This window comes from Xyrauchen texanus, chromosome 15, assembly GCF_025860055.1.
Source record: "Xyrauchen texanus isolate HMW12.3.18 chromosome 15, RBS_HiC_50CHRs, whole genome shotgun sequence".
NCBI classification, from domain to species: Eukaryota; Metazoa; Chordata; class Actinopteri; order Cypriniformes; family Catostomidae; genus Xyrauchen; species Xyrauchen texanus.
In genome coordinates, this window is record NC_068290.1 from 10,178,004 (window position 1) to 10,738,821 (window position 560,818).

At 39.3% G+C, this 560,818-nt stretch overlaps 6 protein-coding genes across 9 annotated transcripts; 3 read left to right on the top strand and 3 right to left on the bottom strand.

Annotated features, from left to right (window-relative positions):
- Window positions 1-18,033: 18,033 nt before the first annotated feature.
- On the bottom strand, window positions 18,034-44,686 carry cenpw (centromere protein W). Of its 2 annotated transcripts, XR_007972154.1 has the most exons (4): window positions 44,524-44,686; window positions 31,857-31,970; window positions 21,548-22,510; window positions 18,034-18,852 (listed from the first exon to the last, which is right to left on the bottom strand). XR_007972154.1 is itself a non-coding variant. In XM_052144682.1 (3 exons), the coding sequence occupies exons 1-3, from the start codon at window positions 44,608-44,610 to the stop codon at window positions 22,484-22,486; spliced, it is 228 nt and encodes a 75-aa protein (XP_052000642.1). In that variant the 5' UTR covers window positions 44,611-44,686; the 3' UTR covers window positions 21,252-22,483. The 2 variants fall into 2 exon arrangements, 1 of the variants encoding a protein (XP_052000642.1); XM_052144682.1 differs by lacking the exon at window positions 18,034-18,852 and having other exon boundaries at window positions 21,252-22,510.
- Window positions 44,687-89,387: 44,701 nt separating this feature from the next.
- trmt11 (tRNA methyltransferase 11 homolog) lies at window positions 89,388-108,374 on the bottom strand. The gene is given in 14 exon segments (XM_052144889.1): window positions 89,388-89,611; window positions 92,764-92,875; window positions 98,188-98,322; window positions 98,615-98,687; window positions 101,233-101,397; window positions 101,653-101,733; window positions 105,087-105,191; window positions 105,194-105,239; window positions 105,558-105,692; window positions 106,885-106,977; window positions 107,067-107,148; window positions 107,872-107,945; window positions 108,034-108,099; window positions 108,296-108,374. Coding segments are annotated over 14 exon segments (1,395 nt in total). The 5' UTR covers window position 108,374; the 3' UTR covers window positions 89,388-89,461.
- Window positions 108,375-108,818: 444 nt separating this feature from the next.
- Window positions 108,819-110,773, top strand: si:dkey-29b11.3 (actin-binding Rho-activating protein-like). The gene is made up of 2 exons (XM_052144348.1): window positions 108,819-108,900; window positions 109,548-110,773. Exon 2 carries the CDS (start codon window positions 109,594-109,596, stop codon window positions 110,065-110,067), a length of 474 nt encoding a protein of 157 aa, XP_052000308.1. The 5' UTR covers window positions 108,819-108,900; window positions 109,548-109,593; the 3' UTR covers window positions 110,068-110,773.
- Window positions 110,774-111,215: 442 nt separating this feature from the next.
- On the bottom strand, window positions 111,216-115,218 carry hint3 (histidine triad nucleotide binding protein 3). The gene is made up of 5 exons (XM_052144323.1): window positions 115,087-115,218; window positions 114,520-114,637; window positions 114,249-114,318; window positions 114,010-114,136; window positions 111,216-112,848 (listed from the first exon to the last, which is right to left on the bottom strand). Exons 1-5 carry the CDS (start codon window positions 115,216-115,218, stop codon window positions 112,810-112,812), a joined length of 486 nt encoding a protein of 161 aa, XP_052000283.1. The 3' UTR covers window positions 111,216-112,809.
- A 96,039-nt stretch (window positions 115,219-211,257) lies between these two features.
- rbms3 (RNA binding motif, single stranded interacting protein) lies at window positions 211,258-444,793 on the top strand. Of its 3 annotated transcripts, none has more exons than XM_052144710.1 (14): window positions 211,258-212,146; window positions 275,675-275,829; window positions 295,363-295,421; window positions 302,579-302,670; window positions 378,289-378,446; window positions 379,224-379,303; window positions 408,816-408,922; window positions 411,179-411,222; window positions 418,078-418,174; window positions 423,045-423,095; window positions 436,823-436,933; window positions 438,457-438,540; window positions 438,835-438,962; window positions 440,612-444,793. In XM_052144710.1, exons 1-14 carry the CDS (start codon window positions 212,072-212,074, stop codon window positions 440,613-440,615), a joined length of 1,245 nt encoding a protein of 414 aa, XP_052000670.1. In that variant the 5' UTR covers window positions 211,258-212,071; the 3' UTR covers window positions 440,616-444,793. The 3 variants fall into 3 exon arrangements, with proteins under 3 accessions (XP_052000670.1, XP_052000668.1, XP_052000669.1); XM_052144708.1 differs by having other exon boundaries at window positions 211,259-212,146; window positions 275,672-275,829; XM_052144709.1 differs by lacking the exon at window positions 440,612-444,793 and having other exon boundaries at window positions 211,259-212,146; window positions 275,672-275,829; window positions 438,835-438,966.
- Window positions 444,794-512,165: 67,372 nt separating this feature from the next.
- tgfbr2b (transforming growth factor beta receptor 2b) lies at window positions 512,166-542,454 on the top strand. Its single transcript, XM_052144707.1, has 7 exons — window positions 512,166-512,386; window positions 518,274-518,418; window positions 518,736-518,926; window positions 533,079-533,860; window positions 535,601-535,742; window positions 540,655-540,782; window positions 541,414-542,454. The coding sequence occupies exons 1-7, from the start codon at window positions 512,287-512,289 to the stop codon at window positions 541,600-541,602; spliced, it is 1,677 nt and encodes a 558-aa protein (XP_052000667.1). The 5' UTR covers window positions 512,166-512,286; the 3' UTR covers window positions 541,603-542,454.
- The last annotated feature ends 18,364 nt before the right edge of the window (window positions 542,455-560,818 follow it).

Here is a 560,818-nt window from a genome sequence, read left to right on the forward strand (position 1 = left end):
ATTGCTGTATGTGTTTCAAGATGAAATGTTGAGTTAAATGGTCTCCTAAACAAGTTAAGCTTAATGCTCTATCAACATTTAAATCAACAAAATCAACCTCCCTACCCTAAAAATTAAACCTAACCAACCATAGAAGCAAATGTGAGGTGAAAAACACAATTGCTGAAACAACCAAGTAATTTTGTGGTGCTTCTATTACACTTCTGTCTCATGTGTAGACACGTGTGCTCTTTTGGACTCATACCCCGGATCTTGGCATAGCAAGCGCATGGTTCGATCAGCTGTGGTATCGCACAATTTGATCACACTCACGAAAGATAGTAAATGCAGTTGGTTATTTAATGCAAACGTTAAAATGCATCACATTATCATCATGTGCTATAGTAAAAGTGCTTTGATGTCATAAAATCCCACCCATGTTTCTATGATGTTTCCAACTGACATTTTTTATTTTTCTGACCTTTAACGATTCAACAAGGCTGCCCATCCTTGAATATTTATTTAATCCATGAGCCAAGCGAACTACTGTTGTCTGTTTACACCCCCCCAGCTCTTTGCTGGGGAGTGGGGCGAAAGGGAGGAACATTTGACAAAATATTTTCATAAGAGGTGAAGTGTGGTTTTCAACACATTTCTTATAACAAAGCATAGCGGTTTCTGGAGTCACTGCAATGTGGCCTCATTACCTTATAAAAAGGACAATTATAGAGGATATCAGCATTAAGAAAGAAAGGGGAAAGAAAGGGGAACACGCTTTGAAAAGGCATCACGGAGCAATCAGTCCTTCCCTGACCATGCAAATGCCTTGTTGACAGAGGCAGAGATGGCATCCACTGATAACATTTGTACATCACACTGCTGTCTGATGATGCATGGCACAGCTAGAGACGACCCACACCTACTTCAAACTGGCCGTCAACCAACCGGTCACAGTCTTGCATCGTACTGTCTTGCAAATGAACCGCTTGGAGGAGCAGACAAAAGCTATAAATTATGACAAGATGACAGACATAGTGAAGAGGGGTAGAGCAAATGTAAACAATCGCCTGCCAGAAGTGATTCCTCCCAAAATGGTCTCTTTACTGGATCTGAAGTGTCAGGAAGCAGTGATTAAGGCCTCAGGCATCATATATTTTAGTTTGAGAGAAAAGGATTTTAGTTTTCCTAAGATAGCATCAAATGGGTTGCTCATGATTCAGATAATAAATACCACGATGGGTGATATGGAGACTCTTTGCTGGATTAAGCTCTTAGGTCTGTCAAGATTTCATAAATCCTCAGCTGTATTTTTATAAAGTAATGCCAATGCAAATATCCACTTACATCATAGCCTATATATTTGCTTGGTTTATTAAAAAAATATTATAATACAATAATGTATAATTATATATACACAAACCAACTACTTTATTAGGTACACCTACATATTCATGCGATTATCTAATCAGCCAATCATGTGAGAGCAGTGCAATGCATAAAATCATACCTACAGTGCCAGGAGCTTCAGTTAATCTTCACATCAACTATCAAAATGGGGAAAAAATGTGATCTCAGTGATTTCAACAGCGGCATGATTTTTGGTGCCAGATGGGCTGGTTTGAGTATTTCTGTAACTGCTGATATCCTGGTATTTTCATCCACAGAATTTACTCAAAACTGTGCCAAAAGCAAACAAAAAAATGTCCAGTGAGAGGTAGTTCTGCGGATGGAAATGCATTGTTGATAAGTGAGGTCAACGGAGAATGGACAAATTGTTTAGAGCTGAGAGAAAGGCTACGGTAACTCAGATAACCACTCTGTACACTACAGCCTCAGCTTTCTGTTCTTAGCTGACATAAGTGGAACCCAATGTGGTCTTCTGCACTTGTAGCTCATCTGACACATTTTGTGCATTCTGAGGTGCTATTTTGCTCAGGACAATTGTACAGAGGGGTTATCGGAGTTACCTTACCTTTTCTGTCAACTCGAACCAGCCTGCCATTCTAGTTTACCTCTCTCATCAAAGAGGCATTTCCGTCCACAGAACTGCTTCTCACTGGATGTATTTTGTTTTTGGCACCATTCTGAGTAAACTCTAGAGACTGCTGTGTGTGAAAGTCCCAGGAGATCAGCAGTTACAGAAATATAGAAACCAGCTCATCTGGCACCAAAAATCATGCCACGATCGAAATGACTGAGATCGCATTATTTTCCCCATTATAATGGTTGATGTAGACATTAGCTTAAGCTCCTGACTCATATCTGCATGATTATATGCACTGCTGTCACACAATTTTCCGATTAGATAATCACATGAATAAGTAGGTGTACAGGTGCACCTAATAAAGTGGTCGGTAAGTGTTTAGACTGTACATACAATATACTATACATTATATATACACTGGTATGATTGATAAAGATTACTGGAAAACAATTTTTATTATTATTTTATAGAGTTTAAGAGCTCACTCACAAAGAGCAATTTCCAGCCAATGAAATATTTTAGAGCAGATCGCAACTGGAAAAATGATATTGACTAGGCTATAGAAATTTCCATGATTTAAAATTTAACTCAAATCAAGCGTTAAATTTAAATATTATTTCCCTGATATATCTAGGTTTATATTTGAACTTGGGTCCCCTTGCAACCCTATTGAAAAACAAAAACTTTACTATTCATTTTAACCAAAAAGTTAAATATGTTATATGCAATATGTTTTTTTCTTTAGTCATATTTTCTCACCTAGGAAACCAATTGAGCCAGTACTGCCACTTGAGCCACCTCAAAAAAAAAGAAAAATGTAAAAGAAATTGGTTTATGATGTCCCTGTAGCTAAAAGACGTATTTGCAGACAGAGAAGTGAACATCCCTGAAGATGTTTCAAATGCGCTCAAGGCAACCATTAGCGCTCTAACCAAAAGCACATTGGTCAGACTTTGTGACATGTTTTAAACTGGGCACAGAGCAAAGTCCATCTCTTTTCAGCAAAGCATGTTATCCTGCAGACTAAGCTAAACAAGCCAATGCCACATTTCTCAGCTTGTGGTTTTTTTCAGCCTTTTTGAAACCAAATACACCTCTATGTTTTGTTTGGCAGTCATGCTAACACTGAGGCATAGCTGAACAGGTTTTGGCCAGTGTGTTACAATGAGTGCTCAAGGGATTGTAGAGTGCTATGGAATAACTTTCCTCCTAAACTCTACCAATTAAAATGCTAACATTTAGAAGCAATCTCTATTATAATGAGACACTTAAATCAACACACTGTATTATACATTTTCCACAAAAAAATAGACATTGTTGATGAAAATTCCAGTGCAATTATGCATTTGCAATGCTTGCAAATATTGCTTAATTTTCTTAACAATATATCCAATGTATGTCCAATAATTGCTGTGCAGAAACCAAGCAGAATCTGAGACAGGACAGGTTAGATTGTCATGTTGACCTATTTAATGCAAAATAACAGGCAAACTACATAGCAAACCATGAAACAGCCATTAGTTATCGTAATTAGTGAAGCTATGCCAATGATTTCAGAATGTTTCCTTGATACCGAGATATCATGGTCCAATATTTCATAACACTAGTAAATGTGTGCAAAAATGTAAGTATTCCCTACAAAAGGGGAACACGTTGTGGACAGGAATTCAGCATCTAATGGTTTGAAAAGTGATGCAAACTTATGAGAGGCGAAAAGGTGTGCATGTCATAGGGTTTTATTTTTAGTTGATATGTTTTTTTCTATTTAAAGCTTTTTTAAGTGTTTAACTGAATATTCTGGGTTCAGTACATGTTAAGCTCAATCAACAGCATTTGTGGCATAATGTTGATTACCACTCATCCCTCCTTTTCTTAAAAAAGAAGCAAAAAGTACTTTTTATTTGTATAGTGCTGTTCACAACACACATCGTTTCATAGCAGCATTACAGAAAATCATGCATTAACCAAAAATGAAACTGTAACATCTACAAAGTCTTAGAAGGATCATTGTGTAGTTTGATTAAATATGATTGTAAATTGTGTATAAAAATTTTATAATAATTGTATTTAGAACCCCTGTGAACAAGCTGAAGGCAACTGTGGAGGTTAGTGGAGAAAAATAACCCTGGGGGAAACCAGGCTCACTGTGGGGGCCAGTTCCCCACTTGCTAAACAGCATAAATATAATGCCAATAGTAGTTATTTGTGTGCAGTGCATGTCATGTTTAAAAATGTGTAAACTACGTAAGTGTTAAGGTCCAGTGTTTAAACAAAAGTTTTTTTTAATGACCTGTAAGATTAATGACAAATGTTTTTGAAGTCCATCCTGAATTAACTGCAGTTCACATAGATGCATTATCCTTTGTTAGCTGGCTGATGATTTTTTTTTTGCCAAACTCATGTATTATTTGAGCCGTAAAGTTGTTTAAACTTAGTTAGTTGTCATTTTTACTGTACTTTTAAGGTTTGTTGACATAACATCATTATGGCAACGAAGTTGTAAAATTGGCAATAACTTTACACAGAACAGGTTAGTAAGTCAAGTCAAGTCAAGTGGTTTTTATTGTCGTTTCAACCATATACAGTTAGTACAGTACACAGCAAAATGAGACAACTTTCCTCCAGGACCATGGTGCTACATAAAAACAACAAAGGACCAACACAGGACCACATGAGACTACACAACGAAATAAAATACCTATATAAAATACCTATGTATACCTATATAAAGTGCACGTGCAAACATGTGCAAAAAGTACGGGACAGTACGACAAATTTCTGACAATGAACAGGACAATAGACAAAGTGATTGTATCACACTGTAATCATGTTAACACACATATTGTGTATGTCATTTCGCTATACGTTTGAAAATTGTTTTATTTTAACGCTCAAAAATTGGCCCCCATTTACTTCCATTGTAAGTGCCTCACTGTAACACAGAATTTTCCTTTTATTTTTTCGGATGGGCAATTCAAAAAGTATATTTGTGGTAATCGATATTATGGCACAAATGCTGTTGATTGAGCTTAACTTGTGTTGAACCTAGAATATTCCTTTAAGCTTAAAATACCCATATGAAGTAATTTTAATAAATAAAATGGGGAAAAGTTTACCAAACAAATTGGGCAAATTAGCTTAATTATTATTATAATGTTATTTACTTTAACCAAAAGTTGATTTTGCTTCCCATAATTCATGACTTTTCCTAAACTTCATGAAACACTTCAACTGTACTCTAGGGAAAATGCTACATTGCTTATGTGGGGGTTCTTTGAGATTTGATTGTGTACAATATAATAGATAACAGTCACATTTTTGAAAAGTGCATGTCTAAATTGTTATAAAACAGAGCGGTAAAGCTTTAGTAACATCTGCCTACTGGGTTTTAATTAGGTCAGACTTCAAATGAAAAGAATTTGAAGGGGAAATAAGAGGTTAAAGTCACCTATGTGACTTTCTTTCTTCAATGGAATCCCAGATGTTAGACTGAATGACAGCCTCAGTCAACATTCCATTTAAATGCATGGAAAAAAAGATGCAATTAAAGTGAAAAGTAACTGAGGCTGTTGGTCCCTAACATTCAAAAGAGTCATACTGGTTTGTAGAGCACCTTAGATCAGCAGGTCAGCATCCATGTCACGTCAAAAAGCCATTGGAGCGGGCCTGCCAGTGTCAGTCAGGGGCAATTGGGCCAGAGGTTTGTTTTCTCATGAGTCATCTATAAACTCTGCTCAGGTGCGCACTGTACTCATCCAGTGTTTTACACACATTGTGTGATGTCATCCAGTCACTGGACAAAAATAATATTTAGCCTTTAAAAAGAGTTTCTTGGATTGGTTTCTATGGTTACTTAAATATTGTGAAGAGTTGGAATTGTGGGACACTCATAACACTATGGACAAAGGTCAAGCTTTATTTCAAATGGTCTGCAAGTCTTGTTCAGGACTGCTTGGTTAGGATAGATTTTTCAGCTTTGGTTGATCTTTAAAGACACTTTAAAGAAACACAGATCCATCTGAATATTTTAAAATAAACGAATGAATTAATAAAAATAAGATATAAATCTACAGACCAGAAATTCAATGATTTATTGTTATCATGGTGTAGTACACAGCATTATGGTATAGGCCAGTACTGGCCAGTTAATGTAGTGATTGAAAATAGTCCATGGTATTTTTCACTGAGGATTTACCAGGTTTACCTCTGTACATATTTTTTGTGAGACAGCACAATAGCCTTTAAACAAGAGGTTCTCTCACTGGGCCAACATCAACATCAAATAAAGCTCAAAGATAAGCACGGGCCAGACTCCATGGCAGAGTAGGTTTCATCCCACTGGAAACATGGCCAATTCTCCCCATCTGCTCAAATACAAACCTGCTGGCTTTTAAACAGAACCAAAATGAGTTGCGTTAAAATGTTTATGTAATTGTCCTCATTATGCTGGGAGGATTACAAAAGTTTTTATGGTGTCCTTCAGTTATGATTGGCTTGTATCTGTGACAAGTCAATTTCTCTTACTTGAAATCATCGGCTTATATGCTTCACTCCTTCACACATTGAATTTAAAAACATCAGCTATGTTACCATCTCACTTTCACAATGTCCTTGACTTTGTACCAAGATAAAGAGAAAAAAGCTGGAGCAAGTTCAAGAAGTGGATTAGACATAGTGATTTGTTGTCATCACAACAGAGGAACTTTGTTGAGATAAAGACAACAGATAAATGAGGTATAACAGAGTATAAACATCACAGATAATCACAGAGATTTCAAAAGATCAATAGGCCAAATAAGGAATTACCACACCTTGAAATAGTAATGCATTTGACCTGCAAACACAATTAATGCAATAAAATGTCAGGTTAAATGTAACAACCTCTTCAATCTAGGGATGGATCATGATGGTTGACAAGACTAGATGATTAGTCAGGTGGACTAGTCTACACACACACACACAGTTTATTATTTTTTTTTAGCAATGGCGTATTAAGTGTGTTGTGCTTTAGCCGTTAAGACTATATGTTTGCGTGGTAAAACCTTGCAAGTTGCGAGAAAAATCTGAATTCAACACCTAAAACATCCACTACTACCAAACACATTTAGACAAATGTCTTTAGTCATTGTGACACACCTTGCATTTTTTTTAATATCTCAACAAGTCTTGTGTTTGTAAGATGCTATTTTAAGACAATATTCAAAAGGCCGAATCCAGAAGTGTCAATTAATTAGATTTTTTATTTTACAATTCATTTTATGATTCCAGAAGTTTTAAAAACTGTCGGTTTACATGTTATAGGCCTACATCTTGAGTTTTAGTGCTTAAGAAATCTAATTAATTCAAGTTATTTTGAAATAACTTATTTTAAGTAACTTTAAGTCATCTTGCGGTCCCCTTGGAAGTTTGCTGTAGCCCCCTTGTGGGCCCGGTGCCCCTGGTTGAGGGCCACTGTCCTAAGAAACATATCCGATCAGGGTCATCTGAACCTGAAACAGAGCCTTATTAAACAGGGCTTCCATGAACTATTCACCAAAAAGATTAAAATCACTCTTCCAGGGAACACAACTGGAGCTGCAGAATGTTAGCCTCAGTCACCTTTAATTTTCATTGCAACTTTTTTCCATACAAGTAAATGGTGATTGAGGCTGTCAGTCTGTAACAGTTTGCCTACCATCTCTTACTGTACTCCATGGAAGAAAGAAACAAAGTCATATGGTTTGGAACAACATCAGAATCAGAATGAGCTTTATTGCCAAGTTTTACACAGGAATTTTTATTTGTGAAACAAGTGCACACAGAACATCACAGTGAGACAGAGAATTTAAAACAAAGAATGAATATAAATAGATATACAAATAATAGGACATATAACAGAATGGTGTATATACATGTTTAAGTGGTAAGGTATGTGCAAGGTACATGTATGTATATTTATCGAACTAAACATGTTAATTTACATGTACATGAGATAAGTATTTAGAATATTGCACTATGGGGTAGTCCTGAAGCAGTTTAATTTATGAGGAAAAATGGCCTAAGGGTAAAAACAGTTTGTGTGCCTGGATGTCCTGGCGGTCAGTGCTCTGAGTTTCCCCAGTCTCACTAGCTGCTGCCTATCTGTTAGAAAGCTGGTGATCCATCAACAGGTTGGGTTGGGCATGGAGAGCTGGGTCAGTTTGGTTTAGAGAAGATCAGGCTTGATGGTTTTGAAGGGTGAACTGAAGTCCACAAATACAATTTTTGCATAAGTTCCAGGTCTGTCAAGGTTTGGCAGGATATATTGCAGTCACATATTGACAGCATCATCCACAGACCTGTTTGCTCAGTAAGCAAGCAGAAGGGGGTCCAGCAGTGAGAGCGACAGGTCTGTAGTCATTAAGTACTGTGATTTTAGTTTTTTGGGGACTGGAATGATGGTGGAGGATTTGAAACAGCAGGTAACTTCACACTGCTCCCGTGATCTATTGAAGATCTGTGTGAAGATGGGGGCCAGTTGGTCAGCACAGATTTTCAGACAGTTAGGTGAAACACCGTCTGGGCCTGGAGCTTTCCCAGTCTTTTGTTTCCAAAAGACCCAGCACATGTCCTCCTCACAGATCACAAGTACAGATTGATTAACAAGAGGAGGGAGGAGGGGGGTTTCAGGAGGTGTTGGTGTGTTGGAAGTGAGGAAGTGAAGATCGGAGCAGGGGAGGGGTGTGAGACTGGGCTTCTCAAACCTGCAGTTAAACACATTCAGTTCATCAGCCATTAGTTGACTCTAAAGAGAGAGGGGGAGGTGTTTTGTACTTGGTGATTCTTTTCAGGTCTTTCCACACAGATGCAGGATCGTTGGCTGAAAACAGTTTTTTAATCTTTTCAGAGTATCTTATTTTAGCCACTCTGAATTCCTTAATAAAATGTCCTTCTGTAAGCATCATCTTTGGCATGACGAAGCTGTCTGAGTTTTCCTGTAACCATGGTTTATCATTACAGAATGATACAAATTTCCTGGTAGGGATGCACTTATCTTCACAAAAATTGATATATGATGTCACAGTATCTGTGAGCTCATTCAGGTCTATGGATGCAGCCTCAAAAACACTCCAATCAGTGCAGTCAAAGCAGACTTGTAGTTCCAGCTCTGCTTCATTGGACCCTCTTTACAGTCCTTACTACAGGCTTAGCTGATTTTAGTTTTTGCTTGTAGGTCAGGATAAGATTAACCAGACAGTCCTAAAGCTGCAAGTGGGACAGATCGATGTGCATCCTTAACAGTGGTGTAGCAGTGGCCAAATAGATTTCTTTCTCTGATGGGGTATGTGATGTGCTGTTTGTATTTTGGCTGTTCACGGGTAAAGTTAGCTTTATTAAAATCTTCCCGATTAATGATAAGAGAGTCTGGGTTTTGTTGCTCTGTGTTTGTGATTTGATCAGCCAGCTGATGCAACGCTGCATTCATGCATGCTTGTGGTGGGATATAAACACTCAGAGGACAACTCCCGCGGCGAGTAGAAAGGCTTACAGTTGATGAAGAGCACCTCTAAATTAGGACAGCACACCATTGCGGTTATGTCCATACACCAACTTTCGCTGATGAAAAATCAAGTTCCACCGCTTTACATTTTTCCCAGATAAATTTGTGATCCACTCTGAATAGCTGAAAGCCCAGCAGATGTAACAAGCTGTCCGGGATGGCTTCACTCTGCCAGGTTTCCATGAAACACAAAGCAGCTGAGTTCAAAATGTCTTTATTTGTTTGAGTGATGGTGGATGAATGATAACAGAATTTTCTATTTTTGGTTAAACATCCCTTTAAAACTGATTTGACAACTAGTTGTTTAGGCAACCCACTGACAAGATGATTCGAAAATACGTAGTTTTGTACATCCCAGTTGTGTTAGTTATATTACTAAAGTTCATATAATCCACAGATGTTTCCCTCAGTTATCTGAGCACAAGCTAAAATCACAATATTTTTACTTAAAGGCAATCCACCAAGAGAAACAACAAAGGAAAATGGTCTAACATGCATGTTCTTAATTACATTATCTAATCTGCTTAACTGATTGGATTCAACTATGTGAAAATGTCCAGAGGGTATTCTCCCATATTCTGGACCATCAGTGTGTTGTTTGAAGTCAAATGTCTGGTGAATTTGAGTATTTCTGCCATCAAATACACTCCTGCTTTGTTAACAGATGTGTCAAAGCAATGAAGCAGCCAGAATCATGTGACAGGGAATAGTGTGGGAATAAGCTTGAGACAATGACTAAATGTTTTTGCGTGAAAGTGAATTCGTGCATTACACCAATCTTCAGATGTCACAATGTGCCAGTTACCAGATGTTTGGCCTTTTAATAATGTAACATCTGGGATGTCTTACAATACTAACAATACAATAACAACCATCATTTACACCAAAACCAAAATTCTTTAAGTGCACTTAGAGTCATTTTGAGTGTTTATGGGAGTGTGTCATTAAACAAGTCAAATTTTGAAGCAAATCATCTTTTAAGTGATAGTTCACTCAAAAATGAAAATCTACCATCATTTACTCACCCTCATGTTCACAACAAAGTCCCTTTCAAGTCATGTCATTCCATTCAGCGGCCATCTTCAGAACACTCCTGGGCAGCTATTTTCTTAACAAGGGGCATAAAAGAACAGCTCCTATCTACTTTAACAGGGAAACACAGAAATCTCCAAAACGGTTGGTCAAGATTAAAGAACATAAATCTGACAACAGTGGTATAATACATTTTGTAAATGAGTAAATGATGAGAGAATAAAAATTTTGGGGTGAACTATCCCTTTAAATCTAGTTTGACCTCATGAAACAGAAATAACTGAGAAACATCAACTAAGAAAACTCCAATATGTCTCTCTGTTCATTTAGTTTAAGCTGTACTGACATTATCAGCTCAAGAGAAGTTTCTTTTGCAAATCCTTCTAATGCATGCTCATGTTGGTACAAGAAATAATAACTGATTTACAATGTCAAAGGCATTGGATTAATCAGTTCTAATGATGTCAAGAAGTTCAGATCAGTTACAGAGGACTAAACTAGATCAGCCGTAAGGAGTGAGTTAGGAGCTAGATTAAAAGGAAAACGGGGACACACAGGGGTCTTCCAAATGTTCTCCACCTCCAATAACTCTAATGAAGATCTGGAACAGCCTGTAATCAAATGCACCTGAATCGTGCTGGCTCTAATTCCCTCCGAAGATCATGTTAATATTAAAAGCCCTGTTATTAGAGAATGAAGTCCAAGGAATTTACCAGCTCTGGTTACATCACCTCCTTTCTGCCTGGGGTAAAACCAGAGTAAACAGTTTTTACTCTATTCCGACATATTTCAGCCATTTAAGTCTTGATTTGTACTCAACTGTCCAAGGATTGAAATAGCTGGTTTAGATTTAGATTTCCATCCGGCTCAAGGAGATCTTGCACTATTGGCTGTTTGTGTGCAGTAGTTACAATCTAATTGGCTTCTTGCTTAAGACAATGGAAAATGAATCAAAGAGAAAATATTTTGGATAGGGTATATGTGACTGATAAGGTTCTATTTTCAGCCATGGCTGTTGAGTGTAAACAGTTGTACAGGTAGTCCCATTACCAATCTAAACATTAGGCTAGAGGCCAGCAGGATCTAGAGCTTTAGTTTTTGTGAATTTATCTAACATGTACAAGCCTCTTAAAGAAAAACAAAGACATTTTTTAAGAATAACTGCCATTTTGGTCCACTGAGATCTTGAAGAATAATTTTACATGAAGACCACTGGGGTATGGGACACTCCTTCAGCTCTGTGATGCCCTTGTCTCTATGGGGGGGCCCTTACGGTGTTATGAGCCATTTACTGTATATTATGGTTAATCTTTATGCTATAGAGTGATTTCACACCACATAGAAGTCACATCATAGTAGTAATCAAATGTGTGTTAACATGCTTTTTAATGCCACACAAAGCCATCCAAAATGTATAGGAATCACAATTGCTGGAAATACATGCAAATCATGCGCTAAAATGTTAATTACTGATTCGGCCGCTGATCGACAGGATAGAGCAGCAGTGCAAGTGTTTGTTTGGCATCTCAAGTACCAGTTTTTAGATGCCGTGTCAAGTTTAAAAGAAGGTCAACTTTAAAAAAAAAAAACACATCTCAAGTCACATGCTTTCTGCTCTAATCCTGGTGTTGCGTGCGGGTTGTTTTAGCACAAGGATGCTTTCAGTGAGAACCAAGGACAGAAACATACTTTAGGCAAGTATGCGTTAGGGCTGGGCGATATACAGAATATTCATGATATAATCAGAATTATTTTCCTGACAAAATATAATAAAGCAATATCATGAATATCGCAATGTTTTTAATGTGCATTTTTTTTGGCCTGTTTATTTAGCATCAGTAATCCAATTTTACGATCCATCCGGGCATCACAATGAATCAAAATAACAACACATTGCCGATTTGGTCATATGTGATTATAAAACTGCAAAAGGCAGCGATTAAAGACAGATAAACATGGTATGTTTGCGCTTCATAATATTCACGTAATGCGCTGTACTGTGCATGGGTAGGGCTCATGAGCAATAAAATGTTCATTGATCTTTTAACATATAGGAGTTCATTGTACTATAAAAACATACTGTAGGTTTCAGAGCTGAAAACGTCCTCCTTAATATAAGAAGTGCTTTTATTTAAACCAAGCTTTAAAAACAGCTCATTTGGAATTTGTGGAGCTTGTGACGTCACAAGGACCAAATACATCTGCATTTGACTGCCTCTTCAGCAAGACATCAACACCTATTTTTTCAGTGTTGCATCCTTGGCCCCGCCTACTGCTGCACAGTCAGACAGATGAAGAGGAGAGAGATGGGCCTGTATTGGGAGATTCATCCAAAGTGGACTTGCATAGGGCACCTTCATGTGCCTGTCTGGATTCAAATGTTTTTCAACATAAACGTGCACAGCTTTGACCATTATCATACATGTTGTGCTGCTATTAAAAGACGCAATGTCAAGGTATATCTCTAAAAATGATCACCATTGTGTTTCATTCAGCTGTGCTGTCTTGGTGCAGTGCTGTTTTGAAGGTGTACCAGACCATTGTTGCACCCATCTGTGCCATTTATATTTGTTGGTCTTTTTGTAAACATACACTCGATGGACGTCTTTGCTGCCACTGACAGGGAGAAACAAATGTCATTCTGTGTGTAAACAAACCAGGAAAATGTGAGCTGTGAATACCAGTGTCTCTGCTTTGGCCTGTTGAAGCCGGTTAAAGCACCCATAATCACTGTAGATTGAATTATGTTTACGTATTCAGAAAATTTCAGCTTGGATTGTTTGTGAAATATGATTTAAGCTTTGTAAAGGAACTGCTATTGAATGATGGGGCAGTTAAAATGGGACTTTTGGACAAAAAACGGTAACCAATTTTATTTACGAATGTTTTTTACATGCCATAACTGTTTAATCGATTATTCTGTGCTGACTGAACAGTTTGATACATTAACAGTATTAACACCTAAATGTAGTTTTACAATGTTGTTTTGTGGAGTTGGTTCATTTTCTTCAGACTGTGTTTCAAAAATGCCTGTAGTATTGGAAGAGCTGCATGATGTTAGCAAATCACACAAGTGGGTGAACACGTTGAATTCTTAAAGAGCCAGACAGCTTACAAACAAGCGTTTCAGATAGGGGGCCAGAAACAGGGTGGAAATTATTATTTATGACTATTTGGTGCAAAAAAAACTTTACTAACATTATAAGTGGACCACAGGGAAGCTAATAAAATTATTTAAAAAGATTATGTCATGACCCCTTTAAGCACTTTTAGAGCAGTTCACATACATTGTGAAAAAAGTACTGCATCTTCAAGCATAAGCATAATTAAAAACAGTAGGGACCACTAGAAGTTATTATACAAATCTACAAAGAACAGAAAAGGAGAGAAGATGACATTTCACCAGATGCTAAACATTTTAAACTATACACTTCACTTTCAGTGTCAAAATAAAAACTCCAGGTTTTGATGGTGTCAAAATAAAAGCTCAAGGTGAAGAAAATAAGACAAAAATATATTACTTTTATATATAAAAAAATGTTATTCTCAAAATAATAATGATAATTCTGTATTAGATTATAATTAATATTATAATATTTTTAAATATTTAATATTAATATAATTAAAAATGTTAAAACGCAGATACACAATCACAAGAGCTTCACAGAACTTTAGTGTGTCTGATATCAACACAGATGACAATAATGAACACCTGAACCTCCTTTAATACAGGTAATACACTAAAATAACAGATAATTAACTTGACTACCGTCAAGCCATAGCCAAAAAAATAAAACCAAAAAAATAAAAAATCCTTCCATCTTTTGCAAAAAAATAAATATAAAAACAAAAAAGGGCACTACAGTCAAATCAGTGCTCCAAACACCATGTCCAATTTCAATCTTCAGCGTTATCATTGGGTTATTTAATTAAATCTGCTCAGAGTTGGTCCTGGGCATAAGAGCTATGCGGGTTTCTGGACAAGTAAAACAAATCACGACCCCAGAAAAGGGAGTTTAGAGGCAGTCCATACATATGCGTTTGGAGAAGGCAGAGATTTGAGGGGGCCTAGAGGTATGAAAGAGTGAAAAAGCTATACCAGAGCCCCAGAGACCAAGCACACCGACTGAAAAGTGCATGGAGGCAGGGAGGTGGACATGTGGGCCATGAGCCAGCCAGTACTGATGGTTAACTGGTGAGGTGAGGAACTGTGTTAAACTATTTCACCTAGAACAGCATCTGTAAATATCCAGCTGTGCAAATAATACGTATGTGTCGAGAGTGCCCCAGGCCAGGTGCCCTGCATGAGGGTATCTCCTACACAAACAAACAAATGCAAAACCATTTAAAAGTAATGACTTCTCTGGTGTAATGAAATCAAGCATGGCAGATATGTTGGAAAACTCTTCCGCCCATTACCTGCAGAAACATCTTTTTAAAGTCGGAAAGGGTCTAATCTGCTTGCTTTTATTCTTTAAAGGTTCATCTTTTAGTTTGTATACTGTGGGATTACAAAAGGCTTATCTAAAGTAACTTGAATTAAACTTTACTGTTTGCTGTGGGTCCTGCAGAATGTGGTGAGTGTAAGCCATTTAAATGCATTCACATAAACAAACACACCATAGTCCTTTTCTTGTGGTATATTTATCCTATCTTGAGTGCTAAGCAAAATCTGTTGGTTTCTACAGGTTATTTGAGAAGTCCTTACTCAGGACTCAGGGATGGAGAAGAGTTGCTTGAGATTATGCAAAACCAAAACAATGATAGAAAGGCTGTGATAAACATGGAAAACCACACAAAGCCTTCAGAGAAAGTAAATGAGAAGTCAGGATGAGGACAGAGATCTGGCCTCTTTTGATTTTCATGACTTTCAATACCATTAACTGTTTTCCAACGTGCATTCTTTCACCACTGTTGATGGGACAAAATGCTAAAATACTCATAACTACCATTTAGCAGCACTGCAACAATGCTATTGAATCAGCAGCACAAAACAATACAGTGCGACCAATGTAGTCCAATTCCTGAACGAATTACTCTTATGATCTGGATGTTTTGCATCTACAGTGTGATACATATAGCGTGACAAGCCCGGTCAGATTCCTGAATGAATGATTCTCATGAGCTGGTTCTTTTAATCTACAGTGTGAAACATACTATACAGTGCAACTGGTGTAGCCCAGTTCCTGAAGAAATTACTATTGTGTGTCATTCTTTTGAATATACACAGCAAAACATACAGCACTACATACAAAATGAATTACTTTTATCTGCCCATTCTTTTTAGAGAATTAAAAAGTTACTGAAATGCAAGTCATTAATTTCATCATGTCCAACATAAAATGAACCAAGAACTGTTAATGTTTTTGGTACTTAAGGCTTTTTTCTAGTAATCGGTGGTATTTTACAACAATTAATGAGTTTATTAAAAGGTCTGTTTGAACACCTATTACAAGAAACTGTTCAGTTAAAATCTCAAATCACTTGGCTGTGAAGGGCTGTTAAGGGCAGTAAATCCAATGAGAATTACATTTCTTATTTCAAAATATTTCTTCCTCAAAAGTACTAAACTAAATCGTTAATAGAACAAACACACTGTCATGGAGAAATCGGCAGGATTGGTTCGATTTTGTAAAATTTGGCTAATTCATATGATATTGTGCGACTGCACTCGTTTGAAATCCTACGACTTTCACTAAAGCCAATGACATCGCTGGACATCGTTTCCATCTAATTTGAAACAATAACTTGCTTCTGTCACACACAACAGCTTGCTATCATTCTTACACACTTTACTAATTGGTTAATTTTAGATAAGGGGTTTGGGTAAGGGCATAATATTAATAAGCATGTCCTTAATGCCTCATGCGCTGAACTCGTGCTTATTTCCGTATTAGACATCTGGTAATTTGCACATGAAGTTATATGACTTTATGCGATCAGCATAGTCCGAGACCATATGAAATAGCGAACTCATAAATTATGTATGAATTTTCATGTGATCTTGTTGAATAGAACAGTGAAAATTGTCCTACTCCCTTAAAGATATTAATGAAAAAAGTGCCATGAGATATCTCACCGGTCTCTGTGACAGCTGTAGAAAAATGTGTCCACTGACCACCGACATTGACACTTTTCACCTGTCAATCATTTGCTCGCCATTTGAGGGTGCTATTTTGTACCCTGTTGAATTTGAACGACACAGAAACAAACAATGCCTCTGTTTTGCTTGGTTTTGTTTCAAATTTATATTTGGAGGATGGAGTTTTGGAATAAGGGGGCGTGGCTAATTCAACATCATTAAGAGGAAATGGAATCCTTAAATTCCTTTCTAATCCCACCCCTACAGGGAATTGTAAATACAGTGCTTTTAGAGTATTTGAGCAACAAGGACCCCAAATGATCACTGTTCCATGTTGGAGAAATACTGCATGTATTTTACCATTGTGATTGTCTTTCGAATGCATCATGGCAAATGTTTTAGCGAGCGAAGATGTGTTTCCAGCTCAATAGTAAAAACTAAGTGCGTTGTAAGTCATGGTAAAGTAAAAAAGACTATACTATGTTTGGCACCCACCTGGCACACAAACACCCTGCATGACATCAGAGGGTCTGGAGCCTTGTTAAATCATGTCCCAGAGGGACTCAATAATAGCAAGGGTCAGTGCAGTCCTCTGGATAACATAAGCAGGTGGGGATTTGGATCCCTCACCACAAACCGCAATAGGGTAAGCTTCTATAGTAACGCCATTACCGTTATCAGCTCTTTCAGTGTAGGCATTGGCAGAAGGCTGCCATTGGCTCATAAAGCTGGGTTTGGGCTGGGCAAACCGAAGACCCCTCTCCCCAAGAGGACCAGACTCTGCAGAAATGGTTCCATTAGCTCAGTCCTGCATGAGTCACAGAGGTGTTTGCACAGACACGTCAATATTGGGAAGTTACTTTTCACAGAGTGAAAGGAAATTCTGAGAAAAAGGTTAATATGAGGTCATCTCGGATGCTTGACTGTCCCAGGCAGCTAGTCACGAAGATATTTTGTCATCTTCAATTAACTGACATTGCAGCAGGAATCACTCGTACCTCCTCAAGAGATTTTATTTAGTCAAGTAACAAATTACTCTTTGATAGATGGGATGCTTTGAACTGCATATCATAAAATGTATATAAATAAAACAGTATATACTGTATTCTTCTTGCACTTTAATCTGGTCAAACTTTGTAATTGCAGCACTTTTCATACCACTGTCTCCTTCAGAAGATTTGCTGAAGTTACTTTGGATAAAAGCATCTTCCAAATGAATAAATGTAAATATCATAAGAACTGGATGATCCCTCTTTTCCACCCAAATGGTTTTTATAATTATATGAGAGTGATCTAGTTTTGTCCTGCAGCAGTCTAAACAGAGTTGTTTTGAATACTGTATGTGGTGAGGACTTTATCCCATGCCCGGATCACTGACAATAGTGGTTCCTGGTTCAAGATCAGCTGTCTAACACTATGCTGATCAGTCCCTGGCAGTCAATTAATTCTGACAGTTGGATAAGAGTAGGGTGACTCCCAGGTAATGTGATCATCAGTGGGATGCACTCGTAAATATACAAGCTAAGTGACACCCAAACATTTACTTGTCTGTGGTCATGAGGTCAAGCCCCTTGGTCCTACCCCAACAATGTAAGAAGCACGGTTCTTATGCAGAAATAGAACTGATTTTCAAGTGTAGGGTCCATTTGGATGAAACCGGGTGTTTGAAACATGAAAATCCTTCTTGAATGTAGTATTGTTTGCTGACAATGAATCATACCGTCATGAGCATGTAATTGTTGATTGAAAGAATAAAACTCTGACTAACCTCATCTGACAGAGCAGTTAAAAGATGTAAATTCATAAATGTATATTCGTTTTTCCATTTTATTTGCAACAATTGTTCAATGATTGATTCTACTAAACAGAAATAAGCACTGTAGACACTAAAGCTGGAGTGTGCAACTTTAATATTGAAACACTTTCTCTTATCCCAGCATAATATACCGTGTCAACTAAAAGAAAAGGCTAGGTTATACTTTATTTTTATGCATGTTGTCTTATGCACAGTCAAGTGCTTAGCCTTTCAAAGTATCCTTTTTTTTTACTGCGACTCCATACGGATGTGTTCGACGTATGTGCACTATTACTGCTTTGTGACACTCTTTAGTACAGTTAACAGAAGACATATGCGCAGATGACATGCATAGAAAATTGGGCTGAATACAGACAGTATGCGTGACAGTGTGTATGACGAAATGTATTGTTTTATTGTGCAATGTGTGCAAGATGAACCAGTATGCGGAAAACTTTGGCCTTAGGGCATTCACAGTGGTTAAATTGGCTTTTGTAGGGAGGGGGAGCCCTTATTTACGGTGAATGGTCATCATTTAAAATCCCGCCGTAAAATGACTTAATGTGTTTTTACACCAATGGGGCTTCAAACAAAGACAAATACTTTACAATTCACTTATTTTATTATTATTTTTTATTTGTGCAATTTAGAAACGTTGAAGTCCCTTCGCACCTGTATGTTAATGTAACTCTTGCAGTAATTATTTATCATATTCATGCTGCCTGTGTTATTCTGTTGAGTGTTGAAAAACCATCGAGGAGAAACGCATCAGGACAAGTTTTAGAAACAAAAAAACAAAAAAAAGTGTAAACTCGTCCGCTTTGCGACAAACATTAGTCGTTCTATACATTTTTTTTTATTATTATTAAAACTGAATAATAAATGAACAGGGAAGTAGAGATGGCAAAATAAATGTATAATCTCCGCCTTTATTGAGTTTTGTAATGCCTGATAGAAAAGTATCTATCTTTGAGAGCAATATAATACTTTAGGCAATTGCAGAATAGTCCCATTAGTCACAGATACACTTCAGAAAATTGAGTACACAACTATTTCTGGCCTTAAAAGTTACAACAAACCAAATCAATGCAGAACATTGTATCTCAAAAGCATTACAATGTGGCCCCCCATGCACTACTTAAAGCCCGATGTGGCCCCTTTACCAAAATAGTTACAAATATTAATAATTACACACCATCACCTTTACAAATTTGTTTCAGGATTTTACACGAGTAAAAGTAAAATGTTTCAGTTTCATATGAAATAATCTAAAGGTAGAATTATTAGAATTATTATTAGACATAACAGTGGCCGTTTAAAGTTTCAAGATGTGTTTCAGCTAGTATTTATTTTTCATAAATACATTAATTTATTATTATTATTTAAGACTATAGCACACTGACCTAACCATGGTAATGAGGAGCCTTTCCTTCTGTGTAATATGTGTATAAATATGTAATATTATGTAATATTATGTAATAAATGAGATAATAATGGGCCCATATTAAGTACAGTTTCTGTAGATTTTGACATCAACAACAAAAATAATGTCACATGATGCATGTCCTTGTACCGGAAAACAATGAACAAATCTATGCAACATAAAAGGAAATGCGACCCAGGATACATTAAATACAGGTTATGTTTAATCTATGGCAGGACGACACAGAGGCGTTTCCAGCATTGAAGGACATCCGGGGCTTAGCCCAGACCATTTTATTTTCACACTAGCAACCACTTCTCTGTAGTCCAGAGCTGGTGAGAGGGTATTCTTTGAGTTTTGCTCTGGCTGGGCCTGTTTCTACAGTTCCTAAATCTTCCACTCTAGTACTATCCTCAACATCCTCTCTCCTCCCTGAATCATCTGTGATGCAAAAGAACAGATACAGCACATAACTTATTGCAAATCAGCTTCAAACAACTCATTCATCAAGTGCTACATATGTCAAATAATAGACCAATACCATTGAAGAAAATGTATTGGGAAGAGCAGATCAGTGGGATTGCCCTAAGATCTGTCATGATTCTTGAATTTTCATGTACATTAACATAAAGTCATCACAAAAGAGTTATATTATAGTGAGTAAAGTGAAGCAAAAATTTTTTTTATATATAAATAATTAATATTTTTTGACATAAAGAGTCAAAATGATGTATAAGATCCTAAGTTAAAGCAATACATGAATGACTTTAGTCTAAGTTCATTGACACACTATGGCATCGAACTGTATATAATTCTCATCATCTCTATGAGAATAATTCATCTGTCAAAATCCTTTCATTAGGATCATTGAGATAAACAATGTTTCACTTTTAACTTTCTCTAAAGTAAAGAGACTGATTAATTGCTAGTTTCCATGCCTGATTCTGGCTCATCTTTGCTACCCTCAAAGTGTATATTTACTACAAACTAATATCACAAAACAAGTCACACATACATTTTATGTTAATGCTTATTGGTGATCCTTAGCGAAAACAACACCTGATAAACAAGAAAATTATGCTACGAATAGGACTCGAACCGCGGTCTCCAGAGTGAGAGGAGATTGAACTAACCACGAGGCCAGAGGCTATAACACATAATAATAGGCGGTAGTGGACCTCTTGAGGTTTAGCCTACTGTGGGTGAAAGCCAGTTAGATGATGATTTTTAGACTTTAAGGACAAAAACAAATGTGAATTCTTACCCACTGACTTCTTTCGGAAATTTTAGAAGCCTCATTTGCTTCATTTTTGCTGTCTTTCCTGCTAACTGCTGTTAACTCGCCACTAAGTAAAGTAAGTTGATGTCAGCTCCTCCCCTACCTGCTGCATATTCAACAGAAAGGAAGAAACGGAGTCGCCCATAGGCTACCGACAGCAAAGGAACTTATTCTATAGGCTAGATTATGCCTATGTCTATTTTTACAGGCTGTATGCAGTATGTGCAAAGCCAAAGCACAATGAAATAAGGCAACTTATGAATTCGGGGGTTTACATAGGCTTTTTGTTTTCATATTTGTCAGTCAACTTTTCAAAATACATTCGGGGCTACACTCAAAACATTAAAAATCGGCTGCCGCCGCCTCTGAAGGAGACGGAGCTGAGCTCCGTCAGGGTGTGTTGTGGACCTGAGGAGGCGGAGCTGCGCTCCGGTGCGCTCCGGCCCAATTTAACCTCTGGGCATTCATAGGTTGATCCATGAAAACTGTAAACACGATCTCTCTGTGGCACTATAAAAATATTGCTCTGTTTGTTTGAGCATCCCGACCACCACCACTGCAACTTTGACTCAACCAATGCCGTGAGTTTGGGACTGTCAATCAACGTTGTTGGAAACGTAGAAAAGCACGTCTCGAGATTCTGTTTCGAGCAAACTAAATAACAGGCTTAATTTTCTTTATGGAAGATATTTATATTGCGGTGAAATATGACCTGATCATGCTCTTGACTGGTTTAATGTGATTTGCCAAAGTACTTTATTTTTGTGGGTAGGTTAGATATTAATGATTAAATTAATAATTGTAAATGAAAATGATCTCACTCCTTACGAGAGCTCTAAGAGCTCTGTTAGTCAACACAGGAGAACGAAAAATCATCTGTGTGAACTTTCCTGCTAAAAACCTTCTTTGGTGATTAGCCACAGATAATAGTCCCTCTGCTGTCAGTGGCAGTCGGCCAAATTTCTAGTTGTTTTAAAGAGTGAGGAAAGAAACACTGCACGGTTACTCAACCATGTGTTACCCAAGTTAAGTGGTACACATAGTTTATTAGCAGGTATAAAGTAATAATATAACCTAAAGAGATGTGGGACACATGTGATGCTATAGATATCAGGGCATGATACAGTCCATCATCCAAGGTTTACTTTCCAAATACCATTAAAAAGCAAAAGTTCAAGTCATGGAAAGGAACTGAACATCGATTACATCCAAATAGTGCTTGTAAGGAAGGCCCAGCATTTTAGGAGACATGACGACATAAATTTCATCATACACACAAAACAAGACAAGAAAAATCTTAGAGAGTCCATGGTTTATAATTGTTATTGGTCACAGGATCAGAGTTGTTGGAAAAAACAAAATGATGTGATGGGAGCTCCTGTCTTCCACATTATCCACGTGTGCTCTTTAACAGTTTCTGTAACAAATAAAAACAAAATCAAAAATTATAATTACTCAAAACTATGCCAGGTGTAAAGGGGGCAATGAATAGTCTGTATTTGTTTGGGTACTCCCAGATTTCTCATATACACCCTGTTTAACTCCACACTTTCCATGGCAGAGCTCTACATTGCACACCTGTTTTGAGAGGCAGCCATGCTGAACCATTCTGTGGCTGAACTTTGTAAAGCATATAATTCTTAACATGTTTAGTTCTGACAGGCCATCAGGAGTTCTCTCTTGATTTGGAACAAGCAAGGCATTTTTCATGCCCCTGCTGCACAATTGCATCTGTACAAGGAGCACTCCACTCTGCACACAATTACATCTAAACCAAATAAGCCCCCCCCATGAAAATAAACACAGCACAAGGACTCAAAATTGTCCGGATCTCTGTTCAGTGTTATCATGACTCATATGATGTGGTGACCCCATACAAATCTATAGAGCTGAAGAAAAATATCCATCACTAAGGTGGTGCAAGATGATGTAGCCGGATTCTGGCTGCAACATGAGCTTGTTTAGTTGTTGCCTCATTGCCTGATTCAAAACTCAAGAAAATAAAATACAACAGGAGATTCAGCTGAACCAAATCTATCATACAGCACTTGGATATCTAAATTTCAAAAGGCAAACAGCAATCAACATGGAATGCAATAATGATTACATTTCAGAAAATGTAGTTGCCGCAATAATTAAAAAATAATTTCAATGGTGTAATCTTGCCCAACCTGACTACAGAAAAATGAATTGAAACACTACTATCACACTAGACATGAAGGTAAGATGCCCCTCACCTGATGCTGCTCTTGGCAGATCACTAATGACCAAATTGGTTGCTGTAACACATACTGTTGAGAAGATCAATAGGGTGGCCACGGGTGACATCTGCTAACAATGCAGCCTGATTAAATTAATATGCATTTGAAACCTAACCCAGCCAATCTGAGGTACCCACTGCTTGCAAGAGAACATCACTGATTTAAACCTTGTTGATCCTCAGGCTAAAATAAATCCATTGAAGTAAAAAGGAGGGAAGGAGGAAGTACATCTTGTCTAATAGTTCAATGCCGCATTGGCCAGAGATAAAATAAGTAATTTTCTGCCTCTTACAAAGACAACAAACACAATTAACCATCTGTTTATATGAGAATTCTACCCTCACATAAGTTCAATAACTGTTCATATGAGGAGCCTACAAAATACAGATACTGATTCACTTCTTAGTTTTATGTGATCATACTGTAGTGAATAGGCTCATCTTCACAAGATCTGAGAGTGAATAAGATCATCTTCACTAGATCTGGGAATAAAAATAAGTCTGCATTAATTACTTACCCTTGTGTTGTTCCAAGCCCATATGCTGTTATTTTTTCCATGGAACACAAAAGGAGAACTTGAAGGACAAATCATGTCAATCATAGTGACCATGTCTGACAAGTTTCAAAAAGGCCAAAATAACCCATAAAAACATCACTAAAGTTGTCCATGTGACTAGGGCTGAAATGATTAGTCGACGTTATCGACAATAAAAAAAAAAAAAAGTGTCGACAAAAATGTTAGTTGTCGAATAGTCGTTTGATGTCATTTAATTTAACGTAACACGAGGGCGGACTGCCCATGTTGCCCATGCCTAAATCTGCCCCTGCATTGCGGAATAAGTGGACCCAGAGATGCCGCTCCGCTTAAGCAAGAATTGCGAGTAGAGCGTTTTTAAAGGAAACATATAATGCGTTATAGCTATAAGTTCAAATGAGAAAGCAGGTCATGTAAATAACTACAAACTCCAAAACTGGCATTTCTCTGTGAGGTCAGCGCCTCTTCTATGAGTGAACAAGTGAAAATATACACTAATATACAAAATACACTTATATTTAAGATACATTCTGTTAAAGCAATGTAAATGTATCTTGTTTTAAGGATTTTTAGAAAACAAGACTTTATAACAATAGGATTTTTAGCAGTGGATACTTGACTTAAACTTACTAAAAAAATAAATATTTTTCCACTTTAATTCAGTTAGGGCTGCAACAACTAATCGATAATGAAAATCATCGACAATGAAGTTCATTACTGATTAGTTGGATTTATGCAGCGAGCACGGAGAAGCACCATCTGTGAGGTTAATTTACAGATCAGTGAAAATGTGAAGCATGATGAGACTCATTTTAAAAACGACGTACGAATTTTGTTAGTAAACACATGGTTTATAAAGCCCATATTATGCTAATTTACACTTTCATAATTTTATTTTGGGAGTCTACTAGAATGTTTACATGCTTTAATGTTCAAAAACTACATTATTTTTCTCGTACTGTACATTTATTTTCCACTCTCTTCATCCTCTGGCTCAAACACTCTGATTTAACACCAGTCTCTTTAAAGCCCCCCATTCCTAAAAGCCCAGTCTGCTCTGATAGGTCAACTGGCCTAGTCTATTGTGATTGGACAACCACGTAGAGCATGTGTTGGAAATGTAACACCCCTTACCATAACAGTTTAAGCTCCAGAGTCTTCCTGAGCGGCTCTGTAAACACTACTGTAACTATGTAACAGTGGCATCGGTTTTTGCCGTACCAGTTCTAGCCCGATTCCGATAATGAATGAAATAATGAAAGTTTGGAAGAACAAACTGATCAACCCAAACCACCTTCGCAAGCACAACTTGAGCAGGACGTTTCACAGGGATACGTTTGAATTTATTTGCTTTCTTGCAAGTACACAGTAGATTAAGTAAAAGACAGATAGTGCATCTAAGTTAGTCATCTTTTACAGGAATGGGTGTAGCTGAAATTTTTTCACTCGAGATATGAAAGGAGAACAGAGGCTTAGGTTGGACATTTCCGGGGATATTAGAGAGTTAGTGAGCAAGTTAGTTGTTGACAACCGAAAGCGGTAAATCCACAAATAATCAAGAATACATACAGGTTGTGATCCTGAAGCGCCAGATTGACCCAAAAAGTGGGAACTGCACCATCTTTCAGGAGTAACCATCTTGAAAACTCAGCACTGGTTGTGGTTGTACTGCTGAGGAATTGGGGTAAAAATAATTTTTAACCACAGATACTTCAATTTGTCTGGATTTGGAAGTCCAAATAAAGAACTTTTGCTTTCGCAACGAAGCAAATGTGTTACATAGTGACATTAATACTTTATGGAAGAAATGGCTGGACTACAATCAAGCTGTTTCTTGAAGTTCTTGAGCAGTGTTGTCTGTGGGAGCGTATACATTTCTTTTGTGTGGACTTTGTGCTTTGTAATTTTGCATACCTTTTACATGCACAAAGAGCTATGTTACACACAAAGGAAGGTAAAATCCCAAAAAAGCATAATGGGGCCTCTGTAATGTGGAGCGGTTGCTGCATCAGGTGTATTGAAAGAGGACGTATGCTGTTTGATGCGCTTAAGTTGTTTCTCTCCAGCATGTCACTTTAATTTCACTGCTATTTTCTTTTATAAAGTATATATGTTATAAATTTAAAATCAGGCACGTATTTCCAGGTATTTCGCAAAACTGTTTGTTTTTTGGGTTTCGGGCCGGGTTCGGTCAGTTTTTCAAGTAGGACTTTGGGTCTTTGCAAGCCTAATTATTCAACTAAATTGTCAAATGAATGAAAGAAAATGAATCGTTAAACTATCTGTAGGGAGTATTTGAACAATTCAGGTGCAATATGGGGACAGGAATTATACAGTCTGGTCAATTGACTGTGCACTTCTTAATTAATTTTTTTTTTTTTTGCCATGTATTTCAGTCAGAGCTCAGAGGCTAAAAGGCTAAAAGAAGGAAATTACAGTGGTTTACTACCCTTTGCTGTGTTTTGTTAATGAATATACAGCTGAAGTCAAAAGTTTACATACACTTAGGTTGAAGTCAATTCTTTTAACCACTCCACAGATTTAATATTAGCAATCTACTTTGTGCATGACACAAGTAAGTTTTCCAGCAATTGTTTACAGACAGATTGTTTCACTTTTAATTGACTACATCACAATTCCAGTCAGTTAGAAATGTACATTCAGTAAGTTGGAAAATTCCAGAAAATGATGTCAAGCCTTTAGACAATTAGCTTTTGATAGGAGGTGTTCCTGTGGATGCATTTATGGCCTACTTTAACTCTCGCGTGAGTAAAACGGGAACTCAAACACATAACTGGGCAATAAACACAGGTAGAATAATTAGAATATAGCAGCTGTCTTAGAAGAATAATTAGAGTAATTAACAGCAATATAAATATTCAACCCTTATGTGGCTGCGCTACACTACTTTTATTCTGACATTTCACATTCTTTAAATAAAGTAGTGATCCTAACTGACCTAAGACAGGGAATATTTTTATGATTAAATGTCAGGAATTGTGAAAAACTGAATTTGGTTAAGGTGTATGTAAACTTCTGACTTAAACTGTAAGTGATGTTGTTTTAAACATTATCTAGGTTGATAAATGGATAGAATTTCATTCACTCAAACAAACAAAATTACAAAAGACACACACAACATGTGCGTCTCTCTCAAACTGGCATCTCAGCCCCTCCTTATCTCTCTCCTGCTAATTAGACAAATCAGCGCCAGGCGTGCGTCATCACAGCCCTGCCACGCCCTCCTCCTCATCACAATTAGGTTTTATAAACGTAACGAGTAAGGATGGGCAAGGAGGCGGCGGGAACCGGCTGAACAGTCAACAAAATTTTGAATGACATAAATCAACTTAAACACAAAGACACACACAAATACTCACGTCTCTCTCGAACTGGCGTTCCGACCCCTCCTTATCTCTCCCCCACTGATTAGACAAATCAGCGCCAGGCGTGCGTCATCACAGCCCTGTCACGCCCTCCTCCTCGTCACAATTAGGTTTTATAAAAATTACAATTATAAAATGTCAATATATTGAGGTTTTTTTCATTTAATTTTGTTTAAGATTACTCAATTAAATTTCATGGAATTTTGTTATGAAATTGAAATGCGTAAATCTGAAATATAGGCATGTTTTTGGAGCGTGCTCCCAGGAGACCAATTGATTATATATTTATAAAACAAAAATATTTTAGATTTCAATTTTTAGGTACATTTTAAAGTGCTGACATGCCACAATTTCAGACACATGTACAGGTAAGGGATAAAGAAGCATTTTCTGGCTGCAGCCTCTGCTTCACAACAGTTACCAGGAAGTGAACAAATATCATGCACTCTACTTTAGGGGGTGTTTAGGTTTGTGCAGTTTGAAAACCCAGAGACTCTTTAGCAGAGATTGGTCACTCCTATTAAAATGCGAGAAATTGGAATGCCCAATGGTCACCAGATGTAGAAAGTCCCGCCTTCAGGTAAAAGAGCCAATCGCATTTAATCAACTCGAGAACGCGCATGCGCATTCGTTTTACAAGATAGGACATTTTCGTTTATTAACTAAATCTAAAGTAAAGATGCACAATTTATGATACCAGTGTTGTCAGGTTTTTATTGCTGATTTGAATTATGTTCTTTGATTGTAATCTTGACCAACCGTTTGGGAGATTTCGGTCTTCCCCATTCAAGCAGATAGTAGCTGCACTGTCATGCCGCTTTTTTTACATAGAAAAAAAGCTCCCTGGAAGTATTCCAAAGATGACCACCGAGCTGTAATTTTCAGCAATGTTACATTTTATGGCAAATCTGTGTCCCCTTCAACATTTCAAATGCCCCCGTGGGTAAATTATCCTGGCTCCGACTCTGACTGTATATAATACTGAATATAATGTATAATAATGCTAAGGGTCCTGAAATTTGATAGTCCTCCTGATATTAGTGATTTCACCAGTAAATTTATACTTGGGCATGCACTACCCTTAAAAATGTATTTTTGAAAATAATATTTTAGAAACATGTATACAATGACAATATGGTTTTAAAACATACAATATTCATTTAAAAAACTTCAAATGTATATAATCAGTGACAGAGTACAAGCATACGCATCTAACATAATTATGCATTAATTTCAGCTGGGCAGAATTATTAATATTTCTATACTGGTGTCACCATTGCCCTCTGCTGGGCTGATTTTTTTGTCCCATTCCATCCCCGATAAATTTTTGTACTCTTTCATAAACATAACTTTTTAAGTTTTACAAGCTAAGGAACCGTTTTGCATATGTCCTGAAAGTAAAAATAATAATAAAACATAAATATTTAGGCCTTGTTTAAAGTTTTGTGAGGGTATAGATAGTAAACTAAACCAAATCCATAGTCTTTTATCATTTACGTTTCTTAAAATATAACATTTTAATAAAATACAGGAAATGTCATTATTAATCTGATTAATCAAAGAAATAATCGAAGATTAATCGATTATCAAAATAATAGATAGTTGCAGCCCTAAATTCAGTGAATGTCATTTAGATGTATTTTTTAAATATGATTTTGTTTTCTTTATTGTAATCAAGCACGTTTATTACAACCTTTTAAGTTGGGGGACAAACTGAAAAGTTGGTTAAGAGCTAATGATTAATCTCGCAATAATTGCCCAAATAGTCGAATAATCATTCTAATAATCCTAAAATTAGTCGATTGTCAAAATAATCATTAGTTGCAGCCCTACATGTGACACATACACAAACACACGTCTTCTAAAGCCATATGATAGCTTTGTGTGAGGAACAGACAGAATCTGAAGACACTATTCAATGAAAATCTTATGTTCTGCCTCGTTTGGCTTTTATATGCCTTGGAATGTAGATAAACAAGTCAAATGGACTACATTTACAGTAGAGATTCACAATACATCAGAGGTCGATATGTTATTAGCCAATAACTGGGAGAATCTAAATATTATAATATTATAATTCCAACTCACGCCGATAGTGTAATTACTGCAGATATTTCCACCGATAATTTGTTATGGGATAATTTATGTTGTTTTGGGGATGGTTTTAATCGGGATTATCTTCTGTAAGTAACGACATGCCATTTACCATATTCTGTTTATGCTTCATGAAGTAGTAAACAAAAATGCGACAAACAAATATGTATTTACTTATTACTTCATGAAACATAAACTGAATATGAAAAATAGCACATCATTACTTATTGCAAAGGATCCCGATTAAAAAAAGCCCAAAACACAACGTAACACAGTGCATAGATCTTAAAATAATTCTCAAAGAGTAACGTGAGATGGCTAAAGACACTGTTTTCTGAGTGAAACTAATGTACTTGTTGTATTTTACTAGTTAAGACTTTTCTAACATTATAACTCATGACTATTTGATCTGTATGATGTTTTTACCTATTCCCATTATGATTGTGATCAAGTTATACAATGGAACTGCCACAGAGGAGCACTGTACAAGCATCTGTGAAGTCCACAATGTGCGCACATACATAACAAACCACCACTGCACACGCAGTCTGTCGGCTAGCATAAATATTCCACCATGTTTACAGAGATTAGGGTTTGTACTGTATGTTTTGTTTTTTAATGTTTGTTACATGGTGTCAATTTATTGCCTCGTTTTGGTTTAATGGACTATTAAATCTGTTCAAATTTTTTCTCTCTGTGAGCAATTAATCAGGATTACAGAAAATGAAAATGTAGGGGATTTATTTGAAGACAAGCAGGTATGAAAAATGCATTATACCGTGATAATTTTGATCGAGCCTGCAAAGACATGAATTATATGTCATCAAAAGAGGTTCACTTCCGCAATTTGGTATGAAATTTGTGTTCATATCAGCAAGCGGATTGTTAATATGAACCAAAGCCCAGACCACCTAATCAAGCGGCCTTGATTAGGTGGAAAAGTGGAATTTTTGTGCAGTTAAGCAGAAGTTTAAAAAATGATCCAAAAAATTTAAAAATGTTTTTCCGGGGTCACTTGTAATAGTGACATGAGGTACCTAGGGAGAATACACACAGTGTTTTTTCTTTCTTTCTTTTTAAATCTTTAAACAAATCTAGAGAAGAGCGTGCTATGGATTAAACCAGGGGTGCCCAATACGTCGATCGCGATCTACCAGTCGCACAAAATGTAAAAGTACTTTTTAATTAATTTTAATAAAAATAAATATAATGTCTTTCCTTCTTTTAGTTCCTGTCTGACTTGCACTTGACGAGTAAATATTGACCAGGCGAGGTTTTGTTTATTCAGTTGCCATTACAACTAGGTTTGCGCATACGCGCCTTCAAGGACTTCTAAGAACAGAGTACGAAATTGCGATGCTAGCAGTGTTTGAGACCTAATACCAGCAGCTACTGCCCGGATTAGGCAAAACTGTCTGATATCATTCAGTGCAAGTCATCAGAATAAGGTAAATGCCCTGGCTATTGTAATCTGTTGTGCTGTAGGTGTTTTGAGTTTAGTTTTAAAACTGAATGATATCAACATTGAACATTATTATATATTTTTTTATTAATTAGAAGATGAATTCCATGTAGGAATACATGCAGTAGTCCCAACAAGCATTTTCTTATTTTAAATGAAACTATGTTTTTTTTTTAGTTGGTAGATCTTATTGAGTTGGTCATTTAAAAGTAGATCATCACACAAAAAAGTGTGGGCACCCCTGGATTAAACTGTTAGCCCTTATTCCTAAATGAACATGCAACATCAGCGAAGAAGCCTATATTTGCTCCAAGGAAAATTAAATCTAATAACTTAACATTAATTAATTTATCAACCGATTCAGGTCTTAGTAAAGGCGATAGTAAATAAAGAATTCACAGCATCGTAGTGATGTGTTATGAGACATTAGAAGAAGTTCTATTTAATTACACTAATGTTATCAGGTGTGTAATCACTATCAAATGACTCTTTTCAAGTAACTGATTCACAGTCTTCAGTCTTCTTTTACAAAAATCATCAGATAAATTTGCTTTAAAATGTCATTATTCCCACCCACGTTTGAATATTGTCATTTCCATTTGTGAAAATAATTTGACAAAAACCATGCCGCTCAAAGCAATAAATATCCCATTTATTCCTATGGGAAGTTCTGCAAAGCTTGTCAGAGCGAGCAACAGTAATCAAAGTGTCTTCAATCAGCTTAGTGAAGGGACAATAATCACTTATTGGTATCAGCCCAGAAATTCCTTATCGGTGCATCCCTCGTTTATGGTACATTTATTATATGTTTTTTGGAGCTTAACAGATGAGGTCACTATAAATTCTCATTGTTTAATAAAGTGCGGTGTAAAAAAACACATTACAAATTCTCCTTTAGTGTTCCACACAAAAATAACAGCATACAGTGTTTGGATCGCCAACAATTATTAACATAATTTTATTATGAACTAATGCTGAAGCCAATGAAGTTTATGCCTTTTAATAAGTAAGGTTGCCATGCATACCTTGGCGACAGCACTGACATGGTGAACTTTGATGGTTGCTGTTTTCTCCTCAAAGGCTTTGACCCTGGACTCCTCAGCCAGGCGATGTAGGAAAACTAGAAGATTCAGCTGGGCCTATGGACACAAGAGAAATAATTTTTAGCTCTAACAATAACATACCTGCATTTTACATTTTACTAATGTACACGTCTTAAAGAATTCTGCTGAGGTTAAGTCTGCGAATTCCTCCACAAATTAGCCTACCATTGTTTATTCCACAAGGCCAATAAGCAAAAAAAGCATATCAGTTTCTCTTAACCACAAAGTTTAAACACTGCTAAAACTAAACCAGAGCTAAAAGAACCATGTTTGAGTGATAGACAACCATGTAATCATTTCAAGAGGCTCTTGGTGACTTTGCGTTAAAAAGGCCAAACGCTGTGAGTCAAGAGGCCTATCCGATGTTTTGAGTGACTCAAGTGAACATCATACTCCATTGTTCATGACCTGGTTCTGTCATGTCTAGTGTGTTGCAGCTTGCCCTACCTGTGCATGGATCAGCAGATAAGTACCACAGTAAAAGTAGATTATTTTACAGGAGCTAACAGGCAGGTCCAACAGGAGTGGGGGGTCCATGAAAGATGATAAATCTTCCAGGCCTCCCCAAAGACAAAGGCCCTTGTACAACCTTGTCGGATTAGATCATGAAAAGGTTTCATTTTCAGCACTTCATCTGTCTTACTGCATCTTGTCACGAGATGATGAATGGGGTCTACACTTTGGGGGGTGGATTTCAGAACAGGCCAGAGCTCCAGCTTGGTTTACATATTTAAAATGACCACCACAGAGTTTCTGCTAAGAAAATTTGGTGCCAGTCATAGCTGGTGTAACAATGTTCACAGTTAAGGGAGAAGCAGGAGACTGCGAGATCCAACTCAAAAAGGTCTTTATTTTCCCACACTTTTCAGTGCTTAAAAAAACTCAAATAATGTTTTTCATTGTAAAAAATAAACGCAGCAGTGTGTTGATCACACATCAACACACTGCTGCGTGCAACTCTCTCTGCTCCTGACTGGCGTCTGGCTCCCTATTACAGCCAGTTTCCACTCTCACTGCAATAACAAACAGCTGTTAGACAATCAATGCCTGGTGATGATCATTAGCATTCATATTTAAAACCCTCATCCAGATAGACAGTGGGGTACGCAGAGTAAGGTCTGAGGACTTCGTCCATAAGGTGCTGAAACGAAACCGGGACCCCAAACAAACCGAACGGAAGGGTCGCAAATTGATGTAGCCAAATGGTGTGGAGAAGTCTGTTTTCTCACGGGACATAGGTGTTAAGGGGATCTGCCAATAACGCTTTGTTAAATCCAGTGTTGGATAAAAGCGAGCCACACCCAACCAATCGAGCAGTTTGTTAATACGAGGCATTGGGTACAAATTTAGATTAGAGATGCACTTTATTTTGTGGCACTACTTGAGAGTACTCTGTCAAGAAACACAAACCTCTAACTACACATTATTTCAATATAAAATGTATAGCTTATTAAGAAACACTTTATTATTAACTAGTATACTGGTTAATGTAGCAGCAAAATTAACAGTAAACAGTAAATGTCCTTCTTACTAGGTACTACAATACAAAAATTATTAAATATATAAATTTTTCATCATTTTGGTCACATATGGGCTTTTTAAATATGAACAAATCAATGTATTCTATCTATATATATATATATATATATATATATATATATATATATATATATATATATATATATTTTTTTTTTATTAAATATTTTTTGTTTGTGTTACATAATGTGTACTTTTTACAATACACATATGAACACGTGCTCAAACCGGTACCGTCTCTTTAACAAAACCAGCATTTCTGTGTAGAGCATCTGTACAGGAGAGAGACTCGTATGGCTTTATCCAATTTCTTTTTTGTAGTTTTTGATCAACAACTGAATGCAGAAAACAGAAAGGGTATTAAAAAAGACATTATTCAATGATGAATGGGTAGTGTGGATTTTGTCTTTGGACACACATTACATGTATAAATGTTACTCTCAACACGCAGTGAAAGAATCTCACAGCTGAATCCTCCACCACTATACTACACAATTACCGAAAATCGTGATGCATCAGGAAATCAATATTTTTACCAACCCTTACTGGGAATTATTGATGTTCCGTTACCATTTTTTTGAGAACGTGTATGAGTACCGATACTTTTTTTTAGTACTTTTAGTACGATACCTGTTTTTTAAATTTTTTTATTTCAACTCAATATTAGCAGTTTATTCACATTTTTGCAAATTTATAAATTAATTAGAAATTTAGCACATTTGTACATTAAAACATTGATCAAATGAAAGTATAACAATTAATTTTCAACATGATTTGTATTATTTTTATCAAAGAAGTGATTTTATACAGAACTTCACAGCACAATCCTATATACAACATTGGAGTTGTGAGTGTACTGAATCACAGATGTGAGATATTGCTTAAATATAATACAGTTACTATTGATTTATATTATTATTATTATTATTCGTAGTTGTATAACAGTGAATATTACATAATTATATAGTAGTGATCCATTTCTGTCATAATTTTTATTTTGTAGTGTTTCTGTGTTGTTAGACCAAGGAGCACTGACGTAATTACAGCAGATTCCCAATCCGGAAAAGCAGGTCGCTACATAAATCACAGTAATTATTAAACTGAAAAAGGCTACTATTTAATTAAATAAATATGTAGTCTGTAGATGACTCATGCTAAAAAGTGAATGAGCGCTCTGCCTGCTGTCATCTGCTACTAACAGTGCATGTGATGCTCATAAATGTGTTTTCCATGTATGAGCAGTTTGTGTCTTCTGCATAACACTGGGTCCACACATTCATAAGCACTAACACTTAAAATGCTGCATGTGCAAACTATCTATTTATCTAATTAAATTGCAGCTTTTACTGTTAAATAACCTCACTAGGACATTTTAGGATATTAATCTGTTCACTGAATGTTTACATTTATTTGAGAAGCAACATAAGAAATTTAGACTTGCTTTAAGATGCAAATATAAGTGTATTTTGTTTACAAGTGTATTTTTCACTTGGTTATACTTCTGAAAGTGCAATAAAGACAAAATATACTTCTATTCAAGATCTATTCCCTAAAAGCAAGTCTAAATATCTTATATGCTGCTTCTCAGGTGAATGCATCTTTTTTAAATGATTTTTAGATATTTTATAATATTTTTAATTATAGTATTTTTAATATTATATTCAACATTCCGAGATAATTTTTTCTTCTTCTTCAGTATAGCTGCTAAAGTAAATGTACATTGTTTTAAAAGGCGTTTCTGATATTTATATTGGAAAACAAGCAAAAACAAAAACTAATCAAAAACATAATAATGTGTATAATGGGGCGAAGACTGCCTCTTTCCCATTTCTGTTCACTTCAACCCATTATAAATAATTATATATGTATAGATATAGTAGTGTCTACAGGTACTGTGATAAGTTTAAGGAATAGGTTAATTTATTGTCATATAATAGTAATCAATATTATTAATACAATTTTTCTGGTGATGTTGTGGAGAGAGAGAAAAAGAAAGATGAATAGATTATCATATTAATCATAGTTATAATAATAATAGTTGTAGTAGTAGTAATATAATACTAGTAGTAATAATAATAACAACAACAATAATAGTAGTTACATTAATAATAATAATAGCAGTAGTGATAATAATATCATCTCAGCTTTATTAAATTTTAGACCAGTCAATAAAATGACTGCTGATATACAAAATGACGCTCCACTACCGCCGGCGAGCACATCCAACAGACCCCCCCCCGACACAGACACCAACCCAACTCCGATCCACCCAGCCCCTCCTCCACCGCCGCCAGCAAAACCCAACCCCGTACCAGCGGTTAAGCTTCTCTGCTCCGCTATGTCCTCCTCCACAAAGGATACTGGGGCACCACAATCAAGCTCACCTGGTCTGGTTGTGACCTGGCAGATGACCAAAAATCATTGTTTGGTTGCCCTTTTTAGATTGTAATCTTTGGCTGGAACTGTGGTTTGCGCCAGTTAGCTCCCCAGCCAGAGACACCACATCCAACCCAGATAGCACTCCGACACAATCACGTTTAAATGAGAGAAGGGACCGCCGGCAGAGGCGGCAAAGAGAAGGGCCAGGCAAACCAAAAATCGAACAGTTAATGCCTATGCCGTTAAGACGTGTCAATCGCACCGACTGACAGCACTTGAACAGTCGCCAGACCCCGACAGTTAATAAAGTATATAAATTAGAAGTATATAAATACAATGTTTTTGGAATAGGATTTTATAAGGGAGGCGGGTTGGAGGAAGGACAAATTGTTCTGTAATAATATAAATATTAATTTATTTGGTATTTTTGTATAATTCTCTCATACTTTGCGATATACATCACCTGAAGCTGTGACAGTTTAGCATGCGTCTGGACTGTTAGCTGCGTTTTCTTCCTCTCCTCAGTGTTGCTCTCACGCATCATCATTAGAGTTTCATATGATCTCATGTTAGGTTAAATGAGTATATTTGACTATTCAGCAATTTTTGTCAACAATTATTTATTGCTGACATTGTCAATAACGTCGACTAATCGTTTCAGCCCTAGTGAACTGTTTACATACCTTTGAATTTCTCTGTTGGTGTTTTAAATCCACTATTGAAGCGTCCATCTCTTTGCATTGCCTAGTCATGTTTCAAAACAAACTCCACGTGGAGTCAGTGAAGATTTTTTATTTAACCTCTAGAGGTTGCCGATATACTGCAGAACCAAGTATTTTAGACTGTAGAACCCTCCAGCACCAGCCACAGAGGAATTTTATTCCACGAGTCCTTTAAAACATTTCTTTAGAATTGGGCCTGAAAATGTTAGCAGGCACAGATAGCCCAACTGCAAAAAGTCTCACATTTCACTCAAAGTCAAACAAACCTATTTTTTGCACCTGTGTACAAAAAGCTGCTGGCTCTGAACTGTATCCAGGGAAGTGCAAGATGAGTCAACTAGTTGACTAAATGGTTCCGATGCTGCTAGTCGACACTGGAATTAATAGTCGGCTAATATTTCCCCCCATTAAACTGATCAGCATTATATTTTTTAGATTTTACAGAGGCTGCACTTAAATTACTGTCATATTAATGTTACATATTTTAAATAGAATTAATAATACAAATATTATTTTAAAAAGAGGATATATGGAGCAGATCCAAAGTTTCATTTCACCTCAGGCTGCACGTGCTTAGGAAAATGTCCCCTCGCTAGACAAGCAAACTCAGCAAAGTAGTTATAAAATTACTTCGGTGGTGGTGTGGGAATCAGATTTCCAAACATTTGAAAGTCCCTATGGATGTTTTCACATTTGAGTCTTCTTTACATCTGTGCATGCTTGTACATTATTTTTCCACTGTGCAGGTTTTTTTAAGCACAGGATAGCAGCCTCAGGTGAGCCAAGTCCCAACTTTCTCCGGACCACATAGATGTGTTAATTTTGCTCATCCAAAAATGTATGCTTTTGAATAAGTAGCCTAGAAAATAACTGTTTATTTTCAACGAGGTGCCGACTGCTAAAGTGGCTAAACTATCTTTTATTCTGTGTGCACGTCATGTTTAGAATACATTAGGTTTATTGTAGGCTACATCACAGGCATCAATTTTCTTTTTACATCGTAACTGTTATTGCTTAATGTTCTTTTCCAAACAGATGTCATATTAGATCAATGGCTAATGCACGACTGCACGTTGTGAAATAAGCACAACTTTTCTGCAATTTTGTTCTCTCTCATAGATTTGGCTCAGCCCATTTGTTAATTAATTTCAACAATGTCTTAATGTTTTAATATGTTGAGTAACTTTTACGTAGTGAGCTCCATTTAGAACAGGCTGGGTTGCTCTATTGGTCCTGCACAATTCCTTTAATTGTTTTCAATAAATATGCCTGTTAAATATTTGCTAACGTTGATTCAGTGAATGCTTGTTCTATATTTAATGTACAATGATCACAATGCAAGGCGCGCATGTCGCAGAAAAATGCCCATTTTCAGTGGAATTTAGCTTTGGAATAGATTAAGTATTTTAAATGAGTCGCATAAACAATAATATTTATAATTTTTTTTAACTGTTTTCTGAAGGTTGGTTTCTTTTTAGACTAGACGACTTCAAAATTTCCATTTAAACATCAGTGAAATTAGTCATTCAGCACATCCCTAGTATCCAGCTAGATTTGCTAATGATTTCAGTGGGGGGAAAAAGGCAGCACTTCTTATGCATCTACACGACAGCCATTTGGATGCAATTTCAATCATTAATACCTCATTTTCATAATTGTGGGTCATCTCTGGGGCGTCTGAATTCTTCTCCAACAGCTGGTCTTGAGAGTATTTTCGAGGAGGAAACTGAGATGCCCTGGCTTCCCCTGTGCCAGAGGCTTTGCCAAAACATAACGACTGAACTGATTACAGCAAAGGCAGTCTCTACTGCCTCATTCAGACACGGAAAGCACATGGAAACTTCACAGAGGGCAAAGGGGTGCAGAGAAAACCGGTCTGAGCAGCATTAGGAGCATCAAAGAGAGTCAGTGCCTTTTGCCTTAGGGGCTGTTCAGACAGAATGCATAATTACGTTAAAAAAAAGATGTGTATATTACCGGCACTTACTCAGCTGACGTACTTCCTTCAAATATTCGATTACGCATTGTGTCATGTGTACTTGGACAGACAGATGAAGACTCTAGCTCAACTATGCAAAAACACGCTTTAGCTCAATTATAACTGCACATGAAAACAAACTCACTGTAATCAACACATCTAATCTGGCAACAATTCAAAATATTTCTGCAGGATCTCACCAGAGATTTTAGTGTCTCTGACTATTTGCATTTAGCCTATTATTTTTACAGCCATTTCAGCCATCAATGTCAGCTCCACTGCTCTCAGTAACCCATCATGCAATTACAGAAATCAAGCCTGTGCAACTTGTAGCCTATAACCTGGTACAAACAAAGCAAAGAACTCTTGGCATGGGCTTCCAAAACAGACCCTTAATTTCAACACTATCCCAGATTTAACACTGGGCAGGAAACATTGCTGTCAGGGGGCAAACGTGGGTACACAGTTTGGAGCAAAATCTGGAAAAAGAAAAACGACACTCACAGCTTCCTCGCAGGATGAAGCGGATTATTTTCATGTTCAATCAACCATCAAATGCTGCAGAGGCTATCTCAGTTTAGCTGGAGAACAAAGCAGAACAAAGTCTTAAGCCACTGCCCCAACCGGTGGGAAGCACTTATAAACATGAGGGATGAAATGGAACGGTTGGGATAATCTAAAACGCAGTTTTGGTGCTTAAGGAGACTGCACTTGTTAAGGGATTATTATTACCAAAGCATCTAAAAGTAAGATCTGAAGAATATAGTGTAAACATGTGACCAAACACTAGTATTGATAGGGAACAGAATATGTAAGGGTTAAGGCCATTAAACTGTCTTGGAATCCTGGAAAAATGCACAGACCAAATACATTTTGTGCAACCTTTCCAGTGTTGTAAACTTTGGCAATTTAAAACTGGATCAAAAATCCCTCAACAAAGCAAACAAGCTTTCCAGACATTGTTTTACCCTAGATACTGATACACTACCAAGCTCAACAATAAGAATGGCCCGGGGCCAGTGTGAGAGATTTTTGGGCCAGTTGATGGAACATTCACTTGCCTTATAGGGTCAGTGCTGCAGTCACTACATCAGGTGTTTTTGTTGTGCATTCAGGATATTGGCAATTGTACAGTTTCACTAATATCACATTAATTTAAACTTAAGAATTTAGCCTAGAATCTGGGGGCCTTGGTAGCTCAGCGAGTATTGACGCTGACAAACACACCTGGAGTCGCAAGTTCAAACCCAGGGTGTGCTAAGTGACTCCATTCAGGTCTCCTAAGCAACCAAACAGGTACGGTTGCTAGAGAGGGTAGAGTCACATGGGGTAACCTCCTTGGTTCCTAGTGGTTCTCGCTCTCAATGGGGCTTGTGGCAAGTTGTGCGTGGATCATGGAGAGTAGCATGAGTCTCCAAATGCTGGGAATCTCTGCAGTGTCATGCACAATGAGCAAAGTGAGAAGATGCATGGATTGACTGTCTCAGAAGCGGAGACATCAGAGACTTGTCCTCCGCCACCCCGACTGAGGTGAGTAACCGTGCCACCATGAGGACCTACTAAGTAGTGGGAATTGTACATTCCAATTTGGGGAGAAACGGGGATAAAAAAAATACAAAAATAAATAGAATCTACTGTTTAAAACCCATTAAATATTATATTTACACATGGCAAAAATATGATATATATATATAAATATACAGTACAAAACAGTTTTTCAGTGTAAGCCTTAATCTCTTGGGTGGTTAGTGCATCTAGTTAGTTACTAGGTTATGGTGTCCACACAATACTTGGCCAGGTATCGCGGACTGAACGTGAACTTTCAATTTACGCTAAAAACTGGGGCTGCACACAAACTCCAAAATACTGTAACAGAGGAATTCGATCTACCAGACTCATATCCACCAAAAAGAGACTTAAAGTGGCTGTTTGGGGACATTTGAATTAAAATGTAATTACTGCAAGGGATAGTTCAACCAAACATTCTCTCATCATTTACTCATCCTCATGCCATCTAAGAGGTGTATGACTTTCTTCTGCTGAGCACAAAAGAAGATATCTCAGTTCTGTAGGTCCATACAATTCAAGTTGGTGCATGGTCTTTGAAGCTCCAAAAAGCAGATACAGTCAGAATAAAAGTAAATCATAAGACTCCAGTGGATTAATCAATGACTTCTGAAGTGATCCAGTTGGTTTTTGGTAAGAACAGACTTGTACATATTGCCACAGAGCTGTTTAGCCATGACGCTGGAGTGTCTCTTATTATATTTGAAAATAATTATAAAACCAGTTAATTGTAAAGGGGGCCTGGGTATCTCAGCGAGTATTGATGCTGACTACCACCCCTGGAGTAGTGAGTTTGAATCCAGGTTGTGCTGAGTGACTCCAACCAAGTCTTAGAACCAACCAAATTGGCCTGGCTGCTAGGAAAGGTAGAGTCACATGGGGCAATCTCCTCGTGGTCGCAATTAGTGGTTCTCGATCTCAATGGGGTGCTTGGCAAGTTGTGCTTGGCACATGCGGAGACTCCATGGTGTCATGCACAACAAGCCACGTGATAAGATGCATGGATTGACCTTCTCAGAAGCGGAGGCAACTGAAACTTGTCCTCAAACACACGGCTAGAGATGTAGTGGGAATTGGGCATTCCAAATTGGGATAAAAGGGGTTAACAAATTTGATATTTTTTAAAAACAGTTAAAAAAACAGTTTTTGTTTTTTTTTAACTCACACCATGGCATCCCTATTGTACATGTGTTTTTATTTCATGCAAACTTAAACATTTGATTTGTTGTGATATATTTTCATATTTGTGACTTCGGTTGGGAACAGAGAACCGGTTCTTATTCCAGTGTAGTCCAATTCCCAAATGACTCTTTATGAATTGGTTCCTTTGAATTTACACTGCAAAACATACAGTGGTTTACGTTCCAAAAGAATAGCTCTTATCAGCTGCATTTTTTTAGCAAATCAAAAGATTACTGAATCGCAAGTCATTAATTTCATCATGTCTGATTTGAAATAATCCAAGAACTGTTACAATGTTATGTGAACTTGAGGCTTATGATGTACATAAATCAGAATACTATTTGATGTCGTTATTGATATGACATGTATCGCTTACTATACATTAGATCTGTTCCAAAACATACCTAGAACTGCCTCTGGACGGTATACTGTATATTAAGGCTATCTAAGAGTGTTGATAAATGTTACTCAAATGTAAACTGTATTAATGTCAGTTGATTGTTGAAGTCATCCTTACTATACAACATTTGTCAGGACAAGTAGCCTATAACTGCAGGCACAGTATATCTGTCAAATAGGGTTGTAATGCTCTAATAGAGTATTGTCTTAGTTTCTCTTGTGTCACCTGTATTAAAATCAGTTGAACGTTGAGTCTCCCGTACAAATGGGGTGTCACTTCCACACACAGTTAGGGTTAGCTCTGTGAGGAGCTCTATTTGAATGATACATAGAGTTTCTGTCTTTTCATTCTCTTTTGAGGCTGCATTTCAGTAAGGATGCTGCCATTGAAGACAGTAGCCTATGTAGGCAGGAGACAGCAGGCAACTCACTAAGTTTTGGATCAGACCCATTGTCATATTGTCTTTGACAATGTATGAATGTTTTTTTTAATTATTATAAATTTACAGCATAACATAATTATTTGTTGTGCTGTACATTAGAAAGAAATAAAGAATTAGTAAAGCATCTTAATTAGTCTAAACACCTTTTGCAAGAATCTGTTATGTTAAAATATTAAATTATCTCGTAATTTTGTAACAGCCAGAGGTATATCAAACGGGCAGTAAATCCAATATTAATTGCATTTATTCAAAATATTTCTTCCTCAAAAGGACCAGAACCATTAAAAGGAATCAGAATTGTTAAATTTCTAACAATTCCCATATCCACTTATGACAGGACCAGTGAAAATGTTGGGAGGGCAAGTAAACATATGAACTGCTGGACCATTGGCCCGTCAGAAGAACTAATTTTTGTTGAGCCTTGTACTGTGTAAACATCTCTGTTTTTAAGTCTCAATTTTTGACAAGCGTCAACTCTAAAGGTCTAATTAAGCTAACTGAGACCAAAAATGTTACCTCTGCATCTTAAATAATAGGGTTTGGTAATTGAAGTTCTACAATCAGAGTACAAGAGAGCTTGAACAACTAAAATCAGGGCTACGGATCAACAATTAGGCTCAGTCATGAAGTGATGTTTTAGGCAACATGTGAAGGGCCTTATTAGGAATTTTGTCATAAAAAGCACAGGAAACCAGATAAAACCAGCACATATTCATAGGACGGTTAAAAAGTGCCTTTCTTTCATTTTTTCCTGCAGTTTTCCTTTTAGTTTTAATGGGTGGATTAGACCCCTGTAAAGCGGAGCACCTTTCAGGCGGCTTTTACATCCCCACCTCCAGTCTCCATAAAGAAAGACCAGCTGCAATGGACCTTTAATTAGGACCCTGTTAGTGCACGGACAGCCCATTTCATCCTCCACAAACACACACACACACACTCAACAAAGTACAGTCACAAATTTGCCTAAAATTAGGAACAACAGACAAGAAATTGTTATGTTTTAATGGGATAAACAGCTGGGATTACTTTTTAATCATTTATCTTTTAATCACTTTAGCTTCTTTCATCTTAAGCTATGAAGTGGTCAATATAAAGCAGTCATGCACCACTGTCATACATATTATTGCATGTAACAAAATTTACAGTGGTCACTTCACATGTAAAAAGCAGGTTGTTTTAATTAGTGCTGCCAAAAATTAAACGTTATGTACACACAAATGTAAACACAGCTGTCAGTAAAGAGGCCACATCCTTGAAATCTTCTTCAGAAATCACAGAACTGTGGCCTTGTTTAAAGGCTTGTCTGCCTGTTTGTGGTTAGTACAAGTGTACTGATTCTAAAATTAGATCTAAGAAACAAGATGAGTGGGAGCTTTACAAGAAACACTGACTGTAATTTCAAAGAACAGTGAGGATTATTGTAATAATAGAAAAGGCACATTTAGAAATGTTGTTGTAGCTAATTACATGTATAAAGAGAAAAAGCCTACTCTTCTTCTGTATATGAAGTTTCCATCTGCTAAAGTTGAACAGCCTGAAAATGGCAGTGGTTTAACCGGATTTGATTATGCATACATGCGATGTGTTTATTTTATACCTATCTAATGCTAAATTAAATTACACTGATATTTATTGTTACAACCGGTCTCAATATGAAACGAACTACTCTGAGAAACACTGCATTAGTGACTCCTGAAAAAATAAACAAAAAGCCATAAACAATTTCACATGCTTCATCTATGAAATGACTTGCCAACATGAAAAAGCCCCATGATACCACATGCATCCAGCACATTGGCAATATCTACTTTATCACCCTCAGCAAATAGGCTCAACCATTATAACTCAAAATATAAGGCTATAAATAGAATGTTTGGTCAAAATTCAAGGAGGGTTTTACTCACTAATGTGGTTTAACATCTCCTAAAAAGGTATGTGTGAGAACGACCTTTATTTTAGAAAGGGAAAAGGGAATACGTTGTCAGAAATCGACACCTGTCCATATTTCATTGTTTTGAATAATATTTGGGTCTTAATTATTTATTAATTTTTCTGAATAACACCTGATCAGGCAATAATACCCCAGTCCATCAAAATCTCATTACTCTTCGATCATATCTCGCTGTCTCAAACTATTTTGTTGTCTAAAAATCTAATCAGCTGCCTACCAAGACAACATTTAGGGGCAATGAACACGATGATGTACGTCAGAACAGAAGCAAACCACAGCTGCATAATTGTACAAATGTCAGGAGACAGATACATTACTTAATATTTGGTTAAGCACAGAGCATAACACCTGACATATAAGGAACACGTTCCTATTTTGGGTGTTTTCATATTCCGCGTGAGCAAACGTTTTGAGTTTTTAATTATTTACTCACCATCAAGTCCGCGTTTTTTCCTATACGTACATCCGATTTCTTCTTCATGTGGAGCTTCAAAGTTGCTCTTGGCGCTTTCTTTGACATGTTTTGCTGCTTGCAGACGTTAGTTTCTTTCGATTTTACAGCTTGAAAACTTGCACGTTGACGTCTCAGCTGTTTGTTTTTGTTGTGTTCAAAATACCGCGCGTTTCATTGCCGGCTCATAATGATGACGTATCGAATACTCATTGGTTCATCTATCTTGCGTGTGTCTTGAATAGTGGGAGAAATCGTTGTTTAAAGTAATCTCCATGGAAACCTGTAAAAGTTATAATCCCTCAATTGTTAATACTCATAGATTGATGTTAGATGGTATTGACTTAAATGGGAAAACATGTTCTGATTATTAAAAAGAATCTCACCAAGAATCTTTTATAATCGTTTAGAAATTTGATTTTTTTTGTATTATTGTTCTTTTATTGCCAATATTAAATGGAAAATGTCCTATTTATTTCGTTTTAAATACTATATTACAAATAAAGTAAAGGAAATACATTTTAAAATGTAACATTCACAACCTGTAAAGTCTTTGATTGCAGAAAATACACTGACATTGTTGACATTTGTACTTCTAAAACTATTAAAAAATATATATATATTTTTTACTTTGTAATTGAGTTTTTTGTAATTTTGTAATCATATTTTTGGACCAAACTGGCAAATTATATATTTAGTAAAGTGCATGCAATGTACAGGGGTGGGGAGTAACGGAATACATGTAACAGGATTACGTATTTAAAATACAAAATGTAAGTAACTGTATTCCACTACAGTTATAATGTAAATAATTGGTATTCAGAATACAGTTACATTCAAAAAGTATTTTGATTACTAAACAGATTACTTTGCATATTATTTTTATTTGTTTCATTTAATATTTAGTCCTTTCAGATAGAAAACATATATACATATAAATGATGCGATCCAAAGTGCATTTGAACAGTGGTGAAACACTTTCTTATGATGTGTGACATTCATACGAGCAGACAGAGAAGTACGTTTGAAGTAAGTTTGTAGCACAAGAAACAGAAATAAACCTTGTGTAAATTGTCAGCTTTACGCTAAGCTAAAATGCTATTTCTAGCCATTTTACATGCACATGTTACCAGGCACGATCATGTTTTTTTTTATTAAGAAAATTCACGTTAGATTACAATCAGTTTTTTTTTTTTTCTAGTAAGACCTTTGATATTAGGGCAAAAATCGTATTATTGATAATCATTTTTGTATTGTGTTCCTGTAAAAATATAAATATCATCCTTTACAGGAGTTACATGCGCAGGAACTGACGTTATGCACTCATAGCACAGTCTGTGAGCGCGGTAAAGTTAGTTTGACGTTTGACATTCGTTTGACATTCGGGTCGCAGATGTAAGGGACCATCTGACAACTCCACTCACTACGCTAAAACATAGGAGATGTCCACTCATTCTTTTTAATTCACGTGCAAGTTATACATGAAAAAAAAAACTGTAAAATAAATTTTCACATTCAGAGTGTTCTTATAACTTCCCAGAGGACAGACAGAGGCATACTACATGTGATCTTATTACAGTATGATCAATTATATAATTGCTGTAATCAATTATTTTAGAAAAATATTCACTAAAATTCACCAAAATGATGTTTTCTCATTTTAAAGGCTGTAGTAACTTCCCAGAGGATATATGAACTTACTACATGTAAAATGATTACAGCATCATCAATTATATAAGTACAGTAATCAATTATTTTAGGAATAAATCACTAAAATTCAACAAAATTATATTATTATGTGTACAGTGAACTAGTGCCTGTGTGACTGAGCTTTAACTCCCTAGTCTCTCTGAGTGTAGGTCCCTTCCAGAGTCGAAGCCTGGAGAGGTGAGGTATCCAAGCCACATCAACTACTCACTGGGGTACCTCAGGGATCAGTGCTTGGCCACTTCTCTTCTCTATATACACAACATTACTGGGACTCATCATTCAGGCACATGGTTTCTCATTTACATTTACATTTATGCATTTGGCAGACGCTTTTATCCAAAGCAACTTACAGTGCACTTATTACAGGGACAATCCCCCCGGAGCAACCTGGAGTCAACAGTGGCATCTTGGTGGTGCTGGGGCTTGAACCCCTGACCTTCTGGTCAGTAACCCTGAGCCTCAACCATTGAGCCACCGCTGCCCCTACTCATACCACTCATACCACTGTTACGCCAATGACACACAACTCTACTTGTCTTTCCAGCCCAACGACACCACCGTCACTGCTCGAATCTCTGCCTTTCTGGCAGACATCTCGGCCTGGATGAAGGAGCACCACCTGCATCTCAATCCAGCCAAAAACAAACTCCTGGTCTTTCCAGCCAACGCTGCTGTTGAACACAACATCACCGTGCAGCTGGGTTCGACTACAGTAATGCCTTCAAAAACAATCAGAAATCTAGGGGTAACCATTGATAACAAAGTGTTCAGTCACTTGTCATAACTAGACTGGACTACTGTAAAGCTCTCATTGCAGGCCTCCCAGCATGTGCAATTAGACATCTGCAAATGATCCAGAATGCAGCAGCACGTCTGGTCTTTAATGAACCAAAGAGAGCACATGTTACACCACCCCTTGTCTCTCTCCACTGGCTACCAGTTGATGCACGTATCAAATTCAAGGCTCTGATGCTGGCATACAGAACAGTCAATGGGTCTGCTCCAACATACCTGAAATCATTTCTGCAGAGCTACACGCCCACTAGAAGCCTGCGTCCGGCTAAGGAACATCGCCTTGTTGTATCAACACAAAGAGGCACCAAAACACTTTCTCTGACTTTCAGCTTCATCATACCACGTTGGCGGAATGACCTCCCCAACTCCATCGGTGAGGCAGACTCACTCTCTGTCTTCAAAAAACTACTCAAAACGCATCTTTTCCAAGAGCACTTAACTCGTCACAAAAAAAATACAAATAATTGTACTTGTTATGTTTTGAATACTATTCTAATGCTAGTGAACTTTGTAATATGGTACTTTTGTACCACTGTCTCCTTAAGATGATTCGCGTATGTTTTTCTCTTTTGTAAGTCGCTTTGGATAAAAGCGTCTGCCAAATGAATAAAAAATATATAAATAAAAATGTCCTATCCTCTAAAATTGATTACTGTATGTACATAATTGATCATATTGTAAAAATCTCACCTGTAGTATGTCTGTCTGTCCTCTGAGAAGTTATAAGAACATTCTGAATGTGAAAATGTATTTTACAGTTTTTTTTTTTTTTTTTTCATGTATAACTTGCTCGTGAATTGAATGAATGGACATCTCCTATGTTTTAGCGTAGTGAGTGGAGTTTTCAGATGGTCCCTTACATCTGCGAAACCGAATGTAGAAAGTCAAACTTTACCGCGCTAAATCAGTGAGGCCAACATCATCCAGCTGCATAGTGAGTAAGAGGCGAAAAGAGCAGGAGATGCGGAAGAGAAAACAGGCAGCAGCGTCATTGTCGCAGAATATTGAACATGTTCAAAAAGACTGACAAACAGGGTACGGTTGTTATACTTGGTAAGCAATTTCACAACATTGTAATTCTCAGTGCATCAAAAAGCGTGCTCGTTAAAATACCAGCAGACAAGCTAATCCAGCTCAAATTAGAGCATAAAAAGTCACCAAAATGAAGTATTTGAACCTCATAATTAAATACAAAATGAGGGGGAAAACTGCAAAAAGGTCCACTTTAAAAAAAGAAGAAAAAAAAAAAAAACACTAGGCTGGCTAGGGGCCTGTAATAATAATGAATTGTTAAAAAAAAAAAAAAAAAGATTAGTGGGATAAATCGATCAAATCCCTTGAAAGTTGTGATTACTAATATGTCTTTAAAATTTAAGAGGATAAATCTTTGTTTACAGGTAATAAGAAAGAAGAGTATTTTTTGTAATTTATTGTCCTATTGTCATTTTTATGTTTACTTATTAATAAAAATCACCTTTTTTATCTGTTTAACTTGTGTTTACATTTTCAAGTTCTTTTGTTTTTAATTTCAAAGGGCTTTGTTGGCATTATTCTTTTACACATAATATTGCCAAAGCATCAATAAAAACAACAGAGACATTGAGTGCCAGTAAAAGTAATACAAATAATAACAATATAGGCTACAATTAAATAAAATAGAATAGAATAAATGTTCAAAAATACTTTAAAAACATTGAGAATATTCTGTTCGCTCTCTCAATTTTTTATGTTCTACAAAACAAAATCTCCTGTATGACTGACTTCCCAATGTGAATTTGACATGAAATATTGTATATACAATGTAAGGTTAAGCTTATGCATAAGAACTAATATAGCCTAAGTGTTAGTCATAGGATAGTACTCTGTGCAATGCATGTGTAGATGTTATCGGAGTATGTAAATCAAATAAATGTTACTGCAAATGAACAGGCAGTACTTTTTCTTTTTCAGGTATAGGCTGCTTTCTGTGATGTTTGTCCCCTGAGCACAAAGAATGTTCAACAGCTGCAAGGCATTTGTTGAATTAAAAATAAATGAATATATAAGATGGCGCTGAACCCTTGCCAAAAAGTTTTAGTCCATTTTAATGGCACATGTTTTATGTTTTCTATTAATTGCTCTGGGCTTTGGCATTTGGCTGAGTTGAAAATGAAAGAGAATAGCCTCAGGCTTTATACATCTTATTCACTAATAAAATGTATCAGCTCGACCCACTCACTTTTTTCCATCCTCAATTAGGGTTTGTAATACAAATGTGAGTGTGTGGTCATGACACGACTGGCCTTCAAAGGAACAAGAACGTGTGTTTTTTTTAATACATTAGCATAACTGATTCATTTATCAATCACTTTAGATCTTTTTTGACTGACAAATTGTGATGTAAAACAACTGTGCTGATAACAAAACAATGTGGTTATTTAAAAAAAAATAATTAAGAACCTATTTAAGTGTTTAATACATCTCTATATATTTTTTAATTTTGCTCTAACCTCAGAATACCACTATAAATTGCATAATTTGTATATGTGAAGTTTTCTACAGAGTAAGCTATAAAAAATGTGGATACTTCAAAGGACTGAGAAGTGGTAGTTCTTGATCTGGTATTTCATGTGGGTTTCATTTACAGATTGTTGGAATCTTTTGGATCAAGGCATTTTAAGAACTGAATCAAATATTTTCTGAAGAAGAGATGTTGTAATTACATGGATATAGAGAAATAGTATCAGATTGTACCAGATTTGGGAATGAAATTGCAAAAATCTAAATGAATATTTGCCATGCTTAATACAAGAATAACTAAATACTTTGTATGGCTCCCAATGAAATACTTAAAATTCTCTCATCATTAACACCCTCATGCCATTCCAGATGTGTGACTTTCTTTCTTCTGCTGAACACAAACAAAGATTTTTAGAAGAATATCTCAGCTTTGTTGGTTCATACAATGCAAGTGAATGGGTCCAAAAATGTTAATCGCCAAAAAGACATAAAGGCAAAAGTAATCCATAAATCTCCAGTGATTAAATTCATATCTTCAGAAGTGATATGATAGGTGTGAGTGAGAAACATCAATATTTAAGTCCTTTTTTTTCTATCAATCTCCACTTTCACTTTCACATACTTCTACTTTTGTTTTTGGTGATTTGCATTCTTCATGCATATTGTCAACTACTGGGCAGGGAGGAGAATTTATGGTAAAAAACAGACTTAAAGATTGATTGTTTGATTGATTGTTTCTCACCAACATTTATCATATAGCTTCTGCAGATATAGATTTAACCACTGAAGTCTTGTGGATTACTTTTATGCTGCTTTTATGTGCATTTAGGAGCTTCAAAATTCTGGTCACCATTCACTTGCATTGTGAGGACCTACAGAGCTGAGATATTCTTTTAAAAATCTTTGTTTGTGTTCAGCAAAAGAAAGAATGTCATGCACATCTGGGATGGCATGAGTGTGAGTAAATTATGAGAGAATTTAAATTTTTTGGTGATCTCATCAACAACATTGTGATCAGTTTGTACATTTGGTTCACACTGGCTAATTAGAGACAAGCCATGAAAAATTATACAAAAAATTATGTTTTGGATGGTTTAAATCGCAAGGATACAGTTATACAGGCATTGAGGAAATTATATACCATTTGTTCACATTAACTATGGACATGTTCCACTAAGTTTGACAACCATAATATGCTTTATCTTAATTTTGAGCATCTGCTATTTTATATATTTTGAATCTAAGTGTGGCTTAAGTGACCAAATGCATTTTGTGGCCACTGTATATGCAACATTTTGGCTTTTATTTCCATTTTTTATTATTATTGCAAAGAATCATGCTCCATGTTTAGTCATAAGCAACTCATCAAAAACACATTTTTCCACTTCCCACTTTGATTGAATATTAAGTCTCTTGCTCTCTGGCTTTATAAGAGCTTCATACATCATTTACTTGAGAGCGCTGCCAAGGTATATCTTGGCATTAAAGCGTTATCACATTCATCTTCACACTCTACCAACATCATAATTTCCATATGTCTTATTCTACCTGTTCCATCCATGTCAATGCATACATCTTGTGAACTTTAGTCCCATTTACAGAAAACTAAACAGTAACAGCGGCAATGAGCTCTCCATTGGGGCCTTCATTATCTACCCCTGGGCTCCTGGATTCCTCCTCCACACTGCAGCCTTTGTGAGGTAAGCATGTGGACCAGACATATGTTTCAAAGGATGACAGACATAATGCTACACAAACTCAGACTGTCATCGGTGAAATACTTCAGTTTTAGATGTGTGCTATCACTCCAAACCACTTAAGAGGCCACAGATTTATAATATTTGTTAGATACCACTGTTTTGGTAAATCAAGTAATGAGGACAGATGGATCACAGGAGCCCCAGAGGGGCCATATATTTGGACCGGTGAATTACCTTGTCCAAACATTGCTCCATTGTGCATCAAAAGTATCAGCTCTTCAATAATTGAGGAGGACCTCATTGAAATGCCGACTAAGAGTGTTCAGCTGTCTTGGGCTCTGTTCAGTATCTATTCAACTAGTATTATGAAGGATACACAGGTGAAAAGAACAACTAATCTATGAGACCACAGTAATGGGGGTCATGAAATTGCTTTATCATAGCTGAGAAATGTAGCGACCAGGTGCTCACAAAGGTCTTAGAGTTCTACTGAATCCAATGTTTGTTTGATGTTCTGCCACAATGGCTACATAGGGGTAATTTAAACCAGAGCAAATGGATTATAAATCATGAGAAAGACCTTAACTACTTTGTTGCAAGACTTTGATAAATACAACCCTTTTAAAACAGGTGGTGTACAGATATTGCCATTAGATAACACGTGATTCTGCATAGATATACTGAATATACATATAAACAAAGCATGGCTAATATCCAATGCTATTCCACAGAACTGGATAGTAGTCACTTCCTCAAGTCTTTTATTCTTAAAATTTGTCATTTTAAAATCTTGTGTATCAAAGTTTAAGCTACCTGCAAGGTATTTCAATAAAAAAAACTTTCAGACACAATTATTGGTTAAAGGGTTGGTTGCAATGAATGTAAAAAGTGACTGAGGCTGTCAGTTTGTAATATTCTGCCTGACATCTCTATGTGTGATCCATGGAAAAAAGAAAATCATAGACACAACATGCGGGTAAGACTATGGTGACATAATTTTCATTTTTGGGTGCACTATCCCTTTAATGGTGCAAAGAAATAGGGATTTGCTCAAAAGAACAGGTTTGATTCAAGTTAATTTATTTAACGTGTCTGAATTAAATAACATCAACCAATTTTAAATTTTAAATCAGATGGAAATAACTTGTTAAGATAACTTATACTGGCCATGCGTTGGACTGGCGACCTGTCCAGGGTGTCCCCCGCCTTTCGCCCAATGTTAGCTGGGATAGGCTCCAGCCCCCCGCGACCCTGTACACAGGATAAGCGGTTGACGATGGATGGATGGATGGATGGATGGATAACTTATACAGGTTACCACTTTTTCAAGTGTGAGGATAACAAAGAGCTTAAACCTCCATCGTTGATTTCCAATTGAAAACAGGTGCATAAACGCAGAGATACATCACACACATTTGCAGGAGAAACCTGTTAAGGGTTTTCTCAGCTCCTGCTCAGTGTCATAACACCTTGGTAAATATGCTCTGCACATGACTTTGTGAATGGGTGCAAAATAAGTATTTTAGTATGTCTTCATATATGGCAGACACATTCTTAACAATTCCAAGGGAGAATTTGTAAACAAAGGAATATAATGAGCCTTGATTTAAGATTGTGTGCATTATTAACATAGATGCTTGCCCCACCATTTAAAAATATTTTTAATGACTCGAAGTTCATTCGTAAAACTCTACATGCTGCAAGCTGTTAGGTTATTTTAACTTGTTATCTGTTCAGCCAATTAATTTGCTCACATGTGATGTACAAAGGCAATGGGCTTGCATGGTATGAGGTGCCCCTAGGGACATTATTCAGAATTACCATGCACATACATGTACTTTTCCTCTCACATACACATATGAAACCAAATTCATTCACATACTATAGTGAAATGCTCACACACATACAAGTGAAATGCTTTTACAAACACAACTGAAACGCTCTCATACATACAACTGAAAATATTACGCTCACACACACAACTGAAATGCTCACACACACACAACTGAAATGCTCTCACACACACAACTGATATGCTCTCACACACACAACTGAAATGCTCTCACACACACAACAGAAATGCTCACACACACAACTGAAATGCTCTCACACACACAACTGAAATGCTCTCACACACACAACTGAAATGCTCACACACACAACTGAAATGCTCTCACACACACAACTGAAATGCTCACACACACACACAACTGAAATGCTCTCACACACAACTGAAATGCTCTCACACACACAACTGAAATGCTCACACACACACAACTGAAATGCTCACACACACACACACAACTGAAATGCTCTCACACACACAACTGAAATGCTCACAAACACGCAACTGAAATGCTCTCACACACGCAACTGAAACACACTCACACACACAACTGAAATGCGCTAAGGGCAGCTGATTGACTCTTGCACAAATACACTGGTAGTTTACACTATGATGCTGCTACATTGGTTTCTTTTTTTTATTTTTAAATTTGCTATGAACATTTGACCCCACTTACACACATATTGCACTGCCTTTTGCTACTTGTCATGTCATCCACTTGCACTGAAATACTATGTTAATTAGGGATGAGTCACGATTTTAGAATATTCGATTAGTTGATTTTATTATAGAACATTGAATAGGATGTGCGGGATGATTGTCTTTAAAAAAATCCCCATGTTTTAGTTGTGGTTATAAGTTGCAATCCTAAATTCACATAATATTTTTATACATTTTATAAATATATTCTTAATATATTTTTTTTTTGTTTCTATGTTTGAGCTTATATATCTCAATATTAATAACAGTCTGGTTAATTTTGAGTCTTGAAATGTAAACTCTCAAGGGTTGGCTTTCTAAATATATGTTGGTTATGTGTATATTCAGAATGACTTCTGAGCAGCAACCTTTTTATTTTGGGGATGTCATGAATGCATCACTTGCCAAAATTGGGGCTGACTAGTAAGGGGTTAAATGTATATAAATGAAACGTTTTATATAAAAATTATACATTTGATACAAATCTTCACTGTTGTTAGCTGCATTTTCTATCTTCTTACGTGCTCTTCTTATGTGTTCTTTGTTGGTGAAGAGCATGTAGCATTCTCTGTGAAATCCAACATTAGCCGGCACATCTTGGACGTCTTCGAATTTAAGTTAAATGCCAATACGGTTTTTTCAGCTACTGTACTCTCTGTGGTTTGCAGGTTCACCCATAAATTTGTACATTGAACAATCTTTGCCCAACTTGTCTGGGAAAGGGGGTTACAGGGCTTTTTACATTTGAGGCTAAATGGATAAAACACCTCATTTTTACCTCAGTATTACTGAACTACAGAACTAAATTTACATTTTTAATGATTTACAGCAAAATTGTAATTTCAAGAACGCAGCTTCCTGGTCATCTGTGTTCATTATTTACATTGGTTGTCAAGGAAACGGGAGGTTTTCTAACGTTATGATTAGTACTCCTGCTTATTTGCTGGTTTAAAAAAGTAAGAGTTTGTAAGGACATTTTGCGTCAAATGTGCAAACAACAAAGTTGGAAACAATGTCTGTAGTACTTATACGATTTTATTACATGACCTCAGCAAAAAAAGACTTACACAGCTGTGAGGTAAGTATTAAATTCATAATTTCGAGGTCCGGCCCATCGCCTAATAGTAGAAAACCGCGCCTTCCACAACATAAGCGACTGTTGACCGTTAGTTCGCCCGCCAATTGCGCTACACCTGTTGTTGTCTTCCCAACAACAGCAAAGAACATTAGTCGATGCAGCGGGCTTGCTGAACACCATATTGGCTTCAGCGGAGACCATCAGAACACTGTCAAATGCCACAACAATCGTGCAGCAGCCGACCGTTGCAACTCCAAGTGTGGACACGTCGATGGACGATCACCTAGCGTCGCTCTTCCCTTCCCGCCAGCGTAGCAGCGTTGCATTATCAACTGCAGGTCCAGTCAGGAGAGAACGTGCTCCACCACGTTATCAAGCACAGCAATGTTTCAGCCCATGGACGTCAGGCAAAGGAGAACAAGGTAAGTTAGCTAGAAACCAGCTTGCTTCAGCTTGTCATTTTTATTTCCTAATGACGAAAATGGGTGTTTGGAGGATACATCACGTTATCTACAGCTAACTTAAGTTAGGTGCTGTGATTAGTGGTCTTCCTAGTTTTAAAAATGACAAGCTGAAGCAAGCTGGTTTCTAGCTAACTTACCTTATTCTCCTTTTGCCTGACGTCCATGGGCTGAAACATTGCTGTGCTTGATAACGTGGTGGAGCACGTTCTCTCCTGACTGGACCTGCTGTTGACAATGCAACGCTGCTACGCTGGCGGGAAGGGAAGAGCGACGCTAGGTGATCGTCCATCGACGTGTCCACACTTGGAGTTGCAACGGTCGGCTGCTGCCCGATTGTTGTGGCATTTGACAGTGTTCTGATGGTCTCCGCTGAAGCCAATATGGTGTTCAGCAAGCCCGCTGCATCGACTAATGTTCTTTGCTGTTGTTGGGAAGACACTGGTGTAGCGCAATTGGCGGGCAAACTAACGGTCAACAGTCGCTTATGTTGTGGAAGGCGCGGTTTTCTACTATGCTTTCTTTCAACAGCTTCTAGTTATTCGTCTTGAGGTGCACTACTGCCACCAACTGGAGTGGAGTGGGTACTTTAACCACCTTCCATTTCAACTGAAATGTGCTTTCGTTTCAACTGAAATGTGCTTTCGTTTCAACTGAAATGCTTGCATACAACATACTGACATGCTTGCATACAACATACTAAAATGCTTGCATACAACATACTGAAATGCTTTTCAGTTGTGTGTGTGAGAGTGTAATCATTTTAGTTGTATGTATGAGAGCATTTCACTTGTGTGTGTGAGAGCGCGTTTCAGTTGTGTGTGTGAGTGCGTTTCAGTTGCGTGTGTGAGAGCATTTCAGTTGTGTGTGTGTGAGCATTTCAGTTGTGTGTGTGAGAGCATTTCAGTTGAGTGTGTGTGAGCATTTCAGTTGTGTGTGTGAGAGCATTTCAGTTGTGTGTGTGTGTGAGCATTTCAGTTGTGTGTGTGAGAGCATTTCAGTTGTGTGTATGTGTGAGCATTTTAGATGTGTGTGTGAGAGCATTTCAGTTGTGTGTGTGTGAGCATTTCAGTTGTGTGTGTGAGCGTAATATTTTCAGTTGTATGTATGAGAGCGTTTCAGTTGTGTTTGTAAAAGCATTTCACTTGTATGTGTGTGAGCATTTCACTATAGTATGTGAATGAATTTGGTTTCATATGTGTATGTGAGAGGAAAAGTACATGTATGTGCATGGTAATTCTGAATAATGTCCCTAGGGGCACCTCATAGCATGGTGTAAGCTGATACGTCCTTCAACATGTAATCGGTAAGACAATCAATTTGTGTAATCTCTCATTGTCCAACATTTAAATAGTTTTTTTTTTCTTTTCTTTTTTGCAATTTTGCAGAAAAGCCAGTTTCATTGCAGCAGAAATGCTGCAAGAGTTTTCTCTTTAAAATGTTTTTGCTCAGGTGGTTGCTGGGGTTTTCTTCTATCAGCTTGCAGGTTAAGTTCAGCTTTTGTCCATGACAAATTAAAATGCGTTTTTAACAAGTTAAGCCTTATCCAGATCTGGTATTAACACTCTAAACTATCTACTGTCATTAGTTTAAATAATCCACACATAGGCTAAGTCACTTGTGTATAAAGCTCTGGGCTTTCGTAGTATTTCTAAATACACATCTTGAGTCAGGTTACTAGGTGTTTAAGCCATTCGGCTAAGCTGGCCTAGTCAAACAAAAACTGTGTTTCCATCCAAAATGTTTCACCTTTTTAAAGTATTTCTAAAAATGTGACTTAAATATTAATTGCTGTACATTTCCATCCACTACGTAATGCGCATTATCATGAGGGAGCCGACTCATCGTAACGGAGTAGTCGAATGACCTCTCCCTTCTTTGGGGACAGTTTAATTGCAAGATTGGCTGAAGTATCTCATTTTATTAAATGCATCCACGAGACACCACAGAATATATGTAATATCTGATATAATGTGGGCTGAAGTAGTTGTGATGCCAAAACAAAAAAAACTGTTCTGGCGGATTGTGAGGACCCACTTTATCGACAAGCGCTATGTTGAAAGAATTGTGTGCCAAGGTCTGACCTTTTTGGTGGGCTAGGTGCATCAAGCTATCACACTCATAACACATGCATGAATGGTCAAAATACGTTATGTGCAAATTTAAAAATGCACATAAAAATAGTTGGATGGAAGCCCACCTAGAGACATAGTTCAATGGCGTTATACCATTCAAAGCACACTTTGATAAACAGATCAATATTTAAGTAATTGTTTATTATAAATCTCAACTTTCACTTTCACATTCTTTCACATTTTAAAAGTGAAAGTGAAAGTGGAGATTCCACTTTCACTTTTATATATTTTTTTATATATATATATAAAAGGACTGCACTATTGACCTGTTTCTCACCCAAAGTGATTGCATCACTTCACAAAGGCCTATTAAACCACTGGAGTAATATGGATTACATTTATGCTGCCTTTATGTGATTTGTGGTGCTTCAAATGTCTGGCCAACATTCAATTGCATTGAAAGGAACTACAGAGCTGAGATTTTCTTATAAAAATCTTCTTTTGTGTTCAACAGAAGAAAGAAAGACATTCACATCTAGGATGGCATGAAAGTGAGTAAACGATTAGAGAATATTCCTTTTTTGGTGAACTATCCTGTAACACAGTTAAAGGATGGGCAAGGAGGAGGCGAGAACTGGCTTGTCAATATAAATGATAATTTAATTAAACTCAAACCAAAAGCACAAACATAAACACACATGACGGACATGCCCGTAATTCTCTTTCTCTCGAACCATCATCATCAGCCGCCTTTATCCCTCGCGACGCCTCATCAGGCCGATTAGGGACCGGGCGCGTGATATTCTGACCCGGCCACATATCCCTTCAAAGAATGTGTATTTTTGAGCATGCCTTCGTAAAATATCACGTGGGAAATAAATGCTCTTGTTTGGAGTGTAGGAAAAATATATTTGTTTGATTGTTTAAGCAAATTAGTAGGCCTACCATTTATTTGAAATATTAGTAAATGTTTTGGTCTATTTTGGTGACAAGTTGAAGAGAAACAAAGGTTTGTTGAGGTTGTTGCATGAAATTGTACTTAATAGTAGGAGCAACTCATTTGGTATCACATCGTCTGTTTGGAATTATATTTCTCTTCTTAGACTATGGTGCTTATTCAGTCTGATTCTCATTAAAGCAGAAGACAGAGAGAAGAGGGAGTTTCACCACTCTGACAGAAACATTTGTTCTTCTCTGCTGCCTGTCTTTGTTTAAATTACAAACCTAAGATGTATGTTCAACCAAATCTATACACTCTTGATTATGCAGCATATATTAATGCTGCAGGCATACTGTATTTCAAATGTCTGTTAATGTTAATGCTTTTCACTTTTTCTCTGAAGGCAACAGCATAGGAATAAATTATTCTAACATGGGATAATAATTGATTTAGTAGTCTCATGTCAACATGTACTGTATGATGTAAGTCTTGTGGCTACACTCTAACAATGTGTATCATAATGTTTATTGCCTTGCCCTGTGAAGAGATAACTTTTATTTTAAAATATCACTTGCGGTTTTATCATGTTGCATCTGGTTAGGACGTGCCGTTAAATCTGAGGGCCAAGTATAAATTATTTTCTGTTATAACATATATTCCACAATGTCCTCTATTATTAAAGGTACATTCCTTTAATAATTATTGATCAATTGAAAACTTTCACTACCTCCATCTATTCTGAGATATTTGTCCTCAGCATTTATTTGTCCAAGACACTTGACGTGCAAATATCGGTTACGCCAGGGCAGTATAGTAATCATTTAAAAGTACCTGTGTTTCCCTACAGCTCTATACTTCCTGCATAATGTACCTGTTTCACATATATCTTCTACATCCACCTACTTATGCCATTAAAATCATTACTTAGCCTAATTGCAAACTCAGACCATCAAGTCTGTGCTTATTTAAACAACTTTTCTAAGCCTGTCCGAGCGGTCTTTTGAAATACAATCACTTTAGGAAGCAAGATTTTGAGAGTGAGTGCGAGTGAAAGCGGAAACGGTAAGGAAAGAGAGAGAGAGAGGCAGTTTGTTTGCATTCCCACATGGTGTTTATGTTCTCTGTGGTATCGTGCATGACTGCGGGCCTGACCGAAGCCGTGTGAACGGGAGACAATGGAACTCCCTGTATTTACCATGACAAATAATAACGAGGTTATGGATTAAAGGGGCCGCAGATCATGACAAAAGGCTTCTGATTGAAGAATAACAAGCAGACTATCTGAGAGTGAGAGTTTGTTATAGTCATGAAGTAGCAGTTAAGCCAAAGGATTCTGGCAAATGTGCACAGGGGTTCAGTGTTGGGGAAGCTACTTTTAAACTTTTGCTTGTCAAGCAAACACTAATAATAATTTAAAGAAATAAAACTGAAAAAAGCTACTCTATAAGATACAAATAAAAAGTAACTCAGTACATTGGAGCTACTGAGGGTATAAATACCTTTAAAAAATTTATCTTAATTGTGGCGACAACATTTAAAAGGACAGTTCACCAAAAACTTGAAATTCGGCCATCATTATGCCTCACCCTCTTGTTGTTCCAATTCCACATGAATTTCTTTCCTCTGTGGAACACAAAACGAGAGGATAGTCAGAATGTTAGCCTCAGTCACCATTCCCTTTCATCACCTTACAAAGTGAATGGTGACTGAAGCAGTCATTCTGGCTAAAATCTCTTTTCTTGCTCCACCAATACAGAAGGTCATACAGGTTTGGAACAACATGAAAGTAAGACAGAATAATGACAGAATTAAATATTTTCGGCAAACTATCCCTGTAACAACATTTGAAAAGATTTATCCCCAATAAAACAGGAAAACACCATCTTGGATCTTCATTTGAACAATACAGAGATCGATCTTTTACTCTATGCAAAGTTTGGCACTGAGATCCTTTCAATGCGTGTTGAGAGTAAAAAGTTATTTTGACTCCCATGTAATGTGTCCAAAGATGAGATCCATCCAGGCAATCCATTTTACATTGAATAGTGTCAATTGTAATAACATTTCTGTTCTTTACAGTTTGCTGATCAAAAACAACAACAACAACAACAACAACAACAAAATCATTAATTCTAATCAAACATAGCAGGGATGCGCTAAAGAAACTCCCTAGTTATTGTGCGCTCACTGGCTGGTAGTCTTAAAGAGACAGTACTGTTTTACAATTCAGTGTAAATACTTGTAAATAGTACAAATTATGCATGCAAACAATAAACATGTAATAAAACATACAGTATGTATGCAATGTAATATATGCAATTCCAAGACATTATATTTATTGATTGAATACATGGAATTTGTACATAAAATAAATAAATAAATGTCTGAAAAAGTAATGATAATATAATACTTGTAACGTTAATATGTAACAAGGTAGAAGGTCCCCTATAATTAACAGCATTAGTTAAGAGGCATTTTTCCCTAAGAGGGCAAAATGGACATTATAACTTAAATATACATCAAGCATATTATAATTAATATTAATCAATATTAATGTTTATGTTAAATAATATAGTTTTTGGTACACATCTTTGATTCTGTGTCGATGAAGAGGTACTTCAGCCTTACTTATATAGTACTGATTTACTGTATATAAAGTTTAAAACAAAGCGATGAACTGTAGCATTTAACTAAATGTAATTTTTTGTAAAATTTTCAAATACATGTTAAAATATTATTTTGCATTTTTCTATATCAAATTCCCTAAATGAATTGGTAAATCATTCTTATTTAATTTTTTGAAACAGGTTCATTTAAATGAATCGTCTGAGTGAACCGATTCAACAAAATGAATCTGACTTCCAAATGCTTATGAGAGAGAGTGGACATTTTAGGGTAACTCCATTTGATTATTCCCTCAGTCATCAATCATTGCACTACTATAAAAACAACTAAACTACTGTCGTGCTACTGAAAAATTAAGTTAGTAGCATCACTTTTTTAGTTAGTCACCAACAGTGATGGCGTCAAATATATGGATCAATCCCAGTACTGTGCAGTCTCGGAATTTAAGCCAGACCTGCTGGAGTAAGATGCTGAATTGCCATTGAGTTTTGCTGTTTCTTTTTCTGCATTCCTACTAGCTGTTCATCCACCCTCACTCTCACTCGTTCTTTCTCTCTCCCTGCACGCCTTGTATCCTTAGAATGACTTACACTCCTGTCTGACTTCATTTGGTTTGTTATCTGATGACATTCCTTGGTGTCAGAGACACAGTGGATATTCCAACAAGCTTACTGTCTTATCAGAACATCACGTGCTCCCACCACTGTCTTCGAGTACAACATGACTAGCATTTCATCATGTAGCACCAGGCCTCAACCCCTTTGGAAATTGTAAAAGTCCAGGCAATTTCTTGATAGAGTGTGTAGTTTGGAGTTACATAGCCTAGTCAGATTAATTTCTCTCTTAAAGGGATAGTTCACCCCAAAATAAAAATGTTGACATCATAATTTACTCATATTATTTTCTTTCTTTCATGAAACACAAAAGGGATGTTAGGCAGAATGTCCGAGTTGCTCCTTTTCATACATAGAAATTTGATGGTGATTTACACTGCCAAGCTCCAAAGACAATAAAAAAGCACAGTATCATAAAAGTATAATGATATATAACCAAGTCAATAAATGGCAACTTTGGACACTGGTCTGGTGCTAGGGCATGCCAGTTGCGTTCCCACTGTCACTTCTGGGGCTTCAACGCATCTCCTTGGGCCTTCCTCTGGGCCTACGGTCCAATTTGGCCCACCGATTACCTTTGGGTCAAACAAGGCCAACTGAGGACTTAGGTGGGTTCAATGTCAAAGGTGGAGTTTTGCTGAGTCAGGTCTCGCTTTCCACCAAGCGAAAACCAAAATAAGCAAACAAACTGCGGCTTCAGACTCTACCATGTTCATTTCAAGGATTAGCTAGTCTTCAGTGTCTAATACCAAAGCTTGTGGTTCTCTCTTGCTTGGGAAATGAGCAGGGTGTGTGACGTTGCCACCAGAGGGGCATATTAAGAGTGGGTTTTAGGGCAATGCTGCGGGGCTATTGGCCTGATGGTGGGAATCCAGATCGATTTTGGGCATGAGATCCGAGGCTATTGGCCCTAGCTGAAAACTTGGTAGCCTCGCTTGCAATGGCCCGATAGTGGAATCGTGGTTATTGACACCCATGCCATTGGTTTTAGCATGTCTTGTACCCAATCACAAGGTGACTCTTAATATGTGACAGCAATAGTCCTTTTTCACACAAAGCTTTTGCATGGCTTCAGAAGAATTGGGATATATCGCATTAGTAGTGTGGACTGCTTTTATAATACTTTGTCATTTTTAGAGCTTGGCAGTATAAATCATCATCCACTTTTATTGTATGTAAAAGAGCAGCTGCCTAACATTCAGGATACATTCTGTCTAACATATTTAGCATTTCACAGAAGAAGTGTTCAGAATTACATGAGGTTGAGTAAATAACAGAATTTTCATTTTATGGGCGAACTTTTCCTTCAATTCTGACTGATATATATACATTTACCAATCACATTTTTTCTTAAAATTCCTTGCAAGGGAGGCTGATGGGTAGAACAACACAGTCTCAGGACAACTGTTACGAATTTGTACGAGATGGCAAAATCATACAATATAAGGTGTATACAAATCACATGCTATTTTCTTGTCTCCTTCTAAACCCTGATATTTCCTAATTTCCGTGGTACACAAAAACTATTTTCCAATTAAAAAAATGGTAAGGGATTTCACTTTATGGTTACGTTTTGGAAGTGGGTTTGGGTTAGGGGTTGAAACAGGAAAAAAGGTCACAATTGCACGTTGAAAACTCGGAAGTATCTCAAAATCTCACAAACACATGTTCAAAAACCGGATGTTTCTCTTTCATCCTTACTAAATAAATAAAAAAATAAAAAAATACAGGGCTTTTTGGATATTTAGGGCCTGGTCAGGTGTTACAATTTATTGTTAGGTTTAGGTTTGCCTCTAAATATGTTTTTTTAACACGTAAAAAATGAAATATTGGTGTTTACAATGCCATTGTAATGTCTAATGTGTTTGTTCATGTGTTTCAAGTCATTTCATGTTTCTCTTCATGTTCATGTGTCTTGTTTTCATTGGTTTATTGTCTAGTTACATTTTACATTTACATTTATGCATTTGGCAGACGCTTTTATCCAAAGTGACTTACAGTGCACTTATTACAGGGACAATCCCCCCGGAGCAACCTGGAGTTAAGTTCCTTGCTCAAGGACACAATGGTGGTGGCTGTGTGGATCGAACTAGCAACTTTCTGATTACCAGTTTACCAGTTATGTGCTTTAGACCACTACACCACCACCACTCCGACAGTTACCTTGTTATCAGTTACCTTGTTATCAGTTCTGTCTTGTCATTGTTTAATTGTTTGTCTTGTTACCCTTGTCCATGTATTTAAGCCTCATGTTTGCCATTGTCCATGGTCAGGTATTATTTGTTTATGTAATGTTGGGTCCAGTCCAGTCCAGCCAAGTCCAGTCCTTCATGTTTTTGCATTTGTAGTTAGGTTTTCTGGATATCACGTTTGTAAATAAAACTGCACTTGGATTCACCACACATAATCGTCTCTTCGCTTACGTTACAGACACAAGGGAAGTGTATGTAATTTGTTGATCTAAAGGTCATACGTTTCTTTACGACCCAAGTGTGACTAAAAAATTAGACTTTTCTTGAGATCGGGTTGGGTAGAAAGTGTACTGTAAATGCGTATGACAGAAGAAAACAGAGAAAGGCCTGATTGCTCAAGCAAACCCAATGCACCACAATATCTGTCAAACCAAGGAGGTCAGAGGTTGAGAGAGGTGGGATTTATGGCACGTTTTCAGGGTGTTCTCAACTATATAAAACTGTCCAAACTTGAGTTACCACCCCTGTGCAATTGCACAGCCACAAATATCCACAAATACACATTTGCTCACTGGTCTCCCTTCACTGGCCCTCCCTGAACTTGAAGACAAGGAAAAGGTCATACAAATCTTTATGAGCAGGGCTTCTTTCTTAGGTTTGTGTGTTTGTGTGCATGTTTGGCATGTGAATTCAGTTGTCTGTGACATGCTCCTGAGTCTTGTGCAAGAAAGCTTCTTCTGTTCTGAGGGGGCAGTTTTAGGGGAGTGCAGAGCTTATGTTATCAGCCTAATGTTGTTCGGAGACCTTCAGATAACAATGCAGCTAAACTCTACTCTCCCATCATCAAGCCCTGTCTGAATCCAATTAACCACAGGGCACCAGGGTGAGGGGGCATAGAGAGTGGGAGCACACACGTTGACACTGACAAACACACATATATGCAAGCATTCAAACTCCACCAAACTTTCACAAATACACATCAGCGTAGTCATGCACCTATTTTTGCATGCACCAGTCCTAAAACAATATGCAAGATAGCATGACAAAAGGAAAAAATATGCTTTTTAACAACTTAACTAAGTTTGATAAATATGTGATTATATAGTATACTGTGTATATGTATCACATATCTAATTATATATATATATACACACACACACACACACTAAATGTCAAAAGTTTTAAAACACTTGACCGAAATGTTTCTCATGATCTTAAAAATCTTTTGATTTGAAGGAGTATCCTTAAAAGTTTGAAATTAATTTTGTAGACAAAAATATAATTGTGCCACCATATTAATTTATTTAATTATAAAACTAAAATTGAATAAAAACATGTATTTTTAAAATTGATGTCTTGGACCAAATAATAAAGAAAAGCAGCCAATAAGTGCCCAACATAGATGGGAAGCATCCCAGGGTGATATCTCAAGAAAATATCAAAAGTAAATTTCTGCAAATTCTAGGCAAATGGTGACTACTTTGAAGATGCTAAAATATAACACAGTTTTTATTTATTTTGGATTTTGTTTAGTCACAACATATTCCGATAGATCCATTTATGTTATTCCATAGTTTTGATGACTTTATTCTAAAATGTGAAATATTTTTTTTATATATATAATAACGAGTAAGTGTTTCAAAACTTTTGACAGGTAGTGTCCTGTTTAGATGTGTTTTTGTTCATGTTTTGATTCCATGTCTTTTATTTTGAAAAGTTTATTTCCTGATTCCCTAGTCATGTGATGTCCTGTTTTGATTGGTTTATTGTTCCATTAGTTTGTTATCAGTTCTTGTTTGTCACTGGTTTAGTTTAATTGTTTTCTTGTTTAGTGTTCTGTTTGATCATTGGTTTATGTTCCCCCATGTCATGCATTTAAGCCCTCATGTTTACCTTTGTCTAGAATTGAATGTAACTTTGTTGTTTTGTGCCAAGTTTAGTTTTTGCCAGTTCATAGTCAAGTTTATGTTTTGTAGTCAAGTTCAGTTAACATTTACATTACATTTATTAATTTGGAAGATGCTTTTATCCGAAGCGATTTACAAAAGAAAGGAAAAATGGTTAATGGTTTGGTTTCATGTTTGATATATCCCTCTTCAAGTAATAAACTGCACTTGGGTTCCTTCATCTTCATGTGCGTTCTACTATGGAATATATTCTGTAATTTGTAATATTCTGTTAGATTATTCAAGGTCAGTAACGTATTCTAAATACTTTGGGTCACTACTTCAGCACTGATAGATTTTTTTAGCTTCTTTTGACTATAAAATCTCTGCCCGTACAGGAAAACAAAATACATGTTAAAAATACATTATCCGAAAAACCTAAATATCTTCTGCAGTGTTGTTTCTAAAATAAGATCAATCAAACTGATCTTGTTTTAAGGATTTTTAGATATTTTTATAGGAAAACAATACAAAAATGATCAAGAATATGATTTTTGCCTTAATTAATTAGGAAAAAAATACATTTTGATTTAACGTAAGTTGTCTTGATAAAAAAAACATGATCGTGCCTGGTAACATGTGTATGTAAAATGGCTAGAAATAGCATTTTAGCTTGCCATAAAGCTGACAATTTACTCAAGGTTTATTTCTATTTCTTCTGCTCCAAACTTACTTCTCTGTCTGCTCGTATGAATGTAACACATCATAAGAAAATGTTTCACCACTGTTCAAATGCACTTTGGATCACATCATTTATATGTATATATGTTTTTTTCTGAAAGGACTAAATATTAAATGAAACAAATGACAATAAAATGCAAAGGAATCTGTTTAGTAATCTAAATACTTTTTGAATGTAACTGTATTCTGAATACCAATTATTTACATTATAACTGTAGTGGAATACAGTTACTTATATTTTGTATTTTAAATATGTAATCCTGTTACATGTATTTAGTTACTCCCCAACCCTGTATATATATATTATACATTTTGCTGTTATGAAATTGGTTCTTTTATTCACCAAAGTGGCATTCATCTGATCACAAAGTATAGTCATTACATTAATAACGTGAAAATTTTATATTAACATTTGAAAAATATCTAAACTTCTTAAAGGGTAACTAAACCCTAAACCAACTTTTTTTAGTTAATGATCTGTAAGCATGGGGCTTTATTAGTACTGGTCATTGATTCAAGTAATTTTTTTGACATTTGTGTATAAAGTGTTTTAATTCTACAATATATGGTGTAAAAATGTCTGAGTGCTGCCCTCTTCAGGTTGAACGGTGGCTACTGCAGTTGAATTTTCCTATTGGCTGTTGCGGTACTTCGTGACGTAAGCGGTGACAGCTGACGTAAGCAGGTTCCAGCTCACCACGGCAGATTCATGTCGTCTTGCGACCGTGTGAAGAATAATAATAACATAGAGTCTGACAGCAGCTGTCAATTAATCCGTCACTACGAGTCTCAGGTGCCCCCCCCCCCCGCACTCGGTTCGTTCCCTCTATCCCCACCGGTGTCTGCCCACTTTTCCTGCATTTTCAAATATTTCTAGTGGGTGGAGTCAGACTCTGAGCAGGTGTTTAGTTACCCTTTAAACTACTTCAAAAAGTTTTCATCTAAAAATCCTCCACATGCAGCAATGCACATCCTTGGCTTTCTATCTGTCAGTTTGTCCAGATACTCAGGTGACATTTCACCCCACACTTCCTGTAGCACTTGCCATAGATGTGGCTGTCTTGTTGGACACTTCTCACGCACCTTACAGTCTAGCTGATACCACAAGAGCTCAATGGGGTTAAGATCCATAACACTCTTTTCCAATGATCTGTTGTCCAATGTTTGTGTTTCTTTGCCCACTTTAATCTTTTATTTTTGTTTTCTGTTTCAAAAGTGGATTTCTTTGCAATTCTTCCCATAAGGCCTGCAGCCCTGAGTCTTCTCTTTACTGTTGTACAAGAAACTGGTATTGAGCGGGTACAATTCAATGAAGCTGTCAACTTGAGGACTATTTCTCTTGTACTTATCCTCTTGTTTAGTTGTACAACTGGGCCTTCCACATCTCTTTCTGTGCTTGTTAGATCTTCAGTTTTTGGCAATTTCAAGCATTGTATAGCCTCAAATCAATGATTGTCTGACGAGTTTCTAGAGAAAGCAGTTTCTTTTTTTTTCATTTTTGACCTAATATTGACCTTAAGACATGGCAACTCAAAAACAAATACAAATATAAATACAAAGACAATGTTTTCATGTTTTCGCTTTCAGCAGTGTTTGATATAATGGCAAGTGATTTTCTAGTACCAAATTAGCAGTTTAGCATGATTAATCAAGGATAAGGTGTTGGAGTGATGGCTGCTGGAAATGGGCCTGTCTAGATTTGAACAAAAATTACTTTTTTAAATTAGTGATGGTGCTGTTTTTTACATCAGTAATGTCCTGACTATACTTTGTGATCAGTTGAATGCCACTTTGTTGAATAAAAGTACCAATTTTCTTCTGAAACGGCAAAATCTGTACATTATTCCAAACTTGTGTGTGTGTGTGTGTGTGTCGGCGTGCACACGATACAGTTTATATATGTATGTATGTATATATATATATATATATATATATATATATATATATATATATATATATATATATATATATATAATGTGTGTGTAAATATATAATATACAATATATTCTCCCGTCGATGTTCTCATAGTATGTGAATGCATTCTGCAAGAGACACTGATGTAGGCTGCGTATGACCCGGAAAATGCTGAGGATGTATACGGAGGTAGGAAGGGACCAAGGCATGTCCGAATCCAATGTTCATGTCATATCCTGTCTACTGAGATACCATCATCTGATAAATTTTTGAAGGCAGCATAGATGTATCCTTCGCTGCCTATGAAATCCCATAATCCTGTGCGTGCAGAAACACGGCGGATGAGCTGAAGAAAAAAAATTGACTCGAAGAGGCGGCTGACAGCCAATTTTTGCATAAATGTACTTTTTTCCAACTTTTGATTACATTTCTAGTGAGAAATTAGTATTTTAGTTTTGAGTACTCTCTTGATTTTGTTCTATATTATTAGACCATTGAGGTTTGGTTGAACTGAATGAACAGACACGTTACCTTTAGTGGACACCAGATAGCAATAATCAGTTGCTGGTGTCCTGGCAACAATGTAACGTTATGCTGCCTCAGTAGCTTGTCCAAAACCAGCTTCTGGAGTTACCTTCATTCCTTTATTGGGCAGCAAGGCAACAAGACAGCTACCTTTGGTTTCGGATGCAGAAGTAAACACAGAGAGGGTGCACAATGGCTAAACCCATCTGTGTAGCGCATGACCCCCCAACACAAACATGCAGAGACCAGCATGGATCATTTATATTGGTCTAAGTTGGTTTTCTCAGCTTGGGGTTCCCCTTTCATTGGACACCAGAGGAGCACACTATTCCAATGTACTCTTCTCACAGTCCAGTGGACAAGAGTACACAAAGCAGAGCAATCCACTATGGGTTTAAATCAACATGGCTAATAAATCCTCCCTCTCAGTAATTGATCATCTGACCTGCCACAGGGAAGTGAAATTGAGCAGATGTGAGCAGTTTTCATGGTTAGAGAGCTACTGACTCTGACGCCCCTATGACATGGGTGCTGTTTGGATGAGCCCATGTCAGCCATGGAACACTTCATTCTTTAATATACCTAGAAAGAAGCATTCCCTTTTGCTACAATTAAAGCAGACTAATAATATAATATAATATAATATAATATAATATAATATAATATAATATAATATAATATAATATAATATACAGGGTTGGGGAGTAACGGAGTAAATGTAACGGGATTACGTATTTAAAATACAAAATATAAGTTACAATTTAAATAATTGGTAATTAGAATACAGTTACATTCCAAAAGTATTTTGATTACTGAAGAGATTACTTTGCATGTTATTGTCATTTGTTTCATTTAATATTTAGTCCTTTCAGATGGAAAACATTTATACATATAAATGATGTGATCCAAAGTGCATTTGAACAGCAGTGAAACATTTTCTTACGATGTGGTACATGCAGACAGAGAAGTACGTTTGAAGTAAGTTTGTAGCACAAGAAACAGAAATAAACCTTGAGTAAATTGTCAGTGTTACACTAAGATAAAATGTTATTTCTAGCCATTTTACATACACATGTTACCAGGCACAATCATATTTTTTTATTAAGAAAATTCACGTTAGATTACAATCAGTTCTTTTTTTCTAGTAATACCTTTGATATTAGGGCAAAAATCATATTCTTGATAATCATTTTTGTATTGTTTTCCTGTAAAAATATCTAAAAATTCTTAAAACATGATCAGTTTGATAGATCTTGTTTTAGAAACAACACTGCATAAGATATTTAGGTTTTCCAGAGAATGTGTTTTTAACATGTGGATTTTGTTTTACTGTACGGGCAGAATTTTTATAGTCAAAACAAGTGAAAAAATCTACCAGTGCTGAAGAAGTAATCCAATTATTTAGAATATGTTTTTGACCTTGAATAATCTAACAGAACACACTAAAAATGTAATTTTACAGCATGTATTCTGTAATCTGTAGTGGAATACATTTCAAACGTAACCCTCCCACCCCTGATTATATAATATAATATAATATAATATAATATAATATAATATAATATAATATAATATAATATAATATAATAGCTAAACAGCTAAAGCACAGCACAGATGCTAAAAATATCTAGAGATCTAAATAAATCTAGATAAACTAGATGACCTCACTAAACGGCAAGTCGGTTGTTGGACGACTAGTCATCCATTGTGACTTACTATCAGGACTCGAGTTGGGAGGGGATGCCATCCCCCTTGTTAGTAAGAAATACCAAAAAGCATCTGCCTTGTAAAACCACCATCCCATTTAGATCAAATGTGTCATGTATTACTTACAACTAATCATGCAATTAAAATATTTAATATTTAATTTTAATATGTTTGATAAATAACAGACTTTAAATAAGGGCAATTAGCCAGTCAGAATTCGATTTCGACATGTGTGAGGTAGCCAGATTTCTATAGGTGAAATCCCCCAACCTTGTTTGTGCGAGCTCTCTCTCCACTGCGAAAAAAGGTTTTCTGAAAACACTGTAAAACAGGTATGTCGGCTTGTCCTTCCTAGTGTTCACATGAAACTTACACCACAAGTCTTCAAATGTTTCATGCACTTTCAAACATGGTCAAGTAGTAGATTGGAGTAGAAAAAATGCATGTATGCAGTGGGCAAGCGATCTAGAAAAGAAACCTTTTCATGATCATAATGTGGATTCATTATAAAATACAATAACAGAGGGTAACAGATGCATATTATGGCCATGTGTCCTAAGGGTAAATGTAGTGATGCTCATTTTTGTCCAGATATATATATATATATATATATATATATATATATATATATAATAATAATAAAAATGCAATTAACACAAACCATTTACTTGAATACACCTCCTCTATGATGAAAATTTTTCAATTGCTGAATTTAAAGTCATATTGATATTTTCTGGGGCTTAAAGAAAAAAATGTAATGTGGTGTCCAGATACAGTAAAACAATAAGAAAAAAAAAGTAAATGTCTCATTAAAAGCTTAAATTCATGAAAAAATAAATGTTGGCATGACTAGTGCTGAATAATCTTTTATTGTTATTTCTTAAAAATAAGCAGTGAAACTATTGTGCTTTAAAATATTATTAAAATACTTTTGTCCACCAAATCAAAGTCATTGGGTGTGACCAACATGTAGGTAGTTATTTTGTTGTTTATGTTGACCATAAAAAAACATAAAACCAGCCCTGATGACATCATGATTTTTGTTTTAGAAGAGGAAATTGTTGCAGCGATTTGTCCTTCCTAGGGCTGAATAGTTCTGTATACACTGGAGGGGATTGAGCCTGTCTATTTTAAAGCAAGAAAACTAAAAAAAATAAAAATAAAAATAAAACAAGAGTGAATAAACAAAGTAATGCTAATAGAATGTAAACGGTATTGAAGAGGTTTGCCCATATCTATTTAACATCTTAATCTGCTTTTCCATTTCTCTAATTATTAGTAATAACCAGACTATTGGTGTAGATGTAAACATAGCCAATGTGTCAAGTAAAAGAGGTGATTACTGGAGCTCTGTCCCACTGATCCACACTTGTGTCCCCATGAGGGAAAGGTGATCCCGGGATTAGACCAGTGTTGTTCAGGCTGGTCCAGCAGAGACAGATAGGGGCTGTCACCAAGCCAGAGTCATTCAGAGGTGAATGCTGCTGGAGAAGAGGATGAGGAGGAGAAGAGGACAGACACAAAAGGAGGTAAGGATCACTGAGGTCACCGCAGGGAATTATGGGTGATGAATAACAGAGAGGCCAGATTAATGTGCTCATTAATACCAGATGGAAAAAGGATAAGGATCCACTAAGTGACAAACAAAGCTGCAATGAGAAAGTTATAGATCATAGCATCTTAGAAACAGCATAAGACTGTGGGAAAAACAGTGTCCCAATTCACACTTACAAATTTACAGATGTCTTTGGCATTTATTATTAAGAAATATTGCACAAGCAAGCATTTCAAGCAAAACAATGAAAAGAAAGAAGCCTTTTATGTTTCAAATGGTAAAAAAAATAGCTATATTGTGAATCTGCTAGGGCACTGGGTGAACTTGAGGGGAACTGGCTTAATACGTTCAATAAAAAAATGGCAGAGGCCATTTGGACTAAGTGCAAATAAAGTAGACGTCAGTCAGCTGAGCGCCTGTGTACATGATGCGTGATGCAAATTTCGTCATCAACAGAGTATTGAGCACTGAACGCACACATCCCGATTTTTCTATCCGTGCATATTTGAACGCATGTAACTTATTTGTCCTAATTTGTGAGTTCACAAGGTGGAAACACTCACATTTGAGCCTTGCAACCAGTGTCAAAAATGGCTACAAAAGCTGAGCTAGTTCTGAGAAGTGCCACGTGGTTTGAGATTTTGTTAATGCAATTAAATGTATACATTTTAAGTGTGACTTAAAGGGATAGTTTACAATTTTTTTTTAAATATCTCATCATTTACTCACCTTCATGCCATTTAAGATGTGTATGACTTTCTTTCTTCTGCTGAACACACACACACACACACACACACACACACACAAAAAAAGATTTTTAGAAGAATATATCAGCTCTGTAGGTCCATATAATGCAAGTGAATGGTGATAAGGCCTTTGAAGCTCCAAAAAGAAGATAAGGTCAGCATAAAAGTAATCCATAAGACTCCTGTGCTTTAATCAAAGTCTACTAAAGTGATCCAGTTGGTTTTGAGCGAGAACAGGCCAAAATATAACTGCTTTTTCACTGTACACCTTGCCATTGCAGTCTCTCGGCACAATCATTATTTCAAGCTTGATTACTAATGCTTAATGGGCACGCAGAGCCCCCATGTAGTGACCAACAAATGTTAAACAAATCAAAACTCTTATGTTTTAGCTTCTTCCATGCAGTAACCCTTTTTCTATAGTACAGCTCTGCACACTCTGGCCATTCTCTCAGCCAACTTCATCAAGTACCACCTAGGATGCTTTATTAAAGGTGTTCCCATGTATGCAGGGCACTTTTTGGCTGCATTTCCTTCAAAATCCAGTCAATTTAAAAATGTTGCTTCAAATTGTATTTTTGTAAAGAAAGCATAGGCACAATTTATATTAGTCTAAATATTTTATGCTCATTTTAAGCATGTTAACAAAAGCCTTTCGGTTAAACGTTTTTCATAAATCCTGTCAAGAAATGTCTCAACTTTTGACTAGTAGTGTAAATATAGATCAATATTTGATGATGCTGGCTCTTTGTCAGGTGCATGGCCTATTCTGTTTCAGAAAAGGGCCTCTGTGACCCTACCACATGGGGACAGAAGCCATCAGCACTTCTTTGCATTAACAAAGAGCCCCCTTTGCCAAGCCAAATAGGTGTGTGTGTGGCTGTTGCAGTATTACCTCATGCAGAGTCACTTATCTGTCTTCTGCCCGATGACCTTGCCCTGACCTACAGTAGTATCCTTTTCACCTGTCTGCACAGGAACCATTGCCATTGGCTATATTCCCTTTGATTCACACTGGCTCTACCGGGTTGGTGTAGTGCAGCTTACAACAAGGGATTGTTAATACAAAAAAAACAAAAATGTTTTCTCAGTATTTTCTCAATCTAATGCCATCCCAGATGTGTAAGATTTTCTTTCTTCTGCTGAACACAAACAAAGATGTTTTGAAGAATGTGTCAGATTTGTTGGTCCATACAATGCAAGTGAATGGGTACCAACATTTGTAAGCTCCAAAATGACATAAAGGCAGCATTGAAATAATACATAAGACTTCAGTGGTTAAATCCATATCTTCAGACGCATATGATAAGAGTGGGTGAGAAACAGATCAATATCTAAGCACTTCTTTACAATAAATCTCCACCCCCATTTGAAGCTTCAACATGTTGGTACCCATTCACTGCATTGTATGGAAATACAAAGCTGAGATATTCTTCATTTGTGATCAGAAAAAAGAAAGTCATTCACATCTGGGACAGCATGTGGGTGCGTAAATGATGTGAGAATTTTTTTGTTTTTGGATTAACTATCCATTTAATTCAGCAATATCTAGATAATGACCTGTTTACAAAGAAACAATGCTAGAAAATGTTGTTGACACTCCAACTCCCTCCTGTGGCCATATCAAAGGCAGATGGGTCAGACTGATCAGACACTTGTACACAAGCTTTCTCTATTACAAGGATAGTGTACCCAAAATTAAAAGTTCTGTCTTCATTTATTCACGCTCATGTTGTTCCAAACCCATACCATTTTTGCTCTTTCATGGAACACAAAAGGGGATTTTATGCAGAATGTTTGGGACTAACAGCCTTAGTCACCATTCACTTGCATTGTATGGAAAAAGATGCAATGAAAGTCAGTGGTGACTGAGGCTGTCATTCTGCCTAAAATCTTCTTTTGTGTAAATGGTGACCAAATTGAATTTTTTAGGTGAATTAAAACACAAAAGTAGATGTTAGACAGAATGTAAATCTCAGTCACTTTTCACTTTTATTGCATCTTTTTCTCATACCTTGAAAGTTAATGGTGTGTGGGTAATATTCTGATAAACATCTCCTTTCGCATTCCACGAAAGAAGTAAGTCTAAAGAAATAAAATGTTATGTGAAATATGCTTTAATTACTGTAGCTATATATCAAAAGCAAAGCTTGTAAAGCAATATGTAAGAAGAAACCCACAATTGCAAAGTTATTCGTGAGAAACCGTCCTGGAAATGGAATCTAGTTGGAGAATTGGTCAGCTTAGGAGGTGAACCTCAAGGTTCACTGACATTCAGAGGCTGAGCGATTGATGCTGATCCGGCCACAGAGCAGGTTGACACTGGTCTCATCATGAACAACAGCCAAAGTAACCAGAGTGCTGAGAAACACACAGCCACAAAGACTGCTGGAATAGTTTGACTAGTGCACTCAAAACAAAAAGAAAGAAAGAAAGGGACCATAAACGTCTGTGAATCCTCTGATGAAGGTATCTTTGGCATGCTTGGATCTTCAAAGGGTGCAGGTGAGAGAGTCATTATGCTCTCGGCTGTCTCATGTTACCCTTTTAGCTCCCAGAGGGGGGCAGGACATCAAAGGGGTGGCTTAAAAAAACTGTCATTGCTCACATCCACATACCTGTAGACCATAAACTCACTCCCATTTGCTCGGGCCAACAGCTGCAACTCAAAAAGATGAGCTCTTTACTGTACTCTGTCAAATCAAACAATGGAGCTCTTCCAAAGGGCTCACCTCTCGGGCTGAGTGATTGGCATATACAAGGATATGATGGGATCTTTTAATTTAGCTTGGACAAATGGATACAGATGCCTTGGTTACTAAAGAGCAGCTTTTCCAGACCAGAACTGTGCCTGGCACATACACTACATATTACTATATATACCCACATCAACTTGTTGAACATTTCATTTAAAAATAGTACATTTTAATAGACAGTTGGTGCTCCCTTTGCTGCTACAACAGCTTCCACTCTTTTGGGAAAGCTTTCCACTAGGTGTTGGAACATGGCTGGGGGGATTTGCTCCCATTCAGACTCAAGATCATCAGTGAAGTAATGCGTATATGTTCGATTATGGGTCCTGGCTTGCAGTCTGCGTCCAATTTATCCCAAACATATTCAAGGGTTAGTTCACCCAAAAATGAAAATTCTCTCATAATTTACTCACCATTTAAGATGTGTATGACTTTCTTTCTTCTGCAGAACACAAACAAAGATTTTTAGAAGAATATCTCAGCTCTGTAGGTCCATACAAAAACAGGCCTTTGAAGCTTCAAAAAGCAGATAAAGCCAGCATAAACATAATCCATCAGACTCCTGTGGTTTAACCAATATCTTGTGAAGCGATCCAGTTGGTTTGGGGTGCGAACAAATCAAAATGTTCACTGTACAGCTTGACGGCAGTCAAGCTCCATTATACTTCCTATAATGCCATCTAGCGCTCTGCGTATGCATCAATCACTAGGAAGTGTAATCGATCTTGAAATCAAGATCGTGCCAAGAGACTGCAATGGCAAGATGTACAGTGAAAAAGGAGTTATATTTTGGTTTGTTCTCACATAAAACCAACTTGATCACTTCTGAAGACATTGATTATACTACAGGAGTCTTATTGATTACTGAATTTATCTCCTTTTTGGAGTTTCGAAGGCTTGATCACCCTTCACTTGCACTTTATGGACTTACAGAGCTGAGATATTCTTCTAAAGATCTTTGTTTATGTTCAGCAGAAGAAAGAAAGTCATACACATTTGGGATGGAATGAGTAAATGATGAGAGAATTTTCATTTTTGGGTGAACTATCCTGTTCAATGAGATTAGGTCTGGGCATTGTGCCGGCCAGTCATGTTTTCCCACACTAGACTCAGTAAACAATATCTTTATGGACCTGTTTCAAAGAGATTTTGAAATGATCAGGTTTTCCAATCTTAAAACTGTTGCACAACTTGACATACACATATTGAATGGGCTGTAGAGCCTCTAGTGTTTATTTCACCAGGACACTGACACATACAATGTGCCACGTAAAATTAATTTAGCAAAAATTTAGAATTATTCCAAAATAAAAAAATTATGAAGTTGCATGAAAGTTTGCAATTGCAATCGTCTTGTACAGTATCCAGATTCCAAATGCATATTTCTGTGCTGTGTTTGTCTAATTCAATTTTTTGACACTAAATTCCAACAAAAACACAATGAAACCTTTAATCGCTTAGACAGTGATTCATAAATGTGTAGTTTCATTCCATTTATATTTTATGGACAAAATAATAATTTCCACTTTTCTTCTTTATGATTACAATTTTTATTGATTCGAAGACAAAGAAAAACAAAACATATATACAGCGAATCAACATTTAACTGCCCCTACTACCAATAGCCAATCAAGAACCCCACCCGACCCCAAATAAACAACCCCATGGTCACACATGAGTACACACACACAAAAGATAAATAAATAAATACATAATAATAATTAAAACAAATTTTATAATCATACAGTTCTAAAACTACACCTCTCTCTCACAGTTCCTATCTGAGTGTCCCCCAAAACATCAAATAACTACCCCATTTCCCATTAAATGAATCCCAAATCCCCAACTTTTATTTGCTTTGCTAATTTGCAGGGGTGTAAAGTAACTGAGTAAAAATACTTTATATTTTTTATATTTAAGTATTATTTTTGGGGATTTGTACTTTTCTCGAGTGCAATTAAATGGAATACTTGTACTTAATTACATTTCCAAAGAAAAAATTGTACTTTGTTCTCCTTACAATTTTATTTAAACTTGAAAAGTATTGATTACATTTTTGCGGATCATTTTCTTTCATCTTACTAGACTGAAGCTGCATTTTCACTGCATTCAGAGTTCTGACCATCAGTAGAGGCAGAATTTCAGATCTGATTTGAGCTTCAGATACTTTTATACATTTGTGTGACTAGACCATATGTGACTGCCTGACTGAATATGATGTATTCATTAAAACTCTGAGCACGAAATGAGAAACACTGATGCTTTTTGCCCTAAACTTTTTTTTTAATGCCTGCTAACAAATTATTCAGATTGCACAGTTATGAAGTTAAAAATTATCATTCATAGTATATATATATATATATATATATATATATATATATATATATATATATGATCTTCCTAAAGTTACACAGCACAAATCTGCATGATCAAGCTGTTCTTTCATTGTGGTGTTTGTCAAACACAACGTTGAGATTTCTGGCTGATTTCTAATACGTTTTGTTGAGTAAAGTTTTCAGTTATGGCGCATTGACATGATTATGTAACATTTTCTAGAGCTTAAAGCGGAAGTGTATAATTTCTGTACCACTAGTGTCACCAAACAGAATTGCAGAAATGATGATTGTCTTCTAACAGGTTTCTTGAACACTCTCTCCTTCCATTGGTTGGGCAAACAGATAGCGCCATTTTAAAAGAGTCAAAACAAAACATTTATCATGATAAATTATGTCAGGCATATGTGCTGTGTTATTTGTTTGGTTTAAAACAAACATTTTCATGTTTTCTGTGCTTCGTGTTTTACTTGAGTATTAATTATTTCATATATATTTTAAATGATCATCACTGACAGTCGTCAGAGACAGTAAAAAGGAAACTTAACAAACCCCAAAAAATGTACAACATCCTCTCTCACACAATCTCCTCTTTTGATTTCATTCTAACTAGGAAAAAAGTTACTTTTTTAATACTTAATTACAATTTAACTCAAGTATGTTTTTGGCTAGATACTTTTAATTGAGTAAAATCTTCACTCATACTTTCAATTAAGTACAATTTCTGAGTATTTTTTACACCCTTGCTTATTGAGTTGTGTTGTGCACCCCTCGGTGCACCACTCTTCCTAATGTGAAGAGTGTAAGGCTGTGATGTGTTGTGTAAATATCAGCGCTGTTCCATGTGTGGCGGGTGAGGCTCTAGATCTTTATGGCTGCATCTGTGAAAGCATGATTAGGTGCCAAGTGTGTCATAAAGGCAGATCAACACTCACTAAATCAGGTGATGGAGCTTTTATTCTTTAGGTTTTAAAAACCTAGAGCTAACTGCATAAATAATTACACTATGCACTGATGTTTAATCATCAGAGGTGCCGATAAAAATTGTTTCCCATTTTTCGCTTGGTGAATTTCTTCTTTCTTCGTAAGCCAAGGAAACTGGGAAAGAGTGAGCTACTGTGGTTTATGGCCACTAAAAGAGGTTTTATTACTTAAAGCAATTGCATGATGTCTTAGCTGCTGATTATTTATTTAATTGATGAATGGTGTTTGTGTATGTGTGTGTGTGTGTTTATTTGATGTTTGTTTTTTATTTCAGATATCTTTTAAAGGTGCAATCAGTAAAATTTGTGAACATGTTGCCATGACACATTGCGGCGTAGATGTAGCATCATGCAAAAACTGAAGATTTAAGACATAAGGATCTGGTACCAAGGGTGCAAACTCCAAATACATTTTCATAAATGGAAACTTGGACTTGTTGGCTCTATAACAATATAAAAATAAAAAGGAAAATAATTGCATTACAGAAAGCCAACATCCATAAAGCAGTGAGGTTTAATCATTTTCCAAAAGGAAAATGGAAAAGTAGGTGATGTTGTCCCTTGATGGCATAACTCTGCATGAGTGTGAACAGAATGTTCAGTTAGGTCCTACTTTCCATAAATATGATGGTAGCAACCAACCAACATGGACCTCTCTAAGTCAAGTAGCATGTTGTATTTTATTACATTTATTCTCTTTTTTTTTTTTTTAAATGTTCCTGTTTCATTTATTTTGCTCATAATTTCCTGTAGGCAATAAAAATGTTAGCTCTGACATGTTTTAGCCTTCATTTGAAGGGCCTTGCATGAAGCTGTTATACTATAATCAGGAAAGACCTGGAAAAGCGTTAAATAATGAAGTCTAACAGCGGAAATAAATACAGCACAATATCGCATTGTCCACAGCATAGGATGGATTACACATTCATATAAATGACAGACCTGTATATACACATGACATACTGAAAACCTTGATAAATGCACATTGATTAATTATTTCTTGATGGCCTGAAAGCTGCATTGAAGGTCATGTATATTTCAATATGACCATGTATAAAAGTTATATAAATAAACTATCCATGCAGGGCCCACATCTGTGTAGAAATATCTGCTGCAAACATGGAATCTGCACAATAAACATATAACACATCAAACCTTTAACTGAATTCTGCCCGCAAACATGCACAAACTTTTCAACGCAATGCACGCTGTGCTATTTATTGTATCAGAAAGATTGAACATAATACAAATTTGTTCATGCAACTAGTCCAATATCTGGCATAACCCACATACAGAAACCACTATTCATTCCCAAATCAATTAGCCAAGTAGGATTTTGCTTTGCATGATAACCTACACATAGCAATTGATTTTACAATGAATGTTTTTAAACGCAGATCTTGGCGTAGGCAATAGTGGCTGTCATCTAGGGTGGCAACATTCTCTACAGAGCCCAGACTAGCCGTGCCACACCCTCGCATCAGTGTTGGGATGTAACTAATGTAATTTTATAGTGGACTGTAAACCCTATTAAGTTAACAGAACTCAAAAAATTTGAGGCAATCAGTTACATACAATTTTTAAGATATTAAACTCCCAAGTTTAAGTTAATAGAACATTCAGTAAATTTTTTGTACTACACATGCATGTTAATTGCACTTAATTTGAAATACTGGGGAAGCTAACATACATTTTAATGGCAATTAACATAAATTTGAACTCTTTGGCTCAACTTAATTTCTATGAGTAGAGAGAACCTAACTATCTAAAATGTATTAATACAGTGAATGCTAGTATGCTGAATGCATGCCAATTGGTAATACTATGGTTTGATTAGCGTAGTATTTACTCAATGAGTAATGCAATATATAGTGGGAAAATCTTAAATTGTACCTGTCCTCAACCTAAGCTCAAGCTCGACTTTTCACCGTAATGGTAACCCCCCAAAAACTTTACCGTAAGAGGAACTCTTCTAAATAACACAACAAAACATTAAACACTAGCAAGTCTTCCTCTTTACATTCATTTGCACAAATGTACATTTCAAAGTTAATTTAACTCAGTTTACTTAAAAGGTGTCAGTTTCGTGAACAACAAAGAAAGATAAAGTTCTAAATACTCATTAAGTTTAATTTCTTTTAACTAATTTGAATGATTTATTTTTCCCTACTCAAAACAGTTATTTTGAGCATTAGAGTTTACAGTGTGGTGTGGTAGTAGTTAAGTAGTTCACAATTTTGTAGTTTTTTTGGGCTACTTTTTCTAACGAGCAAAGCTGCAACATCACATAACACATTGCTTTTTATCACATTGTATTGCACACACTCCAGCCAAGCAAATTAAAAAAGATTATCAAGCTCTCTCTCACACACGCCCCCCCACCCACCCACACCCACACCCACACAGGAAGTCCAACACATTGTATTGTATTTTGTATAAATTATGCTAAATTAAGTACGTTTTATAAAGAATGAATTTACACAATTTAACATTGCCACCCTATTTGAGGTTATGCCAGATAAATTCTGTAAAAGTTTAAAAAGATTCATAGTAGGATAAACTAACAGGCCTATCATTTCATAGTTATTTTATTAAAAACATTTTCTTTCACAAAATGCTGTAATGTGGACCAGACTGTATGGCTATAATAAGTTGTTGTCATTGTTGAATACTGATATATATATATATATATATATATAGGCAGGCAACGCTCTCTGGGGCGGCATGACAGGATACCTGCCTGCACAAAGCTTGCAAAATCGAGATGGGAGAAAGGTGCCCCAAATTGTGCCACCCCGCCCACACACAGAGCTCGCGATGGGAGATAGATGTCCGATCTCGCCTAGGGCACCAAGTAAGCCAGAACCGCCACTGTGAAGAGGTGTCCTAAAACTAATATTACATGATTTAAATAGATGTCAACACAATTATCCCAATTTTATGGCATGCAGCAAATAACAAAATCCATAACTCAAATGCCATTTAAAAAAACATTTCATTAAATTATATCAAATTACAAAATTGCTTTCTTATATAGGAAGTTAATTTTATCTGAATAATATCTCCAAGCTGGAACTGATAATAGAAATTGTGCTTAATAAATGCTGGCCTTTCTAAAGTCACATAAAACACATAAGTATTAATGAAAAGTACACAGATTCCCCAAGACTACCAAATTTTACACAACTTCTGTGTGAATGAACTCAACATGTCCCAAGATCTACAGCTACAACAGGACTCTTTGTATACTGATGTTCTTCCGATCTAAAGAGCATCTGCTTTTCCATCCCCAGCACACACCATCCATAAAACTGCAGAGTGAGTTCATAGAGTACATATGATTTCCTGGCTTGTTTTTCAAGGAGCCTGGACTTTTTGGGCCCTGGCCGAGTCTGTAAGCACGCAGACTGTTATACAGACAGTCTATTTAGCTCCTCCACCTGTGGGCTATAGACAGGTGTGATGCTGCCTCAGCCAAGGCGAGCCTCCACGGGCTGTGTTTACCTGTACAAATTTGTCTACCTTGATAAGGGTGACGGCCTTTGAGGAACTATGGGGGAGAAAACAAGATTTCAGCCTCTTGCGTATTTCCTGGCCCAGGCTAACGTGGACCCTCATGTACGGTGCATTCCGCTGTGCAAAGCAGCCATGAGAGCCTGGTGTTAGCAGCTCTGCACCCCCAATTACACACCCTCACACTGCAATCACATCCTCCCAGAGCGCACTCAAGCATATCACAGAAATTCAAACCCAATGACCCCCACAGTAAACACTATCGAGCCTAAAGAACTCTGAAATATCATTATCCAGAGGGTGCGCTAATGTTCAGGCTTTCATTTGTAACTTCAGACACTGCAGAGTGTCAGTGGACGAATTGAAACTGACAGAATGCAAATGCAAACGTTATATTTATTATTTACAACGGTTAGTCCCAGTAAGGATAGAATGATATTTAAAGGTGAAGTAATTTCTGCTCCTCAAGTGTCACCAAACGGAATTGCTAAAATAATGACTAAGCTGAATACGTTTTCAAAGAGGTTTCCCAATCACTCCCCCTGTCTTTCACTGGTCGGGCAAAAAAATTGTCCCGCCATAAACATTTTATATTAAACAGCACAGGCGGACTGTGGTAAAGGTAAAGAGCCTTATTCATGAAACACAAGCAGATCACCTTTCTGTGTAAATTATTCAAAAATCCATTTGTCACATTCACTTTAATGGGACAATTGATGTATAAATGGTTTTACGTCAACATTACAGACAAGCGTCATCCCCTATCATACATTTCCACATCAATTCAAGTGTGAATCCCATGGAAACCAGGAAGTAATCGCGTTCACAAAAACAAATGTGCTATTTTTGCTCTAAAATTACATTTTCACTGCATTGTTGGTTAGGTATAGGGTTGGGGTTTGGGTTAGCGTGTAGAGTTAATAAAATATGCATGAAAATATTCCTGTTACTGTATTTTATCATTTACAACTAAAAATACTACTCGCTTTTGGAGCCATTCTGTGTCACCCGGAAACTGAATTTCACAAGTGCCCATACGTTCAACAACACTCCCAGCTTCGGCCATTGTGGGACAGCGATTAGAATTGTTTCAGCTGAAGAATTTTCAACCTACTGTTGCAGAATTCACAGAGTGATCCATCTGTTAACATAAGATTTATACAGAAATCTGTAATGCTTATGTTTAATAAATAAGGCCCATTTACTTTAAAGCCAGTTTTATTTTATTTTTGTGTGTGTGGTACTCTGGTTCTGTTTAATCTAATCATGCAGGTATTAAAAAAAAAGCAATGACAGGAATTACCCCCAATTTTCTAATATGTGAACCCCTGTTTTCTTCAAATATCTGAAAATGGGATTCTCCCACATTTAAAAATGGTCAAACTCCTTATGTATATTGTAATGGAAATAGAAACATGCGAAGGATGGTGTCACGGGAACCCCATTTGCCACTTGGCATCCACAAGTAATTAAAATGTGGTGTGATGAACCCATTTGAGGTTCCTCTCATTTAGGCTAATTGCAATGGCCCATTTTTAAGCCATTTGTTCTACTTGCCACCTCTGCAGATGCTTTAAGGACTTTCAACAAAGCTATTAATGTCAACAACACATTTTTTCAGTGTTTGTCAATGCTGCCTCAAATTGGGGTTGAAGGGAAGTTTGTGGCATACCTCTGAAATTCTACAAGTGGTAATGAAATGCAGTTTGACCAAAAACAGACTGTTTCAGCACAACAGATCAGTTGTTCAACAAAATTAGAATGCAAGACTTGTAAGGATTACGATAAGTTTTAAGTCATGCCAGGTCACAAGGAAACAGCCATGATAAAGGGCGACTGGAATGACTGGCTGGTCACTGAATGTCCATTTTCACTTTTTAAAAGCATGGCGTTCATACTAGAGTCTGTGTTTTCTCAAGAAGATTCAAGTCATAATCAAAGCTGATTTATTGCATCCTAGCCACTCAACTGAAGCGAGAAAAGGTCGCCACAGTAGTGGAATGTCCAGTGGGAGGAAGTGAGATGATGATAACTTGAGGGTTTGGATGGAGTAGACCCTCTTTCAGACGCTCGGTCAAAACAGAGCAGCCTACACCAAAGACTCAGTTTCCAGATCAAATGTTCACTGAGTGGTCCAAAAAGTGTGTTTTTGTAAATGATGTAATAGCCAATGGGAATGCATATTTTATCAACTCTATTTCCAAACCCTAATCCTACCCATCAGTGGAGTAAAAATATAATCATACAGTGGAAATACAACCTCTGAATCATACTCACCATAGTTTATTTGAGTGTGATAACTTCCTGGTTTCCATGGAACAAGAACCCGTGTATTAGAGGTTGCTCATGTAACCTGCAAACATTAGCACTAGTCGGAAATGTGGTCACGGCAGAAATTATGCAAAAATATTTAATTGGTGTGGCATTTATTGTAATTCGGCAGTCTAAGGTTGACTTCAGGGTACATGAATTTTAGGAATCATGTAGATTTCCTGTGTCAAGAAAGTTAAGATTAAAGGCCTCTGAGGAAGCATATCTGAAATCAGCATGATATAGGAGTTTATTAATAATGATACACACACACACATACATACATACACACACACACACACACACACACACACACACACAGTTGTGTTTCCATGTTTTATGGGGACTTTCCATAGACATAATGGTTTTTATACTGTACAAACTTTATATTCTATCCCCTAAACCAAACCCTACCCCTAAACCTAACCCTCACAGAAAAATTTCTGCATTTTTACATTTTCAAAAAACATCATTTAGTATGATTTATAAGCTGTTTTCCTCATGGGGACCGACAAAATGTCCCTACAAGGTCAAAAATTTCGGGTTTTACTATCCTTATGGGGACATTCAGTCCCCACAAAGTGATAAATACACGCTCACACACACACACACACACACACACATATATATAACCACTCCATTTCATACAAGCAAACTTTATGTTTAGGGCATCTAGCTTGTGCATGATATGAGTAATTTTTCCAACAATTGTTTACAGACAGATTATTTCACTTTCAATTGACTATATCACAACTCCAGTGGATCAGAAGTTTACATTCACTAAGTTTACTGTGCCTTTAAGCAGCTTGGAAAATTCCAGAAATGTATGTCAAGCCTATAGGCAATTAACCAATTAGATTCTGATAGGTGTACTGAATCGGAGGTGTAACTGTGGATGAATTTTAAGGCCTACCTTCAAACTCAGTGCCTCTTTGCTTGACATCATGCGAAAATCAAATGAAATCAGCCAAGACCTCAGAAAAAAAAATTGTGGACCTCCACAAGTCTGGTTCATCCTTGGGAGCAATTTCTAAATGCCTGAAGGTACCACTTTAATCTGCACAAACACTAGTACACACATTCTGTCTCATAGAGATGAACGTAGTTTTGTGCAAAAAGTGCAAATCAATCCCAGAACAACAGCAAAGGACCTTGTGAAGATGCTGGAGGAAATAGGTATCTATAGCCACAGTAATACAAGTCCTATAACGACATAATCTGAAAGGCTGCTCAGCAAGGAAGAAGCCACTGCTCCAGAACTGCCATAAAAAAGCCAGACTACAGTTTGTAAATTCATATGGGGACAAATGTCTTACTTTTGGGAGAAATGTCCTCTGGTCTGATTAAACACAAATTGAACTGTTTGGCCACAATTACCATCGTTATGTTTGGAGGAAAATAGGTGAAGAACAGCATCCCAACCGTGAAGCATGGGGGTGGCGGCATCATGTTGTGGGGGTGTTTTGCTGCAGGAGGGACTGGTGCACTTCACAAAATAGATGGCATCATGAGGAAGGGAATTTATGTGGATATATTAAAGTAACATCTCAAGACATCAGCCAGAAAGTTAAAGCTTGGTCGCAAATGGGTCTTCCAAATAGACAATGACCCCAAGCATACCTCTAAAGTTGTGGTAAAATAGCTTAAGGACAACAAAGTCAAGGTATTGGAGTGGCCATCACAAAGCCCTGTCCTCAATCTGGTAGAAAATTTGTGGGAAGAACTGAAAAGGCATGTGCGAGCAAGGAGGCCTGACTCCAGTTACACCAGTTCAGTCTGGAGGAATGGGCCAAAATTCCAGCAACTTATTGTGAGAAGCTTGTGGAAGAATACCATGCATGTTTGACCCAAGTTAAACAAATTAAAGTTGGTATTTTTTTTTTTCACCAAAACTGACCTATGGTGAAAACAAATATTGATTTTTGCTCTTGGTGTGGAGTCCATAGAGATGTACTTTATCATTTACAGATGGAACACCCATCATACACACATTTTCACAAATCCCCTGCCACTTGAGTGTTTATTAAATATTTTAGCTACCAGCCATTACAACTAGAGTGCTACCAATTCAGTCTAAGGCTATGTCCAAATTAACAGGATACATTTGAAAATTGCATTATCATTTTCTAAATGCTCTCAATCAACACTGCCATTTTAAAGCATTTTCCAAAAGTTGCTCATACACACTGAAACATATGAAATCTCTTACATCGCCATACTGCGCAAGCAAAAAATCAGTTCCATGTACAGCCTGAAACACAATTATCTATGTGTTACATCGCCAAACAGCAATTCCGAGTAAATTTCCCATCAACGTTGAAGGACTGTATTGTGAAAGTTGTAAAAAGTAACATTTATCTTTAACAACATTTTTAAAGCGAATAACAGGTACAACAACGCCGCTATGATGGGCCGCCATCTTTATTGTTTTGAGTTGAATGGATCAAATGAGTCGCATGACAACAAATACATCATCATTAGCCGATATCTCTGTTTTCCCTGTCCACACTACAACTCGAAGACGGTGTTCTCAGATGTATCCACCTGGGAGAGTGTTTTTTTTTTTAAAAGCTTCGTTTTTGCGGTCAAAAATGCCGTCTCAGTGTGGACTGAAGCCCAAAGCTTAGAGAAAAAGATGGGTGGACATAGCTCAAGACATTTAATCCATTCTACAGAATTTCACAGATTTTTCAACATAATCAGCGCAGAAGTCGTCTGCAGATTCCATCTGGTTTACTTTGGATTCAAGTTAAACATTAAGAACTTTAATCCAAAAGTCTCTGCAGAACTACTGTGTTTCTTAGGTTAAGCACATACCCATATCCTGATCTTAAATAGAATAAAGGCATTTACATGTGAACAAAACAAGATACAAATATTAAGTGTCATGTAAAAGTTAAAATGGTCAGGTTACAAAAAAACGTCAAATCACAACACAGCGATGACACAAGAAAAAACCTTACAAAAGTTGCTATTCAAGCAGCATAACCAGCTCCTAACAGTAGAATTTGTGAGTAAACATTTAACAGCCACAAAATATCTTGGTTTCACACACTGATTGATTTAAAAAACTATAAGGTTAGACTATTTATCTTCTCCTCTGTAGGGGTTGTTTGAGTAGACTGGAGGTGGTGAACTGAAGACATTCTGTAGGTTAGGTGAGGGAACCTTTAACCCGAGTAAATCATCACAAGCACAAATCACAAACAATGCTCACATAGCACTGTAATATCTGTCCTTCAGGTTGATAAATATTCACCGGAGCATAACACACAAAACTAACAAAAACGTGGCAATGAAAAATGACACGGCCACATGTAAACCATCAGAACGCACAAGTGTAAAAGCCAACTAAGAAGAATTGTTGATTGTTATTTGGTCCTTTGTTCCCCTTTTTCCTAAAAATTTTTTGGTGCATGTGGGTATTTATTTTGCAGCCATCTGCACTTAATAAAACAGTCTCAATGCTTTGGCGCTGGTGAAAGCGTGTGTGCTTATTGATTTTGATGGTTATTAGTTTTATTGGCTGTTTGTGAGCACACCATTTAAACTGCACAGCTCATTTGAAAACAAAAGGGAAATGCTGGGGATTAGTTAATTTGGATATTTTTAAGCACTTGTAAATGAAAACATACAGCTCTGGCAGAACAGTCAAACTTACCCAAAATCAATATTAAAGCACTCTAACTTTCAGCTTGAGACAAGAGTTATCCTATGTATAATTTTGTGGTCAAAGACTTTCAATTATTTACTTAGGAAATTGTTACAGCTATAAAGAAACAACAACAATCTGCATTGTGTTACATTTCTTGGATGGTGTTTTCTTGGGGATTGAATGGAAATTTAAAACATTTTGTTGTGATGTGCTTGTAACATTTTTCTTTCTTTTTTTTTTTAAATAATAGAGGCACATTTTCAGAAATGTTTGCCACCTTTAACATTCTACAAAACAAAGTTATAATAGCCTAATGGTTAAACAAACCTTTAGGCCTAGCCTAGAATATTATAACAACAAATATCATGCAGAAACTAGGAATTGTGCAAAAAAACAATTATATAAATGTCAAAAAGCATACAATGCCGTATTTGGCGCAGGGAATGATTTTGCAAAACCAAAGCAGAAATGAAATTTCACTGGAAACATCACAGGAGAATCCTAATAGAAACCCATGCATCTAACATTTATGGGATCACATTTAATATTAAATGTCTGCTCAGATCCTCCAAAAAACTCTCCTTATTTTCATAGCATGTTATTTATGTTGAACTAAAGCTTTCAAAGTGACAATCTTTGAAGTGAGTTTAAGTCCAAGACAGATGCTGATGTCTACCTGACCTGGTTTAAACCCTTAAAGAGAGTTTAGATAGCAGGCCCAGCGCTCCATCTTCCTCTGCAAATGTCCAGTAGGCACATAACATTAGACCCCTATATATTCCTGTTTCAAAACCATTCAGAGAAAGAGGTATTCATTTAATCCCCAATGCCAATTAATCTTGAACACATACTGCTAATGCTGCAATAAATTTAACCGTATCTTTAGGGCCCCCGTTAGGGGGAGCGAGATAAAAAGAAGCATTGACGAATTATAAAGTTTAATTCTTTTAATTGAAATCACATTTTGTAGTTAAAAAAAAATATATACACGTGATACAATGCTGGTAAAAAAGTAAAAAAAACAAAACAAATAAATATATAAATAAAAATATAACTTAAAATGCTTCATCTTTTCATGTTACTCTCCTGTGGTGCTTTTGGTGTTCTGTTTGCGTTCTTCTTGGTGAGGCCACTGAAGTATTTCTCTCTGAATGAGTTGTGACCCTGGTATGGAGTGAAGCGAAGGTCTGCAAGATGTGCTAGTCTGTCTGATTCCTGCAACAACAAAGACAGTTTAAAGAAAGTAAAAAATGTACAGCCAGGATCTATCAGAATAGAGGTCACTTGTAAAGTGGACCCATTGTAAAAATGCCATTTTGCTCCATCAACAAATAAATCATAAGGGAAGTTAAAGGATGACAATTCACAATTTGTGTGTGTGTGTGTGTGTGTGTGTGTGTGAGAACTAACCCTTTAAGGTGGTCAAAAGTTAAATTCACTGATCAAAATATGATTGCAACAACTGTACTTAAAGGCACACCAAAGCAAAATGTCAGAAATTGACATAATCCTTTGTCAATTTACCACACTTTTATGCCTTCCCTTCACAAGCTCACATTCAAGTGCCTAATGACAGACAGCAGAGTGTTAAATTCCTCCGATTTTCCTGCTCAAGAGCCGAGGCCAGATCTTTAAGCAAGACCTGTTGTAGGAGGGAAGCACACTGCAATTCAGGCTAACGAGGTGGTGGAGAGACCATTTGCTGGAAGTGATGACTCCATCTCTATGCCTGCAAACCATCAACGCCACCTTCCACAATACACTCCCTTCTGCCAGTCAGCTAGGGCAATGTTCAGGTCACACGTGCCGGCCGTTAGTTTACAATGCAACGAATTTGTGGGGAGACCCTCAACACGTATGCAACACAAGATGGAGGGAAGGAACATATGAAGATGAAAAACAGAAAAACGGAGACAGAATAATAAATAAAAGGATGAATCTCACAAAAAAAAAATGTTGTATTTTGAATAAAGAAAATTAAGCATGTTTTTAGACCATGAAGACTTGTTGGCATTTGTTTTTCATTACAATTAAGGACATTTAAACCCTTTCCCCCAATTTCCAGTAACCTACTGTTGCTGTAGCTCAACCATTCGAGAATGGCATTAGCAATGCTAAGATAATGGGTTCGATTCCCAGGGAACACACAAACTGATTCAAGTTTAACTTGAATGCACTGTAATGCAAAAAATTTAATCTTATTCTCATTACTGTAAATGTGAGGTTTTTTTTATTATTATTGTAAAATGAAAATAAATATCTTATTTTCATTATTGTAATGCGAAAAATTTTATTCTCATTACTGTAATGAGAAAAAAGATCTTATTTTCATTATTGTAATGTGCAAAATTTAATTCTCATTACTGTAATGTAAAGTCATTCTCATTACTGTGATGTGAAAAAAACAAAATCTCACATTACTGTAATGCAGAAAAAAAATTACATTCTCATTACTGTAAAGTGAAAAAAATCTAATTCTCATTACTCTGTGGACAAGGATCTTACTACTGTAATGCAGAAAAAGAAATTTCATTCTCATTACTGTAATTTGAAAAATCTCATTCGCATAAAAAAAAGAGAATTAAAAAAATCTCATTACTGTAATGTGAGAATTTCTTTTTATTTTAATTACTGTAATGAGAAAAAATAATCTCACATTACGGTAATGTGAAATATTCTCAATCATTACTGCAATGTGAAAAAAAATCTTAATCTCATTACTGTAATGTGGAAAAAATCTCACTCATTACTGTAATGCAAAAAAATTGCATCATTGTTACTGTAATGTAGAAACAAATCGAATTCTCAATACTGTAATGTGGAAAAAAAATCTTACTACTGTAATGCAATCTAATATTATCAATTTAATAATCTAATTTTCATTATTGTAATGTGATCTCATTCTCATAAAAAATGAAAAATAATGAAAAACTGTAATGAATAATAAATCTCACACATTACTGTAATGTGAAATAATCAAAATCTTTACTGCAATGTGAAATATAAATCTTCACAAATCTCATTCTCATTAATGTAATGTGAAGAAAAAATCTTATTTTCATTATTGTAAGGTGATCTTATTCTCATAAAAAATGAAAAAGAATGAAAAATCTCTTTACTGCAATGTGAAATGTAAATCTTCACAAATCTCATTCTCAGTACTGTAATTTGGGAAAAAAAACCTTACTCACTGTAATGTGAAAAACATCTCATTACTGCAATGCCAAAAATCTCAATCATTACTGTAATGATGGGGAAGAAATCTCACTTACTACTGTAATGTGAAAAAAATCTCACTGTAATGTGAATTTCTTTTCATTATTACTGTAATTTGAAAGACTATTTAAATAATTTTAAGTATACATCATGAAAAATAATTTCTCCAAAAAGTGGCTTTGTGACACTTTCAAAACATTGCACTGCGAGGGAGAGAGAGAGTGTTTTATTTTTGCTACTGCTGAATGCATGTTTGGCAGAAATCTCCATACTCCTGTTCAAATACTGAATTCCAAGATCAGATCAGGAATACTTGAGTATTGGGAAATGGGCTGGTGTTTCAAAGAACAGATTGTCACTGATTGTCAATGTTTTCTCTTTTTTGATGGGGTTGTTTTTAAAGCAAGTTCAGAAAACTTCTGGCGGAAGACAGGAATTTGACTTTTGTAGGTAACTTATACATCCCAGGATTTAAACGCAGGCAGAGTCAGTCAGTCAGCATAAACATGAGTGTGTGTTTCACAAAGGCTTTTATGGGAACATTTTGGGGTTTTAAAGTGAAGTGATTGTCAAATCCAAAGATGGATTATTTTCCATACAATGTGTGATTAAGTCATTAAAGAGCAGCATTAAAACAGTGAATGAATATCCATTCATAACAATTATTTAAGTACAGTAAAAAAAAAAAAAGTCATGCAAAAGTAACATGTATTTATATGCTTAGAACAAAAAGTCAAGCTGATTGCTTCATTACATCACAGAAAGAAAAAAATCATCAAACTTTGGCTCGCAAAACATTGATTGTTTGCTCTTGGTCAATTTCAATTCGTTCAAGAAGCATTTTATAAATGCACAAGATCCGTCTCCTCCATCTTTCTTTGATTTTCACACCAACACCACCTGCGTAATAATATGTCATGCGAATTGTTCAGTAATTATTGACTGTACTTAAAGTGAGTTGGATGAAAGCTTAAATAGATTGAACTTCAAGTGTGGCGAACAACGCTTGACCTGTGTGCAATGCTTGATGCTTCACTCTATAGAGTTTAATGCATTGGGGATCATTGTTGTGATAATGTTAAAGGGCCTTTACTACCTCGTACACATGTATATCCACCACATCATGGCCAAGTAAGGACAGAATCACACACCTTGGTCTTCTCCATGGTGATGAGTCTTCGTGAAGTCTGGCTGGACAGAGTTTGTTCACAGTTGCTGATGAGAGTGAGACAGGGGTGAAGAGGTACCATCTCCATACAGTACCTGCAAGCCAAAGTAAACACACACAAAGTGCAAGTTTCAGTTAAGCCAGCTGCCCACTTACAACTCAAAACACCTCGATAATGGTAGAGGATGTCACAACCATCAGCTGATGTTGCTGAAATCTACCACTCTCACTTACAAGTATGTTACTGCTCAGAAATGGAAGAGGGGTGATCAATTAAACGAGTGACATTTCTCACAGGTTCCCTGCACTAATTTTGGAAGTCAATCAACCTGAAACATATCAAAACAAATAAAGAATCACCAAAGCGGATGTAATCAGTCACCACTGACAACAATCACCTTTGTAGATAGGAGCTTTACTTGTATACATAGCAAATAGGACTGTGGATGCGAGGGCGTGGTTGAGTGTTCATCTGGGGAGAGAGGAAGCGGTTAGGGATTTCACCTGAGATGAATTGCTGGTAATTGCTATTTCTATGTTCGCAGTGAGACAAGGGAAATAAAAAGGGGCCAGACTTCAGAGCGAGAGCCCAGCTGACAAGCTACGTGTGTGTTGGCCGCTGCCGTTTCCATTAGAGAACCTTTTGAGTGATTTATCAGAAGCTACACAATTGCGCATTCAAGCAAACGTTTTTGTGTTAATAATACATTTACCTTTGAGTTGGATTCACCATCTCCCGCTTCCGCTTCCTCGTTCCTTGAACTTGTTACAAGGACCTTTCAAGTTGCCTGTAAATTTACGAATATGGCCGCAGAGTGACCTAACTTGCTAAAGTTAGCTACTAAGTGTGCTGAGAATTCTGGGACAGGAATGGTTTGTAATTGTACTGTATCAAACTCACGTGCTCATAACTGTTTGCCCGATGGTGTAAAACTGCTTTAAGTACAACTTTTACATTACTTAAATAAACGTGATGCTCACCAACATCGGCACATAAGCACCCTAAGATACAAGCTCCATGGACAACTATCGATGTCTTGCTTTAACAGTTGAAACATGACATTTTGCATTTGCTGAGAATAACCTGAAGATGACAATGTGGCAAAAAGTTGGGGCTCGGACCCAAAGGTCAGACCAAGTCAGTTTTTACACCCATGCGTTGTACTTCCACATTGAGCTCAATGATCATTGCCAAGGCACGAGAGCCTGCACAACAACAGCTAGTGAGAAAGTCCAAACTATTCATTGTTCCCAGAGGCTGCAAAGAGAGTTGGTGTGGCCCTTAACTCAGTAGGGAGTTGAATTGGTGGGACGATTATGTAAATATAGCTAACGCCTGAAAATCTGTGAAGAAAAAGAAATAAGTTACGGGCCGCTAGCTGTAGCTGAACCTGATCCATACAAACCCAGTGATCCACAAACCAACAAGCACACACAGTTAGCTGTATTTCAAACAAACCATAAATTATGTGCCCTCTTTTCAACAGGCCTAACAAAGCAAAACAAGGGGGCATACGAAGCATATATAGCCTCCATCGCACTGTTTACATGGAGCTACTGCTGTCACCTTGGAGAAATGTCTAACAAATCTCAGCTTTCCAGAAAAGTGCCCTCCAGAGGACTACGTGCACAGACATCACATGGCAGAATCACATTTCAGAATATAGGGCAATGAGTCAGAATGGAGGGATGCCATCAGTAATGTCCCATGTGGATTACACTCATCTGTGCCTTCACCTAATGACGTTCGTACACTATAAGAGAGATTATTCTTCTGTTTCACTGCAAACAGAAGAATGATGTGAAATTATGTTGTAACGAAACAGATTTGTTTGGCTGAATAGTAGCAAAGGTCACAGTGATGCATCATTTGGATAAAAAGATTCATCAGCTAATTTTTTCCCGGATGTAATAAGTCATTCAAAAATAAAATGTATACAAAACATGACTCAAACAAACCTCTCCCATGTTTCCTTTTTTAGATTTTTAGAAGTTTAAAAAGGATAGTTCACCCCAAAATTAAAATTCTCATAATTTACTCACTTGCATGCCATACCGGATGTGTAAGGACTTTCCTTTGCAGAACACAAAAGATTTTTAGAAGAATATTTCAGTTCTATAGGTCCTATGGTGAATGGAGACCAGACCTTTCAAGCTAAAAAAAAAAAAAGGAAATCACAAAGGCAGCATAAATGTAATCCATATTACACGTGGTTTAAAATGTATTATATACGAATACAGACTAATTTTATGACACTTGGGGACCTTTTTACGCTTAAATGAGTCGCTATCAAATGCTATTGTATTAAAAAAGACTGGCTGAGAAATTAATTAACATCTCCTGTTTTTATATATATATTATATATAAACTCAGCAAAAAAGAGAAACTTTTTCAGGACACTGTATTTTAAAGATAATTTAGTAAAAATCCAAATAAGTTTACAGATCTTTACTGTAAAGAGTTTAAACAATGTTCAATGAACCATAATCAATTAATGAACATGCACCTGTGGAACGGTCGTTAAGATGCTAACAGGTTACAGACGTAGGCAATTAAGGTCAGAGTTATAAAAACTTAGGACACTAAAGAGACCTTTCTACTGACTCTGAAAAACACCAAAAGAAAGATGCCCAGAATCCCTGCTCATCTGCGTGAATGTGCTTTAGGCATGCTGCATGGAGGCATGAGGAATGCAGATGTGGCCAGGGCAATAAATTGCAATGTCCGTACTGTGAGACGCCTAAGACAGCGCTACACCTACGTAACAACACCTGCACAGGATCGGTACATCTGAATATCACATCTGCAGGACAGGGAAAGGATGACAACAACAACTGCCCGAGTTACACCAGGAACGCACAATACCTCCATCGGAGCTCAGACTGTCCGCAATAGTCTGAGAGAGGCTGAACTGAGGGCTTGTAGCCCTGTTGTAAAGCAGGTCCTTACCAGACATTACCGGCAACAACGTCGCCTATGGGCACAAACCCACTTTCGCTGGACCAGATAGGACTGCAAAAAGTGCTCTTCACTAACAAGTCGTGGTTTTGTCTCATCAGGGGTGATGGTCGGACACGCGTTTATCTTCGAAGGAATGAGCGTTACACTGAGGCCTGTACACTGGAGTGGGATCGATTTGGAGGTGGAGGGTCCATCATGGTTCTGGGGCGGTGTGTCACAGCATCATCAGACTGAGCTTGTTGTCATTGCAGGCGATCATTGCTGTCTGTTATAGGGAAGACATCCTCCTCCCTCATGTGGTACCCTTCCTGCAGGCTCATCCTGACATGACCCTCCAGTATGACAATGCCACCAGCCATACTGCTCGTTCTGTGTGTGATTTCCTGCAAGACAGGAATGTCAGTGTTCTGCCATGGCCAGCAAAGAGCCCCGATCTCAATCCCATTGAGCACGTCTGGGACCTGTTGGATCGGAGGGTGAGGGCTAGGGTCATTCCCCATAGAAATGACTGGGAACTTACAAGTGCCTTGGTGGAAGAGTGGTGTAACATCTCACAGCAAGAACTGGAAAATCTGGTGCAGTCCATGAGGAGGAGATGCACTGCAGTACTTAATGCAGCTGGTGGCCACACCAGATACTGACTGTTACCTTTGGTTTTGACCCCCCCTTTGTTCAGGGTAACATTATTTCATTTCTGTTAGTCACATGTCTATGAAACTTGTTCAGTTTATGTCTTGTTTTATGTCTGAAGCCATTTTAAATTATTAATATAAAAAAAAAAACGTTTGTTTCTCAAATATATTTTGTAGTCATTAAACAAGAAAATCATAAAACAGGACCCCTTGTGACTGTGTGTCAAGGTCCCGAAACAAACATATTGAACGTCCACTTTATTGTCAAGATTACCGTCCAAATTCATGCTATTCTTTTGCCATGAGTGTCTACTGGTGCCTAGCTAAACAACGTTTTTGGTCATTCAGCACACTCTAACATATTCAGGTAAAGGCTAACAGGATACAAGTTCAGTTCGGTCTAGTCTGTGTGGGTTATGTTTGCTAGTAAACTGGTTATGACTCAGCGAGAGATGAGGTTGTAGGGATGGGGGCGTGGTCGTGCATCTGTCTGCGGGAGAGAGAGAGCGGTGAGGCTCATCATATGGGCTGTCATTATCTCTAACACCTGTTTCTTGTTATAGTGATGGCAGAGGGAGACCTGAAAAGGGCACGAAAGCATCAGAGGGGAGAAAGAGACAGCAGAGAGTGATGACTGCATGTGCCCATCATATTACAGAGTGAACCCTCAAAGACTCATTCGTGAGTGTGTTTGGCCACTAATAGCCCTTTTTTGCTAACGTTTTGTGACGCTGAAGGAGTAATAAAACACTCACGTTGACAGATTGGTGCCTCCTGACTCCTCCATTGCCCAGAAATTACAAACCTTGTTACAGAGGTCAAGAGCTTTCACTGTCCCTATCATATGAGTATTAAGTTATACTTGACATGATACTTACAAATCCCTTTGGGAAGTATCACACAAAAATGCATATTTTGTCACCATTTACTCACTGATTATTATTGTTCCAAACCTGGATGACTTTCATTCTTCTTTGGTACACAAAAGGAGATGTTAGGCAGAATTTGAGCTTTAGTCACCATTCACCTTCACTGCATCTTTTTCCATACAATATAAGTGAGTGGTTCTTCACATCTCCTTATGTGTTCCATGGAAGACAGTCAGTCATAAAAAACTAGAACTAAATGAGGGCGAGTAAAAAAAGAAAAGATGACATAATTTTCCAGATGATCTATTCCTTTAAATAAAGATGAAGTATGCTGATCATCTTATTGTTTGCATCAGCAATCCCAAGGGAGTGAATCCCGTAACTATATGAGGGAAAATCTGTTGACGGGGCTTTTACGAGTGAGACAGAGGTGAGGTAAAGGCTGGTATAGGTGTAGATCATAAGCAATGGACTCCTTTGAGACATTACACTTCTGCTGCCCTGTAATCAGTGAATAGCATGATCTGTGGACATGGCTGTTTGTGGTCAGTGGGAATGCTTACGGCTTCACACCTGCACTACTGCTGGCCTGAACTCAAGTCAGCATGCCTGAGCAGGTTTAAGATCCACTACTGAAGCAGGGGGCTTGAGCTGCTGATATACTGAGGTCAGTAGGTACAGCGTCTATCCTCAGACAGAAAAAGGTACAAGATAGCCCCCTAGTGACTGATCCTTGCACTCATATGCTGGATGAAAGCTGTATGCTACCATTTGGACTTATCTAAAGGATACGAACCAGGTTATCTGACTTGTGTCTTCAACAGTCAGTGAATGTTTCCATGCATTAATGAAACACCTAAATATTATTTTAGAACCATTTTCATTTTAATCCTATTAACTCAATAACTGAGTGTAACTGTATTACTATAATTTGACTGACTTACTCTGGTTTGTAAACCGGAAGCCAGTAGACGAGACGCCCACCCAACACCAAGTGGTGTGCTGCAAAATTCAAGAGGTCAGCAAAGATGTCACTCAAGTGATATGCTATGGAAACAGGGACATGGCTGTCTCCAGAGCTGCAATGGAATTTAAAACAAATAATCAACAAAAAAGGAAAGTGAAAGCAAAAGTGCTTGCATTCCCATACAAAGATCAGACCTAGTCCAGCATTAATTGCAACATAAATGGTCATTCTCCATTGAGAATCTGTTTTAATGTAAGTTAAATTAATATCAGTTATTATTATATGAATATTAAATCATTAGACTAGTGGTAAGTCAACATGGTTATTGGATGACAGGCTCATGTGTAAAATGCATCTCAGTTGTATGCATTCAATATCCAAGTGGAGAAAGATGATAGGCTTACAAGTCCTCAGGAGGTTTGATGATGTCTTTATGGGATCCCGTTCTCCTTGTGGACTCACAAATACCATAAGGAGCTGCACAAAAGGAAATAAAAGCTTATCAAAATTAGCTAGATTTTTGTTCTCGACTTAGAATTAACTTTGTTTTAAGGAGATGGCCTTTATTGGGCATAAGGGCTGAAATGGAAACACAATGTACCAGGGTTGCTAAGGTAGCACACCTAGCATTTATCCATTGCGAGCACGCTGAGAGAGAAGGAAATGTATCCTTTGCTAAGCCCTGCCTAAAAAGCGTTTCTGACCAATCCTATCTAACTGTTGCCCTCCACCATTTCTCAAACAAGTGCTTGCTTTTTTCCAAAGAGAGTCTATGGGAGTAATGGGTGTTTGAGTAGTTTTATGCCGAATTTTATAGAAATTATCTAAGAAATGTTTTAAAAATGTTGTTGCTGGGTCATACGTAAGTGACACGAGGTAACTAGAGGATGCACGCTGTTTTTTTTTCCTTTCTTTTAAAAAAAATAAAATGAAATTTAAATAAATCTCGAGAAGAGCATGTTATGGATTAAACTGTCAGCCCTCATTCCCAAATTAACATGTATAACATAGCAAGGACACCTACATTTTTACCAAGGTAAATTAAAGCTAATAACATTAGTTCATTTATGTACTGATTTAGGTTTTAGTAAAGGCGATGGTAAATAAAGATGTCACAACATCATATCGATATGTTATGAGACATTATATGGCCAGACTGTTTTAAGCTGACAAAAAGGCTATGGTAACTCAGATAATCCCTCTGTACAATTGTAGTGAGCAGAATAGGATCTCAGAATGAAAAAAACGTTGAACCTTGAGGCTCATGGGACCATGTCTGGCACTTTATAAGGACCATAGTGTTCCTAATAAAGTGCTCAGTGGGTGTATAATGTAAATTAAATTATACGCATTTTATCTTTACATACATGATATATTTTACACATATATACTGAGGTGCTTCCACTTGGGAATTAAGATTTCTTGCATTTGGACATCATATCTTCAGGTAAACCAGCGCATTTTTCCCACCCAGAGAATTTTGTTTTTTATGTTGATGCAAAGTATTGTGGGCTGTATGTACAGCAAAATACACATCCTTCAAATTCCTGTGAAAGAAGGTCACAATAGATGGCTGTATTTGGATTGTCCTACTTGTTTTTCTGAAACGAGACAGCCGACAAATTCTACCACCGGGGCATGCAACTTATTAAACGATACACACCTAAAGATTATTTTCATACAGGTAGTTCCACCCAAAACTCTCAACATGGTTTCAGTCAGAAGTTTGAGTCAACAGTAGGGCTGGGTATCGAGTTTGATACATTTTAGGCACCGACCGAATTGCCTCTAAACAATCGAGTATCAAAAAATGTATTTTCGTTCGGTACCAAATTTCGATACCTAAGGAGGTTAATCTCGTCAACGTCAGTGATAAGTATGTAGCAGGCTAGAAGTGCCCAAATCTAAAATGGCCGGTGATTGGCAGTGTTTAGGCATCAAGGAAAAACACTAGTTTACGCCCAGAGACGCGGCTCACACGTGAGGCTGTACTGTGTATTCGTCTCAACCCCAATAGATGTAAAAGATGTGGAAAAGATCATAAGTGTGGCTACATTTTACCAGGCTCGATGCCAACGGAGCGCGATGCAATATTTCCGACAAGATAATTGCTGCCAAGAACGGCAGCACGACAAATCTGATGAAGCACTTGACAGTGCATGGAATAAATTTAAGAGCAGAAAGTTGCTCCTCCTTTGACTGCAAGAAGACCGAAAAACTACTGATGAATGCAGCGGCGCTATGACTGGGACACCGACAGGTAAGGTTAACGTTTAGCAAACAAACCAACAAACAAAATCAGCTAACTTGTAGTGGTACATGCTTGTGTACTTGTTAAATTAACGTTTCTGTGCGCGGTGACATAGTCCTATAAATTGGGACCTACGTAACGTTAGATATTGTTTGGATGTATGGCTATAGATAGCTAGCTAAATCGATGCTAAAAATGCTTTAAGGTTGACAGTAACTGATCAAGTTTAACCTCACATTAAACTAGTTATCTAATTAAACCGTACTTATCCTTAGGATTGGCTGAATTAACAGTTTAGCTTTCTTGTTTTGTTTTTTTTTACTCTTCACATTAATGTTATAGCCACTGCCAACCCTGGCATGAGGAGACCAGAAGGCTCAGGAGAGGAGTCTTTTAGTCTGTAAAATAAAAGTAAACAAACTGAAAAAATGTTACCTTTTTTTAGGTAAAGTGTAATGTTTGTAATCTTGTTAAAACGGATTTCATAAAATTGGTATCGTAAAAAGTAACATTTAGGAACCGGTATCGAAGTCAAGGTATCGATATGGAAATGTTTTGAACGATACCCAGCCCTACTCAACAGAGCAATGCACTACAGAGAAAGTGTGTTTACGTCCTTCGGGATGTCAACTTTGAAATGGCTTGCTTATTAGTTGTCTCTGCACATTAATCTGGTATATGTGAAAGTATTTTAACATTGACAAAAATTACACATTTCACCTTAAAAGACTTCTACCACTGCATTTGTGTGCGTTATAAGACGAAACATACGGTCTGTAACGATGGCATCAAACTGAGCGCTTTTTCTCCACACATGTTTGGAAGCGTCGGACACCATGACGTCTACATACAGACTCTCAGTCCCATATTGCCGCAGGTTTGCTTGGATATTCTCATCTGGGCCTCTCCATTTCTGATCATTCCTGCTGGCCTTTCCTGTAACAGATTTAAATGCTTACATGTACACACTCACTGGAAAAGTATAGACTAAACCTACATTTATGTGAAAAATCCAATGTAAAAACTATATATATTTGTGAATTAGGCAGAAGCTTTTATCCAATGCATTTAAATGTATCAGTACATGCATTTCCAGGGAATCAAATCCAGCACCATGCTCTAACAGTTAAGATACAGGAATGCTCTTGTGCTTAACCTTCTAAAAAAATAACAACAAAAAATAAAACATACCTATTCCATGGATAGTGTTAAAATCAATGTCTGTCCCACATACATAAGCCCCAAACCGCGAACAAGCTACCAGAAAACTACCTAAAGAACAAAACAGGGAGACATGAACAAGACAAATAGACAAAAATAAAAAAAAACAACAACATTTCTATATGCATAAAACTTTATCCATAAACTACAGCTTAAAGGTTTTCAGAAATCCAAAGAAGCTGGCAGAAAATTAGCACATCTGGTCCGCAGATATCAGGCATCAATCAACACAAGTGGTGATGGCACACACTTATGATAAAGCCAGGCAACATCACGGCATGCTACACTCAGTGAGCCTAGGTTTGGGAGAGTTTAAAAAAAAATAAATAAAAAAAAAAAAAATGTCTAATGCTGCTCAGAAATGCCAGCATTCTTACATTTGACTGATTACACTCGAAATTGGTACTTTGCAATCTCAAAAAGGAGAAAAAGCAAAAAACCAAGATGAAAAAGTGTGACTTCTGTGGCATTTCATTTTCATGATCTGTCAGGAAAGATCCTATAGAGATATAGGCTCCTGAATCCCGTTAGGCACAAATAAGAAACAGAAGGTGATGACATATCCTCAGTCAACCAGATAAGCTGTCAGATCTCATTTCACTCACAACAGGAACAAAAACACCTACTTCAGTTTGGCCCAAAATGAAGCATCTAAATAGTTATGATTAACATTTCATACAAACAGACTTTTTAAGAATATGGCATGATTTAATTAGCAGAATAAAGATATTCTGATATCATAAATGTGTGGGGATGAGAATCAATAATCAAAAATAAAAGGTTGCTGATTGTGTTTTTAATAAAATAAAGCAAAAGAAAAATCACAATGCTGTGAAGCGACAATGGAGTGTTTATAAATAGCCAAGCAATATAATCATCTACTGTATAATCCGTTAATGAAAAATGAAGGCTGGGTTCTTTCATTCAGAATTGACAGGTGTGTGTATATTGGCTATTTAACAACCATTTAAAAAGTGGCACATCCAATCAGATTTTAGAACTGGAATTGTTTTACAATATATTTGTCAAGGTAAAAATTCTTGGCAGACTTTGCAAGCAACATGACAGCACCATCCTGCATCACTGCTCGCATATGTGCACCATAGACATTTTCTATCAATCAGATGTAACCGTACCACTCAAAAGTGACACTGTCTGGTGAACATATGGCACAAAAACTGTCAAACGGCCTTCAAGCATGCAGCAATTTAGAAAATGTACTGTAAAATGGAAAGAGCTGCTTTGAGTGAAAAACTTATCTCGGAAATTGCTAAACTACTCATTTCATATTAGTAGACTCATAACTCATATTAGCAGAGAAGTACCAGTGAAGTGTCTTGATGATTGTGGTTCGATTTGGTGTTTTGATGTATTTCCTACTGAAACAGACTCAACCCATTTTTAAGTGGCAAATAGGCAGGGGCCTTGGTAGCTCAGCAAGTAAAGACGTTGAATACCACACCTGGAGTCGCAAGTTCGAATCCAGGGTGTGCTGAGTGAATCCAGTCAGGCTTCCTAAGCAACCAATTGGCCCGGTCGCGGAGTCATTTTTAAGTGGCAAATAGGCGGGGGCCTTGGTAGCTCAGCAAGTAAAGACGCTGAATACCACACCTGGAGTCGCAAGTTCGAATCCAGGGTGTGCTGAGAGAATCAGTCAGGCTTCTTAAGCAACCAATTGGCCCGTTGCTGAGTCATGTTGGGTTAACCTCCTCGTGGTCACTATAATGTGGTTCTCGCTCTCGGTGGGGCATGTGTGGAGTTGTTCGTGGATGCCTCGATGAATAGCATGGGCCTCCACACGCGTTATGTTTCCGTGGTAACACCCTCAACAAGCCACGTGATAAGATGCAGGGATTGACGTCTCAGACGTGAAGGTAACAAAGATAATAATTCTTCCTCCGCCACCCAGATGAGTCACTACACCACCATGAGGACTTGGAGTGCACTGGGAATTGGGGAGGAAAAAATATAAAAAAAAAAATAGCAAATAGGCTTTTAATTTTCGCCACAGCCACTTAAATCACACATACACTGGTGGCCAAAAGTTTGGAATAATGTACAGATTTTGCTGCTATGGAAAGTAATTAAGTGGCATTCAACTGATCACAGCGTATAGTCAGGACATTAATAATTACAATTGGAAAAAAAAATTCAGAACTTTTGAAACTACTTCAAAGGGTTCTCATCCAAAAACAATCCTCCTCGTGCAGCAATGACAGCTTTGCAGATCCTTGGGCTGGTTCGAACCCCACGGCCACCACCATTGTGTCCTTGAGCAAGGCACTTAACTCCAGGTTGTTCCGGGGGGGTTGTCCCTGTAATAATTGCACTGTAAGTCGCTTTGGATAAAAGCGTCTGCCAAATGCATAAATGTAAATGTGAATTGATCCCACAAGACACAGGCAAGAATCTAATCGAAAATGTATGAATCACGAATTGAATCTATTCACTTTCAACCCAAAGATTCACACCACTACTCTGAACAGTTGTAGGTGGAGGGTGTGTTCTCGTTCTGAAAGCATTGGTTTGTACAAAGTTTCTAAACCTAAATGTGACGTCATGGATGCCAGAAGAGAGAGATGGCAGATTTTAAATACTTATATCTTCTGAAAATGAATTTAGTCAAAGTTTAGAAGTACACTAGCATATAGATGAAGCTGCTGCTAATATACAGTACTGTGCAAAAGTTATAAGTACTTGTGAAAAATGTTGCATGGTGAGGATGTCTTCAAAAATAATGCCATAAATAGTTTTCATTTATCAATTAGCATCATACAAAGTTCAGTAAACTTAAAAAAGCTAAATCAATATTTGGTGTGGCTAACTTTGCCTTTAAAACCCCTAGGTACACCTGGTTGTTGGTAGATGGGATGTACCAAGCTTCTTGGATTATTCACCACAGTTCTTCTATATATTTAGGCTGTCTCTTTATGTAATCTCAGACTGACTCGATGTTCAGTGGGGGGCAATGCCATCTCTTGCAGAGTGCCCTTTTCTTCTATTCTAATATTTTCTATTTGCAAAAGTAATGTTTGGGAGTCTAACATTTATATGTCCTACTGACACACTAAAGCTGAAGATATAAATAACCATCTTAACACAATTGTTTTTGTGAATCATCTTCAGTGACTAAAACGTTTGCACAGTACTGTACATATGGACTAAAAGCAGCAAAAAAAATTATTTCACAGGGTAACCAAAAGGTGGTAGGTTCAAATACTGTAAGGTATTATCTGTGAACCGGAGAGATTTATGCACTTCTCCATAAACTCAGGTTGTTTCAGAAAGACTTCAGTGCATATACTTTTTGGATACAAAAGCTAAAGAAAATGGCAAGGTTACATGACTGCTTTTAAAAGACAAAATCAAAATAAATTAAGCAGTCTATGAATTTTTTTTCTTACCTGTTCCAACAAAAGGATCATAGACCAAGTCATTAGCCTTTACTTTGGCATGATTGGCCATGATGAAAGAGAGACCAGCATCCATACTAGTGTTCCCAATGAAATCTTCTTAACACTGTAGGAACGGATTAGTTCTCTCTGACCATCTGCAATCTGAAGAAAAAACCAGACGTGGATACAGTTTAATACCTTTAATTTCAAAAACATAATTTAGCTATGAAAGTTAATGCATGTTTATGTCTGTAGAGCACAAATCAAACATTTCAGGCTTCCTTAAAATCAATTATCAGTAAGATAAACTATTCTAGTATTAAGTTAAGCAGAAGCAAGCAGTAAAAAGAAAAATATTTCTTATTTGGAGGCTATATTTGGAATGTATGCAACAAATAAATCAAGCTGTAACAATTAGCTGTAACTTAACAAGGCTTGTACATTTGCAAAGGCCACTGATGAAAAGTTCAGTATACTCACCCATCTCCCAAAATATATATGGAAAGGCTCCTCTGGAATGAAAATTGGATCAGAGCCATAATCCTCCAGCAAACAAAATATGTGATCTGGATCCTTAAGATTGACCTTCCCTTCAAAAGGCAGGAAGTCTAGAGCCTGTGGGAAAAGAAAGGGATAACTGCTACCATACAAATAAAAGCTAGTTCAATCAAAGCTAGTTCAACAGAAACAGTCAAATGCAGGTGTTACTGGGGGTAGGCAGCTACGCATCAGTTGCAGCGAAATTAGTTTTTGAGCTGCATATCCCCAGAAACAAATTACTGCTTTGATCAACATAATTAATGGGTGTCTGTATAAATCTGTTACAGTATTTTTTATGTTCATTAATGTCTTATTAAATATTAATTTTATTTTGCATAGAGTTTATTGCTATTATAATTGTATTACTGTTACTTTGCACCTTATTTTAATTATTTTTTATTGCTATTTGTTACTGCTTATTATCATTAATCTAATTTTTTTTTCTGGTAATTACTTGTTGTTTTTATCATTGCTTTGGCAATACTGCATGTAAAGACAATCATGCCAATTAAGTACTTTGAAATTGAAATGGCAAAGAATTTTGGAATATATATTTTTCACTGCACTAATAGAAATGATGATAATCAAAATTGCAACTTTATACTTTTCACTCTTAGGTTACAGTAAAGTAATAACCATCAGTATAATGGCATTGAGTCTCCTCAAAAAAAGGTCTGATCTAGTGTTCAACCAATACATCGCAGAGGCAGATAAATCAGCTGATATTCGTAACTTTTTAATTATCAGCATTGCCCGATAAATTTTTCCATTTGGCCGATTAGTTCTTAAAGCCATGAGGGTGCTGAGAACCACCTGCTTGAATTTGAAGGAGCTTTCTGAAACATGTAAATGATCAATAACAGTTTTTTTGTTGTAACTTATTGTACAAACTTATTGTAACAATAATAGACAGGCATACAACAATGTCTCATTTTAACTATAATTTGTATTAAATATAGTGCAACATAAGTACATTTTATTTTAGCAACTGTATGAGTAAGTTATCTACTATATTAAATTGTGTGAAATATTAGCATTAATTCAGCCACCCTGCACTTTGGATATTGGCATTGGCCTTTAAAAATCCTATATCGGTCAACCGCTAGTCTGATCTGATATCTAAAGATTACCATTGGCATTAAAAATCCTTTAAAGACATGCAAGTACAGAAATGTAAAAACCCTTGAAACTTGCAATCAATAAATAAACAGTAATTATGGATTGCACGTTACAGAACCGGTTTTTAAAAATACGCCAAAATACTCACATCAATTTTTTTTATTTGGTCCTGAAACACTAATGTCTTGTTGAAAGTGTAGACATTAATCTTATACATTGAATCATGTTGTAGATATGGAGCCTGTGTAGAATTAAAATAAAAGGCACATTTATTTACACAACGTAAATCATTGAAACCACTATGCTTTTTCAAGAGATGTAAGGTCAAACCATGTTCTTTGCAGGATACTGTAACAATGATGTCTTCAGCTCTGCAGTTGTTCTTCCATGACCCCAAAGTTCAAAGGCAGACCTAGAAATTATGAAATTAACATTAGAATGTACATAAACATACAGGCAGGCAGCAATTTAATAAATGTGATGGAAAAGAGGACTGGCTTCATCTAGAGCACATCAATGCAACTGTGCGAAATGTAATTTTAAAAGTGCACTCAGTGACTTTTTATTCTTTGTGTCATCTTGGGCTTACACTTGACACCTAGTAGCTTGGATCCAGCATAACTTAAAATCAAGTCTTCAGTTTTAGATGCCACTGTAGAAATTTAGAATTCAGTCAGCCATGATTCCTTTAATCAATGAGTAAACAGGATGGTTACTGAGATTCAGCAAGTAGTATTCGGCTGGTCATGTGATTCTAACATGGCAGCCCCCATGTGTGGACCCTCTCCATGTAGAATAAAACAGCTTTTATAAGGTAACTGATATGACTGGAGTCTTCATTTTAATGTGAGTGGTCATGATTTCCTACATATATTGCAAAATTACAATTCATGCCTTTAGTCTCAAATGTTTTTAATGAGGAAAATATATTGAGTGCACCTTTAAATGTCCAAACTCATTAAGAATTAGAACATTCGTCTAAAGCCAATTACTATATGATTGACAATATTTAAGTCCTGATTGATCATATAGGACACATGATCATAAAATATTCGATACAACTCATATATTTTTTTTTTAAATGTCACCCAGAGCATTTTACAAGCACTTCAAAAACATCAACTCTACAACCTACTTCGCACAAACTGTTCTTGACATAATGCTCTGTACATCCTCCTCCGATAATCCATTTAGTTGCCAAAAGGGAGACTGGGGAGAAAGGTGTTTGAATGATTTGAAACAAAGAAAATTATAATGCATGAAATATTATCTAATGACAAGTCAATATTGGCATTACCGTCTCTTTGAACGTTTCTGATGTATCAAATGGCCGGGACATTAGAGACAGCAATGCTTTTATTTCCTGTAAACCATAATTTAAAATACGAGATCAAATCCAATTCGACTTTCATATCAGATTAAAGCAAGCAATTTGACTGTATTTAATTGAGCTGAGCATATAAACAGCTAGTTCATGCTACTGAGCTCGAATTTAATTACACTAATAAAACAGCATTTTATCAAAGGTTTAAAGTGTACTGAATGTTTAGAGTCTCTACCGTTAATCTAAAATCGACGTTATCATGTGCTAGATGAAGTAAATATTGACTGCAAGGCCGACCACAGTGTAGCGCCATGTTTGAGTGCCACACTCAAAAGATATCCGGCGAGCAATTTGTGCTCTTACCAAAAGTACCTCTGTTCGCCATCCTCGTACGTAAATAGCCTAAGCGAAAATTCACTAAAAGGATTAGATGTTCGTACTTTCAATGTTTTATATAACTTATTCCCTGAAGTTAAATTTAAAAAAGTTAACAATTAAAATGACTAATGTTGTCGAAGGGACTGTCAGTTTTTGAAATGTGAATGTATTCTACGTTGTCTTCTTTGACGTGCTCTGTTTTGAAGATGGAAAAGATTTAGTGTCACCTAATAATATCCTTTAATCTTATTTACATGATAGTAAACAGCTTAAAGGCTCAAATCTTCTCTTTCATTGGTTCGTCATAACATAATGTGGAATGAATCTCATGCTCTCATTGGTTAGTATACACGTCAATCACATTCACTAGAGGTCAGAAAAGTATCCACTGTACAGTTTGTAATGTATACACATCCATCACTCTGTTACAGCATGACAACCATCCACAAGTCAACAATATCGGTAAGGCTTTATTTAAGCATACATAACGAGTGTGCATACGTGTTCTTTGTAAAGTTTATTGCATCGTTAATTAAACTATAAACACCAGCAACTAAGTGACATCTTTTAAGCTGTCATATATTCTGTCTAATTATCTCATACTGTGTTCTGTTTGAAAACTATTTTAATTTATGCTCTCTTAGAGGACCAACATAAGTTTGTGTTTATTGTGTACTGACTTCTGATTTTCCATGCAGGTTTGTGCGCCATTCAGACTTGAAATGGGAATAGTTTGTAAACTATTGAATTTTTTCCCCCAATTTGAATCGGTGTCACAAAGAGGGTCCAGAATTGTCATGGAATGAAATTCAAATAAATTTATTTAGCTGCTGTAAGTGTAGATAATACATTCAATTTTTTAAGTTTGAATGATCTCTAACATTTTATCATATACTGAACATGTTGGGAATGTCTGTCTGTCTATCTATCTATATTAAGCAATGCATACATGAATATAATACATATATGACACATTGTGGTTCATTTAAGTGCACAGGCTAGTATTGATTACAATAGTTAGCCTTCCTTGTAGGTTTTTGAGGCTTTCAATTATTTAAAGGCTGGATGACATGCAACCTTCTCACTCAATGACTGTGTTGTGCCAACAGGGAAGCATCCTGAAAACTACAGCTGCCCTGTGAGCCAAAGGTCACCATGGAGACAGAGGAAGCACCTGCGCAGTGCAATGATGACATGGAGGAGACCTGCACAGTGTCAGTCAAAGGTCTAACAGAGAACTGGCAAAAATGGTCTGATGACCACAGTGAGTATCAGAAACACAACCCCTTCGGCAATGGCAAAGTGTTTCCCCAACAAAACCAGCGAGGACAAGTGGGATATGGCAAGCCTCTAGAGGGCTCTAAAACAGAGCAGAGAGGAAAAGACGCCCACTCCCACATCAGCAGAGAGGTCACCGAGCTCTGCCAGGTGATTAGGGAGATTGGAGTGTGCAGAGAGGACGCCAGGCCAGCTGTGCAGTTTGGAACGCTGTTTGAGAGATACGTCAACATCTCTAATAAACTAGTTGGAGTTCTGTTGCGGGCACGCAAGCAGGGGCTGGTCCACTTTGAAGGGGAGATGCTGTGGCAGGGGAGAGATGATGGAGTGGTCATCACCTTGTTACAGTGATTGACAGCAATGATGGAAACCACGTGCCAGCCTCAAAGTGTATATTACTGTCAATTATTGCATTATAGATATGTATTTTACTTAGCATCCCGGACAAAGAATCCATTGATGAGATACTAAAACTGAGGTTATGCTGCTACTTTGCATGCCTTAAAGGTGCTGCAAGTGATTTCTACCTTCTCCAAATGCCCTGCCCTCCAAAGGCATTTCCATTTATCTGAGATCAGAAAACCCAATCTGACTGGCTAAAAATGGGTGGGTCGATTCAATTTTTGCTGTTTTTAGAGCCTAGGTATATCACAATGACAGATGTGATTTCTTAGGACACCTGTTGTGATGTCTGTGAGGTAGCAGGGATGTTGTATGCATTGTATTCCTTAAGAAATCAATTACAGCACAATTAAGGGAACATACAGTATAGTCAAAATGTAACATGGAAGTGTTAACAAACTGTAATATTTTTCACACCATAATCACATTTATTTGCCATCACTTTGATGCACAGTATTTAAGAGATAGTTAACCTAAAACTGAAAATGTTCTCATTTACTCTATCTTTGATGTTTATGACTTTCTTTCTTCTGCAGAACACAAACAAAGATATTTAGAAGAATATCTCAGCTCTGTAGGTCCTCACAATTTAAGTGAATGGCGACGAAAAATTTGAAGCTCCAAAAAGCTCATAAAGGCAGCATGAAAGTAATCCATAAGACTCCAGTGGTTAAATCTATATCCTCAAAATCGATATGATAGGTCTGGGTGAGAAACAGATCGATATTTAAGTCCTTTTTTTTTCTTTCTATAAATTCTTCTCCCTGCCCAGTAGTTGGCAATATGCGGAATGAGAATCTACATAAATATCGATCTGCTTCTCATCCACACTTAACCATAACCCTTCTGAAGACATGGATTTAACCACTGGAGTTTTATGGATTACTTTCATGTTGCCCTATGAGTAAAAGAGGTGTCATTGAGGACCTACAGAGCTAAAATATTATTTTCAAAATCTTTGTGTTCAGCAGAAGAAAGACATACACATCTGGGATGGCATGAGGATGAGCAAATGATAAGAGAATTTTAACTTTTTAGGTGAAACTATCTTTAAGGTTCAAAAGCTTAAAGACCAAAATCTATCAATGAATGACATAGCAAATACAAAGAATAATTACATTTCTGTTACATAATTTTATTTACTGCAATTACATTCATTCATTTAGCAGATGCTTTTGTTTAAAGTGACTTACAAATTAGGAATACAGCAAAAGTCATTTATCCCGAGGAGGCAATTACAAGAGAAACGGTGCAATACAAAGTTTCAAATAGCTCAGAGAAGTACAAGCAGGGAGGAAGGCGAGAGACAGTGGTGAAAGAATAAAATATAAATATATATATATATATATATATATATATATATATATATATATATATATATATATATATTTTTTAAAGGAAGAAAGAAAACAGGAAGTGCATTAGTAGGATTGGGTCAAGTGCTCACAAAAGAGATGCATCTTTAAATGTTTCTTGAGAGTAGTTAGAGAATCAGATGCTCAGCTGAAGTTCGTAGGGTCATTCAACCAGCAAGGAAAGTTCTGGATTTTGTGCCTCGGTGAGATGGCACCACGAGGTGTTGTTTACCCGCCGATCGCAACCTTTTTGAGGGCACATAGACTCGAAGTTGTGAGTGTAGATGGGGTACAGAACCAGTAGCTGCTCTGTAAGCGAGCATCAATGCCTTAAACTTGATGCGAGCAACCTTTGGCAGCCAGTGCATATCGATGAAGAGAGGAGTAACGTGATCTCTTGGGCTCGTAGAAAACCAAACGTGCTGCCGAGTTCTGAATCAATTGCAGAGGTTTGACTGTGCATGCAGGAAGTCCTATCAGAAGACCATTGCAGTAGTCCAGTCTAGATTTGAGAAGAGCTTGGACAAGAAGTTGTGTAGCATGCTCAGATGGGAAAGAAGTTCAACTTACCATCAAACACAACCTCCAGCTTTCTGGATAGTGTAATCAATGAAAAAGTCTAGCTGAATATAATACTGTACAATATAATTACAACCATTTAATAATTAAATACATGTCAAGCATACAGGCATTACAGCAAAATCACTAACTATGTCAAAAATGTTAGTGTTAACATTTCATTTAGTTCCATATGAGGGCATTCAGACTGGAGTGGAATTGTATTATATTGGATGCTGTACAGAATAACAAAAAGACAGCAGGATATTGATGCTAAAATCATTCAACTACGGTTCTTGCAGTCCAATGGACCTGTTGTAATACTGTATTTCATTCTATGATTTTCGTGCAAGGTCAAATGTCAAAGCCAGTCACTGAGATTAATTAAAATGTTTAGCTTATACATATTTAGAAAGTCTTGGTCACTATTCTTATTATTTAAAATTGGAAATAGCCCAAGTGTTCACACACAAAAAAAAGATTAATGGGTCTACTCTGTCACATATATCAATGTCATTACTATTCAGCAGGCTTGTTTAAAATTAATTCAAATGTAGCTGAAATCTTATAGCAGAAAATGTGATTAGCCAGTCTGGCAGAGTCTGTCAATATACAAAAGAACAAATAAAGCATTAAAGACCATTTATAACCCTGAGGTACTTGTCTGTCACCTTTTAACATCATGAATAGATTGACTTGGACTCTAATGTATGAGTAACGTTGATCTGGGCAGCTCAAACATGAAATGTCATTTGACTTCCTCTAACTTTATGCACTTTTAACTCATTGAGTTCAGCCTTTGGAGTAACTGATCCGCCTGCAAACGAAGACAAAACATCAAATAAGCTAAAAAAAATTAGAGTCCTAAAGTCTGAGACCATATTGAAAATCTGGGATTCATATTTAATTTAATTCTGGAAATAAACAAAGTTTTAGCCTTCTGAAAACAAAATGTAAAACATTTAATAGGAACTGTTCAAGGAATATTCCAGGTTCAATACAAGTTAAACTCAATCAACAGCATTTGCGGCATAATGTTGATTACCACAAAAAAAAATACAAATAATTTTGAATCATTCATTTTCTTTAAAAAAAGCAAAAATCAAGCTTACAGTGAGGCACTTACAATGGAAGTTAATAGGGTCAATTTGTTGAGGGTTTAAAGGCAGAAACGTGAAGCTTCTAAGTTTATAAAATCACTTACATTAATTCTTCTGTTAAAGCTCATGTATTATGAGCTGTGAAGTTGTTTAAATAGTAATTTTTACAGTCATTTTGGGGTTTTAGAGATTGCTGACATTACATCATCAAGGCAACAAAGTTGAATTGTCTATAACTTTACACAGAAATGGTTAGAAAGTGATTTTATCACAGTAAAATCATGTTACCACACACATTGTTTGTATCTTGTGGATATACTTTAGAAATAGAGAGTATTTTAACATTTACGGATTGGCCCCATTCACTTCCATTGTAAGTGCCTCACTGGAACACAGTTTTTTGCTTTTTTAAAGAAAAGGAGGGGCAAGTCAAAATTATTTTTTGTGTTAATTAATATTATGCCACAAATGCTGTCAATTGAGCTTAACTTGAAATGAACCCTGAATATACCTTTAAATTATCTGATTTATTGAGGCAGAGCAGTGTAAAACTAAGAAACATTCATTCACACAGATCCATCTATCTGCTAGAGTTGTTACAAACAAAAAGGTTTTCATTCCCTGCAGCTGTAGCTGAAGCCTGTCCAATTGAATTTGAACCAATTTGCTTGTTCCAATTATCTGGACAAAAGGTCTCTCAAATGATTTGTAAGAATAACAGAATGCCTTCTAATAACTTGCTACTCTCAGAAAACATGTTTGTTCGTTAATGCACAGGTAACCTGAACCAAAGTATTATGTTAATGTAAATTTCATGGATATGGGAAAAAAAATGAGAATAGTGAATTTATTATTGGACGGTTAATTTGTTTTCTTACCGTGATAAACCAATAAGAGTTTAACCTATAGATAAAGCGGGAAAAGAAGCCCATCTGACTGGTAGGTGCAAGTACATGGAGATGCAGGTGTGTGACAGAACAAAATGGAGGCCAATGGAACCCAAACCTGGGAAAGGAAATAAACATGTAACTTGTCAAATCTTCATTCATTTGGGTCTCGTTAAAGGGTACTTCAATTTGATATACAGCAATTTACATGGCAAAGGCGTTCCTATTACCTAACATCACTGAAATCAGTGACATTGTTCTTCTGAAGAATCTCTTTCCCCATCTCCACCATCTTCTCCACTGAATAAAAACATCAAAAATAGAGTTGCAAAGATGACCACTTAGCCACACATGCTGTGTGTATATAAGCTGCCTTTGACTATTTTGTACACATTAAAATGGACACATTACTGAAAACTGTTACTGCAGTAAGGCTCCAGAGTAGCTACTGTCTGAAATGTCTAAACATGTGCATCACTCTTAAACTCATTGTGTATTTACCTAATGGAACATGCTCCTTGCCAAGTGATTTACAATTGCCCACATGTTTTGTTGGTACCACCAGATAGTGATGGGGAGCTCCAGGATGTATATCTCTGAAACAGGATATCTCCTCATCCTGAAAAACACAGGGCTTTTTAATTATTAACTAGAATAAATGCTTAATAATAACCATAATCATCATAATACATAACATTGTTTTACAATAATTATAAAAACTATTACAATAATTCATCAAATTATTACATTTTAGCAATAATAATTACTTTAATTATGTAGAGAAACTATTTACCTATTTTTAACTATAATTTTGTCATATTTACCTTTATATTTGTATAACACTTTGGCCTAACTACTCACCTATAAATAAACATCTGGATTTGAATTACTATTAAAACTATAAAACCAAAATAAATGTATATGAGGTGCCCAGAATCTGTCACTTTTAATGACATAGTAAAGGACATGATAATAATTACATAACTATTTGTATTAATTCATGTAGCTAGTCAGGTTAGCTTTGATAATGTTTTTCAAAATAAAATAAAAAACAAATAGCTGACTCACATTGTGCAAGAGCTCAGATACTATTTCCCCATTTATGATTTTACAGAAAACACATTTCTTGTCATATTCAACAATCTGATCGGATTGACCGATCTCGCCCTCGGTTGTCGGTTTATTTTCACCGGTTGCCATCTTCAAAGTGTGAAGCCAGCGCTAATTAGATCATCATAAAACGTGAGTTCCATTTTTCAACATACAAGTCCTCCGAGTCTCTGTCAAAACCAGCAGCAAATAAACACATTTAATATATTAATGTTTATATATTCATATTCTACAAATGCTGTGTATACAACAATATATGTTTCGTGTTATATTAGATTTAGTATAATTATAATACAATTTTCTGCCTGTGTATTGCATGTCAAACTGCGAATTTGTAAAGACAAAGACAAAATTTACAAAGGAGTAAAGACAAAAGCCGATTTCAAAACCACAGCATAAAGGAATGTTCAGTTGGGCGAATATGGGCAAAGTGGTACTCTTTTGGAAATGTTACTTTTCTTGTTGGCACATTTAATTGTGGTCCAAATGCCATACAAAATAACACTTAACCTTTATGAAAACCTTAGGATGTCTTCTACCTTAGTAATCTTCTACCTTAGTAGAGAGAGAGAGAGAGAGAGAGAGAGAGAGAGAGAGAGAGAGAGAGAGAGAGAGAGAGAGAGAGAGAGAGAGAGAGAGAGAGAAGAATAACCTTTGTAGGCCCACAGTTATTTCTGGCAATATGGAGAAGTGAAGCACTTGTATTGTCAAAGTGGGACAATTACATTCTGATGCAATAGAACATCAGAAAGCATGCACAACCACAAAGATGTAGGTGAATAATTAAATAAATAAATGTGGAAAAAATTAGGATACATTCACTAGTATTTCTGTTCATGCTATCTAAAATATTATATGACCAAGACAACAAATTTAAATAATTATTTTTGTTTCCTTGCATGTAAATACATTGCATTGTGGACTGCACTTCACAACACACATGTAAATACACTTGTATTAAGTTCATAATAAACTCATATCTCCTCTTTAAATGTCTTGATATGCTGACCATGTCAAAACAAGTGAAAAAATCTACTAGTGCTGAAAAAGTAATCCAAAGTATTTAGAATACGTTATTGACCTTGAGTAATCTAACGGAATGTTACAAATGACATTTTACAGCATGTATTCTGAAATCTGTAGTGGAATACATTTCAAACGTAACCCTCCCAGCCCTGGCTATAAGCATCAGATGTTTAGAGTAACATTATCAGTGGACCTCAGTGGGGAAGATAATAAAATTATAAAAAAAGACTATGTCATGACCCCTTTAAGGGTAGCTTTCTGCTGCTTTTCTGCAGTGTATTTACTATTTAGCCTACAATGTTTAAATGGCTTAGTTACGAGCTTACACAACACTTATAATTCTGTGTTTTACATCAAAAAATTAGTACTACGTGTGCATATTTTTGCAAGGACCAATGTTTGGACCCATTTTAAGTATCTTTTTGAGTGTCTGTTGCATTTGTTCCTGCAACTGGTTACTTGTGCTTGTGTAAAATGAGGTGTGATTTTGTGACTACAATGATGGAACATGTATATGCTGTAGATTAATACAGATGCAATTATGAAGGTGTTCAGAGTTAAAGCCCCAGGGCCTCTTTTACATGGGTAACATGTTCTGCTACTTTTTAGATTATTGGTAGTAGCAGACTACCATTCTAATCTTTTTGAGATTAGATACATTCTATAATTATTCTTGATTTATCAGCTATGTCTAAAAGTGCTATCACACATGCCTTCAACCAGCCAACACAGCAGAGTTTGAGAAAAATCCTCCTGCAGAATAACACAGACAGAGCTTTCAACGAGTTAAAGGTTACTAATCAAAAAAGGCAGAAAGGATAAGTGAGTGACAATGCACTATGTTAAACTGTTCTGTTTAGCAGGTCAACTGAGCAATTAATCTTGAGCACTCCAATATGTCAGGACGCCACATTTACTGCCTTAATGTATGCAAATGATGTCATTAAAATGCATGTTCATGTTTAGTCTCTAAATTAAGAGCTCATTTGCACTCCCAACAATCCAGAGATTCATTATTACAAATTACAAAAATAGTAATGACTCGAGACATCAAATTTACTCGCCTTGTACACCCTCCCCTATTTGTGTTATGAATGTGAAAATAATTTATGTGACAATCAGCAATGTGCAGCTACTGTATTGGTGGCTGTCAGCTGGCCAAAGCTATTATGTTATCTCTTGCTCTGCCGCTATATGATAAATAAAGAGCCAGAACACAACTGTATGCAATTACAGTCTGGTTTAGCATTGTAAGAATGCAAAGGGATGCAGAAAAACAGAATTACTGATAAGTGCGAGGACCAGGGCATGTGGGACAGAGAAGATGATCGTGATGTGAATGAAAAAACATAAAGAAAATAAGGAGTTCCTTGCCGGCAACAACTGAAGGATCTTATGCGTCTTTAATGATTCATGACCAAAATTTCAACTCCAACATTGAGGAAGTCAGTGTTTTGTCCTGAAGAATTTGTAGAATTATGCATGAGGCATGGGCTTTGTAAATAGATCCTGTTGATTAAAATGGAGGAAGTTGGGGTGGAGACAAATGGTGCTACGAATCTCTAGAGAAAGAGCTACATGACGGCAAAAAAGCTGTTTCTTTAATCATGTTCTGCCCTACTTCCATCTTTCTTCCCTTATACAAACTTCCCGCTGAGATAAATGTCATTGCCACTGGTCATTCCCAACACTTGGCTTTATGAATTTTAAATAAGTCTGTGTGATTTTATGAAATTAAAGCAGATGAGCCTTAACAAACAACATAGTTGAGAGGATATGAGGCATATTATGAGAAATATAATCTCCTTTTTCCTCTTTTGCAGTTTGAATTTTTCTGTTGGCATTTAATATGTAATTAGGACTAATGAAGTAGAGCAAGTCACCATGCATTGCCCTTTTGGTGCAGGCACCATCAAAGTCCTTTTGATTTTAGAGTGGTTTATTTGGTTGGTCTGAAAGCTGTTTTCCGAACTTGGGTGTGCACCAGAGAACGGCACTTAGAGTCTACTCTAAAAGGATTAGTTCACCCAAAAATGAAAATCAATCTTGAAATCATGATCGTCATGGAGACTGCTGTCAAAATGTACAGTGAAAAAGGAGTTACATTTTGGTCTGTTCTCCTTTTTTGGGTTCTGGTCACCATTCACATTCACATGCATTGTATGGACCTACAGAGCTGAGAAATTCTTCTAAAAATCTTTGTTTGTGTTCAGCAGAAGAAAGAAGTTCATGAGGGTGAGTAAATGAGAGAGAGTTTTCATTTTTGAGTGAACTAACCTTTTAAGGCCCGGGTATACTTTGTTTTTCCGTATTCTGAAACGGATTGCAGCCGGTTCATCGCGTTGCATTTCTAAGTGAACTGTTTTGACAGCGAGTGAATATGAATGCTTTTGACACATGCACTTAATGATTGGCACATGCACTTAATGATTGGCACATGCACTTAATGATGGCAGGGCAAATGTTCCGCCACAGACGAGGACTGTCCACAAGTCGAGAGAATCTGGGGGACAAACTGTACTGATGACAAACTTTGCATCGCGCATAGTGTGCACTTTCTGATCAGCAACATGGCGAACCGAAGTATACTTTGACCTTTAGATTTCACTTTCATTGGCTGCACAAAAAGATTGTCCACATAGTGGTTTAGTCAATGTGTATATGTCGGGCTAGTCGGGATTCTCAAACAGAGCAATGTTTTGATAGCACCACAGAGCGCTCGATTACATCTCCTAGCATCTGTCGCATTCGCAGAGTTCTAGATGGCACTATAGGAAGTGTTATCGAGCGTGAAATCATGACCGCAAAGGAGAATGCTGCCAAGATGCACAGTGAAAAAGTCACCCAAAACCAACGGCATCGCTTCAGAAGACATCGATTAAACCACTGGAGTCTGATGGATTACTTTTATGCTGACTTTATCTCTTATTGGAGTTTCTGGAGTTCTGGCCATCATTCACTTGCATTGTATGGACCTACAGAGCTCAGATATTCTTCTAAAATTCTTCAGAAGAAGAAAGAAAGTCATACACATCTGGTGTGAGTAAATGATTTTCATTTTTGGGTCAGATATCCCTTTGAAGAAAAGTAGGGAACCTAGTCAAAATTACTTTTTGGGATAATCATTATGCCACAATTGCTGTCAATTGAGTATTGATAACAACTTATATTGAACCAGGAATATACATTCCAGCTAGAATAAGAAAGTATTTGAACATCAGAATCCTTCACCTTTAAGAAGGTTGAGTTGGTTCAGTAATGGAGCATTTTACCAGCAGGAGGCAGTGTTATAATACTGAAGTGCATTCTGCAGACCAACCATGAAGTGAATTGAAATAATATCTAACTATCAGCTATTTCATCATGTCTGTTCTTTTCAAACATCAGCACTTCTTATTATTTCTGTCAGATATGTGTGTCAGACAAACACATGGTAGCTGGTGTAGCTACGAGACTCACAGCTGAGGTGACAATGTGCTCTACACCAGTAGCTATGCTTTGTGGTAGTAGATAAAACATAAACTGTTTGCATTGCTGAAATGAATGCATTGTTGATGGTGATTTCTTTCATGTGGCCTCATTAGTCTTTGCTTTTACCCAGACATACAGATATGTATCAGGAGATATCAATGTAGCTAAAGAGTGCAGAAACCACGAAACTATCTTTTCACTCAGCTGTCTGTCACTTTTCTACTCATTTATTCCTTCCTCTCCTCCAGCGCGCTCCATTTACTGTGTTTACGCATATATCTAAGGATCATTTTACTGTTCTCCTTCCTTCGACTCCAACACACAAATGCTCTGTTTTAAATCACAGTGAGCTGCCTACTTCGACAGCATTTTAAGGGACCGCTCACACAGACATTTTTTTGCCGTCTGTTTTATTCAGTGTCACGTTTTTAAGATGCTTTGTGTCAGTTTAAAACAACTAAACATATTTTATAAATTCGTCTCGAGACACCTGCATTCTGTTCCATTATTTGCGCTGCATCTAACTTTTTTTAGTACAAGAATGCGACCACTAAAGGATAACTTTCTGGGAAAAACAGATTTATTTAAGTTCGCCTAAAATGATGTCAAAATGCTCTGAAGTTTTCTTTCTTTTTAGGTGTTTGTTAGGTGATATTTTTCTTGTTTGTGCACATCCCTGAAATTCTTGACCTTAGAGAACTTGGTTAGATGAAGAGCATTTATGATTGGTTACCTAATGTTATGTGCGGTTTAGACAATATATTCAGTATCGCACTGCCACATTCCTACAGTGGCTGGAGTTGTAAAGATTCTAGTGCAGAAGAAAGAGACAGACAAGGAATGTTTTAAATTGTTAATCAGTAAGTGCATTTAGTGTGGATTGGTTAAGTACTCACGGAACAGATGTGTTTTCAGCTAGTTCATGAATGCTGAGATGGTATTGGCAGATCATATGAAAGTTTGAGCTCATTCCACCCCAGAGAAACGGAGAGAGTGAATTATCATGAAAAGGACTTTGTGCTTTTTTGCAATGAGACCACCAGGCACTGCTCATTCATTGACCGCAGAGAGCTAGTTGGGAAATAGACCTGGAGGAGTGAACTGAAGTAAGCGGGTGCTGTTCTGTTGGCTGAGATTTTGGTAGTGAAGTTACTAGGTAGTGGTTCTGGGCTGTCCTGGTTGGTGTTAGAGTAGTTGAACCAAGATTAATAGAGAGGTTGTGATTAACTGACAATTTGGCAGGGATCACTAGGAGTTTTGTTTTGGCAAGGTTGAGCTGAAGGTGACGTTCCTTCATCCAGGTGTAGATCTCCGAATGGCAGGCAGGGACACAAGCTGAGACAGTGGGTTTGTCAGGCTGGAACAACAGGCAGAGCTGTGTATCATCCGTGTAGCAATGATAAGAAAAACCATGTGCCTTAATGATAGGTCCGAGTGATATAGTATAGACCGAGAAGAGGAGGGTTCCAATCACTGATCCCTGAGGAACACCAGTGGTCAGCTGAAGTTACTTGGACACCTCTCCTCTCCAGGTGACCTTGAAGGATCTGCCTGTGAGGTATGACTCAAATCATTCAAGTGCAGTTGTTGTGATGCCAAGATCAGAGAGTGTGGACAGGAGAATCTGATGGTTCACTGTGTTGAATGCAGCAGACAAGTAAAGGAGGATGAGGACAGATGATTTGGAGTTAGCTCTTGTCAGTCACAGGGTTTCAGCTAATGAAAAGAGTGCAGTCTCCTTTGAGTGACCATTTTTAAAGCCAGACTGATGTCTGCCGAATTGGTTGTTCTGTAACAGAAAAGCTGACAACAGATTGAAAACAACTCTCTGAAGAGTTTTATCTAGGAGAGTTTAGCTATTGAATTCAATCCAGTGTGTCAAGTCTCCTGTGTGCTTTGCGTGAGGAGTGCTATTTATTTGAAGCACAAGACATGCTGTCTATGTAGTTGGTTCCAAATCAGTCACTTTTGAGGTTTCATTTAAGTTAGGACGCTGCCTTAGAAGGCTGAATGCCTATGTAGGTAGGAGACAGCAAGGCAGCTCACTAGATTTTGGAACAGAGCCATTGTGTTCGCCCTAAATGAATCAGTGCTCTCTTTTGATTGGTTGATTGATTGTTATATTTGGCCAGTAATCTTGTTTAATAAAAACAGTAGTTGTTACACATGCCAACTTGCCAAGGTAGAATTCAGTCTGTCTGTCGTAAAGTCTGGGTTTTGATTGCTTCGGTCGAACAATTCACTAGATTCTCTTAATTCAATAGGGACAAAAGACACAAAATCAACTCTCTGCAGCACAGATATGTTATGTGATTGCCCTTTATGAGTTTATGGGTCTCCGTCACATGACCAAATATCAGCCATAGTTATCATGCACATCTGTATTTTTATGAGCAAAGGGCAATCTATTACAGAATGACAGACTGACAGAAAACAGCTCTCATATGACAGCCTCCATTCCACAGCACAGAGTAGACATTAATTACCGAACCTTTACAAATTGAAAGTAGTACTGTATCTGAATGTTAAAATGTAATTCCATTAAACCGTTGAACAGAGAATGCATGCATAGTATTGCCCTGGAGTTATTCCAACACTTTTGCTTTGAGAGAAAAGCCTCTTATCTGGAACTGTAAAAAATCTGTTACTCGATCCTGATTGTAGCATCTGCTTTTATTGTGCATAAGATTTGGGATGCAGGACGATATTCATATTGTGCCTCGCAAACGTAAACTTAAATGAAAATAAATTGAACACATATGCTCTTATTATGTCTGCTGTATGAAGACCGATGAGGATGTTTATATGCAAAGCAGTTTTTTCAATAACTTTTGGTTATGGGTGCTTTCAAGGTGCAGCATTGCATGTATTAAAATCAGTTCACCATGTTCACAGGCTATGGAGGAGCACCAAGAGTGATTTAGGACATACAGAGCATGCCGTATTTTCACACTGTTTAAGGCTATAACACATCATAGTTAAATTCTTACTTTCTCAATTAGGACCTGGACTGTTCTTGCACCAAGCTAACAGTGCCAGACCTGTATCACACACACTAGACATCTTCTACCATTTAAATATGAGGGAAAGCACTACTAGAATTTGACACAGAACCACTGAGCTGAACCTTCCAAAACACCTTTTTTATAAACCTTCCATTGTCCTTTTGGAGCATGGAAGTGTTGCTCCCCATTTACTTGGATTGTTTGGATAAATTCACATCAAATCTCCAATGAAATATCTTTGTTTGTGTTCCGCAGATGAAAGAAAAAGTCATATGAGTTTGAGACGGCATAAGGGTGAGTAAATGATGAGAAAACTATAATTCCTTTAACCCTTATGCCTTGGACATTGCTTAGTATTGTGCCCTTATCCATGGTAAAATGTCTGTAAAACATGGATTCTCATAGCTTCTGGCTGTAATAAATGGCATGTGTGCTTAAATGCAGGATAAGTGTAGGAAGTTTATATGCATCCTACTTTTCTCTCTCTCTCTCTCTCTCTCTCTCTCTCTCTCTCTCTCTCTCTCTCTCTCTCTCTCTCTCTCTCTCTCTCTCTCTCTCTCTCAGCTTTGGCTCTTGCTAATGGCTCTAGCAGTAATGTCTGCACAGGATGGCTGTGAAAGTACCTTAATTGTCACAACAACAAGAAACCTGAGGACAGTGGGGAAATCTACCATGTTGAAAACTGAGCTCAGTTCAACTGCTTTTATCAACGTTGCCAACCACTTGAGAAAAATGAGGGCTCCCTTTCCTGCTAGACCTGTTTGAAGACATTCATGCTTTTCTGTTTTATAGCTTCACCACAAAATGATAAGAAAGAAAGAAAGAAAGAAAGAAAGAAAGAAAGAAAGAAAAAAACCCCAGACATATTGAGTTGGAACAGGCAAAGCAGAAGAAAGTTGTTTGTCTTGCCTGCTAATTGCTGTGGACGGCTGTCAGTGGGGTTGGTATGATCATTATTGGTGCCCTGGGCTGGTGAGGGGATGTATGTTGTTATGTACCGCTTCTGTGGGCAGGGGCATTCCAGGCTCTTGCTTTGTTTTTGCTGAGCCAATTACAGAGTATGATAACATCTGGTGCAAGAGGACAATGTGACTCCGTTCACATCCCCTAAGTGAGTGTCTCTCCCTGCAGCAGTGCGGGCTTGAGCAGGCATGCTGGGATATTGGAGAAGGAATAGCATATGGCCTCAGCCACTCTGATACAGCTGAATGACTTTCTCTTTTGCTCACACACTGTCTCGCTCTCTTCAATTCTCTCAATCTCTCTCTTTCTGAACACACTCACACACTTCACAGAAATACACACAGCCTGACTGAATAGGATTACATGGAGATTTAAGAGGGGCATAGAGAGATGATGGAGGATAGCGCAGATCAGATTGAAATGCTGTTTAGTCCTGTGAATACGGAACGACACAGAGGTTTTAACGGAACCGAATGCTCTACGCAATATATAACTGAGCCTGAAGGGAGAATGGAAAAAAAAGGTTTAGAAACTCCCTCCTGTCACACTGCTGTGTAAAAACATGTATACATAGAGGAAGTGTACAAGCAGTGACCACTACTGCTGTGTTCAAAATCTAAGGGAGCTACCTTGCTATCTTACTGCCAATTAGTCAATGACTTGATAGTAGGGTTGCAAATTTTAAGAATGTTTCTTAATCAACAATCGTTATTGAATGAAAATGTATTATTCATTAACAATAACAATAAAAAGCTGTGCAGCTTGAAACTAAATCAAAGTTTTATATATACAAAGTTTACATTTTAAGCAACCAGCTGTTCTAATGCATACTTAGCCAACAATGCATAGGAGACAAATACATGAAACATCCAAAACAGTTTTCAGAATATGCCCCTCGTCTGCTGTTATTCAAAAGTCAGATAGTCCCGCCCCCCGTTGTTGGGCCTGGTCTAAGTGGGTTGCTCCAAAACAAACACAGGAATTTTTATAGTGCCACAGAGACACCGTGTTTACAGTTTTCGAGAAAATTATTTTATGAATGGTTTACTTACTTACTTACTAGTTGTCTCTGCATATTAAGCTAGTATAGAAGAAACTATTTTAATATTTAAAAAGTGACATACTTCAGACATATTTCAGATGTTTATTGTAATTGTTCAGATGTTTACTGTAATTGTCATACTGCTTTGTTGCTTGGAACAGCACCCAAGACTTTCACCCACTGTTTCACTTATTTCTTTTCAAAAACACATTATAATATCCTAGATGTCCTGCTCTATGGAGCCATACATTCATTAAAAAGACTCTTGATGAAGTAACCTATTTGTTATTTGTTGCATTTAGGCAGGCAAAACTGATACTAGACCAGCATTTACAGGCAGTGGTGCAGCAATAAGAATATCCTACAGATATCTAAATTTATAGGCTATACATCAGACACCATTGTTACCAAATTAAGTAATCTTAGTCAGGTTGTGACACAAACACAACATAAGACATGTGTTGTTGCTTTCCTACCTCCATATCCTGTGAAGGCAGCATTTTTCAGCTTTCGGATACAGCCATTATGAGAATACTAGACATACATTTGCATTCAGTGGCTGCACTGAAATAAAATCAGTGGAAATGAACTCAGAAATATCCATGAGTGAACCTGCTCAGTTATTTATGTAATTATAGCAGTACACATAAAGACTTTGCCCTGATTAGACCTATAATGCTAGAAAAAAACAATAAGCCTATCCTCTGTTATCAGTTTGTCAAAGCACAACAGTGTTAAACATGCACAGCTAGCTGGGTAATTTGATCAGACCAGTAATTTGGGAATCAATTACAAATTTAATGAAAAAGGTAAACTGTTATCCATGTGATGTGACCGCTGTCGATGTGCTGATTTGGTCACCCACGGCTGAGTAAACAAATCGTTCTCTAAAGGAGACTGCATTTGCTCCAGACTTAGAGAGCGACATTGAAACAGATCTGATGGGAAGAACATTGGGACATCTGTAGACAGAATTATAAGCATAAAATGTATATTTCTATAAAACTAAATGCCATTTGTGTTTTAAATTCATCATGTAATCTCCCAAGCAACACTGCAAAAAGGTATGGTTTCTCATAGAATGTATCTAGTAAGGTAAATCATCTAAAAAAAAAAAACTGTTTTAACTGATATTTCAACTTGAGTGTTTTGACAAATTCAAGCAGTGACAGTTAAGATTAGGTGAACAATCTTTCAGTATAAGACTTGCTTGATTCAGAAAATATTTTGAAGTGTGCTGTGATTGTTTCAAGATGGGCATTTTTTTGCCATATTGCTGTCATACCTCACTGATGTCTCATAGGAATTTCAGTCATTTGTTTTTTCCAGGATTTCACACTGACTAGTTGGCTTCATCGGCAGAAAATGATCCAACAGTGAAATGAAATTCTGAAAAATCTAATAACTAGGCAGCATGTGTACACTATTTTATTTCCAGGTAAAATAAAGAAAAGGCTAAAAGAGTTCACGCCAAACCTTTATGAACTACAGTATATAGCTGAAACGCTGAACCTTTGCAGGGTTGCTGAAGGTCACATCTTCTCCCTGCTGTTCACAAACCTACCAAGCATGATCATTTCTTTACCTCTGCTAAATGCTAAAAGAAAAGTATGCATTTGGCTTCAGCAGGCTGTTTGGCCATATGGCCGCATTTATCATATATCAGCGCTCATTAAAAGAGCCGTCATTAGTCACCGTCGCTCGGCTGGGTGCAGCTGCCCAGACCTGACAACTCCCTTGATTCTCTCACCTGAAATGTGCTGCATAACCAGCCGATCACTCAGGCCTTACTGTGCCTACTGCGTAACCAATCATACAGACACGCAGTCACCCTGAACCAGGATCAGTTGCTTCACTAAGTGCTCAGAAAACAGCTATATTAGCATTGAATTCAGTGTAAAAGCAGACATGCAGCAGATTTGTAACCCGAGATGACAATTAAGGTGTTGTAGCAGAGTGGTTAATGATCTGGGCTGGTAACCTACAATTTGTAGGTTCAATCTCCATAATGGTTGATTCAGGAACTATTACCTTTGTATCCTTGAGAAAGGCACTTATCCCAGGTTGTTATAAGTGTATGGGGCTGTTCATAGTGAACGCGTTCATGCTTCTGTCCACACTGTTTTTCAGTTGTTTTTTGTATGTGTGCTAGATTGACATCTTTGACCGTTGCACCACATCTCACTGTTTTTTCAGCATTTTGTGCAGGAGCGGCATGTTTTTAGATGCCGTGTCAAGTTAAAAATAACTTTATCATTAAAAACACGTCTTGAGACTACTTTGTTCTATCCATTCGTTTAGCTGTAACAAGCTTTTGTTTAGCGCAAGAACACATTTGTTCTGGATAGCCCCTAAGTGTGCTGTAAGTCTCTTTGAATAGCACTAATGCTTACTTGCTGATGCTCTTACACTTGCCAAATGTGGCTGTTATTTCAAGACAGATATGGACTTTAGTCCATAGGCTAGATCCCTTATTTAATTTGATGCAAATGAAAACTTGCATGTAAGGGGTTGGTGTACAGTCTTTTAAATAGATTTAAAAGCTTAAGGTCTTAGATCATGTCTACTTTTACAACTCGTGTTTTTTGTCCACTGGAAAGGTTTTCAATGCATGCATTTTCAAATTGTCATTATGATCACCACAAAGGTAAGGTACACAATGCTACAAGCTCTTGAACAGACTTTTATTTAACTTTTATTTAACCTGACCTCATAGTATCATGCTGTTGTACCTACATTTTTTCTAAATCATTTTTAGGCTGGACGTAGAGCAGCAGTTTCAGGTTGAAATTAACTCTAAATGTGCTACAATGATGACTTTTATTCATTATCACACAAATCACGAGTAAACCGGAAGATTATCTGTTCTTAAAACATAAGTTTCACTCTGTTGCTCACATTATGCTATCTAGTCAACACTTTTACTATAGTATATGACTTGTATGGCGATAACGTTTAATGTTTGCATAGAATAGCCAACTACTATTACAAGCATATGTAAATGAGCCATAGAAGCATAGGATTATGTGGTTGCTTCAGCTATTTTTTTTCACCTCACGTTTGCTTTTATGACACTTATGACTAGATTAAGGTTTAGGGTAGGCAGCTAGGTTTTGTTGATTCGTATAATGGGAGCCAGCTGGTACGTGATTGCTGTGCAGTGTGTAAACCTCACTCCCCTGACCTCAAGAGGAATACTAGTGACTGATGCTAGAGGCTGTAGCCTATAGCCTCCTTGTTAGCGTGCCCGCCTCCAATAAATTATGACTTCACCCCAACACTTTAGACCAACAAATGAGACCTGCATCGCCTGACAACCCAGCAAGAATATGGAAATCTAAAAGCCGCTTTCACACATGCAACCAGGTAAATTATAGGAAAATCATTGGGTTGCCTTTACTGACAAATGTATTTTTTGTCAAATGTACTTTTTGTCATTTTTCAGTTTTGCTAGTACCATTCACACATCTGCACCAAATGCAGATAAACTCTTTGACGTTGTTTGCCATAATTACATCTACACAACTGTGCCAGAAATGTAGGTTTCTTGTTTGAAAACCTGGCTGGGTATTGTTTTGTATCTAAACGTACAGTATGTGGTCGGTAATGTTGATGATGCTTAATTTTTTTTTGGCAAATGTTTACATTTATGCAGTTGCTCTAGTCTAGGGTGACCAAACGTCCTGTTTTACCAGGACATGTCCTGTTTTCACGTCCTGTCCTGGCCGTCTTTGATAGATAGTATTTTGTAATAACAATTTTCTATCCATACAGAGGCATAGCCTACTTTAAATGTATTGAAATTAACAAGGCATCTTTGAGTAAAATTCGAGTATCATTTGAGTATCTCATTGCCGGGCCGAGTGTCCTGGTTTTTGGTAATCAAAATATGGTCACCCTACTCTAGACTCAATGACATTTTACGAGTTTGTTTGCCCATATAATCTTTAAGCTATTAAGGATAAGCTTATTTGGCTTGCAGTCCAATTTGGCATACAATTATCTAAGAGTAAAGAGGGCCACAAAGAGGGCTTCCTGGGAAATACAGCTTTAAAAACAATGTGAACAACAGCATAACATTTTCTGAGAAATAATAGAGCTATAGCTTCGCACTGCAAACGGAGAAAATGGACTTGCAATCATTATTCACTTGTGGCCATTCGCTCCTTAGGAGTACTGCATGACCACCACCTGCTGTACAATATACGTCTTGCATAATTCATGTATCTGCATTGCAATAGTTTTTTGAAGAGATACTACATACTACCTCTATACTACCCCCGGGAAAATCAGAAAGAGATAGAGTGAGAGAGACCCCTGAATCGCCGCAAAGAGGAAACACCTGTGTGCTAGAACGGGATTTAAACAATCAAGCGTGGGAATACAATGTAGACAGTTAAGATAAAAGGACCTTTTGCATGGCCATATGAAGTGGTATTACTGATATATAGCAAAACAGTTGCCGGTTTTGCGGAGGCAGCCTCAACGGAATAGGATTTGCTTTGGCGAGTAATGATTAAAAAGGAAGAAAGGCAGGGTAGAAAACCACAGTTAAAGTGGCAGCTGCCATTATCACGATGTATGCAAATAGTGAGCTGCTGCAGCAGCTTTCGTTGAATAACATAATGATTTTAATAAAATAGCTTATCCTATGAGGACGAATGCTTCAAGCGGAGTAATAAGACGTTGCATGGATCTGTCGTGGGTGGGCGGGGCCAAATGCTGGAAACAGCTGAGACCGAAGACAGGTAAACAGCTGCTTATACACTCTGGCTGTTAATTGAAAGATTATAGACTTGCTCCTCCCGAACTTACGTTTAGGAACTCATAATATGCAATGACTTCAAATAAGACTGATGAACTACAGTGAACAAAATGCTGTAGCTAATTGGGTTGCCATCTGTCCCGTAAAATACTGTCCCGGGATCATCCTGTATTTAAAGATGAAATTATGCTTCCCATATCGAATAAATACAGGATATGATTAGACCCATATTTAAGCAGGTCCGATTGCATCATGGCAAAATCGTTCAAGATTGTTAATTTAACATAGATATTTGTTGGAAATTTTCCATACGGTGGGTAAGGGACTGTCTGAAAAGTCCACACATTGAGCTAAAACATGCTAAAACGGTGGAGGGTGTGGTAAGGGACTGTCTGAAAATGTCATACAGATTTACAAGTATTTTTAAAAGGGTCTTGTTCACGCATGACCTCTAACAAGTACATTTCAGTAAATTATCTGGAAAAGACTTTATGTGCGAAAGGGGCTATAGATTTGCTTATGGGCTCCCCCAGCTGAGTCTGGTTCCTCTCAAGGTCTTTCTCTCCAACAACTAACAACTTAACTTTTTTCCATGCCAAGGTCGCCTTTGGCTTACTCACTAGGAGCTTTAAGACTTATACGTTTCAGCATGAGTTTCTGTAAAGCTGTTTTGAAACAATGTGCATTGTGGAAAGCGCCACAAAATAACAATTACTTGACATCACTTATGAAACATTGTGTCCCTCAAATGTCCCAGATTACTTAAGTTCACCTACTGTGACCTAAGCCATACTGTATATATGGTAGAATGCACGTTTGTGCTGAGAAAATCATTTAGTTTTTTTAGTTTTATTTTGAGGTGGACAACAAACTTAAGCTAAGGGAACCAGACCTTGTCTAATATTGCATCAGAATGACTACCTTTTGGACTAACTGCCATCTCCACATATTGCACAGATAGACAAACTATGCAATACTTTATTTTCATTATACCTAGTGCCTTTAGGCAAGTTGTTTCTTAAAATGCATTTTCCTCGGTGACCTGATGTAGTCCCAGAGTGAGATACAAACATCGGGGGCCAAACCTAAAGCTAATCTCAAGAATGTATCACATGTCTGAGCTCTGCTTGTTTAGTCTCGTCCATCTCCAGCCCACATTGTTGAACACTGTGTGGTTCTCTTCATCCCAGTCTCGTCCTGCTCACTGCACAAGAGCCTCAGACGCAGGCAGTGCTAACATTCGGCACGTTAAATATCTTTAGCACCAGAGTCTTGTCTCAGATGACTGCTGGTGAATTGTTTGATTTTCCTTGTCATCAGAATGTTAACACGCATCATTCTCACTCGACTCTTGGCTTCGGATGAAGCTTCAAAGTGGATTTTCCCATCCATATACCAAACCATTACAGACCGACAGCATGAGGTGTTTATAGTCGTACAGTCTCACTTTGTCCTTAGATTTGATCTTTCTCTTAACCATGAATAGGCCCTATGACATCTGTTTTATTTTTTTGTTTCAAAATACTGTTTTAATTTTGTATTCTGTTTTAAAGTTTATTTAAATTTCGCCATCACAAAACTTTACAATCAAATGAATTATAAGAAACTGAATCAAATGAATACAGAACAATTAATTTTAAACATACCATCAAATCTTCAATACAAATCCTCACAGCACAAAACATTTTTTGTCTAAAATATAAAAAAAATGTAAAAAAATAAAACAAAGCTTTTTAGAAGATTTTAATCTCAGCTCTGTTGGTCCATACAATGCAAATTAATGGCGATCAGGCCTTTGGAGCTGGAGAACAATTATGATTTGTTATGTCACACATTAACATAACATATGCTCCTTCACAGTATACATGTATGTTGATATTCATGCCAAATGCCTTTTGCAGAAAGACAGGATGGTTCTGAAAATTATTGTTAGATATTTTTAACACTGCCTGTCTGTTTGTGTAACATATGTAGGAAAGCCCTGCAAACAATAAGTCTGTCATGTCTAGACCCTCAAGGCACAACGAAATGCTCCATTGTTTGTCTTGAATGAAGTCTCTGTAGGTTAATGAGCTGTATTCATACAGTGATATTAATGGCCTTTCATACACGTTTTCATACGTTTTCTGCAGTGAGTTGTCAAAACAACTAAGTGGAACGAAATGCTAATTTTGAGATGGAAGAGTCCAGTTATTCCTCATGTTTTCTCATAAATTACCAGGAAAGCATCAGCACTCCTAAGTAAGTTAATTAATCAAGGGCTCACTAATCAGCTGTAAGAAGTAATGAGGTAAATTAAGCAAAACATGCAGAGTGGCTGGGATTTTCTGCAAAGCAGGATAACAATCAGTGCTGTGCAGAGACAAAAACGATAAGGGTGGGATTTGTGTGAATTGCAAGATAGCGTGGTTTATTTGCACATGCTATCTGCATTGTTTTAGTGTCCTTTTCACTAAAATAATTCAGGTTACGCCACAAAAATGTTTAATAACTTCATGCTGAACGCTTTTTGCACAGCACGATTCCCCATGCTGCAGATCGATTTTAAATGCATGGTTGTGGATGTCATAGCCAAATACAGCAGTATTAATTGCATCAGGCAAAAGAGCTCTGAGCTTTGTGAATAAGATGTCATTTTTAATAAGCCTAATTTACATAGAAAGGATGCTTGTTTGGGTAAAACTTGTGTACATTTTCATGCAGAAATCATGAAAATCATGAAGTTTGCGCGTAAACAATAAACTTGATCTGGGTTAAGAGCTGCGTTAACATATAGCTGACAACAAAGTTTAGTTTGTACCAACCTGTTATAACAAAAAACTTGCTCTCAGTGAACTAGATTCACTTTAAAAACTTAAGGCACAGCGCTACTTCAGTGAAATTAGCTCTGGGTTAGTGATTAAAGGGTTAGTTCACCCTAAAATGAAAATTATTGCATAATTTACTCACCCTCAAGCCATCCTAGTTGTAAATGACTTTCTTCTTTCAGCCAAACACAATTGGAGTTATATAAAAAAATATCCTGGCTCTTCCAAGCTTTATAATGGGATTGAATGGTACCTTAGATTTTGAACCCCAACAAAGTGCATCCATCCATCAAAAACGTAATCCATACGGCTCCAGGGGGTTAATAAAGGCCTTCTGAAGTGAAGCGATGCATTTTTGTTAGAAAAATATCCGTATTTATAACTTTATAAACTACAATCACTGGCTTCCGGTAACGGCTGTACATGTGTTCACAAGAAAGTCAAGTTCCGGTGTATGATGTAGGTGTAGCGTATGCTCCGGTGAGAAGTGATGAATGCGGAGGGGCGCAATGTTTAAATCAAAGGAAAATGGCGAAAATAACTGAGTAGTCTTAAAATGGTGCATTCGTGCATCTATCCTGTCACTCCAATCATCCATTCATGGCAGCAAACACTCTCAGCCTCTGTTGGCATTACCTACATTTCCTGCATGAGCACCAGCACGTCTCCCGTACTCTCCGTCTTCCAGATTCTTTTGCTTGTGCCGCTGCTGCAGCCTCCTCCATCTCCCAGAGTTCCTGGTTGGTATACTCGGTTCAAACAAATAAGGATGGGAAAAAAATCTCCTCTTCTCTTATATCAAAATCCTTGTTAAATCTTTAAAAATCCTTGTTGTTGTCTTCTAATTTGTGACCGCTGTTTTGTTTTGCTCTGTCCTCTGTGTTTCCGTGTTCGTCATACGCCAGAACTCGACTCTCTTGTGAACGCGCTGACGGCCATTACCGGAAGCCAATGATTATAGTTTATAAAGTAATAAATATGGATATTTTTCAACAAAAACGCATCGCTTTGCTTCAGAAGGCCTTTATTAACCCCTGGAGCCATGTGGATTACTTTTTAACAGATGGATGTGTTTTTTTTGGGATTCAAAATCTAAGGTACCATACACTCCCATTATAAAGCTTGGAAGAGCCAGAATATTTTTTTTATTTAACTCCGATTGTGTTTGGTTAAAAGAAGAAAGTCATATACACATAGGATGGCTTGAGGGTGAGTAAATTATGGGATAATTTTGAAAAAATGATTTTTGGGTGAACTAACCCTTTAAAATGTAAGTTTTTGCCACAATACTGTACACAAAAGTGGTGTAATTGTTGAATTTGCCCTGGAACATCTAATTATAAACATCATTACAATCTTCAACAAAGCTTTCCTCCACCCCGAGGTTCTCCGACTACAATGACGTGGTGTGTTATTTTTACGACATGAGCTAATTGTCTCAGAGACTGGTCTTGGCAGTGCCTTCAATTATAAAATTGAGCTGAGGGCCCTGGTGTTCTTAATGAACACTTATGAGGGAAGCGATAGCTGTTTGCTGCCGACAGGAGGTGGATTTGGGCAGGGAGCCTGAGGCCAAGGCTGATCCATTTCTGCCTGTAATGTTATCTGTTGAGGAGAAATACGTAATGAAGAGCTGTACTATAACATGGTTATGCTCTAATCAAAGCTTAGCTGCTGTCCATATCTCAGCATCCTCAGGTAAGAGAGAGCCTGTTGGGTTCAATTTGCATTTGAATGAGTGAATTCACCCAAACCTGGGCAGATGACTGCCTAATTTTACCATTACTGCAATGTTAACAAGAGTTGGCTATTAATAGACTGGTTGCATTTCATACATTTTGGAGAGGATGGGTGTCTGCTGAAGGTAATACCGATTTTATGTCCAGACTGCTAGAGGGCGCCGCTTGCTTACACAATGCTGAATGAAATGCTGACTGAATCACTGATTGCCGTCAAAGGCTGAGTTTGGAATTACAGTATGAGTAGAATGGGTAGTATGTCATTTGCCGGCTTGTACAGCTAAAGCACATACACGTTCTTGAGTTGATTGACAGGTGATGTCTGTATCTAAAAGGTTTACCTATAAGGCAGGATATCATTTTTATTTTTATTTTTTAAATGTTGACCATTGGGCGTTCCAATTTCTCCCATTCATTTTAACGGAAGTGGCCCGTCTCTGCTAAATAGTTTCTGTATTCATTATGTATAGGTAAGTGCCGCTTTCACAACTGTCACAATGGTTTATCCTCATTAATGTGAAAATAAGAATCATAAGAAATTACTGTAAATATTACCACTGCAGTGGAAGTGTTTCTTAATCATCTGAATCATGTCTACAGATTTTTAAGTCATTGTAGAGGACTCATATTTTTAAGTCTTTTCTTGCCTGGAAGTGCTGTGTTCTGTAATTAAGACTTCAAAGACAGATGTGTGCAAGACATAGACCACATGGTGGCAAATCAGACAGGATTTGTGGTGGAGCATTTTTTTTTAGAGGGGAGTGATCTTTTGAGTGACAGTACGATCAGGAGAGATAAATGGAGGGGGACTCCCAAGACCAAAGCTGTGATTGGGACAAATTAGTTTGGATTCTGAGGGCCAGCTGCAGGGGTCTTTTTCAAACACACACACACACACACACACACACACAGAGAGAGACACATAGGGAACAAAATTACTGAGAGCCGTTGTCTCTGAAAAGGCAAGTGGCACCGGAAACTGTTCTATGAGGCGAGAGACTGTAGCAGACATTGTGCGTTATTCAGATTTTGATTGTGACATCTGCTGCAATGGTGACTTCATCTTTGCTGTTCTTTGCTGCATAATCGCTGGCTGCTCATCGCCTTTTCAAAGTTACATTAGATCCCTTCTGAGAGAAAAATGTGACAGCTGTTTAACCCCCCTTCCTTTCCCATGGAGAGTATGTTGGATGATGGAATGGAACAGAGGTAAGAAGGAGAAGAGAGAGAGTCAATCTAATTAACTTACTCCTGATCACTCATTGTGTTACACTTAGGGGAGACACCTGCTTCGCCTTGCAAAGTATGTTTTGTCTTCCACACCTATGGTCTTTTTTCACCTCTTTTAACTCTTTTTCTCGTGCTTCCCATTGGCGTAACCTTTCACCAGTGCGAACACCAGCTATCACAATCCATGCCTCCAACATGGTTTTTATTTATGCCTTTAATTTCTTAAGTTGGGGAGTGGGATAAGCTGATGAGCTTTACTTAACTTGTCATTTTGACAGGGGACTGATATACTAGAGGTAAAACTGTAGCTGCCCCTATTTAGATATCAGGGTTCTGCTTCCAACTGAAATTAGAAGAGATAATCTATAAATAATGGCTTTAAAAATATGACATTAGGGGCAAGCTTTGTCATGTAATTATTTACATTTAAAAAACAATTCACATAATGGAAAAAGATAAAGCAAGACCAATGTACAATCCTATTCCAAAGTCTTATTTTGCAGCATATATTTACATAAACCTGCCTGGATATGGTTTCATATCCAGAATATTTGAATAATTCGTAATTGACATGGTTTCATCCAATTCACCAACAAATATGTCAGGTATTTTTAGACCCTGATGCATTTGCTTTGATGTAAAATTCATTTTTTGCCTTGTTTACTTTGATATGCATAGAAAATGAATGGGTGCTTCCTAAATGTATGACAAAAATTGCATCACACTGGATATCAGCTTTTTTTCCCCGAATGTTCATGTACCCTGAAATCAACTCCATTCATCTAATTTTCTGACAAGCGCCATCCCCCATCAGACATTTTTAAGTTAATTCAAGCATAAAGACTTTTCACAAGCAACCTCTGAGACACGGGTTCTGGTCTCATGGGAACCAGAAAGTAATTGTTTTAACATAAACAATGGTAAGTATGATTCTGATGTTGCATTTTTGCTCTAAAATTAAATTTTTACTCCACTGATGGTTAGGTTTAAGGTTGGGGGTTGGGAAGAGTTAATAAAATATCTATTCCTGTTTACTGTATTATATAATTTACAAATAAAAATACTACTCCCTTTTTTGCAAAACCCTGTCACCCGAACACTGGATCTAACATCTTCAATGGCATGCACTATATTGAGCTATCAAATAGCTTAATCTACATCTACTTTTTCTTGTTTGTTAGTTTACTGACATTTCTTGGAAATATATTTTCTCAATGTTTCATCAGTGGGATGATCCAAAAACACTTTAAACAAATGTACAACCAATTGAAGAGACTGTACGTACATCCCTCACAGCCTCTTTGTAATTCCTGTCAAAAACAAAGATGGCGCTGCTGTGAATAATGTCTATGAGAAATACATTTTCTGCTCCTTTAAGATTGGATTAATTTTGAGACTGCAATTATCTTCTGAATATCAACATCCACATTAGGGAAATTCTACCAACGTATTCATTCAACTGCAGTGTAACATTAGTCTCTATTTTGTGCCACTTATAAAAAAAGGATATGCGGGCCACCAAGTTCTAGAGCTCTGCTATCCTCAATGACATTGAATCCAATTTACATTTTCACATAACTAATGTAATTATGCTTGCAGTTGTGTCATTGCACGAATAACCATTGTGAAAGAATTGTTACTCAAATGAATGGAGATAATGAAGAAAACTGGAGTACATAGCAATTTTTCTCTAGGATATTGTACAGGTGGTGTTTTGTCTGTTTAATACTTTACATATGTTATAACATGCTTATTACTTAGTAATAACTGTGTTATATGTGCATGTTGTGTCTCATCTGTTTCTTTTAATTTATCAATGACTCCTTTAAAGGTAAATTTTAATTTTAATTTTTACATTTATTTTTTCAAAGCTAATTGCTCTCGAATAATCATCATTTAAATTTTTTTTTAAAGAGCTGTTCTCAGGAATTTCATAGCTGCCTTGTTTATAGTAATTGCCTATAACACAATATAAAACACTTTCTTGTAAAGCACAATGGTTGAAAAGAATGTGAATATAAATGCATTTAGAGTAAAGCTTGTAACTTTTGTAAGCATTTGTGGAGTTAGCTGATAAAACGGACACTTCGTCCTTTCTGTTCTCTGATAAAGGACTTTATTGTTTATGTATTTCAGCTCAAGGACTTCATGGACAAGATAATATACTCTTGTTTGTGTTTATTGTCAATCCAGAAATAGGCAGGAGCTCTGATGAAAAAGCCTCAGGCATTCTTTCAAAACACGCTAACCGTTAAGTAAACTCCCTTTATGTCTTTGACAGTGTTATTATTTCAGATGCCAAAGCTGTATTAAACTGAAAGATGTCAGAACTGGAAAACAAGACAAAAAGAGAAAGGAAATGTTCCCTGTTGATTGTCAGCACATGGAAGGTCAGTGCACTAGAAGAGAGAGGTGTCTTAGGCATCTAATTGAGAAAAATTGTAGACCGGCAGGCTTTTCAAAATCACTTAGACATTGGATATAATTGTGAAGTTCTTTCGTGAGTCTTTCCATTCCTGTGCACAAAATAAAAAAATGATGCATGCAAGTCTTTTCTTGATACCCTGATTGCAATTAACGTCGTAGATGGGGGAGGAGAAGAATCATGTCAGTTTTTTTTTTATCTGCCTTTGCTAAGAGGGCTTGACTGAGTTGATGGTGTTGTCTTAACATATTCATGTTCTACTCTTACAAAAGCTCATACTGACCAAGGGCTGTTAAGCTACAAAAAGAACAAAAGAAAAGTATCATAAAGGGACCATAATATTAGTCCATATAAATTGTGCACTCTAGTGCACAAAAGCTTTGTCAGAGTTCTTAAAAAATCTTCCCCTTTGCCATAGCACTCAAATCCCATTCGTGTTTGCGCAAATTCAAATGTAGCACGTCAAGACATGGTGTGCAGGTTTGACAACAGTAACGGCAAATGCCATTTGTTCTCACATCTATTGTAACCAATCACAATGTGGCTAGTCATAATGTGTGGAGGTATTTGTACACTTACTTAGCACTTTATTAACAACACTATGGTCTTAATAAAGTGCTCGACGTGGTCTTACAGAGTACATACAATTATCTGAGTTACTGTAGCCTTTCTGTCAGCTCAACCAGTCTGGCAATTGTTCATTACCACTCTCATCAACAATTTACGTCTGCAGAACTGCTGCTCACTGGATGTTTTTTTGTTTTTGGCACCATTCTGAGCAAACTCTATAGACTGTTATGTATGAAAATCCCAGGAGATCAGCAGCTACAGAAATACTCAAACCAGCCCATCTGGCACAAACAATCATGCCACGATCGAAATAACTGAGATCACATTTTTTTCATAATTCTGATGGTTGATGTGAACATTAACTGAAGCTCCTGACCCATATCTGAATGATTTTATTAATTGCTGAGAAAGCCCATCATATATCTATAATTCAATATATAATGATTATACATATTTATATCAATATATAATTTTAATTTATACATAGTTATATTTAAATATAAAAAAAATAATATGTATATATATATATATATATATATATATATATATATATATATATATATATATATATATATATATATATACAGTGTATATATATAAAATATTTTATATAATTACATAATTACAATGCATTACAATGCATATTCCTGTAGCAGAATAGTTAATCATTGATAAGACAATACAAAAAGCGGCTTTAGAATACAATGTATTGTTTACTACCATATTATTGATCATAAGTCAATCATCGGCATACAGTTCACAGCGTTTGAATCGAAAGTGAATTTGTCACTCAGTTGGAGATTTATTATGATGGCTTGTTTAAGGACCCGTCAATGTACACCTACGTCAGACATGTTTGTGTAGCCTCTCGGGTGCGTTGAGTCATAAACATAAAATGTTTAGGTCACAGTGTCAAGTTAAATATAGTTTAATACTCAATCTTTAAACACATCTTGAGATCCCTTAGTTCGCATTTGCGCTCCTTCAAGTGTTTTGAACGCAATAACGTAACGCATGTTTGTGTTGTTCTGCCTATTGAAGTGTTTTCTTCACTTTATAATCTGCGAGTTGCTCTTACAGCTGAAATTTCACTTACTGCCCTCTGGAGTAAACAAGTGGTACTACAAGCTTGCATTTCTCAGGAATCTTCCTTATTATGATCCATGGGCATGCGATTAATTGCGTTAATATTTTTAACTTTTTTGTTAAATTAATCACACTGAATTAACACGTTAAATCGACAGCCCTAATAATTTTATATTGTTATTGCTATACATATTAATCACAAATGAATCATGGTGCTGTAACACCATTGTACTTTCCTTGACTTTTTTTTTTTTTTTGCCCCCACCACTACAGATTTTCTTATATCCTGCTCTTAAAAAATAACTGTACTTAAATCATTATTTATTAAAATATGAATTGTAATGGCTTAAGAATAGACTACTGAAAAACCCTTATCTCTCTACCACTAATCTGACTGACCTAGAGGAACATCCCGCTATGTTTCTCTGAATCTCATAAACATGCTGAATTCAGTGATTATGAGTCTAATGCACAACCGTTTATGTTCATTTTCTAGAAATTGAGCAACTAGATGATTACAAAGCACAACAACTCGTGTTTTTTGTGAACACGCAACTCATTACATTTCCGTGATTTAAAAATATATAGATTTTTAATTGAATTCAGGTCTTAGCTTAGCGTGCCCAAAAATGTGTACTATTAGATGTGGATATATTTCCACTGCAGAAGTCCAAGCTTTGTACTAGACTCTAAAGTTCACAAGTTCAGCAAGTTATATTTAGGAAATTATTTCAGCACCGCTGTAATATCTCCTTGTCTGCCTATGGCTCTTAAATCTTTTCCTTTTGACTGTTCCAAACTTTCCATAAAGGAGTTTTGAGCAGTATTCTGTTTGGTTACACACACTGTCTGCAAGCTTTATGGTTTTTAGCTGTTAATAAGAGAGGGTGTATGAAGTGGAAAATGTGAACCATGTCTGACTGTGTCATTTTCAGTCCTGCAGTCTGCTCTCAGACACTATTAAAGTGATAGTTCACACACAAATTAAAGATTCTGTCAACATTCTGTCACCCTCATGTTGTTCCCATTCCATATAATCTTTTTTCATCTATAGAACCCATAAGGAGTTGTTAGGTATAATGTAAGCTTCAGTCACCATTCAATTTCATTCCACTTTTCATTCTCAGGTCATTCTGCTTAACATCTCCCTTTGCATTCCATTAAAGAACTGAAAGCCAGGAAGGTTTGGAACAACATGAGGGTGAGTAAATGATGACAGCGAATTTATCCATTCAACCCTCTTTAGTAGTATTGCACCCTAAAGCAAAACACATTTTGTGTCAGGATACTTGAGAGTCGGTCATAAAACACAAGCACCAATCTTCTGTTGGCCATGTTGAACTACAATGAAAGGATTGCACGAAATTAAGCCTTGGTTATATTGGTCTATTGATCTCACATGCTTAATCACCTGTGTGATGTGTTCATTTCTGACGTTACCTCTAATCCAGCTGGCATGAAAAACTCCAATTGTAGTGCAAAACTCAAGCCAAATGACTTCAGCCTCCTCTTGCACTCAGATCTCTCCAACCTCAGTGCCCCCTCCTTTGGGTTCATGTCACGGTGATGGATTTAATTCAAATAAACTATTCATCTTTCAATTAGCTCCAGCCCTATAATGTGGTGTGGATTATGAAGTAATCCAGGCACTGAGATCCAAGAGGAGGGGCGAGGAGAGGGTCCACACCCGTTTACACCCGTGGAAATCGACAGCGTGGCCAAAAGGGTACATCATCGTTGGCGCATCACAGACGGTTTCCTCTGGCTTATTTTAATTTTGCCATGGGTGCGAGTAATGCAGTTGTGAGGTGGCAAGGTGTGAATTTGATCTCTTCCAAGTTAGTGTCAAGAGCAAGGAGATCTAAAATACCTGGAGAGGTATCAGTTAGCACTCTAATTCATCTTAAAGGGACAGTTCACCCAAAAAAATGAAAATTCAGTCATCATTTACTCACCCTCATGTTGTTCCAGCCATGATGACTTTTTTGCTCTATGGAAAACAAAAGATGATATTAGAATGGGAGGTACCCCCTAATATTTTAAACATGATGAAAAGAAAGTCAACCGGTTTTGGAACAAACACGCCTTAGGAAACAACATGGGGTTGAGTAAATGATGGCAGAATTTCCATTTATATAAACTATCCATTAATGGTAATAGCTCTGCTGGCACATGCAGTAGAAGTATGCAACCTGCATCCTACCATATTTGCTAATGATCACTCAGTTTAGAATTACTCTGGAGCTGCGGGAAAATTACATCCTGACAATAAAGATTAATAGCTGATGAGACAACAAGAATACGTGCAGTCCCAAGCCCTTGACTAGAGACTATCCTGCTGGTGTATATGTGCTGTGATGTCAAAGATCTCTATGGGAATCCACACGATCAGAAATTTTGCCTGATGGACTTCCAATGGCAAAACATTAAGACTGGGTATTGATACGGATTTCCAGATTCGATTAGATTTCAAATGAGCAATCTCTTGATTTAATTAAATTCCTATTCAAAGTCGATTCATACAGGTATATTTTAATTACAATATTAATTTAGCTGACTAGGCACTATAATTCTTTTTCAAATTGTATTTAATTTTTTCATCATTTTGGTCATATTTTTTTTTTTACGTAAAAATCCTTCTAATCCACCAATAAATGTGATTTCATAAAACCGCATATATTATATTACATATACAGTGTACTGTATATATACAGTATATACATTGTTATACATTATACACATATGAGCCAAAAAATTATGACCACCTGACTAATATGCTGTTGGTCCTCTGCGTGCCGTAAAAACAGCACCGATCCGCGGAGGCATGGACTCTACAAGACCCCTGAAGGTGTCCTGTGGTATCTGGCACCAAGACTATCCTTCAAGTCCTGTTAGGACTAGAACGATCTCCTGTCAGCAGATCCTTCAAGTCCTGTTAGTTGCAAGGTGGAGCCGCTGTGGATCGGACTTGTTGGTCTAGCACATCCTACAGATATTCAATCAGATTGAGATCTGGTGAATTTGGGGGCACCTTGAACATCATGTTCCTCAAACCATTACCGAACCATGTGTGCAGTATGGCAGGGCGCATAATCAAATTTCTACATGAATTACCCAGGGTTTTCCAGCAGAACATTGCCCAGAGCATCACACTCCCTCCACAGGCTTGTCATCTTCCCACAGTGCATCCTGGTGCCATCACTTCCCCAGGATATTGGCACACACATACATGGCCGTCCACATGATGTAAAAGAAAACAGGACTCATTGGATAATATAATCTGCCCATTTACTTGTGATTTATGTGAAAAGGAATTATTGTTGCAGTGCCTCTGGTGTCCATTTCACGTACAACAAGCCACATAAAAATTATTTTGCAAATATGTATGTAAAGTTACGTGCTTCTATGAGAAATTTCTCCTTGCAAGGGTGAATGTGACCGAACCTTAGCCAGCCAAACCGTGAGCCCTTGGTCGAGAGTTCCAATGGAGGGTGTGAACTTGTGGGTTTGTACTCTAATGGTAATGTTCTCTTCGGCACCTTGCGGCAGCCTCTAATGAATTTGAATGAGTACTCTATTTGTTTTCCATGTTTTTATTTATTTTCGTGCTTTTTGCAGTAAATTAAATCGACCTCACCAATGCCTGTATTAATCCTGAGTAATACATCGGCCTGCCACTCTGATTATATTCTTGTTTTGTAGCTGTTCATTATTGATTTTTTTCCCCCTCATTTTTTTCTTCTCTCCATCTCCATTCCCCGTTCTCTCCCTCTTCCTCCCCTGTTTAAGATCACTATATGTGTCTGTGTCATTTTGTGCTTTTAGCAGCTTGAATCCTATTAGAGCATTCTGGTGGGTGGTACAGCACAGGTCTTTAAGGGAGACTGACAAGAGCTGCAATACAGGGTGACTGTGACCTTTTAGTCTGTGCTCTCCTCCTCTGCCGGTCTCGAAGCCTCCCATTTAATGGTCTCCACTTGCCTCTGACCTGTGGCTTACTTTGACGTTTTTCATATTGGTTCATTACACCAAGTCTACAAGAGTGTCATTTTCCTCCTGCCCTGCATATAGCTGAAATTCCGTAAATTACTTTTATGCGAGTGGGCTGGAGATACTTGTGGTAAAGATAGCACTAGTTTGGTACAGAAACTCAAAATATACCAGTCAATGATGCTGTCCATTCAGTTTTTTTTCTTTTGATAGTGAGATTACAGTATCTCTAAGACATGGCCTTGCAGCTGTGTTTAAAAATCAATAAACACCCTCTGTCATTGTAAAGTGAGTGAAAGTGATATTTAGACAAATGTTGGAATCACTTATAAGTGGATCAGATTAATTTTAAGTATGTGTGATGCAGAGGGAGAACTTTTGAATGATTTGGCTGCAGTGCATTCGTATTTGGTTTATGTTTGGTTCATGAAGTTTATGGCTCTCATCCGTACTAGAATGGCGTTTTCCTCCACCAAAAATGGGGACTTTTTATAAATAAACACTCTCCTTAAACGCAAAAGCAAAACTAATGTCGTTAGAAATAGAAAAATGAAGTTTTTGATCTAAACGCATGTATGTGTGGACTTGGCCTTTGCCATCTCATTTTGTTACTTGGATTGGGCAGAATTCAGAATTTCAGAATTGTCTCCCTTTCAATTAATATGTTGTAATTTAAACTGAATCTTTTTGTTTTATTAAAAGATTATTTAATTTTCAAGCTGGTTCTCACCTCCTCCTTTCCATTGAACTCTGTTACTCCCCAGAAAGGGTAAAAGGGAAAGGAGGAGGCGAGAACCGGTTTGACAAATTAATAGTTAATTAATTAGTTTAATACAACAAAAAGACACAAACATAAACACATGCAGGGCAGCTGCCCGTAACTCTCTCTCTGCTGAACTGCCGCCTCCGATCGCCTTTATCCCTCTCGAGGGCTTGATTAGCCTGATTAGGGGCCGGGTCATGAACTGGCCCCACCCTCCTCCCTGCCACAACGGTATGTAAAAAATTGTAAAGGGATTAATGGAAAAGAGGAGGCGAGACCCAGCTTGACGATATAAATAATATTTTAATGAAGAGCTTAAACGATAAGACAAACATACAAATGTGTCGGACAGTTGCCCATAAATATCTGTCTCTCTGTCCCACTGCAGTCTCCAGTTGGCCTTTATCCCTCTCTGAGGCTTGATTGGTCTGATTAGGGACCGGGTGTGCAGAATCACGACCCAGCCCCGCTCGCCACCCTGTCACATTCCTCCCTAGTTCTCTCAGGCCTGGGAGCCCCCAGCATGACGTACACAACCAACCCCCCCCCTTCACTGGGGAGGGGCATGCCTAACACGACCCCGTCTGCCGGCAGGTCATCCCCGTATACCTGGATGAGGGAGGGGACCAGGGAAAAAATATGTGGCACCTACACGCCGTAACGGCGATCGTGCCAAATTAACAAAAACATTTTAAAAAAGAGAGGGAATGGCCAACACGGAGTGGCAGTGGGATAGAGAGGAGAGAGATAGACACTTACTCGCCGGTTCTCCGATATGCTGTAGCTTGGTCCTCGGCCACTCCTCCACCCTCTAATGGACGACAGCTGCACCTCCCCTGACGGATCGGAGGCAGACCTCCGGCCCCTGGCGGACGTAACGGCCTACCTCGCGGTCGGCGGTTGTTCCTCCACTTCCAGGCCGTGGCTGCTCCGTTGGGGTGGGTTGTAGTGGCGAGGGCTCTACTCCTTCCCAGATTTTGGCACCAGTGTAAAGGGGGTTAATGGAAAGGAGGAGGTGAGAGCCGGCTTGATGATAGAAATAATAATTTAATGAAGAACTAAACAAAAAGACAAACACACAAAGGTGTCAGACAGCTGCACGTAAATCTCTCTGTCTGTCCCACTGCAGTCTCCAGTTGGCCTTTATCCCTCTCTGAGGCTTGATTTGCCTGATTAGGGGCCGGGTCTGTGGTATCACGACCTGGCCCCACCCTCCACCCTGTGACAAATATTTTCCCAAATTATGGTGGAATTTAAATATGCACATACAGTATATGCCCAAATATATCAACTATACTTTTATAAGTTTGTGGTCATATGTCAGATTTCTGTATGGGATGGCATATGAAATACCTTTTATCTTACACTGTTAATAAGCATAAAATACTAAAATATTATTGTATGTTCATTTTAACAGACTATATAAAATCAAAGTCATATCAAAGTCTCATCAAGTTTATGTTTAATTAGAATTATTATTTTTACATTGCTTCAAAAATAACGCCTATAATAATGCAGCAAGAAGCATAGATTGTGTATCTTTTATCTGTTCGCCTACTATCGCCTTATTTTAGATTAGTCATCTACTTCTCTGTAATGATGGCATGGAGCTGTAATTTTAAGAGTGATTGCTCACTAAAAACCAGCTTATTGACACACCATTACATATTTCAAGTCATTTCAAGTTCATTTTGATTTGTATGTGACCAAAAGTTGTATAAGTCAGTTATTGGTTTAAATAGTCTATCCACTTCTATCAGCTCGTCCCTGAAAGGCGGGCATTATCGCATTGATTGATTGATAGTGTATTGAACAAATCAGTGCAAAGTCAATGCCTCCCCTCAAGTGACTTTTCATCTTTATTTTGGTGTTATCCCCTCTCACATTCATGCCACACCGGAGATATATGAGATAGCAATGCGCTCAAGGGAGGCATGAGAGATGCTGCCTCCCTCTAAAACTTCACAGATTTACTTCAGTAATAAAAATTCTTTACAAATGATTTGAGCTTACATTTCATAATATTTTATTTGTTTTATTTATCTATAGTCAATTATTTTTCTCAACTGAATGTTTGCTTCCTCTGAGAAAATGCCACTGGTTTATAGTCATGTCTGTTGATAGTCCATGTCCATGGCAAATATATGAATTGGACTTTCAGGAAAGTCTGGAATGTTCTGAATGTCTGCTCTACGGAATTCAAAAAAAGTTAGTGAAATATGCATGTGCTGTTGAATCACGAAAGGATTCAAATCTTAGACCAATTGTCCTAAGCAACCCTTATGAATACATTTTTTAAATTTTTTTATTTTGTTTGGGTGTCACTCTCACCATGTGATCAAGAGTTTTCCTTAATGTGATATGGCAGAGAAGCGTGTGGAATAGTGTCTCAACAAGTGGTTTTGAGACTTTCTTGGTCTTGAAAAAAGTTTTATAGAAAGAGAACAAGGGAACATGTGTATATATACAGTATATATATATATATATATATACTGTATATATACATATATATCTATATATCTCTATCTATAATACTATATATATCAATATTTGTAGCAGTTTAGCCAGTCCTTGATGAACTTTTAATATAGGTCAAAGCCAAGAAAAAAAAGAAAAGTATATAAACTCTGAAGGGCAACGCAATATGAAGAGAAAAAAAAGACTTTGCCAGTAAAATTCATCCTCAAGGAAATCCACTGTAGAGACATTAGCACAGATATATAGTCTGATAAAGAGGTGCTGGATAAATCCTTCTATGTGCTATGAGGGACTTTGTTTAATGTTTTTGATGGAATGTAGTTGTAAATATAGTAGTTTATTAATACCATTATTCAAGAGTCCGAATCATTTTATCAAGATAGACACTCAAAGACAATTTGAGCTGGTTGGGCAGACATCATATAATTACTGCTTAGGATATGGGTTAGTGGAAATGTCTAAAGTGCATCAAGGTGTGTGTGTATGTTTATGTGTGTGTGCTTTATACATGGTGCTTTGTTGGAAAATCACATGCTGTATTGTTCCTCAGGAAGTGAGTAAGGCTTTGCACATTCACTCTTTCATGGAAAGCCAAAAAAGTCTCAGAGCATCAGGGACATTTTCGGGAAATGTCCACTAAGAAGAGTAAAAGATGACTCACCCAGGGGAATTCAGAGTAACCACAATATCGGTCAAACTACAGAGATAAGGACAGAGTAAGAGAAAAATGAGAATAGAAGATGAAAGAGTAAAAGAAAATATTCATACAATTAAACAGCTGCCATTAAAAACAGGCCAAATTCAGAGACAATCTCCCTGGAGCCAGTTCCTCACTCTAGGGCATGACAGTCACAGAGGAAGATTGTGACCTCTGTAATGCCACGATAAAGAATCCTTCATCTCTCAGTCAGCATGCCAGATCTGTAACCTCCCTCCACCACTCATTAGTCCCCTGTAGGTGCATGTACATGACAGCAATTTTCTTCAGCATAGATAAATCAATATTTGCTCTATGCAAGACTCATGCGGCTCTTCAGTCACTAAAAGAAATCATTTTTATTCTGTTAAAAAACTAAAAAACAGCTTGCATATTGAATCAAACAAGCTTCTCAACAACAGGGTTCAAGCAATGTAACACATTTACACTTTAAAGTGACAGTTCACCCATAATTGATAAATCCTTCTCTCATCATCATGTGATTTAAAACCTATTAAGGAGCCAATTACCTATTTTTTTTTCTCTTTGAAACACAAGAAGAGATGTTTCTCACACATTGTCTAAACAGGACACATCAACACGAACATTGGCATGAATGTTCTAAACTGTTTATTTGTGTTGTTGGCATTAGTAGCACCAGGACATGCAGCACAAAATAGAAAGGGACACCAGACTGTCGGCGCGATGCAGCATGCTGCAACTTACGCTTCCAGTGTAGACCGCATCATTGATTCCAATTGGTTTTATTGCATTTGACGTGACGTGCCGCTCGTGTCCATTGTAGACAGGGTATCAGAAGCTGTTCTTTTCCATACACTGAAAATGGACAAAAAGGACAAAAAAAAAGTACTTTGAAATAAAAAATAAGTAATCTTGAAGTACCAATGCAAGTATTTATATATAAGAAAAAGAGTGTATGCTATATTGTTGTATTGGTGTTGTCACAATACTAACATTTCAGTATTCTGTACTGTTACCAGTGAAATTGTATGGTTTTTGATACCAATTTTGTTTCCACAGCAACAATATGCTAAAATTGCTACTGAACACTCTACTTGTTTCCTACAAGTGTACCTCAGGTAAGTACGTATCAATTGTTTTTATGTAGGGCCCTACTAAAATCTGATGACCATGTCCTTTTTCCAGAATTTCATGTTTTAAAGTTTACTTTCATCATCAAAATGGTGTCTAATCAAATTAATTATTAAAGCTTTCAAAAATGTTTAACTAGTAAAAAACTAGAACAATTACTTTTCAACATACCATTGCATGTTGATTTATTTCATATATTTGTAATGTTTGGTGTGCTAGAGTGGAACAGAGATGCATCTTTGTCTAGCAAGGGTCTTTGAATCTTTTAATTGTAAACACAGGAGTAGAACATTCGCTGGAGTCATAGGCGGAAATCACGGGGGGTCAGGACCACCCCTATCTGAGGGTTGTCCCCCCCTAAAATATCATTAAAATATGTGTATTGTAAATAATATAATGATATATTCTTAATATAATTGTTTAAGAAATAAAATAATACAAATGCAAATGGGGCAACAACAAAAAAAAACCTTGGTGTCCCCTTCAAAAATTGCTCTTGAGAATTGTTATGTTTATTGTCCCCCCCAACATTTTGATGAAATTTTCACCCCTGGCTGGAGTGGATGCAAACGCATTAACAAACCATATCAAACATTCAAACATAACAATTCAAGGACTGACAAAACATGATCAAAACTAGAGGGTTTATATACACATGGACACTAATGAGGGAATGGCATACAGATGAGGATAACAATGATATGATTGGGGCAGTGGATTCTGGGAAACGTAGTGCTGGGGAAAATTTCAAAATAAGAGTCATTGAATACAGTGGAGACAAACTGTGACAATATTCAGTACAATAGAACTCTTGATATATTGTGATATATTGCTTAATTATTATTATTATCTATTCATCATTATTTATTGTTATTATTAATATTACTACACAGAATATTTTATTTTACTATACAGTGAAATATACTGTATTTATTTTGAAATTTTAGGCATCAGAATTTTATTTTGAATTGTGCTTTTATTTTGCCTTGTGGTTTTGATGGAAGCTTCACTTCTTCTGATGGATAAAAAGTTCACTACATGGGCTGGTGTTATCGGTAAATTGAAACTGCTGTGATTTAATTATATAAATATACCTGTATAATCCACATGTGCTGTGTGCTTCACAGTGGATTCTTGGTCTGCTTTGTCATCTCATTCAACGCAAATGATTCTCAATATCTGTGGCGTTTCAAGTGTATGAGCGGTCTGCTTCACACATTCATTTAAAGCATGCAGCTCATGCTAAGATTGCAGCTTTTCACAGTTTAATAATCACACTAGGACATACAGTATCAAGATTTTTATTTGATTAATTGTGCATTTCAGGAGTAACAGAGCACACACTCAAATAAGTGTGTGAGCGTTTCAAAGCAGTCATGTGTCAGTCAAACAGTGTGGGGTTATCGAATTGAGTCGGTGTTCGGTATTAGCAGTACTGCAGAAAAACGATGGAAAAAGTAATGGAATCCTGACATCTTTTTATTTTTATTTTAGTACTATCTTGGTACCAAAGTACTTTTTGACAGCACTAGTGCAATATATTCAAAGTCTTATGATAAAGCCATGTGTTATCTTTGTGGGAAAAGAACACAATCACACAAAATCGGTCTGTTCATTGCTATCAGCTGCAGTTGTATGGAAATCAGTGATTGTGACATTCTTTCAAATATATCCTTTTGTGTTCTCCTGAAGAAACAAAGTCATTCTGGTTTGGAACAACATGAGGGTGAGTAAATATGGGCAGAAAATACATTTTTGGATGAACTTTTCCTTTAACAGTTAACAACTGGAATATGATGAGCAATAATTCAGCTGAGTTAATTGTGGCTCTCTATAACAACCTTTTGACATTTACGACCAACTCCCAAAACATTTTGTGGAAACGTGCCACCCTCTGAGGCGTAAAAGTGCATATCCCTTCCTTTGACAGATGGAACTTCCCGAGTTGTGTATGGCTCTGTAAAGAACCCAATATTCGGTAGTGATAGCAACCTTACATTGTTTGTAGCTCTGCCAACATGAACAGAGAATAATCTAGGCCCTAAATACAGTTACAGGATATTGGCCAGCCCAACAGGAAACAGGGGAAGAGGAGTATCCTTACCCTGCGGAAGCCTTGTTGACTTTTCTGGCAGCAAGAGACTGGCTCCGTGGGAAAACCTAGTGAGCTGCCTTACTGTTCACTGCTTAAATAGGCAGCTGTCTTCTAAGGCAGCATCATAAATATTGTGTAATCTCATAAGTGACCCTGTACATTGACAGCAACACAAGTAGTGCTCCGATTCACATTCCTTGTGCATATCACCACCTACTGGGCAGAAAGGAGAATATATAGTAAAAAAAAGTACTATATATATGTATCTGTTCCCCTTCTGTCGCTCTCTCCACGTTGTGTCAGAGAAGCGACACTAGGGGTCTCTCTTGAGCGCCGATATTCACCTCTGGACTATGAAAAAAGGCCAATGAGAGTTGGCAACCAGTATTTGCATGTCCGGCCCCCGGCCATACGGGTATTTAAGCGGCGCAAATATGGGAGTTCATTCAGAAAATTTCTTCGGGGGCCGATGGTCGTGCATGAACTCTGCTGCGAGTTACACACCAAGTTCCTGGTTAATCCTCTGACGCTCTGCATGCTGTTGGATCTGACGGCGCATAACAGCGGCTTTCTCCTTCGTACACGGCTGTGCATTCTTGCCCCTGGGCGCTTCGACAGCGCAGACAACTCGAAAGAGTTATTCTAAAAGAGTAATTTCGCTCTAAAGAGCAAAACACAGCAGCGTTGAACGTCCTTCTCTTTTTAAAGACGATATTTCCGCCCCTGTGTAGTTTCTGGATGTGGTTGATGTCTCCCCACCTCTGACGGTCATAAAAACTGCCTTGCATTCCTGGGTTGCGATCACATGCAGGCAGCGTTTTTATGAATGGTCTATGTTTTCAGTGCGAGAACATAGCCATGACAGCATTGCAGTCATAGGCTTTCTCTTGTAGTGAGAGAAAGCCGCTTCAGCCGCCCCCCGCCTCCTTCCCACGGGATTGAGGCAGGCGCCGCGGGCGATGAAAACGATCTGGGGACAATGACGGGCTCCGTTTCGCCGGGTGAACCCCCTCGAAACCCCCCGCCACCCCGGCACGCTTGCTTGTTTCTGTCCGAGCTCGGGATGAGCATTCTCTCCAATGGGTTATGTTTTCAGTGTGAGAACATAGCTGCGGCAGCGTTGCGATCTCTGCTTTCTCTTGTAGTGAGAGAGAGCCATCTCAGCCGCCCCCCGCGCCTCGCCTCCTTCCTACGGGATTGAGGCAGGCACCGCGGGCGATGGAGAACGATCTGGGGAGAATAATGGGACGCTTTCGCCGGGTAAATCCCCCCGAAAACCTCCCGCCTCCCCGGCACGCTTGCCTGCTTCCCTCAAGCTCGGGATTAGTGCGGTCCACTTAACGGCCTACCGTCCGGTCCCTCGAGCTCCCCAGCATTGGATGATGACATCACCGCTGCATCGGAGTGCGTAACAGCGGCGTCAGATGCGGATAACTCGCCTGGGCCGCCACCTTCGGGTCTCCGCCCAGTCTGAGCCTGACGCAAGAAGGTCCGCTATGCTTCCCCGGGCTTAATTGGTTCCGCGGGCATATGCGCCAATCACAGCCGCACCCCCCCTGGATTCCTTCCCGGACGTGCATGATGAGCTGAGCAAGCCCAGCTTCCTCGCTCCTTCGCTCTCGCTACCCTCGGTGGTAGAACGGTCCCAGACCGCTCCCCCCTGCACGCCATGGCCCCCTCCTGCAAGTCCACCGGGCCAGGGCACTTCAAAATCTGCACTTGGGTAGTCCTGTTCTTGACGTGCTGCAGGAACTGCACTCAAACAGGCGATGGTCACTCCGTGGTCCAGAAACGCAACGATGGACAGGCAGTACGGGAGGCAGACAAAGCACACTTTCTCAAACGCCCCCGTCTCCCAGCTCCGTCCATTTGGCGACACCACTTGACGACTTCGCCCAGCAGTCCTCAGTGGTAAAGAAACAGACGAAGGCTATTTTCAAGCAAAAAAAGCATCCTGCCCTGCCGCAAACCTGCCGCCAGGGGCCATGCCCTGTCTGCTCGCCGAGGGCATCCTCCTGCGGCTTTCAAGAAAGAAAGAAAGTGGTGCTCCGCCTCAACTAACAACTGAGTGGGCCCAGCTCTCAGCCCCAGCGTTGAGCCCCCGCAGAAGTTGGATGCCCATCGTCTCACGGACCCCTTGAGGACCCAGAAGGCTCCCAGGCGCTCCTGAGATGACAGACCCAGAGATCGAGGCGTTAGCTCCGGAGTTGGTAAGACCACTCCGTTCCCGGTGGAGGGCCGGGAGGAGAATTTTTGTTAAATTCGTTACACTCTATAGAGCTATTTCCTTGTTGTCTCTGGGGTCACCTGGCCCGCAAATGCCGTTCTCACGGCACTCTGCTTTCAGGCCTCAACAGTCCCGGCTCCATGGACGCGGTGTCCCCGCCTTCAGCCTCACGACTGTTCCCGGCCGGCCGGTTCAGACGAGTCCAGAGGACGCCAGCATCAGACCTCCTCCTCAGTCACGAACCCGCCCCTGCCGGTGCGCGTGAGCAAGGTAAGTGCTTTGAGTTTATTCTCAGCACCGGAGCCTCGGGACGCCACGTTGCCTCCCGACGCCGCGTTACCTGTTCCGCACCGCTGCGAAGCCCCTCGGATGCGTCAAAAAACTCGTCCCCTTGGTGCCCCTAGCACGGAGCTTAGAGGCGTGGCTTTCACTGCCCAACCCGTCACGCTGGCTGCACCGGACCATTCGACTCGGTTACGCAATTCATTTTGCCAGATCTCCGCCCCCCTTCGTGGGTGTACATTTTTCCGCAGTACACGGCCAACATGCCCATTCCCTGCGTGAAGAAATCGCCTCCCTTCTATTAAAGGACGCGATAGAGCCTGTCCCTCCAACCAAAACGAAGAAGGGTGTCTACAGCCCTTACTTTGTTGTACCCAAGAAAGGCGGCGGCTTACGACCGATCTTGGACCTGCGAGTTTTCAATCGGACCTTGTCCAAACTCCCGTTCAAAATGCTCACCCAGAAACAAATTCTATCTGGCATCTAGATTGGTTCGCAGCGGTAGACCTGAAGGACGCGTACTTCCACGTCTCAATTTGCCCTCGACATCGACCCTTCCTATGGTTCGCGTTCAACGGCCAGGCGTATCAGTACATAGTCCTCCCCTTCGGCCTGTCTCTGTCCCCTCGCGTCTTCACGAAAGTCGCAGAGGCAGCTCTTGCCCCGCTCCGAGTAGCCGGCATACGCATACTCAATTACCTCAACGACTGGCTCATACTGGCTCACTCTCGAGAGTTACTATGCGCACACAGAGACCAGGTGCTCAGGCACCTCAGCCATTTGGGGCTTCAGGTCAACCGGGAAAAGAGCAAGCTCTTCCCGGTCCAGAGCATCTCTTTTCTCGGTCTGGAGTTAGACTCAGTCTCAATGACATCACGTCTCTCCAACGAGCGTGCTCAGTCAGGGCTGAAATGCCTCGCTTCCTTCAAGCCAGGCACCGTGGTCCCGCTAAAACGTTTCCAACAGCTCCTGGGGCATATGGCATCCTCCGCGGCGGCGCGCTGGGGTTGATGCATATGAGACCAATTCAGCACTGGCTCCGGACTCGAGTCCCGAGACGAGCATGGCGCCGCGGCATGCACAACGTAAAAGTTACTTCTGCCTGACGCTAAACCTTCAAACCCTGGACAGACCTCTGCTTTCTAAGAGCAGGTGTACCCTTGCAGCAGGTATCCCGACGCGTTCTGGTCACAACCGACGCTTCCAAATTGGGTTGGGGCGCCGTGTGCAACGGGCGCGCAGCCGCAGGCCGGTGGAACCGAGGCCCGCTGCGCTGGCACATCAACTGCCTAGAGCTGTTGGCTGTTTGTCTGGCCCTGCAGAAGTTTCTCCCGTTAACTCGGAACAAACACGTCCTAGTCAGGACAGACAGCACCACCGTCATAGCCTACATAAACCGCCAAGGCGGAGTACGCTCCCCCCACATGTCACAGCTCGCCCGTCGTCTCCTCCTTTGGAGTCAGCAGCGACTGGAGTCACTGCGCGCCACTCACATCCCCGGCAACCTCAATGTGACGTGCTGTCAAGACAAAGCTTGTCTGGCGGGGAGTGGAGGCTCCACCCCCAGTCGGTCCAGCTGATTTGGGACCGGTTCGGCAAGGCTCAGGTAGACCTGTTTGCCTCCCGCTCTGGTATGCCCGGACAGAGGCTCCCTCGGGGCAGATGCACTGGCACACAGCTGGCCCACGGGGCTGCGCAAGTACGCATTTCCCCCAGTAAGCCTTCTTGCACAGGGTGCTATGCAAGGTCAGGGAGGACGAGGAGCAGGTCACTCTGGTAGCCCCCTACTAGGCCTACCCGGACTTGGTTTTCGGACCTCACACTCCTCACGACAGCCCCTCCCTGGCGAATTCCCCTGAGGAAGGACCTTCTTTCTCAGGGATGGGGCACGCTCTGGCACCCGCACCCAGACCTCTGGAACCTCCACATCTGGCCCCTGGATGGGATGCGGAAGATCTAGCCGGTCTACCATCTACCATTGTAGATACAATCAGCCAAGCCAGAGCCCCCTCTACCAGGCATCTTTATGCCCTAAAGTGGCGTCTGTTCACGGACTGGTGTTCTTCCCGAGCCGAAGACCCGCAGAAGTGCACAGTTAGGTCAGTGCTCGTGTTTCTTCAGGAGAGGCTGGAGAGGAGGCTGTCCCCCTCCACCCTCAAGGTGTATGTCGCCGCTATCACGGCCCACCATGACACGGTAGACGGAAAGTCTCTTGGTAAGCACGACTTAATCGTCAGGTTCCTAAAAGGTGCCCGGAGGATAGCTCCCTCCCGGCCTAACCTGTTCCCCTCCTGGGATCTCTCGGTCGTCCTTATGGGACTCCAGAGACCCCCCTTCGAGCCGCTTGACTCAGTTGGACTCAGGGCCCTCTCTCTCAAGACTGCCCTGGTGATCACGCTCGCTTTTATCAAGAGGGTCGGGGACCTGCATGCGTTCTCTGTTAGCGACGCTTGCCTGGAGTTCGGTCCGGCAGACACTTTCGTGATCCTAAGACCACGACCGGGCTATGTGCCCAAGGTTCCTACCACACCCTTCAGGGATCAGGTAGTGAACCTGCAAGCGCTGCCCCGGGAGGAGGCAGATCCAGCCCTTTCACTGCTGTGTCCAGTACGTGCCTTACGTATATACCTGGACCGCACACAGAGCACTAGACGCTCTGAGCAGCTCTTCGTCTGCTTTGGGGGACAGCAGAAAGGGAATGCTGTCTCCAAGCAGAGACTCGCCCACTGGGTTGTCGACGCCATTTCCCTGACTTATCACACCCAGGCCGTGCCCCCCCCCCCTTTGTGGGTCCGAGCCCACTCCACCAGGAGTGTTGCGTCCTCATGGGCACTGGCTAGGGGCACTGCCCTAGCAGACATTTGTAGAGCAGCGGGCTGGGCAACACCTAACACTTTCGCGAGATTCTACAATCTCCGAGTTGGGTCAGTATCGTCCCGTGTTCTCTCAGGTACCGAGCCCGTAGAACTCGGTGGCATGCTCACGATCTGACCGGGTGAATCGCTTGCACCTAGCCCTTCCCCTAACCATGGGAAACAGTCGCCTTCATTCCCAGGAGATCTCAGGTTTGGGACACTGGTTGATTCCTCCCTAGCCCTCGTGGGTCGCAGTTCAGCGGAGGAACTCGCTGACCCAAGCCACTGCGTGGTACCGCAAGCTACCCTGCACTGGTGTAGGTGCTCCACAGGTAAGGCCTCCTTCGGACTCCCCTGTGTGTAACGCCACGGTTCTGTCCCTCTGGCGAGCGGACTCCGTGCTTCCCTTAGGCAGTCACGGCTGCCTCGGTTGCCGTGCTGTATGTTCCCCCTCTATAGGCTGGATCCACCACCGCACCGACTTTTCCACATAGGCCCTAAGTCAGGCCTCTGATGGTTTTGCCACTTAAACTTGCCTCCCTCTCGGGTAGGCGTGGCCTCCGCAGGGTCTTCTCCACCCTGAATAAGGGCTAAGACCCCCTTCCCTCAATGCGTGTAAGGGCCCCAGCCTAAGTTCCTCTATGCGAGAAACATAGAGAGAAAAGAGGCCCGGCCAGGCTTGGCCCGTTCCCAGGTTGGCAGCCAGCACCTTGTTCCCCCTTCCGGGGTAACGATAAGGAATCCTGATGGCTTAAATGGGGCATTGGGGAAGGGTACGTGCAGCCTGATACAGTTGGTCGTCCTGCACGTAAGAATACCTGCTCGCTTTTTGGATCTTCAAAGTTCTGGCTACCATTCACTTGTATGAACCTACATAATTTAGATATTCTTCCAAAAATATTTGACTGTCTTCTGCAGAAGAAGAATGTCATACATATCTGGTATGGCATGAGAGTGATTAAATGATGAGAGAATGTTCATTTGTAGGTTTTGTATCCTTTAAACCCTACTGAAAAGTGCCCCGAACCCTTCTGAAACCAGCCACAACAATCTTAGCCTGTTTTAAGCTGTTTTTTGTTTTCAGCAGGGTTTAAGGCATCATAGAGTTAGAAAATTTCTGTCTACTCAATCTGCTTTATGGTGCTACAGTATTTTTTTGTGGTGCAAAGAAGAATGATGCTGTATGTTCAATACACTTACTTATAACCTTTTGAGGACAACTCTGCAGATATCCTGACATAGAACAGAGCATCTGGGTCCATCAGTTTGACTGCTTCATAATTCATAGAAAGGATCATGTTTATGTCTCAATGTGCTTGGAGCCCGTACCATTTATAAAGCACAAATTAGTCTGGTAGAATGGGGAGTGGTGGAAAATTGCTGACTAATACGGCAGCCGTCCAAACTCTCCTGTGTAACTGAACGACCTTGTGTCGGTCAGGAAGAGACCCCTCCAGCGCAAAGGCAGACAGGTAATCTGTCAGCTTTCATGCTGGTAGCCGAGCCAGGGCATAGCAAAGAGAGACTGTGTAGACACTGGAGGACACGCTCTCACAAGTGTGCTCCCCGCTTTAGTTTAATCTATCACACAAGGACGACGGTTGTCTAATTCATCATGTGTTTTATTTTTCTTCAGAGCACTTAAATCTCTCTCATTCACGGCAGGGAGAACAGAAGAAGCCGAACTGCTTAAGCAGTGAAAAATGAGCTCTCGTTCACGTTCATCCTGCGGCGGGTTGCGAGTTTTAATCTGAACTTGGAGAGGTGGCTCAAGTTTGACTTTAGGTTGAACTTTGAGATTTATCCACAAAGCCGTTTATTATTTAAATGAGTGAAAAGGATTTTGGGGGACTGAAAGTATAGCATTACTCTTAATGATGTCTCCAAATGCAGTTACATTATTTATCCCTGCAGTGGAGCTGTCTGTTTAAATTTGTTGTAAAACTTTTAACAAAAAGTGTTGAGGCAAATTGGCTCTCTTTTGGGAGAACTTTGGCTTAATCTGTGTGTTTGGAACCAAACATGTTGGACAAGAAGACATACTATCTGTATTGCTCAAGATTGCTTCAGAAGCTTTGATGGTGGTGTCATGTTTTTGGTATCAATTTTCATTGCAAGCTAGAACTTAACCTCAATTTAACACTTTCTAATCTATCAGATTGTAATACGTTTTAAGAAACTATGATAGTTTCAGTGAATTAGGTTTGCTTTGCCTTCACCTCTCCACTTCACTGTTAATCATCAACAATGATCATACTCTGTGAACTGAAACATTCCCCCCATAGCTTTCAATTAAAATGCTCTAGTAGCTATTATTTTATCACAATAATATATACTAATAGCTTATATAGCTGTTGTTGTTACTGTGGTCATAACATTTTCATTAAAGCTCCTAAAAAAAGAGTTAAAGTGCCTTTTAAGCAATTTGTGCACTTTTTAATACCAGCACTCAATTCTCCTGATGTTTAATTTTTAATGTAAGCCGATAAACCAACATGATTAGTACTCATATTTATTCATACATATGTGTGTGTGACAAGGAAGAGGGCATGGCCGGGCCGTGAGGATGCATGCCCAGTACTGAGTTGCCCAGTCAGTGGGAGAAAGATAAAGGAGGAGCCGCTGTGTGTGTGCGCTTCAATGTGTCATAATGTTTCAGTTTTATGTTGGTTTCTGATTAAAGTCTTTGTGAGTGTTATCCCGGTTCCTGCATACTGGTGCCGAAATCTGGGACTGGAGGAAGATGTGCTGTCAGAGAGCCCTAGCCCCTGACAGAGGATTGCAACCCGCGACGAGATGATTGGTTCAATGGTATTGGAACGGTTCGCCAGGAGGTGGAGAATCCCACTGCCATCAACCAGGAGACGGAGGAGCCTGAAATCCAGTGCCATCTCCCACCATCGCAAAGGATCTGTACAGCTGGCTGAGGAACAAATGGTGGCGTGGTGGAGTTTTTCTTTTCTTTTCTCTCTCTCTCTCTCCCCCCTCTCTCTCTCAGGCTCTCAGTCTTCAGAAGATTGGTAAAGATTTGCACATCTCTAAAGTTGTACATATGTCAAATGTTTTACATTTTAGATGCTGTCATAGGTGATGTTAGTGCATGTTTCTGTGTCTATCAAGAAATACAAAAATGTACACTTTATGTACTAATACCTATATGAATACGAATGAGATCACCGTGGATAAATAGTTCCTGACTCTGCCCATTTACACCAGCAGTGTTGCAATCCAATACCAGCATGGCCAAGATAGCAGGTGTAAGCCATCTGAAAACTACTTAAGTTTGAGAGGTTTGTGCAGTGCCAGGATCAGACATCCACACACTGCAGGAGCCCAGCAAGATTCATGGCTTCTAGCCTCAACTCTCTTTCGAATTCAGACTGTTCTGTGTAGTTTAATTAACACCTTCTGAAAACCTCACTTGCTAAAACTGGCCCAGGCCAGAGTGTTCCCCTACATGGGAGTAGAGGACAGACCAGCTTGGCCTCCGGGCGAGGCCACCCTCTCTGCATTTGATGAATGAGCTGCTTGACAGCAGGACTTTTTTGGGCCCTTATTCAGTCTGGCTGCCAGCATCCTCCCCCTGCAGCCTCCCTCCTCCTCACTTTGAATTCTAATTTATACATCTGGTCCACTCCTTCCTGTGTGATCAACCAGACCAGAGGAACTGCAGACTTACTGTATTGTATTGTTTTTTTCAATAGGATAGTCTTAACTCTGTATAGAACTTGGTCATCTGCACTACCTGACCTCAGGAAAATGTGTTACTACTGTATACCAAAATTTTTGCAAACTTATTTTATGTGGCTTGTTGTACATATCGCAAATGACACCAAAACACCTTGATCTAGCACATGACTCGTAAGGCATTGCATTTAAACATCTGCATTACATAATCAACTACATTTGTAAGCTTGTTTGAGTTTGATCAAAGCACACAGTAACTTTGCGATACAAAGGATGGGTTTACAAGTCCTGAAGAGCACGGGCGTTGACACGTGAGCCAGAGGTGTCATAGAATCACAAAATGTGGTTGCTACAGCAATTGAGTTTTTCATCTCGCATTTGCTTTTACATTAGGTTGAAGTTTAAGTTTTGTTGATTTAAACCTTGATAGAGCATTAGCCTTAAAAACCTAATCTATTTCATTGAAAATGTAACTTGTAAGAAGCCATATACTATAATTTTGCAAAAACAATAAAAAAATTTTTTTTTTATATGTGATCAGACTCCATCCGTGGTGGTTCCCTCACAAAGGGTCCTTCAAAAAGCTTTGAAATGCATAAAAGTTGTACATACATAATAAGGTTTAATGTTTAATCTCTAGATACTGTGCGTTTTCGTCTCCATCCAAACCAAGGAGGTCTGATGAACCTTGGAAATGCTATCCATTTGCAATCACATTCATCTTAATGGCAGTTGCTTGGCTGGAGCATGCAGCCCTGAAAGTACAGTACATGACTTAAATGCTGCCATCATTAATAATGTGATGTACTTATACATCTGGTCGAATCCTTACTGTGTGAGCAACCAGACCGAAGCAACCACAGACTTAACATATCAGCTTCAATCACAATGCAAAACTCATGACCACACTAAACTCACCCCTCTCTTAAACTCTTCCTCATCTAATGGATTCTGACAGGGTTCCATTCTCATATTCATCATGGCATGATTGAATTGCCAGAGCTGAGCTAGCATGTAAATGGCGACTGTGGTTCCTGTGCCGCGATAGAGCATTTGTGGTGGTCCTCTGACGGACAGCAGTGGCTCCCATGACATTCATTGTGGTTGACATCCCTGACGTGCTCCAAATCTCTCTCTACTTCCTTTTATCTCTTCATCCTTCTCCAGTCAGTACATCTTTCCAACTGTTCATCACTCTTTTGCGAAAACATAGCTATTAATGATAATAATAAAATGCAGCTAACAGTATAACCATCCATTTTTGAGATAGCAAAATAAATAGACTTCTTAACATTTAAAATGGAGGATGAAATCGCTTCTCATATGTTATGATGTTGATGTTGAAGGCAGTGAACCTGTATGGTCATTTTCTGCAAATTCATCTGTCACTTGATTAAAGATATTCAAATTAGGCAAATGCCAACATGAACAGATTAAGTGATGTTGACTGATTTTGAAAGAAAAAAAAAAAGGAAGGGAAAAAAACTGCGCAAGGTAACAGAAAAATATGACCAAATCTACATTAAATATGGGGACAAATGAGGACAAATTGCAATGGTTTGTGTCGACCACAGTGTGTTTTGTGCAGTGAATTGCCTGTTGAAAGAATAAACCATCAACATTGAATTTCATATGATTGTTGTGTAGAGCTGCACAATTATTCAAATGAATAATCAAGATTACTATTGCAGCTGTCACAATTAACTAAACAGGAAAAGTATTAATTAAACCAGTCCATGTAGGTCTACTCATGTTGTGTCAAAGTTTTCTGTTTAATTTTAATTTAACATACAATTACTGGAAACTTTATTAGGAACACCTGTGCACTTAGTCATATTATCGATTATCTAATCAGCCAGTCGTACGACAGCGGTGCAATGCATAAAATAATTTAGATACGGGTCAAGAGCTTCAGTTAATGGTGTTGTAAACTATTTCAGCCATTCTACTTCCATGAGATTTAGCTGTTGGATTAGCCATGCCTACTCTTTCCAAAACAAAGAACCTTCATCTGAAAACTGTTATGAGCAAGATGGCATATAAATGCATTATACCTCAATAATTAGTTGCAAATACAATACTATGAGAACGAGCAAAATGATTGACAGGCAGAAAGCATGCAGACACATTTTTGTTTGTTGTTTACTGAGTTTAGAGCTGTCATAGAGACCGGTGAGATATCTCATGACACTTATTTCATTAATATATTTTAGAGAGCACAAACATTTTGCGCATACCTTTCCATGAAAAAAATGTCTTACAGCACCTTTAACGTTCACAACAACCATCAGAATGGGGAAAATGTGATCTCAGTGATTTCGACCGTGGCATGATTTTTGGGTGTCAAACAGGCTGGTTTTAGTATTTCTGTAACTGCTGATTTTCTTGCATTTTCACGCACAACGGTGTCTAGAGTTTACTCAGAATGGTGCCAAAAACAAAAAAATATCCAGTAAGCGGCAGTTCTGCGGACGGAAAAGAAAGGCTACGGTAACTTAGATGACTCTCTGTACAATTGCAGTGAGCAGAATAGCATCTAAGAAAGCACAACATGTTAAACATTGAGGCGGATGGGCTACAACAGCAGACCACGTCTGGCATTTTATTAGGATCATAATGTTCCTAATAAAGTGCTCAGTGAGTGTATGTTTTTATACCGGCTGAGCATTGTAACTAATCACAGAGACTGCTTAAGTAATAGTTGCAGATAAAAAGGTTTAAACTGATTAATGTCATAAAATAGATGTGTAACCGCAATGCTATCTTGCAGTTCTGCACTTTTGAATGTGCAACAAGGATCGCCCTGAACACTTCGTTTACATTGGATCATCTCATTCTGCGTCCAGGATGTGCACAAGCTGTTTTGTTACCATCTTGAAGTGCTGTGCTTAGCCTCTATATATCCCTCTGAAATGAACCTGATCGGGTCATGTGAACATAATAAAGCCTAATTATACAGTACGTTATTTTTAATACTGAGTATTCATTCAAACAGCAGACTGAGTAGATGATTATGAAAATGAGTTGTTTTGCACATCCCTATTATTTAGTCAGTGGAAAGCTAATTTCCGTGTCAAATGGTTCTCAAAATTAGATACCATGACTCTTTCGCACGTTGATGATAAACATACAAATTAGATGAGATGTACTCTGAGTCATTTCAGAAATGTGCTTTGTTGACTTTTTTTTTTTTTTTTTTTTTTTGATGCAACTGAGAATTATTTTGCATGAAGAATGCCTCATTACCTACATGGTAATCATTATCTTGCTTATTCACTTCACACAGGAGTGGTAAAGCTATCAGGTTTGTTTCAGCTTAGCTACCCACATGGCTGGACTGGGAAGATAAATGGGCCCGGGATTTTACATGGCAACTGGCCCCAAACTCGTTGAGGGGTGGGGGGTGGGGGGTGTCAGTAGGGGTTCGCTGTCCTTTTCTGCATAATGCGGAGGCTCATTTGAGCTTATCGCGGCCCATTCGGCACATCTTTCTCGGTTCTCCCGATGGCTAGTCTGCACATGATTGGCCCCAAACTGCATCGGCCCACCGGGAAAATGCCCGGTATGCCAGATTACCAGTCCAGCCCTGGCTACCCATGGCTACAAACAGGGTTTACATATATTAATTATATGGCCATATTAGAATTTCCAAAAGCTGGATAGCAAAAAATAAAATAAGGGAAAATCTTTTTTGTTTAATGTTTTTTGGTAAAGTTTATAGTACTATAGTATAGTTTATAGAAGTGGCTTGACAGTACAATATCCCAGTTATTACATGGCTACTTAACAAATATATAAATAAATGGACACAAAATATTGATTTAAGTTTCAAATAATTTTTTAATGTTAGAGGAGACTGTAGAGTTTTCTGGGACACTGGTCAATTATACAGTTTAGTGGTCATTATACAAGATTATTGTGGCACTAAATGCTGCGAATGACCAGTCAGAACAAAGTAATCCAGAGAGCAGTGTAATAAAATGATGCTATCAATCACTAAATATGCATATAGGCCTTGTATATGCGCATAATATATATTTGGCATAGTTATTTCTACTTACTATGAGGAATCTTTCAGTCACTTCAAAGCAAATGAGACCTGCTGGGGAAAGTTGAAATCATCAGGGACACAAAAGATAGATGTAAACACATCGGTATGTATCTGTGGAAGATACTGTATATCAGCCGAACATTCTTTACACATTTCTGCCTGCTTCTCATCAGAGGGTCCAGAGGAAAATGAGAATCCTCAGGCTTTGAACATGAAAGACGCTGGTGCTGAGTTTTTTCCCAAGAGATTTGGTCACACTGTTGTTTTGAGATGGAGATGGAAATGAAATGAGACTGGAAGCAACTCTGATTGTGTGCTTCAATGCTGCCAGTAGTGTATCTTCATCAAAAGGACAACTGTTTAACTAAAGCAGGAGTGTCGAAGCTTTACCAAATAGGTGCATTGCTAGATGTATGTAGATCTATATATATACTGGAAAGGGACTGGAGAGTAATCTCGGTCTTTATTCGTAGCTTGTGCATGGAAATTCAATTTAATGTCAATTTAATTAATCTCATCTATTTTAAATTCTATAAAATCAACATATAGATTCAATATTCTATAAACCTCAAATAATTTGTACACACTTGAAATTCTCTGAAATTGTTTATACATAAAACGCTTAACGTTTTAAATGCTGTCAGCATGTTCATGTAGTTCATTTCAGTGTTTAACCAGATACAAAAATATATCTATGTGCTAGAACCAGACTTTATGCACCCATTCTTATGAATACTAATGAGATTACTTGGGAAAAAAGTGAGTGCAAGAGAGACGGATAGAATGTGTGGGAACAGGATGTTACATATTGTACTGCAAACTGAACCTTGTGCTGAATAAGTACTTTCCATCTCTTTCCATTTCCGTCTCAGGTTCCATCTCAACCTGAAACTTTGTTCTATCACTTATGAGAACTGTGGTTTCTCCTCTGTGGACTTTGTGCTTTTTAAGCATTGTCAGACACCATAGAAACCCAGCCAATAACCGCTCAAGCTTCTTGCGTGACTGTCTCACACTCCAGTTCTGTTTATTTCTAAGATCTTGTGAGCAAGCTATTTAGTGAGCAATATGCAGTGTGTGTGTGTGTGTGTGTGTGTGTGTGTGTGTGTGTATATATATATATATATGCACTACCAGTAAAAACTTTTTAAACACTTCACTGAAATGTTTATGAGCATATGCTTAAATGTTTGAAATTATTGCATACTGCAAATTCTAGGCAAAGGGTGACTACTTTGAAAATATAACACAGTTTTTATTTACTCTGGATTTTGTTTAGTCACAACATAATTCCCATAGTTCCATTTATGCTGTTCTAAAATGTGAAGAAAAAAATATATAATAAAGAATGAGTGTGTTTCAAAACCTTTGACCGGTATTGTGTGTGTGTGTATATATATATATATATATATACACCGATCAGTCACAACATTAAATCCACCTGCCTAGTATTGTGTAGGTCCCCATCATTCAGCAAAACAGCACCATCCTGCATCTTCTCACCACAATTGTACAGAGCGGTTATCTGAGTTACAGTTGACTTTGTCAATTTGAACCAGTCTGGCCATTCTCTGTTGACTTCTCTCCTCAACAAGGTCTTTCCACCCACATAACTACCTCTCACTGGATGATTTTTGTTTTTGGCACCATTCTGAGTCAATTCTAGAGACTGCTGTGTGTGAAAATCTCAGGTGATCAGCAGTTACAAGAATACTCAAAGTAGCACATCTGGCACTAACAATAACTGACATATTTCAGTCGCATAGCACGAAATGTAGTCAGATATGCCAGTGATGTACTCAAAATGTAGAGGGCTGCATATATACTGTATACACTCACTGAGCACTTTATTAGGAACACCTGTACACCTTCTTATTCATTCAATTTTCTAATCAACCAATCATGTGGCAGCAGTGCAATGCATAAAATCATTCAGATACTCGTCAGCAGCTTCAGATAATGTTCACATCAACCATCATAATGGGTCAAATTTTGACCATGGCATGATTGTTAGTGCCAGACAGGCTGGTTTGAGTATTTCTTAAACTTCTGATCTCCTGGGAACAGTCTCTAGAATTTACTGAGAATGGTGCCAAGAACAAAATAAAACAAACAAACAAACAAACAAAAATATCCAGTGAAGGGCAGTACTATGGATGGAAAGACCTTGTTGATGAGAGAGGTCAATAGAGAATGGCCAGACTGGTTCAAACTGACAAAGTCTCAGATAACCGCTCTGTACAATTGTAGTGAGCAGAATAGCATCTCAGAATGCACAACACATCCAACCTTGAGGCGGATGGTCTGCAACAGCAGAAGACCACATCCGACACTTTATTAGGACCATATTGTTCCTAATAAAGCGTGAGTTTATATATAAAAAAATTTCAGAAGGAAATTGTTACTTCAATTCACCAAAGTGGTATTCAACTGATCACAAAGTATAATCAGGACATTACTGATATAAAAAACAGCACCATCCTAGTGCGTCGGCCCACCGCTTGGTATGCCAGATTACCAGTCCAGCCCTGACCATCACTATTTGAAAAAAGTAGACAGGCCCCATTTTCAGCAGCCATCACTTCAATACCTTGTCTTTGAATAACCATGCTAAATTGCTAATTTGGTACTAGAAAATCACTTGCCATGAATAAGGTCATATTCGGTAAAAAAAATTTGCAAAAAAGAAGCTTACTCTAGAAACTTGTTTTGAGGAATGAAGGCTATACAATGCTTGAAACCGACAAAAAAAACTGAAGATTTCATACAAAGGAGTACACTACAGTCTTCAAAGACAAATGACAACTGGCTCTAACAAGGACAGAAAGAGATGCAGAAGGCCAGATGTACAATTAAACAAGAGGATAAGTACCAGAGTCAGATCAGAGTCTCTAATTTGAGAAAAAGAAGCCTCACATGTCCTCAGCTGACAGCTTCATTGAATTCTAAAGAAAAACACTTTTGAAACAAAAAAAGAAAGGTTAAGAGTGGGCAAAGAAACACAGACAACAGATAATTGGAAAAGAGTGTTATGGATCTTTAACCCATTGAGCTCTTGTGGGATCAGCTAGACTGTAAGGTGCTTGAGAAGTGCCCGACAAGACAGCCACATCTATGGCAAGTGCTACAGGAAGCGTGGGGGAAAGGTCACCTGAGTATCTGGACAAACTGACAGCTAGAATGCCAAGGATCTGCAAAGCTGTCACTGCTGCTCATTTTCACATTATTAATGTCCTGGCGATATATATTAACTTTGAAAAACCTAGTGTACCTCGAAGAACTGGTGCTTTAGGCATATGCAATATTTGTGTGTGTGTGTGTTTACTACATTTTGTATGAATTTAATTGATAAATAAAAATTATTTATGGCATTATTTAAAAAACAATTCTCACTACACAACATTTTTCAACAACTTCCTATAATTTTGCACAGTACATATATTACGGCTGATCGATTATGACAAAAATTTAAATAGATTATCATTTATTTTGGTATTGTCATTGCAATACATTTCAATTAATGTAATTTACAATACAATTGTCATTTTGGGAGGATCAACTGCATACCCTAGATTTCTGTGATGGCTACACATCAAAACAAGCTGAGAACTATTGTCCTGAATTACTTCTGCTGTTTTATTCCTGAATTATAATTATTGCTGTTTAAAACATTGTTAAATAAAGACTAGTTGCCTATATGGTCAATCTCACATTGGCAAAAGCGATGTGAAAAAAAACAACATTAAAGCTGTCATTCAGAGTTTGAATCATTTATACACAGAAAGCCACTTTGAAGCAACATGTGTATACCTACATTGACTAAAATAATTTACACTTTTCACGATTAGTTAATAGTTGCAGCTGTAATTGTAATTCGAATTATTTCATAGATTAATTATATAATTTATCAATCTATCTTTTTGTCTGTCTGTCTGCTGCCTGCCTCCCTGTCTGTCTGACTGTCTGTCTGTCAATCTATCTATAGATACAGTATATACAGCTCAAACTGTTTCGGTTATCTGAATCTATAAACTAAAGTTGATGTGCCCTTTAAAGGCAATATTATTTACATTTAAATTGGCAATAAGATTATGTTGAGGATAAGATTAATTTATCATTTTTTAACTAATTAATTACAGTTTTCTGTGATTAATCACAATTAATCATGGTACATGGTACATTGAAACTAACATTAAAATATATTAAAATCATAAATACATAAACTTTAAATTCTGCCTCAAAGAACTTGCAAGAAATGGGTAGTCATCATTTATTTTAATTATTGAAATATAAACATGTTAAAATGTTCAGTTTTTGCAGATAGAATTATTTAGACACATTATTACAGGTAGAAGGCTTTGATACAAGTATATGTATACATGCCATAAAATCAGTTAGCATGCTGTAATTAAAAGTTGGGCAAAATCTTCTGCCATTTACCAGTAGATTTTTAATGATAGTATAAAATGGGCAGACTCAATTGACCTTCTGCTAAGCTCCACTCCCCTTGGTACAGTTACTCTCTCTGAGCTTTGTAGAACTGAATCGGTTCTTTGTAGAACAATTTTTGGCTAAATATTCTCATAAACAGAATTGATCAAATTCTTACATGGGCTGGAATGAAGAGTGACATTTTAAAGCATATTTATTTGACTTTTTTGTTATAATAGAAATTGTTAAATTATAGAGTAATTTGTTTGAAAACTGTGGAGACTGTTAAATGTGCTGTTACCACTGATCTATATATATATATAGTGACACAGTGACCTAAAAATGTTATGTTTTTGACGCAACGCACCTGAGACGCACGCAAGCATGTCTGACGCAGGTGTACATTGACGGGTCCTTAAACAAGCCCTCCTAATAAATCTCCAACTGAGTGACAAATTCACTTTCGATTCACACGCTGTGAACTGTGTGCCAATGATTAACATATGATCAATAATATGGTAGTAAACAATACATTGTATTCTAAAGCCACTTTTTGTCAATTATTAACTCTTCTGCTACAAGAATGTAATGCATTTTAATTATCTGAATATATTTTATTATATATATATATATATATAATTTTTAAATATTTAAAGATAATGTATATACAACAGTTTGTTCCGGTCCTCAAATCTGATTGGATGAGAGATGTTCCTTGAGACTCTGCTTGTGTTCGTGCTGTGCACAGCAGTGCTGATGTAGGGACATATCGCACTCTTGCTCCTGTGATATTACTTAAATAATTATTTAATCATTATATATTGAATTATTGTTATATGAGGGGCTTTCTCAGCAAATTTTTGTATATGTGATTAAATGTGTTTAATTGCGATTAATTAATCGGGACACCATGTAATTAATTCGATTAAAAATGTTAATAGATTAACAGCCCTAATATAAATATATATATACAGGGTTGTAAAGTAACAAATTACAAATACTCACGCTATTGTAATTAACTACTTTTTCACAAGAATTTTACTTTTTTAAGTAGTTAATTTTATTTTTATAATTGTACTTTTTATTGAGTACATTTTAAGTGCTGTAACTGTTCTATTACTGTGCTAATTTCCCACCGTCTGTGTTCGCTACTTCCCTGTCCTGATTTTATTTGTATCTATCAACATGGTTGGCTAAGGAGAGTCTCGTGACCCCCATCCAATCAAATCACACATAAAAAACTTAAAGGGCAGCTGCAGATCTGGCGCCAACTGTGGAGAATGTCTCAAGTATAGTTTATACCTGAACATCTCGGCCACACCTGGAAGGGCTTTTCACAGTGAAAAAAAGGCCCATTGCTCGATCGTGTCATGTGAGTTTAACTTGCTCAAGCCAGATATCAGCATTAATCCTGCCTCTAATTTGAAGAAGTATATTGAGGTAAATTTCATATTTCTGCTTGGTTCTGACTAGATTCTGTGTGTCTATAATGTAGCCTGTAATTTATCTATCTATCACTATTATTGGGCTGCTGTGAGAGATTAAGGCAATGTTATCAATAGGGCTGGGCAATAAACTGATCTAGATGTATATCTGAAAAAAGAGAGATGTCCTGGATCAAACTTTTGAGTAGTTTTCTATATATAGCCTATGTTCTACATCTTGAACAGGGCTGGTTGATCTAGAAGATATATAAAAATTGACTTTTTATTTCCTGATGTCTGTCGCTGCTTGTTGTTTGATTGACAGGCAGATAATGTGTGTGCGCTAATGCGGTTATGCAACTAAATGGTCAAATGCACTTTATAATTCCGCCAATGCCCGTCTTGATGAGGATTTAATGTAAACGCAGTTGTTTATCTCTAAAGTGAATTTAAACAGTGTGACAAAAAGCATATTTGCATCAATATGTCGGACTTGAAGTGTACATGTATCCAAATTGAGCACTGTCTAGTAGGCTATGTCAACTATATTAATCAAATAACAATAACAAGGAAATGAAAAAACCCTCACTACTTTTGGCTGAATAACTTGAGTAGCTTTAAAAGTATTGTTGTAATAGAATAAAACAGTGACATTTAAAAAAAAAAACATTTTTTTTTTAATATTGTTTGTTTTTTAATAATACTGACCACTGATGGAGAGAGTGTGTTAACTGGCATAATAAATTACCAGGAAAGTAGAGATGATAAAATAAATGATAATTATGCTCTTATAAAGGTCAACATTTGCGGAGCAATACTTCAGCTGAACAGTCCACGAGTCCACCAGTCATTCCACCACCATGCATTAGAATGAGAATACAACTATTTCTGGGCTTAAAAGATACAGGAACTAAATCAATGTGCAACATTGTATCTCAAAAGGAGGACAATGTGCTACCCATGTGCTACTTAATGAAATAACTCATACAAAAATGAAAAATCTCTTATCATTTACTCACCCTCATACCATCTGTTTGACTTTCTTTCTTCAGAACACAAATTAAGATTTTTAGAAGAATATTTTAGCTCTGCATGTCCATTCGATGTAAGTGAAGGGGTGCCAAAATGTGGATGCTCCAAAAAGCACATAAAATCAGCATAAAAGTAATACATACAACTCCTTTGGTTTAATCCATGACTTCAGAATTGATATGACAGGTGAGTTTGAGAAACAGATCAATATTTAAGTCAATTCTTACTTGAAATTCTTTCTCTGCCCAGTAGGTGGCGATATGCATGAAGAATGTGAATCAATGTGAAAAAGAAAGTGAAAGTTAAAGTGGAGATTGACTGAGCAGGGAGGAGAATTAATACTAAAAAAGGAATTAAATGTTAATCTGTTTCTCACCACATCTATCATATTGCTTCTGAAGACATGGATTAAATCACTGGAGGTACATGGATTAGAGTACTTTTATGCTGATTTATGTGATTTGTGGAGCTTCAATATTTTAGCACCGATTCACTTTCATTTTATGGACCAAAAGAGCTTCTAGAAATTCTTCTAAAAATCTTAATTTGTGTTCTGCAGAAGAAAGTCATACACATCTGGGATGGTAAAAGATGATAGAATTTTTATTTTTGGGTGAATTGTTCCTTTTTTAAGCGTGATGTAGCCCCTGTTCAAATCAACTTTTCCCATGCCTTGCTCTTCCTCTATTGTGCATGACATGACGCGCCAAGTGATCCTGCTTATTTATAATGTTTTTGCATTCCTTGCATTTTTTGAACATGTATTATGCACAACAATAACGCTCGGTCAACAGTAAGTGAAATTTAGACCCTACACATAAACTGATTTTTATGTAATTGTTTCATACATTATGATTTGAAATTGTTCAATTTAATTGTACGATTTAAAATTGTTAAACAGTGTTCATTATAATGGGGCATAGGTTTTGCAACTCAGTACTGAATACTCACTACTCATGAGTACTTTTAAATTAGCTACTCTTTTACTCTTACTTGAGTAGTTTTTTGGGAAGTAACAGTACTTCTACTTGAGTATGATTTTTCAGTACACTTTCCACCCTATATATATATATATATATATATATATATATATATATATATATATATATATATCTGAAACCCCTGGTCGTGGCTTTCGCTGAAATTGACTGCATACAGGTAAACACAAGTTCTGTTGTCTGCCCAATTTACATCCATGGACTGGCTGCAGCGTGCAAAACATGTTTAATGAGAAAGATGAGGAATAAGACATTGATGAAATAGATAGTGACGTTTTCCACCCTGCAGTGCAAACATGAAGGGAAGTGGGTGAGTTACGATGTAACGTGTCCGCCCGCAGTGCTTTTGTAATTACAGTGGAAGCCACCATATTTCTAACCATTAATATGGCATGAAAGTCCCTAGGGGAGCTGTCAAATTCCCACAAAACAAAGCATCATGGGTAGGTGGCACTAATTATAATCTGAAAGGGATAGTTCTCCTCAAAAAAAGAAATACTGTCATCATTCACACTCACCCTTATGTTGTTCCAAACCCGTATAACTTACTTTATTCTCTGGAACACAAAATGAGACGTTAGGCAGAATGCTAGACTCAGTCACCATTCACTTTCATTGCAACTTTTTTCCATTCAATTAAAGTGAATGGTGTCTGAGGCTAACAATCTGCATAGTATCTTTTTATTTTTTGTTCCACACAACAAAGTTATATGTATTTGGAACAACATAAAGGTAATCAAATGTCGACAGAATTTTCATTTTTGCATGAACTATCCCACCTTTCTTCTCCAAGTGAGACATTCTTAAAACTGCACAAATAAAGCATCACAGTACAACATCTTCTAAAAATGTGAATGCTAACTTACAATTGTAAGGCAAGGTACAAGCTATCTGAATCTATAAACTTAAGTTGATGTGCCCTTTGAAGGCAATTTTATTTACAATTAAATTGGCAATAAGATTGTGTTCAGGATAGGCTAGTTTATACATCTCCGCAACCATGCTGAGTCATAGAACACAGAGTGCTTGAACAGGAGCTGTGGATTATGTAAACCGTGCAATTTAATGTTATTGCAGGACAAGGATTTTTAAGTTCATGGCATCCTTTATGGGAGCAGTTTGTTCCCTGATCTGCTGCACTCTGGAGTCTCTCCTATCGTTAAACTTACCAAGTGGAAAAACAGAAACCATCACGTTAAAGAGCTTTCCGGCTGCTTCCAGGGAGACAATCTTCAAACGGCTGTTCTCCTAATATAAAACCAGATAGAAAAGCTACACCAGACACACAACATTCCGGTCCAGTTACAAATGTCTTTTAATTGGTCACACTTAAAAGGTTTACCCAAAAATTAACATTCTGTCATTTACTCACCCTTATGTCATCTTAAACCTAATATCATTTTAAACCCAAATACTGTTATTCTTTTATAGAACTCAAAAGGTAAATTTTAAAAAATATATTTTCCAATCAACAACAGTTCATTGTGACGATGGCTGTTAAGTTCTATAATGGCAAACAAGCACCATCAAAATAATTTATATAACTAATGCACTATATTCTCAGTCTTCTGAAGACATATGATAGCTTTATGTGAGGAACATAAACAAATTCCTTTATAGTCATTATTCACTGTTAATCTTTGCCTCCAGTGATTTGTCAACTCAGGAACCGCTGTGATCAAATTATGGAGGGATTTGAATTTAAGGGCCTGATCAGCCAGATTCCTGAACCATTAATTCTTTTGAACCAATTTTTTTCAGTGAACTGGTTGATCTGGTTCAAAAATCATACTGAATAATTACATTTTGTTATATTAAATTTGAATAACAAATTAAATTGATCTCATTCTGTAGTTTAACACTTTGTCTCAATTATTCATTCACAGTAGTTCCCTAAATATAGTAAGTAATTAGCCAAAATGTATGTTTAACAAAATGTATGTTTGAACTGTTCAACCTGGTCTCATAGAATCATGCTATTACACTCAATGAGCACTTCATTAGGCACACTATGGTCCTAATAAAGTGCCCGGCGTGGTCTTCTGCTGTTGTAGCCCATCTGTCTCAAGGTTCGACATGTCGTGAATTCTGCTATTCTGCTCACTACAATTGTGGTTATCCGAGTTACTGAAGACATTCTGTCAGCTCAAACCAGTCTGGCCATTCTCCATAGACCCAACAAGGCACTTCATTCCACAGAACTGCCACTTACTGGATGTTTTTTTGTTTTTGGCACCATTCTGAGTTTACTCTAGAGCAGTGGTTCCCAAACTTTTTTAAACTGCAGCACCCCTTTATAGTGTTTTTTCACCAAAAACACAATACCATTGACACCCCAACCATTGAATAAATTGTCAAAAAAATATGCGATTGAAAACACTCCTTTGTTTAGTTTAAAGTTTAATATTGATATACATATTAATAAGGTAAATACAAATAATAAAGCCTTCACATGTTTCTCCTATACATTGCTTCATGTTTTTAAAGTAATTATTCTAGAGCTAGTAATAAAATAGAGCAATACAATTGAGTAAAAAGTGCTTTAAGTGTTTTAGGAAAAGCAGCAATTAATCATTTACAAATTGTGATATGAAAACATTAAAAATGTAAATAAATAAAAAATAAAACAACTTTAATTTTGGGCTTTATTGGGCATCTGAAAGCATCTGAAGTTATCCAGCCAAGGACAGTGAGTCCTTTTCTATTTTTCTTGTCATTATTGTTGTTTGATTTATAGGCCTATTAAAGCACATCTATTAGGCTGCATTTACACATTGGACAGATCGTATATTTAGATAGATATGATTTTTGTCCTGTCTGCATCACTTAATTCATTAATGGTTTACATTAATATGTCAAGATGGCGCAGATCTTTGTCTGTTAACACTCGCGTAATTCATTAACATCTGTGTTCACATTCATTTCACACCAAGAAGTGCATTTAAATGTTCAAACGCAAAGCTGTGTTCAGCACGAGAAACGTGTGCTCTATACAGAGCACGTGCACATCTCCATGTAAGCATTTAAAAAGCTGCTGGCTGTATGGAATTGAATCAGTACTTGGTACTGCCGGTACTTTTAACAGGTGGCTATTAAAATATTAAACTGAGCTGAAATTTCACGGCACCCCTAGCCAGTCCTGTCAGCACCCAGTTTTGGAACCACTACTCTAGAGACTGTTGTTCATGAACATCCCAGGAGATCAGCAGTTATAGAAATACTCAAACTAGCCCGTCTGACACCAACAATCATGCCACTGTTGAAATAACAATAAAAGTTTCCCCAATTTAATGGTTGATGTGAACATTAACTGAAGCTTCTGTATGATTTTATGCATCACACTGCTGCCACATAATTGGCTGATTAGATAATCCCATGAATAAGTAAGTGTACAGGTGTTCCTAATAAAGTGCTTGGAGAGTGTATAACACAACTTTTGGAAAGTGAGGTTTACATGCCTCATTCTACATATCACTGCAGTTTCCTGGGGGAAATAAACACTATGGTGCTACAACAACGACTTTATACACGTACTTTTCACTCTGTTACTCACACAATGCAATTTTGACATCAAAACACTTGTACTATAACATGATTTGAAAGGCAATGCATTTTAACGTTTTATTACATAATCAACTACATTTACAAGCTATCAGTTGAAAACTATTAGGCTTAGGTATAGAAAAAAACTAAAAACTGAGTTAACATTTAAGCCCAAAGTTTACTTTGGTTAGATGCGAATGCTAGGCATCAATTTACAGGACAGGTGATGCTAATTTCGTAATTAGCAGAGTGCTCGAGCGCTGAACGCGTGTACTTTGAAAGGCTGACCTTTCAACTGTACACAGACGCTAAACGTTTGCATCAAAACTGAAGTATTCTGTGGGATTTAATGTTCTATCATTTCATGTTTGCTTTTTTATGACACCATTAATCAGGTTTAAGGTTTAAGTTAGGGAGGTAGATTTTGTTTATTTAAAACTAGAGAGAACATTTTACTTACTTTTAGCACCCACAGTGAACATTTCACCTCAACTGCAACTAATGAACCATGAAATTTCATTTTGCAAAAATGTTGCTACAGAATTTAAATGCGATGGTTGGACCTTTGGTGATGCTAATCATTGCTTGGTTCCTAATTACTGAATAATACCAATGAACAATTCTACAAGCCACTTTATAGGTTGGCTAATAATTTTTTGGAGCTCTTTGTAAATACACTGTATGGTAACACTTTATTTTACAGTACTGTTCTACATTTACATACTATACTGTATAGTAACAACATCTATAGTAATTACTAGGTACTAAACCTAACCCTAAACTTAACCCATGTTTAAGTACACGTAGTTACGTAATATTCTATAATAGTACTTTCTTGGGTAAGTACACTGTAAGTATACTGAAAGTACACATACTGTCAAATAAAGTGCAACCCACTGTACTAGTATTTTTACTCAAATAATTAATTATGTGTATTGTGAATATAATTCAAATAAAAAAAATGCACCAAAAGTTTGTTTATCCACAAAAAGAGTAATTGTAAGCTGAGAAATCCAATGTTCTTCATTTATTATTTCATCAGTACAAAAATGTGCAATTCAAGTGCTCCGTGCATATTAAAAAAGACAGCAAATGTTTCGGTCCCTCCAGACTTCTTCAGTGTTTGTCTTAATCTAAATACAATGAACCCACTTATATACTTCCTTTATCCAACACACATTAGTCTAATACAAACACATAGTGATCATATGATCTAAAAGGCCATATCACGTGACGGCACAGCCACCAACATCTGGATAGCAAAACAACAAAATAGAATTATAAAAAAACATGATTCATCATTCAGACACTGTGGCTGAATCGAAACCAATTGGAAAATCAACTTACACTCAGATTGTAACAATTTCTGTTCAAAATTGGTACGTTGACGCATGAGATGTACCATATCGATTTCACAAAATGACAGCTGATCTACTGTATGACGTAGATCTAAAAAGTTTCGCGCTACAGGTGATTTACTATTAGCTCTATTAATCGCGCTTCTGTGTTCATTAATATGAAATCTAAGTTGACGATTAGCTTTTTCAACATACTGAAAACCACAGGGTAATAATCTCTATAAGTACATGACATGTATAGTACATGACTACTAGATGCATGAAGTATGCTGTTTTTGTCCAAGGGTTTACGATACAGTGTGTAGATAAAGATTCAGTAGTTTTTCTGACTCTGGTGTCTAAAAATGGAAGTTCAGTATTTTTATCAGTGGTGTAGTACTCGAGATTGGTCTTAAGGTCTCTTTCTCGGAATCGACTCTGTCTTGTCTCTGTCTCAGGCAAAGAGGACTTTTGACTTTTGGATTTTATTTCAAGTCCGGTCAAGACCACAACTGTGGGGATATCACTAAATTGCCTGTACATTGTCTGATTTATTTGTTAACATCATTACTGTGATTGGATGTAAAACATCCTTCTTCAAATGCAAGTAATAACTTGATTAATTTATAAACTGTGAACGGCTGTCACCCCTCCCCGCCACCCTTCACACGTACTCCAAGAAAGTGAATGCGGGAGACAGAGGAAACTGTGGCTGTCTGAGGGATGTCAGCCAAATCTTCTGTAATACAATTTGGCTACCTAAACCAGTGTTTCCCAACCACTTTGCCCACTAGTGTAACATGAAAGATTGTCAGGTGTGCCATGGAAAATTATCACATTCCTCAAAATAAATTTATATAGATTTTTCCCGGTATTTTAGTGAAGGCTTAGAGATGGTAGAAGAGTTTTAAAGTTGCCAATTCAGTATATTTTCCATTACAAAGTATTTTATGCAACTAGTTTAAATATTTTATCCATCATAACATTATTGTTCTAACAAACTGTAGTCCACTGTCAAACGCAACTGCTCACATTCCCACAAAATTATGCTTCATCATCACACTTGGAGTAAAAACATTCAGACAGTAAATCAAATGAATGAACAGAATACAACAGGTGTATTGTTTCACTCAAAGACTAAAAGCTGCTTATTTGTGCACAGCATATTGTTACAGATGTTGTGAACAGATGTGGCTTGTCACGTTTCTCTCACGAAACATTAAAAAAATATGGGAAACTGTTACATACGGTTACTAAAAGCAAATTTTCCTGTTTGAAACAAGTCCAAAAACACTGTGATTCGATGTGTAGATTCTCTATAATCGTCATGGAGCACGTTTGACATCTGAACCAGTGAATGGATGCCGAGCGGTTGCTCTCGTGTCCTAGCGCCTGCCGGATCCAAACTCTGTCAGTGCGTCTTATGCAATTATTTTCTCTCTATCAACAAAGCACCTTTGACACGTGCGACTTACAGTCAGGTGCGACTTTATTTATGGAAAATACAGTAAATACATGAATAAATACAAAATAAAATAAAACAATTATTTGCTGTGCCGTTGCAAGGATTAATTTTCAAGAACAAATCTACAAATTGGAAAAGACAAAAATTTGTTGGTTTTTCATTATCCAGTTAGCCCTCTTGGAAAGGCATCTTTATACAGCGTACCTAAGTTACTTGTGTTTTTTGCATAGCCAAATTTCAAACATTATGAGTCCATGCTACTAAGACAGACGGAAAACATGGACAAGTTCTTGAAAAGGAAAACTATTGATGATGGTAGTTTGGGATAGTGGAGTGCCATGAGATTTTTTAACAGTAAAAACTGTGCTATGGCAGAAAAATGGTTGGGAAACACTGACCTAAACCATAAAAGCGTCCAGAAGTAAACACACTGCAGTGTGTAAATTCAGCAATGCAATGCTTATCGAGATGGCTAGGACCACGTCAAACTTTTATCGGCACTTAGAATGGAAGCATAATGAAGGTAATCTAAGTGTAAGTGATACTTGCAAAGCTAGATAGCTAATGTTAGCAATCTGCCTCTTGCTGCATTACATTCAACTTGGAAAGTCAGATTTTCCAACTTCCTACTGGGAAAAGTACAATGGAACGCCACTTGAAGTCGTAATTACAACTTGGAAAGTCGTGCAGAAATGTCAAACTCTGATTTCACTGAGATGCAGTGCGTGATGCAACACAATCTTGTCGGCACCCAAGAAGATGTACAAAACATTCACTTTTATTACATAATATTGATAAATTAGTCAAAGTTCTTACATAACTTTGTTCCTACAGATATTAAAGCATGTTTAACAAACACTAGCACTATTTTCTTGTGGTTAGCAAATTGCACTCATTATTCAAGACTTGCTGTTGGTTCAAAAACAACACAAAACATACTATATTGTTTAAGAAAAGACAGAGAAAAGTGGAGACTTAAGTATTGAATAATTGTTTGATATATTCTGTACATAATGATGGTTTCTAGGGGAAGAGTCATCCAGAAATCGTGATGTGATGCTTGTACAAAAATGTTATTGTTTTAGGTGGATGGTAAAACTTGGTAGTGTTGAATAAAGATGGTTAATCTCTTTAGTGTTTGTTTGTATTTGTTTGCATACAAAAAAATTATTTTGATCTTATCCTTTTGATTTTATCAAGACATTTATCATGCTACACTGTACACACACACACACACACACACACACACACACACACACACACACACACGGCAATAAAAGAGGTGAAGAGGCCTTGGTCTTGACTTGGTCTCAACCCCTCAAAGTCTTGGTCTTGTCTCCATCTCCATACACTCTGGTCTTGGTCTTGATTTGGTCTCGGTTTAGGTGATCTTACAACACTAATTTTATGTTCCATATTAAATTTAATATAACTACAAAAAGGACCTCTTTTGAAATAAATTTGTATTAGAGAATACAAATTTATCCTCCAAGAAACCCATGGTCAATATGGCAAGATAAGGTGCGAAAGCGGACCCCATTGCAATTCCCTGCGTCTGTAAATAGAAGTTACTCTCAAATAGTAAATATTTTTTTATAGAATAATCCATGACATATAAACCAAGAAATCTGTAGGGGGATTCAGACTGTCATGAGAATTCAAGTAGAAACTCAATGCCTCTAGTCCCAATTGATGAAGAATATTGGTATATAGACTAACTATGTCTAAAGAGACAAGATAGGTTTCATCCTTGGGTAGATGTATGGTGGATATAAGGTCTATAAAATGACAGTATCTTTCAGAAAGGATGGAATTTTGGTTACTAACGAGCACAAGTGTACATCAACAAATTTGGATGAAAGTTCCGTTAAGTAACCTATTCCAGCAACAATAGGCCTTCTAGGTACATTGGTCAAAGACTTACGGAGTTTAGGGAGAACACATAGGACAGGTTTCATCAGATACTTATTTGTGGGGAAGTTTTTTTCTTTTTCTGTTATACACCCACCATTATATGCAGATAGAATGTAGTCATACATGTCTTTGATAAAACATTGAGTTGGATCAAAAGTCAATTTCTTGTAAAATATTTCATCAGACAGTTGTCTCATTAATTATTTATGGTGATATACCACCATCAAACAAATTATCCACATTTCTTTCTACTAATCTACAAAAGGTATTAATAGATGCATTTGATATATGTGGACAAAAAGTACTATTCAGTTTGAATATATGAAAATCACGGTCTCATCCTGTTTTTAGTGTGGTAACGACATAGACATCCCTCCCCTTTTCCGCCATTCATGTCTTTTCAGAAACGTGAATGTTTCACAGGATGCTGTTCTCTGTACTTCATGTGTGTTTGCGGGCCTAAAATGTTTTAATCTGAATCCGATGGAAATTCAGAAGTCGTGGATCCTAAAGCATTTGTAAATTAGTTACTAAGGTGCAAGATCTTTATTTGTTACCTACCTCTTACCTACCACTGTTCCCCTTCTGTCACTCACTCGACGTTGTGTCGATGTAGTGACACTAGGTGTCGCACTTGGGAGCCCCAAACACCACCAATCTTTGAGGAAAGGCCAATGAGAATTGGCTAGTGGAATTTGCATGCCATTCCAGATTTGTTCTTTGGAGCCTAGCAGTTGTATGTCAGCAAGCTGAAACCAACTGCCGGTCCATTCACCTCTAAACGAAGAAGTGTATGCTGTTGGATATATGGCTCATTCCAGCGGCTTTCTCTCCTTCTGCGCGATCAGTGCAGAGAATGCCCCTGGGTGCTTCAACACCACTAAGATATAGAGTATAGAGTATATATTCCTGACGAGAGAGAATATATTCTCTATTAGAGCATAACACAATGACGTGAACGTCTTTTTAAAGATACGTCTTTTTAAAGATGCCTTTCCATCTTTGTGTAGTTCCTGGATGCGATCGTTATCTCTCAACCTCCGACAGCACGCAGATGACTCGACCGCGATGCCAACTTTGGCAGGAGAGACAGGCTCTATCGCACCCTTGCGCAGAAGGGTCGTGATCTCCGCACGCAGTGTGGTGGTGTTCTCGCCCTGCATTGAGGTGAAGTGGACGCGGCCGAACCGTGGTGAGCGCCTGGCGAACAGAATCGCGTAGCCGAATCGGATGGTTCTGGCCAGCCACCACGACTGGTTGGAAGCATTAGCCACGCATCCAAGCTCCGGACAAGGGGCACTAAGGGGACAATCGCGTCTAACATGCCTGGGGGTGGGGCCTCGCGGTGGGGGGAGCAGGAAACGCCATGTCAAGAAGCCTCGCTTCATCACGAGGTGGCGGCACTGAGGGGAAACCCGAAGCAAGTGCGGTTGTAAACACCGGTTGTTTGACTCAAGGAGTGAGGAAACAGCTCTTCAAAAATGTGTGTACCCCAGCCCATTCAGGGGGCGGCGAACACAAAACAAAAGGGAACATAAGATTTACCTCCTGGCCCCACAGCGGGGGACAGAGTGGTCTGGATACCAGGTCCAGGGTTCCAGTGGATGTCTCGCTCCCTGGGTCTGCCGTCTCAGGGGTGCTTAGGAATCTTCCTTGGGGTCCTAGTGCCTGTCCAGCCACTATCGCGGTTAGTGAGAGTGGACAAACTGGGAAGTCAGTTTCAGGCAGAAAAAGGTGTCCTCCTCGACCTCGTTAGTTCGTCGTGAACTTCTGGGAAAAAAAGGACCGGCTGTGAGTGGCGCCCCGAATCCAGGAATCAATCATCTAGCTGCGAGGGCTCAGGGGAGGGTGGAGGGTTCCATTCCAACCCGATACTCGCGACGGCCCGGGCAAGAGTACTTTCACATCTTGGTTTTACCTTGTCACAGACCCTTCCTATGATTTTCTTTCGACAGCGTATCAGTACAAGGTCCTCCCCTTTGGCCTGTTCCTGTCCCCTCGCGTCTTCACGAAGGTCACAGAGGCAGCTCTTGACCCATTAAGGGAAGTGGGCGTCCGCATACTCAACTACCTCGATGACTGGTTGATTCTAGCACTCTCTTGAGTGTTGCAGTGTGCACACAAGGACCTGGTAATATGGAAACTCAGCCGTTTAGAGCTTCGGGTTAACTGGGAAAAGAACAAGTTCTCCCCGGTTCAGAGCATCTCTTTTCTCTGGAAGGAGTTAGACTCAGTCTCCATGAGAGTGCACCTCATGAGTGGGTGCGCCAGTCGGTGCCTCACACTGCTGGGTCTATACAGCATCACTGTGATCCAGACACCTAAATCAGATGATTTGATAAGAGATCTTAAACATGGAGAAAGTGCGCTTGATAGAGCTGGGGTACTCAAATTCGGACTCTAACCAATTTTAATGGACTTGTCATGAACTCGGATGCATTTTTACTCTGACTTGACTCAGACTCGAACCTTAGGAACCTTGGATTTTTTACGAGTCCAGCTGAGTTCATTGCATGTGATTTGTGATACAATGAACAAAATAAATCAATAAAAATAACGAAACAGAAATAAATGGACTCTCTGTCTGAAAGCAGTTGTAGCACTCCCTGATGTCGTAGATGTAGCCAGAGTTTGTTTCACCATGTTGAGCAAACACACCTGCAGAGCGGCACACTCAGTCAACCAATATGCTTGAATGTTACTACGGCGACTGCTGTATAACATCAATTACCGAAGTGGCTGGCACAACAAACACATAAAGACAGGTATGTAGCCAATATACTAGAAACTAAACAAGGCAGTTTTGCATGACACGGGACCTGAGACCTTGTAAAATCACACTCGGGATTTGTGCAAGACGGTGCTCACGTCGTGGTTAAGAACTTTATTAAGTCAAGTCACCCACATCATGTCTCTCACACTTTATTAAAACAACATATAAAAATACAATTCAGAAAAATATGATTAATATTGGGCTATTAAGTCTTTTTTGGCGTAATGTATCTACACATGTAGGTATCTGTAGTGGTCCATGCAGTGTTGTCAACTTAAACTGGTCCTTGATTAATTAACTGTAGCTTTTTAAATAGTGGGGAAAACAAAATGTTATTGCTAAAACAGACTGCTACTCTGAAAAATGGATAAACAGCATCTATATATTGTTTTTCTATTTTAAAAGCATTGACGAGCTGCTTAAAATATGTACTTTTAAAAAAATTTCCACAATAAAATGCACAATGAAATATGATGTTATTTTGGGCATTGAAATGTTTTGTTTTATAATTTAATTATAGATTGGGTGACCAGACATTCCGGTTTATTACACAGGACAGTCCCGGATTTTGGTAGGGTCACTGATTTTTTTATTTTGATTTCTTCTTAAATTAAATCTCCTCATTGTCCTTCTCGCTATTGTCTTTGATATCCTTTGCAGAGAAGAAAATATATTTTTTTGCGTTGCATGTTGATTTGATGATTAATTAATTCTAGTCTTCAGCAAAACAGCTGAAATGTATCTGATACCATGGCAATGGAGGTATATCAGACAAGTGTCACATTCAGACAGCTACACTGCACTTTTTACATAGTACAAGTACTTAAAGGAATATTCTGGGATCAATACATGTTACACTCAATTTACAGCATGTGTGGCATAATGTTTATTACCACAACTCGTGCCTCCTTTTCTGTTTAAAAAAAAAAAGGTTACAAGTTAAAATACTCTTTCAAAATTATATCCACAAGACATAAACAATATGTGTGTTAACATGATTTTAGTGTGATAAAATCACTTACTAGCCTTTTCTATGTAAAATTATAGCCAATTTTACAACTTCTTTGCCAAGACAATGTAATTTTATCAAACACTAAAACCCTATAACGACCATAAAAATTACAATTTAAACAAATTTACAGGTCAAATAATACACAAGTTGTAACAGAAGAATTAAAGTGCTTTTATAAAATGATGAACTTCAGGCTTTGTTTAAATCATTCAAAAATTGGCCATATTCGCTTTCATTTTCCACATTCACTTCTATTGTAAGTGCCTCACTGTAACCTCGATTTTTTTGCTTTTTTTAAAGAAAAGGAGGGACGAGTTGAAATTAATTTATGTGATAATTAATATTATGCCACAAATGCTGTTCGTTGAGCTTAACTTGTATTGAACCTGGAACGTTCCTTTAAATGTTGAGATGTGGCGATTTTATTTAGAATTTTAGGTTCCAATGTAGTGAAATTTGTGTTAAAATGTGTACTAGACATGACAAATCTACTTATAATTACACAATATTAAATTATATGGATAGAATAGGATACATGTGTTACGAGGGGATCTAGATGCGGTTTTATTGAAAATAATAAGACAAACAAGACTGGAACAAACAAAACATCCATGAGGGGAAACAAAAGATATAAACAAGGGAAAACATCCACGACGGGCTCAGGCAGGAACACAGACCAGAGTATACAAGACATTAACATTTACCTTTAAACATTTACATTGGAACATTTACATTCACATTTGATGACTGACAAAGACTGAACAAACAACCAGGGTTTAAATACAGAGGGATAATGACCATTAAACAACATGCAGGTGAGAACAATGAAGTGCATAGGCAGTGATGAGGGCAGGGAATTATGGGAAGTGTAGTTTATAACAGGTGACAAGTGAAACACAGGGCAGACAACAGAGGATCGTGACAACATGGAATTTGTAAATTAAAAAAAGCTAAAATGTGGTTAAATAGTGAAAAACAAATTATAAGGAAAAATATAAATGTTCACAAACTATAAATTGCAGAAGATTGTCTACCCCTTTTGTTTCAGGCCTATACGTTTTCACACCCCTTTCAGAATGTATGCAAATATAAGAGATAAAATATAATATATTTTATGTTATATATTATATAAAATATTATATATTTTATGCAGTACTACCCTTCAAAAACTACATTACACAAAATGTACTGTAACTTACACAAATCATCCTGTTCAAAAGTTTGCATCCCTTTGGTTCTTGTGTTGCCTTCTTGAGCATAACTGAATGCTTGTTCCTTTTGTAATAGTTGTGTATGTGTTTATCAATTGTCCTAAGTGTCAAAAGCTGGCTATCTATATAATTTAGCCACTGCTGGGAATAAATCAAATGTGCTGAAGATGTTGGGAAACCAAAGAATGTACAGTATTTTTATTAAGAAAAGTGGGCAGCTTCACAGCTCAGGACAAAGCAGGGACTCGTGAACAATTATTACACAAACAGTCATTAATCATAGAGAAAGCAACACACCATATTAAGGGGTTTTCTCTCATGCCAGTAGCTCTAATTTAAAGCTTGCATGCAGTCTGTCTCGTGACCAAGCACAGGAGATCAACGGTCGGTCAAGAGATTCACTTAATAATACAAAATACAGTATACTTTTGTGTCCTTTTGAAGCTTGAAGAAGTGATCACCATAAACTGCCATTGTGTGATGTCATTGAACAAATTTTTTTCACAATTCCTCCCTTTGGGTTAAGAAAAATAATGAAAATCATATAGAGTTATAACAACACAGGGGTGAGTAAACAATTACTGAATTTTCATTTTTGGGTGAACTTATCCTTTTAGAACCAAGGGAATGTAAACTTCTGAAACTGCTAATTTGTTTAAAATCAGTTACCATTGTGTCTAGTGAAATATATAGTTTGTTGAGTATCTGTTGTCAAATAGCTTCTTCAAGGTAGCACTAAATACATTTTAATGATACCTCTTATTTTTTTTAAACAATAACACAAGGAAGAATCAGGGTTTTAGGTGCACAAGCAGACAAACTGTTTAGTGATTTTTCCCCTAACTGTATGAAAATAGCCTCTCTCTATTTCTCTATTCCAGGAGTCTAGGGTCTTTTCCAGTGGCCCCCTGCACCGCTGCCCTCTAATCAGCATTGAAAACACATTTCATGGGCCTGATTACCCAGGGTGCGTGCACAACTACAGAGGCAGGACCTGGAGGCTGCCTTATACACTCCCGCTTGAAAAGAAGTGATGTGCGTGCCCATCATCAAAGCTCTCTCTCCAGCAGAGCAAGAGGGCTGGGAAAAAGGCTTTGGACACAGAGGCTTCATGCTAACATGATGAGTGGGAGGGCAACATGTCTCATACGGTGGTGATTGGTTTCAAAAATTCCCTCTATGTCTCTCACCTGCTGTTAAATACTGTAGGCCCGGTGGAAGACTTTCGAGTTAAGCTTAAGCAACCAAAAAGCTTGTTTATTAAAGAAATACAATTCGGGGATCTTATAAACGGCAGTGGGTTCCTCATCAAAATCTTGTTTGCATTTCCGAAGACTCGTGTGCCACTTTTCTCAGTATCGCAGTCTGAAATAATTACACCTCCATTTTGTAATTATTTCTGCATAGGCCCAGCATGAGGGATGACATTAGAGGAGACGATTACGACCTAGTGGATGTGGAGCTCAGAGGAAAGAACATTAATTTCAGGGCACACATTTCAACACACATTCCTAGATATTATTTTTGAAAAGATTTTTAGGATTGTTTTTAGTGCTAAATTTTCATTTTGGTTGAACTATACCATTAAAATAGCAGCTCTATTAAATATTAAATATTAAATATTTTTGAGTAGCATTACAGTAGCTCAGATGGTTTCCAAACAGTGTAGCTTTTCCAGTAACAAACTACCTTTTTTCCAATTAATAGTAGTGTAACATTACAAAAGGTATGAACCAGATGTTTTCTAGTAGCATTAGTTGTATGTAGTAAAAACATATCTATTCACTTTAATGCTGTCACCATGACTGGGATTACTGTAAATAACTATTGAACTTTCATTTTTGTGTGAACTATTCCTCTACATTAGAAGTAGCCTGTAGTTTAGGAAGTTACCCACAAAATAACTGGTTAAATAGAACCACAAAAACGTTCCACAAGCTCGAAATTCAATATATGCATTACATATGTACAGAACGATTTCTAGAATATCCCAGAGCATTTTTGGGGTAAGTTAATAATTTAAATGATTTGTTTCCTGTACATCTAAGCAATGTATATAAAGTCACAAAAGAAAGTCACAAATGTCACGTTCCACACATGGGCTGTACCATTGTGAGAGAAGCGCGGGGGGTGTGTGTGCAATTTGTGTAATGATTTATAAGTGGTCTATGACAGCTGAACGGAGGCTATATCATGAGATGAAGACCTCATATCAAACTCCAAGCATAGGTCTATTCATATGGTCAGCTCTTTGCTTTAATCTCTCTCTCTCTTTCTCTTTCTCTCTCTGTCTCTGATCCACTCATCTCTGTCAGCGGCCCTCAATGGGGTTGGTTAAATCGTCCATAACACATAAACGCTCGTTTATAAAAGCTGACAGACATGGCAGTCGTTTACAGAAATTAATTACCTTCCACTGGCGCTTCTTGCGTCAGTCACGCTAGACCAGGCCCAACTACCTCCATTAGAGACACCTCAATGTGCTGTGAGACAGACAGAGAGGGAGAGAGACATAAAACAGTTATTTTCCTTGCCAATTGATTTATTCATGATGGAATTCCAGACTGAAAGCCAAACTGTTTTGCAGTGTTTTTTTTTCTTCTTTTTTCAGAAACGCCACAACTTTCATTAATCTGTGGTAGGTTGATGGAGCCAATCTGTTGAACGTTCAGATGATGCACTCATAACTCTCTAATTAAGGACACAGATCAGCTGAGCTTGGTTAGCTTTTAGCTTAATGAATGAAACATGGCAGGAAGTGCTACATCTCTGCTCTATTAACAGAATAATAATTTATCCATTACTGCTTTTGCAGAGATTAAAATTAAATGGTATTTTTCGTGCCATTTCTCCAAATCTATAGCAGTGAATAGTGTCTTATTAATGAAAACTTGTTAGCTATAATCTCTTGCAGATTCTCTGTGAAAGGCCACTTCATCACTTGTTTATCAGGATGTATGGCAAATGGAAAAATGGGAAGTAGTTTAATATACACCAGTTTAAAGTCAACATTGAATGGCATTCACAACCCATTTTGTTTTCATAATGTGGGATATTTCTGAGTGAAACTGGATATTATATAAGAAAAAATGTAGGGTGGGAGTGCAGGACTTTTATCCATGTTTGAGTCATGATTGTATTGGTACATTAAAAGTGGGTTGGATCATTGGAACCTGAATGCAAGACTGCAGTCAGTTGTTAAGGACTACTCATCTGAAAAAAATTCCCAGCATTCACTCTTGTGGAGGCTTTTTGACCAGGATGTTGAGACTGCAGTTCAGATTCACATTTGAGAGCATATCAACATATTCCAGTTGTACCCACTTTTTGTTAAATATCTTGAGATTTGGGATTAATTTCGTAAATGTTAAAGCTGTAACTTTTCAAGAGCTTTCTGTTGTCAAGATAATGATGGCTGAAAAGATATTTAGCTATTTGTTAACATTAACCAATAACTGTACATCCTGATGCCAGCCGAAAAAGAAAGTCGTTTCAGTGGCGGAGCAAGTTATTCTATTTTAGCAGTAGCCTTTTCTCTCTTTTTTCTCCCCACAGAGTGGAAAATCTTTCGGCTGGGGCCAAATGTATTCGCATTGAGGAAGGGGCTCTTTCCCAGGAGGAAAAGACACAGCGGAGACCAGATCCTGCCCAAAGGGGAGATTAATATGTGGCAGATACATCACATGGGTTTACAAGCCACACGTTTAAGATGCACTGTGGTAGGTCCTACCCACAGGGGAGGAGCCCAGAGGGCGAGATCGGTCGCCGACTGCAGCTTCTGCATCACTTCGGGGACTACCCACATGCAGCTCTTTCAATGCCGTGGCCTGGTGTACTTGCAGGAGGGCCATGGCATGCAGGGCAGAGGCTGTCTGTCCAGGGCATTGTAAGCTTTGGTTACCAGAGACGGCGTAGACTTACAGGAGACCTTGGACAGGAGTCTTATGCGATTCCGGCAGGTGATGCCGTTTTGCGGGCACATGTGCACCGCAACCGCCTTATCCACCTGAGGAATATTTGTGTACCCCCTGGCCGCCCAGCCGTCGAGGAAAGTGAAAGCGGATGAACCCAGAAGTCAGTAATAGGTGCCCTCCATGACCCTTCTTCGTGAAGAATGGGACCGGGGCAGGGTGTGGCTGTGAACGGCGCTCTGAAACCAGGAACCAATCATCAAGCTGCGAGGTCAGGGTGGAGGGTTCCACTCCAGCCCGACACTCACGGCAGCCCAGGCAAGCATAGCAGTCAGCTCCGCGTCGACCTCAGACTGGGCGGCCACACCCAAAGGTGGAAGCCCAGTCGAGTTCTAAGTGTCCAACTGCATCAACCCACTCTCCGATGCTACGATTAAAAGCTCATCCTGCTCACGAGTTCCGAAAGAGACATTAAACTCGTAATGAGGTGAGCTTCCTGTCTCATCCCAGAACTCAACTGGGGCAAACGAGCATGCTGGGGAATGGGAGGTCCGTGGGGGATTGCCTGGCAGAACCACTCCCATTGGGGTCCCCAAATCGCCCCAAGCGCTAACCGAACTGGCCTCGTACCCATAGATAGAAGGCTGGAGTGGCTTTTCCCCGAAAGAAGGAAAAATGTGACCGCAACATTGCCATGCCCATTGGCATTTTCTCAAAGATCAGAGGTATTTGGGGCTCCCAAGAGTTACCCCTAGTGTCACTACATTGACACAAAGAGTGTATTTTGAAATATTTTGATATTTAAAATATAGTTTTTCTTGTCATTATTCAGTTTGTAAATCCTTAAAGGAAATCATATATCGTCTAGGTTACGTATGTAACCTCCGTTCCCTGATGGAGGGAAGGAGACGTTGTGTCAGAGAAGCGACACTAGGGGTCTCTCTTGAGCGCCGATATTCACCTCTGGAATATGAAAAAAGGCCAATGAGAGTTGGCAACCAGTATTTGCATGTCCCGCCCCCGGACATACGGGTATTTAAGCGGTGCAAATACGGAAGTTCATTCAGGATTTTTCTGAGGAGCCGGAAATGGTCCGGCCACAACAGTGGCTCGGCTCAGCGACGTGGCAGGGGAGACACCATGACTGCCTAAGGGAAACACGGGAGTCAGCTCGCCAGAGGGGACAGAACCGTGGTGTTACACACAGGGGGAGTCCGAAGGAGGCCTTACCTGTGGAGCACCTATACCAGTACAGGGTAGCTTGCGGTACCCGCAGTGGCTTGGGTCAGCGAGTTCCTCCGCCGAACTGCGACCCACGAGGGCTAGGGAGGAATCAACCAGTGTCCCAAACCTGAGATCTCCTGGGAATGAAGGCGCACTGTTTCCCCTGGTTAGGGGGAAGGGCGCTAGGTGCAAGCGATTCACCCGGTCAGATCGTGGGCGTGCCACCGAGTTCTACGGGCTCGGTACCTGAGAAAACACGGGACGATACTGACTCAACTCGGAGATTGTAGAATCTCGAAAAAGTGTTAGGTGTTGCCCAGCCCGTCGACAACCCAGTGGGCGAGTCTCTGCTTGGAGACAGCATTCCCTTTCTGCTGTCCCCCAAAGCAGACGAAGAGCTGCTCAGAGCGTCTGGTGCTCTGTGTGCGGTCCAGATAAATACGTAAAGCACGTACTGGACACAGCAGTGAAAGGGCTGGGTCTGCCTCCTCCCGGGGCAACGCTTGCAGGTTCACTACCTGATCCCTGAAGGGCGTGGTAGGAACCTTGGGCACATAGCCCGGTTGCGGTCTTAGGATCACGAAAGTATCTGCCGGACCGAACTCCAGGCAAGAGTCGCTAACAGAGAAAGCATGCAGAAAGCTCTTGATGGAAGCGAGCGCGATCAGCAGGGCAGTCTTGAGAGAGAGGGCCCTGAGTCCAGCTGAGTCAAGTGGCTCGAAGGGGGTCTCTGGAGGCCCGTCAGGACGACCGAGAGATCCCAGGAGGGGAACAGGTTAGGCCAGGAGGGAGTTATCCTCCGGGCACCTTTTAGGAACCTGACGATTAAGTCGTGCTTACCAAGAGACTTGCCGTCTACCGTGTCGTGGTGGGCCGCGATAGCGGCGACATACACCTTGAGGGTGGAGGGGGACAGCCTCCTCTCCAGCCTCTCCTGAAGAAACACGAGCACTGACCTAACTGCACACTTCTGTGGGTCTTCGGCTCGGGAAGAACACCAGTTCGCGAACAGACGGCACTTTAGAGTGTAGAGATGCCTGGTAGAGCGGTCTTTGGCTTGATTGATTGTATCTATGACGGTCGGTGGTAGGCCGGCTAGATCTTCCGCATCCCGTCCAAGGGCCAGACGTGGAGGTTCCAGAGGTCTGGGTGCGGGTGCCAGAGCGTGTCCCATCCCTGAGAAAGAAGGTCCTTCCTCAGGGGAATTCACCAGGGAGGGGCTGTCGCGAGGAGCGTGAGGTCCGAAAACCAAATCCGGGTAGGCCAGTAAGGGGCTACCAGAATGACTTGCTCCTCGTCCTCCCTGACCTTGCATAGCACCTGTGCAAGAAGGCTCACTGGGGGGAATGCGTACTTGCGCAGCCCCACAGGCCAGCTGTGTGCCAACGCGTCTGCCCCGAGGGGAGCCTCTGTCCGGGCATACCAGAGCGGGCAGTGGGAGGTTTCTTGGGAGGCAAACAGGTCTACCTGAGCCTTGCCGAACCGATCCCAAATCAGCTGGACCGACTGGGGGTGGAGCCTCCACTCTCCGCCGGGCAAGCTTTGTCTTGACAGCGCGTCCGCTATCACATTGAGGTTGCCGGGGATGTGAGTGGCGCGCAGTGACTTGAGCTTTGTCTTGACAGCCGGCCTACCACCGGGCAAGCTTTGTCTTGACAGTGCGTCCGCTATAACATTGAGGTTTCCGGGGATGTGAGTGGCGCGCAGTGACTTGAGTCGCTGCTGACTCCAAAGGAGGAGACGACGGGCGAGCTGTGACATGTGGAGGGAGCGTACTCCGCCTGGAGTCCGGAGCCAGTGTTGAAGTGGTCTCATATGCATCAACCCCAGCGGCGCGGCCGCCGCGGAGGATGCCATATGCCCCAGGAGCTGTTGGAAATGTTTTAGCGGGACCATGGCGCCTGGCTTGAAGGAAGCGAGGTATTTCAGCACTGACTGAGCACGCTCGTTGGAGAGACGTGCTGTCATTGGGACTGAGTCTAACTCCAGACCGAGAAAAGAGATGCTCTGGACCGGGGAGAGCTTGCTCTTTTCCCAGTTGACCTGAAACCCCAAACGGCTGAGGTGGCTGAGCACCTGGTCTCTGTGTGCGCATAGTAACTCTCGGGAGTGGGCCAGTATGAGCTAGTCGTCGAGGTAATTGAGTATGCATATGCCGGCTTCTCGGAGCGGGGCAAGAGCTGCCTCTGCGACTTTCGTGAAGACGCGAGGGGACAGAGACAGGCCGAAGGGGAGGACTTTGTACTGATACGCCTGGCCGTCGAATGCGAACCTTAAGAAGGGGCGATGTCGAGGGTGAATTGAGACGTGGAAGTACGCGTCCTTCAGGTCTACTGCTGCGAACCAATCTAGATGCCGGACGCCAGATAGAATTTGTTTCTGGGTGAGCATTTTGAACGGGAGTTTGGACAAGGTCCGATTGAAAACTCGCAGGTCCAAGACCGGTCGTAAGCCGCCGCCTTTCTTGGGTACAACGAAGTAAGGGCTGTAGGGACAGGCTCTATCATGTCCTTTAATAGAAGGGATGCGATTTCTTCACGCAGGGAGTGGGCATGTTGGCCGTGTACTGCGGAAAAATGTACGCCCACGAAGGGGGGCGGAGACCTGGCAAACTGAATTGCATAATCAAGTCGAATGGTCCGGTGCCGGGTTGGGCAGTGAAAGCCACGCCTCTAAACTCCGTGCTAGGGGCACCAAGGGGACGGGTTTTTTGGACGTACCCGGCGGGGCTTCGCAGCGGTGCGGAACAGGTAACGCGGTGTCGGGAGGCAACGTGGCGTCCCGAGGCTCTGGTGCTGAGAATAAACTCAAAGCACTTACCTTGCTCCGCGCACCCGGCGGGGGGCGGGTTCGTGACTGAGGAGGAGGTCTGATGTTGGCGTCCTCTGGACTCGTCTGAACCGGCCGGCCGGGGAACAGTCGTGTCGCTGAAGGCGGGAACACCGCGTCCATGGAGCCGGGACTGTTGAGGCATGAAAGCAGAGTGCCGTGAGAACGGCATTTGCGGGCCAGGTGACCCCAGAGACAACAAGGAAATAGCTCTATAGAGTGTAAAGAATTTAACAAAAAATTCTCCTCCCGGCCCTCCACTGGGGAACGGAGCGGTCTTACCAGCTTCGGAGCTAACATCTCGGTCTCTGGGTCTGTCATCTCAGGAGCACCTGGGAGCCTTCTGGGTCCTCAAGGGGGTCCGTGAGACGATGGGCGTCCAACTTCTGCGGGGAGCTCAACGCTGGGGCTGAGAGCTGGGCCCACTCACTTGTTAGTTGAGGCGGAGCACCACTTTCTTTCTTTCTTGAAAGCTGCAGGAGGACGCCCTCAGCGAGCAGACAGGGCATAGCCCCTGGCGGCAGGTTTGCGGCAGGGCAGGATGCTCTTTTTGCTTGAAAATAGCCTTCGTCTTCACCACTGAGGACTGCTGGGTGAAGTCATCAAGTGGTGTCGCCGAATGGACGGAGCTGGGAGATGGGGGCGTTTGAGAAAGCGTGCTTTGTCTGCCTCCCGTACTGCCTGTCCATCGTTGCGTTTCTGGACCACGGAGTGGCCATCGCCTGTTCGAGTGCAGTTCCTGCAGCACGTCAAGAACAGGACCACCCAAGTGCAGATTTGAAGTGCCCTGGCCTGGTGGACTTGCAGGAGAGGGCCATGGCGTGCAGGGGGGAGCGGTCTGGGACCGCTCTACCACCGAGGGTAGCGAGAGCGGAGGAGCGAGGAAGCTGGGCTTGCTCAGCTCGTCATGCACATCCGGGAAGGAATCCGGGGGGGGCACGGCTGTGAGCAGCGCACATGCCCACGGAACCAATTAAGCCCGGGGAAGCATAGCGGGCCTTCTTGCGTCGGGCTCAGACACGGGGCGGAGACCCGAAGGTGGCGGCCCAGGCGAGTTATCCGCATTCGGCGCCGCTGTTACGCACTCCGATGCAGCGGTGATGTCATCATCCAATGCCGGGGAGCTCGAGGGACCGGACGGTAGGCTGTTAAGCGGACCGCACTAATCCCGAGCTCGGGGGAAGCAGGCAAGTGTGCCGGGGAGGCGGAAGGTTTTCGAGGGGATTTACCCGGCGAAAGCGTCCCGTTATTCTCCCCAGATCGTTCTCCATCGCCCGCGGCGCCTGCCTCAATCACGTAGGAAGGAGGCGAGGCGCGGGGGATGGATGAAATGGCTCTCTCTCACTACAAGAGAAAGCAGAGATCGCAATGCTGCTGCGGTTATGTTCTCACACTGAAAACATAACCCATTGGAGAGAATGCTCATCCCGAGCTCGGACGGAAACAAGCAAGCGTGCCGGGGAGGCGGGGGGTTTTGAGGGGGTTCACCCAGCGAAACGAAGCCTGTCACTGTCCCCAGATCGTTTTCATCGCACGTGGCGCCTGCCTCAATGCCGTAGGAAGGAGGCGAGGCGTGGGGGGCGGATGAAGCGGCTTTTTCTCACTACAAGAAAAAGCCTACGACCGCAATGCTGTCATGGCTATGTTCTCGTACTGAAAACATAGACCATTCATTAAAACGCTGCCTGCGTGTGATCGCAACCCAGGAATGCAAGGCAGTTTTTATGGCCGTCAGAGGTGGGGAGAATCAACGCATCCAGAAACTACACAGAGGCGGAAAATCGTCTTTAAAAAGACGCGTCCTGAGAAGGACGTTCAACACCGCTGTGTTTTGCTCTTTTAGAGCGAAATTCACTCTTTTAGAATAACTCTTTCGAGTTGTCTGCGCTGTCGAAGCGCCCAGGGGCAAGAATGCACAGCCGTGCACGAATGAGAAAGCCACTGTTGTGCGCCGTCAGATCCAACAGCATGCAGAGCGTCAGAGGATTAAACAGGAACTTGGTGTGTAACTGCATGCACGACCATCGGCTCCGAAGAAATTTTCTGAATAAACTCCCGTATTTGCGCCGCTTAAATACCCGTATGTCCGGGGGCGGGACATGCAAATACTGGTTGCCAACTCTCATTGGCCTTTTTTCATAGTCCAGAGGTGAATATCGGCGCTCAAGAGAGACCCCTAGTGTCGCTTCTCTGACACAACGTGGAGACAGCGACAGAAGGGGAACCCTATTTTATTATATGATTCAAAGTTAAATATGAATAAATGATTTCTTAATGTGTAAGATGCAAACAAACAAATGAAAAAGTATGTCAATTTGTATAATAATTAATCATAATTGTGAGCCCTAAAACAGACAATTAATTGTCATAATCACAATTATGTTTTTAATTAATCATTAGCCAAATTTCATAATTGTGAAAGCCCTACTAGTGGTGAAGAAATAGCCAATCTCACATAAGCTTCACTTCACTTCAGCTTCAATTAATAATTTATTGTCTGTTTTACAGTTTTTTCCTCTCCTTGTCCACCAAGTTCTCTTTTTTTCATCAGTTTCTCACTTCAACCATTCTTCTAAAGGCTCTAAAACTCATCCTTACTTATATAATCATCCACACACGCGTACACTCAAACGCCCACCCCGCCTTCCTTTTCAGGACCGCTCACTGAAGAACTGCCTGTTACTCAAATGACACACTTAAGGAAACGTAGGATGGAATCAGTCATTTGAAGAGCTGAAAATTGCTCTTGTTGCCGTGGCGCTCATGTTTCTGGTGTGAATCTGTGACTGCTTTTTGCCGACAGAGGAACTAATAAGTGATCCGCTGTGCAATGAGTCGCCCTGTGTGAGATTAAGGGAACTCTATTAAATTTTATGGCTTCAATTCTAAGCGCAGAGAAGAACGGTGTGTGAAATGAACCTCAACTACCCTGGGACTTAACCTTTTCATGAGTAGGGTATAAATTCCTCTGCAGTGCCCCCTGGAGTGAGTTATTTTTGCACGTGACACTGCACAGCCAATAGAGGAGGGCAGAGAGTAATTTTTTATTTTTATTTATTTGAATTTTGTATTTCTTGTAATAAAAAAATACTATATATAATATAGTAAACATGTAAACAAATTAGTTATATCTGCTGTACTGTTTTTGTTATATTTATTTTGTTTTTATAGTTTTAAAAACAAATGAACAAATATTATCAACAGTCCAGTTTGCCAGATGTTTGTGTGTGTGTGTGTGTGTGTGTGTGTGTGTGTGTGTGTGTGTGTGTGTGTGTGTGTGTGTGTGTGTGTGTGTGTGTGTGTGTGTGGGTGTGTTTGTGTGACAAGCACTAATGTAAAAAGACTTGGCTGCATGCATCAGAAAAACATGCTCGATCACCATGTTTTCACTGTGAGTTTATGAATTTTAAACTGTTATCATGGCACTTTGTGATAGTTTGGCAGAAAACAAACTGAAAAGACTGTTTGAGTTTCTGTTTGTGTGAACGAAAACCACATCTGCACCTAATAAGTAGATGTGGATGCATGCATGGGAAGATCAGGTTTAGATATGATGGCTGTGAATATACAAGATGTGACATGTTATTGTGGTACTTTGTTGACAATTTGGCTATTTGTTAGATAAAATAATCATATCATGTTCTTGAAAAGGCTCTTTGAGTAGTTGTTTGTTTGACGAATGACAACCGCTTCTAATGTAAACAAATGGCAGCACTCATCGCATGAAGATTGGGTTTGATGTATTGACTGTGTGTATAAGAGCTGTAAACTTTTTATCATGGTTCTTTGGTGACGAGTTGGATGTATGTATATAAAATAAACTTATTCTGTGGATTAAAAGACTGTTTGAAAAACTGTTTGAGTGAATATAAATAACAGACGCTTGACCTGTTGCCTGTGTTGGCGTGAAAGCTGATTTGAATCTGGCAGCTTGTAATGTAATTGGCTGTTGTAGAAACACCTACGTATGTGTGACGCAACTCGGCGGGGCCCAGTTATTAACTGTCACATATGTGTGATGGTATGTATGAAAGGGTTAATAAGACGCTCACAAGTGAAAAATCACACTGGGTAGTTTTCATGGGGTGGGCGGTGGTGAATGGTTGGTTTTGAGGCCATCTACTTTACTGATATTTCAAAACATAGTTTTTTTGTCTTTTTTAAGTGCTGTTTTAGGAGGAAAGTTGAAATATTGCAGGTATTGTGAGTCTGTTGTTTTGAATGTTTCCATGAAAAGAGCACCTTATAAGCAGAGGCCTGTCCCAAACATAGTTGAATCATGGGAAAAAATGATTGAGGTAAAAACATGGTAGAGCTCATGACTACACTTAGGAATGTGCTCCTACCAAGTGCCTGGTACCACCCACCCCACATGCATTCCAAGATCAGAATGTGTATAGAACTTCATTCGATCAGATTTTTTTCATTCCATTGTTTGTGAATAATGAGACATAGATAAGAAATTAATTTTAATGCAGCCAGACATTGTTGTGATAAATTGTGCCGGTAAAGTATGATCGCAAATTGATTATATATGCATGCCAAATAGTTTTTCTCTGTTTATCTCATTCTGTTTCTTGTATACTTTCCTCACATTCTCTCTCCCTCTCCCCCTCCCTCCCCCTTTTAATGATTGATGGTATTGCAGCTTTTATCTCAGGTAAGCTTGTGCTTTTACTTATCAAGCCTGACTGTCATTGGATGAGAAAGGTGTTTGCTAGCACTGCTCAGACAGTAGATTGTTTGGACTAGAGCCAGGTGGGATAAACCCCCAGGTGGTGGTTAGAGTGGCCAATGTGACTGTATAATGATGGGAAGATCGGATTATTTTACTGACATGTATCTTTGAGTTTCGTTCAGAAAAATGATCGGATCTTTATTCAGTTAATTTTGTCCATTTCATTCATTTGAGCAGAATTAAATTAAAATGTTACATTATCAATTGCCAACTTTGCTCTACTCATGCAAACTTTGATTATAGTCCCAAAATTTTTTATAATGCAGCCAAGGACAAATTATGAGAAACATAAATTATTAGTTCACCTCTGGAATCTTCTTGTCCGAGTCATTCATTCTTTTGTCATGTGACAGCCATATGTGCATAGCATATATGGCTGTCACGTGGCAAAAACATTAACAAACGTTTCTGTTTCCTGAACAGCATCTATGCGGTTTTCACGTAACAAACGAACGCAGGTTGAGCAATGCACATGCACAGCCAACACAAAATGAACGAATCACTCTCTGAGACTACTCGTACTTCTGAGTAACATAAAAGATTAGTTCAATTGAATGAATCATTCATGTACGATCCATCACTATGACTGTGCATAAGTGTGGATATATACAAAAACAGATTTTTTTATTTTCTGAAGAAAGAAGAGTGGTGCTTGCCTGTGCAAAACTCACCGCTACTATGCCAGGTCATTGTTACATGGTTGCTAAGGTTTCTAGTTTTTTTTTTGCATGTTTCTTTGTCATCATCAGGCTGTTCTGGGTGGTTGATAGGGTGTTGTTAGAACCTACCCCAAGTCTCTTAAATATTCTGGTCATTTCAAGACATGCACCGATGTATCGGCCAAACATATCGGTCATAAAAGCAATTATCTGCACTATCGGACATTGGACTACTTTTTTTAAATGTACAGATGATCATGGCTGATTATTTCTTGCAGAAGGGGCTAGAAAAATGTGTCGCGCTCAGAGCCCAGAAACCAATCTTCCAGGCGTGAAAACTCAGGGAAAGGCAGTGGGTTACACTCAAGCCCGATGTTCGCAGCCACCCGGGCAAGCACGGCTGCCAACTTAGCATCCACTTCATCCTGAGTTCAACTGCCCGAGAGCGGGAGCTCAGTAGACTCATCCGCTTCTGAAAGTAGGAGACCACCCACTGATGCTGCGAACGACAACTCATACTCGTCGCGAGCCCCAAATGAAACATTAAATCCGCCCTGAGGCTGACTGCCTGCCTTGCTCGTGAACTCAACCTGGCAGAACGAGCGTGCTTGGGGATGGGAGGTCCGTGGGAACTGAGCTGGCAGAGAAACTCCCATATCCACATACAAATCACCAACGGCACTCGCCGACCCAGCCACCCGAGTCTCATTGCAGGATGGGCGGGGTCGGAAGAGAGCCGCAACCGCAACATTCTCACAGGCATGTTCTCACAGTGAGAACATGACCACTCCACAATGTCACTACTGTAACAAATTTCAGATGATGTAGATGTACACGGTATGGATTAAAGTGTTCACACAAAATAGTGCATATTTAATCATTAACTTTTATATATTGAAAATAGTGCAACAACAGTTGTCATCAACATTCTCTACATAAACAAGCAAGCATTTACATACTAAATGTGACATGCTTTCGTGAATATTACACATGTAAGTAACAAAACATGAAAATCCCTAGTTACAAATCATACAGGTTAATTCATTGGTTTTACAACATGGATGATACATTACATGTTATGAGAAACCTGATTGTCAGGGTATATTATTAAGCTGAATAGGTACAATTCTTAGTAGAATGAGATAATAATCATCAACTTGTCAGTTATAAGTGATTACAAATCCCTACACATTTTAAAAGGTGTATCAAAGTTCAAAGTTCAAAGTACCTTTATTGTCCCACAAGGGGAAATTGAATTTGCAGCAATGCTCAACATAAAACACATAACATACAACAACACTCATCAACAAAACCAACCAGCAAAGAAGGAATTCACATTAGCGCCCAATGTACATAATGTATAATAAATAAATAAGTAAAATACAGGACACCGTCAAGTGCAAAAATGCAACTTGTGCAAGTTAATATGAAGTGCTAATTGCCATTAAGGTGCCTCACAGCTGCCGAAATGAAAGATATGTGCATCCTCTTTGTTCTGCATCTAGGAACTCGATAACGCCGCTCAGAGGGCAAAAGCTCAAACTCTGTTCTAAGGGGATGATCCTGTGAATGAGCTATAGCTCTAACTTTCCTCTGTACCTGTTTTATGTATAACTCCCCTGGTTGAGCCTGACTTCCCCTGGAAATCTTGCTCGCCACTTTGACCAGACTACCAAGTCTGTTTTTATTTGTCAGGAGAGGCTTCCAAACCAAGCAGATATGCAGAAAGATAAAACCGATTCAATGAAAGCACGATAAAACAGAATCATCATGTCTGATCTAAACATTAAAAGTATTCATTTTCCTAAGAAAGTACATTCTTTGTTGGAATTTCTTTGAGACAGCATCAACCAACGGTTCAAAACACAGTTTGTTATCTAGAATGACTCCAAGATATTTGTATGTCTCCACGGGCTCAATATCCATGCCCTTAATAACCGTGACTGTAGGGGAAGGTGGTGACCTGCGAAAGTCAATGATCATATCCTTAGTTTTAGATACATTCAGCTGTAAAGATGAACTATCACACCACTCTACAAAGTCACTAAGGACTGGCCCATGGTCCCGCTCGTTCCCTGATAGCGAGCTGACAATAACAGAATCATCAGCAAACTTAAGTATGTATCTATCTTAGTACAAACTGCGACACTGGTTTGTATACAGGATGTACAGGAGAGGAGACAGACAGCATCCTTGGGGGGAACCAGTAGATGTAAAAGTGACTTCAGATAGGGTGCTGTTTGCCCTCACCCGCTGAGATCTATCTGTTAAAAAATCCAATAACCAGCCCACCAAATTCAAATCCAGGTTAAAATCTGCAATCAGTCTCTCAGCGAGCAAAAGGGGCTGAATAGTGTTAAAAGCAGAAGTAAAGTCAACAAATAAAAGTCTGACATGAGTTTTTGCTCTATCGGTTATAATCATTAATTTGTCAGTTATAAAAGTAATCATAGGTTATATAAAACATACATGATACATAAGATATGTCTAAGACAACTACTGGTGATTAATACAACTTATTGGCAGAACTTTTGAGACTGTTGTCTATAAAAACCATGAAAGTGGAATCCATGCGGTCCCTGCTGAGCTAAGAAAGAATGTCTTTTGAAAGTGCAGATGGAGAGAGGAGGTGTCCCGGGGGAGAAACAGATGTCACTGTTTTAGGTCCATGTTGATTTCTGGCCTTGGGACTGTCTTCATGAGTATGGCCATGAATTTATGCAATAAGGTCACAAGGTGTTACTTGGCCACTTGGTCTTACAGAGGTTTTAAGATTGTGGAACAAAGAAGGATCTTCTTTATTGGTCAGCTCTGGCATTACAAATTTGAGATTAAGCAGGCATGGGAGATATAGTCTCCTTCAGCAATTTAGGCACCATGGATTTGTTTTTATGACTCTAATGGCTCAGTAGGGGATCTCTCTGATCTGTGGATGTGTGTTGTGTTAATTGATGGCTTTGTTCATGGATAATCCTACATTACATCGACATAACGTTGAGTGAGTGACAGACAGGGAACTCTGATTACCAATAGAAAATATTCCTTTTATAATGTGTAATTTGCCTTCAGGTTAGAACACGGAGTGACTGTGGCTGCCTGTAGCCTCCTCAATGTTTCTGTTTGATTTCCGAGTACTCCATTAAAAAAAATAAGGCTGGAAAAAGAAATGCATAAATTCTTCAACTACAAACTCTTCAGATATGTTTAGTCATTTCTGTTCTCTGTTTTGTGTGCAGCTGTGTTTTGTTCTGTTGTCGCCATCGCTGTAGAGGGCCTGTTTTTAGATAAAAAATGTTTTTGCTCAAATGCCCCAATGTCGTGAGGGGGCTGTTTCTCTCGTGCCCTATTATGAATGTGCACAGGAGATCAATGGTCAGTGAACATTTTCACTAAATAATATATTAGATATTGGATGATATCTCACCAAACTTATTGTATGTTTTCATAACAATCATGAGTCTCATGGAATAATTTATTACACTTCTGAATTATACTTTTGCATTCTTTTGAAGCTTGAAGATGAAGTAACCAGAAACTGCTATTGCATGACATCACAAAGCAAATTTTGTTTTTATAATTTCTCCCTTTGTGTTAAGAAAAAGAAAGAAAGTCATGTAGGGTTATAACAACACAGGGATGAGTAAACAATGACTGAATTATAATTTTTGGGTGAACTAATCCTTAAAATGAAACCTTATGAAACCTTTTTCTTTTCTTTTGCTTTTTCAATGCGCTTTTCAATGTGAGTTTTGTTTTAGTGTTTTGTATATAATTGAGACCAGTTACTCTGAAACCTGGAAGAAATGTAGAGACTTACAAATATACAGTATTATTAAAATTTATTTGAAGTTGTGTAACTAATTATCAGTGATTTAAAAACAAGGTAGCTTAAAAAGCAGAACCACCTAGTTTCCATCCACTTTCATGCTATTTTATAATCGACAAAGTGAAAATGCATACAAAAAAAGTTCAGGAAATTTGCCATTCCATTCAAATGGCCTTTCATCGATAAAAACGGTGTGCTTGATGACGTCATACCTAAATAACACTTTGCAATAAGTTTTGGTTTATCGGAAAATAAATCTGCCCTTATGCCATTTCCATACAGAAATGTGTGTTTATTGCTAATTGCGTACCTTTCGCCTCACAGATGTCCCTATTTTTTCCCTCCAAAGTCTTTGAAAAATGGGGAGTGTATTGAGACAATTCATTGAAATTAGTCAGCTTATTGTCATTTTAATTTTACAAATAAATGCTATCAGAAGAGGAGGAATTGCAATGAAAATGCAACAGTTGCCCTTCTGATAGGACTGTAATATTGGTCCTGATGTTGCGCCTATCTCAGGTTGCCAGCGGTTCTGACCTGAAAGTGAATCGTCATGGCTCTGTTCAAGCTGACAACCTGCACCAAGTATCGGGGGAAACTTTGAGTCTTAGTAAAAGGACCATCCATCGATGTGGATATGCTGTGTGCACAGCTATTAAAGAAAACTTTATGTTATTTTGAACAATTATCTGATTTAAAGCATTGCCAAACAACTGCATTATGTCCCGAATATTGTCCGGCAACTATTAATGACCAACTGAACTTGATTGTCATCTAAATTTAATTTTAGCATCATAATGCAATTTGCATTTTCTGAAGAAGCTCAGCAAATGCGATCCGAGGTAAAGAGGGTTAGATTTCAAATATTTAAAAGCTAGTTTTCTTTAAGTGAACTCAGCATTGGACAAATAGTTCTGATAGTTTATAGTCTTAAAAAAGTATTGAACATTCTGAGAATGTCAAATATATATTTTTTGTCCTTTGGTAATTCATTATTGTATTTAATGCTTTATTCAATTGGTAGGCTAATTTACTTAATTTAATACAGGGAATTTTGCATGCATTTTTTCAAAAGTAAGCTAAACAGTAATTTTATAGAATTGGGCTATATGTCAGTGTTCCTAAAAAGCACACTGATGCTTTTCTCCTAGTATTGCGTATTTCCTTTTCATTTAAAACATCTTTGTTCACAGAAATTATACATTATATTGTATTATGGGCTAATTCCATGACTTCCGTCTATTATTTTTAATGGTGTGGAAAATAAACTTTAATAAATAAACAGATGCTACCACGATTAAATTAATCACATACATTGGCCATTCATTTGTCCTCTGTGCACTTGTCGATATGCATGATATGAGATATTTGTGTTGGCACTCCCAATACCTAGAAGTGTCATGTTTGCAGCATCTGATCTGTGCTATGCTGTTAAAACCAGTCCATAATCAGAACAATAAATTGGCTTTCAAGTATGTACACCTTGTCTTCATAATTAACACATGCTAACAATTGGGGTAAATTCTGTCTTGTGACTCAACATTTTTGCGTTAATGCCAATTTTCTCAACAAAAAGTGTTCCAGACCTGTTTTTCATGACATTTGAGGTATTGACCTGCTAGAACTAAACGGAAAAATAGTATGTTGACATTTGTGAAATTTTAGCAATAATTTGCGTTTCCATTAGCTTTATTTTAATGCAAAAAAATCCTTGGATGGAAACGTAGTTAGTATCTGTATTGGCTAAATAATCGGATATTGTATCGGCACAAAAATATTGTTTTAATTCATCCCTTATATTAAGAGTTTAGAACAATCCCCAATTTTATGTATGTGGAATAGTAAAATTAATGATATTTTTAGCAAGTTTTGTAAATAAGCATTTGAAATATACAACTATTACACGTGTTTGAAAGTAAAACATTTCATAACATTTAAACAATACTTAGACTGGTGTGACAGAATCACATATTAAAAGTAGTTTCAAGCATTTCCATGTACTGGAAACGAATATGCCAACCTTAATGTATTTTTGATATACTGATACTTTCCATGACACACATGCTGGTGTTCAATACTGAACCAAAACGTAATGCTTTAAGCAAATAATGGAGGTATGTTTCTCCTTTTACATAAAGCACAAGTCTTTATTAGGCCTACATCCTTACTTCCATCCAAAGGACACAATTATCTCATGTTTATTTTTATTTTTTCATGTGCCCACGATTGAGAAGCAGCCAACAAGCTCTATTTTCCCAGCTGTGCTGCAGTCCAGATGAGAACAGTTTTTTCCCTTCTTTTTTGGCCTTTTAAGAATGGTACCCCTGAGTTGCAGGGAGCGTGTCCAGCTCCATTTGCAGGGTTCTTTGAAGACCGTAGCAAGAACAATTACAGAGTCATAGCACCGGCCCCTCTCCATGAGCGTGTTCTCACGCTAACCCTGTGCAATCACCACAGAAAAGCCCCAAAAGGCAGGCAAATTTAAGAAAATCAAGGACTTTTAATTTCCATTAATTTACCTTCTAAAATCTAACTATGTGGAGCAATGTTTTATCCAAAAAATCATGCATTAATGAGGTCATTATTAATCACATTTTCATTTATCTTTTTGGATAAAATAATTGATACGATGTTCTATGGATAAATACTGTAATTTGCAAGACTCAAATTGTCCTCCCCAGTTCAAAATGAACTTGCTAAAGAAGATAATTTGCATTTAACTTAAATAAGTGTCTTAAGGCACACCAGCAAAATAATGACCCATGTCAGAGTGAGGGTGGAAAATGGTCATAAAAATTTTGTCTAAATTATGGTTGTTTTTGGCTCAAAGAATGTTAGTAACATTATAAATGTTTTAAAGGGGGTTTAAAGTAATAATTCACCCAAAAATAGAATATTCTGTTATTTTTCAATCTTGATGCCCTGAGCGCTATGAGAGAAGCTTATTCATAGTAGCTCCCATGTTCACGCAAAAACTTGAGTTGTTTAGCACTAAAAACAATGATAGTTCCACTGTGAACGAGATTATCTCACATGTACAACGGCATCAAAATTTTCACTGAAAAATATTGTATAATATATAATATATTATATATTATAATAATATTATTGTTATGAACGAGCAGCGAAGGCAGACGAGGAGATGCGGATCCAGTTGCAGTTCAACTTTATTTCATAAACAAACAGGCAAAACACAAAGGAAAACCCTCAATGGGGAAATAAACATAAAACTAGAAAACACGGGCAGGGACCACACACCAGGCTAACAACATTCAACGAACGACAAGGAGTGAACAAAAAGCAGGGCTTAAATACACAGTGAGTGATGACTGAATGAGACACAGGTGAAAACAATGAACAAAATGGCAGTGATGATGGCAGGTGGATTCTGGGAAGTGTAGTTCTAAACAATGACAAGTGAACACGAAGGCTAACCAAAAGACAAAAGTGAAAACTAAGGAATGCAAAGGTGGCAGACAAAGGGCAACAGTGAAACAAGACAAGGAATTCCTAACATAGCCCCCCCTCAAGGATCGGATTCTAGACGATCAACATAAAAAAAAAATGTCCATTGACTGGGGGAGCTTGTGGTGGGCAGACAGACCAAGGGGGGCAACGACGGGCAGACAGGCAGTCCAGGGGGCAACGAAGGGTAGACAGGAAGTCCAAGGGGGCACAGAGGGCAGGCAGGAAGTCCAAGGGGGCACAGATGGCAGGCAGGAAGTCCAAGGGGGCACAGATGGCAGGCAGGAAGTCCAAGGGGGCACAAAGGGCAAGGACAGGTTCAGGTGGTCTGTGAGCTGGCCACAGGCCAAGGACAGGTTTGGGGAACCTGGGAGGAGGCCACTGGACAGGGACTGGGTCAGGAGGCCTGGGAGGAGGCCACAGGACAGGGACTGGGTCAGGAGGCCTGGGAGGAGGCCACAGGACGGGAACAGGGTCAGGGGGCCTGGGAAGAGGCCACAGGACGGGAACAGGGTCAGGAGGCCTGGGAGGAGGCCACAGGACAGGGACTGGGTCAGGAGGCCTGGGGGGAGGCCACAGGACGGGAACAGGGTCAGGAGGCCTGGGAGGAGGCCACAGGACGGGAACAGGGTCAGGAGGCCTGGGAGGAGGCCACAGGACGGGAACAGGGTCAGGAGGCCTGGGAGGAGGCCACAGGATGGGAACAGGGTCAGGAGGCCTGGGAGGAGGCCACAGGACAGAGACCGGGTCAGGAGGCCACAGGACAGGGACCGGGTCAGGAGGCCACAGGACAGGGACCGGGTCAGGAGGCCTGGGGGAAGGCCACAGGACGGGAACAGGGTCAGGAGGCCTGGGAGGAGGCCACAAAGGCGGTGACCTGGAAGGCTCTGGCGGCGGAGCCATAGGGGCTCTGGAGGCGAAGCCGCAGGAGGCTCGGGAGGCGGAGCCGCAGGAGGCTCGGGAGGCGGAGCCGCAGGAGGCTCGGGAGGCTCTGAGGGCGGAGCCGAGGGAGGCTCAGGAGGCGGAGCCGAGGGAGGCTCAGCTGAGGGAGGCTCTGGAGGCGGAGCTGAGGAGGCTCTGGAGGCTCAGAGGCCTCAGCGGGCGGAGCCGTGGGAGGCTCAGGGGGCGGAGCCGTGGGAGGCTCAGGGGGCGGAGCCGAGGGAGGAGGAACCATGGAAACCTTGGGAGGCTCAGGGGGCGGAGCTGAGGGATGCTCTGGAGGCTCAGAGGCCTCAGGGGGCGGAGCCGTGGGAGGCTCAGGAGGCAGAGCCGAGGGAGGAGGAACCATGGAAAGCTCGGGAGGCTCAGGGGACAGAGCCGTGGGAGGCTCAGGAGGCAGAGCAGAGGGAGGCTTGAGAGGCGGAGCCCTGGGAATCTCGGGAGGAGGAGCCCTGGCAGACTCAAGAGACTTGAGAGATGGAGCCCTGGGAGGCGGAGCCCTAGGAGGCTTGGGAGGAGGAGCCCTGGGGTGGCTCAGGAGACTTGAGAGATGGAGCCCTGGGAGGCGGAGCCCTAGGAGGCTTGGGAGGAGGAGCCCTGGAAGGCTCGAGAGACTTGAGGGGTGGAGCCCTGGGAGGCTCAAGAGGCGGAGCACTGGGAGGTTCGAGAGGAGCCCTGGGAGGCTCGGGAGACTTGAGAGGCGGAGCCCTGGAATGCTCAAGAGGAGCCCTGGAAGACTCGAGAGGCAGAGCCCTGGGAGGATTGAGAGGCGGAGCTCTGGAAAGCTCGGGAGGCGGAGCTCTGGAAAGCTCGGGAGGCTCGGACGGCAGAGCTCTGGAAAGCTCGGGAGGCTCGGAAGGCGGAGCTCTGGAAAGCTCGGGAGGCGGAGCTCTGGAAAGCTCGGGAGGCGGAGCTCTGGAAAGCTCAGGAGGCTCGAGGGGCGCAGGCTCTAGGATGGGCATGACCATTGGCGCTGGCTTTTGGTCAGTCCTGGCTATTGGCGTTGGCCCGGGAACGGTCGAGGCTACAGGCGCTGGCTCAGGGACGGTCGAGGCTACAGGCGCTGGCTCAGGGACGGTCGAGGCTACAGGCGCTGGCTCAGGGACGGTCGAGGCTACAGGCGCTGGCTCACTGACCTCTGAGGCGACAGGCACTGGCTCACTGACTGTGGTATGCGCTGGCTTGGGTTCGCTGACCGGGGCGAGCGAGGGCTCTGGCTCGCAGACCGGGGCGAGCGAGGGCTCTGGCTCGCAGACCGGGGCAGGCGAGGGCTCTGGCTCGCAGACCGGGGCAGGCGAGGGCTCTGGCTCGCAGACCGGGGCAGGCGAGGGCTCTGGCTCGCAGACCGGGGCAGGCGAGGGCTCTGGCTCGCAGACCGGGGCAGGCGAGGGCTCTGGCTCGCAGGCGAGGGCTCTGGCTCGCAGACCGGGGCAGGCGAGGGCTCTGGCTCGCAGGCGAGGGCTCTGGCTCGCAGACCGGGGCAGGCGAGGGCTCTGGCTCGCAGACCGGGGCAGGCGAGGGCTCTGGCTCGCAGACCGGGGCAGGCGAGGGCTCTGGCTCGCTGGCCGTGGCAGGCGTGGGCTCTGGCTCGCTGGCCGTGGCAGGGGCGGGCTCTGGCTCGCTGGCCGTGGCAGGCGGAGACTGGGGAGCAGAAGCCTTTCCTCTTCTCCTCCTCCGCCGGGCAGACGAAGTGGACCGTGCAGGCTCACTGACCAAGGCAGGCGTGAAGGTACGAACCACGGGCGAGTGGAGGGTTATTATTGTGGGAGGAGTGGCAGAGTTCTCCTCGATGGCGCCCACAGTTAACGGCGAACCACAGGCCAGCAGAGTCTCCTCCACGAACGCGTGGAGCGTCCAGCCGCGCGTTGCCTGTGGCAACCGCTCCTTAAGTGCGGGGTGCAGATTGCGCCTGAAGAAGACCACCAGAGAGGAGTCCGGGAAATCCGAGATACCCGCCAGCTTAAGGAAGTCGCGGATGTGGTCCTCTATAGGGCGGTCCTCTTGCTTCAAGCAGAGCAGGTGGAAGTTTGCTCGTTGAACCGCTGGATCCATAGTGTGGTCGTTCGTTCTGTTATGAACGAGCAGCGAAGGCAGACGAGGAGATGCGGATCCAGTTGCAGTTCAACTTTATTTCATAAACAAACAGGCAAAACACAAAGGAAAACCCTCAATGGGGAAATAAACATAAAACTAGAAAACACGGGCAGGGACCACACACCAGGCTAACAACATTCAACGAACGACAAGGAGTGAACAAAAAGCAGGGCTTAAATACACAGTGAGTGATGACTGAATGAGACACAGGTGAAAACAATGAACAAAATGGCAGACAAAGGGCAACAGTGAAACAAGACAAGGAATTCCTAACAATTATTATAATAATTATTATAACTTAAGCTACATTAAGTAACTTTTTCTTTGTAAAAAATAACAAAATGTTAATATTGAGATGAATCCATCTTCCAAATCATGTCTTTACTTTGTCTTACACTTTGATAAACCTATAATAATGATTTATATTTTAGAGTTGTCAGGACACATTTCACGGGAAATTGCCTACATCATTTGCATGCATTGACATCATATCTGTGCACAGAGAAAATAAGCTCCAGCTACTATAGCATGTATGGTGTGGGAGTAGCGTGGAGCTGAAATGAGAGAAATTGACCATGGATAATTCAAAATGGTAAACCTCCTTGGAATCATCGGTTGTAAAATATCAAATAAATAAATTCAAAATAGAACAGAGTCTACAAGCAAAAAGTGAAAGCGACAAAGTCCGGAATAAAACCTGAATCAAAACTGACTTGGCTTTTCAGGGGTGGTGACAAAAGGATTTAAAAGCAACCCAGAGATGGCTTTTTTCTTACCCAACAGGTAAAATATTTTATTGATATATTTTATGTATAGTTGTGTAATCACACAACACACACACACACACACACACACACACACACACACACACACACACACACACACACACATGTCTGTAGTGAAATTCAATAATTATACTGTAATCTGTGCAGAAGTTTTCTCTTGCTAGCACACGTGTCTATTTTCCTTTATATAAACAGCAATAATTTATATAAATAATTACTTTAGTCCTAGGCTTAACAAGGACATGTGGGAAATGATTTTGACTACTGGTTGGTAACAGTGACAATCTATAAATTAGTTACTACCGTTTTCTGTTTGGCCAGAATATCCTGCAGTTATAAAAACTATAAATGACCTTATCAGACTAGCAATCGTTATGTCTAATGTTAACGAACATTGCCTAACTTTTGTTACGTCATTTGTTTAAAAACTTCAATGTTTCCAATAAATCAAAACAACAGCTTAAGTCATGGCACTTACCTGCTCAGACGACATGTTTTCAGATATCTGTCTTTTCCTTTCTTTCATTAATTATTTGTCCATTCGCTCTGATAAAATGTCCTGTATCCATATGTACACCAGTGCCTCGAACCACATTCATCCACGCAGAGGAGCAGAGCCAAAGCAAAATCAAAACAATGTTCTTCCGCAAGACGCGTACAGTTATATTTTGTAACCACTAGAGGGCCAAATGTTACATAGTGGAGCTTTAAATAACAGGTTGTTTCTCAAAAACGTATACTTTAGCTTCAGAAGACTTGGAATAGGATGCACAAGTTGCACTGACTACTTGGATTATATATTTGGGTCATTTTTTAAGCTTTAAAGTGAGTCCCTATCCACTGGCAGTGTATTGAAAATATGGGCTGGAATATTCATAAAGTTCTCCTTTTGTGAAACGCAGAAGAATTCAAGTAATTTGGGTTTGGATAAGAGGGTGAGTACATTGTTACAAAATTAAAATCTTTGGGTGAACTAGTCCTTCAAAAGTGCATCCAATATTATCATACCTCCTTTGCAAAGCAATTACATTCTACTTGTATTTCTATGTTAACTGCTTTGACTTTTAGCACTGCATAGTGTGCTGTGGATTATTTGAAACCCTTTCAATGGTTCTCATCTCTCTTTCTCTCTCCCTTCCTCCCTCTGTGCCTCGGCATTCCAATCATAGTGATGATAGAGCTTGATTTATACACCTCTCTTCTTCTCTCCCTCTTTCTCTCCTACCACACTGCAGACTTCTTAGAGAGCCTGTCTTAATGAAAATGTATTGTTTTCTTTCTCGTTTACAGTTTGTTTTTTGTCAGCATTCTCTAATTCCTTTTTCTTTACTGCAGTCTTTGGGCAGAAAATAATTGCTATTGGCATTAATGTATCTGCTTTTTTTTGGTCCTGCAACTGTCGTGCTATATCTGCATATGAACTTCGTTAAAAAAGCACTGGAAATCTTAACTAAAGACAGCAACAATGTCAAACAATTATCAAAATGTGAGCTCAAACAGAGTCCAATTTTTCTGCAACGAATAATTGGCCACTACAACTACATTGCAGAGTTTGTGGGAAAAAACATCTGCTCTTTAAAATGCACACAGCATTTCATTTTATGGTATTCCCTGAAGGGATTAGTGCTTCAGCCTTATGGGAAAATCTACTTCATGGCCATTTTTGCAATGCGCTTAAGCACTAGTATGCATGTCAGTGTGTCAGTATGTCAGTGTATCAGTCAATGCAAAGCTGCCTGCATGTGTCAGACAATATCAAAGAAACATCTTACGGTCATTCATTTTTATTTATTGAAGAAAGTGAGGTTCAGAATACACTCTGGGGGAAAAAAAACAGCAGAATGAGCATGAAACAGCTTGGATGTATCTAAAAAAAAGGAAATCAGATGAAGGAGAGTCTATGTTGACCAGTAGGGGGCCTCGGCTCCTTGCTGTTCCACTTCTGTCTCCTCCTCCTGAGTGTGGAGAAGGAGTAAGTTATCCTCTTCTCCACTGGTGAAACCATGCAGTGGGCGGCACCTCTTCCAGGAGGACAAACAGAGATTGGCTGCTTAGGACACTCCCCCTGGCTGGGAGTGGTGCAGTCAGCCTTTACCCCCGCCCATCAGGATGTGGAGTAGGAGGATCTGAGCACTGCCGAACTGATCCCTTCACTCTTCCCCACAGTGTGGAGCAGCCGGCAGTGCGTGCACACACACACACTCACACAGCCACACACACTCACTCTTGCACACACACTCACGCACAACAAAGCAGGTGGAAAAGGGAGGCAGTAAAAACAAAGAACATTAGAGACAGATACAACCTTCCTCCTGAATTTTTTGGTATATTGCAATCTGCCTGGAGTTTGTGCCATTTCGTGTGTGGCTGGTCGTTCCTGCATACACTTTGAGTGCCATCAGCTGTGTGTGCAGAGATCTATATCCACGACTGTCTACATAACAGCTTTGTGCTTCAGCCAGACAGGAACAAAGTGTGCGTCTGGGATATCTGTCAACCTCCTTTGGGAACTGACTCTGCACCGACTGTCAACAACGAGGGAGTACAGAGAGAGAAAGACGGAGAGAGCAAGCGACAAAGTCAAGGCATAAGCAGGAGACCAGAAGCTGACTTTCCGGAGAAGTGATTGTCATAGTGTCCCCCTCCTCTTCCCTCACCTCCCTCCTCCTTCCTCTCCTCTCTCCTGTGTCGTTGTTCCTTGTTTCTTTGCACACACCTCTGCTGCTATCCCATCTTCGTCCCTCTGTTCTCCCTTCATCACCTCCTCCTCCCTTCCTTCCAAAGACGGCGTGAGACGCACGCGCCAGTGGCCGTATCATCCCATTTTCTCTCTGCATCCTCTTTTGGCTCCATCCCTTCCTCGGATCTAGCCTCCAGCTGCGGAACCGCAAACAGAATCTCTTTGAGTTGTTGGATCCCAAACGCGAGTCTCTGTATCCAGCCACAGTCAGAAGGATTCCAGCTACATGGGAAAACGCTTGGAACAGCAACCAATGTACCCCCAGTACACTTACTACTACCCTCACTACCTTCAGACTAAGGTAAGACACCTTGATCGTTTGGTTATCACACTTTATGTCCACATCATTCTGCCAGATTTCTGATCCACAAACCACATGACAGATGCCTGACATAGGCCACACTCATGGTCAAAACAGGTGAAGGTGTAAGTCTGTCTTTAAAACACGCACACACTTACACACAAACTCATGATCCTGAGATTCTGTCCTCTCAGCTGTGTAGCCTGTGGTGGAGGGACTTGAATAATTGCATCCATCTCTCTAAGCCCCTACACCACCCGGACGTGGAGAATTGATTACCACACGCTGATCGATAGTGCTGAGATGCTATCGGGGGCACTGGTGATCTTGGCCTCACTCTCTGATTCATGAATGTTTTAATGCAACACTCCTCATAAAGGCTAGGGTGTACTTCTTCGTTTTTTTGTTTTTTTTTTCTTCCTGCATGGCGTTCTGTCTCATGCATGGCCGAACATTCCTAGTGCTGACCTTTCAAACTATACTTTTTTTATACTTACACATTCCATACAGACGCGTTCAACCCATGTGCACTATGGCTTCTTTGTAATACTCTTTTAGCACAGTCAATGGCAGGTGCATGCGCCGACGACTCGCAAAAACTCGGACTGTCCGTTTACAGCTTGGTTTTTCTAAAAGTGCAGACAGTCAGCTTCTTTGCGCATGCGCCAGTCCACCATACTGTGCGGATGACTAATGATTGTGCCATGCGCACTGTGTGTGAGACATATCAGCACGATGAAAACTTTAGTGTACTTTGGCCTTCAGTGGCCGGCATTTGTGTTACCTGTTTTAGAGGTTTATGACTGAAAAAAAATAATTACCAAAAAATTGCTGGTAATACAAAATGTGTGATTAAACAATTCAAAATGCATATGTCTCAACCAAAAGTCAACACTAACTCACATAGCTAGACCCTTTGAATATGCATATTCATACATATTCAAAGGATGTAACCAAACATTCAAGATTTGTAGGGACAATAGGTAAAAGTTTAAGAATCAGTAATTGACACATAGTGATCGAACACTATTCTGAATATCGGGGAGGACGTGTCCTCCTCAATGTCTTAAGTGGCTACAGCCCTGAAATATACAAAGGGTTATGTTCAGCCTTTGTAAAGCATGTTTGGTGATCTTTACCAAATTGGAGCATTATGGGGTAAATAGTCAAATGGCCCAGTCTGGAAATAATTATTGATCTGCAGATTATTAAAGGAGATGGGGGAGGATTTTTGGCACTGGCACTAGAGTTTCGGATTTCAAATGTTGTTCAGCCTCATCTGTGAAGAATGGGTACCTCATGTGAGAGTGTGTGAGTGCGGGTCAGAGTGAGTGCGATTGCATGTGTGCGTGCGTGTGTGATTGGAGATGTAAATGGCCTGTTATTAATCTTGATTCCAGCGAGCTCTCTGAGTGGAGGCATTCCTCCGGGGGAAATCAATCATGAGGGGGAAGAAGGGCAGATGACACACAATCACTGCCTCTCTTGCTCTCTCTCTCTCTCTCTCTCTCTCTCTCTCTCTCTCTCTCTCTCTCTCACTCTCTCTCTCTCTCTCTCTCTATCTCACTCTCACTCTTTGCCCCAATAATGCTGTGTGCTCAATCAGAGGCAAATGTTAAGCAGGGGAAATTATGATGCTACAGTAAGCTGTTTATGTTGAGATTCAGAGAGTCTGCTGCATGATATAAAGACCTTGGTATTAATTGATGACAAAGATGTATTTTTTTTTTCCAAGTTAACCGAAATTCATCCATTATTTTATAATGTGGTTGTAAGCATCATAGTATATAAAATTAGGTGCAAATAATATCAGGCCTTGCAGTGCATGTTTTTTTGTGTGTTTTTTTTCAAGTAGCAGATTAAATTTCCACCCTGTTTTTTAGAAGTCAGATTTGCTTTTTGACAATTATTAATTTAATGCTAAAGTTGTGTGCTCTCATAGGTTGAGTTGTGAATGCTCAGGTCATGCTTAATGTTTTTGATCATCCATGATTTTACCCAAAGACCGAAAATAACGTGACTCGAAGAGAAAACTCTACCAAAAAGTTTGACTGATAGGAAGTTGTTCAAGGTCCATTTTGACAGTTTGTAAAGAGCCTGGCCAGTTTCAAATAAAATTCAAACATGACTTTGATCTGACAGATATGGAATTTCTGTGCAGATATGATAATTCACAGCTCATTGTGGCCGATACCCATACAGATAATAACAGATAATATTTTTTTTTATCTTTTAACATGGAACTGCAAGCTAAAAAATAGGTGTCATTTAAAAGCTTGAAATCTGGATTGAAAATCTGACCAACTCTTAACTGCTGCTTTTTAAGGTTTGGCGGATCTAACTTGAACCAGAAATGTGCCTGTATTACAGATATATGCTGATTTGAATGAGAAATAAATAACAGTACACTTGCATAAATTGTATGATGCCCATTTATACGAGTATTTATGGTAATTCTTGTACGTGTTCATTTTTATTAGTATTTACGGTAATTCTGATGAATTAGAATAAATAGAGAGAAAATAAAGAACTTTTAACAGATGCATTAATGTATTTAACCAAAATGAGGCGATTTTCAAAACAAAACACAATACAGACCCTAATCTCTGAATAAATTGTGTAATATGAGTGCAGCGGTGGTTTGTGTGTTATGTTTGTGCGTGCATTGGGCACATGCACGTTTCATTCTCAGACGATTTTATCTATTCCATTTTTATGAATTATGAAATGTGATCACAATAATCATAATGGAAATAGGTAAGACAATACAGATCGAAAAGTCATAAAGTTACAACTCAACAACAAGCACATTTATCTCACTTACAAACTAGTGTTTTTAGCCATCTCACGTCACTCTATGGGGATTATTTCAAGATCTATGCCTTGTGTTATGTTGCGTTTGGGCTTGTTTTAATTGCAATTCTTTGCTATTATCCACTTTCTGTTTATGTTTCATAATGTAATAACTTATATGTTTTTTTTGTGTTTTTGTTTATTGCTTCTTGAAACATAAAAAGAAAATGGTAAATGTCATGATGTTATTTAAAGCAGATGATCCTGAATAAAACCAGCCCCAAAACAATGTAACAAGGTGCAGAGATGTTGAAATAATACTTGCAGAGCGACATGAGCTTGATACACTAGCCTGGTACTCACTGACACATGCTGTGTGCATGCAAACTGCAGCTTGAGACTGCCCGGTTCCCTGCCTGAAGTAGATAAGTCTCAGGCTGTCAGAGATTCTCTGTTGCAAGAAAATAAACCATAACAAATTATCTGTGAAATTATTCGTGTTAATATCACTTCAGCGCCTTAATAATATTTTGGTTTTAAAAATTATCAGCCAATAATATATCGTCTGCAGATATATATTGTTCATCCCTAGTGGTCACACTACACTTCGTACCATTCACTTAATTCATATGCATCCGAACAAGGGAGATCGGAAACCCAAGCTCATGATAAGACATTTTAAAAGCATTCCGAAAGTTTAAGTTTGCCCAACTCTGACCTGTGTCAGTATAACAAGAACACGTGTGACCAGGAGAAGATCGAAAAGTCACACACTGAACTCTTGGCCGAAATCAAATACTTATTTCAAAGCTGTGTGTTTTTATTGTTGCAGGAAAGAGAGAAGACGAGATATATTGTAACATTTTGAATAAAATATTATTTGTTCATGTGTGACGTCATATCAAGTCTGGTGTGGTTTCCAAATACATTTTGCAATCTCAAAACTTAGTGTGATCCCAACTTTAAGCAGGTATCTATACAGTATCCTTGCATGTCACCCCTCCCCATACATAGACCTCGAAGGTTTCAGCTGAACATGGGCTGATATATAATCGTGTTTACGTGATTGTGTGGGCTGAGATATGCTTTACAGCAGTCATACACCAGTGGGATATAAAATAGAATTGAAGGGAGGTAATTCTCCCCTGGTATTGTGTCAACAGAGGCCAGTGGGGCCCCTTCTTCCATCCAATCAGTGCAAGAAGTCATAGCATTACTGTGTGTGGTGTACATTGATGTTTCAAATGGAAGGAGCGAGAAAGAGAGCCAGAGTAAACATCCATCCATCCATCCATCCATCCATCCATCCATCCATCCATCCATCCATCCATCCATCCAAGGAAGGACAGTCGCAACACAAGAAGTGAAATTGTGTATGCAAGCGAATGTGCATGTGGTATTTGGTTATACTTAGTGGGGTCAGCTTTATGTACAGCAGAAATAACATCCAGTCTGCCGTTTAAACCGCTCCTCTCAGCGGGAACGCATGTTAAAGGCCCTGCAATGGGTTGACATGCGGCTTGCCAGCGACGTTCCCGCTGCATTATGAGAATGGTGCATATATATTTGGTTCATTTTATTTCCGCTGCTTTCAGTGTCATTTAGGAATATTACACGATGATATTTACCCAGCTTCTGGACAATTAGCAGACTGATGCGTCTTATTTTTGTAGTGGCACCTATTTTTCACTACAATGCTCTCATCTCCCCTCCTCCAAACAACCTTCATCTAAATAATTACATTCGTTAATAGACTAGAAATTTTGAGGTATCAACTGCAGTTATATTCAACGCTGCCATTAAAGAGGTGAAGATATATATATATATATATATATATATAAAAAACACAATTTCTCACACAAATTACTAATTGTGATAAATTAAGTTATTTAGGTCCAAAATGTGGCTCATCGTTTGCATAATTGTCTGGTTGTTTAAAACATTATTTTTATGACATCAAATATTATTGGAACACAAAGCATGATTTCCTGAACACTTGACCCGCCCAGCGATCTCCCTCTGAGAATACAACAGCATTACTTGTAATGGCATTACATGATGTTAGACTATAATATTGTTTCTAAAAAAAACAAATATTTGGTGAGGTCGTTTGCGATCTAATGCTTTTTTTTTTTCATTCACGAGTTTTGCTACAGGCATAGTGCTGGAGGTTAGCCATAATGAGAAATGCAGAAATGTGAACTTACGAGAGTGCAGGCTTTGTATGCGTGTGTGAATTATACATGTGAACCCTTCCATCGGGAAAGCCAGCGCTGTAAAAGGCTTGCTGTAAGTGTGTGTCTGTAGGCATTGAGAAGGGGAAATTGGATCTGCAGGGATCTAAATTATGCTTGTCTGCATGCAATTTTTCTGTTAGCATTTGAATGCGTGTACAGACCAGAAACTACCTTTGTCTGAAGAAACCACAGCAAAGCAAGTTCTATTTGAAACGTTCAATGGCTAATTTGATTTTTTAAAGGTTTATCCATGAGCAGCTAATATGGGATTGATAGATTTGTTATCACAATGATGTTATCATGCAATTCAGAATGTATTAACATTTAGTTTGTCAACTAAAGTAGTTAACTTATGTACACCAATACAATATTTTGGTAAAGTGATTCCAATTTACAGATACTGTATGTAAGGGAAAGTTTATATCTTAGGTCCTGTAACTGGTCACCATTTCTTTTGAATTGTACCATTTACCATGTTTAATCTTTTAACTTAAATTAATTTAGCCTTAGCTAGTTAGTTTAAATTCAAAGTACCCTTATTTAATTGCATCTGTAGTTATATTGTTAATCCTAAACCTAACCCTAATCCTAAACCTAACCCCAACCCTGACCCTAAACCCTACCCCTTAACCTAACCATACCTCAACATCAGTAGCAGCAAATCTGAATCTTGTGAGAACATGTAGTTACACAATAAGTACATATTATTGCATGTATTTTAATGTTAGTACATAGTAGTTAAAGACAGCTAATATAAAGTGGGACCTAATAGCCTGTTCTGTTATATTTCTCACAAAAAGCACCACAGTGTTACAATGTTTTTATTTAGACATGGTTCATTGTAATACCATGTTTTTGACATGTATGCCATGATTTGCCATATTACAACCAACAACCTTGGAGTACCATGGTATTACCCGGTTTACGGCACAGTGATTTTTTGTTTGGGCTTTATTGTTTTTCTTGTCTCAAGAAAGAACTCTTTTCACTTCCTCTCATCTCTGCATCCTCACTTCATGCTGACATTTCTGCTGCTTCCTCTCTGATATCATCATCATCATCTTTATAGAAATGACACTTCTTATATTACTTTCTCTTAAAATTGTTTTTATATCTATATAATGTTATTTTATACTGTGATCTAAATGGTTACCATGGTTGCCTACCTGCCCAAAAATGGTAATACCATGGTCCTCTTTTGAAAGTGGTATTGAATTTCTATGTACACATTAAATGCTCCCATTACAATTACTAAAGCTGTTTATACTACAAGTGTGCGATATCAGAAATATTGTTGCAGTCAAATATTATTCTTTTGATGAACTTAGAATAAAGAGTGGACTTTTTATCCTGTAACTCATCTGAGGCCATGCCACTTAGATGTTCTGGTTTGATTTCTGCATTTTTGCTTCCTTGAAGGGCACTGCAGGAAGGAGACGCCACTCGAAAGCTCATTCCAACGAAAGGGGATCCCATATAGTGATTCTTTTAAATATGTCCAAATTAGCACTAAGTGCCTGTTTAAAAACCAAAAGCAATGTGTGCTTTTTCGGGCTCACCTGTGGCTCTGTCTGCTATCTATCCCAGGGTGATCTCTGCATCAGTGGGGATTTCTTTAAGACTGCAAGGGAAGCTCAGCTTCCCCTATAATGTCAAAAAATAATGGTCAAATATGTACTATTGTGTAAACAATTTATTGACTAAAAATGCGTTAGAACACGTTCATCTCGAAGACGAGTTCATTCAGAATCAGCTACATTACATATAGCAGGTCGGCTGACTCGATTTACTTCTCATACATTCCCGTAGCGTCAGTGCATTTCCCTGTTGAAGCCGAGCGTCCATTGACTTCAATGGGGCTGCTTTTTTCAGTGCTCCGAAAATAGACGGTCATTGGATAAATGCTGCGATTATGTCCTGCCCACGGACGCTCAGCGTCTCTGGGGGTGAATGAGGAGTGGGCTGGCCCGGACTCCGGGCTTCCGCGTGATGATTGGAGGATCTGTCGAAAGACTGCATCTCCTTTTGATTGACAGCGAATCTGTACTATAAGAAGTCACTGAAGCTATTTCGCGCTCAGTGACCCATCGCGGATTTCTCAAGTGTAGTCGAAAGACAAACTGCTGCAACCTATTTCTTTATATTTGTTTGGCGAAATTGCTAGTCAATTTGCATAATACATTTCACACAATTATACACCACATTCCTTGTTTCAGTTTTACCAAGTTTAATGTATTTTGTTTTAGAGCGTTCGTTCGTTCGTTCGTTCATTCATAGGGCAGAATTTACTTTTAAATAAGTTTATAATGTAGGCCAAAAATGAGCTTCCCCTCTTTGAAAGACCAGCAGCCGCCACTGCTCTGCATAAATGGTTAATCATATATCAATGTATTACCAGTCTGTCTGTCTGTCTGTCTTTAATGTTGCACATCAGTAAAATACTGTATAAGCGAAAATGCCATGAAAGCATACAGTTCTCTGATGTTGAAGAAGCGAGTCACATGACACTTTAGTTTACTATTTATTGGTTGAAACCATGTGTGTTAGGCAGTAGGTTACATCACTAAGCTGTCTAATATTAACATGTGAGACAGGTTTTTAAATACAGCAAGCGTTCGTATTTTTAGTCTATTAAGGTTCTGCTCTTCTCCTGTCTTTCCTTCCCTCTCTTTCTCTCCTCTGCTTCTATTCCCTCTCTCTCTCTTTCTCTCCTCTTTCCTTCTATTCTCTCTCGCTATCTCTCCTCTTTCCTCCCTTTCCCTTACTCTTTCTCTCTCTCTCCCACTGAGTCCTGGGCATTCTTTCCAGCCATCTGTTCAGAGGGGTGGGGTTCACTCTGAAAAGAGGAACATACTTGGCAAACATACCCGCATAGGTGGATGCAATTTTATACCCATGATTGTCCTCGTTTCAGTGTTGAAATGCTCTGCGTGATTTTTTTAAATATTTGTATCTAATGCAAAGCACACACAAGTGCCTTTTGTTGTAGTACTTCAAAATATTATGGCCTGTTCTAAATTTTTTCTCTTGTGTTTCCACTGACACAAAACCAATATGAGAATGTTTAAGAGGAGACTTTCACTGTCATCGGCAAGCTATTTAGTTTAAGTACTTGTACAATAACTTTTATAGAAACAGATCTGTTCTGGCTCTAAAATTAGATTAGATGAGCCAAGTTCAAAGCTGTTGTAAAATAACCAATATACACACATGTGACTAAACTTCACTTGCATTCAAGTTTAATGTGCCAAGTTGTTAGTTTTTAAGTCATTTTTTATAGTTAGCCTCAGATGTTTAAAAATAGAGAGAAAAAAAAGAAAAAAATACACATTTTTTATATTAACTACAAGTATAGAGTTTGATGTGGATAATTCCAGAATTTCTTTTCTTGGAAGAACTTTGGTGAGACATATATATATATATATATATATATATATATATATATATATATATATATATATATATATATATATATATACATTTATATTTTAATCTCTGACTTTTGATTGCAAACGTTGGTATCTTGGCCAATCTGAGCACAGTGAGTGATATTGAAGCTCTAGAGGAGACACGCTTGAGTTATTTTATTTTTTTGTAAAATGCAAGGTATGCAAAGTCTTTGCTCTCAATTTAATCTCATTGCTGCCAATGAGAAACAATTGAGATATTAAAGAGGTCTAATTTTGTAATATATATTTCTATGAGATAGATATATGCTTAGGAACTATATAACATGGCGGAATAATTTTTATAAAACATTTTTTATTTATTTATTTTGTAGATGCATTACATCTTTAAAACTTTTTTCTTGGTCATGTTCACCTCTACCTAGAACTAATAGCAAGCATTTCCAGTATTTACCCATGACCAGTACTGATGTGTGGCCTGGATCATAATGGGACGATCTGAGCTGGCTAGTTGGTTTCTGTGGGCTTGAGAGAGCCAGAGGAGAAAGGCTCTGGTCCTGAGTTAATGGCCCTGCTGCATTTTTAATAGAGGACCACTTTGTAACAACCCAAGCCTGATGGATTCTCCCCTTTTAAAGGCCCTGACATTTCTTTTTTACACACAGCTTGCTTTTAGGCCATTGGCATAAGTGCTCGACAAAGCCTGTGTGCAGGGATAAATGGTCAAGGTGGAATGAGCCAAAGCCATGTAGGATGCGGCAACACAAGGTCTCATCACCGTTTTACTGTTGGTGTATGTTCCTGTTCCTCATTGGCACTGTCGCTACAGGGCTCTACATGGAGTAGTCAGTGAATCTCTGAGATAAGAGTGTTACAAGTTTTTCGTCAGAGCCTGTTTATCTGTAAATATAGATTTGTAGTGGGCTATGAAAATGGATCGTGTTTTCTTGGGGAGCACGGGTGTGTTTGGGTTGGGATTTAGGAAGGGCTCAATCATTTAGACATAAAATGATGTATGATGCCAATGTGTGTGTGTGTGTGTGTGTGTGTGTTACTTGTGGTATAATGAGTTCTGAGTTGTAATTAGCAGTTGGGAACGCTGCCTTTGCAAGAGTCAGAGCATGTGCATGGAGCAGCTTGGTTATTGTATATAGGATATTGTTTTTTATTAATACCAATAACATATATTTAAAATTCTAATATATTTTTTATATATTTTGTGTTGTTTTGTTTACATATTATAAATATGAAATATATATAATATCATATATATTTTTTATCTATAATTATGTTCAGGATATACACTTACTGACCACTTTATTAGGAACACTATGTTGCTTAGTGAGCTATTCTGCTCACTACAATTGTACAGAGTGGTTATCTGAGTTACCAGCCTTTCTGTCAGCTTGAACCAGTTTGGCCATTCTCCTTTGACCTGCAGATTGTTTGTCTCTGTCACAATTTTAACTTTCATTAAAAACATTTGTCATACAATGAAAGGGAATGGAGACTGAGGCTGACATTATGCCTAACATACCCTTTTGTGTTTCACGGAAGAAAGGAAATCGTGTGAGTTTGAAACAACATGAGGGAGAGTAAATGATGACCAAATAGTAATTTTTGCACCATCTATCCCTTTATAATTATAATCTCTAAAAACTGTAGGACAAAGCGATTATACACTCAATTTCAAGAAAGAAAGAGAGGTGTTTGTGGTGTGCCTCCCCTCTTTCACAGTGTAGTGCCTTTCAAGCCCTCCTTACATCCTCCATTCCACCCCTCCCATGCTTTTTCATCTCCAGTTTCATTGGAAACCATTTCCCTCTTAAAGCAACCTAGTCGAGGCCAAGGATAGAGTAGGCGAGGTAAGGTGTCATAAATCCTTAAGAGTATGTTCCTTGAGGATTCCATTGAGCCCACCCCCATGCTCCCATCTCCCACTCCAACCTTTTCAGTGTCAGGAAAAGATTCACACAAGGACTTCAATCCACACAAACCTTTTCAGTAACAAGAGAGCCTCCTATAATAAGATAGCTACAGCGATTATAACTCACCATAACTGAATCCAATATTCCATGGTCTGTCTTAAAAACAGGCCACAAAATGGTACATTAAAGACCTCTTTGGAAAAGGCCATTTGTTTTGGCCCCGTTTTTAAACCACTGAAGACCGTAAAGATGCTATCTGAAAGGACTTGTTCCTCCCTTCATTTACCCAGTTTGATGAAGACACTTTGGGGTTATGGAATTGCCCAGGGAATGGGTGATGATTCATTAAAGAGATCCCAATGCTGGTAGAGGTTGCTTGGGGTTGGCATGGAGGCTGGCACGCTGCCTGGGATTAGCTTATGTAAACAGTGCTTTTGTTGGGTTTTGCTTGAATTAATTTGCTCGCCCCATGTGCTTTTATCAGGATAATTTGTGCGGCAGACACTCAAAGACTTGTCCAAACATATCCCCAGGCTCAAGGCTGAACACTCAAAAGTGTGTCATGCCCTTTGTCCCCAACTTCCCATCATGCTAAATGTGTCAGCGCTGAGATCATACGATTTGTTTGAACATTCAAGTGAAGAACAGTTTTTGTAAAGTCAATGGGGCGAAATTGTGCCACATTAGCATGGTGTATTTCATACTTAGCTATACATGAATAATCCAGATTAACCAGTATCTTAATAAGATGACATAGCACTGCTCTTAAAAAAATCTTAAAATTTCACTCAAAAAGTTAAATTCTGTTGTTTTTACTTATCCTTATGTTCCAAACCCACACTGTCGTTCTTTCTGTGTACAAATACATTATGCTCTCTATTTTAAGAGAAGTCCCACATATACAATATATTTGCAAATCAAAATATCCACCTGAGGTGAATTTCATTATGAAAGTATGATGAATACATATGGTACTCTGAACATTTTTCCATTTGTTTGGATATTATATTAATATTTATCTGTTACTTTTTTCTCTGCTGGTCTGTTATAGATTCAGTGAACAGCTGTGCTTGTTAGTCATAGCATCCTTGAAGGCAGGAGCCTCAGCTCCTGATGGTTCAGTTCACTTGAGTGCATGGTTGCTGGAGGTGTTAGGTGATGAAGAAGCCTAGCCTGGACTCATTAGCCAAGCTATCTGTCACACAACTGCAGCCTTGATTGCAATTTCTAACACTCCCTCAAACTGCTGTGAGAATCGCAGTGAGAGAATTAATGATAGAGAGGTCAAAGCCGTTGCCATATGCACCAACAAGTTGTATTCTGGTGCTCTTGTGGACAATGCAGGTTCTAATCTGGCTTGTGTTTTTTGAACTTCTCTTTGAACTTCTTGTCACAGTCCTGTCAATCTGTCAGTCTGGGTTTTTGTGTGACAGAACTGTAGCATCATCGTCCCATGTCTACCTTGTGTTTCACTGTCTGTCTTAGTGTGAGCACATGGTTTCGGTTGAATTCCCTGCCATGCGCACTTCGGTCTGTCTTGTTTCATGTCCGGAGCACGGTGTCTGGATACTGACTTCCTGTCTAGTTCAGCTTCGGTCTGTGTCGGGATGCGGACACTCATGCTCCATGTTCTGTGTCTGTCTATCCTGACTGCGGGCACGCATTGCGCTCACTTTGTGCTGCGCACCCAAGTCGCGAGCTGTCTTCATGTCTTGTCTTGTGCTGAGGTTCAGTCACTTCGGTCTGAGATTTTGGGTTTGGGTGTGGCCGAACCCTCGCACAGGAGTCCTGTCTTGTTTTTATCACCTTTTGCGTGCGTAAAGTGGCGTTTGCTCAGGTATTGTTTAGTGTGAGAATGCGTGGAATTGCTTTGTTTGCCGTTGCTACGCATTCCCCCGTCTTGTTTGTCGGTTGGCATTGGCGTATATTACCTTATTGTCTTAGCGATGTTTGCTCAGGCCATTTAAGTGTTTTGTTGTCTTGTGACAAGCAACATAGCTTTGTTTTGTTTCTGCATCACCACGTGCCTCTCTGTCTTACGTCATACCCCGTCTCCTTGTTTGCTTATTATTAGTCAATTTGCCTCACTTGTCCCTGTTAACCTGTTTGAGTACTCATCCTATTTTAGCTTCCTTGTGTGTGCTGTCCAGTGCCAATTTGTCTTGTATATTCAGTCGGTTTTGTGTTTCTAGTCGGTTGGTCCTGTTCCATGTCTTGTTTTGGTCCGGTTTAATCCCTAACCGGTCCGGTCGGTCATGTTCCCCATTACCCTCTGACCCAGACTTGATTTTACTTTCCCCCTACGGAGTAGTTTATGTTTATTTTTTATGTTTACAAGTTTGTGCTTGTTTTATGTATAAAATAAATTTCTCTTTTACTCTGCGCTTGGGTCATGAGCCTCTTATTCTCTGCATCACTGCTGATTCGTATCAATTCCCTTCAATAGAGCACAAAAGTCTGGTTTTGGAAGTAAAAATCCTATTCATTTTTTCCATATGGGAATTAATTAGAAACTGTAACTTATACACTTTTAAAGACAGACCTACCGTGAGCTCTAAGATTGTTAATCGATGGAATATGCTTCTGTTGAATCCATCATGTTTAATAGCAGACATTCTTTGTGGCAAATAAACACCAAAAGAGCTCTGCAGAGACCACCCACTTTCATGATGCACTGCGATGCACATATCTGAATATTTTTAAATACAATTCAAACATATTTTTTTCTATTGTCATAATCAGCTCATAATTAATCATTTGCTATTAATGCATTGTTTTCAATAAAATCATGTCATTCACAATGCTTCATGTTGACCCCATAAAGTGTTATCTCATTTACACTTAAAAAGTAATGTTTGTTTGAGCTCATCCAAATGGCATGAGTTTGGGGCTGGACCTGGCTGTCTGTTTGTCCAACCTATAGTCGATGAGGAAAGTGATCAGGAAACCTGTTTTAAACGGTCATTGTTTGTGAAATGTGTTTTTTGTTATGCTAGAGATGCAAAAATCACACATTGTACCTTTAAAAAAGAAGGACAGCGAGACAAAGGAAGAGGAATTTCAAGAGAAGTGTGGAAGACAAAATTTCCCTACAGATGCTACAAACTGTGTGCTCCAGCAAACTAAGCAGCATACACACTCACAATAGTGGTGTTCAGTTGATTTGCTGTGCCTATTTAAAAGTTTAGGCAGCACAGAAGCACTTTGCTGCTCGCCGCATTCATGTGCTGCATATTTTATTAGCCTTGCTAGTTTTATGAATGATTAAGCTGCTTTGTGTGCACTGCTTGGCTGCAGCCAGGTCTCAACCCCTTATACACCACTCGCATCATCTTATGTGCGTGTGAACAACGTTTTCTGCGCATGTGTATCTCTTCATAATGTTCTCTGGAAAACAATGGACCCCCGAGGGCCTACACTGCCCACAGTATCCCAGGGTTTTTACTCTTCTTATCCTATTGTACTAACATGCCTTTATTTGAAATGCTGGCCCAGACTCTTCCCTCGGCGTCCAGATTGTATTTCCTGACGCTAGTTGCAGGGATGAGATGCATTTAGGTGGCTAAAGTAGTGCTAGGCACAAAGAAAATGCTTGTTTCTCAATCTTTTGTGGAAGCTCAGACACTTTCATCTCACACTGCGATAGAAAGAAAGTGGAAGGGCTGTTTAGGGAGGATGTAAAACTTTAAAATGTCTTTTAACTCTCCAGCTTGTTCTATCGCCCGCATCTGTATTCTGCTACAGTCTATTTCTCTGTTCCAAGACCTAGTGAGCTGCCTACAGTGGCACCATTAAAAAGCATCATAAGCGTGCTCGCAATGGGAAGGCTGTTATAAAAGGTAGACATCTTAATTATGCTGCCTTCTGAGATAGCTTTTTTTAGCCAAATTCAAAGGCAGCATCATTTGAATTCTTCATGATGAAGGCAATTCAGAATGCATTGCAACAAGCTCTGTTTCATGAAGTGGTGGTAGCGTAGTGGTCTAAAGCACAGAACTGTTAATCAGAAGGTCGCTGGTTCGATCCCCACAGCCACCACCATTGTGTCCTTGAGCAAGGCACTTAACTCCAGGTTGCTCTGGGGGGATTGTCCCTGTAGTAATTGCACTGTAAGTCGCTTTGGATAAAAGCATCTGCCAAATGCATAAAAAAATTACAAATGCATATTGCATTCAATACTGAAAAGCATTGCTCAAAATAGTTTAAAACGTTATTATGCTACCCAATACTTGTGTGTTATGAATTTATATATATATATATATAATATATATATATATATATATATATATATATATAATTATTTTTTTTTGCTGCTTATTAGAGTATTTGCTTATTATCGTTAGCTTAGCAACATGCTAAAGTCAAAATCTATAAAAACCGATTGTAAATTGCTTCTGCCTTCCATAGTGTGATTTGCATCATGCAAAGTTGGTTGTCTATGCGTAATGCTTTAACAGCTGAGCTACTGTGTAATTTAATTGCATTTGAACAAGCTTATGAATGTAGTTGGAAATATAATGTAAATGTTCAAATGTGTCACCTTACAAGTCATGCACTATCGTAAAAGTGTTCTGATGTCATAAGATAGCATTGTGTGAGGAACAGGGACAAAAGTAGTTATGAAATAGTAATCTCTTGTGTTCATTTCACCAGGAAACTGCCCCGATAGTTACAATGAGCCACATAAAAATAATTTAGCTATAGTAACGTTCTATGAGACCAGATTGGCCTTAGAAGTAAGCTGCCTTTGTTGGCAATAAGCAGCGAGATAGATCACTAGGTTTTGAAACATAGCTTATTTATCTTCCATCAGCTTAAAAAAAGTTTTCTACTTCAGAAATATGGTTAAACACTCACAAACGCATTTGGAGACACACTTGTTGTAGCTGCTGATTGGGGTGTCACTTATTTCTTAAAGAAATGGTAGGCAGTTTGACAAATAGGTGTGAGAGGAGAGAGGACACAGGGCATGTCAGGGACACCGTGCTAATGGGTGTCAGACACATTCCATAAGAGATTGTGTGTAGCTGTGCACTGCACACCAACTTCACACTTATCATTGCACTCACAGCCTAATGGCCAACATTTGTAGAAAACAGGGAAGCCCATACGAGCCAATTAGAGCACATACTGACATTCTTGAAGAGATGTCTTTCTCTTTTGTGTGAGTGTGTGTGCATGTGACAGTGTGTATGTGCTTGCATATGTCTGTAAATGTGTGTTTGTGGGGTTCAGATTGAACTCACAGGCGCCAGCAGGCAGGTCAGAATGAGAGGTCAGAGAATGTCCTGGGTCACAGTCACTCTAACTGTCAAATCCTAATTAGACTGCACACACACACGCACACGCACACGCACACACACACACACACACACACACACACACACACACACACACACACACACACAAATTCAGTACATCCTAGCCTTACTAATGAGCCTATCACTGTCTAAGAGCAACAGCTCATATCTCCAGGCACACACACACACACTAAGAATCGAATGGGCCTGCTCACTTTCTGGTCTCTCCTTCTGATGCACAACACTCAGGTCTACCGCAAAATTAAAACACTCTCTACCAAAGATCTGAAATTTGTGATCCACTCACTCATTACATCACAATTACACTTGTAAATCTCTGTATTTTGTGCTGTCTCAGTCTGCTTTATCACACTTTCAAAATTTTACAGCTAGGTTTTAACGGGGTCGAAATAGAGGGATCATATTTCCCAATTGATACTGGCATCTATTCACTGTCTTCCTGTTAGGTTCAGAATTGATTTTAAAATTTGTATCTCTGTGTATTAGGCCCTCTTTGGTCTTGCACCACTGTTCATTATTGACCTTCTTCATTCTTACTGTTCTCCAAGAATGCTCTGATCTTGTAATCAACTTTTTTTTGTCTGTCCCAAACATAGCATGTCCCAGCTGTTGTTCAAGTTACCATATTATTTTACTGTGTTATTCACTTTCCATTGTAACTACCATGATTTTTGGACTTGTGCCATGGTACTGCCATGTTTTTTTAGGTCATGGTTCTACCATGTTTTTTGTACTTGTAATGTGGTCATGAGTACCATGATTTTTTGATGTGTACTATTTTTTAAAAACTACAATGTTTAAAAAAAAAATGGGAATACCATGTTTTTTTGGACATAGTACTATGGTACTACCATTTTATTTTACATGTACCATGGTGCTACCATGACTTTTGTAGACATGGTACTAGGAAATACCATGTTTTTGGACTTGTACCGTGGTACTATAGTATTGTTTGGACAGTGTGGCAGCGGGGGCGTGGTCAAGCGCCCGTCCGGGAGAGAGAAGCGGTAAGGGCGCTCACACCTGGGCCAAATTATGACTAACACCTGTCTCTAATTTCAGTAGAGTGAGGAGAGCGGTTAAAAAGCCAACAGCCGGAGAGCAGAGACAGAGGGGAACAGAGCAAGCCAACTGAGTGCGCTTGTGTGTGTGTGTGTATATATAAAGTGGTTGTCAGACAGACGAATAAAAATTCCTTACCTTACGTTGTATCCTCCGTTTCTTGTCCTCCTTCCTGTGAGGGTGTCACACTGGTGCCGAAACCCGGGATAGCAAAATGGAACAGAGTCGCCCCATAGAGTCCTCCCAGCTGGCTGAAGTCCTCCAGTCCCTCGCGACACTCCACCAGAGCCACCAACAATCCCTGCTTGAGCTCCGGCAAGACCAGGATCGTCGTTTTTTTGAGATCATGCGGGCTCAAGCAGAGGACCGGCACGCCATCCGGAGCCTCCTCAGCCAGGAGGCCGCTCCAGCCGCAGCCGCGACCCCGGACACCCACGCCACATTGCCCCCGCCCTCGTTACAGAAGATGGGGCCGGCGGACGACCCAGAGGCCTTCATCGACCTCTTCGAGAGGACGGCGGAGATTTGGGGGTGGCCCCAAGAGCAGTGGGCAGCCCGCTTAGTCCCTCTCCTGTCCGGGGAAGCACAACTCGCGGCCCAACAGCTGCCGGCAACAAGCCTCCTGGCTTACCACGACTTGCGTAAAGCCATCCTGCAACGGGTTGGTCGGTCCCCAGAAGAAAGCCGCCAACTCTTCCGGACCTTAAAGCTGGAAAAATCCGACCGCCCGTTTGCGTTCGCCCAACGGCTCCGTGATGCGTGTCGGAGGTGGCTGCTTGCGCGGGACCGCGGCGTCGAGGAGCTCGTCGACCAGGTGGTACTGGAACAGTTTGTCCAGCGTTTGCCCCGGAAGACGGCCGAGTGGGTCCAGTGCCACCGCCCGGCGTCGCTGGAGGAAGCCGTCCGGCTCGCGGAGGACCACATGGCGGCGGTTCCTAGGGCGGATGAGCCCTCTCTGTCTGTCTCCCCTTCCCCTGTGTCTTCCCCTGTTTTTTTCCCTCCCCTCTTCCCTCTCGCTCTGCTCTCTCCCCAGGGTCCGTTCCTGCCCCCCGCAGGCGTGGAGCGTTCGCACGCCCAGCTCCCCGGTCTTGGGAACACCCACCAAGCCCTTCTCCATCCTTCAGCCGCTCTCCTCCTCAGGCGGGGGCGCCCGCCAGCACGGGTGCGGCCGCAGCGTCTGGGCCGGTCTGCTGGAGGTGCGGGGACCCGGACCACTTCCGGGATCAGTGTCCGCTGATGGAAATAGGGGCGGTGGTACGGGTCTCCGATGTTCCACAGACTGCCCCCGATCGAGCTGGAGCGTATCGGATTCCGGTAAGAATCCAGGGGGTACATACCAAGCTTTGCTGGATACCGGCTGTAACCAGACCACCATCCACCAACGCTTGGTTCAACCCGGGGCTTTGGGCTCAGCTAAACTGGTGAGGGTAAGGTGTGTGCACGGGGATATTCACAAATATCCCGTGGTGACTTTGGCGATCAAATTCAGGGGAGAAAAGCATAGTGTAGAGGCAGCGGTTAGTCCCCGCCTCACCCATCCGCTAATTCTGGGTACAGATTGGCCAAACTTTAGGAAATTATTGGAGGGAGTTTGCGCGGATGGGTCCTGCGTGAAAGTGAAGGGGTGTGTGATCTGCGAGGCTTTGGCGGGGGAGGCGGAGCCAGGGCCGTCCTCTGCTGCTCCGAGTGACGTGGGAAGGGGCGAGGTGGACCCTCCTCCCCTCCGGGAGTTCCCGGAGGGGGACTTCCCCTTGGAGCAGTCGCGGGATGAAACCCTTAAGCACGCCTTTGACCAAGTGAGAGTAATCGATGGTCAACAACTCCGGCCGGGTGTCGCCGTCTCATATCCATACTTTTCGCTGATCAATGATCGCTTATACAGGGTGACGCAGGACGCCCAGACAAAGGAAAAAGTAACTCAATTGTTGATTCCACGGAGCCGTCGGGAAATGGTTTTCCAGGCGGCTCACTATAATCCTATGGCCGGTCACCTAGGGGAACGAAAAACACTTCTCCGTCTAATAGCCCGTTTCTATTGGCCGGGCATTGGCGGTGACGTCCGCAGGTGGTGTGCGGCGTGCCGTGAATGTCAGCTGGTAAACCCACCGGCCACCCCAAAAGCGCCATTGCGCCCTCTACCATTAATCGAGGTCCCCTTCGAAAGAATTGGGATGGACCTCGTCGGGCCATTAGAACGGTCAGCACGCGGACATCGCTTCGTGTTAGTCCTAGTGGATTACGCGACGCGATATCCGGAAGCAGTGCCTCTGAGCAACATCTCCGCACGCAGTGTTGCAGGGGCACTCTTCAAGATAATCTCCCGGGTGGGGATCCCGAAAGAGATCCTCACCGACCAGGGCACAACGTTTATGTCACGAGCACTTCGCGAACTTTACGAGCTCTTGGGCATTAAATCGATTCGCACTAGCGTTTACCATCCTCAGACAGATGGCCTAGTGGAACGGTTTAATAAAACGCTCAAGAACATGATTCGTAAATTCGTACACGATGACGCGAGAAATTGGGATAAGTGGCTAGACCCCCTGTTATTTGCAGTACGAGAGGTCCCGCAAGCCTCCACCGGGTTCTCCCCGTTTGAGTTGTTGTACGGACGACGCCCACGCGGGGTCCTCGATGTCATCCGTGAGAATTTGGAGGAGGGACCTTCTAATGCCAAAAATGAAATTCAATACGTTCTTGATCTTCGAGCAAAGCTCCACACACTGGGGCGACTAACACAAGAGCATTTGCTCCAGGCTCAAGAACGCCAACGCCGGCTGTATGACAGGGGTGCTCAGCTACGGGAATTTGCACCGGGAGATAAAGTGCTTGTATTACTCCCAACATCAAGCTCAAAATTACTCGCCAAGTGGCAAGGACCGTTTGAGGTCACACGACGAGTAGGGGATCTCGATTATGAAGTCAAACGTACCGATAGAGGGGGCGCGCGTCAAATATATCACCTCAACCTCCTGAAATTGTGGAGGGAGGAGGCGGCCTCTGTGACGTTGGCCACGGTAGTTCCGGAGAGGGCGGAGCTCGGACCGGAGGTAAACAAAAACTACAACCTTAACACTCCGGTCACTTGTGGGGACCAGCTCTCACCGCGGCAGCTCACAGAGGTTTCTGAGTTACAAAAAGAGTTTGCGGACGTGTTTTCCCCTCTCCCGGGCCGTACGAACCTCATACAGCACCATATCGAGACCGAGCCGGGCGCGGTGGTGCGTTGCCGCCCCTATCGCTTACCCGAACATAAAAAGAAAGTCGTTCGGGAAGAATTAGATGCAATGCTCGATATGGGCGTAATAGAGGAATCCCACAGTGATTGGTCCAGCCCGGTTGTTCTTGTTCCCAAGAGTGATGGGTCGGTTCGGTTCTGTGTGGATTACAGGAAAGTCAACGCGGTGTCTAAATTTGACGCGTACCCAATGCCCCGTGTTGATGAACTGCTCGATCGGTTAGGTACTGCTCGATTTTACTCGACCCTGGATTTAACAAAGGGCTATTGGCAGATCCCCTTGACACCAATGTCCCGCGAGAAAACAGCCTTCACCACGCCGTTTGGATTACACCAATTTGTGACGCTTCCTTTCGGTTTGTTCGGGGCCCCAGCCACGTTCCAGCGACTCATGGATCGGATCCTCAGACCGCATACCGCATACGCCGCTGCCTATTTGGATGACATAATCATCTATAGCAATGATTGGCAGCGGCACATGCAACATCTGAGGGCCGTCCTGAGATCGCTGCGGCGGGCGGGGCTCACAGCAAACCCTAAGAAGTGTGCGGTTGGGCGTGTGGAGGTACGGTATCTGGGGTTCCACTTGGGTCATGGCCAGGTGCGTCCCCAAATTGAGAAGACTGCGGCGATTGCGACTTGCCCTAGACCTAAGACCAAAAAGGGGGTGAGACAGTTCCTGGGGCTGGCTGGCTATTACAGAAGGTTTGTGCCTAATTATTCGGACGTCACCAGCCCGCTGACTGACCTCACTAAAAAGGGGGCTCCAGATCCGGTCCAATGGTCGGAGCAGTGCCAACAGGCGTTTACGCAGATTAAAGCTGCACTTTGTGGGGGGCCGCTTTTACATGCACCTGATTTCTCTCTCCCTTTTATTTTGCAGACGGACGCTTCAGACAGAGGGCTGGGGGCCGTACTCTCGCAGCTGGTGGAGGGAGAGGAACGCCCGGTGCTGTACATTAGCCGGAAGCTCTCCTTAAGGGAAACTAAGTACAGCACCGTGGAAAAGGAGTGTTTGGCCATCAAGTGGGCGGTCCTCACCCTCCGTTACTACCTGCTGGGGCGGGCCTTCACCCTCTGTTCGGATCATGCCCCACTCCAGTGGCTCCACCGCATGAAGGATACTAACGCCCGGATCACCCGTTGGTATCTCGCTCTCCAGCCTTTTAAATTCAAGGTGATCCACAGACCGGGGGTGCAGATGGCTGCCGCCGACTTCCTCTCCAGAAATGGGGGGGGGAGTGGTAGGCAGGCCGGATGACGCCCCGGCCTGAGTCGGGCGGTGGGGGTATGTGGCAGCGGGGGCGTGGTCAAGCGCCCGTCCGGGAGAGAGAAGCGGTAAGGGCGCTCACACCTGGGCCAAATTATGACTAACACCTGTCTCTAATTTCAGTAGAGTGAGGAGAGCGGTTAAAAAGCCAACAGCCGGAGAGCAGAGACAGAGGGGAACAGAGCAAGCCAACTGAGTGCGCTTGTGTGTGTGTGTGTATATATAAAGTGGTTGTCAGACAGACGAATAAAAATTCCTTACCTTACGTTGTATCCTCCGTTTCTTGTCCTCCTTCCTGTGAGGGTGTCACAGACAGGTACCATGATACTACCATGTTTTTTTTGGACATGGTATTACCATGTTTTTTGGATGTGTATCATTTGTACTACAATTTCTTTTTGAACATGGGACTACCATGTTTTTCAGGACTTGTACCATGATACTACCATTATTTTTTTGGAGATGGTACTATGGTACTACCATGGTTTTTTTTTACCTGCACCATGGTACTTCCATGTTTTTTTCCAACATTGTACCGTGTTTATTGGACGTGTACCATAGTACTACCATGTTTTTTGGACATGTACCATGATACTGCAAATATATATTTTTTTAATTGTATGATGCCATTGCCATGTTTTTTGGACATGTACCATAGTACTACCATGTGTTTTGGACAGGTACCAAGGCACTACAATGGTTCTTTGAACATGGTACTACCATGTTTTTTTGTTGTTTGTTTGGGAATTGTACGATGGTAATACCATATTTTTTTAATGTGTACAATGATACTATGATGTTTTGGACATGGTTCCATGGTACTGCTATATTTTTTTGGACTTGTACGATGGTACTACCATGGTTTTTTTTGGACATGGGACAATGGTACTTCCATGTTTTTCGGACAGGTACCAAGGTATAACAATGGTTCTTAGAACATTTTACTTCCGTGTTTTTTTTGGAATTGTACAGTGGTACTACCATGTTTATTGGACGTGTACCATGGAACTACCATGATTTTGTGCACATTGTACCATGGTACTACCCTGTTTTTTTTAATTGTGCCATGGTATTACACATACACACATACACTCCCGCACACACACATGCATTAAGGGGAATTATGTAAATTAATAAATCTGACTGCATGGAAATGCATATAGCTTTTTTAATTGGGGCACATTGTAACACAGTGCCCCGTCGGCGCAACTGGGATTTAAACCTGGCTAATCGCTTAAGAATTAAAAGTCTATGTAAGATGCTTGCTAAAAGATTGGAGATTAAAATGATACCAAGTTTGTAAAAATCACCAAAATTAACTTTTGGCGATATCTTCCAAAGTTTTTAGAATTTTTCTGCAATTTTTTTATCTACACAGTGTTGATACTCTACCATGTAAATATCATGGCACACAAATTTAATTTTCACTACCATAATATATGTACAACAAAGTGTCATGATATTACCAAATGAGACCATCAATGTACCATTAAACCACCCCAGTACTTTTTTGTAAGTTTATTATTTACATGGAACCCCAAGGGACTCCTTCCATGCTACATGCCCTAACAACGACGGTAGAACCATACCAAAAACAAAGAACCAGAAACAAAAACACAACAACATGATAGTATCATGGTACTCTTTGTTAGTGTATACAATCATTTATTGGCCAATAAATTCCTGGACATGCATTTCAGAATGCATAGATAGATAGACAGACGGATGGATGGATAGGAAGTAAAGAGGTATGCAGAGAGATAAGAACATGTAGCGTGAGAGAGATATAGCCACAGAGAAAGACAAAAGCTCTCTCTCTCTTTCTTGTTTAAAAGAAAGGGCACAAGCTGTCTGTCTCCCACCGCCAGCCCAGTTAAACTCCACACGCCTGAGCTGGGTTTGCATAATTCAGCAGGGTGTGCAAATCCAGATCTACAGATTATCATGGCTAACAGCACAAAGGCACATAGAAACCAGAGATGAAAAGATAACAAGCACACACATACACTTGCACACACGTGTATAACCATATATATAATCAATGTTCTGCATTGATTAAATCATTTACAGCCAACAAAAAAGTCCTGTTCACACCATATGCACACAAAATACTGCAATTAGGTCGGTTTTTGTCCACACATAAGAATCCATACAGCTTTCAAGGCTGTTTTCAAATTTTTCAAACACACGACATGCTTTTTTTCTTGATCTTTCGTCAAACCGACTTGATATTCCGTCAACTCAAAGCAGACACCGCTAATCCTTTTTTCGGCTGCCTCTCAGCGTTTTAAGCTCGATTCAATTTCAGCTTTGCAAAAGGATCCTAGCACTATTTTTCTGGAGAATTTTATTAAAGGTCCTAATGGAGGACATGGAGCGGCTGTTGATTATAAGAAAGAACCTGTGTTGCTTGAGGCAAATCGAGTCTCCAGAGCGGGTTTTAGCCTAATAGGACAAAGTATCTTCAAAGCCGAGAGTTCTCACAGACGACAGCTCTGGTTTTTCACAAAAGAAAAAGCTTCCTCTGGTCTCCACAGATGTTATCTGGTCAAATTGGCTCTGCTCTTTGTCAAGAGTGTGTTCCTTTTTTGATATGTGGCGGCTGTCTGTTGTAAATACCTCACTGTTTCCATTGTGGTGCTGCTGGTTTGTGTTGAACGCTGACTTAGGAATTAATCCAATATTTGAAAAGTTCACATGATAGACAATAAGCATACTAAACTAATGCAATACTAACCAATATGAGTAAACATCATTTCACGTTCTCAAGTAATTATTCAAGACAAGTAAACAGTCAGTAATAAAGGACAAAGAAACAAATGCAACAGGTAGAATTACAACAAAGATTAACACTGCCTGAATATTTTCACAGCATTATCAAGTATTAAAGTAAACATTCAGATAATATTATAATGCATGACTACTTTTTAATGCTACTAAAGTTGAGTGGTTTACTTGTTGTTTGTATTATATACATTTTTGTCCCACTTTCTACATTTACTTTAGAAATAAATGACTGTTTTTACATTAATACCTCACCAAGATGGGCATTTTCATGAAAACTTTACAATTATTTTACCATGCAGACCCATTTTTAGGTCACAACCCACAAGGTTAGATCCCAGATTTAATATTTTGTGGGAGCTTTTCGTATCAGTCAAAAGTCTCATAAAATCATTATCTTGTAAAATATTGCAAGTTCCACAGACATAATGGGTTAATAAAGTTAAATGCAGTCACATTTGTCATTAAAATGAAGTTGTAGGTCATGGCCCCTGGTTAGCTTACAAGAGTGTGCTGTCTGATCAGGTACGGTGCATATTTTCCAGTGCTTTGGAGTAAATTCCCTGCAGACTGCAGACGCAGCTTGAGTCATTCCAGGTAGGGTTCGATTTCAAATTAATTCTGCTGCTCTCTCTCTCACAGTCACATTGAGCCTCTGTTACTGAAAACCAGCTGCATAGAGACTCCCAAAGGTGTATAAGTGCCAGGATCACCCCTTACCACAGTCTTTCCAAAGAATCAATTATTAATAACAAGAGGTTCTTCACACCGGTCTACCTCTTTTGCACTCTTATGTGCTTTTTGGGCCTTTTATCTCTCTCTTTCTGTCACTTTGTCACCGTTCTGAATCGTTTATGCATCTTTCGCTCTCTCCACCCTGCACTCAGTATTTTCTCAGGTAACACTACTGCATTCCAGCAGAGGACAGTGATACGACCACATTGTGCTAGACACGCAGAGCTCTAGGAAAATCCCCACCTTGCTTTAATGTGTTGAAATTTATCTGCCTACTTTGGTAACCTGATTACTGCAAGCATGCATGCATGTGTTTGTCAGAGGTGTTTTCTCTGGCAAGGGAAGCAGTTTAAAAAAAATGTAGATGAGACAATAATTGTCAGGAAAAAAATATATTACAAAATATAAGATCAAATAGTGTGTAAAGAAGTTGTTTTTCTGAAGTAACACTGTCCAAAAGTGAGAGCTGTGCATGAAGTTTCAGTGTAATTATTACGTTATTTAAGTTTATTTTCACTAGTTGTAAGTTTATCTGTCATTTTTTCAGCGTTTTAGTTTCATTTGAGTTTTTCAATATAATTAGGGGCCAAGCTATGAAGGTGTGAAGGCACCTATTGTATCTGTTAGTTTCTTCTTTTTCTACTTCGTCTTCTATTCTTGAAGTATATGGCAGCCCATAGTACAGTACATAGTAAAGTTTTGCAATTTTGCAGACTGATAGAGGACTGTCTGAACTTATACTATGCCGAATTTTGAGTTTCTAACTCAAACGCTCTAGCGCTACCTTACAGTTCAAATCTGCACTTTTTACATGTTGATAACAACTGAACCATAAGGGCTAGAAACCACATTGTTCCCCTTCTGTCGCTCTCTCCACGTTGTGTCGGAGAAGCGACACTAGGGGTCTCTCTTGAGCGCCGATATTCACCTCTGATCTATGAAAAAAGGCCAATGAGAGTTGGCAGCCAGTATTTGCATGTCCCGCCCCCAGACATACGGGTATTTAAGCGGCGCAAATACGGGAGTTCATTCAGAAAATTTCTTCGGAGCCGATGGTCTGTCTGCAGTTTACTGCGAGTTACACGCCACTTAAACGTTCCTGTTTTCCTCTGACGATCTGCATACTGTTGGATCTTGACGGCGCACAACAGCGGCTTTCTCCTTCTCAGTGCACGGCGTGCATTGTTGCCCCTGAGCGCTCGACAGCGCAGAACACGCATCACACACACACTGTGTATTAAAAGAGTTTTTACCAAAAGAGTAATTTTCTCTAAAAGAGCAAACACAGCGGCGTTGAGCGTCCTTTTAAGGACGCCGTCTTTTTCAAGATGCCTTTCCGCCCCTGTGTCGTTCCTGGATGCGGTAGAGTGCTCTCTGCTTCAGACGGCCACAGGCGCTGTCTCGTGTGTTTGGGCGCGATCACACCGGCGGCGTTTGTGGATGGTTCATGTTCTCACTGCGAGAACATGACCATGACTCACGTTAGCGGTCGCGGCTCGCTTTCAACAGAAAGCAAGCCACCCCAGCTGCACCCGCATTGCTCCTTCTTCCCACGGGATTAAGGACCGGTGCGTTTGGCGCTAGGGGCGATTTGGAGGCGGCAGCGGGTGCAGTTTCGCCGGGTAGCCCCCCGCGAACCTCCCGTTCCCCGACACGCTCGCTGGTCTCCGTCCACGCTCGCGGCGATAGCGGCTCGCCTCACGGCCCGGCTGTCTATCCTCCTGAGTCCGAAGAAGATGAGCTCGCCGCTGCATCGGAGAGTGCGGTGTCTGATGCCGAGGACTCCCATGGACTGCCGCCTTCGGGCCAGCAGGCCCAGGCTGAAGCCGATGCTCAGATGTCCGACATGCTTGCCCGGGCCGCCTTGAGCGTGGGGTTGGACTGGAACCCTCCATCCTCCCCACAGCCTTCTCGGTTGGATGATTGGTTCCTGGGGGCAGCGCGCCGTTCGCGGCCTCGCATCCCCCCGGTCCCTTTCTCCCGGAGGTGCATGATGAGCTGACGTCTACGTGGAGAGCCCCGCTCTCCGCTCGTCTAGGTGCCACCCGCTCCACTCTCTCCACCCTCGACGGCGGAGAGCGCCACGGGTACGACGCGATTCCCCAGGTTGATAGGGCAGTTGCGCACCATCTATGCCCCGGTAGCCCTACCTCCTGGCAGGGTCGCTCCGTACTCCCGTCCAAGCCCTGTAGGACAACATCCTCGCTTAACGCGAAGGCCTACACTACGGCTGGACGCGCAGCCTCCGCCCTGCATGCGATGGCCCTCCTGCAAGTCCACCAGGCCAAAGCTCTCAGAAACATGCACGGGGGTGGACCTGATCCTGATGTGCTGCAGGAACTGCGCTCAGCGAACGACCTCGCCCTGAGAGTGATGAAGGCCACAGCGCAGGCACTCAGACAGATGATGGCCACCCTAGTGGTCCAGGAACGCCATCTTTGGCTCAACCTGGTCGAGATGCGTGAGGCTGACAAAAACCGCTTCCTGGACGCACCTGTCTCCCAGATTGGCCTTTTCGGTGACACCGTCGAGGACTTCGCCCAACAGTTCTCCACGGTGAAGAAGCAGACGGAGGCCATTTCGCACATCATGCCCCGCCGCAGACCTGCCGCTATGGGCCCTACCCCGTCTGCCCGCCGAGGGCGTCCCCCTGCGAGGAAACCAGCTCCTGCTCCGCCTCAACCCGGGCCCAGCTCTCAGCCCCAGCGTCGAGCACTCCGCAGGCGGCGCACGCCCCTGTCTCACGAACCCCCTCCAGGACCCGGAAGGCTCCCAAGCGTTCCTGAGACAGCCGACCCAGAGCCGAAGACGTTAGCTCCGGAGGTGGTAAGACCGCTCCGTCCCCCGGTGGAGGGCCGGGAGGAGAATCCTTTGTTTTTTCATTTGCCACACCCCTGACGGGGCTGTGGTACCCACATTCTCAATAAAAGAGCTATTTCCTTTGCCTCTGGGTCACCTGGCCCGCAAATGCCGTTTTCACGGCAATGTGCTTTCAGATCACAACAGTCCGGTACACCGGACGCGGCGATCCCACCTTCCGCCTGCCCACGACTGTCCCCCGGCCGGCTGGTTCAGACGAGTCCAGAGGACGCCAACATCAGACCTCCTCCTCAGTCAAGAACCCGCCCCTGCCGGGCGCGCGAGCAAGGTAAGTGCTTTGAGTCTATTCTCAGCACCTCAGCCTCAGGCCGCAACGGCCGCCCGACGCTGCATTACCTGTTCCGCCCGCTGCGAGGCCCCGCCGGTACGTCCAAAATACTCGTCCCTTTGGTGCCCCTAGCGCAGAGCTGGGAAGCATGGCTTTCGCTTCCCAACGCATCACGCTGGCTGCACCGGACCATTCGACTCGGTTACGCAATTCAGTTTGCCCGGCTCCCGCCCCCCTTCAGGGGCGTCCGCTTTTCCGCAGTACACGGCGAGCACGCCAGTTCCCTGCGCACGGAAATCGCGACCCTCTTAGCCAAGGGCGCGGTAGAGCCCGTCCCTCCAACCGAAATGAGGAAGGGTTAAAACTCCCGTTCAAAATGCTTACGCAGAGAAATAATCTGGCTGGTGCTCAGCATCTAGATTGGTTCGCAGCGGTGGACGTGAAGGACGCGTACTTCCACGTCTCAATTCTGCCACGACACCGACCCTTCCTACGGTTCGCGTTCGACGGCCAGGCATTTCAGTACAAAGTCCTCCCCTTCGGCCTGTCTCTGTCCCCTCGCGTCTTCACGAAAGTCGCAGAGGCGGCCCTTGCCCGCTACGAGTAGCCGGCATCCGCATTCTCAACTACCTCGACGACTGGCTCATCCTAGCACACTCTCGAGAGTTACTATGCACACACAGAGACCAGGTGCTCCGGCACCTCAGCCGCTTGGGGCTTCAGGTCAACTGGGAAAAGAGCAAGCTCACTCCAGTTCAGAGCATCTCTTTTCTCGGGTTGGAGTTAGACTCAGTCTCAATGACAGCACGTCTCACGAGCGAGCGTGCTCAGTCGGTGCTGGACTGCCTCGCTTCCTTCAAGCCAGGCACAGTGGTCCCTCTAAAACTTTTCCAGAGGCTCCTGGGGCATATGGCGTCCTCCGCGGCGGTCGCGCCGCTGGGGTTGATGCATATGAGACCACTCCAGCACTGGCTCCAGACTCGAGTCCCGAGACACACATGGCACCGCGGCACGCATCGGGTAAGGATCACCCCCGCCTGCCTCAAAACACTCCGACCCTGGACAGACCTCTGCTTTTTACGGGCAGGAGTGCCCCTGCAGCAGGTGTCCCGACGCGTCCTGGTCACAACCGACACCTCCCGGTCTGGGTGGGGTGCTGTGTGCAGCGGACACGCAGCAGCGGGCCGTTGGAAAGGGGCCCCGCTGCGTTGGCACATCAATTGCCTGGAGTTGCTGACCGTCCTTCTTGCTCTCAGGAAGTTCCTCCCGTTAGTTCGGGACAAACATGTCCTCTTGAGATTGGACAGCACCACGGTGGTGGTGTACATAATTCGCCAAGGCGGCGTACGCTCCCGCCACATGTCACAACTCGCCCACGTCTCCTCCTATGGAGACTCAAGTCGCTGCATGCCACTCACATCCCCGGCAAGCTCAACGTCGTAGCAGACGCGCTATCACGACAACGCCTGCCCGGCGGGGAGTGGAGGCTTCACCCCCAGTCGGTCCAGCTGATTTGGGAACGGTTTGGCAAGGCCCAGGTAGACCTGTTCGCCGCCCAGGAAACCTCCCACTGCCCGCTCTGGTACGCCCTAACAGAGGCTCCCCTCAGGACAGATGCACTGGCACACAGCTGGCCCTCGGGGCTGCGCAAGTACGCATTTCCCCCAGTGAGCCTTCTTGCACCGGTGCTGTGCAAGGTCAGGGAGGACGAGGAGCAAGTCATGTTGGTGGCCCCCTACTGGCCCACTCGGACTTGGTTCTCGGAACTCAGGCTCCTCGCGACAGCTCCTCCCTGGCGAATTCCCCTGAGAAAGGACCTCCTCTCTCAGGGATGGGGCACGCTCTGGCACCCGCGCCCAGACCTCTGGAACCTCCACGTCTGGTCCCTGGACGGGACGCGGAAGAGCTAGCCGGCTTACCGGCGACCGTTGTGAATACCATCAACCAAGCCAGAGCTCCCTCTACCAGGCACCTTTACGCCCTAAAGTGGCGCTTGTTCGCAGATTGGTGTTCTTCCCGAGCCGAAGACCCACAGAGATGCGCGATTAGGTCAGTGCTTCTGTTCCTACAGGAGAGGCTGGACAGGAGGCTGTCCCCGTCCACCCTCAAGGTGTATGTTGCCGCTATCGCCGCCCACCACGATCCTGTAGACGGCAAGTCTTTGGGTAAGCACGACCTGATCCTCAGGTTCCTGAGAGGCGCCCGGAGGTTGAATCCCTCCCGGCCAGGCCTAGTTCCCTCCTGGGATCTCTCGGTAGTCTTGGCAGGACTCCAGAGACCTCCCTTCGAGCCGCTCGAATCAGTTGGACTCAGGGCCCTCTCTCTTAAGACGGCCCTGCTGATCGCGCTCGCCTCCATTAAGAGGGTCGGGGACCTGCAAGCGTTCTCTGTCAGCGACACTTGCCTGGAGTTCGGTCCGGCAGATACGTCTGTGATCCTAAGACCGCGACCGGGCTATGTGCCCAAGGTTCCTACCACACCATTCCGAGATCAGGTAGTGAACCTGCAAGCGCTGCCCCGGGAGGAGGCAGACCCAGCCCTTTCGTTGCTGTGTCCAGTGCGCGCCCTGCGCATTTACCTGGACCGCACACAGAGCACCAGACGCTCTGAGCAGCTCTTTGTCTGCTTTGGGGGACGGCAGAAAGGGAATGCCGTCTCCAAACAGAGGCTCGCCCACTGGGTTGTCGATGCCATCACACTGGCTTATCACACCCAGGCCGTGCCCCTACCCGTACGGGTCCGAGCTCACTCAACAAGGGGTGTTGCGTCCTCGTGGGCACTGGCCAAGGGCACCTCCCTAGCAGACATCTGTAGAGCCGCGGGTTGGGCAACACCCAACACCTTCGCGAGGTTTTACAACCTCCGCGTTGAGTCGGTTGCGTCTCGTGTTTTCTCAGGTCCGAGCCCGTAGAACTCGGTAACACGTAGACCGACCGGCCGGGTGGATCGCTTGCGCCCAGCGCCCTTTTCCTGACGTCAAGGTAAAGTAGTGCGCCTTCTTCCCAGGGCGCCCCACTCCGAGTCGGGCCCCTGGTCGATTCCTCCCCAGCCCTCCGGGTCCGCGGTTCAGCGGAGGAACTCGCCGACCCAAGCCACTGCGGGTACCCTGATGGCTACCCTGTACTGGTATAGGTGCTCCACAGGTAAAGTAGAAGGCCTCCTGTGCGGATGCCCCCTGTGTGTATTTCCACGGTTCTGTCCCCTTACGAGCGGACCCCCGTGTCTCCCTTAGGCAGTTACAGCTGCCCCGGTCGCCATGCTGTAGCAACTCCCCCCTTCGAGGCTGGGATCTACCACCGCACCATACTTTCCACACGAGCCCTAAGACGGCCGTGTGACGTGTCTACCACTTTTCCTCCCTAAGAAAAAGGGCAGGTGTGGTCTCCGCAGGGTCTGGGTAAGACCCCCTTCCCTATATGCGTGTAAGGGCCCCGGCCGTGATTGCTCTATGCGAGAAACATAGAGAGAAAAGAGGCCCAGCCAGGCTGGCCCGTTCCCATGTTGGCAAACATCGCCTTGTTCCCCTCAGGGTAACTAGAAGGATCCCGATGTTCGTATGGGGCATTGGGGAAGGTACGTGCAGCCGGGTACAGACGATGCGTGGCACTGGATGAATCCCTGCCTCTGTATCGGCAGTTCACGTACACGGTTCAGCACATGGCAAGATTGGAATGGGTCCCCTAGTGTCGCTTCTCCGACACAACGTGGAGAGAGCGACAGAAGGGGAACGTTTGGTTACGTATGTAACCTCCGTTCCCCGAGGGAGGGAACGACACGTTGTGTCTTTCCTCCACCATGTCACTGAACCGAGCCACTGTTGTGGCCGGACCATTTCCGGCTCCTCAGAAAAATCCTTCTGCCTCCTGAATGAACTCCCGTATTTGCGCCGCTTAAATACCCATATGTCCGGGGGCGGGACATGCAAATACTGGCTGCCAACTCTCATTGGCCTTTTTTCATAGATCAGAGGTGAATATCGGCGCTCAAGAGAGACCCCTAGTGTCGCTTCTCCGACACAACGTGTCGTTCCCTCCCTCGGGGAACGGAGGTTACATACGTAACCAAACATTTTACCTCTGATTTATTGGCTCCTGCTGAGTCTAATGCACTTACCATGGTTTCAATTTCTGCCTGATGCGATTTTCGGTAATTTCGAATTTCTAGTTTTTATTTTTTTGTTTAGGGCTGAATTAAAGTAATATTTCAGGTTCATTACAAGTTAAGCTCAACCGACAGCATTTGTGGCAAAAATTTAAATAAAACAAATTACCAGTCCTTCTTTTTCTTTAACAAGCAAATATTGAGGCTACAATGAGACACTTACAATGGAAGTGAATGGGGCCAATTTTTGGAGGGTTTTAAAATCTTTTTTATTTGATAAAAGATCTTACATAAATGCTTCTCTTAACTATGTATTATTTGAGCTGTTAAGTTTAAAAATTACCAGGATTACAGGGTTTACAGCCTTATGTCCTCATGATAAATTGTCAAATTGGATATAACTTAATGCAGAAAATGTTAGTTGCAAGTTTATCAAACTAAAATCATGTTAAGTTGCGTAGTGTTAGCGTCTTTTGGCTATCCTTTTGTAACAGTGAGTATTTAAATGTTTACGGATTGGCCCCATTCACTTTCATTGTATGTGCCTCAGTGTATCCTTGATTTTTACTTTTTTCAAAGAAAAGAGGGAAAATGTAGTAATGGGGTTATGCCACAAATGCTGTTTATTGAGTTTAACTTGTATTCAACCTGGAATATACTTTTCAAGCATTAACTGCTTTAATTTAAATACGTGTAAGCCAATGAATTTCTCAGGGACAATAGTTTTTTATGCTTTTATTTTGGTTAATCAAAATGTTTTCTTTTAGTATTAGTTTTCGTTTTGCGATAATTTCAAGAAGTGTTTTTACATGAACCGTCTTATGCTTAATATGCAGAAAACATCATGTATTGTGTATTAAATGGTTTTCCTTTATTGGGGTCAGGTCATAAACGGCTTAAGAATAAACCAATCGCTATACGTAGATTTATGCTCATAGTTAACAGCATAATGGTGTGCATGTAAATGCATTTGTTGCAATGTTTCAGAGGGAGGAATTGTCTCTTTTGCCCCCATGAGCTTATTGCAAAAACCCAAATGCATAGGAGGGGACTTTCTTCACATTTCAGATATCAACCACACACCACAGCGTGTGTGTGTGTATATACAGTGAGCTGGTGCACTAGAGCAGTGTACAGCTCTTATAGTGCAGTGTTGGACTAAACAGCAATATCATGCTCAGTGCAACTCCTAACGGGTCTAGCGGAAAGAGGCCTGGCTCAAGCGGATGTCCGCTGCCTGTCTCGTAATTGGCACTTAGACAGTAGGAGACACACAGGCGGGGATGGGTTAGTACGTGCTGGCAATCGCCAGTGTATACCGCATGATTGTTATTATGCACAAATAATTGGATTTTTCCCCCCTTTCTGGTCCCCTTACTCCCACACTTTTCCATCAACCGTTTTAAACAGACAAGCCATGCTGACATTACGCAGAGACTCAACCCTAATTATTTGTGTGAATGATCACATTGTGTCCGGCAACACAAATATCCTAAGAGATAATTACTTTGAGTGGGTGGACAAACAACACAGAATTGAATAACTAAAGAACAATGTCTATTCCACATGTTGAAAAAAAAACAAAAAAAACTAAATGCTGTTAAGGCCTAGTGACTCTAATACAAGCATTGTTTACCAAATCTTTTATAATGTGAACATTTGGACACATGACAGGTAATGTGTGTGTGTGCATGCTGCAGTATTAATCAAGATATATTGAGTTATGACAGCAAATTATACGAGGATAGAAAGGTGACGGTACAGCTAATAATTTGTACTATATGCAATCAAATAAAAGTGCTCATGGTACCTTGTAACATGACATCCTTTTGCATTAGTTTATGCATCTTCCATATATGTGTTTAAAGGTATAGATCACCCAAAAATGTTATTTCTGTCATTCACAATTTTTTTGTTCCAAACCCATGTGACTTTATTCCGTGGAACAAAAAAAGATGTTAGGTGGAATGTTAGCCTCATTCACATTCACATTCATTGAAACATTTTTCCATACAATGAAAATGAATGGTGACTGAGGCTAACATTCTGCTTATGATATCCTTTTGTGCTCCATGGAAGCAAGACTGTCAATTTGGAACAAAATAAGTGTGAGTGAATGATGGCCGAATTTTCATTTTTGGGTAACTTTTTTCTTCAATATGTGGACACCACATGGCCTGAGAGATCATCTTAGCTTGCTCACATTCTACACCTGGACCACAGCCATGTCCTTGAGTAAATCCTCTGACACAGCAGTCCCATTGTGGATCTCCCATCAGCTCAACCAAGCAGCGGCCGCACACCCACGCACCTCAACATGCAGTCGGCACGTCACAGTGCACAGATGCATGGCTCACTACACACACACAAACACAAATCTAGTGATTTTATCATCAAGGTGGATTTTAATCAGTGTCAGAAATTAACTTGGAATTAAGGGTATATCTTTCTAAACTTAAAAACAGTATGCCGACCATTTACTGTATGTAAAACGCTTCTATTTAACTGAATCAGTTAAAGTAAATTAATTCTAATTTTAACAACTCTAGCTGTTACATATAAAATCAAATCAGCATCTAATACAAAGGTAGCTGTAAATAAGAGTACAAGGTAAAAATTCCATAGACCTAACGTGTGCTCCAAGGCAGTTAATCGATTGAAAAGGCTTCTGCCATAAGCCCACATCATTTCTACTTTATTAAAAAAAATCACAAATAATGCTGATTCGTAGCAGAATTATTACTTAATAGCTACACATATCATGTTGCTGAAAAGAAAAGATCCACCAATCAGAGAATTTGCAGCTAACAACCACGGCAAAAGAGCTTTGCATCAACTGCCCACTCACGTGACGCAATGCAAATGATGCATCCAAGTATGTCTCCCTACAATCTTAAACGACTTAAATATTTGTACATATCTGAATATTTTGCAATAAATGCAAAATATTTCATTTTTATACTTATAATCAACTACTTAGAATCAAAAGCTTATATTTGTCTGTCATTTTAAAATGATTGAGTCATTTGCAATGCTTCATGGGTGTCACGATTCCCTTGTTGTCTGCCCTGGGTTTCACTTGTCATTGTTAAATGTACTACACTTCCCAGAATCCACCTGCCATCCCCACTGCCATTTTGTTCATTGTTCTCACCTGTGTCTAATTCAGTCATCACTCCCTGGTTATTTAAGCCCTGCTTTTTGTTCACTCCTTGTCGTTCGTTGAATGTAGTTCAAGCCTGGTCTGTGTTCTTTGCCCTAGTTCTCTGTTTACGTTTATTTCCCCATTGAGGGTTTTTCCTTTGTTTATTTGTTTGTTCATTTAATAAAGAAGTCCTGCATTTAGATCCTCTCTCCTCGCTGCCTCATTCGTAACAGAACGAACGACCAACTATGGATCTAGCAGGGTTCCTCATGGAGCTGACACAGGCGGACTTGACTGTCCGGGAGTTCTCCTATTTTTTCACCAACGTGGCCAGTTGCACCGGCTGGGATGACCACACTCTGAAGGTGGCGTACCGGTTCGGTGTTCCCAAACACCGGTGGTGGGAACTCCCGGAGACCAGAGACTGCACCTGGTGGGAGTACGTGGGACTCATCTTGGAGGAGTTTGCTGCCGGGGAACCACCTCTCCAGATCCCAGCTCCCGCCTCTGGGCTTTCCTCGCCAGCCACGGTGAGTAAGCCAACCCCCACGCCTGCCGTGGTCACTGAACCAGCGCTGCTAACTTCATCCGCCCAGAGGAGGAGGAGGAGAAGAAAGGCCTCTGCTCTCCAGCCTCCGCTAACCACGGCCAACCAGCCAATGCCTGTAGCCTCCGATGTCAGTGAGCCAGCGCCTGTGGCCTCCGATGTCCCTGAGCCAGCGCCTGTGGCCTCGACCGTCCCTGAGCCAGCGCCTGTGGCCTCGACCGTCCCTGAGCCAGCGCCTGTGGCCTCGACCGTCCCTGAGCCAGCCTGTGGCCTCGACCGTCCCTGAGCCAGCGCCTGTGGCCTCGACCGTCCCTGAGCCAGCGCCTGTGGCCTCGACCGTCCCTGAGCCAGCGCCTGTGGCCTCGACCGTCCCTGAGCCAGCGCCTGTGGCCTCGACCGTCCCTGAGCCAGCGCCTGTGGCCTCGACCGTCCCTGAGCCAGTACCCCCCAAGCTTCCCAGAGCTCCGCCCCCAGAGCCTCCTGCGGCTCCGCCCCCAGAGCCTCCTGCGGCTCCGCCCCCAGAGCCTCCTGCGGCTCCGCCCCCTGAGCCTCCTGCGGCTCCGCCCCTCAAGCCTCTCGAGCCTTCCAGGGCTCCGCCGCTCGAGCCTTCCAGGGCTTCGCTTCTGGAGCCACCTACGGTGCCACCTCCGTCGGCTCCGCTTCCAGAGCCTTCCTGGTCTCCGCCTCTAGAGCCTCCTATGGCGCCTACTTCCACGCCTCCGCCGTGTCTGTAAGCCGCTCCTTTGAGGGGGGGCTATGTCACGATTCCCTTGTTGTCTGCCCTGGGTTTCACTTGTCATTGTTAAATGTACTACACTTCCCAGAATCCACCTGCCATCACCACTGCCATTTTGTTCATTGTTCTCACCTGTGTCTAATTCAGTCATCACTCCCTGTTTATTTAAGCCCTGCTTTTTGTTCACTCCTTGTCGTTCGTTGAATGTAGTTCAAGCCTGGTCTGTGTTCCTTGCCCTAGTTCTCTGTTTATGTTTATTTCCCCATTGAGGGTTTTTCCTTTGTTTATTTGTTTGTTCATTTAATAAAGAAGCCCTGCATTTAGATCCTTTCTCCTCGCTGCCTCATTCGTAACAATGGGATTGTAGTTCATTCCCTCATTAAAGAAGTTAAAGGGATAGTTCACCCAAAAATAAAAATTATCTATTTATTTAGCCATGCTATCCCAGATGTGTATGGCTTTTTTTCTTCTGCTTAAAACAAACAAATATTTTTTGAAGAATATCTCAGCTCTGTAGGTCCATACAATTTAAGTGGATTGTGATCAGGCTTTTGATGCTCCAAAACATAGATAAAGTCTACATAAGTTATCATAAGTGTCCAGTGGCTTAATCAATGTCTTCTGAAGTGATCCAGTTGGTTTTGGGTTGAGAAAAGACCAAAAATATAAAAAAATGTTTTACTGTGTATCTTGCCATTGCCGTCTCTAGGCACAATCATGCTTGATTACACTTCCTAGTGCTTGTCACATACGAGGAGCCCTAGATGGTGCTATATGAAGTGTAATCGAGCTTGAAACAATGAGCGCCAAGGAGACTGGTGTAAAGATGTACAGTGAGTTATATTTTGATATGTTCTCACCCAAAACCAACTGTACCACTTCAGAAGATATTGATTAACAATTTGAGTCTTATAGATTATGTTTACACTGACTTTATGACATTTTTGGAGCTTCAAAGGCCTGATCACCATTCACTTGCTATGTATGGACCTACAGAGCTGAGATATTCTTATAAAAATCTTTGTTTGTGTTCAGCAGAAGAAAGAAAGTCATACACATCTTGAATGGCATGAAGGTGAGTAAATGATGAGGAAAAATATATTTTTTTTAGTGTACTAACCCTTTAAATACACAGTCTTGTACCTTTTGACTTTTTCTTTTGCTTTAAATCAAAGCTTGTAATGTTGTGATTCACCTCTAAGCTGATTGGTTTGGTTCATGGCTTACAACTCTTGTATGAAGTACTTTGTGAAATCCCTATTAAAGATTTATGGTGAAATACTTCCTGAATCAAGATGACTGAAAACGTGGACGGGCACTGATTCACCCTATAATGTACAAGATCATCATAACACAATAAATACTCTGCTAGAGCACATTCTATGTAATTTGGCTGTCTCTCAAATAGATTATACAGCTGTACTGTCAGCTATCTCTGTAGATTCAGTCCCGGTAGATGTAATCATTTTTTGGAGTTGTTGGGATTGTTTCCTTCATATTCACAATAAAATATTTTTTATGACAAAACACCACATATTTGATACAACAACACTTACCTTAAGATGGGTGAGTGGGGGGCAGGTTAATGCAGAACTAATTTAACAGCTGCAAAGTCATTATAGGCACTAAACCAATCAAGACATACCCCGTTGTATCAAGTTAGGTCTGAAATAGAATAAATATATCAAATGATAAACAGTGAAGAGATAAACCAATGGAAGAATTCACTACAATGCAGTTCTTATCCCCATATTTTAAATATCTGGATAAATTTCACCACTTTCTGTGGCATTTTATTTCTATGCCCTCTTAAATTTCTGACCCTGACTATAATGTACCCCTTTTCAAAGCCTCTCTCCGTGTATAGGAAAGCTCTACATGCTTAGCACATCAAATTTCAAGGAAGAAAATGGTCCTATACTGTCTAGCCCTAAGCATCTCACATCCCCTTCAATACAAGACAGAAAAAAGCATTTCTTGGTAATCTGATACAGATTTTAAATTATTCCAAGCGCAGAGTATGTCTTGATCGTGATCAGTGCGGCTAGCATCTGTGTTGTTTCCCTTCTTCCACTGTTATCGATCAAACCAGGCTCCAGCATTTAGTGACCATTTGAGGAAATATAATACTCCATCCACTGACCAGCTATCTCTCTCCATCTCAATGTCAGCATCAAGCTTAGCTGAGGTTTCCGTAACACAGAGAAGGTGACATTGAGGCATGGATCTGTGCCTTTATATCATTTATTTATATATTTATGTTTGAATGAGTGTGGAAGTACAAGGCTGTATGAGGGCCTCACCATATAGATCGCACTTGAAGACCACACACACGCGCAATTGCACGAACACACACTCTTTGCTAACATGATGTGACAACATTTGATGATGTGTGACAAATGGAGAGCAGAGATGATGACTCAATCTGGCCAGAGGCACAAGGACATGCGGCATGTAAGACTCTTTATCATCCGTGTGTGTGTATGTGTGTTTGTGTGCGTATGTGTGTGTGTGTGTGTGTGTGTGTGTGTGTGTGTGTGTGTGTGTGTGTGTGTGTGTGTGTGTGTGTGTGTGTGCGCATTCTAGTACAGCACTGCACAACTGCGTTTTAACAAGATATGATGCTATCATTTATCATGCCTTAAATGTATAAGTATTATTAATCGGCAGTTCATGTTAACTATTGATTTAACTAATGTTAAAGATCACATTCCTTATAGTATAGTGTTACCATAACATTTTTATACATGTATTAAAAATAAAATCTGTGCAGTAATGGTTTATTGATAGTAGCAGATGGTAATATGGTCAGATGTTTAATTACCATATTAATTTACCATGGTATTTACGTAAATGTTACCTTAAGTTATATCAATGCATACTATGGTATTATCATCACGGTAGTGTCCAAATATATATGGTATTACTATAATTTTTTTCCATGGTATTTTTTTGTGGTTATCAAATAAAATAGCATATTTAAAATAACATGGTAACTCAAAAACGTATTTCAGCCGTTCTTTGAGATGTACACATTTCAACTGTATGACACATTTCCATCAACTGAATGAAATGCTTCACATTATGCTTAAAGGAATAATCTGTGTTAAGCTCAATATGAAGTGAATGGGACCAATCCTTAAAATATTCAGTGGGTCGCATTCATGAAATATGAGCAGAATGGATTTGTGTGTAAATCGTTCATAAAGTTGTTCTGAAGTAAATTTTGGGATTCATGAAAGTTTTTGTATTTTCAAAACGTTAGTCGGTACGAACAAAATTGACACCTCCCAACCTTGTGTAAATTGTGCGTAAGACATCAGATCGTGTTGTGTTCTTTCAGACAAACTGCAGTGACTACATTTTGATAGAAATAAAATTAAAGTCATTAAAACAATTATTAATTAAATTAGTGAAATTAACCTAAAAAAAAAACATAAAAATAAAAAAGGTTTTATTTAGAAATATTTATTTGCAGATTGCATTTATTTTTTCAAAGTAGCCTATAGCTTTTTCCCCAACTCTGCTTATTTCCAGCAAAAGTTCTTGACATGGGTTTGCATTTGATTTTCTCAACAAAAAAACAAAAAACAAAAAACCCTTCTAACATGACTGGCTGGACATTTTTTTATAGGTTATAAGATCTATTATTTAGATTTCATAATTTAGTATAGGCATCAGTAAATCACATTCAGTTAACATATGATCAGTGGTAAAACCATGAATGAACATAAAGCGGGCAGGTGCGTAAACAATACAACAGAGAAAAAAGGAAATAGCCCACACACTGCTGGAGCTTTTTAATCTGAAATATCTTACAGAGTTTTGGTCAAAGTCCTCTTTCAGGCATTCTATCAATTTCTTTGAAGATCGCACCTGATGCAAATGCGATGAGAACTAAACCAGTGAAGGTTTATGGCGGTGGACATCCTGGCTTGAACTGAACATTTTTTACACTAAAGCATCATGTCAAACCATTTTTATTGACCTCTTGGACTTTAATTAACAAAAGATCCTCTGATGACTATAAAGATGACTGTACATTCCTCACTTTCTTTTAAGAAGTGAGTTCTTGCTAAATCAATATTTTATGATGTGAATGTAACGCTAAGCAGAGATGAAAGACGACAGATCTACACGCAGACTATTTGATGGAGATTAGGAAAAAGGTGAATACAAACAACGTGGAGCAATACAAAGAACTAAATAGTAACATTAACACATAAGGAACAATGATCAAGAACTGACAAGGAAGAATGGAAGTGAGGGCATACAGTATATATAGACACACAGAGGACTGATGAGGGAATAGGGAACAGGTGAGGAAGATGGGAACAGATGGCTGTGATGAGGGCAGTGCAACATGGGAATTGTAGTATGGGGCAAACTAACAACATAACACAATCATCATGTCAAAATAAGAGTCCTTATGAACAGAAAAAAAACTTAAATTCTTCCTTGTTAAATGAGTGGTGGTGGTGTAGTGGTCTAAAGCACATAACTGGTAATATGGTAATCAGAAGGTCGCTGGTACGATCCCCACAGTCACCACCATTGTGTCCTTGAGCAAGGCACATAACTCCAGGTTGCTCCAGGGGGATTGTCCCTGTAATAAGGGCTCTGTAAGTCGCTTTGGATAAAAGCGTCTGCCAAATGCATAAATGTAAATGTAATGAATTACTGTTCACATATATGTTAAAATCTAAATTTGATCATTTAATAGTGAGATTCTTTCATGGCCGTGGATTATAATAATTGTAAATGAATATGAACATGCACTCTATTTACAGTTGTTTGGAATTCGCTAATATACACAAATTGTACTAACAAATCTGGGGAATACGAAGCGTTCTCCATTTTACACGGAAATTACTCCCAATTCTTTTGTTAAATTTTCATGAAAGAGGCCCAGTGTTTTAAAAGGGTTAAGGGACAGTGTTTAAACAAAGATTTTGTATGAACTGTAAGATTAATGACTAATGTCTTTGAAGTTCATCCTGGATTAACTGCAGAAGTTCACATAGATGTATTGTCCTCTGTTAGCTGGCTGATGAAGGGTTTTGTTGGTAATTAATTGATAGTCTATGTATTCCATTTTATGAGTGTATTTCATCATTAGACCAAGGCGATGCAGGCAGAGATCAGTGTGGTGCATCACAGTTCAAACTGGCAGGTCATTTCGGTGATGTCTATCCTAAGTCCAAGGTTCAGGCAATGGCATATGAAGTATCCCATGTCTTATGGTTGGAGTTGGCATCAGTTCATCCTCTGAAGTCCATCGTAATATAGACTGAAGTGATTTTTGGCTGGCACCAACTGCTATCAGTCATCATCACACAGCAACATATAGCAGTGGAGTCCAACACAAAGCAGGAATGGAGCTGGATCCAGCCAGTTCTGGTGAGCTCAGGATAGGAGTCCATAGGTTGAGAAAGGGAAATAAATAAAGTAATATTAGCATAGATGCCATTCAATTTATTACAGAGTTATAAATCATGATCACTGTTTCTGGTTCCGGCAGAACTAACTGAAGCAGCCCAGCCTGGCTAAATAGATGAGTCTTTAGTCTAGACTTAAACTGAGGGAGTGTGTCTCATCTCAGTGTTAGGGAGACTATTCCATAGTTTAGGAGTCAAATATGAAAAGGATCCACGTACCTCCTTTTGTGGATTTTTATATTCTAGGAACTATTAACAGGCCAGAATTTTGTGATCGTAATGAAAGTGATGGAATATAGCGTGGTAGAAGGTCACTTAAGTGTCAACATAACATTGTTGACATATACAGGTAGCTAGAAGTTCATCAACCTAGAACAATAATCCACCACAAACAGTGATTTAACTTTACTTCTCAAATAATACACAAGTTTTAAAAGAAGAGTAATGTAAAGGGCTTCTATAAAATTATAAGATTAACATTTCTGCCTTTAAAGCCTCCAAAAATTGTCCCCATTCACTTTCATTGTAAGTGCCTCACTGTAACCTTGTTTTTGCTTTTTTAAAAGAAATTCGAAAGTCATTTTTGTGTTAATCAGAATTGTGGAACAAATGTTGTCGATTGAACTTGGATTGAACCCGTAATATTTGTTTAACTAACAATATGTATATTTTGTTCAAGATTTCTCAATTCAGTTTGATAAAAATGTGTCATGCAATTGAAATGCATAAATCTTTTATGACAGATTTTATTTTTTCAGTATATATAGAATCGAATAGAATCCTTTATTTTGGTCACACATTATACACACAGTTTTTTGCATATATATATATATATATATATATATATATATATATATATATATATATATATATATATATATACCATTTTTTTGTGGTATCTTTGGTAGTTTGCGTTCTCTGTGTATCCTTGAAAGTCCCTTTGACTCATACCTGTATTCTCTTAATGGCACAGTCATTCAATTTGAACTGAACACTAATGTGCATTGTAAACTAAAATGGATATTGATTATATCGCTACAATAATATGTAAGTAATTGGCATAAAGTGAGTGCTTGAGAGTAGGTCTATAAAATTATATTGAATGAATCGAATCCAATGTGTAAGCATGCAGTGTTGGCGTGCAGACATTTTAGCTTGATATCTCACCATATGCACATCACTGTCAGTGCTGAATAAAGTCATGATTTAATTTACCTTTTCTCTGTCAAATTACTGTAAAATGGACGTGACCCCTAAACCTACCCAGCTGTCATGTGATGCCAATTAACAGTAGCAGTTTCTCAGACAGCTTTAGGGTATTGGAAAAAATATATTTTGGAAAGAGGAATTCCCTTGAATGAATCTGGAGTTCTTGGAAGCCAGGCTGCAGAAGCAAGTCTCATTAAGGAATTTTAATGAGTTCACAGGAAGTAAGCTCTTCTCCAGCTAAATGAATTGTGTATGGCTCTTGACAAAAAGAGTCAGGCTTATTGACTTCCTCTGTTCTGATTTCCTCTCTCCTTAGGAGTCGCTTGACTCATACCTGTATTCACGTATTGGAAAATAATTTCATTTTAAAGGGTTAGTTCACCCAAAATTGAAAATTCTGTCTCCATGTATTCAGTTTCATGTTGTTCCAAACCTGGGTGACATTCTTGCTTGAGTGTAGCACAAGAGGAGAATTTTGTATTTTTTTTATTTTAACACTGCTCTTTTTCAATTCAATCCAGTGAAAGTGATTGGTGACTGAGGTTGTAATTATGCCTAACATCTCCTTTTGTGGTTTATGGAAGAAAGTAGGGCAGTTTCTGAATAACATGAGGGTGAAAATAATTTCAACTGAATTTACATTTTTGGGTGAACTTTCCCTTTAACTAAACCCAAATGTGGGGCGAATTTGTTAAAAAGTTGTGCCATTTTGCATGAAAAATTTCAGTGTTTTGCTAAATCTGCTCAAATGCGCGTGGTGTTGTAAGCCATTGTCATTCTTATTAGCGCAAACAAGCCTCCTGTCTATGAGCTTGTATATTTGGCTTATTATAGATTGCGCCTCATTCAAAACACAGCTTTTTACCTGACGCAATGAACACAAAGAACCGACCTGCAAGATTGTCAGTTGCCCTGTGCAAATTGTGTTCGGCACTAAATATCTGGGAGTATTTGCACTATTAAAATGATAGTTTACCCAAAAATTATTCAGTTGTCATTTACTCACCCTTATGCCATCTAAAACGCCATATTTTTGACTTTCTTCTGCAGAACACAAAAGATGCTTTGAAGGATGTATGATGCACTCAAAAAAGTATTTTAAGAATTGATTTTAATTTCAGAACAAAATACCATCTAAAAAAACTAATATATACATATATATATATATATATATATATATATATATATATATATATATATATATATATATATATATATATATAAGAAAGCCAGCTTATTATATGTTTATATATATATACCGATCAGCCACAACATTTAAACCACCTGCCTAATATTGTGTAGGTCCCCCTTGTGCCGCCAAAACTGCGCCAACCCACATTTCAACATGCTATTTCTTCTCACCACAATTGTACAGAGCGGTTATCTGAGTTACGGTAGACTTTGTCAGTTCGAACCAGTCTGGCCATTCTCTGTTGACCTCTCTCATCAACAAGGCATTTTCATCTGCAAAACTGCTGCTCACTAGATGTTTTTTTTGTTTTTGGCACCATTCAGAGTAAATTCTTGAGACTGTTGTGTGTGAAAATACCAGAAGATGAGCAGTTACAGAAATACTCAAATCAGCATCTAGCATCAGTATGCATATATATATATATATATATATATATATATATATATATAGAGAGAGAGAGAGAGAGAGAGAGAGAGAGAGAGAGAGAGAGAGAGAGAGAGAGAGAGATGAGATGAGAGAGAGTGAGAGAGAGGGAGAGTTTTATTAATCTTAATTTGTTTAAAAAATATACAATTAATTTTGATGGAATTTTGTTGTGGAATTGAAAATCGTAAATATAAAAAATTACGGAGGCTTTTGTGCATACAACTCAAAAGGGTCCAAAATTTTCAAGCACCAAAAAGGGCACAAAGGTACTATAACAGTAATCCATACGACTATAGTGGTTATCGTGTGGTCTTCTGAAGTGATAAAATCGCTTTTGGTGAGAAAAATTCCAAAATGTAAGTCCTTATTCACTATAAATTGTGGACACAATTCATTATTAGAGATGTCCCCTTCGAATGTGATTAATAAACAAAAATAGTGTGCAATTTTATTGTTAAAATATTATCTTTTTGCGTTAAGAGAGTGTTAAGGGTCAGTCTATAAATACCAATACTGCTCTGGCCAAGGTCTTAATGAATTTGACAAACTGAGGAAAAATCATGACCTAGTTGCTCAATGCTCCTGGAGAACAGAGACATTTCTAATTGATTGATAAGACCTCACCATGTCCTCCTCTTTGTTGCCGGGGCAACAGAGCTTGGCAAACTGTTACCGTCTGCACAGCTCTCCGAGCGGACTGGTCCAAAAGGGACTGGCATATTCGGATGTTAATTTGAGCAGGAAGATTGGGAGACAAGAGGCGAGAATGCTATCAGACTGTTTCTTGTAACAATACAGGAGGAAGTAATTCTCGGATTGAAATGGACTGCTGCGGATTTGCACGCTTCCATCTCCTGTTCATATGCAAATGAGCACACACTGATTGTTCTCTCCTATTTGAATGTACTCCATTTGCCCATGAGGGTCACATAGGAAGAGGTATTTAAAAAATGGAGACATCCTAATGCTGCTGCTAAATTTATGAATTAACTCAGAATTTACCCTAAATTAAAGCTGCATTTAATTTTGTGAAAAGTTCTGATTCATGGACAATTAAAATATGAGACCTCAGCATTCACCGTTTCCATATGTACCAACTTAGTTAAACCTTGACCTTTGCGCAGAAAGAGGCGGGTGCTTATTGAATAGATTTAAGAGAAATTAGCATGTATCTGCATAATAAGGAGGTGGTGATTATTATTCATGCGAGAGGTTGAATAATTCTGGTGAATAATCCTTTAGTGTCATCACAGCAGAGCCACAGATGTGAACGGATTCTATGCGGAATGAGGCAAGGATAGTCATATGTTGCGTAGGCGGATAAGTTTGATTGCAAACTGAGTGCACCTTTGCTTGCTGTGCTGTCGTGAGCGAGGTCGGCGTGGAAGATGTTGTTTTTACTGTCTGGACGAATGTTTGCATAACTCGTGCATGACATTAACAATGCGTGGGCCTGACGTTAACAAGCTGGAGTGTGGTTGGGCGTCTGGAGCAGCGTGTTTCTTTTAAATGAAAGCCAGCTTATTTGTCCTCACATTTCCGCCAAGAGAGAAAATTACGAGGGGACGAACCCTCATTCAGGTACCTGTTTCTTGTGTGTGTGGTCTGTTCCACTTTGTAGTTCCACACAGGGTCAAAGACATGAAAGACGTAAGAAAGGCTCTCGGAAGGGAGTGAACTTCATCAAGACTTGTACTGTCAACACCTGGACTTTGTTTGGTCTGTATTCCCAGGTTCATGTGTTTTTCATATTGTACATGTGATGTAGGGTGTGTGGGGTGCTTTTTGAAAAGGCCCCATGTACACTCACTGAGCACATCATTAGGAACACTATGGTCCAAATAAAGTGCCCGATGTGGTCTTCTGCTGTTGTAGCCCATCCACCTCAAGGTTCGACGTATAGAGCATTCTGAGATGCTATTCTGCTCATTACAATTATACAGAGTGGCTATCTGAGTTACCATAGCCTTTTTGTCAGCTCGAACCAGTCTGACCATTTTCTATTGACCTCTCTTATCAACAAGGCATTTCTGTTCGTAGAACTGCCGCTCACTGGATGCTTTTTATTTTTTGCACCATTCTGAGTAAACTCTAGAGACTGAGGTGCATGAAATCCCAGTAGATCAGCCATTACAGAAATACTCAAACCAGCCCATCTGGCACCAACAATCATGACACGGTCGAAATCACTGTTATCACATTATTTTTCACATTCTGATGGTTGATGGGATCATTAACTGAAGCTCCTGACCCGTATATGCATGATTTTATGTATTGCACTGCTGCCGCACAATTGGCTGATTAGATAATTTCATGAATGAATAGGTGTACAGGTGTTCTAAATAAAGCACTGAGTGTAAATTCATATTCACGTTCCATTTGATGTTTACGTAGCATCAAACAAATAATATTATATTCTTGTTTGTTACTTACAATTAAAGGAATAGCTCACCCAAAAATGAAAATTCCATGGTCATTTGCTCATTCTTATGTTGTTCCAAAGTAGCAGACCAGTTGTGAATATGATAGCTCGGCATTATCCCATTCACAGCCAGTTATCAACCAGTTATAGCGTTAAAGAGGCACCGTTTCCTGTCACACAACTTTGAATGTTTTAACTTTTTCACATACACGCCACTCTTTAGGGCTTTAATTACAATGCAATAAACTCGAGGGAGTCAAAAAATGAAAGCTGCCTTTTTTATGAATTTCTGTACTGTCAATTATTTGTGTGTTGTGTATCGCTCCTACAGTAATGTATAATGTACATATGAATGGGCAGCAGGTGGACTTTTTGGTGCCCCCCTACGGTAAAATGGTGCCCCCCATGGGGATTGGTGCCATATGCAGACTGAGTAATCTGAATATAGGGAGCAGTGGCCTTGGTCTTGCTGGTGGACCAGCATCACCTTATTTGTGAAGCTGGTTAACCAATGAAGTCTTGCTGGTTAAGCTAGTAAAGAAGTCTGAAGGAACACCAGCACACCAGAATCCAAAACACATATGTTGGTCTGTTCAGCAGGGAAATGCTGACATTGCTGACAACTATATCACTGATATGTTCACCACCTTCAAGTGTCCTTTGTTTCAGCAACAAGCCAATGGCAGACTCAATGTCATGTGTGCAACTATGACAAATTAAAAGCAATTATCTTTTCATCAGTAACCTTCTCATAATGATCGCCTTCCATGTCTCCAGCACAAAAGAAAGCCCAGTCATAGATGTTGGGCATCACTTTGTTTCATAAGGCATTCTGCAATTCAAAGAGGCTCTAATGCTGCATACTATCGACCAGCAGCTTTAATGGCTTGAAGCACTCAATGTCCACATGCACAGAGGACTTAAACCTCTCTCTCTCTCTCTCTCTCTCTCTCTCTCTCTCTCTCCGCAAGAAATCTCTCTCCTACCTTCGCTGCAGTAACTCTAATGTATAGATCTTCTTGAGAGCCTAATAGGCTAATGCATGTGGTAATATATTTCTGGGTCAGATAGAGTCATGTGTTTATGTGCGCTAAGTATGTGTGTGTGTGTGTGTGTGTGTGTGTGTGTGTTGTGCTGTGCTGTGCACAGTGTAATCTTTGGGGCTTCCTCTGGCCTCCGCTGTCCGGATGCAAGAGATCTCAAACCCTTTCCCTAAATAGCCGGCATTCTTTCCCTCGCCCCAAGGGGCCCCGAGGGTAGAGTTGAGGAAAGGAGAGCAATGCTCGCTGTGTCCTGCTCTGGTCCCTGCGATGGCAGGGTCATGGCGTGTACTATCGATCACTACCGTCAGGAGCAAGGCCGAGTACACTTGCACGTGTGTGTGTTGGGAATACTCTCTGCAGGAGAAATCAAATTGTTATGGAAACTGCTTAACTTTGAGACTTTTTCCTCCACAATTGCAGAAAAAATGGTGTATGGAAAATCACATGCGGCAATACAGTATAATGTATAGGGATCATTTTTCATATGTATGCACATTAATTTTGCTTATACACATGTACACTCCTATAGCCTAAGCAAAATCACACTTGGTGGAGAAATGGATTAAACTACAATATCATTAAAAACGTATAAGCTTTCCTGCACATTTGGGACAAAATATGGCAAAAAATAATGGCAAAACACATATGGCATATCACATGCGGTAATGCAGCATACAGTGTACGGCGTGCTCCATCACAATGATATGGAGAGAGTATTTTGAATGTATGCGTATGAATTGTGCACATATATTTACACTTTTATAGCCCAAGCATAATCACACTTTAGTGGAGACAGGGGTATACAGGACACATTGTAATAGACAGTGCATAAGTGCTCCTGCTCAACTGGGAAAAAACTGATGACAAAACACATATGGCAAATCACATATGAGGCAATGCAGCATATTCTGTGTGGCATGATCCACTGCAATAATATGATAATAATATTTTATATGTATTCACAAACGGTTTCAACAAAATATATATATATTTTGCTTTAAACAAGACAAAAATGCCAATAGGGTAAAAATAAACAGCTTATTCTCTGAATTTCTCTGAAAACATACTGGAGCAGATTTACTAAGAATTAACTGCACCCCCTAAAAGCGCCATTTTTTTATTTTTATGATGCATGTGCTAACTGCACTCGTTTAGGGCCCGATTCACTAAAGGAATTATGCAGATCAGGCAAGGGCTCAAACGCACCAACCAAATCCCAACTGAACACAATTTGCACGCCAAATTTGTATCTTGATGATCTATATTTTGAGTGCAATATAGCAAACCACTATATTTTACCCACTCTGCTGGGACTGAACAGCATAACTTTGATCCAGACACCTGGATCATCTCTTAAACATGCAGAACGTTTACTTGATGGCATCTGGATATGTGCCTGGTTACAATGCTCTTCAACATCATTTTCTGATTATTTGATTTCTGCTAAAATTATCATTGAAATTGTTCACAAACATCTCTATTAAATAAAATAAATTTTACCACATACTTTCATTTGGCGGTAATAGCACAATGTAAAACAATCTTTAATGAGTCTAATGTACATAGAAAGCAGCCATGTTTGCATGGAAAGGAATGACAATGACTTCATTAAAATATTGAAGAAGTAGCGCAATTTTTAGCACTGATTGCACCCACTAAACATGATTGCGGGTGGTTAGTGAATAAGATGCAGTTATTTGCACTGAAATACCATATGCAAATGTGGCACAGCTGTTTAGTGAATCTGACACACTGTATCTTACCACGCGTCCAAATATGCAGAATTCTCTAATATAGTCAATTGAGTTGTATGTCCGAATTTTCAGTATTCATAAAACAGTATATGAGAAGTACTGGGATAACCTGCCTACATCCAGCGAGATGAAGTGTGCATCCACTGGACACTTATCTATCCCATTATGCCACAGGAACTGGAGAGATTTCACATTCAACACGCCGAATTTTTAAAAATGGCGAACCGCGAGTCAGTAAGACTCAATACCTCTTTTCAACTTTAAGTGATATTGAAAAGGAGTAAGGGGGTAGCAAGATAGCTAGCTTGAAGCCAATGGGGCTGTCGGTAAGAACAGGTCTAGTCTAGTCACTCAGGTATCAAATTCTTTATTTCTCTTGTGTGCGTGTGGTCTCTACAAAGGAACATAGGAATACAGCATTTAAGGTTACAATATATGAGGCATCTACTCATACTATAAAGTTCATCAAATATACATCTAAATAACTAAAGACAATGCCTAAAAAGAAAATATAGCAAGCCTAAAAATAAACACCTTCAAAGACAAATTTAAGAAATACAGAATGATACTAAATATCAAACAAAAGGCACTTACATGGTCAATTACGCACACGCAGGAAAAAACAAAGGAGAAAAACTCAGTCCTCTGCACAGTACATCCATGTGCTACAAACAGAAGTAACATGCTGTGGGCACAGGTGCAGTTAATAAAGCCAGATATAGAGTCCTGATTGGCTGAGAAATCAGGTGGGTGGAGCTAGAGTTAACATGAAAATGAACAGGCTAAGAGGGGTGTGGCACATGCTTTGCACCTTGTGAATTAAGGGACACAACTTCTCAACAGCCGCCCCCAAATTTGTATAGCAAATTTGATAATTTGATCAGTCAGGGCATATCAGGTAGGGTTGGAAGAGGGATGAGGCGAGCAACGGGCCTTGTATATGTCCTGTCCTTGACTTGTACATCAGCCACCCTACAACGACCATCCTTGCTAGGATGAAGGGCGATGACCTTACCCACTGACCATTGGGATCTGGGAAGTTGAGGATCTAGAATCAGAACAACAGTATTAGGTTGCAGGTTAGGATGGTCTGTGCGCCATTTTTGTCTGGACTGAAGAGAGGGAAGATAATTTCTAAGGAAATGGGCCCAAAAATGATCAGAAAGGATCTGGCTGTGATGCCATTGACTGTGCAGCTCAGAGTCTGGATATGAAACCAGAGGAAGGGAAGCATCATGCCGCCCCATAAGCAGCAAGTTAGGGGTCACAGGGTCAGGATCAGCAATGTCAGATGACACATAGCCTATGGGCTTGGAATTTAAGATGCCTTCAATTTCAACCATGACTGTGCGTAGTACCTCCTCACTGACAATTTGAGCACCTAGGGTAGTCTCCAGAGCAACTTTGATGGAGCGTATTTCACGCTCCCAGCTTCCACCAAAGTGAGGTGCGTGTGGAGGATTGAATTTGAAGGAAATCCTCTGCCTGGCCAGAGTTTCCTGAAAGTCAGGGGTTAGGGATTGATAGGCGTCTAGTAGCTCTCTCTTGCCTCCAATGAAGTTGGTACCTCTATCAGAGAGCAGCTCAAATGGTTTACCTCTGCGAGCAATAAAACGCCTGAGCGCCATCAAGAAGGAATCTGTATTCATGTGACTGAGTAGATCAAGATGCACGCACCTAGTTGTCAGACATTTGAAAATTATTCCCCACTTTTTTTTCAGCTCGTCTGCCAATCTTGACCATGTAGGGCCCAAAACAATCCATCCCAGTAGAATAAAATAGGAGGTTCGAGAAGGTGAAGGCGAGCGGGAGGGAGATCTGTCATTTGGGGAATAATGGGTTGTGCTCGGAATTGTTGGCATTTCGGGCACCTATGCTGATATTTTCTGACTGCCTCACGACCCCTCAGGATCCAGTACCGCCTCCTTAATTCCGCAAAAAGCCTTTCTGGCCCAGGATGTTGAAGGTGGTCATCACAATCCTTAATTATATGCGTTGTGATTGGATGGGCAGGGTCCAGGACTACTGGATGAACGGCATCAGGGGGTAGATTACTGCTTTGCCATAACCTTCCGCCTACTCGAATGAGCCCTGATGCTGGGTCTAACTCTGGGGCAAGGGAGAGTAAATGACTTGAAGATAGAAGGGGCTTTTGGATTTGAAGGCAGGCTAAATCATCCCTGAAGGAATCCACCTGGGCTTGTCTTAGCATGGCTATCTCTGAATCATGGTAGTTTTCGGCTGATGGAGGCTTTGCCGCCCCATGAAGGGATGCAGCCATGCAGTCAAGGAGATCTTGGAGGGTGGCAAATTGACTGGGGTCAGGGATGGAGGGGTATGAACTGAGGGATACAGCACCACAGAAGCTGGGCTTATGCTGCTCTTCAGCATCATCAGATGGATCTATTGCAGGGCTAGTGGGCCACAGTTCAGAGGATTGAAAAAGAAAGGCAGGTCCTTGGTTCCACCTGCAGTGCCTACTAAGTTCGGTTAGTAGCTTTCCTCTAGTTAGGTCGTCTGCTGGGTTGTTCTGAGAATCCACATAACACCACTCCTGGCCTTTAGTGAGCTCCTGAATCTCCGCTACCCTGGTTCCAATGAAAACTTTGTAGCGGCAAGAGTCAGACTTGAGCCAATGGAGTACAGTGGTAGAGTCAGTCCACAGAATAGTCCTTCTGATAGGGAGGGTGAGCTCTGTTTGGAGGAGACCGAATAGCTGGGCTCCTATGAGAGCAGCACATAATTCAAGTCTCGGAATGGATAGTTGTTTTTGGGAGCGACACGGGACCTCGCCATGAGGAAGGACACATACCCTTGTTGCTGACCATCTTCTGCAATGCATGTAGGCAACTGCACCATAGGACTTCTCTGATGCATCACAGAAGATGTGAAGGTCCCGAGTGGCTAAGGAGGTGTCTACTGAAGGAGGAGTGAGGCAGCGAGGCAGAGTGATAGTGGAGAGGTTAGGGAGTTCATTTTCCCAGGAAACCCAGGCTTCTAAGAGATCATGAGGGAGATTTGGGTCATCCCATTCTCGTGCCTTTCCCCATAAGTGCTGAACGATGATTTTGGCCCTTGTTGTGTAAGGGAGGATATAGCCAAGAGGATCGTACTGGCTAGCAAGAACTCTGTAAATATGGCGCATAGTTGGAATGGTAGGTTCAATGACTCTGTGCCTGTATCTTAGGGTATCTGTATGGCAGTTCCAGAGGAGGCCTAGTGTGGACTCTGAGGGATCAAGGAAAGGATGATGTGATAACCAGAGCTCCATTTGTTCTGACCTGGCTTCAGGAGGTAGGTCATAGATGACCTGAGGATCATTACTAGCCCATTGTCTGATTTTGAAGCCACCAGAGGAGAGGGTAGAGCGCAGGCTATAAAGGAGATCTCTGGCTTCCTCTGGGGTCGTGAGACTCTGTAAACAGTTATCCACGTAGAAGTTATTGTGGATGGAATGGTGAATGCGGTCATCTGCCTGAGCATCTTTGATGATCCTCTGGAGGATGTAAATGGCACAGCAAGGGCTTGAGGTTGTGCCGAAGGGGAGAACTTGCCATTCATACACTGTTGGAGGAGCTTCACCATGCATGTCACGCCAGAGGAATCGCAGGAGAGGTTTATCCTGGGGTAATAGGCGCACCTGGTGAAACATTGATTTAATGTCTCCACTGATAGCAGCCTTGTGCTGCCTAAAACGGAGTAGAACTACAAGGAGTGAAGGCCCAAGGATTGGTCCAGGAAGTAACTGTGAATTCAGACACTGATTTCAGTAGGAAAAGGAACAATCAAACACAATGCGATCTTTACCATTGTGATGCACAATGTGGTGGGGTATGAACCAGGACTCAGGGGCATCTTCTATTTCAGAGGATGACAGGTTCTTGACATACCCATCATTAACCAATTTCTGGATCTCCTTGGTATAGGTCTCTGCCTGTTGTGGGTTTTGAAGGAGTCGCCTTTCACAGCTGCGGAGACGGGACATTACTGCCTTCTTGGGGCCCTTCAGAAGGGGCCAGGGGTCTACACGGAGGAGAGGTGCTGCATATCGTAGGGTGCCATCAATAGGTATTCTGATGGTTTGGGTCTCAAGCTGGTGCATTGCCTCTTGATCCTGTTTGGAACGAACCACATCTTTCATGCTTCTCTGAGGTAATGCATCAATCTGCCACAGCTTCTGGACATTATGGTGGATGTCATCAGGTGGGCATTTAAAGGAGATATAATGAGAACAAGTAGAAGGAAAGCTAGAGAGATCTCTTGCAGGACCCTGCAGTGTCCAGCCGAGCCGGGTCTTGATTGCTACAGGGGTTCCAGGAGGGCCTAATTTGACAGGTTGTGTTGGGATGATAAGATGTGTATGATCAGCCCCTAGAAGAAGGGGTCTTACTTTATTAAGCTGTTTGAGAGGGAGCTGACGGAGGTGTGAGTAGCGCCGCTGGAGGGATTTCACCGGGTGAGAATGTTCTGACAAGGATAGCTGGTCTGCAGTAAAGGCTTGACTGATGACATAAGACTTGTTAGGATGTGCTTTAGGAATAAGGGTGAAGGATACAGAAGCTCCATTAAGAGTCTGGACATCCTGTCTCACAGTTCTCAGCTGTAGATTCTCAGATTTTCCTTTTAACTGAAGTGTTTGGGCAGCAGGGTGAAGGAGGATTGTTCTTTCGGACCCATCATCCAGTATGGCATAAGTATCTAAGGATCTGTCGCCATTGCGCAAGGTCACTTCAACTACCTTCAGTAGTACTTTATTACAGTCACTAGGGTGGTCAAGATATAGATTTTGCACTTGCCTCTGGTTAATGTTGCATAGGATGTGTAGGTGTTTCCCGTTACACTGGCTGCAGCGTCCCTTCAAGTCACATTGGGTTGCAAAGTGGTCTCATAAACGTCGCCAACAACGTCTCTGTTCCTTGATCCAGTTAGTTCTCTGGTCTTTGGTGAGCTGGAGGAAACCACCACATTTACTGACATGATGTTCGGTAGAATCACAGTAAGCGCACACTGGATAGCATTCAGCTATGCTGTTAGGAAGAGGCTGAACAACTTTAGATGAGGGAACTTGGGCTCTGGGGGAAGTCATATGAGAGGAGGTTTTAATACCATGAAGTATGGTTGTACCCCTTAATGGGTGAGGAGGTGGAGGCCTCTGCCGGATAGGCTGACCAATAGGCTGAGAGGTTCTTTCTCTCCTGGGCTGGCAGCGGGCTTCTTGTTGTAGCCAGTTGGAAAAATCCAGGAGGTTATAGGAAAGGGGACCTGGTCTACTCAAACTCATACATCTTTTAAACTGGCAGAACTGTTCATGGGGAAGCTTCTCTAGTAGTCGCTCAACATGCGAGCCACAGGTAAGCTCAGAGAGACCTTCAGGGCCCATGGACTGAAGGAGACCCACTAATGCCTGCACTCTGAGGGAAAATTGGTCTAAGCCTCTACCATCACCTGTACGAATAACAGGCATCTCCATTATGGTTCAGAGCTCCTTCAAAGCAAGTTGTCTAGGTTGACCATAGCGCTCATCTAGGGCTCGTACAGCTTGAGTGTAAGGATCTGGGGCATAAGCATAAGCCAAAGCAAGTCTCCTCGCCTGCTCTACCTTCAGATGATCCAACAGGATGTGGTATTTATATTGCTCTGATTCTCTTGGATCTAACAAGTTGGATAGGGCCATCTTTAACATCATGTACTGGCATTCGTCCTCCCTCATGAGATCAGGGAAAGACGGGCCTTCTACCCTCCTATAGTTGAACTGCTGGAGGCCAACAGGAGGAACTAGCTGGTTTAGAGGGGGAGCCGATGTCAGGTGGTGTGGCTGCACATTGAGAGGCTGGTATGCCGGCTGGACAGAATAGGATAAAACAGCAGGCAAAGGTTGATTTGGCAGTGTATAGGCCGGGTGCATGGGGTTATACGAGGCTGGTGCTTGATATCTGGCAGGAAACTGACTACAGCCAGGAGGATGCATGCTCTGTAAGGACTGTGGCATAGGCTGGGTAAGAGGGGCACGGCTTACAGGAGGGGGAGATGGAAGCTGTGACTGGAGTGGAAGAGGAGGGGGCCTATGGTCCTCCATAGTCTGATGGGCTTGTGGTGATTGAAGGTTAGAATTATCAGGGCAAGGGGATAGCAAGCTAGACCGTGAGGAGTGAGTGCTGCTCCTAAGCATGCACTGCTGGATTAGTCTACCCTGATTTCTTAATTCTTCTACCATTTGCTGTAGGAGTACAGTCTGAGCGTCAGGCATGGGAGCTATAGGAGAGGTATGTGGGTGTTCAACATCAGGGGTTTGCATTCTCTCAGATAGGACAGGTGAGTAAGGATGTAGAATATTCTCCTGAATGTCTCCCTCCATGGGCAATTCCAACTCCTCTGGCTCTTCCTCAGACTCGATCCGCTTTCCAGGGTTGATAATGAGGACCAGTAACAGAACTATCTGCAGGATGAAGCAGTTGTTGTTCTGGTGGTTCTGCTGTAGGTTGTGATCGCTGATGATGTTGCAGGATGAAATCATCATAACGTGCGGGTAGCCGGGCTTGGCGACGTGGGCGTTCAGACTGAGACAATGAGGGCAGGGAGTGACTATACATATCCACCGATCATCAATGGGTTCCGGCTCGAAGGACCATGAAAAGGAGTAAGGGGGTAGCAAGGTAGCTAGCTTGAAGCCAATGGGGCTGTCGGTAAGAACAGGTCCAGTCTAGTCACTCAGGTATCAAATTCTTTATTTCTCTTGTGTGCGTGTGGTCTCTACAAAGGAACATAGGAATACAGCATTTAAGGTTACAATATATGAGGCATCTACTCATACTATAAAGTTCATCAAATATACATCTAAATAACTAAAGACAATGCCTAAACAGAAAATATAGCAAGCCTAAAAATAAACACCTTCAAAGACAAATTTAAGAAATACAGAACGATACTAAATATCAAACAAAAGGCACTTACATGGTCAATTACGCACACGCAGGAAAAAACAAAGAAAGGAGAAAAACTCAGTCCTCTGCACAGTACATCCATGTGCTACAAACAGAAGTAACATGCTGTGGGCACAGGTGCAGTTAATAAAGCCAGATATAAAGTCCTGATTGGCTGAGAAATCAGGTGGGTGGAGCTAGAGTTAATATGAAAATGAACAGGCCAAGAGGGGTGTGGCACATGCTTTGCACCTTGTGAATTAAGGGACACAAAACTTCTCAACAGATATTGTAAAGGGATCAATGCAAAGGATGAGGTGAGAACCGGCTTTGACGATATAAATAATGGTTTAATGATCAATTTAAAAGACAACATAAACACACACATGACAGACATGTCCGTTAACGATCTCTCTCTCCCGCAAGATCCTCTGCAGTCGACCTTTATCCCTCACGGTGGCTTAATTAGCCTAATACGGGACCGGGTGTGTAGGATCACGACCCGGCCCCGCCCTCCGCCCTGCCACAGATATATATATACAACAAGAAAGATCCTTGTGGTTCACCCTAAAATGAAAATTCCCTCATTTACTCACCCTCATGCATCCTAGATGTGTATGACTTTCTTTCTTCAAGAGAACACAAATTCATATTTTTAGAAAAATGTCTTGTAAACAGGTACCAAAACTGTGAAGCTCCAAAAATAATGGCTCCAGAGGATTAAGTAATGTCTTCTGAAGTTAAATGATAGGTGTGTGTAAGCAACAGATCAATATTTTACTATTTTTAACTATAACCATTAGCTTCCTGGCAGCTGTTGTATGCACGTTAACAAGAGGAGCGAAATCACATGGCCTCTCACGTGACGTGAGCGTGTTGGTAAGCTCACATGAGAACTGAGGGCCATTATTATGTCTGTTGTTGTTACTACGTCATATATTCGAGTCATTCTATTCATTCTACTCAAGAGCATATCTAAAGTACATACTTTATTAACGGGCAAGGAGTACATTCTTCATCAAATACAGTACATACCAAGACCGTACGCGAATTCGGATGCAGCTTTAAGGTCGTATGCAGTTTAGCTTCTTAAGTAAATTCATCTAAATGTTTAAGAATGTTAAGACATTTTAACTGGAAATCAAGACAAAAATACTGATTAATTAAGAGACTTTTTGTAGTGTGCTCTGGTGTGTTCCACTGATATAATACAGGTAGAATATTTAATATGCATACACATGAACTGTATGCACACACGTGTGCATTTCCACAGCTAAGCATCATCATAGTTGGCGGAGGCAGGGGTTAACTCCACATACTCAGCAGGCAGTGCAAGAAAGCTGACCTGATAGAGGCCAATCTCTCTCTCCAAAGAACAGTGGAGGAGAAATAATGAGAGAGAGAGCAAGGCAGACGGACAGACAGAGGGAGGGAGCAGAGGCGGCCATTCGAAACCCATTTTCGAGGGCTCTCCAGGATGTACTAATTGTTTGGTGACTGGAGTACTCTTTAGGGAAATGAAGGTTATCTGGGCGTGCAGAGAGGAGATAATGTGTGTGCACATCACTCACTCTTTAATAAAGAGCAGAGCCCGGATGCACACTGGCCAACACTGGGATACAGAGGGGGAGAGGGAGGGTGCGGAGGATTTATCCGTAGTAGGAGAAGGGGGGCGGAGGAGAGGAGGAGACAGTTTACAGAAGCCAGGCTGTGAAAGAAGAGATGGGTTGGATGGACAGATTACAGTCATTAGATTGGGGGAAGATGGGAACAAGAGAGAGGGAAAGAGAAGGAGATGCACTTTGAAAGGGAGGAATTGCTTAATTAGCAGACAATAACTTTTGTCTACATCTCTGAGAGGCTATATCAATAATAACTGAATGGGCCAGGTAGAAAAAAATAAATATTTTTTGCCACTTTTATTGAAAGGTTTTGCAATTAGTGCTGCTCAATCATGAGAAAAATCATTATTGATGGTTATATCCCTTGATATTGAAATTGCAATTAATATCAATTAATGCAATTTACATTAAAATACTTATTTTGGGTGGATCAACTGCATGCCATATCTAGCCCGAAAACTGTTTTTGAATTACTTCAAAACTGTTTTATCAGTGAATGAAAACAGTCAACGTCATATTGGCACTCTCGGAAGTATAAAAAATAAAACTGTAATTCAGCTTTTTATATATTATAAACAGAAATGCAAAAACAAACGTTAAATAGAAAATTAAATCAATGCAACATGAGTAGATATATATGGTCAGATGTAATCGACACTTTCACTACTTATTGATTTTGGCAGAAAACTAATTGTAATCTCTTTAATAGTAATCTCAGTTATTTATTTGATTAATTATGCAGCCTTATTTACAATATATACAGTATTATTTGTGTTGCTTATATAAAATGAACCAACATTGTATATATCACAATTAATTTACTGCAAATTTTATTTGGACATTTATTGGTTTGATTCATTTCTGTCTTTTTAAATTGGTTCAATGCTGTGTTTGCTTCATAACTAAAAGAAAATGCACACAATAGCTGTAGGTATATATTTCTGTTTATTACTATATATTGTTATAGCATGCATTTTGTTTCATGATGAAGAAAGAAAGTCATACACACATGGGATGGCATAAGGGTGAGTAAATGATGAAAGTATTTTAATTTTGGTGTGAAATAACACTTTAACGAGTAGAAAACAACAAGCATATTGTTTCACTCAAAGAGTAAATCGAGTAAAAGCCGTGAAAGCACACCTAGTTAAATTACATGTAAGTTATAAACAGATGTGGCCATAACCACCATAGCTGTACGCTTGGCACAAAAATCTGCTTTTATTTTGCAACAATGGCTGTTTGGTCGAAATGATTGTTCTTGCGATTAAAAAAAAATAATAATAACCCTTTTAAGCCATATTAGAGCAAATACATAAATGTCAATATGTATATCACAAATCGCGGTAAATTTTTTATGCCACAGTATATCATCCAGCCCTTCCACTAAATAACTACTCCAATGTCTGCACATACTTTTTAACCAAAGACTATTTCTAACCGTTGTCAGCTGATAACGCATTACAAATGTTAACCTTTATAAGTGCTTATGTGTTACAGACAACATGGTTGTAACATAATAGCACATAGATCATCAGGCAATTTGTCTCCTCGTGCCTCATCAGCCAAGATAAGTGCCTCAGCTAAAGTGGTATGTAGTACTAAATGGGATTTTAAGTGTGTATTTGATTTCTGTTTGAGTCCTTGTACAGGCAACATCATCTCTCCCCTCTGCCTCTAATCCTGGCGCGTCTGACGGCAGAGTGAACGCCTTTGACGTTTCAAAGGCTTCCCCCATCATGACTCTTGACACACTACACACCCCGACGTGCTATCACCGTGCCCCTGACAGCTGCACAAATTGGTTGAAAGAGGGCTCTGAGGCGAGCACTTTGATCAGCCGAGCTTTTGCTCTCTTGCGCTTGGTCTATCTCCGTCCAGACATCGTGTTGTGAAAGGCCAGGCCCCCGATCTGCCGAGGAGAACCAGACCGGGTGGGTCTGATAAGCCTCTACTCACAGAGGAAGCTTTTTGTGCAGTCGGATCGTGTGTGTGTGTGTGCGTGTGTGTGTATATGTTTGCCTGAAGCCATGTCAGGCATGTCAGACACGCATATGGTGTGTATAGTTTCTGGGAATTGGTTGTATTTATTGTATCCAGATTTCATGTAGGGGTCTCTGGCACACTGAGGCACACAGCTTTTAGGGCAGAGTAAGGGGCCGTTCTTAGAGTTAGGAGCTTGTTTTTGCATTGAAGACAGCTTGACGGGATGCAATGGAATTGAACAGAAAGCTAGTTTAAAGGAGCATTAAAGGGACAGTTCACCCAAAAATGGAAATTCTCTAATCATCTAATAACCCTCATTAGTGTTGCCAAAAGTACCATTACTTCAGTACTAAGCCGGTACTAAAACAAAAGAAGATGTTTCTTCAGTACCGGTAGTACCGAGCACCGACTCTGTCCAGCACCAGCATGCTATATGACAAACAAAGTGCTTCACAGTAATAAAATTAAAACATAACATTTCAAAATTACCACATACACAAACACCAGTAGTCTAATACTGCCTTCATATCCTATCAGACTTATCGTAAAAACGGGTTTCCCACTCGGAAGTTCCACATGAACAACCCCTCATGTCTCACTTACGACTGGGAAACTCTGAGATAAATTTGATACCCGAGTTTCCGAGATGGGAGGAGTCATAAACTTTCAACATGGTGGAGAAGTGTATGGTTTCTGTAGTGAATGATAGGTTTTGTTGATTTTTCGAAATGCAGCTAATTGTTAGCGCTTGCGGTTTTGGTCATATACATTTCTGTATATCAGCAACCATTCTATGCAAGCTGTAGATTTAAACACCATGAAAATATCTTGTATTTGACCAAAACTCCATTATTGTCAGCAAGCTAATTGAGTAATATGTGTTATGGTGTCAAAATAAAAGTTTCTCAAGAAATATGTATGAATGGACCTGGCGTCATCCATGTTTCCTGTTCTTTCCAACAACAAAGCACTTGAACACAACACACTCGTAATTACCACATCAGAAGTAGGAAGTAGGATTATTCCGATAGCTCATAAAGGCAGCATTAAATACAAACACTCCAAAACTGTGTCCTACATTTCATTTGTCAGAATCAAAGGACAGTATAAACAGATGAGATTTCAGATGTGACTTGAAAGTCTTCAATGATCATTCTGGACCATGTAGCGAACAGTTTATCCAGAAAAAGCTTCAAGCAAAAATCACACGTCCTTATAAAAACACAATTCAAAATAAAAGCCAGATGCTTGAAATTGAAAGTGATTTTACCTTCATTGCATAATCTACCATATAATGAAAATAAACGATGACTGATGATGATCATTCTACCTAAAATGTCTTTTTGTGTTCCACAGAATAAAGAAAGTCATACAGGTTTATATAAACATAAGGGAGTAAATGATGACAGAATTGTAATTTTTTTGGTGCACTTACCTCCCAACTCTCATTCACTGTTGCTAATATAAACACTCAATACACTTGTTCTTATGTAAATATTCTTAATCCCAGATTCATCTGATAGGTCTTTTGTATTAAAATAAGTTTGCTCTTATTGTTTTAATTTATGAATACATTTAGAACCAACTCAAACCACTTGAATGCAAAAGTTACAGACACTTGGTGGCTTCGAAATATGGAAATGCTTCATTAGAAAGGGTTTTACGGAAAGTCTTTATGGAGATTGTTTGGATGTGTATTATGCTAATTACTAACAATGGACACACGCTTCCTCATTTAGAGTAATCCAGATTCATCAACATTAGAACTAGAGTAACATATTTATTTGTGTCTGCACCTGTTGTGAATCCAACAGAAATTTGATGATAACGACCAAAGACGTCTGTACGTGTGTAAATAGACAAACAAAATAAACAGACGGAGTACAATAACATGTGCTGTGCGAACGACCCCTTATGTGTGTTTGTGTGTGTTTTTCATTCTAGGATTTCTTTGTCTTCTCATATTCTCATTCATATTCATATTTTCTGTAAAAATCCCCTATATTTTTTTATTTGAACATGGGATAGTTTGTTATATTTCCATCTTAGCACATACACACAGTGAAACAAATGTCTGTTTTGATGGCAATTTGTCTTCAACTATTCCCAGTCTGTGTGTTGTATTATTGAGAACTCAATGGCTTCATTCATAACTGTAGCCTGAGGCTCAGGGGTGTGTGAAGTATATGAATACACAATGTATTCAGTCCGCCATACTGTAGGCCGGTCTCCTTCTCTGTGTGTCTATCTGTCTTGAGGAAATTGTAGGTTGTGGGGAAGTGCAGGTAATAGAATAATGCCAGGGGAGACTTGCCAGTGTGCAGCGCAACTGACAGCCAATGATTATCACAAACACAGAGAGAGCCCGTGCCAGACACACTCACACATGCATTCTGTTGCTTAGACTTCACAAGGAAATCACACACACATAAATAATAGCTTAAATGCCATAGTCATACTGTCACAGTGATGTTTCTATATCTGGCTGCTGTGTCTGTCAGAAAGTATTGAACTCTTTATGTGCATACAGTTATAAAGGTCCAATTGGTAGCCGCCATTTTAAAATTGATGAAAGGAAAACAAGGCTGTGTGGGACAGATGTTCAGTTGTTCAATAGTTTGTACTGTTGGGTACCTTGGTGTTGATTGTTCGTCAGACAAAACATTGAAAATAAGTCTTTCAAGACTAGAAATAGTGTCAAAGCTGCACGTCAAATATCAAGGGGGCGTTCATCAAGTTTCAGTTTAGACATCTCTGTTGTTTTTAATGGGAGCAATTTAAACAGGGCTCTGTCTAGACACTAATACTGTTCAACCTATTGAATGGACTGTACATCTATCCCTCATAGCCTCATTGTCATTCTACCCTGTCTAAGGTCCAGTGATACATAAACTCTTCACCTAAAGGCATTTGTATAAGCTCACACACTGTGTCTAAAGATGCCCATTTGAGATTATTAATTGTTATCTTCCAAGTCATGAGATCATGTTGTTTAACTGTTACAGTAATCTCATATAAATCATCTAAATGGTCCATAACAACTACTTTCTCTGTCATGCAGCAGTCATATGCTCCGCCCCCTCCTCCCATGGCTCCGCCCAGCCCCGGCACCAACAGCAGCAGCCACAGTGCAGCGGAGCAGCTCAGTAAAACGAACCTGTACATCCGGGGACTTCCGCCTGGCACCACCGACCAGGACCTCATCAAACTCTGCCAACCGTGAGTGTCTTTCCCCAATCTCTTAGTCTCTCTCTCTCTTTCTAAACAGGATTGTTCTTTTCTATATGAGAAATTACTCTATACCTACCATATTTATAGTTGCAAAGACACTGTCTGCACTCACATAAACTCATGCCATCATGTGGTGGGGTAGTGGGCTAAAGCACATAAATGTTAATTAGAAGGTTGCTGGTTCGATCCCCACAGCCACCACCATTGTGTCCTTGAGCAAGGCACTTAACTCCGTGGTTGCAGCAGTGTAAGTCGCTTTGGATAAAAGCGTCTGCCAAATGCATAAATGTAAACGCATGCGCATACGGTCACAATGAAACGAAAATGCCACAGCGCTTAGTTCTGGAGAAGATTATGGCCCCATAAATGGTGATGGCAAGTCAGCATCATTAGTTTGTAGGGAGATCATTATGAAACTCTGTACAAGGACCGGGGGGCAGCTTGCTTAATCTCTTTTCTGATGATTCATGCAGATGTAAATCTGTGTTCTTGTGTGGAGGCTTTCAGCCTTATAACCCAAGACATTTACTCCAGCGTCTTGACCTTCTATGAATATTTCTGCATTTATAAAGGTCCCCCCTGTAATGTTGACCGCAACAATACAGTGTGGTTCAAATTGTAAGACCACTAGTGAAAATGTTGCATTTTACTGATGTAAATTTTTTTTTTTATAAAATAATATATTATCTGTATTACTATTTGAGTGAAAAGTTACACTGAAAATTGTACATAATTTATTTATTATGTACAGTATGTACAAGGATATGTCCTTGTTTTGCTTTAATGGCTACATGCACTCGAACTGGCTTGGACTTCATGAGCAAAACCTGATGATTCATGATATCCCAGCATGATTTGCGAATATTCATGGCATTCATGGCAAATTAGATAAATTATTTGTTTCATTAGTTGCCTAGAAATAGTGCAGAACATTAAATAGTCCTTGTTAATTTTAAAACATCCTATTTCTTTGTTTTGAAATGTTTAAAATCCTGAAAATGTGTATACTGTATTTCCAGGTTTAAATTAGATTTTAAATCCCAGATTGTCAATGTGGACTCAAACATTTGAGCTCCACTTTACTCAAATTGCATCAGTAGTTTCTTGGCAACGTTTAGACCAAGGATTCACTTTTTCTTTTAGTCCCCTACACAGATGTGTGCAATTACCAGGCTAGTTCCCAGAATGTCAATGTGTGTATGAGGAAGGAAGAGGGTTGCAATGCCTCAAAGCATTATTTTTCTTTCAAACGTTGAAATAATGCCCCAAATATTAACATGTCAAAACTCAGGGGGTACAATGATGAAACCTCAAGCCACAACCTCGCACATGTTACTCTGTCTTTCTCCATCCCTCAATGTCTCTCTGGTCTCAGGGTAGCATGGTCCAGGTTAGCCCAAGGCGTGGAGCGGTATTGGAATAAAAAATTCATGATTATAAAAGTTTTATTAGCTGCGGCTGCCGTGCCAAATGGCCAGTAACATTTTGGAAAGGTCAAAGGGGTCTGCCTAGGGGCTCACTTCCGGAGCACAGCAGAAAAAAACAGAACGAAAGCATCCACAAACACTCTTTTCTTTACTTAGCCACAATGATTTAAGCGCTGTGCATGCATATCTGCACCCTAGTGTGGAGATCTAAAGCATACCGCTGCACACATGCGCATACAGTAAGTGACCCCTCTCAGTCCTCCCGTGGCTCTGCTGCAATGGCGTCGAGGGCAGTGAAAACTGCTTCTGTCAGGCTGACATTTCAAAGATCTTCTCTTGTGATTCCCTGCGGAAAATTGGCAGGGTTTTGAGGCTGGAGGTACAATGGGGTTAGACTCTAAAGGAGAAAACTTGGCCTCAGCAGAATCTAAACAGCCTCAGCTATGAAAGCAAGCACTTCTGTTTTTTAGCTTGCTGTGTGAAGTGTTTTAATTTGATTATTTGATAATTAATTGAAGAATGGCTCGTTGTTACGATACAATGGCAAAATGAATTCCTTATTTAGTGTTTTATTCTTATTTTGCAAAAACATCAAAAAGGACACATTTATTTAAGAAGCAAAATGTCTCAAAATGTGTAGATAATAAGATAATAATCTATAAAAGTAGATAATATTTTATGCATAATCCAAATAAAAGATTTATTTTTGTGTAAAAATGGGGTAAAAAAAAAAAGATGTTAATTGAATATATATTCTCTTGAAAACAAAACACAATTTGAGGAATTCAATTAATTGCACTGTTATCTGTCACACTTTGGCAGGTCTGAACAGCATCACAGTGATCCATAATCCTGAATTAGTGCACTTGACCACACCGTGCATCTGGATATATGCCAGGTTATAACACTCTTCTCCATCATTTGATCATTATTTGATGAACTACTGCTGATAGGATCCATAAAAAATATACACTAACATTTATTTTAAATGAAAATTATTTAGTGCGTTCTAAATTGCGCTAGGCATTTTTTGTGAATGGAGCGCAATCTATAATAAGCCTTATTTACCTATAGAAAGGCGACATGTTTGGATTGAAAGGAATGACAATGGCTTCATTTAAATACGCAAGACGCAGTGCATTTTCAGTGCTGATTCTGTTGAATTAACTAGATTGCGGGTGGTTAGTGTATAAGATGCAGGTTTTTGCATTGAAATACCGCTTGCAAAAGTGGCATAACTGTTTAGTGAATTCACTCCAATATCTTACATAATTGTGCTTCTCAAATATATCTTATTGTCACTGGAATACAAGACAAAAATACATAATAAATACTGGTATTACCAGACTGGCCATAGGGAGGAATGGGACTTTTCCCGATTGGCCGGCTACGAAACGGGGCCGAACGGCCGAACATCCCCCCAGCTCAACAACATTTGGGATGGTTTTTATTTCAAATCCAGAGCCAAATTCTCTTCCCAGTCCACCCCGGTCAGGTTCCATTCTTTTGAATTTAAGATTTAAATGGTTATTCTTAGTAGTTTTTCCAAAAAGATGTCCAACAGCAAGTTTAAGTTTAACCATAATTATAAAACATCACAATGATGTTGCATTAGAAGAGGTATAAAGGTCAAAATGAGGGTGTGTTAATTTATTTATTTTATTTTTAAAACCCAGAAAATATGTCTGGGCGTTTTCATAAAAGGCCTGAATATGATTCATGAATTATTAATGAAAGCCTTAGGTGAACATGTCATCATCATATTTTATTATGCATTTGCAAGTATGCATGCGCATGTGTGTGTGTGTGTTTGTTGGTGGAGATCAGAGGGATTCGATTTCATGATTCGATAGAATGGAGTATTAGCTCTCAGGATACAGAATTTTACAAAACCATTTAAAATAATTGCATTTCAGAGTCCCTCATTACACCTCTGATTTTAATCTAATGCAACAGAGAGAAAGTGAATACAGACCAACTCAATTATACTATGATTTGGACCAAGGTTATAATGAATAAATTAAGAATTTCTTCCAAGTTCTGAATGTTAATGTTTTTTGTTTGTTTTTTTGTTTCTGACAGTGAATTTCTTTGCCCAGAGGAAAATGTTATCATTCATTGGTTGCTATTTCAAAAGCGTAGGAGACTTAATTGAGTTTATAATTATGTTTCATTGAAGGATTGACTTTGTCTCAGATGTTTCTCCTAATATATCTTAGGAGAAATTAAGATAGACACAAATGAGTCAAGTGTTGAGAGAACAGAAATAATATTTAGCCATTCAATTCATTTGGATAGCATAGATCAGATCATTTGTTCATTTTAAGAATCTGATGTAAAATCTTTGAGTTCCTATTGAAATCTCTGACATTTGACTGCAGACTTTGGTATCTTAGAAAATCTGAGCACAGTTTGTGAGATTGTTTAGATCCCTTCTGTAACTCTAGATGATATATGTGTGATTGCTCAGACATTTTTCTCAGTAGAAATATATGGGATGCAGCAGAATTAGCAAATTTCTCAATTTGCTCTCCATTTAATCTCATTGCTGACTGGGAGAAACATTTGACATTTAAAAGGGATCTCATTTGTGATTTTTCTTTCACTGTGGGTGTGTGAGCGAGATCTGAATGTTATTACCTTGTTTCCAATGGTATTTTGGCATTCAGAGGTTCTGATTTTCTTGTATTCTGTATTCCCCTCCTATATACTGTATGTATAATATATCATGTATTTTTTATTCACTGAAAACGCAACCAAGGCTTGCTGCCTGAAATGGCTGAACCCACAGCCCCCCTCTCTGTCTCTCAAGCTGATTGACTAACTGAGCCAGTGGAGGAAGTGCCCTTGTATACAGGGCTGCCATATCTAGTGGAGCCTCTGGGGTGGGATTTCATTTTCAGTCGGCAGAAACCACCCCTGGGCTCGAATAACTCAGGCATCCAGAGCATGCAAACCATTTCAGAGCCAGTGACAAGCCTAGTAACGGGTCACGCTTTTTATTTTAAAGTGTTGCTTTCCAGCAATAAGTTTGTCTTATCCATTTTCTCAGTCAGAGTATCCGCCCATACTTTGATTTATGTCTCTTATTCGTTGCTGAGAACATCATCTAATCACAAGAAGAATAGTGGGCTGGCATATCTATTAATTGGAAGATGGATGCATAATTCATACTTTTTAACTCAAGCTTTTCCTTTGCACTCTCACCTTTGTAACCCAAAATTGCAAAGGTATTCGGAGCAGAGTCTGAAATTAACCAAAAAGGCCACCGAAAATGACAAAAATTTTAGTGGGTAGCAGCCATAATAACATGGACATGCCCCCCTCCCTTTAAATTGCCTAAGTTTGTCCTCCCACTTTTATTTTCTTTTTTTTTTTTGGTAAGGAGGTGCTGATAAAGGGAATAGGATTACACATTTTGTCTTTTAATTACATACAGTAGTTCAGAACTGGTTAGTGGTTGAGTGGTTACAGGTGTACGACCTTCAATGCCTATAGAGCGGATTTCTTTTATTTTGGGTAATAATTTGGCTGAGGGTCGTGTTTGGAGAGATGTACCACCACCACCAATTGTAACCATTTCTCCCTCTTAAGAGGACCAAAGTGTTGTCATGTGAGTTAAATCATGATTGGTAGGAGGGTTTGACATGGTTGTTGCTGGCAGCTCGGGAAGTGTTGCAGGACAGTTTAGGGTTTAGTCGCAATGACTAGGTTTTTGGGCATAAATGCATGGGCCACTTACAGTCCTTCGTCATGGGTTACAGGAGGATGAACCACCAGAGACACACCTGAACGTAAAAGACATACTCAGTTTTGCCATGCTAATTTCTTAAAACCATTTTATGTCCGTTCGTGGCTGAGGCAACTCCGGTAGCTGTAGAAATGGCTTCTGTTTCTTCCCCAGTGACAGCTGTATCAGAAGATGTTGTGACACCCGACGATTGTCTGTTACAACCACGTTTACAAAATTCTGAAACACTGGCTAATTTGGAGCAGTTGGTGAATAATTGACCTGATCAACAACTCACTTAATTTGTGAGTTTTCTGTTTTATTTTAAGATGCTCCTACTCAGACCCATCTAATAGAGCATGACATAGGATGTTGGAGAAGCTAAATTTATACATCAGCGCTTCTACCGTGTCTCACCGGATAAGCAGCATTATATAGTCTCTGAAATTAAATATATGGTTGAACGTAATATTGCTAAACCATCCTCTTCCAGCTGGGCATCCCCTTGTCTATTGGTTGGTAAGTCAGATGGAACATTTAGTTTTTGTACAGATTACGAAAATTAAGTAATGTCATGAAACCTGATTCTTTCCCTCTGCCACGCATGGAGGATTGTAGAGACCAAATTGGTTCTGCCACCTATGTCAGTAAATTCGACCAATTGAAGGGTTACTGGCAAGTACCTCTTACTCCTCGTGCTCAATAAATTGTATCGTTCGTCACTTCATTTGGCTTAAACTCTTATTCTGTAATGAGTTTTGGCCTTAAAAATGTGCCTGCCACTTTTCAGCACCTAATGAACCAGGTGGCGTCCGGCTTAGAGGGTTGTGCTGTATACTTGTGTTGTGGTCTATAGTCAGATTAGGGAACAACATCTCTGCTGTGTCCGAGCTCTGTTCGAACGTTGCTGGGGCTCGATTAGCCATTAACCTGGCAAAGTGTGAGTTCGCCAGGGCAACAGTAACTTTTTGTTACTGTTGCAAAGTAGTTGGGCAAGGCATGGTGCGTCCTGTGTGGGCTAAGGTCTGGCCATTGATAACTTCCCTCCACCAAGTACTAAGCGGGAGTTAATGCGTTTTATGGGCGTGGTAGGATATTATAGGAGTTTTTGTCCAAACTTTTCATCAGTAGTAGCTCCTTTAACTGATTTGTTGAAAATGAAAGTAAAAATGTAATGGTCCTTACTGTGCCAACAGTTATTTGAAAATGTTAAGAGGTTTCTTAGCACTGCACCTGTCCTGGCTGCGCCACGCTTTGGGACCTTTTCAGATTCAGGTGGATGCTAGCCAGGTTGGTCCTAGGGCTGTATTATTACAGACTGATGAAAATGGTGTAGACCATCCGGTCAGTTACTTCTCTCGTAAATTAATTTTTTTTCAAGTATATTATTCAACAATTGAAAAGGAGACCTTAGCATTGATTTGGGCATTACAACATTTTGATGTTTATGTGAAAAGTGGTATTTCTGAAATAGTGGTCTTTTCTGACCATAATCCACTGATTTTCTTACATTCTTTGCAGAGCCCAAATCAACCACTGGTTCGATGGCCTCTCTTTTTACAGCCCTATGCTTAAACATTCGGCATATACGGAATGTGGACAATATCCTAGCTGACACCTTGTCCCGTGCTCCTTGTGACGCTTGCTGAGGTTGATAACTTTAGTAGCTAATCTCTATCATTTTGGATTTCTCTCACCTTGAATGTCGCTTTTCTTAGGAGCCTAGAATTGCTGGAGAGAGGGATACCAAGTGTTAGATAGGAGAGATGACTCTGGATGAGCACTGTATTGGTGATGGGATTATATTAATAAAACAGTGTTGTAATTTTAAAATGTTACATTTCTGATCCTTTTGAGAATAGTAAATGAGGCCCTTTTGTAAGGTCCTCTTTTTCGGAGAGGTGTCACGAGCTTGCCATGTTATTTTATTTGGTTTTCTTTTTGTCTGTTATCTGTTGCTCTCCGTTTGTGATTGTGATATTGTGAACACTTGATGGATGGGCTGTGGGTAGTTTATTGCCTATTTGTTAACCGGTATTGGGGGTTCCGATGCTCTTTGTTCTTTTCTGATGTTTTGCAGGAATGGGCAGGTAGCAGGTGCCCATTGTCCTTGGATTAGAACTCTACCATCATGAGTTCTTCGTTTATCTCATCTACCTCGTAGCCATGGTTGAACTGGTTGGCATTTGAATGTCTTCCTTGTTTTTCATTTAGTTATGTTTCCCCTAGAATTTTGTAATAAATACATAATTTTGCAACCGTATCTATTTTGTGATCGCCGTTTTGGTTCCAGGTACTAGCCGAACTGTAACAGCAGCCATGCAAAGAGATTGTAGCCAGCAGCATAAAACGATGTTGTTAAGACCCAGCGGAAGCCTCTTACAACTGGTAGCTTCGGAAATGGATTGAACAAACAAGCAAGTGGTAAACGTGAAACGTGGGAGCTAGAAGTGTCAAACCCATTTATAATTTTTTTTTGCAAATTTCTACTTAAAATTGTTTATCTTTGGTAAATACGTGTTTGGTTTTGTTTAATTAATGAATTCTGAGGCAGAAATAATGCATTTACATGTCTAAAAATTTAGTTCTATTGAGTTAAACCTTCTACAGATCATTTGTGACTAGCATCATTTGTTGGCAGATGCCACTTGGTTTTGATATTTTGTTTCGTTATAGTATGATTTAAGTGTCTATACATGTCCAAATGCTTTATGGGATCACTGCATTTTTCACATTATTTACAGTTACTGCACTTATCTATTGATGATTTGATTTTGTCGATTTAAAGTATTTGACTGAAGTGGACAACACACTGCCCATTTTTAGAAATGTATTGCACCTACATTAGGGTAAAAATTCCCTTGAAAAAAATTCAGGGGGCAAGTATTGCCCCTTAATAAAAAATTGCTGATACTGATTCAGAGGCTGTGCAGGAATTTACTCAATATCCGCTGTTTAATCTTGCTTCTTATATTTTTTCAAAGTTAAAAGTTGCAATACCTTTCTAGCATTCAAATCTAACCTGAGGTGAGATGAGTGGCTGACTCCTCTTGAAGAGTAACCGTTCCTGTTATGTTCAGAGAGCATATGCGGGTGAAAAAGCCGCTAGCCATCAAGAACCTTCTTGAAGTCTTTGTAAACTCAATCTCTCTGTTTCCTTCAGTATCACACAGCTTGCCAAATGTGTGTGAGGTAGAAAAAGAAGAGGAAGTGGGAAGCTTAGTGAAAAGGTGCCTAAACATTCAGGAAAAAGATCCTTTAGGCAGGGTTTTATTGATATCAGCTCTGTCTAGTTCCTTACAGACGGGAAGGAAGATGTCAGTCATCTTTTTGAACTGTTGACTCTTCTCGACAGTTCAATCCAATGTCCCTTTAAGGCAAGTCAGTTCACTCGAAGGCCATATTGGTGATGCTCCCAGGTAGCTATTTTCTATGTAGGCAATGTACTTTTAGGGTTGAAATTCGATTCGAATTATATTGGGGAAAACTTGTAGAGCGATGAACAGGAGACCAAGGGGGCGCTACAGTCAGGTTCCGTAAGTGAATATCCCATTAATTTTTCCATACAGGAATTGATTATTAATAACTTTTAAAGACAGACCTACTGTGAGCTCCAAAGGTTGCTAATCGATCCATTCTGCATAACACGGCGGCTCATTGTTGTTTATCGCGGCCCATTCGGCACATTTCGCGGCCGAACCACCGGCTCGCTCGGTTCTCCCGATGGACATTCTGCCCCTGATCGCCCCAAAAGTGTGTTGGCCAAATGGGAAAATGCTCGGTATGCCAGATTACCAGTCCAGTCTCATTCTTACCCACACCTATCATATTTCTTTGAAGATATACATTTAACCACTGGAGTCTTATGGATTACTTTTATGCTGCCTTCATATGCTTCTTAGACCCTCAAAATTGTGGGTACCACTCACTTGAATTGTATGGACCTACAGAGCTAATATATCTTCCTACAAATCTTAATTTGAGTACAGCAGATGAAAGAAAGTCTTCCACATCTGGGATGGCTGAGAGAATGTAAATTTTTGGGTGAACTATCCCTTTAATGTTAGGGTCATGTAACACAATGAATAATGTTATAAATTAGAACTCAATAATGAAAAAAAATTAATAAATGAAAATATAAAAAAGTTTGCGAGAATTTTTGCTGCTAAATAAGGTGAAAACGTGTCATCACAGTCTGTGAAAAGGGCACATTCCTATTTATTTAAATGTGCAGAGACCAAAACTGTTTGTCAAGATTATGTCTCAAAGGCATATTTCAAATCAGCAATAAATCAATGGCATCATATAACAATTTTGCTTCTTTCACATTTTTGTCCTGCTCAAATCACACTAAAAATGCTTTGTGCATCCTATAGTATAGCCACCAACTAGACCAGCACTAACCAGCTTGGACCAGCATGATTTTCCAGCTTTTTTCTTTTTTTATGCATTAAGCAATTCTTTTCAGGAGGAACCAAAGACAAATAGAGTTAAAAATTGTGCAAACCTTGGTCAATTTGTACACCTTCTGATACAATGTGGACACATGGTGATTTTGACAAGCAAATCTACCTTTAGCAAAGTCACAGGGCTTTTTTCCTGAAACTAACAGAGCAACCGAGCATACAAACAAACATCAGATGCTTTTAACTTTCGGTACAGAAGTGTCGAGCATTGTGTCAGATAAGACAGCTGCATTGGTAGCCAATTAAGAGATCGTACACACCCACCTGGATAGAAGTTGAGAGAATGTTGGTTCACATCTCTCTGCACGAGACATCAAACTGTCCAGCATCCATGGCTGCCGGCACTCGGGGGAAAATAAAACACAGATCAGAGTGTGTGAAGGCCCTTTGAGAACTGTCATTAGCACTTCACACAGTGCAGCTGAAAGCTTCGTACACAAAACGTGTTGTCTTGACAGCGATCAAATCAACTGGGATTTGTTCCCAGCTTGGGCTGTCACAGCATGTTGAGCGGAGCCGTGACACGGTCTTTCAAAAATCAGTGTGTGGATATAGAAATTTATTTATCATCATTTAAAGTTGTTCTAGGTGTTTTTGTTAACCTCATAGGGAGTTAAGATCAGATTTGATTTTGGGTGCTTATAGTTTGGCTACCCGTAGGGAAAAATGGAAAATAGGATCTAGGATCTAGGACCTAGACAGCAGTGAGATTTCAAAGAGAGCAAACAATGAAAGCTTATGATCAATCGATGGTCTACTGAGACACCAGTCATCTTAAATGTGTCTCTTCTAAAGTTTCAGAAGAGATCACTGCAATGTCTCAAATTGAGCTAATATTTGGCAAGATACCTTAAAGTCTGCAATAAGAGATTTAAAATGAACTCAATTCTTGCAATTCTTCCCAGACAAAATGGTCTGAGCAATGGTATCCAAATTCATTTATTAGATTTATGATTTTAATATATCTCAACAATTGTCTCATTTGTGTCTATTTTGTTTTTCCTAAAAAGTTTTAAGATACACATTTCAGAAACGGTTAATAACAATAGCAAACATTATTGAGATCTCCATTAAATCTCAAGAATTATGAAAAAGCAACCTCAAAGCAATACAATTTTCCTCGGGGTACTGCCAAAGTTGTTTTAATACAAGTCATATCACTCGCCACCCATTCTCGTAATGCTTCTGGCACCTATTTGTTATGGATACAAGTACAGCTCCTATCGACTTGAATGGGGAAAGACTAAAATCTCCTAAACAGTTGGTCAACATTAAGATCAAATATCATATTTCAAATCATCACTAAAATCTGACAACAATGGAATGATGCAAATATACCCCACTGTTTTTCAGGCTGGTCCAGCTAATTTACATGCACATTATAGAGTAAATAGACAGGCAATGTGACTATCAAAAAGGGGATTGGCTGTTTTTGTATTTTTTTTCTCCCATGTCCCCGGATTGGCTCTTTACTGACTATAATGCAAGACTTCCATTCTTGCAAACACTATATTTAGCGTTACAGTTCATCCCATACATTTGTTATAAATGACCAATCTCATTTACACCAGAGACATTCATAATGTCTCTGGTATAGCAGAGAGTTCAGTGTGTACTCTTTTGGGCATGATCTGCTCTAGTCAATGTGAAGAGAAGGTTTTTTGATCCAGATGAGTTATACCAGAAGAACATTTTGATCCCACATACAGGCTGAACAGTGGTATTTCACAGGAGATTTTGGTATGTGTGGTATCAGCAGTCTAATTAAAGCTTTCTGGATATCTATAATTGTAAGGGCGTTGATGGCTCCTTTCTCTGCTTCTATTCTGTCTGTCACAGCTGGCTTGCCTTTGGGTGATATTAATAGTTGTAACTTTCTTCACAAAGGTATGAGGCGTAGAAATGTCCTTAAAGGGATAGTTCACCCAAAAATGACAAGTCTGTCATCATCATTTACTTCCCCACATGTTGTTTCAAACCCAAACTACTTTTTTCTTCCATGGAACACATGGTGATGTTAGGCAGAACAAAAGTCTCTGTCATTTTTCTCTTACGTTGTATGAAAAAAGATGCATTGAAATGATGAATGATGACTGAGGCTATCCAACATCTTATTGTGTTTACATACTTGTCTATAATGTTGCTACAGTATATCATTATCATGAAATACTTAATCGTTGAGTAGTTGGTTTACTAATATTCTAACATGCAACTGCTCTCACTCTAAACCATTTGACTCTTTGGCTTGATGTTATTTAAGGTCAAATTCTTGGGATTCAGACGTCAATGAGGGGAACTCCGTGCCTGAGGTTCAGAATGTTTGGAACTCTGTAAACAATGTGAACACACTTGAGTCTTAGTCTTAATAAAAATTTTGATTTGATAGAAACAGTTTAATGATATATGGATGTGTGCCACTTACAAAGCTGACAGTTCATGGCAAACTTGCCGCAAATTTGCCACTGATTATTTTCACATGCAAATGAGCTTTGCTTCAAACTCGCGGCAAATTGTCCATTGTTGCCAATGGTTTGCTGCAGATTCACCAGTAACGATGAAGAGCTGCAAACTTCTGGAAAACATTTGCGGAAAATCACAAGCTAATTGGCACGTTAAAATATTGAGTGGCAAGTTTGCTGGCTAGTTTGTCAGAACCTTTTTTTGTAAGGGAATCCATGACAACATCCTTCTTCTACTTAAATAAAACAAGAGTTCAACACTTCATTTCTGAGACTGAGAATACTTGAAGTTTTCCAGCATGAATTTGACATAAGTGGATGTAGTAATTAAATGAATGCAAAACGAATTAGCAAAGCTAGTGAAGCTTTGGCTACTGACAACTTTTAGAGTTTCCCATGAAAATTTGAGTGGTGATTGCCTGTTCAAAACTTTCCATCACGATGCTAGAATGTTGTGGGTGGTAGTCAGAGCACTGTTTTATGGTTGCTAAGGTGTTTTGAGAGGTATTTAGCCAGCTGTAAGAGTGTTCTGTGCGTTTGCTTTGATGTCCTGGGTGTTTCTGGTCCTTAAATATGGTTCAGGTCCCTCCTTCAATGTAACTCAATAGAATTTGTTTAGCCAGTTTATTGTTCGCTAGGCAAAAAATCACTCAGATCGCTAAGGAATATATAAGCACACCTCTCCTCAACAAACCACATGATTTAATGCATCTCTTTTTATAACTCTACAGATATGTTTTATAAGATCGGTTCTCTGTTGTTAGTATTGCTGGTGGTCCAGTTGAAGCAAAAAACAAACCAAAAATATATAACGAGCAGGGGCTGTGGGAACTGCTGCTCTCATGCACTCTCGTGACTACGTACATAAGAGCAATGGTCGGGGAGGATTTTAACTAAATAATGAGTAAGACTTTGGTTTGTTTTTCACCAAACCTTATCATATACATTTAGAACAAGGCATGAGTCGCATGAGATAATTTATTAGACTTCTGAATTTTAAATTTTAAAGCTTTAAGAGTTGGTCACCATCCACGGCCATTGTATGACATCAGAGAGCATAATATTATTTTTTCTAAATGTCTCCCTTTGTGTACTGAACAAGAAAGTAAATTATTATTGTGTTTTAATTTTTGGGTGAAATATCCCTTTAACTACGACTTGAGTTACATGGATTCATGCATGAATAAAGGCAACCTTATATACATGTTTGTAATAAAACATTTAAAGTACTTCAGCCTTGAATTAAATGTGCATAATTGGGGCCTGGGTTACTCAGCAAGACGCTAACTACCACCCCTCAGTTCGAATCCAGTGACTCTAGCCAGGTCTCCTAAGCAAACAAATTGGCCCGTTTGCTAGGGAGGGGCATTCCAAATTGGGGAGAAAAAGGGGACAAAATAAACAAATAAATAAATATGTGCATAATGTATTGTTGTCATAATTTTTAAATGTAATAACATTTTCTGTCTGAAGTTTTGCCATAAATAAAATTATATGACGCAGGATTGTTCCGTATTATTTACAACATAGATCATCCTTCTCAAATGTAGAAAAACACAATAATAATTGCGGACCCACTTTATATTAGGTATCTTTAACTGCTATGTACTTGATACAATGTACTTAGCATGTTCATATGCATTGTTGCATTATACTAACATTTAAAGTACCTTCATTTAATTACATCTGTTGATACACTGCTACCTCTACATAACCTCTAACCCTAACCCAACTCTTACCCTAAACCTACTCCTAAAACTACCCGTACCTCAACCTCAGTAGCAATTGTGAATCTTGTACGAATTTTGCAGAACAACATGTAGTTCTACAGTAAATTATTATATTTTAATGTTGGTATATTGCAGTGTATAATATAAAGTGGGACCATAATTGCCAGCAATAAGTTGATCTTAACCCGTTTTGCGTGATTCTCTGTTAACATATACTAACATATAATTAAGGTGGCTGTATTTCATGCATGAAGCCATATGACCCTAGTTGTAGTTAAGGTTAGCTCTTCATTAGTTCCTAATTAGACCATTCCTTAACTTCTCATTAGTTCATTGTGAAGTACAGCAAGTATTAATGTATAAATTCATGTACCCTTATTATGAAGTGTTTTTTACTGATATTCATTGTCCGCATGAGCGCAATCAGGATGATTGGCCAGATGTTCTCACAGTAAGCAACTCCACCTTTGGCTTCAGTGTTAGCTGTCATCCTGATGAATGATGCTAAAGAGCAATACGTTCACCAGAAAGTACGGGATTGGGGTCATTAAGTTTTTGACGTTTCAACAAAGACTGTGTTTAAATTACCAAACTTTCAAAGTATGTTCTGAACTTAATGAATAACTAGAGTCTCAACCATTGATGAATTACATTTTGTAGGTATGTGTAGATGTGTAGGATAAATACATTTTACTACTGTACGTCTGCCATGTTGCCTTTGCCTTTGACCCTTGTGTTCTTGGATCTAAATGACAACAAGCAACAATTTGTTGAGGTGTGGTTAAACACACAATTGAGCAGTACGATTGAACCACGAGGAAACACTTTCTTGGTACCTACACTAAAATAAATCAATAAATAAAGGTTTAGCCTATTTTAAAGATACACACATTTCAATTTCATAACAAATTACATAAAATGTAATTGTGTAATTTTAACAAAATTAAATCAAACTATATATATATATATATATATATATATATACAACCTGTCTCTGAATGTGGACAAAACAAAAGAGATGGTTGTTGACTTCTGGAGAGCACAGAGTGACCACTCTCCGCTGAACATCGATGGCTCCTCTGTGGAGATCGTCATTTAGTCTGTGTAGTCTCATGTGGTTCTGTGTTTGTCCTATGTTGTTTTATGTAGCACCATGAACGACAATAAAAACCGCTATATATATATATATATATATATATATATATATATATATATATATATATATATATATATGTATATATAAAGTCAAGCAGTTTTTATTGTTTTTATTATATATATATATATATATATATATATATATATATATATATATATATATATATACTGTATATATTGTTATATATTGTTATTTTATTGTGTTAAAGATTAGTCATTTCAATCTGATTGAATTTTGAAATGAATTGAATTGAATTGAAATGTATAAATCTTTAAAAATATAAAGTTTATAGCATTACTTAAAATTCAAAATTGTGTGAGACAATAACACTTGTTTAGAATATATCTAAAATTAAGTTTAATTTTCTAACCCCATTGGCAAAATGTTTTCTCTTATTTTAAGTATAAACCTCACTAAACATTTTTGGAAACATATAGCTATTTTGCATCAGGGGGAGAAACATAACCTTAATTCAAGATATATTCTTTGTAAACAAATCATAATATCTTTTAATGTGTATTCTCAGGTAAATGTACATTGTTTTAAGGATGTTTAGACATTTATTACTGGAAAACAAGACAACTGATGACAATGAAGAAAATATTCACACAGCATATATATGAAATATATACAGAATATATACTGTATTTGTTTTGTTCTGCAGACATCTTACTCTTTCGACATGCAACCTGCTTTTTGCATACTGTATAGCAGGGCAGTATGCATATTTGTACATAGGCTATACTATAGTATATGCTATAGTATAACTTATAAATCACAGCCACAGACTCAAAAAGGCTTGTCTGTCTGTATTGTGAGGAAACTTTCCTGTTTGTAAGTTTCATGTTGCAGAGACATCCGTGTGCATGACCCCGGTATGGCACTAGTTTGTGGAAGCATTGCCAGTTTTGTTGAGAACATTCCTATTTCCCCCCACCCTCCCAGACCCGCTCACTCATCTGAGACGTCTGTGTTTATCCTACCACTTGTTTTGCGAGATGAAATGGCAGCAAATCAAGCATTCGAGTCAAAAAGTTCTCAATGGTTTCCCTCACATTGGCCTGTTACATATTTTTATGTCTAGTACTTTCTGTTATGTGGTTGCTGCTAGTCCCTTGAGTTTATTCTTTGTTTACTGACAAACCATATTGAAGAAAAATGTAAGCATTGTTTCTAAAATGAGTCTCCGCCACACCAGAGTTGTGATTATCTGTTTCTGAAAAACATCCACCCCACTCTTGTTCGGTGTGTGATGGTGTGAATTGCAGAGGATCAGACTTTTTGTTGATGATTTCACATAAAACCTTGTACAATGGCTGCTGAATTATATTTATTTCCATTTATGCAACTGGAACAAGCTTTTATCGAAAGCAATTACAGTGCTTTTGTGATACACATCTCATCAGTCAATGCATTCCCTGGGAATCGAAACCCCGACGTTCATGTTACTAGTGCCTTGGGGTGTTGGGGAAGCTTCCCATGCTACAAGCTACTCATTTAAAGTAGTTAAACTAGTAACTCTACCCATTTAAAAAACAGTAGGCTACACTACAAGCCACTAAATAGTAGCTGACTACACTGAAGTTATTTAAAGGGATAGTTCACCCAAAAATGATAGTTCTTTCATCATTGACTCACCCTCATATGATAGGTGTGAGTGATATGATAGGTGTGGGTGAGAAATAGATCAATATTTAAGTCCTTTTTTACAATAACTCTCCATGTTCAAATTTTTTTAACATTTTGATTGTGAAAGTGTAGATTTATAGTAAAAAGGATTTAAATATTGATCTGTATCTCACCCACACCTATCATATCGCTTCTGAAGACATGGATTTAACCACTGGAGTCTTATGGATTACTTTTATGAGGCCTCTATGTGATTTGTGGAACTTTAAATATCTGGTCACCAATCACTTGCATTGTATGGACCTGGCGGAGATATTCTTCTAAAAATCGTTGTTTGTGTTCTATAGAAGAAAGAAAGTCATACACATCTGTGATGACATGAGGGTGAGAAAAAGTGATTAAAATTTTCATTTTTGGGTGGACTGTCCCTTTAAGAATGAAAATCTCATGGTATTATTTAATTTTGCTATCAGAATAGTATTCATCTGGTACAAAAACAATGAAGCCCTCAATTAAGGTGACTTTAAATAGTTATGTTAAATTTTATATAAATACAAATGTTTTTATTTTGTTTACTATTAAATACATACACAGTAGGTTAATCACTGGACATATAAAAAAACATGTAAATAATAAAACTAGAATGCCAGCTTTTGTATGTCAAGTTCTAAAACTCAAACAGCAGCAATCAACTGAATATTTAGCTACAAGAAAGACATAATGACTCCTGTGCAGGGGTTCAAGTGAATCTGATATGTGATTTTGAAATTGTATTTTAACTGGTTTATTTAAATGAACCTTCAGATCGAATCAATTCACTAAAATTAATTGGATTTTCCAACACTATATATATATATATATATATATATATATATATATATATATATATATATATATATATATATATATATAAGTAAAACTGGATTCATACTGTCAAATTTTGGCCAAAATTTCACCATCTGAGACAAATTTCAGGGACTTTAAAAGATTTCTCTGGTCGTTTTTTTTTTTTCAAATCGTCAGTCTTTCATAGCTTAATGTGACATGTTTACCGATGGCCAGTGTATTGCCTTTGTGATGAATCATAGACGTTGAAGAATTTATGTCAGAACTTTTGCATCGCAGTTTTGTATTGTGACTTCTCCTACTCTATGATGACCAAATTGTATAACATCCAGTCAATGGTGTCAATCGGGATGATTGGGACATAAGACTTGACTACGATGTGTATCGTACATTCTTACCTAATGTTGCACAGTGTGCCATGGCTTTTACCCTAAATGTGACTGGGATCATTCAGTCTGGCAAGTAACAATCATAAAGAACTGTAAAAAATCATACAGTGTGCATCTGGCTTAAATCTGGCTTAAATTAGAATTTTTTTTCAACCAGTTAATTTATGTGAACCGTCCAAACAAACAGATTCACTCAAAAATATTGGACTTTCCAAAGCCTCAGCTGAGAGAAAGGACCATTTAGGAGATTGACAGGGTGTGTTTGAATATTGCCTCAGTTCACTCAGCTATACAGCTGGGTATTATTGACTGAATGACTGAAACAAGTTGACAGTAAGAAGAGCGATATAATGTTTTGTTGTACTACACCTCTACTCTTTGGGAAACAATTGCTCGTTGCTGGAAAATCTACACTATTGTGAATATATCTGAACTAATGTACAAATACTGCTGAGTGACACCTCTTGAGCTACAGGAAAACAACTGTTTCCACAAGTATATTGCATCATCAACCTCACAGGATTCTACAATAGCTTAAGACATTTATTTGTATTTCATCTGTAAAGCTTTGCCGTTAGCAGGCTTATGAGGGATCTAAGGGCTTCTGATGAATTAGCTGCCATTTTCCAGACATCGGCTGTACAATGCCTCACCAGGACGCCGCTACTCACAGTGACAGTGAAATGATCTTTCCCTTATTAAACGCCTACATCCTTATGAAGGTGGGGTAATATAGTCTCCCGCTTTTACCTGGAGGAGGGAGCCTGCATTAAATATTAATTAAAAGTCACATCAGGAGCTCTACTCTAATATCAGTCTTCCTGGTCTTCAGGTGCAGACAGAAGCGATAAGCAACTTTATTACCTTTATTGAGGATGGAAGGAAGGCGGTAGGGGAGGAATATGGGAAGAAAAGGGAATGAAGGCAGAGAGAGAGAGAGATTCATCTTTTGTGTAGATACTTTCATGAGTTTGTGAAGAGACTGGTTTTGCTATGTGAAAAGTTGTTTTGTGGAAATAGAAAAAGAAAGAGGGGAGAAGGAAAGAGAGACAGTATTGGAAGAATACAAGACTACTCTGATGTGAAAAGTGAAAATGAGGGTGGGGATTTTTTGGTGAGGATTGGGGCTCTGTGGTACTTCCAGTGTTTAATTAATTCACAGGGGTTTCAAGCTCACGTCCTGCACCCAGAATTCACCTCTCCTTGTTTATGATTCACTTTTAAGGACATGTATTGATAAACAACCCTTCTTCATGTTTTAATGAAAAAGAGAGTTAAATCCTTATCTTTGAGGTAGGTTCAGACTTCTTAATTAACTAAGTTCAGAGCATCGCACATAGACTCACAAGACACAACTGGGTTTTCATTCACATATTTATATATACATTTAAGATACAGCATAAAAAATTCATTTTTTCAGTACATGCATTCCCTGGGAATTGAACGCATGGCCTTGCCGATGCTAGCACCATGAATTTGGCAGATTGTTTTATCCAAGGCAACATACTGTACAGGGAATTTAAATTATGCATTTTGTCAATACATGCATTCCCAGGGAATCAAACCTGTGACCATGGCATTGCTAGTACTATACTCTAACAATTTAGCTTTAGGAACACAGGTCTAAACTCGCTTGATCCCATGATGGCTTGCATTTGAGCTGATCATGTCATTCTCTGTCCTTTGCAGGTATGGAAAAATTGTGTCTACAAAGGCAATCCTGGACAAAAACACTAACCAGTGCAAAGGTGAGTACCCCAGTCAATATTGTATTGCAATAAAAAGCATGCTCACATAGAACTCAAGCTCTCTTCATATAATCAATAATCCCTGTAAAATATCAGCTTTTGACTGACTATGATTGGTTTAAAGATTGTTTGGATGATCTTTGAAAGCACAAAGGTGCTTACGTTATTGTAGGAGGGGTCTTTACAACCGGATAAGACATTAGCGTGACTAACAGAGTTAGGCCAGGCATACACGGTGCAAGTTCTGACACTCGGGAGGTCGTGATCCCTGGCAAACATTACGAGCCACTTTATCTGAAAATCATACAGGTGCAATCATACATGACACGACTTTATAACCTGGCAAATTACAGAGCAATTGCATGAATTTTCACGCTATATATCATTATAAGACATAAAGCCAGAGGAGGACATTGCTTTAATTCCTCGTAGCTTGCAATTTAGAAATAAAAAAGAAGACTGGCATGTGGGCTGCATTAGCTGAAAACTCATCTGCCGATAAAAATAATTTAAAAAGGATACTTTTTAAAAACGCTGTCCAACATTTGACAGATTCAGATTTCGAAAGGAGGCTGTGTGATTTTCTGTCTGCATACATCAATCATAACATCAGTGTCTTGCTGCTGCCAGTTACTGCATGATAATAAAGTGCACAAAATTTACAAGATTAAAAAGAAAGTGCGTAAAATTTTCGCACCGTTTCTGTCGGTTATACTTGGATTTATTTTGTGCAAAAATGATGTTTCGTGCAAAATTCTGAATTATTTTAATGGAGTAGGCTACCTGTAATATTCAGCTTTAGGTGTAGGCTACGTCCTTCTCATCTGTGTCACTGCATGTTGATAGCAGACATGCTGAAGAAGATCCATGTGGTCTTGTCCATGTCAATGCACTTTAAAGCCACACAGAAAACTAAACAAATCTTGTTTTAGCACAGCGGTTGATTGACAGGTAGAACTTTCAACCTAGAAGTCCTTTGTTTCACTAGACATGCACTTGGAGAGTAAAAAAAAAAATCTTCTATCACATATCCACTATTGTGTGCATATACAATTATAATAGATGCTATATCGCCCTAAATGTGGGCCTAGAACTTAAACAAATACAAGTTTGACAAATAAAAATAGACCATGATGGAAATTTCAAAACTCTGTCCATCAGAGTGATAAAAAAAGGTTTTCTAGCACAACCCGTATGGCAAATTATTTGTTTGAAGAGCAGAGAACAGCATGACATTTCTGTAGAATCCATCCCAATGATGTGGTCATGAATAACATGGCGAAAACTGATTTAACACACGGCCATTCTCCAAATGTGTAAAAGCTTTATGAGCACTCAGTTTACATTGATCATGAGAGCTGTAACACCTTCTCTTGATTGGTCAACTTCAGGTGGATAACCAGCCTGAATTTTTTAACCATTTTAAAAATATTATTGGGCAGACGTGAGCTGCTTGTATATGTCGCTCGGCTCCGCTCGTAATTCTTCTTACACGATGTGAGCCACGACCACACGAGCACCCACGATTTCCATGCGAGCTCTCCCGACTGGAAAAACATCGATCGGGAGCTCGCACGACAGCCGAAAATCGCAGCGCGCATGCCCGCCTTTAGTTGCAGTGAGAAAAAGCACTGGGCTACTGTTGTGTTGATTTTAAAAGTACGGGCCCAGTCATGGGGGTTTAAAAATAGATGTTAGGGCAAGGGAAGTGTCCGACTGAAATTGATGATTTAGCAGACAGACTTTTTTCAGGAAACACTCAGCCAGAGCTGTAAATAAACAACCTGTCATCCTACACAATCTGCCAAGATTGTTTTTTGTACATTTATGTGTGTGTTTATTTATTTGTTATGCTTTCTCTCCATGGACATATCTAATATATGCAAAAATGAGTATTGATGCACACATGAGAAGGGGTAGATGAATGGGAAGTACAGGAAACCACTCCAGGCTTTAAAGGACTTCCTCTTCCTGGAGTTAACTGCCCTCCTACTCTGTCAGGCTTCTCCACCCTGATGGGCTTCCAGCCAGGACTTATGGGAGCCAGGCAGATCAGACAGACAGGAACCGATAGTAAAAAAAAAAAGGAAAAAATTGAAGAAAAAAAAAGAATGGGATTTGCTTCATTCGCAGTTCAAATTTTGTCAAGCTCCAATGAATCACACAAATCAACATGCAGTATGTTTGTCCTGCTTTCTTCCCCAACCACTATTTTTTGCATAATATACTGTACGCTATATTAATTTCAAACATGCTCTTTTATGTTGTGATCAAACTCTATTTGCAAATACAAGGCTGTCTGGCGTAGATTAATCCTGTACGATGGAGTCCTCATTCAACTATGTAAACCATTGTGGGTTATTTACAGTTGGATTTGCTTCTGAATTCTACATGTCAAGATCATTTGAAGGTTATTCTCCAAAGCTTTGCCATGTTTTTAATTACTCTCCCTACATGGATTGTTGGCTGTATGTTAAACATACATACGTATATTTGATTTGCATTAAGCAACTATTTATTTATTATTTTTTTTGCTTCTGGAACTGGAAGGATTCTGCCTAATGGTAATTACGAACTTGTTTGTACAAAAAAAGGCACATTTTCAATTTCAGACAGCTGTTTTTTTCCCCTTGTCCTCAATGACAGATGGAGAGGGTTGGTGGGGGTTTTGGGCAACAGAGAGGGTGTGTTTGATTTCTCTTTGGCTCAATCACGAGCCTCTCATTAGTCGTACAACACACCAGCATGAAGACAAGCTCTCTCTTTTACTCCCTTTCTTTCCTTTTCAAATTAGAATTATCTGCAGATGAGGGAGACCGTATGCATGTCTGAATCTTTTCCCCACAGAGTTGATATCCGAGGAGGAATGATGAAGGAAAAAAAAGGAGGGAAACCATGCTGAAATAAAAGCTTAAACCACCCTAAGATATTTTGTGTGTTAATGCTGGTTTCTCTGACATGTCAGGCTTGTCTGTTTGATTTTAGAAAAGGCTGATTTTGGAAAGGTTTTGGGCACTTTTTAACTGATCAGATGGCAAAACAGTTGTGGGAGACCAGTTGAAGATCAGCATGGCCAAGTTGCAAGAACAGCTGAAACCAGATAAGGCCATCTGAAACCAGCTAAGACATGGTTTTAGAGGGGTTTGTGCACTTTGTTCAGCTGGTTAGGTTGGGAGACCAGATGGCCGACCAGCTTTGGGAGACCAGTTGAAGACCAGCTTGGCCAGGCTGAAAGAAAAGCTGAATCTATCTAACATCCGCTAAAACCAGCCGAGACCTGGATTTAGAGAGTTTTGGGGCACTTTCAGCTGGTCAGGCTAAGGGAGCAGATGGCCGACCAGCTATGGGATACTAACTTTGGCCAGCTAAGAAAAGTAAACCATCTTAGGCTGGTTAAAGACCAGCTTAGACCAGCATTAACTTCCATTGGTCTATAATGGTTTGCGCTGGTTTGTGCTGTCTAGCCATGGCAACACATGACAACATACAGTTGAAGGGACTGGAGTGGTGGTGGCATAGTGGGCTAAAGCACATAACTGTTAATCAGTTAATCAGAAGGTCGCTGGTTTGATCCCCACAGCCACCACCATTGTGTCCTTGAGCAAGGAACTTGCTCCGGGGGAATTGTCCCTGTAATAAATGCACTGTAAGTTGCTTTGGATAAAAGCATCTGCCAAATGCATAAATGTAAATCTAAGTCAGAAGTTTACATACACTCATTTTTTAACCACTTCACAGACTTAATATTATCAAACTATAGTTTTGGCAAGTCGTCTAGGACAACTAGCCAGTTAGCTTCTGATAGGAGGTGTACTGAATTGGAGGTGTAACTGTGGATGTATTTTAAGGACTACCTTCAAACTCAGTGCCTCTTTGCTTGACATCACGGGAAAATCAATAGAAATCAGCCAAGACCTCAGAAAAACAAATTGTGGACCAATTTCCAAATGTCTGAAGGTACCACGTTCATCTGTACTTATATGCAAGTATAAACACCATGGGACCACGCAGCTATCTTACAACTCAGGAAGGAGATTCATTCTGTCTCCAAGAGATGAATGTTGTTTGGTACGATAACTGCAAATCAATCCCAGAACAACAGCAAAGGACCTTGTGAAGATGCTGGAGTAAACAGGTAGACAAGTATCTATATCCACAGTATAATGAGTCCTTTATCGATATTACCTGAAAGACTGCTCAGCAAGGAACAAGCCACTGCTCCAAAACCACCATAAATAAACCACTACAGTTTGCAAGTGCACATGGGGACAATGATATTACTTTCTGGAGAAATGTCCTCTGGTATAATGAAACAAAAATTTTACTGTTTGGCCATTATGACTATCGTTATTTTTGGAATAAAAAGGGTGAGGCTTGTGAGCGAAGGACACCATCCCAACCGTAAAGCATTGGGGTGGCAGCATCATGTTGTGGGGGTGCTTTGCTGCAGGAGGGACTGGTACACTTCACAAAATAGATGGCATCATGAGGAAGGAAAATTATGTGTATATATTGAAGCAACATCTCAAGACTTCAGCCATGAAGTTAAATCTCGGTCGCAAGTGGGTCTTCCAAATGGACAATGTCCTCAAGCATACCTCCAAAGTTATGGCAAAATGGCTTAAGGACAACAAAGTGAAGGTATTGGAGTGGCCATCACTAAGCCCTGACCTCAATCCGATTTTGAATTGTGGGCAGAACTAAAAAAAACCTATGCAATCAAGGAGGCCTACAAACCTGACGCATTTACAACAGTTCTGTCTTGAGAATTGGGCCAAAATTCCAGAAACGTATTTTGAGAAGCTTGTGGAAGACTACCCAAAATGTTTTACCCAAGTTAAACAATTTAAAGACAATGCTACCAAATACTAACAAAGTGTATGTAAACTTCTGACTAACTGAGAATGTGATGAAAGAAATAAAAGCTGAAATGCCTAATACTTTCCACTATTATTCTGACTTTTCACATTCTTAAAAAAAAGCAGTGATCCTCACTGACCAAAGACATGGAATGTTTTCTATTATTAAATGCCAGGAATTGTGAAAAACTGAGTTTAAATGTATTTGGCTAAGGTGTATGTAAACTTCTGACCAGCAAAATAGTAAAATAAAAAAATTTGGTCAACCAGCGTCATCAAGCTTTTTAGTTAAGCTTGCTAAGAAGCCTGATAGAGACACCAAAATACAAACATCCCAGACTTGACTCCAGCATCTAAAATACAACATATGCAGGTATTTTAAAAGGCAAGCGGTTGTGTGTGGAGGATGTTTTTGGAACGAAAACAGAATATGTTCACTTATTCAAGGCATATTTGAATTTATGGATTTAATTATGGAAATCTTCCAAAACAGCCTATTCCAGTACAGGGCGTCACATTGTTAATAGGAATTGAATCCTTTATTCTTCGACTTGGAATCTCTATCCCAGCCCACTTCCTGAAAGCTGTTGTGTAGCTCTCTTGGTCAACGACCTCAGGAATGCTTGCAGCGTTTCTCTCTAACCAGAAGTGTTCCTCTCTCTGGATCAAGAACAGTCTACTAGAAATCCTTTTTCACACACATGCACTGTTTTCTTAGGCTTATGAAACATCTGCAGCCTTTGGAGCATCTGGCTGGCTCAATTCTCCACTGTAGAGATCTTCTTCTCTCTTTTTCTGTCTCTTTCTCACTTCCATGTTCAGTGGGTTGCTTCAAAGTGGATGGCATGCTGTTCTATATGTTAGGTGTGTGCGTAAATGAAGACATATGTTTGCCGTATAGAGCTTTTGGCTTGAACTCTTCGCAAGCTCTCAAAAGCTCTGCCTTCTACCATCTGTGGTTTCAAATGTCAGTTGGGCCTTGTGAGTGTGTGTGTTTAGAGTTTAGCAAGGCTCATGGTGAGATGCCTCCACTGAATGAAGACACACTGCCTCAAAAGTGCCTCAAACACACTAAGGGGGTAATTCACTTGGAATGAATTGCACCCACTGATAGCACTGTTATTTTGCACATGCTGTCTGCTTATGTTCAGCGCCTGATTCGTGAAAATGAATTATGCAAATCAGGTGACGGTGCAAACACTCCCCAAATAATTTGTGCTGAGTGCAATTTGCATGCCGTAATTCCCCATCTTGAAGGCCAGTTCTAAGTCGTCAGTTGTAGAGGATACAGCAGACTACTACTGTCTTGCATATAATGCTGAGACTGTACAACATTGCTCAATCGCTGTGATCCATGCACCTGAATCTGAAAAATGCCAAAAGTTTGTTTGTCTATGACGCACATCTGATTATGTGGCTGGTTATAACACTTTTGTCCATCACTCGATGAACTACTGCTGCCATGATCAATGGAAATTGTAAACAAATATATCTTTTAAAAAACAATCCTATTCCTAAATTCTGCACAAATCAGGCGTTAAAAGCGTTACTTGCTGCAAGCAAATAGTTTTGTGAAAATACTGCAATCTGTAGTAAGATTAATTTACATATAAAGTAAGCATGTTTGCAAAAAAAAAAAAAAAAAAAATGGCAAATACTATATACATATTCCAACAGCAGCAGCAGAGCATGGTTAAGCTGGACTGCAGATGGTTAGTGATTAAGATGCATGTTTTTGCACTGAAATACCTGAGATACTGTTTAGTGAACTGGCCCCTGAGGGTCTTCAAGAACTTCTGCCTCTGCATTTCTTATTGCGATATGTCGTAGAGGAAGTCACGGATCTTCTCTCTCGCTCTGTCTGTGTCTATCTCGCTCTTTCTGCCAAGAACAGAAATGTTTGGTAAAAGAGTTGGGTGGGGGAGGAAGGGTGAGGCAGGCTAAATCCTCCTCTGTCCTGTTACTTAGGAAATGGATGACAAGCATGAGCCTTGAACAAAATGGCTGTTTCCTGTCTCTCCATATACACAGTATATATATATAGTATGTGGGTATGTGTGTATATACTGTATATATATACAGTATATACACACATACCCACATACTGTACACACTTTGTCTCCACTATCAGCATGATAAGACAAACAATTGAGTGGCCTTATTTTGACACGTGGATTTAAAATCTGTCGGATAATGTCTGATATAGAATACTTTCCTTTTGGAAAAACACTAAGATATGTCTGATTGTGTGCTATAATGTGTATAAATAACTTACTTACTGTCTATCTGTCTGTGTAGGATATGGCTTTGTTGATTTTGACAGTCCAGCGGCAGCACAGAAAGCCGTAGCATCCCTGAAGGCCAGTGGAGTGCAGGCACAGATGGCAAAGGTAAGCTGGGTTTTACACTGTGTCCTAACCAGGTGTGCTGTGACAACTTTAGAAGCATCAAGTCATTTTTCGGTTCCCAGTGAAAGTGAACATTTACACCAAGCAACAACAGTCAATCAGTGCATATTTAATGCTTAAAGTAAACATGAAAACCAAAGTAACCCTACAGTATATACTTGCTAAATACATGTTTGATTTATCACTAAGTTATTCCAAAGAAAATGTGTCTTTATACTCTTTCATCAAAATGCAATAACTTGCTCTGCCTTTTAAACAACAACTTTTCTTTTTTAGGCTAACATACTGTAGGCCACATGTACTGAAAAATTATGCTAACCAACAGCCAAAGTAGCTATTTAGGCATTGATTTATCTACTTATATCTTAAAACTAATATTTTCAAGCTAATGGCCTAAAGCTACCGCAGTAATTTAATACTGATAAATAGCAATACGTCAAGATGCTCTCGAAGGTGAACTTGACTTTCAGTCTCCACGTCTCTGTAAAAAAAAACTCCTCAAAAGTGGGTGCTGGCAATGTTCCAGGAGGGTAGAGTACTCTTCCATCACATTACGTAAGTAAAACGGTTTGCAAAAACCGTGTTGATCCAATGCATGTTGGCTTTAATATACAGCTACGTGAAGCAGGATTTTAGACAAATATTTAATTGTGGGTGGAGCTACACAGCATAACATGACAAAAATAGAGAACGTTACATGTTATATGTCACGTTACACCTGGTTAGGATGTGGTGTTAGACTGAATCAATGCTACTTTCTAACAAAGTAGATGGAGATGATGGGTAATAATTAGATAAGGATACAGGAGATGTGGCAACTATTTCTGATGATGATTTCATTGATGATGGGAAAGATGATAGTGATGGTCCTGGTGGTAAACATCTGTAGAGGATGAATAGGTATAATTCACAGGAAATTTAGCGCTACCCATTTGGCTTGATGTCCAGTGTGTGCAAGCTGATGCACACGCAGTTGTTTCATGTATCTGTCCTCTAATATTCATAAGCTTGTGGGCTGTCAGGATGCAGATGGTTTGTGTATCTGAAATCCTATTTAAATGCATGCCTGTCAGAGCTTTCTGCAACACAGCAGGCCTCATATGAAACAGACAGGTCATGCTACACAGAGAGAGAGAGCGAGAAGGGGCGGGGGGTTAGCTTAAGTGTGCACATTTGACATTTCTCTGTGGCCTAAGTAACAGTATTCACCTTGAATGTGCTCAGCTTACTGACTGAAACTGTTGCTCCAGCTGCATCTAATCGGTGAAAAGATCTGTTACTCATTTTGGAGGCCATTCATAGGCTCTGTTCCATAGCCTAGTGATCTACCTAACTAGACAACATTTTAAGGCGTGCACTAGGCATGCTTCCAGTGTGAATGCGGCAACAAAAGGTAAGCAGCACAATGACGTTTAAGATACCTTCTTTTGGCCTAAATCTAAGGTAGACAAATTTTTTGTATCTTTGGCTGAACTTCATTCAAGTGTGTTTGAAATTAGTTTTCTTAACTTGAAATTTCTATGTAATCTCAACACAAAAGTTTTGTGTAAAAAGAACCTAGTTGAATTGAATAATATGTCTTGACATAACATAAATATAATCATAATATATTCACAAAAGACACATAAAGTAACAATTCATTTTGACATTTACTCTCCCTAGTGAGTCCCATTCAAAGCATGCTGGCTGGGCAATGGAAATCAATGCTACATTAACACCACAAAAAGTATTCATGTAGTCCCAACTCAAATTGATTAAGTAAATGTAAATTTGTATACATTTTAATGGATAGAACACAATGAAATCAAGTTATGACAAAATGTTCTAGAATTGTTTTGATTCAGTTCATTCAAGTAAATTGAACAAGCAGAAAAAAATCTTTTTTTTAAATGGAGCATCCTTTGCATAGAAGGCAATCCCAGAATCTGTTTCGACAAGCTTATTTTTAATCATTATTTCAAGTTGGTGGATGGGTCGAGGGAAATTTTGCAATATAAATAGGGATGACCTGATGTATCAGCCAAACATCATATTGACCGATAATAGTGCAATTATCTGCACAATTGGACATTGGGAGGTTGTTTAAAAACAGCTGATGATTGTGGCAGATTATCTCCTGTCAGCGACGGAGTGTACCACAGAGTGATTTGAAGACGCCAAATTATCTGTATTAGTTGTGGCAGATGTTGTCCTAAATAATCAGTATCAGTAAACAAATTCTGTATCAATGCCTCCCTAATTATAAATACATTTCACTCAATAATGAAAAGTGTTGTAAGTCAGTCACTTATGTGGTGGTGGTGGTGTAGTGGTCTAAAGCACATAACTGTTAATCAGAAGGTTGCTTGTTCAATCCCCACAGCTACCACCATTGTGTCCTTGAGCAAGGCACTTAACTCCAGGTTGCTCTGGGGGATTGTCCCTGTAATAAGGAAACTGTAAGTTGCTTTAGATAAAAGCGTCTGCCAAATGCATAAATGTAAATGTAACGTTTCCAGTTTATCTTAGAAGTAAGGCTTGTATAAAGAAGAAGTGTATATGCCTTTAATTAGGCACCTGGAGTTGTGAATGTTCTTAGCATGAGCCAAACAACAAAGTTCACACCCACCAGTACCCACTTCATTAGAAACATTAGAGCTCATACTCAGTCTATTTTCCCTCTGTCTGAATATGAGTATCCCAGAAATCAGTGTAATCTAAACTGTTTTGAAATTAAATTTTCACCTTGCAGTGTTGTTTTAGTGGAATTCAAGAGGAACAGAGAGAACGGGCGGAAGAAACGTAGAAACTAAACTGTTATTTAGAGCAATTTACACTGTGAATGACAGCTACATATGTCTTTTTTAACAATGAGAGAAGGGCAATTAAAAGACCTAAATCGCCTGGGTTAAGGCTTATGAAATTAAACACGGGTGCAATCGAAGACTTTCCCTCTACCCTATTAAAGCTGTTTTCATTTAGAATTCTCTCATTTAAACAGTGCCTCTCAGCAACAAAACCAGCCTCTTAAACTCATTTCACCAACAAATCAAGCTATTCCGAGTTGCTCCTGTGGTTCTTGTTACGTATTGTGGCGAATTTTTGAGAGAGACAAAATGGGTCAAAATGTGAGCCACATGTGTTGTAGAGAGTTATGGGAGGATGTATTTATGAAAACATAATGCAGTGTTTGTTTGCCTAAACATACAAACAAAGACGTTTAATGTATTCATGTTCACCTATTTTTTTTTTTAAGAATATTACAAGTGTAATATTTTGTGATGTTCCTCAGAGGCTCATATAATCTTTTAGTGTTGAAATATTTAGGGAACAGATCTACACACTATAATGCCACAGAGTGGTTTTGATATAAATGGCGAATGCTAATCTAACCATGATTGCAGCCCTGTAAATGGTCACTCTACGATTACTCCGGAAAATGTCATAAACCAGAAGTCAGTGAGGATAAAAGGGATTTCTTGAATACAGGTGTATATATTATCAACCAGACTTGTCTCTTTGTTTTTTTACTGGTTCAGGAGTAATTTTTGTCATTTACACAACACATTTCTCTCATTTCATAACCCTCATATTGCAGAGTTTATATGCTATTTTACTTGTTTCTGAAGAAACTGCAGAAAAAAGTCCACAATGAGAGCATTTACAGTGAATTTGAAAAGAATAGCCTTTTTCTTTTAAATATATTTGCATTTTACTTTAGAGGTCGTAAAGTATTCAAACTTTCTGTCCCTTCTGTTCTTGTTTGTTGTGCTGTCATTTATGCTTTTATCTAAATTCACTTAAACAACTTCTATTTACACTTAAACAAATATTAAAATCATTCCTGAAATGTGCTGCATCAGCCTTTATTAATCATTTAAAAACTTGTTAGAATCAAGCAGGGAATTTATTTGGCAGGAATGTGTTATAATTATGGTATGGTAATGAGGTGCTAGTATGGAATTTTATAATTGTGAGGAGATGAAATATTCATGAGGCAGTATTTATGTAAATTGTAACATATTGTACATTAACTGCATAATCGGTGAGAGAAGTATATAAAGTGTGTGTGTGTGTGTTGGGGGGGGGTTGGGTGTTTTTAGTGGGATTTTTTTAGGTTACAAACTGGTAATTAAAAGGGTATTATGCCATAAATGTGGTTTATGAGGAAATTATGAGGACACTTTATACATAACAAACATACTAAACAATGTTTAAAATTTTTTTTTTTTTTTAAATGCAATCAATAATAAGACACAAGCTTCAGCAAAGTCAGCAAATTTTTTTAGGTTACAAACTGGTAATTAAAAGGGTATTATGCCATAAATGTGGTTTATGAGGACATTATGAGGACACTTTATACATAAAAAACATACTAAACAATGTTTTTTTTTTAATGCAATCAATAATAAGACATAAGCTTCAGCAAAGTCAACGAAACAGAAAAATCCCGCACACTAGCCCGGCTAAAAATCCTTATGTCTATGGAGAACCTCATAAGGATAGCCGCACCACACGCGCGGGCGTGTGTGTGTGTGTGTGTGTGTGTGTGTGTGAACTGAGGGTTTGTGTGTGTCTTGAATGTTCTACATGCAGACATCTTCATATCTGCACACCTCTACACAAACTCACACACATGCCACCTCTGTGTATACGCATGCCTGCTGGTGATGTGTTTGCTTGTGCAATGATGTAAAGTTCCTCAAGAAGAACCACCCTTTGCAAACAAACTTTTGCTGGAATCTATGTTTTTATAAAAAAAATTCCATGTTGAAAATTTTAATAGAATCTTCTTGTAAAATGTCAGATGTTCTTAGAACATCTCAGTTTGTGGGCTCTTTGTTTGAATTCTGTACACCATATTATTGTTTTCAAATTTTTTTCTGGTTCCTGTGATGGACAAGAAACAAATGAAAGAGAACGAATGATACAGAGAAAGAGAGAAGCGTTTGAAGAGGATTAAATATTTCCTTGGCAGGGTTTTTTGTGTTTTGTCATTAATGGGACAAATTCAGAATTGCCATTTAGACAAGTTGCACTTGAATTCCAGAAAGTCTGTGTTTTTGTGTGTGTGTGTGTGTTGTACGCCGCCATACCATCAGTCTTTACTTTAACCATTTCAAAACAATCTGTTTGTCCAAGAAATCTATAGAAAAGAATTACAGAAATGTACAATATATTGGAGAAACTGATTGTCAGAAATCATATATGATCACACATCAGGCTTTTCAGTATGGCAATTAAGCACATTGGTAAAAGTGCACGAACTTTGTTCCCTCACTTACTAGGATATATGAAGTAAAGAATATTTCTTTTGAAAAATGTATTTGTTATGTAGTAGGCAAAACTTGAAGTAATCAAATAAAGATGAACTGAACTGTGTTGTGACTTGAATATTTGATATTTGAGCTGACTTTTGGTGTTGTGTAATAAGGTAAAACAAAGAAAAGACATTTACATTTGTTTATCAATGTGTCTAATCAATGCTCAAAATATAATGTCAGCCACAATTCTACAGTAAAATGCAGTGTAAGTCATGTTTTATTGATACCACAGTCACATTTTTGTCATTTTAATAGCTTCATATGGCAAAGCATGTTTGAATGCCCTCATTAGCATTCTATTATTTAACTAGTGGATTAAACTAATGTCTGTGTGAGCGTGTGTGTCTAGTTTGTCCTTGGCCTTTTTTATGAGCAGCAGCAAAGTGGTAATATTGCAGGTTTTGCTGCACCTTTGGCTTACCGTGAACACTCAGATAGTATTGTGTGTGTGTGTGTGTGTGTGTGTGTGCGTGCGTGCGTGCGTGCGTGCCTGTGTGAGTGTAAGTGAAATTCTAGTATCCATATGCCTGCCTAGAGATGCACATTGTGTGTGTATTTACATGTCTTTGTGAACTGTAATTGTATTACCATGACTTAGTAGCATTGCCTTCTTGAAGCATATTCCCTTGTTTGAAAATGATTTTGTTTTTAATATAGCCATATAGCAGGAGGTGGGAATATTCCCTTTGGGTATTGTATGAAGGGGAACTGTGGAAATTTCCCATCTGCTGTGAGCGAACTTATCGTTTTTTACATAACCTCAGGGGTTCTCTCTTTCATTTCTCAGTTCATTTAAAAGGTGAGAGTCTAGCCGGAAAAGTTGAGAAAAGCACTCCATGCAGTAGAAGGGACTCGTCGTAATAACCTAACACTGTCTAGGTGGTTGCTTGGGCTTTGCTAGGTGGCTGCTAGGGTTTTTTAGGTGGTTGCTAGGGCTTTGCTAAGTGGTTGATGGGGTGTTCTAGATGGTGCTAGGGATTTGATAGGTGAATGCTAGGATGATCTTGGTAAATATTAGGCCTTTGCTAAGATGTTGCTGGGGTGTACATAGTGTTTGCTATGGTTTTCTAGGTGGTTGTTAGGGTGTTTTGGTGGTTTCTAGAGCTTTGCTTGGTGGTACATAGGGTGTTTTGGATGGATGCTAGAGTGCTCTTATTTGTTTCTATGGCTTTGCTATGTGGTTGCAAGGGTGTTCTAGGTGGTTGCTAGGTAGTAAGCAACTTTTGCTGAGTTCCTGTAGCTCAGTTGCATGTGGCGCTAGCAATGCTGTGATCATGGTTTCTATTCCCAGGTAACAAAAAAACTGACACAATGTATACCTTGAATGCACTGTAAGATTAAGATTATGATTCAACTTTATTGTCATTGTGCAGAGTACAGGTACAGAGCCAATGAAATGCAGTTGTTTTTCGCATATCCCAACTAAGCTGGGGTCAGTGCGCAGGGTCAGCCATGAAACAGCGCCCCTGGAGCAGATAGGGTCAAGGGCCTTGCTCAATGGCCCAACAGTGGTATCTTGACAGTGCTGGGGCTTGAACCCCCGACCTTTCGGTCAGTAACCCAGAGCCTTAACCGCTGAGCTACCATTGGCCCCAAGTCGCTTTGAATAAAAGCATCAGCCTAATTCATAAATGTAAATGGACAAGTAGTCTTTACTACTCGTAGTCTCTACTGGGCTAATATTCTGGTCTTTAGATTAAGGTCTTTCACCCATTTCATCATCCGCCAGACAATTTTACATATCACTTACATAAGTAATAGCTCATCTATCCTTAACAAGCTGCACAATTTAAGGTATCAGTCATGTCCATAGCATAAACTGTGCAGCTATGTTGCGTGCCGATGAACTGTTCAAATCCTTAACCCATGAACATTAGTAATAGTGATGCTTGCCTCAGCAAGCACATCTTATTATTAAGACCCCTAAAATATTATTGAATCTATTGCTATTGCATTTGATGGCTCTAAAATCAGTTCTTCGTCATTATAGTTTATTTAGCGTGCCAACTGTAACACTTAAGAAATTAAGGAGGAAGCTGGGACCGGCTTGACAAACACATAGACATTTAATGAAACTTTTCAGTGTATAAAGAAACAAAAACACGCACTGCTTTTCAGCCAGCTACGTCAAATCATAAAGACAGTCAAACACGCGGACAAGCTTCGTACATCTCTCTCCCGTCTACCGCTGTCTCTTCTGCTTAAATATTCCCACCTCCTCTCTGCCCAGACACCGCTCGGCTCCGCCCTACTCACCACACTAACATTTTCTTATTTGTTAGCGATCACTGTCCTCAGGGCATACCAAACGCTATGCCAAAGACAAAGAATGTGATTTAAGTATTTTTTTTACAAGTGAATTAACTTTTGTTGTGGCTAAGCAAAGCATAACACAAAACCTCCTGTGTTTTTCACTCCAAACAAGTCAAACCAAAAAATGCATAGTTGAGAAATATAATGTTGCGGTTCTCCCTAAGTGTGCATACACGATGTATAATAAAGACAAACCACCGAAATCCAAAAACATGTTATGTTTAAAAAACCAATCATCATTGCTTGTAGATTATTCTTCTCATGATGGGGCAGAAAATAGCGAGAATGGGGGAAAGAGGAAAAAAGATATGAAAAATTTTATTGCTCTTTGTCTTCCACCATTGACATCAAATTTCCATTTCCTAAATGTTCTGTGAAGTGTGCTTTCCCTCTCCCTGGGCTTGCTGTTCGCTATGTGTGTGCGTTGTTGTGTGTAAGCATGTTGTTGCTGTTCGGTTTTGGTGTGGGCCCACGGTGATTGAAAACAGATGCCTTGTTTTTTGTAGTTGTCTCACCGGGGAAAGTAATGGACAAAGCAGAACATAGGACAGCAAAAACATAAACGAGATCTATTGCGACACAATGAAATGGGCTCGGGAAGCAATAAGCACCAGGCGTTTTCCGGTTATATAAAATGGTGGCTTTTCACCCCCTCACTCAAAAATGATTTGTATAACATAATGCGGCTTCCTTTTGCCTATGATACTACGGTGAGAAAAAATTATAATAGCCACGCCGGTAGAGTCCAATATAAAATGGATACACAGAAGCCCGCTGCCAATGTCTTGTTCTCAGAATTTTAGGTTAGCTGGGAACTTTGTGGCTCTTTGTTTCAATGCAGCTCTACCTGAACAAACCTCTAAAAGTTATCTTTGTTTTTATTTGTAACCACACTTTTTTATTCTTTCCAAACATCCATAATGTGTGACCTACATCTACTTTTCTGTTTTCACTTGTATTTTCTCCTCTCTCTCTATTACAAAATGTTTGTGTATGTTATTTACAGTACCAGCTTCCTTGAGCGGAAAGCTAAGTTCGGAATGTATACTGAGTGATATATTCTGTGTGCACTGCAAACAATCCTATTTAAAAAAAATGTGGATTGTTTTCTAGTAAAATATCTGAAAAATCATTAACACTTTACAATATGGTTCCATTCGTTTACATTATTTAATGTAATTTACACTCACCTAAAGGATTATTAGGAACACCTGTTCAATTTCTCATTAATGCAATTATCTAATCAACCAATCACATGGCAGTTGCTTCAATGCATTTAGGGGTGTGGTCCTGGTCAAGACAATCTCCTAAACTCCAAACTGAATGTCAGAATGGGAAAGAAAGGTGATTTAAGCACTTTTGAGCGTGGCATGGTTGTTGGTGCCAGACGGGCCGGTCTGAGTATTTCACAATCTCCTCAGTTACTGGGATTTTCACGCACAACCATTTCTAGGGTTTACAAAGAATGGTGTGAAAAGGGAAAAACATCCAGTATGCGGCAGTCCTGTGGGCGAAAATGCCTTGTTGATGCTAGAGGTCAGAGGAGAATGGGCCAACTGATTCAAGCTGATAGAAGAGCAACTTTGCCTGAAATAACCACTCGTTACAACCGAGGTATGCAGCAAAGCATTTGTGAAGCCACAACATGCACAACCTTGAGGCGGATGGGCTACAACAGCAGAAGACCCCACCGGGTACCACTCATCTCCACTACAAATAGGAAAAAGAGGCTACAATTTGCAAAAGCTCACCAAAATTGGACAGTTGAAGACTGGAAAAATGTTGCCTGGTCTGATGAGTCTCGATTTCTGTTGAGACATTCAGATGGTAGAGTCAGAATTTGGCGTAAACAGAATGAGAACATGGATCCATCATGCCTTGTTACCACTGTGCAGGCTGGTGGTGGTGGTGTAATGGTGTGGGGGATGTTTTCTTGGCACACTTTAGGCCCCTTAGTGCCAATTGGGCATCGTTTAAATGCCACGGCCTACCTGAGCATTGTTTCTGACCATGTCCATCCCTTTATGGCCACCATGTACCCATCCTCTGATGGCTACTTCCAGCAGGATAATGCACCATGTCACAAAGCTCGAATCATTTCAAATTGGTTTCTTGAACATGACAAGGAGTTCACTGTACTAAAATGGCCCCCACAGTCACCAGATCTCAACCCAATAGAGCATCTTTGGGATGTGGTGGAACAGGAGCTTCGTGCCCTGGATGTGCATCCCACAAATCTCCATCAACTGCAAGATGCTATCCTATCAATATGGGCCAACATTTCTAAAGAATGCTTTCAGCACCTTGTTGAATCAATGCCACGTAGAATTAAGGCAGTTCTGAAGGCGAAAGGGGTCAAACACAGTATTAGTATGGTGTTCCTAATAATCCTTTAGGTGAGTGTATATCATGAACTAACAATGAACAATATATATATATATATATATATATATATATATATATATATATATATATATATATATATTTTTTTTTTCTTTTTTTCTTTTCTTTTTTTTTTTTTTTTTTTACAGCATTTATAAATTGTATCCGAAAAGCAGCCGCCTGAGCGACGGGGACCTCGGCCCAAGATCGTGCTGAACCCGGAGCCTCGTAAGTCTTCCTAGCCATAGGAAGAAAGAGAGAGAGTGCGTGTCTCGCAAAAGCCGGACCACTCTCTCCAAAACATGTAAAACATTACCCAGTCCCCTTACAAGCGGCTGGAAATGTCTGTACAGCAGTCAATGGACCAGTCACAGAACTCGCTCACCTGTAATCAAACGCCGTTTTAACGGCAACACACAGAAATCACAAAAAGAGTAATTTTCTGCCTGTGTCACTAAGGGGTCACGTGTCCACACTAAAGTGCGCATTCCCACATATCAATACTGTCCAAACAGTGCCGAATACTTCCCCAGCTCAAGCTGGACGCCCCATAAATGTGGATCGTGTGCCTATTGTCATGTATGCACCACTACACACAAGCACTGTTCCCACAGTTATAAACACTTCCCCAGTAAAAGCGGGAAATACTATAAAGGTAGCGCGCATGCCTGCTGTCATGCATGCACCCCTACACACAAACACTGTATGCATGCCCAAAAAACCCCCCGCCGCGAGCGGAAGGCTTTATGAAAATGGCGCGCGTGCCTACTACGGTATATGCACCCCCACCCATAAGCGCTGCCCATACAGTTTCAAACAGTTTTCTGGCTCATGCCGCGAGCATCACAGATGCGACGCGCGAGCCAAGAAACTCCCCGCTAAGAAAGGGAAGCTTTATGAAAGTGGCACGCGTGCCTATTACAATGTATGCACCCCCACCCGTAAACACTGTCTATACAGTTTCAAACATTTCTCCAGCTCATGCTGCGAGCATTACGGAGATAGCGCGCGTGCCTGTAATCTCACACGCACCCCTGCACTCGGCACTCAACAAAGCTGCTCAGCGCGCTCCCGCACCTCTGAGAGCTGTAAGCTCAGTGTTAGCACAAGGCAATTCGCCGGCAGGGCCCATACGTCACTGCGACATGCCCTCAGCCAGCATTCAGCCCATATCTGTGCGAGCAAAAGCCTGGGAAAAAATCCCCGACATGCCGAAATGGGTTTTGAACATAATAACACACGGTTACTCGCTTCAATTCGCTCGCAGACCACCCCGCTTTTCAGCGGTGGTCGAGACGAAAGTGAGGAATGATGTTTCACATGTTCTACGCACCGAGGTGCTCAAACTGATAGAGAAGAGCACTATAGAAACTGTTCCTCCCTCTATGGGCGAGGCGGGTTTTTACAGCCGCTACTTTCTCGTCCCGAAAAAGAACGGTGGCCTCCGCCCCATCCTAGATCTCAGACATCTGAACAAAGCTTTAATGATTCGCTCGTTCAGAATGTTAACGGGATTGGTTTCTATCAGTGGATTTGAAAGACGCTTACTTTCACATTCCGATAGCGCCTCATCACAGGCCATTTCTGAGATTCGCTTTCGAGGGACAGTCATACCAGTACTACTATTCGGCCTATCATTGGCCCCCCGTACATTCACGAAATGTATGGACGCAGCACTTTCCCCCCGAGACAGCGGGGAGTGTGAATACTGAATTACCTCGACGATTGGCTAATCCTAGCACAATCAGAGAGTCAGTTAACGATGCACAGATCTTGGATTATCAGCCATCTAGAATGTCTGGGTCTGAGAATCAATTTTGCAAAGAGCGTGCTATCCCCCAGCCAGAATATCTCTTTTCTGGGAATAGTGCTAGACTCAGTGCAGATGACAGCGTGCCTCTCATCAGAGCGCGCGCTCGCTATTCGGCGCCTTGCAACATCATTCAGAGCGGTACGCTGCCGTCAAACGATTTCAAAGGATGCTCGGTCTCATGGCCTCGGCATCAGCTGTACTCCAGCTAGGATTGTTGCACATGCGTCCTCTCCAACGCTGGCTCAAGAGCCGTGTCCCCACTCACGCGTGGCGCTCGGACCACTTTTTAATCAGAGCAAATCACGGCTGTATAAAAGCCCTGACGCCCTGGAAGGCCGTCGACTGGTATCAAACCAGCGTGAGTCTGGGCGTGAACACACAGAGAAAAATGATCACGACAGATGCCTCCAAAATAGGATGGGGGGCCCTTTACGAGGGCAGGCCTGTCTCCGGTTTTTGGTCAAACCCGGAAAAGCGCCTACATATAAACTGTCTGGAAATGAAAGCGGTCGCCTTGGCTCTCAGAGCCCTGCTTCCGTACCTGAAAAACTAACACGTCCTGGTCCGAACAGACAACATGATGGTAGTATCGTATATAAATCGCCAGGGTGGACTCAGGTCGAGCTCCCTGCACTCTATGGCCAGGGAGCTCATCTTATGGTCACAGCACAACCTGCGCTCACTGAGAGCAGCGCATGTGCCAGGCATCCTGAACCAGGGAGCGGACATGCTGTCCAGAGACAAAGTTCTCCCAGGAGAATGGTCTCTCCACCCCCTGACGGTTCAGTGGTTATGGCAAACCTTTGGCGAAGCAGAGGTCGACCTCTTCGCCTCCAGGGAAAATGCGCACTGCCCTCTTTTCTTCGCCCCTTGTATCCTTTTCCCCCGATCGCGATGCTACCTCAGGTCATCAGTCGGATCAGGGAGGTGAAATGTGCAGTGCTCCTGGTAGCCCCACTCTGAAAGAACCAGACGTGGTTTCCAGAACTGATGCAGATGATGCAATCTGCCCCATGGCCGATTCCATTGAGGCTGGACCTCCTCAGGCAGGCCAACGGGATGATTCTTCATCCCCGCCCCGATCTGTGGGCCCTTCATGCATGGCCCCTCAACGGGTTCCAGAGAACCTCCCCAGCGGAGTGTTGAGATCCATCACTGAGGCACGAGTGCCCTCTACGAGGCGCTTATATGCCCAAAAGTGGAAAGTGTTCAGTGACTGGTGTGATACCAAGAGCTTGAACCCCAAATCGTGCGAGATACCAAGTGTACTCGCCTTTTTGCAAGAGCTGCTGGAGGCGGGCCGCACACCCTCCACGCTCAAAGTCTATGTGGCTGCCATAGCGGCGTCACACAATCCTGATAAAGGACGCTCATTAGGGAAAAACGACCTAATCATTCGTTTCCTAAGAGGCTTAGGAGGATGAACCCTCCTCGCCCCCTCGGTACCGATCTGGGACCTGGCCACGGTCCTGGACGCACTCAAGAGTGCCCCGTTCGAACCCTCCGAACCGTGCACCTTAAACAGCTCTCGCTCAAAACTGCGCTCTTGCTGGCACTCGCCTCAGTCAAGAGAGTGGGCTGACCTGCACGCGCTGTCATCAAGCTGCTTGCCTGGAATTTGGACCTAACGACTGCAGAGTTGTCCTTAGGCCAAAGCATGGGTATATTCCTAAAGTGCTCTCCACACCCTTCAGAGTACAGGTGATATCTCTGGCAGTGCTATCGTCTTCAGCAGACGAAAGCGACGCTAATTTACTCTGCCCGGTCAGGGCGCTCAGAGTATACTTGGAACGTTCTGCCCCGTTCAGACAGACGGAACAATTATTCGTATGCTTTGGCGGCCGCACTAAAGGTCTCGCAGTTTCAAAGCAAAGAATATCGCGCTGGATAGTAGATGCTATAGCGCTGGCTTATGAAGCCAAGGGCCTTCAATGCCCCTTAGGCGTCAGAGCTCACTCTACGAGGAGCATGGCCTCCTCGTGGGATACCCATTGAGGATATTTGTGCGGCAGCAGGCTGGGCCTCGCCTTCGACATTTATCAGGTTTTATAACCTACAGGTCCCCTCATTGCATTCCAACATTCTATCAGCCTGACTGTAGTATGGACTGAAGTACGTATATGCTGAGCATTATCTCCTCCCTTATAAGGTCCGTCTCTGACTGACTTAGAGAGTTTTTTATGCATATCAGTAAATAGAAAAATCAGTACATAAGATATGTGCGTGTGTTTTTACAATGAGCGCCCCACCATGGGCCACCTTGGGGCAAAGGCGCTCTGTATTATCCCATTATGTAGCTCGCCGTTGGCCGGCTCGTTGAATAATCACTTTGCTTTAAGGCTCAGGCATCTGCCTCTGGCTTTATAGAGCGAAGTCAGCACGCACTGCGTTTTGCATGGTGTTCCCATAGCGTAAGCTACTTACGCTAATAGGAGAGACCTCTCGAAGGGAACGACTCGGTTACTAACGTAACCTCGGTTCCCTGAGAGGAGGGAACGAGTATTGCGTAAGCTGCCGTGCTTGTGCTTGGTCAGTCGCTTCAGTCGATTGAACCTAAAGAACTCTCATGATGGGGCGCCTAATATATAGCCTTAGCCACGCCCATCTTGGCGGGCTCTGAGCGCGCGGGCGTGAAGCGCGCTCATTGGTCGCGCATTCAGAGTCGCCCCGTCATTGGTTCGAGCAAGTTGCCGCAGCACAGCCAATGACCGAGCTGCCTCGCTCATTGCTGTCTGCTGTGCAGCTGCAATGCGTTTTACATAAAGACTTCAATATTTCTCGAGAAACGGAGTTTTACCATAGCGTAAGCTACTTACGCAATACTCGTTCCCTCCTCTCAGGGAACCGAGGTTACGTTAGTAACCGAGTCGTTATCATCTTTGAAATGTGCACAGTAATATAGCATTTTTAATTCAACTGAAAAAAGCTTTTAACTTTTGACAGTCCAATCAAATAAGCAATAAGTTAATATATTCATCACATTGGAAATTAAAGATCAAGCTGAGTATTGTTTTGTGAGATATAGTATACCACAGAGTGTGATCTGGTTGTATACTACACATCTTGGCAAATGTAGAATGCCTTGTATAGGATGTACTGTATGCAGGAAATTTGCAAACCGATATGCATACTGCATACTGCTAAAATAGTTATGAGTAGTATGGTAGTACAGTATGTTATTTCAAACATAGCCAAAGGAGGATGCGAGAGTTGCGTGGCCTTAAAACCCTGGCTGGCAAACAAAAGGAAGAGAACCATGTCCGCCCAATTGAATTATGGGTGATGTAGTCAGAATGTTAGTATCTCTGAGCCTCTATCAGCCTCTCACCAATCTCATTATCCATGCATTAGCAGCTGTGTAAGGAAGGAAAGGGGCTTTTAGTGGGTGCAATTAGGGGCTGGAGGGATGGGCTCGGGGCAGAGATGGAAAGGAAAGCTGAGAGCTCAAGGAATTGCGGTTGTTGTTGTTATTTATAATGAAGATAATGCGCAGGGTGCATTTGCAATGTGCCTGCGCTCTATGTGTTTTTGTGTCCATGTGCATGCGATACCTGTTCTCTGTAGATGAGGGCACTCAGAGGGCACAGGAAAAGGTGTAGGACTCATCATTCAAATCATTCCCCACTATTAGGGCTGAGCTGTACCAAGAAAACTAACCAACCAATTAAACCAACCAGCATTGGGCACTGGTTGGGTGTAGCCTGACTTTTCACCAAACGACAATTTTGCAGCTTATTTCAGCCAAGAACTGCCCACTTATATAGGAAAACCCTGACAGACAAATAAAATGATAAAATATAGTTCATATTATTTCTACAATCTATTTAGGGGTGAGGTTATCTGAGATATTTTTTACCACAATAAATAACTAGTAAACTAGGTGGTCTGTCTTTGTGCTGTCTGAGGATGAGACTACTGTAGATCAGGCTGATTTTCTGGTTGTAGAGGAGTCTTGGGACCACCAGCTGAATACCTGCTTGGCCAGGTAGGGAGACCATAGTCTGGTTTAAGCTGGGGGGGTTCCAGCAGGGTAGACCACTGATCAGACCATAAACAGATCTCTTCAGCTGTTAGCAATAGAAACACCATCACAAATATCTAAATTAGAGGATTTGAGAGAGAGAGAGAGAGAGAGAGAGACAGACAGACAGACAGACAGCTGCACACTTCTGTGTCTCCTGTGTTGGACACATGTAGACCCGTTTCACTCCAGTGCTGTCATCCATGCCTCTCTCTAAACCGTGTGGTTGTCTGCTGGACCTGAGATCTGTCTACATATCACTGCTATCTTGGGCAGTAAGTAGGACTCTCAGTTGATATGGTTGGTGATGCTCTCGTCCATTATGGAGAGATGGGATTCTCATACTTTAAGAGCTTGATCATTTCCGTAACAAATAAATCATACACTTCTTTCACAATTCTTGTAATAAGTCCATGTGCTCAACAGCTCATTTACAATCACTGTGGGAGTTGTCAGATTGACCATAGATGTGTTTCAGAGATATTGTTTGTTTTATTTGGATTTTGTTTCTTAAGGTTGGAGAGCATTGGGAATTTATCATTAACATCATGGTTTAGACTTTTTTGTGAAGGAAGTTGGGGTCATAGTCCAAAATGTTCTCTTGACAAGTACCAAATGTGAGTAAAACTTTGGGTTTTGGTGAGCAAATAAAATTGTTGTGCAATCTGTGGGAGTATTCCCTCAAACTATGAGTGTATTGTGTGTAAATGAAGTGGTGCTATTTTCCTGAGAAATACAGTAGGTAATTGCGAAAAGATGTTTCAAAAGCATGTCAGTTTTCAGCACAAAGTCTAAATTCAGTTCCTTCATTTGCAGTTTGGAGATTCCACCAGCAGGTGGAATAAAGAGGAACATCCAATTATGTCCAAGTCACCTTTGTAGCCGTTATATGATACAAATATTTTTTAGACTTGTGTTAGGGTCATGGATTATTTTTTATATAATATTATTATGTTTATATATACAAATGTATTTATGATGTAATTTGTATTGTTTTTTTTTATTATATATATTTTTTATATATAATATAATTATATAATTATATTAATTATATTATATAACACCACCCCCATGTAATATAGAAAGAAAAATATTGAGCTATCTTAATGGTTTGCAAACAGCTGGCGTAACAACATGTTCTTTGGGCTTTTAGAGAGAGAAGAGAGTTAAGGAGAGAAACAGACTGAGCAAAAAAGAAAAAGAATGAGAATGCAAGAGAAGGGAGTTCTATAATGGTCTGGAAGATTTTGGAATGTCACGTAGCCTACTTCCTGTATCATCCTTTGCATTGAAAGGCCTGCTCAGAGTGAGAGTGCTGAACATCTCTTGGAAATGTCTGCTTTGATGAGCTAACTCACAAAGACGGCCAACATTTGTGTGTGCGTCACACATTTCTTACCCTGTTCTGTGTGTGGAAGCTTTATCCCGGTCTACGCCAGCACTAGAGCAGAATCTTAGATGAGAATCGATTGGCTCCAAAGAGCAGCTCACTATAAATAAAGACAAATGAATGATCCTCACTTCCTCTTACTCTACCTCTCAAAAGTCCCATTTCCTGCAATACTCGCCCTCGGCGTGTACACCACAAAATGCTTTTTGGCCATGACTTTGCCATCTGGGACAATTTCGGGAATCGTCAAATATTTTTTTTCATCGTAGGGCAAAATCGGCAGTCTTGAATCACTTAATGTTACATGCTCACTAACGACAGATTAATTGCCGTGGTTATGAATCTTAGCATCCAGCGAATTCTGAGAGTGTTTGAGGCCTTACAGCGCCAACATTAGTGCAAGGTCTATTATTTTAGTTTTGTGTCAGAACGTGATACGATCAATAACCTAGTCAACTCTGTCAATCATGACCGAAGTACTATGATCTATATTGTCTGATCCTCTGACATCAAGACAAGAGTTGCAGTTTGCCATGGTGTTTATGCATTGTTCATTTGTGTACATTTCGAACAATCTGATGAGCAACAAACATTATGGACAGAAGACTAAATACTAGAAAAAGTTCACGAAAGAGTTGAAAAAAGACATGCAATAAATCAAAAGTTATATAATTCATATAAAACTCCCACCGGATGAGCAAGCCAACTGCAAGAAGGCCAATAACGAGTGATTAATGCCTTTCTTTACATTTGATCTCCAAACTCAAACTTCATGAAAAATCAATGCAAGGGTGTAGGCAGTGTTTGAACCTAAGACAGAGATGACTCTTGCTTCTTGTATCTCATTGGATGCAAGCAAATGACTGACACTTGGAACGATAGGGTTCATGACAAAATGCTCAACAAATCTTGCCCGAACATATAGACTTATGTGATGTCCGGGATTGTTACATGAAGGGCGTGGTATGAGCAGCTATGTCAGAATAGGCACTATATGTGCCAAAACACAGCTGTCTTGGAACCAGGAGTCAAGTAAAGATGACCTCATCACGGAGACTAAGTTGCAGCTGCCATTCTAAATAATGTCAGACAGATATGAGCTCACTGAAGCGCTTGCCAGTTTACTAAAGTTACGGCCTGATTGAACTCTAGAGAACCATTTGTGATGCATCATAGATCATTTTTTAGCTTTTAAGACAAAAGCCCATCTAAATACTGTTCAATAATATAATACATGGAAATGAACTGAGTGTATTATTTGTATCTATATCAGTGCTGATACTGTACACTGCACTGTATACTAATCATTCAGAGAAAGAAACCCTCAAAATTATTATTGCAAATATTGCCTTCCATCCTAATCTATTCAGATTTCACACCACAATATTCAAGACTTGGCATGCAAGAATCAATGTCCTTTGGAGTCATTGATGACACAGCTGGAATATATTCACAAACATGAGCAAGATTTAAGAGTTTCAGTAAAGGGCATGAGTTTCAGTGAAATGTGTTTCTCACAAAATGTTAGCATATGGCTTCAGAAAACTTATGAAGACTTTGGAATATAGTGCAAGTTGTGTTAACAACTTTTATGGTGCTTTTTGTCCTTTTTGGAGCTTGACAGCCCCTGGTCACTATATGCTTTTGTTATATGTGAAAAGTTGGATGAACAGTCCACTTAAAATCTTTTTTGTGTTCCTTGGAAGACCTTGGTGTTCCTTTGTCACATGAGTTTAGAACAACAAGAGGTAGTGTTTGGGTAAAGTAATACAATAAAATAAAGTCACTTTTTTGGGTGAGATTCCAAAAACCCCAATTAAACAAACATATTAACATGTGCACTGTACAGAAAGGTCTTGTTAAATGTTGCTGTCTTTACACACCACTAGTTGTAGACATTACCATGGGCCAAATGATGATCTTGGCCACTGTAAAGATGAGCTCACTGTTTCACTAGTTCACAGTCTTGGCTAGTCTTGAGGCATGTTATGCTATGTTGGACAATATTACTCGCTTTGGCTCACATGATTTCAGAACAGCTCTGAATCTTTGTGTGTAGCTGTGTCTGTTTGTGTGGGTTAGTGTGTTTATGACAGAGCAAACACTGCATCGTTTGGCCCCCGTGATGGACATTATATCTGTAGCGTAATGGTCCTACTAGAGGAAGCCTCACTGTATTAACAAATAAATCTAGCACATTAGGGCTCTTAAATACATGTACGTGAACATGCAAATTTAATGTTACGGCTATAGAAGCACTGTCTGATTTGTCCCATTATGAGGCATTATTTGATTGTGTATTGTATAGTGACTAAATTCACATTAGAACATCTCTCTTTTTTGGGCTTTTTAATTAAGGTTTGCAGGAGTGTGTTTAATGAGCTGTAGCGGTTCAGCACTCACCCACTCTAACTGTTCAGATTAAGCAAGACGCAGATCTATTTATCCCATCATCTGAGCATAACCGTTACAGTGGCCTAACAATGTTGTTCTCTGAAGTACTTTTAAAGACAGCATTAAATGAAAGCTGACCCTTTTAAAGTTTTTTAAATAAATATAGCTGGTCACTAGGCATGCAATGGTTTCAAGGTTTCACAATATACCTTGGTTTAAATTGGACGGTTATCATACCATTGAAATCTCCTCATTGACGGCATTGCATGAATTTCAAAATGTATTTTTTCAGAACTTTTCTAAAACCCAAATCAGTTTAATTAAGACAGAATCGGTTACGTTTGTACAGCATCATATACACTTGGCAAGATAAAACAATTCTTTTAATTGCAAAAACAAAATCCTCACGTTACATTCGACTGTTACTCCATTTTAAAGAGTGTCACGAGTGCAGCGGATCACGAGCACGAACACTTCAGAAGTGTAGCAGGAGTGCATATACAGACCGAGCCTGAACCTTTATTTCCACCACAAAAGTGGTTGAAATCCGCTGTCTGGCATTACTTTGGGTATGTTAAGTCCCACGATGCACCATCAACGTTGATGTTTTTTGTGATTGTCACAAAAAATGATCAGCTCAGGCAGGTAACACATTAAACCTTAAGCACCCTCTACATGAACACCATCCCACAGAATTGCGGAGATGAATGTAAGTATACAGAATTGTAAATTGTAGACCCTGTTTCATAAAAACCCCAGATTCAATATAATTTTACACAATTTGTAATGACTAGGTAAGCTGAAGTTATGTTTATGCTTTCTGTCAAATGCCCAAATGCATCAGACTGATTTAAGCACTCGTTCAACATTACGCTGTGCTAATTGTTTGCTAATTGTTTGTTTATAAGTGCAGCACTGCAGTAGGCCAACAATGTGTTTGATACTACTAAGTTTTACTTGTAAAATATAATACTAAATAGGGTTTACAAAGGGCATGGCTTTTGGTGTGCAAGAAAATCAACACTGTCAATATGCATTCAGGAAATTGACAGCGAAACTGTGGGAGAAAATAAACAGTATTGGACAAAATGCCAATAAATAAACTGCAAAAGAATAATATATTTTCAGTAGGTATTGTTTAGAATCAAACTAAATCACAAATGCAACACATTTCTGAATGCATAAAAATGCATATCTGAAGTGTTAACCTGGGCAATAATCATTACAAATTATTGCAAATCTCATAAATCATACAAGAACAATAATGAATATTTTTTTCATTATAATCATCTGACTACTGTACATGTTGCAATGTTTTTTGGTTCTGTTATTATTGTTTTACCTTTTTGAGATGTTTTCTTCTTTTTTTACCTTGTCGGATTAAGAGAGTGTCCTGATGTTCAAGATCAAAAGTTAAAGGATTACAGTTGAAGAAATACAAAATAAAGTTCAAGAACTGGTTATAACGGAAATCTTTCTCTGTGTGTATATATTTCATAACCAAAAACTAAACTGCGAATAATATAATCAGTGCACCTCAATACTGTGATCCCATAACACTGTGGTAATTTTTGTGATGGTTATTATACCATGAAAATTTCATACCGTTACACACCTAGTCACAATATAATAACTTGCTCTGCCTCTGAATTGACTTTCCATTTATGCTGACATCACCTATCCCTGCTGGCTTTAGTTTGATGGAAATGGATTTTTAATAACTATAAAGACAACATATTATCCTTTTATCTAGACTGTATTATTTATATAATGCAGCTATATATACTGGTGTATGTGTGTACTGTATATATATATATATATATATATATATATATACACACTACTGGTCAAAAGTTTTTACACAAGTAAATAATAATGATAAATATTTTTAATAATTTTTTATGTACAGTAATTTCAAATCAGATGCAACACACTCCAAAAAAGTTGAGACTGTCGAGTGGTTACCACTGTGAAACATCACCATTTCTTCTAATGACCGATCAGCCACAACATTAAAACAACCTGCCTAATATTGTGTAGGTCCCCCAAAACAGCTCCAACCCGCATCTCTGAATAGTATTCTGAGATGATATTCTTCTCACCACAATTGTACAGAGCGGTTATCTGAGATACCGTAGACTTTTAACCAGTCTGGCCATTCTCTGTTGACTAGGGAATACCAGGGCGGACAGTGTGAGGATTCTCAGGAAGCAAACAGGTCTATCTGCGCCTTGCCGAACCGACTCCAAATCAGCTGGCCACCTGCCGTGACAGCACATCCGCTGTGGTGTTGAGGTTGCCTGGGATTTGAGTGGCCCGCAGCGACCTCAATCGTTGCTGACTCCAGAGGTGTAGACGTGGGCGAGTTGCGACATGCGACGTGAGCATAAGTTGCCATGGTGGTTTATATACACTATCGTCATTGCGTTGTCCATCCGGACCAACACATGCTTGCCCTGGATCAAGGGTGAAAGCCTCCACAGTACTGGAGCAGTACTGCCAACAACTTGAGGAAGTTGATATGCCAACCAGGAACTGGCGGCTGCATGCCCTTTGCACACGGCGCCCAGCCTATCTGGGAGGTGTCTGTCGTAATGACGACACGCCTGTACACTTGCTGTAGGGGAACTCCTCCCCGCAGAAAAGCAAGGTCTGTTCAAGGGCTGAACAAATGTCGGCAAATCGGTGTGACAGCCATGCAAAGTGTACCGTGGAGCCATGCCCATCTCTGGACTCGAGTTTGAAGCCAGTGCTGAAGCGGTCTCATATGCATCAACCCGAGTGGCGGTCTCATATGCATCAACCTGAATGCCATATGCCCAAGGAGACACCACGTCGAGGAGCCTTGCTTCGTCTCGAACTTGTGCCCGTGCCATCGAAGCACTTACCTGCCTCCATGTACCTGGCAACGGGGGAGGAGGGACTTTTTGACCATCCTCGTAGCTCATCACAACCGCCCAGCCGTGGGCGTGAGTGTGGTGCGGTCGGGCGCGTGAAGGAGTGGGCTGCGTTTGCATCGTCCAAGTCGCAGGTGCTTGTTGTCTGGTCGTCATGAGATCCAACGAGTGAGGAAACCGCTCTTTTTTTTTTTAAATGTGGGTATGGGCTGCGGCAACATAAAACAAAAGGGCCCTCCACCGGGGGAGGGAGTGGTCCGGATACCAGCTCAAGGGTTCCGGCATACGTCTGTAAGTCACACCCTCCTTTTTTAGTGATGAATATTCAGTTTAGCTACAAATGTACTAAAATTCTGTTTTACGTTATCTTTACATAAAATGTAACAAATATTTAAGGCTACATTTGGTGAGACAAATAGCAATATATTGTAAATTCGATACAGACTGTCCCTTTAGATTTTTTCCCCACATGTAACCTCCTCTCTCAGTGGCATTTTTGCCCTCGGTCTTCTTCAAGAGTTGTAAGTGTCACATTTTTTTAGCACTGCCTGTTTGATCACTCGCTTGAGTTTGTGTGTGTGTCGCCGCAAGTGACATGGTTCAGCAGCAATAGTGTGATCCCTCACTGCCTCTCAGATTGTCTCGCTATCCTTTATCATTTTCTATTGCCACTAAATCTGAGGTCATGACAGATAAGCCTCCAGGTGGTACAGCAGCACACAGTGTGTGTGTGTGTGTGTGTATGTGTATGCATTTTTGTGTGGGTGTGTGTTTGACTTATCCAAAAAAAAAAATCTATCAGTCCTAAAAATAATTAGAAATATCAAAAAATTTTATTGTCATGTTGAAATTTAAAGTAAACATCAATAGAACTATGTGAACACAGTAAAAAATATAAGGTGTTCGTAGAGTAAAAAAAAATAAAGTCAACAGTTTGCATGGCTTTTTTTTGTTGTTGTTGTTGTTGTTATTGAATTCGTCTACTTGGTTAATTAAAGTAAATGTTTTGACTGTACTTAAGATTAGAGATCGACCAAAAATCGGTTTTACCTATATTTTTAACTGATATGCACACTTTATTACATAATCGGTTATCGGTTTTGTAATATCGGTTTCACGGATCAATGGCGCCATCTTGTGGATCTCTCGTGAAGAGCGTGCAAGAGTGTCATTAGAGCTCTGCATGCACTTGGAGATGGAGACAACGGTGTTCAAAGGTAAAGTAACTGGTTTATGTAATTATGTATTGTTTGAATAAATTATTAAATGTTATTCAATGTAACAGACATACGTGCTCAAGTGAGATGTATTACAGAATTTCTTCTGTAGTGAGAAATAGCCGAAGTTTATCGTTATAGCAAATTGTGCAAAGGTCACAAGCTGTAACATTTTAATTTAATCAAAGACTGTTGGCTGAGTGTATGATAGCAATAAAACAGGCTATTTTAATTATTTGATACCTTTGCACCTTGTTAATCTCGTAAAGCAGATCATTTGCGTTCGGGCACGTATGGGCATGTTCCAACTAGCCACTGTACATAGCCCAGCCAGAGAAGTTTTGTTAACCTGTTCAACTCTTAAGGTTTTTTGGAATTCCACCTGAAACTGACATACCCAAATCCGAAGGCTCCTCTTACCCACATACATTTAAGTAAATGTAAAATTTTGGTCTCATTTTAAAGGAAATAACGTTTTTCTATACCATTTACCATTCAAAAGTTATTACTATTAAACCGAAGGGTGGCAAAGTGCTATTTATGGGGTTTTTCCACTGAACAGTACAACTCGACTCTACTCTGCTCACTTTTTGGGGGTTTCCACTGTGGATAGTACCTGGTACCTGGTATTTGTTTTAGTACTACCTCGGTAGAGGTTCCAAGCGAGCCGATACTAAATGTGACGTCAAAACCCTGAAGAGCATTGATTGGTCAGAGAGATTCGTCACTCCCAGCGTCACTATATTTGCGACACGGGACATCAACCCGCTAGTTTTAAAGTTATCAACAGCGATAGCAGTATAATTTGTTTAAGTGACTTTCGAATTGTAAAAAGAAATGGCTGTGCATAAAACCACGCCGTGGTCAATAAACGAGGTGCAAACGTACCTCTCGTTAGTGATGAATGAAATGATGTGAAATGAAAAAGTCTTTCAGGAAGTGTCTCAGCTGTTGGCCGCACACAGCTACCACCAGACCTACCAACAGTGTAGGGAAAAGTAAAACAATTTTTAAAAGTGACTACAGAAACATCAAGGAAAAGTGGAAGTGGTTTGACCAAATGGCCGCTATCTAGACCGGCAAGGAATGGGAGGGAGAGTGCCCTGGACTCAGCCACGACATTGTTGGGAGTCCACAATGGAGGATGTTATGTTAACTCTATACTCTGCTTGAAAGCTTCATTTTATTTAGTTGTCCAGCTACTGGAAAGCTTGCTTTTAAAACAACCAGACCAATTTAACTGTCACACTTGTGTAAAATCACCATGCAACAACTGCTTTATGTAGCACAATGAGCTAGTAGCTAACAGCTAGCGGTCATGTTATTTTTCTGGTCAGTAAAGTTTGTGTCGCATTTAAGATGATGTCATGGCAGTAGAGACACAATGATATCAGAGGACATTTCTCCAAAAAGTAAGATCTTTGTCCCCATGTGCACTTGCAAACTGTAGTCTGGCTTTTTTATGGCAGATTTGGAGCACTGACTTCTTTCTTGCTGAGCAGCCTTGCAGGTTATATCAATATAAGACTTGTTTTACTGTGGATATAGATACTTGTCTACCTGTTTCCTCCATGATCTTCATAAGGTCCTTTGACAAAATTTGTCTCCTTCCTGAGCGGTATGATGGCTGCATGGTGCCATGGTGTATATACTTGCATACTATTGTTTGTACAGATGAATGTGGTATCTTCAGGCATTTAGAAAATGTCCCAAGGATGAACCAGACTTGAGGTCTGAGATCTTGGCTGATTTCTTTTGATTTTCCCATGATGTCATGAAAAGAGGCACTAAGTTTGAAGGTAGGCCTTAAAATACATCCACAGTTACACCTCCAATTCAGTACACCTCCTATCAGAAGCTAATTGTCTAAAGGCTTGACAACATTTTATGGAATTTTTCAAGCTGCATAAAGGCACAGTTAATTTAGTGTATGTAAACTTCTAACCTACTGGAATTGTGATACAGTCAATTAAAAATTAAACAATCTGCTTGTAAACAATTCTTGGAAAACTACTCATTCCATGCACAAAGTAGAATCTCCTATATATATATATATATATATATATATATATATATATATATATATATATATCGTATATAATTTGATTCAGTACATCAACTGGCAGCCAATGAAGAGAGACAAGGAGTGGTATAACATACGCTCTCATGCTTCTGCATTCTGAGTCATTTGCTGGGACCTAATTGCACATGTAGCGTGGCCTGCAATAAGAGCATTACAGTAGACTTGTCTAGTTATGACAAGTGACTGAACAAGAAGTTGTGTGGCATGTTCAGAGAGGAAGGGTCTTATTTTCAGTGAGGTGTCCAAGTCTTATTTGACTTGGACACCTCACCTCTCAAGACTACCTTGAAGGACCTACCTGAGTGATATGACTTAAACCAGTCAAGCACAGTTCCTGTGATGCCCAGTGGAGAGAGGTTGGAGAGTAGGATCTAATGGTTGACTGTGTCAAAGGCTGCAGAAAGGTCCAGTAGAATCAGAATAGATGATCTGGATCCAGCTCTAGCCTGTCTCAGCGACTCAGTGACAGACAGTAGTCTTGGTGGATTGTCCACTTTTGCAACCCGACTGATTATCATCCAGCAGCTTATTCTGCAATAGATAGGCTGAGAACTGATTGAAAACTGCCCTTTCAAGTGTTTTCACCATGAATGGGATGAGATAGACTGTCTGTTGTGTTCTACTTGTGTGGGGGTATGTGAAGGTTTTTTAAGCAGCTGGGTTACTTGAGGCTGCTTAAATATGGTGGGAAAAATGCCTGTAATTAGATATGTGTTCATTATTTGTTTGAGTGCAAGTAGGATGGATGGGGAAATGGTGTGGAGAAGGTGGGAAGGAATGTGGTCAAGGGGACAGGTGATGGGGTGGTTGGAGATGAGGAGTTTAGAAACCTCAGTGTCAGTCAGAGGAGAGAACACAGAGATCTGCATACAGGAGGTGGGTATTTGAGAGGTTATGGTGCTGAGACAGAGTATTGTGTTGAATGTCCTCAATAAGCTGTGAGTGTCTGTGGTGCTGTTGACCTTGTCCTGGAGATAGGACGTTTTTGCAGATTTAATGTTGTCTGAAAAAGATGCAAGCAGAGACTGATACTTACCCAGATCTGCTGGATCTTTATATTTCTGCCATTTCCTCTCAGCCACCCTGAGGTCAGCCGGATGTTCATGAAGAACGTCAGAGAGCCAGGGGCTGGGTGGTGTCCTCCGTGCTGGCCAAGAGGAGAGAGGACAGATCATGTCTAGAGAGGTTGTTAAAGTAGATCCTAGTGTGTCTGTGGCAGTGTTTACATCCCAGGTGGAAAATAAGTGTTGTGTGGGAAGAGAGGTAGAGACCTCAGTGGAAAGGCATGTGGGTGAAAGAGAATGGAGGTTATGGAGAGTCATGTTTAATTGAACAAAGTAGTGATCAGAGACAAGTAAAGGAGTAACAAGAATATTTGTGTTGGTACAGTTGGTTGTAAAAAGGAGATCCAGCTGGTTGCCCGATCAGTGAGTTGCTGTAGTGCTTAGACCTTCCAAGTCAAACGAGCCCAGAAGAGCATGAAGTTCAGTGGCCTGGGGCTTGTCTTAGTGTAAGTTGAAACCTCCAAGGACCATAATTGGCCTACCATCTTCAGGGAAGGAGGACAGCAGGACATCCAGCTCCTCAGAAAGTTTGCCAACTGACCTGGAGGGCGATAGATGACAACAACATGGATTTTTGTGGATTGCATTGTAGTAATAGCATGGAATTCAGTATTGTTACATATAGAGGAGTGTGGTGAAAATGTCCAGCTGTTTTGAATGAGCAAACCCGTTCCCCAACCCCTTGGGGTGTGAGAGAAGGAGAAGTGTTTGGAGAGAGCAGAGGTTGATGCTGTAGCCTCTGGATGTATCCATGTTACTGTCTGTGCAAGGATGCTGTGACGAATACTACTCTAAAACAAAGTGAAACAATGAAAAGAACACACACTTACATGCACTTACATATACACTCACCTAAAGGATTATTAGGAACACCATACTAATACTGTGTTTGACCCCCTTTCGCCTTCAGAACTGCCTTAATTCTACGTGGCATTGATTCAACAAGGTGCTGAAAGCATTCTTTAGAAATGTTGGCCCATATTGATAGGATAGCATCTTGCAGTTGATGGAGATTTGTGGGATGCACATCCAGGGCACGAAGCTCCCGTTCCACCACATCCCAAAGATGCTCTATTGGGTTGAGATCTGGTGACTGTGGGGGCCATTTTAGTACAGTGAACTCATTGTCATGTTCAAGAAACCAATTTGAAATGATTCGAGCTTTGTGACATGGTGCATTATCCTGCTGGAAGTAGCCATCAGAGGATGGGTACATGGTGGCCATAAAGGGATGGACATGGTCAGAAACAATGCTCAGGTAGGCCGTGGCATTTAAACGATGCCCAATTGGCACTAAGGGGCCTAAAGTGTGCCAAGAAAACATCCCCCACACCATTACACCACCACCACCAGCCTGCACAGTGGTAACAAGGCATGATGGATCCATGTTCTCATTCTGTTTACGCCAAATTCTGACTCTACCATCTGAATGTCTCAACAGAAATCGAGACTCATCAGACCAGGCAACATTTTTCCAGTCTTCAACTGTCCAATTTTGGTGAGCTTTTGCAAATTGTAGCCTCTTTTTCCTATTTGTAGTGGAGATGAGTGGTACCCGGTGGGGTCTTCTGCTGTTGTAGCCCATCCGCCTCAAGGTTGTGCGTGTTGTGGCTTCACAAATGCTTTGCTGCATACCTCGGTTGTAGCAGTGGTTATTTCAGGCAAAGTTGCTCTTCTATCAGCTTGAATCAGTCGGCCCATTCTTCACTGACCTCTAGCATCAACAAGGCATTTTCGCCCCACAGGACTGCAGCATACTGGATGTTTTTCCTTTTCACACCATTCTTTGTAAACCCTAGAAATGGTTGTGCGTGAAAATCCCAGTAACTGAGCAGATTGTGAAATACTCAGACCGGCCCATCTGGCACCAACAACCATGCCACGCTCAAAATTGCTTAAATCACCTTTCTTTCCCATTCTGACATTCAGTTTGGAGTTCAGGAGATTGTCTTGACCGGGACCACACCTCTAAATGCATTGAAGCAACTGCCATGTGATTGGTTGATTAGATAATTTCATTAATGAGAAACTGAACAGGTGTTCCTAATAATCCTTTAGGTGAGTGTACACACTGGTGGCCAAAAGTTTGGAGTAATGTACAGATTTTGCTGTATCGGAAGGAAATTGGTACATTAATGCACCAAAGTGGCATTCAACTGCTAATATGGTTCTAGAAAATCACTTGACATTATATCAAATAGTTGAAAGATATTTGGTTCTTTAAATGAAGCTTAACATTGTCTTTGTGTTTGTTTTTGAGTTGCCACAGTATGCAATAGACTGACATGTCTTAAGGTCAATATAAGGTTAAAAATGGCAAAAAAAAAGAAATGCTTTCTCTAGAAACTCATCAGTCAATTATTGTTTTGAGGAATGAAGGCTATACAATGCTTGAAATTGCCAAAAATCTGAAAATATCATACAAAGGTGTTCACTAAATTCTTCAAAGACAAAGGACAACTGGCTCTAACACAGACAGAAATAGATGTGGAAGGACCAGATGTACAACTATACAAGAGGATAAGTACATCAGAGACTCTAGTTTGAGAAATAGAAGCCTCACATGTCCTCAGCTGACAGCTTCATTGAATTCTACATGCTCAATACCAGTTTCATGTACAACAGTAGAGAGAAGACATAGGGGTGGAGGCCTTATGGGAACAATTGCAAAGAAATAGCCACTTTTGAAACAGAAAAACAAAAAGAAAAGGTTATAGTGGGCAAAGAAACAGACATTGGACAACAGATAATTGGAAAAGAGTGTTATGGATCTTTAACCCATAGAGCTTTTGTGGGATCAGCTAGACTGTAAGGAGCTTGAGAAATGCCAGACAAGACAGCCACATGTATGGCAAGTGCTACAGGAAGCGTGGGGTGAAATGTCACCTGAGTATCTGGACAAACTGACTGCTAGAATGCCAAGGATCTGCAAAGCTGTCATTGCTGCATGTGGATGATTTTTTGATGAGAACTCTTTGAAGAAGTATATTAATAGTAATTTTTCATGTTATTAATGTCCTGACTATATATATATTGTGATCAGTTGAATGCCACTTTGGTGAATAAAAGTACCAATTTCTTTCCATAAGAGCAAATTCTGTACATTATTCCAAATTTTGGTATATATATATACATTGGATATGGATATATATGTTCAAGTAAATCTATTTCAGCATTATTCACTTCATATAACAATATTTTTTTTTACAATGTAAGTTTATATTTGTACTCAAGTAACTGTCTTTGTAAGTGTGATAATGATATGCAGTTCATTTCTCAGGAGCTCAATAGTCTACCCGTTATCCCAATAAAGATGAAGGCAATGGCGAGTGAAGATGAAAGCACAGATGCTTCAACACCAGCGGGTCTCTAATGTGTCTCGTAATAACAGGCTTTCATCAAGAGTGAAACAGCAACAAACGTCTGGTTGTGTTCAGCCATCAAAGATGGAGTCCCTGACTTTGAAATTGCCCAGATTAACGAAGATTCACGGATTGTTCAGAGTACTGTTTTTCTTTTTCATTTGATCGGGATCATGTGTGTGGAGTGTGAAGGAAGCAGTATTTTATGAAGACGTCAGGCCTGGCTGTGCTTATTGGATGATGGTGAGAGGATTTACGGGAAAAAGCTTCAGCCTTTGATCAAAGACTGAGGACAGAAGTGGACAAACTGCCACAAAGGGAGAGAGATAAACCTTCCGAATAAAAAAGCTCATATCAACATGTTCAGTGGTGTAGTGGTTAAAGGTCGTGACACACCAAGCCATTTCCATTTTTGAATGACGAATACAGACTACAGTCACCTGCTGGTATGGAAATTTATTTCCTCTCACGGAGGTGCAGAACGTACATACTAGTTGGCCATTGGGTTTAGTCTTAGCAGTGTGTTCAAGAGCAAATTTTGGCCCTGACACAGGCAACGTGAGGCGACACCACAGTCGGCTTTTATTGCTGCTATTTCTTTGATGTCGGTTTGGTGTGTCTGGGCCTTGGATAAGGCTCATGACTGGTAACCAGAAGGTTGCAGGTTCGATTCCCTCAAGAAGTGACCCCTGAGCCACTGTCTCTTTAATAAGCTTGTCAGTATGTTCAATATTTACATTATTTTAAATATTATCATTACATTGTGAATAGCCCAATTTAGATTAACGAGTGCTCTGGAGCAGGGACATGCACAGACATTTTGGGGGGCAGGGGCTCAAGTGGAAAAAAAAGATCACTTCTCATAATTATTTATTTTTAAACAATTTTTAAACAATATATTAACACAACTCTGACTTCCTTAACAATTTACTTTAATTCCCTCACACTCACGCAATTGTTTCATACTCAACAGATTTCTACAAAATAATCAGTTCACATTATGGGAGACCATGGTCTTCAGTATTCACTAGGTTTAACACAAGAGCAGATGCGCATGTTTTCTATGCTGCTAGTTTCAAGAATACATTTAGAATGAATGACTACACCAAGGAGAGGGACATAGTTTCACTAATAATTTGTTTAATTTGCACAAGGCAATAAATCGTTGAATTCTTTTAGTGTTTTTGGAATACATAACACTTCAAAATCAACAAAAATCCTCACACTAAACTGAAAAAGTTTGTTAATTTTACAGGAAAAAACACTGTGAAAATAATTAAAAAACACTCTAAAACATTATTGACAAAATACAAAAATACAGCAACTTAATTGAAATTATTACAAAAAACTTTTTGTAAACTTTTAAATTATATCGTTAATTTGTGTATCCTATTCACCTGCAGTGCCTTGTCAAATGTAGGCAAATATTAATTAGTTAACGTCTAATTTGCATTGATTGTGATGATGTTATTAGACACAAATTTTACTGTGTTCATCTGTAGTGTCTCCATTAAGTACAGCACATTAGCCTGTATGCCTATGATATATTGCCTTAGCTAAACTTTAGCTAACTTATTACATTAGCTAGTAGCTCATGAGACATGCATGTTAGCAAGACACAAGTTAACTATATTTGTCTTTTGGCTAATTAGCTGTAAAGTAGCTTAGTCTTTTGTTCTTCACCACTCATCTCCACACAAGTCAAGAAAAACACTAGTGGGATAGGAGCTGGGGAGGGGGGCTGCTGCCTGCCTGTCTGTGTGTCTGATATGCCGATGTGTGCTGCACGGCTGCGCGGAGACGCAGAGGGAGAGAGAGGGAGGGAGGGAGTGCATCGGATCTCGACAAAGTCTCCTCTATTAATATATATTAAATTTCATTTATTACCCCAGAAAAAAAAGGGCACTTTCTCTCGAGAAAGAAAAAGGGCAGGTGCTCAAGCACCCTTTGATGTCTGTGTGTGCACATGCCAGCTCTGGAGTAGTCGTACAGTGCTAAGAACATCATAAGGACACAGACCTATGCAGACACCTACAGGACAATCTTGAAATTACACCTAATACAATTTAAATACCTATAGCTACACTTTATGCTCATTTAATATCAGTATACATACGTTTTATTTTATTGTTATTTTTAACCAACAAGGCTAATAATAATAATAACAACAACAATAATAAATGCAGAAAATAGCTAGTCAATATTGGATGAACAGAAAAACAACAAAGTGGTGGCATGATTGTTGCAGAGAACTGTAAAAATTACAATCAGAGATAGAAGAAATAAGGTAAATGACTTGCTGCCATGCATGAAAATTTTCTGCACAGTATATTGGCTCCTCATCCTCGTCTCCTCTTCCTCTCTAACACCTAATGGCGCTCTCACCCGCGTCACATGTTGTGCAGTACCACACATGTTGTGTAAAATATCTGTTCCCATTATCACTTTTGGGAGTAAAGAGCAGATCTCGCTTTGATTGGTGAATATCCCTAAAGCGCCGCTTCCACGCGTCTCCTTGTTGTGCACTCCGCAATAACACGGTAAACCTCATAATATTCAATTAATGCTTGTGGTCAATGGCAGGACCATACACAGGGCCTCCGCTGTCTTCATTGATCCTGGAAGCTTTTATCTCGACCCACAGAGTAAATTTTGAAAACGAAATATTAAAATGCACATCTGATTAATGAAGCAGTGATTGTCTGAAAGAATTATAGGCCTATTGTTCTGCATAAAACGATTGCAAAACAAAATGCAATTATGTGGTTAATTAAGTTACGCACAATATAATATAATGGCGTTGCAATGGCGAGCCGCACTATATGGTCACATTTCAGCACTTCACGTTTATGGACAGTGTCTCTGTTAAGTAGCACTTAAATTGCATCTTTGCATGTTCATGTTAAGTGCAGTTTTGGGAAACGCATGCAAAAAAATAAACGTTCTTAAAATCGCTCGTAGGTAAAGCTCTTAACCGCTAAAATCAATCGTTATTGGGAAACGAGGCCCTGGAGTAATCGAGCATCTTAATAGACAAGGGCTGGGTTTCCCAGTATTGTTGCAACTTAAGCTTTAATGATCATCTTAACTTGATCGTTAATTTACGATGGAGTAATGCCTGTTTCCCAAACCAGCACGTAGATCGCTTGTTATAAAGTAGAACTTGAGTGCTTCGTTACGGGAGCTATCCGGTCCCGCCAGTATGTCCAGGTGTTTGTCTTCTTAAAATGAATATAAGGTGGAAATACTGACAAACATGCCGTCGTTTGTAACCTTGTCAAGGCACCGAAATGTATTAGCCTACCTACAGTACCTATTACAGAATTGAATTAAAGAAATAATAATGGCTTTAGTAAGATGAAGTTTCAGATGTATTGATTGATGCTCAGTCATAGAGATTAATTAAAGTGATGCAATAAATGCATGTAACGTGGGATGTGAATCATAAAGGGCTGTTATGTCGTTTTTTGGCTAGAAACTGAGTACAAGTACACAGTACAGGATTAAAATGACGGGTATCCGTACTGAACTATTCATAGACCTGTCTAAATATTAATAGATCATATGGTTCGAGTTCAAGGTACTGTGTACTTGTAGCCTTACTGCCATTGTGCATCATACAATTTGTTGTTTACTTGTAAAAAGACTATAGGTGAGCTGATTTGAAACATCCATTGGAGGAAGAGGAAGAGAGAGAGGGAATCTCTCATTGCACACTCTCGATCTAATCTCTGTTTACCATATATTTATGATTTATTAGGCATATTTATTTAAGTTTTAAACTATGTGGTCACATTACTCACATATGTCTTCTTAAATCTGTTTATTAAGAACATATCGTCTTTCTATTGCCATTAATATTATGCTTATCAAGAATGCTAATATAACGTTATACTGTATTAGGTGTCTTGTAATTTAGATCACGTCACATGCACAGACTGCGGAGACTCCCTATTGATTTCATAATGATTTTTTCAAAATAATTTTATCCTCTGAAATAGTTTACAACGGCTTTCTAATGATACAATTTATTTAATGTCCCATTGTCTTTGATAAACGCTGAAAGATGCACAAAATATATTTAAATTGCACTTAATGGACTTTAGAGCGGTTCAAAGCTCTCGTTAAATTACGAAAGTTTTTACAAACAACTTTGATAACGATGCTTTTAGGAAATGCACATTAGAGAATAAGTACTACTTAAGTGCTACTAACGTTCTACTTATTGCTTTGGGAAACCCAGCCATTATTTGAAAGCCAGGGCTTGGGAGCTTATGAGTGCACAAGTTGGTTTGCCAGGTTAAGATAAACTGCAAAATAAAACCTAATTTTAAAATGAACTGAATTCAGTGGGTGACATGTCATCAATGCTAATTATAAACCATACTCAAAAATATTTTACTTAATACTAATGAAATTGTAAACAACAAATAAAAATTATACATTGTGCATGGTTGTATGCCGCGCAAAATTTGCATCAGGTTTTCACGTTGGCAAACCAAATACAGACAATCAACAATAAACACAAGTGCCATTTTTGTTTGATCATTATCTCATGAAACAACCGATTATGATTCAACTGACTTCTATTATTTAACTTACAATCTGCTGATTTGATTTAGCTACTGTATGAACTGCAACAGTTAAAGAAACAAAGTGAGCCCAGTTTAAAATCTGTGGTCAACTGCATCTTAATTAAAGAGTGTTGACAGGGCACTTCTCCTTGAGGTAAGGTAAAACAGATCCAGAATGACTTTGGATAATAGAATTTCCGTTTAATTACATTGGTTTTAGTAAATACAAATATGTGTGTGTATGTGACTTGGCGCAATGGAGTTCTTCATTGTAAATATGGCAACGGCCACCCCTGAAACCACAACACAAGCAATGCCTACACTGCAAAAAACGCATGTGTAATGAGGGAGTGAGAGCTTTATATCTCTTGACATTTCTCTTAATTTATGTACGTTGTTCTAAGCTATTTTCTTTGCATGCCGTTTCTTTCTATGCTGTCATTGCCTCTAAGCACTTTAAACTAAAACGGAGAGCGCTCCCAGCCAAGTGCATTTATCATAAGAAATAAAAATGATTTTTACAAAAACGCACTGCATTCCATGCAAAGTAATAATATGACAATTATTTTGTTAAAAGTAAAAAGTAACATTACCCAATTCTATAGAACAGCCGTTAAGTAGAACACCTACATCACCAGGGGCCGATTGCACCAGCTTTTCGTAAGTTACAACTTAGCCTAGTTATGGCGTAAATGGGCACTAACTCGCAATTTATGCACTACTAAATATTTGAGCATTGCACCATTAAACTTAGGCAGAACGTAACCCTATGTATAAACTAAATATTTATGGAAGACTCTGACCAGGAGTAAAATTTGAAATAAAAAAGCAGACTGATATTTTATGACATCATTTAGCTCATATTTTGCGTAACAGGCATCAAACATTTCGACATACAGTATGATGTTGACACACTCATTTACATTTACGAGTGAGAAAATAAAAACCTACATTTAAGCGGCTTTTCAGCATGAAACCGTTCTAACGGTGCAATTTTCAGGGTGCGTCGTCCAGTGTCAAGTTTCAACACATTCAAAATATATAGGATATTACAATGAATTAATGTCTATTTTTCCAGCCTGTTGTATTAGTTTTTATCAATGCTCATTTATTTTAGAGACCAGTTCCTAATAATTGTAAATTACCCAGTGCACACATAGACTAATATTTATCAAATCTAATTTTTATTATGTATCATATTTTAATGTGGTGTGGGGGGTTGCGAATGAGTGTGGATCATTCGAGAAAGGCCATCAGCATTGCTATTCTTCAGGCCAGCCCGGTACTTGATGGTGATGTGGTTGTCCTGGAGAGCCAGGAACCATCGTGTCACCCTGGTGTTGGTCCCTTTCACTTTTGCTACCCAATGAAGAGGCACGTACGTCCCAGAAGATAGTATTGTAGTTCCAGGACTTCCCACTTGATGGCCAAGGCCTCCCGTTTCACAGTTGAAATAAAGTGTTTACGTCGGGGAGAGATTGCAGCTAAGGAAGAGGACTGGGTGCTCCTCACCTTGGAACTCCTGGGAAAGGACAGCTCTGAGGTCCGTTTCCGAAGCATCTGTCTGCAGGTTGAAATGCAGGGAGAAGTTGGGTGCATGTAGGACTGTATTAGAAATTAGAGCCATCTTCAAGGACTGGAGCACTTCCTCCACTGCTGGGGCCCAGTATACCTTCTCGGGTTGTCCATTCTGGGTCAGGTTTGTGAGGAGACAAGCTAGAGACGAGGAGTTAGGGATAAAACAGCGGTAGTATCTGCCCAACCCTAGGAAGGTACGTACCTGGGTTTTGGTGGTCGGCTGGGGATAGTTCCGTACTACCAGCACCTTATCTTCCTGAGGTTTGATAAGTCGTCTTCCATTTCAGTAACCTGCAACCCCGAGATGACACTATTTAGGGTCCAGCCCGTCTTAACTCAGTCAGCACCATCCGCAGGCAGAGCAGATGTTCTTCCCAGGTCTCAGCGTGAATAACCACATCATCCAGGTAGGCTGCATCGTAGTCTCAATGAGGCCAGAGGATGATGTTCATCATCCTATGGAAGGTAGCTGGGGCCCCATTTAGACCAAAGGGAATGATCCAGTATTGCCAGTGCCCACTGGGAGTGGTGAAAGCAGTCTTCACTTTGGCAGAGGTAGTGAGGGGCACTTGCCAGTAGCCCTTTGTGAGGTCCAGGGTGGAGATAATCCGGGCCCTTCCCACCCAATGAGTTCATCCACCCGAGGCATAGGGTATCCCTCAAAAACTTACAATCGGGCTGGACCAGGGGCTGTGTAAGTCCAATAAGACTCCCAGCATCAACATCTGCCTTGACCAACTCACCATCATTGAGGGGGCTTTCATTTCCACTGCTCAGTGGAGAGATCGGGGTATGCTCCTGAAAATTGTATCCACGGAGACTGGTGAGTTGGGAGGACTGGACCCGGACCGGAAGTTGGGGATCATACCACTCGTAAAATTATTGGGCAGCACATAACGGAAACAAACCTACACAAGCCAATATCTCCGCTTTGAGGCTATCATTATCGCTAGCAGTCTGAAATTAGAGGTCCACCCTGTTTCACCAAGGTCCACCAACTAGAAAATTGTTGGCCTGGCCACTGTCAGGCTGCGTGCTTTTCAGATAACTATGGGTCTTAGCATTCTCTACTATCTCTAGCATTCTAACTATGGGTCTTAGCAAATTTGCAAATGTTCTTTCCTTTTTCTCGTGTGCTTCCCAATCCGACACTTAACAATAATGTGTGGCGCACTTTTAAGTGCTTCTTAAGAGTTGCTGTCCATTGTAAAGTGCTGAAATCTGACCGTATTGTGTCGCTCATTCATAGATTTGTGCATAACTTTATAAATACTTGTAATTTACTTTGCTGATAAATGTTCAGAGTTATTTTCTTAAATAATCAAACAAATTAGAAACATGGTTAAAAACATAGTTTTGTAATAATTTTGTGCTTGAGGCTAAGATCTGCTGCTTTTACACAATCACTGCTTTGTTCATCAAATGTGCGTTTGAAATGTTTCATTTTACATCTGTGGGTTGACCTTCGAGGTGCAAGCTTCTAGGGTCTGTGAAGACCGTATAAAAAAAGTATAAAGAGATTAATGTTTTGGCAGGCCTATTTCATGCGCACAAAATGCAGAAACAAATGGGTCAATGTAGAAACATTAACTGATTAAGCGGAGTTCTGTGCTTTGTGCCCAAACTAACACCAGTGACACTGTTGCATAACAATGTGCGTGTGACAGCACCTTATGGTGTCAGTGAAGAAGATGAGCAGTTTGTAAAGAGAAGGATTGTGGGAAGATGTGCCAAATTAGACAATCTTCCCTGTAAATACAGTATAACATCGACATCATTCTATCTGAATTTTATACAATATCTTGTGGCCACTTTGTACTGACTCATGCACAAAAGGTGTTGTTTGTTGATTTAGGCCTAATACATTTTTCATTCATTCATTTATTATTTTTATTGTAATATATTATATTACTGAATTTTCTTGTTTTATCATTTCTGCTAATTTCTTTTCAAATTGAAAAAAAAAAAACATCAAAATGTACACGGCTGTTCTCTCTACCTGTAGCTTTGGTCTTCAGCAGTCAACACCTGATTGCTTTTTGAGAACCGTGCTGTTGAGATTAAGTACTACTTTAGTGATACTAATGTTCTACTTAGTGCTACGGGAAACCCAGCCATGGGCAAATGAGTGAAATGAAACAAAAACATTTTTTTATGTTGAAGCATCTGATAACAAAGGGAGGTGTCTGAATTTCTGAAATAGTGCAAAATAATGACATTAATTTACTATTCTCATTATTATTATTATTATTTTAATTTATTTAAAAAAAATGTGCATATATTTAATTGTCCATTTTAAACTACTGTTTTAAATGGTTTAGGGATTGTTTATAAGGCTACAGCCAACCAGTTCACTGGAATAAGTAGGCTTACATTCTTACATTCTGAGAAAAGATACACATTTTTTTTACAATTGTAGCAATTACAGAGTCTATCTGAAATGGTATCGAAATAATTAATAATGTTTCTGTTAGTCTAGTTAGTATGGGAACGAAATACCTAGCTGGACTGACGGAGCAGTAATTACCATGTTATTACAATCTGCAGCATGTCTGTAACCTGTCTGTAAATGACACGCACATCTCCTCTCTTACTGTCACCTAAAACCACAAAAACGCCTCCTGACAGGTTTTTGTGCCAAAAGTATTTTCCTCAGAAATATCTGACAAACTGACACTCAACTTGTATGGGAACGGAGTTGTGGAGATAGTTATTTTTTTCCACAGAACTGTAATACACACTGTAATATACATGGATGCAATGATTAACATTGAAGAAATGTTTGTAAATACAATTTAGGGAGTTGAATCTTAACAAAAGTGTCTTGTTAAATTTCAAAGCTTAACAAAACTTCTATGGGCTATGAATGGTGGCTAGTTAGAACATGCCAAAAAAACATGCCCGAACGCAAACGATCTGCTTTAAGAGATTAACAAGGCGAATAGGCAACAAATAATTAAATTAGCCCAATTTATTGCCATCATACACTCAGCCAGCAGTCTTTGATTAAAGTAAAATGTTAAAGCTTGTGGACTTTGCACAATTTGCTTGCCACTGTGCGAGATAATCTTCGGCTATTTCTCACTACACAAGCAATTCTATAATACATCTCACTTCAGCACGAGTGTCTGTTACATTAAATAACATTTCATAATTTATTCAAACAACACATCATTACATAAGCCAGTTACTTTACCTTTGAACACCGTTGTCGCCATCTCCCATTGCATGCAGAGCTGTAATGACGCTCTTGCATGCTGCTGACGAGAGATCCACAAGATGGCGCCATTGATCCGTGAAACCGACTTTACAAAACCGATAACCGATTTTATTATTAAGTGTGAATATCGGTAAAAACGAATATCTGTAAAACTGATTAGCGGACGATCTCTCCAAAAAAGCTTCCAATTCGGGACTGGTCGCCCTACTACATTATACGTAATGCCTACATACACAGCCCTTCAAACATCTGAGTTATGTAAAAAACTGGACAATTTATCAGCAATCTTTTTATAAACATTTTTAAAAGCCAATGCAATCCATATACTGGTCTGCGCTTCACTACAACGGTCCAGTGGGTCACGCTGGGTGCGCAGCTTCGCCACACCTTTTGATAGAGATTTTGATAGCTGACTGCTAAACAAAACAGGCTGTGTGTCTAAAGTAGGCAGTAGGTAGTAATTTTGCTTGCAGATTCGAGGGACATCAATCAGATCAGTATCAGATCAATAGGCTATTTCTAAAACAGACAACTAATATTTCTCTGGCACACGTAGGTTGCAGAACCCATGCCTACGCAGAAGAACGTTGGCACCAAGCCCTGTCTAGACCCTTACCTGGGTAGTGCAGTTTGTCACATGCATTCCTTAGTCCAGTTGTTTGATGAGAGAGAGATAATATGTAGTTGCAATAAATGCAGCTGCGGATAATCATTCTGTTACACGGCATTGAGGAACTGATGATGACGCGGGTTGACCAATCAGTGGAAAGGTGTGTTTCATGCCCATCCACATGTGCAAATCAAATATTTATCTATTTTCAACCATGAACAATTTTGAAAAACAAACTATCAAAACATACATGGCTGTCCTCTCTACCTGTATCTTTGGTCTTCAGCAGTCAATAACCGATTGCATTGCTTCACCTACTGGTGAGAACGAATAGCATCAGTTTGAGATTGTGCATCATTCCTGCAGTTCCCAGATGTAGAATGTTGAATTTTCAATTGAAATTGAACAACTGAATTTGAGGAAGGGAATTTTGTTATGTACTGTAAAATAGAATGGGCTGAATTTTACCTGTCAAAAAATCTAGATTGTATTTTCAAATGAACTGAATATTTTGGATATGAACATGAATTGTTATGATCCCTTGTTGTCTGTCCCGTGTTTTCTGTTTCTCCCGTCTCTGTTCACATTCCATGTCACGTTTTCCTTGTTGTCCGCCCCATGTTTCACTGTCTTCGTGTTAAAACTACATTTCCCATGATCCCCAGCACTCATCACTGCCAGCCGTGTGTCATTGTGCTCACCTGATTGTAGTTTGTCATCATCTTGTATCCAGTGTATATATACCCTGTTTGTTCTCCATTCCCTTGTCTATCGTTGATGTTTGTGGACACCTGTCTTCGTGCTCTTCCCCGTGTTCATCCTGCCGGTTCTGCCTTTCATGTTTTCCGTGTTTACGTTTTGTTTCCCCATCACGGGTATTTCCTTTGTTTGTGTTTTTCCCGTGTAGTTTTCACTGTTGTTTAAATAAATCACTGCACTTGGATCCAACCCCTTGTCTGCCTCCTCCTGCATCGTTACAGAACGATAGACCACCTATGGATCTAGCAGCGGTTTTCCTTGAACTGGCCGAGGCAAATCTTCCCCTCCGCGAGTACTCACGACTCTTCTCCATGATCGCCATCCACACCGGGTTTGACGACAACGCCCTGAGGACCATCTACTGGGTCGGGTTACCGTCATCCCGGCAGAGAGAGGCGCCGAAACCCGGAGACCACCCGTGGAGGGAGTACGTGAGTCCCAGAGCCAGCGCCTGTAGCCTCTACCGTCCCAGAGCCAGCGCCTGTAGCCTCTACCGTCCCAGAGCCAGCACCTGTAGCCTCTACCGTCCCAGAGCCAGCACCTGTAGCCTCTATCGTCCCAGGGCCAGCACCTGTAGCCTCTACCGTCCCAGAGCCAGCGCCTGTAGCCTCTACCGTCCCAGAGCCAGCGCCTGTAGCCTCTACCGTCCCAGAGCCAGCGCCTGTAGCCTCTACCGTCCCAGAGCCAGCGCCTGTAGCCTCTACCGTCCCAGAGCCAGCGCCTGTGGCTTCTACCGTCCAAGACCCAACACTTCCCGAGCTTTCCAGAGCTCCGCCTCCCGAGCTTTCCAGAGCTCCGTCTTCCGAGCCTCCCGAGCTTTCCAGAGCTCCGCCTCCCGAGCTTTCCAGAGCTCCGCCTCCCGAGCTTTCCAGAGCTCCGCCTTCCGAGCCTCCCGAGCATTCCAGAGCTCCGCCTCCCGAGCTTTCCAGAGCTCCGCCTCCCGAGCTTTCCAGAGCTCCGCCTCCCGAGCTTTCCAGAGCTCCGCCTTCAGAGCCTCTCGAGCCTTCCAGGGCTCCGCCTCTCAAGTCCCTCGAGTCTTCCAGGGCCCCGCCCCTCAAGTCACTCGAGTCTTCCAGGGCTCCGCCCCTCAAGTCACTCGAGTCTTACAGGACCCCGCCTCTCAAGTTTCTCGAGCCTTTCAGAGCTCTGCCTCTCGAACCTCTCGAGCCACTCAGGGCTCCTCCTCTCGAGTCTTCCAGGGCTCCGCCTCCAGAGCCTCCTACGGCTCTGCTCCCAGAGACTCCAGAACTTTCTAGGGCTCCGCCCCTCAAGCTTCCTGAGCCTTCCAGGGCTCCGCCCCTCAAGTCACTCGAGCCTCCTACGGCTCCGCCTCCCGAGCCTCCTGCGGCTTCGCCCCTAAAGGCCCCTACGGCGCCACCTTCCTTGGCTCCGCCTCCTGAGCCTTCCTCGGCTCCACCTCCTGGGCCTCCCTTGGCTCCACCTCCGGAGCCTTCCAAGCCTCCGCCTCTAGAGCCTCCGGCGGCTCCGCCCTCGGAGCCTCCCGGGCCTCCTGCGGCTCTGCCTCTCGAGCCACCCAAGCCTTCGACGGCTCTGCCCTCAGAGCCTCCCGAGCCTCCTACGGCTCCACCTCCCGGGCCTCCTGTGGCTCCGCCTCTCGAGCCACCCAGGCCTTCGACGGCTCTGCCCTCAGAGCCTCCCGAGCCTCCTACGGCTCCGCCTCCAGAGCCTCCTACGGCTCTGCTCCCAGAGACTCCAGAGCCTTCTAGGCATCTGCCTCCAGAGCCTCCTATGGCTCTTCTCCCCGAGCCTCCCAGAGTTTCGCCTCTGGAGCCTCCTGCGGTGCCACCGCCCTCGGCTCCACCTCCTGAACCATCCTCGGCCCCGTCTCCTGGGCCTTCCTCAGCTCCGTCTCCTGAGCCTCCCTCAGCTCCGCCTCCTGAGCCTCCAGAGCCTCCCTCAGCTCTGCCTCCTGAGCCTCCAGAGCCTCCCTCAGCTCCGCCTCCTGAGCCTCCAGAGCCTCCCTCAGCTCCGCCTCCTGAGCCTCCAGAGCCTCCCTCAGCTCTGCCTCCTGAGCTCCCAGAGCCTCCCTCAGCTCTGCCCCCTGCTCCTCCAGAGCTTTCCATGGGTCCGCCTCTCTTGGCTCCGCCTCCTGGGCCTCCAGAACCTCCCACAGCTTCGTCTCCAGAGCCCCTCTCAGCTCTGCCTCCGGGACCTGGCCCTGTCCTGAGGCTGCCTCCCAGGCCTCCTGGGCCTGTCCCTGTCCGATGGCCACCTCCCAGGTCCCCTGAACCGGCCTTTGCCTTGTGGCCAGCTCCCGGGCCACCCAAACCTGTCCCCTTAGTGTGGCCTTCTCCCCGGACCCCTGACCTAGTCCCTGTCCTGTGGCCTCCTCCCAGGCCTCCTGACCCAGTCCCTGTCCTGTGGCCTCCTCCCGGGCCTCCTGACCCTGTTCCCATCCTGTGGCCTCTTCCCAGACCTCTTGACCCAGTCCCTGTCCTGTGGCCTCTTCCCAGACCTCCTGACCCAGTCCCAGTCCTGTGGCCTCTTCCCAGGCCCCTGACCCAGTCCCAGTGGCCTCCCAGGCCCCTGCCCAGTCCTGTGGCCTCTTCCCAGGCCCCCTGACCCAGTCCCTGTCCTGTGGCCTCTTCCCAGGCCCCTGACCCAGTCCTGTCCGTGGCCTCCTCCCAGGCCCCCAAACCTGTCCTTGCCCGGTGGCCAGCTCCCAGACCACCTGAACCTGTCCTTGCCCTTTGTGCCCCTCAGGACTTCCTGCCTGCCCTCTGTGCCCCCCTGGACCTCCTGCCTGCCCTCTGTGCCCCCCTGGACTTCCTACCTGCCCTTTGTACCCCATTGGACCTCCTGCCTGCCCTCTGTGCCCCCCTGGACTTCCTACCTGCCCTTTGTACCCCATTGGACTTCCTGCCTGCCCTCTGTGCCCCCTTGGACTTCCTGCCTGCCCCTCGTTGCCCCCTGGACTGTCTATCTGCCCCACGTTGCCCCCTTGGATTGCCTGTCTTGCCTCCCTTTGGTCTGTCTAATTGTCCCTTGTATCTCCTTGGTCTGTCTCTGTGTCCCTTGTGCCCCCCTTCATCTGTCTGTTTTTCCCCCGGGTCTACCCCCTCACTCCTTGGTCCTTTTTTCTTGTTGTTGTTCTTGTGGGTCTTTTCCCCTCTAGGACCGTCTGGAATCCGGTCCTTTTGAGGGGGGCCTATGTTATGATCCCTTGTTGTCTGTCCCGTGTTTTCTGTTTCTCCCGTCTCTGTTCACATTCCATGTCACGTTTTCCTTGTTGTCCGCCCCGTGTTTCACTGTCTTCGTGTTAAAACTACATTTCCCATGATCCCCAGCACTCATCACTGCCAGCCGTGTGTCATTGTGCTCACCTGATTGTAGTTTGTCATCATCTTGTATCCAGTGTATATATATATATATACCCTGTTTGTTCTCCATTCCCTTGTCTATCGTTGATGTTTGTGGATGCCTGTCTTCGTGCTCTTCCCCGTGTTCATCCTGCCGGTTCTGCCTTTCATGTTTTCCGTGTTTACGTTTTGTTTCCCCATCGCGGGTATTTCCTTTGTGTTTTTCCCGTGTAGTTTTCACTGTTGTTTAAATAAATCACTGCACTTGGATCCAATCCCTTGTCTGCCTCCTCCTGCATCGTTATAGAATGTGAATATTAACTGTAAAATGAAATTAGTTGTGAAATGTTTTCAAACCAAAAATACAACAATGTTACATTTCAGACTCCAAAACTGTAAGCACTGGAAATTCAATGCATTTAAATGCAAGCACTGATAATACAATGCATTTATTTTTTCAATTAGAGCAATTCAACATGCTTTTGTGCTTCAAAGACTTAAGTCATGAATTTACTTCCATAAAAAGTAATTTGTTAATGTAATCTAATTACTTTTCAAGTCAAAAAGTAATGAAAAACATACAATTTTGTTATTATTGTAACAGTTAATGACTTTCAATTAAGGTACTTTATTTGAAATACATAACTTCGGATACACATACTTTATTTCCAAAATAATATTATGTAGACTAAATTTAAAATATGAATTAATATGTTCATGTGCACATCTGTTTGTATTTCTTTGACATTTGAAGGGTTTGCGACAGGAGGAACTTTAAAGTAAAATTATTTTTCGATAAAACATTCAGTAATGTAATCTGATTACAATTTTAAATAAGTAGTAAGTTATTTTGAGTGGATTACTTTTTTGAATAATTTACGCACCACTGGTGTATATAAATAAAAATGATTAGATATCATTCTTTCCTTTCATTACATTACAAACTGTTTTAATTTACAAATGTAATATTCTTTTAATTATCCTTAATAATTAATAATATGTTTTTACAGTATTTTATTTCTTGCATTATGAGTTTGGCAGCAATGGCCAATGTTTAGGTGAATGATGAATGTCTGAGTGAAAATAATTACCCATTTCAGAGCAAATATATAAGATATGTATTGTATATTGTGGATAGACAGAAATGTACTATTTGAGCTGACATTTGCTCTGTATCTTGCCATTGGAAACAGGGCTGGTGCTTCCCTCAGACTCTACAGTCGCTGTTAGGATTTTTGATTAGGTTTTGCTATAACATGTTGTGGTTCAGTGGTCAGTGCCGGAGCAGGTGTTATCAGCCCTCTGGTGACTGAAAACATCTCTACACTGTCCTCTTGTAGGACAGTTTAGAGACGTCCTGCGACACCTGAGAGGGTGGTGTAGAGAGGTGTTGTTATCAGTAGGACCTTCTATAATGTGTTGGGTGGAAAGACTAAATGCTTTTGATGTGATCAGTTTTTGATGTTGCCTTTAAAGCTAGCAGAACACTGTTTGTCCTTGAGCTGCATGCATATGTTCTGCTGTTGAAGGCAGAGTGGAGGCAGGTAGACATTATGTCCCTGCCAGCGCTGGTGTCTCTTGTTGTAAAGCATATCTGTAGAGGGAGGGTGGGTGTGTGGATTATATAGATTTAAAATTGTGTTTTTAGACAAACTGGTGTTCATTGAATTCCCACACCCGCATATCTGTCCCTTTTACAGCACGTATTGTAGTTTTGCATTTTTAAAGTATCGTAGTTTTTATTTATATTACAGTTTAAATGTTTTTAAACGGGGAAGCAAGTGCCAGTCAGAATTTTTCTTCGGAGCCGAACGGTTGTGCAACAGCAAGCTGAGTTCACCACTGTTTCACTTCTACTGGCGATAAGCACTGCTGTTGGATCTACGGCGCGTTTCCAGCTGGCGTCTCTCTCTCTGCACGCTGTGCAGTCTACGCCCCTGGGTGCTTTGACAGTGCTTTCATTGCCTGAAAGAGTGTTTCTCCTCCTAAAAAGAGTTTATTTCCTCTAAAAGAGTTTGAGTTCCCACTTATAAAAGAGCAATACACAGCAGGCGTCTTTTTAAAGATGTCTTTCCGCCTCTGTGTAGTTCCTGGATGCGATTGATTTCTCTCCACTTCTGATAGTCATAAAAGTTGCCTTGCGTGCCTGAGCTGCGAACACACGCAGGCAGTGTTTTATGAATGGTTCATGTTCTCAGTGCGAGAACATAGCCATGGCAACATTGCGGTCGTGGCTTTCTTTTCTCATGAGAGAAAGCCACTTCAGCCGCACCCTACGTCGTTCCTTCTTCCCACGGGATTGAGGACGATCCGGCTGGCGATGAAGGTGATTTGCGGATAACGATGGGCTCGGTTTCGCCGGGTAAATCCCCACGAACCACCCGCCCCCCGGCACGCTTGCTCGCTTCTGTCCAAGCTTGGGATGAGTGCGGCTAGCCTCGCGGCCAGCCAGGATTCTCCCTTGAGCCCCCGGAATTGGATGACAACATTGCCGCTGCATTGGAGAGTCACAGCGGTGTCTGAAGCTGATGACTCCTCTGGGCTGTCACCTAGGCTGCTCGCCCAGTCTGAGGCTGACGTGCAGATGTCCGCTATGCTTTCCCGGGCCACGTGAGCACGAGAATGGACTTGTAAGCTCTTCCCCCCCTCACGGCTATTCGATCGGTTCCTCAGTTCATGGCGCTGCTCAGGTCGCTGTGCGCCACTCACATCCCTGGCAACCGCAACACGATGGCGGACATGCTGTCACGGCAAGATTCGCCCAGCGGAGAGTGGAGGCTCCACCCCCTGGTGGTCCAGCTGACATGGGACCATCGGCAAGGCACAGATAGATCTCTGTACCTCCCAAGACAATTCCATCTGCCCGCTCTGGTACTCCCTGACAGGAGCTCCTCTCAGGACAGACACGCTGGCACACAGCTGGCCCTTGGGGCTGCGCAAGTACACATTTCCCACAGTGAGCCTTTTTGCACCGGTGCTGTGCAAGATCAGGGAGGACGAGGAACAGGTAATCCTGGTGGCCCCTTCCTGGCCCACCTGGGCCTGGTTCTCGGATCTTACACTCCTCGTGACAGCACCTCCCTGGAAAATTCCCCTGAGGAAGGACCTTCTTTGTGTATGTGCCTGTTATCGCAGCCCACCACGACGCAGTAGATGGCAAGTCCCTAGGTAAGCACGACTTGATTATCAGGTTCCTGAAAGGCGCCCGGAGACCGAACCCTCCCTGGCCTAGCCTGTTCCCCTCCTGGGAACTCTCTGTGGTCCTCTGGGGCCTTCAGAGACCCCCCTTTGAGCCACTTGATTCAGTTGAGCTCAAGGCCCAATCCTTGAAGAGGGCCCTCCTGATCACGTTAGCCTCCATAAAGAGGGTTGGGGACCTGCATGCGTTCGGTCCGGCACATTCCACTTTATCCTGAGGCCGCGACCGGCTATGTTCCCAAGGTTCCTACGACCCCCTTCAGTGAGCCTGCAAGCAAGCTGCCCCAGGAGGAGGCAGACCCAGCCTTCTCGTTGCTGTGTCCGGTACGTGATTTGTGTATCTACTTGGACCGTATGCAGAGCTCTATATGTTCTGAGCAGCTCTTTGTCTGTTTCAGCAGACAGCGGAAAGGGAACGCCGTCTCCAAACAGAGGTTAGTTCACTGGGTCGTTGATGCTATTTCCTTAGCTTATCACACCCAGGCTGTGCCCGCATTTGCATTTCAATGAACAGTCTTCAGTTTCAAATGCCATTGTGGAAATTTATTTGTAAAGGGATCAATGGAAAGGAGGAGGCGAGAACTGGCTTTTCAATATAAATAATAGTTTAATGATAAACTTAAAAGAAGACACAAACACACATATGACGGACATGTCTGTAAACGATCTCTCCCCCAAATGATCCCCTGCAGTCAACCTTTATACCTCAGAGGCTTGATTAGCCTAATACGGGACCGGGTGTGTAGGATCACGACCCAGCCCCGCTCTCCGCCCTGCCACAGTATTATTCACTGTCAGCCACGATTACTTTAATCGATGAGTGAAAGTGTCAAATAACAGGATGGTTACTGAGATTAGGCAAGTAGTATTGACCGGCCGGGTCATGTGATTCTATCATGGCAGCCCCCATGTGTGGACCCTCTCCATGTAGAATAATTCGGCTTTTATAAGGTTACTGATATGACTGGTGTCTTCATTTAAATGTGAGTAGTCATGATTTCCTACATACTGTATTTGGCAAAACTACAATTCATGTCTTAAGGAGTTAAACTTACATGAGGAAAAAAATTACTGAATGCACCTTTAATTAAGGCGGGTTTTAAATATTTCAAATTTCATGATTTCAAAAACTAAACTTAATTGATGGTTTTTATTTTATTTTAGTTTGTTAGTCCTAAAATTGTATTATAGTTTAGTTTTTGTTCTTCCAGTTAGTTCTTATTTTTATATCAGTTAACAGAAATGTTTTATCAAAGTTTTTCAGTACAAGCTTAGGATAACTGAATTTATATATGCTCTCATTTTGGTAAATTTAACCGCTTGCCTTCCTCCATCCCACCCACACATACTGCTGAGAGAAAAGTGTCCTGTTAAGCTCAGATCAATGTGTGTGAATGTGTGAGTGTGTGTGCATCTGCGCCCATTTGTGTCAATCTGAGGGAGAATGCATTAACATTTATGACTTGTGATGGTGGCCTTGATAGTGAGACAGAGCTGACACACACTCTGACACACACCCCCGACACAAGTCCCCGCTGGCCTCTCAGCGCATTGCGCTGTCATACACACACACACAGCCATTAGCATAGTGGCTAAGCGCTCCTCTGCATCCATTAGAATAAATGTGTGTTAATGGAGCTGCTTCAGCTGCCAGTGGCTGATTAGAATACATGTGCTTCATATAAAGCTGCAGCAGATGAACGTTCACACCCCTGCTTTAACCTGACACACCTGAAACCACCAAGAGAGCACCAGCTAAATGGACATCTAGTATTATTGTGTGTTTTGTGTGCATGTTATATGTGTATGTATAGTACACAATCGTATTTAGGTGACTTTGAAAGGTGCAGGGTTTATGAGTGTGTACGTGTGTTAGAGCACAAATTCATCTGGAGAGGATGGAAGCGTGTGTGTTCGTATGCGTTTGTTGGGTCTTTTTATTGTATGTGTAAAAGGAGTTGTATTAGCATGTGTTGTCCTTGGTCAGGGTGTTGAACACGGGTGTGGGGTGGATGATAATGAGGCTGAATTCATTGGAATCTGTGGTGATCCAAGTCCATTTGGCTCTGGTGCCATCCACTTTTCGCTGACTCACTCAGCCTTACCTCTCGAAAGAACTTCTAAACAACCTTGTACTGCCAAACCCATACTAGCCCCTGCTGAGAGACAGAGAGAGCTACACTACAACACTGTGAGGGACACACTCTTATCGACACACATGCACAATGTCACACATTCAGTGTGTGTGAACATTCGAGAACAGAAAAATATATAAAATACATCATGTACATATATCAGTACCAATATATGCCTACACACATGTATCTCTGCTCAGTGAATATCAGTGTACAGACAGAGGAGACATTGACTATGTGTGAACTAGGCCTGAATCTACATCTGTTTTATTGGTTAATAACTTTTCAGGTTTCAGGTTTCAGGTTTTCAGGTCTTCCCATATTAAAGAAACGTCCGTCTGTCCATCCGTTCGTCCGTACACACCAATTAATGTTGAATAAAAGGACTGTGAAATTCACATCCAAGCAAGATATGAGTTTAGATGGAAGGACATTGCACTGGCCCCTCTCTCTCTCTCTCTCTCTCTCTCTCTCTCTCTCTCTCTTTATTTCTCTCTCACGCTCCCTCTCTTTCTGTTTCCTTTGATCACCTTTCTACAGAGAGTGTGTAAGAGCCCTTTCTCTCGGCTGAGGTTAATCCTTCCAGTTTGCACACAGAAATAACCATGGCAACAGGTTATCTTTGTGCAGAGCATCACCTGACTGATAATTGATCAGACTAGAGTGGAGGCAGGTATTCCTTTCTCCCTTAACCTCTCTGGTCATTAACAAGACACTGCACACACACTTGTACACACTCACCCACCAACACACAAAATAGCCTTGACCTTGGCATTTTAACTGGAACCCATGTAAGGCAACATGTGGTGCATACAAAGTAGAGGTAGGACATCCCTGTGTTTGTGAAAACCTCTCACATTCCGGAGGACACACTACAGAACAAAGTCTCCCATGGGCTGTAACCCTCTCCATGCCCTAATTGCTTAGATTTTAGGGTTCGAGATGTGTTATGCATTTGCTAGAGCAACAGCTCACCTCATAATCTTTATAAGGAGATGCATCGTGATAAATGGTCATGTGTTCTCATCTCACCAACAACCGTTGACATAGCATGTGCAAGCTTGATGACGCTATTATCCATGTCTATACAGTAGGTTGTGGTTGTCAAGTAAGCGTCGACCATGACCATTTCTTTTTATTTGCAATAGATGTATATTTTCAACATGCACAGAATATTCAAGGAAAAGTTTGGGTACTTTGGCTATTCATCCTCACTGTTTTGTACTTGAGTCTTTGGATATGTTTGGAATAGCATACTAACTAAGGCTGGGCGATAAAACAATATCGATATTTATTGAAAAAATTTATTAAATAAATGTGTTTTGCACACATCTGTTCTGTTTTCCCATTGTTTAAACACACGCTTGGCAAACGTCTTTGACCTTAGCACCACATCTCGCATTTTCTTAAATATCTCGTGCAGGACCGGCACTGTTTTAACACGGTGTCAAGTTATAAAGAACTTCACATTTTCAAAAACGCATGTCGAGACACCTGCGCTCTGTTTCATTCTTGCGCTGCGTCTAGACTGTTTTTAGCACAGGTGTCACAAAGATTCAATGTTCTAAACAAGTTCAGGCTGCATAGAGGGGACTGCTTCATTGTTTCATATTATTCCAGATTGTTCTGCACCAAATAAATAGTAAGCCAATTCTTTTTCCCCTTCTGCTCTAGTGTACTAAGGCTGCTGTGCCTTGTTAAAACTGAGTATGTTTAAGTATGTTTGAGTACTGTTAAGAATGTTGCCTATTTGCTTACATAAAGTACAGCTATACTAGGAGAAGAACTAGGAGAAGAAATTAGATAGTAAGCAATTTCGGGTTCGGGTCGAGTTCAGGCTTAAAATTTGACGTTATCGTTCATGCCAGGTAGGGTCGGGCAACACGTTCTCGGGTCGAGTCGGGTTCGGGTTTCATTTTAAGGCCTGTACAGACCTCTAGGCATACCCTCAGATTAAATCCTGCAGCTGCCCATGCTGTACGCTTATATGATGAATTAATTGGATGTAATATTAGCCATGACTTTTAACATCTAGGGTAAATCTTAAGTCATTATTTGATTGGACGGCCAGACATTTATACACAAAATTGAATTAAAAATGCAAAATAACCACTGTATTTCAATATTGATTACTGAGCAGTACTTGTTTAACCCTCTGTGGTCTGAGGGTGGTTTGAGCCCTGGAGAAGTTTTAACATGCCTTGACATTTGTGCTTTTTTCAGTCACTTAAAAACATATTAATGGCTAAAGTCTGATAACACTGTATTCAGCACAAACTGGGCTACAATAATATGTGAGCAACATGTGTGTACAGGTTTGTATTTTTGAGAAAATAACATTTATGCATGGTTTTTGAAGTATTTTAAGTCACTGAAATAAGGCCATATAACACATACTAAACATTTGTCCACAATACATTTGAGAACTGGATCTTATAGCATAGAGTTTATGTTACAAAATGATGTGAAAATCATCCTGATCACTCATTCATACAATATAGTAATTTAACTTTTGTAAGACAATTTTAGTGTTGAAAGGTAATATGCGAGGAGGCGTGAACTATCATGAATATTGATTGTAATTCATGCATGAGGACACAAAAGACCCTCTCATGGGCCTATCAATGAGGGATAGAGAATGAATGTGAGGAGACTTAAACATGCAACGTGATAAGGTCACGGAGTGTTGACATTCATGATCTTACAATGGTTTTGCCTAATAAGCGACAACGTGTGTGGTCTTGTTAGTGCTTTTCACAGCATTTTTTAATAGTTGTAAGATAATATATGGTTCAAGCAAAAATCGATTGACACAGGTAGATTTTTTCCAATGAACCTAATTTTGTGTTGCATGTAAACACCTTTTCTATAGTAGCAGCTCACTCAAATGCATACTTTATGAAAAGATGCCTCTAGATATTTCACTTATATCATCATTCATATATATTAAAAAATTTATGCAACTGCTTGTACCGACTTGATGATGATATGTTCCATATGTCCATATAAGCTTGTGGCTGACATGTGAGCATAGACCATTACCATCGATTTGCAATAGATATACTTGTACATTAGGGCTGAAACTAACAATTATTTTGATAATCAACTAATAAAATGATTATTAGAATGATTTTTAAACTTGCTTTAAGAGAACTGTAACAAAGTTCACAAGATGGGCAAGGAGGAAGCTGGGACTGGCTTTTTAAACACGTAAGACACTTTAATGTGGCACTTTTCAGTGTACATTAAACGCTACAACACATATTGCTTTTCAGCACACACTGACATGCAGACAGACAACTTTTTGCATCTCTCTCCTCTGCTGCTGTCCCCTCTCCTTAAATACTCCCACCGCCCCTCCCCCATTGCCAAACTCAGGTCTGAGAATTCTTCGGCCTGTGACCTATCCACCCCCACCCCCCATTTCTGGTGCATCAGGATGGTCTATGGGTCTGACCTGCACATGCCTGGGAGTGGGAACAGGATGAGAGAGAGAGAGGACAAAGTAGACAGAGGAGAGAGAGATGAGTTTGCCGGACACTCCGTCGACTGGCCCTCAGCTCACTGTACTGCTTCTACACCCTTCAGCTGTCCATTTCGGTTGCCGGTTGAAACAGTGCCCCACCGGATCGAGCACTATCTCAGCGTCGCGAACCTCAGCCAGCGGTGAGGATTCCTTGGTGACGCATCCTTCCTTCTTCCCGGGTTTGGCACCAATGTAACGGGTGAGGGATGGGCAAGGAGGAGGCGCGAACCAGCAGAATAGTCAATGTAAACTTAAATAACATAAACTCAGCTTAAAACAACATAAAACACATAGACGCATGCACATACACAGCGGACACGTGTGTCTCTCTCTCTCGAACTGGCGTCTCCGAATCCTTTTTATCTCTCGATCCTGCTGATTGGTTGACTCAGTGCCAGCCGTGCACCCTCATGGCCTGGCCACGCCCTCATCCTCGTCACAAGAATGTATCTTAAGTATAAGTGTATGGTTATACTTGTGCGAGTGCAGAAAGACGAAATATACTTAGATTCAAAATCTATCCTCTAAAAGCAAGTCTAAATATCTTATATGCTGCTTCTCAGGAGAATGCTTTTTTTTTTATTAAGGATTTTTAGGTATGTTTAATATTTGCATTTTAATATTATACTCAACATACTCAAATCACATTTTTTTTTTCTGCAATATAGCTTTTAAAGTAAATGTACATTGTTTTAAAGGAGTTTTGTATATTTATATTGGAAAACAAGCTAAAACAAAATCAAATCAAAAACGTATTTTGTTGCAGTGTATAATGGGTCGAAGAATACACCATCTCTCAAATTTTCTGTTCACTTTAATCCATCTTTAACTCACAAAAACTCTCTCTTGTTAATAAAGCTGCATATTGCCAATTTACAGTAACACATATATTATTATTCAATAAGTCACGAGCCATCACGTTATAATCTAGCTGCATTAAGTGTGCGTGCTCTATGGATGAGCGTCCTGCCGTCAGAGTGTGCATCAGCCGGGTGCAGTTACAATCTCTCCCACTTAGATCAGGACACTAATTCTTAATTAGGTTCTTAATCAGGATTTTTGTGTTGTTTTTCCAGTAGAATTATCTGAACGTCCTTAAAATATGATAAATGTACTTGTACATGGGGTATTAAAACTAAATATCTTGCAAAAGGGTTTTGTTTACATTTTTAGGCATAAATACAGAATTTTGGGAAGTGCATGCTTGAAACAAGAAAAAAAAAATTCAATAAATCTAAAAACAAGTCTTAATACCTTACAAAATAGATTTTTTTTGGGGGGGGTAAATGTGTCTTGCTAAGCATGTTAAAATATTTTACTGGAAAGTAAGATAGTTATTTGCAGTGTGCATAGACTGTAGTAGTAGGTAGTCCACTATGAAGTTCGCACCATTGCGGAATCAGCAAAGAGTGCATCGAGAGTGCATAGTGTCAGCAAAAAAGCTACATGTACAATAAACACCCCTCTGTATCCTTCTAAAATTACAAAATGAACACCCTACAGATTTGTGAATCTCACGGATATGCATGAGCAAAGGTCACAAAACCACAAGTCTACATTTGGGACAAAGCCATTGTTTTCAGTTGGTGTGGTCCGTCCCATGATGCATGGCTCTTCCCATAGCTATCCCACTGTCTTTTAAATATACCTCCATATCCAAAGCATGATGTTTATATAACCGAACCCTATGGACTTGTGGGACACTCCTCACAAGAGCTGGCTGTAGCTGATGCAAGCATGACACCTCTCCTGAGCTCTTATTGCATTTTTCATGGCTAACTTGAAACCCTGTAGAGTTGTCAGACCAGACTCCAGACACCATTAGCTGAAAATACATTGGCTGTGATTGTCTTTCTCTCTGTCACTCTCAGTCTATGTTGTTTTCTCGCTCTTTTTCTCAACCCAGCCCCCCATATCTCAAAAAGTGCTTTTCACTCATAATCCACCCCACTCTTTGGTTATTGCATTTATTTAATGAAAAAATCCAGGCACCCTGGAAGACACGGAGTTACAGAGCGTGTGCCAGTGTGGTTAAGAGTGTGTGCGTGTGCGTGTGTGTGTGTGTGTGTGTGTTTATATAAGAGAGAGGCCGAAGTTATTAAGTGTAGCGATGGAGTGGAACTTCAGGCTGTGTTCCTCTGGCTCTGGACTTCTTATTAAAGCAGGAGAGATTGAGGCGATTTCACACAGATCTCTCTCTCTCACTTTCTCTTTTGCTCCCTCTCATTCTTTTTCTTCCCCACTTTCTTCCCTCGGCAAATCCCGAATCACAGACCAATCAAAGATCATCTCTGTATGTGAGTGCAAGAAAATATATCCGTGGTGCTATGGCTCAAACCAAGGGTCTTTGAGTTTGACTAAAGAATTCTTCACCTGATGTGACCCTATTGAATATGAACACAAACAACGGCGTCAATGGTTGGCAACATTTATTCTGCTCAGTCTTGCGAGTACACGCTAATGGTGCTGTTTTTGGGTCCGAGCTCTGAGAATCCCATTTCATCTTATTCTTGGCTCAACATCACGAGAGCATCAATGGTCCACCGAGAACAGACATCTTCAACTCCGTCTGTATTTGTGCCAGTATGTTGTACGATAGCAATCTGTCCACATGGAGAACGCTTTCCTTTTCTTTCTCTCTTAAATCCTTGCTCTCTCACTCACTCCATCATTCTCTCTCTCTCTCTTGGGGTGCCAGCCCCCTGTCACTCTCGACTAATGAGTCCCTCTGGACAGGCATAAAAAGGCCCTCTCATCAGCCATCTTGGAGATGAGTGAGGCTTCAAAGAGCCTCCCAAGACATTAGCATAACAAGGCTACCTGCAGATGTTGGCAGTGCCAAAGAGTCTGAGATAGAGACAGCTCTCCTCTTTTACCTAGACAGCATGAATCATTTAACTGCCTGGGCAGGCTGAGTCTCGGCTTGTGGCCAGGTGTTCTTCTCATTGCTCGAGTGGCCTTTCGCACTCTGGAAGCCCCTTGCGCTGTTGGCGAGTAGGAAGTTACTGAGTACTTGCAAAATTTACCTGAGATTAAAGTAAAAATAACTCTTTTTGTTTAATTACAAAACCACAATCCTGCAACTTTTGAGTACATTGTTTAAGCCCAGGAGGAGACGACAAACAGGAAATTCTCTTGTTTGATTACTCATAATTGTTTTTCCAAAAGTTCCCCCTCATACTTGACATGATATATTGAATATAACTTTCAAAAATGAATGAATAAATATGGATTGGTGGTGGCATAGTGGGCTAAAGCACATAACAGTTAATCAGAAGGACGCTGGTTCGATCCCCACAGCCACCACCATTGTGTCCTTGAGCAAGGCACTTAACTCCAGGTTGCTCCGGAGGATTGTCTCTGTAATAATTGCACTGTAAGTTTCTTTGGGTATAAGCGTCTGCCAAATGCATAAACGTAAATGTAAATAAACTATATATATTTTTTTCTCCCATTCTAAAACATCTCAATGTGTTCTATTGGATTCAGATCTAGTGACTAGGAACAGTGAACTGATTGTCATGTTCATGAAACCAATTTGAGATGACTTTTGGTTTGTGACATGATGCATTATAATGCTGAAAGTAGCCATTAGAAAATTGGTAAATTGTTGTCATGAAGGGATGCACATGGTCAGCAACAATACTCAAATAAGCTTTGTCATTCAAGCAATGATTGATTGGTATTAATGGGCCATCTATGTGCCTCAGCAGATATTGAGTTCCATCAGACCAGGCTACGTTTTTATTTGTTTTTCTTCAACTGTCCTGTTCTGGTAAGCCCACTGCAGCCATCTGCTTTGCTTTCTGTTATTGGCTGACAGATGTGGAGCCCAACATGATCTTCTTCTTGTAGCCCATCCGCTTCAAGGTTTAATGTGTTGTGAATTTTGAGATGCTATTCTGCTCACTAATATTGTACAAAGTGGGTTATCTGAGTTACCGTAGCCTTTCTGTCAGCTCCAACCAGTCTAGCCGTTCTCCATTGATCTCTCTCATCTATAAGGCGTTTCTATCCGCAGAACTGCCACTTAATGGATGTTTTATGTTTTTGGCACCATTCGGAGTAAACTGTAGAGACTGTTGTGTGAAAATCCTAGGAGGTCAGTAGTTACAGAAATACTCAAACCTGCCCATCTGGCACCAACTATCATGCAACGGTCGAAATCACTGAGATCATATTTTCTCCATTGTGATGGTTGATTTGAACATTAACTAAAGCTTCTGACCCATATCTGCATGATTTTATGGATTGCACTGCTGCCACACGATTGGCTGATTACATAATCACATGAATATGTAGGTGTACAGGTGTTCCAAATAAAGTGCGCAGTCAGTGTATATGTATAGGGGACACCGGGGTTAGTTTGTCATTCCTTTTAGTGATTATTTCTCCAGGCAGGCTTGTTTTTGAAAGTTAATTTCAGCATAGCCACAAACCTTAAAGTCTTGGCTACAAAAAAGCTATTTTTTATGATATTGTTCAGGAACAAAGTTACAGTTGAATGAACACACATTGATCTTTTGAGACAACTTTCCCCAAAGTGGGGCATATTGTCACACTGAAACTTACTGCTAAATCAGTGGTATATATTTCAAAGGAACACCACCAAAAAGAAAATCTACACCTTTCTTTAAACAAATGCCTGCATAAACAGCCTATGATTGGCTTTTCAGAAAAATTTCAAAAGTAAAAACAATTATTAGGCACACAACTATTTATTAAACGACCAAAAGTTAATGTATAAAAATATCAAAGCATTGTTTATCCCAACAAATATTGTAATTGATCAATTGTATACATTTATGATATTTACAACACGTGACAAGCTACTCAGATTAAAATGAGACAGCATGCCCTGATGTGACTATAATGAAAAATACCTTTGTCATAAGAACACAGTATAAATTTAAGTAAACATCATGTTTGCTTGCTTGCCATAATGTTTGCCTGTGTGGTGATTATGTTTTCATATTTACCCAAAAGCTATAAAAAAAATAAAAATATGATGATAGTAAAAATTTACTGTGGAATTTACTAAAATTGTTCTAATTTAAGAGGGTTTTATACTACATTAGGTGTTTGAAACCAACATACAATATCTCAGAGATAACAATGGACAATTGGACATTTGACTCCAAATCCAAATCCTGAAATACTGTACAACCCTGTCATTGGAAGCCACTAGGGTGCTCTTGATCAGCATTATTTCTCATTTGACACCTTTGTAATACCTGGCAACAGAAATCTGGCAGCCCGCAATAGAAACGCTAATGCAAAAGAATTGCCCATTTATGGAAAACTTCATGTACGCAGCAGCTTCATGTAACATAATGCATTTGCATTATTACCTAGAATAATGTACACAAGCTTTTATCGTCTGTTCTTACTACTGTCAGTTTAAAATATGTAGAATGTAGCAACAACACAGAATATACCCATGGCCCTGTCATTTACCTAATGTTAAAAATGACAGTAACACACATTCTCGGACAGCCCCTTTTTTGTGTTGTAGTCATCTCTCAGCTGTGTGTGCCTTTTTTGCTTCGCCACGAGCATTCGCTCTAAGAGGCAGTGAGATTTTGCTGTATTACATTTACAGATAAAATCAGGCGCTCATTTACTAAGCCTCTAAAGGTGTCGGGCTCAAGGGATTTGGCGCGCTCTGTTACTATGTCGATCAAAGGGAGAAAACTCTTAATGGGAAGCTGACTTGGTTAGCATCCGGTGGTTTGGAAGCCCGCAATCCACACGAGTGTTACCTTTTGTATAGGAACTCTCCATTTTAGCCACCTCCTGATTATAGTTTTTATTAGCCACATCAAAAAATGTGTTTTTTTTATTTATTTTACCAAGGATGCTTTAAAACGATCAAGAATTACAGACATTTACAATGTTACAAATCAATATTTATACTCAAAGAAATGCTGTATTCTTCGAACTTTCTGTTTATCCACAAATCCTCCACTTGCAGCAATGGCACCTTGGGAGTGGCAGTCAGTTTATTAAGAGATCGAGTTGCATTTTTATCCCATGCTTTCTGTAGCACTTTCCAAAGATTTAATTGGTTCATAGGACACTTTTCACTGTCCTTATGATCAGACTCTTCCAACAGCAGCTTAACAACTCAGACTCAAATAGAAACAATTCATCCATAAAACTATTTCTAAACATTAACCATCCAATCTTGAAGTACTTTTGTCCATTCTATCCTTTTCTTCTCTTATTTGCCAGTGTCACATGTGGCTTTTTCCTTGAAACTCTGTCTAAAATGACAGAATCCCAGAGTCTTCTCTTCACAATTGTAGATGAAACTAGTTTTTGTCATGTACTGGACAATGAAGCTGCCGGTTTGGCATCTGTGAGAGGTCTGTTTCTCAAACTAGACGCAAACTCAATACTTGTCTTCTTGTTGTCACGCTTTTGGGCCGCCCACTTCTCTCTCTGCCCTGGTCAGATCCAGTTTGCTTTTTTTTTCTAGTCAGAAGGGCATAGAATAGCCTTCATCTCTTACAAGAACAATAGGCTGAATGTTTTTCTTTTCAGCTAGCAAAATTTGATTTGGAAGTGCAAGATGCCTTCCATTAAATTCAAGTTAACTCAATACTTCAGTAACAGAAAAAGTACACTGTATTGCAATGTTCAGACGTCATTAAATAACACAACCATTTTCAACTGTTAATCCAGTTTATTTATTGAGTATCAAATAAGCATATTACAATGATTTCTCAAGGATTAGCTGACACAGTATATTCTTAGTAGACACAAGTAATGACTGCTGAAAATTGGGCTTTGTCTTTGTGGGAAATTTTTTATTTTAAAATAATTTTAAATATTAAACTGCTTTTTCAAACATTAATGTCAATTTTTAACATTGCATATGTTTTTGGCAGTATTTTTGATCAATGTAATGCATCATTGGTGAACAAAACCATCCATATCTTTCAAGATTAATGGTTCCAAACTTTTGAACTGTAGTGTATATCCTTTTTGTGTTGAAATAAACAATGTGGACAAATGTAAATGTAATGTGCGTACCCAATGGTATAGCAATCCGATCAATCAAGACCATTGAAGAGTAAATAGTAAATATGCCCTAGATTGTATGCATTCCATTTTCAAGTTAGTGCAAATTAGTCCTGTTTTGAAGAGAATCCTTTATGCTAGCTTTCTCTAAATGTGAGAAATGTTCTCATATTTGCTCGATTTCTGCCAATTCTGTGATCTGAATAGCTCCTCGGAGGCCGCTGACCTCTCTTTGGATGTGCCAAAGGCTATTCACTCACTTTTACGCCATTTACAACTTGAACAGTGTTTGCCAAGTCTTTACGTTATGTGCAAGGCATGATTTGAACGGATTGTTCGGCCAGATGCCTTTCAGTCACAGAGACGATAAGAAGGGTCCACAAAGAGCCCATTCCCCAGCAGATGCCCTCCCTGCTCGGGGTGTGGGCCAAGAGGCTTCTACCACTCTACCCACCAGCTGATGCTGTCTGGAAAAATGCTGTCGCCTAGCGCCCAGTCTGCATTCCTGCCCAATTACATCCATCCCGACTTAGACCTGATCACAGCCCCAAGACAAGAGGAAGGGCTGTGTTTTGGAGGTTCTGTATGTTTGAGTATGTTTAGTAGAAGTTGTGAGTCAGAATAGTGGTGACAGTTTCGCAATCTGTATGGCCTCAGAACAACCATAACTGAATTTTTAATACACTGCTTCAGTTTTTTGACACATTTTTGGTCTCTTCACTGTGTCTGAAAGGGATGTTGTGCTGGGAAACAGTATCATTTCATTAGCTGTGTAGTGACGTCATGTGCAGTAACTTTATAGCCACATGAGACTTCATGACATCAGAGTGGAACTTGGCACCACACATGGGAGGGGGTGAGATCCTGCAGAACAGATCTTAGTCAGAGGCCATATTTAAAGGGTTAGTTCAACCAAAAATGAAAATACTGTCATTATTTACTTACCCTGATGTCGTTCCTGAATTATAACTTTTTTCTTCTTCTGTGGAACACAAAGGAAGACGTTGAGCACAATGTTAAACTCAATCACCATTCACTGGATAAATGATGAAAGTGAATGTTGAATGAGAAAGACTAAGCTAAACACTCCTCCCCAGTTACACTTCTGTACTTCTAGATCTGTAACATAGTGATTGTATTTATGTTCAATTGCTTGATGCAGCATGTCTTTCATTTGTTTAATGGTGCAGCATCATGTCCATATCCTTAACTCAGCATATCAGTGTATGTTCTAGCAGAGCGAGTTTCCGTACTTGCTCTGCAGCCGCAACAGTGTAGCAGATCTAGTCTGCCAAGACCAATATTCTATCAATATGTCATACACACTTTAACATGCAAAATCTATCGAAAGTTGTCATGACTGAACTAACATTTTGCCCAACATTTCCTTCCGTGATCCACAGAAGAAAGAATGTTCATACTAGGGCTGCACAATTCATCAAATAAATAATTGAGATTACAATTACAGCTTCCACAATTAAACTAATTAGGAAAAGAGTCAATCACATCAGTACATGTAGGTCTACTCATTTTGAATCAAAAGTTTATATTTCATTTTCTATTAAGCATTTGTTTTAGTTTTTTCAGTGGTTGAGCATTGTTGCCAATCGGAGACTAGCCCGTTGCATGCTTTCTGTGTATAATCGATTAAACAATTGATAAAAAATTATAATAGCCATATGCTTCTAGGATTGTCAGTGAAGACACTGTCACTGTCAAAATTCCTAAATATAATCCTTTCTGCAAGAAAAAGCTTTGATTTGCTTTAGGAAATAATTTTGTTTTAGATCTCTTGCAGAAGTGCTGCTTTTCTGCTGCTGACCCAGTAATACATCAAATAAACGACCTCCCAGGGTCTCGTTTTTTAAATGTTCTCACATCTGTTCACCAATATGCTGCCACTAAAGCCGCTTTCTGATGCAGTCCCTCACGCAAAGCTGTCAGGATGATTTCTGCCTGTTCTCTCTCTCTCTCTTTCTCCTCTCCTACTCTCTTTTTTATTTATCTGGGAACATTTAGGGCATATTTTTCAAGCGAAGCCTTATCCATGACAGCAAGTTCTTTTAACTGCAAATTATTTTAACCAATCACAGACCTTTAGTCATTGGATATTAACCATTAACCTACAAGTCTTAAAGAGATAGTTCACCAAAAATTAAGAATTCTGTCATCATTTATTCACCCTCATATTGTTCAAAACACGTTTGACTTACTTTCTTCCATGGAACACAAAAGCAGATGTTAGGTAGAATCAGTGGCGTCTTGTCAATAGAGGGCGCTGGGGCGCCAACCCATCAAAATTCCAGAAATATACATGCATACAAAAATTATATAAAAATGGAAATAAAAAAAAAAAAATTTAAATAGTTTACTCGTACAATCTGCAGGCTGGTAGTAAGAGCCTCAGCATTTAATAAAAACTGGCTTTAATCGGTTAACTATTTTCTATGTTTTTCAATATGTTTCATGCGGTTTAATGGGCAAGGGACGCCGGACAAATGGATGTCTATCTGAGTCCTTAAATTTTCGGGCAGCATGTGACCTGAAGCTGGTCTCTAATTGGTTTCTTAAAGATTCTCCTCCGGGCGCAGGTCGCTGCGTCCCTGGCGAATCAGAATTGGATACATGTTATTTTATCCAATCTGATTGGTTCTCGTTACCTGTCATTCAACTTAATGCTCTATGCTCTGCGAGTGCGCAGGCGACTCCGCCAAAACTTTGCTAGGATGATCACTTTCGCAGAGATAATGGCAGCAGCTAAACCAAACTCTGTCACTGATTTACAAAAAAAACCTTTCACAAGGCGTTTGCTAAAAAAAACAAAAAAACATTGGTGAGCAAAGCAGTGGTTCTTGTCCAATACAGATGCGCCGGGCGCTCAGCTTAGTAGAGTGCGAAAGAATCGCAGCAGAGGTGAGTTTGTTATAGAAATTAATCAAATTACCAATTTACATTATTGTTGTGCTGCAGAGATGTCCTGCCCACATATCATATTCTACAGACTCAAGAAAACATTTTTGTTTGGTATAAATCCTTACAAAAATTATAATTTTAATATTATACAACAGCATCCCAAAAATAATAAATTGGCAACATAAAAATAAATGATTAAATGAAATATATAGCCACCAAAAACAACTGTCTTGTATGGGACAAAAACTCAAATGGCTCTATTTTTATTTTGAAAGTCATTGCAACTGTGACAACTAGTGGCCTACTCCAGGTTACTACCTTACATTTATACATATATATATATTTAATTAACTCTATAGGTCTGTGACACCATCCTGGGACACACTAGGAAGCGTTTCTCCTTCACAGACCACCTTGTCTGTGCCACCTTGTTGCAGGGGGACAGGTTTGATGAGTACAAGGATACCTTTCCTGAAGATGCATTGAGCAGCACCATGAAAGCGTACCCGATGCTCAGTGGAAGCAAGCTGAAGACAGAGCTCAGTCTCATCTACAGCAAGGAAGAATTCAAAGCCTGCCATGGTGCTGTGGACCTATTCCAGCTGTTTCAAATCAAATCAAATCAAATCAAAGTTTATGGAGAATAATCTCGAAGAAGTCTTTTCCTAAACTGTGTCTCTCCTAAAAGTTCTCATTACCACACCCATGACCACGGCTGAAGCTGAGAGGTGCTTCTCAACCTTGATAAGAATAAAAACGTTTCTCAGAAACACCATGACCCAGGAGAGGCTGAATGCACTGGCATTGCTGTCCATGGGAAAGAGACTTGTTACTGAGATGACTGACTTTAATCAGAGAGTCATTGAGAAATTTGCTGGCCAGAAAGAAAGGAGAGCAAAATTTATGTTCAAGTAGTCAACATGCTTTTTGGTACTGCTTTGTATTTATTTTCGGCCACAAAAAAAGCGACCCCCCAAATAATTATCACCAGCCGCCACTGGGCAGAATGTTAGTCTCAGTCACTATTCATTTTTGTTGCAACTTTTCTCATGACCGCTCGTAATAATTGTTATTAGCCAGTCATCCTGTGTTCTCTCTCTTTGCCTAGCATTTTAATATTTTCTCAGTTTGCAAGGAAGCCCGTGTCACTGCAGCACGCTGTGAGAGTTTTCTCTGAAACCCTCCACCTCCACAGCTCCACTTGTCTAGATTTGCTACATAGGGGTTGTGCAGCGGCATGTTTTGTGTTTGTCTAATGGTGCAGCAGCAGCATGTCCACATGCTTAACTCAGCATGTCTGTGTATGTTCTAGCAGAAGCAAGTCTCTGCACTTGCTCTTCAGCAGTAGCAGCAGCAGCATAGCAGATCTAGCCCACCAAGTTCAATATCCTATCAAAATGTCATAACCACATTAACATACTAATTCTTTCTGAGAGTTGTCAAGACTGATATACAATACAGGCATCAAGTTTTTGCGGTAAGGGTTTACCCAACCACTTTATGATAAAGTTTAGATTTGGGTTTGTGGTTCATTTATTTTTCTACATGGGAGTAAAAGTCGAACGTTTTTGTTACGAGCCAACTCGTCGATTTCTTATGATTTCGCCGTCTTGTACTATTATGACAACTTGTTGTGAGACCAGATTTTTTCTATACAATGAAAGTGAATGGTGACTAAATGTGCCATCACTTGTGCGAATGATAAACCAATCAATTTAGTTCTCTTTAGTTTCTTAGTGTTAAACAATAATATGTTTATTATTAATTAGGTGTGGGTAAAAATATCGATTTCCCAATGCATCACGATCTTCAATTAAATTATCTCGAAATCGATTATTAAATCCCAAGATCGCTCATTTACTCTATGTGCAACTCTTTACTTCAATGAGAGGAAATCACTTGCATTTACAACCTAATGTCTCGCTAAGCGAATAAATTATATATTTGGCAAATGGCTAGTAAATGTTTAGTCACTCACCAGTGAATAATTTTTTGGTATAGTGGTGGAGTATTCAGAAGTGAGATCTTTTCACTGCATGTTGAGAGTAAAAGTTGTTCCATGTGTGTCTAAATACGAGATCCACAAAAATTATTTGTCAAAGAATAATGACTCTTTTAATACTCTTTCCTTTCTTCACAGTCAGTTGTTGATCAAAAACTAAAAAATAAACATTTAAATCTAATCAGCCATATCAAAGATGAGATAAAGCCATTTGAGTATCTCTCATTAACATGCTGTTTACAGAAATGTCAAGCTTCCTTAAAGAGACAGTACTGGTTTTTAGCACATGTTCAACAAATCACTGTAAATACCTGTTAATAATAAAAATTATATATATGTAACAAAATGTAATATATTAAATATAATATCATATTTATTGATTAAATACATTGATTTATAAATTTTTTAAAAGCTAAAATGTGACCACAATGATTAAAAAATATTATTACATTTATATTTTCATATTGTCCCTAATTAGAAGGTCTACTGTATAATTAACAGCGTTAGATGGGAGAAAAATTATTTAAAATGTAAGTAAAAGTATACCCATATGAAATTATATTGAATCAGAATCAAATCGAATTCAAGAGCTTGTGACTCAGAATCCAATTGAATTGTGAAATCTGTATCAGTACCAAGCCCCTATTATTAATAACATTGAACAAACAAATTGTTAACTGTCAGTCAATGATTATGCATAAATAATAAACATCAGAAGTTTGGCTCAGTAACATTGACATCCAATAAGACTGTAAAAGCTTAGGTTACAAAGACACTAAACATCTAAATGTGGTATCTTAATGTGTCTGCCTTTTCTTTCTATTTGTGTCTTTGTTGTGTTCATTTTGTTTTGTTTTGTTTGTTTGTTCAAGATTGAGTTCTCTGAGATTGATACAAGCTTTGCTGGCAGCCTGTGTTTGTTGCTACCTATCATTCACTGCTGTAGCCCATGACAGACAGCACAACTCTGGATCGGCTGCTACAGCACTGTGATGAATTACTCTGGACTAAATGCATCACTAAAACACAAAATAACACACACACATTAGTGCACACAACCGTTTGAATTGTAAACCATTTCTGGTAAAACAAGTTAAACACAAACATACACAGCATGTTCCGCAATACACCTACTCTTTCATAAACAATTTATCCTGAATTACACGCACAAATGCAGTTAGATTATATACAAAAACATGCATACAGCGAGTCACACACAAACAACAAATGGGGCCCCTCTGGTTGGGCCTCTTTAACAAGGTAATGCATCATAAATTCATTTGGCTCCCAGTAAACATTGTTGAAAACTGAGAGTGATGGATGGATGCCATGGGAGAAGTACCACGTGCTCCTGAGCACTGGTGAGTATGTGGTAAAGAGAGAGAGAGAGAGAGAGAGAGAGAGAGAGAGAGAGAGAGAGCGCGAAAAGAGACTGTGACTTGCTATATAAATGGTTGTGGGTGATTGTACAGACATTGACTAATACACATGTTTTTAGGTCATGGGCTGCTAATCTTTATGGTGGTCATTTAGCTGTAGAGAGACCTTAGAGAGATAGGGTACAAAAAAAGTAAAGCCCTGCCTGAAAAGCAGCAGGAGAGAGAGGCAGTAAGGAAAGTGTGATATCCCTCTGCTGCGAGCACGCTGTTTAAATAGAGTTGCGTTTTCCATTTTGGGAATCAGCTGCGTTGGCAATCGAGCCCACTGACAGTGTTAGCATCTTTGCACCTTCAGGAACAAAAAGACCACACCTGCTGCACACAAATGCAGATATTTATGCATGTTGAAGGATGTGCACACTCAAAATAAAATGTTTTTGCCCCTTTTTTAATACTTTTGTGTCTGAATTCCATGAGTAAATACATTAGGTCAAGGGTATAGTTTTGTCTTGAACATTGGTTGGTGTTGCAGCGTGAAGCATTTACCCATGTTTCCATTGATCATGGTTTAAATAATCATTGGGGTGAGGGGGGGGGGTGTTCCCTTATCCCCCATAATCCATGCCCCCTGCATTAGGTGTTATAAACTATTGGCAAACTAAAATATAAAATAATTTTTGACTTTTTGAATCTGGCATCCATCATCTGACCTTATGTAATAAATCGTCCGGGAGTTGTTCGCCATTTTTGGACATGCTACTCATTTGACATATTGCTTTTTGCTTATTGTGCATGGAAGACATGTACCACTCTTCCATCAGAATGGGGACATTCCACTCCTCCACATTTTTCTGCATAAAAACTCATCGTTTCAACTCACAGTTGTGATTATTGCTGCCCATTTTTTTCTCCTTCCACTTAAAACGAGAAACGGAAGCACTGATGCGGTGCTTAAATCTAAATGGCAACAGCTGTTGATGGCAACTCCAATTAAGACTCAAGGCATCAATTTAGCTGCAATCTATAGCATTAGTGTGGTTTCATTTTTCACCAGCCCTGTTAACCACCCAATGGTGACAGAAGCCTGTCAATCAGGTTCACTGTTTAATATGATTTGGCAGAAAATTGAGAGCAGGTTGCTTATGGGTAGATGTTCTCAACGGGGACGGCACCGCCCCCCAGGGGGCGTTCAAAGGATGCTAGGGGGGTGCTGAAAGCAAATTAGTAGAGAGGAGAGCATTATGTTACAAATGGGGGGTGCTTATCATTCATAATAATCAGGGGCATTCATCAAAACTACTTCAGTGGCATGGCTTGCTGGGTAGAATAGAATCTTTATTTATCAACAAAACAACCAGGCCCTGTTACATTTTTATTCCAAGATTTTCATTTGATGCTGCAAGGACACATTGGTGTTAGATTATGGATCACACCTTTTTGAGTACAAACCAGTTTGGTTGTCAACCCAATCATTAACCCCTAAGTTAGACTACCCAATATACAATACGTAAATAGCATAATAATAATGTGGGGTTGGGGGGGTATTTTTGTTGGACAGTGTTGCATATTGTCAAACTGTTGGGAACATATCACACATCGATAGAAAAAGACCTGAAACACATAAATCTTTGCTGTGAATTGTGTGAGATATCAGCTGTTGCTTTACTGTCTCATATTTTGCTGGTTGGCTTAGGTTGTTGTGTTGATAAATAAAGATTCTATTCTATTGTATTCTATTACATTCTATTATATATGTTTTCAGTTTAGGCATAATGTTAAAATACAATTTCTATTCTGTTCTGTTTGGTTCTATATGTATATCATTAAGTTATTGTTAAGGTATCAGTTCTATTCTGATCTATTCTATTATATATGTATCTACATATATATATTCTATTATTTTATGTTCTATATGAATTTACATTTATATTCTATTCTAAATGTATTCAGTTCAGGCATCAAGTTAAGATACTATTTCTATACTTTTCCATATGTATGTACATATCGATTATTTTCTATTCTATTCTATATCTAGTTTAAGCACCATGTTAACATATTATTCCTAATGGTTCAATTCTATTCTTAATTAGGCATCATGTCAAGACATCATTTATAATCTATCTATTCTATACTTATCTATTATGTTACATATTTAGGCTTCATGTTAAGACTTTTTGAAAACAAGAGAGAGAAAATTGATCACCAGCTTGAAACATAAAATTGATTATATGGCTAGTTTAGTGACAAAGGACCCAAATGACTCTTTATACAGCCCCACAATGTAAATCAAAAGATGATATTGATTTTATCATTCGTTTTTAAACAACCGTCACTTTAACATCCTAATAGATCTTCTAGGCCTTCTATTCTTTCCCAACCCTCCCGTTGGCCTTTACTGGCAGAGCTCCAACTAGAGCACTCTGTCCCACTGGGCTAATCAGCTGAGCACAGGCCTGTTGGCTGGGCTGTTAGTTCTGGCTGTAATGCAGGCAGTGGGAATGTTTGTGAGCTACCCAGCCCTGTTTAATCTCTCTCCTCCCTCTGGAATGCTGAGACTCTTAAGTACTGCTCCAGCAGCATGGGGCATTCTGTGTAGAAAGTAAACCAATAGTTTGTATTATATATTATAATAAAAAAAAATAATATCTTATTATTATTAATAATATCTAAATTACTTGTTTTTGTAATATTTAAGCAACGTTTTCCAATCTAAGTATTTGGGAAAAAAAAAAATCTTTCTTTTGTGCTATGCCACTAGTTAACTGTCAAGGTTTAAATGCTATTCATTTATTAATTGAGAACCAATGGATGTAAATATTTGACTAATTATGCAAGCAGTACTTTAAGTAAGTTGCTTTAGCTGTTAACATTGTTGTTTGCTATTGAACGCACAATGGTGTAATTCCCTTATTTTTTGAGATTTTTTAAAATACCATGTAAAATATTATTCAAACTGATTAGCGGTCTATCTCTAATTCTAAGTACAACCTTGACAGTAACATTAGAGTACTCACAGAGGGTGAAGAGCAGACAAACCTTGGAGACCTGCCTCAGATGTACTCGCAGATGTATACAGCATCAGACATGCAGTAGACAGCTCATGCAAAAACATCATCTAACCGTGCATGCATTTGCATGTGTGGTTCCGTCCTTGACTTTTCCCCTCCTGCACATAAAGTCCATAACGAGACTCTTGGGTTTCAAACAGTTTAGACATTATTACGTATTTATATCACATTCATTAGGTGTTTATAAACTATTTATAGAGCCGTCAGTGGGGGTGGCATGTTCCTCCATCTGTAGCATGTTCCTCCACTGAGCTCCTGTTGGAGAGAATTAAACAAAAAGTACTGACTATGCTTGACGTTTTGAGAGGGGACAGAGCTCTGTGTCAGGGGACACAGAGGTCTAGGCGAGGTGTGGATTGGTATGACATTCACAGATTCTCACTCAAATCCCCATTGCTCAGTTCTGGGAAAAACAGAGGCAAGGACAGAACAGACTCTGGCAGTTTGTTGCACTGTGTAATATGGAAATCTGCTTCTTCTATAGCTTCTTTGATGCCAGAAAACTTGTTTACTTTTTTATTTTTTGTTGGACTGTGCAGGCCAGGAACAAGCATTTTATGTAAGAACAACATTATTATTATTATAATTTTTTAGATGAACAAGATTTAAAAAAAAATCTTCTACAGTGTCTTAGTTTAAAGAGGGTTTCTTTTTTATTTCAAAGGTGCTTTTATCAGTTTTGTAAATCAGAAGTTTGTTTATCCTCTAATCATAATGAACAGGATTACCCATAATTTTTGTACATTAGCTTTATTCTATTCTATTAATTAGTATGTATGTACATTTCTATTCTGATCTATATGTATCCAGTTTAGACATCATGTTTAGATATATATTCTGTTTTAAACTTTTCTATTATTTAATTTAATTTTTTTTTTATTTTGTACTGCACAATAGTTCTATCAGGAAGACTCGCAGACTTGAGTGAAATTTAAGATGACATTTATTTGATGAATATAAAACAGAAAAGTCTCTCTTTGGCATCAGCACCGTTTGGCGGCCCGAAGAAGTTGTACTCGGAACCGTCATATCTGCTATAGATAGGAGGCAGGGGCGAGGAGCCTACGCCCATGCAGGACGTGACTCAACTGGTGGTGGTGGGGTGGTGGAGGTTGCCGTGTTAGCACACTGAAACAGCAATGTGATAGATTGTGAGCAGACTTATAAAGCAATGGCTTACATGTGATAGGCTAGGAATTACCCAGCTAATGGTACGTTGATGTACAGCTGCTAGTCTTCCCGCTAGAACTATGCTGCACTTACATTTCTATTCCATTCTCTACTGTTAGAGTTAACATTTCATTTTAACTTAATGGTATACATTCCATTCTTGACTACTGTTCTATTGTATTCTATTCTAATCTATACATATCCTGTTTAGGCATTATGTTAAAACGTTATGTGTATGTGTAGGTATCACGTTAATATTTAACAAAAACATCAACATAATAAGAGAGAAAGAGTAGGAATGGGTTCTGGACAACACTAATTTCAAACCTGTGTCTCCTGCATGAGCACCAAAGCTCAACATTTATGGCACTTGTTCATAAAACGTTAAGTCTTAGTTCTGATAACGTGGTTCTGTTCTATAGCAAGGTTGCATGAAAGTCGCAGAAACTATTATCTTCTTTTCTATTCTGTGCCTTTTAAATGCCTCTGAAGGCTATTTAAAATGAACCTGAATCTAGACATGAGAGTTCATAGGTGTCATTCTTAATACTGATTTATAAAGTGAGAATCACAACATTGAAAGTGTTTAGTAGTATGGAATTATTTCAGTTATATTCATTGAGAGAAACAGCAGACAATAAAGCCAATGTTAAGCCCACTCCTCTTCTATGAAGCAACCTTGACCGGACAGATGTGTATTGTGGAGCCTGTGTGTGTGTGTTGTAGGAACAGTGATGATGATGATGAGAATTCGTTATGTTTTAATCTGAACAATTTTTTTAAATACACATTTATAATAATAAATGTATATTATTAAAGTATAGATTTTATTATTTTTGCCCATCATCCATAACCAGCAAAGTTTCCCATTTTGGACTTTGAAGAAGCAAAGGTAGACAGATCTTCCAGCTCAATTGGTAGTGGATGGTGCTGACATCACCAAGGAGAACACACCTGTTGATAAAATGTATACCTTTAATGCACTGTTAGTTGGACAAAAGCATCTGCCAAATGCAAAAAAGTAGAATCTGAGGAGAAAAATTTTAAATATGCAGTAGCTCTCTACACCAAAGTCACTTTTCATACACTTTTCAATGGAAACATTGGCTCCTCAGGCTATTATAGCAACCCACGGACATATGTTCATATAAAGTTTCAAAACAAAACCAGAGAAACAAAACCATGGCCATGTCCCCATTCGGAATCATTTTAGATGCATATTGATCCGTCTAGAAAGTATATATCACACACACACACACACACACACACACACACACACACACACACACACACACACACACACACACACACACACAACTCAGCAGCGTTTGGGGAGCCTGAAGGAAGGGCAGGCATTTTCATTTCATGTTTATAAATCATTCATTCATCTCTCCGTGTCAGTCTTCAGAAAATCAGCCCCTCGTCTTTATATTGAGATTCCAAATGTATTTTCCCATCCACATCACAGGCATAATCCCCCAGCCTGTCACTCCCTCCCAGTTCTCTGATTTGACAAGAGTGACATACTGTATTTATTCTTTTGTATTACTGAGGCTTTGGCTCAAATACAATTAAATGAATGCTTTATAGTGAGAAAGAGAGTCCAGACTGTTTTGAAGTGGTTGCCCATATGCCTTGCTAGCTGGGAAAGGGGTAAACCCTTAATAGTGATGACTCTAAAGGTACTGTAGCTAAAGGAGGAATAAGAATTGTATTGGAAGTCAATTCAGTGTCTTAAGACTAATTTGAACTGTAATTGTTGTACATGGGGTCGTGAAGTAATTTCAGCATTTTCAGGTGCAAGTTGGCGATTAAATTGTCATCCATATTTGAAATGTTGGAGTTTTTGTCTAACAACACAGGAGAAAATTACAAGTGTTCAAGATTTTGTTGTCTATCCAGTATGATCGCATAAACAGTTTTTGTTATCCATACATAAAATGTTGTTCTAACACATATTGACGTTTTTCTTTTACATTTGTATGGACACCAATACAGTACCTACAATATCAGCATCTAAAATGTAAACCATATATGCATACATATGTAAAACTATAATAGACATGCAAATGTTTACAAATAACCCAAATGTGTGAGTTAAACATATAGGTTCATCAGATTACAGAATTCCTTGTCCCCTGTGAACTAATGCATATTGAAAAAAATATATTTCTTTTAACTAATGTGACCCTGAAAAACAATTACCTGCTCAATCTTTTTCAGTGTTGTTTGCTTACCCTTAACACAAATAAATGCCATTATTAAATTTTTAAAGTAGTACTTATTGATGCTTATTAACATTTGTATTGTTTTATTATTTCATAAAATGTATATACTAAACTAAACTAGTTTAATTCACAAGCTCATTCCCTTCTGTAGATTTCATTTTGAAAGGACTTTCCAACACCCTTACAAACGGGGGTTGATGATGTCGCCACTTGAAATGCCCCGCGTGAGGTGTTCAATAACCCGTCTGGATCACAGCCAGGGAATATGAGATCGTAGAGAACATCTGGTGTGTGAGGGATTATCATAAAATGACTACAGTTCTTTTAATCACTTTTACTTAATAAAGAAGTTATGCTCTCCTGCAGAGCTGAACTTCACACATCACATCACAAAAATTGAATATCTGCAGTGCACAAACATGTCAGATAACCCCTTACCTCACCAGCATGTAGCTGAAATTCTCAGTTTGCCCACCAACACTTTCCATTTTTAATTTATTTTTATTCTAACTCTGATTCTTGTTATAGATCAGAGGGCTTTATTAAACCTTTATTAAACCAAGGACTCCTTGTTGGATAGAAAGACATATTAGTTACAACAATATCCCGTTACAAATTGAAAGTGTCGAAATTTGACTCTAAATATACTTCTATTCCTATCAAAATGCATTTATTTATTTAGAATTTATTATATTCTATGTCTCTCAACTCCTCTGAGAGTGCATGTGTCATCCATGCATACTGTGCATGCCATGTCCACACATACCATATTAAGGTATTTACATTGTGTTGCTTACATTGCAAGCCGTTTAATTATCATTATTGATATGCAGAGTTAGTCCTACTGTAAATATGTGTTACATTTTACACATGGGAATGAAACATGTGGAATGAAACATTTAGCTAAAGTTCAGCTTTTTAATTTTAGCTTTGTTTTGTTAAAGTGAATTTAATAATGGATTGTTATTTTAACACATTGTATTTTTAAATTTTTTTCACAAAAACATTTGTTTGATTTCAAACCATAATTGGTGGACACCCTGCAGTACCCACATGGACCTCCTAGGGATGGCAACCCTCTTTTGAAGACCCCTGTTATAGATTTATAGCCCATCCCATCTGGCCATTTCCTTTTACGATTTTTATTGCAGTTTGTTCTCCGTTCATTTAAGTTTGGGCTTCAAAGAGATAGATGGAATATGTTCCCTTAGTGTAGAAGTGCTCACTGCTCACTTTGGACTTTGCACACACAAACACACATATCCAAACTCCTTCAATAACCACCATCCAGTGTCCATATCCTGTGCTCGATCCTCTCAGGCCCCCATTAGCCAGCCTCACAATGTCTGTAGAAGAGGCCATCAACACAACAATGGGTTCCACTAGTGCGTGAGTGGGAGAAAGGGAGAGATGTACTCTGCCAAGGCCCTCCAGTGCCTCGTGTTCTTCATGTATGCAGTTTTCAGTTTTAACAGCATCCTTTCCACCCCCCGGAGTCTCTCATGCCCCCTTTGCAAAACCAGCATGGGAGAGCTCAGCCAAAAATGTCCCTGGGTTCGTTAACATGAAAAGGGATGGTGGTAATCTAATAGATGTTTGTATGTAAAGCTGAAGAGGTATATGAGCTATATGATTTCAGCAATGTACTGCTGATGATTTCAGTGTCCTTACTGAGTTTTATTAGATGCACATTCACAGACTGCCCCTGGACTGTGCACGGTCCATCTGATGTATATTTCTCACAAAAAGATGGCAAGAGCTTGCCAAATTGGTCAATCTATCTCCACCAGTTTTATTTGTACATTGTTTTTCACAATACATTGTTTCAAAGTAGCTTTACAGAAGATATTGCCTGAATGCTCCCAGTAAGCAAGCCAAGGGTGTCAGTTCTGCTGGCTTCTATGTAATTTTCTCTGGTGTCAGGGTTCACAGGTTTTATCAGTACATTTAGGGACAAAAAAAGTCATGTTTACAAGTTCCAAAGTTTCTACAGTACAATGAGAGCTTCTAATGAAAAACATTTTGCAAGGTTGATTGCATCAAATCTTTGAAAGATATTCAAGAGTTTAGTTTGACACACTTTGTAGCAGGTAAACAAGGTGTCCTTAGCAGCATGTTCGCAAAGTTATATGCAATTTCAGATCTATGCACCCGTAAATGTCACATATCAAAATAAATGTTATTGGTAAATGTATAATGTCATCAGACTGTCACTTTCTGTGTAAATAGAAAGATCACCAAATATAGCCTCTTTATGCTTTTAATTAAAAGGTGTTTTATCATGTGTAGTGGCTTTTTTTTTTTTTTTTTTTTTTTGTGGCAATTGGAAAAAATTAAACATACATGAAAATATATAAATATTTTACATTTAAAATATACATTTATACATTTCAATTTATAGACAATAACATGTGCCATTCAGGATCCACATTATTATAAATGGCAAAATTACTTCTTAAAATGTTTTGTAACCTTTGTTAACCGCCTTGTAGAAGGCCCCTTGGCGAAGGGTTTGAGTTGCTCACTTTTGTTTTGACTGGCCCTTTGGGTGGCTTTTCCTTCACACAAAACCCCTCGAGTGCGCAGAAATGCAATTTGGAATTCGCCTTACATTGTTACTTTTCTAATGTTGGACTATGTGTGTTCTGTCCACAGCAACAAGAGCAGGACCCCACTAACTTGTACATCTCAAACCTCCCTGTTTCGATGGATGAACAAGAGCTGGAGAACATGCTGAAGCCCTTCGGCCATGTCATCTCCACACGGATACTCCGAGACGCCAATGGGGTCAGCCGAGGGGTCGGCTTCGCCAGGTAACCTTGACAACCGATACTTTCTTTGGTGCATACAAGACAAGAAACACAGTTTGTCGAGAGGGCATATAAAAACATCCCTTTTTCAGTTTCTTTGTACCTCTTTCTTTTCCTGCCTTTCTCTATTTAACCTTCTGTAGCACATGTGGGGTGGGTTAGCTGGTTTAAGGGTCACTGGCTGTGTAAGAGATCCAGGCAGAGGGTTTGTGTGTATATGTGTGTATAAGTGTGCCAGCCAGGCAATTAGCCATTCGGCCATGATTGGGTGAGCAGACCTGAATGGGGAGGCACAGAGACGAGCCACTCCAGAGAGCAGAGACTAAATCAAGACTCCCTGCAGCACGAGACAAACACTACATAACACCCTGCCGTGCTTTATTTTTCTCTCTCGCTTACTCTATCTATCCCTCCTTCTCTCATTCTCAAAATGAACATGTTAAGCAGAGGTATAAAGTGCAAAGCTAGCTGAAAACACAGCTTAAAATAGGCTACACTAGCTTGCTGCTCTCATAACCTGACCAAGCTTGTGTATCCTGCCCTGTAGTAAATACACAAACACTAAAACTGAGAATGTACACCTAAGTTACTTGGTTTTAGTGTAAATATTGTAGTATTGCAATTTTCACATTCTTTATTTTCTGACTTTTTAAGATAAGCTGAGGTTTAATCTTCAGCAAGGAAGTCTATTCTTTTTCAGGGTATTTTTATTGCAGTCATGACTGACGTCTTTAATTTCGATGGCCTCATGCTCTGTCTTTTTCATTCTCTCTCACACAGAATGGAGTCCACTGAGAAATGTGATGTGGTGATTCAGCATTTCAATGGAAAGTTCCTCAAAACCCCACCAGGAGTACCAGGCAAGAACCTGCAATACTAACACCATCTCCTAACCAGACGTGGCACAACTACTAATTTGCAGTATGCGCTGTTTCAAAATCTAGTGGGCTGCTTACAGAGGAAGCATTTTAAGACATCATAGGCATGCTCTGGATGCAAAGGCTGTTCCAAAAGGAAGCCTGCATAATTGAAAATAATAAACTCAAGATGGATTATGAATAAACAGATATTTTATTCAGTCCTGAAAAGTATCATATAGTTGAGAGCTTAAACAAGCATTTGTTGGATCTGTACTAAATTATCTTGATCCATTCCTTCAGTTTTCCTGGATCGCTTATTTCTAGATCCTTCCCTTCTGTTCTTGCCCTGTCTGCTTTTTTGTCTGGGGACATACGTCACCTGAGAGCTTAGGGTTATGGGTTCTCTGCTGGAAATCACAGGGTTTTAATTGGGAGAAGTGGCCATAATTACTGTAATGTGCATACCCATGTGGAAGCTCTGTCACTTCCATCTCGAGGGGAGTCTTGCTGCCATGTCCAAGTTCTGATACAGAAGGATCTGTTTCTCTGTATTTCCTATCTGTGTCTGCTTTATTACTTTCCCAGGCTTGCATCGCAAGCTGTCTTAACTCTCCTGCACTCATTTGGTCAACATCTACCAAAAGTATAAGTGACTTCCTAATTGTGGGATACAGGTTTCTCACAAACAGACTCTTAATCATTGCGTCCTTCTCTGCCCTGAAAAAAATCTTTGCCAGCAAAATAATTTTTTCATAAATGCTCAAAATAATCTCTGGGAGATTCATGGTGACCCTGTTAAATTTGGAAGGCAGACAAACGAGAGGCAGATGGATTTGGATACAGGGTATACTCTGCAACAAGGGCTTTACACTATTTGTTATTATTGTTAGCGATAGCTGGGCTCTGCCTTTCTATAACACCATGGACAGTCTGTGATGATGTCTTCCTAAGGAGGAAGAGTTTGTCTGCCATACTGGCCTCTGGGAAGTAAGTCAAAGCAAAATGTACATTTTTGAAATTCAACTCTATGTTGTTTTCAGGGGTATCAGGATTGAACACTTCAAATGTCACATGCCAATTCTCTTAAGTACATGCAGTCGGCTTTCTCTAGATGGCAGTAGGCTTGGAAGCTTAGGGAGAGGGCGACACATTTTTCCCAATGTTGGGGAGTCTTCTATAAGTGTGATTAGTACCAGGACTCAGGGTTAGGCCGCAAGAGGCTGTGACATCATCACTGTCCTGGAAACACTGTCTCTGTGAAACACTATCCTGCAGGATATCCCTAACTACTGTTCCTTAGAACCGGGGTGCACACTTATCTCGTGTTCATTCATCTTTCCTCCTTTTCCTTGAGGTGTCTGCTCTACTAAACTATCTTTAGATGCTCATTCAGGAGCTCTATCTGCAGCGATTTATGCTCAGTTCTTCCCTAAAATGGATTTGGGCAGCTTTTGAGTTGGAAAGTTGTTGCTTCAATGATTCACAATTTTTATGGTCTGCTTTTAGATAATTTTTCAGCTCAGATATCGGAATTGAAGATCCTATATTTGTCCTGCTCTTGGGCAAGGGATATTTTATCTATGGCTTGAGTAAGTTGGGCAGGCCAATTTAGTGTTCAACTAGAGACGCTTTATTAGTGGTGCACAATTTAAGGTCTGGTCTACTGCTTCAGCTGATAGCTGTGTTGTTAGATCAGCCATCTTAATAAATGCTTCACCACCCTTATTTGCTAAACTTTGAAAATTGCTACAAAAGTGTAAGCAAATCTAAGCAATTAAGACAATGGATGTCACACAAATACCAGCACTCAGCTGTTAATTGTCAGAGGGGGCTACCCTTTCCTGACACATTTCACACAGAAACTCTAAAACACAGTTATAGGCTTACAAGGTGAATAAACCCAATGCTATATTTTTGGTAGCAATTAGAAATAATTAATAAGTACAACATGTACTAAACAAATTCTGAACAGAGAATTAGTAAGATCTATGCCCCAATAAGCGTGGTTTGTTTCTTCTTGATAATCACAATTCTAAACACTTGGCAAACAAATCCTATTCATTCTAATCCTATTCTTTGGTACAATTCATAGTACCAAAGAGCTAAATAAGGAAACTAGCAATCAGGCATGGAGGGAACCATTTAAAAAAAAAATTATTTCCTGCTAAAGTTAAGCTCTTGTTATCTTTTAGTGTGTTGATTAATTACACTAATTACATTACAGGCTAATTTCAATCTAAGTCAGGCCTCACACAGGGCACCAAAATATGTAGTGAGAATCACCATGGCACCAATTGAAATGAGCTGGGCCACACACAAGGCCTCAAAGCATGTGTTGATTTTTGTTGACACTTCACTTAAGGTGTGTGTGTGTGTGATAGTTAATATCAGACGGCCCCTCCCTCCATCCTCGGGACAGCAGTAAATAAGTTTCACCTTAACAGTAAAAGAGTGATCCAAATGGGCCATTCAATAAATTAAGATTATGTAATTTGGAGGGAGCTGGTCATCTGAATAATCTGAAGAATTCGAGAGCAGCCTTTGGTATCATCAACACAAGAAACACAACGTTGTAATAAAATTAGTTTTACTTACAAAAATAAACAAGAATAACTAACAAAAACGTAACAAAATGGTACTACTATTTTAACGAATAATATAAATTAAATGGTAAACAAAAGTGCATATGGAAAAATGCAAGTGGTTGAATTGGATGTAGAAATGGCAAAGTACGACTACTATCTTATTGAAAGATAAATAGCTTTTTCTCTGTTTATTAATAAGGTGAAAACCTTATTTCTATTTGACCAAATAACTCATAAATTATTTGGAAGACATTTGATACACAGGTTATGCAATCTAAAGGACATTAGAAAATCATAAACTGGTAGTATACACCAATGTCAAGGTCTCTGGAAAAAGGTTTAGTAGTGAAATTTAAGTTTTCCTTGATCAATTGATGACTTTGGTAATGGTGACATCTTCCACTGGGGCTCAGGTCCACATTAGAGTGGGGAAGAAACTGGATTCCATTTTAACAGCCTTTAACAGGAAGTAGCTGAAGAATGCTGATCTCCAGGAAGCACAGAGTGGATTCTAGCAATCTGGAACACCCAGATATACAGCCCTTATGTATGTGCAAGATTCATCATCTGGAACACTCAGATGCACGAAAATTGAGGAGAGGGATGCTTATCAGAGCAAAAACATGTCGCTGTAGTTATCTCGCTGGTATAGGGATTCCAAACTTGCCATTGCAATAGTCTCTTGTAGTGAGACTTGGTAATTGGTTGATCTTCTTCTGTCTCTCGGATGGAGACTAAGAATTTTGGATGATCTGTTATCCTCTCTCAGTTAGGGAGGGGCTGTCATCTGGTCTGATGGTTCACCATATACTGTAGTGCAGTGTAATTAAAAATGTATTGTTTCACCCAAATATTTTTCCTATGTAGTTTTATGCTTATTAGAGTATGATGTTAGCTTAGCAACATGCTAATCCCAAACTCTATTGAAATCGATAGCAAATTTAGTCTCCCATATAGAGCACTATTTTTGTGGTGCACATAGTTGCTGCTTATATAGAGCATTCGAATCGAGCAATTATAAGGTTCGTTGAGGATAAGAATGCTGCCTATGCAACCCGACCTGAGCCTGATGGGACTCGACAAACCGCCGGGTTTCGGGCTATGTTCGGATCTGTTTTTTTAAGTGTTGGTTGAGTTAGAGGCTGATCATACATATTTTTGTGTGCGTCTGTGTGGTTATTCAGTTGTTTTTCTATGTAAACACATGTTGGCTGGATGTCTTTTATCATTGAGCTGTTTTGGGGTTTTTTTCAGCATTTTGCACTGGACCCCCTAATTCTTTAGACATTGTGTCTATAAAAAAGATATTCAATTTTTATAAACGCATCTCAAGACACCTGCGTTCTGTTTCATTTGATGCGCTGTGTTTTTTAGCGCAGGTGTCACAAAGATTTGATGCTCTGAAGAAGTTCAGGTTGTAAAGAGGCCTATGTGTGATTGATACACTGTTACACATGATTCCAGACTGTTTTTCACCTGGCAAAGTTTCAGGGCTTGATAAACTGTATAACAATGGGTTTTGTTTCTCTCTTATACTCTGATGTGCATACTTACAGTACATAAAATAATTTGACAAGTTCAGTGCTAAACCATTTAAAAAACAAAGCATTCTGAATAGGCCAATAAACCGCAGCGAGCACATATTTCATTATTTTTATTTGATATTAATGTGATTTTATCGTTTGAAAATCTATGTACAGGGTTGGGGAGTAACGGAATACATGTAACGGGATTACGTATTTAAAATATAAAATATAAGTATTCCACTACAGTTACAATATAAATCATTGGTAATTAGAATACAGTTACATTCAAAAAGTATTTTGATTACTGAAGAGATTATTTTGCATGTTATTGTCATTTGTTTCATTTAATATTTAGTTCTTTCAGATGGAAAACATTTATACATATAAATGATGCGATCCAAAGAGCATATGAACAGCGGTGAAACACTTTGAGAAATGAGAAATTACAAACTTGTCGCATCATGACTGGTATGACACTAAACATCAGCCTGTTTCAGTGTCATCCAGGCCTTTAGTGTGAGAACGTGTACAAATCTACCCACTTGGAGTCCCTCTTTTCATCAGCATTTTTTCACAGGAGCTTTATAGGAGATTAATAGGTTGATTAAGGTTCAATTTAAGTGTGGTGTGACTGAGTAAAAGGGAAAAGAGAACTGTGGGCAGTGGGCAGTGGAATGCACACCATTTACTTAACAGTGACAAACATTTGTGCTTAAAGATGGGAAAAAACAACATCTGCAACACACTTAAATTCCATTATGCAATGTATTTCCAAGTGGGAAATAATAAAGGGTGGGACTTGATTTTACCCTTTAGTATTTGATTGGATCTTGTGAAGTTGGCTTTGATATTATTGGTTAACATTCTTCATACCCGCCCTCATCACCTTGCTTGAGTCAGCAGAAAAGTTATTTTCACAAGCAGAGAAAGTTATTATATTCTAATGAAAGACTATGGAAAGTAACAATAGAATACAGTGCAGTGACTGTGCATAATAAAACCAGGGACATTTATTTATTAATTTCACATTGTTTGTAAAAGTGACAAACACTTAATATCACAGATACACTCTGTGTAAATTACGATGTTAAATGGTGCAGTTTTGCAAAGCTCAAAGGTCTTTTCTTCAGTAATATGTTGGTGTATATTTTCCTGGTGTTATGGAGTTTTTTGTTTCCCTCAGAAAGAGAGAGAAAATGTGTGAGAGAGAGAGATAGAGAGTTTCAGGTGGATGAGAGAGAATATATGCTTCCTGTTAGGCACTACATGTTTGTGTGTGTGTGTGTGTGTGTGTGTGTGTGTGTAACTGTCTGTTTTCTGTTTGAAAGAGGCAGAGGGCTTGGGTAGGGGGGTAAAATCTAGTTACAAGTAAGAGAGAGAGAGAGAGAGAGAGAGAGAGAAAGAGGAAGAGAGAGATTGGAGAGGGCAGCTTGCAACTGGCAGTTGCTGTGTGATTTGTGGTGTGTAGCGTGCGGCTCCGTGTCAGACCGAAAGACAGAGGGATAATGGATGACTTCATCTCTTCCTCTCTCACTTATTCCTGCTCTTTCAAAGTCTCTCTTGCTTCAGTACCAAAAGACTCTTGGCCAACTCTGTTTTGTTTTTAGCCTTAACCTCCATTTTATACATTGCTTATGTGTATGTGGACTAGCTGGCCTGGTCAAGGGTATATAAGGTCATCAAAAAGAGTGTAAGGATGGGACACGATGTACAGCAAAAAATTCGTTCTTAATGAGTTTTTAATAATTTTCCGGTACAAATTTTGGAGAATCCATAAAACAAGACATTTGTGACGAGGAGGGTGGGACCGGGCCGTGAGTGCACACGCAGCTGCCATATGCGTTTATGTGTCTTTTTAAGTTTTCATTAAACATTAATGTGAATGCCCCCTAAAAACGTGTCTGATCGGGGTCCTGAATCCAGACCAGGTTTTGAAAATATGTTGTTTTGAAAATAGTGAATAATTATGTCAGAAAAGCTTGAGATTATGCATTTTTCAAAGTGCTTGAGAAATACATTGTAGATTGAGAGAAAGGGGTGATATTATGCACCAAAGTCAGAAATATTGATACAATCATTGTCAGCTTTCCCATAATGCAGTCAGCCTTGAAAAGCATTGCATGCATGCATTGATATCCAGGTTTAAAGCTCAAAAATAGCACCTCATTGATTTTCTCTCCCTACTTTTCTCTTTCCATATTTCACCCCTCTCTCTCTCTCTCTCTCTCTCTCTCTCTCTCTACTGACTATTTTGCAAGTGGAACATATGAGCCTCTCCATAAAATTACAGTGTTTTGTGCAAATTATCTCTGTTTATTCTCACTGTACCACTGCAGATTCTCTTAAACAGGTGTAGCTTTATTGAAACATCAGGCATTAAAGAGATCAAATCAACTGCATGCTTTTACAGTACAGATTGATGCACCTGCTTCACAAATATGCCTTTTACAATGATTGATTCTTAAGAATTCATGTGTGTATTTTGTGTTGGAATGTAGAAAGAAAGAAATCTGAACTTATACAGATATCCCCTGATCAGTGTGTAGGGAGCAGTGAACACTAAGTATATTCTTCTCTGTATCTCTATTCACTCTTTCTCTATGTCTCTCAGTCTTTCTCTTCTCCATCTGCTATAGGTGTGTGTTTATATGCATGTTGTTGTGATCCAGCTTACTCAGTCTGTTCTAACAGGCCACGGCAGGGCCATCAGACCTGCATGCCCAGCTTTCATAATTACACTTGTTCTTAGAAAACATGCTGATGCCGTGTAGATAATGATGACGACCGTGTAATGCCGTGACCTCTCGATCACGCACACGCTGGCTGTTATGGGATGTCCAGCACTCATTCTGTTCTGCTGATCTTCCCCAGCTCAATCCTGCTAGCTTTGTGCGAGACTAGTATTTCTAAACCCCTGAAGCACATAACATTTTTCTAGTTGGTAATGATAGTGTGTGGAGAACAGGCTTGGGTAAGTTACTCAAAAAAGTAATTAACCACAATTTCAAATTACTTCTCTAATATTTTAATCAGATTACACTTCTCGACTTCTTATAAAAAATCATCTCATTACTAATTTCTGTACTGTAAAGCTCTTCACAGAAAAGGGTTATTTATTTATTGTTTTGCTCAATACATTTTAAATATTGACTGTATTTCCTACTAGGCCATTGTCATATGCAAGCCATAAACTTCACACCACACATTTGTCCATTACAATGATTTGGAAGGAGGCTCACAACAACACAAGCAGATGTACATATGAACATAAATCATGTTTTAAATGTATTCCACATAAATAATATAATTTTAGCAGTGACAAATTCTCAGGGCCTGTGAAGCCTTCTCTACTGGCCTAACATGCCACATAAATATTTTTCATCCTTTCATTCTCCATCACCTTTTTGCCTATGTATTTTTAAACACTTTCCACTCTTAATAATATACAAACAAATAGAGAAAAATAAAAATTTTATTCTGTCAGAATTATTCCTTGATGCTACAAGGAAAGTGTGACAACTGTTTCACAAATCACATGCCCAAAGCAGCGTGTGAGTTTGAGCTCCATCTCCTCAGGCTTTAAGAATTTCCACAGAAACCCTAAACAGTGCAAATAAATGAGCAACTAAAGTCAGATTGTCAGATCATCAGACAATCAGATTGATTTATTTCTTCTTGGTGGGTGTGATTTTTAGGATATGCCTTCTTGCTGGCCTTGAGTGACGCAAACACGTTTTAAGTGATGTAATTTGAAAGCGAAACGCGCAAGATCTGTCTGCGGAGTTGGCTGTCATCACTTCTGCTATCGCCATTGAGAAAGAGATCCTTATGGATTAAAAAACAGGAGATGTTCTGCATAATCGTGCGATTGATTCATATATTAAACAGGAAAGGAGGACTGATTTTCACCTCAAGTAAATTGGTAAGTGCTCTTTGCATTGTTATAGCAACATGGAGTTTTCTAAGTGTAAATTATGCTGCTTGAGCATTCAGTGTCAGATCAAGTTTTGAAAAGTAGTGCTGCGTTCCATTCAACTCGGAAAGTCGGATTTTACAACTTCCTACTAGGAAAAGTGCAATGGAATACATCTTGAAGTCATAATTACAACTTGTAGGCTCGTGCAAAAATTCTCAACTCGCCCATTTCACAAAGATTCAGGGGCATAATGTCACTCAGGGAGATACACAAAGTGATAAACATTCACTTTATTAAGTAATATTGATAAATGAGATTGTTTCCACATTACTTGATATTAAAGCTTGTTTAACAAACGCCTGCAGAAACAGACGTATAAAACATTATAATTGTACACCGTAGCACTGATGCTAGCGCTGCAGCATTGTTTATCAGTTGGGTTGCTAGGAGACATCACTAATGAGAGTCAAACCCCTGCTAAGGTAACGGGAGTGTTGCCGTTCCGAATATCAGAGAATGGAATGCATTTATGGTCGGAGATATCAAGGAGGAATATCCCTCATCCAACTTAAATGGAATGCAGCATAACCGTGTACCCTGACGAAATGAAATTTATTGCAAGCAACATTGAAATCGCAAATATTATTAGATAGATTTTTCCAGGTATTATAGACCTCCTTGGTAGATTCATATGAAAAATTGTGATTTTCACAAAACAGTCATGCTGCTGTTAAAATTTGGCTTACTTGAGCAATAAGTGTCGTTTCAAGTTCTGTTCTTTCATGTGTGGATGTATTATAATGGATGATGCCCAAAGGCATAGGGTGTCTTATTCTTTGTGTAACTGTGTTTTCTTAATGGCATGAATCACACTGAAGGACTAGACTTTAAAATGCACAGCCTGCCACTGAATTTTAGAATGTGTGTACCCCAAGTAATGTAATTGAAATTAACAATTTAAAAGTCAGTAACTGTAATCTGATTAGAACTAACACTAATGTTTGACTAAAAAGTAATTTGTTTATAGTATTAATTACTTTGTAATCATATTACACCCAGCACTGGGGAAAGACCATCAAACATTGTGCTCCCTGGCTATGTATAGCATCTAGTGCTAAATTAGGTCCTAGATCATGTCCGTCTGACCTTAACAGTTTGCTTGGCACATTTCAGTGTGGATGGTTTTGTGAACCTAGAATACGGTCTTTCTAAAAAAGCTGTTATTGAGGCATCGGCTTTATCAGATTTGGAGTGTTTTTGGGGCAAATATGTCCAGAATCCTGATCTCGGCTTTAACCTGTTTCCTTTTCCCTTACTTCATCTTCCCGTTTCACCTTATTCATGAGTAGAGGGGGCTGAGGGGGTCTTAGTGGTGTGAGCACAGGAATCACAACATACAGTGGTGGGATTCAAAAGTCTGATACCACTAGTGAAATTGTTTTTATTTAGCATCTAATTTAATGCAATTGCTTCAATTTAGCATTTCCCTACTTAATGTATTTATTACAATAACTATATTATCAGCATAATAATTTGAGTGAAAAGTTAAAATTAAAAAAAGTAGTTTATTCATTAGTTCATTAGTTATAATTGTTAGTGTATTGTCACTAAGGGATTTCTTTCCTAAAAGGAATAGTTCACCCAAAAGGGAAATCTCTCTTATCATTTACTCACCCTCATGCCATACCAGATGTGTAGGACTTTTTTCTTCTGCAGAACACAAACAAAGATTTTTTTTTTAAATATATCTGCTCTCTAGGTCCACACAACAAAAGTGAATGGTGAGCAGGCCTTTGAAGCTCCAAAAATCATAAATCAAAATAAAATTAATAAAGTCAGCATAAACATAATCCACTACGTCTTCTGAAGCGATCCAGATGGTTTGGGATAAGAACAAACAAAAATGTAACTCCTTTTTCACTGTACATCTTGACAGCCGTCTCCTTTGCGATAATTTTTTCAAACTCAAGAGCACTTACTATAGCACCATCTAGCGCTCTATGCACTCGTTAAGCACTAGGAAATGTAAACGAGCTTGAAATCATGATCGTGCCTAGAGACTGCAATGGCAAGATGTACAGTGAAAAATAAGTTATATTTTGGTCTGTTCTCACCCAAACCAACTGGATTGCTTCAGAAGACATGGATTAAACCACTGGAGTTATGTAGATTTTTTTTATGATGACTTTATATACTTTTTGGAGGTTCTAAGGCCTAGTCAACATTAACTTGCATTGTATGGACCTACAGAGCTGAGATATTCTTCTAAAAATTATAGTTTGTGTTCTGCAGAAGGAAGAAAGTCATACACATCTGGGATGGCATATGGGTGAGTAAATGGTAAGACAATTTTACTATACCTTTAAGGGGGTTCTTGCAACCAGCTGCTGACCGTTTGTACAATTAGTTAACATGGTCAATGTCACAGATTTACTTATTTGATTAGTGACCTTGAAATAGTGCAGAACCTTAATTATTTAATAATTGTAAATTATCGCCTTTCTTTAAAACAAATCTACATTCTTAAAACAAATAATCTTTCTTCTAATGTGAGATTAGGGTTCTTTCACACTAAACACCATCTATTTTTCCATCTATCTGTGCTGTTTTCAATAGTTTTCCTTTGTAAACATGCACTAGATGGATGCTTTTGACCATTGTACGGCATCTTGCGCAGGAAGAACGCATTTGATAGAGGCCATATCAGGTAAAAAAAAAAAGTGTCCCAAGACACAGGCATTCAGTTCTATTCGTTGTTTCTTGTCTTGCCTTGCCTTGTTCCTTGATAGTATTTTGCATTGTTGATGCTTGTATTGATACTCTGTCAATGCTCTATGTCAAACAGTCATGACAATGAAGCACTTTGATATTGAAAAACATAGGGAGAGAATGATACGGGATGTAATGTATTGTGTACAGCAGTGGATCTCAACACGACCAAAATGTAACTTTGGACATGTGGCGACCCAACATAGTAAAAAACATAACATGTATTTAATGTAGCTTGGGTTGATTTTTTCTTGCATAGTTTTGTTCATGGTTTTCAAATAAAAGGGCATGTATAATATGACATGATTTTTTTGTTGTTGATGTCAACAACAAAATATAGTAGTTTTCTCACTTTTTTGTGAGAGTACATAATGTGTCCCCTACTGGCCGATCAGTAAAGTGACTTAAATTGCAATGTATGTGTGTTAACCATAACTGAGGAAAAGCTTAGGACTGTGCTGAACTGCTTACAAGCCCACTGACAGTGAGACTGTGTAAGTGTGTGTGAGAGAGAGAGAGAGAGAGAGAGTGTGAGTGAGTACTTAAACCCCACTGTCAGTGCTGATGGAAGGGGAGGCTAAAATATAGGGCCTGTCACTGTATGAATGGCCTGGCTGATGTGTATATTTGCACGTGCTCACACAAATGTGTTTGTGTGTGTGGCATAGGGGTGACCCATCAAATTTTTATCCACTCTGTTTGCTAATGCCTGTGGGACTCAGAAATCAAGCTGCCACAGAGCGATACACTCAGCGCCAAGTTCAATGAAATTGAATGTGAAACAAGTGAGTAAAAGATCGCAATTGTATCTATAAGGCACAGGTATCTACAGTATATGCAAGTGTCATTATTGTATAAAAAAAAAATTATACAATAATATTTTTTTATTATTATTTATTATTTTTTTTTTTTAAATAATGGCTGGCTGAATGTACATTATTGAATTTATTTCATGGCTACCTCACAAATAAATAAACAGACACAATTAAATCTACATTATGTTAATATGTGAGAAGAAAGAGAATGAATTCCATCTCAGGTTTGTGTCAGGTGATGTACCTGTTGGTGTTTATTTTGCAAAAATGACCATCTGACTGCTCATTATCCTGCTGATTACAAGACTAATTGCTAAATAAATAAAAAAAAATTGACAATTGAGTTGAAATGATTTTATTAGCTTAATTAAATTGTACAATGTAGAGTGATACAAGTGATGTGATGACTTGCAATACCTGGATGACCTGTGTTATATCATTTTAATTCAGAAGCCGTGTAATTAATAATCGTATTGCCCTGCTAATTCCACTCATATGTGACATGTTGTTATTTTTGGACTGTTCTAGATTCAGTTCTGAGAGATTTTTTTGTTTCAGTAGTGAGGTCACAAGGTATGGTTTTGGCAAGTTGGCTATGAGGCATATAGAGCTCTGGAACATTCTTATGAATTAATGAGCATTGAGGTGGCTACTGACTGACGTCTTCTGTTTGGATAGTTTGTGCTTCAGACAAGGAGCTCACACGCTATGTGTGGGAAACCGAATGAGAAAGAGAGAGAATTCTATAAAGGATGTGCTAATGAAGCTGTTTATTTTCTCTGGAATTACTAGAGAACATAATGGCCGCTGACGTACAGTTTTCTTTCAGGCTCTCTGTCTGCTTCTTTCTTTCCTCCTTAACTTGTGCCTCTTTTAGTATTTTCTAATGGTGTTTACTATTACTATTATACCATTGCTCAAAGGAAGCAAGAAAACTGACATTGGTACAAAGTTAACTAGTGTCTCAAACTTGCTTTATGCAGCATAATAGATACATTTTCAGTTACTAATGCAAATGTAAAAATGCTCTAGTCACAGTGAACCAAAATTAATTTATTCTACAAAGTTTTCGATTATAGGGGGTTACAGAGATAAAGCAAAATTATGAGGCTGGTTGACTTGTGGTGACCCTCTCCAAAAATTCTAAGCTACTGATATTACTGGAGTTTTCATCTCATGTGAGTGTACAAAATTACTGGGTGCACCTTTAACTTGTTTTGACACAGTGAACCACCAGATTCTCATGTCCACTCTCTCTGTCCTGGCCATCACAGGAACTGCACTTGGATGGTTTGAGTCATACCTCACAGGCACATCATTCAAGGTCACCTGGAGAGGAGAGGTCTCCAAGTCACACCAGCTCACCACTGGGAACAGTGCTTGGACCCCTCCTCTTCTCAATCTACACTACATCACTCCAATTATTAAGGAACATGGCTTTTCCTACCACTGCTATGCGGATGATACGCAGCTCTACCCTTCATTTCAGCCTGACAACCCCACTGTATCTCAGCTCGTATCTCAGCCTGCCTCTCTGAGATCTTGGCCTGAAAGAAGGAATGCCAGTTTCAGCTCAACCTTGACAGAACTCCTCGTGATCCCAGCCAACCCATCTGTCGACCACAACCTCACTATTCATCTTGGTTCAACTACACAAACGCCAACCAGGACCACTTGGAACCTGGGAGTGATGGTAGATGACCAGCTTAACTTAACTCTCATTAAACGCCCAGTCTTGCAAATTCACACTTTACAACATCAGGAAAATCAGACCTTTCCTGTCTGAATATGCTACACAGCTCCTGGTCCAAGCTCTGGCCATCTCAATACTGGACTACTGTAATGCTCTGTTGTCCAGCCTCCCAGCTAGCATGATGGCACAAAGTCTATTTTACGATCACTCTCCCTTTCTGTTCCTCTTTGTTGAAGGCCAACCTCCACATTATGTGTTGAAACCATCTCATCATTCAAGAAACAGAAAAATCTTTTTAGAGATCACTTAGCCAATACACACTATATGCACTTACTTAATATTTAACAAACAAACAAATATCCTCTCTGACTCTTTCTTTTATGATAGCATTGAGATTTTGGCTGTGCAATACTGCAGGTATTGTTAACTTTTGTACGACAAATTGCTTGCTATGCTCCTCTTTTGTAAGTCACTTTGGATAAAATGACTAAATGTAAAGTAAATTTAAGTCAGAAATATTTTATATAATGAATAATTTTTAACTTGGATGCTCAGCTAGATCAGAGACTAGAAAATAACAAACTATGATTAAACGTTCAATTTCCTCAAATCGTAATGTCACTTAATGATGTGGCAGTTGAATTAGCATCAAATCACCTGAACTTGGCTTCTATGTTTTTGTGAGCCACCATTGACATCTTTGGGCATTATCTGATTTTGTGAACAGCTTGACAATCAGTCAGAGAACCAGGTGCCAATGTAATCCCCAATCCGGATGAACAGTTTTAACAAATAAATAAATCTGAAGCTAATATCATCAGTAAAATTAGGTGACATGCCCAGCGGGCCTTCAGCCTGTGGCAACCTTGTACAGCGGCACAAACTGCCACTATCATTTCACACCAGTTCTATCTGGAGAATTCTCCAAACCAAATTTTCTAAACTGCATTACATTTTGATTTATTTACGATTTGTTCATCCTCGATGGCGGGGTGATTGATTTAACTCTGCTCTGACACAAACAAAGCCGGGCACAGATAATCGCATTTATACAAGATAGAATTCTAATGAGGGGGAGGAATGATCTTCCAGTGAAAACGATCTGATATGGAGCGTTCTCTAATAGCTCTGTCTGCATCTGACCCGAGAGAGGATGGCAGTCAGCTCCACCATTGGCAAGTGATTTCAGTGGAGAGCCCATTAAGAAGCAATATTGCATGTATTTTTTTTCCTTCTTTATCAAGTGTTCATTAGGACTGCTGGATGAGTCATGCATATCCAAATCAGACAGATTTGATTTCATAAGCACGCACACACACAGGCAGAAACGCAAGCAAATGTTACTCTATTACCTGCCAACTGAAGGAAACATTTTCTGCATTTTTAACCAACAGTTTGACAATATCTTTTATAGAGCTTATCAGCTTATCTTTATAGATTGTTATTTTTCTTTTTCTGTTTTTTTTTTTTTTTGGCAGTGACTGCATTTCTTCTAAATGAAAGGTAAAGCAGGTAAACGCAACCTAAATCGGCATGCCTAAACGGGATGTGTTTGATGCATTTTGCGCACAATACTAGAACTTTCTCAATCTGGCATGCTCTAAACATATTGGCCAATCTATGCAACATTTGGACCATGTAGATTAACAAAATCTGCCATACTTTGCTGGGATTATACAGCATCGCTCCACCTCTACAATCCAGGTACCTGAATCATATCGGTAACACTTTAAAATAAGGTTGTAGTGAATTTTACAATATTAGTTACTGTAAGGGGGTTAAGATGGGCAAGGAGGAGGCGAGAACCGGCTTGTCAATATAAATAATAATTTAATGAAAACTTAAACCAAAACACACAAACATAAACACACACATACATGCCCGTAATTCTCTCTCTCTCGAACCGTCGTCACCGGCTGCCGGCCCTGCCCCCCTCCGCTCCACAGTTACCTATGTTAGTTAAAGTTAACATGAACTTACAATGAAAAATACTTTTACACTACTTCTTAATTTTGGTTAATGTTTATCAACATGTACTAGTATATTTGTAACAATTACAAGTTGTATATTTTAACATTTATTTGAGGCATTATGAACAAACAATGAACAATTGTTACAATGAATGAATAAACCTAAGATTAATAAATGGTGTAAATGAGTTTTGTTCATTGTTATTTCATGATGTCTAATCTGTCGTCAATCGCACCATTCAGCAGTGTGATATTTCTAAATAATGACCGCACATTCAGGGATAAAGTGATATTTCCCCAGTCATCGGGGTATTGCGAGTCATCTTTCATACTTCTTGGATCAATCTTTGACCACTAAAATGACTTAAAAAAAATTCTACTCAAATCAATGTCCATTAATGTATTTATTTGGCAGGTAGTATTGATTTGTTATAAGTGCAAGAACAGTTAACAGTCAGATGGTCATTTCACAATATAAACACCTTACAGAACACTGATGCAAACTAAAGATGACATTTTGTGTTTCTGGAGACACAGAGGTCTCTTTTTCTCAAATAATAACATAATTTCAACTCAAATCCATATTTCATGTCCGTTTATTAATTTACATACTTAAGTAAATGTGTAGTAAGCAGGATAATGTACAGTCTTTATTGCAAAATAACCCTCTTTATGATGATACAAGACCATACAGTTCATTTTGTGATAACTGTCTATTAAGCCTTACTAAACAATTAGGACCTTATTGTAAAGTGTTACCTTTGTATCTTAAAAATGCCAAAAGTGTTTCCGCTCGGTGATAGTGCAATGTTACTTGTGCTAGGCAAATAGCGCTGACTTTTGCAAATAAGGCACAATCTACTGTATAGTAAGGCTAATTTACATAGAAAAGAGGCATGTTTGCACTAAAAAGAAGAACCTAATTAAAACAACAAGAATATCAAATTCACTCGAAAGTGCAACAGCTTTTCTTTGTCTTTTTCTGTTTGGACAGCGAGTAAATTTCCATTTAAATGAAACGTGAACAACCTTTTAATGAGTATGCGGAAAACTGGCTCCTGACCTTGCATTTTGCAATGTTTTATTCGAGATTTGAGACAATACTCTTTCTTTCTGTCTCTCTCCCTCTCCCTCTCTGGTGACCTGTTCTCAGGACGTGCTGTGCAAAATAGCATCCACCAAAACCAAAGTCAGACAGACCCATTAAAAGGCAGGAAGTGGGAGGCTAAGCTTATTATGCAACGTTTGTATTCTACTCAGCATGCCTCTTTCTCTCTCTCTCATCTATCTTTCTCTCTCTCCTGTTCTCTCTCCATGGAGGGGAGATGTCAAACAGGCCAATGATATTTACCTGCTTTAGCCAAACAAACAAACCAGCGCTCAGAGTAAATTGCTCTCCCAGCGCTGATCCTGGATCAGGGTATCTCAGTGTGACTGGGGCTTTACTCCAACGCGTTGTTAGTCGTTTTTGTTTCTATTAGTATTAGCATCAGCATTGGGCCTGGAAAGTATGCATGCAGAAGGGGTGACTGAGGTTAGTTACACTTTTATTCCAGTATATATTTATCGGGCTAAGTATTTATATACACTACCAGTCAAAAGTTTTGAAACACTTGACTGAAATGTTTCTCATGATCATAGAAATCTTTTTATTTGAAGGCGTTTGCTTAAATGTTTGAAATTAGTTTTGTAGACAAAAATATAATTGTGCCACCATATTAATTTATTTCATTACAAAACTAAAATTTTATAAAAAAAATAAATACATATACATATATATATATATATATATATATACACACACACACACACACACACACACACACACACTGATGAGCCAAATAATTATGACCACTCACAGGTGAAGCGAACAACGTTGCTCAACTCCTAACAAGGCCTCATGTCCAAGTCTGGGTAGTTTAGATGGTAAGCGTAAAATCATTTCACATACAGTAGTCAACATGTTGAAAGCAGGAGTGACGAGGGCCAAATTGTTATTGCCAAACAGCTGGGTCAGAGGAGGGACAAACCACAAACCAGCAACAAGATGCTGGGTGCCCAAGACTCATTAATGCGTGAGAGCAATGAAGGCTATCCTGTCTGGTCCAAACCGACAGAAGGTCTACTGTAGCACAGGTCACAGAAAAGTTTTGTGATGGTTACAAGAGGAATGTGTCACGACACACAGTGCATCACATCCTGCTGAATATGGGGCTGCGTAGACCTGTCAGATTGCCCATGATGACCCCCTGTCCACCATCGAAAGCACCTACAAGGAGCAAGCGAACATCAGATCTAGACCTTGGAGTAGTGGAAGAAGGTTGCCAGGTCCAATGAGTCCCGTTTTCATTTGCATCACTTGGATGGTCGTGTATGTGTGTGCTGTTTACCTGAGGAAGTGATGGCACCTGGATGCACTGGGAAGACAACAAGTGGGGTGAGAGGCTCTTGGAAAGTTCTGCTGGGAAACCCTGGGTCTGGCCATTCATGTGGACATCAATTTGACACGTGCCACCTACCTAAACATCGTTGCAGTCTTCCATATAACAATATGACAGCTTGCCCTACCTGATATTTATAGGAAGAAAAAAGCTTTTAGGTCATAGGTCAAAATCTAACTTCATCTAGTTGATCAGTGCCTGAATATATCCATATGGTTATAGTGTGTGAATCTAACTATACATCATTGTGGTTATTTTGTTTACTTGTGTACCCAAGCTATTCAATGATATTGTAATTTTAGTTTGGAGATGACAAATGATAATTTTATAAGAATTAACATACATTATTCTTAAAGATAATATTCTAAAAGACTAAGAATTTTTAACTTTTTTATTTTTGAACCTGGTGTTTCAAGCCAACATAAATAAAATACTGCTTGGACATTTGACTTAAAACCATCTTCCCATAAAACATTTAGCAGAAAAAGCTGCAGATCCTCACAATTCCTCCAGCGTTCCATCATGCTATAGCATATGTTTAAATCTTTACAGTGTTTTAGTGTAGACCAGATAGGATCACAAGATCCTAAACATAACAATGTTGTTTCACTGTAATGCATCTTTTGTGACGAGGAGGAGGGGGTGGCCGGAGAGGGGGTGCACTCAGCAGTCTTTCATGTGTTGTGTAATGCTGGAAAGAAGTTTTATGTTATGTTTTGTTCATTTGTGTCATTAAAAGTTTTGTTGACTGCTCAGCCGGTTCCCGCCTCCTTGCCCTTCCTGTTACAGTCGTTTTCATTCTCCTGGCATTAGTAGAAATAGTGTATTTACTGTAGAAATGTACAGTAGGGTTTTTGAATGTACAGTAGGAGCACTGTATTGTATAATCCACGTATAGTGGATTACACACATGTAAACTGTAGTACCAGGGTTGAAGTGGTGTTGCATTGAGTGAATTCTCATGCCTCAGAGTATGTGTGGGCAAACCTCACGGCAGTTTGCAGCTGAAGGTTGTGTTTTGTTTATTTTCTCTATACAGTATATGTTCAATACAGTGGTGGATGAATTTAAAAGCGTAGTGCAAAGATGTTACTGGCCCTGAATGCCACTCTGCCGAGCTGGCGGTGTAACAAATTTGTGCAGTAGGCTGCTATTAGAGTGTGGGCGACATGTAGACGTCCGCTTTGTCAGGGTCACACACTTCTCCTACCCACGCAGTGCACTCCGTTCCAGGGCAAACAGTACTCTTCCTGTTGGTAAATACCAGCTTTTATACGTATTTCAGCACAGAGGCTTCCAGCAGAGTCTGTGAGAGTGGACCATGTGTAGCACATGCACACATGCTGTTTTCAAGGCCTACTGCATCTCAGCACTGTTCCAAACCCGATTCCAGAACTAGCAGTTCAAACATTATTAATGCCCATAATGAGAATATCAGCATTCTTCCCCAATTGGATTGCCATTGGTGTCCATTTACTGACTGTCTGATATATTGCACATGAAAATGGCAAGCTTTGGTTGAAATCACTAGTTCTAAGTCATGTTTACAAGGTACCAGTAGGGTACAGTTAAGGCTGGGTGAAAGGGCAAAACAATGTAATCTCGATTTTTATCAAGCTTATTGACGATTAAATCTTTTTCAACTTTTAAATGTACTCCAACTCAAATTGTAAGAAACAGAGGTGTGCAAGAAAAATGTACATATGCACCACAGGGGGAAGTTGTCAGAGTGTAAATATAAAATTAATTAAAATCTAATAAACCCATATGTTCAGAAATAGTAGAATAAGAATACTGCTATATAATCCTTAACCAGTGAAGGTATTCATTTTATCTAAACCAAGTCTATCTAGAGAGTTATCTAGATATCTATATACTAGTAAGTACTCATTGTATATCAAACAATTTGTGTGTATGTTCATAAACCCCTGCAGATAGAGACGCGCCCTCTAGCGGTTCATAGCGCCCATAACTGTCAAGTAACTATCGCATTTTTATGGGTAAAAAAAAGAAAGGAGACCATCAACATGCGCACGCCAAGGCCAGTTATGGTCTTTAGCTCTTAGCCTTAAGCTGGACAAAGCTAAGCTACAATCACACTAGTGTAGAATCATATTGGGAATATTACCACTTCTTTTATATCAGTCTCTGTATTGTTAAACTGTCACATTCATTTGGAGTGCGTACACACATGCAGCTGAAAAAAATTAGCAAAATCACAATTTCTCGATTTAAATGTTTTTTTTTTTAATATCGTGTCATATCACACATTTGAATAAATTGGAAAAACCGCCCAGCCTTTGATACAGTAAGTGTTTTTGAGGAAGAGCTTATTACTGGATTTGCCAAAGTTTTCCAGGTTAGTGGTATCAAATCTTTGGAAGATACTCCAAAGAGTTTAGGTTGGGCACATTCTGGCTTCAGTACAAGTTCAGCTCAGTCAACAGCTTTTGTGGCATAATGTTGATTACCACAGACATTTTTTTAACTTCCTTGTTTATAAAAAAAATTATATATATATATATATATATATATATATATCAATTGCACGAAGGCATTTAAAAAGAAAGTGAACGGAAAAAGTCATTAATGTTAAAATACACACTGTTTCAAAAGTAGAGCAACAAGACGTAAACTTTATACGTGTTAAAATAATTTCAATGTGATCAAATCTCTGTTCTACATGATTTCAGTGTTATAAAATTGCTTACCGGAATGACAAGGTTTACCAGGGTTTCGACAACAAAGTTGTAATATTGGATATAACTTCACGCAGATTGTTAGTTAGCAGTTATATCACACTAAAACAATGTTAAAGCTGCTTGAAGTTATTTTTTTTTCATGTAAAGGTATGCAAAAAAATTGTCCTACTCCCTGAAAGATATTTATAAAATAAGTGTTGTGAGATATCTCACTGGTCTCTGAGACAGCACTAGATGCTGTAAATGGAGTCTTTCTGCCTGTCAATCATTTTGCACATTCTCATAGTATTGTATTGAAGTTGCAGCGTATTATTGAGACTTAATGCCATTTTTTTGTCATGTTGTTTATAACAGCTGTCAGTTGATGGCGCTATTTTGCTGCTGTTGTTTTTGACGACCACTTCTGCTCGATGTAGGTCTCAAAAAAGCTTATTTGGTATCTTTGGAATACTGTTTTTTGGCTCAGCTTGGGAAAATTCTAGAATGGATAAAATCACTTATAGCACCTTAAACGTATAATGTTTACATCAAGCGTCTTTACATTTGAAACTCTGTGTACAGTATTTAATGTTTATTCTCTGGCCCCATTTACTTCCATTGAAATTGCCTTACTGTAACTGTGTAATAATTTTAGCGGTAATCAACATTATACTACAAATGCTTTCAATTGAGCTTAACATATATTGAACCTGAAACATTTTTTTTTTTTTTTTTGCTGTTGGTGCAAACAGGTAAACAAAAAATATATTTGCTGTGGTCTCCCATTCACCACTATACAAGTTTACCCTGCAATAGATTACTTCTGTATTCCAAACGCAGATATGTGAAAAGGGTCCATGAGCTGCAATGTGGAACAGACTTTATGCTAATAGTCAAACCTCTGACTTCGCAAGACTGAAGCTGCATCACAGATCGCAGACTCCTGCAATATTCTATGCCATATTGTGAGTAGTGTTCACACTGAAAATAAAGGAGAAAAAGAATACTACGAGTACCTGTATGATGTACTTTTTCAACCAAAAATAACAGACAGTGATAAGTTGCACACTTCATACCCTAAGCAATCACGGCTTGCATAGTGGAAGGTGCGGGGTTACCTGGCCGTGATGCTGGCCTGACCAAATATTTGTTATTATTAGTGAAAATGGAATCTAGCAAAAGGTCTGTGAAGACAGCACACTGCAAATATGAGTTAAATGCTTTACTATCACCCCAGGATGTGTAAATATGTGCAATACTTGATGATGAGCTAATGTTGAACTGATATTGGCTAATGTGCTAATGCTAGGATAAGACAATGCTTCTGTGTAGTAAAAATAGCATTAGTGTTCCATTTGAGATGATACTACACTTTGAATATTCATATACTTAATGGCTGAGTGCATAGTGTAAGTGCATGTGTATATTGCATCACTTAGGATGCAATTTAAGGTAATCAGGAAAGGATATAATGATGGCAGAAATGAGCTAAGGAACCCTAGAGACCTGGAAAAAAGAGAGCCAGCAGAGGGCCGAGGGTGGGAAACTTGGGCGTGGCCACAGGAATGCCTGCCACCCACATAAAGAACTGGAGGTCTGTGGGAGCCCAGCAGGATTTGGCAGACTGGACGACAGGCCCTGGATTAGAAACACATGTCTATCTTATTGACGGACCCCCCTCCTTTACTCCCTCCCTGACCAAATGTCTGCAGTGCCATGACCCAAAGTTAATAAACAGCTTGCAAATGCATGTGGTTAGAGCTGTCTGCTTGGGTAAATGTTATGGAAACACTTATGGAGACACACACACACAATTTAGCATATGCTCTTAAATACTGATATTACTTTCTGAAACAAAATAGGCTCCATGAACATATTGTGTTTTGCTAAATTATGCTCCACGCTGCCAGTTTGTGCAGACTTGACTGATTTTCCATTTCTCATCATCTTAAAGGGATAGTACACTAAAAAAATTAAAATTCTGTCACAATTTACTGTTGTTACAAACCTATATGATATGTTAGGCAGAAATGATGGCCTCAGTCACCATTCACTTTAATTGTATGGTGAAAAAATGAAAGTGAATAGTGACCGAGATTAACATTCTTCCTATTATCTACTTCTGTGTTCCACATGAACCTTCATGCCATCCAAGATGTGTATGACTTTCTCTCTTCAGATCAACATTTAAGTCCCTTTTTACTATCAATCTCCATTTTCACTTTCACATTCTTCTTCCTTTGTTTGTTGTGATTCACATTCTTCATGCATATTGCCACCTACTGGGCAGAAAAGAGAATGTATTGTAAAAAAGGACTTCTATTTCTCACCCATACTTGTATCGTTTCTGAAGATATCGTGACTTATGGATTACTTTTATGCTGCCTTTATGTGCTTTTTGGAGCTTCATAATTTTGGTACCTAAATTGTGTAAAGAAGAATCTAAAAATATACAGTACAATAGTTTTAACTTTTGGGGGCACTATATTATCCCAATACTTCCATTTGTGTCGTTTTCCATTTTGAATGACTTCACTATTATTCTAAAATATGGTGCGGAATTAAATGGGATAAAAATCAATGAGCAGGTGTGTACAAACTTTTGACTGGTACTTTATAAACAATCGCTTCTTTCTCTGTATGTGTCTCAAGTCTTTGTTTCTCTCAATGCTTTTCAGAGAGATTTTTAGGAAAGGGAAATTTTGAAGAGATTTTTTCTTGGAAAAAACAGCAAAGAATAGTGGCCTATAAATAATCCATATGTGCCCCTTGAGAGGCAGACAAATATAAAATGGCTCAAAGAATTCAGAATGTTCCGCTCAATAGTTCATGTTACAGTTTAAACACAAGTCATCATGTTGTGACACTGTAATGATGCATGCAGTTACAAGGAGACTCTGATTCAAATATTGGCATATTGGCATGTGTAAATCACTGCATTTGTTTGCGTTTGTATGGGTGTGGGTGTGATTTTCCCTGTGGTGGTTTAAAGTATAGCGTCATGTCTTGGCTCATTAAATGTGATAGAGTGTCATGCTGGAAAAACACTTGATATTGAGATTCAACCAAAGTTAACATTCTCAACTCATTATATAGTCCAGTCACCCATTACCTCCTAGTATGTGTTTATGAGTGTGTACCCATAGACATTTTTCTGTTTATGTAGTTTAGCATGGCCTGCTAGCCTCCTACTAAAATGTGCCATGGCAACTATAGTTTCCACCAAATACCATAAGTACTAGAGTTGTTTCTATAAGAAAAGATCCTGTTGCTCAACTTGAAGAGCATGGTGCTAGAAACGGCAAGGTAATGGGCCCAGGGCAACACACACACTGACAGAATGTACACCTTGAATGCACTGTAAGGGGCCTTTCAGACCGAACACGTTCTTGTCATTAAAAAAGACATAGATCAGGTATAGGTCAGAATGCAGGTGTCTCGAGATATATTTTAAAAAGTTGAAGTTCTTTTAAACTTGACATAGCCAGTGTTGGGAAACTTACTCAAAAAAGTATTTCACTTCAAATAATGAATTATTTCTATAATTGTAAACAATTACCTTATTGGTTCATTAAAAAGTGATCACATTACTTTTAAGTTACTTTCTAAAACATTACACAGATAAGATTTTTTTTCTGCTCAATAAATTAAAAATAATATTTTGATTTACTCCTTGTTCATTGTCACACACAAGTCAGACATTTAGCACCACGACGTTCACCCTTACAATGACTAAGTTGGCATACACCCTTCAGTTGTCACAGAAATGCAAAAAGAAGTACATATTAACATAATTCATGTTTTAAATGTATTCTTTTTTTTATTCTTTATTTCATAAATAATATTATTTTAGAAACATGTGTAACCTAAGTACCAACTGATGTACAAATGTAAGTAATTAAAAGTGAGTAATCTGTAATCTGAAAAAAAATTGTAATCTGATTACAAGAATCTAAAATATATTGCATTACACAACTATTTGATTTAAAAGTAATTTGATTACAGTAACAAATTGCTTAGTAATCAAATTACACCAAACACTGGATACGCATTCTAAAAAATGTGGCGCTCTTGTGCATTATGCTGAAAAACTCAGTCAGGACAGTCAGATTGCCTAGAAAAGTAACAACAGTACAAAGTAATAACTACTCAATACGCCACACAACGTGAGGTATCATTCATGCCCATAGCACAAAGAGTGTGTGATGAGTTACATGCCAATAAATCTTTTTTAAAAACCCTAAGTATGAGCAAAAGTTATAGTGATGCATGTCTTATCAATCACCACTACTATGATATTCAGACAGAAAGTACATCTACCATAGGGTACATTTTTGTAAGGGCTAATTGTAGATGATATATATGCATGGAAAGTGTGTGAATGCATGTAGCATGATTTCTCTGGATGATATCCAGATCTAAGGTCATTTAGCAAGTCAGACATCAGTCATTTTTAACAAAGCCTCAGAAACGTTTCTTGCTTGAGTGAGAATCCGCACTTAGAGTTCAGTGCAACCTGACTAACAAAACAAGCAGAGCTAATGCCAAGCAGATCCTGCTCATAAAATCAGCATGGATATTCCACCATGCTCCATAAGCAGCACCAAATCTCCCAAAGTTATTTGGCTTCTCTGTTTTATGATGGTGCTGGTTGTTATTTTAGAATTAGACCTAAGCTGTGAGCGAGGGACTTTAATATAGGGCGTTTCTCACTGTCTCAGCTGAAACACACACACACACATAGACTCATTGTTTTTGAGATAGGGCAGGGGGAGAGTTGCTTGCACTAACATTTTAAGCCTGCCGAAAAGCTGTGATCTTTTCTGTTGCCTCTTTTTCTGGCTGTCCTTCACAATGGAGCTGCTTGTGTTGTGCTGGCGTTATCAGCCTGGGCAGCGTGTGTGTGTGTGTGGTGTGTGTGTGTGTATAATAGAAGGGTGATGACAAGGCTGCAGGTGTAGAGCCATGCTTGCTTTGCAGGTGGAGGAGAGAGGCTTTTCCCCCACTTCAATTCAGCTCAAAGCAGTGTGAGATCACACGGGCTGAAATCTGTCTTTACCTGATGTCTCGTCTCTTCTTGTCTTGTCTCTTCTTTTTTCTTCTCTTCTCAACTCTTCTGCTCTTTTTTCCTCATCTCTCTTCTAATCGCAACCTAGCAGATGCCGTACGCAGAGTTACGGAGGGGGTGGGGGGTTTGAGCGCGAAGTGATCGTTTGTGTTCCGCAACAGCTTTCGGGTCTAACATGCGAGTAAGGGCAGCCAGTGGACTTTGTGGTGCCCTCCTAGGGTAAGATGGTGCTCCCCTAGGGAGTTGGTGCCCTACGCAGGGGGCGTTTTTTGGTTTCAAGTTACCTGTATTTGTTTCCCCAGAATTTCCTGCTAGGTGGAAATATTTCTAATGAAAATAATGAATTCATTTATTTATATAGTAAAACTGTCAAAGAGAATGTTTCAACCCAGAACCCAGATAAAGCCACCGGTTACGTATTTTCAAAGATTTCATGACCAGGTTTCAAGTTTCAAAATATATATTGTTCAAACCCAAACCAAATATTTCAGTAAGCATACAAACAATAATCCAAAAGTCTCACAAACAAAAGAAAACACCAAATGCGTAGTAACAGCAAATAATAATTTAACATAAAAACAAAGCAATGCGTCTTGTAAGTGAATGCATGTATGTGTGTGGGTGTAAATGTGTTAGGGAGAATGTGAAAGAGTTCAGGTGCGTTTGGGAGCTCTTCGACAGGTAAACAGGCTGCTTGAAACTCACGCCACTACTTTTAAACTCAAAGCTTTCACGACTCTTTGATGCAGGCCAGACTTCAAATGATGGGCACCTTTTAATCAATCCCTTTTTGTTTTCTTCTCTCCTAAAATCACGTTCCTTTTTCCCAAAACTGATACTTGGCTCTGTTTTTAGCACCGTTTGTTGTAGCACCATTTTTCTCTTCTTTTCTTGTGATGAGCGGCCATTTTATACTCCCTCTCTCTGCCTGTGTAATTAGGTGGTGTAGGATCCTTAAAGGAACAGTGCATAGTTCCACTCCTCCACAACAATTAGTTAGGTTTAGGGGAAGGTTTTAAGTTTGGAAGGTACGTTCTACTCATTAGACATTCATCTTATATTCACCTCATCTGATTACAACATCATTTCACTCGCTTTTGGCGCACCCTGCTGGACATTGCACTTGGAAACTGCAGCCAATCTCATATAATTTTGTCTCTCTTTCTCTTTTGTTCTCACTTAATCTCACTTCTCATCTCGCCTGCTCTTTTCTCATCTTGCCTAGTCTCTTTGGATCTACTTTTTCTCTTTTCTCATCTGCTCTTTTCTTGTCGTCTCATCTGCTTTTTCTTCTTGTTTCATCTCTTCTCATCTGCTTTTTCTTCTTGTTTCATCTCTTCTCATCTGCTTTTTCTCTTCTCATTTCTTTTGAACTTTTGTCATCTCATCTGCTCTTTTCTCATCTGCTCTCTTTTCATCCTGTATAGTCTCTTCTCATCTGTTTTCTTGTCTCTTTTGCTCTCTTTTCATCTTGTCTCACTTTCTTCTCGTCTCTTCTCAAATGTTATTTATTTTCTCGTCCCATCTACGCTCTTCTCTTCTCATCTCGTCTCATTCTGATTTTCTTTTATCTTCTTGTCTCATATGCTATCTTCTGATCTAGTTTCATTTCTTATCCACCTGCACTTGTCTATTCTCATCTACTTTCTCTTCTCGTGTCTCTTTTCATCAAATTTTCTCTCTTTTCGTTTCATGTTCCTCCGTTCTTGTTTTGTATCTTGTGTCACATCTTGTCTCATTTCTCATTCCTCTCAGCTTGTCTCTTCTCCTATGGTCTCTTCTCTTCACAAAGAGTAACTAAACTTCCTTTAAGTCTTAAATTAATGAAATTTCACCAAACACTCTTACATATTCAGGTATTTAGAGACCCAGCACGTATATCTATCATAAATGAATCTGCAAAATGCCCAGATATTGTAAAATTTTAAAAATAATTTTAAAAGATATTTTGATGTTTTATTTTTCATATGTCAGAGATAATGCAACAAATCAGGAACAGGATTCATTACTTTCACACTGAAATTGATGTTAAGTAACTGGCTGTCAAACACATATTGAAATACACATAACACAGTATTTTCTTATTGCACTTATTGAGTCTAAATAGATGGACAACTTACACACCCAAATGACAATAGTCATATCATACGATTCATGTGATGTACTTGCTATAGTTTACTTCCATGTTGTTTTTTCATCAAATAGTAATGTCAAATGTAAATCAAGTCAATCACTGAAACAACAGACACCTTGAGTAACAAATAGTATGTATAACATGTATGTGTACACACATATAATTCACCATTGTTGTACAAAGTAGTGTGTGTGTGTATGTGTGCGTGTGTGTTACACTATTTATAAGTAAAAGACTGAGGAATACTAAAGAGGTCTGGGCGCAACTCCAAAAAATATGGGATTGGAATGAGGTCCCCATTAACTAAAGATCTTACGTATGCGTTTAAAGGATAAACGTAATACTTCCTTAAATATAGTGGAGCCATGTATCTGGATTATCTCCCTGCATCCCGTAATATTACAGTTTTTCTCAATAATGACAATCTTGGAATGAGTATTTTGTTTGAAATCTCTGTTTTGAAGATTTCACATTGTGAGCCGTAATAATGTTTGATGTTTAATTCAAAACAACATGCAAAAGGGAATAAACAACAGCCAATAAATATTCCATTCTGCTACAGAATACTAAATATTCTGTTGAGCAGTTACAGATGCTGATTGCTTTGTATTTGGTTATCTCGATACTGTACAGTATATTTGCTTAATTATGCACAACTTTCTCTGCAAATACATTAGAAAATCTCTGTAATAACATATAGTTCCCTATTATTCCACAAACTGGCTGGAACATCCTGTGCTGGTGAGAGCAGTTAGGAGTAAGCATTCATTCTTCTCTGCCAAACTAACATACTTTCAGAGGTGACTGTAGAGTCATATTGCTGGAGGGCAGAATTTCTGAGAGTAGTTGTCTGGACGGCACAAAGTAAAAACTCCTCCTCCTGCATCTATCATTGCGCTGTGCCAGATTCCATCATCCAAGAAGTTTTCTCTTACTGTAAATTAGTTTTTCTGGTTGCTGGGGAAACCAAACAATGTTTAGCTGAGCTGTGGCGTACATAAATTTGATCAGCTTGAGAAAGAATTTTCCTGCTCTTCAAGTGTGTTCAAAGATTTCAGAGAGGTGTTTTACACCCTGCAATTCATATTGCCGTCATGACTGAGTGAGAACATGGAGAGAGAGTGTCTGAGAGAGAGAGAGAGAGAGAGAGAGAGAGATTGTAGGAGGAAAAGGAGGAGTGAAGTGTTTTGCCTCAGCTCCTGCCATCTTGCTTTGCCTTTTTGCAAACTAATTCTTTTGAATTTTTCACCCACCCAATGCAATGCATGAACTGGCCCCACAGGGTCATAGTGGAAACCCTCTCATTTTGCCTTGCTTTCCTTGTTCTTTGGTGTAGTAAGTTAGTAAGCGCGATACACACTCCAGTGAGCAGCAAAAACAAACAAAGTTTAGGATCTTTTAAGATTCCGCTTTTGTTCGCCGCAGTTTAGATCGTTGTGATGTTGTTTAAATTAGTTCGAACTAAAAACAGTTCGTTTGTTATTTCGCAAATGTTAAACAAGGCGCTTTGAATGCCTGCCAGGGAGTTGTTTTGATGGTGGGGATTTGAGAGGAAACCCATGCCAGAAGTGGAGCCAATGGTCTGAGTGTCGGAGACATAATGGAAGGGGGGGTGGTGTTGGGATCCATGCAGGAAACAGAGAAAAAAAAAACTCTCAGAGTTCAGAGTTGAACTTCGAAAGGACATTGGATAGTTGTCCGTTGCTCAGTGGGCTTGGTGAGGTTGTGATACCTGCTGTGTAACATTTCCCTCTTTGTTCTAAACACACTCAACTTTCTTTGCTGAGGTCATAACCTTTCCATCAATCGTACTGTGATTGACCTATGGAGGTCTCTTCTACTCCTCCCTCTAACACCCTGCTGAATGGCTGATTGATCTTTCTTTCTCTGTTTTTTCTTTCCTCTGTGCCACAGCCCCAACGGAGCCGCTGCTGTGCAAATTTGCAGACGGAGGACAGAAGAAGAGGCAGAGTCAAAGCAAGTACCCTCAAAATGGACGACCGTGGCCCCGGGAAGGAGAGGTGAGTGCGGTGATCTCATAGACCTTCCACACAAACTTTACCTCGATGCTTACCTTATTTCACTTCAGATTCCACCCTAGTTTCCCTGCCATTCTATTTCCTTGTATTGCATTAACTGTCCCAATCCCAGAAGAAGGAATAAAGCTCGCTACAAACCTTGTGTTTTTTTTCTCTCCTTTGCTATTGTTGCTTGTCAGATTGTACGATATGAGCCCGTAAAAGCCAAGTGCGACATCGACTGTCTTTCATGTCAGATTGTACAATGTATACATTAAAGCAGGGTCAGAAATTAATTTGAACTCAATGCCACAAAATGCCCCCTGAAATGTAAATTATGGGGGTGCTAAAATGCCCCCATAAGTTGCTGTTTTTTGGGCGGTTTTGTTTATAGCATGGTTTATCGGTTATTGACATACAGATATTTAATATAAATTCCTAAACTTTTAGGGATGTGCGCAAACAGGAAAAATATCACCAAACGCACACTTTAAAAGAACAAACACATCAGTACAATTCATCATAATTTTTAGGCAAATTAAAAGAAGCCTGTTTGCCCAGCAAGTAAAAAATAGCCTTAAGAATTATTGAAAAGGCACTTACTCAGCGGCCTGAGAAGATATTGGACTAAAAAATCCAAAAGGATAGTTTTGGCCTATGATAACAGAAATCTTTTACAATTCCCAAAGTGTCTCCCCAATTGCAAAACCATGTCCAAATTCACACCGCATGCCCGGTGGCTTAAGATGTGAAAAAAAGATAAAGGATGGGTCGCAAAAGTTGAGATGGAAGTCTAAAAGTCTCCTGTCTCTGTCTCTGTCTTTGCCCTTTGTTTTAGCCATAGGGTAGGGATAGGGTGGAAAGAAGAGCAGAGAAAGGCTTTGAAATTGACCGAGACATCTGGCCATATTTAAGTTCCCTGCCTTTTACTCAAGTCCTTTAATCTCTCATTTTTTATATTCTCCAAAAGCAAGTCTCGCTGGCTGGGTTGGCTGATGGGAAAATGGTGGCAGGGTTGAAAAACTGGCATTTTCTGGGCAGCCCCAGCTGCTGGCATGACGCAGTGGTTCAGGGAAGCGTGCCTAGATACCGACCAGACCGTGAGTGCCCATTATGAGTAGCTGGCAGACGCTGTCACTTTGACTGCACTCTGTCATTTAGGTGTCTCTTTTTTTGGGATGCATTTCAATATGCAGGCCGAGGGGTCCATATTAACTGGATAGAGCGTCTAGTCACACAGAGTTTATCTTGATGCTTTTCACACCAGTCTACAGGTTTTCTCCTCTGTTACAGAGAACTTGAAGTCCAACAAGCTGCAGTATATGAGTGATGTTGATCTGTAATAGCCCCAGTAGGGATTTAGACGGTCAACTGGATGCTTGTGTATATACAGTATATATTGATTCTTCTAAAAAAATAATATTACGATTGCCCAGTAGCACAATTTGTGGGTAGGTTGGCAGTTTTTAGTCTTCTATAGTTAATCTGCCAAAAGTTAGCAACACGTCGGTTAATTTGGCAAGCAAGCGACACATTCAAAACTTGTTTGTTACGAAATATAAGAAGTAAATAAACAGTTGTTCATTCAAATGTTGATGTAATAACTATTGCTAAATATGCCCATCTGTCATGTGAGCCTATTTTGTATCGGCTAGGATAGACCTTTGTTATGCCGGTTTGGTCACGTGTTGGATTCATGGCTTATCGTTTAACTAGTTACTGCTGCTGTTCATTCTATGTTTTGGTTATATACTTTGTATTCTAGTCTTTTAGTTTTATTTAGTATTAATTTATATGTGTTTAAGTTTAATTCACCCACCCTAACTGAGATCAACTCAAAAACCCTCATTGTTTCTGTTGCAAGAGAATTTCGGCTCTGATTAAATAGCAAATAATATTTTCTTGTCTGTGGTTTAACCACTTTAAATTATGGTTAGCTCATAGCTTGGTAAACTACAATTTCTAAGTGAAGACCCCCCCCCCCGTCAACTTGAGCTATGCTTTCTGCAACCTTGTAAATACCAAATAACTTTGTACCGTATCGAACCTGAACCCATCTGGTATTACAACCCTGCTTTCAGAGGTAATAGATCCATAGCTACAAGTCTCAGCCATGTGCTTTTAAAGATATAAAGAGCAGTTGGCCAGCACCTATTAGATGACCCTGTTCTATTGCGAACATTACTCCATAGGCTTTATAAGATGATTGATTCACCAAAACAATCTTTCACTCTTTGTTCTGTCTGTCTTGTGTTTCAGAGTGGCATGGCGCTGACCTATGACCCCACCGCAATGCAAAATGGGTAAGAGTCATTTGTTGTTTTGTGTCATAAGTGTTTGTTTAAGCTGCATACAAAAATTCCTCCAGGGATGCACGGGAGAGGTGTAAACTTGTTAAGTGGCTCATTACATTGTGTTTGCTTTTGCGTCCAAGTCACGCTATAGCCTTCATTTCAGGTTATATTAAAGCACTTAATATGCTGCATGTGTTATTTATAGCTCTAGTCAATGGCAATACAATTTTTGCTAAAAAAATATAACAATATACTATAAATAAAATGAGTAATACCACATTCTACAGAGTTGTCTTGTATGCTGAAATACACACACATACACACAGGAATACTGTCGGGTTCGGTCTGCATTATGAGCCATTTTTGCACTGCAGGGTGTAAGTGTTTCGTCAGGTGCTGTTTCAGGCTAGGTGATGGGTGCTGGGCTAAGGGAAATAAGACCTATCTGTCCGTTCCTGTGGACCGAGTGCCAAGAGCTCTGTCTGTGTTCTGACCCTCTGGGGAACATTCATAGTCACCACCAACTTCTGCTCGCTCTGCACCCCTGAATCAGCACTTCCTGTCTTCCAGAAAGGGAACGAAATACAGAATGTAAAAATTATTAAATGGGGAATGGTATGTGGGAAGAATGTTATATCAAAATAATAGAGCTGATTAGAGGGTGCATAGGAAAAGTTTATACATTGTATGTTGAATTTATACGTCAAGATGAAGAGTGTAATTATTTCGAGGTTAAAATACTTATTAGCACTTTAAAATAACTTTAATAAATAAATGATTAACAAACATTATATAATGCTATATTCAAATTGTTAGAAATATGAAATAATGCACTTGTTAAAGTTTACTACTGAATTTAACTAACATTCCATAATCCTCCTTAACAGATCATTAGTTGAAAATTCTAATACTTTTATTAAGCTTTTATTCAAACATGGCCTTGCACTTTTTAACATTAATTAATGATTAACTGCTCATTTGTTAATGAGCATTTGAACGCTTGCAAAAGTGATTAAACTATTTTTTAAATAAACTCATGCACATTTTTTTAAATTATAAATGTTTTCAGAAATTATTCATATTTTTCACCACTTCAAAGACTATTCATGTTTACAAATGATTAATTAATTTCCAGATAATTCATAACCACGGTCTGTAAAAGCCACTCTTTGTTTATTGTTTACGGTATATACGCATGATTTTACTATTTACACATCTTTACAAATCATGTATTAATTATTTGTTTATATTTTTTCAGTACTCAATCTAAAGTATTAACTTATTCATCCATTGTAAATGTTTAAAAGGTTAACAAATAATTATTTAGTACATTTATGGCATTGTGCTACTGTAACAAAGTTTGTGTAAGGGGTGGTTTATTAAATTTAGTTTTACTGTATGCTTGATACAGACATTAATCATTCATAAAAAATATATATAATAACAAGACTTACTTTGAGAGCAAAACTTAACACATTTATAGTAAATCGAATCCTTAAACAGAGAATATTAATGTAATCATAAATCAAGAAGAGAAAAAGTTATAGAGTGAGAGAGAAAATAAATCATGTTCATTTATCAAATGTATCAATTTTAATTATACTATTGAACACCCATAACAACCTCTCGCCGGTCGATGGTGAAAGGTCCACCAGTTGGACAGTTGAGGGAGAGTACCGCCACAGATTTCTTCCCACTGCTCATACTGAACACTTTTCATTGAGCTAGACTTCTCTGAATGTTTTCTCCTTTTCCTGCACTATGGTAACGATTGTTGAGTGAAATGACAGCTTTCATTCATGAAGCAATGCTTTCAAAATCAGGAAAAAAAAATATTCAGTCAGAAGTGGCTCTTCACTGATTTGTCAACAAATGAACACAACAGCCGAATTCCCGGTAAAAGTACTACACTACCCACAATCATGAAGCAAGGTCCTTTATGGATCCACTAATCAGAGATCACAGAATCTCGCCAGTTGGAAAAAAGTGACCGCCTGCTCCCAGGCTAGAAATTCTACCGCTGTTGATTTATTGATTCAGTTTCTGTCAATACGCTTTATTGCAAGACCTTCGGGAACCTGACTGGAAATGGAAGATCCAGAAAACAACGTGTGTTTGTTAGAAAGAATCTGTTCTGAAATATATATGTAGAAATGAACTGTTAAGCAGAAGGTTGTCGGTTCAAACCCCACAGCCACCACCATTGTGTCCTTGAGCAAGGCACTTAACTCCAGGTTGTTCCGGGGGGATTGTCCCTGTAATAAGGGCTCTGTAAGTCGCTTTGGATAAAAGCGTCTGCCAAATGCATAAATGTAAATAAATGTAAACAAACAAACAGCACATGTGTGGCCTTTACATACCTTGTTTACTAATTAGCTGGACATTAATTAATTCTTTGTTAACATGAATAGTTTTGAAATTAGTGGTGAAAAATATGTAAATATAAAAAAGTGCATTAGCTCATTTGTGAATTATTTATGAAAGATTAATGAAATTTGTAAACATTCAAATGAACATTAAAAATTATTAATCATTATATAATATTAGTTAAAATCTTTTGTAGAAGTAAAAAGGCATTATACTGCCAGAATGAAAGTTTAGTAACAATTGTCACTATTTGAATTTACATTACATAATGCTTAACAGATCATTAGTTAATGTTACTTAATCTGAATATCATTTCAGGAGTAAATAAGTGCATTTTCTCATCTGAATATCATTTCAGGAGTAAATAAGTGCATTTTCTCATCTAAATATAAATTAACTAATGATCTGTTAAGCTTTACATAATGTTTGTTAATAATTTATAAATTAACGTTATTATAAATTGTAACCAGAATTTTTTACATTACAAGTTGTATTAATTAATTAATTAACAGACAATGTATTATGAACTAACATGAACTATGAACAATAACAATGATCATATACTTGAAAATTTAAGCATTTATTTGTAGATAGATTTTTTTAGTAGATAGATAGATTATTGAAAATATACAAATATTTGTTAACACTTTCTATGAAGCCCATATTTATTATGCATTTTATTCTTGGGTGTGTTTACATGTGTGATCAACATACATATTTTCCTGAGAGAGAGTTTCTGATATATTTTAAACTTGTAGCTTTACAAGTGCTTTTCGTAAAATCTAAAAATTGACAATGAATGTGTGTTATTTTGTATTTTGATGTATGTGTAATGTATAAAACTTCCAGCATGTCTTATAACCACTTAAAAATATCTTATGGGTGTTTATAATAAGACATTGCATTTTTCACTTTACTTAAAGCACCTATTATATATATATATATATATATATATATATATATATATATATATATATATATATATATATATATATATATATATATATATATATAATGTATGTATATGTAAATGTATGCATGTATATATTAATAGTACAAATGTATGCAGTATTATGTATTATAAAATTTTATGTTGCTTGTGTTATAATGCATAGGTAAGTATTATAATGTGGTTACAATTATTTATGAGAAGTTATAACATATTATAAGGTGTATTATGAGACATTACTAATACATTATAATGCATTTACTATGCATTATAAATATGGGCTTCATAGAAAGTGTTACCAAATATTTATTTATTTTTTTGGTCCATGATCCTTTCATGCTCTGCAGATGAAAGTATAGTATATCATTCAGGTGTGCAAAAACATGATTAAATAATGACAGAATGTTCATTTTCGGGTGAACAAACCCTTTAACATATAATATATATATATATAGATAGATATAGACAGAGAGAGAGAGAGAGAGAGAGAGAGAGAGAGAGTGTACAGTCTTCTTAATTGTTTAATGGGCCATGCCATCTCAATGTCAGCTGGATGAGGCTAATAGCTGATATAAGGCTAATAATTTAATTTAATTTAATAATTTAATTAATAATTTAATTTAATTAATTTAATTTGACCAATTGTCACACATTATACATACATTTCTGCATATACATGGTGAAATTATTTTTTTCACATATCCCAGCTAAGCTGGGTCAGAGTCAGGTCAGCCATGATAGCCCTGGAGCAGATAGGTTCAAGGGCCTTGCTCAAGGGCCCAACAGTGGTGTCTGCAGTGCTACACTATTAAAAGGATAGCGCGCTGCACAATTTAAATAACGCATACACTGATGTGTAAAGAAGACCTTCAACCGCCTGCACATGTTAACCTTGTTTCAAAGATTGTGTTACCTCCTTCCTGGACACTACTCTCACTCAGGTTGTCTTGCATGATGGTGACAGCTTTTGGGGAGCATGAGCTCTCTGGGGGAGACAGTGTTTCTCTCCCCATGCTCCATTTCTCAGCTGCCGGACAAGCCGATCAATACAGCCTAGCAATGGAGCTTGCAGATGAAACATATCCGCACTAGGTATACAATGATAAATAAAGTCCTGCCTGAGATCTTTAGCTATTGGAAAACATTGTTGCTCTGGTAACATGGAGGGGTCAAAATTCCCAATTATGGTTTGAGACAAGTCTATGCAGATAAGCACACATGAATACACATATAGACACAGACATTATGTAGATATCTTATGTGTAATTTTGTTACCGGTGAAAACATGATGCAATCAGTTCTGCTTGATACATTACATGTCACATAGAAGGCATAGAAGTATTCCATAAGACTCCAGTTGTTAAATCCATGTCTTCAGAAGCGATTTGTTGTGTGTTAAAAACATATAAATGTAAGTCCTTTTTTACTATAAATTCACCTCCCTGCCAAGTAGGTGGTGATATGCACAAAGAATGTGAATCACCAAAACCAAAAGAAGAAGAATGTGAAAGTCGAGATTTACAGTAAAAAAAGGGCTTAAATATTGAATTTTCTTACCCAATTCTAAAAATATATAAGTATTTCTCTCTATATATATTTATATATAAATTTGTCTTTATTAAAAATGACTTGAGTAATTGATGAGAGAATTTTCATTTTGGGTGAACTACCCCTTTAAGTACATTTAACTAGTCTAAATTTCTCATGGCTGTCTAGTGTTATCACTATCTACTTCTGTTAGCTTCTATTTTTTTATTTCAGTTAGTGGTGGAAATCAGGAAATTATATTTTTATTTTGTTTGCTTTAGTTATAGGATATTGTTATGATATGTATATACAGTATGTATCTCATTCAACAAAAATATGTTCTTACATCTCATACAAGCCCTTGTTGGAATATTTTAAGTTGCTGAATTTCAAGTAATGGATACCATTAAACAGTGGCAGCCATGCATTAAGAAAACACAGTTTCACAATGAATAAGGCACCCTATGCCTTTGGGCATCATACATTATGTCGCAGCTAACTAGTAATACCAACTAACATTTTAAAAACATATCCACACACGAAAGCCAGCACTTGAAACAACACTCAAAGCTCAAGCAAGCCAAATTTTAACTGCAGCATGACTGTTTGTGAAATTAATGTCAAAAATCATAATTTTTCATATGAATCTACCAAGGAGGTCTATAATACCTGGAAAAAACGATCTAATAATATTTGCGATTTAAATGTTGCTTGCAATATATTTTATTTCGTCAGGGTACACGGTTATGCTGCACTCCATTCAAGTTGGTTGAGGGATATTCCTACTTGATATCTCCGACCATAAATGCATTCCATTCCCTGATATTTGGAACTGCAACACTCCCGTTAGCTTAGCAGGGGTTTGACTCTCATTAGAGATGTCTCCTAGCAACCCAACTGATAAACAATGCCGCAGTGCTAGCATTGTGCTACAGGTGTACGATTATCAAAAGAGATTTAAATGTTTTATGCGTCTGTTTCTGCAGGCGTTTGTTAAACAAGCTTTAATATCATGTAATGTGAAAACAAACTCATTTATCGATATTACTTAATAAAGTGAATTTTTATCACTTACTTTTTGTATCTCCCTGAGTGTCGATATGTTTGTGTGACATCATGCACCTGCATCTTGGCGAAGTCGGAGTTGAGAATTTCTGCACGAGCCTACAAGTTGTAATTCTGACTTCAAGATGTATTCCATTGCATTTTTCTTAGTAGAAAGTTGTATAATCCGACTTTCTGAGTTGAATGGAACGCAGCACTACTTTTCAAAACTTGATCTGACACTGAATGCTCAAGCAGCATAATTTACACTGATGTTGCTATAACAATGCTAAAAGCACTTACCAATTTACTTGAGGTGAAAATCAGTCCTCCTTTCCCGTTTAATAAATTAAGCAATCACACGGTCATGCAGAACATCTCCTGTTTTTAAATCCATAAAGAGCTCTTTCTCAACGGCGATAGCGGAAGTGATGACAGCCAACTGTTAGCAAGTTCTTACTCTCTTCTCCTTCAAATTACGTCACTTAAAGCGCGATTACGTCACTCAAGACCAGCTAGAAGGCCTTGACCGGGACATATCCTAAAGATTACACCCACAAGAACAAATAAATCAATCTGATTGGCTGATGATCTGACAATCTGACTTTAGTTGCTCATTTATTTGCACTGTTGGGGGATTCTGAAGGAATTATGAAGGCCTGAGGGGGTGGAGCTCAAACTCACGCGCTGCTTTGGGCATGTGATTTGTGAAACAGTTGTCACACTTTGTTTGTAGCATCAAGGAATAAATTCTGACTGGATAAACTTAAAAATTGTCTCTATTTGTTTGTAGATTAATTAAGTGTGGAAAGCAATTAAAAATACATAGGCAAAAAGGTGATTGAAAATGAAAGAATGAAAAATATGTATTTATTTGGTATGTTAGGCCAGCAGAGAAGGCTTTGCTGGCCCTGAGAATTTGCCACTGCCATTAAATGAATACTAAAAGTGTGTTTGTGCATTTATGTATCTTGCAGGTTCTACTCCTCTCCATACAGCATCTCCACAAACCGTATGATCGCCCAGACGTCAATCACTCCATTCATTGCAGCCTCTCCAGTCTCCACATATCAGGTAAGATCACAGCATATGAACACAATGTTCAGAAAGAACATGCTGTTGGCAAACACACACGTTTACTTATCTAAATATGGACATCCAATAGACAGCTATTGTTTTATATAAAGCTTATTATGGATATCCAATAGACAGCTATTGTTTTATATAAAGCTTATTATAATTACTTTAGACTAAACCTTCCATAAAAACTTGCATTTTAGAATAATACAAAAACATAAAACATAATTTTTGACCTTAATCATGTTTGAGGGCATCCTGGGATGTCCTAAAAGTGAGTTTTTGACAGATTTAGCTTTTGAGGGCATTTTTGTCCCCAAAGTATAGCTAAGTTACAGGTGAAGTGTGTAATTTCTGTGTTTCTAATGTCACCAAACGAAATTGCAAAAAAAACAAAGGATTCTGTTCAAACAGGTTTCCTTAACACTCCCCTCATCTTCCATTGGTCAGCAGACAGGGCTGGACTAGGAAGAGAAATGGCCCGGCATTTTACATGGCAACTGGTCATGGGGGTTGTGCATATCGTGGTGTCGTTTTGTGGTCCGTTCTGCATAACGCAGCGGCTCATTTTAGCTTATATATAATATATAGCCATTCGGCACCTTTCGCGGCCGACCCACCAGCCCGCTCGGTTCTCCCGATGGCCAGTCTGATCGACCCCAAAGTGCACTGGCCCACCGGGAAAATGTACGGTATGCCAGATTACCAGTCCAGCCCTATCGGCACATAGTCCTGCCCCAAAAATATGCCATTGGTTGAGCCAGTGTTGCTATGTACAAACAGAGCAATATTTTGACTTCACCACAGAGCCACAGTGTTTACAATTTTTGGGGAAATCTACATGAAAATGGCTTACTTGTAGGCTCTCTGCATATAAGTTGAGATAGGAGAAAATATTTAAAGGAACAATTCACCTTAAAATTAAAATTCTCTCATCATTTACTCACCCTCATGCCATCCCAGATGTGTATGACTTCTGCAGAATGCAAACGAAGATTTTTAGAAGAATATTAAAGCCATGTAGGTCCATACAATGCAAGTGAATGGGTGCCAAAATGTTTATGCTCCAAAAAGCAAAGTAATCCATTAGACTCCAGTTGTTATATCTATGTCTTTAGAAGTGATATTAGAGGTATGGGTGAGAAAGAGAACAATATTTGAGAAAACACAAGAAGAAGAAAAAAAGTTAAAGTGAAAGTTAAAGTGGAGATTGACTGAGCAGGGAGGAGAATTTATAGTAAAAATGTATTTAAATATTGATCTGTTTCTCTCCCACACCTATCAAATCGCTTCTGAAGACACTGGAGTCATATGGATTACTTTTATACAGACCTATGGGATTTTTGGAGCTTCAAAATTTTGGCACCCATTCCCTTCTATTGAATAGACCAAAAGAGCTGAGAAATACTTCTAAAAATCTTCATGTGTGTTCTGCTGAAGAATGAAAGCCATACACATCTGGGATGCCATGAGGGTGAGTAAATGATAGTTTGAGAAGTGAACTGTTCCTTTAACACAGAAAGAACACACATTTCACCTTTAACCCACACACACACAAACCTAAATGCCTAAAACACACAACTAATTCCTTTCACACATATATAAGGGGCACCCTTGGTAGTATAGCATATGTTTCATCTCTCTTTATGTTTGCTGTTTTGTTAGGAAAGCTTATTAATGCTCTTCTCCAGCCCTGCAGTCAGAGTGAGCTAACAGTGACTATGAGCATCCTTAATTGATTTGGCTTAAGCTAAACTAAACAAAACATCGCTGAGCTTAGAGAATAGCTAAGCCCTTTAGATCCTGTACCTACCGTCCTCACGAGAACCTCATGCACAAAAACACACACGCACACAAGCACGATCACACATACAGTATATAAACTACCAGAGCGGTGCTAGTCCTAGTTTAAGCTCTAGCTGCACGTTTATTGTGATAAATTTCACATGCCAGCAAGGTTATCTCTTAATCAAATTTAGCGATATCATGTGCAAAGCGCCCTGCTGCCTGGCAAATAAATTTTAAATTGCAAACTGCAGTGAACCTACGAAAACGAGTTCAAACCCGAGCTGACAGGAAATCAATGTGGTGCTACCTTTATTTCTCCCCTAGAACTTTGAGCGAATGGAACGAGAGACAACTGTTTCCCTCTCTGGTAAAAGGAAAGAGAGAGAGAGAGAGAGAGAGGGCACATGAATCTTTTAACAGTTGGAGAGAGAGAGAGAGAGAGAGAGAGAGAGAGAGAGAGAGAGGCACATGAATCTTATAACAGTTGGAGAGAGAGAGAGCAAGAGAGATAGAGATTGAGAGAGAGAGAGAGAGAGAGAGAGAAGGCGTGTGCTTGCACATCTTAGCAGACTTAGTGTGTTTAGAGAGAGAGAGAGAGACACCTCAGGCAGATCACAGTGATGAACAAATCCCAAAGGTTTTTCTTCCTAGAACAACATAAAATGACACAGAATATAAATTTGGACACCTACAACCACTAAAGCACACCTTCACAATGAGAGCTTAAAGGAGCACTTAGTCATTTTTTTTATATGTAATCTTGGACTTACACTGACACCTAGGGGCATGGAGGCAGGATCATTCAAACACAATAGTTTTCAATTACCGATGCCATTGTAGAAATGCACTATTCAGTCAGTCATGATTACTTTAACTAATGAGTGAAAGTGTCCTATATCAGGACAGTTACTGAGATTAAGAGAGTAGTATATGGCTATTCATGTGATCCTAACATGGCAGCTTAATCGCATGTATGTGCAAAATTACTGTTAATTTCATTAAGAGTAAAATATTTTTTAATGAGGACCAATTACTGAATGCACATTTTAAAAACAATATGTACACTAGGGTCCAAACATCTGAGATAAATAATATTATCAGCAAAATACTTTTAAGACAAAAAAAATGTACACGTATTTCAGAATTTCGTAGTATTTGTTATGTTGCACTTTTTCTTTAATAATAGTACGAATTCAAGCTGGCATGACTCCAACAAAAAGGAAAAAATATCTAAATGTTAACTCCTACAACTAGTGAGAATGCTTCAATTTAGCATTTTCAGAAATGTTCATTACAAATTAGAATAACAGCGTAATAATTTTAGGAAATAAAAGAAATGTCTACATGAATTTCAGAATGTATTTGTGTTTGATATATATAACCCTTTGCTTTAATAATTGCATGAACATTTATAACATTTACTTACACAAATTCCTCTATTTTGCATTTTCAAAAATGTTCATTGTATATTATATTGTCAGCATAATAATGTTACAAAAATTCTTAGTACTTGTTATGTCACCCTTATACTGTAATAACAGCAATAATTTGATTCGGCATTAATTAAAAAAGGACAATGAATATCAATTTTATCAACTTCAAGTAGTGAAAATGTGTCTATTTTGCATATTATATTATCAGCATAATAATTTAAGGGGAAATAAAAAACAAAGAACAATTTAGATTCATTTCAGAATGTATTAGTATTTGTCATGTCACCCTTTGCTATAATAATAATAATAATAATAATAATAAAAACATGAATTCTAGCTGGAATGAATTACACAAAAAGGGCAATAAAAGCACATTTAAACACATATAACTAGTGATAATGCTTCTATCATTTTTTTTATTCCATTACAAATGATATTATCAGCATAATAATTTTCTTTTAAAAATAATAAGAAAAATCTACATTAATTTTACAATGTTTAAAATTAGTTCTCACCGTTTTGCTTTAATAATAGAATTTGAGCTGGCATGAACTCCACAAAAAGTCGAATAACACAAATGATATTATCAGAATAACAATTAAAATATGATAGTGCTGGATCATAAACATGTCATCATTTTACATAACCTTTTTCATTTCAATTAAAAAAAAATAACACTTTACAATAAGGTTCCATTTATTAACATTAGATAATGTTTTACGTGTCATGAACAAAAAATTAACAATATACGTTTTACAGCATTTATTAATTTTAGTTAATGTTAGTTAATAAAAATACACTTGTTCATTGTTAGGTCATGTTAGTTCATAGTGCGTTAACTAATGTTAACATATACAACTTTTGATTTTAAAAATGAATTAGTATATGCTGAAACTAATTTTAACCAAGATTAGTAAATGCTGTAAAAGTATTGTTTATTTTTAGTTCAAGTTAACCTAAGGTTGTTAACAAATGTTAAACCTACAGCTTTCCCTACTAATAAACATCTTGAATCAGATTCAGCTGGTGTGCTGGTTTTAGCTGGTGTCCCAGCCTTATCAGAATGGTCTGTTTGCTGGTTTTAGATAGGTATTCTGCACTTGGCTTGTAGACCAGCTGGCCGACCAGGTAAACTAGCTGACCACCAGATTTACCAGGGTGGGAGACCAGCTGGACCATCTTAAACCTGCTAAGACCCACAAAACATCATAAACTGGTTTAATACATTTGAAAATATCCCAGGTATTAAATGTGGTCTCCACTGTATACTATATCTATGCCCTCAGACTGGAAGTGGACACATATTTTCCATTCATGTGGTATGAAAACAATGCTTAAGCATATTGTGTCTTAAACAGAATAATTGATGTGAGAGATATTTGTGTTGATAATTACAATGGCAGTGAAATGAAAGGAAAGATTTTTTGGGGCAAAGCCGTCCTTAGATGATGAAATTGCTGCCGCAGCACAGTAATTACGAGGCAATATCGCTGTCTGTAGAATGCGGATCCCTGTGTAATTATCGCACTGTATTACTCGCTCATGCCTCGGCTCTTCTGTGGGAATCGGGGCTTCAAGGCAGTGGGTGGAGAGGCATAGGAGTGAGGTGAGGAGTGAAATTAAGAAATGCTGGTTTCCACCCACAGGTCCAGAGTACGTCGTGGATGCCTCACCAACAGTACGTTATGCAACCTACGGTAAGTGCCGCTTACCGTGATACAAAGCTACCTTATGGCTTAAGAAGACTTGTAATATATCCTTTTAAACTACATTCATGAAACGTTTACAGTGCTTTTTTGTCATTTCACATTTTTGTTATTTGTCTTCCATTGGGGTGTAACGATTCACTCATCTCATGATTCGGTTCACAAAACTAAACTCACTGTTGGGTTGGTTTCACAAAGGTAAAAACATTTTTTATACATATTATTACTTTAAACTCATATGCAAAACAGTTCCTTTCCTTTAAAATGTAGCTAAAAGTACTGTTCTTAAAAGTGTTAAATGAGCCATCAGAAATGTACTCTCTACTCAATATAAAAATGAGCCCAGAACAGGGCAATGGTGACACCAAATGGAAATATTAGCAAGTAATTCTGCTTACTGAAAATTTTGAATTATGTTAAATATGCTGCTGAAACACTGTCACTGATTACATATGTTAAAAAAAAATGTTTTATTAAAATGGCATTTTACTAACATAATATTGTCTCTGATTATTTCTAAATAAATCTTTTCAAAAATACATATTCAATAGCAGTGCATGCCTATCCAGTTAAATAATCATGTACTGATGACTTCAAATCAGACATGACATTTGCCATTGGGATTATATTCCCCTAGAGCATTATTATACATAATACTCTGCATTATATTTAGTAGATGAATATAGCACTATTATTAAACTTCTGCAAGCGTTAATGTTCTCTCGCGTAGTTAGAGCAGATCACTATTACGCTTCAAATGGACAATTTGATCCCTTGCGCAGAATAGGTGCGTCTCTCTCCCGCTACTGGTTTCAGTTTCAGAAACTTTCCGCAGTTTCAGCCGAACTCATCGCTCATGACCTGGCTGCTAGTGCACAATTTCATTGAGTGAAATGAAGCAATTTCCATTTGTATTCCAATTGTTACATAGGGGAACACAGAGGACATTGAGCATATTCAATAGAACCAACCTAAAATAATAAAAAAAAAAAGTGCCATATCCACAATGTGCATCGTCATATTTTCAATGTCGTGCCATGATAAATGGTTACACCCCTAGTGTTCCACAGAAGAAAGCAAGTCATACAAGTTTGAATCAGCATGAGGGTGAGTAAATGTTGACAGAATTTTCATTTTAGGGTGAACTGTTCCTTGATCTGCACTTATATAGCGCTTTTTTAACCTTAACGGTATTCAAAGCACTTTACACTGTGACTCGTTCACCCATTCACACACACAGTCACACACCAATGGCGGCAGAGCTGCCATGCAAGGTGCTAGCCTGCCATTGGGAGCAACTTGGGGTTCAGTGTCTTGCCCAAGGACACTTCGGCATGTGGAGTCGTGTTGGCCAGGAATCGAACCACCAACTCTGCGATTAGTGGCCAACCCGCTCTACCACCTGAGCCCTATCAACACAAATTTGTATACCTGAAGAGACTGTCTTTTTTTCTGTGTGTCTCACTCTATGAATAAACACACATAAACCTCTCCATGTGTTTTGTTCCCCGAAGTCTTATATTAAGAAGGTAACCCTGTTGGCCAAGGTCTGGTGCTCTGCCCACTGTCTGCCTGGCTCCTTAACTTAACTTGGATTTACTGTGAGCCAAGGGTCTGTATTCCTCCCTGGAGATGGACAAAGGAAGTCTGGGATCAGAACTTTTTCTTTGGCAGAACCTGAAAAAAATGGCTTCATGCAATCCTGAAGCAACTCAAGAAGTTTAGGGAGAGGAGGCATCATTTAAAATGTCTTTGAAAGGGATTGTTAACCCCCAAATTTTATTCTTTCATCATTTAATCACCCTCATATTGTTCCAAACTTATAAGACTTTCTATGTAGTGTGTATTGCAATATGAGTTTCTCAGACACTGTAAACTTTGAATGTGTAATCTAAGTAAATTTTGTCAAATTTTAGGAGTACATTTGTGTAATACACATGAACTAAAATCCACAAACCTCTAATTTTCATTCTATTTAAACAAAACAGAATAACGAAAAGACTTTGTGGAATTTTGTAGAATTGCAATTTAGTGAATTCCTCTTCATGTCAATTCAATATCCTACAGTGCATGGCCAATTCAATTCAAACTCATGAACTGAAAGAGCCAATTCTTAAATTCTGAATGTTGCCTAGCCCTAAGAGGAAATGGGATAAGGAAAAGGGGGGCAGATGTCTGTCTGACTAGATAATGATATTTCAGACTGTGTGTGTGTAGTCGAATGGGAGGTTTGATGATGATGATTATGTTGTGTAAATGTGTTTGTAACCGAATCTCTATATCTAATGATCTGGCATCCCATCAAATAAGACCTCAGCTGCCTGGGAAAGGCAGTGGGAGTCTGTGAGCTGATCTCTGCCTAATTTGAAAATCCTGGAAAGAAAACAAAGACAGGAGAAATCATGTTTTTTTTTCTTCTTTTTGTGGATCCTATGAAGAGAGAATGCATGCAATTAAAAGTGGCTGAGAAAGGGAAGCATTATTATTGGAGAACGGTGCTGCATTTGGCACCTTGTTACCGTGGAGACACGTGACCATAGCGACCGGAGCTGGCGTTAAGGGTTTAAGCAGATCAGCAGACAATGGAAACACTCTGAGCTCTTTTTCTGCTGTGTGTGTGTGTGTGTGTGTGTGTGTGTGTGTGTGTGTGTGTGTGTGTGTGTGTGTGTGTGTGTGTGTGTGTGTGTTTAGTATACATCAGTATCTTAAGTGCACCTGCTGTTGTGACCTGCTGATTATGTTGGGCATACAGCTGAGATAGGCATTACTATCCAAACCAGAAGACAGTTTTGTGTGGGTGTATTTACTGGCCGGCACCCATATACAACGATCAGCCTCAACATTAAAACCACCTGCCTAATATTGTGTAGGTCCCTCTTGTGCCACCAAAACAGCATCAACCCACATTTGAGATGCTATTCTTCTCACCACAATTGTACAGAGCGGTTATTTGAGTTACGGTAGACTTTGTCAGTTTGAACCAGTCAGGCCATTCACTGTTGACCTCTCTCATCAACCAGGCATTTCCGTCCAAATTGAACTGCCACTCACTGGATCATTTTTTGTTTTTGGCACCATTCTGAGTAAATTCTAGAGACTGTTGTGCATGAAAATCCCAGGAGATCAGCAGTTACAGAAATACTCAAACCAGCCCAAATTGTACAATAAGTTTTCCTCTACACTATTATGGCCCCTTCACACTATGCTCATTTTTGCTTCCATCTTCACAGTTTTTTTGTTGTTTTCTTATGTAAACATGGCTAGACAGACATCTTTAACCGTCACTGTTTTTTTCAGTATCTTTCGCAGGAGTGCCACATTTTTCAGAAAAATAACTTCTACTGTTAAAAACATGTTTCGAGACACGTTCTGCTCTATTTGTGGTGCTGCGTCAAGCTTTTTGTAGCACAAGGACATGTGCAGTCTTTACAGCCCCTTACGGTATGCAAACAATTGTCTCATCTATTTCAATTTCCTCTTAGGAGTAGAAACATCTGAGGCAAAGTTCATACTTAAATGAAACATGGCAGAGAACTCCATTAAATCTCCTGAGATATGAAAAACAACCTCTGAGCAATCAAACTGCTAAACGACCTTCTTAGATCTGCATGAAAATCCATCTCATGTTTTATGATAGTTGATGCTTGTCTAGCTGGTGGACCTCATAGCCATGCTGTTAAACAGCACAATTTCAATATGAAGCATGTCTAGCAGTATGATCTTTTAGTGAAGCTGGTTGAACAAAGACGCCTTGCTTTATGTTCAAGGTTAAATAAAAATTAAGCTCAAATGACAGCACTTGTGGCATCATTTTGATTGCCACAATATATCATCACTATCCGTCTCTTGTTCATTTTGAAAACAGCAAAAAAAAACATTGTTACTGTAAGGCACTTGCAATGGAAGCGAATTGGACCAGTCCATAAACATAAAAAAACACAGAGTTTCAAAAGCATAGTCATAAACTTTGTGTTAACATGATTTTAGTGTGATAAAATCTTGAATTTACAAGCGTTACTGCGTTTCCTGGAATAATAGGTTTACCAGCGTTACGTTGTCATGACTATGAAGTTGTAATATTGGGTAAAACTTCACACAGATAAGGGTAGTAAGCAATTTTAGCACACTAAAATCATGTTAACATGTAGCAATGTTTCTTGAGATAAGGGACAAAAATTTTAAGTTTTAATTTTTTTAATACTAAATTAATTTGAAATGGATATATATTTATAGACAAAGGTTCAATAAAAAGTTAAGTGATAAAATACATTCTAAAAAAAAAAACGTTACTCCCTAATGGATGAAGCGAGGAGTTGTGTCGATGTAGTGACACTAGTGGTCGCTCTTGGGAGCCCCAAACACCTCTGATCTTTGAGAAAAGGCCAATGGGAATTGGTGAGTGGAATTTTCATGCAACTCCCCCAGACATACTGGTATAAAAGGAGCTGGCTCGCAACCACGAGACAGGGTCTTGTCCATTTCAGCGGGTTGTACCGTGTTGTGGCAATAGGGACAAAATGTCTCGTTATAATGTCAGCTCTACAAACACGGTGACCAGTGGCAGAGGGAGCTCTGCCCAAAGGAGATGCGGATTTACCAACAGGGAAACCGTACCACGGAAAATACATCACAAGGGGTTACCACAGGTAACCAGAACATGTGGAGCACTTACCCCAGTACAGGGTATCCTAGCACACGTACTGTTCCGGCTACAAATTCCTGCGGCAAATTCGCCTAGGGAGGGAGGAAAGACATCCAGGGTTCGACGTCTCATGAACTCACATGGGGGAAAAAAGTGCACGTCTTCGCTGTATGCAAGAGGTACACCTGGCCAGCTGCCGCGCATACTTACCTGTTCGTTTGATGGCCAGGCTCCATGCCCATCTCGGGACTTTAGTCTGAAGCCAGTGCTGGAGTGGTCTTATATGCATAAACCCGTGACTGCCGCAGAGTACACCATATGCCCCAGGAGCCTCTGAAACTGTTTCAGTGAGACCACTGTTCTCTGCCTGAACAACTTCAGCCTGCTCAGCATCAACTGTGCACGCTCGTGATAATGACTGCCTTAAACTCCGGCTCTGTGACCCAGGAAGTGAGGAAACCGGTCTTTTAAAAAAAAAATAAATGTGGGTACCGCAGCCCCTTGGGCGTTTGGCGAAAACAAAACAAAAGGGACCACAGGATTCTCCTCCTGGCCCTCCACCGGGGGACAGAGTGGTCTCGACACCAGCCCCAGTTTTCCAGCGGGCCTCTTCCTCCCTGGGTCGTCCACATCAGGGGCACTTGGGGGCCTTCTTGGGGCTCTTAGCGCCGGACTGTGAGACGGGGGTGTCAGCTTCCTTTGGTTGGCTTGTGCTGCGGCGGAGCCACCTGAGTTGCAGCCGCAGGGGGACACACTCAGTGGCAAGCAGAAGTGGTGCGGAACCTTGAACTGTGCCGGGGCAGGATGTGTTGAATGGCCTCCATCTGCTTCTTCACTGCTGTGAACTGCTGGGAAAAGTCCTCAACGGTGTCGCCAAATAGGCCGATCTGGGAAATGGGATCGGAAATGGCATCGAGGAAGCGGACCTTGCATCCTTCATCTCGACCATATTCAGCCATAGGTGGTGCTCCTGGACCACCAAGGTGGACATCACCTGCCCGAGTGCCCGTGCCGTAACCTTTGTTGTCCAGAGGGCAAGATAGGTCGCTGAGTGCAACTACTGCCTCACTTTGGGGTTAGGACTACCCACGTGCAGCTCTTTCAATGCCTTGGCCTGGTGTATTTGCGGGAGTGCCATGGTATGCAGGGCGGAGGCGGCCTGTCCAGTGGCACTGTAAGCTTTGGCCGCCAGAGACAACTTAGACTTACAGGCCCTGGATGGTAGTCTCGGGCGATTCCCCCAGGTGGCGGCGTTTTGCGGGCACAAGTGTACTGAGGAATGGGAGGGCTGTGGGGGATTATCCGGCAGAAGCACTTCCATTGGGGTCCCTAAATCGCCCCCAGCACTAACCGATACGGCCTCATACCCGTAGGTAGAAGGCCCGGGGCAGGTAGCGGCTAGAGCGGCTGAAAAGCCGTCACCGCAATGTTGCCATGGTCATGTTCTTGCAGTGAGAACACGAACCATCCATGAACACTGCCTCAACGTGACTATGGCATAAACACGTGAGACAGTGCTCTTGGCCGTCAGAGGTGGAGAGATAACAACCGCATCCAGGAACTACACACAGACGGAAAGATATCTTTGAAAAGACACTGTCCTTCAGTGCACACTCTTTTAGAAGAAAATATACTCTTTTATGCAAGAATATATACTCTTTCAGCTGTCAAAAGTGCCCAGGGGTGTACTCTACATCAACCGCACAGAGGGGGAGAAAGCCGCTGAAATGCGTCATATATCCAACAGCATAAGCTTCTCATTGTGAGGTGAATGGAAAGGCAGTGGAACTCACTGCTCAACAGCTCAAAATATTTTTTTTGTGGTAATCAACATTATGCCACAAATACTGTCAATTGAGCTTAACTTGTATTGTACAGGGAACCTTTAAGTTAGATACAGTAAGTAGCCATGTGCAGAAACCAGCACCATTACATAGTCTGCCAACATACTCTATTTGGTTGTTGTTTACCAGTATGGTGTGCTGGTGTTCCCACCAAGCCTCTTTGCTAGTTTAACCAGCAAGAGTGTATTGGTCAGCAAGCTTCACGAGAAAGACTATGCTGGTCAATAAGCTATACCAGCACCAGCATAAACCAGTCTGGATCAGCATGGAAAATATATGATTTTGATATATTATATATATTTTTATTTCAGGGTAGCTATGCTGGTCTTTTCAGCAGGATACTCACACCAACTAGCAAATACAAACAATGCACCACCTAGAGTGCCATCACTTAACTGTTCCTGTTACTTTCCATTTTAGTGTGGAGAAGAATCCCCAGCCGCCCTAACCAAATCACATCCTGGAAATGAACATTAATGAATCAAGACCGCAGTGCATTACTGCAAAGCCGCTTAAAGTGGAACCGCCATGCAAGAGGAGAGAAAAGAAATGGAATGCTTCTCTAAGCCCCTGCTAGTCATGGCCATTTGCAGAAACAAAGAAGCCCATGTTTGAGAAAAGATTTGACTTTATCTTAGCTCCATCGCAGCCCGCTCTGCAGAGAACGCTCTGTTTGAACGGTGGGAATTGGCAGTTATGCCATGGCACATACTGTGTGCGTGAGAAAGAAAGAATGTATGGTAAATGTTTTCCTTAAAGGCATAACTCACAAAAAACATTTCCTCACTTCTGACTTTCTTCCTTCAGTTCCACAAAAAAAAAAAAGTTGGAAAAACATGAGTAAATAATGACAGAATTTTATTTATGGGTGAACTGTCCCTTTAAGTGTGTTTAAATGGTGGGAAACTGTGCTTATGCCTTGGCACATATCGTGTACTGTATGTGTGTAGCAAATGCATTTAAGATTGATATCAAACATCCTCCCCTGGCAGTCTGTTTTGTTAAGCACCGGTACCTGAAAGAGATAAAAAGAGCCACTTCCTTTTCCTGTCTCTATTTCAGATTTCTTGGCAACAACTCCTTCCTCTGATGTCACTAGAGATTTCTGGTTGTCTGGTTTACGTCAGAACCCCAGGCTTCAAACTGCATTCACGGGCATTTTATGTCATCCAGGACTTAAAAAGTCAACTTGGATGGATGAATATTCTGCCTGAGCTTGAAAATGAGTATAGAGGCCATTGTTTAAAGGAAAGAGAGGGGACACAAATTGGGAAAATAGAGGAATATTTCTAGTATTCTTTTTTACATTGGAACTTCAGGCTTCAAACTGCAGTCATGGGCAATTTTGGCATCCAAGACACACAAAAAAAAATCAGTTTAGATTAATGTATTTTTTGTCTGAGGATGAAAATGAGTATAAAAGCTGTTGTTTGATGAGATGAAAGAGGACATGGATTGGGAAAAGAGGGAAGTAGAGAGGAAAGAGATTTCTGTTTGTCTAGTTTTTGTCAGAACCTTGGATAGTCACAGACATATTTTGACATCCAGGATTTAAAAAATGTGTTTAGATAAATTTATATAAATCTATTTTTGGTCCCACATTATACTAGGTGTCTTTAACAACTATGTGCTTACGTTCAATAATATACAATACAATGTATTTATTGTGTAACTACATGTTGTTCAGCAAAATTCTCACAAGATTCACATTTGCTGTTACTGAGGATGAGGTATGGGTAGGTTTAGGGTAATGGTTAGAGAAGGTTAGAGCTAGGGCTTAAGGTTAACAGTTTAACTACAGATGTAATTAAATGAAGGTACATTAAATGTACATAATAAGTGCATTGTATTAAGAGCATTGAAATTAAAGACGTCTAATATAATGTGGGACCCTATATTTTGTCTGAAGTTGAAAATGAGTCTATAGGCTGTTGTTTGAAGGGAAGAGAGGAGACACAGGTTGTGAAACGGATAGAGAGAGAGAGAGAAATAGAGAGAAATATTACTGGCTGTCTCAGCTCTATGCAGAAACCTGTTCCGAATGTCACTCACTTTCTGAATACTTCCCCTCAGGGAAATGAAGGAAAACACACACAGTCACGCACACATACACACAAGCGCAGCTTTAATCATCTGTCTAAGACTCGCACTGATATGGCTGTAAATTAGAGCAGAGAATTATTCAGCGTGGATTTCTTTTTTGCCTCCGCTCATTATGAAAGCTTGTCGCGGGGCGGGGGAACTGTTAGCTTGAGGCTCTTGTGCATCTAAGAACTCAGACGTACAGCAGGCGCGGAGCTGTAGGGTAGAGGCAGAACAGTTTACCTCTGAAAGTGTGAATAGAGACAGAGCGCTTCTGACACCAAGTGCCTGTATAGTTTATTCTTCAAACGCCAGCTTACTGAAAGCACCAGCTCCACCAAGCTGTACTTGCTGTGAGACAAACAGAAGCTGTTGAAGTTTGCATGATTGTGTGTGTAAAAGCTCTTTTGCTGTTGGCGTATGGCAATATTCACCGCTGCCCTGGATAACCAGTCATTTATGCTTGAAATGCAGAACAATCCAATGTTTCCGTACAATACTGTGTCATGATGTATTGTAGATTAGTGTCCCTGGTGGGTAAAAAAATAGCTCTTAACAATAGGCAAAGTTTAAAAATGGGTGGAGGGGGCATACACTCACAGAGCACTTTATTAGGAACACCTGTACACCTACATATTCATGCAATTATCTAATCAGCCAATTGTGTGGCAGCAGTTCAAAGCATTTAATCAAGCAGATATGGGTCAGGAGTCAGAATGGGGAAAACATTTTATCCCTGTAATTTCGACCGTGACATTGTTAGTGCCAGACAGGATGGTTTGAGTATTTCAGTACACAACAGGCTTTAGAGTTTACTCAGAAAAGCACCAAAAACTAAAAATATCCAGTAAGTGGAAATTCTATGGAAGGGAATGCTTTGTTGATGAGAGAGATCAACGGAGTATGGCCAGACTGGTCCGAGCAGACAGAAAGGCTACTGTAACTCAGATAACCACTCTGTACAATTGTAGTGAGCAGAATGCACAACACGTCGAACCTTGAGGCGGATGGGCTACAACAGCAGAAGACCATGTTGGCACTTTATTAGGACCATAGTGTTCCTAATAAAGTTCTCAGTGAGTGTGTATATACAATGAAAAGGATGTTTAAAGGTGTGTTTAACTTTGAGATATATTCACATGCTAACACAATAAAGAACTTAGAAACCAGGTTCATCAGCTGGCAGTCCACATTATCAAACATCTAGACCAGCTTTGGCAATCTTAGTGATGTTTTTTTTGTTTTCTGACATAATGTTAATTACACAAACATTTTTTTTGACTGGTCCCTCGTTTATTTATAAAAAAAAAAAAAAAAAGTAAAGAAAAAGGCATTACTGTAAGGCTTTAAAATTAAAATATAGCCACAAAATGTAAACATTATACATGTTAACATGATTTTAGTGTGATAAAATCAGAGATTTACTGGCATTATGCCTTTTGCCAGATTATAGGTTTATTGGCGTTACGTTGTCATAACAACAAAGTCGTAATATTTAAAATAAATTTACAATAAGGTTAGTAGGTGATTTGGTCAAACTTAAATCATCAACACTAGTGTTAATGAATGAAATTACTGATGAAAATATTGGATGACAAAAGTTTTTTGTTGTTGTCAACAAATATGTGATGAAAAAGACCCATAATGACAAATATGAATTGATTTTCATTTAAAAACTTGCTGTTGATGAAAATATGACAAGAAAAATCTTGATATACAGTGATACAATAATCCAGTATGATCTGAGTGAAAAAAAAGAGCTATACTTTTGAAACAGTGTGTATTATTTAATGATTATGGACTAGCCCCATTCACTTCCATTGTAAGTACCTTTCTGTAAGCATGATTCCCTTTCTGTCACTCACTCTATGTTGTGTCGATGTAGTAACACTAGAGGTCGCTCTTGGGATCCCCAAACACCTCTGATCTTTGAGAAAAGGCCAATGGGAATTGGCCAGTGGAATTTGCATGCTACTCCCCTGGACAAACAGATATAAAAGGAGCTGGCTCGCAACCACTCATTCAGATTTATTCTTCAGAGCAGAGCGGTGTTGAATCAGCGAGTTCTGCTGCCATTTCATTCACCTCGCAATTTGTAGGCTGTTGGATATATGGTGCATTACAGCAGTTTCTCCCCCTCGTGCACGACTAGTGTAGAGTATGCCTCTTCGACAGCTAAGAGAGTATATATTCTGATAAAAGTGTATATTTTCCTCTAAAAGGCCCCTCATAAAATGGGTGATAGCTTTAAAAATTCTGCTCTATGTATATAAAGCTCTAGTCTTGCACCTAAATATCTCTGTGACCTTCTTGTCCCTTATTCTCCTAATAGAGCACTTAGGTCAGCTGACCAACTTCTGCTGAAAGTTCCTCATTGTCGCTACAAATTGAAGGGCTGATCGTGCATTTGATATTGTAGGCCCCAAACTCTGGAACAAGCATCTGCATCATATCAGAACAGCTCCGACGCTTTGCCTTTTTAAATCTGCTTTAAAAACACATTTTTACTCATTTGCTTTTGAATACATTTTAATTATGGATATAGATTTTAGCTCAGGTATTTATTAGTATTTATATAAGGGTATATTATGCATATTATGTTGTTGAGATGTGTATTGTAAAGCACTTTTGGGTCAACTCCTGATGTTATAAATGTGCTCTATAAAGGTTGAGTTGAGTAATAGAGTGGCACTGATGGAGAGTCTTTTTAAAGATGCCTTTCCGTCTGTGTATAGTTCCTGGTTTCGGTCGTTACATCTCCGCCTCTGATGGCCACGATCGCTGCCTCACGTGTCATTGCGGTCCCGGCTTTCCTTCTTAAGGGTTTCATTCTGGGGGTTATTTGGGGACCCCAATGAGAGTGCTTCCACTGGGTAATCCCCACAGATAATCCATTCCCCAGTATGCTCATTTGCCCCGGTCGAGTTCTGGGATGAGACAGACAGCTCGCCCAAGGGTGAGTTTGATGTCTCATTCGGGACACGAGAGCAGGATGAGATCTTGATTGCAGCATTGGAGAGCGGGCTGATCCAGTCAGATGCAGGGGACTTGACTGGACTCCCACCTTTGGGTGTGGTCACCCAGTCTGAGGCTGATGCGGAGCATGCTTGCCCGGGCTGCCGCGAGTGTCAGGCTTGATTGGAACCCTCCACCCTGCTCTGAGCCCTCGTGGCTTGATGATTGGTTCCTGGGCCCCGGTTCCATTCTTCCCGGACGTGCACGAGGAGCTCACAAAGTCGTGCCAGGTTAGGCTGGGGTGCCTTGTGCTATAGGCACATCAACAGCATATCAACAGCCGCAGGCTCCTGGACAGGGCCGCGACTGTGTTGGCATATCAACTGCCTTGAGTTGCTGGTGGTATTGCTGGCCCTGTGGAGGCTTCGGCCATTGATCCAGGGCAAGCACGTGTTGTTCCGGACAGACAACATGGCGACGGAAGCGTATATGAACCACCAATACAGCTTACGCTCACGATGCATGTCGCGACCGAAGTCGTTGCGGGCCACTCACATCCTGGGTGAATTCTACCATGCAGCGGACGTGCTGTTGCAGTGGGTTACACTCAGGGGAGAGTGGAGACACCACCCCCATTTGGTCCAGCTGATTTGGAGTCGATTTTGCAAAGCACAGGTAGGTAGACCTGTTTGCTTCCCGGAAATCCTCCCACTTCCTGCTCTGGTACTCCCTGGCCGTGGCTCCCCTTGGCACAGATGCGCTGGCACATAGCTGGCCCCAGGGGCTGCGCAAGTATGCATTTCCCCCAGTGAGCTTTCTTGCACAGACTTTGTACAAGGTTAGGGAGGACGAGGAACAGGTCATCCTGGTGGCGCCCTACTGGCCCACCCAGTCTTGGTTCTTGGAGCTCACGCTCCTCACGACAGCCCCTCCCTGGCAAGTTCCCCAGCGGGAGGATCTCCTCTCGCCATCTGCACTTGCGACCAGACCTCTGGAATCTCCATGTCTGGCCCCTTGACAGGACACGGAAGACCTAATGCTGAGCTACCCACTGAAATGGCCGGGACCCTGTCTCAGCTCCTCAGCGCAACACCTGAATGAGTGGTTGCGAGCCAGCTCCTTTTTTTACCCATATGTCCAGGGGAGTGGCATGCAAATTCCACTCGCCAATTCCATTGGCCTATTCTCAAAGATCAGAGGTGTTTAGGGCTCACAAGAGCGACCCCTAGTGTCACTAAATCGACACAACTTCTCGTTCCCTCCATCAGGGAACTATTTTTTTTTTTCTTTTTTATGTGGTAATCAACATTATGCCACAAATTCTGTCGATTAAGGTTAACATGTACTGAACCCAGAACTTTCCTATGTAAAGCTGACTTGATTCGTCTTGACATATAAGCACTAATGACCAGCTTGGAACCATGTCAAACCAGCTACAATCTGAAGGATTTTCCAGGAGGGTTAATTATCTCTGCAGTCAAGACAGATGAATTTACACTCCAGTGAGGAATTTTCTGCTTTAGGTAAAGTAATGCTGTACTAAAAACACAGGGAAAGAGTCCTTCATAAAGTGCCACTGGATCACAAGCTGAGCTGTGGTTTCTCTTCAACATAGCCCTTGCCAAACCATCTGAGAAGAATTGAACTTTCTGACAAACTGCTTGACAAAGGGTCTCCTCTGAAATATTAATCCTAATCAAGCTGGCATGTGAGAAGAGCGTGTGCGTACATCTTTGGCTTAGTTCTGCTGAAGCAGTCATGTGACAGCGTCAGATGATAGCTCAGGTCAGCGGTTACAATTTGCAGTCTCTCTCTCTCTCACATGTGTTAACACTCTCATCTCGACATGCCTGAAACGTAAACACACCCACCTTGCGAAACAGCTCCACTGTTTAGTGAGCAATGCATCATCTCAGCAGAAGTATGCATGACGTGCATTTGGATCACATTATTTCACTTGTTGAAGTGGAACAGCTCACGTCTAGCCCCCGTAATAGGGCCCAGCTGCAGCAATACGGCCCATATGAGATGAGAGAAAGAAAGAGAACGTTTTTGGTGAAGAGCATGACTGCGTGATCTACCCCGTTTACTCTAATGAAGTTGGCCAGATGCATTGTTGAATGGTAGCTTATTTCCTCTCCCATCCGTCAAGTGTTGACCCATGACAATGCATGCATTTGTGTATCTACTCATAGGGTGCTGTGATCACGCCAACCATGGACCACACTATCTCCATGCAGCCTGCTAACATGATGGGTCCCCTCACCCAGCAGATGAACCACATGTCCCTGGGTACCACTGGCACAGTAAGTGGCCTTTTTTCCCCTCTATTGTTCCACACCTTGAGGCCTAACCTCCCAACAAACAATCAAAATGAACGCAAAATGCAAAACTAATGTGGCAAATTTCCATTACACTTATTGAAAATGCCATCCACCACAGAGTAGAGAATCAAAATCAAACAAAAAATGTTTGATTGAAGAACATTATTTTGATAATTTCTTTAAAATGTATACTGAGAGTAAGAGTCGTATTCATTTAACAGAATAGGCGGCTTTATTCTGCATAAAAATCCCCTGTAACTGGACACTTTTATTCACAGAAGATATTCATTATGTATGAGTGTGAATAGCACATTTTTGCAATGACATCGGTGATGCTGAAGCTACAGCACTAGGTGTCAGCGCAACATAAATACTTATATTACTGATTGTACCTACAGACATTTACAAACAGCCTTAGAAACTGAAGGACGAAAGGCAAGTAACCTAAATGGACCTCCTCAACCTTGTTGCTGCCATCTTTGCTTTATGGGCACTCATTTCCAGAAAATAGTTTTTAAGCCATAAATGCCATGTGACTAATCACTAGAACTCATAGGGGAAAATGTTGCTATTTTAATGCTATTTTAATGCGGTTTAACTCTAAAATCACTATATTTGAACTCCAAGGGAACCATTTTTTTTAATGCTGTATAATGTTAAAATCAATTCGTAGAGAGAACTTTTTATTTAACACTGTTTTAACACTGTTTAATGGTAAAATCACTCTGTGTAACCCCTAGGAGAAATTTGTTTATTTAACTAAATGCTGCTATAAAGTTGTTTAATGCTTAAATCGCTCAAAAAACGTGTTTCTTTAACAAAGTTTCAACGCTGTTTAACGCTAGAATCACACTATATTAAAACTCTAAATTGTTTATTTAACACTGTTTAACACTTAAATCACTCTGTAGGGAAATTGTGTTTATAAAATGCTGTTTTATTGTCGTTTAATGTAAAAATGACTGTGTATTAGAACTTGTAAGGAAACATTGTTTATTAAATGCTGTTGTTATGCTGTTTAATGCAAAAAATCTGTATTAGAACTACTGGGGACATCTTTTTATTTAACACTGTTTTAACGCTGTTTAAGCAGTGTTACTTAAAAAAACAATAACTTGTGAAACATCTATTATATACTATAAAAAAAAGATGTATTTAACCAGAATACATGTCTACATTTGAATGGCCTTTTTGCCCTCAAGCTTTGACCCCCTAGTGAAGAATAGTCCATTAGTGGTTAAAGTTTGTAGACAAAATAGCTTTCAATACATTCGCGCCACCAGTTGTGCTGGAGTATGTAGCACTGTGGAGATTTGACCCAAAGCTTAAATCTGATTGGTTGGCGAGTGTGTTACCAGACAAAGAAAAAAAATGCCTAATCGACCAAATTGTCCTCTCCAGTGTGAATAGGTCCTCGGGAATGCATTACTTTAATGAAATGTCTTTGTTTGTGGCCAATATTCACTCTCTGTTTGAATACAACTTTACTATATGTTTCATTACAGTACATGACTGCGGCTGCTGCTCCTATGCAGGGGACCTACATTCCCCAGTACACTGCGGTTCCTGCCTCAGCTGTCTCAGTGGAGGTGAGTTTCTAAATGACTGCAAATCCATTCACCGGTCCCTCTGATTAGATGAGCGTTGCTAATTGAAAACGTGTAGTTCAGCTGCCTACGGCCAGAATCCATTCTCAACTTCCTTAGTGCCTTGTTGTCCATTTTTACAAGGCCTGACTCTAGTGTGCTGCATGTCTTCAATTTAATCCAAGTCTAGCAGTCCAGGTACCAGACACAGCCTAAGGCCTCTTTTTAGTGGAGGTTAAAAGGTATTTCTGGCTTTTTGTGAGGGGACATCCTGTAATTTTGACATCTTTCTTCCAGGGCGTGGTGACGGAGTCTTCTCCACAAGGCATTCCACCCTCCTCGCAGGACGCAAATGGTCAGCAACAGACTATGGGCGTGGACAACCCCAATGATCACGCGCCCACCTACTCCTTTCAGCCCGCTAAGTGAGTTTGTAAGCAACATTGATCAGACAAATAGTGGACAATGTATGTTGTTCCAATAGGACTGAGAAAGACATTTTCATGATATGCCCTCATTCGCAGTATTTTCAACTGAGTAAATGTTAAAGGACTAGTTCAACAAATATTACATTTCTGTTATTTACTCACCCTCATGTCGATTCAAATCCTTATGTTGTGATTTATTATTTGGAACACAAAAGGAGAAATTTGTAACAATTTGCATGCAGCAACAATCCATAGTGATCACATCTGTTAAAGGGATAGTTTAATAAAAATACAAATTCTCTCATCATTTACTCACCCCAAGTTGCTCCCAATGGCAGGTTAGCGCCTTGCATGGCAGCTCTGCCGCCATTGGTGTATGAGTGTGAGTGTGAATGTGTGTGTGAATGGGTGAATGGGACAGAGTGTAAAGCACTTTGGTAAACTCTAAGGTTAAAAAAGGCGCTATATAAGTCAATTTTCCATTTACCCTCATGCCATCCCAGATGTATATGACTTTCTTTATTCTGCAGAACACAAAGATTTATTAGAAGAATATTTCAGATCTGTTGGTCCATACAATGCAGGTTGATTGAGTGCCAAAATGTTGACACTCCAAAAAGCATGGATTACTTTTATGCTGACCTATGTGATTTTTGGAGCTTCAAAATTTTGGCACACATTCACTTGTATTTTATGGACAAAAAGAGCTGAGAAATTAATTTGTGTTCTGCTGAAGAAAGAAACTCATGCACATCTGGGATGGCATGAGGGTGAATAAATTATGAGAAAAGTTTCATTTTTGGGTGAACAATTCCTTTAAGCTCCAAAATGGACAAAACAGCACAATCAAGGTACCATAAAAAAGTGTCCATGTTATTTGTAAAAGTCTTCTGAAGTCATACGATTGCTTTGTGTGAGGAATCACAGACTGATATTTTAGTCGGTATTCACTAAGCATATGTACATGCATACCAATATGTCGATAACTACCAAAAATCAGCTTATTAAAAAGATCAGACAACACAAGAACAGTGTTTACATGAGACTTTAAATCATTGGGCTATTCTCTGCTTTTGATGTCAAAATGTATAGAGCCATGAGCACAACACTTCCACACAGTAGATAAGTCAGTAAGAACATTGGTAAAGGTGTTTATATGCAGAGCAAAATCAGGGTAGAGAGCAAAAATCGATCTGTGCTAATCAGTTTATGCTTAAACTGTTTGTGGCCTTACCTCAATAAAGGAACATCTTTAAAGGTGTTTACACGACCTTGCTCATTGTCAGCTTATTGAGCATATTCAGTGTAAGACTGGGTAAATAAAACATACTCACTGGTCCACCAGAACATAGAGCCTGTTAACCGGATTATTTCAATTTGTGAATGAATCAATCGGTCTAAATTGTGGATGTAAAGGGTTGATTAAAAGGAACTTGCTTAAAAGAACTATTCTTTCAAGAATTTGATACTTTGTGTTGCTTTTTTGTCCTCTTTGTGTTCCATAGAAAAATGATGTCATGATTTTTTCCATTTTTGATGAACTACTCCTTTAATTGGGTTGAATTGAATAAGTAATTATTCAAATGTATGTTTTGAATTGTATACATTAAGTTTTTCCAAACTCTGACGCCTCTGTCTTTGTTCAGATAACCTGAGGAGGTGGGGGTGGGGCGTTGAGGTGACTGCGTTGCCTTGAAACTGGGGGACTGCAACGAGGGAACATTGAAGACAGAGCGCAAGATATAGGAAAACACGTTTGTGTCTACTTTTGCACAAGCATTAAAAAAACAATTTATTTAACACCTGGCCCACACCAGAGGACCATTGGAGAACTCACATCCAGAAATGCAGTCTGTGAGAGAAAAAAAAAAATCCTTCATGAAGTGATAAATTCAAACAAGTACAAGTTTTCCTATTCTTTTTTTCGAATGTGCAGGTAGGTTTTCAGAAACAGTGGGTTTTTCTATTAGTCGAGGAAGCCAATTCTTGTAAAACAATGAGAGAAGGAGAATAAGTCTTCCTCGGATTCTAAGCTACTATTACTTTTCTTTTTTTATGAGTTAGATTTTAGTTTTCTAGAGAATATCAATGTTTTTTCATCTTTGTTGCCTTAATTTCGAGAAACATCTAAGACTTTTTCCTGTTCGAACTGTTTGGACTGACAAATGCAGTGACAAATGACCTGACAAAGAGAAAAATTACCTGTATAGCTTTTAGAGAGAGGTCTTCTGGAGACATTTTAAATTATCAGTGGTATCTTTGTGTTTAAAAGAGAGGACAGACTAAATATTGTGATGATGATGATGATTAAAGAGAATTGCATTTTTTAGAAACAGAGGGGGAAAAAATGTTATTCCACTGCATCATGTGAAATGCAGTTTATTGTGTAGTGCAGAGCATTTTTAATGGCATTATTGTTTTTATCTGCAATATTTTTTATCAGCTTTAAGGTGTTTTTAGCCTGCTTTGCTTGTTTCATTGCGGAAAAATGTTAAAAACTTTCAAAAGTAAAAAAAAAAAAATACTGGCAGTGCAAATCTACATAGATAAGAGCTTATGGATGAAATCAGAACGGGAAAAAAAGCAAATGTGCGCAAAAAGCAATAGTAATAGGAAATTGTTGACAATTTCTTTAGTCTTTCTTAGCAGTGGATCAAATGCAGCCCATGGATGGCATATTTTATACCAAAGATGAAGAAACCCCCTTCAAGACAGTGGAGAGGATTGATTTTACGTTTTCCTTTTTTCTATTCTAATATTTTTTTGGTGTTTTAATAATTATGTTTCTAAAGTATCCGTTTGACCTTGACGGCCAAACTGGTGCTTTACTTTAAAGGTTTAAACTTCCTTCCACTGTTGCAGAATCTATGTCAAGTGTTCAGTTGATCGGCAGAAAGCCACCATCACAGATTTCACAAATTGCTGAGTGTGTTCTCCCCACCTGAGGGCGTCAGAGAGAATCTGAGCCGTCAAACATCTCCCATCTGCCAGGCTGAATAAACTATACCTCTCTTTCACTGCACCTTCTCAGTCGCTTACCTAAAGTCAGTCACTTTTACACATCACACATTCATTCAGAAGGCTGCTTATTATTTCAACTCAACAGGAAGGAATCGAAGCATTCACTCGTGTGTATTCAAATTCTGTGTACAGCTCACTACCTCATCGAAAGCAATTTTAACACGTGGAAAGATAGTTTGCAAAATTAGCACCTAGTACATCCGTTTGACAAATGTTACAAAAAAAGCACCCTTCAACCTACTAAAAAAAACTGCTGGTCTTAGCTGGTTTAAACAGGTCTAGCTGGTCTCCCAGCCTGCCCAGTCTGGTCTTCATTTGGATTCCTAACCTGGCCATGCTGGTCTCCCAGCCTGAACAAAATGGTATTCGCTGATCAAACTGGTCACCCTACCTTTGCCAAGCTGCTCTAGCTGGTCTCCCACCCTGGCCAAACTGGTCTTCGGTTGGTTTCCCAACCAGGCCATGCTGGTCTAGCTGGTCTCACAGCCTGGCCAAGCTGGTCTTCAGCTGGTGTAGTCTAGCTGGTCCCCCCACTTGGCAAAGCTGGTCTTCAGCTAGTCTGGTCTAGATGGGCTCCCAGCCAGGCCAAGCTGGTCTTCAGCTGGTGTGGTCTAGCTGGTCTCCCTGCCAAGCCAAGCTGGTCTTCAACTGGTGTGGTCTAGATGGTCTCCCAGCCTGGCCAGCTGAAAAGTGTCAGCAACCATCTTAGGCTGGATTATAGTGTTTTTTATGCAGGACAGTCATCTACTTTAGACATATTTGCAGTCGCAACAATTGAAACACCTCATACTATATACAAGCTTTTTTTAATTAACCACATGCAATTGGAAATCACTCGTGATAATGGCATTACTTGAAACTAAGGTGCCCACTGTCATCATACCTGTAGTATTTGGTGGTTGCTAAGGTGACTTGTTTCAATGCAGTGACCGCTATCTCAGTATTAGTTAGAAATGTCACTCGTGACTATCATTCTATGCGTGACCTTCTATATTTGAAAACTGCTATCATTTATCAGGCTGCAGCATTCCAGAGGGGGGACTAGTAAATACAAGCGTAGATAGGCTGGATAAATACTGTTTCTAATTTTGCACCAGTTCCTGTTCTTTATTCACCACGGAATAGATGTTATTTTGATGCAAACGGATAGGATACAACTCTATAACCACTTTAGAGTTTCAATGCACAATTGCTGCCTTCACTGTTCTACACCTCATAAATAAATATGCCTCCTAGTTTTCAGGATGATTAGAGATCTCTCAGGTGCTCTGAGAATAAATGCAGCTTTCATTAGGAAGAATACAGTTCTACTCTGATTTCTGATTTCTATTCCGAAATAAGAGAATTCTAAGAAGTAACAGTTGAATCTGTTAATCCATAAAGTGAACTGTGTGCTGAAGGGCCAACGAGAGACATCAAGATCATTTTAAGTTCTATATGTGCTGGTCATTGTGTTCCACAAGTCCTTTTTTAATGTAATTTTTCACTGTCTTTGCAAAGAGGAGATTTTAGAGAATGCTATAATATTTTTTCCCAGTATTCCTACAATAAGACATAATAAATAAAGTAATGATTTCAATTAGCCACAAGAGGACAGTATTAAAGCAAAGTTGGCGTACCTCATCCTCTGCTTTGGCGTTAAGCATTTCAGTTAGCTATGAAACTATTTCACACTGTAGATGAAAGCGATGCTAGAACGAGGAGCAGTTTTAGCAACACAACAAAACTACCGTCATGACCATACAGCACTGCTTTTATAAGGAAAATAATCTTTCTTTTCATTTTCACAGCTTTAAAAAAGATTTTAAACAAAACAAAAAAAAAGGCACTGTGTTTTGTGTCTGTTATCCACTGTCTTTTTGGAGAGTTCTTTTTATCATGTGTTCGCTGCTATCAAGCATTCAGTATTTAAGGGCAGGGCCTTAGGGACAGAAAGGTGACTTGGGTGAGAGAAAACAAATGTTAAAGGTATAGTACACTTCAAAAAATTCACTCACCCTCTTTTTGTTCATATGACTTTCTGTCTTCTATAAAACACAAAAGGAGTTTATAGGCAGAATTTTAGTTACCATTCACTTTCGTTGAATTGAAAAATATGCAATAAAAATGAATGGTGATTGAATGGTAACTTTCCTTTAAATCTCCTTTTTGTGTCCCACAGAAGAAAGTAAGTCATCATTTTGGCACAACATAAGGGAGAGTAAAATTATGACAGAATTTACATTATTCCTTTCAGCTAGAGGTTTCATTAAGCTGTAGGACAGAGTTATCATCGCAACTGTAATTCAGTATGCTAAGCACCTTTCATCCACTCTAAGGTTTTTCACTAGCTAGAAACTCTGTGCTCCCATTGTAACTTTCTATTTGTTTAAGGACGTAAGGTCCAAGCCATGCATTTTTTTATCTGTGCATTTGATTGGCTGTCAAGGTTGAGGTCATTGAATTAAAAAATGTCATTGGACTGTCCTGAAGAACCTTGACTCACCATACCTGCGGTATGACAGCATGGATAACACAAACTACATTCAACCAAATTTACCAAAAATGGCAAAACCTCAATTAGAGACTAACTTACTGGCAGAAGAAATAGAGAAATATTTATGGAAATGTTTTTGTACAGGTGTTGTTGAAATATGAAAGCTAACAGTTGATGCTAAGAATGATTTCTTGAGTTGCTTCACTTTCTTGCCTCCCATGTGCTCGAGCTGTGATCCTGAGAGTGTCTGTAGACCAGTGGATATTAGGTTTAAACTTCTGTTGATTTTTTTGTTTCCTTTTGATGAAGCTTTCAATAAAAAAATCTACAAAATCACGTCACTTTTCGATTCTGGTTGAGCTTTTGCTTTTGTTACTTTTTGATATGATGTTTCTGAAAGAAATGCTATTAGATGTGCTGAATGACTAATTTCACTGATGTTTAAAGGGCACCTATTATGGAATTTTGAAAATTACCTTTCATGTAGTGTGTAACATAGATTTAAGTGAACAAAAACATCCTGCAAAGTTTTATATATGAAAGTTCACCGTAAAAAAAAGTTGTTGTCTCTTAAAAGTAGGAGTCGACACTGAGTCAATGTAATGAATCGTTTTTCCAATGAGTCATTTTCCTTTTCGTTGTGACGTCAAGACGAAAAATTATCAAATTGGCCGCGCCCACTCATTGCGCGCGCAGACACCAGGGAAAACTTGAAAACATCATGTCGACAACAAGACGCTGCTGTGTTCTGAAGTGCATATCAAAAGCGACCTTTTTTTCACTGCCCAGGGACGAGCATGTGAAGAATCAGTGGCTAGAGTTTATATTTACAACTATACCACACAAGTATAGCCCGAACCTTGTGCTGTGTTCAGCGTCATTTTAATGACGATTGCTTTACTGAACATGAATGCTTTCAAGTGTGGATTCATGAGCGGTTGATACTGAAGGAAGGTTCAGTACCAAGTTTATTTGGATCAGCTTCCTCCTCCGAATCACAACCTGTAAGTATTATTAATAATTGTTGCTTTTATGTGTTTTTTAGCATGCTTAAGTATTTGTGTGTGTTGTGTAAGTTACGCTCAGCGCAGCTTCTAGGTCTCCAATGTCAATTTTTTTGAAATATGTGAAATGTTTGTCAATGTTATTGGAGTTGTCATAAAGAATAGAGCAATAACTTGTAGTAATGCAGTGCTTTATCAATATGTTTATGCGTTGGGCTAACGCAAACAATAACTGATTGGGTGTTTACCACCGAACTTTGGGCTATGATCGCAAACATAAATCAACTCAAATTCCTTCACTGATTTAGATTTTTTTACTACAAAGCGGTGATGGGCGTTCCGTTTCCGACAATCTCTGCACAGAGTATACCAATCACAACTGACTGGGTCATCTGGCCAATCACCGCAGATTAGAGTCACGCAAAGGAGGGGTTTGGAAAAATGAGCCGTTGAACGAATCATTTGGGAGTCGGTGAGCAAATCAGGTAAACATAAATGCATATTATAAGACAACAAAAGTGTTTTTTGTCATTGCATGCATGTAAAACTTTTGTTGGGGACTCCCAAAACAATATTAGGAACATTTTAAATGCCATAATAGGTGCCCTTTAAATTGACATTTTGAAGTCGACTTGTTTCAAAATAAACCAACCTTTAGAAAACATATATTCCAAATCTGAAGCTAAATTCCACTGAAAAGGGGCATTTATCTGTGATGCGCTCATCTTGCATTATGATCATATGTATATGTACATTAAATATAGACCATGACATTCACTGAATCAACGTTAGCGAGAGGACATTTTCCTTCGTGCACCACGAGTAAGAGAGAGAACTACGTGCAGCCTGAGGTGAAATGAAACTTTGGATCTGCTCCAGATATCCTCTTTTTAAAATAATATTTGTATTATTAATTCTATTTAAAATATGTAACATTAATATGACATTAATTTAAGCACAACCTCAGTAAAATTATAAAGCCAAACGTAAATGTGTAAAAATGATGATCAGTTTAATGGGGGAAATATTAGCCGACTAGTAATTTCAGCGTCGACTAGCAGCATCAGAACCGTTTAGTCGACTAATCTCGCACATCCCTACTACACTGTGCAATTTAAGGACTAATTTGAAGTAAAACTTAAAGGTAAAGTATGACATTTCTGTGCCACTGGCATTACCAAATGAAACTGTGAAAATAAAGATACCCCACCTTTCATTATCTGGACAAACAGATGACCCCTCCCCAAACTCACATCATTGGCCACAGTGTTTACACACAGAAACACACACATTTGTTCCCATTTTCCCCATTTGTTTCCAGTGAACCCATTTGTATTTATTGAGCTGATAATGGTGTGTGTGCGCTGTGTGTGTGTGTGTGTGTGTGTGTGTGTGTGTGTGTGTGTGTGTGTGTGTGTGTGTTTGCAATTATGAGTATGAGTGTACTTATAAATAAATATGTGACTGCTTACCATTTTACAGCTTTCTCATAATTCTTTTTATGAACTGGGTTAACCTGACCCAGGAGACTTTCTTAGGTACTTTTTTATAGCTTGTTGATAAATACATGAAATAAAATTTACCATTACCAGGTTTAGATCACCTCTGTGGAGGGTGTCATGAAGTTTCAGGTCAAAAAGTTATTTTAAAGTGGATGTAAATACGTGTTAAAAGTTCAACCGGGTCAAACTGACCTGTACAGCAAGTCTATTCAAGGGTTAGCCATGTTTGCTTGTCACGTTTTAAGAAAAGTACATTTTAAAAGGCTGTAAATACATAAACAGATTTTTGTTAAATTAGGAAACTCTTGCACATGCTAGTATACATGAGTTACAGCACAATTACACTGACAAAATTCCAATGGCATACATTCTCTTGCTAACAAAAACAATATTGTCTGCAGAACAGTGCAACTAGACAGCAATCAAGGCCTCTTCGATGGAAAGAATGAGATGTCATTGAACTTTGCCCTTCTCTATAGGGCCCAGTAACTACTTGGGCCTGTTCTCCTCCCACTTCTTTGAGACTGATCGATAGAGCAATTGTTCGGATACACAAGTGACTGTTTCAGACTTGTGGTGACCTTTCATCCTGGTCTCCCCCACCCCGCAACCCGCTTCGTCCTCCTCCGGTGCATACAATACTTATTTTCATATCTGGCATTTAGACTAAAAGAGGAGGGAGACATCTTTCTGCATATACACAATGGAATTTGTTCTTTTTATAAGCTGGATCACTTCTGCGCCTCCTTTGTAGTTTAGTTTTGTACTTTTAATGGAATCGTTCACCTTAATCGTCATTTTCTCACAAATGAAATATGATTGTAGAATTGATTGACAGCCTCATTGTACAGTATGGAATAAGATGCAATGAAATTGAATGGTAACTAGGTAATCATCTTTGTGTAAGAACAGCAACATCAGGTTGAGTAAATGATGATAGAAGTATTATTTTTGGGTGAACTATACCTTTTAGCCATTTGATACAGTAAGCCTCGTATTTTTAATAGCCTCGTGCACCATTTATAGATGTACAACAAACTGTACTACCAAAGACTGTATAAGGTGGAGATATGACAACTAATTTTTTTTCTCCCCAATTTGGAATGCCTAATTCCCAATGAGCTCTAAATCCTCTTGGTGGCATATTGACTCAATCCGGGTGGCGGAGGACGAATCTCAGTTGTCTCCGCGTCTGAGACATCAGTCCGTGCATCTTATCACGTGGCTTGTTGAACGCGTTACCACAGAGACCTAGCGCGTGTGGAGGCTTCGCGCGATTCTCCACGGCATCCACCCACAAATCACCACGTGCCCCACCGAGAGCAAGAACCACATTATAGCGACCACAAGGAGGTTAACCCAACATGACTCTACCCACCCTAGCAACCGGGCCAATTCGTTGCTTAGGAAGCCTGACTGGAGTCACCCAGCACGCCCCGGATTCGAACTTGCAACTCCAGGTGTGGTAGTCAGCGTCTTTACTTGCTGAGCTACCAAGGCCCCCATGACAACACATTTTTAAATGATTTGGAGAAGTTAAAGAAGGTCTAAAATGCCTAGAGAGAGATCCATTAGCATTGCCATTCATATCAATAGCAGTTGCTCGGCAGCTGTTTGCCAGCATCCCCGGAAGATTGCAACCTGGATGATGCCATCTGCTTCATGGGACCTCAGTAGCGTGCAACAGTGACCATCTACATTTTCAGCCAGCTTCGTTCCGGAAGTATTTCTCCCATTTGTTTTTTTAATAGGGATTTAATAAAATCCTTCAAAAAAAGAGTTCTAAGCTATGAACCGAACCAACAAGCTCCGAGGTTGAAAAAATTATTTGAAAATCAGTCAAAAAGACAAAGGTACAAGACTGTACTTAATGTTTTTCATGAAGTATTGCTAATGACATACTCTAATAAAAATTATGGAAATATATCAAACTACTGATTTTAAGTTGTTGATTATAAGTATAGAAACTATATTTTAAGTTTATTGCAAAATATTCAGAGATATACAAATACACAAGAGCTGTCAGAATTAAAGCGTTAATGTATGTGATTAATTAAAAAAGTTTAACACATACATTTTTCTTAATTGCAATTAACACATTTACCGTTAATACAGTGTAAACCAGCATAAACGCTTCTTGGGAGAGTTGAAACTTTGCGATGTGTCCACCCGGAGTCATTACACTGACGCACACACCACAAATACACACACACAACAGCACTTCCCTGTCAGTGATAAAATGATCATTTAGCACTATTTGATGTACAAAACAAGCCCAGATTGGACCTATGCAAGGCGCATTTTAATTGGTACAGAGGCAGGCCAAGGCTTAACCATCACCAAAACACAAAATGAGACGTTTTTGTCTGCAAACGTGGAGTTCAAAGCATCGTATTACACTCTGACACGAATCATACATATAACTTAGACTTTGGGAAACGTTTAATGTTACTTGAATTGTTGCTATTTCAGTGCATTTCTATCTTTATACTGTGAAAGGCTTTGTTTGGAAAATATTTATGAAGCATTATAATGTTACCAGTTGTTTTGTTTTCTTTCCTAAGATGGAAATAAATGCATTTTGACAGAGAAAGATGTATATATGGTAAAATTTCAGCATTTTTAAAATATACGATTAATCATGATTAACGGCAAAAAACCGTATGCGATTAATCACAATTAACTGAAACCATGTATGTGATTAATCGCTCTTAACTGCGAAACCGTATGCGGTTAATCACGGTTAACTGCAAAAACGTATGCGCTTAAGCACGAATGACTGCAAAAAACCGTATGCGATTAATCACGATTAACTGCAAAAACCGTATGCGATTAATCACGATTAACTGCAAAAGCCTGTGTGCGATTAATCGCGATTGGCTGCAAAAGACCGTATGCGCTTAATCGCGATTGACTGCAAAAAACCGTGTGCGGTTAATCTCGATTAACTGCAAAAAACGTATGCGATTAATCATGATTAACTGCGAAAACCGTATGCGATTAATCACGATTAACTGCAGAAGCCTGTGTGCGATTAATCGCGATTAGCTGCAAAAGACCGTATGCGCTTAATCGCGATTGACTGCAAAAAACCGTGTGCGGTTAATCTCGATTAACTGCAAAAAACCGTATGCGATTAATCACGATTAACTGCAAAAACCTGTGTGCGATTAATCGCGATTAGCTGCAAAAGACCGTATGTGCTTAATTGCGATTGACTGCAAAAAACCGTGTGCGGTTAATCTCGATTAACTGCAAAAACCCGTATGCGATTAATCACGATTAACTGCGAAAACGTATGTGATTAATCATGCTTAACAAAAAATCATCTAGTGGCAACACTAAAATATACAAGTAGTTTGAGAGTGGATGGAAACTTCCAACTTGATTGCATCATCCACAGTGCAGTTGCTGTTGAGGTAGATTGCCCTGGTTTGTTCACCACGATTCTCTGATTGGTGGAGTGTTCCTTTTCAGGATTTACTGGTTGTGTAGTTCTTCACATGGAATTCCACTATTGAACTTTCTTTTTTAAATCAAATTTAAGCTCACAGTAGATCTGTCTTTAAAGGTTTATAAGTTATCTTAAAATGAAATTACCCTATGGAAAATATTTATGGGAGCTTTACTTCCGGAACCAGACTGTTGCACTCTATTGGCAAAGGCATCGTCTGGTCTTTTTGCTCTAAAACATACATACAGTTTTGTTTTGTTTGTTTGTTTGTTTTTTAGCCCGATTGACCTGTCTGTTTGAATTTATTGTTGATTAGGCATACAGTATGTCACTGAAATGTAAGCTTTACAAAATGTTTGGCCGATTTTAGTCTTCCCATTCAAGCAGCTTTACTGCAAAAATAGCCTGTAGATGGATGTCAAGTGGACTGACTTAAAAGGTCTTTAGGTAGTTTCCCATCGCCTGATGGCCTGACTAGTCATGATTAGGGCCATTATCAGACATTTTTCAATGTCTTTTCTCATCCCATTCTTCCCTGTTCCACATGCCTCACCCATTCCTTCCTGACTGCCACTGCATCTTTTTTTCACTCTTTTTTCTTTTCCTCTATGATGTAAATGTTTCATAAGGTTGAATCATGCTGTGCTGGCACTGCCTTTCAAAGACTCTCTGAGCTTGCATAATTTTGAGCTTAGAACTGCTGCCAGAAGGTGTTTAGTCTGTTTTCTTTCTTCTCTTTAGTCTGTTCTGTCTTTCTCCTCCTTCAAGACGTAATGGTAAATTGGAATAAAATGCCAATCTGACAGGAGAGATTAATATAAAAAGACGTTTTTTAAATAGAAAGACAGTCAATTTTTTTTTTTTTATCTGAAATGATTATTGAGTAACAATGTTTTGTGGTGTTCATATTCCCAATGCTCATATTATTTTGCAGCAAAAACACACTTCCCTAAGGATATCGAAATCCTGCATTCCACTGGTAATAATCCACTGCACCTTGTAGCAGCTGAGTATTGACATATATACACTCACCTAAAGGATTATTAGGAACACCTGTTCAATTTCTCATTAATGCAATTATCTAATCAACCAATCACATGGCAGTTGCTTCAATGCATTTAGGGGTGTGGTCCTGGTCAAGACAATCTCCTGAACTCCAGACTAAATGTCAGAATGGGAAAGAAAGGTGATTTAAGCAATTTTGAGCATGGCATGGTTGTTGGTGCCAGACGGGCCGGTCTGAGTATTTCACAATCTGCTCAGTTACTGGGATTTTCACGCACAACCAGTTCTAGGGTTTACAAAGAATGGTGTGAAAAGGGAAAAACATCCAGTATGCGGCTGTCCTGTGGGCGAAAATGCCTTGTTGATGCTAGAGGTCAGAGGAGAATGGGCCGACTGATTCAAGCTGATAGAAGAGCAACTTTGCCTGAAATAACCACTCGTTACAACCGAGGTATGCAGCAAAGCATTTGTGAAGCCACAACATGCACAACCTTGAGGCGGATGGGCTACAACAGCAGAAGACCCCACTGGGTACCACTCATCTCCACTACAAATAGGAAAAAGAGGCTACAATTTGCAAGACCTCACCAAAATTGGACAGTTGAAGACTGGAAAAATGTTGCCTGGTCTGATGAGTCTCGATTTCTGTTGAGACATTCAGATGGTAGAGTCAGAATTTGGCGTAAACAGAATGAGAACATGGATCCATCATGCCTTGTTACCACTGTGCAGGCTGGTGGTGGTGGTGTAATGGTGTGGGGGATGTTTTATTGGCACACTTTAGGCCCCTTAGTGCCAATTGGGCATCGTTTAAATGCCACGGCCTACCTGAGCATTGTTTCTGACTAAGTCCATCCCTTTATGGCCACCATGTACCCATCCTCTGATGGCTACTTCCAGCAGGATAATGCACCATGTCACAAAGCTCGAATCATTTCAAATTGGTTTCATTTCAATGAGTTCACTGTACTAAAATGGCCCCCACAGTCACCAGATCTCAACCCAATAGAGCATCTTTGGGATGTGGTGGAACGGGAGCTTCGTGCCCTGGATGTGCATCCCACAAATCTCCATCAACTGCAAGATGCTATCCTATCAATATGGACCAACATTTCTAAAGAATGCTTTCAGCACCTTGTTGAATCAATGCCACGTAGAATTAAGGCAGTTCTGAAGGCGAAAGGGGGACAAACACAGTATTAGTATGGTGTTCCTAATAATACTTTAGGTGAGTGTGTATATATATATATATATATATATATATATATATATATATATATATATATATATATATCTTGAGTTTAGTCTAGTGATTTATGCCACTGCAATAACTTGTGCTCAATTGCTTTTTTGCTCAGCAAATCTCAAGCAAAAAAAAATTATATTGCAGAATTGTTTCTGCCATTTAACTAGAGCTGTATGGAATCTGTGGCACACATAATTTTGTTGATAGCTCAGCAGATTTTAGCAAAATTCAAACAATTATTTTTTGTTATGGTCATCTGGTCACCTTAATGTGAACTTAGAATCCAGAAAGTCAAGGTTACACATTACTACATATTCACTGGCACTTTGAACCTGCAATTTAGTCTAAACACTATTTATGGTTTTACTTTGATTTTTATTCTAAAATATCTTTAATTACCTCAGACTTGGAAGCTTAAGTGAAAGGACACAATTTAAAGAACTGGTTTGGGACGTAGAGGATCGCCTTGGACGTGTGATGTCTTAAGTCGGTCAAGCATCACGTCTGGAGAGTCATAGAGTGCAGGGGTGACCCTGGCTGTCTCGCATGAGGAACCAACCAGCTGGATAAGCTCTTTCTACATTTAGGCTACCTGCAGGATAATATGTTTGCTAGAAATCAACAAATCTGCGGTTGGGTTTTTCTAGGACAGTATGCCAAAATGTTATCCTCTACACAGGATAAACCTTAGTTCAAAGCTTGGATTGCATTTGTGTTTGGACATAATGGTCCTTGTTAATGATTAAATGTAGAAGTACATCGTTTTTGGAGTACATCGTTTTGAAAGTGTTTTTCCAATAACTTATGTTAGAATAGCTCTGTTCCATGTCTCTTAAAAAAGAGCAATGCTGTTTCTTGCTGTGAGACGATATTCAACAGTCTTTGTTTTTGTTAGTAACGGAGACAGATGGGATGGTGTCAAGTTTCATTTCATTATAACAACCGCTGCCTCTCTCTCTCCCTCTGATGCAAACTGACAATCTCGTACCTCTCAAAGACAGCGGATGACACAACGGGGTGCTCAGCCTTTGCTGGAAAAGCCAAGTCTCCATCTCAATTCCTAAACACCAGATCAATTACTTCAGAGCTATGGAAGCTGTTTCGAAGGATCTCATCCCTCATTACAAAGTGCAGGCATGAGATCCAGGCCTCTCAAGAGACAAAGTGAAGTAAATACCTTCATAAAGGAGGGAAACCAAAAGCGGAGTGATTGACCAGGCCTAGGAAGGCTGATGCATTCATCAAAATGACAGGCGCTATCGTAAGTGTCTGGCTGAAAAGAGCACAAGGCAAAGGCAAAAAGTTAATCAAACGATAACCAGAAAATAGATTTTCTTACTATTTATTTATTAGTAGCAACAGTACAGCTGAGGATGGGAAGGAGAATCATAAAGCATTTTATTCCAATAACGATTTCGGTTGGTACATACCCACAATAATGCTAAACAAAACATTTTATTTCATTTTTTATTGAAGTATTTCTCTTTTCTTATGCATTTTTAAAGGAATAGTTCACCCAAAAATGAAAATTCTCTCATCATTTACTCACCCACATGCTGTATGTTTGATACTACGCTTGCCGAAACCCAGTTAGAGTGTTATAGTACAGTGTTCAGTCCGCATAGGTGGAAGAATGCAGACATTTAAGAACCGTTAATGGAACCAAACTTCATTTGAAAAAAATAAAAACTTGTCTGTATTTTTTCATGAAATAAGAGCCGGTTGGAGAATAAAAACCACTTCTCCATTCTTTGAGCTTCTTGTTTGTACAGACATTTTGTGTAATGAGGCATGCCCAATGTCATATGTTAATAGCAGAATGTTTAGGGGATAAAACAATCCCCTGTCTTTGACTGTACATGTTCTCTCTAGGATATCTGAACCACAATGTTTCCATTAAGTTTAAGTTGAAACAGTTCCACAGTTATTGTAGTACCCTCTGACATCCACACACTAAACCACAACTTAAGGGTAAAACTAGTTAGGAATGGGAGTTAGGCATCCATTTTTACTTTAATGTAATATCTATGTAAGTCTATTTGTCAATAATTGTCTCATTTGTTTCTATTTTTATTCCTCCTAAGGAATTTTACGGGCAAAGTCGAGGCAAAGTCGAACGAAACATCATTTAAAACTCCATTAAAGATGATGTGTGTAATTTTTCTGTAATAATTAAACTGCACTGAGCAATAATATTTTCCTCAGGGTTACTTAATATATAGCCTATGCAGTATACACTGTACACATGCTTGAAAAGTTTTCTACAAAATCAGTCACAGCAGCACATGGCCAGACATTACCCAAAATCTGTGAACTATCTCAGGGTTATGTAAGTTCACAATCTCTATTATCTTCCTCTTTCTCTCTTTATGTGCCAAACTGATATCCTCTTCTGTCTCTTTGCTGTCTTTTTCTTAAGTTATTCTAGAGCATTTGTGGGAAACATCACACAGATACTCATCTTTTTCCTGTTTCCATTCCCCCTTTTAAAATATGATGGTGTTAGATGGCCAAAGAGGTTGCCATGGCATCAGCACTGACAACAGGCACAAATACTGGCAGCATGGAACATGTTGAAGAGGCCAGGGCAGCCCAACTGGGCACTCCACTGACTTCTAGTGAGTGAATCCAGGTGGACACACTTCTTTGCCATAGACAAAAGTAATTCTGCTGATCCTAGATCAGTATTTTGAAGGGAAAGTTCACCCAAAATTTTAAATGATGTCATTATTTATTCACCCTCATGTTGTTACAAACCTGAATGTCTTTCTTTGATCTGTGAAACAAAAGGAGGTAAAAATGTTGTACTCAGTCACCATTCACATTCATTGCTTCTTTTTCCCTTCAATAAAAGTAAATGGTGACTGAAATTTGACATTCAGCCTAACATCCTTTTTTGTTCCACAGTAAGAATGTCATATAGGATTGGATCAACATGAGGGTGAGTAATTGTGAACTACAGTATCCCTTAAAGTTACCGCTGAGATCCAGGCTTTCTTCAGAGAGCAGGAATGTCTATTTTCCATGCAGAGGATTGCAGGTTAGGCCGACATATGGGTAGAGAATGAGTGAAGAGAGAGAATAGCTTCTTTTAAACCTCTGTTTGTTTTCCTATTGGGAAGGATAGGGTATTGCCTCATCCATATGTTTAAACTACACACGGGTCACTGTCGCTACATGAATGTGTTTGTGTGTGCTCTGGTGTGCATGTGCCCCATTAGGGCATTCCATAGGCTTTCATCATATTACGGATTATCTCTACAAAGATGTGACGGCCCAATGGGAACAGGGTTTGGGAAGCTTGCTAATAGGTTAACTGATGAATGGTATGTTAAATTAGGTCTACTGACATGTTGAATATTGGCTTAAGCCTGCTGACCACTTCTATCTTCTGTGGTATTCAATAACCCAGGCACTGCTAGATCAGGGCCATATGTCTTACACATCCTGAAGTGTATTTGTGAAGTCGCCTAATTAATGAAGAGTCTTTATAACAGTTCAGTGAAGAATTTTCTTTTTGTGTGCTTGCTTAAAAGACCATGAAATGCTGGGTTGAAGAACGCAGTTTTCTTTCCTTTCCTGTGTTGATTAGTTCCTATATCCTATAGAGGATGTAGGAGTAGGACAAACTGAATGATTTGATTTGCAGATGGGTTAATGACTTTTTGTGTGGATCTATTATGTTATTCAAAATACATTAAAATTGCAATTTAAACAGAACAGTTATTGAATACACCTCTACTATGGGAACATGTTTCAATTTAAAAAAAGAGTTCAAAGTAATTTTGAAACTGTATTTTTTTCTGGGGCTTTAAATAACATAAAAAAGTGGTGTAACCATCCAGAGATGGAAAAATAAATAAATACAAATGTCATTTTTTAGTCATGGATTCAAGGTACGAGGAGTTACAATTTATGAAACCAACTTGATACATTTGTTTTAAAATATTTTTTAGAAACAGTTTTTAGCACCTTTGACAACCTTATTTGTTTATGTAACCTTTATTTACTCCAATTTAAAAGAGTATTTTATAAAATGTGTACTGGTATATGCCCATGCGAGATTAGTCTAGACAAAGACTATATTTTAAATGTACATATCTGCTAAACATGTATTTTGTTGAATTTTTTACTTGCATAAAGACATCTCAAAGCTAATATACATCCTAAAAGCCACAAAACTTTGATTTCACAGGGATCTTAGATGTCTTGAAACCTTCTAGTTAAATGTGCATCTTGATCCTGTATTCCTGGTTATAATTGCTGCTACTCTGTCCTCCTGGGATGTCTAAGGGGCCCTTTCCTCTCTGGCTGTGTTTTAGTTATAGTCAAAGCCAGGCACATATGGACCTTATTAGGCCTGTAATGTTACATGGACGATCAGATTGTCTCTACCTCTTTCTACTCTGAACTCCACTGTCTCCGTCTCCACAACTTGTTGACTCGCTCATTAACTAAAACTTTCCATGACAGAAAAGTGGTTTTTATTGCTAATGACACATAATCATTGGGATGTTTTACGCAATGACATTGTGCATTTAGTTGTGTCTTCAAAATGTTATGGCTGATGAAGAACAGAACATGAAAATCAGTGTGATACATTACTAACTTCTATTACAAAATTTTCATTCTATGAACAAGCTTTGTAGATTGCACCGTAGGCTATAGAGAAGCAATGAAAAAGACTGTCTGAAAATAGATTGGCCTGTTTTGAATCAATCAAAATGGAATCACCATATTAAGCAGGTAGGCTTTATCCAAAGCAACTTACAGAATATTTACTGTATCATAGGGATAGTCCCCCTGGATTTTTGACCTTTGACCTTTTCTCTACATAAGAAAGAAAGTCATACAGATTTGGAACAAACGATGGTGAGTAAATGGTTACAGACATTTTTATTTTTGGGTGAACTATTCCTATAATGTTATGCAGTATTATGTATATAGGTATATACTCTATCTGGGACTGAGACTAGAGTTGCAGCCTGTCCCACACAAAATGGGAGTGTCCCATATTGAAAATTAAATTCTGCTTCTTGTATTTTTCCATGAACCGTTTTATACATACATTAAGTCTTCACATTAGGAAGATGTGTCCCTTATTTTTCCATATTGAAGGTGGCAACCCTGAGACATCAAGCCCCCTTGTCCCACATGGTTTTATTCAGCATGATATAAAAGTAAAAAAACTGATCTTGAATCAGTAATCTTTCTTGTATCGAAGCAACTCTGCAAGCAGAGGTTGTTTCAGGCCTCAGGGCCTCTCTAGCATGTATTGACTTTGCTGTGTACACATTACACTCTCAACGGTCCCGGCCTGCCAAACCTCATTTTGTCACTATCTCTCTTTGTCCTCGCGGAGAGTAATGTTTTCCAAAAGAAAAAAACTCAATTAGCAGTCTGAGTCTCCCAGCCAACCACAGAAGTCACCTGATCATTAAAGTCGACTGACACTAATTAAAGAAGAATTGTCTTGAAAAATTAAGCAGGAGATTTGGTCTCACCTCAGCTTTGTGAGCTGAAATTTAAAGCCGGGAATGATGGTTTGCAAAAGCTCTGTGGTTTCAGCTCAGGAAAAGGATTTCAGACTTCCCATTCTCTCTCTCTCTCTCTCTCTCTCTCTCTCTCTCTCTCTCTCTCTCTCTCTCTCTCTCTCTCTCTCTCTCTCTCTCTCTTTCTCTACTATCTTTATGGTGTAAAAGTAATTGACATCTGCCCATGTAGCTGTTACACTAAACATGCGTACAGTCTAGACTGCGGTGGTTGTGCCTTTTCAAAAAAGACTTGTAAAAAAAGCTAATATTTTAGTCAATTTCCTATGCACTGGCCAACCAAGTTCATCACAAATACAAAATTCCTCCATCTTTCCTTCTCAATACATTATTCTTGCCAGGGCCAGGTTAACCATATGGGCAACTGGACACGTGTCCAGGGGTACCACGTACAGGGGGGCACCACGGGACGGTATTTGTAAAATTGTCTATGGTCTGTTATTAATTTAATGGTTATTTAATTTTTTTTTAATCACCTTTTCTCCCCAATTTGGAAAGTCCAATTCTGACTACATAGTAGGTCCTCATGGTGGTGCGGTTAGGCTATTCACCTCAATCCGGGTGGCAGAGGACAAGTCTCAGTTGCCTCCGCTTCTGAGACAGTGAATCTGTGCATTTTATCACGTGGCTCACTGTGCATGACACAACTGAGACTCCGTACGTGGAGGCTCATGCTATTCTCCACAAATAACACACAACTTACCACACGCCCCATCGGGAGCGAGGACCACTATTAGGGACCACAATGAGGTTACCCCATGTGACTCTACCCTCCCTAGCAACTAGGCCAATTTGGTTGCTTAGGACACCTGGCTGGAGTCACTCAGCTCACCCTAGATTCGCAACTCCAGAGGTGGTAGCCAGCGTCAATACTCGCCGAGCTACCCAGGCACCTCTTTTAATTTTATGGTTATTAAAGTTTTACAAATAATCAAGTTTTATTCAAAATAACTATCCAGCATAAAAGTGTCTCCAATGAGATATATAACATTTTTAGATTTAAATGCAGATGAATAAAGTATTCAGTTTTATGAGCCATCGAGCGCTCCCTGCAGAATTATGAATTTGCAAATTGGAGTTAAGGCTATGAGGTCGATTTTTTGGAAAATTCAAAATGGTGGAAAATCTTACATTCAGAAATTGAGAGTGTTGTATGCATTCAACTCGGTATGAGCCAAATAATCAGTGGAAAAAATAATTTTGATTCTAGGTCATATGGCTCAAAAGTTAGGAGCATAAACAAAAGTGCAAATTTGAACAGTTGGTGGCGCTACAGCGTTGGAGTTAGATACCCCAAATATGGGTCACTTACATTTCAAAGTGTCCTCTATCAGTGTTCCGAATTTCATAACTTTCCTATGTACGGTTATATGGGCTACCATAGACTTCAATGGGGGAATAATAATACAAAGAAGAACACTAACAAATACAATAGGTGCCTACAATAGGTATATAATATAATACAATAGGTGCCTATGCACTTTCAGTGCTTGGCCCCTAATAAGAACACTAACAAATACAATAGGTGCCTATGCACTTTCAGTGCTTGGCCCCTAATAAGAACACTAACAAATACAATAGGTGCCTATGCACTTTCAGTGCTTTGCCCCTAATAAAATCACAAACAAATACAATAGGTGCCTATGCACTTTCAGTGCTTTGCCCCTAATAAGAACACTAACAAATACAATAGGTGCCTACACATTTTCAGTGCTTGGCTTCTAATAAGAACACTAACAAATACAATAGGTGCCTATGCACTTTCAGTGCTTGGCCCCTAATAAGAACACTAACAAATACAATAGGTGCCTATGCACTTTCAGTGCTTGGCCCCTAATAAGAACACAAACATATACAATAGGTGCCTATGCACTTTCAGTGCTTTGCCCCTAATAAGAACACTAACAAATACAATAGGTGCCTATGCACTTTCAGTGCTTGGCCCCTAATAAGAACACAAACATATACAATAGGTGCCTATGCACTTTCAGTGCTTGGCCCCTAATAAGAACACAAACATATACAATAGGTGCCTATGCACTTTCAGGGCTTGGCCCCTAATTAAGTAGAGATGCACTGATATGAATAGTTTGGGCCAATACAGATACCAATTTTAACAAAAAAATAAAGGCCAATAAATATACCGATACTGATATTTTGACACACCTTTTTTGTCAACAGATAACGGTTTTACTTTGGAATGCTTAAAAATGTATAAAGAGGTACAAAATCTTTTTTTACTGTTCTAACAGTAAATCATTTCCAATATACCTATTTTCCAACATATGCAATTTCTGATATCTCCGAAGTCAAAATCTGCTTTTTTCAAAGTGTTTTGGAAGGTTTTGTCTCATCATGTAGCATATAGGTAAGTGATGCTTTCACAACTGTTACATCTATTTATGCTGTTTTTTCCACATGAGAAAAAGAATGAACAAAAAAAATATTGCATATTCTTAGGAGTGCCAACCCTTCTGCATATTGTGATTTATTATTATTTCTGGATTGTGCATTTGAAATCACAGAGTTTTAATATATTTAATTACGTATTTACAAATGAACCATTGGTTTTTCATATCTGCGTTTTTATGCTTATTATGATTGGTTTTAATTTGGTCAATAATTGGCCAATAAATCTCAGCAGCCGATATATCTGAGCATCACTAAAATTAAGGAAATTAATCAATGATTGACTTTTGATTGCAAACGTTAACATCTTGGCAAATTTGAGGACAGTTTGTGACAAGACAGACCTTTTCTGAAACTCTGAATCTTCTAGAACTGAGCATGTGAGAATGTGATTCATGAGCCATTTTTCTCAGGAGTAAAAATCTGAGAAGCAAGAGACTTACCCAAATAATTATACTCATAATTTACTCTAATATTGTTCTGAATCTGTTTGACTTTCTTTCCGGTTGTTTCTCGCATAATTATTTTGTAGAGATCTCATTTGTGATTTTTCTCTACTGTGAGGTCACCTATATATTTTCAAGCAAGCACATGACAATACTGAGATTTTGCCATGCATGACCGATGCATTGAAACACTCAAACACATGTCACCTTCAGTGTAATGACCTGTCTGCTGCAAACAACAAGCACTTTCTACAGGGCAATAAAAAAACACAAGTGGAATGAACTGATTTTAAAAGGCCAATTGTCTGGTGAAAAGGTGAACGTGTGAAGTGAAGGAAGGGAGGGGAGAGAGGGCAAGAGGAGGCTGCGTGTGCTACATATCAGAGCGGTGAGATCGAGCTTATGGAGAGGACAAGGAACATTTAGAAACACAAACCCCTCTGCTCAGCAAACACACACACAAATGCACTCTCTCCTTCAATGTAGATGTAGAGCATTGCGGCATTTTGCGCTGCTACAGTAGATTGTTGTGAAGTGTTTTAAACACACATTTACTGTTCAAAAGTAAAAAAAAAAAAAAAATCATTTCAAATGATAAAGCATTACAAGTGATGGGATTTGAGTGGAAAGTTGAAAAAAAAAATAGTGAAAAATGAAAAAGTGGTTAAATCCATATCTTCAGAAGCGATATGAAAGGTGTGGGTGAGCAACAGATCAATATTTATGTACTTTTTCTATTAATTCTTATCCCTGCCCAGTAGGTGGCGATATGTGCAAAGAATGGTAATCGCCAAAAACAAACGAAGAATGTGAAAGTAAAAGTGAATGTGGAGATTGGTAGTAAAATAGGACTTCAATATTGATTTGAATATTGACTTATATTGCTTCTGAAGATATGGATTTAACCACTGCAGTCCTGTGGATTATTTTATTCTGCCTTTATGTGATTTTGGAGCTTCAATAATTTGGTTCCCATTCACTTGCATTGTATGTACCTATTGAGCTGAGATAATCTTCCAAAAAATCTTCATTTGTGTGTGTGCGTGCTTTCTTTTATTATTTTTATTTCCGAGATTAAATTAGAATTTGAACCCCAGATTTTTAATTTGGACGTTTTGAACCTCACTATATGAATACAGTAAAGTTATTCCCATAATGCAGACTGCTCTTGAACCGCTGAGCACCTGGAAACATTTTGAGTGGGTGAGATTCTTCATGTAAACTGTATTTATGTCGAGAGGTAAAATTACTGTAAATATTACTATTTTGGGGTCTGTTAAGACTATCAGTGGTGTTGGCTGAAGCTAGCAAGCTGCAGGCCAGCTGTTCAAACACTTTATACTCGGATGCCAAACTAAAAGCACCACATTGTAGCTCCATGACATTAGAAAGAGTTCACCACATCTCCACCAGCCTATGGTCCTTACCAATCCTGCTCTGAAACTGTATACAGGATATGTAAATCATGGTGTCCTGATGTGTATTTCAGCATTCTGTGTTGTTCAGAAAGGACATTCCAACACAAACAAAACTGTGGTCTTGCTCATTTAGAGTCAACATAATATGGCATTCACAACCAATTTTACATATGCAATGTGACATACTTTTGAGTAAAATGGAATATTGACCTAAAAACGATTTAGTGGATTCATGGATTTTGACAAGAAGTGGGCGTTCCATACCATAATGGAGCCAGAACTGAATGCGAGTCTCCAGCTGATTGTGGACTATGTGCCTGTTGGTTAACATTATTTTCTGAAAAGGAAAGTCATTTCAGAAATTGAGCAAGTTATTCAATTTTGATGAAAGTAAATCAAATATTTGAAAAAAATACAAATATTTGTATTCTTATTTTTTCTTTTATTGACTCTTTGGTTAACTGCACAGCTGAATAATGAACAATAACACAAGATATGTGTATTTAAAAGTAAGAAGAGTCAGATTTGATTTTATGTTGACATAAAACAGTAAAGTTTATGTGATTTATTTTTGTTTCGTTGATATGATTGACAGAGATAGGAAATTTATGGGGGAAAGACAGAGGGAAATGTTGTGAGCTGGATTAAAAGTCATGTTGCCCATTTGAGCAGCTCAGCTCAACGTGTCGAATCGTGTGCTAATCACAAGTCCACAAAAAGAGATGTTATTTCTGTTAAAGGATTTAAACAAACAAATTAAAAACAAAGGGCCCCTTACAAGGGATGGAATACAAAAACATTTTTGTTGATGTGTGTAAATAAATATACTGAATATATTATTGCTTGCCCACTGTTTATCATTGGCTGGAATTCAATTCATGAGAATGCATCAGAGGAATTATAGGTGGAACCAAAACGGATTATGTTTTAGTTTGTTGCTGTTTTCTCCGCTCTTTCTCGTCCTGTCTTTCTTTCCTACTATATTATTCTTTAGAAGTTAGTTATTAATATTGGCAACTAAACTTGGCATTTAACTTCAGGATATTCTGCCTAGTGCCACTGTCTTCCTGTTTTATTCCCAAGCAAACCTAAAAATGCAGTTGTTCACATATGCAGAGACTCTGAAGTTGCTCCCACTGACCTAGTTAGAGATTCTTCTGCCCAATACAAATTATTAATTAAGTTATTAATTTCACAATATAGTTATTATCAATTCCTTTTACCACTCTCTTCCTCATTACATTTTTTTTATTTTTTATTCTGCTATCCCAACAGTTTCAAATCTGGAGTCATACAATTTTAGAAATTGTTTTATTGGAGGGCCTGGGTAGCTCAGCAAGCAAAGACGCTGACTACAACCACTGGAATCGCAAGTTTGAATTCAGGACGTGCTGAGTAACTCCAGCCAGGCTTCCTAAGCAACCAATTGGTCCGGTTTCTAAAGTGGGTAGAGTCACGTGGATTATATACGCGTGGGTTGCTATAAGGTGATTCGCTCTCGGTGGCGTGCGTGATAAGTTGTGCGTGGATGCCACGGTGAGTAGCGTGACTGAGCGAATTCCAAATGCCATTTTTGCGCCCTTGAAGGGCACAGTGGAAAGGGGATGCCACACGAAGGGGTGTTCCAAACGATAGTGATTAACTCAAGTCCTCCATGAAGGCCCCTTCCACAAGGCCATTAGTGAAGGGTACGTGCAATGTTCACTTCGGTTTTTGACCGTTTATGATCACATGACCCTGGGTGGCATGTCATCTGGATATATTTTAAAGCAAGGTTGTCGATCAAACACTCCCTTTCATAACACTCCCTTTCATTTGAGATATGCCGATCTCAAGATCTCATTTAGTTCCATTCTATGTCATCTGAGCCATCATTGAGTTTGTCATGTACTATGGCACCATCTGGTAGCCATATGTAATTAGAGTGAACGATCCTCTTTGCCCATATTTGAATGACTTCCACCTTTGGTTGCAGCAATCTGAATCCTAAAATAATTTGTTTAACATTCCATGACTCTGGACAATGTACTACATCATTTCCGATGAAGTCATCTGCTCCAGGAAAGCTAATCTGTTTTCAGCCAGATAGCACATTATATGACATGTTCACATTGTGCTTTGTGTGGATTATCTAATGATTTATGCATCAAATGACTTTGTGTGTGGGCTTGTTTTCACGGTGATCCTCTCATATATGTAATTGGTCACATGATATTTTATGTTCTGCTTATTTTTGAAGTTATAAGCAAAGAAGTGACTTATAAGCAACACCTGTTTACATGTAAATGTATGTCAAAGACATGTGTTATGTTTGTAAATGCATACGCACAGCTATGGTTGTATTCTACTCTTTGAGAATTTTCCAAGGACAGATGACACATGGCTATTTGATCAGTTTGATGTTTTTACTTATTACAATTATATGTACAGTGCCATTTTATAAATTATCAAAATGGAACACTTCTGATTTGTCTGCTAATTTCAAAGCACTTGTTCAGTTTTGGTCAAGAATGTAATCGTTGCTTCTTTCCATGCAATTAGAACAAATGCAGACCAAAGCGTTCAAGCTTCAAAAAGGATGCAGAAGCATCTTAAAGGTATCCTAAAAGTGGTCCATATGACTTGTGCACTATATTTGAAGTCTTTTAAAGAAAATGATAGCTTTATGTGAGAGAAAGACTGAAAGTCGTTAATGATGACAGAAGTTTCATTTTGGGGGAACAATTCCTTTAAAAAATTCTACACTCATTTTGAGCCACATCTCTTTTTCTGTCTTTATCTTTAGTTTTTTCTCTTATTTTTCTTCCTTAATGCCTTTTCTTAAGGACCTTTTATGTAAGGCCACACAAATGGTGCATAGCATCTCTTGATTCCCTCTTCCAGGAAAAAGATGTTTCACTCAAGGTTTACTCCTCTTAACTTTGCAGTTAATATAGCTAATATATATCATGGCGAAATATAGATTTTCACATTTCTTAATAATTAAAGCAAGCAGGTTTGTTGAGTCAACATAAATTCTATAGTGAAAGCCTTTCTCTTGGTCTAATTTTGTTATTCACCATCTTGTAAGCGCTGAGTGCAGCAGATGGTATTTTATGCTCTCTATTTTTCCTCTGATTGTTTCAACAGCTGAACTTTGAGCCCCTTGTGTTACCAGTGGCTGAGAGGAAAGGTAGAGTTACATTGTGTCTGTTATTTTCCCACCCACTCCTGGTCTAAAGACCCACCTTCATCCAACCCTGTTTTCACCAGTGCACTCGATTTTTCTTCTAAAAGTTTTGCTAAGCCAAATGTACATAATTTTTCAAAGATCTATCCAATATAGAAAGAACTAAACAGGATTCTTATATGTTCTGCCTCAAATGTGTAAGACATATATGTGGTGATAAATTAACAAGCAAAATTCATTGTAGATTTTTTGACGTTTTTGTACTTTATGTTTAAGCTACCAGTGTCTAAACAGATATATTGCATGAATATTTTCCTGTCAAACATTATCTTCCCCATAATTAACTTAAGCCTTTTCCATTTTTAAAGCTCAAAGAACTGGCATCCTGTTAAAAATCTGGGTCATCAGTTTTTAGACAGTAGGTTATATGACTAATGTGTCAAATATTTTATATTTAGTATAATATATATATCACCAAAAAATAAATATTTCTCAGTACAAGTCTTAGTAGTAATCATGCATTATAATGGATTTGTCATGGGAGAGAAAATGTCTCCGTTTACTCACGTAACCTTGATTCCCTGAGATGAAGGAAATGAGACATTGCATTTGAATGCTATGGGAATATCTGTTTTTCACGACCTAGTTGAAACCCTTGTATTATAACGCCAATCTTGTGATTGGCAATGATGTTTGAGCTCCGCCAATTTATGTGCCCTATATAAGCGGACATAAAACATAAAACATAATTTCTTCAGAATTTATGTGGGACAAGAACGCATCGCTCATTCCTTGGAACTCTGATGTAGTAGTGCAGCCAAGTTTAGAAATGTCTCGTTCCTGTTACGAATGAGGTCGGAGTCAGACAAGGGATGAGGATCCAAATGCGGGTTTATTGATAAAAGGAAACAAACAGGCATGAACAAACAAAACTACCACGACGGGAACACGGGAACACGGGAACACGGGAACACGGGAACACGGGAACGAGTATAAACTACGCACAACAACATTCAACGATAGACAAGGACTGAAACAAAAACCAGGATATATATACATGAACATAGAACTAAGGGGCCAATGAACAAACAGAACACCAAACAAGATAACGAGGGAAGCAACAGAGGCAAGTGGCAAGTTAACGAGGGACAGGTGAAAGCAATGACGGAAAACACGAACGCTAACAAAGAGACTATGGAGTTACATACGGGACAAAAGTGAAAACTAAGGAATGCAAAAAGTGACAAAAATGGTATACAAAAGGGCAACGGTGGAACAAGACAGGGTATACATAACAGAGCCCCCCTCAAAGGATCGGCTTCCAGACGATCCTAAAAAACAAAGGCAAAAGACAAAAAACCCACAGAGAACAAAATGATGGCACCGGGGACAGACAGGCAGACCAGGGGGGGCACAAGAGTAAGGAGGCAGTCCAAGGGGCACAGAGGGCAGGCAGGAAGTCCAAGGGGGCACAAAGGGCAGGCAGGAAGTCCAAGGGGGGCCACGAGGGGAAATGAGACAGTCCACGGGGGCACAAAGGGAGATGAGATAGTCCATGGGGGCACAAGGGGCAATTAGGCAGTCCATAAGGCAAGGGCCGGTTCAGGGGGCCTGGGAGGAGGCCGTGGGCCAAGGGCCGGTTTGGGGAACCTGGGAGGTGGCCACAGGACAGAGGCCGGTCTTGGTGGCCTAGGAGATGGCCGTGGGGCAAGGACCGGTTCAGGGGGCCTGGGAGGAGGCCACAGGACTGGAACAGGGTAAGGAGGCCTGGGAGGAGGCCACAGGACGGGAACAGGGTCAGGAGGCCGGGGAGGAGGCCACAGGACAGGGACTGGGTCAGGAGGCCAGGGAGGAGGCCACAGGACAGGGACTGGGTCAGGGGGCCCGGGAGGAGGCCACAGGACAGGGCCCGGGTCAGGAGGCCTGGGAGGAGGCCACAGGACAGGGACTGGGTCAGGAGGCCTGGGAGGAGGCCACAGGACAGGGACAGGTCTAGGAGGCCTGGGAGGCAGCCTCAGGACAGGGACAGGTCCCGGAGGCGGAGCTGAGAGGGGCTCTGGAGACGAAGCTGTGGGAGGTTCTGGAGGCCCAGGAGGCGGAGCCAAGGGAGGCGGAGCCATGGAAAGCTCAGGAGGAGCAGGAGGCAGAGCTGAGGGAGGCTCTGGAGGCGGAGCTGAGGGAGGCTCAGGAGGCAGAGCTGAGGAAGGCTCGGGTAGAAGAGCCGTAGGACGCTCTAGAGGCAGATCCCTAGAAGGCTCTGGAGTCTCTGGGAGCAGAGCTGTAGGAGGCTCAGGAGGCGGAGCCGTAGGAGGCTCGGGGAGAAGAGCCGTAGGAGGCTCGGGAGGCAGAGCTGTAGGAGGCTCGGGAGGCGGCGCCGTAGGAAGCGGAGCCGCAGAAGGCTCGGGAGGCGGAGCCGCAGGAGGCTCGGGAGGCGGAGCCGCGGGTGGCTCGGGAGGCGGAGCCGCGGGTGGCTCGGGAGGCGGAGCCGCGGGTGGCTCGGGAGGCGGAGCCGCGGGTGGCTCGGGAGGCGGAGCCGCGGGTGGCTCGGGAGGCGGAGCCGCGGGTGGCTCGAGAGACTTGAGGGGTGGAACCCTGGGAGGCTCGAGAGGCGGAGCCCTGGAAGGCTCGAGAGGCTTGAGGGGCGGAGCCCTGGAAGGCTCGAGAGGCTTGAGGGGCGGAGCCCTGGAAGGCTCGAGAGGCTTGACAGGTGGAGCTCTGGGAAGCTCGGAGGGCGGAGCTCTGGAAAGCTCGGGAAACTCGGAAGGCGGAGCTCTGGAAAGCTCGGGAAACTCGGAAGGCGGAGCTCTGGAAAGCTCGGGAAACTCGGAAGGCGGAGCTCTGGAAAGCTCGGGAGGAGGAGCCCTAGAAGACCCGAGAGACTTGAGAGACGGAGCCCTAGGAGGCTCGAGAGACTTGAGAGGCGGAGCCCTGGAAGACTCGGGAGGAGGAGCCCTGAAAGGCTCGAGAGGCTTGAGAGGCAATGGCTCTAGGACGGGCATGACCACTGGCGCTGGCTCTTGGACGGTCGAGGCTTCAGGCACTGGCTCTTGGACGTTGAGGCTTCAGGCGCTGGCTCTTGACGTCAGGCTTCAGGCTGGCTCTTGGATGGTCGAGGCTTCAGGCGTTGGCTCAGGGACGGTCGAGGCTACAGGCGCTGGCTCAGGGACGGTCGAGGCTACAGGCGCTGGCTCAGGGACGGTCGAGGCTACAGGCGCTGGCTCAGGGACGGTCGAGGCTACAGGCGCTGGCTCAGGGACGGTCGAGGCTATCGGCACTGGCTCACTGACGTCTGAGGCTACAGGCACTGGCTCTCTGACTTCTGAGGCGACAGGCTCGCTCACAGTGACATGCGTAGGCACAGGCTCGCTCACAGTGACATGCGTGGGCGCAGGCTCGCTCACAGTGACATGCGTGGGCGCAGGCTCGCTCACCGTGGAAAGCGTGGGCGCTTGCTCGCTGACCGTGGAAGGCGTGGGCACAGGCTCGCTGACCGTGGAAGGCGTGGGCACAGGCTCACTGACCGTGGAAGGCGTGGGCACAGGCTCGAAGACCGGGGCAGGCGTGGGCCGGAAGGCGGAAGCCCGTCTTCTCTCCCTCCTCCGGGCAGACGAAGAGGACCGCGCTGGCTCGTGGAAGGCGACTGATGTGAGGGTGACCTCGTTGACAGGTGGAGTTGGTGTTACAGGGGGCGCCGGGGTGGCTGAAGAGACACCACTGTGGACGGTGAGGCAGGGTCCTTCTCAGCAACGTCCACCGCGAGCGGTGAGTCGCACACCAGTAGGGTCGCCACCAGGAAGTCGCGGAGGGTCCAGTCACGCGTCGCCTGTGGCAGCCGCTCCTTCAGTGCAGGGTGCAGATTGCCCCTGAAGAAGACCACCAGAGTGTAGTCCGGGAAATCCGAAATACTCGCCAGCTTAAGGAAGTCGTGGATGTGGTCCTCTATAGGGCGGTCTTCTTGCCTCAAGCAGAGCAGGTGGTAATTTGCTTGTTGAACCGCTGGATCCATGGTGGTCTATCGTTCTGTTACGAATGAGGTCGGAGTCAGACAAGGGATGAGGATCCAAATGCGGGTTTATTGATAAAAGGAAACAAACAGGCATGAACAAACAAAACTACCACGATGGGCAAAATGAAAACAGAACACGAAAACACAGGAACTGGAAACACGGGAACACAGGTATGGGAGCGAGCATAAACTACGCACAACAACATTCAACGATAGACAAGGACTGAAACAAAAACCAGGATATATATACATGAACACAGAACTAAGGGGCCAATGAACAAACAGAACACCAAACAAGATAACGAGGGAAGCAACAGAGGCAACTGGCAAGTTAACGAGGGACAGGTGAAAGCAATGACGGAAAACACGAACGCTAACAAAGAGACTATGGAGTTACATACGGGACAAAAGTGAAAACTAAGGAATGCAAAAAGTGACAAAAATGGTAAACAAAAGGGCAACTGTAGAACAAGACAGGGTATACATAACAGTTCCCTTCATGGGAACCGAGGTTACGTAAGTATTCAGTTCACTCGACATTGCATTTGAAAGCAATGGGGAACGGAGTCCCATCATGCCGCACGACATAGCATCATACCCTAGATGTACCAGCATAGAAACACTTAGAAGAATGTGTATATGAGGTCACGGCACTTCGGGGGTGAAAACTAGATGGAAAGTTGATCTTAACCTGAGGATCTATATAGTCATATAATACACACAGAATAATTAGCCCCTTCATAACTAGAGGTAGGGAGCGAGGTTTTATTCTAATGGAAGTGCTTGTGACTTCTAGTGGGCGTAAACTGGAAAGCACCTTAGGTACATAGCCTTTTTTGGTTTTGATGGTGACTTTTGAATGCCCCAGACCAAATTCCAGACATGAACTGTCAACCGACAGGGCTTCTATATCACCAACACGTTTTACTGAGGCCAGAGCCAAGAGCAGTGCAGACTTCAAAGAGAGCCCACACAACTCAACGGAATCCATTGATCCAAACGGGGGCTCGTGAGCACCCTCAGCATCAGCTTTAAGTACTATGTTGGAACCGTAGTAGGTTGAGGTGGGTTCAAGCGCCTCGCTCCCCTAAGGAACTTTCTGATCAGATTATGTCTGCCTAGAGAGGAACCAGCCTCTGGGGCATGAAATGCCGATATGGTTGCTGCATAGACCTTAAGGGTTGATGGAGTAAGACCTGCTTCCCACCTCTTTTGAAGGAACATAAGGATCTCCATTATGGAGCAATTCACTGGGCCTTTTTTCGTGAAGAGTACCAATCCGCAAACGCATGCCATTTTAGTGCAAAGAGGCGTCTCAAGCTTGCAAAATGGTGTTCCTTATAGATTGAGTCAATTCCAGCTTGTGTGCTGTGCTCCATTCAGGGTCCATACATGTAGGTTCAACAGCCCTGGCTGGGGATGCCAAATCGTGCCCTGTGCTTGAGAGAGCAGATCCCTCCTCAGCTGTATTTGTTTGGCCATTTTGGCACAACCAACAGAACCATTTCCTTGTCCTCTCGGACTTTGCGGATAACAGAGTGGAGGAGACGTACTGGGAGAAATGCATATTTGCATTTCATCTGCCACTTGTGGGCCAAGGCATCCACTCTCAGTGGGGCTTGGGACATGGAGTAACAATAAGGGTAGTGGGCTGTTTCGCACCTGTCCAAGTTTCGACCAGGCGTCCATCACACAGTGTGCCCCAACCTGTGTTGGACGTATCCGTGATCACCACTATTCATCTGAAAACTTGACCTAGCATCACAACCTGAGGATAAAGTTTTGGAGCTGTCCATGGTGCTAGAGAAGCCAGGCAGCGGCGAGTCATGGAGACGCGCTCGTGCCCCCGATGCCAGGCGTGACTCTGTACATGGTGTTTGAGCCAGCACTGGAGAGGTATCATGTGTAAAAGACCTAACGGTATGACAGCGGATGCTGCTGCCATAGAACCCAGCATTTTCTGAAAAGACTTCAGTGGAAATGCTTTCCCCAGTTTGAACCAAGACAGACACTGGTGAATGGTCTGGATGTGCTCACTCGTGAGGTGTGCATTCATGATCATGTAGTCAAGTTGAACCCCCAAAAAGGACATTTGTTGGCTGGGAGAAAGTGAGCTTTTCACCCAGTTGACATTGAGATCCAGGCTGTTCAAATGGTCAACTATCAAGTCCCTGTGCTCGCATAGCAGAGCCTCTGATCGGGCCAGTAATAGACAATTGTCGAGGTAATTCAGAATGTGAATGCCATTCATTTTCAAAGGGGCGAGTGCCGCATTGACACATTTCTTTAAAGTGCGCGAGACAATCCCGAAGGGAAGGAATCTGAATTTATGTCATCCCTTCAAACGCGAATCTCAAGAACACCTTATGATGTGGTACAATTTGGATATGAAAGTATGCGTCCTTTAGATATATTGATGCAAACCAGTCTTCTGGAGAGATGTGCGATAAGGTCTGTTTCTGAGTTAACATTTGAATGGGCTCTTAGATCTAAAATCGACCGAAAGAAAAGTTAGCAGTTGTAAAACCCTTTGCAGTCATGGCAGCTTGGAACAATTTCTATCACATCTTTTGTGAGATTGTGAATTTCTGCTACTGAGTCACTCACAATGGGCCGGTTGCACCAGCTATACGTAAATTAAAACTTAGCCTAGTTGTGGCATAAATGGGCACTAAGCCACAATTTACGCACTACTAAATATTTGAGCTTTGTACAATTAAACTTTAGATACTTTAGAACTACTTTAGGTAGAACGTAACCCTACATATAAACTAAATATTTACGTAAGCCTCCGACCAGGTGTAACGGATGGAATTAAAAAGCAGACTGACATTTTATGACATCAATGAGCTCATGTATTCCGTGACATGCAGCAATCATTTCGACATACATTATTATGGTGACATTTAGGAGAGAGAGAAAAAAAAACGTACTTTTAAGTGGCTCTTCGGCATGAAACCATTCTACGGTGCAGTTTTCAGGGTGCGTCGCCCGACGTCAAGATTTAACACATTCCATATATCTATATAGGATATTTTAATTAATAAATGTATATTTTTCCAGTCTGTTGTATTAGTATTTAATTATCACCCCTCATGTGGGCCTATTTTAGATACAGTTCTTGATATTGGTATGTACAGTATAGGCAAATATACTATTTATCAAATCTACTTTATTAAGTAACATATTTAATGGGGACATAATTTATTACAGCTGACAGTTACATGTAATAAATAACATGATAAATACATGTAAACGTCATAATATGCGACTACGGAGAGCTCACGACCTACTATTTAAGTCTTGCCTTAAGAACAGGTTGAACAATCAAATGAAGCACTGACTTAGTAACAAACTATCTAGGAGTTACTATGCCCTTAGTGTGAACTTTACTTCCTAACTTACGTGAGAATTTACGCACAGCTGTTGCAACCCTAGCACGGAGATTTACCACCTCGGTGCGCAGAATGGCCGTGTCCCGCACTGTAACCTGGAGGATAGAACGCGGTTGAAGCGAGGCGGCCGCGTCGGAAACCGTAATGTATAACCGCACACTACCATTTTTTAACACATAGAGAAATGCTCGGTAACACTTAATGCGTGGTTGGGCGACGAGTTCGCGCATATTGAGTTGAGCTGCCGTTTACAAGATGGGAGCATTTTGTGTGGGTTTATTTTTATAAAAGAGTTACCCGGAAGCGCGCCATGCGATCGCGAAATGTGCGAGTGAGCACATAAAGGCACCATAAAGTAACCCACAAGTGGCTTAATTAATATTGTTTTAAAAAAATCAGAACATGTTTTTGGATGAGAACAGACAAAAATGTAACTCATTTTTCACTAAAAATCTTGCAATTGCATTATACAGAAAAGACCAGCAAGGAGACTGCTAATGTCAAGATAAAGGGTGCTTATATGCTTTTTTTTTTAGCTTAAGTTTTTATACTGTGATGACTTGCATTGTATGGGCTTACAGATCTGACCGATTCTTCTAATATCTTTGCAAGTGTTCAGCAGTACAAAGAAATTCAGGCACATCTGGGTTGGCAGTAAATAATGAAAGATTTGTATTTATGGGTGATCTTGTTTTTTTTTACTTCACAAAGATTTGTTTTGTAATTTATGAGTTAAAGAAATTAATATGTATACAATGTTAAAGGGTTAAAGGGCTAAAGGGCTAGGTTAGTGTTAGACTTTTAAAATGATAACAGTAAACTGACCTCCCTTTCCAGTAGTGTTGATGCTAGATAGCGTTGAAGGACCTTCTCACATAGATCTGTCAACACAAAAAGCAGCTCTCACCTAGATCTGTCAACGCCACAGCCAGCTCTCAGACGTGATCCATAAATGTCACAGCCATCTCTCAGACATGATCCATAAACGTCACAGGCAACTCTCAGATGCGATCAGTAAACGTCACAGCCAGCGCTCAGATGCAATTTGTCAACGCCACAGCCAGCTCTCAGGCGTGATCCATAAATGTCACAGCCAGCTCTCAGACATGATCCGTAAACGTCACAGCCAGCTCTCAGACGCAATCCATAAAATTCACAGGCAGCTCTCACATCAGTAAACGTCACAGCCAGCTCTCAGACCAGATCAGTAAACATCACAGCCAGCTCTCAGACACGATCCATAAACTTCACAGGCAGACCTCAGATCAGTAAACGTCACAGCCAGCTCTCAGACACGATCAGTAAACGTCACAGCCAGCTCTCAGACCCGATCAGTAAACGTCACAGCCAGCTCTCAGGTGCGATCCATAAACTTCACAGGCAGATCTCAGATCAGTAAACATCACAGGCAGCTCTCAGACGCGATCAGTAAACGTTACAGGCAGCTCTCAGACGCAATCAGTAAACGTCACAGCCAGCTCTCAGATGCGATCAGTAAATGTCACAGCCAGCTCTCAGTCGCAACAGATAAATGTCTTGGGCATCTCTCAGACGCAATCCAAAAACATCACAGCCAACTCTCAGATACGATCAGTAAACGTCACAGCCAGCTCTCAGACCCGATCCATAAACTTCACAGGCAGCTCTCAGATCAGTAATGTCACAGGCAGCTCTCAGATCAGTAAACGTCACAGCCAGCTCTCAGACATGATCAGTAAACAACACAGGCAGCTCTCAGACACGATCAGTAAACGTCACAGGCAGCTCTCAGATGCGATCAGTAATCGTCACTGGCAGCTCTCAAATGCGATCAGTAAACGTCACAGGCAGCTCTCAGATCCGATCAGTAAACGTCACAGCCAGCTCTCAGACACGATCAGTAAACGTCACAGGCAGCTCTCAGATGCGATCGGTAAACGTCACAGCCAGCTCTCAGACGCGATCAGTAAACGTCACAGCCAGCTCTCAGACACGATCAGTAAACGTTACAGGCAGCTCTCAGATGTGATCAGTAAACATTACAGGCAGCTCTCAGACATCACAGCATATCACCACATACTGGGCAGAAGAATTTCTATAAAAAATGGACTCACCCACACCTGTCATGGATTAAGTCATGAATTAAACCACTGGAATTTTCTTAATTTGTGTTCTGAAGAAAGAAATTCATAGACAGATGGCATGAGGGTGAGTAAATGATTAGAGAATTTTCATTTTTGTGTGAATTATTATAGTAGCACTATGATAATAACTAGATATAATATATATAACTATATAAGTAGCACATATAGGGCCACATTGTCCTCCTCTTGAGATACAATGTTCAACATTTATTTAGTTCTTGTATCTTTTAAGCCCAGACATAGTTGTGTTCTCATTCTAATGCATGAAGCACAATTTTCTGAAGTTTGTGACTGGTGGACTGTTCAGCTGAAGTATTGCTCTGCAAATGTTGATCTTTATAAAGGCTAAGCATAATTATAAATTATTTTATCATCTCTACTTTCCTGGTAATTTATTATACCAATTAACACACTCTCTACATCAGGGGTCAGTATTATTTAAAAATATAATTATAAAAAATGTCACTGTTTTATTCTATTGCATTAATACTTTTAAAGCTACTCAAGTTATTCAGCCAAAATTAGTGAGTGGTTTTCTCATTTCCTTGTTATTGTTATTTGATTAATATATTTGTCATAGCTAACTTAACAGTGCTCAATTCGGATACATGTACATTTCAAGTCTGACATATTGATGCAAATATGCTTTTTGCCCCACTGTTTAAATTCACTTTAGACATAAACAACTGCGTTTACATTAAATTCTCATCAAGATGGGCATTGGTGGAATTATAAAGTGTATTTGACCATTTAGGTGCATAACCGCATTAGCGCACACACATTATCTGCCTGTCAATCAAACAACACACAGCGACAGACGTCAGGAAATAAAAAGTAAATGTTTTATATTTCATCTACATAAATGTTGCGTTTTGCAAAATTTGCTGCTTCTATATTTGTTGGCTTTTATTGGCAAAAACATTCAATATTTACAGTATTGAACCTTGTTCTTCAACACCTCTGCAATTCACTCTGGCATGCTGGATATCAGCTTCTGGGCCAAATTCTGACTGACGACGATCCATTCTTGCCTTATTAGTGCTCGGATTTGATCACAATTTGTGGGCTTCTGCTTGTCCACTCACCTTTTTTGGATTGACCACAGGTTCTCTCTGGGATTAATATTTGGGGATTTGCCTGGCCACGGATCCAAAATTTCAATGTAATGATCTCCGAGCCACTTCATTATCACTCTTGCCTTGTGACGTGGTGCTCCATCATGCTGGAAAATGCACGGATCATCACCAAATTGCTCCTGGATCTTTGGGAGAAGTTGCTCTTGCAGAACGTTTTGATACCATTCTTTTTCATGGCAGTGTTTTTGGGCAGAATTGTGAGAGATCCCACTCCCTTGGATGAAAACCAACCCCACACATGGATGGTCTCAGGATGCTTCATTGTTGGTACGACACAAGACTCATGGTAGCGTTCACCTTTTCTTCTCCATACTTTCGATATTCCAGATGTCCCAAACAGTCGGAAGGGGGCTTCATCAGAGAAAATACCTTTTGATCGAGGACATCTTTCTTTTTTTCGATAAACATCTAGATCAGTTTATTGCCCAGCCCTATTGACAATATTGCATTAATCTCTAACAGCAGCCCAATCATTTCATTGATAGATAGTTATAGACACACAAAGTCTAGTAAGCAGAAATATGAAATTTACCTTGATATGTTTCTTCAAATTAGAGGCAGGATTAATGATGATATCTGGCTTGAGCAAGTTAAACTCGCATGACACGATCAAGCAATTGGCCATTTTCAGTGCAAAAAAACCTTCCAGGTCCGGCCGAGATGTTCAGCTGTAAACTGTGCTTGAGGCATACATTACAGATGGCCCCAAATCTGCAGCTGCTGTTCAAGTTTTTTTACATGTGATTTGACTGGAGTCGCAAGACTCTCCCTTGCCAATCATGTTGAAAGGTAAAAATCAAATCAGGACAGGGATGTAGCGAACACAGATGGTGGGAAAATAGTGCTGTAAAAGTACAGTTACAGCACTTAAAATTTACTCAAGTAAAAGTATCACATTTTTAAACTACTAAAAAAAGTACAATTCTTGTAAAAAAGTAGTTAATTACTGTAACGTGAGTATTTGAAATTCGTTACTTTACACCCCTGGTCTGTCCCCATGAGAGATGCTTCGGTTTTGGCAATAAGTAGTGTTTATCACAAGTTATACCATGGGTCTGTTGAATGCTTGATTCTGATTGGTTCATGGACATTCTAAGATGTGCAATTATTTTTCAAGGAAACGCATGGCTATAAAGTAGTTCCAGGTCTTGACAGCATAACGGTTCCTTATAACTTTGCCAGATTATTTCAGTTATTTCAAAGAGCCCTACAGGCTACCACAACAAAATAACCCTTGCCATGATAAGATGAAATGGACTGCCGTGTTATGCAGAACGGGCCTTAAAGCGGCTCAGCAATATGCCGAAGGGGGCAGAAAAGGACCGCAACCCCCACTCAACAACTTTTGGGCCGAGTCTTTCGTTCTTTTGTCACGTGACAGCTGGTGGGCACGGGGCGCGCGACACAATAGCTCCATTCTGCACGCAGTTAAAAATTTATCAAAGCTGCTCTCGGTTAATTGTGATCTGATGGATGAACTCGCGCCTCATTTGGACTTGTTTATTTTAAAACGTGGAGTCAATTGTGAAAAGACATGCCTGTGTTACGGATGTCGCTATCTTTAATATTTACTTAAGTAACTGTCACTATGGATACAGCTGTTAGAATACGCTTGTGGCTTTGGTTGTTCATTCATACAGACAGAATTCAAGCCATTTCTATAAGCTGTTGTATGAATAGGACATTTCAAGACACACCTTTCAGTAATTGCAGTTGTCAATCCCAAACACTTACTGTGTGAACAACACCTGTATGTGGTAGAACTTATAGAATTCTACTACTGGCAAAATAGGCAAATCTGCTTGGGAGATTCCTTGTGTGACACAATCTATAAATTATGGCAAGATTTTAAGAAGATTTGTAATATCTTTCTAATGAGATTCTTATATCACTTTTTCTAATATAAAATTTTTATTTGAGAAGCACTGTGTTATCTCATAACAATCTGCTTCAAAGTGTCATATTAATTTGCTACTTCTATTGCATGTTTTCTGTTTTCAGAGAGGTTGTTAGTTTGATAAAGCAGACATCTGTATGCTTTGATTTCTTCTGCAGCAGACATACAGGTATTTTCCCATCAATGTCTGTAGTTATTGTATTTTGAGACTTCCTGCCCATAAACACATTTAAAATCTCTGCAAGTCTCTATGCAAATAACAACCACATAATCAGTACAAAATCTTCCTTGATGGTGCTCCAAAGAGCTCAATAGGCATACATATGCACTGCTCAACTATTTCACTGCTTCATCGAGCACACGCCCCATTTCAAATAGGAAATCACCCAATTCATTCAGACATCACTTGTTGCTCTTAGCTCTACTTTGTGACCAGTTGTATGTGTGATTTGTTTGGATCTGTTTGATTGGGAACAGTGATTTTGACATTTCAACTTTTAGTTTGACATAGGGATGTCCCGATACCACTTTTTCCACTTCCGATCCAATCGATAACGGAAATCTCAGTATTGGCCGATACCGATCCTGATCCGATACCAGTGTTGTTTTATTGCATAATCAGTTTATAATATCTTTACATTATTGTGTGGAAATAATTGGGTGTACTCTTTAATATGTAAAGAAACACAAACCTTTAACTACACATTATTTCAATATAAATGTATAGCTTATTAAAGGTGGGGTATGTGATTTGCAAAACGGCCGGCAGATTTTGAAAATACACAACTCATAAGGTCCTACCTTCTCTCCTCCAACGCTGGCCCTGACTCCACCCATTCGAAAAACATGGACGCGCAATCATGCACGAGCGAAAACTCAGATGCGCGAGAGCGAGCCAGGCTAGCATAGGTTGGAGTTTCTGCATGACGTCACCATTTACCTGCTAAGACCGTCAACATGGCACAACATTCAGCGTTAAGTTGCACCAGATATTATTAACATTCAACAGTCACATAAATCATTAGTATTGTTAGAAAATTGATGTTTTTGAAATGTAAATATATATTGTATAAATATAAAATATATAAAAATATATTGGACGTCCTGGTTGTCACCGAAGTTTATGGCTAAATAGAGGGCTGACCGATATAACGTTATCAGATGAGATTGTTATGCGCATCTCGTCAGTAAAGCACATAACATAAAGTGCATTTATTGATTAGTAAATCGCCATCAGCTGCTTTCAGATGGAGCGGCGTATACTACACAGATCCGTAGTTCACTAACAAGCTGGGCCGTGATAATGAAGGGTAAATTGCCCAGCTTGTCAGTGATGAACTACAGCTCTGTGTAGTAAATGCCGCTCCATCTGAAAGCAGCTGATGACTAACGGGACACGCGCGCCAGGGTGGTGGGGAGAGGGGGGCATTGTACGACCGTTTGATTGACACATTTTCTGTCCAATGATTCTAGATGGTCTTGAAAATGATCGGCTGGAGTTTTTCGAGTCCTGCCCGTTCCACAGATGATTAAATTGCTTAATTTTCATTTCAGTGCTTCTAATTTACAGCCAGTAAGTGGGTTAGGAATAGGATTTCAAGTTATTTTGAAAAAATGGTCAAAAAAGAAAATCACATACCCCACCTTTAAGAAACACTTTATTATTAACTAGCATACTGGATACTGGCACTCCCTGAGTTCTGATTACACGCACCTGCATATCATTAGTGGCTAATCAATGACTGCATAAATACCCCGCTTTCTCGCGCGCCCGCGGCGCACACTCTCTCTCACTTTCACTTTCACTCTCTGTGCCTGTTCTCATCGATAGTAGAAAGTTCTGGAGTCTCAGAAATACTATGTCAAACGTGTCTTCATTATTGCCTGCAAGTATCATAAAATTGTTGTAAGTTATCTCTTTCATCGTGTCTATACACTGTCTGGATATTACTTAGGCCTACCTGTTTGCCACTCTGCTTAACTGGATTTACTCACAATGTTTACATCACTGTTTCAATCCTCTGCTCAATAAACCCTGCAGAGTTCATATCTCTGCTGTGAGTCTCTCCATGACAGCTTTAACTTTTAAACCCTCACCCTTTTTATTCACAGTTTAATTCGCTTCTTATTTATATTCTGGTTAAATGCACCTCCAGTGCCGTTCTAAGTCCATATTATAAGTGAACCGAACTGCTGAGCATCTACATCTGAGATGTTCGTTTGTAGCGCTCAAATATTGTGCACGTGTGAAGGCTATAAACAGAGTGCGAATTACCCCACCATAATTGGGGGGTACTGCTCCTTCCAGCCAGGTTTCTTAAGCAACCAAATTGGTCCGGTTGCTAGGGAGGGTACAGCCACATGGGGTAATCTCCTCGTGGTCACGATTAGTGGTTCTCACTCTTTTGGGGCGAGTGGTAAATTGTGCATGGATCGCGGAGAATAGCATGAGCCTCCACATGCTGTGAGTCTCCGTGGTGTCATGCGCCTCACGGATTGAGGTGAGTAGCCTCGCCACCACGAGGACCTACTAAGTAGTGGGAACTGGGTATTCCAAATTGGTAGAAAAAGGGATAAAAAAAGTTATATAATAGGTGTGGGTGAGAGACAGATCAACATTTAAGTCCTTTTTTTACTATAAATCTCCACTTTCACTTTTTTCTTCTTTTTGTTTTTGCCGATTCAAATTCTTCATGCATAATGCCACCTACTGGCCAGGGAGGATATTTATAGTAAAAAGCAACTGCAATATTGATCTGTTTCTCACGTACACCTTTCATATCGTATGGATTACTATTATGCTACCTTTTTTGCTTTATTGAGCTTCAACTTTTTGGTACCAATTCATTTGCATTGTATGGACCTACAGAGCTGTGCATGTACATGACTTTCTTCTGTTGAGCTCAAATGAAGATTTTCCTTCAAAGTGAGTGAGTAAATGATGTGAGAATTGTAATTTTTGGGTGAACTATTCCTTTAAGGACATTTATATTTGCTCAGTCAACACATGGAGGTTATTCTTTACATGTTCTGTTTTAATATGGACAATGACCGAGGGTCTTATTCATGGTAACATTGTTATGAGTTTACCTCAATATGCCAGCCCTTACATTCCAACTGTTTTGTTATGTGCGCTTTGAGCATAAAAAGGTCAAGAGAAATTTTTTTGAGTGGAAACATACCTGAAGAGAGAAAACCACAACATAGTTCTCCACAATCAGATGATGCGAGCAGAAATATGGGCGATGACTCGTTTTGTTGTTGGGTGAGCAAAGTAAACTGTTGTTGTTTCCAGTAAGATGTGTCACTAAAGGTTAAAAGCAGGGCATGTCAACAAGGCCAACGTGTAACCATATGTAGTCAATACATTTTATAGTGGTTTATAGTGAAACCGTAATCGTCCCATCCCTACAGGTAAGTAGCCGGTAATTCAATGTATGAAGACGTGACATGAGCTATGAAAGAACAAAACACGTTAATAAATGAAGGTTGTAAAATCAACAAGCTAGACGTCAGCTAGCAACTTATAATTATCCATGCACGTCAGCAGCAAACCGTTCTCTATCTCCAATGCTTCTAGCCGCCACGGTGGTTAAAAATGGTACGGTCCACTATAGGGGTGTCTGAAATCGCTTTACATTAAAATGTTCCTACAGTGAAAATAGGAGTTGACTTATATTGTAACCGTAAATATATTTTTTCACAATATCAGAAAAATTATCTGACCCCCCCAATACTGATATTTCTGTCCCCTGTAATTCGAACTATGGCTATAAATAGCCGCGTGTGTGTGTGTAAACCGAAGCACCATTCACTAACGGGCTGAAGCTGCGCGTGCATTTATATGTTTACTTATTAAACACAGCCTATTGCAATTCACAGAGCTATCGCGTGTCTTCAAGTGGCTTTGAATAAAATGCACGAGTCATATGAACCGCTTTAATGGTGTTTTAACAGTTCTTTTATGTCATTTTTTAAGCTTGACAGTAACGAACATGACTAACACAGAGTATCGGATTTGGGTCGGGCTCGTCAGACCGATACCCGATCCGTCTAAAAACGTCAATATCGAAGCCGATACCGATCTAGGTATCGGATCGGGACATCCCTAGTTTGACATGCCAAATGGTGTTATTTTTGACAAGTTTAATGTCATTGGGTCATTATTCAGCTAAACCACTACCAACCTATTATGAATTGTACAATGGTACATAAAGCATTTATGGATTATTTAAGGCTGATATGGAACATGTCTTTGGATCAGGGAATGATTGAACATGTGCCATGTTCTCCTCTGCTTTGTTCATTTCCTGGGTCTGAGAGCTCTTCACAAGAATTTTGGCTTGTATGTAAACACAGAGCCTTGTGAACTGAGCTTTCACTATTGGAAAATGTGGTTTGAGTATGCTTTGCTTTACACATTGTTGTAGTACTTGAGGTCGGTCTTGGTCTCGAGACCACTTTTTGAAGGTCTCGGAATCTACTGCATTTTTACTCTGTCTTGTCTCGGTCTCAGACAAAGAGCACTTGGGAGGATATCACTAAATTGCCTGTACATTGTCTGATTTATTTGATAACATCATTACTGTGATTGGATGTAAAACTTCATGCTTCAAATGCAAGCAATAACTTGACTACTTGATTTGAAATGGTTACTGTTAACGGCTGTCACCCCTCCCCACCCCCTTCACACGCACTCCAAGAAAGTGAATGCGGGAGACAGGAGAAGAAAATGTCAGTCAAATCTTCTGTAATACAATTTGGCTACCTAAACCAGTGTTTCCCAACCACTTTGCCCACTAGTGTGCCATGAAAAATTGTCAGGTGTGCCATGGAAAATTATCAAATTCCTCAAAATAAATAAATATATATTTTTCCTGTATTTTAGTGAAGGCTTAGAGATGGTAGAAGAGTTTTAAAGTTGCTAATTCATTATATTTTCCATTACAAAGTATTTTATGCAACTACTTTAAATGTTTTGTCCATCATAACATTATTGTTCTAACAAACTCTAGTCCACTGTCAAACGCAACTGCTCACATTCCCACAAAATTATGCTTCATCATCACACTTGGAGTCAGTGAACTGAATTAATGAATAGAATACAACAGGTGTATTGTTTTACTCAAAGACTAAAAGCTGCTTATTTGTGCACAGAGTTACAGATGTTGTGAACAAATGTGGCTTGTCGCCTTTCTCTCATGAAACATAAAAAGAATATGATAAACTGTTACATACGGTTACTAAAAGCAAATTTTCCTGTTTGAAACAAGTCCAAAAACACTGTGATTCGATGTGTAGATTCTCTCAGTGAATGGAGGCCAAGCGGCTGCTCTCGGGTCCTAGTGCCTGCCGGATCCAACCTCTGTCAGTGCGACTTGTGCATTTATTTTCTCTCAATCAACAAAGCACCTTTGACACGTGCGACTTACAGTCAGGTGCGACTTTATTTAAAGAAAATACAGTAAATAAATGACAAATAAAAATGTGTTGGTTTTTCATTATCCAATTAACGCTCTTGGTACCTGTGACCTCATTATACAGTGTACCTTATGTATGTTTATTGCAAAGCCAAATTTCAAACATTACAGTTTCATGCTACTAAGACAGACTGAAAACATGGACAAGTGCTTGAAAAGGAAAACTATCAACGTTGGTTATGTGGGATAGTGGTGTGCCATGGGATTTTTTAATCGTAAAAAGTGCTGCAGAAAAAAAAGATTGGAAAACACTGACCTAAACCACAAAGAATTAATCCGCAAAAAAGTGTCCAGATGAAAACACACTGCAGTGTGTAAATTATGCAATGCAATGCTTATCGAAATGGCTGGAATCATGTCAAACTTTTATCGGCTCAGTGGTTGAGGCTCAGGGTTACTGACCAGAAGGTCTGGGGTTCAAGCCCCAGAACCACCAAGATGCCACTGTTGGGCCCTTGAGCAAGGTACTTAACTCCAGGTTGCTCCGGGGGGATTGTCCCTGTAATAAATGCACTGTAAGTCGCTTTGGACAAAAGCGTCTGCCAAATGTAAATGTAAATGTAATGTAAGTGATGCTAGCAAAGCTAGCTAACGTTAGTAATCTGCCTCTTGATTCATCTGCAATCTGCTTTAACTTGTAAAGTTACCATATTGTTTAAGGAAAGACAGAGAAAAGTGGATACTTATTTATTGAATAATGTTTTTATATATTCTGTACTTAATGATGGTTTCTGAGGGAAGAGTCATCCAGAAAACATGATGCGATGCTTGCACAAACATTATATTGTTTAGGTGGATGGTAAAACTTGGAAAAGTAGTGTTGAATAAAGATGGTTAAGTTGATTTCAGCTCCTTAGTGTTTGTTTGTATTTGTTTGCTCATAGAAAACAAAGGACAATTAACACACATACAATTCACCTCTGCAATTCCTTTTGATAATTTTATCAATGCATTTCTCATGGTATATTGATACACACACATACATACATATATATATATATATATATATATATATATATATATATATATGTATATATATATATATATATATATATATATATATATATTAGGGCTGTTGATTTAACGCGTTAATTCAGTGCTATTAATCTGACAAAAAATAACGCGTAAAAAAAATTAACGCAATTTGATCGCACCATAATAAGGAAGATTCCTGAGAAATGCAAGCTTGTAGTACCACCTGTTTACTCCAGAGGGCAGTAAGTGAAATTTCAGCTGTATGAGCAACGCACAGTTATACATTGAATAAAACACTTCAGTAGGCAGAACAACGCAAATATACCTTACATTCTTGCGTTGAATGAATGTAACGTATTCAAAACACTTGGAGCACAAATGCGAACTAAGGGATCTCAAGATGTATTTAAAGATTGAGTATTAAACTATATTTAACTTGAAACAGTGAACTAAAAATTGTATGTTTATGATGTGACACATCCGAGACGCTACACAAGCATGTCTGACGCAGGTGTAAATTGACGGGCTCTTAACCAAGCCCTCATAACAAATCTCCAACTGATTGACAAATTCACTTGTGAAATGGATTGCTGTAAACTGTGAGCCAATGATTGACTTATGATTAATAATATGGTAGTAAACAATACATTGTATTCTAAAGCCACTTTTTGTATTGTCTTATCAATGATTAACTCTTCTGCCACAAGAATGTAATGCATTTTAATTATCTGAATATTTTTTATTTTATATATATATATATATATATATATATATATATATATATATATATATATATATATATATATATATATATATATATATATATATATATATATATATATATGTGTTTTTTTTATATTTAAAGATAATTATATATTGATATAAATATGTATAATCTTTATATATTTAATTATTGTTATATGAGGGGCTTACTCAGCAAATATTTGTATATGCGATTAATCGTGATTAATTAATCGGGACACCATGTAATTAATTTGATTACAAATTTTAATCGATTGACATTAAAAAAAAATTGCCCTAATTAAAAAAAAATATATATATATACAGTGTTGGGGAGTAACGGAATACATGTAACGGGAATACGTATTTAAAATACAAAATATAAGTAACTGTATTCCACTACAGTTACAATTTAAATAATTGGTCATTAGAATACAGTTACATTCAAAAAGTATTTTGATTACTGAAGAGATTATTTTGCATGTTATTGTCATTTGTTTAATTTAGTATTTAGTCCTTTCAGATGGAAAACGTTTATACATATAAATGATGCGATCCAAAGTGCATTTGAACAGTGGTGAAACACTTTCTTATGATGTGTTACATTCATACGAGCAGACAGAGAAGTACGTTTGAAGTAAGTTTGCAGCAGAAGAAATATAAATAAACCTTGAGTAAATTGTCAGCTTTACGCCAAGCTAAAATGCTATTTCTAGCCATTTTACATGCACATGTTACCAGGCACAGGGTCATATTTTTTATCAAGAAAATTCATGCTGGATCATAATTAAATTTTTCTAGTAAGACCTTTTGCTATTAGGGCAAAAATTTTATTCTTGATAATAATTTTTGTATTGTTTTCCTGTAAAAACATGTAAAAATCATTAAAACAAGATAAATTTGATTGATCTTGTTTCAGAAACTACACTGCAGAAGATATTTAGGTTTTTCAGAGAATGTTTTTTTAACATGTATTCGGTCTCTGTCTCGACTCGGTCTCTGTCTAGCCCTGCCTTGGACTTGGTCTCGACTTTGTCTCAACCCCTCAACGTCTTGGTCTTGTATCTGTCTCGATACACTCTGGTCTTGGTCTTGGTGTTGACTTGGTCTCGGTTTAGGTGGTTTTGAATACAACAATGGCTTATATGTGTTGTGACTACTGTAGCTTATATCTCTGTTAAAATCCACAATTAAGGCTTAATGGTTTAAACTATTGTCTTGCAATGCCACTTGAAAGCAAATATTTCATGATAGTTATACATTACAAAAATAAACATTCTGTCATCATTTACTCTCATTTACCCTGTCGTTTCAAACCCACATGACTGACTGTCTTCTGTGAAACACAGGAGATGCAAGAATGTTGCAATTTATACTCTAGCAGTTGAAAGTAACTCACTTTAAAGCTTAAAAAAGCACCTAAAAATATAATTAAAGTAATCAATGTGAATCATATTCCAAGTCTTCTGAAGATATACAATCACTTTGTATGATGAACAAAATTCAAGTCATTATTCATTATTAAAACATAAAATTATTGATCAACTCATGTACACCTGAAATCAAATATGCCAACACGACATATCAGTAGTATCAAATCTCATTGGTTCTTCATGATGTTTGGTCATATTTGATTATACAATAAAAAAAAAATAGCTCTTTTGCTGAACTTAATTCAGTCGTGGACAGTGGTTCCACATGTTTGAAATAATTTTCCTTAATTTAAAATTAATATTTAATCTCAACACAAACACTTTGTGTAGAAATAACCTAGTTGAATTGGGAACACCAAAAAAATGTGACGTGTCAATGTAACTCAAATAAATCTCTTTTATTTTTTTTTATTTACTGACCAGTGAAAGTTAGCATGCTAACTACAATTTGGTTGGAAGCACTACAAAATGTAGTTTAGTTACTATGTTATATTTAGCACAGCAATTGCTAACATCTTCATTTCATTCATTTTAACATTTACTTTCTCTATCGTTTCCAATGCAGAGCATGCTGGGAAATGTAAATCCCCTGCCCAGTTTCATCAATGCTAAATTAACACCTCTATAAATTATTAAAGTGTAGCACAATTTACAAAATTATCAATTATAGTATGTAGTCACAACTCAGTGTGTGTGTGTGTGTGTTAGTTATTCCTTTAATATTAGGGTTATCGTAATCGGGTCCGATACTGCACTCATGACATCCCTATAATATATTATTGTGATCGTATGGTTTCCAATTAAACAATAGAGTGAAAGGAAAGTGGACCAGAATATGATCTGCATTCACTTTCAATGCCAGGGACAATATAAATTCAAAGAACTGGGTTCTTTTTCACTCAGTTTACCTTTTTAATTTATCTAATGTGTGAAAACACATAAATAAGTAACCTTCAAGAAAGCATTTTAAATGGTCTGCATGGTGTATTAAATGCTAAAGAATGTGTTTAGCCTCCCATGTGTGAAGTCATTCCCATTTGTTTCTATAGAGGTGACAGCAGCTCTGTCCTTGGCCCTGCATCTATTGAGCATGTAAACATATTCATAAGATCCCGTTTATATATTTCCCCAGAGATAATGTCATCAGCCACTCTTTTCTCCCTCAAGACTTTTCTGTCCACACCATGTGTGTGTATTTACTGTTACTGAGTCGCAGTAAAAGTGTAATTTTCTTCTGCCACCCATTTTAATAGCCTATTTAGACATTGTTTACCTCATTAAAAACCTGACCATTTTTAGAGGCATAGCCTAATGCAGTGTTTCCCAACCTTTTTTCTACCACGGCACACTTTTTATGATTAAAAAATCCCACGGCACACCACTATCCCACAGAACCATTGTCGAAAGTTTTCCTTTTCAAGAACTTGTCCATGTTTTATGTCTGCCTTTTGTAGCGTTTACTCGTAATGTTTGAAATTCGGCTATACAAAATGCAAGTAACATAGGTACGCTGTATGAGGTCACAGGTGACAAGAGCCTTAAATGGGTAATGAAAAACTAACAAATTTGTGTCTTTTCCAATTTGTAAATTTGTTCACAAATTCATTCTTGCAATGCCACAGAAAATGTATTTGTATTTTTTTTTTTTCCATGTGTTTATTTACGTATTTTCAGGAAATAAAGTCGCACCAGGTCAAAATTGTGTTGTTGAGAGAGAAAAAAGACACATAAAAGTCGCTTCTCTGTATAACACTGGGTTCACACATCGGAGATGAGCGGTGCATTTTCATTTCGGCGCCCATATTAACAGATTACACCATTCCCAATGCAAGCGTGAGTTGCAGATGTGACAGTGAGTGGATATTTTTGCCGTTGTGCCTATTTTTGACGCTGAGCTCAGAAGCTCTGGGTGCAGTACAACACTAAAATAATCAGGAAATTATAGAAAAGACATAAAACCAAATCAAAATTATTCAAGCCGAACCTTTAGTACACTACAATTTATATGTCTGCATGCAAGTAAACTCATTAAAATAACTTAATAAAGGAAATAATTAATAAACTTCCAGACCTTTTCCCATTCTGTGTATATAGGTGTACAGTATTGACACAGCATTAACCAATCACAACTAAGTGTGCTGATAAAGATGAAGTGTATGTGACTGCCCACTGTTGTCCTTGAAGCAGCAAAACCTCAGCTTATTATGACTTTACTAAAGAAAAACTCCCATAGATAATTGTGTTTTCTATGCAGAGGTTCTGCTGTGTCTCGCGGAAGAGAGACATGGCTAATGTGAATGTCCAACGCGACCACCCCGCTCAACACCTCTCACGCAACACTCATGAAGGATGTGTGAACCTGGCGTAATGGCTCCTACACACTAGACGAATTTCAAAGGCATCGGATCGTGGTACCGTTCATATTACAAAACTGTCTGTATTGTCACTGAAGTCATAGCGTTTTCAAATTACACAACGAATCCATGACAGGGGTGAACACATTACAAGACATTTCACTATTGATGAATCCCCGTTGACTCTGCCTGGAGTGGACTCCAAATTACATTTCACAACAGAGTACACGCGAGAAGTGATACGAGATACGAAATCAAATGCATGATCATGTTATGCATTTCAGTATATGATGTGTATGTTTTTAATCACCTCAAGGCATCATATATTTTATTTGGTTACAATATGAAAAAGTAGCTCCTACTGTAAAATCGACCTATTTGCTTACCTGACTGTCCAAGAGAATTGGCAATTTCTCTCCAACTCCTCTTTTTCTCCACCCGGTTGTGGTACAGTTCAGATGAAACATCAAATGCCAATGTTCCAAAAATTGTTCCTCAATTTCTTCGGTCCAATGAGACTTTCTTGATAACGCAGCCATCCTAGTTGATGTTCTGTTGCAGGTACATCAGGACTACTCCCACTGAAACTTCCCGTGCCCTGTTTCTTGCTCTCTCATTGGCTGTAGGTCAACGCTGCTGTTGTATTCAGTCAAAACATATTTCACACTTCACGATTTGGAGTCACAGAGAGGTCCAGATATTTAAAATTCTAGATATCTCGCTGACATCGGCGACGCGTCGGGGATTCTCTCAAATTGCGTCTTTGATAATTCATACATTGCAATCGTTGCTCACAGGAGCGAGCTCCGATTTGCCCACAATTTCAGGATTTTGTAGGCGATCTCCACAAAACTGTTGCCCTGCGAAGATCGGGCTTAAAATCGTGTAGTGTAAACTCTGCATAAGTTGCACTGACAGAACACTGACAGAACTAAACAGCTTTTAGTCTGTGAGTAAAATAATACACCTGTCGTATTCTATTCATTCATTATCGTTAGTGATCGGTTATTTCTGATATTTGCAACCCTCTTTGCAAAATATTATGACTAAATGTTTTTACTACGAGTGTGATGAAGCTTCATTTTGTTGGCATGTGAGCAGTTGCGTTTGACAGTGGGCTAGAGTCTGTTAGAACAATGTTACAATGGACAAAATATTTAAACTGGTTGCATAATATACTTAAAGGCAAAATATTTTGAATTGGTCAATTTAAAACGTTTCTACCATCTCTAAGCCTTCTCTATGTTTTCATCGGATTTGGTGTGTGTGTTTGACCAGTCGACATCAGTTATGTATAAATTATGTACAGTATATAAATCGCTTCGGACTATAAATCGCAGGACCTTTCAGATGATGAAAAAATCCCAGAAAATGTTGTCTAAAACGGTGTCTACACTGCAAAAAATGATTTTCTTGACAAGTATTTTTGTCTTGTATTCCTGTCAAATTATCTAAACTTTCTTAAAACACGATTTATTTACTTGTCAAGCAAAATGGGATAAGATATTAAGTCTTGTTTTAAGATAAATCTAACTAAATTTAGTGAACTTTAGACTCAAAACAAGAAAAAAAATCTGCCAATGTGGTAAGCAAAATAAACTTAATTTAAAAGGAAAACAAGTTTATTTTGCTTATCCCATTGGCAGATTTTTTTTCTTGTTTTGAGTCTAAAGTTCACTAAATTTAGTCAGATTTATCTTAAAACAAGACTTAATATCTTATCCCATTTTGCTTGACAAGTAAATAAATTGTGTTTTAAGAAAGTTTAGATAATTTGACAGGAATACAAGACAAAAATACTTGTCTAGAAAATCATTTTTTGCAGTGTAAAACATTTTGCAGTCCTGTGTGGGACGCTGAAAAAAGAGATTTGGCACAATGGTCAAAAACGTCTATCCAGCATGTGATTGCATAGAAAAACTATTGAAAAACAGCACAGATGCATGCAAAAACACATTCGGTGTAACAGCCCTTAACTTAACATAACTCGCGTATGCCGTTTTTCATTAGTTACTGTTCTGAAGGACATTATTAGACCGTCCCGCAGAAGGCACCAGAGGATGGTCTTTGGCTTGGATGTTTGGGCAACAGCTCATTAGTGTGCATGACCGCATCTCATGTTAAACTTTAGAAGGTGTAAGGGTAAGTGTTGCTGATATATTTGTTTATTTATTGTGGATTTGTGCATGCAATGAACTGTAAGTGAACATAATTATTTTAATTGTGACTTTGTATGCATAATCTGTGGAGAAATTGGGTTCATCGATGCTGTGATTGTTTGATGACTCAGCATTTTGGTTAATTTTACTCTGTCGCCATAAAAAGTCATCAACGTTATCTCTAAATATTGTTCATATTGCATAAGTTTGATATACTGTAAGTATGGTCTTAAAGCTGCTTTAAGTAAGCATTTTTTTAAATACCATGCTTAAAATATCCCTACTACTTGACAGATGTCCCTTCTACTAACTTCAGATATCACTGAAAAATCACAATTGTCTCATTGGCAGCCTTAGGCTCTGATAAATGCACTCAAAAAATTGTTTGGGAACAGTCATTATTTTAGAAATTCTGTTTGGTTCCACTAGTGGCGCAAAAATCACTTACAGCAGCATTTCATGTGGTGATGGTGGCGTGGTCGCGTGTCTGTCTGCGAGAGAGCGTGGTATTATTGCTGGGTTGTCATTATCTCTAGCACCTGTTTCTTGTTGTATTGATGGTGGAGGGAGACATAAAAAGGCACACAAGTCTTCAGAGTGACACAGAGAGAGAGACCAGAGAGAGTCTGTACCTGTGTGTGTTTGATAAGAAGCCCTTACTCATTTTTGTGTGTGACTACTTGGCCAATGAGTGCCGTTTTAAGTTTATATATGACCCTGTAGAGTACTAAACAAATACTCACATTGACAGTTTGCTGCCTCATGACTCCTTCATTGCCCAAACAATGAAATTATGTGTACAAAAACCACCCACACGTTATTTACTGTGAAATTACGGCACTTAAGGCTGACTGTTAAGTTAACAACCTCTTTACAATGGCAACTCTGTCAACTAAGTCAACATCACGTACTTCGTTTGAACGAACCCCATACATTCCTAATCATGACTTCATCAGTGGGTGAAAAGCTGTTTTGTGCTCTACCATAAAGTGTAAGTAATTGTCTGCACTTTCTCGTGCTGCTTGATTTTCAGTAAAAACTGTGGTAAAAAACGAATGACATGGAGTTCTGGTTAAACCAATCCTGATGATAACTTCTGTGATGTTTTCTTTCATGTTCCCCAGTTGTCTAGTCTGTGCTGTAGTGAGAATGATTATATATTCACATTAATGCCATGCCTCATCGCCCTATTAACTGTAACATGTGACACACATGATTTACTCCCCTAGACATATACTGAAAAACATCCTCTCAGTGTGTGTGTGTCCAGTTATTCAGTACGCACACACTCATCATTCTACCAAAAGACTTATCAGCTGTTATTCTTTTCAGGCAGAGATTAGTGTCCCTTCTTCCCTCTCATGTCATAGATAAGGCCACCACACACAAGGCTTCATAGCAGTAAATCATTACTGCCTGATGGCTGACTCTGGATTTGCAGCTGGGTACATATATTCTGAAGAGACTCCCCAGAAAGCAACATGTAGTGCAATCAATACAATAGTCTATTGCAAAGTTTGATGTGCATTCATATAAAATCATATTTTATCTTAGCTGTATCTCTGTTGTGGTGTCACACATTTTAATGGCTTTTAAACATCAAGGCGATGACTTTCAAATGTGTTGTGTGATTTGTAATCCAAAAGAGTACTATGCAGTATTGTAGTGTAAATACATTTACAGTAAGATAAAGTCCAAGTGTTTTGCTCTTAGGCCAGAATCTTACTCTATGCAAATAAGCAAATGCAGACAGGAATGCTTGGAATATCCATCGCAAATATGATTCCTGTTGTGCATATTAATGTTTTATCGTAATCATCCTTCCGAAAAAACCACTTCTGAAGTCATGAGTATATTATGTTAGAGTGCTTTGATGTCAGATAGAGTAGGACACATGGAGGTCGCCATGTTCATTCTTGCACATTTCTTGGTGAACTGTCATTTTGATACTGTAATACATATTAGACAGCTTGATGACAATATGAAGTTGTGAAATTGTGAAGATGAAATTTTGTCCAAATACATGCAACACATATGTCTTTGTGTAAAAAATGCACAATATGCATAGTGTGTTTACTGATATACTTAAATACATATTAACTAAACTGCAAGCAAACACTAACATGGTAGCTGCATCTGGAAAAATTAATAAAAACCTATCATTTTGTACAGAAACCTTACCCTCCTTCTTCATGTTGAAAGTTAATTGCTCCTCCCAACTCGGAAATCCGGGTATCAAAATGACTTGAGTTGCTCAGTCGAAATTACGACATAAGGGGGTGTTCATGTGCCAACTCATATTTATGATAATTCAGAAAGCCGGTGAAGTCAGCATTAATGTGTGTTGTTTCGTTACTGTTGCTGTAACAATCCTCAGTCCTAAAGGGGGCAGTAGAATTTACCTTGAAATGCCCGTACCATTAAACCTACATTTTTGAAAAAATAAAATATAAAAAAATTTATATGGCTCTTTCTACATACAGTTTCCTGATGAAATGAACACTAGAGGCTCTAAAACAACAGTGACTTTTATTACCTTTCTTACAAATCTTGGGTAAAGGGCAGATTATCAGTTCATAAACACTTTTCGCCCAGTTCCTCACATAATGCTGACTTATGATATCTAATTACTTGTAATGTGCATGACTTCTACGGCAATACATTTTAACTTTGCACTATATAACCATATATATTTACAGGCTTGTCCAGGTGCAGTCAAATTGTGCAGTAGCTCAACTGATAGAGCGATACACTTGTGATGCAAAAGACTGGGGTACAGGTCCTGAAGAGCATGCAAGTCAACATCTGAGCCAAAAATGTTATAGAAGCACCACAAAATAACATGGTTGTTTTTTCAATTGCGTTTTTTATCTCACATTTGCCTTTTACTTTGCAATACTTGTAATGAGCCACATAATTTAATTTAGCAAAAAATACGTACATTTCATGAGATCAGGTTTCAAAATGTTGCCTACAGCACCTTTAAGTAACCTGCTCTGCAAGACTTTCTGTTAAAAAAAACTGTTGCTCTGCCATATTAGTTAATGTAAAAGAGAAAACTGACAGTAGATGACAAACATACACATACATTGTGCAATTCTAATACAAATCTGTTATTACAGTGCAATGTTATTTATTTTTTTCCTGAGGAATGAAATGGCAGAAGAGGTAGATTAAAGATTAAGATTAAAGACTAAACAGTGTGTTGCACATAATTGTTGATCAATGGATCAATTTTAACTGTTCATGAGATGGATAGCCTGAGAGAAAAACTGTTCCTGTGCCTGACGGTTCTGGTGCTCAAAGCTCTGAAGCGTCGGCCAGAAGACAACAGTTCAAAAAGGTAGTTGGAGGGTGAGTGGGGTGATTTTTCTGTTTTTTTCCTCACTCTGGAAGTGTACAGTTCTTGAAGGGGGGGCAGGGGGCAACCAATAATGCTCTCTGCAGTCTGAACTGTCCTTTGTAGTCTTCTGATGTCTGATTTTGTAGCTGAACCAAACCAGACAGTTATTGAAGTGCTGAGGACAGACTCAATGAATGCTGAGTAGAACTGTATCAGCAGCGCCTGTGGCAGGTTGAACTTCCTCAGCTGGCGAAGGAAGTACAACCTCTGCCGAAGGAAGTACAACCTCTATTAGACTGTTGTGATAACTCTTGTGCACTTCCATTGCATTATGAATTGCATTCTGACACATTATGGAATGCAATGACACATGAAATTGAGCTAGAAGCATTTGAAATAACATACTTATGTTAAGTATGTTTCTGGTCTCACAGTTAGATGTGTGTATCTCTTCCATCAGCGGGCCCTATAATCAAGGATGGTTAGCATCCATTCCTCAATTTCATCCTATTCCTTTCATCCTCTAATGACAGACCTGCAACTCATTATGGAATTTCTGAGACTCCAGACCCCAAACCCAACCAGCCACATCTTCCACCTAAATCAAACTGCTCTTGTGAGTTTATTGTGTATATGGAATGGTGGTGGTCGAGGGCTGGTTTCACCCAAAAGAGGTCAAGTCAAGTGGTTTTTATTGTCGTTCAACCATATACAGTTAGTACAGTACACAGTGAAACGAGACAACGTTCCTCCAGGACCATGGTGCTACATAAAACAACATAGGACAAACACAGAACCACATGAGACTAAACAGACTAAATAACATACCTATATAAAGTGCACGTGCAAATGTGTGCAAAAAGTACGGGACAGTACAATAAATTACAAAACATTAACAGGACAATAGGCACAGGGAGAGACATTGCAACGCCGACCAATACTCAGTAGTGCAAAAAGATGACAGTTTCTAAAAATGCCAAATGTAAGCATAACATACTATGGGGTGAGTGTTCTATGCACATAGCAGTTATTGAGGTAGCAGCCAGGTATAAAGTGACAATAATTAAAGTGCAACTCAGGACACGTGTGTGTGTGTCAGTCCAGTCTCTGAATATTGAGGAGTCCGATGGCTTGGGGGAAGAAGCTGTTAAACAGTCTGGCCGTGAGGGCCCGAATGCTTCGGTACCTCTTGCGAGATGGTAGGAGGGTGAAGAGTTTGTGTGAGGGTGTGTGGGGTCATCCACAATGCTGGTTGCATTGTGGATGCAGTGTTTTTTGTAAATGTCTTGATGGAGGGAAGAGAGACCCTGATGATCTTCTCAGCTGTCCTCACTATCCTCTGCAGGGCTTTGCAGGCCGAAACGGTGCAAGTCCCAAACCAGGGAGTGATGCAGCTGCTCAGGATGCTCTCAATAGTCTCTCTATAGAATGTAGTGTGAGGATGGGCGGTGGGAGATGTGCTTTCCTCAGCCTTTGAAGAAAGTAGAGACACTGCTGGGCTTTCTTGGTAATTGAGCTGGTGTTGAGGGACTAGGTGAAGTTCTCCGCCAGGTGAACACCAAGGAATTTGGTGCTCTTGACAATCTCCACAGAGGAACTGTCGATGTTCAGCGGAGAAGGGTCACTCTGTGCTCTCCTAAAGTCAACAACCATCTCTTTTGTTTTGTCCACATTCAGAGCAGACTCGTCATTCTGCATGCAGACCTCTACATCCCAGCTATGCTCCCTGGGATCCACATGATTTCAACCACCATTTCTATGGATCTGATCTATTAGAAGAATAGCCATAAAGCCACAGTCAGTTCCCATCAGGCAGGCAACATTCTTGCACTTAAGGGGAGTTGAAGGGGTCAGTGCCGTTAAGAATTATGTTTGGCCATAACTGTCTTTCTTCTTTTTAAAAGTGTGAGAATGTGCTTCTTCTTCTGGGTGGGCATGAAGACCTCTCAATCACAGAGACCCTCTTGAAGATAAGCAAGAGGAAATAAATCACACATACCTCTGAAACAATCCCTCATTGTGAGGAATGTGTGGTCTTGTGCATGTAATGTGTTTGTATTTAAAGGGATAGTACACCCAAAATTGACAGTTCTGTCATTATGTTCTCATTCTCTTGCTGATCTGAAACTGTATGACTTTATTTCATCTGTGGAAGACAAAAGGAGAATGTCTTTAGGCCCTGATATGCTTCCGGAGAAGTTCTTCTGCATCCTTCATTCAGGAATAAAACAACTGACGAAACTACCGAGCAATGGTATACTGTTTGCAAACATCGAAACACCTGTCACACCATTGTGCGAGGCGTTTAGTGGTACATTTAAATATGAGGGTGCTCAAGACGCTAGTGTGACATTAAAATGTTTGTTCAATTACTTTATGTCTCATTAAATGAGTAGAATGCACATGAGATCAGTAAAATAAGTTGTTTTAACCAATTTAAAGTAATATTTATGCAATAGAAAATGCACCACATGTCTTGTTTACATACTGAATTCATGATGCTAATGCACTAACATGCTATACGCAGTCATAATATGCACCGGATACACTCTGTTATTGTAATTTATGATGACACTGATACTTTTGCAAAGATGTGTGTATAAAAGAGTAGTGCAAAATACAGACAAAAGAATGATTATAGTGATATCTTACTATGGACAGATGTGTGAATGGCTTTCGCTGCAGATGGTACATTGGTGAATAGTCACTTAAGAGTATTTGAGTAGGTTCCTTTTGTTGACCAATTAAATTAAAAAATCTCATGACATGTTCTTAGGAAATGTCTTTACACAAACGATCATAGAGATGTAGGTCAATTTGTACCAGCTCGCTAATAAATGCACCATAAGGACATTAAGTCACCATTCATTTTTATTGTATGGGAAAAAAAGATGCGATGAAAGTGAGTGGTGACTGTGAGTGAGGCTAGCATTCTGCCTAACATCTTTTGTCTTCCACAGAGGAAAGAAAGTCACATGGGTTTGGAACAACTTGAGGGTGAGTATATGATGACAAGATTACTATATTTTTTTCAACTATTACTTTAAAACAGGGGTGCCCAATATGTCGATCGTGATCTACCAGTCGATCGCAAAGGCAATGCTGGTAGATCGCAAATAATTTAAATGTACTTTCGTTACATTTTTATAAAAATAAATATAATGTCTTTCCTTCTTTTAGTTTCTGTCTGACTTGCACTTGACGAGTAAATATTGACCAGGCGAGGTTATGTTTATTCAGTTGCCATGACAACTAGGTTTGTGCATACATGCCTTCCAAGGACTTCTGAGAACAGAGCGCGAAATTGCGATGCTAGCAGTGTTTGAGACCTAATACCAGCAGCTACTGCCCGGATTAGGCAAAACTGTCTGATATCATTCAGTGCAAGTCATCAGAATAAGGCAAATGCTCTGGCTATTGTAATCTGTTGTGCTGTAGGTGTTTTGCGTTTAGTTTTAAAACTGAATGATATCAACATTGAACATTGTTATATTTATTTTATTAATTAGAAGATGAATTCCATGTAGGAATACATGCAGTAGTCCCAACAAGCATTTTCTTATTTTAAATGAAACTGTGTTTTTTTAGTTGGTAGATCTTATTGAGTTGGTCATTTAAAAGTAGATCATCACACAAAAAAGCCTTCTTCCTGCCTTCCTGTCAGTGACATTTCGAGCAGCATTCCAGTCCCCTAAAGTGCTTGCTGTTTGTAAGAGCACACTTCTGTCTGCAACAGGGATCTTAGAAGAGTAAAAATGTGTAAGTTGAAAGAGCGGGATAGAAATAGGAATGAGAGAGAGAGAAAGAATGGTCAACCAGTAAAGGAAGAGTTTGTGGCTTAACACACGAAAAACACACACTGTCTCCATTATATTTCAAACAAGGCATCTTCTGACCTCTCTGCTGGAGTTCATTTAAGACAATAGCTTGGATAAGGGGAGCCAGAAAAGCTCTTTGTGATACTGCTGTGTGTGTGATACTTCATTTCTTTTCTTGAACATTCCCACAATTCATCAACAGCGGGCGACAATGTGAATATCGGTTTGGGATGTTCTCATAGCAGGGCTGGGCAAAATTCACAGTTTAGGATCTGGCTCCCTTCCATTTCATGTGTGGTCACACCCCACTGGATGTTGAATATGAATTTGAATTAGAATGCCAGGATGAGGAATTTACTTATTTGCAGTTCATAGAAATTCAACAAATGTAGTTGTTCTATCTTAAAGGAAAGTTCTGGGTTCAATACAATTTAAAGGGATACCCCAAAATGAAAACTACCTCATAATTTACTCACCCTCATGTCATCTCAGATGTATATGACTTTCTTCAGCAGAACCCATTTGAAGAAAAATATATTAGCTCAGTAGGTCTTTATAATTCAAGTGGATGGTAATATGATCACCATTAACGTCATCCATATGAATCCAGTGGTTAAATTAATGCCTTATAAAGCGATACGATCGCTTTTGGTGCAAAAAAAGATCAATATTTAAGTACTTTTTAGCTATGAATAAAAAGTATAATAATAAAAAGTCTAGGCCTTCAGTGTGATTCATGCCATTAAGAAAACACAGTTTCACAATGAATAAGACACCCTATGCCTTTGGGCATCATACATTATGTCGCAGCTAACTAGTAATACCAATTGTCATTTAGAAAAAAATAAAACACACATCCACGCACGAAAGCCAGAACTTGAAACAACACTTATTGCTCAAGCAAGTCTAATTTTAACTGCAGCATGACTGTTTTCTGAAATGAACGTGTCCCGAACAGACATTTAAAATTCATGATTTTTCATATGAATCTGCCAAGGTGGTCTATAATACCTGGAAAAAATCTATCTAATAATATTTGTGATTTCAATGTTGCTTGCAATCAATTTTGTTTTGTCAGGGTACACGGTTATGCTGCACTCCATTCAAGTTGGTTGAGGGATATTCCTACTTGATATCTCCGACCATAAATGCATTCCATTCCCCGATATTCGGAACTGCGACACTCCCGTTAGCTTAGCAGGGGTTTGACTCTCATTAGAGATGATCCTAGCAACCCAAATGATAAACAAGGCTGCAGCGCTAGCATCAGTGCTACAGGTGTACGATTATCAAAAGAGATTTAAATGTTTTATACGTCTGTTTCTGCAGGCGTTTGTTAAACAAGCTTTAATATCATGAAATGTAGAAACAATCTAATTTATCGATATTACTTAATAAAGTGAATTTTTATCACTTTGTGTATCTCCCTGAGTGTCGATATGTTTGTGTGACATCATGCACCTGCATCTCGGCGAAATCGCAGTTGAGAATTTCTGCACGAGCCTACAAGTTGTAAGTCTGACTTCAAGATGTATTCCATTGCATTTTTCATAGTACAAAGGTGTATAATCTGGCTTTCCGAGTTTAATGGAACGCAGCACTACTTTTCAAAACTTGATCTGACACTGAATGCTCAAGCAGCATAATTTACACTTAGAAAACTCCTGATATTGCTATAACAAAAAGCACTTACCAATTTACGTGAAAAATCAGTCCTTCTTTCATGATTAATAAATTAAGAAATCACACGGTCATGCAGATCATCTCGTGTTTTTAAATCTATAAAAGCTCTTTCTCAATGGCAATGGTGGCAGTAATGGCAGTCGACTCATCAGCAAGATCTCCTGCTCTTTGCTTTCAAATGACGTCACTTCAAGAGTGATTACGTCACTCAAGGCCAGCTAGAAGGATCAAAGATCACACCCACCCAGAACAAATCAATCAATCTGATTGGCTGATGAATCTGACATTCTGACTTTAGTTGTCCATTCATTTGCACTGTTGAGGGATTCTGTGGAAATTCTGAAGGTCTGAGGTGGTGGAGCTCGAGCTAACGAGCTTGGCATTTGGGCATGTGATTTGTGAAAAAGTTGTCCCGCTTCGCTTGTAAGCGTCAAGGAATAAATTCTGACAGGATAAACGTTTTAAATGTTTTTTATAGATTAATTTGTTTGTAGATTAATTAAGAGTGGAAAGCGGTTAAAAATACATAAATGTGATTAAGAATGAAAGATATTTATTTATTTATTTGGTATGTTAGGCCAGCAGAGAAGGCTTTGCTGGCCCTGAGAATTCGCCACTGGTTAAAAAGTACTTAAATATTTATCTTTTCACACCAAAAGTGATCGTAACACATTATAAGACATTCATTTAACCACTGGAGTCCTATGGATGATGTTAATGCTGATTGTTTGTGCTTTGTGGAGCATAAAAATATCATGTTTCCATCCACTTACATTGTAAGAACCTACTGAGCAGAGATATTTTTCTTCAAATGTGTTCTGCTGAAGAAAGGAAGTCATATACATCTGGGATGGTATGAGGGTGAGTAAATGATGAGAGAATTTTCCATTTTGGGTGAACTATCCCTTTAAGCTCAATCTACAGCAGTTGTGGCCTCATTTTGATAACCACAAAAAACTTTTTTTTTTAAATAAAATAAATATATGGACTTGCCCCTCCTTTTCATACATTTTTTTTTATTTTTAAAAAGCGCATAAATCTGAGTTCTAGTGACACACTTACAATGGAAGTGATGGGGGACCAATTAATTTTTTTTCAAAGACACTGTTTCAAAAGTATCGCCACAAGACATAAACAATATGCATGTTAACACGATTTTAGTGTGATAAAATCACTTACTAACGTTACTGTGTAAAGTTATAGTCAGTTTTACAACTTTGTTGCTATGACGATGTAATGTCATCAAACCTTATAACAGTTTGAATCCAGGGCGTACTGAGTGATTTCAATCAGGCATCATAAGCAACCAATTGGCCCGGTTGCTAGGGTGGGTAGAGTCAAGTTGGGTTAACCTCCTCGTGGTCGCTATAATGAGTGGTTCTCGCTCTCAGTGGGGCACGTGGTGAGTTGTGCGTGGATGCCGCGGAGAATAGTGTGAAGCTTCCACACGCACTAGGTCTCCGCGGTAATGCGCTCAACAAGCCACGTGATAAGATGCGTGGACTGACTGTCTCAGATGCGGAGGCAACTGAGATTCGTCCTCCGCCACCCGGATTGAGGCGAGTCACTAAACCACCACAAGGACTTAGAGAGCATTGGGAACTGGGCATTCCAAATTGGGGAGAAAAGGAGAGAAAATCCAAAAAAATAAACGACTGTTAAAATGACGATTTAAACAACATTACAGCTCAAATAATGCATTTTAACAGAATAATTAATGTAAGTGATTTTAAAAAATGGAATATTCCTTAAAGCCTTATTCATTTTGTTTGGCTCCATTTTGGAGTAAATTTGAGTATTCTGGTATTCTATTTTAAAGTGTTCTTCCATCATGGTTCATAAAATGAAGGTCATTTATTACATATAACTGGTAACACTTTATGGTACAAAAAGGGTTTATTTGGTAGCATTAGTTAATACATAGGTATCATGAACTAACAATTTCAGATCATACATCTTGGTTAATGTATATTGATCAAAGTACTATTGTTCTGTGTTTATCTAAACACTTTTTTAGCAAAAGTTTAGCTAAGGCAATATATCATGGCCATACAGGATAATGTACTGTACTTAATGAAGACACTACAGGTGAACACAGCTAACGTCATCACAATCACCACATTGATATGCAAATAAGGCGTAAACTAATTAAATTGCTCTAATTTGCTTACATTTGACAAGGCACTGCAGGTGAATAGATAAACAAAATAACTAAAGCGAATCACCACAGAACTTCCCCAGTTAATGACTTACATCAAAATTCTTTTCCCCTGAAATGTTATGTTTAAATATGCAGATTAGCGTGTTTTGGTTCATTTAGAAGAAATCTACAGATGCAAACATACGGAGGGTAGTAGGCTTAAAACAAACTCCATCTAAATGTGTATTTTGGGAGTTTTCTTTTCATTAGAGTAAAAGAAGACATGGAAGCAAAATAGACCAAAATCTCAATATTTTTTAGAAATCTGTTGAGTATGAAACAACTGCGTGAGTGTGATGGAATTAAAATAAATGGGTAAGGAAGTCTGAGTTGTTAATATATTTAACGTTTCATTTATTTTTGGTTTGTTTTGCAAATTTGTGGGTTTTTTTACTTCTTGTTTTATACAGTACTCTATTATAACAAGCGATTTCTTTTACTTGTCCTTTTTTATGTGGTTTCTTCTTTATTTGTGAAAAATTGCTGGTTTATTTTGTTGTTAATTAGCCATAACCCACAGGAATTGTGTGAACGAGCGTGCAAAGCTTTTTGAAGTGGGTAGAAAATGGAAAGGCATTTGAATCTAATGGACTTATCCCTGCAATTCAAGTCCTCCCTTTCTATTTCTCTCTCACACACACACACAGTACACACTTTAAAAACACAATTCTGACCTCAGCTGGTTTATTGCATTTTCCTGCAGTGACAGATTTTTCAAACGAAGAAGGTGATCATTTTAAAGACTAAGATTGATTCTAAGGAAACAGATCTCTTATAAGATTGGTGTGTACACTCTCTTTTTCTGTAAGTGCAATTAGCTGTACATTTATATACAAGCCCATACATGTGAATAACACTGGATGTGTCATTCACCCAGTTCCATGTTTCACTGAATATAGGAAGTGTCGTGTAACAGCTGGCAAATGAGCATGAATGAGTGGGCGCTCAGTCTGCTCTGAAGGGATTAAGACCACAGGAAGTGCTTAGACACCCTGGAGCTTGGAACTGATTCTATGCACTGACTCAGTCTAATTCAATTCAAACGGACTTTCCATAAGCTATTCAGGATTTCATCCAGGCCTTTGAGTGTGATTATGTCACCTTTCAGTGTAAGTGATTAACATTTGGTGAAAGTGTGAGTTTAGCCAAGAACTCCTCAGTCTATCCATGGCAACTCACATCCTGTTTTTTTTTGTGTGTGTGTGTGTGTTATTGTGTCTTTGGGCACGTTTAAACTTGACGCTTGTTGAGTGTGGGTGCATATGTTTATCTGTATGCTGTCACTGTGTATTTCATATTTACTCTGTGTTTGTATGCACCCTTTTTGTGTGTTCCTGTGTATATATGAGTTTGACATGATCTATGGAAGTTCTCTGTACAAACTGGGGGAATACTGCTGAAAAGAGCAGCCTAGACCAGCATGAATTTTCAGGCGGCTCAGCCTGGATTAAAATTGATTTTACACATTTCATTTCACTTATAGCAACATTTCTGAAGTGAAATGTCCATTACATATAATTGGTAACACTTTATGGTACAATAAGGTTTTATTCAGTTACATTAGTTAATACATAGGTATCATGAACTAACAATTTCACAGCATACATCTTGGTTAATGTAAATCTTATACATTTTAATGTTAAAAATGCACATGTAGAAATTAACATTATCCAAGAGTAATAAATGCTGTAAAAATGTGGTTTACTATTGTAACGGTTACCCTGTCTTGTCTCACTGTTGCCCTTTGTTTGTAATTTTGTCACTTTTGTTATTCCTTAGTTTTCACTTTTGTCACCCTTGTACCTCCATAGTCTTGTTTTCCCTCGTGTTCACTGTTCATTGTTTTCACCTGCCCTTGTTAATTTGCCTTTGGTTTCTGTTAATCACCTTGTCACCCAGTTTGTGTTCTGTTTGTTCATTGGCCCCTTTTTCCCATGTTTTTGTATTTATATCCTGGTTTTTGGTTTAGTCCTTGTCTGTCGTTGAATGCTGTTGTACGTAGTTTGTGCTCGCTCCCATGCCTGTGTTCCCGTGTTCCAGTTCCTGTGTTTTTGTGTTTTGTTTTCATTTGCCCATCGTGGTAGTTTTGTTTGTTCCATGCCTATGTTCCCGTGTTCCAGTTCCTGTGTTTTCGTGTTTTGTTTTCATTTGCCCATCGTGGTAGTTTTGTTTATTCATGCCTGTTTTTTTCCTTCAATCAAATAAACCCGCATTTGGATCCTCATCCCTTGTCTGACTCCGACCTCATTCGTTACAACTATATTGTTAGTCAACTATTGTGTTAACAAATACAACCTTTTTGTAAAGTGTTACCCACTTAAAATATAATGAAATATACAGTATATCAATTATACTGGATATTCATACTTGTGTATATATGAGTTTGACATGATCTACGGAAGTTCTCTTGATATTACTCGGTTCATTACACATATGGCAGCATTTCAGAAGTGAAATGTCCACTGTGTTGCTGAATCTAAAATCAAGTAAAATGTTCTCTCAAACAGATGAGTATTTTAAAATTAATGCTCTATTGAGGTTTAAATCAACAAAACTATCCTACCCTAAACCTTAATTAAGCGCTAATCGAGTATCAAAAAAAGCAAATGTGAGATATATAATATATAAATATATATATTTTTTGGGTGATTCTGTGACACTTTTGACTTGAGTGTGTGACACTCCTGTTCTACCTGCTGCGTACGACTCGAACCAGGGTCTCCGGCATGGGAGGCAGGTGCGCTAACAAGGGTGCTAAAGGCTACAGCCTCTAGCGACAGTCGCTAGTGCACCTCAGCTGGCCACCATTACACTCACCCCCCTAAACCTCACTCCCATCCGGGTCACGGATGGGAGTGAGTGTAAACTCATACCCCAGTCTTCTGAACTCATACCCCAGTCATTTGCATTGCAAATAAAACACTTTATCAGTTGAGCTGCCAAGTAATTTGATCACACTTAAACAAGCTTCAATATGTTGTTCATTATGTAATGCAAACATTAAAAGGTATCACCTTACAAGTCATGCACAATAGTAAAAGTGTTTAGATGTCATAAGATAGCATTGTGTTTATGAACTGATAATATGCCATTTAACTTGTGATTTGTGTGAAAGTGAATAGTCATTGTTTTTCTCTATTTTTCAGTTCAGCAGGAACTGAATCATTTTGCCAAAATGTAGGTATTGTAACAGGGCCATATTGGCTGTGCTGGTCTTTTCAGCAGGGCCTTTAAATATGTGAAGATCTAAATATTCTACCAACCGGAGATTCTTGATACAAGATAATCCCATGAGTACCATCTTCTGTCATGGTCTTCCTTTATGTAAACACAGTTAGATTAGTCAGTATTGAATGAGTGTAAAAGACACAAAGCAGAAGCCGCTCCTATTCTCCATCCCTCTTTCAATGATGTTATTCTTTCCGAGTGCATTAGTGTACTCTGCACAGCCCTGTAAGATTATGGATAATAGTTAGATGTGTTAAGTATGACTTATGAGATTTAGTCAGAAAAAGCATTTGGTCAAGAGCCATTTGATGTGGAGAAAGGAGTGATTTTAAGAAAGAAAGAAAGAAACTAGATAGATTGATAGATAGATCTGCCTCTGTCCACTGAAAATGTGATTTGACCCCATAACGCATCACTGACATAGGATGTGATATGTTTTAAAGAACCAACAAAGTATGAACAGGAAACCTCCAACCACAAATAAGACTCTATTACTTACAAGCTCAACCCCATATCCTAGTAAACATCTGACTCAATAATGAAAAGCTGTGTGTTGAGTTTACCAGCCTACTTTCTTGAGATCATCTCTCCGCTTTGCCCACCTCATTATGAATATCTCATCTATAAAAACCTCTCGGTTTACTGCACCGGGCCTCCTATTGCATTTATGGCACCTACCCTGGTTTCCACAGGAGCTGGGTTTAGGTGACAGGGGAGTGGAGATACATGGCACGCCTGTCATAGCAAGCATGCCAGCAGAAACCTTACTCCTCTCCTCTCCTTTGTGCCTCAGAATAGACCCGACAAGACACACGGTGCACTTAAATGCTTTGATATAAGATGAATCGAACTGCAGCAAAGCTTTGTTGATACATTTATGGCTTCAGGCCTGTGGAGTCAACACATAACAGATATTTCAGGTGTTTCTGAGGAGGGGATCTGACCACACACCTGTCAATTCTGAAATGTGAGATTATTGCCTGAATGATAGATGATGCCAACAGGGCTGGAGTGTAAAAATCATCGATACTTTGGAGATCTCCAAGGCCTAGTAGACAAGTAGTATTTTATTGGTTGCCTTATTCACTTAATTTACTGGTTAACTTAATAAAAATTGTATTTGTTTGTTTATCTATTGGCCTACCTGTCTGTCTGCCTGTCTATCATCTGTCTGTCTGACAGTGGACTCTAGACCATGCTGGCCATCTACTTTCAATTTTTTAATTTTAAAGTACATTATTGGCATGCTTGTTTTTACATACAATATTGTTTAAAGCTAGCAAGTAAATTTCTCTCTCACTCTCTCCATCATTTTCTCACTATTTTACCCTCTCAGGCATCCTCTAAGGCCCCTCGCCTGCCTTTTGAAGCAGCACAGTCTCATGATCTCAAACAGACTTGCCAATGCTTTCATAACTCCCAATCCTCATTCCAAGGGGATGCTTAGAATAAGCTGACCTCTGAGAGATGCACAACATAATTCACATGAACATCACAAAAACGTGATATTTTCTTAACAGAAACATTCTGCTAGATTCTTGATAAGAAGGAGTAGGGGATATTAATCAAAGCCTAATGATAGACTGTGTGCGTGTGGTAGATAACAGTGCTAACATTAGCAAATGCTATGTAAATAGAGTATGGAGTTGAATAGGTGATGACATTGACAGAGTCAGAGTGTCCTGATATGTGGCTGCTTGTCGGAGGACCCTTGCTGTGCTCTTAGCACTGTTATATAAATCCAGAGAAATATTTCAACTTGATCATACACAAACAATAATCAATCATCTTTAAATCTTGGCAGCAATGGTTGTAAATGTTCTACATGCTGCGCTATGTTGATTTTCTACCATCGTGCACTTGCTGGTTCATGCTTTGTTTATTCTTAGCCAGTGGTTCTCAAACAGGGACCCTTATGAGATCAAAATCCCGTCAAAAGTATTGCAGTCACAGATCCAATAATAATAATAAGCGTGAATCAAAAAATTATATTTATAATTTGTATTATTATGCAGATAAAAAATAATAAACGCAAAAATAAATCAAAAGCACAAATCAAAATAATTAGTGCAGATAAAAAAATAACAAGCATGAATCAAAAATATACAACAGAAAAATTAAAGTCATCAGACATGCAAACAAAATCATGTTTACCTTGTTTATATTAAAACATTTCGTTCTCTCTGACAATATTTCGCATATTTAAATTTTTTTGAACGCTTACGCTGTTTTTATTTTTTGCTTTTGTTTCCAAGTTCTGCGCTTGGTTCTCCAAAACTTGTGAATAGATTTACATGTAATTTAGGGGGCATTTGTTGTCCCTATTGGTCCACTAGTTCTTGATCAACAGCTCCTCCTTTAGCCAATAATTCGAAGAGGGAAGGTGACATCTCTCCAATGCAACTCCGACAGCTGATGCTCAATATTACCTCATTTGTGGTTGACAGATACGCTGTTTGTGTCTGTTTTGAGTATTTTCTGCCAGCTCTAGGAAAAGATTTGTTGTCCGAGTAGTCCATTGTCATGGTCCGTTAACATGTGCATCGAGTCAGCTGAATTTAGTTAGCAGAGTCTTTAGTTTAGGCATTATTTAAGACTTCCTTGTTTGTAGGTTATTGGCTGCATATCTAAAAAAAATATTTAAAAAACAAGGCTGGGTTGGTGTGGATGTGTGATGCAGGTTTTTACAAGCTGTACCATTGTAGTCGTGAGTTCAGAACCCAAATAGATCTGCTTATCCATTAAATAAAATCCAGATCCGGACACCAAGGCCTATTACAATACTGATGAATATAGAAATGCTTACATTTAATTGGACATGTTTTTCTGTTATTATATAAATTATCTAAAAGGTGCAATTATTGCTGACACCCACATGCACACTTTGGAGTTGGTTGTATTATTAATTTGCTACAAATGTTACTGAAGTTGCATTCTCTATGTTATGGAAATGTTTGTAAATGTTTTGGATATGTATGCTCCAATGTTGCATGTATCTTTAGAGACAGTCCCTGAATTTGGGACTAATTGTGAATAAAGAACGTCCAACGTCAAGCTAACTTTATTGCATTATTTATTGATGTGGGGATGCTTGGTCACTTTTTTCTGATATCGCTGCAGTGCAGTATCGTGGAGAAAGAAACTACATGAAGCCATACCAATGATTTCAACGTAGGATCAGTACATAACGGTGCATTCAGCAACATGGAAATGCTGATCAAGTGGGGTTCTGAACTAGCGACTATATTGGTACAGCTAGTAAATACATGCATCAAACATGCACACCAACCCAGCCTTGTTTTTTTTTTTTTTTTTTAGATATGCAGCCAATAACCTTCAAACCAGGAAGTCTTAAATAATGCCTAAACTAAACTCTGCTAACTAAATTCAGCTGACTCGATACATCATCTGGCCTATGATAATGACAACACATTGTTTCCTAGAGCCGGTAGAAAAAACTCAAAACAGATGCAAGCAGCGTATCTATCAACCACAAATAATATAAGGAGTGGTGGTGGCGTAGTGGGCTAAAGAACATAACTGTTAATCAGGAGGTCGCTGGTTCAAGCTCCACAACCACCACCATTGTGTCCTTGAGCAAAGCACTTAACGCCAGGTTGCTCCGGGGGGGTTGTCCCTGTAATAGAGCACTGTAAGTTGCTTTGGATAAAACATAAATGTAAATATAATATTGAGCAGCAGCCGTCAGAGTTGCATTGGAGAGATGTCACCTCCCCTCTTCGAATGATTGGCTAGAGGAGGAGCTGTTGCTCAAGAACTAGTGGACCAATAGGGACAAAAAAAGCCCCTTGATTTACATGAAACTCTATTCACAAGTTTTGGAAAACCAAACGCAGACTTGGAAACAAAAGCAAAAATAAAATACAGCATAAGCAAAATTGTCAGAGCACAACATTGTTTTAATATAACCAAGGAAAACATGATTTTGTTTGCAATTCTGATGACTTTGTTTAAATTTTCTGTTGTATATTTTTGATTCATGCTTGTTATTTTTTGATCTGCACTAATTATTTTGATCTGTGCTTTTTTTTTTTTAATATTTGCACTTATTATGTTTTTATCTGCTCTTATTATTTTTGGATTCAAACATATTATTTAAATTCATATACGTACATATATATATTAGGGATGCACCGATACCACTTTTTATTGTCCGATTCGATTCTGATATCGGAAATCTCAGTATTGTCTGATACCAATCCGAAGCCGAAACCAGTGTTTTTTTTTTTGTTTTGTTTTTTTAGCATAATCAGTTTAGAATATCTTTACATTATTGTGTGGAACTAATTGGAAGTACTCTTTAATATGTAAAGAAACACAAACCTCTAACTACACATTATTTCAATATAAATATATAGCTTATTAAGAAACACTTTATTATTAATTGTATACTGGATAATATAGCAGCCAAATTAACAGTAATTCCAGTCTTCAAGTCTTCAGTAGAAAAGAAACCAGTCTTTTTTCTTTTTGCCTTTTTTCTTTTTCTTTTTTTTTTTTAAATGTTTCAACTTTCATCTGGACTTTAAAGGATTCAGATCTCTTTTTATGTTCAGTTTAGTTGTAAGACATCAGTCCATTTTTCAAACACACAGTTATTTTTTTGGAACCCATTCAACTTAAATATTGTTATAAATTGTAAACAAATACTAATGGTGAAAATAATAATAATAAATTGTTATTATTATTACTGACTTCATTTTAAATACAACAGTAATATAATTCAATTGTGCACTTTTTAAACCCTCACGCTTTTATTTTGACATTCTAAACTCTCCAGGAATTCCAGTATGTGTCTGTTTGTAGGCAAGTTCACAGAAGTTTAATATGCTTCTTATTCAAATTCTGGTAAAATATGCCTCCGGTGCCGTTCTAAATGCATATTATAAGTGAACCAAACTAATGAAAAACTATTGGCTAAAAATAGCCGCGAGTGCATCACCAGCCTATGTGCGATTTTGTGTCAACAGAGCAGCTCCATTCAGTAACGCGCTGGTACTGCGCATACTATATATTTACTTATTAAACACAGCCTTTTGTGATTCACACAGCTATTGCACGTCTTTAAGGGGCTTTGAATAAAATGCACGAGTCATATGACTTGCTGTAATGGTGTTTTTAATGGTTCTTTTATGTCATTTTTGGAGCTTGACATTAACGAACATGACTAACACACAGTATTGGATTTGGATCAGGCTCGTCGGACCGATACACGATCCGTCTAAAAGCTTCAGTATCGGAGCCGATACCGATCCAGGTATCGGATCGGTGCATCTCTAATATATATATATATATATATATATATATAGAGATATGAGGAAAATATATGAATAAAACAATTTTCTAATTATATTAATCTATGTCTTGGATGATGGGGGACAAAATGGTTTAAAATAACTGTTCTAAGCACATCTCTTGCTATACCTCCTTCTCTCTTCTCTTGCTGTCTTCAAAAATATTTGCAGGCTGTGCACATTTGTACATGCTCAGGCCTGTCTCCCTCATCCAGCAAACAAGATACAAGTTTGCTTAACCAAAATAGTGAGGAACAGTAGTGTACACAGACCTCAGCTGGGTCAGGAACATAAGGATAAAAAAGGGCACTACTTTTTATAGGAATAGTAGACTACTTTTATATTTAACAAATGTCTTTGCTTTTAGAGTATTTAAACATTTGTATTTTTTATATACATATCCACATTTTCCATTGTTGCCTTTATCACAAATAATAGCCAATCCTCTTATATTTTTCACAAAAAAAGCACCACATTATACAATGTTTTTACATGATCCCTTGCAATGAGGGGCAGACTCGCCATAGAGAGAACCCATCAACAGAGAATGGCCAGACTGGGTCGTACTGACAGTCTATGGTAACTCAGATAACCACTCTGTACAATTGTGGTGAGAAGAATATCATCTCAGAATGCTATAGGCTACAGAGATGCGGGTTGGCGCTGTTTTGGCGACACGAGAGGCACCTACACAACATTAGGCAAGTGGTTTTAATGTTGTGGCTGATCGGTGTCTAATTAGTACAGATATATAATATAATTTCTGTCATTATTAGATGCAAATAAGATTAGTAATACAATGCCGTATGAAGCTTTTTATTAGTGAGGACTGTACTTGAAGATTTATTTTCAAACATTTTAAAACACAAGTAGGCCTACACACACACACACACACACACACACACACACTTGGGAACTATATTAATACTTGCATGTTTACATTTTAACCACTTCAAATATCATTCAAATATAAGAAATAACTCGTATAAGACCATCACTCAAGCAAGGGCATCGCGTAAAAGGCGTCCATGTCTTGAATCCCGCGATAATATTGTTAACGTGTCATTTAAAGTCCTTTACAATAAAATTAGAAGTTAAGGCATCATAATAACAGGCTCAAGTAAAAACAGTTGCGAGGGAGGGAGACGATGGGAAGTCCTGCCCTTTCTGAAAGATTCCTGTTTAACTCTGCGAGCAGAACCGAGTGACTCAACCCACAGTTACTGTTTACTGCAACAGCATGAGGAGAAGCTCTCCGGATTAGACACTAATATTACTTAACTTTCTTGTCTAACAACGCCAGCTTTGTCATATTCAGATTAATGCAAGGACTATGGACAAAATCACTTTTCTAATGGAGCAATGTCGGCTTTCTCTGTTCTGCTGGGGCACCGTATTTATTACCACAGTTCTCATGGATCGGAGCGGAGTCGGTAAGTTTACTTTGACACTTCTCGCGCGCTCCTTGGGTTATCAGGTACATACGAAACATCTTGAGGTTGAATACCCGTATTTGTATTGTCCACTGGCCCGTATGTTAAGAAAGAAGCGATCATTTTCAACTGCTTACTTTTAAAAACTTGCAACAGGTGGTTACATACAGTGAACGCATACTTCAGCATTGTTTTTTCCTTTGCAGATTTCACTAGTTACGTAAGAGCGAAAATAAAACAACATATTTGCTCAGGTGTTGCTAAATGGCACCAGTACCACATCTGCCGTTTTTTAATGTGCGTTGCATTGTCATGCTAAACATTTCACGTATAGGTTATTGATAGGAGTGACTCATTGTGGTTGTGGCACACCGTTAGCTTTTTTGTCTGTTGTTATAGGACATAGGTTATGTGAATTTGACTTTTGTTGGTCAACAAACAGTTTAGCATGTTCCACTTGTGTTATTTATTTTTTTAATTTCCTGTATGAAATCATATTACTGTTTATACGTTATAAGATGCATATTCTGCATATAACACATCACATTATTCGAAAGTACATCCTCACATACAAATAAAGTGGTGGTGCCATGGTACAGTGATGGTATCAGATGGTCATACCAGGGTACTTTGATATATACCACGGTACTACATGATTACAATATTCATTTTCCATGGACCGTATATGGTATAGGTCCAAAAGGCCCAAATTTGGTACTTCTGTGACATTCTGTCTCAGTAAGCTTTAAAAGTCAAGAGGACTACATACAAATTCTAATTGATCACATGATATTTTAACTTTATCATAACAGGCTGTTTCTGTTTGTTAATCTCTCAGATATGTGTGTACAAGGGAACGCCTTTATGTACTGACAGCTGAAAAACATTATGAGTTTGTCTGTTCTGTTGTAGTGGAAGTGTTTGACATTTGCTATTGGGATGTTTTCTATTTAAACCAACCCCGTGTCCTTCTTCCCATTGGTATAAATTGTTTATCTCTCTCTTTCTTGTCATTAATTTCAGCCTCTGTAATTAAAGGTTACTTAAGACAGTAATTACACTCAGTGAACTCCTCCCTACCTCATGCCTGTGATTATAGCAGTCTACAGAAAGATATGTTTGTCATATAGACCCCGTTGAAGCTTTTGCTGTTTTCGGAGGGGTATTATTGAGATATTTCTTACAGAATTCATATTTTCCAGATGTCAGGCTACATCTTTGCCACTTGCTGTTTCCAGCCTTGCTTGGCTGCATGTTGCTCTGTACACTTCACTGGTGAAACACACTAGGGCTGTGTCTGTTTGGGCCATGTGCAGGAGTTTTGCCCTGCTTGTTTTAGGCATTACAAATATCATCAGACACCCCCATGTGCAGGTATATAACTTGCCTTCCTGTTTGATGTTATTACTTAGAATGTTACTTTTATTTGTCATCTGCCTACACAGGTTAATTTGGGCAATGACATCCCACATAAACGCAATCCAAATGCACACTCACTAACTAATAAAAGCTTGTTTTGTTTCAAACACACACACATTTGTATGTTTACTGTCCAGGCACTCCATCGTGAAATAAAAAGAAAATGGTTTTACAATTTACCATCGAATAGGCCTATTTTTTCTTATCTGAACGTGGTTTGTATATGTATGGTTATGTTTATGGTTGTGAACTAAACTTAGTTTTTACTACTTTGAAGTACTTGACCATACATATAATTACATTACATTAGCTATGTCAGGCCCAAATGGGCCCCATAGTCCATTCTCCTTATCTGGAAGTGCACACCGCTTAAAAGTACAGGGTCTTAAAAGACATATTGTTTCCAAGTTAGCCAACAGGCCAGTTACATTTCAAGCAACTGTAAGTAACTTCTTTACTTAAAAAAAATTGCACTGAATAATTCAGCACAATATATTCACTGCAGTGCTTTTATATGCGACAATAATGTAAAGTATTGGAATTATCATGATTTTGGATCTTCTTTCAGCAAATACTGACACATGCAATTCATTTGATTACTTAATCAGAATATCATGCAATAGATTTTTATTAAATATTTTCATTGGCCCTATGAAAATTTCATCATTTTCTTTTTTATGAATACTTAAACTCCATGAGTTGAATCAAGGCAGTGTATAATTGTCTAGCTGCTACACTATTCAAAGGAAATAGAGTGAGGTAATGGCTCTTTAGTATAGAATGTTATCCAGTCAGGCCAGGCAGTATAGATAGCAAGAGAGCAAGCAGTGCTCATGGAGTAAATAGCTCCTTTGTAGTCCCTATAAGCTGTGTAAAACACAGGCTACTGGAAGGAGGCAGTGAATCTGAATTTTTGCTTACCAAAGCCTTCCTGGTCCTATCAAGAGATGAGAAGAGGGGTCACATAACCTCAAAATGACTGCATCTGATTTGACCAAATTAGTCTTCCTATCCCCGTGGCAGACACAAATCCCGCTTGGCTCACTTCAATGAACCAGAGACTAAAAGAGCACATTGGCCTGCTTATCTGCCTAGCTCCAAAGACAAAGCTAAATCTGTCAAAAATGATAGTGGATGTGTGCTGGGGAATATATATCGTATTTGCAATTATGGCCATTTTGCTTCACAGTTTTCAGCTTTGGCACTTCTTCTTACTTTCCAAAGCAGTATAGGGGTAGGTCACGATTAACAATAAAATTTTTTAGATTTATTTCTTATATATATTGTTTAGTGGTGGTGATTTAATAAGCCTGCTGAAATTGAGCATGCTTACATGCACGATCTTACACTGATCACGCTTAATAAGCCCACAACGTGTGTGGTCATGTAAATGGTCCTTAACGGTTTAAGTAAAAAACAACTGATGCAGGTAGATTTTTGCTCATTACCCTGATTTCGAGTTTCATGTAAACACCTTTACTGGCATTCTAAGCGGCTTAGCCAGTATGCGCAAGTGTTGTGCGCATGCCTGTTTATATTTTGTTGGCAAAGCAGAAAATCCATTGTGTTCCATCCAGCTGTGTTGATATGCAAAAACGCATCTTATGTAAACACACCCTTAGAAATGTGTCCGATTGGGGTCCGGTGAACCCAAAACCAATTTATTATACAGTGCTTCCTTAAGACCAATTAGTTAATTAATCATTCATGCAACCCTCAGACTAGTTGATTTAAAAAATATGCAGATTTGCACATATAATACTGTACTGACCTTAACACAACACTAAATATAACATAAATATTCTGTAGAAACCAAGATTTGTAATACATTTTTGCCTAGATTTAAAAATGTATCATGTATTGCTTTTATAGCTGTCAAAGTTAACGTATAAACACATGTGATTAATTAAAATGTTTTATGTGTTCATTTAAAAAAAATTTTTTTTAACACATTTACCAATTTGACTTTCGATTGTAATTGTAAATAGTACAATTGGTTGGCAGTCTCTTCAGTAGAACTGTCACAGTAGAAGTGTATTGGTTGGTATTCCAGCCGTGGAAGGAAAGCCACACATCCGCTCTATCTGTGCTTCCTTCCTAGGCTGGGTCACCTGTTCCATCCTTTCCAGAGAGCAGTGGAGAGAGATTGAGGGGGTAGAGCTGCGTAAAGGGAAAGTGGGGGTCAGAATTTTGCCATTGTGTCTCTTTACAATATTCACTTACTGTCTTTTCCATATAGGTTCTCTCAGAAATGATTCTGAAGAATACAGATTTGCTGCTAACATTGAGGGAACATAAATGCATTAAGGGGCGTTTTTAATTACGTAAAGTTGCCTAGTTTCATTGACTACTCTAATGCTATATCCAACGATATCAGTTGGTTTATCACAAGACCTTTACTGTCTGCACACCCATTGGTAATTGGCACTTTCAAGTTGCTGTTCATTGGCATAAAATTTGCTCAAGTCTCTCAGCCAATGGCTTCTGTCATTCAGTTTTGCCTCAAGCTTATTAAAAAATAAAGACGTTTGTTCGCTTTGTGTGTGAGCCCCTTGCTGCTGAATTGGTTTTAAAGTGTCTCAGGATTCAGTCTTGAAAAGTATTCACACTGACAAAGCAACCCAAAAGTCATTCCGTTTCAATGAGAGTTGCAGATTCAAACTTACAGATTCAGTTGGCAATGCCGATGCATCAAAGCTGTGCAAATAAGAAGGGACACTATGTGGTAAAAGCAAACAGTGGAGCTCACATGATCTGCTTCCTGACAGTTGGATACAGTGGAGTAGAAACACCTACAGCAACCAAAATACAGTGATTAACTGTTGCCAGCGATTAAAACAATATCAGTATGAATGCATATTTATGTAACTGTCCAGTTTTGCAATTGTTGTGGAATGGTTACTGACTGTGACTATTAAAGAGGCCGAGCTGTGAACGCTTGTAGTCAGAGACGCATTTATGTTTTGACTGAGACTGCCTTTAAACTTTAATCTTTCCATGTACTTTGCTAATCAAATTAGTTTGCTGTTAGATTAATGTGTCCTAATGTCATTTTAGCTCTGCATTATGGGGCAGCTCCAGCGTCATACAGTGTGTGTGTGTGTGTGTGTGTGTGTGTGTGTGTGTTTGTGTGTAAATAACTGGTGCCCCATTCAACCCCAAAGATCCAAGATGGCCCTGTATCGCTGGAAAGCGTTACAATAGGAGGTGTGGGGTACTAACAGTTTATGTGATGTACTTTAAGGACTTCATATGGATTTGCTAACACAGGCACATAAACATACACACAAGAGGGCAAAACACTGCAATTAAGAAACCATATACAGACATCAAAGATTTGGAAATACTCATACATCACCAAACTAATTTACTCCCTGTCTGTACCTGAACTCATCTTTATGGGTTTCTAGATTTACAGACTAAACTAATGGAAAAGACACAACACTTCAATTGATCTGAGGTTGTGAATTCAGTCTCTACTGTCTTAAGATGAGGCAGGAATTGAAACCCTGTTTGGTCTTCCCCTGTGCTGTGCTTGATCGCTTCAGTGTATTTAGGTCAGAGTCTCTGGAAACTGACAAGGGTGCTGGATATGAACACAGGTCCAAACAGGGCAAAAACAGATAAAAAGAGAGAACAGCATGCATATCTGATAACAGAGGCAGACGGCATTGGATCTTACAATGTTTTGTGGCTTCGAACAACACTATTGAAGGGGAGTATGCAGTGGCCCCCAAAAGTATTTGGACAACACTTAAAAAAAGTTGAAACCAGCATAAGCTGATTTGTTGTTTTTAGCTGGTCTACCAGCTGGTTGGTTTATAGGGAGTTCACCCTAAAAATGAAAATTCTTTCATCATTTACTCACCCTCATGCCATCCCAGATGGGACTTTCTTTCTTCTGTTGAACACAAACAAAGATATCTCAGCTCTGTAGGTCCATACAATGCAAGTGAATGGTGGCCAGATATTTGAAGCGTCAAAAAGCATTTAAATTCAGAATAAAAGTAATCACACAATTCCAGTGATTAAATCCATATCTTCAGAATTGATGTAATAGGTGTGGGTGAGAAACAGATCAATATTTAAGTCCTTTTTATAATAAATTGTCCCTGCCCAGTAGGTGGCGATATGTACAAAGAATGTAAATCGCCAAAATCAAAAGAAAGTGAAAGTGAAAATGAAGATTGCTTACATATGCTGTAAGTGTCCAATAATAATGCCCCTAAAATAATCCAAAACCCATTTGGGGCCACTCTATGAAACCTAATATTGAACTTAAAATGGTTGGTAGTAAATAATTGTTTAGTTTGAGCATATCTCTGACTTCTTGGCACATTTTAGACTTTTTAATTAGATCGGCTTCCATGGTTGGGCTTGTTTTTCTTTTCACTGTTAAGTAAGATTTAAGAGAGTGTTTTTGTATTGTAGTTTTTTAAAGCCTGGTCCTCTTTCTGTTTTATTCTAGATGGGATGTTTCCTATTCCGATTCCTCAGCTATGTAAGTTCTGTGACGTGGAGGCGTCTACCTGTAATGGCACTGACACCTGTAAAAGCAACTGCAGCATCACAGCCATCTGTGCCCACAGTGATGAGATCTGCGTGGCTATCTGGTACGTCTTCCACAACCTTTTATCAAGTGTGATGCCGTTTCATGTTGAAGAGAATGCAGTAAAATATACTTTAGCTGTTGAGTCATTGCTATTTCTAAGTGGGTTTTGTGTTGACTGCTATAAAAATAAGGGCATTTTCAGTTTATGTCAGAGGCACTTTGAGACTGGTGGGTCTCAAGCATGTAATGTAGAAAATGTACAACAACAACTGAAGAACTAAGTCTGAGACATAGTTTATACTGATCGATTTATATCATGATCCTTGTAATTAGAGTGCACATGTACTGTATATGTTTGTGTGTCCTCTATATTATCAGGAGGAAGAATGATGACAACAACACGATTGAGACATTGTGCCACAACCCCTCCGAGACCCTCTATGGCATCATGGTAGAGAACTACAACAAAACCAAGTGTGAGATGAAGAAGAGGATGTCAAACAGCGGCCCCTTCCACATCTGCTCCTGCAACGCTGAGGAGTGCAATGACATCTTGATGTTCACTCTTCGTTAGTGTCCCTCCTTATCCTTTCTTCTTTCAAGCTCTCTGTATATCCTCTGTTCAGTTCACTTATGTTAAAGTGTTTTTGATAGTAACACAGGTGATGTGGTGTACTTGCTGCAAACTTGCCAAACATTTCCCTCAAATTTTTTTAACATGAAAATGATCTTGCGATTCAACGCATATGTTTGCAAGAAGTTTGCAGCTCTTCACCGGTAGTCGTGAATCTGCAGCAAACTTTGGAGACGATGAAGAGTTTGCAGCAAAGCTCATTTGCATATGAAAATGATGAGTTTGCAGCAAGTTTGCCAGAACTCTTGATTTTTGTAAGGGTTACTATTGTCTTCTTAATCAAGACACTTACCTTCAGGTTGATCTAGGTAGACTTTTCTTGTAATAAGTGTACTGTAACAGGATTTTCATACTGTTTATAGTTTGTTTAATCTGGCATAAGATTACATTTAACCCTGGGTAAATCAAAGTTTCACTTTGATAATTTTTAAAGGGGATTAGCACTGCGTTTAACCCTAGGTTTTGCAGTGATAACCCTGAATTGTGGTGCCGAAGCTAAACAGTTTGAAACCATGTGATGCAAGAATGTTACGGCAAGTTTAGCAACAAACAAACAAACCAATCATGGACACTTTTTTTCAGCTGCATTAAAAATGTCAAACAGCAAACGTGTAAACTACACATACACAAATAGAGAAATGACGACAAACATTTTCGTTGTCGAATAGTCATTTGATCAAATTAAACGTTCACATTAAACTGTAACGATGACGTGCCTGACTGAGGAGAGGAAGTATTACACAGCTCACAGTCCAGATGCACTCTAAACAGCTTTAGGTGATGTAGATCGCGAAGTATGAGGGAATTATATTAAAAAAAAAAAAAGAAATAAGTAAATTCGGAAGCACTCTTGTTGTGGAATAAGCAGAGCTCTTTAAAGGAAACACCCAGGCCTTACATCTTAAATGCAGTTATTTTTAATGCATTATAGCTTTATTAAAGTTCAAATAATACAGAAGCAGATCATGTAAATAACTACAAACTCTGAAACTGGCATTTCTCTTTGTGTTCAGTGCCTCTTCTATGAGTTGCGCAAATGTCCCGATCTAAGGGGGAGAGATTGAAACTGCAACCGGCTGATGCACACTCTGTCACGGGGACACTCATCCCTCGAGCCTGCATGCTTAATGCAGCTAGATTAGAATGTGATGGCTCGTGACCTATTGAATCATAATATATGTCACTGTGCATTTCTTATCGTGAAGAAAATTGGCAATATATAGCTTTATTAATAAAAGGGAATTTTTATTTTAGATAAAGATGGATTGAAGTGAACAGAAAGGTGAGAGAGGGTAGTTTTCACCCCATTATACACTGCAACAAAAAAATTTTTGATTTGATTTTGGCTCGTTTTCCAATATAAATATCTAAAACTCATTTAAAACAACATACATTTTATTTAGCAGATATACTGCACAAAAAAAAACTATTTCTGAGAATGTTGAATATAATATAATAAATGCTAATATTTAAAAATATCTAAAAATCCTTTAAAAAAAAAGATGCATTCACCTGAGAAGCAGCATATAAAATATTTATACTTGCTTTTAGAGAATAGATCTTGAATAATACATATTTCTTCTTTAATATGCTTGCAGAATTATAACCAAGTGAAAAAATACACTTATATACAAAATATACTTAAATATTTAAAGAGACATTTTCTCAAAGCAAGTAACTGTATTTTGTTTTTTGGACCATTATAAATGGAAAACAAGAGAAAAAACTTGATAACAATAGGATTTTTTGCAGTTAATTTCTTAACTGAATTAAAGTTAGTAAAAAGTATATTTTTCCATTAATTCAGTGAATGTCTATTAGAGGTATTTTTAAAACATGATTTTGTCCTCTTTATTGTTAGTAAGGACATTTAATCCAACCATTTAAGCCGGGCCACAAGCTGAATAATCGGTTAAGAGCTAATAATTAATCTTTGCAATAATCGGTGAATAGTCGAATAATCTTTCTAATAATCACTAGATTAATCTAATATCAAAATAATCGTTAGTTGCAGCCTTACCCTCTTTCCCTGGTTCCAGCCCCCTGGAGATGCTACGATGAGCCAACATCTACAATAAACTGTATCTTCGCAGTGCATATAATCTGATCTGTATTCATGAGGGAGAGTATGGAAGACTGCGTTTGTGATCCCTACAGGCCACTACGTATATTTGGTGATGCCATAAAGATTGGCCAACGCCCCTTCCATCTTCCAGGGGTTTATGAATGAGATCTTCCATGCTTACCTGCTTCAATTTCTGATCATCTACATCGACGACATCCTAATTTACTCTAAATCCCCCGGTTAGCACGTACGGCACGTACAGACCTCCAATGTCTCCGAGAGCATCACCTTTACCCGAAAGCTAAAAAGGGTGCCTTCCATCTTCCCTCAGTTCAGTTCTTATGTTACTGCATTTGGACCGGAGGGGTTTTGGATGGACCAGGGGAAGGTTGAAGCGATACAGTCCTGGCCTACACAAACTATGATAAAGGAACTCGGAAATGAGCGCTTTCTCGGATTTGCCAACTTTTACCGCCAGTTCATTAGGAACTTCAGCTTCATCGTCGCTCCATTAACCACCTTTCTGCGCAAGAAGCCAAAAAAAATATTCTGGTCACATGAAGCCACCCATGCCTTCCAAACCCTCAAACTGGCCTTCACTTCTACTCCCATACTGCATCATCCAAACCCAGAGCTCCCTTTCATTGTGGAAGACGATGCCTCCACCACCGGCATCAGAGCCAGCTTCCCAAGCTCTATCCTTGTGCCTTCTTCTCCCGCAATCTATCACCTGCAGAATGAAACTCTGACATCATCAAACGAGAGCTTCTTGCCATCAAGTTGGTGCTGGAGGAGTGACACCATAGGCTGGAGGGTTCCAAGCACACTCTCCCTGAGGACAAAATGTCAGACCGAGGACCCCAGATCACCTCTAAGGTATGGAGGACTTTCTTTTCACTTCTGGGTGTGTCGGTTAGTCTCTCTTCTACCATCTACAGACGAACGGGCAGACGGAACGAAAGATCCAGGAGATTGGCCGCTTCCTCCAGACCTACTGCCATCACCACCAGAATCACTGGAGCTAATATCTCCCCTGGGCCGAGTATGCACAAACTCTCTCTGCCACCAGGCCACAGGCCACACTCCATTTCAATGCATACTCAGCTTCCAACCTCCGTTAATCCCCTTGTCAAGGGAACCTTCTGAAGTTCCCGGCGATAGACCATTGGTTCTAGACGAGTGTCATGGCTCCCTCGGTCTCTCCACCACCCTTAGTGTTCCGCTCCTCTTCACCCGATTTCTAATTTGCCACACCTGCACGCAACCTGCTCACTCATCAAGGACCGCATAAATAAGTCACCTTCAATTCACTTCTTTGTCAAGTTTCACAGTTTGACGCGCTGCTCTCACGCAGTGTTTATTTACTTGTCTGTATTTAATCTGTAGATCTTCATCGTCATCTATTTATTGTGAACTCTGCATCTTCGTCAGATACCTACTCTTCAGTTCTGTGGACTGTTAACCTTGTGATTCCTTCATGAGTCTGTAAAGCTTACTAACCTGTGTGATTTCATCATTGTTTTGATCTCACTGTGATTACTCTGTTAATCCTTTGAATGTCAGTAAATCCTCTTGCACCTGGTTTCACTGACTACAACTTGAGTGGCTTGAATTCCTGACACCTAGAGTAAAGAGTGGACAGTGTAAAAAAAATAAAAGCTAACCCACGATTACGCTAATAGTTAAAAAATTACCCTGGGTTAACAATGTCAAGTGTGAAAAGTCCAAATGGTTCTTTGGATAAGTGAATTTGCTAAATAACTATTAACTTGCTTCCTGATTGATTAGAAAGCAAACCCATATTAGCTGTCTCTGACCTCTGAAGTCTCTCATGTGACGTAGCCCCTATTTCAGCTCTCTGTGATAATTAGGTTTTCTGTTGAACTATGGAAATTGCTGTCTATGTATAAACAATGAAATGTGTTTTGAAAGCTTAGCTGGTGCTAGAGCAAGCCCACTTCACCACACTAGATAAATAGTACTTATATATCTTTTAAATTTCATTTTAAATAGATATATCCATCCATCCCCATTGAACATGTTGTGTAACTACCACACACATGCTAAAACAGTCTTACTGGAAGACTGCATTAGCAAACAATGCTAATTATTTAGCACTGGCTCATAGAGCGTGTAGCTCAGGTTGTGCACAACACATAATACATGGTGTCGTAACGTTCTAAAGCAGCTGCACTGTTGCTGGCTAGGCTGTGCTGTCTCGGGAAACTTTCTGTTGGCTTTGGTTGTATGGGGGGATCTCAGACATGTGGTTTCCTGTCTGTGTAACTTGAAGCTGAGACATCACAACCACATGGCAAAACAGCTGTGCAGTAGGCATGCTCTAAAATAACCTTATATACCACTATTGGGAGAGTTTATTGCATGTTTTGTACGTTTTAAAATGCCCCATGTTCATATTGACAGGAGGAATAATCAACATTTATTTATATATGAGGTTGTTTGCTTATTACGGGAGCTTTTTAAGGTTGTTTTCAATCTAGATCTTTTGGTGCGCACCCGAGTCCATTTGATGTAAGGGTTCAGTTCGTTTTGTTGGTGTGAATGCAGTATTTCAAACTCAGCTGCTGTTCAAACACATTCGAACGGATAAACATTTACACTATGATCCCATTGTGTTCACATGCTTTTTGACCACATTCGACCACCCTTGTTTAAGTGGACAGATCTCTTATAATTTTGAACCCTGCTTACACTTGTCTTTAGCGTTGTACCATTTCAGACGGATTGTGCAACACATCTTAAATACCAGGTATAAATGAGGCCATAGCTGCAATTGTTTCAGTATAAATTGCTTTCAGAGGGCAGCTTGCATTTTTAGAATATTTTGCAGCACATCTGTGTTGGACAAATGCAAGTGCCATTCTGTATGTTTAAAGTTTGGATAGTAAATCCACAGGGACAAACACATTAATTAAACAGTAATGCATTTTGCACCCTCTTCAACTCACAGCGTGAGCAGGGGGAGGGGTTAGAATTGGATTCGGGTTTGGAGCAAGCAATCAAGCCAAATGTGAAAACAACCAAGAACACAAAACAGTATACAGGGGAATTATACGGTGTGGGATGTTCTGAGGCATGGGTACTTCCTTTCTTTTAGTGTAGCACAATGTATATAAACACACTTGGTGTAGGCCGAAGAAGACAAATGCTACCAATGGTAAATTCAGAATGTGTTACAAAAATATGGCTAGTGAGAAGGTGCTTGATACCTTTAGTGTTGGGTATGTAGGAGCAGTCCAGGGAGGCTGTAATCCTATCCGGTGAAGGAGGCCTCATTCCATGTCTGAGAGGGGAAGTATTGCAGGAAGTTTATGTTTACCTACTGGAACGATTCCACAGCATATTTCTCCAGAAATGCCTGGCATTGTTTTCTCAGACCATAATTTTTATGGCATTAACTGTGGCTAAGAGCATGCACGTTTACAGTGATAAGCTCCTTATTCTGTGTTCAACTCAAGATGCAATTTTACACATATTTTTTGCTGAATTAAATGAAAGTCATGCTTACACTATAGGTTTAGGTGGAAAGCATTGTAAATAATAATGGTGCCTTAAAGGTCTTATTAAAGGAACCTCACTCTATTTTTCAAGAGCCTCAAAAAGCTCTTCCCTTCTAATGGGTTTCTGGAGGAACTGGTAAGGTTCTTAATAATTTTGGCAGCAACTGGCTTCCATTAAGTACTTAGCCTCAGCTTTTAGGTTCTGGAGTCTAGGGTTCCTCAAAAAGGAACCATATTAATATGGTTTAATAAGTTATAAGGGTTTCTAGAGTTAATCCAAGTAGGTTAGCCATGGAAAGGGAGATCTTAATATGGATACATTTTGGTCTAGTTTATATATTTTTATATCACAAGAATTCAGCCCATTATTGTTGTTCTGCAAGATATTCAGCCCTCATTAAGAGCTATTTTGAATATGTGAACTTTGCATCAGAAACATTCTGATCAACAGCATGAACACATCACCATATCTGTTAGACCAATTGCCAGACAAACGAATAATGAAAGACAGAAATGAAGAAATTGTGGTCCGATTACAGCCCAATTACAGTTATTATTACTTTACCAAAGAAATTGAAATATATGGTTATACAGAGTCTGCTGATATTTATATATAATATATAATCCAAGATGGTAGCGCAGTAGTTTGTAAGACTGTCTATTTGTTTTCTGTTCGTTAATACGATTATAGAATTTTTTTTTAATAATTTGTAAACTTTTATTTGAAAGAGTATTGGGCACAGTGCAAAATCAGCTTGATGAGGGCATTCACTTGGACGAGTGATAGACATTGACTGGTTGAATCAGGATTTCTAGTTTCAGTCGTGTCAAGTGGCAGGTTCGGGTCTATGACCTGGAACAGTTTGGGACATGACTTCTTGTTTTTCACTGCTGGCCTGACCGGCTGTTTGTTTTTGCTTTGAATCTATGCCGTGTGTGGATGCTGTTTTGGGGGCGCAGCGCAATTGTGGCATGGAAAATTACAACTGCCTAGATAAGCAATAGACATTGACGTTATCGTCAGGATTTTTCAGCTTTGATCGGGATGCGTGGCCAGCTGGTTCGTGGCCTGGTGCTGTTTGAACCTGACTTCAGGTTTTCATTGTTGGCCTGGCTGGCTGCATCTAGTTCAGTGGATTGCAGTCTGTAGACCTTGTGGTTTCAAAAGAACAATGCAGCACGAGCGAGTTGGCCAAACAATTTTGTTAACTTTATTATTCGTCCTGTCCTACGATCATACAAATCCAATCCTGGCATTACCCTTCTGCATCTTCGGATAATTATATACTTGTAATTGTTTGTTGGAACAATGGGACATCAAACAGGATGTATACTCATCTTTTCTCTTCTGTGAGACTCTATCAGAGTTTCCATATGTTGAATTATGTGTTTGTGGATTTTCAGAAGTATGTATTAATCAAGGCTGACATCATAAATTGTCCTCCTCACCGTACAATGGATGTGAATAAGGATTCACTTGTTAATTCAACTATACGAAGAAGCATGATAATACATTTGTTATTGATATCTGGGAACGTATCACCAAATCCCGGTCCCCAAAACATTACCACAAACCAGTTAGAAATGTAAAGTTACCCAAAATAAAGCCTTGTATTATCTTTAGATGATGCATGTCTCAATTTAGTGAGCAAGGCTTTTTTCACGATCTTGCTCAATTTGATTGGGAGAAGATATTTCTGATCCCAGATGTGCCTGGAAATATTTTTTTGATGGGTTTACCATCATTATCAATAAGCATGCTCCAAGTATAAAAATATAAAATATAAGAGTTAAAAGTAGGGACAATCCCTGGTTCTCATCCATATTATCTCATTTGCTTTATGAGTGTGATGTTGCATGGGACAGGGCTAGGCAAATAGTCAATTACGTAATAAATATACAGTAGCAATTAGAAGAGCTAAAGCTGAATTTTTCCTTCCTGAAAAAAACATAGAATTTAAATAAACCAATGAAATTTTGGAAAAATTGTGATTCCTTATCTGGTACTAAAAAGACTACAGTGCTTCCACCATGTATACTGAACTACCTCACCAAAATTTCAGATAAGGCACAAATGCTTGATTGTTTTATAAGCACTTTGATGATGCTGGATCTCTATTTCAGGCACTTAAAAATCACTGATATGAAATCAGGTATTGAATACGGAGAGAGACGTTTAATGAAATTAAACTCAAATTACTAGATACAAATAAGTCAGCTGGTTCACATCTTTAATCTTTCCTTATACTCCCCAAAATGTTGAAATCTGCCTTTGTTATTCCATTGTTAAAAGGTGGTGATCCAACTAAATTGGATAACTATAGACCCATTTCTAAACTCTATGTTCTTTTAAAGGTTATAGAAACTCTTATCAGTGAACAATTGTCTTTGTATTTATCTTAAAATAATATTGTTTCTGTTAACCAGTCAACTATAGGAAAAAACACAGTACCACTACAGTTGATATGCAGGTCTTGAATGATATCATTGAGGCCCTTGAAAAAGGACATCATTGTGCGTCCCTTTTTATCGATTTATCTAAAGCCTTCAATACTGTCGATGATGAAATAATTAAACTTGGACTTAAAAATATAGGACAATCCGATAACGCTATATCTTGGTTTGCAAACTATTTAAATAACAGAACACAATGTGTGCGAACGGAAGGTCACTCATCTGCACCTTTACAGATCTCCAAGGGTGTTCCTCATGGGTCTGTTCTGGGGCCACTACTTTTTACTATTTATATTAATTGCCTTGATTTTGACATTATAAATTGTAGTTTTCGTTTCTATGCTGACAACACTGTTATTTATTGTTGTGCTCCCACTATACATCAAGCTGTGTGTCAGCTACAGTCTGCATTTGATGTTATGCAACGAAGGCTTTATAGCTTAAAACTTGTTTTAAATGCTGATAAAACTAAAGCCATGTTTTTCTCAAACTCAAAGAAATCAACAACAAATCTAGCATCTCTTCACACTTTGGTACTACGATAGAGTCTGTATCTGAATATAAATATCTTGGTTTTATACTTGATGAATCTCATGTAAATCAGTTAGGGAAAAACTCAATGTATAGCTTTTTCAGAAATCAGTCTTGTTTTTCATTTGATGCAAAAAAGAAACTAGTCTCTGCTACTTTCCTGCCTATGCTTGATTATGGAGATGTTTTGTATTTTCTGCACCATCCTATCTTTTACATTGATTAGAATTAGGGAAACAAGCTTTTCGGTATGCTGCCCTCTGTGATTTGAACACTCTACAATATGATTTAAAGATAAAAAGGCTGGTGTCAATGTGTAGTTTTAAAAATATTATTCAAGAATTTTAGAAAGACGTATCAATTTGTAAATGTCTTTAAATATTTATTTGTATCATTATATGTTATTTAAGACTGTAAACATGTGCGGCTGCCTGTCTTGGCCAGGACACTTCTGTAATTCTGAAAAAGAGATTCTTAATCTCAGTGAGTTTTATTTCCTGGTTAAATAAAGGACAAATAAATAAAAAATAATTTATCTACTTCACATGAAGAAAATTTGTGTGTTAAAAATATAATTTTCATAGTTTGAAAGCAATTGTCAAAGCGCAAACCAATGAAACAGTTATGACAGTTTGTTTAAATTTGATTCTGAAATGTGACTACTACAAAATATGAAGACAGTTTAATGACACTGATCAAAGCAGACACATTTGCTACTAAGCTCTTCACATTGATGGACGTTGTTGACTGAGAAATCCAGCAAATGTACATTTGTTTCTAATAAGCAACTCATAAAGATTCTCAGACAGAGTGTGTTGCACTTTTCATTGTGGTTTGCACACATGTTTTTCTGTTTTTCATCTTGTAAACTTGATTGTCTCAATAGAGAGCAACATGAGCTGGATATGGAATTTTGGAGTTGTCTTGATTTAGAGGTCTTGGAAGACTCTCGTGGTTTTATCAGAAAATTTAACAGTTTTTATACCACCACAGTATCACACAGAATGAGGATCACACTCAACTAGGTTGTTATTGGCCATTGCTGTAATATCATTCTCTATGATTTCCTGTTCACGTACTCTGTTTGCAATTTGTACCACTTTCTATATTTTCTCAACTGTTATTTGATTACGCATATGGTGTGCATATTTAGACAACTCAATTGTGCATGTCTTCAGTTTCAGCAAATTTCATTAGGGTTAGGATTAGGTTAGCACCATGACAATACAATTCGACCCTTTCCCCTTGGGGGGGTGGGGGGCACTTATAAAAACATTTGTCTCAAATCTCTCAAAATAGCTAATCTAGTTGATGCGCCTTTTAGAAAACTTAATGGTCAAATAAAAAGTGCATTGAAATCATCATAATATTTATGATGTTACTTAATTGTAAATATCCAGAAAAATCATTGTGAATATACACTCACTGAACACATTATTGGGAACAAGATGGTCCTAATAAAATTTTAACAAGGTTTAACATGCTGTGCATTCTGAGATGCTATTCTGCTCACTACAATTGCACTAGAGTGGTTATCTGAGTTACCGTAGCCTTTCTCCATTGACCTCTCTCATCAACAAGGCATTTCCGTCTGCAGAACTTTTGTGAGAAATACACATACTAGTACGTCTGACACTAACAAACATGCCACGGTCGAGATCACTGAGATAACATATTTTCCTGATGGTTGATGTGAACATTAACTGAAGCTCCTGACCCGTATCTGCATTATTTTATGCATTTCACTGCTGCCTCGCGATTAGCTGACTGGATAATTGCATGAATTAGTAGGTGTACAGGTGTTCCTAATTAAGTGCTCTGTGAGTGTGTTGCTAATATTTGATAGTACACAGATGCCAAAATATCTAATCTTGTCGGAAATAATAATTATTCTTTCTCTTATTTTTCTTTCTGTATGTCAATCCAGTTTATGTGCTAGATAGGTCAAACTGGGAAAAGCAGGTGTCTGCATCTCACTGGAATATTTTCAATCTGACAGTATGTTTCTACTCAGTTGATCTTTTATCATAGGCTATTTTGATGAAAAGAAGAACACATAAAGAAAGGAGGAAGAGTATATTCTAAGCAGATTTTATTTTCAACCCAACCCTGACCTGCACATATATACTCTCACACACACAAACACACCCACACCCACACTCACATACTAAGGAATCTTGGCCTCCAGTTATAGAGTACATACTTAAACACGTCTGAGTCACTCCGATAGACCAAGACAAGTGCAAAAAAAGAAAAGTCAGACTTGTTTGTGGTTTATGCCATGCTATAAAATGAATCGTAGCCATAACAAACAAACAGTAACTGGCCTGTCTTTCTCATGTAGAGTTTGTTTCTAATCTCAGTTTGGCAGTGCTTATGGGTATGCAAAACCCACAACAGGGTGATCTAAAAGGCAGTAACTTGAACATCTGGGAACCTCCACTTGGGAATTCTGACATTTGGAAACGTTATGCAAACACACAACATGCCCAGCCAGCAAATGAAAGCTGGCTGAATCTGGTTCACCATTGATCATTAGTATGCAAGACAAGTGTAGAGAATAGGCATGTCTACACTGATGAAGGTAGTAGACATGTGATGCAAGTATCCCAATTAAATTATGGGAATCAAAATTGAATTGCCCACCACATTGGCAAACATCGAGCAATATCCACCCGTCCATTCAAACTTTTACAACATGAATATGACAGGTTTGCAACAACACTAGGATGAGTAAATGATTTCAAAAGTTTCATTTTTGGGTGAACTATCTCTTTAACAGCAGAGCCTAAAGAAAAATCTCTCTTAGTTTATAATGTCACTGGCCTAAAATTGTGTGGTTGGCATCCTGTTTTATGCGGCTGGAAAAGGCATGCATGTTTATATTGGTTGTTTGGCTCAAGGAGAGGTTTCTGCCCCTGTCTGTGAAAAGGAAAAATGTTTCCTCTGTGCACCAACTACAGGTCAGTGCCATGTGCATGTGTTTACTGGCTCTTCAGTCTGCCATACACTTTAGCTTTTATTGGCATTCTCCCTATTGCAGTGCTGTGTATCTATTTCAGTTTTTTTCGTGTCTGTGTCTTGATGATAAGGCGTGTCTGTGTGTTTGATGGAAGAATGCAGACAGGCCAAACACTGACGCCACTCTCTGCCTACGTAGCTGGCAGGTCTCAATTTGTCTCCGCATTGAACCTGCAGTGCTAGGGATTCCGAGACAATCGGGCTGGCAAATGTGGATAGCAGCAGGGTATCTTTCCCTGGATGCATTTATAGAACAGGCTCCCACTGTGCAAGCCTCAGTCATTCTCCCTTATGTGACAGGGAAAACTGTCAGCACACACACAGAGTTAATGATTAGGACTTCAGTCAGACACGCTCCTGTTATATAGTCTAGTAAGTAGGTAGCAGTGGCGGTTAGTGCTTTTCAAACTGGGGAAGCACAATGGTTTTTATCTACAATGTTGTTAAGCAAAAAGCTTCTTTAACTACTACTAAAAGGTGCAACACTCTGAACACTGCGCTCAACAGCGGTGCTTTTACACTTCATATGCTGTCAATCACGTACATCACTGCTTCAATTAATTGCAGTTTGTTGCAAAGTCCCGTCAATTAGAGAGCTCGACCAATCATCATATAGAGAAGCTGGGCTTCCAGGCGGGACACAAATACATTGATGAAAGCCCTATGTCCAACAGGCATGAGATGTAGATCCAATGCAAATAGCCATAATGAAGCTCCCATAAAATCCCAGAGAACACAAAGTGACATGTTTGGAGCCTCTCGTTCAAAGAACATTGATATTTTGCACCATCAACTCGAATGGCACAATTATCTGCTATAGACTGTCGATAGACTGTATGGGCCGTTCGTCCACTGAGGTCTATGGACATATTCATGTAGAAAAAAGCAGATTGCGAGCAAACATATTGATAGTGATGTGTTATATTTTACACTTTCATCCGCTAAAATATTGAAATGCACAAAGTTCAATTTGTCATTTATATAGATAATTTATTCATTTATCAAACTCATCTGTCACGAACCCCGCTCCCTCGCTCTGCCCCCTCGAGCTTCCACGCCCGTTCCGCCCCCTCGAGCTTGCACGCTCTTTTTGCTCGCTCGAGCCCTCACGCCCACTTTGCTCCTACTCGCTCACATGCTCGTAGGCAGTCTCCCTTCCTCAAGTTTCTCACGCGTTTCCAATCCCCCAGAACATTATGACCACCTGCACTCGCGTCATCTGCACTCCTACACATTAGTTTCACCTGCACTCGTCTCATCACCTGTCATGGTTTACACCTGCACTACCCTTTCGTCTCACGGTTGTTGGTTATTGTATTTAGTTTCCCGTGTCTTTGCCCCCGCTAGTCTCGTCTAGTTTTGATCCCCTCTTGAACTCCTCTTGATTACCCCCTTAGCTTGCCAGCTCCTCGTTCCCCTAGTTCCCCTGTCTACTCCCTTTGTTAGTTTACCCGCCTCTCGATCCTGTTTACCCCGGCTTTGACCCTCGCTCCCCTCGACTACTCTCCCGGATTTGCCCCCTTTACTCTCTTTGATTCCACGGCTTTTGACCCTACGCTTCCCTCGACAACTCTTCACTGGATTTGCCCATTTGTACTTTTGCCTGCTTTTATTGTTAACAATAAAAGCAGTTTTTGACTTACATTGTGACTGTCTCATCTTGTGTGTGTGTGTCCGGGTTACATCATCATTGCTAAATTTCTTATGAAATTTTAGGGGAAGCTATGCTTGGTAGGTAGCTATATCAATTAAAATAAATATATCAATAAATCTGAACTTTTCTTTAGCAGATGCTTTTTTAGCAGAGGCTCCTTGTGATCATAGAGCCAGCAACCTGCCGGTTACCAGCTTTAACCATTATGCTTCACCATCCCTTACAAAATAATGTAAAATGTGACAAATAATATGACAAAAAAATGCCAAAGGTTGCACTGACGTAAGGATATACAGTACATAAGTACGCACAGAGGCCTAAAATCATTTAATTAGACATTGCATTAGATAACAAAATATCAAACCAAGTAGCATATATTTTAAAGGAAGATATCACAAGAACAGTTTTCAAGCATATGAAGATGTTAGTTGGGTATTTATGATCAAATCATATGTATACTGTTGAAAATGAATAAAAAATTATTTGGACACATTTTGGTTGTCAAATTTATTGGAACTTGTCCATAAAGTGTTGAACTCCACACGTGGTTACACTGCAAGAGCACCTGTGTGAACTTGATGGTAACTGACTTCAAACTTCCACTTAAAATTACCTTGGGACAAATTGATTAAAAGTAATTGCTAAGTGTGAAGTTCTGAATATAGGTCTAGAATCATTTGTTTGCAGATGCCATTTGGTTTAATATTTTGTTATCTAATGCAATTTCAATAAATTTTCCCAAATATTTTATGGAGCCAATGTAAGTAAGATAGTTAAATGCACTGGTATTTAAGAGATTTAAATAAATATAAAACATTTTCTGATTTTTTTTTTTTTACAGACCCCACAAATAACCAGGCGGTGTTGGTGATCCTAGTCAGTTTACTACCCCTGCTGGTTCTGGCTGTGCTGGTCATCGCCTCTTTCTACTGGTATCGTATCTACCGTCGACGCAGACTTGATAAGTGGGAGACCAAGAAGCCATCCAAATGCAAAGGCCCTCTTGACTGCAGTGATGCTTGTGCCATAATGATGGACGACGACCACTCTGACAGCAGCTCCACACATGCCAATAACCTCAACCACAACACAGATCCTCTGCCCATCGAGCTGGACCTTCAAGTGGGCAAGGGCCGCTTTGCAGAGGTCTACAAAGCCAAACTTAGGCAGAGTCCCTCGGAGCAGTTTGAAACAGTCGCTGTAAAGATCTTCCCCTACGAAGAGTATGCATCCTGGAAGAACGAAAAGGACATCTTCTCTGACATCAATCTGAAGCATGAGAATATTCTGCACTTCTTAACGTCCGAAGAGAGGAAGGTGGAGAAACAGTATTGGCTGATAACCGCCTATCACCCACGTGGTAACCTGCAGGAGTACCTCACACGCCACCTAATCAGCTGGGAGGACCTGAGGTTGCTCGGGGCCTCGCTGGCACACGGTGTGGCTCATTTGCATAGTGACCACACCCCTTGCGGGAGGCCCAAAGTGCCCATCGTCCACCGAGATCTGAAGAGCTCCAATATCCTGGTGAAGAATGACCTCACCTGCTGCCTTTGTGACTTTGGGCTTGGCCTCCGTCTGGACAACTCTCTCTCGGTGGACGACTTGGCCAACAGTGGACAGGTGAGGCATGCATCAACATTCTTATCTTCATTTACGCATTTAGCCAAACAGAAACATTCCACTATGGTAAGGCTGCACAAATATTTGAGATCACAATTAGAGCTACCATAATTAAATAATCATAAAAAAAGTGTTAATTACAGCATTCCATTAAGGTCTACTCCGGTTGTGTCAAAACTTGTTTTTTTGCACCGTTTGAGCATTTTAACCAATCATAGACAGTCTGTATCACACTTTCTGTGTATAATTTCTTCAAATTTTTAATAACAGTTTTGTTTATCATGCTGCAAGGATGCGCACCGTTCACCATTTAGGCCATGTTTTGATATACCGATCTGTGTAAAACAGCTAAAAGAACTAAAAAGTTAGTTCAGGAACACAGTTATCAACATGTTTCGGATGTGTAGCCTACTTAAAGGATAAGGTGCTCCACGCAAAATAGGTACTACCTTAATCTAAATTGTATTAATCAAAATTAATTGCAATTACAATATCAAAGAAATAATCAGCAATTATGATTTTAATTTTATTTTTGTGTCAGAATCATGTAGGCCTACACTACGTTAACTAATACCATGCAAAGCCAAACACAGTAACTATGGATTTTGTCGAAATTGAGTTATGACTGAAATCGTCTCTTAGATTATGATCTGTTCTATGACTAAAATGTTCGGTTTTATAATTTTCTAGTATTAAAATTTGCAGTAACTAGAAAATCCCCACTTTTTATTTTTTTCAGTTTCAATGTTGCCATAGTTACTGTGCTTTGCCTTTGTAAGGCAGAATACACTAGCCCCTGTATTCTGCAAGTATTGTTTATAACTACATGCTTTTTTAGTACATTTCAAACTGTATTTCTTTAGATTTAATACCAGTAGTACGCAAGTATGCTATTTAAAATAACGAAAGTTTTGGTTGTTTAAACCTCAGGCTTGAATCTTTAAAAATTGAAATTGCCTTGTGTATTCTAACAATTAATCTAATTAATTTACTGAACTCAATTCATCCCCTGAAGCAGCTTAACTGAAATTGGATCAACCCCAGTGCAGCATAAGACTGTTCAGATTCACACGGCCTCATAGCTTTGTAAGTGACAGGTAATGTTGGCAAGTTTTAAAGCTTCAGTTGTGTAGATTTACAGTGGTAGGGAAATCGTGTCGCAACTTGTAGGGAAAGTCTCCTCAGGCATTTTATGGTGTGGAGGTGTAGGTTTATGTATGCGTGCCCTTTGTTCAGGCTGTCTGCTCAGATTTATGATTCACGGGCTGAAAATGCAAAGACAAAAGGCGCTGAGTGAATCACTAATAAACCATCTAACAGTCACCTGACTGTGCTCTACCACCGAACAGAGCAACGTCTCTTCACACCCAGAAAGCTTTGATGTAAGTCAACATTTGATTAGGTCCCAGACAGTGAACATAAAAACATTCAAAGTGAGTTTATACTTTAGTGCTGAGGTGTTTTATTTTTGTTGGCTTGTACTACCGTTTGCACACTTAAAGTGAGGTCAAGTAATGAGGTAAGCTGTGCAAGAACACGTTAAAGAACAGTTCACTCAAAAATGAAAATTCTGTCATCTTTTACTCACCCTCATGTCATTGGATACCTGTATGACTTTCTTGTGCTGTACACAAAAGGTGATGTTAGGAATAGTGTTAGTCTCAGCTAGATAGAATGATAGATAAACTATATAAAATGATCTACTTATAAGGTTGGTTATTATCTATATCTTGGTACCAGGTTGGTACAGCAAGGTACATGGCTCCAGAAGTGCTGGAATCAAGGATCAACCTGGAAAACATTGAGTCCTTCAAGCAAACTGATGTCTACTCCATGGCCCTGGTACTTTGGGAGATAACCTCCAGGTGTAACGCCATCGGAGGTGAGTACCCAAGACCTTTACAAACCCATATCTCACCTGCCAACCCAGATCTCAACGCTGCCAAGGCTACTTTTTGCAAAGTCATTTGGGTTGGCAAGTTCCCAAATTAATATAATTGGTATACTTGAGACAATGTGATTCTATTTCCAATGGTCCCATAATTGTCCCTCAAGGTCAATAGAGATAAAAATAGACTTGCTCTTTGTTCAGTTCCATGTGGCATTTTGTGCTTTTTGCCAGCATTGTTGGGCTATTGTTTCAGTACATTGCAAGGAAAGCCCATTGCGGTCCACAATGTGTTTTGACTGATTTGCTGTTTTTTGTCATTGGAGGAGAGGGTACAGCAAGCAAATCTTCTCACTAGACTGTGCTAAATATGAAATTAATCTTTAGAACTCCCTTCTTTGGTCAGGTTTGAAGATAGTTGCTGGTATAATCTTGGCACATGCACATATTGGTGTGAGTGTGACTGATGGTGTGTCATATTTTTTCTTCAAAGAGATGCAAGTTTTTTTAGATGATATATCTGCTGAATACTGTGTAAATTTCATGACAATTGAGTAGCATTCATGGAGTATAAAGTGTGCTGTTATCTTAATAGGCTTTGCTAGTACGTTTTATAGTGTGTTTGCTTTGTATTTGCATGTGTATATTGTTTTAACACTGTCCATGTGCAGTTATGTTAGCCACATGCTCTGACATGCCCCCTCTGTACTATGCTAGTTAAACCATCATCATAAATTCATGAAGATACACTAACCATACACTTATTTTTATTAACTTTTATTAACTTCACCAAATATTAGCAAACGTTGCTACCTAGAAATAACTGAGTTACCTTGACGTTGGCAAATTGACAATTGTACTAAAGCCATTCCACCAGCGTAGTTAAGCAACGTTAGATAACCATGCTGAGAAATCTGGGGTGAGAATGGTTTGTAATTGTGCCGTGTCGGACCGTGCTCAAGTGGAAATGCTCCTCACTGTGAGACATTGCCAGCCAAGGAGAACTCTCTTCCTTCCTTAGTAACAGAGAAGACAAGTAAATGGATGACAGCAGCTGGTTAGCATGTGGCAGTACCCCATGCAGGGTGGCCATCCATCACTAGAGAACTCAGATTCGCTGTTGCCATACCTCTCAGAGACTCAAATTCTTAGCAAACATGCAAGGGTGTTCTGCGCTCATGGTCTACTAAAAAACTCTCAGACTGTTGTAGACTGAATAAATTCTCCTGTCAGGCAACAATGTTGCTGCACTGCTCTAGTATCCATGCAGCCTCAGACATTTAAATACTCTTACAGCAAGTCAGACAGGCAGGTCTGTGGAGGTAGCAGACGGTTAATCTGAAGGGGAAGCTGTTGTAAAAAAGTGCTTCCCTGGATAGTGCTGGCTGGGCCCAGGGTGGGAGGCCTCAGTTAGCAGGACATCTGTTCCCAAAACCACGGCATTCCTCACATAGCGAGTGTATTTGTGGAGCCCAGGCAAGAGCCACTTGAGCATAGTAAGAAATAGAGAAAATAGAGGTAAATGAAGAGAGACTGAGAAAGAAAGAAGTAGACTTTGTTGATGCTAGGTATTCTACTGGACTGTGGTGATTTCTCAGGGCCAGCAAAGCCTTCTGTGCTTGTGTTACATGCCTAAATAATAAATATTTTTCTATGTATTTTCAATCACTTTCAACTCCTAATTAATCTACAAAGAATAGCAAAAAGTGAATAGGCATCTAAACTAGCCAGATGGTCAGATTCATCAGCCAGTCAGGTTGATTTATATGTTCTTGTGGGTGTGGTCTTTAGGATATGTCCCAGTCCAGGCCTTCTAGCTGTCCTTGAGTGACGCAATCACACTTTAAGTGATGTACGTAATTTGAAAGTGAAAAGCACGAAATCTTGCTGACAAGTCGGCTGTCATCACTGTTGGTATTGCTGTTGAGAAAGAGATCCTTATGGATTTAAAAACCTGAGATGTTCTGCATGATCGAGCGATTGATTAATTAAACAGGAAAGGAGGACTCAAGCAAATTTGTAAGTGCCTTTTGCATTGTTATAGCAACATCAGGAGTTTTCTAAGTGTAAATTAGGCTGCTTGAGCATTCGTTGTCGGATCAAGTTTTGAAAAGTATCCATGTACCCTGATGAAACAAATTTATCGCAAGCAAAATTTAAATCGCAAATATTTTTAGAGAGCTTTTTCTTGGTATTAGACCTCTTTGGTTCTGGCTTTCGTGCATGGACGTGTTTTTAAAATGTCAATTGGTATTATTAGTTGACTGCCACATAATGTATGAAAGGCATATGGTGTCTTATTCATTGTGAAACTGTGTTTTTTTAATGGCATGAATCGCATGGAAGGCCTGGACTTAAAATGTTACAGGAATAGACCCTTGCACATTAGCAGGACATCAAATTGTAAAAATACAATTCAAACAAAACAATAGAGCGCAACCGTGCCCGCCCACTTATTCAGCCATCTGGTTTCCAAGTATTTTTCCCATTCATTTTCCGCATAGACTTTTCATAAAATCCTTCATTACAGAGTTGTAAGCCATGAATCAAACCAACCAGCTCTGAGATAAATCACAACATTACACAAAATTTGTTTTGAGGGAAAGAATTATTTGAAAATCGGACAAAAAGAGAAAGGTATGAGACTGAGTACTTACCGTCTTTCATGAGGGCACAAACTACAATCCCATGAAGCATTTCGAATGATGTCATTGAATAAAAATGATGGGAATATATAAAACTATTGATATTAGGTTGTTGATTATAAGTGTAGAAATCATATATTTTACATTTATTGCAAAACATTCTGATATGTACATATATAAAGTAGATTAATGGTGAAGAGACACCGACTCAATTACATCATTCACAATGCGTGTCACAGGGAATGAGCAGTCACTCTGAGGCACATTTTGCAGACTTGGTTGGCCGCTGTTCTCAGAATGGTGAAGTTTGTAGTTGTTTACAATAGATTCTGCTATCAAACACAATTTTTAAACAATGAAGTTGAAATAACACAGATGGATGGCTTCAATTGAAGCATATACCATCGATGAACAACGTCGGAGCTCAGGGTAGGTCTGTCTTTATAGGTTATCATTATTGTTGAAAATAAGTTAGTTTATGGAAAACATTAATGGGAGTTTTACTTCGTGGTGTAAATGTCGGGTCCAATTAATGCTGAAATATTAAATAATAATGCTTGCATAAGTAGTTTGTTGGCATGAGTAGTTTGGAATTATCTTGTTATCTTGTGTCTAATTATCGTTTGGCACATTTTGTTCTGGTCAAAGTGGATTAACCATTTATATTTATACAGTACATGTATATTCAAAAATGTCAGAAGTGTAAGAGTGGTACAACCATTCTGAGATCATAATGAGATTAAAAAAAACATCTCATTGAAAGGAAGAAACTCTAGAAAACAGTAGTTTTGCATAATCCTTTATTACTTTATTATATTATTAATTACGTAACCAAACCCCCCAACCGCCCTCCCCCAAGTTTTTATCTTGACAAAATATATTTTAAAACGTTTTTGAAAATAATGATTAAGATTAACACCTGCATGTATGAAATTACATATGTAGGTTTAAGGAAATATGTTAAAAATTGTACTTGATGGTTGTACCACCTGACAATTTAAGTTTAATTAAATAAAACCTTTTGTTGAGTTTAGTATAATGGCTTTTCAAAACCATATGAAACCAACTTAAAATATTACATTTCTAAGAACTTGACACATGCCTTTAAACTAGATTTTTGAAAGATAAAATGTTTCATAATTTGGCCACACTGTTTTGTCATTGACCTACAAATCCTTAAATGTGCACTGCATACATGATAAGCAACAAAGATGTAGCACTGTAGTTTCAATGTGGCAATGCCAGATACCGTTGTGGGAATGAGACATGTCCACTTTACCACAGTCAAGTTAGATCCACATATTGGGCACTGAGGACAGCAGAAATAGTACAGCAGGGGCGGGAGAATTTCATTTAAGAGCTAAAACAAGGGAAGTCCACTTGTCAAAAACAGGATGCATTCGCTTGTGGAGTCAGCTTCTCCACAGGGGCTCAATCACAGTCCTCCACTTCCTGTCCCGGGCTGCATGCTGGCCTAGCCCCTTCCTGTGGGCCCAGAGTGCCCAGGCAGAACCACAAAGCACACTCTCCAAACAAGAACACACTACTCCAAAGTAAACATACTCATCTAACACCATATGCGGTAATGGATTTTACATTGGCCTAACCAATGTTTTATGACGTCTCGGTTCTTTTGCGAAAATTGAGGAGATTTTGTTGTTTCTTGCAGATTACCCTTCAGTCTAGGACCCTGTGTGTGTGTTATCTATAGCTGGCTCTAGTCAAATGTGTGTTTTTGAAGTATTTGGCTTTGAGTGCTGAAGACAGATATATAATTGGGCCCCCGCAGCTGCACAGTGCTACGTTTCACGAGGTCTGAAAAATTACACTCCAGCTCTGTTTGTGCAGCTCCCTGGCACAGTCCGGTGATTAGCTCCATATTTCACCAATTTATTTTCATGAACAAAACAAATGACTCGCAAACAGGCTCTCATTATTGTTTAGTGTTGGCATTCTGATGGAGCAACTGATTCTGTCCAATTTCTCTGCAGTTGTCACATTTAAAATTTGGTTTCCCATACCAGATAAAATAACTAGAGCATATGAAACATGATTTTTTTTCCAGTGAGGGCTTGCTTCCAGCTATAAGATTTTCTCTCAATACTTCTCACTTAGCTCATTGAGTACTTCAAGGCTGTTACACCCAAATGTCTCTTAAGATGCTCTCCCTGGAAGATTTTTCATTCTGTCATAAGTGGTTAGACTCTTACACAGGTTCTTGATTCAAAAATGAGAGTCTGATTATCTGATTGTCTTCACAGAGGTGAAGGATTATGAACCTCCATTTGGATCTAAAGTTCGAGAGCACCCCTGTGTGGAGAGCATGAAGGACAATGTGCTGAGAGACAGGGGACGGCCAGAGATCCCAAACAGCTGGATGAAGCACCAGGTAAAAGAAAAAAGAAAAAAACAGAGGCCTGAATTGAATCCCTGATCTGAATTTTATTCCTCATCCCTGGTCTTAGTTGGTCTCCCAGCCTGTCCATATTGAGCTTCAACTGGTCTAGAAGATCTCCCAGACTGACAAGCTAAAAAGTGCCCAAACCTCCTCTAAAACCAGACTGACCATGCTGGCAAACCAGCTAGAAACCAGAAAACCAACTTAGACTGGATAAGCAAAGGCAAAATGCAGTAGTGACACATTTTGTCAAAAACAGAAGTTGGGTTCTGTAAACCATTAGTTGTTCTTGGACAGACAGGTTTGACAGGTTATACTCAATTGCAATAACTACAAAATGTACACAAAAACCAAGGAAAAATTTAACTTTGAAGCCTTTTTCGTATTGTTTATTGCAAGTTGCCCTTGTAGTGAAGTATGAAATAGCTATAAAATAGCATCAGTTATGTACTGTATGATGACCAAATGAGAAATTAAAAGAGGAAACGCATACATTTAGACCAAAGACCAAAATATGTTGATTAGCCATTTTAGGCAATGTTTTCCAGAAGCAACATTGATCTGGAGCACTTTAAATAATCACTAGGGTTTTTTTTTCATGTCACTTCTCTTTTGTCTCCAGGGTGTTGCCATGGTGTGCGCCACCATCAATGAATGCTGGGACCATGACCCAGAGGCCCGGCTCACAGCTCAGTGTGTGGCCGAGCGTTTCAACGAAATTGAGGACGACCTGGATAAGTTGTCCACCTGTAGCAGCTCCGAAGAGAAGATCCCAGAAGATTGCTCTGTGAGCGTGAGCGATGACAAATGAGTTCTGAAAGCATGAAAGTTCTCGACACTTTCATGCCATCTCTCTCTGCCACCAGCTACTGGTGATAAGCTTAAAAATACATTTGGCCTAGAACAGCAGAAACTGAATGTTTGGAGCCTTGCAATGGTGTTTCTCAGGCTTCACAGTGTGGAGTGGAGCAATGTGGCCTTTTCATAAAGCTTTGTTTCATAACCAAATATTTAATGCACTTTATCAGATTACTTATGTATAGCTCACACTGAGGAAGGTCGTGCTTCCGAGCTAGAGGAGCTGGATGGACACACATATTCTCCTCTTAAAGCTGACCAAGAGCCAAATGTAATCAGGAAAATATTTTGCCTCAAATATAAGAGATTGTAGAAGACTTTACATTTTTACAGATCAATTCAGGATTTTCTGGATTATTTTAAGAATGTGTGTTTATGTGACCATTTGATGTGAATGTCAGAGCGTGCATGTGTGTGTGTGTGTGTGTGTATGTGTATGTGTGACAGTCTAAGAATACTGGATTGTGTGCATGTATGTGTGTGGTTTTACTTTTACCAAAAAGTACATTGTGTGTCAGCCAAGGAAAATAAGTGTATTGTAAACACAGCTTTTCAAAAACAGTATACATTAACCCACATTATTGAGAGAGCCAAAAAAATAATGGAAGAAACTGCTGCACAAAACAAGACGTGTGTAAAACAAACAGTATTTTTAAGTTCACAAAGTGCCTCTAATGTGTAAACATATCTTGGATGTTGCAAATAATTGTGCCTCTCTTTTTACTACTTTGTAATATATTGTAAATCTTTGATGATTAAAATACATTTATGTACAGTGTTGACACTAAAAATGGTTTCCTTTTTCTTTTTACATTACAGACTATACACTGTATTGTTGGGTGGATTGATAGATAGATAGATGGATTGATTGATTGGATGGATGCATGCATGCATGGATGTTAATAGTTTCATAATTTATTTGTATTTATTTTATATATTACAGACGATTGATGGATGGATGGATGGATGGATGGATGGATGGATGGATGGATGGATGGATGGAGCTTTCAGCCTAGGAAATTTGTTAAGAGTCCTTTCAAATGGAAGATGATTGACAGTTTGATATTACCTGTAATACTGCTAATGGTTCCAACAGTGTTTTCAGTCAGTCTTAAAAGAACATTCCATTTATCAGTTGTCATGTGCCCCTGCTATTTCAGTGTTCTGGGAAACTAACCTTTTACCTAAAAATCAGTCATCAAATATCCCCAGAGAGCTGTTACTTTTACATGCATCTCTGTGCATAAGCCTCAAGGTTTCTGCAACAACAACTACAAAAATCAAAAACACTTTTAGCTGTTGCTAAATTAATAGTGGTACTTGCTGATGCAAGTGTATCTATTACTTGTGTTTATAATTAATTCATGATACTTTGGCAACTTGCTGTCCCACACGTCATGAACGATAATTAAAATTTTGTGACTTCTTGAAGAGAGGTGTGCTGTTATTTTTCTAAAAGTGCATTCAAACTACAATTTGCGCTTCATTCCTTTACCATTGAAAGGCATCAAAATACAGGAGACAGGAAACGCAAGCTCATGCAAAGAAATTTCACATTCCACTGCGGATGAAAGTTACATTTTGGTGAACGCTCACCAAATCTGGTTGATGAGAAGTGTGACCAATAGAAGATCAAATACTGACCTCCTGAGTAAATACAAGTAATACACATTTCAAAGCTGCATGTTTTGGTTTTTTTTTTGCAGGAAAGTGTGTAGATAGTATATTTTGACTCTAATATTATTCGTTTTTTTTATATTTATTATTCATTAAAAATAGAAGTCTTCATGCATGTTATCATATCCTGTCCATTGCGTTGTCCGAAATAATTTTGCATGTTCAAAGCCTAGTGTGACTTAATCTTAGTCTTAGATTGGATTTAAGATTTTCATCTGGCAGACAATAAAATAGGTCACAAAAATTCCACAGACTTGCATTGGAAAAGAGACCTGATCATATCTAGGGATCGGAATATCTGAAAGATCTTTTCCACCATTGGACCAAATGGTTGTTGTTGCAGAACTGTGCCCTTCTGAACCGATTTGGTCTCGTTGGCTCTGTTACAGTTTCTTTTTCCTCTGTGGTGCTGCAAAATCAGGATTTGAATGGAATGACTCAACAAGTGATCAATCAGTTGCCACATCAGTTAAGCCATTCCACCAGCACGGTTCTCTGTCCTGAGAACATGTTGCGAAGCATGTCGAGAATTCCATGATCAAACCATGTTCAAGTGGAAATGCTGCTGGAATCGTTATTCTGACTGATTTCCGTTCAGCCAGATGTTGGAAAAGCGTTATAACCTAGCAACACCCTAGTAACCGCATGTCCTAGAAACCACCAACAACACTTTAAAAGAATGGCAGCTAAGATATTAGAAAAATGTAGTTGTATTTTGCTCACTGTATGGAGATATCTTACCATGGCAACAATTAACTGTATAAACTGCTTCCTTTACTTTTTTGCCTATTTTATAGTGTCTGTATTGTACAATCAAATGGACTCAAGTCTTGAACTGAGCATGCTCTGTGATTGATAGGTGGGAGTTGGGGCAGACACCCATCTAATTCAATGAAATAATCTACCTCAGTAGCTGCTTGTCTAGGCTTTGTTTGGAAGTGAGTGTTTTAAAATTTCAGTCCAGGAACAGCCGTGACCATAATCACAGAGAAAGCAAACATTGAGCGAGTCCCTCAGACTAGTCATTTTTATACCCAGCCGTCGTACACACCCCTGTTTCTTCACCCTTGCCTCACCGTCCCTCCTTTCCCCAGTCTCTATTGTTTCTTTACTATTTTAGACACAAACTGCTGGATCGTCTTGGGGGAGTAACCAGACAGGGGAATAAACTGGTATCTGTGGGGAAGGAGGACTATAAATATCTCTTTCTGTGGCACTGATCTCAGAATAGGATTTATGGGCCTGCACTGAGTCCTGGCATTTGTTGTTGTGGTGTTCTCGAGAGAGCAAAGCTGACCAGAGGAAGCCATAGAGAATTCACATTTCATTCGGGTAGAGATGGAGTAAACAATTTAGTCTCCATTTTCAGTGATGTCTCTAAATAGTTTGAGTACTAAAATGTATAAATATAATACGCACAAATAGGGATTTACGAGACCACAAATATGAGCCTGTGAAAGAAATGTCCTTTCACGATATTTTGGGAATTCACAACAAGTGTGCAAGTAATTTTCTTAAAGTTGCTTTTTCGTACAAAATGATATCGAGTATCTTAAGTGAATAAGATTAATCTTTAAATATATATCTTACATTGTTTAGTCCATCTTCAGTTCAAAATCCCTCTCTGCTTTTTACAAAAACAAAGCATCACCACATGTACACTGTAAAAAATGTATTTTGCCTTTTAGTAATTAATTTTTAATAACTTAAATTGTTGAGTTAGAATAACTGCCCTGCATTGATCTTGTTGAGATAACTCAATTATTTATACATTTTTTGTTGGCTGATCTTGTGATAAGTTATCGAACTTAGAAAAACTGTTCATCTAAACAAGAGCACTACGCACATCACGCTCACATATTCGGATTCTCAGCATGCACTGCCACATGAATAAATTATGCAAATTGCAGTGTTACTGTCTTCTAATAATTGCTTTTTTTATGGTTTGCTGCTTTTATTCATGCTGTTGGTTGTTGATTTTGCCACCATCATTGTGATTTGTATGTAAAGTGTTGATGTCCGTGATCATGAAATCAACCAACAAATGGGCAGTGGTGGCTCAGCGGTGAAGGCTCTGGGTTACAGACCAGAATATCGGGGGCTCAAGCCCCAACACTGCCAAGATACCACTGTTGGGCCCTTGAGCAAGGCCCTTGACCCTATCTGCTCCAGGGGTGATGTATCATGGCTGACCCTGCACTCTGACCCCAACTTATCTGGAATATGTGAAAAAAACAAATTTCACTGTATATATGCAGAAATGTATGTATAATGTGTGACAATAGATCAATTATTATTATAAATGCCAGTTAATTTTACCTCTAACAATGGGATAGCCCTAACTACTCCTATGTTTATCACCGATAATATGATACGAGAGGGCTTAGTGACTTCAGCCGAAGAGGAAGACAGAGGCAAAACAAATAATTTCTTTTTTTTTTTAAGTTTACAAAGTCAAACCTTTTTCATTGGAATGACATGCACAAATGAAATGTTTACAGTAAGAACAGGAACTTTTAAGAAAGATAATAGGGTCCATTTTGCTTTCATGTTGACCTAAAATTTTAAAGCTCATAAAATGAAAAGCTTGAAAATGTAAGCTATCTCTTTCAATTGCCACTGCCATCCACATTTCCTCCGCAGAGTGGATTTTGTCCAAGAGAAAGTCAACATTGTGCTGGCCTACCTGAAGACAGAAGTATCTGTTTGAAGAAGCTCAGCTTTTCCTGCATGGTAGCCAGCCACCTTCAGGCTGCACTTCATCATAAGCACTTTGATTGCTGGCGCCACCCATGGGCACAAATATCAAACAACAGATAAGAGATAGACACTACAAGGGGAAGACAGAGGTGCACACTACATACACTCCGCACACTAGACTTTCACACTTTTTCTAAACACAAAGACATACATGAAGCTGAAATTTTGAATACAGAGCCAGTTTTGTTAGCTGGTGTTGCACATGATGTTCTTGTTTTTTTTTTTTTTTTTTTTATTTGGGCCCTAAAAGCACAAATAAAAGAAAGAAGCAAACTTACTTTAGTAGATTTTAGAGTGACTAACAAAGCCTGTCAAAAATGAGTCATATTTGACACCAAAATCTAAATAAATAATTAAATAATATTTTGCACAAATAAAATTAAACCTGTTTTAGGACCACTAAGTTTTGTCATGGCATTATATGAGACCCAAGCGTGAGTGCATCTCCCTTAAGAAACATGAAAAAATAAAAACTTGAATGGGTGTTAGGAGTGAATGCACTTGGCTGCAAAGGAAAGTTATCGGATGCTCCCTTGCTCCCTAATTAGGGAATTACTTAATCTCCAGTATGCTGTCTGTCTGCACTGGTCTATAAACAGTTTAAAATGGACCTTATTTTTATCCAAACTCCATATACAGCCTCTGGATGCAACATTTTCCAGCTTTTGGATGCATCCATTGATTCTCAATTTGATAATGCAAAAAGGTCAATGTTGTTTTGTCAAATGACTCTGCGTGTTGACATTTTCACCCTTTAATGGCAGCCTGGTGTCTCCTGAAGTGCCCCCCCCCCCCAACACACACACATTTCTCATTACCATGTTTTATTTTGTGCTTTAATGAATGAATAAATAAATGAATACATAAATGTGTCTGGACATGATTTTGTTTTTTACATTGGGGGGTCATTGTTTATTAGCTTTCCAGTATGTATTTCACAAACTAGTTAGAAACTTACAGAGAAGACACCGCTTAACTCCACACCGCATAATTCCACACAGTCTGCAGAGCCACCGTCAGTTCAGCTCTGTAAACAGTGCACTCTACTGGACAAACTAAGTTATGACACAATTCTAAAGCATTGCTTTCTGCATTATATGTCCTGAAATAAGTTTTCATATCTGCGCATATCAGAACACATATGCCAATACAGATATATCGGTGAAAGGCTAATGTCGGGCAGTACTTTGACCCACTGGAATGGTGATACAGTCAATTAAAAGTGAAACAATCTGTTTATAAACAACTGTTGGAAAAATTACTTGTGTCATGCACAAAGTAGATGTCCTAAACGACTTGCCAAATAGTTTGCCAATCTGAAATCTGTGGAGTGGTTAAAACATTAGTTTTAATGACTTCAACCTAAGTGCATGTACATTTCTAACCAACTGTACAGCATGCTTAACATTATTTATTATATATATGCTGTAATAGGCAAAAACAAAAAGTAAAACCTTCTGACATACACTACTGGTCAAACCTTTTGAAACACTTGACTGAAATGTTTCTCATGATCTTAAAAAACTTTTGATTTGAAGGTGTGTGCTTAAATGTTTGAAATCAGTTTTGTAAACAAAAATATAATTGTGCCAACATATTAATTTATTTCATTATAAAACTAAAATGTTTTTGAAATTGATGGATCAAATAACAAAGAAAAGCACCCAATAAGTGCCCAACATAGATAGGAACTCCTTAAATACTGTTTAAAAAAGCATCGCAGGGTGATACCTCAAGAAGTTGGTTGAGAAAATGTCAAGAGTACAGTCATGGCCAAAAGCATTGGCAGTGACATACATTTTGTGTTTCGCAAAGTTTTCTGCTTCAGTTGTTGTGGTGTTGATTAACATTGTTTCTAGATTATAGTGAAGAGTGATCAGATTTTAAATAATTGCAAAAAGCTTCATTGGCCCAAAACAATTTACTTTATCACAAAAACCCAAATTTCACTGTTTTTTTTAACATAATTTAACTAATCATATCAGCAGCACCTGGGGAAGTGTGAACGAGTACTAGTCAGGTGAAATCACTCTATCATTCTGATTGGATTATAAGAGCAGATTGATTGCTATAAAAGGAGGGAAGAAGTGCTTCCAATCATTGTGTTCTTGTTCGCAATGGTTACCTCTAAAGAAAGACGTGCAACCATCATCACTTTGAATCAAAATGGCCTCACATGCAAGGAAATTGCTGCAAAGAATATTGCACCTGAAAGAACCATTTACCGGATCATCAAGAACTTCAAGGAGAGAGGTTCAACTGCAGTGAAGAATGCTTCAGGACGTCCCAGAGTGTCCAGCAAGCACCAGGACCATCTCCTCCTGAGGAGTCCGCTACAGAATCGTGTCAACACCAGTGCAGAGCTTGCTCAATATTGGCAGCAGGTGGGTGTGAGTGCATCTGCATGCACAGTGAGGCGAAGACTTTTGGACAATGGCCTGGTGTCAAGAAGGGCTGCAAAGAAGTTTTGACCAGTAGTGTATCTCATACAAATTCATGCCATACTTATGCCAAGTTGGGAGTAGAAACAAACACAATAGAGGTAAACCACTAAAACCAAGACAACAAAATAAATTATTAGTAAATACAGTTCAAAACAGTTTACCTAGTGAAGAAATCTCAAACAACTTATTTTAACTTTGTATTTCTGTCATCTGTGGCCTGCTGTTAAGAGCTCCATACACACTGCTGGTTTTCTAAACTCTTCTGCTCCCAGACAACATTTCTAAATCAAAACCTTTTGTTGTAAGAGATTTAAAGCTTTGGCTTTTCTTTATTCCAATAAATGATGTATCTGGTTCAAACAAAGTCCTTATGAAAACCAGCAGTGCCTGTAGTAAGCAACACTGCCCTCTGTTGGTCATTTCGTCTTAATTAATATGCAGCATGTATCTACAGAGTATCGTGTATCTACCAATCAAGTGGTAAGAACATTGTATTTGCATTCTAACTCAACAGGCAATATTAGTTGAATATATTTAGGCTTATTATAAGAGTAAAAACAACTAAACCACAAATTGACAAAAAGTTAAGTTTTGGACATCCATGGTGGTAATTACATTGTATTCTTTGAAATACCTTGGAGTTTAATGGAGCAAATACTTCTTTGTAAAGGTGGTTTGTATATACATTTTTAAATTTACTTATTTAGTGTCATTTTGACTTCTTTGGCTGGATTACTTATAAAGAGCAAAATATTTAAATTTTACTTAATTATTAAATATGCTGAATATATTGCAAGTACAGCCTAACACTTTTAAGTGAATATTATAATTATTATTATTAATGTCTTATCTAGCCTTGTATTAAACCTACACAAAATAAACGCCATGGTTACATACAAAATAGCAATTTGACAATAAATATTTTGTAATATTCAGTGGAGTCTCAGGGTCATTATTTAGTGTGGAGCACAAACAATCACATAATCAATTACTTGACCAATATTTGAAACGTTCATGAATAATTCTAAATCATCCAATTATGCATGAATTTAATTAGCACGAATTTCACGTTTAGAGCAGAATTGTCCACTACTAGTAACCGTGTAACTGTGTTAACTGAGCTTCACAGGTGTGCTTCTCATGTTACACTTTATGTTCACATCAGTGACTATGAAGATCTATGAACTTGTGAATATGTGTATGCGCTTTAATTAAAAAAAATAATAATAATTTTGTGCAGCGGTTGATTGACAGATAGAAGTTTCACACTATAACTCATTGGTTTCACTGGACTAAAAAGGGGAGTAAAACAAATCTAGCATAAAAGCCTATCTACTGTCAAGTATGTGCCATTATAATAGATGCTATGCCCCTCAATGCACAAGTACTTCATCCATCCATCCATCGTCAACCGCTTATCCTGTGTACAAGGTCGCGGCACAAGTACTTATAAAATGAAAACAGGTGTAACTGATAAGAAAAAAAAACATGACAGAAATTTTACAGTGAGTGACAAATAAATTATTTTTGGGGGCAACCTCTGAACATGATGCCACACAAACACCCCTAATAATTTAATCTCAGCACAAAACACCACTAAGACATGCACAATCTGCACATCCACGTCAAAATGCTCAAGTGAACATGAAAGTAAACCACAAATAGGCAAATCTTCAAAGGGTACCCACGCATAGCAAATGAGAACGATTGAATGGCTTTTATGCAACATACCTTAATAATAATAGAATTTCTCAAAACAATAGGAACTTTTTTCTAGTATAATTGACATAAAACACGTTTAAATTGTGGAAAATATATTTATTCTTAAAATAAATTTATGATGATGTCATGCAGTTTGCAACATCACCAACTCTCTTAGCCCCATTTGTCCCTAATGTAGAGCTGTTTATTTTAATGATTATGGATAACCTCACAGGATTTGGCCTGACCAGGGACACGTTCAATCTCAAAACGGTGTGCACCGTTTTGCCTCGGTTTCCGGGTTGAACGACGTGTTTTCTAAACGGTGTGAAACGGTGTGCAGCAGGGCTTTGAGGTACATTTTCTCTTGTTTGGTGGGTGTGTCAGAGGTGTTACCCAATCAGCAGTGACGTATATATAAACCCCGCCATATTAAAAAGGCAGTGTGCACAATGGATCCAATTAAAGTCCTTGGTGTAAGCTTGGTGTATGCAACAAATGAAGACATTAGAAGAAATGTTTCCCTTCACTCGATTGGGATGTTCTTAGCTATTCTGGACTGCATGGGCAGTGACTGTAACATCAAGCATATTTTGTAGTATTAAATGCATATTTAAACCGATTTCATCAGGCTCCGAAAATTCTTCAAAAGAAAGAATAGTATGGCCTTCTCAGCCGCCATAGTTGCAACGCTTGCGTAACACAACAGGTTTCAAAGCACCACCTTTCCGTTTAAATAAACATTTTGCAATGTTTTGTCAGGGCTGAACGTGCCCCAGGTGTTACTTACACGTCAACTTGTTACCACTAAAGGGAGCTGTGTCATAAACATAGTGCTGTACTGTCTTAAAGTGTTTGTTCAACCAAAAATGAAAATTCTCTCATCATTTACTCACCCTCATGCCAATCCAGATGTGTATGACTTTCTTTCTTCTGCTAAACAGTAACGCAGCTTATTAGAAGAATATCTCAGATCTGTAGGTTCATACAATGCAAGTGTATTGGTGACCAGAACTCCAAAAGCTCCAAAAAAAGAAAAATATAGTCAGCATAAAAGTAATCCATCAGTGATTTAATCAGTGTCTTCTGAAGTGATCCAGTTGGTTATGGGTGAACTATTTTTAATATAAATCTTGACAGCCATCTCCTTGGCAATCATTTAAAGTTCTATTACACTTCCTATAGCACCTTCTAGCACTCTGTGTATGCATCAAGCACTAGGAAGTGTAATCGATCTTGAAATCAAGATCGTGCAATGGCAAGATGTGCACGGCTGTGAAAAATGTTTTACATTCTCACCTAAAATCAAATGATTCAGAAGACATATGGATTACTTTTATGCTGCCTATATGTGCTTTTTGGAGCTTCAAATGTTTGATCAGTAGTCACTATTCGTATTATACCTACAGAGCTGAGATATTATTCTAAAAAACTATTTTTTTTATGTTCTGCAGAAGAAAGCAAGTCATAAACATCTGGGATGCGATGAGGGTGAGTAAATGATTAGTGAATTTTCATTTTTGTGTGAACTGTTCCTTTAATTTATTCCACAACGGAATTGGAAGTGTCCAGAAAGGCTTTGGCTGAGATTCCGAAGACTTTTTGTGCGATTTAAAAAATAATTATTTTAACAAGTATTAATTAGTTTCCAACAATGTAGAAATCCAAAGTACTAATTTACCATGAAATGAACATTAAAGATTGAATACCAATTACAGTGTACTATGACCTTGTGAGCTGTGTGTCTTCGCTGTGAATGGCTACAGATCTGTAATGTTTTCCCAGCATCACACATCAACTAGTCCATTACAGTATTACTGGAGTAGCGATGAGAAATAGTAAAGCTATGGATGGCAACTTAATGAAGACAAACAGACTAGAATGTTATTTTGTGAGGCTTCTTTGCAGATATAGAGATAGACCGATGCCTCAGAGTACATTATAGAGTGTGTATTGCCATTTTGTATAGGACCATTAAGACTCAATACTGCAGTCCACCCATCAAAATCGAGTGGGCAGCTGGTTTCCATGCAACAAAGCTGACTTTGAAAGAAGAATGAAAACCAAGTCATAAAACAATTACGAATTATGCAATAAACGTAGCTTCTCGTATAGGTAATAGGTTTCAAGTAGCTAGGATGATATAGTGTGTTGATAGATTCTGGCCCAATCTGTGGTGATATTTTCAACTCAAATGCCTAAGGAATACAAAGAAAAAAGAGACAGAAGCCAAGAAAGAGTGTCTGTATCAGGGGTAGGCATCTATTTTGGTACAGGGGCCACATCATGCTTTAAGTAGTGCATAGGGTGCCACATTGTACTCCATTGATTTGGTTATTGTATCTTTTAAACCCATAAATAGTTGTGTTCTCAATTTTCTGAAGTGTTTATGTTACTGATGAGACTATTCTGCAGTAGTATTGTATTAGAGCAGAATATTGCACTAGAGATCGCTACATTTGTTCAAAGTGGAAAGCAAGAGCTAGAAATAGTGCCCTCACATGCATGGTTTCCAAATTGCACCAAATAAGTGTAGTATTAGGTGGAATATTTCCAATTTGCAAAAGTATTAATCTCTATTTGGGAGGTTTGCATCTCAAATCTGGCAACCCTGAGGATGTTAAACATTTGTATAGGCACCATAGGTCCAAGTGTAACTGAAATATCCAATAAATAATGGGCTAGTAGAATAAATGAGCCGCGGGAGGTATGTTGCCCATGTCTGGTCTAAATGAATAATAAACCCAGCAAAAAAAGAAATGACCTCTCACTTTCAACTGCTTTTATTTTCAGCAAACTTAACATGTGTAAATATATGTAAAAGATAGAAAGATTCAACAACTAAGATATATACTGAACAAGTTTCACAGACATGTGACTAACAGAAATTGAATAATGTGTCCCTGAACAAAGGGGGCGGGTCAAAATCAAAAGTAACAGTCAGTATCTGGTGTGGCCACCAGCTGCATTAAATACTGCAGTGCATCTCCTCCTCATGGACTGCACCAGATTTGCCCATTCTTGCTGTGAGATCTTACACCACTCTTCCACCAAGGCAATTGCAAGTTCCCGGACATTTCTGGGGGGAATGGCCCTAGCAGGTCCCAGACATGCTCAATGGGATTGAGATCCAGTCTCTTCGCTGGCCATGGCAGAACACTGAAATTCCTGTCTTGCAGTAAATCACATACAGAACGAGCAGTATGGCTGGTGGCATTGTCATGCTGGAGGGTCATGTCAGGATGAGCCTGCGGGAAGGGTACCACACGAGGGAGGAGGATGTCTTCCCTGTAACGCACAGCGTTGAGTTGACCTGCAATGACAACAAGCTCAGTCCGATGATACTGTGACACACCGCCCCAGACCATGACGGACCCTCCACTTCCAACCTGATCCCACTCTAGAGTACAGGCCTCAGTGTAACGCTCATTCCTTCGATGATGAATGCGAGTTCGACCATCACCCCTGGTGAGAAAAACGTGACTCGTCAGTGAAGAGCACTTTTTGCCAGTCCTGTGACTGTCTGGTCCAGCGAAGGTGGGTTTGAGCCCACAGCCGATGTTGTTGCCGGTGATGTCTGGTAAGGACCTGCTTTACAACAGGGCTACAAGACCTCAGTCCAGCCTCTCTCAGCCCATTGTGGATAGTCTGAGCACTGATGAAGGGATTGTGCATTCCTGGTATAACTCGGGCAGTTGTTGTTGCCATCTTGTCCCTTTCCCGCAGGTGTGATATTTGGATATAACGATCCTGTGCAGATGTTGTTACACATTGTCTGCCACTGCGAGGATGATCAGCTGTCCTTCCTGTCTCCCTGTAGCCCTGTCTTCGGTGTCTCACAGTAAGGACATTGCAATTTATTGCCCTGGCCACATCTGCAGTCCTCATGCCTCCATGAAGCATGCCTAAGGCACATTCACGCAGATGAGCTGGGACCCTGGGCATCTTTCTTTTAGTGTCCTAAGTTTTTATAACTGTGACTTTAATTGCCTACCATCTGTAAGCTCTTAGGGTCTTAATGACCGTTCCACAGGTGCATGTTCATTAACTGTTGATGGTTCATTGAACAAGCATGGAAAATATTGTTTAAACCTTTTACAGTAAAGATCTGTAAACTTATTTGGATTTTTACAAAATTATCTTTAAAATACAGTGTCCTGAAAAAGGGGCGTGTATTTTTTTGCTGAGTTTACAACTATATTTGGACATTTTCTGAAGAAAATGTAACAGGTTCTTCCCTGTGGAAAACTCCCAGCAACGAGTTATGCATTTAATTCCCATAGAGACCAACCAATCAATAAACAGAATTTCAAACTGGTACAATATATGCATGAAATTTGAGCTAGCCGACTATCCAACATGCTATTTTAAGAAAGGAAACATCTGTGAGCAAATAAAGTTACTCATTCCATATTTATTTATTGACTGATGTATCAACAACTTGTAATACACTTCCCTCGTCTCGTTCCAAATACATATATTTTCTTTCTACCATAGTAGAGAAAAAATGTTTTCTTATTAAAATCATGGTTAACTTTAGGGTTTGGGTAAGGGGTTACCCTTACACTTAGGGTGTTAAACAGGAAAATTTGTTTTGCTCTATGGGAGTAAACGTGTGTTCTTGTACGAGCCAGCTCATTTTGAGTGGTTATCTATAGGGTGTTGAATGCTATGTAGCTCAAGTCAAAAGAGGCCACCCTTTAGTCTCTGTTCTATTTTGGTCATATATAATAAGGCTTCAATCACATCTTTAATGTTCTGACAAGTTCCATGGGATTTTTAGACCTGGTTTATTGTCCGCTAGGTGAAAATAACATTTTAAAAAGGGCCCTAACTTATGGTTAGGAGACCAGTTGCAGTATATAACCAGTTGCTTCAATATGATCACAAGGGAAGTCTGCATATTTCCAAATGTTCCAGTACCCTGGAATCAGCCCCATTAAGTCTAGTAACTGACAAGCAGCATCTCACATAAGACATTTTTGCTTCTGATTAATTGTGTATACCTTGTCCTGGCGTGACCTGCAGTGTGTTGCGTCAGCAGTGTGGAAGACCTATTTTTTTTCCCCATTAGAATGAATTGTTAGAAAGGATTAATCAAGATTTACCCAAACGAAAATGTTAACATAACAATGAACACATAGGCTATAACTGTGTGACAAACAGATAGTTTAAGGTAGCTACAAGTATTATGCTGTTAAATCTCAATATAACTTTTCTAAACTGCTTAACTGGCTTAACTTCAAATTCATTAAACATTAGAGTTGTGTGGGGGTGGGGTTTATGAAGTGCAATCTGCTGTCACGTCACTATCAAGTTGCATTGTGGGATATGGAGCTGCCTGGAGCATACATCAGAGTAAGCTCACTCCCTCAGTCAAAATCAAGGGGTTGAGGGTATGTCAACAGAAAATTCCCTCGCCCATTTAATGAATTGGAACGGAATTGGACTTCCAAAATGGTGGTGGAGATTCTCCAGAGGGAAAGTGCTTAGGGGAGTTAGCGGGTGGATGTTTAAAGTAGTGGAACGCAGCTCAAAATTCTTGTCCCGCATTGAAACCAGGAAGTAATCACGTTCACATAATAAGTGACGACTGCGATTCAGAGGTTCAGTTTTCCCTCTAAAGACTTTTGCACACCAAATGCAAATTATTGAGATTTTGAACTTTAGATCACTTTTTCATACATGTTCAGATCTTAAATATGTTTCTTCGCCAAGTATTAATAATTTTAATACTATTGCTGTGTCTTGCAGTGCACTTTGTATATAACCTACTGTATGTCTTTGTATAAAAATGTCTTTGTATGCTAAAAACAGCTATAGGCACAATATTGCTAGTAACACAACTACGTAGTTATATTAAAGAAAGTATGACACAAAGCCATCATAAATAAATAAAATATTCTTAGCTGTACTAGTATAATTATATGAGTTAATAAAATAACTGTGATAAAATTTTCGCTGCAAAGCCATGAGTTGGAAATTATCTTCTCAGTTCAGTCAACTCTGCTGACAAAATCCGATTAAAAAAAAATGTCATTGCAACAATGTAGCAAGACATTTTATTTAGCATAACCAGACAATTTAAATGTAACAGCTAACTTTTTGACGACTATTATCAGCTAACTACAGGTTTGGTCTACTGTTGGCACCAGTTTTTTTGCCACTGCATTTTCGTTTGTGGCATAAGTAGTGATGTTGCCAAAGTATTGTTTTATTGGTAGAGATTGGTGTGTTATTGCTTGCATTAAACCAATTAATAATTACATACTCTATTGATGGTTAGGTTTAGGGTTGGGGTTTGGGGGCACTCAATAAAATATGCATTTTACTTCACTGTATTACATCATTCACAGCTAAAAACAACTCGCTTTACAACTCACTTTTGGCACACTTCATATGTCCCCTTCCCACTTCCCACTTTGGCCACTGGGGGCAGTGCTTCAAATGTACAGACTGAGTTCACCTCAAGAAAATTCTGTTTCTGAATTTACTGTGAGATCAGTCTGGATGCTTGCCTAAGCAAGTACAACTAATGAATGCATGAATAAATAAATGAATGAATCACCAAATAAATTAATAAACAAAGTGAGCAATTAAAGTTGATGTAAGCGAGTGTAGCCTTTCTGGAACTTCCCTGAGACTGAGCCCTTAAATTAGACACACCCCTTCTTTTCTAAAAACCGTCCTCCAAATATAGTGTTGAGATGTCACTGCTGTGCATCTTCTTACGGTTGTCAAATACAACAGTAACAAAATAGTTGAATATGTTGAATGTAAAACCTGAATATTACATTAATCCTGAATGATCTGCTTCAACTACTACGCTATGAGACTGTGCAAAATGATTGACAGGCAGAAAGCACATCAAAGTCTTCTGAGTGGCTGATCAAAGAATGTGTTGGTGAGCTGCGATCACATTGTTGTTTGCTGTTTACACAGACCTGCCAAGGACACTTATTTAATTGATATCTTTCAAGGAGATTACAGCACCTTTAAGAAGAAGCTTCTGCATAAAGCTGCAGTTTCCAGAGGTATAAAGGCCCCAAACACTGTGATCTTTGCTGTAGCATTCAAAATGAATGGAACAACCCAATAATAAACACACATGAAATCAGCAATCTTTCAGAGCTGCATTTTCTAATTTTGAGCTGATACACACTCAGCCTCATTATCGAACTTCATTCTACCCCCCTGATGAGTCACCAGGCAAATCACCTCATGGAGAAGAACCATCATCTGATACTTTTTATCTTCTCCAAACTTTCTGGAATAATTTCCCCACTGAGTCAGAAAAACACGAGAGGAAAAAGGGGGTGATTGTTAGAACAGGTTGTTAATGTCAGACTGCAATGGGTAATGGCCTTGGCATTTAAATAAGAAGGGAACATCAGGAATTGCACAAATGTTCTTGGAGCCAACCTGAAGGAACAAAGCTACTTTTGAATTCAAATATTGGCACCCGAAGAGTGCTGTTAAAGATGAAATGTGTAATTTCTGTGCCACTAAATGGAATGTTAAAAATAATAACAGTTTTCAAACAGTTCTAAAATGTACTTCCTTTGTGCTGTCAACTAGAATCTTTCCAAAATGGTTAAAAAAAAATATAATAATTTTAATTGGCAAACATACCTCTGGAGCAAAAACTTCAAATTGCTAATCCCTATATTGAATAAAACAATTAACATGTAATAATAGAATGTAATAACTGTGGAGGACTGCATTGATAGCTATGTTGAAAAGTCAGTGGATATACTTTATTATATTCTACACCTTTATGGCAAGTATGGCCCCATTATTAGACAGATGGTAACTTTGCACTGGCAACAAGAAAACTGTGGGTGTCAGCAGAGTTACATCAGGGCTCTTCCAGAATAGGGCTTAATCAACAAACATTTTACACCTTTAATTTGATTTGCATTTACACACTAATCATCTATCTAAATGTATTTTTCCTCATAATTTTTTGTGCTTTGAACAGGATCCAGAAAATCTGAATTTTGAACAGGACTTAACAGATACTGTATATTCAATCACTTCAGGGTACAAATTCTTCCTTCCATAAAGGAAACTTTAGCATCCATTGGGTATATTTTATGAACAAAGCCACATGTGTAAGAGGACGAGAGCCTCGTTTTTACCAGAAACTAATTATCTAGCAAAACATAGATCCAAATGAAATAAATTGGGTTAAATGCATATGATTTTTCAATGCAGAACTATTGACACATGCTTAATGTTGGATCACAATAGCCCATTTCCCACCTACAGTCCCAGCACTTTTCCCTTAGTCACTTCTAGATGAGAACTCTTAAGAGAACTGGGACACCCGAGGAGATTTTTTTTTACACTTGCATAGCACTCACTAAAGTAATCTAGTAGTTTCCAGTAGTTACCTAATCAGTGTTTTTGGATGCACGGAACACTTTAGAAAACTGGTCTCTGAACAATTTAAAAAGCACCTTATTATCGTACCTCCATTTACAGCCTCCAAAGGCATCATTTTCCAGTTTTTGGACGCAGCCTGTATCTTCAGGTTACAATTTATACTGGGTGCATGAGCCGTGTAGTGCTGGATCCTGCAGCCGGAGTAAGAGGAGAGATAAGGCGGTCAGCCTACCATGCAGTACACGATGAACGCAGTGGACAACTTGTTGAAAATGCAACATAAATCTATTTATCAACCGTCATTTACAAAAAAGGCTTTTATGACTAAACATAAATTACTGTACTGGAATGCTCATTGGCTTAAAGACGTCTTGATGCTAGTTAACCATGCACGCAGAAAACATACACGCAATAATTCCATCATGTAAACTAGATTACATGATGGTTTAGTATATAATAGAGTTCAATTACCCACTCTTGATAAACATCTTTAATATTGTTTTCCATCATCCCAGGAACTTTTTTATTTAGTAATCAAGAAAACATTGTTTTATGATAGTTCTGTTAAGGGAATTGTAAAATTAGCATAATCTCCTGAGTAGCAGGCTAGCAGCTACAAGTTTGTTTACAAATGGCGGCTGCTGACACCTCGCATCTCTCATTGCTTTGTGTGTCATAGCTTTTTTAACAATCACAAGCTGCAGCACCTCCTGCAGTCCCTCTACACCCCTAAAAGTACCTACCCTGGATTAGGAGCTAAAAATATCTCTTAAAACGTCCACAAGGTGGATCTATATTTCCTTAGATGCAAAAACAATGAAAAGGACTAGTCTTGTGGAAAAATACCTAAAACTGGCTTTAGTCCCTGCAGTGGAAAAGGGCCTATTTTGTCTGCAGAGAGACCAGCTAGATCCCTTGGACATTGGTTTAGAATATTGTTAAACTTAACCAAATATTTAACTTCCTAGTGGTCATGTTAAACACAACATCTGGCAATGTGACATTAATTCATAATTTTAATACGTTGAAATCAGATAAATACACTGACCACTTAAGGTGCATTAAAAAATGTTTTTATGAAATACTGGGCCAATCATTAAATAAAAATGTAACTGGTCTTAAAAAAAAGCTGTCATTTAAACTGAATAAATTCTGCACTATGACTCATACTAATTTTCCAAGTATTCAAAATATTATTAATAGAAAATAGGTGTGCTAAAAAGTCTTCTTACATTAATAATCATGTATTTCGTGCCATAAGAGAAAACATTTCTGGAACCAGTATTTGTAACAGCTCTAACATGCCTGTAATGATTCATGAGCAGATCCAGGGCAATTTCTGCATGCTGGTCTGCACACTAGAATAGGCTGTATGATCGATACTGTGTTTGGTTTCTGAAAAATGGTAGACTCAAGCAAACAGAGTTTGGCATGCCATTGTGGAGTGATTTCAGTGGTTGAGTTTAAAATTGGTATAATGTTTTATATGAAGTACAGGAGACTGTGAGAGAAAATAATCAAGGCAAAGAATTCACTTTGTGAATTTCAGATCACCATCCTGTGGCACGGTATATAGTAGAGTGGAACGTTTGTCCAATATTTTACTAGGGAATCTCAAAATTCTTCCAAGACAGTTGCAGTAAAATAAGTATTTACATGAATTAAGCATTCTGCCTGACCCTAGAGGTGTTTAAGAAAGGCTTGCTGTATCTGTGAAAATCCAGTTCTGTTTGATGTCCCTTTTCTCTTCAGAAGCTTTTCAGTCCAGATGTGTAACATGTGGTAATATTGTGTACTTGACAGGATAACAAATATTGGAGGTTACAGGAAAAGGCTTTGTCAACATCTGAACTGGCAAGCAACCTAAATGAAGGACAATTGTAGTCATAACACACAATGTCGTAAAACATAAAAATTTGCAAAAACATGTGAAGAGTGTAAAATTGACTGTTTAAGTAACATATATGAAAACAATCCATTGCCAGATCTTGTATTATCTTTATCCATTTCTCATATTACATGTGCCATAATAGTGGTCTTTATATTTTTGTGTTTTTTCTCGACAAACTTTATACCGTGATGTTAAATCCTTCGTTTGACATCCGCAAAAAGATTAATTTGCAGTTTTGTTGTTGTTTTTTTTTTTTCATTTGCAAAATTCATTGGTCATTGCACCGATATTCCTCCATGATGACTGGC

Excerpts from the sequence above, each read along its gene's own strand:
- si:dkey-29b11.3 (XM_052144348.1), top strand. The coding sequence starts at position 109,594 with ATGGAGACAGAGGAAGCACCTGCGCAGTGCAATGATGACATGGAGGAG.
- cenpw (XM_052144682.1), bottom strand. The coding sequence starts at position 44,610 with ATGTCAAAGAAAGCGCCAAGAGCAACTTTGAAGCTCCACATGAAGAAG. Across the intron at positions 31,971-44,523 it reads GAAAAAACGCGGACTTGATG|GCCCAGCTGAATCTTCTAGT; the intron begins GTGAGTAAATAA and ends TTGTGTCCATAG. Across the intron at positions 22,511-31,856 it reads ATGTCAGTGCTGTCGCCAAG|AAACTGTTAAAGAGCACACG; the intron begins GTATGCATGGCA and ends TATTTGTTACAG.
- hint3 (XM_052144323.1), bottom strand. The coding sequence starts at position 115,218 with ATGGCAACCGGTGAAAATAAACCGACAACCGAGGGCGAGATCGGTCAA. Across the intron at positions 114,319-114,519 it reads CAAGGAGCATGTTCCATTAG|TGGAGAAGATGGTGGAGATG; the intron begins GTAAATACACAA and ends GTTTTTATTCAG. Across the intron at positions 112,849-114,009 it reads ACTCTTATTGGTTTATCACG|GCGGATCAGTTACTCCAAAG; the intron begins GTAAGAAAACAA and ends CTTCGTTTGCAG.
- rbms3 (XM_052144708.1), top strand. The coding sequence starts at position 212,072 with ATGGGAAAACGCTTGGAACAGCAACCAATGTACCCCCAGTACACTTAC. Across the intron at positions 379,304-408,815 it reads AACCCCACCAGGAGTACCAG|CCCCAACGGAGCCGCTGCTG; the intron begins GCAAGAACCTGC and ends TCTGTGCCACAG. Across the intron at positions 408,923-411,178 it reads CGTGGCCCCGGGAAGGAGAG|AGTGGCATGGCGCTGACCTA; the intron begins GTGAGTGCGGTG and ends CTTGTGTTTCAG.
- tgfbr2b (XM_052144707.1), top strand. The coding sequence starts at position 512,287 with ATGGACAAAATCACTTTTCTAATGGAGCAATGTCGGCTTTCTCTGTTC. Across the intron at positions 518,419-518,735 it reads GAGATCTGCGTGGCTATCTG|GAGGAAGAATGATGACAACA; the intron begins GTACGTCTTCCA and ends CTATATTATCAG. Across the intron at positions 535,743-540,654 it reads CAGGTGTAACGCCATCGGAG|AGGTGAAGGATTATGAACCT; the intron begins GTGAGTACCCAA and ends TTGTCTTCACAG.